We start from the raw sequence: 576716 nt of genomic DNA, 5'->3' as shown, positions 1-576716 counted from the left end.
CTTGAGTAGCATCTGTACCTTGGTGTGCTGTGGCCTACAGCATGCCTGTGGGTATCAGGGAGGTACAAGCTTAGAGCTTATAGACTCAGTCACCCAAACACTACCATGGGTCCTGAGACTCAACTGCCTACCCTATTTTCCACTCTGGATGAAATCTAGGCACTTCCACATTGTCAAGGAAGATCAGATAGTTTGATTTCCAGCTATGGTCACCACGGGCTGAGACTCCCCAGTGTGCAAAGCTTAGGTAGACCCTTCACAAGCACTGCCATGTCTGGCCTCAGTGCTTACCCACGAAGTCATGGGAGGTGCTGAAGCCACGCCCCACACATGTGCCTATGGCCTCATTTGGAGACAGGACATTTGTGTGTATAATCAAGGGAAGAGAGGCCAGATGATAAAATATAGAAGCTAACAGAGTATGACTTATTTCCCTAAAAAGGAAACATTAGGACTGAGACACATCAAGAGAAGCTACAGAGAGGTAGAGGCCACTACCAAAATGGACAAGAGTAAGTCACGGACACCAAAGCTTTCAAAAATCACATAGGTGACAGGAAAACGCAAGGATGGATCTTGGCTGTGGGGCTGCAGGAGCCTCACATTTTGGCAGCCGCACATGGTAGAAACATGCTTCATTTACAGCTCTGGAGGTTGGACAGTAGAGATCCAGGGCAGGCATATAACATGGAAGAGGGCAAGCGAATGGTACAGAAAGGAAGAAAGTCATCCTGTCCATCTGGGACACACTCCCATGACAACCCACCAACTTCCACAACCGACCTGCTATAACCAGCTCACTGCCATAATAACCAACCCACCCCATGGTTACCAGTCCATTCCTATGATAGCCAGCACAGTCCCGTGTTGACATTAACGCATGAACCATCTCTTTAAACTAACTCCCACAATGATCACCAATCCACCCGCAGGGCACTAGCCCAGTCCCATGGTGATGGCTTTAATCTGTGAAACCTCTTGAAAGCCTCACTTTTAGTCCTTTTGTGATGCTAAGCTTCCCCCTTACTTGGGCAGGGGACCTTCATGCGCCCGGAAGGACTCTTCTCCATGGGTATCACCGGAAGAGCAGCCCTGGTACACTGGATTCCACACTCTGGCCTCAAAAGCTGCAGGCAAACGTTTCTGTTACGTCAACCCTAACCTGCTGGGGGTAGGCTCTAGACTGTGCTCCACAGGCCTGTACTGAGAGTTAGTCTTCACCTTGGAGCAGTCAGGAGGTGATGGAACCTTCAGGAGGAAGGGCCTAAAGCGAGGAGTTAGGTCACTCAAGGTAATCTTGAAGGAATTGTGGGATTCCATCCTCTCATTTTGTACATCTGGCCATGAGGTGAGCAGTTCCCTAACGTCATCCCTTCATGACGCCCTGCCTCGCCCCATGCCCAGAGCATGAGGGCCCGCTGACCATGAGCTGAAACTTCAAAACTGTGAGCCAAGTAAGTCTTTCTTCTTCGTAAGTTGACTGTACCTGGCATTTATTACAGTAACCAACTAGCACAGGCTATCTGGTCCATGATTATTGTCACAGCAGCCAGCGGGAGCTCACATACACTCTCCCACCTTGCTGGCTCCCTGTGTTTACCTCATTCTGTGAGTTGGACCCGAGAAAGACAGCAAACATCACCCCTGCCAGATCGCCCCTGCCATCTTCCACCTTCCATCACTCGGCAGCCTTCTTCTGTTCACACTTCTAAGCTGGCCAACTGAGGAAGAGACTGATTGAGGTGGGGAAGAACTCTGACCAGCAGACAACAGGGAACTGAGGCAAACAACACAAAGTCCACCAAGGGGCCTTGCAGAGAGCTGGCCCAGGTGGATGTGGCATGTGAAGAACTTGGCCCATCTGCAGGGACCCTAAACTCACAGAAGCTTAAGTAAGTGATGTTCAGAGCCACTTGACGGGGATTACCTGTTACACAGCAGTAGCTAATGCATACGCAGCCCTCTGGCCCTCTATGCTGCCTGAGTTGTACATTTTGATAAGAGAAATACATTCCTTAAACACAGGTGTGATCTGCTTTTGTTCATGGGTGGAGGCAAAGCATATGCAGCCTCTGAAGCAAAGAAAGGAAATGCCCCTCTTCAGAAGCACGTGTTCCACAGGGGTACCGGGCCCTGAGGGCCTAATGCCTGCTGTGTGACCTGGCAGACACACCGAGATGGGAATTAAGGTAAGCTGGACCCACGGGCGGGGTTGGCATTTGTCCTTGAAACATAACAAATTGGGCGGTTCTTAAAAGAGCTACATCTTAGCGATGTCTTATTTACCCAAAGAGCTCTCTGTGGGATCACCCCAAACTCAGCACCTGAAGAGTTAGGTCCCATGAGACCGCTCCACACTCAGCACACAGGGAGCTACACCCAGGCACAGAGTCCCAAGAGTTCCTCGATGTATAGGCCCGGTCCCTCTGCTTGGCTAGTGTCTGGAGCCTGCAGTGGTCAGTGTCTATGAGTCTCATGCCAGCTAATTGAGCCAGTTTGTACTGCCCTCCATACCATCCCCGCCACACTGGACACAGCCATGTAAGATGAGTTGGTGTGTGAACACAACCCCTGTATGGCTTCTCTCTTCCCTGCCCCATCCACAAAAAGACAGCTGTGTGGGATATGTTCAGTCTGACTTCACAGGCAGGGTCCATAGGCAGCCCGCAGAGGAGCTGAGCAAAGATGGAGCTGAGGCCTCCCTGCATGGATGAGCCAGCATATGAGAGCTTGGTTGGTGCCGGTGGCTAGGTCATAGGTTTGGCATTTCATCTTGTCCAGCTGGAATGAGACCTGGTGAACCTCTGAGGCGTGGTTTGGAGTAGCTATCTGAATATTTGACAAACAGAGGAAATAAGAAGTATTTCCAGGGTTGTGCCTCAGCTCTGCCTTAGTCATTCCCTGGGCATCTCATGAAAGTCCTGAGATGAGTGCTGAGCACTCTACAAAGCAGACTTACCACGAGCACTGGAGTAGGCCTACCTGAGGCAGGTCACACAGTGTCTGTGGTCCGTGCTGCCTCCTCAAGATCTAAAATGTTTTCAAAGACTTTCTATCTTATCCTTAAGTGTTGTGCAATATAGGGGTGCGTTACACGGCTGCGTTAAAATAGAAAGAACCCTGTGGCACATGACATGCATCTATGTAAGAAGGCTTGTCTTAGTTGAGTTACTACTGCTGTAATGGAACACCATGGCCAAAGAAACGCGAGGAAGAAAGGGTTTGTTCATCTTAAAAGTTCCACACCACAGTTCATCATCAAAGGTGCTGAAACTCAAACAGGGCAGGAACCTGGAGCCAGGAGCTGATGCAGAGGCTGTGGAGTGTTGCTGCTTCTTGGCCTGTTCCTCATGGCTTGCTCAGCCTGCTTTCTTATAGAACCCAGGACCACCAGCCCAAGGATAATCCCCACCCATAATGGTTGAACCCGCCCCCATCAATCATTAACTAAGAAAATGCCCTACGGGGTGCCTACAGCCTGATCTTATGGAGGCATTTTCTCAGTGGAGGCTCCCTCCTCTGATGACTCTACCTTGTGTCAGATTGACGTAAAAATAGCAAGTATGAGGGCTGGAGAGATGGCTCAGGGGATAAGAGCACTGTGTTCTCTTCCAGAGGTCCTGAGTTCATTTCCCAGCAACCATATGGTGGCTCACAACCATCTATACTGGAATCTGATGTCCTCTGCTGGCCTGCGGGTGTATATATAAATGGAGCACTCATATATAAAATAAATAAAATCTAAAAAAAAAAAAATAGCAAGTACAGGGTTGATTGGACTATTGTGAGGGTTTCCTCAGCTGATCTAGTCTCTAGCCTGGCTTTTCCCAGCCCCTCCCCCTCCCTCAGTGTAGGAGTGGAAGGAGCAAGGTTCAACCTGCAATAAATGTCCCACCCTTGCCAGACTGTAACTTAGGAGTCAGGAGGATGATTCACTCGGTTCAAGTCTCAGCTGTCGTCACTGGTTTTACCTTCCTTCAGCAGTCTCTCATCCTCAGATTGCCATGGTGTGGTTACTGTACTTTTCCTGCCTTTCTTATTTTATCTCACCTCTTCATGCTACCTGTGACCTTGAAATGCCCCCATGCTTGGCACTTGATACAGGAAGTATTCAAGTCATGTGGTCATGGCCATTGGGCCTCAAGCACAGGCCTGTGCCTGTCTTATGCCCTGAGAACATTGAACTCTGACTGGTGTGGGGCACACGGCAGTGAGAAGGAAAGTGACCACCCAGGAGCACCATTGGCTGAGGTCACAAGTACTCTGGGACAGGCTGTGGAAGTGTAAAGAAGCCACTGGCTCTTTTAACAAGGCTGCCACATAATGGCACAGAGGTACACCTCCAAGTAACAGCTCAGCACCCACAAGCCTTACTGCAAAGCTTAAGGTACCATGCGACAGCCCCCAAGCCAGCAAGCTGCGACCCTGGTAGTGGTTTGTAGATGGGGGCACCTTCTCTTCCCCGAGCATCCCACTGGGGACCTGGTCCCTACCTGGGGACTGGAGTTGTAGAGGAGGTGACAGCCTGGCCCAGCACTCACAATAGAGGACCTGCTGAAAGAAGGAGCTTCCTTCCCTTGTACTCTGGGAAATGTTTGTGTAGATGCATACATGACCCATAAAGCCTTCACACATGGTATGGGAAACACAGCAGTGACTTCACTAGCTCACACTTCCCAGTTAAACGAATCTTCAAGGAGCACATAGCACAGTTAGCTGGGGTTTGAAAACTATCAAAATATTCATATTTTGCCACTAAGAAGTATATGGGCAGTGTTGCAGAGTGACTTCTATTAGAGCTCTGCTCCCTTTGTTGTAAAGAGATCTGTGATGTCTCTATTTCTGGAGAATTTACTTCCTGTAAAATGAGGTACTGTACCACTATATGTAGATTAAACATCCTGGCACCCTTAGCCCCAGCAAATCAGACATGTTCATCCTCAAAACCCCTCCCCACTTCCCAAGGTTTATAAAGGCTGCTGTGCTCCCGGGCTCTCTTGCTCACCACTCCTCCACCATGACTGAGACTCCATTCATTCCAGGGGGAGCAGTGGCTGCTGGATGCCTGGTGGTCAGGCAGGGAAGGCAGAACTGCCTTTGCAGCCCCTGGGGCCTGCTCCAGCACTTCCAATAGCTCGGTGCTGACCCCCAGTGAAGCACTGCCAGGCCTGCCAGTGGAGCTGCCTGCCAGCAGGCTTCAGACATCCACCTGCTGTCTCTGCCATGGTTAGCACAGCAGCTCAGACAAGGAACTGAAACACTTTTGGTATCATCACAGGCTTGTAGAGATTCTGAGTCTCCACTGCCTCCTGATACCAGCAGTCTCATTCTAAAAGAGCTAACTGTAACACCTCATGGAAAACTCATTTTCCACTTCCCTCAGAGAGACCAGGAACCTGGCCCAGCGCGCAGGCAACGGGCCTCACTCTGAGCACTCTATGTTGCCCCTGAGCAAGAGACGGGACCTTGGGACCTTAGACCTCAAGGTCCATCCCATTTTCATCTGGAAGCAAGCAGCACCTGGACAAGCCCAGAGGATGTGAAACCTACATCAACCCACAGGCGGTGGGACCCAGGCCCCCCCCCCCGCTGGACGCAGAACAACAGACCTTGCCACTTCAGGGGGCATTCATCATAGACCATGCAAACAGTGGACTGTCTGCAGGAAGCTAACTTACTTGCCACAGGCCCTTTCTGTACGCCTGGCTCAGGGCATCTGAACTCAGATTCTCATGTTGCACAGCAACTGCTCTACCCACACTTATTCTTGATCACGTTGATGTTAAGTACTGTGTTCCTGCGGTATGTACCTATAAACGTTATGTCAGACGTAGAAGACTGAAAAGGAAATCATATCATGTGTGAGAGCCTGTGGAAGCTGGAAGCTATCGGATTCTCTGAATCTGGAGTCAGAGAGGGTTAAGACCCCTGATATGGGTTCTGAAAACTCAGATCCTCCGTAAGAGCAGCAAACACTTTTAACCACTGAACCATTCCTCCAGTTCATTCCTTAATGGCGTTTGCAGCTATTTTTCTTCCCTGAAGACTGCACCATTGACTACCTTATGCAATGGGACAGAGAAACATCTAGTTTTTGTATACATAAAATGTGATGCTCTGCCAATATGGTGGACTGTAAACTGAAGTTCTCTGGAAAATCTTCAATTTTCTTAAAGAGCCTGATGACCAAAAGTTGGGAAGTGGTAGATAAAGAATTGGAATTATCTCGGGCTGTCTCTAGTCCCTGTCACTGATCGCTGATTCTGTGTCTGATCTTTTGACTTTCAGTTAACACTTTGGGGTATATTAAGAATGCCATCAGATAGTACCTGAGACCCACAGCAGAGATTTCCCTACTTTCTGTAACCCACTAGTTGATGTCCTCTCTAATGGGTTTGGTGAATATGTTGACTCATGGCTGCCTTTTGTTCTGTGACAATAAAAGTCCATGTAACAGTGTCATTCATCCTGAACCCATGTTTCCTGGTTCTGGTCACTCACGTCTGGCTCTTGTTCCCTTGGATCTAGGGTTGCTTTGTCTCAAGCGACCCCATTCAGAAGAACACGTTTGTTTAGAGACAATGTTATTTGCTGCATAGTCCTGGCTATCCTCCTGCCTCTGCCTCCTCAGTACTGTGATCTTAATCCAAGCTCCAGTGGGCAGGACTCCTGGAGTGACAGAATCAGGGAGAAAGACTCACTTCCTTTAAGGTCTCAGCAGTGAGGCTGAGCAAGGCACCCGACAAGGACCTCTCCAGCTCGCCATGTCTGTAACTGTTTCCCTCCAAGCACACCCTCTGGGCTGTGGATTCAAATATGGCCTCTTCTCACACCTTCCATGCAGAATCTGGCAAAGTGGCTCAGGCCTTCCAGTCTCACAGCTTCCACCTTCCCTAAGCTGCCTAACCTAACAGCCCAGGCTGTCTTTCTCTTTCCTCTCTTCCTACCATGGTCTTGATGCCTGAAAGAAAAGTTCTAAAATCTTTTAGTGGTGATGCAGTGACATGACAGTTTTATACTTGAAACTATTGACAGCAACAGACACCCACTGAACCCAGCAGGGGACACTACAGCACTGTCCAGGCCCTGACTGGGATGCTCACCAGGAAGTCTACCCTGTGCTTTGGGGACTGAGCTGTCGTGCAAGGCAAACTCGGTCCAGAGCAGCTACATAACTGTTTGTGCAGGTGACAAGTAGCTGCAAAGACCTGGAAGGGATCCCAAAGGTGATGCTACTAACGCTGCAAGTGAGGAGCAGAGCCAAGCCAAGAACAACACAGGGCTATAGGTTTGTTCTTGAGAATCAGACCCATGTCACTTAACCCTCCACAGCCCTTGAGAAGGGTGCCATGTGACGCCTTCTTACAGTTGGGGCTGTGGGGCTGCTGTAAGGCTCACAGCTAAGAGGCTCATGACCCCCTGCAGAGGCTTAACCACATCTCTCTCCTACCCTTAAAGCCCCTCCCATGCACACAACTCGGTCCCTTCCCAGTGTGGAATGGAGGCTCCTTGGTGAGCTAGCAGTGCTGAGCCAGGGCCAGCAGCCTGGGTCCCACAAGGGTGTGTATGGAGAGACTTGCTAAGGAAGACAGAGACTGATGTTTCACAGCTAAACCCCTGAGCATCCCAAGGCTGAGTTCTCAGGAATGGCTTGCCTGTCCCAGAGGCGGTAGGTGCTGGTCACGCCCCACCATTCAGTCTTGTGTTCAAGCCCTAAACCCCTGTGCCTGTGGCGGTGACCCCATTTGGAAATAGGATGGAGTCAATCAATATTAGGTGAGGTCAGGCAGAAGTGAGGCAGGCCCTAAGAATCAGAACGCATGGAGGAGTCTGTGTGCAGATGGAAGCAGAGACTGGGATGTTGCAGCTCCAAGCCAAGTATACCAAGACCAACATATAGGTGGACGAACAAGTACCAAAACCACATTGGTCTCAGCCTTCCCACCTCAACAGCAAGAACACCTAGCTCTGTAGTAGAGGGTGCGTGACTACAGCCTTGGCTAGCACTGGCATTGCAGGCCCTGCAGGAGCTGAGAAAAGAGGTGAAGTCAACTTGGGTGGTATATTCAGCCAGGGCTGGCATTAAGGAGGAGGAAGCCACTCGCTCCACCAGTTCCTGTCCTGCCCAGGCCTTACTCCTGAACCTTCCTCCATGTCTACTGAAGATGATGTCTATGACCATGCTGTGAGGCTACAGACAGCACCTCCCATTGCATAGCAGGAGCTGAGCCCTGCCCCTGTGGCTGCTCCTCACCCTCTTCTTGCTGCAGGTGACCAGAAGGCTCTCAGATGGGGCCTGGCCCCTGCCCAGCTGTGGTTTCATTCTCCAGGTCACCTCCACGGCCAGATAGAGGGGAGCTTCACCAATTCTCAAATGCTGTTTCCCTCGTCCCACACTCCAGGAAAGCCAAGCCTTCCTTGTCACTTCAGGCTGCTACCCACCCGCCCACATGCGCTGGCAGCGACTATGGAGAAAGCTCACATTCACCTAGCAGCCCAACTACACCACTTCAGTTCCCTCTGTTTTCCAGATAAATCCACAGCAAGTGTCCATTCTGCCCACACTCAGGGTCCATCTCTCACTCTTTTGTCTACTTCCTGTTGCCATCTGGGGTACCTGTGCAGCCAGGATGTGTCTAACCAGCAAACCTCATGTGCTCTCTCCCTCTGAGCTACGTTCTGCCCTCTGTCACTGTGGCCTCCTCCAAGAAGCCACCTGGAGCCTGTGGCGCACGGGAGGTACCTCCACCAGGCATTTCCATGCAGTGCCCGTGAGCTGTCTTTGTATGTGCTGTCTGCCACTGAACTTGTGCTCCCTGCAGGCAAGGACAGCAGCTGTTGCATAGCTAAGATTATGGCTGGTAGCGGGGTGGCCCTGGAGTGAGCTCCAAGAAAGCCAGAAAACAGAGGGACCAGGAAAGGCATGACTTGTCAGGGTGAAAACTTTGCCTTATATCCAATCACTCATTCCTTTCCCCTGATGGTACTCGGTTCTCTCTCTCTCTCTCTCTCTCTCTCTCTCTCTCTCTCTCTCTCTCTCTCTCTCTCTCTCCTCCCTCCCTCCCTCCCTCCCTCCCTCCCTCCCTCTCCCTCCCTCCCTCCCTCCCTCTCTCTCTCTCTCTCTCTCTCTCTCTCTCTCTCTCTCTCTCTGCGTGTGGGTGTGCGCGTGTGTGTGCATGTGCGTGTGTGTGTGTGTGTGTGTGTGTGTGTGTGTGTGTGTGTGTGTATGTGATGACATGAGGGTGACATGTGCATGTGTTCAGACATGGAAGCAGGTTGAGGCAGTCGGCTCTCAGCTGCACACTCAAGATGTCTCCATCTGGAGGGGACCTTGGCTTTCTATTGCAAAGGGCAGCTGAGCAGCATCTTGTGGTGCTGGCCTTTCATCTCCGCTACTCAGGAGCCTGAGGCAAGACTGCCAGTTCCAGGTTCTGGAAACTCCAGGGCCAACTAAGGCCGGATCTGGCAATTCGGTAAGATGCTATCTCAAAAACAGAAAGTAAAAGAGGGCTAGGGATGCAGATCAGTGGTAGAGCAGTTGAGTCAAATGCCAATCACAGTGCAGAAATGAGAAGCTGACACCTTCTGGTCAGCAGGGAGCACGCACTTGTCTCTTATTCTGGCATTGTGGCTTGAGTAAGGACAAATTGACAGCTTCCGTTAACCACAGGGCCAAGACCAAAGGCCTTCCCAGAGCATTGAGTAACTTCTGGTAGTGCTTTGCAGGGAGGGGCTTGTGGCCATTTCTTTGGAAACTAACATACATGGTGGGAGGGCTGCAAGATACAAGGTAAATTGCACAGTGGCAACATGCTGCCTTCTTGATCAGGATCCTAAGAATGGTCCTGCTTGTCAGAACCGGCCTGAGGGCAGGGACTGCTCTTACGTCTTGTGCTGGAATAGATTTCACCTGTGACTTCTGGAAACTTTTCTGAAGTCCAACAATAAACTCTGGATAAACCTGGACTTGCTTTTATTTCTTAAGATTTATTTTATTTTTAAATTCTGTATATGCCAAGTGTATTTTCATGAAAAGAGTACTACTCTTTTAATCGTAAAGCCAGAGACCTTTTGAGGTTGGTGAGCGAAGACAATACCCCAATTAGCACTGGCTGATGTGACTCTCTCACTGAAGCTAGGCCTCAAGGGTAATTAATTTCTTGTACCCATTTGCCCTCAGCTTCCTGATGTGATTTAATAAAAATTATTAATGAGCAGATGCATGCCTTGAAGATTTAAAGTAGAAATGGCTGATTGCTTTCTACCTAAAAGTTTAGATTTGTCATTCTCTTTCATTTTTTATAATATTATTTTTTAAGATAATTAAGTCTTCCCTTGTAACTGCAAATTGCAGCCTGCCAGTAAAAAAACAAAAAACAAAAACAAAAACAAAAAACAAAAAACCCCACCTGGCTGAGAAATTACTTTGTTTGCTCACACTGTGTTAATATATAACTAGTTGCTTAGCCACAAGTATGTATGAGTTCTTGGGAATAACTTGTTTTCCGTATTGGTTCCTTAGCCATAATATGTAAAACATTTGATCACGTGAGGGTATCGGGGAACATGCTTTTCTTATGTCTACTCATTGTAATCGGTCTCTTAAAGAAAAATAGAATGTAACTGCATTATGATTTTTAGGTAGATCTTGCTGGGATATATAAGCTCTTTGGAGTTTAATCCATCAGGTGTGTGTGTGTGTGTGTGTGTGTGTGTGTGTGTGTGTGTGTGCAATAGCAGGGTGGGCTAGAACTCAATCTTTGGAGTTTGTTCCACCCACCAAAATGTACGTATGTGTATGTGTGTAAGGCTGGATTGGAACTCGCTCTTCAGAGGTTGCTCCATCCATCAAATGTATATATTTATGTATACGTGTATATGTACAATAACAAGGATGGGTTGAGCTCGCTCTCTGAAGTTTGCTCCATCCATCCAATATATGTATGTATATTATGTGTGTGTCTGTGTGAAGTTAAGAAGATGCTTGTTAGAACCTATGGCTGGAGTCTGTCTTACTTCATCATCAAATGTGTATGAGTGCACATGCTTGCGCATGTGTGTGTGTATGTGTGTGTGGTCTTTTTCTCTCCTTCTTTTCTTTCTTTTTTGATGCTTGCCACCACCAGTGGAAGCCCACGCCAGGAAGCTACCAGCATCTGGTCTGCCACCAAGAACAATTAAGTTCTGGCCCCTCAGTTTACTGCTATCAGTGGAAGCCAATGCCAGTAACAATCAGTTCTGGCCTGGAAAGTTACCCTCAGAGAAAATCTGCAGAGTGGTCAGTCACCACTAAGATCTACTCCCTACCTCAGTTTCCCCCGTGATGTCAAAGCTAGTCTTCCACAACCAATGACTGGCCCATCTTGAGGCACACCCCATGGGAGAGAGCCAACTCCTGAGACTATTAGTGATACGCTGCTGTGCTTGCAGACAGGAGCCTAGCATAACTGCCTTCTGAGAGGCTACAGCCAGAAGTGGATGGAAACATATACAGAGACCCACAGCCAAACATAGGCTGGGCTTGGGAAGTTTTGTGGAAGAGTGGAAGGATTGATTCAGAGGGGTCAAGGATATCATAAGAAGACCTACAGAGTAAACTAACCTGGGCCCATGGAGGCTCACAGAAACTAAACTCCAACCAAAGAGCATGCGTGGGCTGGACCTAGACCATGTAGCAGATGTGCAGCTTGCTCATCGTGTGGTCCCCTAACAATGGGAGTAGGGGCTGTCTATGTTGCTTGCCTTTTGATCCCTTTCCTCTAGCTCGGCTGCCTTGTCTGGCCTTAGTGAAAGAAGATGCACTTAGTCCTGCAGTGACTTGAGGTGCCATGGTGGTTTGGTACCCCTTAGGCTCCTCCCCTTCTCTGAGAAGAAGGAGGGGAGATGGGGGAAGGGGGCATGAGGGTGGAACTGGAGAGAGAGAAGGAAGGGGCTGGGATCAGACTGTAAAGTGGTTTAAAAAAAAAAAAAGAACGCAGATAAAAATACAAGTCAGATATATCTCTGAGATGCTCCTGCTGGGCCTAACCCTGGGTCACCTGTGTGCAGAGTACGACTTACCCAAATGGCAGCTTTTGCAACTGTTTATCCCGAGGGCTGTTGAGCATGTGAGCAGGAGCTGGGCTCTAACACCACTTTCCCGAAGATGAACAGAGTGAAGCAGTGGGTCTCTGAGAGTGGGGACTTTAGTTTCGTGCAGGGTGAAAAATATGGATCTATTTGCATTCTTCAACATGCAGACATCCAGTTAGACCAGCACCATTCGTTGAAGGTGCTTTCTTTTTCTTTTCTTCCCCCCACCCCCTTGTATGACTTTGGCTTCTTTGTCAAAATCAGGTGTCCTTAGGGTTTATTCCTGGGTCTTTAATTCAATTCCATTGATCAACCAGTCTATTTCTATACCAGGACCATGCAGTTTTTATTGCTGTTGCTCTGTAGTACAACTTGAAGTCAGGGATGGAGATATCTCCAGATACAATTTGTTGTACAATATTGTTTTAGCTATCCTTTGTTTGTTTGTTTTTCCTTATGAAGTTGAGAACTGCTCTTTCAAGGTCTGTGAAGAATTGTGTTGGAATTTTGATTGGAATTGCATTGAATCTGTAGATTGCTTTTGGTAGGATGGCCATTTTTACTATGGTGATCCTCCCGATCCATGAGCACGAGAGATCTTTCCATCTTCTAATATTTTCTTCAATTTCTTTCTTCAAAGACTTGAAGTTCTTGTCATAAAAGTCTTTCACTTGCTTGCTTAGAGTTATATCAAGATATTTTATATTATTTGTGGCTGTTGTATGTTGTTTCCCTAATTTCTTTCTCAACCCATTTATTTCTTGTATAAAGGGAGGATACTGATTTGGTTGAGTTAAATTTTTATCTAACCACCTTGCTGAAGGTGTTTATTGGCTATAAAAGTTCTCTGGTAGAATTTTGGGGGTCACTTGTGTATACTATCATATCATCTGGGAATAGCAATACTTTGACTTCTTCCTTTCCAAATTTTGTCCCCTTGATCTCCTTTAGTTGTCTTATTGCTCTTTCTATAACATGAAGTACTATATTGAATAGATACAGAGATAGTGGGCAGCCTTGTCTGGCCCCTGATTTAGTGGAATTGCTTTAAGTTTCTCTCCATTTAACTTGATATTGCTATTGGTTGGCTGAATATTGCCTTTATTGTGTTTAGGTATGTGTCTTGTATTCCTGATCTCTCCAAGACTTTTAACATGAAGGGGTGTTGGATTTTGTTAAAGGCTTTTTCAGCCTCAATGAGATGACCATATGGTTTTTTTCTTTCAGTTTGTTTATATGGTGGGTTATATGAATGGATTTTCATATGTTGAACCACCCCTGCATCCCTGGGATCATAGTGGATGGTGTTTTTTATGTGTTGTTGGATTCAGTGAGTATTTTATTGATTATTTTTGCATCAATGTACATGAAGGAGATTGGCCTAAAATTCTCTATCTTTGTTAGGTCTTTGTGTAGTTTAGGTATCAAGATGACTGTGACCTCATAGAACAAGTTTGATAATGTTCCTTCTTTTTCTATTTTGTGGAATAGTTTGAGGAGTATTGGTATTAACTTTTCTTTGAAAGTCTGGTAGAATTTTGCACTAAAATTGTGTGGCCCATGGCTTTTTTTGCTTGGGAGGCCTTTAATGATTGTTTCTATTTCCTTGGGGTTTATAGCTCTATTTAAATTGTTTACCTAATCTTGGTTTAAAGTTAGTAAGTAGTATCTATCAAAAAATTATCCATTTCATTTATGTTTTCAAATTTTGTGGAGTACAGGTTTTGAAGTAAGACCTAATGATTCTTTGGATTTCCTCAATGTCTGTTGTTATGCCCCCTTTTCATTTCTGATATTGTTAATTTGGATACTGGCTCTCTGCTTTTTGGTTAGTTTGGCTAAGGGTTTGTCTATCTTATTGATTTTCTCAAAGAACCAGATCTTGGTTTTGTTTATTCTTTGTATTGTTTCTGAATTATTGATTTCATCCCTGAGTTTGATTATTTCCTGCTGTCTACTCCTCTTGGCTGTGCTTGCTTCTTCTTGTTGTAGAGATTTCAGGTGTGCATTAAATTGCTAGTATGAGATTTCTCCTTTCCTTAGGAGGGCACTTAGTGCTATGAACTTTCCTCTTAGCACTGCTTTCATTGTGTCCCATAAGCTGGATTATATTGGGCCTTCATATTTATTGAATTCTAGAAAGTCTTCAATTTCTTTCTTTATTTCCTCCTTGATCCAATTGTCATTGAGCAGAGAGTTGTTTAGTTTCCATGAGTTTGTAAGCTTTCTATTGTTTCTGAAGTCCAGTTTTAATCCATGGTAATCTGATAAAACATAAGGTGTTGTTTCAATTTTTTTATATCTGTTGAAGCTTGCTTTGTGACTAGCTATGTTGTCAGTTTTGGAGAAAGTTCCATGAGGTGCTGAGAAGAGTATATTCTTTTGTATTTGAATGGAATGTTCAGTAGATATCTACTGGGTCCATTTGGTTCATAACATCCATTAATATCATTATTTCTCTGTTTAGTTTCTGTTTTTATGGTCTGTTCACTGGTGAGAGAAGAGTGTTGAAGTCTTCTACTATTAATATGTGGCATTTGATGTGTGATTTAAGCTTTTGTAATGTTCTGTATGGTTTTAAAAATAGATTTGTTTATTTATTTACAGTGCTCTGCCTGCACATACACCTGCAGGCCAGAAGAGGGCATCATATCACATTATAGAAGGTTGTGAGCTACCATATGGTTGTTGGGAACTGAACTCAGGAGCTATGGAAGAGCAGTCAGTGCTCTTAATCTCTGAGCCATCTCTCCAGCCCTGCATGGTTATTTTTAATGACTTTCATCAGTATTGCAAGTGTGCCTTGAAAAGTAATATCTTCCTTCCCTTTCCACCCTGTCTTTTTAGGGGTTTGCAGTAGCCTGAGGCTCAGCCAGTCACCAGAGGATGTGGATAGCACCCACTTTTTGAATAGACTACTCCAAAGCAAGAAACACACATCAGTTCCACACAGCTTGAAAGTGTAGCCCCTAATTCTTACTCTTAGGTACAAATCTCTCAAATGAGGCCTTTTATTCCTCCATCCCCTGTGGCCGGAGTGCTGAGCCACCTGGTGAGGATGCCAGATGGCCACATTTATCCCATGTGAGTTAAGCTTGTAGACCTTGTTTTTTATTACATCATGTTTTATAGCACCTTAATTTTTTAATGGCCTCCAGTTTTTGTTAGAAATGAAGGAAGTGCAATAAAACATTTCTCACAACAGGAGCATGGACGAAGTCAGAGATGACAGGACCTCGCAGTAAGCTGCTGGCTATGGACAAGTAGGTACTGGATGGTAGAGATGAGACTGGTTTCTGTGCCCAAGGGACATCATGGGCCTGTGGGCCCCCATCCTAGGCAGGAGGGATGGCAACACAGAGGTGCAGGCCCTCCCAGGTAGCTTCTCCTTCAGATTTGGCAGCAAGTGCCGGCCCTGGAGACGACCAGATACAGCCTAGCAACTGGGCTTCATCACATACATGTTATTAGCTAGGAAGCTGCAGCAGCGATGCCACACCCCAAGTGGAAGGGCAGTGTGGCTGTTCTGCTTGCAGGGTGGAACCTGGCTGAGCCTGAGCAGAGAACAGCCACCTGGGTACAGACCAACAGCTTCCAGAGGAGGGAGCCCTATTTTCATCTGAGCTACCTAGCCGCACCCTCAACATCTTGACGGAAGACAGCCATGACCACAAGTATAGTGCGGTGGGCAATGGGTTTCCGAAGCTCATCTCTTGCCCAGTTGTGAAAATACACATAGTACCCTTGGCCACTCAGAAGGGTGACATTACCACTCCTCAGAGTGGACTTTGTAACAATACCGGGCATTTATTTTGTTCTTAGCAAAAGCAGTCGCAAAGTACAATTTTGAGTTGTCCTGCCCAAATCTCCGCCTTCTAGAGCTTGCTAAATAGTGACAGATCTTCAGCCAAGCATGCACTGAGGGCCTTCTCTACAGATGGATTGGGAAGGAGAGGTTGGAGGTGGGAGGAGGTATAAACTTCATTGCTCAGAAGTGTTGCCAACAGACACTGACCACCAGTGCTAACAGTATCCACAGCCCTGCCTCCCTGGGTGGCCACTCAGATCTGGCCTCGAGTTCACGGACAGCCTTTGTGTACACAGGTTCAGAATGCATCTTGTGGCCTTCAGACTTCTCATCTGTACTTTGTGGAACATCTCCCTGCCAAGACCCACAGGAATGTGCTGCCACCTCCAGCAACTCCAGCCCTTAGGGCTAGACGGAGCTTTGATGCAGCCGCCAGGACAGGATCCTGGAGCCAGCATAGGGAGCTCATTGCCTGGTCTGGGAACAAGCCCAGGCAGCCCAGCTCAGGGCCTCACTCTGGCTGGCTTCCTGAGACGAGAAGCAGGCAGCCCTGTGAGACATGGGATCTAGAAAAGGAAGAGGCAGGCCGCCATTGCACACATGACAGCTTCTGGCATGGACGCACTGGCAGACTTTATGCGTGCCCAAGACTCTGGAGAATGGACACTTCCTTGGCTCTCCTTCTGCTTAGAATGAACTAACCAGTGCCTCTCATTCATTCATTTAATCAACACACCTTGGAGTCATCCCTCATGCCTAGCTCAGGACTAGGTTCCTATGGAGATAGCTGGATTATGAGGTTTTGTGTTGATAACACTTGAAACCCATGCTCATGTGACAAGACAAAAAGGGAGAGATACATAGAGACTGCCCATGGGAATAACCACTCCACACATTATGTGGTAAGTGTCGGTAGAGCCTCCTGGCCTCTGTAGCCAGGTATGTCACTTGGTTCCATATACTGGCAGAGCTAAAATGTGCCATTGAAATGTAGCATGCAGGAGTGGGAATATGGCTTAGCAGATGGTGCCCTTGTCTAGTATAAGCAAAGCCCTGGGTTTAATCCAAGTCACAGCATAAACTGGATGTGCTGGCCCACATCTGTACTCTCAGGGCTTAGGAGTGGAGGCAAGGAGATCAGGAGTTCAAGGTTATCCTCAGCTACATAGAGAGCTCAAGAACAGCTTGAGCTATAGGAGTCTTTGTCTCATGAATAAAAAAACAAAGCAATAAAACCTAAATCTTTGACTCAACAAAGACTGTCAACAATCTCACTTACCAAGTAAACTATGGAGAGCCAAGCAAGGAGAAGTCTATACTGGGCACAGACAGACGCATTCATTGCTTCCTGGACCCAGTATGGGTCAGGAGACGTTCATAAAGTTAGCAGCATTGGGAACTGAACTTGAGCTAAGAAGGAACCACAATGGAACCCACTTGCCTCTCACCAGCTGCAGCACTTGAAAGAGAAGGCCCTGTACCTCACCTAGACAGTACAGCAGAGCTGACCATAGTGTCAGAGGCAATGCAGGTGAGCTAGTCCTGAGGAAGAAAGCGTGAGAGAGTTGTCCCTCCTACTCATCTGCCTGTGAGGCCACATGGATGTGAGAGTGATGCCTTCCCCCCACACACACACACTTGGCCCTCACCACCTGCGGCAGTCAGAAGAGCTGGCCCTGGGGTCATCAGAACAGGTGAGCTGTCCCTGCCCCTCTCTGGCTGCAGAGCTTGGGAGAATGAGTCCTGCATGTCATCTGGGCAGCTCAGAAGAGCTGGTCCTGGTGGAGCAGGTGCACATAACCCAGCCTCAAGGGTATGAGTACAGGAGAGCTGGCCCCACCACTCACCTGGTGTGAAGTAGCATGATGCTCTCTCCCTTCCCCATCACCACCTGCAATAGCTGGAAGAGCTGGCCTGGGGCCATAAGAACTGGAGAGCTAGTCCTCCCCTGCCCCCCCACGATCTGTATCATTCTGAAGAGCTGGCCTCACATCTTACCTGAGCAACAGTGGAGCTGTCCCTGATGTAGATGGCATGGGTGACCCTCACAGGCTGCAGCACTTGCAAGAGTGGGTCCCACACCTTGACTGGGCAGCACGGTGCAGCTGGGTCTGGAGACATGGGTGCACGTGGACCAGCCTAAGCACATGACAGCAAGAGAGCTGACCCTGCTACCTGCCTATAGTGGCATTGGGTGGCCTAGCTGGAACAGTGGTGGAGAGCTCGCCCTGGTGGTGTGGATAAGGGAGAACAGACTTGCTAACTAGCTCAGCTAACACCCAGGCCCAGACCCAGGACTCCATATTGGCCCACCCTAAAATCTGCAAATGGTTGGGGCATGTGAAAGATCCAGTCCTGCTGATCCAAAGCTGCAGGGTCTCCATGACACAGGGCAACAACAGGATAACCGGGAGGAGTCCCGATGAGGAGCCAATACTGATGGTGTCGCAGAAGCCAAAGATCTGACCAGTGACTCATTGCAATGAACATTTGCAAATGAAGATGTGAGGACAGAGGGGTGTACTGTGGCACACACTGTGACACAATGCAGCTTCCATGATAAGATGGTTTTCTATGCTGTTTTTGTTGTTGTTGGAGGTGGTGGTGGGGGGGGGTGTATGTGTGTGTGTGTGTATGTGTGTATGTGTGTGTGTATGTGTGTATGTGTGTGTGTATGTGTGTATGTGTGTGTGTGTGTATGTGTGTGTGTATGTGTGTGTGTCCTTTATTTGGGAGGGTTGCAGGAATGAAGGGTGGATTTGAAGGGAAAGGGAGATGAGTGGGACTGAGGTACATGATGTGAAACTCACAAAGAATCAATAAAAAGTTTTAAATTTTTTAAAAATTAAAAAAAGACCATCTTCACTCATTGTTTAGAGGGAACATCCTTATACTGGGCACTGCATTAAGTTATTATTCAGTGACATAATTTGTTGGGGATGGACTAAAATACTTTGCTGTTTTCCACTGATTTTTTTAAAAACCTAAAATAGAATGAAACTTAGGAAATGAAAACAGAGGACAGCAAGATGGCTCCATAGGTAAAGGCAGCTGTGGTCAAGCCTGACGACCTGAATCCAATCTCATGATCAACGTGGTAGAATGAGACGCCACAGATTTTTCTCTGGTCTCCACATGTGTGCCATGGCACACATATACCCCCAACATAGCAAACAAACAAACAAATTAATATAATGTAATATAATATAATGAACATAACCGTTCTTTGAAAGTGAAAATGGCAGCGGGATCTTGTATTCAGCAGCAAGTCCATAACAGGCATTTCTGTCACACTTCTAGTGGGAGCAATGAAACGTCAGCTCACTTAGTTAAAGAGACCAACCTCGTACTTATGTTTCCAGTAAAGAGAATAGAATGGGCCAGTAGTTGTTGAGAAGGAGCTGCCCGCATTGTCATAAGAACAGAAGAGCTGCCAGGAACTCACCCTCATGGGAACTCAGGCCACTCTGCCAGGCAGAGATGCATGACTGTGACAATGACTCAGGATTCCTCCTAAGAGACTTGAATCAGCCCTAGACTTTGGAACAGATCCCTCGGGAGCCCAGAGTTCTTCCCCCTGCAGTGACAAGGCTTTCTGGGCCACTGAATCAGTTATTTCTTCCTTACTGTTACCAAACATTTGACAAGAAATAAGAAAGGAGAGATTAATTTTGACTCACAATCTGAGGGTATAGTCCATCAGACTAGCAAGAGACTGAAGCTGCTTGCTCACATCTGGCCAGAACAGAAAGCAGAATGGGCAGGAAGCAGGGCCAGGCTATACATAATAAGCCTCAACGTCTGTCCCCTCATGGTCTATTTCCTCTAACTGAACCCCATAAGCTCCCCCAAACAGGTATCATATAAAGACCAAAGAGTTCAAATAAAGGAGCCAGTGAGGGACACTTCACCTCTGAGCTATAACAACCTAGAGATGGTAAGAGCTGAAACTATTCTGAGTCCTTACAAATAAAAACAACCAGTGATGAATGATCAACTTGCCACCCAGCTTCAGGGCCACTACATCAGCCTGGAGGGCCGCTGTCAGTTTTCCAAGGTGAAGGCATCACCCACACTTTCTGGGCCATGTGCTTGAACATTGCAGACAGGCACAAACTCAAAACTGTCTGTGGCAGCAACTCAGAGAGGTATTTGAGCAGAAGGCAGAAAAGAAGAGTGAGAAACATGACCACAGGAGGATCAAGAGAGCTCCAGGTGGGCTGGAGAGATGGCTCAGAGGTTAAGAGCACTGGCTTCTCTTCCAGAGGTCCTGAATTCAATTCCCAGCAACCACTTGGTGGCTCACAACTATCTATAATGAGATCTGGTGCCATCTTCTGGCCTGCAGGCACACATGCAGAGAGAACACTGTACACATAATAAATAATAAATCTTGAGAGACGGAGAGCTCCAGGCAGAAAGCTCAAGTGATAGCAGGGAGGATGGACGGATGGATGGATGGGAACCACTGAGGACAGAGGGCCACATACCATATAAACAATATATACCATATACCATACAAACACTACACATCTCACAATTCTCACAAGTAGTGGCACTAGAGATCACACACTACACAGGCCACATGTACTCTATATACCTCACACCACATCTACATACACCTCCTTCCGTGTGTGTGTGTGTGTGTGTGTGTGTGTGTGTGTGTGTGTGTGTGTGTACTTATACATGCACAGATGTGTGTCTCATGTCTTTCTATATAAGGAAGCAGACGTATCCGATTTGGGCATGTCATTCGAATGTACCATGATCTCACTTTATTTTCACTAACTTAAATGAACTCACTTTAATTTAATTTAACTCATTTTAATTTAACTAATTGTATCTGTAAAGACTTCACTTTCAGTTAATTTCTGGGAACCTTAAATTTGGAGAGACACTATTGAACCAGTGTATATACCAGGGAGTAGAAATAGGAGGCACATATGTCCCAGAAACACCTGTCTCAGTCATCAATGTGTGTGAGTCCTCACTGTGTAAGAGGGTCTGTGGGGGCCTCCTGCCCATCCAGGCTTGGGGGATCAGTGATGCCTCAGGGGCTGCAGTGTTCAGTGTGAGGATATGGCTTTGCTTGGATTCTGAGCCTGTCTGGTGTATGATGCTCCCTTCCCACAGCCCATCCCTAGTGTGTTAGCTGACTCAGAGTCAGGGAAACTCCCTCTGACAGCTGTGTACAGTTCATCCCAGGGTGTCTCTCCCTGTGGGGCTGAGTCAGCACACACTCATGTGCATTGCCATCAGTGGGCCACGCACAAAGACACGGCACTTGACAACTTTAAAAGCAAGGAAGGAGAGACTTCCCACACTCCCCTCACATCCACTCAGTAGCCCTGACAAAAGCTCCATCCCAGTGCACCTGAAACACGAATGCCCCCACATTATTGTTCCTGACCATGGCAAAATGGCAAACTTATGTCCCCATGGTTACCAAGGCATACGTGTTGGGTAGTTTTTGTCAACTTGGTATAAGCTAGAGTCCTGGGAAGAGGGAACCTCAACTGAGGGTTTACTCCATTAGGGTGGCCTGTGGGCATAACCCGTGGGGCATTTCCTTAATTGTTCATTACTGTAGGAGGGCCCAGCCCACTGTGGACAATGCCACCCTAGGCAGGTGAGCCTGGGATACATAAGAAAAGAAGCTGAGCAACCCAGAGAGAGCCGCATCCTCCACGGTCCCCCTCCCTTCAGGTCCCTGCTTTGAGTTCCTGCTCTGACTTTTCTCAATAGACTGTGATATGGAAACTACAAGCCAGGCCTGAAGAGATGGCTCAGAGGTTAAGTACACTGACTGCCTTTCCTGAGGTCCTGAGTTCAATCCCCAGCAACCACATGGTGGCTCACAGCCATCTACAATGTGATCCCATGCCCTCTTCTGGCCTGCAGGTGTACATGTAGACCACTATATACATAATAATAATAAGTAAATAAACCTTTAGAAAAAAAACAAAAAGAAAATACAAACCAAATATGTTCTTTTTTCCCCCATGTTTGTTTGGACAGTGATTTATCACAGCTACAGAGTTCAAACTAGGACAGCGTATCAATAGCAAGAAACAGCCTTAGACCTTTGCACGGTGAAGTGATGAGTTTGACATAATGGTCAGTGGCTGGATTGCGCAATCTTAAAGCTATAGTTTTTTAGAAACACCATGCCCTCTGTAAAACAGGCATAGTCTATCTTCATCTATAGGGCTGCCATGCATCCCGTGAGACGCTGGACAATGCCTGACATACAGGCCTGACACGGGGTGCGTGATGCATGAGTGGAATCTTCACGTCCACAGTCCCGTCCGGTCCCCACCCTCCTGGGTCACTCAGAAAAGGTCCATCAAGGTTAGTACACAGTGAATGTCCCCTTTCTGTGGTGGCCTCATGTCCTCTGAAATTACATCTGCATCACTTCCTCTGCTCATCTTCCAGGTGGAATGAAAATGAGGCTCTCCTCAGCTGAGCTTCTCAGCGCCACTGTGGGTTCCAGGAAAAACACTGACAAGCTATGTGGGGTCAGCTGGAACTTGAGCACCTCACTTTCTACCTGCAAGATTCATGGTGGACAACGCCAGTGTCCTCTGCCAGGGGAGGCAGCACAGTCGCCCAGATGACCAGGGCCAGCATCTTTCAAAGTAGCTTCTCCTGAGGGCTGGATGCCTCAGTGGTTGAGGGCACTGGCGGCTTCTGCAGATAATCTAGGTTTGATTCCATGTGAATATGGCAGGTGGCAACTCTCCAGTTCCAGGGTATCCAATGCCCTCTTCTAGCCTCTGGGTACTGAACTCCCACATGGACACAGACACACACACAGACACACAGACACACACACACACACACACACACACACACACACACACACACACAGAGTCTTAAAAGTTTTTAAAAACTCGAAGACCATTAGCCTAAGTATCAGCACTTGTTCCCTCTCCATTTACAGTTGCTGATGACTCTGCTGGGGCCAGACTGTGTAGAATTAAACTTGATTAGAGGCAATCTGTAAAACCCATTGTCCTGTTAATTGTGATTAAAAAAAAAAACAGTGAGGGAAGGGGATAGCAGCAAGGAAAAGAACCTTATGTCCTAAGCTTCCTTGCCTGTCCCAGGTTTCCTCTCTACCTGGCTCAAAAGTCGGCCAGCTCCTCCAACCTTTCACACCAGGGTCTAACAAGCTCTGGTCCTAGTGCCTACTTCTATAAATAAAGTTTTATTGAAACTTGTTTGCTTGTTATCCATTGTGTTCCTGCACAAGGTCCTCAGCAATGTGAGTCACCAGACAGAGACCCCAGAGAGAAAGAAAGGGAAGAAAAGGAGTGATGAATTAACTCTCAGACAATCCGGTCAGATAAGGGTAGACTGCTCATGGCAATTCATTAATAACCACCCAAACCTGCAAATGACCCTGGAGTGTATTAGCAACCGAACAGAGATGCCCACGTTCATACCATGGAGACAGCACAGGCCCGTGCACAGACTCCAGGCAGGTATCTCTACCTTGCACTCTACACAAGAGATCTGGGACCAGCAAGGTTCTGGCTGTCCCCCCACCCCCACCTTTGTGATATGTTTTACAAAAATGGCTGCCTTCATTTCTTTTAATGCTGCCACTAAAGCATCTTCCTCAACAGCGACTGAGTTTTCTTCCCACACACCACTGACTCTTTTTTTTAAAGATTTATTTGTTTATTATTTATTGTATATGAGCGCTTTATCTGCAGAAGAGGACATCAGATCACATTACAGATGGCTGTGAGCCACCATGTGGTTGCTGGGAACTGAACTCAGGACCTCTGGAAGAGCAGGTGGTGCTCTAAACCACTGAGCCATCTCTCCAGCCCCACACCACTGCCTCGTTAGGACATGTGGAAGGAGTGTCTCTGAGCTCTCAAAAGGTTCCTTCATGGTTGTTCTGTGCCTGCCTTGGTTTGTGCGTTCTCTTCCAAGCCTTTCCCAGATCACAATATAGAAGGGCCTCCGCCTTTAGGGGACTTTAAAATGTTGTTTTTAGGTAGACAATGTGGTACATATCAGTGACTCCAAGTACTTAGGGAGTGGAGACAGGCAGCCTAGACTTCAAAGTCATCGTGGGTTCCATGAGGAGTTTCAGACCAAACTGAAGTAAATGAGACCCTGGCTTCATAAAACTAAAAGCAGAGCAGTTTTGTTGAGCTCGGGCTTGCCTAGCTTGGAAAGCACCATGGCGAATGCCTGTCTTTGGACTTGGACACACGAAGCATGACTGGATCCAATCATCCCTCACACTTCTTGCATTTCACTTCCCTGGGAAACTAGCACCGTGTGGATAGCACCAAGTTCTGCTGCCAGACACAGCCTGGCACCGCCTGGGCCGAAGTGCAGCAGCCTCGGGGTGCCTAGTGCCTGGGCAAATAACCATGGAAACCATTTCCCTAGGCAGTGTCCAGCCACAGTCAGGGTTTGAGCAAGGTGCCCTTTGAGCTCTGTCTTCTTAGAAACTCTCCTTTTAATTTGTTTTGGGTTTTATGCCCCAGAGTCGTCAGTGAGTGAGAGCTTGCTCTAAAGTTACCTCCAATACTGCCCCCAGTGTGGAGTTAAGGCTTTTCTTTGGGGGGGCACTTAACCTTTCTCACAATTGCAGTCACTTTGTCTTAATCCACCCTGTAATGTAACTTTACACTCTTCTGTTTCTTTCTTTTTTTTTTTTTTAACTAAAGTGCACATTCTTCATACCATTCTGTTCCACTTCTCAATCAGAATCTTCACTGTAAACCTTGCTACAGGCAGCCAGCAGTAACCATGCCGTAGCCTGGAGGCTGTGCTGTCTCGAAGTCTGTTTCATCAAATAAGTTAACCCATTGGTTTTAGATTCATCCTCATTCTATTTTCAAGGCATGATCAACAGATAGCCAAGTTCTTTGCCCGCACGTCTGTGAAGGTTAGTACTGATAGGCAGCCTGACAGGACCTAGCATCGCCTGGGTGATAGTGCCTGGGCATGTCTATGAGCGAGTGTCTAGGATAGGGTGACTGAGGTGAAAAGAACATGTCAGCTGTGGGTGACACTAGTCTATGGGCAGTGGTCCTGGCCTGAATATAGAGGTAAAGTTAGCTGAGCATCAATATTCATCTCTCTGCTTGCCACTCTAGATGCAATGTGACCAGCTGCCTCTCACTCCTGCCACTGTGCCTTCCATGGTGAGCACTGTGCCCTCAAACTGTGAACCAAAACAAACCCTTCTGTAGGCTGCTTCTTACTGTGCACTTAGTCACAGAAAAGTCACTAATAGAAATCTATGTTCCCCTCTGAAACCTCATAAACCAGGCACCCACAGTCTGCCTCTCTCCCAGCACTCAGATTGTAGGCTCTCCTAGCCTCGTCACACAGCCTCCTGAAACACATGATTAGCTGGGAATTAGTGTTCAAACAAGGAGTCGGTAGGTGGCGTTTCACATGCAACCCGTAACAGGAATGTGTCAGATACACCTGTCTATACAGCATCCGCACACAGCACGATGAAATAACCAAGTGGAGAAATGGTCCACCATGTGTGGCTGTGTCTCCGTGGAGGAGGTAGAATTGTCACATCTGCAATCCTGTGTCATCCGTGTATCTTGCCACCACACCCTGGCCCACCTGAGTCAGCTCCAACCAGGCCTGGCAAGTGTGGCCGTGACTTATCGCTAATCTCCCTGAGAAGCCGGCTCACCGTCCATTCATCCTTAAAAGCCCTAGGGTGACTCACGAGGCTCCGCACAAGGGAACTGATGAGGCAACATACTTGCCTTTTACAGACTGTAGAAGCAGTGATGAGCAACTCAGGCCATGATTAAAGGGATAAAGCGGCGCTCCATTGCACAGTGCCAGGGTGGCCATAGCACAACGGGTGTTTGGTCATGTTGCACAGATCTCTGTCAACCGCTTTGTAGAGATTTATATCATTGCCCAGTCACTGACTGGAAATTACCCTTTTTACCCTTTTAGATCATGGCTAGAGAGTCAATTCCTACATGCGCATTGTCGGAGACCGAAATAATTGTCCCTAAAGCTACATGGATATCTCCTCTGACTTTGTCTCTCCTATCTCCATCTCTGTCTGTCTCTGTTTTTCCCTATCTTTGTCTCTGTCTCTGTCTGACTGTCTCTTTCCCTTTCTCTTTCTGTCTCTGTCTCTGTCTCTCTGTGCCCCCACTCCCGTGTGTGTGTGTGTGTGTGTGTGTGTGTGTGTGTGTGTGTGTGTCTGTGTGTGTGTCTGTGTGTGTGTCTGTGTGTGCATGTGTGTTTGTGTGTGGGTCTGCATGTGTGTGTGTCTGTGTGTGTGTCTGTGTGTGTGTGTCTCTGTGTGTGTGTGTGGTGTGTGTGTGTGTGTGTGATGTGTCAAAGGACAATTTGTGGGAGTCTGTACTCTCCTTCATCATGTAGGTCCTAGGGATCAAACTCATGTTATCAGACTCCTCGGTGCCTTTCCCCACTGAGCAATCTTGTTGGTCTCCACCTTATTGCTTAGTTGTTGCTGTTCTGTTCTGGTTTTGAGATAGACTCTTCCACTAGGACCTGGGGCTCACTGATTTGATTAGGCTGGCCAGCTAACAACAAACCTGTCCCCTTCTCTCCAGAGCTGGGGTGTGGGGGATAGAACTCAGGTCTTCATTTTTGCACAGAAAGCGCTCCACTGCCTGCCTGAGCTACCTTCCCAGCCCTACCGTCACTCCTTTATTTTGGTTTATGACTCTCTCCCCTTCCGTGTCATGCTCTGGCTACACCCTTCAGATGGTCCAGGCACTCAGGACACCTCCTTTCCTGGGCAGGTGACATGCTTCCAAATGACTTTCCTTCCCTTTCTCTTGTTCCACTCGTAACCCTATAACAAAAAGAGGTGGCTTGTGAGGTAGGAAAGAAAAAAGAGATGAGGCTTGGCTTCCACTGGCTGGAGAAAACATTGATATGTCAACCTGGACCTATCCTTGGTCTTAGCTTGTCAGAGCTCCTGTCATAATGGACCTCAATCCAGGTGGCCTCATCTGACAGAATTTCACTGCATGGCTTCAAATAACAGAATTCTAGCAACTCCTAGAAGTACTCTGTTTTTGTCCTTGCTCCAAGCTTCTGAAATACCAACACCCGTAGCATTTTGTGGCCTGTAGCCACATCTCTCCTGTCTCGAGCCTAGTCTTCACATGGTCTGGTCCTCTCTAGACCTTGGGATCTCTATGTGACCTTCTCTGTTTCTTTGTTTTGTTTTGTTTTGTTTTTGTTTTTGTTTTTGTTTTTTTATGCTAGAAGAGGGCTCACATGGTTGTGAGCCACCATGTGGTTGCTGGGAATTGAACTCAGGATCTCTGGAGGAGCAGTCAGTGCCCTTAACCTCTGAGCCATCTCTCCAGCCCCTGCCCCTTCTCTGTTCTTTTTTTTTTTTTAAGATTTATTTATGTTTACAGTGTTCTGTATGTATGTACACTTGCACTCCAGAAGAAGGCATCAGATCGCACTATAGATGGTTGTGAGTCATTATGTGGTTGCTGGGACTTGAACTCATGACCTTTGGAAGAGCAGCCAGTGCTCTTAACCTCTGAGCCATCATTCCAGCCCCGATTCTCTGTTCTTAAAAGGACATTCTTCTTGAAAGTAGGGATCACCAGGTTCAGTGTACCCTCATCTGACTTTGATCATATCAATAAAGATTTGGTGTGCAAATGCTCACTAGTCGGTACTGGGGCTATGACTTGACCATGACTTTGGGGGTACACAATTCAACCACTGTACAGAAGGAAAGCTGAGTAGAGACTGCGTGGGGTCATGGATTGGGGAAGGAGGAGAAGAACGCCCATACCTGAAACGGCCCTGCTGGCTTTGGGCATGAGTGATGCACATCAGGCCCTGAAATGGTGCCCCTGAGAGGGGCAGTGTTTGCAATCTTGGCACTCTGTGACCTCTTGAAGGTGGATTATGCTGCTTCTTAAGAGTTGCTGGGGAGAAGGTGTATAGCAAGTGGGGTCCTCTCTAGATCTATCTGTGGGGCCCAGGACCAATGTGATTAGACGTGATGCTCCTGAGGAGGACTTGCTAGAGTAGATGTGTAGTGTGTTTCTACTGAGTGCAGTAGGCCTCTGCACCAGGACATAGGGCAACCATCCCTGAAGACTGGGACAAGAATTTGTCTCTGTGGGACATAATTCAGTGAATAGGAGAAAAGGCGTCACTCTCAGTATGGCCCCCAGGAGGGTCTGTCAATAACAAGTTACTTGGTAGCCTTCTCAGCCACAGGTGGCTTTCATTGTCTTCCATGATAGGTGGATTGAGGAGCCTGTGTTGTTCGGAGCTGACCCAGGTGGAGGCCCACTGGGGCCACCTAGGCCTGCAGCCCACTCTGAAAGCCCACGAGGAGGCAGCAGCCCACACAGTCAGAGCCCAAGGTAGAAAACCTGACCCTGAGGAACTCCAATTATGAAGGCATACCTGGTTTGGTTTGGGTTGGTGGGTCTTTCCTCAAGTTTGTATTTGTTGCTATCCAGGTATAAACACACCAACCATCAGGACCAAAGTCCTGATTAAGACTTCTCTTTTTAAAACAAAATAATATTTAGGTTAAATTAAAATCCAGGAACCAGGTATGGTGGCACATACCTGTAATCCCAGCACTCAGGGGTGCCGAGGCAGGCAGATTTCTGGGAGTTTCCAGGCCAGTCTGGTCTTCAAAGGGAGTCCATGACAGCCATGGATACACAGAGAAACCCTATCTCGAAAAACAAAACAAAATTAAGGTCCAGATGTCAGTTCCCACTTAGAATATGGACAAAGCTTCAAACGTAATCAGGGCTTTGGAATTCAGGTCTTCTCTCTGTGCTGTGGAAGGCCATCAAGCCTTGAGTTTTTAACTGTGACAGAATATTAATGCCTTTTCCACCTGAAACACTCTGTGGCTTCCGGAAGCTCTGAGCACTTCCGGTTGATTCTGTTGTAAGCAGAGCCCTCTCCACTTTTAATAAGGAGTGTCACTGCTGGCCTTTGTGGGTGTCAGAGGCTCCATGGGATGGCGTGGAGGCCTGGCTGGGCAGGCTGTACTGAGGCACCTTCTTTTTCAGCCTTTACTAGCTACCCCAGAGATCCAGTGACCAGAGCCAGAGCTCCCTCCAGCCCCTCCTTCCACCCTGGCCCAAGTCTTTACTGGCAGCTCACGAAGTCAGAGAAGTTTAAAGGGCCCCATCCTGAATGCCTTAGTTTTGTGTCCCTTGTAAGATGGCGGTGTAATCACAGCCCTGTGCACTGGATAAAAGGCGCCCAGTGAAAGGATGGGTATAATTGGGCCACCTGAAGCCCTTGTCAACATAACAGGGCTGAGCCTCAGGTTAGACTCCCAGGAACGCCAGTCTGGCTGGTGCTGCTGGCATGAGAACAGGCAGATGCAGAGAGCCAAAGGCCACGCTGCCCTATTCTCAGCCCGCACAGGCTTCTGAGTACCCTTCTCCCCTTGGCTACCCGTGTCACCTATCCTGTTGCCTGCCCTTCCGTGCCCGTGTCCTGCATAGGCTGCTCACTCTATGCTTCATACTGAAGCTCAGCCTCTGTAAGCATTTCATTGGACAGCCTGCTGCAAAGGCTAATTTGGCAGAAACCACAAATCTCTTCCTTATTACTCAGGATCTTGTTGCTCCTCCATCCGTCTCATTCCTCCACCATCCACCATCCATGCACCGTCCACTCATTAGCCATCTATCACACACTGTTCCTGTATCATCACCCGCCCACCCATCTTCCACGGGTCAATCTTTTACCTACTGCCTGTAGGCCTAAGAGACAAGTGCCAAGAACTGCCATGCTCATCTCTAGAGTGTGGGGTGTTCCCATGGGGCCCCAGACCAACTGCTGAAGCAGAAAGAACCTCATGGAGTCCATGCACGTTGGTGCATGAGCCACCTTCACCCTCTGCTCAGAGCTTGAAGCTGGGTAGCCTGTGCCTCAGACAGGGTACCACATGACCATCAGCAGAGCCTGGGAACGCTCAGGAAGGAGCCCTCAAAGACTCTCTGCCCCAGGCACAAGATGATCAGCAGCTCTGTGCCAGTCTGCACAAGACTTCCCTGCAGCCACTGAAGATCAATAACACTACATTTTCCTCATTTCAATAAAGATACAAAGAGTGCTTCTGGGGAGGAAGCCAAGAAACAACGCCCTTAAGTTGGCCCTTCGGGGACATTCTTGGCTGCCTGGCTCTGGTTGTTTTTCACAGGGAGGGGGAGCAGGGAAGCTGGGTGGTGCTGCCTTGACAGTTTACCTGTGACTCAGGCCACAGGAATGTCAACCACCTACCTCTATCCTCCTGTAGAACCCACAGACCCTGACCTGTTGACAGAGAGGACTGTGGCTAAGTGTTTGCAGGGAAGAGAGAGAAATGGAAGAGCAAACTGAGAAAGGGTGGGTTCCATGGAAGAGTAGAGCCCACTCATCAGAGGGAGTGATAAGATGAGAAACTAAGATCAGAGGAGCCATGTGTAGCTGTAAGAAAGGAAGAGAAGCCCGTAGGCGTCTAAGGGCAGACTCCGGCTTCACAGACCCTAGGCCACACCCCCAAAGATTAACCTTGGCCTCTGCACTCCAAATTCACCCCCAGATAGTCCCAGTCTTGATGCAACAAATGGCTTAAGAGGAGTCACTCACGTGGGTTGCCCTGTCAGGATGCCCTTGATATGGAAGACCTTGTCATCGCTTGGAACTCGCAGTGTGTCGTCAGAATCTGTGACTTACTAATTCTAATTCTCTCCTAGGCCCTGGGAAAGTTCAGGCAAACCAGGAATGCAACTCAGAAGGTCCAGCAGCACTCCCGGTGTAGGGAGATGTGTTCCTTCTGCTTAGTCCCTTCTCTGACCCAGGAGCCTGTAACTGTGGGCAAGACCCTCCACTTTCCTGGCTCTCGTTTCTTCAGCATTAAGCAGTGATGATAATAGCACACCTCCTCTTCCCTCTGAGGAATGTCAGTGAAGGCTTTGAGCTCCAGGAGAAAGGCGCCAAGGCGCTGCAAGCTGTTATTAGACATAATTGGGCTTGCAACAGGGGAACCTTCAAAGTGACAGGCCTCGGTTTACTTCGGCCGCTCTCCTCCTCCCCTCTCCTGTCCCCCTGCACCACTCTGTTGCTCCTTCTCGGACCCCTCACATCCTCTTTGTCTCGCACTTAATCCTCCCAGATAGCACCCTCCACCCAGGCACTCCACCTCCACAGGGATGGACTAGCGTGGTGTGGGCAGTGAATCCGAGCCTCAGACCCCAGAGGTGAGCATCGTTCACCCAACCATCCACCGTCCACCCATCCACACCCCGTTTCCGTCTGTCTACTCACTCTTCAGTCCCTCCAACATCCATTCATCTCCCACCTATTTGCTCATCTAATTAGCATCTGTCCATGTATCTACTCATCCTATTCCTCATCTATCTACCCCTCCACCTTCCCTTAAATCATCATCCATCCACCTATCCGCTCACCCGCCCACTTACCAACCTATCCAGGGCTGGCTCTGCCATGCCTCCGTCGGTCCTAAAGGCATCTAGAAGCAAAGCCTACCCTGCCACCAGTTTCCAGTCAGGATACAGAAGGCAGAACAAATGTGAGCGTGAGTTGGTACCCAGGCTCTTCACAAGGATCCCTTGCCCTGCCATGTGCAACTTGGTGAGCCCTTCTTCATGCTTCTTACCCAAGCCCTGCATCGTGTTCCTCTGCAGGGACAAATGTATGAATCAGGAGCAGGGAGAGACCCTAAAGTCCCTGTCATGCCCTCTTACCTCACGATTTCTGAGGGTTGTACTCTAGAATATCATGGTGCACAGAACTATATGTGGGACCAGAAAAGGAGCCCAAGCTTCCTGAAAATGAACCCACTGGCTGGCTCCCAGGGTATCCCCTCCCATCACCTCGGACAAGTACAGACCTCTGAAAAAGGACAGGTTCCCAGAGAGCAGTTTGCACAGACAGGGTAGTCCTGGAACCACCAGCATCAGACTTGAAAGGGCCAGCTGACACATGCATGCTCCCACCTGGTGTTTTGACTCTGCTTAAAGTTTGGTCAGAATCTGTGCATGAGCCAATTTCCAGTGTTTTCAAGCACCAGCACCATGTGTAAGAACCCCAGCTCAAAAACCAAACAAACCAGTGTGGGGTGAGCTTCCTCCTAGGTTGCTCCCAACCCCTGAGCCCAGCAGTGCCATAGCATTGCTGCAGCTTAGACATGCCCCACTAGGTACTCTTGCTAGTATGCAGAGACACATCTTGTTCTCACCCAGGTCCAGGGAAAGACGGAAACGGAGACGCTTTGGAATGTCAAAAGGGCAGCTGCCTCTTAGGGCCAGGCCAGCCCAAGCTAACGTAAAACCCCAAGTAAGATAATAGGATTAAGCAGATTCCATTGAGAGTGTGGTTCAGGTGCAGGATGTGACAGAGAACCTGCCTGGAAGCCATGGAACTGAAGTGAATCACCTCGCAATCTGTTCAGCATCTTCAGAGATCGCACTAAGAGTAGCATTGTTCTGATAGGAGCAGTTGAACAGCTGCTGCACTGCAGACGCTTGTCCACAAACGGCCTCAACACTGCTCTGATGAGGGCTCCTGCTCCTGGGGAGCACACTGGTGGGAGCACCATACCCAGCTCTTCCTTGTCTTCCCATGGAGGGTCCCACCCCCATGGTCCCTTCTGGAACCGCATCGTGTGCTTCCCTTCATATTAGATGACTGTCATGTGAGAGAAACCCGTGCCAAGATCCTTTCAGAAAGTGACACACAGACAAAAGCTACAGGGTGATTGCTGAGGTGGAGTAACCAGTGCAAGAGGTAAGCCCTGTCCATGAGCAAGCCCCCAATGATTTCAGGGCACAGCTCCCCACAAAGAGTGGAACAGAATGGTTAATTGTCCCTAAATTCTAGGAGTCTTTGTCTAAACCCTGATAACCAGTGGTCACAGCCAAAGCTGTCCCCACACTCAAGCCTCAGAAGGTAGGAAAAGGAGAGCTCAGCCTTATGTCTCTTGGGGACTCTGGATAGCAGTGCTCCTCAGATCCATGAAGGTACTTGCAGCCCGAACTGAGAGCTAAGGCAGGCCCACGCTCAGGGTGAGCATGCAGGGTTCACTCCTCAGCCACATGTCACAGCTGGGAAAATGGAACCGGAAATGACCTCACACCAGCCTTCCCGGGAGCAGTAGTGAAACACAGGCCACATGGAGTCTCCTCTGCCCATCACAGATACATTGGCACCTCTAGGGGGCACTCTCCTCTGGGGGCTGGACCTCAGAGGGAGGTACCCTGGCACTGTCCCCTTCACTGCCCCTCGGGTGGGGCACCTATATGGGCTGGGCCTGTGGATTCTGGCCAAACCCTAGGAGAAAGGATCTGATAAGGGAGCTCCTCCTGGAAGCTCCAGGTATGACCTCACCGCGACACCACCTGGGAGCCAAGAAAACAAGGGCCTGATCTTCTGGAAGGACATTCTCGGGGTTAGAAACCTTAGCCTACAGACCCTCCCAGGAAGTTTACCGAGTGCTGTGTTCATTGCTGAAGACACTTATTAGCCCTTCTGTGGGCGCCACACAGCTTGGAGACAGGCACCAGATCTGTGGGCTCATGGTGGTCCTTGACCTGGGAGCTGGGGACTCTTTTGTAATGTGTGGGGCTCTGTGCATGCTCAGGTCAGCAAGCAGTGCACGATTTAAGCGTGGAGAAGGAGACGCTGGAGAGGGCAATAGGCAGCCACATTAAGGAGCGCTCTCCCTCAGGGTAGGGGACTGAGGCGGTCTTGTTACAGATCCAGCTCATAACCTTAATAGGCGCTGCTCAGGCTTTTTTTGACAGTAACACAATGAGGACCCTGAAGGAAGGTCAGAATACGACATTGCAGTGGCCGATGAGATGGCTCAGCAGGTAAAAGAGCCTGTCACACAGTCCTGACCTGAGTTCAATTCTCAGAGCCTATGTGAGGGTGAAAGGAGAGACAAGATTCCGTAAATGGCCTCTGATCTTCACATAAGTGGCAAGGCGCACGCACACACACACACACACACACACACACACACACACACACTAATTGTTTTTAATGTATTATTATTAATAAAATAATGTATTATTATTATTATTATTATTATTATTATTATTATTAAAATAATAAAGCAGCGGTGCCTGGTCTTCTGTTCAGGAGCTTCTGGCAGTACAGTGGCTATCTCACCACAGTGTCAGGAGTGTATGAGTGTGTGAGTGTGTGTGTGGGGGGGGGAGCACGTGTGTGTCTAAGGAGGCCTTTCTCATCTCACTCAGCTGCTGGAAATTGGGCAGAAGAGACTTGTGCCTGCGAATGGAGACAACTTTAGAAACCGTTCCTTTGGAGAGGAAAAAGAGAGCGGGAACAGTTTCATAAACTCTTTATTGGTGGCTTAAGCTTTGAAACCACAGAAGAAAGTTTGAGAGACTACTATGAGCAATGGGGAAAGCTAACAGACTGTGCGGTCATGAGGGATCCGGCAAGCAAAAGATCAAGAGGATTTGGCTTTGTAACTCTCTCATCCACGGCCGAGGTTGATGCTGCCATGGCTGCAAGGCCTCACTCCATTAATGGTAGGGTAGTTGAGCCAAAACGTGCTGTAGCAAGAGAAGAGTCTGGAAAACCAGGAGCCCACGTGACTGTGAGGAAGCTCTTTGTTGTTGGTGGGATTAAAGAAGATACTGAGGAACACCGCCTTAGAGATTGCTTTGAAGAATATTGGAAAAATTGAAATAATTACTGATAGGCAGTCCGGAAAGAAAAGAGGCTTTGGTTTTGTTACTTTTAATGGCCATGATCCTGTGGGTAAAATCATATTGCAAAAATATCACACCATCAATAGTCACAATGCAGAAGTTAGAAAGGCATTGTCTAGACAGGAAATGCAGGAAGTCCGAAGTTCTAGTAATGGACGAGGAGGAAACTTCGGCTTTGAGGAGTCTTGTGATGGCGGTGGCTGCTTTGGGACCAGGCCCAGGACACAACCTTAGTGGACCATCTGATGGATGTGGAAATGGATGTGGATTCAGAGGGTGGCAATAATGGGTATGGAGGAGGAAGGAGGAGGAAGAGGAGAAAACGGCAGTGGAGGACCTGGGTATGGCAACCAGGGTGGGGGCTGCGGAGGGGCAACTTTGGAGAAAGGAGCTATGCAAGTGGGAACTACAGAGACTTGGGAAATTATAACCAGGAGCCTTCTAATTATGGCCCGATAAAGAGGGGAGACTTTGCTGGTGGCAGAACATGGGAGGACCGTATGGTGGAGCAAGCGGAGGAAGGGGGGGCTCTGGTGGGAGGAGTCGATACCGAGCTTATTCCGACTCACCATGGGCCTCACTGTATAAACAGGAGAGGACGAGAGCCCAGAGGTAACAGAACAGCCTCAGGTTATCAAAATAACACTGTTAAGGAAACTCTTACCTCAGTCATACATAAATACGCAGTGGTGTGGCAGAAGACAGCAGAGCAGACGCCGAGAGCCATCTTGTGAATGGACCGGATTATCTAATAACATTGCCGTACTGTAAGAAAGGATTGTAAAAAAAAAATGCCTTTGAGACAGTTTCTTAGCTTTCTAATTGTTGTTTCATTCTAGTGGTCTTTGTAAGAATGTAGAAGCAGTCCTTCTTTGATAATGTTAAATGTGAAAGTTTCCTGTGACATGTGAAACCTTTTTTTGAAGATTTTTTTTCTCAAAAGTTTTGAAGAGCTATTAGCCAGCACCATGGTATAATATGACCTAGCACTTTTCCTTTAAAAATTTAAGTGTGTGTATAGAGTTAAGAAGCTGTTGTATGTTTGCGATTTAATAGAAAATAATTCTAAGGGAAAAAAAATAAAATAATAATGATGATGATGCAAGTCTCAGGATGTTAAAAGATGGGTGTCAGTGTGGACTGGTTCATGAGAGCTTTCTGTGGTGACGCTAGCGCGGGATCTGGTAACAGTCACCTACGCCCTCTAGAAAAGCGAGAAGACGCTGCTGGCGGCTGCATTTAGCATAGGCAGCAGCTGAAAGGCAGCTCAGGTGTGTGTGGCTTCAGTAGAGAACAAACAGGATTGATCGCTGTGCATGCTGTGCTTTCCGACAGACGAACCCTCTAGTCTATCTCTGTAGGTCAGGAAAACGAGCTGTAGCTGCCCCTGATATTTTTCTCCTATGATGGAGTCAGTATACCTTTGAGAAAGTTTAAAGACTGAAAAGTCATGGAGTGGCCTGGATTGGGGTAACTCCTGAGAAATGAGCCCACTCCGCAGAGCCCCCAGCATTTCTAGCTGACAGGAACAGGGCAGATGGAGAAGCTATTTGTAGCAGCTGTGGAAGGAACCATCTCCTAGCTTTAAGAAAACTCATTCTGCTGCCACGTGTGGTGGTGTGTGCCTGTGATCCTAGAGCTCGGGGAGGCAGAGGCAGGTGGATCCCTGTGAGTTCAAGGCCAGCCTGGTCTACAAAGTGAGTGCAGGACAGCCAAGGTTACAACAGAGAAACCCTGTCTCGAAACCCCCCCCCCCAAAAAAAACCTAAAATAAAATAAATAAAAAGAAGAGGAAAGTTCATTCCCGGGCAAGAGAACACTATCCTCTGTTAGAACCCTCCAGTGCTTCCACACTGGCTGATTGTGATCAGGGACTGTGTGTCCCACATGGCTCTGTCCTCATAACCTCTTCTCCTGCAATGATGGATGTAGTACCCAAGAGCCTCTGAAATACAGCAAAGCAGTATGGTGGATCACTGTGATGGGGCGTGTGTGTGTGTGTGTGTGTGTGTGTGTGTGTGTGTGTGTGTGTGTGTGTAGTGGGCTTCTGAGCTCCCTGCCCATGATTTTATCATGCCTGTAAGCCCCCCCCCCAGACTCTAGGCTATAATGTCCTATCCATGCTGCTCTGGGTTTGTCTAAGCAAAGAACCCCGTGGCCTGAATAGCAGGACTTTCATCCATCTAGTTTAGCATTTGCCTCACAAGGAAGGTATGGGGAACTAATGGCTTCGCACAGCTGAGTTCCCCGGGTGGGTCTGTGAAAAGCTGGTGGGCCTAGAATCACTCAGTACAGGATCAAAGCCACAGGCCTCACCTCAGGCCTGGCCTGCCCTTGACACGAGGTTTCTGTCCTGGGATCTGCTCAACTTTAGTTCTGACTTTTAGGGACTTGAGGTGATGCCCTCTCTCGCGCCACAGAGAACATCACTGTGAGGCCAGCCAGGCCACAGTACAGCCCAGCCCAGGAGGAAGATGTTTGTGGCCATACCACATTGCCTGCACTGCTGTGGCTCCAGGGCCTGATAAGCCACTGAGGCCAGACCTCACATTCCCAACTGTCTTTCAGGAATTTCTCAGAGGAAAATGAACCTCCTGCGAGAGAAGTCCAAGTTCTCCGGAGGCCCTAAATATCAATTCTCTCCTAAGGCCTGAGTCCCCTCCAGAAAGGAAAGCCCACGCCCAGCTCCAGATGTGATGGCACACACCTGTAATCCCTGCACTCAGGAAGCAGAGGCAGGCGGATCTCTGTGAGTTTAAGGCCAGCCTGGTCTACAAGTGAGTCCAGAACAGCCAAGACTACAAGAGAAACCCTGTCTTGAAAAACAGAAGCTAAAAAACCAACCAAACAAACAAACAAAAAACCCACCATCACCACCACCACAATAACACACACTTGCCCATGTAAGTGTTTTGGGGCTGAACACCACAGGCCAGCCGCTTAAAGCATGTTTATCTTCTCTCACTCCTGAAGGCTGGAAGTCCCCAGACTGGGTTCTCTTGGGACTTGTCCCCTTGGTGTGCGGATGACATCTTCTTTTGTCCTCACTTGGTGGTCTCTGCGTGTGTCTGTGTCATGATATCCTTTTTTAAAGGTACCATTCATGTGGGATGAGGGTTACTCTAGTAACCATATTTAACTTTAATTACTTCTATAAGGACCTGTCTCCAAATCCAGTCTTCTAAGAATGCCGGGTCCCTTTGGGGAGCTATGTCACCATGATGAAGGACTGAGGCCTCGGGCTGTATGAACACCCCATTTCCATCATGAACTGTTGTGATCCTGTCTCTTCCATTTGATCTTCCATTTCTGTGCCATATTTTGGGAGCCCAGGATTGGACTGTATCTTGCATGTCTCAAAATCAACACCTCCCTCCCCCTGCCAGCCTGCACGGAGGACATGTTGAACTGATTTTGTGAGTTGATGATAAGGTATTGCCAAGGTATTGACCAGCACCAAGAAAGTACAAGACAATCTCCCATATTGAAGAACAACAGACAATAGGAGGGGAGGACAGGAAAAAAAAAGGAAAGTGACCCATCCCCTGCATATGTAGGTGACCAGGCCCTCAGTGGCATCAGAGAAAGACCCTGCCCAGCCAGAAGCAAGATTTGGTACATCTTTGTAGCACATTCATTGTCCTTATGGAATCTTCTAGCACATTCCATGATATATATAGAAAGGCTGGTCTCCCTACTTCTGTTAAAGGGAAAGAGGACTCACAGATGAGTTCCAGTAGGGGTAGGTTTTGCTTCTTAAAGGATATTAGCAATGTCTGAAGACATCCTTAGTTGACCTGTGTGAGATGTCAAGAGAGCTAGCTACTCAAGCATGGGCACCTAGCAAGAGGCCTGGGTGTCGCCTAGATACAAGGGTGTTCAGAGTATATCCTTAATTACAAAACCAAATAAGCTACAGGTGCCACCAATATGGAGACTGCCCATTCCTCTCCTGAGGGGAAACAAACAGGGTTGCTTCACAGTTGTTTCCAACCTCTCCTTCAAAACTGACAGGGAGTATGGTGACAAACAACTGTGTCCTTTGCGCTAGTCATCTTGTACATGGCAACGTTGGATGAAGCTCTCCGTGTGGGTTTCATACAGTCCTCAGTCCAAGGCTAGTGCTGCTCAAATTGAACTAAGGCTGCAACCAAAAGAGGACAAGAGCTGCAGAAATTACAACTTTGCTCAGAGGCCCGGGGCAGGAGCAAGCCGAGAAAGGACCCTCCATCCTGCTAGGTGAGGCCTGTGACACAGGGGCTAGGCTGGTTCCCAGATCAAAAGGGACGTGTGGGCACCTCAGATCAGGACCGTGAAGAAGGGAGGGAGGGTAGACACACAGTCACCCTGCTGAGCACTGGGCCAGGAAACCCTCAGGCTAACCATCTTCCTACAAGGGTTTGGGGAATTAGACAGGGTGGGTTTTCTTTGTGTTTTCCCTTTTTTCCTTTTCAGTTTTGATGGAGTCACAGATTGAAATTGGCCTTGACATGCCAAGAGGCAGTTCCCAGAACATGTGGCTCATTCATGTGTGTCCGTGAAGGAAACAGGTACCTTTCATAGTGGGAGTGCCTGACTCAAACGTGCAAACGGTGGCAATGTTGAGGGGGTTCAGAGGCTAGAGCTGCTTTCTGCAGTGAGACACAAGGTTTCCTCAACTGGAGTGAGGCAATGCCCTATTGGTGAACCAGTTGGTCCAACTATAGGGATGAAAGGTTTGGTAAAGCTCATCCCTGGCTACCCTCTGGATAGATGGCCTCATTCCTCTTCCTTCCAGAACAAAGACATCTTTTCCTTGGGGTGGGACATTATCAAACCAATACCCGAAGCAGCAGAGACAAAGAGGTGATGAAGCAGGTGGCTGAGCACCCAGGCCCATAACTCATGCGCGAAGTGCCCGGCAGGACAACAGCAAGCTCCAAGCTGAATGCAGGATCAAGGATCCAGCACCCATAGATAGTGACCCCTTTTCCCAAGGTAAGGAGCCCCTCATTTTTGTGGGGGGCCCTCCTCAGCCTTCTGATAGGCCTGTAATTAGGTTTATTGTAATGACAGTTTGGATTTATGGGCTATTCACCTCCCAGAAATGCTCAGTTCTCAAGCCAAATCTTGTTGGGGTTTGCAGAGGAGGAGGCCAAGTGTTAATTGGCTATTGGTGTTGAGGAAACTGAGGCACAGGTAGATTAAGAGACTTGATCAGGGCATAAAGGGGTTAAAGCAGCAGAACGGACCTCAGATTTCAGGGTTCTACCCTGAATGCCATCGCAGGCCTGGGGTCACCATTTATAGAGGAAGATTTGGACACAGAACAAGGAATGGAAAGTGGTGGGCAGGGGACCAGACACAGCCTGAGAAACTGCAGGACCCCATGCTCTGGGGATACCTGGCAGCTCCTGGGCCAGCCCCACCCACCGGGAGTGAGGTCATGTGGTGGCTTGTCTGTCAGTCCCCAGCTCTTACGGAGCCTGGCATTGTCTAATTATATGGTCTGAAATAAAGCCAACAGCACATGCATGTGTAAGAGATTGGAGATGACACCGTGCATCTTGAAGACAAAAGATAATGGTTATGAGCATCAAGGAGCCACAGATGAAAGTCTCTCTCTGCAACAGAAAAACGACAGGGACTTTCTGCTCTAGCGACTTGGTGACTCTGTCGTCCTGAGCAGCAGAAGATTTAAGGCCATGCTGGAAAGGGAGTGGCTCACCCATGGCCCTGCACAGCAGACACTGTGGGACATGGTCCCTGGGAGCGGGGGACCCTGTACACAGGCTTTAAAGAAGACATGCCTGGCCCAGATGACCTGAAAAAATCAGGACAGTGGTGACTATAGCAGCAGAAAAGAAGGACGTGTGCAAAACTGCAAAAGAACGTGTGCAAAAGAGTGCAAAGGCTTCAGCATTATGAGCTAGGAACAAAATGAACTCCTGTAGTCACCACAATTTATCCTAGATCAAAAGGACTTCCTGACACATGGGGGAAATGAGGACATCACAGAGCTGGCTACACACACACACACACACACACACACACACACACACACACACACACTAGTATGTGGTTGTGTCCCTATTCCTTCCTAAGTATGGATGTGACGAACAGAGGTCATCTAAGCCTGGCTACCACCTCATCATAGGTCTGTAGACATCCTCCAGGCTCCACCCACTCTTACTGGTCCTCCTCAGAGTCCTGCGCCACAGGACAAGTCTCCACGGCCACAATGAAAACCCTTGGTAAAGGCCAACAGGTTGAAGAAACTACTGGTCAGCGTTTCTGTCTTCCCCACATTACCGTCCTGGGTGATGCGAGTCAGCTGTTCTTACAAAGACATCGCGTTGATCAATGCAAAAGGAACGGGAGACTCGAGTTCCACGTCATAGCACCTGGTGACATCGTGGAAAGAGAACATGACCCAGTGAGTGACACCAGAAAGTGACAGGTGAGAAAGTGGCCTCTCCAGCGGACCCCACCTGTTAAGCAGCATGTCTAAAATAGAGTCCTGGGCTTCTTAGCCAGCCCTGTGCAGTCTCCTTGCTGGAGAAGCACAGAGTGAACAGATGTCTCACTGACTGCTGGCTGATCTGAGCTGGGACACAGACATCATGAAGCCACTGCTCCTCCATGTCAACTAAATCCCTCCTTTAGAACAGTACAAGCAACATACTGTTGACACTCTGTGTGACTCCTGCCCCGTAAGTGGTATGCACTAACCAGAACTGGCTGCCTAGGATCCAGCTCAGCACCTGGCTACAGTGAATGAGCCCTTCATCTAGTGCGAGCTTCCAGGCCAGAGTCAGGCATTCAGAGGGTGGCTGTGGAGAGCCATTGCTGCCACCTGATTACCCACCAAGGAGCATGCACCGTTCCTCTCCAGGGTCCTGGGTGCTGCACTGGCCTGTTCATCCTATTGTTAATGAAGCCTACGAGGTCTTCATGGGGTCCCTTGACAGATCTTGACCGGGCCTTTGGGGGTCTAAGAACCCAACCAGTGCTTCAGCAGAAATATTTCCCTCAACTTTTGCCCTGTAGCAGTCCCACAGCCCAACAAGATGGCTTACTGAGGAAAGACAAGTCAAGGTACCTGCTGTCAAGCCATCTTTGCACTGTCCTATGGGGCACATGATGGAACCTGAGAACCGACTCCTGCAAGCTGTCCTCTGCCTTCCATACCTGCTCCCTGCCACCACGAAATGATCAATAAATGCAATTTTAAAATACTTGAAAGACTTCACAATAAAAACTGCCTGTAAAAACAACACAACCAGACATGCAGATGGGGCTGGCGCCACGCAACCTGAAGTGTGCGGTGACCACTGCCAGAGCCCTGCTGGCATGTGTGTCTACTGACTGTACAGTGGCCAGCAGTGAGGCAGAGAGTTGTAGAAGGCAGGAGACAGTAGCTGGACAGATCAGGGAGAGCCAGGAGAAACTGCTTGTTGGTTTCTGGGAGATTTGTGTAGGACACGGAGACCGAGCAATAAAACACAGCGCACAGGGCAGGTACCCATGGGCTACATACTATCACATTGTTTGGCCACACATGTGACTGTTTGAAACAAACTCTTAATAGAATAAAAATGCATGCCAAATCAAAGAATTTAGTTATTAAATTTGTTTCTCAGAATAAAAACAGAAGCAATTATAAGTTGAAAATCCAGAGTGCTAACCACTACACAAAGGAAGTGACTATTAACTCTAACACACACAGAGCATTTGTGAAAATTCAGCCATCCACAGTTTGACTCAATTTTCTGTTGCTGTAATAAAATGTATGAGGCTGGGTATTAATAAAGAAAATAAATGTATTTTTTGCAGCCTGAATGTTATGTTAAGGCGACATTGCAGGCACTTGTGGCAGCCGGGCCAGGCGACAGCACCAGGGTGAGAATGTGTGAAAGGAGTGACCACATGATGGGCTGGGTCAGCGAGAGGGCAGAGGCCAATAGCCTGTTCTCCTAAGAACTAACCCAGGGTCCCAAAAACTGCATTAATCCTGCCCAAGGACGCTCCTCCACATGGTCTCTCAGTCTACCTTAACTCTGAAAGGTTCCACCGCTGCAAACAAACCCCATCCAATGTATACCTCACAAGCGCAATGATGTCAGAGGCTACAGATCTTCTAATCAGCCTGGGGCATCTTCAAATCAAGGAGCCATTTTGAAGCCAAACACCCCTACCCCTCATGCCCCACACACACCCCACACACACTAGGTGTGGGTTTCTGGTGTACGGCAACTTAGGGACCAGTGCCCACCTCTTTTTTTTGTTTTGTTTTTTGTTTTTTGTTTTTTGTTTTTTGTTTTTCAAGACAGGATTTCTCTGTGTAGCCCTGGCTGTCTGGCTGTCCTGGATTCGCATGGTAGACCAGGCTGGCCTTGAACTCACATCGATCTGCCTGGCTCTGCCTCCCAAGTGCCGGGATTAAAGACGTGCGCCACCACACCCAGCCCAATGGCCACTTCTAATTCAACACATACTTTCAATTTCATCTTTTCTTGTAAATTTGAGTGATGAGGAAATGGCTCTCAGGGTGCTCCTCCCAGGCGCTGAATCTCACAGTTAAGTGAGGCCAGTTTAATGTGCCTGTTATCAGATGCTTCAAACAGAAAAGCCAATTACAGTAATTTAAATAATGGCTTAGTTTTTATTCAAGTCCCTAAGTAACAGCAAGGCTTTTGAACTCTCATTCGATGAAGCCCATGTCATTTGTTGTTTTTGAAAATGCAAGGTGTGAATGTGAATTCAGTTAAATCTCCAACATGGTTGATACAATCTTTTGTTTTTCTAATGATGACACAAAAATAAAATGATGGCACCATTGGGCATTATGGTAGCACGTGCTATTATTGAGTTGACTGTGGGGCAATGGGACTTTAACTGAAGTAAACAGTCGCTGATATCAGAATTTGCAAGGATGTTTTACGTCTACAGCCCTGGTAGCCACCCCCTTATTTAATGGGGCAGGGTGTGTTCTCCCTTTGCAGCCAGTCTCAGACTTCAGACCTGTGCAGCTTTGAGGACAGGAGTTTGTTGACTCCACTAAATTGCTCACAGTGATGCTAGGTGTGTGTGTGTGTGTGTGTGTGTGTGTGTGTGTGTGTGTGTGTGTGTGTGTGTGTGTCTGTGTAGAGAGAGTGAGAGACAGAGACGGATGGAGATAGGGAGACAGAGATGTGTGTGCACATGCTTGCCCATGAGTGTGTGTGTTATGTGTGCATGTATACATATTGCAATCAAGGCCTACAAAATTGAGCAGTATGTTGTTCCCAAACAGAAGTTTTTCATCAGTCATCAGACAGATGGCCAAAAATTTGTTCTTTTAAAGCCTTTAGCAAACTACTACAATTATTGAAAACTCAGTCACACACAAGAAGCAGCTGAAGTGACTCCCGCCCAGAGTGGAAGGTGCTTGGCAACTTTCATTGCTTATATTTTATTTATTTTGTTTGTTTGTTTGGTTGGTTGGTTTTTTGAGACAGAGTTTCTCTGTGTAGCCTTGGCTGTCCTGGACTCGCATTGTAGACCAGGCTGGCCTCGAACTCACAGGGATCCACCTGTCTCTGCCTCCCAAGTGCTGGGATTAAAGGCACGTGCCACCACTGCCCGGCTATATTTTAATTGACTATATGGATATTGGGTATCAGAGTGGGATGACATTCAAGGACCTGTGGTTTTTAAATTTAAATTTGGCAAAGCATCGAATACGTTCTTTAATAATTTGCCTTATAATGATATCCATAGAGGAAGTCTCCTCTGGGGCACAGAAGCTGTGAGAACATCTGACTCCCGGATAACAATGTCAGCAGTGTTTCCTCCTCTTTACAGGGCTGACGGGTCAGACCTCACTGGACACAATTCCATTCCCTGAAATGCCTCAGTCTACAGATGCCATTCTACCCATCAGCAAATTGGAATTATATTTTATGTATGAGTGCTCTGCCTGCATGGACACCCGCCCACCAGAAGAGGGCACCAGGTCTCATTAGAGATGCTGTGAGCCACCGTGTGGTGCTGGGAATTGAACTCAGGACCTCCTGAAGAGCAGGCAGTGCTGTTAACCGCTGAGCCATCTCTCCCGCCCCAGAAATGTCTTCTTAAAGAAGGGCCCAGGCAGCTGCAGGAACACATGAAGCAGTAAGAAGTTGGGTGGGGCGATGCACATCTGTGTTCTCAGCTCTTGGGAAGCAAAGGCTGGACGGTCAGGAGTTGAAGGTCAGCCAGTCCTGTAGAGCAAGACCTTATCTCTAAATAAAACCAACAAAACAAAACAAAAATCATACACTAGGGACTTGAGAGAGGCCTCATTGGTTAAAAGCACTTGTTGCTCTTGTAGAGGACGGAGGTTCGGTTCTTAGCACCTACAGGTAGGCTCAAACCCATCTGCAACCCCGGCCTCAGGGGGTTTGATAACCCCTTCTGACCTCTGAGGGCACTGCACAAATGTGGCACACATACATATACGCAGGCAAACATTCACACACATAACATTTGCTTAAACTAAAAGGTAAACCTCAAGATGGAGTCCTTCTGAGGAATACTACCCATGTGCCACCAGAATCAAATAAAACTAAAAACCTAATTAAACAATGTGAATATTGAAATTACTTTTTGGCTTATAGTCACTTCTTAATATCCAGGTAATCGATGCAAAGACAGTGTTTTGTTTCAATGACAGAAAATGTTATTTTTATTTCTTTAGGAGGTATTTTTGTTTTCCAGTCAATATATATATTTCATTTTGTCTGGGTTGGGTGCTCAGTGGGCTCAGTGGGTAAGAGTACTTCTTCAGAAGCCTGAGAAACCAAGTTCAAATCTTCCTCATCCACATACAGAACTGTGCATGCTTGAGTGTGCCCATAACCACAGTGCTGTGAGGGACTGGAGAAAGGGACACTGCTGAGGATTGGCAGCAGCTAGATCAGCTCCAGGTGTACTGAGACTCTGTCTCAAGGGAATAGGGTAGAAAGTGGTAGAGCAGGACACCCAAGGTTTCCCCCTGACCTCTGGGAGAACATGAGTGTGTGTACTCACATTTACATGTGTGCATTCAAACTGCATAACACACATGCTCACACACAGACACACACACACACACACACACACACACGCACACACACACACACACACACATTCCTTTTTAGGGGCTATAGAGATGGCTCAGTGGTTAAGAATACTGACTGTTCTTCCAGAGGATCCAGGTTCAATTCCCAGCACCAAAGAAGCTCACAACCTTCTATAACTCTAATCCTAGGGGGATCTACTGGCCTCTCTGTCGTGCCCCCGCCCATGGGAAAAATCAAATCAAGGTTCACCTGAAAGAGGGAGTGGGGATTGAAAATAGAGTACAGAGATGTGAGAAATAATAAATCAAGTCAGGAAATGTCTGATCAATATTCTCTTTAATGTGGAAGAGTAAGACTTTATATAGTAAGGTCAATAGGATCTATTCTGATCCCTGTCTCCCTAGGTCCCAAGGCAAGAACACAGTAGCCTGAACAGCTCTCTGTAAGAACGTCTTTAACCCTCCAGGTGTTTCTCAGTAGGGATTTCCCTACTTCTTTCAAAGGTAAATAGTCCAAGGAGGCCTGGAACACAAAGACCTCCTCCGGCAGAGCTCAGTAGCTGGAAGGTCACAGTGTGCAGCCTAAGCACGGAATTTCTTTTCTTTTCTTTTTTTATTAATTTATTTTTGTTACATCTCAATCGTTATCCTATCCCTTGTATCCTCTCATTCTTCCCTCCCTCCCATTTTCCCCTTATTCCCCTCCCCTATGACTGTTCCTGAGGGGGATTACCTCCCCCTGTATATGCTCATAGGGTATCAAGTCTCTTCTTGGTAACCTGTTGTCCTTCCTCTGAGTGCTACCAGGTCTCCCCCTCCAGGGGACATGGTCAAATGTGAGGCACCAGAGTACGTGAGAAAGTCATATCCCACTCTCCACTCTACTGTGGAGAATGTTCTGACCATTGGCTAGATCTGGGTAGGGGTTTAAAGTTTACGGCCTGTATTGTCCTTGGCTGGTGCCTTAGTTTGAGCGGGACCCTGGGGCCCAAATATGCCTATCATAATGTTCTACTTGTAGGTTTCTAGAACCCTCTGGATCCTTCTACTTTGCCATTCTCTCATGCTTCTCTCATCTAGAGTCCCACTAGAATGTCCTCTCCTCTGTCGCAGTTCCTGGTAAGTGAAGGCTTTCATGGGACATGCCCCTTGGGCTAATATGCAGATATAAGTGAGTATATACCATTTGAGTCTTTCTGCTTCTGGGTTAACTCACTCATTATGATCATTTCTAGCTCAATCTATTTATCCACAAATTTCGGGAATTCCTTGTTTTTAATAGCTGAATAGTATTCCATAGTGTATATGTACCAGTTTCTTTATCCATTCTTCTATTGAGGGACACTTAGGCTGTTTCCATGTTCTGGCTATTATGAATAAGGCTACTATGAAAATGGTTGAGCAAATTTTCTTGTTGTGTGCTGGAGCATCTTCTGGGTATATTCCAAGGAGTGGAATAGCTGGGTCTTGAGGAAGCCCTATTCCCAGTTTTCTGAGATAGCACCAGATAGATTAACAAAGTGGCTGTACTAGTTTGCATTCACACCAGCAATGAAGAAGTGTTCCTCTCTCTACACATCCTCGCCAGCATGTGGTGTCACTTGAATTTTTGATCTTAGCCATTCTGATGGGTGTAAGATGGAATCTCAGAGTTGTTTTGATTTGCATTTCCCTGATGACTAAGGAGGTTGAGCATTTCTTTAAGTGTTTCTCAGCCATTTGATATTCCTCTGTTGAGAATTCTCTGTTTAGTTCCAAGCCCAATTTCTCAATTGGGTTATTTGGCTTGGTGGTGTTTAATTTCTTGAGTTCTTTATATATTTTGGATATTAGACCTTTGTCAGATGTAGGGTTGGTGAAGAAGCACGGGATTTCTGACATGGCAGAATTTAGCACAGCTTCCCACACCTCTCTGGGCAATGCATGCACATGATACATACACCTGCATGTGGATAAAGTATCCATATACATAAAAATAATAAAATTTAATAGCTGCATGGTGGTGGCACACACCTTTAATTCCAGCATTCAGGAGGCAGAGATAAGCAGATCTCTGAGTGTGAGGCCAGCTTGGTCTACAAAGTGAATTCTAGGACAACCAGGGCTACACAGAGAAACCATCTGTTTCAAATAATAAATAATAATAGTAATAATAACAACAACAACAACAATAATAAACAATCACTTTTAAACATTTTGTATATCTTCCCTTACCTACATATGCCAAGACTTGTTAAATAAAATGGATTTTTCTCCAGCTTTACTGAGTTCTTTGTATCCAATAAAATGAATCAGCTTTAAGCACATTACCAGATGACTGGGATAATTGTTCTCTGTTTTACAATGGTCACCTCCCCAGTTTCATTCCTTGTACAAGTCATGCTTTCAATGCTGCATCTGGGAAACCATGGTTATAGATGGTTGTGAGGCACCTTGTGGGTGCTGGGAATTGAACCAGGGTCCTTTAAAAGATCAATCAATGCTGTTAACCATCGAGCCAAGATCACAGATTGTTCTAAGAAAAAGGCCCTGTAGTCCTCAGGCTGTGAGAGGCAGCCTATTGTGGACACAGTCACATCACTGGAGGCAGAGGGGAGATGGCGGGATGGATCTGAGCAGGTTGTGCTCTGTGGCTGCTGTTGACACTCTAGGATGAAGATGGCTTATCCCAAATGCCCTGAAGACAGATGTCCACAGTGAGGGCAGGTGATTCCCTGGCATCCAGAGGGTATTTTGTACATACAGATGTACTAGTGAATAAGTGAATGAACAATCAAAAAGAGAAGAAAGAGGAAGAAAGGAAAGGATCTGGCTTCCCAAAGAGAGCTGTGTCCCTGGCATGGGGGCTGAGCACTGGGAGCTGGACAAGTAGAAGAGAGAGTACCAGTGAGCGTCACATCAAAGAAGGCCTACAATAGGACACAGAGCAGGCTGGGCCACTGAGAGAGGAAATCCTCCCAGCGGTAAGTAAAAGCATACACATGCTCCAAGATCCTGCCAACAGCCAATCACCTGTCAGCTCTCTCCACTAGCCGGGGGTCATTCTACACAGTTTCCATGCACACATGCACACACCCACACACCCACACACACATGCACACAGACACATATAGACACAGACACACACGTATACATAGACACAAATACATACAGACACACACACACAGACACACACATAGACACAGACACACACATACACATAGACACAAATATATACAGACACACACACACACATGCACACAGACACACACATAGACAGACACAGACACATACACATAGACACACATACACACACACACACACACACACACACACACACACACACACACACTGAGCTCTTCATAGTGAGACAGTTCCTGTGCTAATACACTCAGGCTGGGAGAACCTGTTGTCTCTGCAAAGGAGAGCCAGGCAGCTACTGGAGGAGATAGTCTTGAAGAACACTAACAGTACCAAAAATCTGACTCTAAGTCTCAAAAGATACTGTGTGAGAACTGCCGGTGTCTGATTAGCACCGAGGAGATCTAGCACCTGACAGGTTTGGCTTCTTTCATCTTCTCTCACTTTTCTCAAAGGTCATAAGGGTCAAAGGCAAGGAGCTTGCTCTGCTTCCAGATAGAAGATGTTAGCAGTCTAGAAAAGAAAGTAGACAGAAAACCGTTAAGGCAGCTTCCCAAGGTTCCAGAAGGCAAATGTGCATTAACCTAGTGTTTTGCTTTGTTTGAGTAGAAAAGGAGACAGGTCAGACCCCTGGCGGGTACTGTCATCTCTTAGGCAGACAGGACTGAGGCGACATGCCTCAGACAAATGGGAAACTGTCACTTCCCTGTGTGAGGAGCTTGGTGATGAGTCCTGCTGGAAACATCCTAGTTTCACGTCTTCAGAGCCAGCATCCCAGCGCGACCTGGCTCATTGCCTGAGGTCACGGGTGATGGCTAAGGTTTAACTGAGGCGCCTCTTAATGGCAACAGAGACCACAACCAATCTGTGCACTTTTTCACCCTTAGGACAGTAGCAGGAAAGAGAGGGAGTGTTGGGATGGTGACTGGGTTGGCCTCTGGCTCCATGCTGAGCCTCCTCGGGCCATGCTTTTAGCTTCTGCAAGACTGCTGTGGTCTGACCTTACCTAGAATGACAGAGAATGGTAGGAGAATTTGCAGAACTGGCACCCTCTCCAAATTCCTGACTCCTGCCTCTGCCTGCAGCATCACTTACCTCCATGCTGCAGCCTGCCTGGCTGGGAGCTTTGACTCTTAGCTGCCTCCATGATCCTTGCCAAGGTGAATTATTCATGAACTTAACATGCAGGTAGAGTTCCCAAGGAAGGCCACTAAGGGAACAGCTTGTAGGTAACCAAAGCCCTGATAAAGGTGTGCTGCGTGGTGGGGCAAGGTTGTGCTGAGGCCTCCAACCTCATTTCCAAGTCAGGCAGAAGGAAACTCATTTCTCTGGATGGCTAACATGGCCAGGTTAGATGCAAGCCAACAGCTTTCCTCATCTGTCACCATCTCCAGGCTCTGAGGATAAATATGGCTACTGGGAGTTGATCATTGGGTCTACGGTTTGGGGTCCCCACCTCGGGCCTTGCAGGCAGGCAGGGAGATGAGAGTCTAGGCCTTGACTTCACCTCTCTGTCCCCATGTTTCTGTGACAGTAGTGTGGCTGTGGGATGTAAGTGCAACAATCCCCTCAAGAGAGATGACAGGAGACCTACTCTGCCCCTTTCCTATGTGCCATGGCTGCCTTCTTCTAAAGAGGTGACATCTGAGACACATTCAAAGTCTAAGCAGACCTGTGGCTTTGGCAGCCATTGAGACTCTTTACACAAAGCTTCTGAGAATTAGAGTGTCCTCTAGAATAGGCCAAAAGCTCAGAACTTGAGGAATGGAGTGCTAGGACCCCAGGGAGACCTGGGACTTAGCCCAAAAGCCTGGTCCTGACCCAAGACTCCTCAGGCCCTTTCCAGACAGGAGAGTTTCTAGAAAGGGCCATGGTAGACCAATCCTTGCACTGGGGGACACCTTGTTTCACAAGTGTTCTGGGCTAACTCAGTATGACCACATGGTGGCTTTTGATTTTATTTTATTTTAGTTTTAGTTTTAGTTTTGGGGCTGGCGTTCTGTGGTTTTGTTTTTGTGGGCTTTTTTTTATGTTTGGTTGGTTTGGTTTTTTGAGACAGGGTTTCTCTGTGTAGGCTTGCCTGTCCTGGACTCACTTTGTAGACCAGGCTGGACTCGAATTCACAAGGATCCAGCTGCCTCTGCCTCCCAAGTGCTGAGGTTACAGGCATGCACTACCATACCTGGCACACACATAGTGGCTTTTTAAAGGACATTCCATTCCAGTTGGCAAGATACCAGAACTTTGGTATTCTTGAGGTACACAGTGAGGAGATAAGGTGGGACAAGGCGGGCTGGGCTTGGCTTTACCTCTTCTGGGTGGCTCTGTACATCTGGAAAGCTTTTTTATCCATCCTTAGATTATTCTTACATTGTGCATTTCCTTAAAGTGGTTTCACCTTTGTTTCTGTTTTATTTTGTCTCACAGATGATGGTCTGCATTTTGATTTGGCCTTTTGTGTCACTTTGTCTAAGCTGTTAGGAAGGAGAAGAGGAAGTGGAACCAGCGTAAAAAACCTTCTATGTTCTCAAGCAGTGGCACATTAGCCATCAAGAGGGCAGTGCTGCTTTCCTGCTGCCTCCATATGTCTGAGATTTTAGCCACCAGAGTTCAAGCACATCTGTCAGAACGTCTGTGAGTCTGGGAGGCTGAAACAAAGGCATAGACTTTTCAAAACTGTCCCAATTGATCTCCTAGAGGAAAAAAGTCCAAGGCACAAAATCTTCAAAACTGTCCCTGTTAGTTCCCAGTGAGTTTTTCCTTGTTAAGCTAGGATCTCACTGTGATGTGTGGGCTGGTCTCCAAATCTGGTCTCAAGCAATGCTCCCACATCAGCCTCCAGAGGAGCGCCTGGGACTATGGGCGTGTGCCCCTGGTCAGCCTTCAAATCTGAAGAAGGTACTAGAAAACATAAACGGAAGTATATCTGCAGGATTGCTCAGTTAGCCGCGAGATCCCAACCAGAAATGCGACCTGTCTCTGTGGATCTCGCTCACTCCCTTTAGCCACTGTTTCTGGAAACTTCTTGCAGTTCTTTGTGGCTCCTTAGGCTCCTTGGGCTCCTTGGGGCTTTTGGCACTGGCTGGGAAGCCTGACCAGGGATCTTGGTTAGAATTCCTTCTTTGGCTGAAACAGCCCAGAGACCAAGGGTGGTTCAGGTCCAGGCCTCTGGAGACACATTTTAGGCTCAAAGAAGGTAGGGACATGATTGGGTTCCCCTCCTCCCCAACGTCACCTGTGTCTTTAGCATCATTGTATACAGTGACTTACATAGGAGAGAGAGGCCCAACAAAAGTGACGGTTATTTGAAGGTCTTTCGGGGCCTTCAATGTGGACCCCTTACCACTCAGACAGCTGAGTCCACCCAAGTTCTGAGGGCCTGGGAGTAGCTCTCCCCACTGCCCCCAGCCCCAGCTAGGTAACAGTCTCTTTGAGAAGCACTAACTTAGAAGACAAGAGTCTGTGTCCAGTGTCCTTTGGCCTTGTGTGGTCACATGCTGGGTGTAAGACTACTGACAGCTTCCGGCTCAGCTTCCTCTTATGTAAAGCCATGAGCTAGAACACTCACAGCAAAGGCCCCACCAGTATATGATATTGCTGGTGTTTTGTTTGTTTTGTTGTGTAGGAGAAGAAAGCTTTCCCTGGCCCCCCATGGGCCTTGTCTTGTATCTTCTTTTGGCAAATTGACTCTCCTGTCTCTTATTGGTTGGCAGGGGTGAGGTTGGTAGGTCCCTACATCATCACTTGCTCAAGCTGTGCACCTCCCAAAAGCACCTGATACTTGGGAACTCATTGCATGACAAACTGGAGACATGCAGTTAAAATCCTAAATTGGCCACTCCCCTGAGCTGTCAGACAAGATTTGCATCTACCTTAAGGATCAGAACTGTATTGAGGTCTATGGCCTTACCACCCCTCAGCCTCATCTCAGAAACAATGTTGGGCCTGGTTAGCACTTGAATGAGAGGACTGTTCTAGGATCTGTACACAATAGGGAAACACATGTCCACACAAACACAACATGCACACACATGTACAGATATACATATATACACATGCACACACAACACACATACCACAAATACATACATGCATATACCTACTCATATATACATGGAAAGTGCATGCAAACATACAGACATGCAAAAATACTCATATGGATATGTACTTACACATACACTGTACAAACACACATATACATACATGTTCTGCAGGCCCAAACAAGCACCTTGTTTGTTCTTGCTTTAAGTTTCATGCAGGAAATCAAGGCTGAGGAATGAGGCCTGAAAGTGACCTCATGGGCTGCACACTGGTGCCTAGAGGCACAAGTGCACACATACATAGCAGTGCTCACAGCCCACAGGAAATAACCACGAATGACATTCCTCACTTCCACCTGTGGGGCAGGAGAGAGCGGGACCTTCTGTTGCCCCAGAAGTGGAAGCTGGAGGCTAAGTCAGTAGCCTGTATCCAGGGCGCCAGACTAAAGTGAGTCCAGCATCAGGTCTTCACAGCCTGACAGGAGATCCCTCTCCGGGGCTGGGAAGAGGCCGGCAGCCTTGTGGGGCAGGCTGGCTGCAGGTATGCAGAGGTTGTGACAACCTTGAGCCAGTGCTGGCTGCATTGGCTTGATCCAGCCTCCAAAGTTCCCCTCACTGTGTTCCCTTCATTTTGTTTTGCTTTGTTTTCTTTTTGGTTATTTAAATTATTTTGATTATGTTTCTTTTTTAACATATTCATTTATATTTTTACACACAAGTAAAATAAACTACACACATCAGGAAGAACCACAAGACAATCAGGAATTACATAAATGTTACATTTATAGTGATTTGGCCATTTGTATTTGGCAAACTTGAAGTAAACATCTTTCCTATGTTGTTGGGTCTAAATTTCTGAATGTAAATTAATATCTACCATATCTCATCTCTATTAATGTAAAACATCTATCTTGATGGCCAAAGAGGATGATGAGCATCAAAGAACTTCCTTATGGTGTTGGCTTCAAATGTGGCAAACCAGCCACTGGGTAAAATGTCCTTATTTCTGCCACAGACAGAATTCTGCCTAAAAATGGGCAAGTTTAGATGCAGGCAGAGTAGACGGCCAAACTCTGCCAAGACAGGCTAAGCAAGTCCTCAATAGTTTCTGCCTCAAATATATCTAACCCTAACCCTTCTTTAAATATGGGTGATGCCAGCTACTCGGCGGTATGGTTGGGAAGACAGAAACAGTAGTTCCAGAGTCCGGAGCATAGTGCATGGCGTAAAGTCAGCATGCAGTGAGTGGTGGCTGGAACCTGAAGGCGCAGGGAAGGGGAAGCATGCTGCTGGGTAGAGGCAGGCTTCCTGCATAGGACAGGAACACCTTGGGTTTGGAAAATGAGCCTTCAAGGGGCCGTGGGACTGGCTCAGTAGGTCGAGGGCTTGCCAAACAGGCATGAGGACCTGAGTTCAAGCTCCAGAATTGCAGCTAAAACATTCAAGATATGGTGGTACACATTTGTGGTCTCCAGGCTGGGAAGGTGGAGACAGACAGACAGGTCCCTGTGGCCTGTTCATCAGCCAGCCTAGCATGCTTTGCAAGCTCCAGGCCAGTGAGACTCCCTGTGTTAAAAAACAGTTGGATGGCTCCTGGGGAAACTACAAGTTTATCCTCTGGTCTCAGCATGCATACTTATGTGCACACAGGAACATGCATGAATACACACACACACACACACACACACACACACACACACACACACACACACACCAAAATAATAATGGAAGAAGAATGAAAATGTGCCTTGAGGAAAGACAAGAACGGTGGGTGGGTATCCAGGCAAGGCCACTCTAGCTTATTGGCTCCTGCAAGGGGAGGAGCAATGGGAGAGGAGAGGGAGAGATGGGTGAGGAGCTGGTTGCAGTGGGTGGAGCCAGAGGACTGGTAAAACTTCATCAGAGTGAGGTTGCCCCAGGGAGCCATTCTTTAGGAGACTTCAGGGACCAAGCCTGAATCAGGGTGGCAAGGCTCCACAGTCTGGCCATATTTCCTCTGAGGGGAGACAGCACTGGGGTCAGAGCTGGGCTCCTGTCAGTAGGGTAGCAGTCTCTCCTTACTTGTGACAGGGACAGTCACATGGGGCTACCTTCCCTGTACCACACCATCAGCCTGTGAAAGGTGCATCAGCGCTTAGGGCATGGCTGGCATTAGCTAGCTTCTCCCCATCTGCCCATCAGTAATTAGAAGCTGGCAGGTGGGCGGTGGGGCGATGACTTGGCATTGTTTTCACCAGCGTGGAACTACTTTCCCTGGATGCAAAAACCTGCCTCAGCCAGTTCCCGTGACTGTGTCCCCAAAGGGGAGAGAAAACATGCTTGATGCCATCAGTATGGGACAGAATTATGAGCCTCCAAACATCATCTTAAGGGCCAAGCCACGAATCAGCTCTTGGGGCAGCAGAGGTTTCTCTGCCTTCTGGAGGGCACAGAGGTATCTTCCTGACTCTGATTCCCTAGACTCTAGAGCCTCCCACAGCATGCAAGACACGGGAAACAAGGCAGGAAGGCACAGTGAGTTCTAACAACGTTCACGCCCACTGACACAAAGGGTGTCTAGGCCTTTACCCCCAATGCATGCTTCAAACCCTAACATCCAAGGGGCTGGTATTAGGGGTAGGACCTTTTCAGGGGCAGAGGGTGGAGGGGTGACTGGATCTCATGGGGGACCCCTTACGAATGAGCCTCATATCCTTGTTGGAAGCTGGAGAGGTGAGATTTCTCCCTCCTCTATGGGATAATGTAACAGAAGGCGCCATCTTTGAACCAGAAGTCCTCCCTAGACACCAAACCTGCCAGGGCCCGGATGTCAGACCCCCCAGAACTGGAGAACGTTCTTCACCCAGCTTCTGGTAGTCACCAGGTTTCCCACGTCCCTCCTCTTGGGTGGCCAGAGACTCCTGCTGTCCTACAGCCACCCAGGGTCAGCAGTGGCTTTTTGTTGTTGTGGTTAGCGGTCAGGATGAAGCAAGGCACTCATCAGAACCCTCAACGCCCACCAACTGGAAGAGTGGAGGAAGCAATGCCATCCAACTCCACCATCCAATTCAGACACAAGGAATCGTCTACTTGACTCCTAGAACGCACTGGCGAGGCTCAGCTTGCTAGGGACCCAAAGGCTGGAGCTGGTGCTGTGTCTCAGCAATAGAGTGCATCAGGCCCTAGGTTCGATCCTCAGCACCTCCAGCAAATACATAAGGACACCACCTTTAAACCCTGACCCCAGAGCCCAGAGGTGCACCGTGGAGGGCCAGGCACTGATGGCAAGCTGGTGCCTTTTGCAGGTGCTCTGGGGCCATGAGAAGATGGATATGACATTCAGAAGAGGCCACAGGTTCTCCAAAGGCAAAAACAGTGCAGGAGGCAGATAGGATTAAGCTGAGAGGTACGTAACAATAACCTTGGTTTTTTTTTTGCGTGGGTGGCTAATAAAGAGCTCTATGGTCATTTAACAGAAAGAACTCAGGGAAGAGTGAGCAAGAAATACCTGGGGAACAAGATAAAGACACAAAATTCAAAAGATAAAAAAAACCTCTCTTAGATTAACAAGCCTCTAGACCAGTTCTCCTTCTAGCCAATGTTACAAGCTTTTACATCCTTTCTAAACATTCTGGGTAGAAAAGGGTGTGGGAGGTAGGAAAAGGGAAGTGTGGGAGGCATAGGATGTGTTCGCTATCCTGGTACAGGAAGACTCTGGGGAGAAGCAGCATTTAGGTTTGTTATGGGACGAGCTGATCCAGGTCCACAAGCAGATGCCTGCGGTGCCCCAGCTGAGGCTGGGTCTTGTTGCTTTAAGATCTCTGTCTGTGCTCAGAAATACTGTGTTGTGCCAGTATGATGTCCACTCTCCCTGTGAGATCCAGGTGAGGAAACTGAGGTTAGATCAATAGAGCCATTTGCCAGGCCACACATCCCAAGCTCCCTCTTTGAAGCCACCAGTGATACCTCTCTCTGCCTGGGGCATCTCTTGAGCACCAGTGTCTTTTTAACCCTTTTCTGATCCCCAAGGACACTCTTCACAACACTGTAGCCTAAACCTTTTTGTACTAGAATTGCAATGCATCTTTCTGCTGAGGCAGCCTGCTCCAGCCTGTCGGGGCAGCAGCCAGGGTAAATGAGAAGGAATGTGGGGAGGCAGGTTAGGCCAGGCCGACTGTGAAGGCCCCATGACCTAGGGCACAGAGAGAGGAGAGCACCTCCCTACACATGAGCCAGGGAGAGTGAGGGGCAGGAAACACCCTTCTGTTACCACTCTGGGGACACATTTGCCAAGGAGACCCCAAGGGAAACGTACTTTGGATAATAACCACATGGCACTGGATCCAATAACAGCGATAATCACCAGACAGATGCCTTTCCACCCAAGATGGTGTCATGTTTCAGAAAAATCCTCAGTAGGTTGAACAGAGCATAAACACAAGTGTGTAATCACCTGACACACCTCACACTGGCTCAGCAGCACAACTCTGCTCAGTGTCCACTCTTTCCTCTCATGATCTGGGGGCTGACTGGGGCTGCAATTGCTACCATTGCTCCAAATCTCTGGGAAACCTGGTACCACCTAAGGCTAGTCCAGGAAAAGTGCAAATGCCAAATGCTAAATTCAGTTTCTTCTGACTGAGCATTACTTTTCACCATGTGAGATTATAGAATCCTCCTTTGAGCCATTGTAGGTCTCAGGGACCTTTTGTGAAAGGTCATGTTGAAGGGGAGTGGGAGATCCACAGTGGGTATCACAGGTGAGTGGAGCTGCCTAGGTCACTGGGCCTGATGAACCATCCTTGGCTTCACAACTGACCTTTCTAGACTTACTGTTCATGGACCTCCTAGGACCACTCTACTTCTGCCTAAAATATTCTTCCTGACCCACCACGGTCCCTTCATCCCTCACCTACTGCCTTCTCTCAGTGAGTGTCTTTGCCAGCCTCTGGGCCTTCAATATTCATCTCATGGAGTTTGGCCAGAACCTCAGCAGGGATCATGCGCCACAAAAGCCTTTTCTGCTTGGCTGGAGCCCTTAGGAAGCCTTCATCAATGTACAGGCAATGTCCAGCACTACATAAGGAAGCGTCAAGGCCTAGCAGGTATGTTCAGCCTCTCACGTTGCAAAAAATAAAAATAAGTTCACATTGAAGAATAATGCAATTAAGTTACCAAAACAATCAGGGGGGGGGGGGAACCTTGTATTTTAAGTTGATAGTTTAGTGTTGAGCCATACTTGTAGCTGTCCTGGCCACATTTGTTGAGAGCAGATGCTGAGAGCCGTTGTGGCACAATGGTGAAGCACAGGCACCCTCAAGTGGAAATGCTTGGTGTCCTGATTTGGTACCAGTTGCTATGATAAACACCATAACGAAAAACAACGTGGGGAGTATGGTGATATGTGGACTTACATGCACAGGATCTGCCAGAAGACCCCCCTCACCATCAGAATGGATCTGGTGTAGGTACCATCTCATAAGAGACCATAAGCCTTGAAGGGCGATGACAGTGATCATTGCTCGCTGCACTGGGTTCTGAGGACAGTCCTTCTTCACGCATGACCTTCCAGAGGCAAAGCCACAGCTCCACACAAGGGCTGAGCCTGGGAGAGTCACTTTAAAAGTGGCTCCCAAGGCACAGTGGTGCAGGTAAGGGTGGATCAATAGCATTTGTCTGCCCACACCAAGGAAAGAAGGCAGGGCAGGTAGCCAAGCTCTTCCTACAGGGAAGAGATAAGGGCCCTCCCTCACAACTTGATAGCGGAGATGGAAGCTACAGGTAGCAAAGACGCGACTGTGGTGGCTTTGTGCACGGCCCAGGAAGGCTGAAGTTCACACTCGCTTGTACCAGTGGACAGGCAACATACAAAACTGCGATCCATGCTCTGCCTCCCTAGAAGGCAGGTGTGGAGGATTGAAATTAGGTTGTCAGGCTTTTGGCAATCATGTTGTGGAGCCTAGGATGGTATTTGGGGTCAAGTCTTTGACCAGATTTCTCCCTTTGGGAGTGTGATTTTTTTTTTTTCTTATGACATTGCTTGGAAAGTCACTAGTGATGCAAGGCTCTGTCAATAAGCACTCCTTCCCCACCTCTGATTCCTTTTCTTGGGCTTACCTTCTGTTGACCCTCCCAGCTGCTTTTTGGCTTTTTCCTTCCACATTGCTAACTATTAGTAACAATATTCTTATTCCTTTTTGTTTTATTTTTCCTTCATGCACAGCACAAATCTCCGTAGACTGTCAATATAATATCTTACTCACTATATTCAGAACTATCACAATCTGTGACCAAATCCTTGTTTTACTTTTAGTGTCATTATGACCCATAGACATTGTCTCAACTTAGACACTTAGGATGCTATGGTTATTTTTTCTTTTTTGTACATTTTGTTTTTCCTGGATTTAACTATTGTGTTGTTGTTGTTTGTTGTTGTTGTTGGAAAAGTGTCAGCTCAGGACCACCAAGAGAGGGACAATAGCAGGAAGAGAAATCCAGAACCTGTCAGACAGGATTTGTGGAGGGTTAGGAACAGACACTGGATTCCAGTGGTGTGGCCACCAAAAGTGAAAAGAAAACTTCCAACCAAGCTGAACTGAACAGAGTGTGCCTGTCTGGTGTCCAAGGAAATCCACATAATCAATGAAGATCATGGGGTGCAGGCTCTCCAATCCCACGGGACAGAGCAGGGACACCCGAAACTCCACAGCTGTCACCTGATTACCTGGAGACTGTTTAGGACAGCAAGGATCAGCTGCTGCTGGATGAGGAGATCATGAGGTCTGAGTGTTCGAGACCTGGGTTGGGGGCTAGGGAGTTCTGTAGACCAAATCCAAGTCACAGGACCATATGAAAGGAAAAGTATCAGCTTAGGACCCCCAAGACCAAGGTGTCAGCGTAGAAGCTTTATTTGCCCTAGAGAGACGAGGGTAGGGATAAGGAACAAAAACAGGAGATAGAGGAAGAGGGAGAAAGGGAAGGAAACAAAGGGAGGAAAGGGGCACAGGAGAGGGGGAGGGGTATTTGTTGGGGGGGACGATGACAAAAGACTGTCTCTGGACAGAGAGCAGACAAGTGTGGCAGAAAAGAAAATGGTAGTTTATAAAGGTACAAGCAGAAACCTGGTGTTAGGATGAGGTTGTTTTTTTGGTTTGGGGTTTTTTTGTTTTTTTTTTTTTAAGATTTATTATGTGTACAGTGTTCTGCTTGCCAGCTAGAGCCAGAAGAGGACACCAGGATCTCATTATAGATGGTTGTGAGCCACCATGTGGTTGCTGGGAATCGAACTCAGAACTTTTGGAAAAAGCAGCCAGTGCTCTTAACCTCTAAGCCATCTCTCCAGCCTGAGGTATTTAATTTTAATTGGGTATGTTAATTAGGTGAGCCAAATGGGGCTTTTAATTGCTCAACTTCAATACTTTGTTTTTTGTTTTGTTTTGTTTTTTTCTTAGAAAATATAACTTTAGTCAATTCAACTAGGGGAGGGAAGAGTCTGGGGCGGTGACCTCATTCTGAGGACGAAGCACTGTAACCAGAGGGGATGGAGAAGGCACCAAAGGACCAATATCTTCACCTTCCAAGAGGAAGAAAGTATCATAGCTGAGCTGCTGAAGATAAGGTCAAGAATCTTCCTTTTCCTGAAACTTGCAGTTGATACAGGTATAGAAGACAGTCTGTTCTTCATCGCTGAGCGCATCTGTCTGGTGTGGTAAGCCATTCCCTCGTGACCGCATCAAGAGCAGCGCCTGTCAATCACTGGTCCCTGGGATTCAGATCCTTCGTCCACAGACGTAGGTATGGCTGCCCTCAGTTTATGGACACAACGGAGGTCTTCACAACCTTCCCTTAGAAATCTCGCATGTCGATGGAGAAGCGGCAGCGAGGGCAGATGACAGTATCCTGAGCTCCAGGCAGCAGCAGGACCGAGCCACAATCTGGGCAGAAATCCAAGTCGGACTGGAAGCTGGCGGAGGGGTGGCCCGCTCCATGGCGGATGAGACCTGAGTCCTGCCCGCACTGGATGCTCTGACCTACCGCAGCGACTGGAGAGCTAGACGTCAGCTGACAGGAAACCTGCGCGCCCGGACGCAGGCGGGAAGAGGGGCAACTTCAGTACTTTGATAGCTGGACCTTGGTAGTCAGCCACAGGAGGAGGAAATAGCCAATAAGAGGCGATCTTTGGGGATGTAATTTAAGAGTTTTTAACAAGGTAGAGGGAACCTGGGAGGACAGGGCCTGCCAGAGCCATGCTGTCCGTGTTCAAGCCAGAGCCCCTTCAGTTGTTACTTAATTTCTTTTTTCTTTCTTTCTTTCTTTTGTTTTGTTTTGTTTTTTGTTTATTTTTGGTTTTTGGTTTTTCGAGACAGGATTTCTCTGTGTAGTCTTGGCTGTCCTGGACTAGCTTTGTAGACCAGGCTGGCCTCGAACTCACAGCGATCCGCCTGCCTCTGCCTCCCAAGTGCTGGGATTAAAGGCATGTGCCACCATGCCCGGCTGTTACTTAATTCCTTACCACTTTTCACTAACTGTTACTCAATAACTAAAACTGTCACACTACTAGATTCAGTTTGCTTTCTGTTGTTAATTTCTTAACCACTTTCCACTAGCTGTTACTCAATAACTAAAACTCTGTCAAACTCCTAGATTCGGTTTGCCTTCTGTTGCTGCCATAAACATTCTCACCAAAGCCTCTTGAAGAACAAGGTTGATCTTGCTTTCAGGTTACACTCCACCACTGAGGCAAGCCGATGGCAGGAACTCCTGGAAAGATAATGACTTCCAGGTGTGTGTGTGTGTGTGTGTGTGTGTGTGTGTGTGTGTGTGTGTGTGTACGGGGGTTGTAGAAAAGGCAACACTGTAGAGATGGAAAGCAACTTTGGGAAGAAGGAGAATGTGGCAGTGAGGGCAGTGAGGGCAGCTTGGGGTTTCCTGTGTGTCCTGTGTGCCTTATGATGGTGGCTGCCCCATGTGTGGACAGTCCACAGTGCCCACTCTATCTCAGAAACCTTCACCTTTTAAGCCTACTGTATTGTAATTGTTGCTGTTGTCGTGCTGGGGATGCAGCCTGGGAAATCCAGGATCTTGTACACCTGACCACTGTGTCACATGCCAGCCCAGGGAGGGGGACTCAAAGGTTGCAGAGGAACATGGCTGGGAAACGCTGAGTCCCCGGGCCCTGTTCACAAGGTCCCTGAGGATCAAGCTTAGTCAGGGCCCTTAATCAGAACTGAGAAGTCCTACAGCTCACCTACGCAATATAATTCTTTCGCTGACATTTTCCAAAAGACAGGCTTTTACCCAAAAGGGACATCTTGAACCTGGCTGTACCATCTGATCTTGAGGCCAATGCCCTCTCTGAGGGCCCAGGAGTAGCTTATTTGATTCGGCATGGGGCTTCTCTGAGGTGAGAGTGGCTTCTTCTATACTTGTACACATTGACTTTATTGTACTTTACTGTACTTTATGACCTCAGAAATCGGCAGGGAAGGTAGCTCCCACAGGGAACCTGGCTGGAGCCCAGGGACCCTGGGGGCCTGAAGGCAGCTAGAAGGCCAAAGCCCTGACTTCCTCAGACACCTTCCCAGAGGCCGATGCGAGCAACGTGTCCTAGTGGCTGAGCATGATGCCCGTTTCTCCTTGAACTTGCACAAGACCCCTCTGAGTCACTGTGATGCTACTTCCACACGGCGAGGGGCTGGGGGCCTGTACCAGGCAGCACAGAATCATCCTCGCCATGGTTTGCTCTCGCAGCGAGAGCAGGGTAGGGTATTCATATCAGTATACTTAGTGCTGCCAAGCCCAGCTTCATGGATGATGGCTCCAGGGGAGCCATACATGGAACCCAAGCTGGAAAGAAAGGAGGCCACTGTACAGAGCTGGCCTCTCTGGCTGTGCCAGACTGGAACCTCAGGACTCCACCTCTGCCTCACCTTATACGTAGGCTGCCAACCTCCTGCCAGCCAATCAGCTGCTAAAAATAGTCCTGACTTGCAGCCAGAGTCTGACGTCATTCTTTCCAGGCACCGGCCCAGCAACAATGGAGTCTAGTACGGCTTTCAGTGCCTCCTGAAGGCAGGTAACAGCAGTAGCCAGCGAAACGTTCCAGGCTCACTCATGGGCCCCCGGGGAAATCTTGCAAGTTGAAGGGTGGACACTGGGAACCTCTGGGCTCCACACATCTTCTGAGGGCAGGTACAGTAGGACCATGGTAGCAGTACACTCTGGAGAGGAACTGTCCTAACAAGGGCTTTCAGATCCTGAGACCATGAGATTTGCGACTCATACAGCAGAGCAATTAAGAATCATCAGTGTAACCACTTCCCCTTGGTGGGGAGGCCTAGTAGCATTCAGAGAAAGGATAAGCAGGCTACTAAGATGAGACTTGATAGCCTATGATCATATAGTGGGGGAGGAGGTCCCCTCAGTCACAGACATAGGGGAGGGGAATAGGGTGAAAGTGGGAGGGAGGGAGGGAGGAATGGGAAGACACAAGGGATAGGATAACAATTTAGATGTAATCTGAATAAATTAATTAAATTTAAAAAAAAGAAAAAAGAAAGAATCATCAGTGTAGGTAAAAAGAAGTCCATAAATATGGATCAGGATGTAGGTTAGTTGGTAGAGTGCTTGCTTAGCACCCATGATGCCTTAGGGTTAGTTCCTGGCACCACATAAACCAGGTATGGTGGTGCATGTCTTTAATCCTAGCACTAGGGATGCAGAGGGAGGAGGATCAGGGGCTCACAGTTATCTCCTGCAACATAGTAAGTTCAAGGCTAACCTGGGCTATATGAGACCCTATCTTTTTTTTTTTAATCTATAAATATACCCTACCACATATTCTTGTTGCTTTAGGTTCTTTGAGACAGGGTCTTTCTGCATAGCCTTCATTCTCCGGGAACTCACTATGTAGACTAGGCTGGCCTGAAGCTCACAGAGATCCACCTGGTTCTGCCTCCTGAGTGCTGGGATTAATAGTATGTACCACAAAGCCTGGACCACCAAATATTCTTTATTTTGCAAAAGAAGCCATGAGCAAGCACACATTTTGAGTCCTGGTAACATCGCTTAAGTTTCTACTACTGCCCAGCTACTTCTCACAGAGGAACAGGTAGGTGTTATAAAATGGCCTCTTGCCCTAGTCAGGACTCCAAGGGTGTCCCCTCCCCCCCACCCCCCAAGCCCCCATGCTTGGTGACTTGACTCCATATTTTAGTCTATTAGGGCAAAACACAGGACAGTAAGCTCAGGTCAAGAGCTCTTCACATTGGCGAGGACACTGCAAGATAGAGATGCCATCTTCCTGTGGATCTCTGAATGGCTCCTCCTCCTCCTAACCTTGGTCTAGTTGTCTCTATCTTGGCAAAGTTCTAAGTCAGGAGCAGGTCTTTGTACCCTGGAGTAGTCATACTGAAGCTAGTGAAAGCGCGACAGAGATGTCCCTCTTGTGAGGAGATATTGACCTTGCCTTGCCAGGCACCCAGCCAGCTGGTCCAGATCCACGAAGAAACTGGACAGACAGTTCCATGGGAGTTTTTAAAGTTTGCTTCTGACCCCAAGGCAGCCATGCAGTGTGCTCCTACGACGGCTTGAAGTCTCCAGAAGCCCTTCTGTTTGCTCTGCCTTTAAAACCATTCAGACCAGCAAAGCCCCAGGCACTCAGCTGGCCACCAACTCAAACCAAGTGCCTGTCTAGTGTCTTCTAGATGACAGCTTCCCAGCTGCTGGGGTGTGAGTCCGATGCACACACTTGAGGAAATCTTGCCTTTACCCAAGTAAAGACGGTCACCACTCAATACAGGGAGTGCAATAACCTTTAGGGTGCATGAGAACCTGAGAACCTAGGAGGAGACACCTTTCTGTCCAGGGCTTATTGCCTGTTCCTCACTGCACGGGGCTGTGAGATACGTCTGTCAGGGTACTGCTGGTGAGAAACTTCCACCTACTGGGACAGTTCAGTGCTTTTCTCTTGCACATCCATTTGGAATTTGTGCCAGGCTGGACCAGGGGAGGACGATTCCACTGAGCCTACCACTCACGCCTCACCCTCAGATGCTTTATCATCAGAGCAAGAAGCCTGTGGGCTAAAGTTCGGGTTGTCTGTGTATTTACCCAAGTAGAAATGGTCGCCACTCAATAAAGGGTGTGTAATAACCTTTGCACACCCTGAGGCCCTGAGGCCCTAGAAGGAGACTCAGGTGGTAGGTTGGCCCTAGAAGGGTCTCAGGTAGCACAGGCTAACACTGAGCTTGCCATGTTGCCAAGGATGACCTTGGATGTCTGATCTTCCTCCTTTAGGCTCAGGATTACAGGCCTGCCCTGCCACAACCAGCTTATACAGGGCAGGGCTTGGGCAATATTAGACAAGCATGCTACCACCTGAGCCACATCACAGTCCTCCTGGAAGATGTAATTATTTGTATTTTTAGGAGTAGGAAATGTTGGTTTTGTTTTTGTTTTTTGTTTTTGTTTTGTTTTGTTTTCTGGGAGAACTCAAAAAGTCACCAGGTGATGAGGAGCCAAACGTGTCTGCCACATACCCTCTCTGTTACAGAAAGTGAAGGGCTAAGATTGAGGATGACTCAGTGAGCAGAGCTTGCCTAGCATCATGAAGCCCTGGGTCTGGTCTCCGGTGGCACATAAACTCGGGCAATCCTGCTCACAGGCAAAGGGCCAGGAGAGCAGCCGCTGTGCTCACCTGTAACATTAGTACCTAGGCGGAGGCAGAAGGATCAAGCGTTCAAGGTTAACCTCAGCTGCACAGCAGGCTTAAGGCAAACCTTGGATGCATGAGACCTTGTCAAAGAGATTCAAAGAAAGAGGGGAGGGGGAAAGCAAGGGGGGGGGGGAGGAGAGAGGTGTTAGGTTTCAAACCTGGGACCAATGGCTGAGACGCCTGGCTAGCACATCAAAGCTGTGCTGGCCACCAGGTTCCCCCTGCACAGGCAGTGCCTGCCTGTTACAGAGTCCTCCTGTCCCTACCCTAAACTCTCCAGCCCAGGTGCTGGGCTGCTATTTCCTATATAATCCAGACATATTGGTTACCTACACTCTTTGTACCTCTGGGCCTCCTAGCTGTTGCACCTGGTTCCCCGCCCCTCCCCCCACATGGCACAGCTCAGTCTGGTCATACCAATTCTGGACTCCCACAGATGCCCTTGGCCCCCGACTATGTAACATTTTCATCTACAATAAATGTTCTCCTCCACCACACCTAGGAGAAACCATGGCCTTTCCTTTTTCTTTCTTTCTTTCTTTCTTTCTTTCTTTCTTTTTTCTTTCTTTCTTTCTTTCTTTTTTTTTTTTTTTTTTTTTTTTCATACACCTGGTGCCTAAGCCTGGGACTAGTCATATTCTTTCTTTTTATTTCTTTTTTTCATTCATTTAGGAGGGAGGGAAAGAAAAATAAAGAGAGATGGCTGGCAGGACACACTACAGAAACCTGACAATTAAAGAAACAGACGTATCCCTTTCTTCATTGGTGTTGGTTTCTTCTCTTTTCAGTGCTTGGTCCAGGAGTGGTTGTGACTTCAGTCTCTTGGTCCAGGAGTGGACATGAGCTGTACCTGGTCAATGAAGAATTAGAAGAGTCACTGCATACCCTGGTCAAGACAGGACCCTGTGGTGGGAAAGTCATGAGATGGGAAGATATTCTTTCTTCCTGCACTGGCTGCTGTGCTTGGAGAACATGAGACCTGGAGGTCCTGCAGCCATCTTGCCACTGTGAGGAAATCTAAGAAAATCGTACCCAATCAGTGACTAGACTACGTGAAGCATCACTTTAAGAAATTCCATAACGTTTGCTCCCGAACACCTTCACATTGCTCTCTGCAAACAGAGCAATCCTGCTGACAGGCAGAACGCCAGGAAACCAGCCTTTGTGCTCTGTGCTTAGCTGAGTTTGACTCAGCGGCCTTGGCTTGACACCTTCACTCCACAGCACTGTAAATGAAAACTCTGCCTCTTAAGAGTTCCTCACCTCCACATTCCCATGAGGCCTAATCTTCTGTTTGTGAAATGACTCCCAGTTTCCATGGAGACCAGACACCTACAGTAGAGTTAGATTGTTAGGTGGGTCCAGGGCCCAACCCTGGGGCAGAGGGCAGAGAGGGCAGATGGGGGGGGGTTTCCTAATGGCCTAATTATTGCCATTCCCACACAATGGTCTGCTTACTAATTCTTCCCTAAGGACAGGAGACAGACTTGCCCCCTGGTCACCTTCCTTGTCTTTACAAGCCCTGCCTTTCCCACCCCTGTGTGGCATCTCAGCTCCTAGAAACCTTCAGGCCACTGCCAAGCTGTCCCCAGGGCAGACGCAGGGCCCTCACTCAGCAGCCCTGGGACTGGCAAGGTAAGAGCCCTTGGGAAAATGACACCACAGCTTCACCAGCTGAGCAGATCAGACCTGGGTGGAAGTTCTAGCTGGGACCTGTACGTTCCAGTTAACACATAAGGCAGGCAGGCAGAGGCACATACGCATAAAGACAAATATTGCATGTACTGTCTGTTCCTCCTTCAGCCCTGCTCAGTACCCAGCTTCTCTGAAAATGGAAAAAATGCTGACATCTTTGGAGGGGCCATTATTCTTTACACAACAGCAAACCCTGCCTGAAAATAGAGTCAAAACTAGGCTCAAGTTTCCAGAAAAGGTGGTAGGGGTGGCTGCCCCGGAAGCCTAGACAAGCCACGTCCACACCAACACTGACTACCAGCATAGTTCAGCTGCAGTTGGAGAAGATTGTCCTCAACTAACTGTTGCCTGGAGTCAGCACAGCCAGCCCCTAGTTTATTGAACACTTGTGCCCTCAAGGCTCCCAGCTGCTGGGCTTCTCACTGGGCAGGGAGAAGGACTGGGGGAAGATAATCTGGAGCCGGCAGAAGCTGGCCACGGGAGAGCCCAGGGTGCTGTGTTCAAGGAGGCTGTGGCTGGCAAGGTTTCACAGACCAAATGAGGCAGATGCACAAGTGTCCTCCATGAGATCATCATCTTCAGCCACAGGGTTAGTAAGATGTGGCAGACAGTCAGAAGCCAGGTGTATGTGCTTATTTTCTGTGGTGGACTACAGTGATCTTTGAGCAAGACTGGTCCTTGCAGTTGTGAGCTGTTCTTAGCATCAGTCACACACACGTGAGACCGCCCCCCACCCCCTTCACACTCACCTTTGGGCATTTATTTGTTTGGTTGTGGCTTGGCAGTCTTACACCATGACTCTGCTTTCTTAAAAACAAACAAACAAACAAAAAGAACCCCTCTTTTTGGTGGATGTGAAAGATGCGTGTGCCCATTCCTCATTATGAGTGCAGAAATGGATGTGCCTTGGCACATGTGTGGAGGTCAGAAGACAGCATTGGGTGTTGGTCCTTATTTTCCACCTCGTTTGAGACAGGGTCTCCTCCTGTTGTTTACGACCCTCTCCATTCACCCCAGGCTAGCAAGGTTGGAAATCAGGTACTCCACCAGCCTGCCCTCAGCAACGCACTGCCAGCAGACACCAGACAGGTCATCGCCTGCCACTGCCAGGTGTGACGCTTTTTCACGGTTTGCACTAGTTGTGTATATTTCCTATGCAGCCTGTGCATCCTTTCAGGGTCCCTCTCGACATCACCGCTCTCTCTACCTTCTGCTCCCTGTCTGCCTGACTCCCTCTCTCATGTCCCCACTCTGGGACAGCCTTTTTGCACCACCGCCACCACTACCCCACCCCCACCCCACCAATCAACCTCTTGCATTCGATCTGTTGCCTAGTGTGGTCTCTTTGTGGCACAACAAGGCCCCAAACCAACAAGGAACCTCGGCCATTAAATCCTACCGAGCTGGCTTGTGAGAGTCCAGGGATTCTCCTGTCTCCGCGCTCCACCTCATCACAGGAATACCAGGATCGCAGAGGCTCTCCCATGCCTGGCTTTACATAGGTTCTGAGGGGTCCAGTTCAAGTCCTCACACCTGATCAGCAAGCACTTTACCCTGTCAGCCATCTTCCCCATACATGTCAGCATGCTTCTTCTGGAAGCAAGACCTCCTTTTACCTCAGAAATCTTTAAAAGACACTTCGTTGTGTCATGAGGGGCTGAAACATTCCCAAGACCCCTTATTAGACAGCTTGTGGTATTAATAAAGCGCTTACCTAAAGGCTTTCAACTTGGTGTCTCTCTGTAGAGCCTCCTGAACCCTAACAGATACTGTTAGTATACTGGCCCAGTCTGCCTAGCAACCTATGATGTCACTACCTACCTGACACTAGGAGTGGCATGACCCAGGATTATAAACCTACCTTGTCTGACTGTCTGTCTGTCAGTCTCTGTCTCTCTGTCTCTCTGTCTCTGTCTCTCTGTCTCTGTCTCTCTATCTCTCTGTCTCTCTCTGTCTCTCTCTCTCTGTCTCTCTCTCTCTCTCTCTATCTCTATCTCTATCTCTATCTCTATCTCTCTCTGGGGTGCTTCCCTTTCCCTCTCCCCCCATGCTCATATAATAAACCTCTCCATATCATATCTTTTGTGTAGTACATATTTTATATTTAATATTTCATTTTCTGCTCTTGTCTAACTATCTGGAAGAAGGTATGTGTGTGCTCCAGGGCCAGAAATCCCAAGGGCATCTCAGAAATCTTTGGGCTGCACCCTTATTGTGCCTTCTTTCACAGTTCCCCAGAGTTATGCACCACAAGCCAGGCTTGGCTCCCAGGCTGGAGACACAGAGGGAAGACAGGTATCAGCCACTGTGCCTTGACCAACTTCCAGCCCCAGTGCAGAAAGATCAGGATGAAACTTAGACTCCAGATAGGTCTAGTTTACCCTTGGCTTTGGAAGAAAGCATCCAGGAAGGGGTACGCTCACAACACTCCACACATACCTTCTCATTCCCAGTGAGTAAGGCCAACCCATGTGGACTGAACGCCGGGACCTGAGCACAGTCTTTCCCGTTCAGGTCCTGCCCTTTCTCCACACTTCTTTCCTCTTTTTCCTTTCCCCATGACCCCCAATCCTTTAACCCAATAAATATAGAAAATTCCAAACAGAAATAAGCCATCCCCCTGATAAGGGGTGCTAACGATGATGGGGCCCTCTTTGGCTACTGGGGAGACACCTCATGGGGTCAGTCCTTCGTCAGATTACAGCATGCTTCAGCCCTGTGTTTCTGTCTTATACATCCCAGGCAAGTATGTGAGCATCTGCCTGTGAGCTCAGAGGCTTCCTAGAGAAGATGAGAGGGACCTGGGGGCAGAGGCAGTAGAGGAGGCAGGTGGAACCCAGGCCCTTGGAAGAGGTCTTAACTGTCTACAGAGCTTGAGACTTGGGAGCCTGAGGACCACTTAGAGTTCATGTTTACTGCAGAGAGAAAAGCTGAGCAGGACCAGACACAGGAGCCCAGAGACTGGAGCCTGATAGAGAGTCCCTCAATGTAGGCTCAATTTTCTTAACAAATGTATTTTATTATGAACTTATTAACTGAAAGTACCTCACTGATAACTTGACTAACCTAAACAATAGGAAAAGAGGAGTAAAGAATACAATAATGAAACTGTAAGGATATCAGTTCCAAGGAACAATTCTCCTGGTGTAATCAGCAGGATTTCTTCTGCTGGAACCTGGAGCAACCAGAACCCAGAACCTCAGTCAGAGCCCGGAGCCTCGAAGCCTTCCCTCAAGCGGTTCTCTCTAGGAGCATCTCAAAGCGGGGCAATGAACAGCCAAAACTATCCCAAGTCTCCAAAGGCCCCGCCTCCTGTTTTTGGCTCACATTTATACCTCCTCTCAAAATTTGTTCAAGGATGTTTTTCAGTTGGTTAACAACCAATCTCCCCCACACAGTGGTTTGACTTCTAAAGAGATAAACATCACATTTTTTTAAACAAGTCTTTTTCTCATCTCTGACTTGTGATCTAAGCAAAAAACATGTTTATCTCTCCTTCACATCAAGATGAAGGGAGCAGGGTCAGGTCAGGTGTTGGATTCAGAAGAGATCAAAATAGAACCCAGGGCTGGTTGGTTGGTTAGATCTGGGGAGGCTGAGAGGTGTGAGGAAGGGCAGCGCTGCCCTATCCCCACCCAGATTTATGACAGAAGGAAGGAGAAATCAGAGGCTTGCTACAGGTGTCAAAGGACAGAGTCCTCCGGATTCTGCCAGTTGATGTGGGGGCCAGCTGAGGCTCCTGAACACCTAGAGTAATAAACTCTGCTCTGTATTTTAGCCTCTTGAGTCTCTAAAAACAAATCAGTCACTGACCAGATTCTTTCTCTCTCTCTCTCTCTCTTTCTCTCTCTCTCTCTTCATTTTTAAATTACATTATTGTTTTTGTCTCACACAAAATAATTACATGTAAAAAATTAATTGAAAGGAACTCCCACACTTTATCTGCTTCCTCTAACAGTGAATTCAAATTAGGACCCAAAGTCCATCAGAGTCATTTGCGCTGGGTAACAACACAAGGAGGGCATGGGGTCCAGGGACTCAGGCAGGAAGACAGTCTGCTCGGTGCCCTCCAGCTCTGAGAATCATGAATTGAGCTTTTCCTGGGGCTGGGGAACAGCATCCCTACATCCGGCTTTACTTAACCTCCAGGATGGCAGTGCCTGCCAGAGCCTGAGGACCAGGCTCAGTGGCTTTAGGTGCCAAAACCCCTCCCTCTGCTTCTCAAAGCCAAGATTCTTGGTTCTCTGTGGGGTTGCTCGGCCCACGGACCCTCCTCAGTGTTGCAGGTGGGCCCACCATCTGCATTCTGCAAACTATCTAGGACCCGGAGAAAGGAGCAGCTTCCTTCCCACATCCCTAATCCCAAGATCCCTCTGCCTAGGAGGTAAATCCCAGTCCTTACCAAAGGCTGACACCAACCGCACCAGTTAATCCAGATTAATAGGAGGCTGGTGATCCCTCAGGCTGGGAGACACACCCCGGGCCAGTGGCTAACCAGAGAGAGGAGCCCGTGTGCCAGATGATTGTTTTTACATCCGCCAGGCCAGCTTCACCTGATCCTGCTGTACCCTCTGTCAGCACTATCCAGACACCAAGCCTGTGGGAGCCACACCACCCCAGCAGTGCGGAGATGTACACGCTGGGTGCCTGCCGAGGGTGCCTGCCGAGGCCTCCTGGCCTTGCCTGGCGCAGGCCACTTCAGGACCTTAGTCACCTGTCTCTGGTCTCATTGAAGAGCTGTAAATCCCAGCAAGCTGGGAGGGCCACCACACAGCATGCCCAGCTGGTTCACCAGTGGTTGCTATGACAATTTCAAGCAGGCAACTTGCTATTTTGTGGGAACCCCCTGCCTGCCCCCAATAAGCCTAGCTTTGCCAGTGGCAGAGCTGCCTCTGAAAGACAGCTAAGGACCTCCTCACTAACAGTTACAGCATCCTCGGAAACAAACCCAGAGAAGCTTATTTAGGGAGAACTCCTAATTCAGAAACATTTCAGAATAAAAATGTATTTTCACATAGCCAAGAAATGCTAGGAAGCCAGAAGAGCAGCTTCTGGTCTGCTAAGGCTGAAGTCCAAGAAAAAGAGGTGATTCTTAGCCAGGCATTGGTGTACATGCCTGAAATCCTGGAATGTAGGAGGTGGAAGCGAAAGATCAGACGTTCTTCAGCCTGGGCTAAATGAGACCTTGTCAAAACAAAACAAGAGAAAAACCAAGTAACTCTCAATATCACTGTTAATAAATAATAAGGTATAAATTTAAATTAAGAAAACTTACAAGGTATTCATCAACTTTTAGTGCAAAAAAATCCTTCATAATAGCTGGAACTTTAGTATGCAATAGTTGGAAAATATTTACACTAGAAAATTATGAATATAAGCTAGGTATGGTAGGTCACACCAGTACTCAGGTGGCAGAGACAGGAGGATCTCTGAGTTGGAGGCCAGCATTGTCTACATAGTGAGTTCCATTCCAGGCCAGCTAGACCTACATAGTAAGACCCGCATCAAAATTAATAAACAAACAAGTAATAATAAATAGGCCTAACATGGTGTTTTAGCCTGGGGCAAGTGGATTGGTGACAGTTTGAGGGCAGCCTGGGGGACAGAGTAAATGCCAAGCCAGACTGGGCTGTAGAGTGAGATTCTATCTCAAATATATATATATATACACACATAAATATAATAAAATATATGATGGACGATTCATTCAGTATTTAGGACGCGTACTAAAAACTGACTCAATATGTGTCTGAAATTCATAGGTAACCAGACATCTTGGATTTTATTTGCTCTGCAAGTTTAAATGAACGTTCAGCTCATCCGTGGTCAAAATAAAACCTGCTCATGTTGCAGCTCTGGTCTCATTCCCTATGTGAGAAGCTAATTCATCTCTCTCTCACTCTCCTGCAGAGTGGCTACTGTTTTGAGAGGGGTCTTGTTTTTTGTTTGTTTTGTTTTGTTTTGAGACAGGTTTCACTAGTTAGCTCTAGCTGTCCTGGAATGTGTTGTGTAGACGAGGCTAGAATTAAACTCACTGTGATCTGCCTGGCTTCCTCCTCCTAAGTGTTGTGATTAAAGCTATGCACCACCATGCCTGGCCAATTAGTTCTTCTTGAAGGCATCAGAGATAAGATGGAAACAGGATCAATCCAGGGCTGTCCTCACAGCCTCATGTTTCTAGAAGGGGTGTGGCAGAGGTAAAGCATTCTCATGGAGAGTTCTCTGTATTCTGGCAGGGGCTATCCAGGCTGGTGCTTTATATGTAGCTAACTGATTACACTGGCTAGTAATCAGGTGGGGTCATCCTGCGCTTTCCTTGGCTAAGCCTGCTAGACAGCTTTCTCAACCAGGTGATGCCTAGCTATGGTCCCACCACAGGGTATAGGCACCTGGTCACAAATGTACTAAGACGTCCAACAACAGATACTCATTAAGGTTCTGTGATGTCCCAGGAGATGTTCTTCAGTAGAGGTAGACTCAGAGATGGTAGGAAGGAGAGAGAGGGTTGGGGGGGGGGGGAAGGAAGGCATGTTCTAAAAGGAGTTGGAGGCATCAAATCCAGGTTGAGCAAGAGCCAAGGAGAGGCCAAGAAGACCCAGGTTTTTCCTACCCAGGGGCTGGAGGCTTAGTGCCATAGTCAGAGGTAAGAAAGCCCAGGCAGGACTGGGGAGCTATGGTAGGACAATCTTGGCATTCATAGATGACAATGATGGAGGACACTGGGCACCTGACATACTGCCCTCATAGCCCCAGACTCAGACCCAGTTCCTCCCACACCGAGTCCTTGGCTGTAAGCCTGCATCCAAGAGCCTGAAGAAGCAAAGGCCAAGGACTCTAGACTTGCTCAGGCCAGGGTCCCCAGGTCACTGTGGTGCACACAAGGCCTTCAAAGGATGCTCGTGTCTCCATGTTCTTTGGGAACAGAGTGTGCACACCCTCTGAGAAGCTATTCACCCTGGCTGTCACCCCTATTCCCCCTGCAGTTTTCCCCAGGCCAGAAGGTAGGAGGCTGCAGGCCTGTCCTGTCTCCAAGACAAAGGACAGTCGGCTTTAAGGACAATGGGATGGATCCACCCAGAACACAAGGCCCCCACCCTATGTAGATCAGCCAGTGATGATTTCTGGTAGCAGGTCTCAACAAGCTGCGGCTGGCTTTGAGAGATGAAGGAAAAATGTTCCCAGAGGACTACAGGCGGCTGTTGTTGGCTTGGCAGCCTGTGAGGGCTGCACAGCCTCTGCACGAACCCCTCACTTCCTGAGTGTGGCCCATCCCTAGGGACTATCTGCACCCTGAGAAGTATGTCACAGCTAGTCCCTCGGGGCTCGCCCCGCCCCCCCCTCCCCGAATGTTAAGCGGAATTCACGATGCTTGCTCAACTCAAAATGGGTCAGAAGTGAGTGAGGACATGAGGGGCTATGGCTCTGCCACCCTGCCTTGTGCTGGTTAGTTTTTGTCAACCTGATACAAGTGAGGGTCATCTGAAAAAAGAGGGAAACCTACCAGATTGGCCTCTGGGCAAGTCTGTGGGAGCATATCTTGACTGATGATTCATACCGCCCATTGTGGGGTGGTGTTATCTTCAGGGTAGGTGGTCCTGGACTGTATAAAAAAGCAAGATGGGCAAGCCAGTAAGCAATGTACCTACTTGGGCTCTGTTTCAGTTCAGTTCCTACCTGAAGTTTCTGCCTTGGCTGCTCCTGATGAACTGTGTGGCCTGTAGGCCAAATAAACGCTCTACAGCTTAAGCTGATTTTTTGTTATGACAGCAATAGGAAACAAACTAGGACACCCCGTCATGGCCTATGTCTCCTCCCCCTCCATCTTCAGCATCAGTCTTAACCGAGTACACTCAGTCAGGACAATGAAGCAAGGCCTGGCCTACTGCCCTCTGCAGAGGCATCTTGGTAACAGAGGTGCATGAAAGGAGAGAGAAGGTAAGCTCACTTGCCTTTCTAGGTAGGGCAACATTCACCAGGCCAGCTGCAGGCACTGTTGCTGAAAGCAGGCCTCAGTCACCTTCCAGAACATCACATTTGCCCACACATGAGCCAGCTGGAGGGCACCTGGCTGGGGCCTGGGAGCAAAATCCAGGTGAGAACCAGCCGTGGTCAGAGACCTGCACATCCTCTAGAGGCTAAATGGAAGACTGGGTGGAGGAGACAAGCAGGAGAAACAAGCTCCTCAGAGCTGCTCTGCCCAGTTACTCAGACAAGGAAACACAGGAAACATGGAATGTTCTCACTGGGGCCCAAAGCAGTGGGCAAGGAGGATCTCAGAGCACCACCTCCTCATCTCTGGGAAGCCACTGGGGCCGCTGAGGGCTGGTGGCATGGAAAAGAGTCAGGTGTGAAATAGTGATAAAGCCCGTTGGGAAAGTGCTAAGTCTGGGGCAGCTTTGCAAGTCCCTTGTCTCACTTCTGTGTATCTTCCTTCTCTGCCTCAGGAGGCTACTGGACCACTTGGCCGTCCCCACCTGGCTCCCGGGGCACTGAAGACGTGGGCTACAGAAGCCCGCCCTAACCTCCAGGCCACTACCATAAAAACCGAAAGCATTCAGTTCCTGTGATTCCGAGAAAGTCCCACCACTGCCAGACTCTCTCTCTTTGGTCCTGTGCTGAGCCCCTCCTGTCTGCACACTAGTCAAGCATAGGCAGCTTCTTCAGTCTTTTGCGTGTTAAAATTTCTGTTTTAAAGCTAACAACAGTAAAAAATGCTGTAGTGTAAAAAGTGGAAGACTCACATCAAGGAAACAGACCAGACTGTAACAGCTTCTCTGTCCCATCCCTCTAAGCCCAACCAGGCTCCACCGGAAGCCGGCTTCCAGGGTTCACCTGTCCCATGCTCTCTTTTTCCTTCACCTTTTCTGCTAAGGACTTTAAATTCCCGACTGTGCAGGATGCAGATCGCCTCTTACACAACAGCCCCTCCCACACCCACAGGGCGGTTATGGTTATGCCACTGTTGTCACTGGAATCCAAATTCACTGTTTAGACATCATTATGACTAGGTCACGGTCAGTGGACCCACCCCTTGTTGCTCCTGGCTTGGAGAGATGGTCACTGTTGGCAATCACATTCCCTCGCCGCAAAGCTGGACTGTTGGCTACACCACCAGAACCCTTGCACGCGACTATTAGCACACAGGAGAGGGGACAAAACTCCAGGGCCGGAAGTAAAGGAATAAAGACATTTATGGCTGCCATCAGCTGCCCTTGACTAAAATAGGAGCTGTGTAAACTCAGGTGGAATCACTCAGAGACCAGGAGGGAGGCCAGAGCCCCATGGGATGCAGTTGTTATGAAGGAGACCCCGAAGAGCCTCCCCTGGAGGAAAATATCCCACCTACCAGCAAAGGAGGACAGCCTGAGGATGTATTCCAGCCAGCGCTGAGGGAGGAATTAAAATACCCATGAAAAGCATCATGCCAAGCCCCTGCTATTCTTGGCTCTTGCCACTTGAAATCATACTACCTATGTGGTTCAGAGCCATGAAACGGGCATAAAACCAATCACAGTTTGGCAGCCTAGCTGTGGATCTCTCTCTCTCTCTCTCTCTCTCTCTCTCTCTCTCTCTCTCTCTCTCTCTCTCTCTCACACACACACACACACACACACACACACACACACACACACACAAAATCCACCCCCTACCCCCCAGTATAGAAGATTCCCACAGATAGAACAATATTGAAAATGAGCTCACAGACAGATTTGGAAAGAATGGATAGCTCTCAGAAAGGAGAAATAAAATGAGTAAAATAAAAATCTCATCAGACACATTAGCAGCAGAATAGGTGCAGCCTCACAGGTGAGCCAGCGGCAGCTCAGCACCAGGATGTACTAACCCTGTTGAGAGGGAGACCGCAGGCTGGGCCTTGAGAGACTGGAAGGCGGGACTAAGAACAAGTCTGGACTCCAAGGAGTTCTAGGCTGAAAACCATTTTCCTTGGAATGTTGAAGGAGTGACCTCTTACATCCTGGCCTGGCACACCAGATTCCTGTGTTAGTGACCTCCTTGTCCTTCTAGAAGAATGAGGGTCAGCATCCCCGCAAGGCTATGAGTTAAGTGGGTGCTCTAACCTTCAGAACCTTTTCCTTCTGTAACTTGTACTGTTGCAGATGTTTTTGCATTCTAATGTAACTCTCGTTTCCTTCATCTTTTCTCTCCCACATTCTCCCTTTTTACTTATGAAAGTTTACTTGTTTAAAAAAACATTTTATTATTAGCATAGATGGGATAGACCATAACCTGCAATTTAGGAACTGAAATAAACCCTCCCTCCCATAAATTGCTTTTGTCTGGGTGCTTTGTCATAGCAAATGGAAAAGAAGCCATGACATCATCTTCCTTCTACCATCGTTAGCGAAGGCCTCTCTTTTCCCTCTTCTCCCTTCTGCCAGTCAGTTTCTTTTACCTGTGACTCCTCCATCCACTTTCTCCTTTTTCCCCACTGAGACAGGGTTTCTCTGTGTAGCCTTGGCTGTCCTGGACCTACTTTGTAGATCCTGTGTGGATCTGCCAGAGTGCTGGGATTACAGGTGTGTGCCACCGAGCCTGGACACTTTCTCCACATTTTTAGGAAGACCAGCTCAAGCTGGCTCCTCAGCAAATCCTCATTTTGGACCTGTCTGGGTCCCCAAACTCAGAGATGCTGTGCCTGGGTGTGCAGATAGCACATGGCCACCTGTCGCTGATGGCTACCCTAACCCCCATCTCCATTTCCTGTTTAATTTGTCCTTTCCTAGAAGCAGAGGTGGAGGCCTCACTTGACCCTCTCAGCACAGAGAAGGCAGGGGTCCTCTTATAGCCTCCAGGAAAGACAGGAAAAAAGTGTGACGAAGGACAGTTCAGCCTGCAGCCCAGGGAGGATCACTGTTCTTTCCCGCAAGGGCCACCTCCCACCAGCCACACCTGTCACACCAGCCACACCTGCAGCCTTGGCTGCCACCTCACCAAACCTTGTTTTTCCAGTGGCCCAGCTGTTCTTGGCAATGACTCCAGGAGGAAGAGGAGCTGGAGTCATGAAAGGAGACCATGAAGAGACTTCACTTTTCTGGGTTGCCACAGAGGACAGGGTTCGCTGAACGCTCCAGGATCCATCCCAAGAGGCAACACCTTCAGACGTTACAGTGTAGAACTGGGGAGGGGGCTCTTCTCCGTTCACCTGAGTGCCACACTCAGTGTCAGCTCACACGGTGGGGCATCTTTCTAAAGAGCTGGCCCAGCAATGGGTTTATACCTTTCATTACATGTGAACTCTGACAATGAGCAGAGAAAATACCCACCTGCAGCTTTCTCAGTCTTCTCTCTGATCCTGAGGCTTGGCATCAGAGCGGCTTTTTGTTGTTGTTCAAGCATCCTTACTTCGGTGCAGAGACTTTCAGTGACCCAGGAACAACTCACAGCTTACTGCCTTCATGGTGACCCAAGACAACCACCCAGCAATCTCTAGAATGTTCCCACTTCCAGAATTAGCTGCAGTGGTCAGAGAGTGAGAATTGTTCACCACAGCCATCCTGTTTATGACATCCTCTAACCCTTCAAGAATTCAGTGACTGGAGTCAGTGTGTGTGTGTATATGTACGTGTGTGTGTGTGTGTGTGTGTGTGTATGTGTATGTGTAAATGTGTGTAGTTCATATTTATTGGTCTGTGTGTGGGGGTATTGTGATGTATGTATACATGGTGTACATGGTGTTGTGGGGTGTGTGTTATATGGTCTCCATGAGTGGTCTATTGTGGGGGTGGGTGTATGTATATGTACATGGTGCATATGTGTGTGTGGTACATTGTGTGTATAGTATGTTATGTGTTATATATATGTGGTGCTTGCACATGAGCACAGGTGTGCAGACATTCAGAGGCGAGAGGAGACCATCAGGTGTTTTCCTCCATCACTCTCCACCTTACTGTCTTGAGACAGGATCTTTCACTGATCCAGAGAATTGGATGGAATCCAGGACCCTATGGTTAAGGAGAACCACTTCTGCTGAGGTCACCAGTAAGCTTTTAAAAAGATTAGTGGACTAGATAGTTTCGTGCCGATGCTAACTTCCTGATAATGGTGGCTATTAGAAAATTAAAGTCCTTGGTTTTGGGGAAATACACACTGAAGGATTGAGAAGTAGCCAGGCGTTGTCTGCAAGCTACTCTGAGAGTGAGTAGACAGGGGGTGGGTAGTCAGGGAGCAAGACAGACGGGAGGAGGAGTGGCGGGTATGCACAGCTGGGTGGACAGGTGGGCAGGTGGAGGGCCAGATATAGGGGTGGTAGCGGGTTGAAGGACAGCTGGATGGAAAGGGAGTAGCTTAGAAAGGATGGTCAGGAAAATGAAGTCAGACTTAAGTGAATGAGAAACCCAGAGTCGATGTAAAGTTATCCTGATTGATCTAACTTGAAATGATTTCAGATGTAAAGTTAACAACACGAGAACAATAACTAACTAAAAAGAAAGGACCTCCCTTCCACCAGATCTGGCACATGCAAGAAAGACGAATGCCTCGGGCCATCCTCTGCTTCCTGAATCTCCTGGGCTGCTTCATACGTAACATCTCCAAATCCCAGTTACTGTCTCAGATCATCTGGTTTCAAGGACCAGATGATCTGAGACTACAGATAAGAAATAAGTCTTGCGAATTCCAAAAGTAGGTGAGTCCTTTATTGACATCGTACAGATCTCTCGTGGTCTCTTGTGTTTTACACAACTGAAGTGGGAGACAGCGAAGGCAAACTGAGGCATATTAAAACATGGCCAGCTCTACTACTTCCTGTCACAGAAACGTATCTTGTCCACAGTTTATGTCAAAGTACACATTACCTTAGTGTCCCTCTATGTCACACCATGCTACAGCATGTGTTTGCACACAGCAGGTCACTTGTGCAATTCACTTCTACAGTGACAGCATACGGACGGGGAAGGTGTAACAATGAGGCTATCAGGCCTTTGACACCTCCGAGTACAAACCATCTCCACTGGGCACCATGAGCGGCATTCAACTGCTGTGGCTGGAACACAGCAGGAGTTGCCACAGGGTAAGTCAGCAAAGCCCTTGGCACAAAGCATCATGTCACCGAAAGAGCCTGAGTGATTGTTTGGCTAAACAACTTTTAGTATGAACCCATTTAAAGAACTTTATATACGTGGCTCTAACATTTTAGGTGAGAACTCAGCAACTGACAGTCCCCCAACTGAAGTGGGTGAAGAGGCATGGTGACCTAGACATGACCAAAAAACAAAAAAACCCAATACCCCAAAGAAACAAAACAGTAGTTCCATGCTGGTACGGCTGTTCAATGTTAAGGTCAGTCCTGTGGTTTTACAATCATTCTCTTTCCAGTGCTGGTCATATCCTCACCGATCTCAAGCAAAGCTAGCATGCCACTCATATATAAGAAACCACTATGCCTCCAGAGACAGATACTCTGACCATCGCAGTGAGAAGATGAAGGACGCTGTCCCTCCCATGCCTCTACCAAAGATGCCATGCTCCAAGCAAATAGAGGTGGTGGCTTGCTCTGGGACAAGGGGACACTCTTGTATGGCCTTTGTATGAAAGGTCTGTATCAGCAGCCAATCAAGACCACAATGAAATGACACCGACCCGTCTGACATCAGACACCTTGGCTGGCCACAGGTCAGTAGCTGGTGGCAGCCTCTGCCCTGACACAGCTATTTTTGCCTTGTCCATTAGCCTCTCTGCTTGGTCAGTGTTATGGGCAGGCCACCAACAGGGTGTCCCAGGACCATTGTGTTCCCATGAGGAAACAAGGATGGACCAGAAGCCTACAGGGAGCCCTGGTTCTGTGGAGGCAAGCTAGGTCTTGCTGCGCCGGAGGAGTGTGGCGGCAGGGCTCAGGCCTCCCTGGAACTTGAGACTCTGCAAGTTGATGTGTGCCCCATGTTTGAGCAGCGTCTCCACAGTCTTTGAATGCCTGCCCTGAGCAGCCAAGTGCAGTGCACTCAGGCCCTGCTCATCAGATAAGTCAATGAGGTCAGCACTGACCAGCTCCTCTACCACCTCTGAGTGCCCATGGGCAGCAGCCAGGTGCAGGGCTGTCTGACTCAGTGGCCCCCGAGCCAGTACGTCAGCCTTCTCCTCTATGAGCAGCTTGACGGTGGCCAGGTGTCCATTCCGGGCTGCCAGGTGCAAGGCGGTACAGCCCTCCGAGGTCAAAGCCTCCTTGCCGGCACCACGGTGCAAGAGCAGCCTGGCAGTGCTAGTGTGTCCAGTCTCGGCAGCGACATGCAGGGGCGTCTGCGCCTGCAGGCTGCAGATGTTAATGTCAGAGCACAAGTCAATGAGGATGCGGGCCACACGGTAGTGGCCCCTCTGAGCAGCCAGGTGCAGGGGTGTCCTCCCGTCTAGCGTCTGGGCGTTCACACTCACCCCAGGCTGCTTGGCTAGCAGCTTGACGATGGGCAGGTGGCCCTGCCAGGCGGCATAGTGCAGGGGCAGCCAGGCATCCTTCCCCTGCAGGCCCACATCCACTCCACGGCGAAGCAGCGTGCGCACAATGTTCTCCTGTCCGTGCTGGCAGGCTACATGCATGGGTGTTCGGCCCTCGAAATCCACCTCGTTGACGGAGGCATTCTTTTCCAGCAGCATCCTGGTGCTGGCCTCGTCTCCATTCTGGGCCGCAAAGTGCAGGGCAGTCCACTGGTCTTCGTCCTTGGCGTTGACGCTGATCTTCCGGGCCAGCAGCAGCTCCACGATCCCCCGCCCTCTCCGCTCCACAGCCATATGAAGAGGTGTGGAGCCCTTCTTGTTGGTCAGGTTGGGGTTGGCATTGTTAAGCAGCAACCATTTGACGCACTCCTCCTGTCCGGCCTCCACTGCCAAGTGCAGCAGGCTGGCACTGCTGTCCAGGACCAAGTCCACATCCTGGGGCTGCAGGATCTTCATCAGCTTGCTGGTGTCCCCTGACATGATGGCATCCACTAGCTTCTTCTTCTGGATGTCTGTGGGGCCCAGATCTGCAGGGGAGAAGGGGGACAATGTCAGATGTCATGTCAGAGTGTGGGACCATTCCTTCAGACTGTGGGCTCTGAGGTCAGGTGGACCACACCTCCAAGGACTCTGAACAAGAACATTCAGGGTGCATCCTTTTACTTTCAGGTCTTTAGGCACCCAGGGTAGTGTAGCTGATGTCTCCAAAGTGTTCCTCTGTTGATTTGCTGAATAAAGCCACTCTTGCTTTTCCAGGGCTGGGAAAGGCAAGCAACCACAAGCCCCTCCCACAGCAACAGCAAGATCACTGACACTCATTTAAAAGGTGGAAAAGGAAAGCCAGACAGGAACACAACCTGCCTAAAGGCTTAGCTTAGACAGGTCCCCCTCCCCAAGACACACACTATTCCTGGGGCCAGTACTGGCCTGTGAGCTGGCTTCTGGAACGCTGACGGGCACAGACTTAAAGCTGTACCTCCTGTTGTCAGGAAATCACAGGAAATCAAAACTGGATTTCTCAGGACACACTGCTCTGTATTCAAAATGGAACTTTCTATCAAACCTGAAAGTCCACTGCATTGCTGAGAAACAGATTCTACCTCTGCAGGCGGAACATCTCTAGGCTGTTTCTGCAGGGCACTGAAGGTGTGGGTGGTACTAAGATTATACCTAATGCTTAAACATTGCAATTTTTTTCCTGTTGTTTTGAGACAGGGTCTCTGTAGTCCTGGCTGTCCTGGAACTTGCTTTGTATACTAGGCTGACCTCAAACTCACAGAGATCCTCCTGTCTCTGCCTCCCAAATGCTGGGATTAAAGATGTGCACCACCATGCCTGGCTTAAATACTACATTCTCATAGGCTGGCAAGTCATCTCGCATGCATTAGGACAAGGCATCACCAGAGAGGGTTAAGTCTCAAGAACACATTTCCCCAGGTGACAGTGGCTGCTGTGAACTTAACCCTGACTGTTCTTTTCTGACTCTGTTGTCCACTGCTTGGCTCCAGTCAAACTCAATCCCCTACCTATCTTTGCAAGGCATTTATTTCCTTAACTTTCAATGCTCTTTTATCTAATATTCTACTGGAAAAATAATCCCTGCGGGTTGGTAAAATCTTAAGTCTTTGCACAGCCATCTGCACTTGGCCTGTCTCATGCTACAGCCCGTACTGAAATCTCTGTGCTTTACAGAGAAGCCATAGCACTCCAGGTGTCAGCACCTCACAGGACACCCAGCCCAGACTGATACAAGCCTGTATTAAGTAAGGGTGCCCATAAAACATGAAAGTTTGGGACAAATATTATCTGGAAACATCCGGGACACTAAGCTGGCAAAAGTAAAGTTCTCAGGTGTCAGTAGTTTCAGTGGATGCGACTTGGGCTTTCCAGGTTGCAGACTTGAGGTCAACCTCTGCCCATCAGCTGGCTCAGCCAGGAGGTGACACCGAACAACACCACACAACTGATGTGGGGTTTCTAGATCTGTGCTCTGAGCACCAACTAAGCTGGCGACACCAAAATCTCACTAGAGAGAACGGAAAGACAAGAATTATCAGGGCAAGAGACCCGGCACAGTAGCTGCTCAGACTCTTAGCTCAGGGGAGAGGCCCCGTGCAGGCTCGCCAGCACTCCCAGCCACTCACCGCCTGTCGAAGGTTCCCGCTCAAATGACAGTGACAGCGATCCTCTGGAGGAGAAGGCTGAGTCCACTGACGACACCCCAGAGAGCCTCTTGCCACTGCTGGAGGGGAGCTTGCACTCGGAGGAACTCCGGCTTAGCTCCTCGGGCCCTTCGAGAGACTGAGAGATCCCAGAGTCCAACTGCGACAGCAACTCAGAAAGACTGCAGTCATTATCAAAGGGAGGAGCAGACGCGCGCTTGAGGCGGGAGGACTCGGGCCTGGCCTGCAAAGACAGAGGGGGCGGTGGTCAGGACTCTGCTCACCATGCCAGACACGGGGGGGGGGGGGGGGGGGGGGGGGGAAGGGGGGGGACGGGACACGGACACGACGACAGAAACTGTTGGCCACGAGGCGGAGGCGGAGGTGGAGGTCCCGTGGCTGTGCACTACCACGGACAAACAACATCAAGAAGCCCTGAGACTCAGGGCTGCAAAGAAACCACACAGGCTTCCCTAGCTTCCATTCACAAAAATGGAAAAGTCCACATGATGCCACCACGACTCAGGGACACTGTCTAGACCAAGGACAGTCCACGGGTTAGCTTCGAGAGCACAGAACAAGCAAGGCCAGACCCAGTCCATGCACAACAAACAGCCCAACAAGAAAGGAAAAATAGAACCGGGCTCAGTGGCGCACACCTGTAATTCCCAGCACTTGAGAGGCAGAGGCAGGCGGGATCTCTGTGAGCTCGAGGCCAGCCTGGTCTACAAAGCGAGTCCAGGACAGCCAAGGCTACACAGAGAGACCCTGTCTCAAAAAGCAAAAAAAGAGAAAGGAGAGTTGAGTCAGGCTGGGGGCCTCCCCTGCTCTGACAAAGCTTCAGGCTTTCTCAGGGGTGTCAGTCGGGCTCGGGGCTGTGTGAAGAGGGGGATGGGGGGGTGCTTTACAGATCTGGCTGCTCCAAGAAGAGCAGATTTCTAGCAACTAGGTCTGAGGATTGCTCACAACTCTTTCTGTGCCCTCCCCCCTTTGGGAACCACTAGCTTTACTGTGCCAGTCACCTGCACACTAAGTCATGTCTACTTGCTGGCCACCAGCACGTCAGAGGTAGGTTTTTGTTGTTGTTACCTCATTAGAGGTAGGCTCTGCCCCTTTATTGCTGTCAGGTGACCTTTGCCTTCAATTCTCACCAGCTGTCCCATAGCTGTTTTCCCTGGGAGAAGCTGTCCAACGCCAGGTAAAACACTAACCACCGCACCACCACTCCCAACCCTCACAGCCAGCTCCCCGCTTCGGTCATTACCCTGGAGGCGGTCAGCTAGCACTGACCTTTGAAGCTCACGGCTCAGTAATCACGTGGGACTGGTAACACAAACCGTCTATGAGCAGGCAGACTGTGCTCAGTCAGATCCCTGACCCTAACCTACTACCGGGGTGGCCCTGCCTTCCCATGGTTCTACCTACACCCATCAGTCTCCAGGGTGCGGGCAGGTGGGGGACCCCGTGGGACCTACACTTCTGGAAGGAGGTGTGGGACAGGCTCAAAGAGAAACGGGGAGGAATTTTCAGAGAAGAGGTTGGACTGGAAAATCCCACCACAAACTGGAAGCCTGACAACGCCTGTCAGGGATGCTTACCTCACTCTTGGGCTCTGGAGAACTTTTCTCCCCTGGCTCGTGAGCCAGGTCTTTCACCTCCTCATCAGGCTTTTCACAAAGGTCTTCGGTTTCAGAGGTGATTTCTTTGAGGGAGAAAACAAAGAGGGCTGTCGCTTAGCTATGACTTACTACACAATTCTATTGGGACAGAGGCAGTGACACCCTAGTCTTGACCAGCAGAAAACATGCCCAGTACCACTGCTGGTTTGTAGCAAAGACCCCAGACATCACCAGAGGGCAACCCACCCACCACCCTAAGTGTCTGGGCAACTAACTGCAGGATCAAAACAGGTCTTCCTCAGTAACCTGCCAGAACCAAAGGGTTAAAATTACAAGGGAGAGCAGGCGAGCCCCAGTCTACTCACGTCTCCCTGCCCCCGCACCCCAGATGTGAAAGGCAGCTCTATCAGCTTCACTTTCTTACCCCAAAGGCCTATATATCCATGATGACAACTCCCTATGAGAAGTGAATGCAGGCCACTAGCCTCCCCAGCTGTCTCAAGACACACCATTGTACCTGAACTTGAAATCCAGGATTCCAAGCTCCCAGGAAGCAAATTGCAGCCTGCTAGGGGCAGAGGTAGACCTTGGCTCTGACCACCCAGTTCTATATATAACCATCCCAGCCCTCAGTGCTGTGGATGGGCCAACCTGTGAGTGGTGGGTTTGTGTCATCCCCCATCTCTGCACACTGTTCCCACCCTGAGCCTGGCCCTCAGCCCTGTCCTGTGTTACTAGAAGAGCCATCTCGCTGCAGGGATGAGACAGGGAAAAGGGGAAGGGCACTCACCTTGGAAGGTGGGTCGCTCCTGTGGGTCTGTGTGCCAGCACCTTTGCATGAGCCCTATCAGGTTAGCACAGGCACGTGGCCGGGGTCTGCAGATGGGTGGCAGCTCTGGGCGGTGGCCCTTCACCACTTTCACCATGATGTGTAGGATGTTCTTCTCATCTGCAAAGGAGAGGCATATGTCAAGACTTTGGGGGACAGGAGATGGCTCCCCGCTCAGATGGATGGACAAGTGTTGGGAACATGACGTGACATACACATCATTTGGGATACTACTGTTTCCTTTTCCAACCCTGTAGCTGTCTTTAATCTATACCCTCATAGGACATAACACACTCTCTGTTTTTCTCAGTTTTAAGAACTACTTGCCATGGGCACAGAGTCTGCCATTATTTATTATTACCAGCCCTGATAAGGAATCGCACAAGGTAACTCTCAGTGGGTTGCCTTCTGATCATCTTAAACCAAGTGGCCCATTAGCCACTGTTCCCACAGGCATTTCCCCACCCCTGCGTTCCAAGAGTGCCCTGTGGAGCGGAGGCAGGCACCTCTTGGCAGGTTTGGAAAATTGGCCCAAAGTTACCACTGGCTGCCAAGTGGTTGCCTACATACTGACACTCTGTTCACTTTCCTGTTAAGTCTTGTGCAATGCCTATCTCTTCAGTAGCTGCAGGTTACTTCCATAAGCCCGCCTTCCAAACCCAGTAAGCTTTCCAAATGCAGTGAGAGTCAGGAGACCACCTAGCAGATTTTTTTTCCTTTTTTGTGGCTGAAAGCCCACCTGATGGGGCCTATATGACACCTGGAAAGTCCTGCACCTTGATTCCCCTATCTGGGAGGCAACAAAACCAGAGGGCCTAGGTCCTTAATACACCATACACCTGACTCAAGAGTCTCTCTATTAGACCGTTTCATGTCCAACATGCAGGGTATCACACTGGAAAGAATTCAGAATGTGGACCTCCATTGGGGAAACACAATTGGAAGAAAGAGCAGTGGGGGAGGGGATGACTGGATAGATTGCTCAACGGTTAAGGGTTAAGAACATTGGCTGCTCTTGCAGATGACCCTGGTTCAGTGTCCAGCACCCACCCAGCCTCACAACTACCTGTGACTCTAGCTCCAGGAGATTCAAGGTCCTCTTCTGACCTCCATAGACTCCTAATACATGTGGTACACACGCATCACTCAGGCACATATATGTGTATGTATGTATGTCTATATATATGTGTGTATATGTATATATATATGTATGTATTTATGTGTATGTATGTATATGTGTGTATATACATACATATGTATACACATATACATAAAATAAATATACTTTTTAAAACAACAAACAATGGAGGATAGGAACATAACAGAACTACTCTGCTGTGTGTTTAATCAGTACCCAGCATACCCTAAATCCTGCTGTGCTTGGAGGATCTTATCTCTCAACCCTTCCCCCTTTTCCATGGCTGGCTAGAGTGTGTAACTGGGCCAGCAATGGGCCCTCAACTTGAGGGCTCTGACTTAGATGGTATCTGTCTGTTTGGTACTGGAGATTGAACCCAGGGCCTCATTGTGTCCTGGGCATGACCTCCACGGTGTAAATATCTAGAAGTGCTATAAAGGAAAGAAGGCTTCTCTTCCCAATGCAGCTAAAAGTGACTCGAGTTTTATAAAACTTGAGTTGATGTGGTGGAAGTTCTGGAGAGGGGCCAACCATATGAATGTTTTTACCGCTATTCGGTGTGTTTAGAATGATTAACACAGTGGATTCTGTCAGGAATGTTTTATACCATTTGTTATTGAAAGGGAGGGAAGAAAGGAGGTGAAGGAAGGGTATCTTGTTATGTAGTTTTACCAACACAAAGCTGAAGTCTGATGGTCCCACAACTAATCTGTCCTGTATGTAGGCAACACAGCAGGAGTGTTTTGTCAGCCACCTGGCCTTGGGCCTCCTATGTCCTTGCAGGGTGGGTTTAAGGTATCTGCCCTGAGGATGGCCGTGCAGCCTGGAAGCTTTGGGGTGGGGAGGAGAGGAGGGAGGAGACAGCTCAGCCCAGCCCAGCCCAAACCAAAGTCACTAAGAAAGAAAGGGCTGAGAGGGTTCGAGGACTTGCAGGGCCCACCTACCTGCAAATGGCTTCTTCTGTGTGAGGATGCCCCAGATCACAATGGCGAAGCTGAAAGAGAAACTAGGTGTCAAATGGTGCTGCAGCCTCGAGTTTCATAGAGTTCCTAAGCTCTGAGCCGCCATCTCACATGGGGCACAGACCAAGCACTCAGACATCTATGGGTATTTCTGCCACCCAATTTTCTCTGTGGCTTCAATCTTTTAAACCCAAGGCCAAGTTCTGACTAAAATGCTCCTCTAAGAGGTCCTGGGAGGCGTCATCAGAGAGTGGCTGAAGAAAATGTATAGAAAGCACTAAGCAGCAATAAGCTGAGCCTCAAACCCTCTTAGCTACTGGGGGGACATATGTTTAAATAAATTATTCTAGGTACAGTGAAAATAGCCCAATCTTTAAAAAAAAAAAAAAAAAGGTACTGTCCCCAAACTCTACAAGCCCTGACTAGTCCCCAGAGGACCATGCCCAGGGGACTCACAGCTCAGAAGCTCAACACTGGCACACTGGCTTCTGTCAAACCAGTCAGCTGGGCCTGGTGACAAAAGCCAGCTGGCTGCTCCGGTGCTGTCTTCCCTCAAAGGTCATTGAAATAGGACCCTTACAACATGAGGAGGAAAAGGAGGTAGTTCTTAGTTACTGAGTCCTTAATGTCAGGTCCAAAGGAAACTCCATTTCCCCAAATTCTGATGGTTATACAAAAGCCAGCATTCCTCAGGAACCTGTGAAGCCATTTCCCACACCACTGGCAGAAGGGACAAGTGGCTATCCGGTGGTGCCTATTGGCATAAAGTCCATACTGGCATCCTGGCTCTTCTCAGCTCTTCTCCCCTACTAAACTTCTTCAGCTCATGGGCTTCTTTGCCCTCTGCCACTCGTTCTCCTCATAACCTTGCTGTGACCCATCATCTCTGTCTTCCTTTCTTGATCTCTCTCCCTCCCACTCTACCTCTGCTCTGCTCCTGCTTCTCTTCTGGCCATGCTCAGCCTACTTTCTTTATTCTGGAAACTTCTAGATGCTTCTGGCTGCTCGCGCTCCCTCTCTCTCTCTCTCTCTCTCTCTCTCTCTCTCTCTCTCTCTCTCATACAATAAAAATATTTCCCTTAACCATACCACGAAGCAATCAAGTTGTCAGTTTATACACTGTGAACCAGTGTCCCTACCTCAGAGGTTAAGTGACCTCAAAGTGTGATTTGTTCGACTTGTGAGCTATTCAAAGCAACAGGTTCTTCTGACAGACAGACAATGAAAATGCTGCACCATATCCAACACTGGGCTGATAACTGTTTTTTTCCTAACTGCTTCTGCATAGCAACAGGCAGGAAGAGTCTCTTTGTCAGCCAGGAAGTCTTTGATCTGCCTGGGGAGCAGGTATCCACCAGCTAACATCCCCAAGTCCAACAGGCACACACCACTCATATGTAGATTGAACTCTGTGGCTAAATGGTACCCCAAAGCCTTTCTGGAAACTGCTGTTCACAGGACAGGAAGCATCATTAAAAGCTTAGAGCTCCCAGCCTGGCACATAGGGCCCGGTGGCACATCACACACCTGTATACATCATGTTTGGTGTCAAATAACCGGCTCTTCTCACGAATGCGCTCTGGAGGGAGGTAGGCGATTGTGCCAAACAGGCCATCCATGCTGAGGTCATGAGAATGGGACATACCATTGCACTTGGCCAGCCCAAAGTCAGAAATCTGTAAAAGCAATCCAAAGGAGGCATGTCAGCCTTAAAGGGAGACAGAAGAGGCTGTGGCATTATCTCCCTCTGCCGTATCAGATGGTGGTTCCCCAACACACGTTACAGGGACTCACTCCAAACAGAAGGGCAGAGTTCCAGGCCACCCTGCCCCCGGGCAAGCAGGAAGCACGGGGATACAGAAGAGCCAAGCCTAGATGCATCATCAACATAAACTTGAGGGGCAGGGAAGAAAGACACCACGCTTAAAACAACGGGATTCACTTAGAGACGGGACTGAGAGGACAGCCAGGCCTCTTCTGTAGGGCTTCCAATGTACCCTGGTAGCTGATCGTCACACTCAGGACAAAGGGGAAAACAGCCTTCAGCTTTCAGGGAAAAGCAGCCACGTGACAGGCTGGGGCATCTATCATCCACCGTCAGTCCGGTTATGCAACCTTCCAGCTGGGGCAGTTACAAGTGCCAGCAGGTCCTTTAAAGCGCAACACGCCTTCAGAGGGCTTTAGAGTGAGCAAAACACATGCCTCATCACCTTCCGGGCTGCCTGGTCTACTCCACACAAGATGTCTCCTCCCTTGGTAATGAAGTCACTGTGAGGAACCCCATCTCTACTTTCAGGGTCCACAGGGGAGGCAGGTCCCCCCGTTGGTGAAGGTGTCCTTGCAGCTCAGACCTGCACACATCTATAGGAGTCTCCCTTTTTGGCCCGTGCCACCACACCCTGATGCAAACCAGACCCTCCCTTTGAAGCACTGTGTGTGTTTAGGCCCCAATTTGGCACCAAACAGCCTTCCAGCTCACAGAGAGGTGACCATTTTCTAGTCTCCTTTAAGGCTGATGTGGTTTTAAGCCTTTTAATTCACTCCTAGGCTCATCTTCAAACACACCCTGGCAGCAACAGGAAATGGGCTGAGTCAAGATTCTTGTTTCCAGACTAGCCATACCCATGAAGGAAGACTATGGCCTGGTGTCATCAATGCTGAACCGGCAGAAAGACTGAGGGTAACTAAAGACGCCGGGAACTGTGGGAGCTGACAGGAACATGCCCTTAAGGGCTGGCCTGGCCCTCCGTCTCCGCTAGCCCTCAAAGGTGGTGCTTGGGCTCAGCAGGCCCCTAGGGCCCCTTAGTTCTGCTGGTTCCAAAAGCCTATAGAAACCACAACTCTGGAAAAGCTGCCAGTGGCCATGGCAAAGCTACCAATCACCACGTCCTGCAGATCCTTCATGCTGCTTGGAGCGGGGAAACAGTGCTCATTCACTGCACCTCTTAAGGAAGTTCAGGGAGAAGAGTTTCAGGCCAACAATGATCAGCAGCCTAAAATGTTTTGCATTCAGAAAGGCGGACAAATGTAGGGAACTTGAGTACTGGGCCATTCCTGTCACTGTCATCTTCTCTGTCACTGTCCCTTCGCATATACACTGCAAAATGCACCCTGGCATGGCAGGCACACCAGGACGAGGAAAGCAGGGGGCGAAGGGGCCTTTCTCTCTCAGCCCCCTGCCCAGGACAGAGTAGCCTTCTCCCTCAGCGCTCAACAGTGGACACCTGATGCCTCATTGACTCAAATGCTCTCCCACTGGCACCTGACTCGGTATCCCCAAAGAACTCAGGGTTTATGAGAAGCTCTAAGGACATAGCCCTTCTGCTTTAGAATAGCTGGACCAAGCTACCAAAGCCCTCTTGCTGCCTCAAAGAGAAAAGTGTCTCCAGACCCAACAGGAAGTAGCCTAGCCCTCTTTCAGGACAGGGTGAACAGTAGTAGTCTGGAAAGATCTGGGTCTGGCTCTAACTCAGCCATTTAGTGTATTTAATGGAGAGTGACACAGGGAAATAATTTAATGCCTTCGACAATCCCAGGCTGCTGTGAAGCATCAGAGGTTCTCAAACTGTGCTCAAGGCAGCGGTGCCAGGATGGTCACAGGGAAGTGAGCCTAGCAGAAGAGCAGCTCCTGGCCCTACCTCAGGATCCCAACGTCTGACCTGCAAATGGCCCAGAAACCGGAGGGAACTCTGCATGGGAGGAACAGATCCCTCAGCACCACAGGCTCCTCTTGGGAGGCTGTTTTTACAAAACAAAGGAATTGTGCTGTATAAGCACACTTCTGGGTTTTGTTTTGTTTTGTTTTTCAGCAGACTAACTTTTCTGATAATAGCATCCAGGCACCACACAGAAGCAGCATTCACAGGGCCTTTCAGGGTGGTTCAGGTGAGGGGGTGGCTAAAAGGACACCTTCTCAGGGCTCCACAGCTCCCAGCCCATCCAGCTGACCCTGTGAAAGCTGCCAATAGTCAAATCAGGCTGAGGAGACAGTCTTTTTTTCTTTTTTTGGTTTTTCGAGACCGGGTTTCTCTATGTAGCCTTGGCTGTCCTGGACTCGCTTTGTAGACCAGGCTGGCCTCGAACTCACAGCGATCCGCCTGCCTCTGCCTCCCGAGTGCTGGGATTAAAGGCGTGCGCCACCACGCCCCGGCGACAGGGGTTGAGGAGACAGTCTTTAAGGGGATGCCCACCCAGAGTTTGTCAAGGGCAGCGCTCACTTCCCAGTGAACAGGCGTTAAGTGCCTGTTGTGTACCTAGGGTCGAGAAAACACCCAGACCTACCAAAGACAACTTACTGATGACAAACTAGGTACCAAGGCGTCGCTGTGTCCCCGAGAGGGGCGCTGTGTGAACCCTAACCCTCGCTGGTCCAGATAACAAGCCCAAGCATCTCCTTACTTCACTTCCCAGCAAAGTGACAGAGCTGGGGGAGTCGTGCATGTCCTTGTTCCAGCTCCTGGCTGAGCCCCCAAGAATAAGACTCGGAAGAGGATAGTAGTGTGCCCCCTACCCCTACCCCCGCCCAGCACACTCTCCCAAACACACACACACCTGTCAGGAGAGGTGGGCAGCATACAGGGGAATGAGATGACAAACCCTGGCTGCATCTAGGGCACCTGAGAGACTCTGCGGAGAACATGGGCAGTGACTCCTGGGGCTACACCAGACCCAAGGTCCCCAAGGTAATGCTAGGTGTATACTCATGGCATCCCTGATTAAGACCCATGTGATGCAGCCCCCATTCAGCAGTTCTTAAAGGCACAGGGGTCACACACTTCCCTCTCTGCTATGCCCAACACTGTCTGCTGCCTCCCTTACAGCTTCTCAAAGGCCCAGAGTTGTGTGTTACCTTTCTGGGCTTTCTTCTACCTCAAGCCTACTCCCCGCTGCCCTTGCATATAGAAGCAGGCCCTGCTCCTGGGAGGGCCAGCGCTAGGTATGCAGGGGCTATGTGCACATCCGACCCTAGCTTCCTGTGAAGGTGCTGTGTCATGAATAGAGTTTCCTGAACACATCATGTACGGATGGTGGTGGGTCACCGAGATCTCTGGAGGCTATCATTTCAACCCCTGCTCCAGACCCGCAGGCAGAGTACGCCAACTGCTCCATTGCCACCTAGTGATGATACCTCTCTGCTCTGTGGCGAGGCCTGGACCCAGGCTTATTATTGTTGTTGTTTTCTGTTTCTGGTATCGGTTACATATATGAGAGCAACGAACTTACAATCCACTGGGCCCACAGGTCATGTTCTGCCCAGAAAGAAGAGAAGCCAAACCCCGCTAGCCGCAAGGAAACAAAACCTAAGAAACTTGGGCCATAAGAAGATGCTGGGAAGCCACACAAAGTTGTGTGCTATCCTGTCTCACTTTCCAGGACGTAAAGGCCATGACTGGGCAACGTCTACCTAAGCCACAACTCGCAGCAACCGTACAGAATGGTTAACAGTTTTGCTGCCTGGGGTTGAGTCTGAGGGCCACTAGCATCATCTTCTCCACACATGTCACACAGGCCACTGTGTACCGAGTCCTGCTGAGAGGCACGCTGAGTCTCCTAAAGGTCAGTCCAGCAGAGAGGGTCTGCAATGTTACGCCATCAGACATATCACAGTGACATGGGACAGGAACACTGTTCCTTGTGTGAGCACTGTTTGCTCCGGGGCCTCAATCCCTCTCCCTCACTCAGGTCCATCTGCTTTCTTGCACACAGAGAAAGGGAGGTTAAGACCAATACTATGGGATCATGGCCTGGGCTTCCCCAAGGCCATGTGCATGTCATATGCGAAAAGTCCATGACAGGTGCTAGCTGCCCTTGGTGTTGAGGCAGAGGTACTCAGGGGAAAAAAACATCTCTAAAACCATACAACCCAGTGCACGCTGACAATACCCACAACCAGGCACACGGCGCCTGTTCCCTGTGTCACTCTTCGCACTGTATTTTATAAACTTCCAAAGATACAAAGAAGCAAATTTTGTGGGCCTCACACCAACGTGGCTGCCCACGGCTTCCCAGCAGAGGGCAAACAGGTGAACCAGACCTCTTCACAGCCTGTGTCTAGAACACAGCAGACCTCCCCCTCCCCCAACAGTTATCCATAGTCCCAGAACACTGGGGGGACACCAGGTTCCATATCAGAACACCCAAGGTCTCAGCTGACCACAACCCAACTTCTTGTCCACAAAGACAATAAGGCTGCCTCCAAGTTCTCTGCTCCAAGGACAACCACTTCCTTCCTCAGGCTCTATTCCCAAGTCCTGGACCCATCTAGACCTAGAGCCCTCCCTAAGGTACCCAGCATCCTGGCTGGCTCACTCCCCAAGGCACACACTGTTCCTACCTTGACATGGTAATGGGCGTCGAGCAGGATGTTCGCTGGCTTCAGGTCCAGGTGCAGCAGTGGTGGGGACATGCAATGCAGGAAGTTCATGCCCACAGATGTCTCGTGCACGATGCGGAAGCGCAGATCCCAAGGCAACGGTTCTGAGGCCAGCAGCTTCTCCAGGGAGCCTGTCTCCATGTACTCCATGACCAAGCCAACGGGTTCCTGGCATATGCCATACACAGGCAGAATGTAGCGGAACTTGGCCATCTCCATCTTCTTCGCTTCCTCCAGAAGCTCCATGCGTTCCCTGAAAAAGTTCACAGGTGTGAGGGCACGCAGCTGTCACCTAACCGGACACAGAGCCAGCCACCAGCCAGGATAAACCGGTAATAAATGCACACATGTGCAAAGTTCACTGTCGCATAATTAAACACTGGATACAGTCCGGTGCTGCTCACACCCCACCTCTGCACCTGGGGTCACTGTGAGGACAGAGCCTAGCAGTCATCTGGATACCCACGGGTGACAGCATGTCCTGTGTCTAGCTAACTATCCAAGGGCTTTCTCTTTCACCTTCTGTTTAAGCCCAACTCTTTCGCTGGCCCAATCACTCCTGGAAATAATCTCACACTTAACAGTGCAGCACGAGCCCATAGCAGAGATTGGCCAAGGTCACATGCAGCAGGCCACACTTTCCATTGATGGCACAGAGGTTGTCTCCCCAGCTACCCACACATGGGCAACGCAGAGGCAAAGTATATGCAGCCACCACCACCACCATCCACATCCAGGACATTTTCATCATCCCTAACAGACTGTACCCATTAGGCACCGGCCAGACCCCCACATTTTCCTGTATCTGAATTCAGGTACTCCAAACGAGTCTGCCTTTACTTATTAAGGTGTTTTCAAAACTCATTTATATGGCTGCACACATCCAAGTTTCATTTGTGTGGCCAAGCAATGGCGTAGGAATATATATTACATCTTCCTAACCCAATCCACATGGCTATGGGCAAAACTGATTGTATTGATTAGGCTTTTTTTTTTTTTGGGGTCAACTTGACATAATCTGGAGTCAAAAAAAAAAAAAAGGCAACTTCTATTGAGAAAAATGTCCCCATCATTACTGGCCTGCAGGTACATCTGTGGGGGTGTTTTCTTAATTTATGATTGATATGGAAGGGGCCGAGGCCACTGTGGCAGATGGTCTTGGGTTGCATAAGAAAGGCTGAGTAAAGTCATGGGGAGCAAACTAGGAAGTAGTGCTCCCCCATCGCCTCCACTTCAGCTCCTGCCTCCAGGTTCCTATCCTGACTTCCCTTATGACCGACTATAACCTATAAGATGAAATAAATCCTTTCTCCCCAAGTTGGTCAGTGCTTCATCACAGCAACAGAGAGAGCTAACTAAGATGCTATTCTGCCCGTTGGCTCCTGAAAATAACGCTGCACCTTTGGGGGACAAAATGTCTATAGAGCCTTGTGTTAAGTTTTTCTGGGTTCCTGCCCAGAAGCAGAGCTGCTAGATCGTGTGGCAGGTCTACACACCTAATGCCTAGAGAAGCTGTGGTGTTGCTGTCCGCGGCCTTCTCCTTCCTAGCCGCTGGGGATGTCTCCTCACACATTTAAGCACAGTCTGTGAGAGAGACAGCTGCAGCATGGTCTGCATGGGCCAGCTACAGCCAAAGGTCAATTCCATGATATTTGTACAGATGAGAATTGCTGTGTAATGGTCTGTGCCAGCAACAGGGGTCAAAAGTCTCAGTGTGCACTCAGGGTAAAAGGCCCCATCCCAAGAGGGTGTGCCTCAGCTACAAAGGGGCCAGGTCAGTGTCTCTCTCCAGATACAAACAAGAAAGCACCCAGGAGGCTGGGAAAAGGTTCCCATGCCAGGACTACAAAATCTGCTTTCTAGTAATAAAGAACTCCTTAAAGAAAACTTCCAGAACCACTCCCAGAGTGAGAGAGAGAGACCTGTTGGAGCTGGGAATGGGCAGCCTGAGTGTCCACATAAAAGCCTGGTAGGGCTGAGATGCCCTGGTGTCTCCCCAGAAGGCACAGAGCGCTAACCATAACCTCAGACGCACTGTGTCTCCATTAGTCCTCCCCCTCCCCCCTCTTCCCCCATTGGGGCTCTTCTGGGTCTGAAGTGGCTGTTGGGAAATCACCAGGACCCTGCAGAGGACCCAGAACAGTGCTAACAAGCCACTCCTAACCTGGTCTCCCCTCGGAAACTGAAGGATGCTTCTAGGCTCCCCTGCCCCCTTGCAGGAAAGACAAACCTAAGCACCAATAGCCACAGGAAAACAAAAACAAACAAACAAAAAACCAAAAAAGCCGTCCTGGTTATCACACTCTGGCAAAGAAATCTGCCACAAGTTCTAAGGGATGAAGAGTTTAGCCCTCTGCCAACTAGTGTCGAGACCACCCGTAGCTAGAGCTTAGGCCTCACGTGAGCCTCCTGCTGGTGTGACAGGCCGCAGAACAGAGCCCTGGCTTGAAATGAAGCATCTGGAACGAGTCCACAAAGTGACTTCAGAACAAGCTGTCCCGGCCTTCTGGAGACACTGCCCAAAGCGGCTAGTCACAGGAGTGCAGGGCCAGCTGTGAGACCCCCTAGAACAGGTGTATGAACTACCCTCATACCAGGACCTTCCTCACTGGCCCCTTCTTCTTTGGAAGACCCCAAAAGTCTGGCCCCAACACGAGGCAGACCTCTGAGCACCAGTGGCCATCCATCCCTGCCTAGGTCACCGACAGATTACAACTGGTTGAAAGACGCCCAGCCCTGTTCCTGTACTCTATACGTATTTGGAAAAACAGGCCAGCGAAGAGCTAGATGCCCAGGGGTCAAGCATTATCAAAATAAAGCTGGCACTTGAAGGAGAAGACAGTATTTCTTGGGTTCGGTTCTTTTCTCCCCAGGGGAAGACAGGAGCTGAGGACCTGGCTGGTTAGTCCCCCACACATAGCAACAGAAACCCACTCTCAGCAGCTGCTTGCTCTTTTTGTGTTAAGAATAAAAGTAGTAGACTGGAGAGATGGCTCGTAAGAGCAGTGGTTGTTTTTTACAAAGGTCCCAGCAACCACACAGTGGCTCACAGCCATCTATAATGAGATCTGGTACCCTCTTCTGGCTTGCAGGTGTTACATGCAGACAGCACTGTATACATGGTAAGTAAATAAATCTTTTTAAAAATTGTAAATTTAAAAAAAAATAGTAATTTGTAGTGCCACTCCCTGCTCCCAACTGCTCTAGTTTTCTTCCACAGTGGCCGGCTTGACCTTCCTCGCCTCCTTCCTGCACAGGTGATGGACCCATCACCCCACCTGTCCATCTGCAGGCTAAGGAACTGGCAATGTCCATGCCTGCAGGCTCACCACAGCATGGGCCATTTTCCCTGTTCACTGCACAGCCTTACTCAGCCAACTAACCGATCTCGACTTCTTTATTTAAACACAGCAGGGTTCTTCTGGTAGCTCTTAGTATTAACTCCCAGCAACCCCACTGGCAGAAAAAGGCTCTTTCTTCCCTTCCCACCACTCCATTTAACAAGTTCCCCCTTCTTGCCCCAGGCCCTTTCCAGAACACACACACACACAAAGGCTATAGGGCTGCTGACCCCCAGCACATTTACACACTTATTCTCTCTGCATGCCAGGCTGGAGGAGCACATCACATCACCGCCTTACCCGGGCCACATGCTTCAGGGCATTTCATTGGAAATCAGCCACTGTTTCCTGGGTCAAAAAAAATCAGTCATCTCCATGATTACATAACCAGAAAAGCTCAGGGCAGAAGGGACTAGCACCACGGCAGAGTCCTGGGACATCCAGAAAAACTTTTCAAAGCATTTAATATCAAATATCCTCTAAACTAAAACACCTACATTATCCTGACACTCTGAGGACACACAGCCTGGGGGCAACCAGAACCTCTAGCCTTTAGGTGTATGTTATCAGGAGCACCTGCCACTCCATAACCTAAACCGGGCCAGCTCCCAGCTTAGGGGAGGCAGAAATACATAAAACTCACCATTTTACATGGTTGGTTATTATTATTTAAAATACACCTTTCTCATAAGCAGTGTTGTTTTGATTAGTGCTGACAACACAGAAGGAACTGTACATCTGTAATTGTGGCTATTGTTTTAAAACCTGGAGGGATTTCCAAGCTGGTCCCTGGCCTGGGTGGCTGGGTGGGGCGGGGATCACAGGTGGCAAGGCCAGAGCAAGCTCCTAGGTCACCATTCTGTTCACAGTGAGCAGTGTTTCTGGGATACAGAACATGCTGACATCAACCCAATCCTTGCTTCTGCCCAGTGCGGGAAGGCTAAAGTTACATTGCCCCGTCTCCTTTGCGCCTGGGACAGGGTAGTTACTCAGCCTCTGAGGAGGAAGAGACTAGAACACCTCTGCCCCACTCTCACCCCTGTTTTGGAGCTCTGACAGGACCAAGTTAGGATTACTGTTTCTAAAGGCGCTTTTTTTCTGTATAGCTGGCTATTAAACCCAACACCTCCCGCGTGCCAGGCAAGGACTTAACCATGAAGATATCGCCCCAGCGGCTCTCCAAGTTGTTTTTTTGTGGGTTTTGTTTTATTTTGTTTGTGCCCAGACTGACCTTGAACTCATGGTAATCCTCCTATATCTCAGTTTCCTGATTACTAAGATTATAGCCTAAAATATTTTTCAAAAGCTTTTACAATAATTCACATACACACACACACACACACACACACACACACACACACACCTATTTACACTGAGAACAGTGTAGTCTCCCACCAATGGAGGGAATTGGAGTACAGAGAAATGCCAGGTAGCTGGTACCTATCATTTCTGGAAGGTCTAAGGGAGCCATACCTCTGCCTCAGGGAGAGAGAAGGGAAGACCAGCCACGACCGAGCCTGATGGCTGCAGGGAAGAGCGGAGTGCAGGGGAGGACTCATTAACAGCTGCCAGGGAACCTGGGAAGCATTGCTGAGGCAGGGCTGGGAGAAGAGTAGTTCAGCCTCTAAGCTGGGCTCCCGCACAGCCAATCCAATTAAGTTCCCAGGAGCCTCAGAGGGGTTCCCACACTGCTATTTTTAAAACTGACAAGAATCAGGCTTGTCCAATTGTCAGCTCTGTAGTTACAAACCTGGGGTTTGCTCAGGCTCGTCCCAACTAGCTGAGGCCCAACTCTGCGTTAGCAGCTCTTGGGCCCCTGTGCCAGGGACTTTTGTTCTTCCGAGCTCCTCTTAGCTGGAATCAGGGAGAGGCATGGGGCCTCTGGGTCACTCTGTTCTGAGAGTGCCAGGCCTTCTCCCCTGTACCTGTGATCTCCCAAGTGAGAGCCAGCCAGGAAGGCAGCCCTTCCCCAAAGCCAAGCAACAGGACCCTCCCAAAACACCTGGTCCCACGAAGAAGAGGAATCAGATCAGTGGGGAGGTGGATTGTGAACTGTGCTGAGGTCCTCTAAGGGTCCCCGCCTTGGCAAATGTTTCACAAGAGGCTTTGTGAGTGCCCCAGAACCTAGTAAGGCTCCACCTTCCCTGAACAGAAATGGAAGAGGATCACGTGTGGAAGGATGGCTAAAGGCTGGAGCCTGGGCAGCTGCTGGAAGCCAGGAGATCCCTAGCTGCCCTGGCCAGTGAAAATGGGACTGGCTCACAGCTATGGCTAACGTAACCCCCAAATAGCAAGTAGACATAGATGACCCCAGCTACAAACTATGCAGAAGAGGTAGACTTGGAGGTCACTGTGGATGGACCCTGTCTTCACGATCAGCTTCGGACATCACCTCCAGTGTCCCTGAGGAAGTACCACAATGGCCCCTCCCTTAGAGGTAAAGTTCAGAGGGCTTTGTTGAGGCCCCTAGAGGGAAGGCTGTTTCCTCCTGGCAAAGTATGGCTGGCTTCCTTTAATTTTTTTTTTTTTTTTTTTTAAAGACAAGGTCTCTCTAAATCAATGGTTCTCGACTGGTGGGTTTCAGCCGCTTTGGAGGTCACGTATCCGATACCCTGCATATCAGGTATTTACACTATGATTCATGACGGTAGTAAATATTATAGTTATGACATAGCAATGAAATAATTTTACGGTTGGGGTCACCACAACGTGAGGAGCTATGTTAAAGGGTCACAGTGTTAGTAAGGTTGAGAACCACAGCTCTACACAGTGCTCATCAGCCTGGCCTTGAATTTACTGAGATCCACCTGCCTCTGCTTCCTAGAGTGTTGGGATTAAAGCATGCCCTGCTTATTTACAAGATTGCAAAGGACAAACTGTTGTTGTCCCTCCCTCCAGAACTAATCCAAAGGGGCCTATCAAACATCCGGACAGGAAAAGACCTCAGAAAGCTTTAACTTCAAGAAACATGATACACCTAAAGGCATGTTTAAAAAGATGGAGGTGATAACTACCCTGTTGATGAGAGGTATGTGGGACCGCTGGGAAGGCCCTGCCTTGGGGCAGCTGCTTGCAGGTCCTCACTGCCTAACCTGTGTGCTTCCCACAGCTTTTCCTCTCCTCCTGGCACAGGTTTGGGATACTAGCCAAAATCCCAAGCCCAATATACTGTAGGCATCTTCTTTCTGTCTGTCTGTCTGTCTGTCTGTGTGAATGAAGTCCTTCCCCTCTCATCCCTTCTCCATGCAGTTTGAGGTCCACTGCGAGGACCCTCCTGCCTCACCTCTAACTCAGAAAGCAGGACTTCCCCTTTTTCTCACCTGTATCTTTGTCCCAGCTGCCAAAACTGATTGCTTGCTGGACCTGTTTTTGTTTTTGTTTTTTCTCTCCCAAACCCCCTCAAAAAAAGTCCATGTTTAAATCCTCCTATCTCTGAGGTTAAGGTCCTGCAAATGAGACCCTATGTCTTCTGGCTGCGGGGGGTGTACACAAAGCCCCTAGGACCTTGCAAAGGCAGGACGTACATGACAACAGCCCAGGGAAAGTCAGCCTCACCTGGCTAGCCTACAGGGCCACAAGCCCCTCAGGCACAGCAGCACCAAGTGGATTCCTAAGGCGTTTCCCAGCCGAGAACTTCATGACTTCCTAACACCCCAGGGGTTTAAACACTTAAACATGGCCTGGGTGGAAGAATTAAACCCAACGTACAAAAGTGCGAAGGCAGCCAGGCCAACCTGGTGGCCAAGTACTTCCTGCTGGGTGCTGCTGACCTCTACCTGGCAGCTGACATGCCACTACCTGCCTGCTTCAGGCAAGGAAGAAAGGCCTTGCAATTAAAGGACAAACACTTCAACACAGGCTCTCTGCAAGTGGGAAAAACAAAAAACAAAAAACAACAAAACCCTGCCTTTGACCTGGCCACCGGCCCCCCCAAAAAAGACCTAAGAACCATAGGACTGTACACCTGGAATAGTTCATGTTTATCCTCCAAAATTCAAAATCTGTGTCAAGTCTTTGATGGTGAGTAACTCAGAGTTCACTCTGCCTAAAAACACAAATCCTACTAAGTCTCTAAGAGCATAAGAAACACCCCGGGAGAAATGGGTTTGTTTGTTTGTTTGTTTGTTTTGCTTTGCTTTTGCATTTGAGAAACTGTTGGCTGATATTCAAAATGGTCCCGATTTCACCAAAATAACCACAGAGCCCGTTCCCAGGATCGGGGTGGGGTTAGGGTTGACACAGAACGGTGAGTTGGGAGTGATTTTAGACACCAGTCCCCACTGTACCATCGTTTGTAAGAAAAACTGGCTTGAAGCAAAAGAGCAAACAAACAACAAAACTCCCGGTGGATCTCGGGCACTGTCTCGGGGCTAGGGGCGAGGCCTCATCCTCAAACCATCCTCCGTATGGCCACCCAGGCACCCCAAGTAAAGTTCAGAATCCCCGCGGCTTAAAGCTGGTCCTGCAGGCAGCTACAGCTCAAAGGAGTTTAAGACGATGGGTAAATGCAAGCACTAGCTCCGTATCAGCTTGGTTGGAAAAACAAGTCATTTAAATGTGCTCATACATAAACTATCACTACCCAACGTAAACAGTGCAATCTGGAGGAAATGCTTTTGAAGAATCTGCTCCGCTTCGCGCCTCCAAAGTTACGCTCAAACCACAATCGCCATGGTTTATCGGGGGACTGCTCTGGAGTTCTTTCCTACTGCTGGAACAATCCGCTACGAAAGACAAAGAAAAGCCCAGGATGCCCGGGGCCACCTGCCCAGAGTCAAAACAAGAGGTTCCCTGGAGGCTCGGCTTCCACCCAAAGTCCCCTAAAACGAAGGTAAGCGGAGAAAAGCGGTGTGGGCGGACCAGATCCCGGCCCAAGCGGGACCAGGAGCCCTGGGAGCCGCTGTGCGCCGCGGACGCCTCCCGAACCCAACCGGTGCTCCCGACCGAAATAATTACGGTCTTACACCAATTTGTGCTCCGACGAAAATTACTAAGTGGATCTGAACCTAACTTGTTCACAAAGCGCGGAGGCCCACACGACAATTTCTCTAAGCCCGGCGCGGACCGCAGCTCTTGGTGGGTTCCAGGCGAGCCCGACGCACCTCGCAAAGGGCTCAGGGCCACGGCGCCCGGCCAAGCACCGGAGCTGCGAGGCACCGGTGGCCCGAGTGTCGCAAACTGTTCCCCGACGCCTCGCGTCAGAGCGGAGCCCCCATCCCTCCCGGCCCCGCCCGGCCGCTGACCTGTCGTCGACGTGCAGGCTGGGCGAGCACTTGATCGCGAGCCATGTCTTCCAGTGCACATGGCGCACCTTGTATACCTGTCCGAAACCGCCCGAGCCCACCTTCTCCCAGCCTATGAACTCGTCCGCGTCGAAGGTGCGCAGCAGCCCCAGAGCCCATCGGCCCTGGCCCTGGCCCTCGCCCTCCATCGCGTGCTTATCGCCGCAGCCTGCCTCTACCGCGACCGCCCAGGTGCTCAGGTGCGTGCCCCGCCCGTTGACGTAACTTCCGACTCGCTCTGTCCCTCCTGGGCCCGCCCCCCGACGCCCACACAAGATCCTCAGCCTGTGAGAGCCAAGCAACCGGGCGCTGCGGACCCACCATGGTTGCATGGATCCCTGCCCTCCCCAGGGCGAGCGCCCGGGCTGGCCGTCTTCTCGCTGCCGTTGTAGTACGTACATAGTTTGCTCCTTAGAGCGCTGCCACTCTGCAAAACACCGCAAAGAAACAAGTATAGTCTCCAACTGGGTCGTGGACTTAGATAGGATCGCCTAGCTTGCTCAGGTTTCCCTGGTTATGCGCATCTTCGTTTGCGGACGCTGCTAAGTCCCACACAGTGTTACCATCTGGGTCAGTTCTTGTACCCGACGCCAGTCAAAAAACAGGACATTGGAGCCTTTTAAAACTGCACTTTTAGGCCCTGACGATTGCTAATCTTTTTTGGGGTGGGGGGTGGCGGGGGAACATTTGTTTACATTAAAGAGTTATACAATATCCACCCTTTGGGCTTGGTTTCCCACTCCCTGTGCGTCTTGCTTTTTCACAGAACGCCTCTTAGGAGTTCTTTAAAATTCAACCAGCCCTGCCCTATAGTTCAAGCTGTAATCTTAGTCCTTGGTAGGCTGAGGCTGGGCAAAGATCTGCCTGGAGAGCAGAGTGAGACCTTGTTTTAAAAACAAACAGATATACATAATCATTCTGCATTTCAAATACAGAAAGTCCCTTCATTAGGAAAACAGTGGCCTCTTAAAGGTAAACAGGTGGCTGGACAAGGAAGGGTAATTGACCCGTTCAGCTTCTGAAAAATTCAGCTTTGGGAAGACAGCTGGGTCAGAGGCCAGCGCTGTGCTTGAGAACCAGCAATTCCTCACCAAAGCAGATGAATAATGGGCCGGATGGGAGGACACTAACGCTGGAGAACCTCTCTCCCCAGAGCGATGCCGCCCCAAGTCACCTGGTGACTGGGCCCTCTCCCGTGAGCCCTACCTCCCAGCTGGCTTCCCAGCAGAGCAGCCCCACATGCCTGCTTGGAGGTGGGGGTGCAGTTGTCTCCTGGGAGCCATAAGCACTGCCTTCCTGTTCCATAGTTCCCCAGTCCAAGACAGCAGATAGCTATTTTAAACTCATCTGTAGGGAACGTATTTAATGTTTAAGCTAACGCTTTGAGAATAATTGGGGTTTATCAATGGATAAAAATAACTTGAAAGTTATTAATATACATAGTCATTTTGGTAAGGAAAAATAAAAGAATTGTCTAGCAAATGAGTCATGGCCCCCGTTTCCGGGGTACAGCCCCAAGTACCCTTCTCTACACGCTTCTAGCCTCACCCTGTCTGCTCAACACCAGGGAGGGGGGTGACTAACAGCCCATAGCAGTCAAGTAATAAAACACTCCAATTTCATTTATTTAATCATCTGTGTGCTTCACTCAACAAATATTTATGGAGTGTCTGCTGCAGACTCCATATGGGAACTGGAGCCCAGGAAGCCCAAAACAGCCAGCCCACTTCAAAACCCAAGCCACAGCAAGGAACTGGCTTGGAATCCCCCCCCACTTCCCTCCCCCCCCTTCCCCGCATCCCGTATTCCAGAGAAGTCACTAGGCTTAGCCCTCCCTAATCTGTAAAGGGGCAACTAAATTTCGGGCTTCTCTGGAGCCCTTGCTAGCAGGTGAACTTGACATCTCCAAGTGGGGAGGTGAAACTGCAAGTTAAATACACTGTCAATCAAAAGGCAAAAGCACAGATTAGAAGAAAAAAAATTAGTAATTGAGCAATAATGCAAGTTCTGTGTCCCGGAACTGAGAGGCTGCTGCTGTGCTGAGGGCTCCTGCTACGTTAACGAATCTGAGAAAGGACCCTCGTGATCACTTGAAGAGCTCAAACAGGTAGGATTCCCAGCTGCAAAGCACTGCCACAGGGAACAAGCCTTGAAAGTTCTTAAGAGATGAGCTGGAAAGCATGAAGTTCAGAGGAGAGGCTTACTCATCAACTAGGAACCTGGGGTGCGTGGGGGGGGCTGCTGCCTATGTTTTCAAGCACCCCTAGCCCTCCCAGTGCTTATCCTAGCCTTTAACTGTAAGAATGCCAAAGCTAGGGTCCTACTTGCACCAGACCCAGCAGTGTATCTAAGTGGTGATACATCTTGAGGTGGTCTCTTCTGCATCAGGCCCCTTTATCACTATGCTCAAACCAGTGAGGCAGGCAGAAGACCCGTATAGGACAGGGGACTTGCCTTTGGCATCTTCCCTGGAAGGGCACAGTTAAGCCTTCCAGGCCCAGGGGACCAGAGCAAATGACTCTGGGCTTGTGGCTGTTCTTCCTGGGAAAGAGAGCGAGCGCAACCTTAGATATCCAGACGTGGGGGAATAGCACTCGCTTCAGGATAGTCCTATATGCACCTGGGGAGATGATAATTTAAAAGCCGACAGATGACAGCTAGATGATGGCAATCATTTCCTACCAGTGTGTATCTGGGCTAAAGCTTTAAACTGAGTTATTTTCAAGTTTGCAAACTTCAGGCTCCCTAGAGCAATAGCAGTTCGTCTGGGAGGCTCAGGAGTATGGAGCTAAAGAAGTGTCCCCACCCCCCATCCCCACCCCCCACCCCAAACCCCAGCCTCCTTCCTTCCTGCCACAACTTGCCAGGTTGTCTTTAAGACTTCCCAATTTGCTTTGAGTGGTATTTCTAAAAGAATCCAGTGTGCTCTTGGCAGGGATTCTGCCTGCCTTAATTCTAAAGATTTGGGTAAGGCCTAAAGGTAGGTGTCTAGCAGCCCACCCACCCCCCTCAGGCCAAAGGGCCACTTCTTTGTCAAGCAAATACTTTCTGTTTACACAAACACTCCTCTCTCAGAGGCTCCACCCCTGTTGGCCCCTGATCACCACCACACCCATCTGTCTTTCCCACGCTCTTCTGGAGAACTTTCATTCATTCCCTGCCCCAGAGCTTTACTGCCAGGACTACAGCCTGACTGTCCCAGGAGCTTGCAGTCTTGTGCCAGGAGGTAGTGTGAAGCTATAGCCATATTGGCAATGGCCCACCCTATCTACTTCTTCCACACCCACGCCTCTGAGACTGTCCTTAAAGATGACTTCCTTAAAGTCCTCATCCCATGGCTGGGGGTGAAGCTCAGCAGGCAGGTGCATGAAATTCAGGGACAGAGCCCCAGATCTGCATAACCCATTCCCAGCACTCTCATCCTTAGCTGCATAGCAAGCTTGAGGCCAACCTAGACTACGTGAGACAGTCCCCCCAAAACAAAAACAGAGCATCCAGGAACCCCTCCAACTAGATGACTCACCTCCTTGGATCCGGTGGGAGTTGTGGGTTAGCGCCTCCCTGAGCACCCCTCCTCCTCCAGCTCCTCATGAAAGCCCTACTTGGGGGAGCTACTGGATGCACATCCTGTGCCAGATTCGCTCTACCTAAGACACCCTGTACTGCTCATTTTGTCCAGTGTTTCCAGACCAAAAGCAGTGCCTGATGGTCTCATTCATTAGGTAGATAGAACCAAACAATTCCTAAGATATTATGAAAAAAAGAACCTGGCACTTCCTACAAAACTAAACCTCATTACCAAGTGACCCTGCAATTCCGATTTTTACGTATATATCCCCAAAGAATTGAAGCCAAGTATTCAGACAAGAATATGAATGTATGTAATGGTCACAGCAGTATTTCCATAGCAGGAAAGAGTGGAAACAACCCCCGAGCCCAATAGTGCGTGGGTGGATAAACCCACTGTGCCACGTCCATGCTGCGCAGTAACTGTGAAACCACTAAAAGAGGCAAATTCTGAGGGTGGGTAAAAGGCTCCGTAAGTAAGCGTCTGAGGACTTGAGTTAGACTTCAGAACTCACATAAAAGCCCAGATGTGGCCTGCATCTGTATTCCCAGTAACTGAGTGGTAGAGACAAGAGAAGCTTCCAGGCCAGCTAGGCTAGAGTACACCGAGCAGAAACAAGAGTGACCCTACTCAAAAGCAAAGTGGAAGGAGAGACCCAACTCCCAAAAGTAGTCCTGTGACCATGCCAGTGGCATGGTACACAGATTGTGTGTGTGCGTGCGCACAGCTGTGTTTGTGTGTGTCTGCGCGTGCAGGTGTGTTTGTGTGTGTGTGTGAAAATCAAAGAGTAAAGTTCTGCTGTATGCCATGTGGATGATATTCAAAGCAATGAGGTAGGTAACAGGAAGCATATGCAAAACAAAACAAAACCAAACCAAAAAGCATGATTTTATATGACCCCCTCAGATGACATAATCAGAGTAGATGAGTTCACAGGAGCAAGAAGTTGGTTGTGCCAGGGGCTGCAGGATGTCAGGAGATAGGTGTGAGGCTTCCTTCAGATCAATAACCATGTTTTAGAATTAGAGAGCATAGCTGCATGGTGGTGGCAGCAGTGGAGCACGCCTTTAATCCTAGTGCTTGCGGGGCAGAGGCAGGCAGATCTCTGAGTTTGAGGCCAGCCTGGTCTGCAGGGCAAGTTCCACGGGAGCCAGGGCTACACAGAGAAACCTGCCATGAAAAACCTAAATAACTAAATAAATACATCGAGAACATTTTGGTAATACATCTCTGTGAATGCGCCAGGTATGTTGCTTATTTTGAATAGCTGATTTTGTATTAAGTAAACTTTACACTACTAAAAAATTACACCCTAGCTTAGTACTTAGTAGGATATCAGAAAATGAATACATACAAGCTAAGGGAAGAGCTCCATGCTGTTCAGTGGGAGAGTACTCAGGACTGCATCTCTAACCCTGCAAAGAAGAAAACAAATTCAACTTGGGCCAGCTGTGGTGATGCACACCTGTGTCCTGGCCCTAGGAAACCAGAAAGATCAGGAGTTCTGGGCCACGTCAATTATCTTCTGAGTTTAGGGCCAGCCCAGGTTATATGAGACTTTGAAAAAAAACTTGGGAATTAATACTTTTTCAGTAAGGCATAGTGACACACTACTGGAACCCTAGCACTATGAAGTGGAGACAGGAAGATGGCTGCAAGTTCAACACCAGCCTGGTCTCCATAGTGAGTTCTAGTCCATCCAGGGCTTCATGGTGAGAGAGCTGCAGGCATGCTTTCTTCCAGCGTGGGAACTCACTGGGCCTGCTATGATCGTTCTGTATCACAGCAATCTCTGAAAACCCAACTATGCAAAAACATGACATCATCAAAAGGAATTTGTTAATACTACCTGACATGGTGCGGCATGCCTGCAATCCTAGCATCCTAGCGCTCAGAAAATGGAAGAGGAGGATCAGACAGGGCAGCAGGGTAAGACCTTTATCTTCAAAACCAAGTAAATTTAAAAAAAAAAAAAACACCAAACCAAACAAAGTATCTCAAAGAATTGAAGACAAGTACTCAGACAAGAATATGAATGTATGTAATGGTCACAGCAGTATTTCCATAGCAGCGACTTTGGTGGAATTGCTGGTCTGCTGAAATCTTGCTGACTACTCCAGGGACTGATATCCTTAAGGTTTCATTGTAGTGTTCTTTAATATCCTTTTCTGATTGTTTGGGTTAGTCGGGTTGTTAGGGAGGTAGACTCGTTTAATAAGTTCATAATAAAAATAATTGATAAGAAAATTGAACCTACACCCTGCTACAGTGCATCCTGCACACAATGCAGAGGCCTCATGCCCTGCCTGCTAGGCGGTTTTCCAGAAAGCTGCTTTAGGCCGCTGTCTTCCGAGGCAGCCACAGTGACCAGCGGCATCACAAGTGAGCAAGGTGGGAGCCCTGGGAAGCGGTCCCTGCCTGCCCCAGCGTGAGTCACCCTGCTGAGCCCTGAGCACAACAGTTCCGCCAGCCAGCGGGGTCCTTCCTATCAATGCTCAGATCGCACACCGGCAGCCAAGACTTTTCTGCTTAAGCCCTCTGTTTGGAAAAGAATGCTCTTAGGGTTCTTTTTCTCACACACGCCCCACAGGACTCTGCCAAAGTCTCCAAACCGTCCCCATCTGCCACCTGCCGGCTGTGCTGGGAACCGCAACTTGGCTGCATGACTCTCCGCGCTGTGGCCTAATGAACCTACAAAACTCCAGCCAGAGTCTTTATTCACCCAATAAATGTCCCAGGGTTCCTGGTTGGACAGATGTTGGTGGTCTAGCCGCTGCTTCGGGGTCCCTCTTCTGTGACAAGGATGGAACTTAGCTGGAAGCAGGGACAGGGCTGTGCTGCAGTCCTACCTCCACACCCCCAAGGTGACCTCTGTAAACTTGGAAAGTGAACTAAAACACTTTGCAGAACGGTTGTGGAGCTTCATTAAAGTGTTCTGGTGTCGGTTGGGCAGCATCCTCGTCTGCGCTGCAGTGTGACCAGCCTGCATTTGGGCTGATTATACAGCCAAGAGGCTAACTTGAAGTGCACATTAAATACGACTTTGAACTTGTTAGTGTGTGCCTCTTGAGTACAGCACCACACGGGTTCACACGGTCCTAGGGTCCTAAGGCTTTGCATGCTAGGCAAACACTCTACCTGCAGAGCCACATCCTCAATCCGACTTAGGTCTTTAAAAACAAACTTTTCAGCCAGATGTGGTGACATGGGTCTTTAATCTCAATACTCAGGAGACAGAAGCAGGTGGATCTGCCAAGGTTACACAGTGAAACCTTATTTCAACAAATAAATACATGACTCCATTTGGCTTATTTAACACATACTGCACAATTAAAACTGGGAAAAAATCCCGATTTTTTTTTATTAGTTTTTACATCTCTGTAACTTTTGGGCTGGTTTAGATCCGTTGATTTTCCTCATTATTTTGGGTCTTTTCCAGTCTCTTGTATGTGTGGTAATCTTTGGTTGAAATCCAGACATTTCAGTCTTGCTCTTGGGTCCTGGGTATCTCTTATTGGCTCCCAAGTCCTTACAGATACCTTATTCTTGGGCTGGAGGGATGGCTCAGAGGTTATGAGCACTGGCTGTTCTTCCAAAGGTCCTGAGTTCAATTCCCAGCAACCACATGGTGGCTCACAACCATCTATAATGAGATCTGGTGTGTGCAGGCAGAAAACTGTATACAAAATAAATAAATAGATCTTAAAAACAAAGCAAACAAACAAAAATCAACCCTATTCTTGCATCTCTTCTAGGTGCTGTCTCCTCCAGCACCTGGCTTCTCCCATGTGCCCATCTGCGTCCAGATCCCTCTTCTTACAAGGATATAGCCCCTGAAAGGGTGACGTTAATCTCGTATGTCATAGCAATGGTTCGGGTGTCCCTTCCCAACGTGTGTAGAAATTTCTCTGGCTTGACAGTGGTGTTGTGGAGCCGGGGTCTTAAGAGATGATCATATCGTGGGGGGAGGAATTCCCCTACGGTCACAGACAGGGGCGAGGATAGGGTGAAAGCAGTATTGAGGGAGGAACAGGAGGATACAAGAGATGGGATAACAATTGAGATGTAATCTGAATAAATTAACTCAAACAAAAACAACAACAACAAAAAAGAGATAATCAGGTTAGGAGACTCTGCCCTTGGGAACAGATAGGTGACAGCATAGTTGCGTGGGTTTGTTATACCAGGTTCACCCATCCTGTGATGCTTTATACCATGTTATGAAACATCTGAAGGTCCTTAGCAGATGTGGCCCTATCCTTCTAGCCTCTACAGCTGCAAGCCAAGTGCGCGTATGCGCAGGTCCATGCACACCAGAGGACTTGTGTGAGTTAGCAGACACCTTTCAGGATCAATCTCCAACCAAGTTATCTGGCTGACGTGACCAATTTATTTTCACTCGCTGAGCCATCTTGCCAGATGAACTTCTCCTGTCTGTAAAGCACCCAGCCTGTGATAGTTATAGCCCCAGGAAGTGGATCAAGCCAAACAGGATCTTGGCTAACTACAGCTGCAAAAAAAAATCCCTGTTTGCAAAGAGGATCACACCCAGACAGATAGGGTTGGGTCAGACGCGTCTCCAGGGGAGCACAGCTGTCACAGCCTCAGCACCCAGCTTGCCCCCTTCCCAGTGCTGCTCTGTTAGGCTTTTCCCATCCGTGTGCAGCTTAGAGTGGTGGCCCAGATGTCTGCTTTCAGTTCTCACCATATTCCATAGGCTCGCCCTTACGGAAAGACCCAAGAAATAGGAAATCTTTATGTCTGAAAAAGTCCTGTATCATTCATTCATCCTGTGGCTTTCCTAAAAATATAATTTATACATCTGTTGGTGTAGCTACCTTTTTTCCTCCATTTATGATCTTTCTAATTAAACTTTTATTAGGGTGCATGTGTGCATATGCATGTGTTTGATGTGTAAGTGAGGATGTTTTTCATGCCACAGCATGTGGAAGTCAGAGGACAACTTTGGGAAGTTGGCTCTCTCCTCCCATGATGTTTTTGAGGCAGGGTGTTTTGTTGTTCTGTTGCTGCTGTGCTATGTGCTCCAGGCTAGCTGACCTTCGACCTTCTGGAATATTCTCCTGTCTCCAGTGTTTTGGTTTTTACACACATACACACATATATATTATATAAATAGAAATTTATTAAATACATATCTAATTGTGTGTGTGTGTGTGTGTGTGTGTGTGTGTGTGTGTGTGTGTTTGTGTGTGCCTGAGAATGCAGGTGTCTTTGGAGGCCAAAGACACTGGATTCTCCTGGAGCTCGAGTTACAGGGGTCGTGAGACACCTAATTTCAGACTTGGAAACTAAACGTAGTCTGCTGAGTGTACGCCACATCTGGTGACTTAGTTCTTTAAAATGAAACCCATTCATTGGATGTGATGTCACATGCCTTTAATCTCAGCACTCAGGAAGCAGAGGCAGGGGGATCTCTGTGAGTTCCAGGCCTGCCTGGTCTACAAAGCAAGTCCAGGACAGCCAAGGCTACACAGAGAAACCGTCTCAGGGAAAAAACAATAGAAAATTAAAACCATTCCGCAACTCTTTTCCTATGTTGATCACTTACTTCTAATTATAGCTTTTGTGAGATGCTTTTTGTTGTTGTTGTTTATTTTTTTTTAAATCTTATTGTTGGAGTTGGAGAGATGTTTCATCAGTTAAAAGCACTCAAATAGTGTGCATACACCCACACATGCAAACACTTATACATGTAAAATAAAAATAAATATTTTTTAAAACCTAATTTCTTTTTATTTTAGAGGCCACCAAAAGCATAATCAGCTTTCCTTTTTCAACCAATATACTATTGCATTTTATTTTTTTTAAGAAGAGTTCAAGGCCAAATTGAATTTTCCTTGAAAAAGAGGTGGGGAAGGGCTAGGGAGCAGGGGAGAGAGACAGAGACAGAGAGACAGAAAAAGAATAAAAACCTTATGTTGAAACCCTTAAATGCGACATAATAGTTTTTATTTTTTAAAAAATAACAATTTATTCAAACAAAAACAAAGAATAAAAATTACCATGCGAACAGACAAAATAACTATATTTGGGAGGAGAAAAATAAATATTTAAAAGAAATGGTTATAAAGCAAAAGTAGGCTCAGTGTTTACAACTCAGTAAAATTTACTCCTGAGAATCAGGGCTTTGAGCTGCTTCGAGCTGCTGGTGCCCTGACTCAGGACTGGAATGCCGGTGCAGGTATGTGGTGAGATCACTCCGCTATCCTTGCAGATGGCCCCAGAAGCACTTGCTTACCTATAACCTGTAACTGCTGCTGGGATCGAATGAAAGGGGCCTTGATGAAAATAATCTTTAAATGATATTTCAACACACTTGTATTTTATGACTTTCATCTTTGTAGTGTACATAAACATGTTTTCGTTTGATCCCAAGTGTGGGATGTGAAACAGACTTAGTGTTGCGGGTGTGCAGGGTTTGTCCGCTGGACACAAGACTTGTGAGAGAACATGTGACGCGTGTCCACTAGCAGAGGAACTGCCTCTCGCAGGGGCATGGTTTTTGCCGACTGATAAACATCCTAGTACAAACTCTGAGAGGAGATATTTATGAGCCCAAAACTAGAGGAGGGGCTCTTTGGTTTTGGTATTGTTTCCCGTTGTTTGGCTGTTTATCACTCTGCTCTGAGAAGTTCCTAGAGAGAACTGCTCCAGAGAACATTTCGAGGCTCTGGGTTCTGGGTGCTGCGGTTGCAGTCACCTTTGCTGGATTGCTGCTTTGCTGTTTAATAGGTCTGCTGGAATCCTGACAACAAAAAGTGAAATTGCTCCAAGGAACTGAGTCTAAAAGGGTCTACTTCTCCTGTTCCCATTACCCTTTACTTTCCCATCTAGGCTAAGTGGGTTGGAAGGGAGGTACAAGCATTAAAGAACCCCAAATAAAGTAGGTATGAAAAAGTTCAACACCTACACACCTTATTTGTAACCTAGAGATTAAACGAAGTTCAGCATTTACAAAGATTATGTAAATGATCATTTTTAATTTGCTGAAAGCAAAGTGAGTACCCATCATTCAAAATGTAGCTCAAGGAGCCAGGCATGGTGGCGTATTTCTTTGATCCCAGAACTCTCAGGAGGCAGAGGCTGGTGGATCTCTGTTGAGTTTGAGGCCGGCCTGGTGAGTTTCAGCCAAGGCTATGCAGAGAGGCCCCGTTCTCAAACAAGCAAGCAAACAAACAAACAAACAAAAACTGTTTACTTACTCTTTGGAATTTGTGTTAAGTACAGAATAATTTGTTTGTGAAAATTTGTAGTAGTACCAACAATAAGGACTTCCTAACTCTAAGAAAGACTCAGTAACTTTGGGCCATGTTTTCGTCTGTTCTTGACACACAGCAAGAACAGGTGTCACCCCAAGAGCCACTGGTTTTGCTGCTTTGGAGATAGCTGTGGGCATCCAAAAAGGAACCAGCGGGAACCCCAAAGCAATGTGAGTAATTTTTCTCAAGAGTTTGCATCCTTAAAAACAAAAAGAAAGAAAAAAATTGTGTGGTTTTGTTCTGTTCTGGTTTTTGTTTTATTTTTTATACAGGGGTTTGAGTTAGCCTCAAATTTATGGCAATCCTCCTGTCTCAGCCTCTTCCGTGCTGAGACTACAGATGTGCACCACCATGCCTGCTTGTTTTTTTTTTTTTTTTCTCTCAGTGAGTCCTGAAACTCCTGGCCTTTCCTATTGTTGTATTTTGATTTTTAAGAAAAAGTGAGCCATTTTCTTATTTTCCTTTTTGATTTTGGTAGAATCCAATCAAATTGCTTAGCATAGATGGCTAAAACACTTTGATACAGTGGCATTTTTTTTATACCTCTGCAAAGACGCAATGGGACCTCACTTCAGATTCTACCTCGGCTTCCCGTCCAGCCCTCCTGGTGTTTCCAGCAAAACTAACAAGCATCTGCTTACAAATGAAATTAATTAAAAAATCTAATATGTATTCACTTGACAATCTATATAAGATAAAAGTAAGAGTGGCGTTCACAGACCCAGGGAAGAGCCAGCATAAGTAGGACAGACATGGTTAAAACCCAAGAACAACACAGCAAACAAAAGCTTCTGGAAGTACATGTCCCTTAGCATACTTCAACCTGGACTCCAGCTTACCAACATTAGGCACTCATCTGCAAAGACAAAGTCAAATCAATAGCTATTGTACCCGAGACATTCAATAGGTATGTGTATATTTACATGTATGTGTATGTGTGCTTGTTACATGTGCCATTTTCTTATGTAACCTGGAACTGCCCCAAGCCTGTCTGTACTAAAAGACCACCATCTCAGGGAATTTCTGTACATTCTATTGATAAATATGGACCAGTCAGACCCACTCTGGACGATCCCTGTGAACTTAAGTCATATACAAATGAAATAAGATGCTCTGGAGTCTTAGGGTCAATAGTCTCTGATGACATACAACCTTCCAGAGAGACTATCACTGAGCATGTGCAGAAGAGCCCCATCCCCCCTCAGCCTTCTAGCCAGCACTTGAACCCCTTATAGGTTCAGAGGGGAGAAAGTGTCTGAGAAACACTGGCTGCTGCTGAGATAGCCCAGGGGTGTAAGAAGTGAAAAGCTATTAGGCAGAAGGCTATAATCAGCTCTTCTTCATCTTGGCTGTGACCAAGAACAGAGGAAGAGTGGGCACTACCAATTACCTGACACGAGGCCGCTCTGGGGCAGGAACGCCGTGGGAGGACTGTAAGTTGAGAAATCCATTCCATCTGTTCCCTTCGTAACAGAATAAATCTTGTCTGGGGCAGTTCAGCCATGCTTCTGTTTCTGGCTTCAAGCGACGACCCTCAAATTACAGCTGAGGGTTATAAAATGTGATTCGTCTGAGATGAAGGCAAAGACGCCAGGCTGAGCCATAAATCAGTGCAGGGGCCACGTGCTATCCACCCAAGACAAGTTCTCACAGCAGTCTGCACTACAGAGAGCTAAGCCTCAGAGTTGGAAGTCTGGCTTTTGTCTGATGAATCAGTTCAAATAGGAGCTTTAACTCCACCTGAAGGCAGGTATGGTGGGGCAGTGACTTGCACCCAGGAAGCGATGCTGGGTTGTGGTGCCAACATCGTCCGTCAGTCAGTCAGTCAGTCAGTCAGTCAGTCCCTGGCACTGAGGGCCCACAGAGGGTGCTGGGCTTGGTTGCTGATGCCATAATGGGACACACGTCTTTTTGAGTGCCACAGGCAACACATCTTTCTTTGGGGAAGGATGAGGAGCTTGATGGCCTTTGGGGGTAAGAGGTAAAGATACAAACCAGGGGCATGTGGAAGGATGTGAGGCAAGCTGCATACTGAGTGGACAACAGGCCGCTGTGTGGTGTGAGGACAGTGGGAAGGGCTAGGTCTGCATGGGAAGACTGTGACTCTATGAGTTAAATGTAGTCATTTTGATCATTGAGACATTGGGTGGAAATAGACTTGTGTTTAATGCAATAAAATTCAGCAAAAACACAGACTCCAGGCTTCCTGCGACTGCAGCCAATAATACATCTGGTGGGTCTGTATCATAATGGTCTACCCATGTAATATTCTAGAATATAGCTCCTAGCCTGGCCAGCAGCTCCATTTCCTTCTGGGGGTAAGAGGGGGACTTATTTGGGGCTAAGCTGTGAACAGTTGCCAGTGTTGGGACAGACCTGAACCCCAACTGTGTAAAGCTACACTCAGCAGGAAGCAGTTCTTGGGCCCCCAGCCTCCCTTTCCCTAGAGGACCTTCTCTGGTGTCATAGGTGGGCCTATGTTATAGCAAAGGGTATCCTCACCCAGGTGTTTGTGGAAGTAAGAGGGCAAACATACCAGGAGGAGCAAGCTGCTGGGGTCTGTAGCACCTTATGTGCTCCTGTTTTCCAGGGCTTTGGGGATGCTAGCAGCCTGTATACCGTCTTAGGAGAGTCAGCCCTTGAAGAGGGAATGGGATATAAGGCCAGACCAGCGCGCTCATAGTAACCTGCCACTCTAGACCTAGGATCCCACGGAGAGTGGTGAGAGAAGCCAATGGCTCGGCTGGCTTTGTTTCTTTGGGATCTTGTTTTACTGCATGTGGAGAGAGCATTGATGGATAACAACTTGGCTTATGCACATAAGCAACTTCATATTAAGTGTCCTCCCAAATGCCAAGGTTTAACTACACAGCACTTGGAGGCTGCTGCAGCCATAGCCCAAGGACCTTGAGCTAAGAGCAGAACTTAGCACCATTCATATGCTGCTGGTTTTAAACTGGTGCAGAATTCAAGTTTACACCACCGTTCCAGAGAAAAGCCGGGCAGTGTATAGCAGGGTTGTTTCCTTCAGGGAGTTCCCAAGCAAAGAAATGTATGGTGAAGCCTCCATCGCAATTGAGATCCCTCGATGTTGGGGATTCCAAGAAAATGAGTCATCTACCCAGAAGAGCTACAGATACTAACTGGCGAGGAGAAAGCACACGTGCAGCAAACAGAACGGAAGCGGGAGCTGCTCCAGCCACTGGCACGGACGAGGTCCTCTCAAAGCCCAGATGCTAGATGCGGGGCTACAGGGCTCAACATTTACCTGCTGGGTTTGGTATGTCCTCACTACCCTCCCAGGTTCTCTGTGCCTTTATTTTCTCATGTCTAAGAGGTGTCTTGAGTTTCAGTAGATACTGCCGCAGGGTTGGGGCTGTGACGACCTGGGGCTCGTAAGAGTTGAGTGCTGTTGCATTATGAGGTAGCCACGAGTCTATAGGGATCAGGGACACAAGTGGTATGGTTCAAATCTGCAATGTTTCCTAAAGACTCATGGGAAAAACTACCGACACAAGTTTCTGATAGTACAGATGGGGCTGTTCCAGGTGTCCAACTTTCCCAGCCAGGAGGGACTATATTAACTTGGAGCCTAGGTGGGCCTTCCTTTAAGGTCTGTCAGATGACTTCAGGTCACACATCTGAAGGACAGTGCATTATGGTGCTACTGGATCAGCTGTGGAAGCGAGTAAGGGTCGCCTCATCCCTCCCACTGGTACATCCAACGTATGCCGAGTGCAGAGGGGCATACAGGCTTGGACGCACAGGAAAGCGCCCCTAACTATTCAACAGGCCTTACCAGCAGGAGAGCTAGCTGCTACCAGATGCTAAGATATGTGAAATGCCCTGGTGGTCCGGCTCCTCAGAGGACTGATAATAAAGGTGTTTGGGGGCTGTAAAAGGGGTCCTAGCTGGACAGGGCAGTGTGTGCCTGTAATTCTCGTACCTGGGAGGTGTAAGCAGAGGGACTGGGGGTTCACAGTTTAAAACCAGCCTGGGCTACCTAAGACCCTGCCTCAAAACAAACATACAACCCACAGGGACAAATATCAGAACACATCACCAAATATTTAATCAGCATCAATAAAGGACCATATGAGAACACAGACTCACAGAAATGCTTTGCCGAATACTACCTGGTAGCCAGTCACTGACCTCAGCTTTACAAATAAGCCCACATTGTAACTCTTGGGGAAAGTCTCCAGCACTCCGTGTCTCGGGGTGTTTCAATGGTCCAACCATGTACCTCAGGCCTGCAGGGAAATGAGACCACCACCTCCAACAGGAGCCAGAGCCATTCTCAAAAGGCACAGGCATGACTTCCATCAGGAGCAAGAGAGCAGAGTGCCAGCAATTGAAAAGCACAGGTCACAGCACCTTTATTCACCATCACACAAACAGTTGTGACATGAGACACCCTCAGAGCTGCAGAACGGCCTTTCTTCACACCCTCAAGATCGACAGGAGTCACGGGTGCTGCCTCTGTCTTTGGACGTGACCAAGAACGGTGTGAAAGAGGAAGGATCTGCCTTCCGTGAGGGGGCACTCTCTAGTTGGGTTTCATGCCAGACACAGGAGAGGGTACCTGGCAGAGACTCCTGAGAGCATATCACTTGCTAACACCATCCCAGAGAGTGGAGCCCTGTGCTCCTGTCATGACACGTGACCCTACAGCATTACAATTCACAAGGAGTAAACAAAATTCCAGTACATTTATTTATTTGAACCAAGACAGAGTCACAGGGCTAGTTGGACACATAGCCATGCCCACCTTAGATCAGTTAAAAAACAAAAAACAAAAACTGAACACTTCGTTCTAATCAACAGTGGTTTGTGTGTGTAGGGAACCTGGAGTGTGGAGATGCCTTTGTTTTGGTATCCACTTTCTATATTCAGAACAGCTGTAACCATGCTACGACAAACTGTATGCCTCAGCCAATGACCCTGGAGAGACCATGCGTCACAGATACTGGGGAGAAAGGCTGTATTTATCTGAGTTCCTGCCTACAACAGCAGGAAGTAGATGCCTCTATGGATTTAAGCCAATAGTGGAAGCAGGAGAGACTTGCACAACCCAAGCTCTGTCTTTCAACAGATTTGACAGCTTGGCTGGAGGCACAAAAAATACATCTTTAAAGAATAAAAGTGTAATTTCAAAGGCCTTTATTTCATCAGGAAGAGAATAAAAGTCAAACGCTAGTGGATGTCTGATAGAGCCCAATGCTCATCTGGGCTCGGCTTGTTCATTGAGAGTCTGTAAAGGCAAAAAGGAATTGTGGTTGAATTTATTTTTAAAAACTAGTGTAGGAACTGTGGATTGCCCACTGCTTCCACGGTTTCCTGGAATATTTTAATTGATTTGGAGAATGAAGGCAATATTTTAGAAAACAGCTCACCCCTAGCCCAAGTTCATTTGCTAAGAGTACTGTGTACAAAGCAGTTAATTACACCCATAAATAACATAAAAACAACTGTCATAAATTAAAAAGTCTAAGAATCTCCCAGCATATAATCCACCAAGAGATGAGACTGGCCTGTGTGGATATGGAGAGGGTGTGACCCACAGACCTGCAGGCCTGTCCATGAGTGTCATCCCCTCCTTAGGCTCCAACTGTGGGACACAAGCTCTAGCCTCGCCCTCAAAGCTTGCTCTCTGGAATGAGGAGCTAAGACAGTGGCATCTTGTGTGACACCAGGCTGACTGCAGCTTCCTTTGTGCATTGCTGGTTAGCTGCCACGGTCTCTGTAGCACGGCTGCCCACATCTGAATACATCCAGGAAACACAGGACCAAGGACAAAGTAAGGCAAGTTCATCTTCAAGTTCTTCTTCTGTATGACGTTAGGAACTGATGAGGAGAGCAAGACCAAATTCCTTGCTTCTCATCTCACCTCTTGGCGTCTTTGTGCTGGGACTGTGGACATCATAAGGGCTGCCTGGCCTGTTGCTAATGGGTTGCTATTGTGCTGGCCACGTTCCCTCAGTGGCCGGCTTGTCTTCCCTATCAGGATGACCTCTTCTGTTCTCACCCCACCCACAGGAATCACTAGCTATGCTTCTCTCCTGTAGCGCTAAACTTCTCCATTTTAGAGGAAACTGGTCTTCAGACACAACCACCTTTGGAATTAAGGCTTACACAGAAAGAAAACATGGGCTCACTGCCCACCCTCCGTTCAGGGGCGTGGCTTAACTGCACCGTAATACATACATTTGGATGGCAGAGTCCTGAGATAGCTCTGGAGGAGCATTGGGATTTGAGCATGTGGGCTCACTTTGCACACAACTGTGTGTGGCATCACACAAGGCATCTGTGCACAACTGGACAGGGACCAACACCCTACAGTGCAAACGACTTTATCATATTAAAATAAATCAATATTGGCCATAAGAGGGTCATAATACATAACGTAGTTATGAAATAAAACAGACTGTTCATAAAAATCAATCTGAATGTTTCCAAGATGTCTCTTGTGCCTAAGCTGGGGGCTCTGTGATTCTTCTCACAGGAGGCCTCAGGCCACAGCTCCTGACAAACTAACTGAGACTTCAGAGGAAGAGTTTAACTTCTCCCTGCTCGTGAATCCAGGAGCAAGGAGAAATGTGGGTTTGCTTCCGCGTGTTGCCTGGGAAGGCTAGATATATTTCAGTATCATCACTGGAGTGCTGACGAAAACAGATCAACTCTCCCTGGTCCTTGGGACATCACACCTGCTTCTAGGATCCTGTTATCTGTGTCCCTGAGCCCCACGACAATCACAGACCTCTGAGGGTGACACTGTGGCCTGGCCAGGCTGCACCACCTTGGGGAAACATATGGCAGAACTCCATGGAGTTAAGCTCCTGCCTGCCAAAGGCCATGTCACCAGCCAAGCCGATAACTCTGTAACACTAACTCAACTTCAGTGACTTTGCCATGTGCACACTCTTTCTGTTTGGTATCCAGCAAACAAACCTCAAGACCTTGGAGCCCTGCTGCAGCTCCTGCCGCCGCGGATCAGTAGCTGTACATCTGCTGCTGCTCATTTGGCACCTGGGGTTGCACTGCCTGCTGTGGGGCCGTAGGGGCCTGTGGTGGCTGCAGTACGTCTGTCTGGGGCACGGCTCGCCACGTGAGTGGGTGCTGCTCACTGAGTTGGTTCCCCAGGGGTGTGATGGAGTTTACCAGTGTGGTGAGGTTGATGAAGTGGGCCACTGACTGAGGGGTTGAGGCTTCTGGCTGTGGATGGATCTGGACATCATTTTGCCGGTTGTGCAACATGGCGGAGCCACTGACAGTGTCAAAGGTCACAGTAAGGATGGAGTTATCCAGCTGTAGCTGGCGTTCAGGGTTGGTAAGATGTCCAACAGCCACTGGCTGAAGATTGGTAAACTGAGTCCCAGCTGCAGTGGTGATGGGGGTCACGGTGATGTTGGTCAGGCCAACGGAGCTTGATGGAGCAGTCACATTGGGGTCCCCCAGGGTCACCACCACCTGCATATGTCACATGGAGAAAGAGACAATGAACTCTTTCTGCAGAAAGGAGAACGAGAGACCTTTCCATAGCCCCCTCCTACCAGCAGCCACAGTCTGCACTAACATTTGCATGCTCAGGCGAGGGAGCTAGAGTAAGGCTTCCACTGGGGAAACCAGGATACAGTGTCCTGGGACAACTGAACTAATAGAAACGAGGAAGGAAATATGGACAGTTCTCAGGGATAATGGAGGGATGGGAAAAAGAAATAAAACAAATGTTACTGGCCAGAAAAAAGAGTAAATCATGCCCAGAATTGGGGAAGATAGTTCAGTTGGTGAAGTGTCCACCACAGATTCATGAGGACCTGAATGTTATCCCTAGTATCTATGTAAAAGCCAGGTATGTGGGTGTATATCCCAGTGATAGAGAGACAGAGACAGAACACACACGCACACGCACACACACACACACACACACACACACACACACGCACGCACGCACGCACGCGCGCGCGTAAAGCAAGCCTGAAAAGCCAGGAAGCCAACCCTTTATCTTCGTCTACCCTCTGACCTGCCTGTTTTGTGTAGTGATGGGGGCAGCCACAGCCGCAGCTCCCTCATACCTACTGTTGGAAGACAGACAGAGGCAAACAGCTTTACTGCAGTTATCATCTCCAAAAATTAAATACACTTATGGAAGAAGTGGGATCTTAAAAGACAAGTGATACAGGCTGAGCAAAGCAGACACTTTACAGAGAAGCCAGCTCAGGGCTGGTGGCTGTCCAGGCTCTTCTCCTTGGCAGGCCCTTTGGGGCACCCAACTGGGAACCATATTTCAGTCTCTCAATGCTAGGGTGCTACACTGTTATTAACGATGACACGTGTGATCTGGAGGTCACAGCTGGCATGAGGCCTACATGGAAAGTGAGCGTGAGAGTTGGAACCACTGTGAACACACATCTATATGGACACACGACAGGACTCGAGTTCAGAGAAGCTGCCCCTGCAGGGGTGGCTGTCACCAACCTGTTGGATGCTCTGCACAGCAGAGTTCGTTTCATCGCCCACGCTGCCTGTGAACTCGGGCTCCTTTTCCGGGTACTCGCTGAAGGTGGTGTCCTCAGCGACTGGCGCTCCGGCCTCCTCCTCCGGTTTCTGCTTCCTCTTGTGGCTGCGCTTGGCAGCCTTCCCCTGCTTCCCGCCTGCCAGCTCCTCCTGCTCCAGGCCCAGGGCAGGCTGTGAGGAGACTGGTTTCAATACCCAACCAGGGCAGTGGGGCCCATGTTGATGGGGTCAGGGCAGCTAGACACCCCCACAGGGCATCAAGCTGCCACAGGACCCGGCCACTTTGTGTTCACAGAGAAACATCTTTAAAAGAGAAATATTTCCCTCCTGGGGAACTCAGATCAAGAAAAGTGCCTGTTAGCCATGACTCGCAACAGGAACCCTGGGTGTAAAGGTTTGATTAAAACTATGCGGGCATTTCCTGCTCATTTCTGTTGAGGCTTATCCATGCCCTTACACAGCTCTGAGAGTGCTGGCAAGATGGGCCATGGCCAGCACACGGGAGGGCAGGGCAGGGGAGTGCCGCTCCACCTGTCTTCCTCAGGGGAGCCAGACCCAGAGTGTGGCTAGAGGATGGTGATGGGGACACTTCCTTCCCCACCTTCACCTATAGACTGGAGAGGAGAGGCAGGTGGAGCTTGGTGAGTTCAAGGCCTGTGTGGTCTACATAGTGTTCCAGGCCAGCCAGGTATACAGTGAGGCCCTGTCTAAAAAACAAAAAACAAAAAAGCCAAAACTACGTTGGCCTGATATGGGTAACTTTAATAGTCATAATAAAAATTTCTAGACATGATCAGTTAAAAATTCTTTTTAGGTTTGTCTTATGTGTTATTTTTGTCTTTTTTTCCCCCTGCCGGAACCGGGAGCCCTAAACCCAGTGCTTTCTAGGCAAGCCCTCTACCACCAAGCTAAATCTCTAACTCCAGCTTTTTTTTATGGGTATGAGTGTTGTTTGCACATATGTATGTATATCACATGTGTGTGCAATGTGTGTACCTTGCTGCCCACAGATGTCAGAAGAATACTAGATTTCTTAGAGCTACAGTTAGGGATATCTGTGAGCTGTCATATCATTGCTGGGAACTGAATATAGTCCTTTGAAAAAGTAGTGAGTGCTCCTAAGCACTGAGCCACCAGCCCTGCAAACTACCTTTTTTTTTTTTTAAGCCATATACACCAGTATCTGAACATCCGAATTCATAGCTACAACAACAAAACTAAGACATACTCTAGAAGGCTCTGGGAAGAAGGCGAAGCAAATCCCAGTGAGACTGTGCTGATGTGTACAGCATGGTGAGTCTGGAGCCTGTGTCTCCTCAAGGTCCAGCTGGTATGTGAGCTCTGCTCCCCTTCCCCTCTACCCTGCAGGTGTGCTCCGCGCTGCTCACCTGGACAATGCCAATGGAAGAGGCATCAATGGTGGTGGTCTCAGGGAGGTGGTCCAGGTCGTCAATCCGAACAGCGAGAACCTGCAGGGCGGAGGACAGTGAGTAGAGTTGCCATGCTCACCCAACAGCTTCTCTGATGATGCAGTAGAAGTCCAAACTCACTGCTGCAGGGGACTGGCCCTAACTAACAAACTTACCTCTGCTTCTGACTCACAGGCTCAAGACTGACTTTGAAACTATTTCTTTTCTTTTTCAAAGATTTATTAAATTTATTTAATGTATACGAGCGCCTTATTTGCATGTACACCTGTATGCCAGCAGATTGCATTATAGGTGCTTGTGAGCCATCATCTGGTTGCTTGGAATTGAACTCAGGACCCCTGGAAGATCAGGTGATGGTATCACAGAGCCATCTCTCCAGCCCTGAAACTATTTCTAGAATGCTCTCTAGGGCATCCCCCAACTCTGTCCTCTGATCCCCTATCTCAAGCCACTGCAGTGCTCTCCAGCCTGGTGGGGACACCTGGTACCTATCTGTTATCTTGTGGTTCCTGTGGTCTTCAGATGGAGGCCACTTCCTCCCTGACATGTGCTCTCAGCGTGGTATCAGTGCACCCTCTGTCATCACAGGGAGCCGAGTGAGCTGAGACACAGAACAATAAGACTGTCCTACAAAGAACCACCAAGAAGAGCATCCTTCAGCTTAATGCATGGCAGCTTTGTGATGAAGTGAGGACCTAGTGCTGTTTCCTTTACTAGCCCACTCACGAGGCTCCTTAGCCTGCAACACTCACACCATGTCCCGCCCGATGAGCCCACGTGGCCTCCCACCAGCCCCGCTGTCTTACTCATGGGTAGGCAACACCAGTCACCTGCTTAGACGCATTACTTATCTCATAACTGGCGACTAAGTCCTATGTAAGGCCACAGACACAAGCGCAGGGAAGAAAATGAATGCACTGGCAAGGCAGAAGGAAAGTGGGCTACCAAAGGGACTAGCTGTAGAGAAACTGCGACTGTGGGGAAGGCTACGCATCTGACCTCACACCAACAGCCAGTAAATCTGTTGCAAAAAGTTGAAAAATGTACACTATTCACGGGGGTGGCAGGGAGCTCCATCTTTGGGCTAATCCAACAGAACACTGCTAGGCCTCCGAGGACTGTGTCTCCTGCTCACACCGGGACTTCAGAGGCCCACAGGAAGGCAGAAGGCTTCCACCAGGTGCTTCTTACAGCTGCACGTGGTTCTTCCTGCCCTACACTGGGGTGGTTGTCCCAGCTGATGCTAAGTCTGTATCTGTTCAAAGCAATAAAGCTCATGTGGGTATTCAGCTTACATGTGCTTTTTTTTTTTCTTTTTTCTTTTTAAACCTACAGACATCAAAAGAGCTTCCCTGCTCAGATCTAGCAATACTTGGCTCACAACTTCTTTTTTTTTCAACCTACATGCTCAGGAAGTTCCCTTCTTAGGGGTCTGGTAACTTTATTTGGTTTTGTTATTGGCCTGAGCTCAGCTGACTCAGTGCTTGCCTAGCATGCATGAAGCCCTGGGTTCAAGGCCCTGTACCACATAAAACTGGGTATTTGCCTGAAATCCCACTCAGGGAAGTGGGAGTAGGAAGATCAAGCTCAAAGTCACCCTCAGATACACAGTGAGTGCTAGGCCAGTCTGGGCTACACAAGATCCTGTCTTAGGAAGAAAAAAAAACTGTACAATTTAGAGACGTTAAGACCAGGTCTCTACCTTAAACTCAGGTTGTACCAGGACAAGGGGGTGTCAGAGCAGAGCAAGTGCCCCAAACCCACAGGGGGACCAGGCCATGCTATGGAGAGATGGGAATAGGTCCCCACCAGGCTAACCTCGGGGTGCTTGCGCCGCATATGTCTGCTCATGGAGGCCCGAGTGGACACCTTGGTGCCACACAACTGGCAGCTCTGTGCTTCCACCTTGTCATGGGTGAGTTGGACATGTTTCTGCAGCATGTACTCCGTCACGTACTTCTTGTCACACACAGAACACGTCCACTGCTTGCCCACTTCTCACACACGTAAGTAGGGTAGAAAAAAGAAATGCAAGTTAGCAGACAGCTATTGATGCTTCAGCCATCTCCCAGGCCAAGCATCTACCACACCCTCTGCTCCTCTGGGGAGAGCCATCACCTGGTTAGACCACTGGCCTAAGACTAGCAGGGACAACTGGCCTTGGTCCTTGAAGAACAGGCACTGGAAAGGTACAGTGGGATTTAGAGGCCAAGGGGCTGGATTAAACCAAGACAGCCCTATTCTGCAAGTGTTTATGAAACTGTTCTCATGTCTGCTCACTTGCACAGTCTGGACCGTGCTGGAGACTCAGTTACCTGTGTGGATGAGTTTGTGGGTCTCCATGGTGTTCCTCTCGCTGAATGTCTTCCCACATAACTCACACATGAAGTCTTTAATTCCTGCAGGAAAAGTCATAGTTGAAATCACACACTTAGTGAGTTTCCGGTGTAAGTGTACACAGAGGGCACCTCAGCCTCTTCATGCTGCAGGGTTTGTAGTACCTCAGAGGAATGGTAAATTGTCAGAAGACAATTTAAAAAATAAATCAGTATCTATTCCCAAATTTACCCTGGAAACTGTAGCCTCAAAAATTTAGCTTTATTCGTATTTTTTAAAAATGAAGAGATTTGAGAAGGCCTAAGAACACAGATATAGAGAGGGGGGCCCCAGTGGTGGAGACAGCAACAATTTCTCTCAACAGGGTAATTCACCTACACACTACTTAGCTTCAAAAAGCCTGGTGCAGCTTCTGAGACACGAAGTAAGAGATTAAACAGCCACAGAAAGCCAGGACCCACGGCAAGAACAGGAATATTTCCAAGAGAGACTGTGGAGGTTCTGTGGCCACACGAACACCAGGGATTTGCCCCCACTACCCAGTAGCACACCCACAGTATGAGCACAATCAAACAGCATCATCCTGGGATGCAAGAAAACTAACAAACGTGATATGGCGCACCAACAGAATGAAGGACCAAACTCATGATCATCTCAAGTAGATGTGGAAAAAGTGTGTGATAAAATCAAATGTCTCTTCAAAACGAGGCTTTAACAAACCCGGTGCAGAAGGCGCACACCTCAGCATGAGGCTATGCATGGCAGGCCCAGAGCCAGCCCCGTACCAGAAGGGAGACGGTGAAGCGAGCTCTACCATAATCCCAAAGGAGACAAGGCGTCGGTTCCCATGCTTGTAGTCAAGATAGCACCTACAGTTTTAGCACAGTCATTAGGTGAGAGAGAGACAAGAACCAAAAATGCAGGAAGAAGGGAAGTCAAATCATCCTGCTTGCACACAGCCTGTCTCTGTGCGGGACAGCCAAAGGCTGCACGGAGATCCTCTAAACCATATTGGATGGGAGAACCACGCAACACAAAGAACAACACAAAGATGCACATCACAAAAGCTGAGGGTGTGGCGCAGTGTGCAGAGTGCGCACCTGGCCCTGTGTACTGCACAAGCCAGGAACGGCAGTGCACACCTGTAATCACAGTACTCAGATAGAAGAGACAAGGTCAGTAGTTCCAGATCATCTTCAGTATACCATGAGTTCAAGACCAGCCTCTCGGGGTTGGGGGAGGGGGGCGGAATATACATCAATAATATATACATCTTCTGGGGAAAAATCATGAAAACATACATCATGTGCATGCATAAAAATGTTATGAAGCCTGTCATTTTGTACAATAAATACACATTAAATAATAAAAAGTCCTGAGAGTCAGGTTGGATACGTAGCAGATGCTTCTGAACAAGAGAATTACCACACTCAGGACAGGGACTCTGTGCTCAGTAGTTTAGTCTTCAGAGACACAACAAATCATGACAAAAGCTATGCCATCTCTCATTGGCACACGTTGGAGTCATCATAGATCACCAAATCAAGACTTCTAAATGAAGTCTTTCAAGCCTAGACCTGAAGATTATAAAAATATGGTAGGGACCCTCAGCACCCAAGTAAACTACACATTGTAGCCATACTGGGGAGAAGATACAATAAAGATCCTGGAACTAGTGAAAGTTCACAAGGGCATCCCTTCAGGCAATACTGAATTGAAGATGGTCAAAGGCTTGGTGGAGTCCAGCCCCTGCAGCCCCTGCAGCTGCCACAGGGCTTCCCAACAAGGAGAACACGTCCATCACGTGCCTCAGGAGCACGGAGGTGCCGGAGTGCCAACTGCTGAAGCCTGTGGAGCAAGTTGCAAAACCTGATGCCACCACGGCTTCAGGTTATAAAATGCAAATCATTTTTATATTTAAAAAAAGATCTCTTCCTTAAATTATACTTTTTTTTTTTGAGACAGGGTTTATCTCTGTAGCCCTGGATACCCTGAAATTCACCCTGTAAGCCAGGCTGGCCTTGAACTCACAGAGATCCACCTGCTTCTGCCTCTTGAATGCTGGGATTAAAGTGTGTACCATCATCTCCTGGCTTAAAGTACAATTTAAATAAAAAAAATCATTAAAGAAATTCTAATCAAAATAACTACAAAGAAAAAAATATCTAGAATAGATACAATGAAAACAGTGAACTGTTCCTACAATAAAAATTATAAACACTGATAAAAGCCACCACAGATACCAAAAACTGGAATGTTAAAGTATTTACAAACACATCCACAAAACATATCCTAAAATAAACTCATGTACAATCAACTGACTCTTAAAAAAGGTGCCGGGAAAACTGGATGTCTACATGCAGAAACTTCAAACTTGACTCTTATCTCTATAAAAACCAACTTAGAATAAATCAAAAATTAAATATAAGACTTTGGTACTAAAAAAAATATTTAGGAGAAACACTTCAAGACATTGGTGCCATGATGCTATTTGAGATAAGCCCTGAATCCCAGGAAACAAAGTAAAACTGTGTATCATACCATGAAACCTCTCCAGAGCCAAGGAAACAGTGAAGAGACAACAAACAGAATGGAGAGGCCCCTGTCAGTAGTCACCTGACAGATGGTCAATATGAACAATGTATAATGAGCCAAAACTTTACAAACAAGCTATCCAAGCTAAAAATAAGAAGTGATGGGGCTAGAGAGATGGCTCAGAGGTTAAGAGCATTGACCGCTCTTCCAGAGGTCCTGAGTTCAATTCCCAGCAACCGTATGGTGGCTCACAACCATCTATAATGTGATTTGATACCCTCTTCTGGCCTGCAGAGGTACATGAAGGCAGAACACTGTATACATAATAAATAAATAATAAATAAATCTTTAAAAAAAGAAGTGGTTATAATAATAACCTTTTATATTATAAATATATAAAAATGTTCACGACCATCGGCTACCAAGGAACTGAAATCCAACACTCCAGTGAGGAATCATCTCACCCTAGTCAGAATAGCTATCATTAAAAAAAAAAATATGCCAGAGATGGGGGGGTGGTAGTGGTGGTGCCAATGGTGGTGCCTACCTTTAACCCCACCATTTGGGAAGCAGAGGCACATGGATCTCTGTGTTTGAGGCAACCCTGGTCCACTGAGTGAGTTCCAGGGCAGCCAAGGCTACACATTCGGGTGGGGGGGAACCTACTAGAGAGACATGGAAAAAAAGATCTCACACTGTGGTAGAATGGGCTTGTGACCCTTTGCAGACATGGGGTACCCCAGTAAGTGGCTATGACTTCCAGGGACCCAGCCAGAGACCAATGGCAAATTCACAAAAAGGTGGTTGGCACAGACGTTTACAACAGGGGTTCCCAATTGTATGCACAGGGCCACAGTACTCGGGAAGTGGGAGAGCACTGAGGTGCACAGAACTATCCCATAATAACCAGAACAATAAGCAAGCTGGGGCTAGGAGCAGAGAAGGGAAGCCCTGAGGAACTCTCTGTATCCGCACTCAGCTGTTTGGTTTTGCAGAGTTGCAGGGTTGGGACAGGACACACCTGTGTGCCGCTTGTAGTGCTTGAGCATGTTGACCTTCTGTGCGAACTTGCGGTGACATTCCTTGCACTCGTATTCCTTGATGCCCTTGTGCAGCTTCATGTGGTGACGCAGGGCATGCTTGGTCTTCATGCCTACAGGAAGCAGATCAGTGTGAGTGCCATTCTCCCGAGAACTTGCCCCAGGGCACTAGTGCCCGTTTCACTCCCCTGAAGAACCTGTCTGAACTCAGAGGGCACAACTTCCACAGACACAGAATGGGCAGGGGAGAAGAAGCAGGGTGTGGCATCACCTCAGAGGGTCCCACTCTACCAGATGCAGGATCTACAAAGTTACCACCTCAGGAGGCCACTAGAGATTTACTGTAACATTAAAATAGTAGTGCGTCAGCAACAGCACCTGAGACGATGCAGTGCAATATACAGGATAACTAGGGCTCTTTTCTGTCTTGATGACATAAATGCTAACTAAGATGAGGACACTAGATTTTTTAAAAGTGCTATTCTTTAAAAAAAAGTATTTTAGGAATAGCACAGCACTTGGAGGCACAGAGGCAGGTGGATCTCTGTGAGCTCTGGGCCAGCCTGGTCTACAGAGCGAATTCCAGGACAGCCAAGGCTATATAGCAAAACCTTGTCTTGAAAAACAATCAGAAAGTTATTTTCTTTTCTTTTGTGTGTGTGAGAACAAGAAAAAGAGAGCAAGGGAGAGTGAGTGTAGAAAGGTGTAGGTCGGAGGACAATTCTCCAGAGTCAGTCCCTCCACTCTGCAGGATGCACGTATCAAACAGTCAGTACACCTATGTGCGAGCACCTCTTCCCACCAAGCCACCTTGGCGGACTGATACTTTTAACTTATTGCAGTCAATTAGGCATTGAGACAACCCACAGCCTCATGACTTCAGGCATCCTCACCAGCCAAGGCACAGTGGGTGAGTGGCAGTGGCCACTGAGAGCAGCAGTGCACCCATAGTGCTCCCACGTCAGGGCAGGCATGGTGCAGTCCTTAGCCGCCTCAGGAGACAAACCAGCAGTGATGTCATGCTGAGTGGGAGGAGTGTGCCCAGAGCCACCCAGGCCCATTTTGTTCCTACCCATCTTCACCTGTCTCTCAGTGTGGAGAACAGACTTCAGACAACCCAGCTGGGTCACAGGGCCTGTCAAGTCAAGAGCCAGCAGGGGACACATGAGTCCCAGCCGGAGTCTCCCAGCTGTCAGTCCCTGGCTGGGTAAGTGTCAGGCCTCTCTGACTATGGAAAAGCAATTTTACCTTAATCCCCTTCTCCTCCCAATCCTCAAATTAAAGATGCCATACACCCCCCACCACCCAGAGACAAAACCTATAGGTGATGTGAGATTTAGCCAAAGCTTGGCTACCCAGCAGACTTTTCTTTAGGTAACTGGCCTGTTCTTGTTCCCTCTCTGGCTCTGCCTCCATCATATCTAGCTATGTTCAAAACAGTGCCACCAGTGCTGTGTTCTGCCACAGCTTGTTTGTCTTTCTTGCAAAGGGTCACAACCCCACTGTTCTAACACCTGCTCATGGTCTCATTCACTCACTCTCGTAACTGTTCTGCTCCGTCTATGTATGTGCCAGGCACTAGAGACCAGCTGGTACGCTAGACAGAGCTCCCCCGGCTTCACAGGCCTTCTGTTCGAAGTGAGGCTGGAGGATGAGAGAAGCCACTTAGTATGTGGCAAGAGAAGGGGGAGCTAGACAGAGCCAGGCAGGAAGGGGCTTAGGGAAAGAGGCTGTACTCAGGGTCACCCTTGGCTACATATCGAGCAGGAGGCCAGCCTAGGCTACCTGGACCCTGTCTCAAACAATAGAATTTCATCAACTTGTATCATCCAGCATTTCTTACAGGCCATACAGGTGCCTTGTGGATAGTTTTGTGGCAAGTGATGTGATTTTGAGAAAGACGGTTTCCTGTACCTGGGACCCTGGCCTCCTTGGCCAAGAAGACTCTATGATTGCTGGCGCCACCCACTCAGCCGTAAGCACAGACTATGTCTATGTTCAGGCCTAGAATTGTAGTGATCATGTTCTGGTGGCCTGGGGTGTCCCACGACTCCAAGGATATTCTGTGGCTCCAGGTACATACCCACCTTTACCACACTCGGCACACAGGTACTCTCGGATGTTGTCATGCACACGCATGTGCTCTTTCAGCATGTCCTTCCTGGCAAAGGACTTTCCACACTGCTCACAGGCGTGGCTTTTCACACCTATAAACAAACACGGCAGTGTCTGAAAGCCTTAACCCACAACAGAAAGGGGTCTCGGCTAAAAGCACAGTGACACCATGGGCTGCCTTTTCAACATGCTCTATGGGAGTCTTTGGAAAGAGAAGGCCCTGAGGGCCTGGAGTGGACACAGGCGGATGACAAGGGATGTGCTGCAAGTGGCAGGGGAGGCCAGGGTTTAAAGCTGGAGAAATGGGGATGCGGTGTGAGGGAGCCAAGGTGTGGCTGTCTGTGCACGGAGCCAGGGTAAGTGACGGAGGAATTCTGCGGCCGGGGCAGGTGAGCTGGCACCAAACACCATGGCAGGAGCATGTTACCTGTGTGGATGAGTTTGTGGCGCTCCAAGTTTCCAATGCTGTTGAAGATCCGTCCACAGATCTCACAGGGATGAATGTACCTGAAAGTAGAGAGAGAGACCTCAGGAGCTACACATCCTTAGAGGCTTATCACCTGAGGGGCTCATCCACTGTGAGAGCCTCATCTGCTGGAAGGTCTCCTTAGCGGTGAAGGTCAGTCCAGCTGTGGGGGGCTCCTTTATCAATGGAGGTGAGGCAAAAGGGTATTATGTAATGGACTGAATTGTGTCCCTCAAATAGTTGACGTCCTAGCCCAGAATGTGGTTATATGTGGAGACTGGCATTTATAGAGCAGATTAAAATGGGGTCACCATGGTGGCTCTAGTCCTTAAGAAGAGAAGATAGGAGACAGGAACGCACAGAAGGCCAAGCCTGTGAGGACACAGAGAAGACGCCAGGTGCTACTCAAGGAGAGTTTAGGAGAAGCCAACCCTGAGATACCTGATTTGGGACCCTGGGCCACAGGACTCTAAAGTGTGAGGTACTTGGTCACAGACCCTGGGAGCTGAACTCAGGCACCCCGTTGCTCACCACACAGCCCCAGACTGACTTTTGACCTGTGGCAGCATGGATGAAACCTAGCTATGGTGGAAAGGTTGTGCTGGCTTGTCAAGTAGGCCAACATACTTTACTGTTAGAACCCTGTAGGGAGAAAGATTAGGAAGGACAGGTGCCCCAAATATCTAGCATAAGATGGCCCAGTGATTGTGGTTTGCTCAGAAGCACTGTGGCTTTGCAGAGTCCCCCTCCTGCCCGGGGCCCTGGACTCTTACTTCTGTACATTGGGGTCAGGCAAGTTCTCTCGGTGGATGACCATGTGGGCATGGTAGGTGGCCTTGAGTGCGAAGCGCCGGTGACAGATGCTACAGCCGTGGCCCTTCTCCTTGTGTATCTCCATGATGTGCTTCAAGTACTCCTTCCCACGGCCAAAGGTGAGCTGTAAGGACGCAGGGCTGGATGCTGACCACTGCCATCCCTGGGCATCTCTGCTACATTTGTATCAGCTAGACCCCCTGGGGAGGGTTAGTTACTCGTGCCAGGGCAGGGTGGTGGCTATGCACAGGAGCTTGCTGCTCAGCAGGTGAGGCTGAGGAAACCGGGTCCCGGGCTACTTAGAAATCAGTTGTCCTCCCTGTAAGCACGCAACCCACCTTGTGTGGCATGGACCAGTTTCAGGCTAGTTGGGCCAAGAGAGGGACAGGACAGGGCTTCCCCAGTCTATGGCCAGTGAGGCTACTTAGGCCAGTTCCCAGGACACTGGTCCCACCCCAGTCAGCAGTCCTGCTTATGTACATGACAAGCCACAGTGGGTTCTGATGGGTGTGAGGCCCACGGGTACCATCCTTAAGCCCAGGTGATACGGGACAATCTTCTTTAGTGGAGGAAATGGACCAAACAGTGCAAGAGTTCTCCAAAGCTCCACAATCACCAACTCCTCATCCCCTTGTGCTCAGCGGCAGGGTGTGAGTACCTGGCACCTCTTGCAGCTGTACTTGTGTGGCTCAGAGTCTGCGCTCTCATCAGAGTTGTCATCGTTCTCCTCTGAGGAGATCCCAATCTTGCCGATGAACTCCTCCCGCTGGTGGTCATCCATTAGTGCAATATCCTGCAGAAGAGTCACAAACCCAGCCTCTAACGCAGGGCACTGCTGCTCTGGTCAGGACTTTTAGGGAATCAGCTGTTTGCCTAGTGAGCTATACCTATGACCCCTGGGATGGTACTGGGTCTGGGATCCTATGGTACAGGCATTCACCAGCTCTCGGGGTCACCTGTCCACAAAATGCCACCTATGCCCAGGCAAAGTCCTAGAGGACCCCAGATGGCCGCAGCACCGCCTGGATGCGGCTCTATTTTCCACTGAGCCTTTGACTCAGACAGGTGCTTCCCCCACCTGTCCTCACACTCGGCTCTTTCCACCCTGGGGCTCCTGCCCCCTCTTCTTTTCCCTGAAGTCTGATAGGCAGCGGCTTACCACCCCCCTTACATCCAGGTAAGAGTAATTTGTCAGGCCCCACAGAGGGAGAATCCCTGTTCAGGTCATACAGCTGGACAACCAGGTGCGACAGTGGAAGTCTGTATGAAAAGCCTGCCGGTGGCCATGCTGACAACTATGGAAGAACATGACAGCAATCTCAACTCCAGTGCCCATGTGTTAAAACTTCACACAGTGTGACAAAGCATGCCCTTTGGGGAATGGTAAGGTCTGACACTCATGAGTAGGATTAGAGCCTTTAATAGGTAGACCTCAGGGCTGGAGAGATGGCTCAGTGGTTAAGAGTATTGGCTGCTCTTCCAGAGGTCCTAAGTTCAACTCCCAGCAACCACATGGTGGCTCACAACCATCTGTATCATAGGATCTGATGCCCTCTTCTGTCAAACATAGGCATACATGCAAATAGAATGTTCATATGTGTAAATAAATAAATCTTTAAAAAAAAAAAAAGGTAGACCTCAGAAACAGTCTCGTCCCTCCACCACATAAGGATACAGCAAAGGTGATGGGTGAATGAGGACGCCTTCAACAGAGAGTAACTTTCTAGCACCTTCATCTTGAGCCTCCCGCTTCAGAACTGTGAAATATAGTCCGTTACTGGTGAGTGCCTCATCTGTGTGCTTTGTTGGAGCATAAAAGCTAACACAGACACTTCCCTAGGGTGGGCCAGATCCCTGGGTACCACCTGCATGGGACCTGCACCTTGAAGTGGACGTGGATGTGGTCCCTGAGTACGTCCACTCGGAAGAACTTGCGCCCACAGATCTCGCAGGTGTACTTCTTGTCACCGTGGGTCAGCAGGTGCTTGTTCATGTTGCTCCGGCAAGAGAACACCTGGGAACAGGGAGCAGTGCAGTGAGGGCTGGGTTATTAGACATGCGCATGAGCTGATCCCTACGGCCCACAGGACAAGCCAGGCAAGAAGACCTGGCAAGCTCTAGACTTATGGTGGTTTAGACATCTACTCACATCACAAGAGAGGACATGCTGTTTCCAGTCTCTGTTGCAATGGGAGCGCCCAGAGTGCTTGTGCTGTGTTAAACAGCTCACTGGCCCACTGAGGAGCCATGCAGATATACCTGCAATTTTCTCAAAGCAGATACCAAAGCTCAACCCAGTTTGAGTACTGTTTCATGTTGCTTTCTCTTTCCAGCCTAGAGAAATGGATGCAGATTCACTCATGTATCCACATTAGTCCTCTGGGAGCCACTTAACAGCCAAGCCTGAGCTGGGGCTGGAACGTGTGGTCTAAAAGGCAGATATGCAACCATCACCAAGGGTCCCAGGAGACCCACTGGTCACAGAGCATCCGATGGCAGGGCTTTCCTCAGATGAAGTGTCCCAGAGCCTACTTATCCACTGCCATGGGCTCCACCTCCATGTTCCTGCACCACCTGGCTCCCAAACCCACAGTTTAAGTTCAGAGGTCCCACATGGCTCTACTACTGTGCTGACACATGGCACACAGGCTTTGGCTTGCTCTGTGGGTTGAAAGAAGCCAGGAAATATGAAAGCACAGTTTCTCATTTCCTCTAGAAAGCATCATTGGATCTGACAGTGCGTCTATGTGCTCACCATCAAGAGAGGACAGCCACGAGGCACTGGGTTCCCCAGTGTGGCGGTGCCCAGGTGCCAATGTTACCCTATGCCAATAGCTCTTTTGTGTGGCTGTGACAGGCTCAGCAGTGGCTCCTCCTCTAAGCAACACTGGAGGCTGCCTGAGTCACATGTAAAAGAGTCTCTCAAGAACTTCCATCCCTAGTGTGCACTTGCACAGAGAGCCCTTTCTAGAAAGTGTGACCTCCAGTATGGGCTCTGTGCAGTAAAGGACATAACTTCTATTCCTCTGGGGACACAGTTGTACCTCCAGTTACCTGAGTTGTCAGAGTTGAGTCTAACAAACAAGCAGTCACATTTCCAGTTGAGAACAGGTGCTCATGTGTGAAAAATGGGACAATGTATGTGTGGCAGCCAGGACAGGGGCTAGGAGCCCCAGATGCCTACACAGTAGACAAGAGCCAAGGCCAGGGCAGCTCATGTGGAGGCACCTGCACAACAGCATAGGCTTCCCAGACAAGAATGCGTACTATCTTGATCACCGTGGGGTGGGCTATCCCTAACTTAGAAAATACTACCTGGCCACTGAGCAGGGATGGCTGGCACAGACAGCATGAAGCCCCAGGGCATCTCAGCTCTTCAGTGTGGATACGAAGCCAAAGTCCAGACACTCATGAGGACAACATGTCCCACAGTGTCAGATGGGACCAAAAGACAGAACAAAACCCAACATTTCTCAGCAGATTCATTGGAAACACATCCCAGGTGGCAGAGACCAAAATGCCAAATTTATAACCCGAGGGATACTTCAGTTGCCCTAGGAGGTGCATTTATAACCTCTTGATGCTGAAACATGGTGTTGTTTACAGAGTTAACACTAAAGGGAGTTGAAGAAATGGCTTAGAGGTTAAGAGCACTGGCTGGTTTTTTTTTTTTTAAAAGGGTCCTGAGTTCAATTCCCAGAAACTATATGGTAGCTTATAACCATCTATAATGAGATCTGGTGCTCACATGTAGACATTATGCTGCATAAATAATAAATACATCTTAAAAAGAAAGAAAGAACAAAGTTAACACTTAAGAATTGCACAGTAGAACTGAAAGCCAAAAAATAAACCTCATTGTGGCGACTGGTTTTCTGGTCAATTTGACACAAGCTAGAGACATCTAGGAAGAGGAAACATTGGTTGAGAAAAGCACCTCCATTAGATTGACCTGCAGGCAAGTTGTGGGCGTATTTTCTTGATAATTACTGACGAGAGGCTCCAGCTCACTGTGGGCGCTGCCACCCCTAGGTTAGTGGTCCTGGTGCTATAAGAAACCAAGCTGAACAAACCATGGAGAGCAAGCTAGTAAGCAGCACTCCTCCATGGCTTCCTGCCTCCGGTCCCTTCATGATAGACTATAAGCAACTCTTTCCCCTTTAAGTTGCTTTTGGTCATGGTTTACCACAGCAACAGAAACCTAACCAGGACATGTGCTATGTCTTAAACGTGTGATTTTATGTCAGATTGCATTCACAGCTATCTGGGGGTACAAGGGACCTGCAGGCTGTGGGCTGGACATACTTACAAGTTTCCTGGGTAATGCTCCCTGTTTGCAGCTCTGAGCTTGCGCTTAGGAGAGTGAGGACTTGGCTTCCAACACCAACAGTGACTGCAGAACATTACCTTGCCACATACTGGGCATCCAGAAGGTTCCTTCTTGTAACGAACCAGGCTTTCCCCACTGGCCTCCAAATCTTCTCTCTTCACCCGCCGCACACCTGAAATCCCAACCAGATGGGAAATATGAGGCTACACAGCACAGGTCCGATCCCAGCACTTCCTGGGGACTATGCCGAAGATACTGTGGTACTAGATATACAAGAGGCTGGTGGGGCACTGCTTGAGCCCATGGGTTCAGGGCTATCTTGAGCAACACAACAGGACTCCAACTAACTAACTAACTAGCCAGCCAACCAACTAACCTAACTAACCAACCAACCAACCAACCAACCAACCAACTTCATGTGAAACAGGCAATCTCTAACCAAAGGAGAGAAACCAGGTGTCCTTTGTGGGCATTTCTACATGATCTGACATGGCCACAGAGCTGGCGACATGGGCATCAGGGAACAGGCTGACTCGGGGCCCAGGTCTGTGAGGCACAGCACAGTGGATCTGAAGCTAGGGGCATTCTCAGCTTCCAGAGCAGTGAGCTGCTGCCCACAGCAGTGGTGTAGTGGTGTGGGTCACATGTGAGTGGTGGATCTAGTACAGCTAGGTTCCTCACAGAAAACAGCAGGGTCCACAGTATCCTCAGTTCTGAAAACAATTATTACCTCCACTGTACAAGCAGGAAAACTAAGGCATAGTGACTTGCCCATGGTTCTTTGAGGCTGAGTGGGGCCTGGACCACATGGGACCTAAGAATCTCATGGGACCGTGCTGTAGGTCTATGAACTGATGGGAACCGAGGTGGGGAAGGAGGGAGCAAAGAGCAGGAACTGACTAGGGATGTGACCTGGTCTTGTTTTCACAAACTTATGTGCATGTACCTGATAGTCATGCATTCTACGCAGCCCTAACTGTTCTGTAAATAGTGTTTATGTCAGTGAGTGCTACTGACAAAGGTTGTGACTCTTAGCAGGGAAATAAGGACAGCCTTAGTCAGAGTGCTGTTTTTAACCTGTTCCACTTTTCTTGCTGCTGCCTCTCATGTGTGGAGAGAGCCGACTCTGCTGGATTATTCTCTGATGTCACAGAACCTACTGTGCAGGCTGATGGCCACCACCCACAGGACCCACCGGCACACTCCACTCCTTTCACATGGCTGAACCTGCTGCACGTAGGACGCCGTACTGACCTTTCTTACACCTCGTCATACCAAAACCATTCTCTGAAGACTCTGGCAGCAGTCTATCTGTGCTTCTTTGTTCCTCATTCTTCCCAGCACTTCTCTCTGATCACAACAGTGTTAACAGCATCCCAAGACCCCCAGGGCCCAGGTCAGAAAGCAGGCATCTCAGGCCCCAGCCTCACCGTCCAAGTGCCGCCTCTGGTGGTCCAGCATGACATCCTTGCGGTAGAACATCTTACTGCAGACCTCACAGGCAAACTTCTTGTCACCGTGCTTCTTCTTGTGCTTAGAGAGGTTGCTGTTGGTGGAGAAGAATCTGAAACACATCTCACATTGGAACGTCTTGTCATCTGTCCAGAGAGCAAACAAACACACAACGTGCGGTAAATCATCCCTGACCGGGCTCGGGGTGAACAGCAGAGCCAAAGTAGAAGACCATCCCCTAAAAAAACAGTAGGCCTCTAAGGTAATGCCTCTGCCTCTGCTTCCTCCCACCCCACCCCCCCTTCCTCTGCCAAATCCTAGCAACTGGCGAACTCGGGGCTCCCTCTCTAGAGCACAGGCCATGCAGGCCTCAGCGAGCCGCCACTCCTTGGCCTACTTTCTGCCTGCACAGATTCCACAGTTTACTTACACTGGCCCAAGAGACAGTGTCTGAGCGCACCCAGGCCCCACAACCACAGCTGTCCTCCGAGCATGTGCAGCTCAGAGCACAGCAGCTTTTGACCTCATACAAAGATGGCTTCCACTTCCCTTCTGGAGAGCAGCAGATGGAAGCAGGCTCAGGATGCAACAACCTGGGCCAAGTGGCAACAAAACCTATGTCTGGGTGGCAGCAGGGGACACAGGTGCAGGGAGCTGATGGTGGGAGGAAAGCTCCCACAAGCCAGGTGGCCTTTCCCGTCTCAAGTCTTTGCATTTTTTCTCTCACACACTTCTAGAACAAACTCCGCATTGCTGCTCACCCTATCAACAAGGATGAGGGTCCTGCATCATGGTGGCCTCAGACACAGGGTCTGAGAATTAAGAACGGACATGAGACAACCCATCCTTTCCTCACTTAGGGGATGTTGCTTTAGATTTCGCCACTGGTTGAACAGTTCTGAATATTCCCTCCATTCCTTGATGTAAGAGGACCAGGGAGATGCAGCCCAGTGGGGCCTTTCTCCTGACACGGTGGGCAGGTGGCTGGGGCAGGGGCCTCACCTGCCCTGCAGTTGTGGAACTCCAGCAGGTGGCTGGGGCAGGGGCCTCACCTGTCCTACAGTTGTGGAACTCCAGCAGGTGGCTGGGGTAGGGGCCTCACCTGTCCTACAGTTGTGGAACTCCAGCAGGTAGCGGGGGCAGGGGCCTCACCTGTCCTACAGTTGTGGAACTCCAGCAGGTGGCTGGGGCAGGGGCCTCACCTGTCCTGCAGTTGTGGAACTCCAGCGCACTCTCCATTCGGAAGGTCTTCCCACAGCTGCCACAGCGATAGTGGTACTCACTGTCCACCTGCTCAAAGGGCACACGGTCAGCAAGGAAGATTACATGAGTTCATCACAGGTGCCCCCCTGGTGTGTGCTGTTCTAGTAACTTCTAGGGCTGGCTATCCCACAGTTTTCCTCTCCTGATCTAGTAGGAATACTCTTGCTGTCCAACTGTGTGAGAAAGAGAACCCCACACTCAGGTAAGTGCACCCCAAATGCCAGTTACCTATGTTCTCCCATGTTGTCTTTACTGTTTCTGTGAGCACTGCTAAGCTGGGCTCAGAATGCATGGGGTGGGGCAGAGGAACCTCCCTCTGGAACTGAGAGCTCCCCTACTGTGGGTCCTCTAGAAAACAGTTGCTTAGTCAGATGTCTGAGTGCCCACTCACCTCATTTCGGCTGTGCTTATAGGAGACATGTTGCTTTAAACTTTCCTTTCGGCTGAACAGTTTTGAACATTCTTCACATTTAAACAGCTTGTCACCTGAGGAACGAGCCAACAGAAGGCAGATTCACTGCTTTGGCCTTTCTCAGAGAGGTGCACCCATCTCTGAAACATGAAGCTTCTGTCTGGGTGGGGTGCCCCTGTGCTGGAGGCGACAGGCAGCCACAGGGCCACCCCTTGCAGCAGCTCTGCAGCAAGGACCCAGCGATGGATACACATTTTCCTGGCCCTGCCCCTTGGGCTGGGCAGGCACTCACCGTGCGCGCACTCACCGTGCGAGCGCACGTGCCGGCTCAGGTTGCTGCTGTTCTGGAAGACCTTGCTGCAGGTGCCACACTGATGGATTCGTTTATGCTCACCCAGCTGCCGGACGAGCTTCCGCCGGACGCCATGTCTGCTGGACAGAACCAAGCCCCTCTTGAGGGCAATGGTGCTGCTTGGATGATGCGTGAACCTGCCCAAGAGAGGAACAGCTGGTCAAGGAGAGGCGGGGGCTGGGTCCTCGGAGTGAAGGTTTCTGATCACAGTCATCTCAGAAGTTTCTCAGCCACATTTCCCAGCTATACTTGGTCAGTGAGGAGGAGAAGAACGGCAGAACTTGGAGCCACCCAGTCCCAGGTGGCACAGACACTCTGAGCACCTTCACGCTGGCTTCAGCACTGGCCACCAGCAGGCCTGAGCTCTACCTGTGTTCCAAGCATAGCAGCCCTGACTGCGGTCCCTGCCCTGACTTGGCCTCAGCTCTATTCCGCTTTATGATGACTCTGAACCTGACTTCTAAATGCTGCTTCATCCTGTTAAGCGTGCTTTTTCTGGTAAGGGCTTGAAATCCTCTGGGCAGTAAGAAAGGAAAGAAATAATAAACACATCCACATTTTCACAGGCTCACCAGGTGGATTCTGTCAACTCCAAAGGGCATAGAAAACACCAGCAGCTGAGTCAACTTCAGGGCGAAAACTCACCAGGGAATCATAACTGCGGTATAAACACTTCTTTCCCTCGCTCACAATAAAGAAAGCAGAGCAAGGCGTGAAACTGACTAAAATCCAGATACAGGCAACTGCAGAGCCATAGCAGGACCGCTCACACAGCTGGGGGCAAAGCCCCCAGGAGCCTCCATGGGAGAGCAGACAGAGCACGCACATGCATCAGTGTAACACGAGCCTTACAGAGGACATTCACACACACACTGTGACACAGAAGAGCATGTGCTGAGTAAAATAAGCCATTCATAGAAAGCAAACACTGTGTCTCTGCTGTCATGGGGGACATAGGCTAGAAATGGTGGGTGCTGAGGACATTTTCAGTTTGGGTAGATAAAAGGCTTGGGGGATGGACAGCCACAGTTGTGTCTGAACTGTGTCCTTAAAGAGTTGTGACAGTGAATATTCTGTCATGTGTTTTAAGGGAAAAAAGTTTTCACAGTGAGTGAACTATGACACTATGGAACTCCTGGGGCTCAGAACACACACTTCTGGCCAGAAGAGATGAAGCCTGCTGTGGGGTCAGAGGTGGGAGGCACCTTCCCTCCAGCACCAATTAGCTGTTCCCTGTGCTCCCTCCCCAAGCACCAGCCATGTACAGTCAGGACTTACTTTGGCACTGAGCTGACTTCATTTGTGGGGGTGGCAAGCTTCCCCAAGACTAGCTCCATTATCCGTTCATCTGGCGTCGCACTCACAGGCTCATCTGGGGGGATCTCGGTAATGATCTCTGCCACGTGCTCTGTGCAAAAGGGTGTGACCAAAGAGTCATCACCAGTATAAGGGACAGATTGTAACAACCCCAGGAGAAGCACTGCCCCTGGGGGCACATCCTGAGTGTGGATGCAACAGGGATAAAAGCAAAACACTTTAGTATTTAAACATTTATTTGTATATAAAGTACGTTTTTAGTCCAAACCAAAGTTGCACTTCATGTCTTGAAAAGCCCAAGCATCACATTATTTCAGCCTCTCCTGACTCTACCCAGGACAGTCCTGGTAAACAGCAGACGGATATACAGTGAGATCTTGTAGCTTATTAAATGAACTCTGACAGAGATTTACATGTATGACCAGTCATCTTGAGGATGTTCAAAGGTGAGTAAACGTTCTATTTAGAGCCACATCCGAAATGGGATAACATTAAACATGGAGATTACACAGAAGAAACTTTCAATCATTGTCCTTCTATTTTTTGAAATAGGGTCTCATGTAGCCAGGGCTAGCCTTGAACTTATAATGTAGTCAAGGATAACCCTGGACATCTGAATTCTCGGCATGTGCACCGTGCTCAGTGTCTATGGTGCTGGGCACAGACCCTGTGCTCTGTGCATACCAGGCAGACAACAAGCTGAGTCACACCCCAGACCCTGAGCCACTGGTTTATTTATTTCTTTTTCTTTTTTTTTTTTCCCCACTGCACTCTGACCAGTTTTCCCTCCCTTCACTCCTTCCAGCCCCCTCCCATGCCTTCTCCTCCCAAGCATAGCAAAGGAACATAGCAAAACAAGGTACAATATGACTAGGCACAACCCTCATGTCAAGGCTGGGTGAGGCAACCTAGGAGGAGGAAGAGGATCCCAAGAGCAGGCAAAGAGTCAGAGACAACCCCACTCCCACTGTTAGTTCTAAAAACACCAAACTAACAGTCATAACAGATATGCAGGGGACCCAGCGCAGACCCGTGCAGGTGCAGGGAGTTCTCTGCCTCAGTCTCTGTGAGCCCCTATGAGGCCTGCTTAGCTGGGTCTGTGGGTTGTGTTCTCCTTGTGTCCTGGGCCCCTCTGGCTCCTACAATTCTTCTCCCCCCTTTGCGGTGTTCCCCAAGCTCCATGGAGAGGGACCCATGGAGAGCTCCAATTTGAGCTTCCTCTCCACCTAACGTTTGGCTGTGGGTCTCTGTATCTGCTCCCACCAGTGGCCAGGAGATGCCTCTCTGGAGCCACTGGCTTCACCTACTGTTACCAATTGCAAGTGACAGCCAGGAAGTAGTTCCTTCTGTTCCTTCCTGTCTACAGAGGCAAGGAAATCCCACTGGGAGCTCAAACCACTCCTGCTCATGTACAGATGCGTCCGAATGGTTCAGAGAACAGGCAATAGCCAAAGAGAGGAGGAAACAGGGAAGGCGGGAGTGTTCCTTGAAAGCTGCTCTTCTAGTCTCTTTTCAATTTCAAAGCTGCTTCTCATTTCCCCAATGGCAAAGGTAATAAAGAGCATCAGTGCCGGTTGCACAGGCAGCAGGGGTAAGACACCTTGTCCCATGTGAGGTGGACGGAGCATCAGAGAGGCCCGTGTGAGGTGGACCGAGCATTAGAGAGAGAGCCAGGCAGCAGGAAAGGGGCTGTACGAGGACAGTGGTTTTCCAGGGACATGTACAAGCAACAGAGTGAATCCCTGCAAATTTAGCTGAGGGTTCAGCATAACCAAAGAAGCAGCCCAGGCCGGTGAGATGGCTCAAGTGGTGTGCTGGCTTGTTTTATGTCAACTTGGCACACACTAGAGTCATCTGAAGGGAGGGGACCCTCAATTGAGAAAATGCCTCCATAAGATCCAGCTGTAGGTTATTTTCTTAATTAGTGATTGTGGTGGTGGCATCCCTGAGCGGGCGGACCTGGGTTCTGTAAGAAAGCAGGCTGAGCAAGCCAGTAAGCGGTCTCCACAGCCCTGCATCAGCTCCTCCTCCGGCTCTTGCCGTGACTTCAGTCAATGATGGACAACGATATGGAAGTGTGAGCCAAATAAACCCTTTACCCCCCAGTTTGTTTTGGTCACGGTGTTTCATCACAGCAATAGTGACCCTAACTAGGACAGAAACTGATACCAGGATCATGGGTTATTTCTGTGACAGACCTGACCACGCTGTTTTGGGGAGGACTTTGGAACGACTTTGGAAGGACTCTGGAACTTGGGGCTAGAAAGCCACTGAGGAATATTCAAAGGTTGGTGAGCTTTTCTGTGGGAGCTCAGCGGATAACGATGCTGAGAGGAGGATAGACAGCAGAAGCTTGTGGTGTTCCAGAGAGAAGCTGGAGAGGCCCTTAAAGACTTTATTAGGGTTATTATTTTGTGATGAAAATCCACAGTTCAAGAATCAGCTGTAGCTAACAAGGGACCAGAACCACTGAAGTGAAAACCTCTGCTTTACTACGACAATTGATGGTGGTCAGCTGAAGCAAAGAAATCAGTGGTGATTAAAAAAAGACCATCGTCACTGAGGTGAAATCTTCTGGGAAGTGTTCAGAGTCAGCATACAGAAGCCGTGTTTCAGAGACAGTCAAGGTTGTTGTCAGCTGGGTAGTCTAAGGAGTCACCCAGGTGGCACTGGTTTTGAAGGCATGAAGGACGCATGAAGAACAGCTGAGGCTTGGCACTGAGAGAGGCCAGGGGAGCCACTGGTGAAGAAAGTATTTAACTTAAATTTTATTTTACAGGCTTCCACAGCTCAGAGACTGATATGAGAGAGAGAGAGAGAGAGAGAGAGAGAGAGAGAGAGAGAGAGAGAGAGAGAAGAGAGAGAGGAGAGAGATTGATTTTGGAATTTTACAAAGACTTTGAATTTTATTAGACTAAATTTTAAAGTGGTAAAGATATCTACTGTGCAAGCCTGGCCTTGCCCTCATAGAGCTGAAAGAGAACAAAGTTATCTTCTGGCTTTTGTATATGCCATGGTCTGTTTGGCACATACATACATACATACACACATACAAACATACATGTTTAAAAAGAAGAGGGCCATGACCAGCAACATGTCCGCCCATAAGCAGTGGGCAACAAATACTGAGAATCACATGATGGGACTAGGTGATGCTGGGCAAACAGAAGAGCTGTGACTGACAGCCATGACATGGCCAAGACTCACACCAGAGGCAGTGCAACACACAAACACCAGCCAGGCACCATGGCAAGGCTGTGCCATCCCAGCTCCTCAAAAGGCTGAGTGGGTAGAGTTTAAAGTCAGCCTGGGTTACATGCTAAGCTTAAGGCCAACTACAGCAAGACTGTCAGAAAACAAAACAAAGCAAAATTCAATAAATAAGATTTAAGAAGCCAGACTAAGGGCTCCAGTCCTGCGGAGACAATGGCTATCCAGGAGTCCTTTAGTGTAAAAGATTCTGCATGATAATCATACTTTAACAGCTGATTGACGGACTGGAGACGACATACGCTCCTACCTCACCAGCGCCCCCTGCCAGGATGGTCACCCAGGAAACTAAGAGGTGATGAGGAACATAGCACCCGCCCCAGCACTCACCTGCAGGCTCCTTGTCTTTGATGATGACCAGGGGCTGCTCAGCTCTGGGCACTTTGGGTTTCCTTCCCCTTCGAGGCTTTTTCTTAGGCTCTTTGGTGACCATGACACTCTGGATGCTTTTGCTCTCAGCTGCTGTGGGAGGCTCCATCCTGGGTGCATCAGGCTCCTTCTCAGAAGCCGCCTCATGCTGCTGGCCACCTGTAGGAAGGCTTTTGGTTTGCTCCAGGTGACCCAAGAGATGCTCTGTAAGAGGAGAAGGGCCGGTGATGACACAGTAGGAGGATGAGCTCCTGCCGGCTCAGCACCTGCTTCACTGCGGCAGGTCTCTACTGTGTTTGTTGAGTGTGCCCTCTGCACAGGACATGAGCTATTTTCATTGCTCTGAAAGCAAAATGGCTCCACCACATACACACAGCTTCAGACTGTGCTTCCCTCATCTGACACACTCAGGACCAGACAGCTCCGCATCATGGTAGACTGTAATTTTAGAAATTTATGGTGCTTCAGATTTTGAACTTTCAAGCAAACAGCCGATGTGTTTGTTTATGTACTAACGACTGTTGTGTGGCACAGACCGACCTCGACTTCTGATCCTTCTGTCTCTACCTTCAAGTGCCACCATGTCCCTTTTTATGCAGTAACAGGGCTTCCAGAACTTTGCCACGTGGGTCGCATCCCGCTTCCTGAAGCAATGCTTGGAAATGAGAGCAGGCAGGGCATGATGTCACTGTGAGGCAGGCTGTGAGTGCAGAAGGGCACATGCTCACATGCTGGTGCAGCTCACGGTTTTACTCACTGAAACTATCGCAGCTTTGACTCACTTCCTTGGCTGTCTGTATTTTCTAACTTTCCCACAGTGTGTGACACACTAAGACGGAAGCACCTACAGAGGACAACTTCATAAAGCACTTAAAGCAAACATTTTTTTCTTTCTTTCTTTTCTTCATCCTCCCCTCGAGACATGGTTTCTCTGTGTAGCCCTGGCTGTCCTGGAACTCTCTGTAGACCAGCATGGCCTCAATTTAAGAGATCAGCCTGCCTCTGCCTTCCAAGCGCTGGGATTAAAGGTGTGCTTTACCACCGCCTGACTAAACATTTCTTTATAAACCCTACAAGAAAGCAAAATGGCTTTGCTTATTTACAGCTGAGAGAAAGCCTCCAAGACCACCCAGGAAAAGGCAAGGAGGCAGGATGTCACCTAGGAGGAAGTGAGCAAATGTGGCTGGGTCATAGGGTATCAGATGACAGGAAGAGGAAGTGACAGGGAAAGTGGGTGACTAAGAATGCACATGACAGAGGCACCACTGTGCCTAGAGCTGGTTCCTCCCTCTGCAAATGTGAGTTGATTCAGCACCGGTATCAAGCTAAGTAGCCATTATCTATGATTTGTCCAGCATTAGAGATTCTATGGTAGGTGGGAGGCCCCAAGGAGCAAGCCTGTGAGGAAAAGCTAATGTGATCTGGCACCTAGTAAAACAAGCTTACAGGAGTCCACTAGCTGAAAATGAATGGGAAGGGAAGCAAAACAGAACACACACACACACACACACACACACACACACACACACACACACACACACTGAAAATACAGGTTGAACAGTATTAAAGCAAACAAGACTCTACCAATCACACAAAGGGAACTTAAAACCAAAGCAAAGGACACAGCAAGAGTGAAATCAGAGGCCCTAGGGCCTCACAGGTCATCACAAAGCTTGGGACTAAGAGACAGACTTGAGTCTACTCTGGACCCAGGCACAGAGCAACACAGATTCAAGTTTACATGGAATCTGTGAGGGAGACGTGGATCCACTCTACACTGGGCCCAGGTACTGGCATAATAGAGACTGAAGTTTACATAGGGCCCAGGTTCTGAGCCAGTCAGTAAGTCCTGGTTTGTGTCAAGATTCCTGTGGGGTCCGCGACCCAGGAAAATAGAAGCTACAGCGGTCTATGATTCATTTACTCTCATGCTTATTTCTTTATTGTGTGTGCAGGTGTGCTCAGACCAGGGCGTACAAGTGAGGCTCAGAGGACAACTTGTGGGAGCTGGTTCTCTCCTTCCCGGGACTGAACTCAGGTGGGCAGGCTTGGTAGCAAGCACCTTTACCTGCTACACCAACTCACTGCCCTCTTCCAAGGTTTTAGAGAGGAAAGGCATATAAAATGATATGATATAAAATGACTCCCATAAGGAACTGAAGCCCCAGTGCAGGTATGTGACACAAATATATACCATTGAAGCTAAAACAAAACAACAAAACCCTTCACATCCTAGTGAAAAATGAAACCTCAACTCTGAAGAAGAGGAGGTGGAGGAGGAAGAAAACACACACACACACACACACACACACACACACACACACACACACACACACACACACACACACTACCGGTCCACAGGGAAAACACAATGGAGCAGGACAAGGGGAGGAACCCTTGCTAAGCACATCATCAAAGCAACCGAACCCAAAGCAGTTACCCACCACAACCCAGAAAGCTTAGCAGCAAAGCAACCACTAGGTTATCCTGTGGCATTAAAACCAGAAAGACTGGAATTCCAAGATCACAACACAAGCTAAGGGTGAACTGGACTGGAGAGGGCAGACATAACCAAGTAAAGAATGAAGAGTTTGGGAGAAAGGCTAAGATAACTGAGAAATAGCAAACAAATGAGAAAAGTAAGCAAAGAAAACTTTTATAAGACTAAGATACATCGATACAACTTAAAAACATGACTCTATTGAAAAAGTAATCAGGCTGGAGAGATGGCTCAGCGGTTAAGAGCACTGACTGCTCTTCTAGAGGTCCTGAGTTCAATTCCCAGCAACCACATGGTGGCTCACAACCATCTGTAATATGAGCAGATGCTCTCTTCTGGTCTGCAGGTGTACATGCAGGCAAAATATTGTATACATAATAATAAATAAGTAAATACATAAATCTTTTTAAAAAGAAAAAGAAAAGGTAATCTCTTAAAGCAGAGACCCCTGAGATGGACAGGTGGGAAAGACCTAGAAATAGGAGCGAGAAGGCAGAGATGTGGCTTTAACTCCACAAGATGGTTTAAGGCAGGTATGCAGAGCCTTCAAAGAGAGAACTGAGAGCAGAGGAAAACAATGCCTGAGACACGAACACAGAGCTGTGCACAGTAGACAGACGCTGTGACTCTTCAGGTCCAGGGTCCAAAGCGTGGAGAGTAAATCAACGGGACAGAAGCGCTGGGGATAGTGAACTGACTGAGTGTTTGCCTTGCTCACAGGAAGCCCTGGGCCTGATGCCCAGCACTGCATAAACAGGGGTGGCGTACGTCACATCCCTGTAATCCCGGCACTCAGAAGCTTAAAGAAGGACCAAGAGAGATCTTGTCTCAGAAATCAGTAAATAAATGCCTGAGAAGTTGGGGGTGGAGAGATGGCTAAGTGGTTAAGAGCACTGGCTGTTCCTTTAGAGGACCTGGGTTCAATTTCCAGGACCCACACGACAGCTCACAACTGTCTATAGCTCCAGTTCCAGGAAATCTGACACCCATACACATATTGACATGCAGGCAAAAATACCAATGTACATTTAAAAAAATCAAGAACAAAAAAGAACCTTAATAGTGCATGGGAAGGCCACTCACTAACCCTGCCTACCACACTCACCAAACCTACGCCCCTGTGGTTTGTGTTTGATTTGCTATGCGCTCTGGTGGGTACAGAAATCTACCACGAAAGGAGATGATAATACAATTTCTCCTCATACAGCTGCCAGTCTTTGCTTTAAGGATTTCTAGACTATGTCATATTATATGTGAGAATTTAGATGCAATGATGAATAAAATATGGAAAGGAGCTAGTACAGCTCTTAGGGAATTTTTCAGTGTTTATGTTAAAAAAAAAAACAACTAAAAATCATTGAGTGTAGCTGGTCTTTGCTACTTTGTGGGTTCTTCTTTTTCCCACACTTTATATACCCCCCACCCACCTGCACCCTGGTTTCATCCTCTATCACTAGACAGGAGAGAAAGGAGGATAGAGGGGAAAGGGAGAGAGACAGGTATCCTTTAATCCAATTTCTTTTCTTTTTTCCTTCTTTGAGCTCAACTACTAACAAAGCACAACTAACCCCCTTGAGCGACTAAAAACCACCCTCCCCGCCTCTCAGAGCCCTAGCACTCATATTCCCTCTGAAAAGTTCCCAAAATTCCACAATCACAGAAACTATCTGCAGCTGGCAAAGCCACACCTAGAGCATGAGGCAAATCACAGTCAGCTGCTGTAGACAGTCTGAAGCAAGCTCCACATTCCCATACCTCGGATTAAAACGAAAGCACATTCTTACAATATTTCTGTATTTTTAAAGAAACCAAAATTCCAAAATTGTCACTATAACTGAGTAAAAACCTTCACCTTAACCAAAAAAACAAAAAAGGAGGAGGAGGAAGAGGAGGAAAAAAGAAACACAAAGGAGGCAGGCTTCGTGGCACAGGCCTGTAGGAAATGAAAAAAAAGTCAAAGAGTAAGTGCAGAGCCAGTCTGGGGAACATGAAACCCTGTCACAAAAAAACCCAAAAATAAATGATAAATCATCAGAAGTTACTTTTTGAAAATGAAAATACAGTAAGAAGTAAGTGAAGTATAAAGCTGTTGACATGAAAAGACTGACAATATTGGTGATAAGAAGTCCAAAGAGAAAGGTGCCATTACAGAAAACAGCAAACAGCAGTCTCCTGCCCCACCCTATCCACCCATTCACACCTACAGAGGATACTTCCAGGAAACCAAGGCTATCAAAACCCACAGACACCGATGACCCTTACATAAAATGGCACAGTATTTGCAAAAACCAATACATGTGCCATACACATTAACACTTAAAACACCAAAACGCAGTAAAAAATGCTATGCGAACAGTTACTTTTCTACCTTCAGGGAATGACAAGAAAACAAAAACAAAACCCTGTGTCTACTAACACTTTAACCGCTGAGCCATCTCTCCAGGCCCTACTAACATTTTAAGACAAAGTATGGAGATTCTGCTTCCTATACATGCTGTTTTCTTCTTAGACCTCAGACTCCTCCCAATTCTATTAAAAAAAAAAATCAGATCAGTTTTGGTATAAGCCAACAACCGGTGTTTGCAGGACCACGGCCACAAGGACCTATCCACAGTTGAGCCACAAAGCATTTGTGGTAAGCTTTCTTTACCTGTAGCTAATTACAGCCTTAACTTCCATCACTCACTCACTGTCTCATGTCTGCTACTAGTTTGTATACGCTCTGCCTCTCTCCTCTCTCTCTGTCACAGTTATCTTCTGAATTTCTCTCCTGTTCCTCCCAGAGCTCTCTGCTCTCTCTAAATTGGGCTGGTGACCTACACATCTGTTTCCTATTCCCTGCAAGGGACTCTTTTCCCTTTCCCTATGTGTAGAAGCCATGCACACTGCTTTGGGCAGGGTAGCAGGTAAAACACAACAGAGGTGCTGGGATCTCAGAAGCTACACATTTGGGCTCTGGAATCCAGCGTTAGTGTGGGTAACAATGTCTTCATCGAGTGATCTGATGACGACAGCCTGCATGCTCCAGGGTTCTCCTCACTGGATGTGTTGAGCATCTGCTCTAGGTTGCTGACCGTGAAGAGTCTGCCTCCTGTCTTAACAGTGTCTTTGTTTTTAATGGCTTACCCTCCAACGGTTTGTTTTTCTCTAGCCCTATGATTAGGTTCCATGGCAGCATAGGGGTCTTTGTCATTTGTCACAATCCTGGCCTGGTGGGTCCTACTAGGTTGTAAACTTGCGTCCTTTAGTGTTTTCTTGCTGACTAATTATCTATTTATCTGGTTTGTTTTTGAGACAGTATCTCATGTAAACCAGGGTAATCTCAAACTTACTATGGAGTTGAAGGTAACTTTAATTCTGGATCCTTCCACCTCTGCCTCTTGAGGACTGGGGTTACAGGCGATGTGACCTATGTCTGGTTTTGGGAATGCTGGGGACTGAACTCAGGGTTTGTGGTGCTGGGCAACCATTTTATCAACTGAAGTCCATCCCCAGTCCACTGACTGGTTCTTATTGCCTGTCCCTTTCTCTTACAGGGCGCTCCTGGCCACCTGCAGAGTGTGAGGCCACCCTCCAGTCTCTGTATCTCTTCTGCTTGCATGCTCCATGTTTTGTGTTTTTGGACACTTTTCTACCGACTTTATGTCTATTACCACAGTTCTTGTTTTCATGTCCTGACAAAACCATGCTGATTGCTTCAGCAATAGCCTCCTCTTACCCGAAGAATGCAGTGTCACATGGCCAACTCTCACCTGAGTGACAACTTCAGCTTGGAGGGTTTTTTTTTGGGGGGGGGGGTTGTTTTCAGATTCCTCAGACAAGTTGTTTGGTCTCCTGCTCATGTTCAGTTTTCTTCCAGTATTTAGAGTCTTACTCTGCAGGATGGTCAGGGGCTGAGCAGTCCCACTGGCAGGTCCTTCATCTCCCTAGTTAGCTTCTACAGAGAAATCCCGCCTCCCTATCTGGGGCCTGAGCCAGCTCCACCACTCTAAGAGGAGAAAATGAAGAAGTCTGAAGCTGTCCAAATTCCAACATCTGACCCTGTGAGTCCCTGTTCTCTGTGCTACATACTTTGGGGTCCCCAGTCTCAAGTTTCTCTCAAGGGTGGACACATTCTGCTGATGGAAGCAGAGATGCTGCTGGGTGGGGCCAGGACAGGGTTGGGGCAGACCAGGAGGCCAGGGCTCTAAGCAGGCCAACAGTTTGTGCTTCTCTGACCTCTCCTCCCAGGCTCCTTACATTCCCCAAGCTCTGCAGGGGCAGACATGTTTCTTGAATGTCCTATCGCTGGCTTTGGCTTCTCTGTTTTGCAAGCTTAATGCTGCTACAAACACATCCTGACATCTTTTCAACCTTGCCCAGTGCTCCCAACTTCTCCTTTCTTTGTTCTTGCATTTAAGTGGAGTAGAATTCCAGGAGGGCACCAAAGCCAGTACACTCACTATTGCCTCATGTTTAATCAGACATCCCTAAGTGGTCTCCTGAGACAAGGGCAGGGCTCCCCAAGGGAACACAGGAAATGACAGCATTAGGTAAAAGGTCAAGAACAGCAGCCTGTGCTTCCCTTCCCGTGCTGTCCAACCTCAGTTGGTCCCCTGGTGCTCGGCATGGTGGGCCTGACTTTAAAAGACACATGCTGACCCTCACCTGCCTGCAGCCATATATGTTCTAAGCTCAATCATGAATAAACGCATGAAATCTGTTCAAGTCCATCTGGTTTTGAAGTTAGCCAACCACAGAGAGGGGAGACACCACCATAGGTTGGAGTCTAAACAACAAAGCCAGTTTCCCACAGGAGGCAAGGCAGCTTCAGGTCCACTGCTGTCGTAGCTAAGATAGAGACTGTGGATTCACATTCTCCTACTGGACATAGTATGAACCAATAAAGCCTATCTGCCATAGAACTGTGTACCAATGCCATGTCATTTGGCTCTCGAATTGTCCTCAAAGCCAGTCTGCAGGGAACAAAAGGCCCCTCCACCCCAGCCCAGTTAGTTTCCCAGAGACTCAGCTCTGCATCCCTCTTCTTTTGATCAGCTCACCGCCCAGACCCTCAACGATCAGGTAACCCACCAGACACCAAGGCAAGGGTTGCAGGAGAAAGAAGAGCCTCATGATCCCATGGTAGTAGTAGAGCCTGGGCAACACTGCCTGCATTGAGCATGGCTCCAGCATGTGCAACCACACAGCCTGGGCAGGTGGGCTATTCACTCAGCCTCAGTCTGTTTATCCAGAAAATGCTATCATGGCTGTACAGACTGTTATGAGACTGTTATATGTCAATGCAAGTATATAGTAAGAAGAGTCACCTTAGCTGGCATCTGGGAACACTGACCTAGCTCTACTACCAGAATGAAGGGAAGCTTTTTCCTCAACTAAAACTGGTCACCAAGGAAAATTACCCAGTGAATCAAATAGCCTTTCTCGACCAGGGCTGAGTGACCATATATGTGTAATGTCTCTGTACCTTCTGGTTTCCACAGAGAGGCCTTGCCCTCACTTAAAGGGTATGCATGCTCTTTCACAAACCCAGCACTCTTAAGCCTGGAAGCAACAGCTGGAGAGACACCTTAGTGGCTGAGAGTTCTTGCTGCCCATCAAGAGACCAAGGTTCATGTCTCAGCACCTGCACCACAGCTCTCAGCCCTCTGTAGCTCAGGGTTCCAGGGAATCTAACTGCCCTCTTACGGCTTCTATGGACACTGGAGACAGGTGGCTCACAGACATGCATGCATACACATAAAAGGAAGAGGAGGAGGAGAACAAAGAAGAAGAATCTGGCAGCTACTCACATTCCCATCTGTGAACACAGGTGATTTTCCACAGGCAGAGGACAAGTTAAGGACAAGATTAGGAAGACAGGCCAGGAACACAAGAACAGACAGCCATGATCCTTACGAGATGTGTAAGTCCTGCCTCATGACCAAAATGTCTCCTGGAAATGCTCACATTAGCATTTCTGTAGCTAAAATCTAACTAGAAAGAACCTTCCCATAGATTCCAGAACATTCCAATCACTGATTTCCTCATGTTACAAGAGCAGAACACAGTTGTCCCTGTCACATCCTTGAAGTTGCTAACCAGTGGCCCCCTTGGGGTTTGGTCCGTATGTTCTGTATGTGACAAAGGTCACAGCTTTCACACCTAGCTTCCTTGTAGCTTATATGACTGGCATCTTTCTCTACTGCCCACCAGAGAGGCTCTCAGGATACTGTAGGGGATGGAGTAGATTTTTTCCCCCCATGGCCATCTCCAGGGAGCCTGAGGTAACATGATGTCCTGAAGATAGACAGGGGGAGATGGTCAGATACAGAAACTAGGCAGGGTTACAATAGACAAGTCATGGTTTCTGGCCCAGAAACCATATCCAGAGCTGGGTCAGCAGTACAGTAGGGAGGTTAAAGCCAAGGAGAGAAGCTCTGAACAGCAGCTCACTGCTGACCATGAGGCAGACGATACAAAGCCTGACAACTATGAGCATGTGCCAACATGGATGAAAAAGCTCAATGATCTATCCACCTTGAATAACCCCACTTGCCACTTTTACCTTACCGTTCAGGAGCTGAAGTTCCTGGAAGGTATTGGAGCACACCTTACACACCCATTGGCCACGCTCAGGCTCTATGGGAACACTGGGCTCAGGGGTGCCTGCAGCTGTAAGACATAAGACACAAGGAGATGCCCACAGACTCATGAGCACTTGCATTGCAGGTACTGCCCTCAGTTTCACATGCATTGACCAAGTTCATCCCCATTTTACAGATGAGGAAGCCAGGCAGACATGTTATTCCCTGCCACAGGGTGAGTCCTGTTACCAGATGCAGAAATGTGGTCCCTCCCAGTCACCAGCCCTGTGGAACCACACCCCTTCATATTCCCAAAGAGAAAAACGAGTCTTCAAGACTCACAGTTGAGCTGAGCCTGGCTGTGCAGGCTTGTAATACTAACTACTTAGTAAGTTAGACAAAAAAATGGAAGTCCAAGCCCCGCTCTGGTCACAGAATAAGTTCAAGGACAGACTGGCCACTAAGTAAGGCCTTGTCTCAAAAGTTGTTGGTTTTTTTTTTTTTTTTTAAGGGGAGGGGGGCTGGGCATGTAACTCAGAAACAGATGCTTTACCTACAGTCTTCCTGTAGCAACACACACACACACACACAGACACACACACGCGCGTGTGCATGTGACTCACATTTACATTTTCAGTGGCTCACATAGCAGGGTATGGTGGGACCCACAGAGGCCATCTCAGTGTTCCTGAGCCCAGAATGGCTATGGCCCTGACCTGACATATCCCACAGAGACTTTTGTGTTAAGTATGTGCCTTGTAACTGTTGTCTGGCAGTGGAGCCTCGTGCCCAAGTAGGAGTAAGCTTTAACTGTCCAATTTTTTAAAATCCCCAACTGGGGCAGACGGCTGCTGCCAAGGCAGTGCCTCTAGCCATTCAATGATGACACACAAAAACCCAAGAAAGAGGGAAAAGGACAGTGCTGAAGAAACACAGACTGACCCTAGCTATGCAGACGGGGACTGCAGGCTCCTTTTCAGCAAGTCACAAGTGTCCTGCACTGGCTACGACCTGGTCTAATTAGTTTCCCCTTTTGGGTCAGCCCAAAGCTACCATCCCTGCAGCTGTATCCAGACCCATTGTCATGCAGCTCAACACTGCAGCTGAGTCTAGAGAGTCTCTCAGACCTGCAGCTGTAACCCACCATGCGAAAAGCAAAGAGCATCCCAACTCGCTGTGTTCCACACTAGTGCTGAGAACGCAAGGAGTAGACGAGGATGCGGACCAGCACATCTGTGCAGCGTGGAACCTGTTAGGCTGAAATCAGAGATGGGAAAAGCTAATAAAAAGGTGGCAGGTGGGAACTGCATCCTGAATGTCCCTCCCATTGTTTGAACTCTTCTTTGTCAATTTCTAGAAATCTGGTTAGGGACTCCCAGGAAACTGGGAGTAAACAGCGGAAAGAGCCAAATTCCCACTTCTCACTCAGGTTCCCAAACACTCAGAGGTTCCCAAGGAGAAATTTTTAAAAAGGAGCCCTTGGGGTCCAGCAAAGCTTCAGCAGGAGAAGGCGCCTGCTGCCAACCCCACACACCTGAGTTCAATGGGACCTACATGATGCAGGAGAGAACCAGTCCCAGAAGTTAACCTCTGGCTTCCACGTGTGCCATGGCATACATATATACAACACACACACACACACACACACACACACACACACACACACACACACACACGGCTGGGTTTCCTTTCATCTAATACAATAATCACATGAGAATTTGTGGAATCCGCTGCTCTGGCACTGAGTGAAGACTTCTCACTGGAAGAATCAATTAGCCTCGATGACAAAAGATTTGCGAAAGGTTAACTTCACGCGCGCGCGCGCGCGCGCGCGCGCGCGCACACACACACACACACACACACACACACACACACACACACACACAAATCAATAGTCAATAGCCAGTAGACCAGTCCTTAGATGCTTTCATTTCCAAACAGGAAAATGTCTCAGCCAAACAACATGACACAGCCAGAGTCCACAGCTGCATGAGAAGCAGGGCTTTAGGTGAGAGCATAGGTCAGAAACCAGGCACACAGACTGAGAAGAGCAGCAGAGCACACAGCAGCTTCGCTCAGGGCAGGTCACCGGGGGTGAAGTCAGGAGGGGAGGGAGAGGGACTGCTCGACAGGACACTACGGCAGAGTCACACACTTGCACACACCTGCTGAAAGCACCTGACGTAGGCACTCAACGTGGCGAGCTTAACTGAATGCATGGAAACTGGTTTGAAAATGAGAAAACACTGACCACAGAGCCAGCAGCAGAGAGCGCTAGAGCGACCAGACTGTGGACATGGCCTGGCTTCCCAGGGTCTAGCAGATGTCACCTTCTGCCTTTCTCATTAGAAGGGTGATTCTGAGTCCATGTTGCCCACTCCACCTAATTTTTCATGCCTTTGGAAGGAGAGCAAGTCATCCTCACTGTGGGTTCAGAGAAACATGTACCTACAGCCAGGATGAAAAAAAATCTATGTCCACTATTTTATTTTATTTATTTGTTTGTTCCTCAACTCACAGTGCTGACTGGTAAAGCTGTTGTTAAGTGAAAACACCAAGCCTGCTGCACCCTAGCTGTGACAGTGAGTAATATGAGCTGTTCCCCTGGTGGTCTTGTGGCCACTGAGGGCTGCAGCTGCCCAGCCTCAAGGGAGCCCTACCACCTATCACAGGCTGAGGGATGATCAAAGCTTATAATAAAGATTTCCTAACAAGGGAGCTGGAGAGATGGCTCAGTGGTTAAAAGCACCATCTGTTCTTCCAAAGGTCCTGAGTTCAATTCCCAGCAACCACATGGTGAAATCTAGGGCCTTCTCATAGTGGGCAGGCGCATATGTAGGCGGAATACTGTATACTAGTAAATAAATCTTTAAAAAAAATCTCCTAGCAAATACTCACCACTCACACAATCATAAAGTTAAAAAAATAATCACTAAATTCAACCATCAGAAGTTGGACACCATCCGTATTTAGGACCTGATTCCAGAGATGCACAAACAGACGGACTTGTGTAATAAAGATGCCCATGTAAAGAAAACGTGAAAGGGCAGGAAGAGCAGGAGCCCTCCTGGTCCACGCTTATCGTAGAGCCTGGGCCACAGTGCAGCTCCTGGGGTCCCACCCAGCTAGGGTGAGGACAAAGTGAGGTCTACAAGACTTGGACACTCCACCTGGGGGTGGCAAACTCTTGTGTGCCCAGAGCTAAGCAGAGTGCGGAGTCCATCCCTCTTAGCTCCAACTAGGGAACTAGAGTCAGTTGAGGCTGATTTATAGATGCTTCTCGCCTCTTCACAGGCCTTGCTCTCTGTGGGCTTTTGAGATGTGGGCAAGGCGGGCTGCTTGTGCTGGGGGGATACATCCAGTACATAGCCCAAGCTCTGTGGGGGTACTGTGGAGGGACTTGGGAAAGGACAGATGGGCAGTCAGTCAGGGAGGTAGCTGGCCTCTTAGCCAATGAGGAAGTCCAGGGGAGTGCTGGGAGGTGGGTTTTGTGCTCTGTGTATTCAGATGCTAAATTCTGTGCTGCCCCCCCCCCCCCCAGATCTGGTTCCAATCCAGATGAGTGCGTTCTCACACACACAGGTTTATGTTGTATAAACTTTGCTCCCCAATTATCTCTGATTGGTTCGTAAAAGGGCTGGACAGCCTGTAACTGGGCAGAAGAGAGGTAGGCGGGGCTTCTATTCCTGGGCTAGGGGGGATCTCAGGTAGAGACCATGAGGCAAAGGAGAAGGAAGAAGAAGACGGAGAGAAAGGGGAAGAAGATGGAGAGAAAGGATGTGGCCTGATGGAGCAGATGCAGCCAGACAGGCCCGATACTGGCAAGTAACTTAGGGCATGTGGCTGGAAAGAGCCAGACTAGCCTGGCTTACCATAAAGGAGATCTGCCCAGTTATTGTGTTTAAAGACTGTTGAATAAATCAATAGGTCTCTGTCTCGATTATTTGGGAGCAAAAATGGGTGGATAGAAAGCTCTGAATTAATAAATTTTCTACCATAGGGGAGCATATGCCAGCAGTGCCAGCCTGAGAGGGCTAGGTGAGTGCCGCAGAGGTAGAAAGACTGCTTGGTTGGCAGTAGTCAGTGACCTGTACCACTTACAAGTCCCCACCTGCTTGCACCTGTCCCAAAGCGCAATGAAACGCTTCTTAGCTCCTGAGCTGGGAGAAGCCTTATCTGTGCCTGGCTCTCTGTTTGCTGTTGCTTATAAGGCTGGCCTAGGACACACACCCAGGCTCTTCCATGTGGGAAAGACTGTAAGCTTTGTCACAGGTGAAAACAGTCTTGGCGGGCTTTACCCATGGATACCCTGAGGTAGACTGGGTGGAGCCATCCTGGGCCTGGAATTCAGAAAACCGACCTGGGGACTCCACCTGGACTATTGTTTTTCTAATCGACCCTCAATGGGAGAAGGAGACCGCCCTTGTGACACAGACAGGCAGAGAGGAGAGAGCAGCAACAAGTTCAGACCGAGCTTGAGCGCACGTGGATCAGCGAACAGGCTAGACCAACACGCAGGCCAGAGACACCTAAGGACCTGTCCCATGGAACGGATACCGGAAGGTTCACTCTTTTTTCCCTTTAATCTTTTTTCCCTCTTGTGTAAGCTATTTGGGTTATATAATAAAGTTTAATTGTTAAAAAACAATTACTACACTTCCACTACTCTAAACTTCACCTGACTAGAAATATAGGACAGGCAGAGCTCTCTGCCTGTGAGATCTCTGCAGAATGTCAGGAACTGCCCTATGAGGCCTCTGTATCACACTATGCTTGGCATAGGAAAAAACTTTTCTTTTCCATGAGAGGTCACTGTGTCTGGGGTCAGAAGCAGAGGCATTGCACCACTTTAGTGAAGAAACACTGTGTGATAACAACGAGCCAGGCTGCTTCCCTGGGAGACGCCCAGGACCAAGGTTAACGAACAGGGCAGGCACTGAAGCCACAGTGACTAGCTTCTCCAACAGGAGATCCTGAATCTGGTGGCTCAGTCAAATGATTCCGCCACAAAGAACTACATTCCTTGTATGCATATGCATCAGGACACACACAAACACATACATATACCTCTGCATATGTCTACACATGCACAATTTCATATATGTGTACATATACACAAGCATATGCACATATCTGTACATCTGAGCATACACAGACACATACCTAAAAATTTACACATATACTAACATAGGTACACACCTGTGTATCTGAATACACACGCACGCATGCCTGCACATATACAAGCACATGTATACTTCTATGGATCTGGACATACTAACATATACACACCGGTGCACTGTATAAACATGTTTACTACCAAATGCCTGTACATACACAAACACATGTATACTTCCATGGATCTGGACACACTAACACATACACACCTGTGCATCTGTACAAACATGTATACTACCGAATGCCTGAACATACAATAACATATGTAATTCTCATGGTTCCATATACTCTAACACATATACAAACCTATACATCTACATGCATACAAAATGTACACAGTGTATCTTGTACACATGCTGACAAGAGCACCCACACATCCACACACACACACACAAAGGCACCCATGCATCTGTTAACATCATGTGCTCTGCAGCTTAAAACAATCATATGTACACACCAAGGCATCTGTCCAGACATGCCACATGTTTGCAAGGGCACACACATGCTCATGAGGCAGACTTGAGGAGGAGCACAGTGGCAGCACTGGCACACTGACAGCACAGCAGCTACATCTGCTGTTCCAGTCCCGGTTTCCTCACCTTCTGAATTTTGATGCGGCCTGTTCCTTCACCTCACTTTCTACACTGTCCTCACTCGGCCTGCCCTTCGGTTTTACCTTCTACACTGTCACTGGCCTGCCCTTGGGTTTCACCTTCTACACTGTCACTCGGCCTGCCCTTGGGTTTTACCTTCTACACTGTCACTGGCCTGCCCTTGGGTTTCACCTTCTACACTGTCACTGGCCTGCCCTTGAGTTTCACCTTCTACACTGTCACTCCGCTTGCCCTTGGGTTTTACCTTCTACACTGTCACTCCGCCTGCCCTTGGGTTTCACCTTCTACACTGTCACTGGCCTGCCCTTGGGTTTTACCTTCTACACTGTCACTCCGCCTGCCCTTGGGATTTACCTTCTACACTGTCACTCCGCCTGCCCTTGGGTTTTATCTTCTACACTGTCACTGGCCTGTCCTTGGGTTTTACCTTCTACACTGTCACTCCGCCTGCCCTTGGGTTTTACCTTCTACACTGTCACTCGGCCTGCCCTTGGGTTTCACCTTCTACACTATCACTCCGCCTGCCCTTGGGTTTTACCTTCTACACTGTCACTGGCCTGCCCTTGGGTTTCACCTTCTACACTGTCACTCCGCCTGCCCTTGGGTTTTATTTTCTACACGGTCACTCCGCCTGTCCTTGGGTTTCACCTTCTACACTGTCACTGGCCTGCCCTTGGGTTTCACCTTCTACACTGTCACTCCGCCTGCCCTTGGGTTTCACCTTCTACACTGTCACTGGCCTGCCCTTGGGTTTCACCTTCTACACTGTTACTCCACCTGCCCTTGGGTTTCACCTTCTACACTGTCACTGGCCTGCCCTTGGGTTTCACCTTCTACACTGTCACTCCGCCTGCCCTTGGGTTTTATCTTCTACACGGTCACTCCGCCTGTCCTTGGGTTTCACCTTCTACACTGTCACTGGCCTGCCCTTGGGTTTCACCTTCTACACTGTCACTCCGCCTGCCCTTGGGTTTTATCTTCTACACGGTCACTCCGCCTGTCCTTGGGTTTTACCTTCTACACTGTCACTCCGCCTGCCCTTGGGTTTCACCTTCTACACTGTCACTCCGCCTGCCCTTGGGTTTCACCTTCTACACTGTCACTCGGCCTGCCCTTGGGTTTTACCTTCTACACTGTCACTGGCCTGCCCTTGGGTTTTACCTTCTACACTGTCACTCCGCCTGCCCTTGGGTTTTACCTTCTACACTGTCACTCCGCCTGCCCTTGGGTTTCACCTTCTACACTGTCACTCCGCCTGCCCTTGGGTTTCACCTTCTACACTGTCACTCCGCCTGCCCTTGGGTTTCACCTTCTACACTGTCACTCCGCCTGCCCTTGGGTTTCACCTTCTACACTGTCACTCCGCCTGCCCTTGGGTTTCACCTTCTACACTGTCACTCCGCCTGCCCTTGGGTTTCACCTTCTACACTGTCACTCGGCCTGCCCTTGGGTTTCACCTTCTACACTGTCACTGGCCTGCCCTTGGGTTTTACCTTCTACACTGTCACTCGGCCTGCCCTTGGGTTTTATCTTCTACACTGTCACTGGCCTGCCCTTGGGTTTTACCTTCTACACTGTCACTCCGCCTGCCCTTGGGTTTTACCTTCTACACTGTCACTGGCCTGCCCTTGGGTTTTACCTTCTACACTGTCACTCGGCCTGCCCTTGGGTTTTACCTTCTACACTGTCACTGGCCTGCCCTTGGGTTTTACCTTCTACACTGTCACTCCGCCTGCCCTTGGGTTTCACCTTCTACACTGTCACTCCGCCTGCCCTTGGGTTTCACCTTCTACACTGTCACTCCGCCTGCCCTTGGGTTTTACCTTCTACACTGTCACTCCGCCTGACTTTGCGTTTCACCTTCTACACTGTCACTCCGCCTGCCCTTGGGTTTCACCTTCTACACTGTCACTCCGCCTGCCCTTGGGTTTTACATTCTACACTGTCACTGGCCTGTCCTTGGGTTTTATCTTCTACACTGTCACTGGCCTGCCCTTGGGTTTCACCTTCTACACTGTCACTCTGCCTGTCCTTGGGTTTTATCTTCTACACTGTCACTGGCCTGCCCTTGGGTTTCACCTTCTACACTGTCACTCTGCCTGCCCTTGGGTTTTACCTTCTACACTGTCACTCGGCCTGTCCTTGGGTTTTATCTTCTACACTGTCACTGGCCTGCCCTTGGGTTTTATCTTCTACACTGTCACTCCGCCTGTCCTTGGGTTTTACCTTCTACACTGTCACTGGCCTGCCCTTGGGTTTCATCTTCTACACTGTCAGTCCGCCTGTCCTTGGGTTTTACCTTCTACACTGTCACTCGGCCTGCCCTTGGGTTTTATCTTCTACACTGTCACTGGCCTGCCCTTGGGTTTCACCTTCTACACTGTCACTGGCCTGCCCTTGGGTTTCACCTTCTACACTGTCACTGGCCTGCCCTTGGGTTTTAACTTCTACACTGTCACTCCGCCTGCCCTTGGGTTTTACCTTCTACACTGTCACTCCGTCTGCCCTTTGGTTTTACCTTCTACACTGTCACTCGGCCTGCCCTTGGGTTTTACCTTCTACACTGTCACTCGGCCTGTCCTTGGGTTTTACCTTCTACACTGCCACTGGCCTGTCCTTGGGTTAGGGTTTTACCTTCTACACTGCCACTGGCCTGTCCCTGGATCCCTCATCCTCTACACCAGCAGCTCTCAATCTCTCTGACCTCACTGGGGGGTTAAACAACCCTTTCACACGGGTCACCTAAGATCGCCAGAAAACAGAGATATTTACATTATGATACATAACAGCGCAAAATCACAGACAGCAAGAAATAATTTTATGATTGGTGGCCACCACAACAGGAGAAACTATATTATTAAAGGATCGCAGCCTTCGGGATGTTGAGAACTGCTGTTCTACATTGTCGCTTGGCTTGTCCTGCCCCTGGGCGTCTGTGCTCACAGGGATAAGCTGCTTCCTCACAGCATCAAGGGGACGGGCCATTGTGGGAACCCGGACACCAGAGCAACTGCTATTATACCCAAATGCCTCAGATCACACGAAGACAGACAGACAGGCGCCCTTTCTCACCAGCAAGAGTCCCAAGATTTGAGTGAGCTCTGTTTGTTACTCCATATGCCCAGGCATGGGGGACAAGCACTAGCGATGTGACTCCACCCCACCTCCTCTGCCCCAGCAGTTGACCCAGCACCTTCATTAGCATCTCTGGCATGGTGCCCAGCCCTAGTGAGGAAACAGGATGTACCCTGAACACTGGAGCAGGCCTGCTTCAGCATGGGCTTGTCCATCTTCTTGGCATAAAAGGCAGCGTACCACACACGCAGCTCTGTGCCCGCTGGGATGTCCCGTGAGGTGGTGAAATACACATCACTGCCGTGCTGGTAGGCTGTCAGGTTCTGGTGCCCAGGCTCCAGCGCTGGTCGCACCAGCATCATCCAATTGCAGTCATCCTCGTTGGAAGTGTCGAAGCACACAGGATGCCCATCCTTCTGGAACACCTGAGGAGAGGGCCACAGGCTGGTTACCCACCAGTCTATCTGGGTGGCACGGGACCATGAGGAGACCACACTGCTTCTGATAGGAACATGTTTACCATGGCGGAGGGATGAAGGGAAACTCTGGCTTAGATGGGTCAGACTAATCACAAGGAGGAGGAAGCTGAAGACATCCAACAGATCCCTCGTCAATAGTGTGTCTGAGGACTATTTGCCAGCCAGCTGGGGAGCAAGACACCTGAGTTCTCCTGTCCAGGCATCAAGTGTTCTCTTCCTATGCAGGAGTCAAGGGAACCCTGAGTTCTCCTTTCTAGGCATCATGGAGACCCTGAGCTCTCCTCCTATCCAGCATAATAACAAAGAGCTTTCCTCTCGGGTTTACTGGGGATGGGACACCTGAGTTCTCCCATGGTGAGATATTGGAACTCTCTTCCTGGTTCTGCTCCAAGCACATCATCAGCAGAATCCTTCCATCCAGGTATGCTGGCCCCAGTCTTTAGAACATCACTAACGCTTCAAGGTTAATTGAGGGCAGGACAGGAAGAGCCTTTAGGGTCTTTGAGTTAGCACAGACACAGGGTCTGTGGAACGATGGCTGCTTCCTCAGGGACCCTGCCCTGCTCCAAGCTTTTCCTGAACATACCCTTATTAGTGCATGGCCCTTAGAAGTGCAGAAATCAACTGGGAGGCCATGTGGCGCCCAGTGACACCTAGTGGGCGTGGAAGGCACATTTCCACCCTCCTCTCATGGGCACAGGACTTCCCTTGAGATACACACAGGTGCTCAAAGCTGAGAACAGGTTGATACCTGAAAAATAAACTGTAGAACTGAGGTGGAAGAAAGCCAGACAGGCATGAAGGACTTTCTCCAACTATGAGCTGGTGCCAGGGTTTACCCATAACCTGGGCCCACAGAGGGCAGGCACAAAGCCACCTGCCTTCGGCTCAGATTTAGTCCTTTCCCCATTATTCCTTAGCACAGAACCTTTCCTTTCCTTCCTTAAGTGTCTACCATCAAGTGCCTGTCTGTACTCTTTGGCTGAAGTCTGTCTGGCCCATAAGCTCAAATATCCCAAGAGTGCCAAATTCTGAAGCTACACCATCTAAGGCTGGTGGCCACCTCTTCTGGGTCTCAAGGAAGAACACAATGTCCCTAGGGCTGCTGAGAAGCATCTCAGCCCTCATCTGTTTATGTACAGCTATTTCTGAAGGCTTGTGCCATGTCTGAGCCTCCTCAGCCTCAGCAGGCTTCCTGCGGTTCACTTTAGATCCTCAGCTATCCCTGTAACTGACATCCACTTTGTTTTCTGTCTTGTTTTTGGTGTTCTCCCTCAGATGTGTTTTGTGCAGCCGCCAGGCCCCATGCTGTCACTCAATCTCTGAGAGCTTCGTGCAGCTTACACATGAGTGAGATAACCACACCAGTGCAGGAAGCTTACAGAAACCATCACTGTGCTGCAGCCATAGCACCTGCTGGGGAAGAAGCGGAGTTACGTCAGCCTGGGGTCATTCCTGTCTGTTCTTAAATGAATTCCCCAAAGACCTACAAGTTAATAGGCACTGCCTTAACCTCACACTCTGTGACGTAAAGCACACTGAAGCGAAAGGAAGAATTCTCCCGCATTTCCAATCCTCTCCACTCAGCGGTCCTCACCCGGCTCCCGCCAGGAGTCATGCAGCCCTGGATTCTGAAGGGGGCATGGAGCCTCTGCCCCTGCAGCTTTTACCTTCAGAGGAAATGCAGATTCTTTCTCCCACTTGGCGACCCTCCTGGACTCAAACGGACCAAACTGTGTGCGCTTGACTAGCTGGGTCACTGCAAACACACCTTCAGCCCCGTCATCCAGGCGCCTGATCTCCAGGTTAGAGGGGAGGGAGGACCTGGAAGCAGAAGGAGTCTCAGGGAGGCCCTGCCGGCTCCCCCAGGGACCAGAGCAGCTCAGTGCCTCACTCACCATCACGCTTCACAGACGCACCTTGTGTGTGTTTGGGGGGGGGCAGGTAGAAACAAAGCCCTCCCTCTGCATGGGAACAGGACTGGGCTAAGCTTTGGAGGACCCAGAGCCCATACACTAAGGGACACATATAAAGCCACACAGGACACCGCTGCCCCCACATTCCTGGTGTGGGGGCTGAGGCACAATAACTTAACCAGACCAAGTTATGACATTCAAGGTTGTGTGTAGAGAAGGGTGGGGGAAGGGAGAAAAACAGGGGCACAGAGCAGGGTGAAGTGCTTTGTGCACGCCGAAGATCAGCAAAGGGGTCTGGGTGGGCTGGACCAGCTTCACTGAGGATGTGCCTTTATTAGCCAGACTAGGTCAAAGAAAACGCTGGAAAATGAGGTCATAGAGCTAGGACCTCAGTATGGGTGAGGCTTGGGCCAGTGGGTTACCATCAGAGCCTCACAGAGGTAACTTAGACATGGCATGGCAGCTTATGGCCCTTACACTAGATCTCTGAAGGCCTGAAGAGCAATGCCTGGCTACCAGGCTGCCTCAGTACATCTTCAAGGTAAGGTGTATTTTTCCTGGTAGAGTCAGCAGCCTGACCTGTTGCCTGGATGACCCGTCCAGAACTTTTACCCTCTCCAATTTCATCTACAGTGCATACCTGTCCATAGAGTCCTAGATTAGGACACGGATAAACTCAACAGGCAGACCTATGGTTTGGCCACTTTTTCTTTTCTTTCACTGATAGAGATTCTCTGTGTAGCCCTGGCTGCTCTAGAACTTGCTATGTAGACCAGGCTGTCCTTGAACTCACAGAGTTCCACCGGCCTCTACATCCTGAGTACTGAGATTAAAGATGTGCACCACTACCACCTGGCAAGTTTGGCCACTTCTGCTCTTACATAAACTGAAGAAGGCTGGCATAGCCCAGCCCGGTGAGGTCCCTGACGAAACACACCTTCATGCTTTGAAACAATTAGGACTGATTGCAGGGGGAAGGTGCCCAGCTCCCGTAGGGACGGACAACGCCCCCCCACCCCCCCACCCATTCTCACTTTGGTTCTTGAGCCTCCTTCTACCTGCAGACACATGGGGCCTCTGCACTCTGGCCACACAGACAGGCAGAGAGCCCCTCTTCATAGACAGGGCTGCTGTGGCAGCTTAGGCACTCGCTCACCTTGCCCTGCTCAGCACAAAGGAGTCCTTGACCATGACCACGGGTCCCAGTTCAGGGCATTCTGAGTCATGGTACTGGCTGCAGTCTTCACACCCTGTAAACAGACACTGTGTGTCAGAGAAGACAATGTCCAGGGAAAGAGAAGCCCAAGACCACAAACCTGGGAGAGGGGACTCTAACGCCATGAGGCTCATGAGACGTATGCGGACACAAAGACAAGCAAGGGTGCAGCAGACGGAGGTCTCCTCTGAGTACTCCTGAAAGCACAGAATGCCAAGCAAGAGCCCCTTCCCAAGAGCACAAGTCTATGGCGCTTTCAAGTCCCACATAACATCTCCATGGTGAGGAAGGTCAGGATTTAGAACAACACTAACCCATGACCCTAAACCTCATAGCCTTCATTCTTTCTAAACCTCGGGTGACTTTCTGAGTTAAGGATCACCCAGTCATGTGCCACTAATGGCAGTCCTGAAGAGAAGCGGCCTGAGGCCACAGCACTACAGCAGACAGGTAACATTCAGGCTCACAAAGCAAGTCAGCACATTACAGACTTAAAAGAGATGCATGTCTGTGCCATACAAACATCATGTGGCTGCTGCTCTGCCTAGACAGGAAGTGTCAGCCCCAGCACGCCAGCCCCAGACTGGCCTCCTGGTCACTCACAGATAAACATGATCTCATCGTTGCCATCTTCAGCCATTGCTGACACCTGTCAAGATACAAGAGAGCGCCATTAATAGTGAGCTTTTACAACATGGCTTACGTGGGGGTCTCCCTGGGTGTATAAGTACGCATATACCTGTGTGCATATGTGTGTGGAGGTCAATGTCACCCTTAGGTGTCAATCTTCTGGAGCCATTCTCCAAGACAGGGACTTCCCCTGGGACCTAGGGTTTGCCAATTAGGCTAAGCTGGCTGGTCAGCGAGCATCAGAGACCCCGTGTCTGCCTCCCCAGTGCAGAGATTACAAGTGCATGCTGCAAGCCCAGCTTTTGAAATGTGGGTTCTGGGGATAGAACTCAGGTCCTCATGCTTGCCTGGCAATTACTGAATTGACTGAGCCATCTCTTCAGCTCCTCAATAGCTTTTAGAGATAATCTCTAACACTCCTCAATCCTGTGCAGGAACATAAAACACAGTGCCTTCAAGAGAACAAACACTGAAATCCTTATTTTTAACTTTAAACATGTCCTCATCTACAGTAATAATGATCCTTAGGAAAAGCAATATATTTGGAGGTCTTCATGTCTAGGGGAACCTTCATGAACTCAGATCTCTATTGCTTCATAGCAGCTGCCATTTATAAAAATATATACTGTATTTTAGAAGCTACTTTTCTTACTGCCACTGCTTCTCTGCCCTCCCCCCCGCCCCGGGGGCTGTGAATTCCTCGCAGGCAGTCATTTCTACTATAAGCTGTCCCTCAGTATCTACCCTGAGTGTGTAATAAGTAGTGTGTGACACATACCATGGTGGGTTCTCCTGCTTCCACAACGCCCTATGTCAAGCTATTTCTATTTCCCATCCATCCTTTGAAGGTTGCCTCAAAAGCCATCTCCATAGTAGGCAATAGACCACAGACGAATCCTGTTCCAAACATGTGCTTCAGCCAAGGTCACGCAGATGCCTAACCTATAAAGCGGCTATAAAAACACCTGCTTCATTCAGTTTGGGGAGAAACGCTAAGTGAGGCGCACCCAGTGTCTCCCACCCAACGATCCTTCCAACTCCACACCCTCTCAGGCATCTGATTACTCGGTCTACAGCTGGTTGTTGTCTCGGGAGAGGATGCAAGCTGATACACGCCTCCTGAATGTCCTCCAAACCCATGCCAAGCCCAGCTGCTTTAACATGAGAGCGTAGGTAGAATAAAGCCTCAGTGAAAACTCAGACAGGATGAAGCGAAGAAGGAAAAGGCTGAAAGCACTGGGATGGGAGAAGAAAGGTGCTATAAGGAATCCAGGGAGGCGACTCTCAGGTTTAAAGTTTTCCATGTTGCTTAAAAATACTAACAACGAGCAGGCACATTAACTCCCAAACTCAGCAAAACACTTTCTTTTTCTAGAATCGGCGTCTAGGCTAGAAGCTGGCCTACTAACTCTCTATCCCAGTTCACGCCTCTCCCTGGCCTCTCCAGACTCATGTAGAGTGGGTACCAAGCCAGGATGGGGACAGTGGCTGGTCACTGAGCAGAAAGCAAGCAGGGACTGCCTCAGTCTATGGCTGGTACTGCTGGCCAGAGACCAGAAAAGGTAATAAGAGGCTACCCAAGCCACAGCTAGACCCCAGCAGGACACAGCATGCAGCCAACAATGCTGATCAGAATGGAACAGGAGAAAAAGAATCTACTCTCTTCTGCTTGTTTTGGATCCTGAATCTGTGCACAGAGGTGTGGTGTGACGCTTCTCCCCAGGGCAGCGCTCCAGTCCCCAGCTCCACCCCTCCAAGCAGGTCCCTGAATCAGTGCACAGAGGTGTGGTACAATGCTTCTCCCCAGGGCCGCAGTCCAGTCCCCAGCTCCACCCCTCCAAGCAGGTCCCTGAATCAGTGCACAGAGGTGTGGTACAATGCTTCTCCCCAGGGCAGCGCTCCAGTCCCCAGCTCCATCCTTCCAAGCAGCGCACAGACAGGACCACTAAGCCAGGACGCTTTAGATGCTGGTGTGAGAGGACAGTGAGAACATAAAAAATGCTGTGAAGCTGGTCAGTTACATGGTGCGTGACATGAGACTCCCCAGCATTCTTTATTAGAAGTATCTGTCCCCATAGCACAGCCTCTAGAATCTTCTTCTAAGCAGAGGTCACATGCACTGATGTGCATTTTCAAAGTTTACTCTCATCCAGTAATGTGCCCTGAGTACTCCTTTGTAGACGCCAAGTCCAGTCCCCAGACTTCTGTAACTCATACATTAACAGAACAGTGCTGGTGTAGTAACGCTCACCTATGATCCCCACATTAAGCGAGCTGAGGCAGGAGGATGGTGACTCCAAGGCCACTCTGGGCTATACAGGGATGGTTTATCTCAGAACCAAAAATGAGAAGGAAATCCCTAAAGAAGGAACTATAGAAAGGACTATTTTGTGCAAAAAGAAGGGGAGGGGTATAAAACTTTGAGAGGAAATCACCTTTCGCCAGTGTTTCAGAGCACGCGCCACACCACGGAGCAGGGAGCAGCAGCAGTACCTGTTCTTCTCAGACACCTGCCCAGCAGCTGCCCGGGGCTCAGCAGGTTTTCTGCACCATCCAGCTGACTTGGCTGCAGCCCGAAGCTGGCGCATAGCTATCACACACCAACTAAACATGGCTGTGGTGACAGAAGGCTGCCACTGCACTATAAGAAAACAAAATGCCCTGTCCATTGTGTAGATCAGAGTAGGGGTTCGATCTTTACTACTTGTAATGTCCTTGGTTAGTGCAGACCCCTTGGGCCCCGACCCACCCATCACAATGTTCCTGTTGGTTTCTAGGATGCTCTGGATCCTTCTATTTCCCCATCTCCTATATTTCTCTTACCTAGAGTCCCAGTAGGATGTCCTCATATCTATCTCAATCTCCTGGTAAGTGAAGACTTTCATGGGACATGCCTTTTGGGCTAGTGCCCAATTATAAATGAGCATATACCATGTGAGTCTTTCTGCTTCTGGGTTAACTCACTCATTGTGATCATTTCTAGTTTCATCCATGTGTCCACAAATTTTGGGAATTCCTTGTTTTTAATAGCTGAGTAGTATTCCATAGTGTAAATGTACCACAGTTTCTTTATCCATTCTTCAACTGAGGGACATTTAGGCTGTTTCCAGGTTCTGGCTATTATGAGTAAGGCTGCTATGAACATGGTTGAGCATATGTCCATGTTGGACAGGACATTCTCCACAGTTATGTGGAGAGCAGGGACTGACTTTGACATGAACTCTGGTGTTCCATATTTGACCACCTCCCCTTGGTGGGGAGGCCTGGGGGCACTCAAAGAATAAGCAGGCTACCAAGATGAGACTTGATAGCCTATGACCATAGAGTGGGGGAGGAGGTCCCCCTCAGTCATAGACCTAGGGGAGAGGAATAGCGTGAAAGCAGGAGGGAGGGAGGAATGGTGGGATACAAGTGATGGGATAACAATTGAGTTGTAAGCTGAATAAATTAATGAAATTAAATATTTAAGAAAAATGCAATGAGAGTGTCTAGACTGTTGAGAACCCCTGCTGCCATGCATTCCCCACTGTGATGGACTGTGCCACAGCATGAGCCCTTCCTCCTTTAGGTTACTTTTGTGAGGTGTCTTACTGCAGCAACAGAAAAAATAATTAAGACAAGCATGTTAGTGGGGGCATTCAGTCTGTCCATCCCAAGCTTACCCATAAAGCTACAGCGATGGAGGTCTAGGCAGGGAGGAAGGGCAGCATGAAGCTCAACAGGCAGGCACAGACTCAAACATGCCCAGACAAGTTTCCACAAGATTCCGTAGAAAAAGGAGGACCTCCTTTTCTGTGAATGGTGCTGGGATGGCTGGGCACCCACATGCAAAAATTCTAACTCTGACCCCATGTCTTAAAAAAAAACAACAAAATAACGAAACAGCACAAATCTGGACATGGTGAGGCAGGAAAATCACGTGTTCCGGGTCAGCTAGGACTTTACAGAGGATTCTGCTCCAACATAAACCATTAAATCTGTTGATTGTGTCCACGTGGCTGCCTCAGGCCTTTATCTTATTCTGATGGCTGCTCTGCCAACACTGCACAGGAGAAACATAGCCAGCAGCCAGCCACTCTGGCCTTCCTTCGAGGCTTCTTGACAGAGCCTTTCTGAAGATGGCCCCATTTGTTCTGGTTCCATCAAATTCCTTTTTTTTTTTTTTTGTATTGTTTTGTTGAGATAGGGTCTCACTATGTAACCCTGAAACTTGCTATGTAAACCAAGCTGGCCTCAAACTCAAGACATCCTTCTGCCTCTGCAGTGCTGGGACTAAAGGTGTGCAATTCCATGCTGGAGTTAGGACAACCCTGTTTAAAGATCTGGGAAGAGTCAAGCACACAGAGCTAGCTGCGCTCTGTACACACTCCTGCCCCAAGGATCCTCATGCATGTAGCTCACACTTTAAGGAAATTCCTCACAAGTCTTGGCAGTCTGGGCATGTTTTACACTTACAATGGGTCTTAGCTTGAAGATTCACAGCTCAAGGATCTGGAGCCAGCTCTGGTCTAGAGGCCCTGGGGATGTCTGTTGAAACAAGTGGGCCATCTTTCCCATTGGAACTTGTGACTATATTAAAAACAATAACGGAGAGATCTCTACAGGGAAAAAGCAAATGAACTTACACCAAACTCTGTACTGTGATCTAGGTTTGACAGCTGCTGAAAGAGGGATGCTGGCTTAGAACCCTGAGCTCAACACCTGGGACTCTGCAGACCCCACTCAAGCCACACCAGGCACTGGAGGCCTGAGGAATCTCTCAGAATAGATTTGCTAGGATCATGGCAGGCCAGCAGCTCATCAGCCTAGCTGGGTAGAGGGAGCTTCTTCCCTCTGTGGCAAATAGGCTGAGGGGCCACAGGACTACCATCAGCCTGTACTAACTAGTACAGGAAGGCCAGCATGAGGCCACTGCTGATCCTGGAGGCTGACCGTCATCACCCTTTCCTGGACCTTGGTTCCCTCACTGGCCTTCCTGGTCTGCTACAAGTCACTGCAGACAGAGTCTTCCTACTCATCCCTCCACCTTGACCTTCTATGCTGCTTCCTGCCCATTCCTGTGCAGAGACAGTCACCTGCGGGCAAGTGCATACGTTCCTGGATGCAGATGCAGAATGGTTTCAGCATACCATACATGCCGGAAAAACTGCACAGCAAACGCTGCTGCAGGTGCCTCTTGGCCACCTGACCTCTGGCTCCCATATTTGGCCTTATGGCTTCCTAAGCTCATTTCCTGTGGAGCACAAAGCTTTGTCATTCAATAAATGTTCCTTTCCGGACTATCTGCCTGTTTTAGTCTTTTCCTGAAGCCAGGGTAAAACACTTAAAACAACTTAAGGAAAAAAGGGTTTATTCCGGCTCACAGTTCAAGGATAGTCAATCTTGGAAGAGAGCTCAAAGACAGCAGAAGCTGTAAGCCACACCTCACACTAGACCCATAGTCAGGAAGCAGCCGGCGGTAAGTACTTCCCAGTGCTCAGCTGGCTTCCTCCGTGTTACACAGGCCAGGATCTCCGCTCGGGGAATGGTCCTGATACCCACATCAGTAAGCGCAATGAAGGATAAGCCCCCACAGGCTTGCCCAGAGGCCATTCTGCTAGGGGAGTCTAGGCCCTGTCAGGCTGAGGTTACACAACCCGGCTTGCTGTGCTCCTAGGCTAGGCTCATCTCCCTTCTGTTTGCTCCACCCTCTCCCTCTCCCTCTTCACTCATCCTTAAAGTTCAGAGTCGTCTTCTGCCCAAGTGAGCAGCACAGAGCAGATGCCAGCAGGGCAGGAGCACAGCAGGCCCCACACAGCTCCACAGGCACGAGCTGGACTCCATGTCACCCGCTTGACCCTCTGCAGGAGAAAACAGTCCATGCAAACTGAGGTGAGAAGGCCAGAGTCTCTGTCTTCAAATACAACAGCCAGGATACAGTGGTCCTCTGCTGTGACCGAGTGGCCAAGCTGTAGCTTCCTCCCTGCAATCTGAGCTACTGTTCTTCAGAAAGTCCTACACTTACCCCACAAACAGCTAGGGCCAGGGTCAGGACACAGGGATGCCTTGCTGGGCCTCTCTCCTCTTAGCCCTGTGAACCCCACAGCCCAGGCTGTCCATACACGACTCTCTGCTCACCAGACCCACTCCTGCTTTAGCTCCTGCAGATAGGGCTCGAGCCTTCATCTGGCTGAACTTTACCACCTGCTAGACAGGGCTGCTCCTCTACTTGACTTTCTTTTCCTTCTCCTTCTTCTTCTTCTTCTTCTTCTTCTCCTTCTTCGAGTGTGTACAGGGTTTGCTATGGGCATGCCCATGTGCAGAGCCTGCTGCTGAAAGAGGAGAGACTGCACACTTCACTTTCTACATAGGTTCACCTAGCTGTTTAGAAGGGCAAGACAATGAGGTAAGGCCCACGTCTGTCCATTTCACCGGCTCCCTTCTCCGATGCCTGGATGTTCCATCCTTTACTGCCAGTGGAATCTTGCTTTGCTCTTCTCATTGCTGTTTCCTGTGGTCCTACTCTGCTTCCTATGGTCTTTCCCTTGCAGCTTCCCTGGAAAGCCTGGTTATGGTCTGAGTGTGTTTATTTCAACCTGGAGGCAGAGCAAGCTGTCAGGGCATGGCAATCTTACTCAGAATGCCAGATGTTGCCAGAAGGGTTCTGGCCTACAGCACCACACCACCATGTCTAATTTCTTTCCAGCCAGCAAGGCACTTGTTTTCAACTTCCACCTCCAGAACCCTCCAGAAAGTGTGGTTTAGCCCCTATTATCTGAGGTCTTACGGCTGGGTCTGTCATTCTTGCACCTTGGAGTCCTCAGTCGAGGTTGCCTACTCTTTTTCTTTCCTAACTTCTCCATCTTTTCTGAACTTCTTAGCTTATCTGTGGTGAGGCTGTTTCCAACATTCACTTCAGGTTCTTGCAGAGGAGTTTCTGGTCAAAAGAGATGTGTACAGTCTAGTGTATAAAAATGGAAACTGAGGTAGTGTGTTCTTCAACTTGAGGATCCTAGCTCAACCAGTTATAGTGGCAGAATATTGGCGGCCTGTGAGGGTGGAGTTCTAGAAGCATCTTGTCTAATGCTAAGCTAAGCCAAGCAGCACTGTGGTTCTTCACAATAAAAGGTAAACCTGCCATCACTAATTAGCATGTACTCACCAAATTTACAAAATGCCAAAGACCTGCAGAGAGATGTAGACACAGGCAATATCCTTCTCAAAGACAGCCTCTTAGCTGGATGTGGTGGCTCCGTACACATCTGTAGTCCTAGCACTCATATTTCAAACAACAGATCAAAGGCAGTATCTTGACACAGTAGGTATATTTCCTTCTCCCCAGTCAAAAGGCAGTGGAAGTCCAATCACGTCACCCCATACACTCCTGGCACTGCTCAGGGCTCAGGACACACTTGGCTTCTGTACTATCTCTCAAACCATATCATTCATGCAAAGTTTCTGTGGTACTAGCAATTTCCTCAGCCCTCAGAACTGTGAATGGAGGCCCAGGCCACAGTGGGCAGAAAAACATGCCAAACAAACCCTGGACCAGGGTATATCTCAACAGAAGGAAGTGGGGGTCTTCAAGCAACCCAGGCCTAGTTGGCACAAGTTTACCAGCAATGCTCACCAGATCCCCTGGGACTCAGTGCCTGCCTCCACTCCATGTGACAGAGGTTGGAAAAGGCTGAGGGACTTCAGCAGGGCATCTACCTGCACTGATTTCCTAAGGATTTCTTCACATCCCCCATGTCACCTGCTGCTGTTTCCTCTCCCAGGACTGCTATGAAGTACATGTGGTCTCAAAATCCTAGCTACGACACGGTTGTCACTGTGATGGTATCAGGAGGTGAGTGGGTGGGCCTGAAAGGTGACTGAGTCACAAGATGCTATCCCCCTCTCATGGACCTATACTGTCATGGTCTCCTCCCTCCCCCGAACCCCTCCCATCAGTGACGCTCTCCACATGATACTGCAAGGTGCCCCAGCCTCCCCCACCCAGAAGGGTAACCCGAGGAGGATGCCCAGCCTATGGGCTTCCTGGTGCCTTCTAATGCAGCTGGGAACAGCCTTCATATGACCTCACTCTTTATAAATTACTTAGGCTAGGGAATTCTGTTATTTCACCAGGAAACAGACTAAGGCAGAAACCTTCCCTCCATTTGCCAGATTCCTACCGACTCTCACTGCAAGTTCTTTTAGTCCATGACTGCCCCCCCACCTTCCCCTGGAAACCCTTTCTATTACCCCTCTCTGGCAGCATCTGCAGACACCCAAAGCTCACACTCTGAAACAAAAGAGCCTGGCCTGGAGGTCACCTGTGTGACCTCCTCTTTCCTTCCATTGTAAAAGTCCTGGGGGAAACGCTGACTTCCTCACCTTCTAAGGCCCTGATTCTCAACTTTCCTAATGCTGTGACTCTTTAATAGTTCCTCATGTTGTGGTGACTTCCTACTATAAAATCAGTTCACTGCTACTTTGTAACTGTGATTGCTAGTGCTATGAATCGGAATGTGTGTATCTGATATGCAGGAACTGTTTCTATGAGAACTACCCTTGGCTCCAGCAAACGACGCTATGGGGCACTCTCCATAGCCGCATCCCCCTCCAGTATCTCAAGTGCCCCACCCAGATGGTTTCCTTTAGTGATCAGTCCCCTGCTTTGCTTCCCTCATTGGACACCCCATGCCACCTGTACCTCCTCCGTCTGCACCCAGTTGCTCTGCAGTGTCTCCTTGACTGTCCCTCTCCCCCGATACAGCACGCAGTCGAAAGCCACCTCCAAGCCATGATCCTGGTGCAGCTCCTGCCCCTCCCAGGGTCTCGACCTACCTCTGAAGCCACCTGGCCTTGTGCCAGGCACAGCATTCTTTCGGCCGGTATCTCCACAGAAGCGGTTTACCATTCTCCATTCCCAGCACCAGCTTACCTGATCAGGCCAGGTTAAAAGAGCAGCAAAAGTATGTTCCACTGACCTCCAAAACAGAGCCTCCTATCCCTCCTGTAAATGCAGCCATTTAACACGTAAGCAACATGACGGGATGGCCCCAGTCACATCCAAATCACAGGAACCAGCTTCTCTTTAAGCATCAGCAAGCTGAGCCCGCCTCTTCTCTGTACCCTCCTGCCTCCTTCCCTGGAGATCCTAAACCGTCCATTACACACTGTTGCCTGCAATTGCTCTCCTGACGCCCCTGTTGTAACTTCTCGCAACACAAGTATGTCTATTCATTGAATCAGACGTGATTTCACAGGACCATAGACTACGCTCATTTCTTCTGGGTGAGCTGTGGCAGCCTTCACTGAACTGTCATCAAGCACCCAAAGAAAGGTTCAAAGCCAGGTGCGTGCGGTGGCGCACACCTGTAATCCTAGCAGTCAGAGAGGCAGAGGCAGGCAGATCTGTGTGAGTTCCAAGGCCAGCCTGGTCTACAAAGTGAGTCCAGGACAGCCAAGGCTACACAGAGAAACCCTGTCTCGAAAAACCAAAAAATAAGAAAAAAGAAAAAGAAAAAAGAAGCAGCTGGTTCAAGGAAGTACACAAGGCATATTATGGTTCCCTGTTATTTCACCTGCTGAGAATAAATGACCACTATGGCTCTTCTCCTGAGAGACCAGAATGGAGAGCCACTTGGGTGAGAAGATGGGACAGGAGGAAGGAACAACAGAGCTTCATGCCTACCCTTCTGAATTAGGAGACAAAACTGCCAGTTAGGTAGGGCTTCAAGCTACTGAAGGGCAGACGCCCACAGCGACTCCATGTCTTCCTTTCTTGTCTCCCACCCGCTGCCCTCTAGTATCTGTGGACCAAGACATTTTCCAGGACCATAGCTACACCGAGCCAGAGGATAAATGGACCGGTGTAGCCTCCTGCCCTGGGCAAAGGGAGACCTGCCCTAGGAGATTCTAGAGGAGAGCTGTCAGGTCTCGGTCACGTCCATGGCCTCTCAGAAGGGCAGTCTGAGGATGCCCAAACGGTGGGGCAGCTGGTGCCTCTAAGACAGCAGCCATATGTTGAATCTTCCCTTCAGCATTCCCTTTTGTTTTCGGTAGTCTACTGGCTTGTACTTTTTTGATATCCTGGCTCCCCAAGGCAGCCACAGGCTCTTAAGGACACAGACCCTGTGCCAGCCCTGCTCAAACCTGTCCATGTGCATCATCCTGTGGCTTCTCCACCCTGGTCCACTGGCCTTTCCCAGCCTGAGATGCCAACGATGTTTCCACCCAGGCTTCTGTGTGCTAGCCACACGTCTGCCCAAGGGCACTCTGCTCTCCACCAGGAGGCTAGATTCCTCACAGTACTTATGTCCCACCCAGCCACCCCTCCCTAGGCAGACGGTTCTGGTTCTAGTTGTGTGTGCGCCCTGCAGCCTCCCTCCTTCCTAGCCTTGCCACTCTTGCCTAACCATCGGTGCCTATGCCTCCTGCCCCTCTTCCGTTGCTTTCTGGGTGTACAAAAGGTGTCAACGGAGATCTGCCACAGAAATGGTCTGGTAAATCAGTCTGGCTAAGGTATCCTGAACAGCTGTCTGCCACGTACTGCAAATGAGAAACTGAGTCTGGGCAGCCTTTAAGGCACTGCTGGTGACCAATTTTAAGCTCCACTTTTCCTGCAAAATGTAGCAATGTCTTCCCCACCTTCCACACAGGAAAAAAATGTCAGGAGAACATCCCCTGGGAACAGTGGTCCTTCTCAAAGCTAATCACTCTAAGACAGCCTTGTAATTGTAGCTGATTTTCTTACCTGGCCCAGGCTTCCCTGAACCTCAACATCCCCCTGCCTCAGCCTCCAGAGCGCTGGAATTATAAGCATTTGCCATTTACATAGCTGGAGTCGATGTTTTAATTTACCCATATGTCTTTTGGAAACTTAAATTACTCTGTCTGACCCCCCAAAGAGAACAATTAGTATATTCTTCACTGACATTTGCACAAAAGCATGAATCAGGGAGAAAAACAAACCCCCATAAAGAGAAATTTTAGTGCTTTTCCCCTTTAATAATCGGATCTATAGGTTTTATTTCAGAGTAAGGCTGTGTTTTTGTTTTGTTTTGGGGGGAGGGGGCGTCTGAGGAAGCAGGTGCAGCAGGTAAGATGTGGAAAGTCGGTAGATTTGGGGTGTGTAGAGGATCATGTCTCAGCGACTACATCAGGGCACTCTCCAGGGAGTAATGTCCTTCCGCCCGAGAGATTCCCTCAGTCAGGGACTTCAGATTTTACCCTCAAAATCGCTTTCAGGAGCCCAGCCGGGCTCTGCACAAGCACCTCCACGCGAGGGTTCTGACAGGCTCTAGCGTGTTTTTCAATGAAGCGTTGGCAGCTTTAAATTCAGGCACAGGTCCACGTGCCTCCAGCTCACACACTTGCTTCTACCATTTTAAACCACTTCGGAGGAGGGGGATGCTTGTGAGCATGTGTGAAGAGGCCCTCCAAACCACTGCAAGAAGGGCCGGATAAGCGTGCGCTCGCCCACCGCGAGCTGGGTGTCCTAACTCTGCCCTCTCAAAACTCATCTTGGGAGCATGCAGGCTCCACCTGGCCCTGGGCCCTACCTGTCCACCCTCTTCCTAGATAGTAGGCGGGGTACGTGTCTCCAGCCAATCTTGCCACTATAGTCCCCGAGCCACCAAAAGGTAGAGACAAGTAAGGCGCCTGGGCCTGGGAGCTACGGCACAGCCTCGGACTTTCTTAAACGCCAAAGGGGCTGGAGACCAAGGCCCCTCCCTGGGCTGCGCCCGAAAACCGGGTAAGGCGGCCGGGTAGCCGGGAAGGGACTGTAGGGACCTGAGCCCGCCAGCCACGCAGGGCCTGGCTGTGGTCGCTGGGCCTGGGCGTACCGGGGGCGCAGCGCCCAAGCCCGCGCGGGGCGGAGGGCGCGGAGCCCGCGAGTGGGCGACCCGGCGCCCGTTGGCGTGGGCCGGGCGCGCGGCTGGCTGTAGGCGCGGGCCGTGCGCACGGGGCCGAGGCCCGGCACCCAGGGCGGAGGCCAAGCCCGCGGCGGCGGAACCCGGCAGGCGCAGGGCGATCCCGGAGCGGCTCCGGAATCCAGCCGGGTTTTGACTCCGATCGCCCACGGCGCCCGCGGCCGCGACTGTAACAAAGAACAGGCGGCGCGGCGGCCGGACCGGGGCGGGCGTGCGGGGGGGGTGCGCGGCTGGAGGCCAGGCCGGGGCCCGGCGCGGGGGGCGAGCCGCGGCGGGGGGCGCGCGGTGAGGCCGCGAGGAGCACGGGCCCGGGGCTTTACCTGCCTGTGGAATGTGCAGAGCGGGGGTCGGATCCGGACTCCAGGTTGCGATCCGCTCCGGAAACTGCGCAGCACCGGAAACCGGGGGGGCGGTGGCGCGGCATCGTGGGAGTTGTAGTGCGCAATGCAGGCAGATGGGGCGGGCCAAGGGCTTGGGCTGCTTGAACCCGGAGTTTGGGGGGCTACCGGCTGCAGGAGCAGGGTTCAGGGATAACGGAATGCGTGGTCGGAGAGCCTAGGACGGACTGCGTGGAATGGGAGCTGGCTGAGGCTTTGTTTGGAGAGTGAGCCCAGGAAACGGCTTGGTGAATTGAGAAACCCCGGGCAGAGACGCGTAGTTGCAAAGATAAAGGATGATTGCCTTCCTGTATGGGGAGCGGGTAACTGGCTGTGGGGATGGAGAACCGGAGAGACTGTATGGAGAGCTGATGGAGCAGTCTGTGAAGATCCTGGGGAAGGGACTGAGTGGACGAAAAAGCTGGGGAGAGGGGCTGTGTGGTCCCTGAGAATTGCCCAGATGGTGTAGTGTAGTGAACTGAGTGGAACACCTTTGCCCTTCAACACACCTTTAAAACAGTTACACACCTCCATCGTCCCCCAAAGGGGGCCAGTTCTTTCAGCCTCTACACATGAAACAGGACTAAATATATGAATAAAATCAGGCTGTTTACAGAAGGAAAAGTTGACAGGTCACAGAAAAGCCAGTGTAAACCTGGGGCTAAGGAAGACATGGAGGTTGAACGGAGCATCACCTACTGAGCAAGGGTATAAAAAGCAAACTTACTTGAAAGACTTTTCCTTGAGAGTTCTCAGTGTCAGAGCATCCTGCTCCTGCAGCGCCCCCCCCCTCAGCCCCCAGGAAGTTATGACCTCAAGATTGTTTTCTCCATATTTAGCTGCCTAGGCACTCAGGCCACTGTAGTGGTGACCCAAGAAACCAGCTACTTTTTGAGCTGGCAAGAGACAGTGGTGGTATCCACAGGATACTGGTTTTGCATACATGCAAAATAAAAAAGTTATGGCGTCACCCAGATTTCAGAGGAAGATCTTGTAGGCCAAATGGTATGCCATAAAGTCAAAATAATTATGGAGTGCCCCTGAGAGAGAAACTGATGTTTGAAGCCAGCAGAGTAGAAGCTGAATTCGTGAGGGAGCTGAGGAGTTAGAGATGCTAAGAGTGTAGGGTACCTGTTAAAATACCTACATTCAGCAAGCTAAGCCCAAGCGAGGAACATGTGGACTAAGTGGCCTGAGGGCTCTTGGTAGCTACTTCATGAGAAGGCAGGGCCTGAGTTGGCCCAGTCTAACATAACAGCGATAATGCTGGGAATAAAAATGTGTATTCTAGAATGACAAAGGGTGGCTGACAGGGGCCGACCCTGGCAGGGAAGATGGGCTGTCCAGAGTTCCTCTAGAGGTGCCAGCAGAAATCAGCTGGACAGCTGGGAAATTGTGACCAGTTTGCCTTCTAGTCCCCTCTTGGGATGTCAGCATAAAGCAGACCTTGGCATCCACAGAGTAGAGAACAGTCCCCCAATGCTCTCCAGTCCAGGACACAGGCACTGCCATCACTGCCTTACCCAGTGTGGTGGGTGGGTCTGAGGAGCCAGGGTACTGCCATCTCTCCAGTAGTGAGGTCTCCTCTCCTGTTGGAGTCTGAACAAAAAGCCACCCCCTCCCCTCCCAGTTGATCCCCAGTTGATGCTACTGTTTGGAGGATGTTGTGGAACCTTTAACACAGTGGTTCTCAACCTTAATACTACAGCCCTTTTATACAGTTCCTCATGTTGTGACCTCCAACCATAAAATTATTTTTGTTTGATACCTCATAACTGTAATTTTGCTATTATGAATCACAATGTAAATGTTTTCCAATGGTCTTAGGTGACCCCTGTGAAAGGGTTCGTTCAGCCCCCAAAGGTGACCCACAGGTTAAGAACCCCACTGCTTTAAGAAGTACAATCTTAGCTGGGTGGTGGTGGTGCATGCCTTTAATCCTAGCACTTGGGAGGCAGATATCTATGAGTTTGAGGCTCACCTGGTCTATAGAACGAGTTCTAAGACAGAGCTATACAAAGAAACCTTGTCTCGAAAAAACAACCCCCCCCCCCCAAAAAACCCAAAACAAAAAAAAGTACAGCCTTGCTGAAGGAAGTACACCACTGGGCGTTCAGGGTTTATAGCCTTGCCCCACTTCCTGTAATCAGCCAGCCTTCCCTAGCATAATGGACGCCAATCCCTCTGGAACTATGAGTCAAAATAAATCCTTTTTTCCCCTAAATTGCCTTTTGTCAGGGTGTTTTATCACAGCAACAGAAAATTAACATATCCTCACAGTAGGTGCCACCTTTGATGCGGAAGATGTATGGGGCTTGGCTTAGGGGTTAGGGTTAGGTGACTCATCCTGAAGGGCAGGTGACAGTGGCTGGCCATCCCGAATCATGATGTCACATGGGCAAGCAGGCTGAGAGTAAAGCTGATGAGTGAGGAAGTCTGAGTGGGACCTGTGGTCTCCCTGGTGCATCATCTCCTCGGTGCATCATCTCTCCAACTGCAATGCTTTTGTTTGTGCACATAGCTAGGCAAAGTGAAGGAGACCACCGAAGCTGAAGACCAAAGAGAGGAGGAGCTGCTTGCAGCAGGTAGTAAGGTTGCCCAAGCCCCACCCCAGAAACCACTGCCATGTTCCATGAAAGGATAAACGCTGTCATATAGCCATGGCTAAGCTGTTACCTGTTCCCTCTGCTGGGGTGGGGCACTTACAGCAAGGACCCAGACTGATGAATGTTCCCCTGCCTTCACTCCCGTAGGCCATGTCAGGCACTGCTTTGGGGGGCACCCAGGCTAAGGCAGACCCTGGCTCGCAGCTCCCACAATTCATTATTCCCCAGAAGGTACCTGGAACCGCTAAAGTCCTGTAGTGAATTTTAACCCCAGTCCATTGCTGGGAACGAGGGTTAAAGCAGGTATCAGTACATCTTTTCCATCAGCTGGCTGTGATGGCCAGTCACACAAAGGGACAAGGGTGGCAGTAATTCAAACATTAGAGGAGCCTCTGGTACTCTAAGGACAACCCAGGACTTGGAAACAACTAAACTTAAGCTTTCCATGACACATTTCTTTCCTGAGAGGTCAGCAAAACTGCAACTATGTCTTGTTCCATGTTGCCCATTATCACCATGTCTAAAGTGCTGGGGCAAATACAATTGTCACAGTTGCCAGTTGCCACATATCAGCTTCAGGCTCACCACACACCTGGAAAGCCTTTACCTTTATTCTCTTTGCAGTGTATATTCAACATGACAGTGGGCAGAAAACCATGGCTTACAGCGCAAGGGGTGGTCACATCTTCATTCCACCATCGGTGAAGTGAACCAGGCAGCGTGGTGATTCCAATACGTATTTATACACAGAACAGGGACATTTTATGTAAAGAGCCAGAGGTTATGGGAGTTCATACTTTGTCCCCATTCGGGTGCTTTGGTCCTCAGGTCTTGGCCTGTTGGGTTAGTGGAAACAGTGCCTGGTCCTTAGGGTCAGTACCCACACCTGTTTCTGTGTGATAGAGGCACATTTTGCCTTCCACCATCTATCAGCTTGTACTTTGAAAGTTCAAGAATGACAGCCCTGAGCTTATTAACCAAACCAAACAAAACAACAACAACAAACTTACCACTTTGGGTGGCAGCAGTGTAAATTAATCTTTCTGCTTGAGAAGAAAATTCACAACTGATTTGGAACTGGTCACCAAGGGAAGGAGGGCTAGCTTTGAACCTAAAATTTAAAATAAAGTGCTTTGTCTAGATCCTCTTGTCCATAGTAGGTTTTCGACCAGAGCAAGAACCCTAGTTTTGTTACTGCTGCACCCACATCACACACAAGCAGCTCTATTCAGTCACCGCATGAAGGACAGGGGAAGTGTGGCCAGTTCACGCCAACCAACCTGAGATCTGCTTCCAGATGCACAGATGTGTGTGTTAGTGTTTGTGAGAAATGTCTCTAGTACTCTACCAACTCCTCAAGGCAGAAGCTGAAGCCATGGAAGACGGTAGTGGAGATTGTATGACGGAGGTGACTTAACACGGGTATTGTTGGCACCTGGTACATAGCCTTAATGATGTTCATTTCAGCATAGTTACCCTAAACCATGATGAAGCACAAGTGAACAAGCAGCTTGGAGATGCGAAGGCCCATTTTCTCAGAGTACTCCCTGAGGCCACCTGTTTGTGTCTCCCCTCTTTGCACCTTCTGCTGTGGGGGTGTTCCCTATTGGCAAAGGCCGCGCAGTGGAGACCCTAGAGGAAGCGAGTCTTAGATGTGGGTGGGAAGCTAGGAGCATGTGCTCACAAGATCATGTGTGGGCTAGGATGGCTAAAAACAATTTGGTTTTTTTTTTTTGTTTGTTGTTTTTTGTTGTTGTTGTTGTTGTTGTTTTTGCTGTTAACTGAGAGAAAGGAAGCATAAACTAAAATCCTGATACCTTCTCACTTGACTAGACTGAGCCTAAATGCCAAAACCAATCAGGCCAACAAACCTGCATAGGCTGAGCATCCCTAATCCCAAAGTCCAAAACCCAAAATTCTATTTCTGAAAATTTTGTATTTGGGACAGGGGGATGCTCAGATGGTAAAGTCTTATCAGGGTATCCCCAGATCCAAAAAATGTCTGAAACACTTCTGGTCCCCAGTATGTTGGATGGGGGCTTATGCCCCATAGTGAAAATTCAGGATCAGAATCTCTGGGAATTGGCAGGTATGTGTCACAGCTCTGCACACTGTATGGAATAACAATACTTCAAGAAAAGCACAGCATTTAAATCACTTCCATTCCCAAACAGTGGTAGGGATCACTGGTTTTGGGAACCAATTTGGAGTTGATAGAGTCATTCTGGAACTTTGCAGTGACTAATATACAGTGATCTTTAAAGACAAAGTATGTTCAAAATGTCTCTTCAAAGTCACCCAAGAATTACTTGAGAGGCTATCAGGTTCTTCTTCTATTTTTGTTGTTGTTTGTTTTGAGGCGGGGACTCATGTATCCCAGGCTGAGTTGGAAGCGCACATCCTTTTCTCTCCACCTTCTCAGTGCTGGGATCGCAGGCCGGCACCACCACACCCATCGAGACTTCTCAGATGCTTGCTTGGAAGTGGCTCAGCCTGTGCTCCCAGCTATTGAGAGATGAGGGCAGGAGAATCAGAGTTTCAAGATATGTTTGGGCTATAGAATGAATCACAGGGCAGCCCAGGGCACAACTTAGTAAGACCTCAGCTTGATGATGGTGGTGGTGATGAAGTAAAAGAGGCCCAGGGAAGTAGTTCAGTAAACAAGGGCATGTCCAGTGTGCACAGAGCCACAGGCTTAATCCCCAGAACAGAGGAAAAGAACAGAAAGAAAAAGGATTTCTAATGTAGTTTCCCAATCTCTCTTGCTAAGACAGGAAAAAATAAAAACATATTTCTATAATTTTGGCTTTCATAGACACTTTTGGTCAACAGTGACTTTGCCCCTGAAATATATGTTTCTGATGAACAGAAGACACCAGAAGGGACTTCCTGACTTCATATCAGTGAGAGAACTCAGGGTTTTCTGTCAGCCTTTCCACTGTTATGGGAAGAAAATGGGTCTTACTGGCAGGTCAAAACACTGTGACTCAGGTTGTGAGACCCAGTGAATCCGCAGTGCTGGGCACAGATGAGGACAGCACCTTAGAGATATATGGGGACACTGAAGCCAGGTGCCAACTTTATCATTTTCCCATAGTAAACAAAGACCAGGACACCCTAAAATGCAGCCAGAAAGTCCCTGTTCACAGTAGAATTCTGAATACCTCATAAAAAGAATTCCTGCACGTTTAACTGATTGTTATAAAAACTCCTTCACCTAAGACTAACTGGCACCTGAGGTGCAGAATAATTTCCTCAGTTGCCCTAAAAGTTCTTTGTTTTAGCTGTTGGCTGTATTTGGCAAGAACCATATATGTGTGGTCGTACATACACACATGCAAGCTATATCATTCACTGCTCCTGATGTCAGCCTCAATGTATTTGAGTCTAGCATGCTGTCTGCACTATAGGAAAATCAGAGCCCCTGACATGAGAAACTAAGAAACACATCTGAATTTCTAACCCTCCACTTACAAGAAGGGAGCGTCCGGCACAATCTGCATAGGACACAGTTAGTGTTTGCATAAGTTTTTAACTTCTATGGCTAATATCAAAGGCAAACCACCTCCTCACACTTGCAAAAGCACATCTTTTCCTATTATAATTTCCTCATAGGTCAAAATTCCCACCTGGATCCACACACCGTCCCCAGGACCACGTACATGTTTTAATTCCAAACAAGTGAGGTGAGGTAGCCCATACTGCTCATAGCAACAGCCCAGAGGGATGCCTCTCCCTTGTGCCGTGACCCAGACATGAACCCCAGTAGTCCCTGAAGGACGGAGGAAGGGGTAGCTAGACTGGGGTCCTTCCTGCCTACCACCCATAGTCCATCAGAGCACACATGGCTTACTGATACATGTTCTCCCTCAATGCCTAGATGGCACGGTGACAGCTGGAACCAGCTGTTCCTACTGAATATCTGGTGGCAAGCTGGACTGTGTCATTTGTCATCTTTGGGAAAGCTTCCCAGCCAGACACGCAGATTGTTTCTTCCCTTTAAAAGACAACATTATTGGCGCATGGGTGGAGGCATGGGGGGAGCCAGAGAAGCAGGCGTCAGATGGCTCTGGTTCCTGCTATTCTGGTAGTGGCCTTTGTGGTCCCCATCCTCTGGCTGCGAGGACAGGAGGTGACTCGGGCTATAGGCAGGGCTCACTGGGTGCTCCGTTCATGGCGTGTTTGCCTCTATGCCTGGCAAGCAGCTTCTTGTTCAGGAGCCGGCTGAGGGTCACCCCCTTCTTCTGCCTCCCTTCTGGCTGCTGCAGGAATACCAGGTCGTTATGTGACTGGCTCATGCCTGGGTCTTTCTGCTGGTGTCGCCGGCGGAAGAAGAGCTTGGCGCCTTTCCTTAGGACTCCTGCAAGAGGGGAGCACAAGAGTAGTCAGGGATATAGGGAGGATGAGCTCAGGCCAAGGAGGAAGCAAAGTCGCTCAACATTGTGACAAAGAGCCAGGTGCTCCAACAAGGAGCAACCACTGGCCACAGGGGCAAACACCACAGCCTAATAGATGGTAGGAGGCCACTTCTCAGAGTGAAAGGAAGAACCTTCCAATAGCAGGACTGGCGAGCCTGCACTTGTGGGTTGTCAGTTGGGGTCCGTTATAGACCCTTCCCTTTACTAGGACTCTGCATATGGCTGTGCTGTGTGTTCAGGAACAAAGGCCATGCTCCTAAGAGCAAGCTAAGAGCCCTGGAAATCATGGGGCTTGTTTTTTTGTTTGTTTTTTCCTTTCAGTAAAGTACTGTTCTCCAGGGAATCAGGCTTATTTTTTAAAAATTAATTCTAGATCATTCTGTGTGCTTACACTAGGATATTTCATCTATTTTATCTACCAGTCTATCCATCCACCTAGCCATTCACCCATACTAGACTAAACCACATGAAATTTATTAGTAGATCATTTTCAACCTAGAAATCCTCATGCTAGGCTAAAATTTTACCTCAGTAGTAGATTACAAGGCCCTGGATTCAAATCCCAGCACACACACACAAACAATAAAAATAATAAAAACAAAGAAAAAGAAAAGGGCTAAACAATATGAAAAGAAACTGTTTTGTATGGTTCAACTCCTTGGCACAGATACCAAGTATGGTGTATGGGACAGAAAATACAGAGTGGTAGCACTTGTTGGGGTGAAAATATTCCCTGAAGGTCAGGCGAAGGCATAGCACATACAAGAAGCAACTCAGCATCACTTCTGTACTTATTAATTTAGCATCCTATAGGTCAGGCTCAGCAAGGCCAAGAGGATGTGCCAGGCTGTCCTATGAAGTTCATTACCATTTGCCTTAAGGAATTGTGTTCACAAGAAGAGAAACCTGGCTATAGAGCCAAGGAGAAATGAGCCACATTCAATAACCATCACACACACACACACACACACACACACACACACACACACACACACACACACACACACACACACACCCCTCCTGTATTGCTCATGGAGATGTGAAGAACATGGGTGTGCTTCTGAACACAAAACTCATACCAACATGTTAGCATCCAAGGGCAGGAAGGAGACCTGGTCAGGGTCTCCCTACCATCCGTATTTACAATGGAGAAAGAAGGTGGTTGTTTATAAAAGCCACCTTGGTCTGGGGGTGGTGGGGTAGTGCACATCTTTAATCCCAGTACTTGGGAAGCAGAGGCAGGCAGATCTCTGAGTTTGAGGCCCTCCTGGTCTACAAAGCAAGTTCCAGAACAGCCAGAGCTACACAGAGAAACCCTATCTCAAAAATATAAAAAACAAAACAAAACAAACAAAAAATGCTAAAAAACAAACAAAAATCCACCCTGGCAGAAGCAAAGAACTGCCCCAGAGGGATGAGCTAATTTACTCTGCACACATTTTCCTGAAAATGTTTAAAAACCTTTCCTTAGCAAACAAACTGATTGTCATGAATCACAGAGTTTCACATATATCCAGGAGCAATTGCCAGGATCTGGGGAATGCTTGGAAAAGAATGAAAAGGAGCTAAGTACAGCCATGCAAATGACTTTGCTCCCAGCCACAGGCCTGGTGTTGCCACTGGTGGGGTTGTTGTTCCTAGAGTCCTATCCCTGAGCAAGACACCAACCACCAGTTACTGTTTGGGTGACTGGCGTTGGCCCATGTGGGTGATTTTGTCCAATCAAAAGCATCAGGTGGACAGAGGACTGAGCTCTAGGCAGAGGCACTCCTGGCTTCAAGGGCATTTCAAACCCTAAGTTAACTGGGCTGGAGATGGGGTAAGGATTTCAGCTGTACAAGCACCTCCTGGCTTCTACTCTAGGTTAGCTTTGGAGTTGTATTCGCATTTGAAACAGAGGAGGTTGGAGGGTAAATGGAAGCCTAGAAAACAGAACACATTAATCCATGCCGTGGACCAGCTGTGGACCCCAGAGCCCTTGTGGTAGGGAGGGCCCCTGTATGTCCCTAAGCTGAAGCTTGGCCTATGGTATGGTCTGTACAGTGCTATGAGCTGAACTGTGCCTTCCTCACGTTCCTGTGTTGAACTCCTGGCCCTCAGAACCTCAGAATGTACTCTTATTTGGATATGGAGTCATCCAGAGGTGATCAAATTAAAAGGCGATAATTAGGATGAACCTAATCAAATATGTCTGATGCCTGGCACCTGATAAGAAAGGGACACAGAGAGGGAAAATCATGTGAAAGACAGAGGAGGGAGGTAAAGATAGAGGCATCTTCAAGGCAAAGAAGGCCAAGGATTGTTACAAACCCTGGAGCCAGGAAAGGCCGTGGGCAGTTTCTTCCTCCTGGCCTCAAGAGCTCAATGGACACACCCATTCCGAGCTTGCATTTAGAAATAAAAGATCATAAAGCTACCATTTTAGACACTAGGTTCATGGCACTTTGCTACAGCTCCAGGGACATGACTATAGCCAAGAAAAGTGACAGATGCATCTGGACAAAGATGATGGCCAGAAACCACTGTACAGAAGAGCAAACATCAGAGAAGTAACCAGTGGGGCCATGCCCTGATCCTCACGACAAAACCCAGGCAGCATCTTACCCAAAATGTTGAGGATTAGATTCACATTGGCCATCTGAGGTACCAAGGTCTGGGGACATCTTGGAGAAGGAGCATTTCATGTGGCTGGGCTGCCGGCTGTTACCCTTCCTCAAGTAATCAGAATCCAAGGCTGCCATGTTTATACAGGTTGGCCAGGGACACAGAGACAAGCACTATCTTGGCTTCCTTTTGTCAGTTGTCTTATACTCTGCCATACATAGTTTACTATCCCTGGGGCATGTGACCACAGGTTGTGTGCAGCACAAAGCCGAGTAACCTGTCTGAAGGGCACACGTGATGGTCACTGTCAAGTGTCAACTCGACAGGATCTAGAATTATGTGGGTGACAAGGCTTTGGGCAAGCCTGTGGGGTATTGCCTCGGCTGCACTGACTGAGGTGGGAAGGCCTGCCCACTCCAGGTGACAAGACTTCCTGGACTGTGCGAACTGAGCACCAAAAGCAGATGCAATGTAATCATCTGCTACAAGCTCCTGCTGTCTCTGAGTACCCTTTCCTCCTTAAGTTGCTTCTGTCAGAGTATTTTATCCCAGAAATGAGAAAAAAAGTTAAGATAACACAGGTGCCTCAGTCACAAGGGATAAGCATAGATCAGCCAGGTTAAGACAGGAAGTTAAGCCATGAAGACAGGCACAAGGTGACTATATTCAAATAGTTTTAAGAGGCAATCTTCATACTTCTTGGTGAGCAGTACAGTTTGACCAAGAGAAATTGCAGCAGGAATGCCTAATAAAATTCAAGCCCTGAAATGTCAAGTGTAAGACTGGTGTATTTGAGAGGCTTAGATTTTACTGTATCTCAGCTGTTTAGCTAAGATCAACTGCAGAATGACCTAGAAGGGAAAAAACAAAGAAAAAGGAAGATTTCAAGTGTGTATTTACTGTGTGTACAACTGTCCATGGCTCAAACTGCCATTTTTGCAGCACCATCTACTCAGTAGGCTTGTAACTGTTCTAAGGGGCCCTGCACCATGCTGTGACCTATAGCAAGGTTGTTTGTTTTTTCTTTTTATTTTGTTTTGTTTTGTTTTGTTTTGTTCTTTCAGCCTTCCTCATGATCTCTGCAGCCCCTCTGCTGGTTTGTTAAACTTCACATTTCAGCATCAGTCAGAAATAGACTCAATCCTATGTACATACATTTCTTCCCGCACTGGTTTATAGGGCCTTCTTAGAAATCATGGCTTCTGTGGGACGACATTGGTTTCCAGACCAAGAACATGCCTTTGATGTAGGTACTCAGACCTGTTTCATTAAGCTTATGCTCTAAGTGCCTTCCCCGCCATCCCTGCCCACCCCCAATCCCACCCCACCCCCTGGCCCCGAGTCTGGAGGACCCTTGCTGAAAAATGAGGACACTATAGTTGGAGAAGTGACTGCTCAGGTCACACAATGCGTGGGCCCAGGGTGATTGGCCCCTGAAGCCAGTGTTCCCAGGTCTAGCTCTTCCGTGCTGCCAGGGAAAGAGTCTGGCCTTGATTGTCAATGAGACCCACTCTTGAAGTGGAACATGCAGACAAGAGGATAAAGCGAGGCACTGGCTTGGTCTTTGGCAGGATTCCAGAAGAATTCTGTCTCCAGAGAGGGATACCAGGATGTGGAGAGGATGGGAGATTCCAGTGAGGAGTGACTCAAGTAACACTCTCTCTCTCTGTGTGTCTCTCTCTCTCTCTCTCTCTCTCTCTGTCTCTCTCTCTCTCTCTCTCTCTCTCTCTCTCTGTCTCTCTCTCTCTCTGTCTCTCTCTCTCTCTGTCTCTCTCTCTCTCTGTCTCTCTCTCTCTCTCTGTCTCTCTCTCTCTCTCTCTGTCTCTCTCTCTCTCTCTCTCTCTCTCTCTCTCTGTGTGTGTGTGTGTCTCTTTTGTGGTACTAGATATCAAACTCACACCTCATGGGTACCAAGTAAACCCTCTACCACGGAACCATAGTCATGAACTAACGCATTTACAGTCTGTTGAAAACTTGCCACCATAATTACCACTGGGGTCAAATAATTTTAGAAGAACAGCAATCAGGATGAGAGGCACAGCCACACCACGGTGAGAGAACTTGGTTCAGAAGACAGTGGGAGGTGGCTGAGGGTTAGATGAGGAGGTCACTCACAGGGATTAGATCTGCAGCTCTCTGGCACAGCAGATGGCCACAGTTTACAGCAAGCCATATGAATACACAAGAACAGGGAGGCTCTGGGCACAACGTTTTATAGAGAAGGAAACTCTCCGACTCATTGTCCATATGTTAAAATCACGCGGCCTCCATGAGGGAGTATTTAACATATGTCTGTGATAGCTTTCAGTGTTTAAGGAGAGACCAGTACTCACTGCCCTGGTTTGATTTTCACACATTGTGTTTTCAAACTTTCATTTGAGGTTACATGAAATCTGAGGCAAATCACATAATTTTTAAATGGGGAGGTGGCAGTGAAGAAAACTCTCTCCTGGTTTTAGTTTCCCCTTTAAAAATACCCCAAGAAGACTGAAGCATGAATAAAGACAGAGGAATTTGAGAATTATTTTGAATTCTATCTCTGTCACATTTCTAAATTTACCCTGTTTATTTCTGTAAAGGGGAAGATATGATGGCTATGGAAAAATCTGTGCATAGGAAGACGACGGTGCCAGCAGCCTGGAGATGTGCTCCGGTGCCCCAAAGCAGCCTTGAATCTCAAAAGAAGCCCCCCCCCCACATACACCAGTCATAGATGGGACAACTTGAGGGACAGAAAACCAATGATGGACCCCCTGTTTCACTCCCTAATCTCGGTCAGGATACTTAGGCAATACCTTCCTGAAGCCATCACAAGGTGGCTGTGTACAATCAGAGGGCAGAGGAAGTGTCCTGTGTGATGGCTGATGAAGGTGACAATCTACTTAGAAGCCAGAAACATAGAAAACCAGAAACAGGAAGGTCAGGCCACCAAGCAAGGGGAAAGGCAGTGGGCAGCCTTCACTCTTTGAGGGACTCTTCACACAGTCAATTACACAGATTTTTTTTTTTTTAATGCAAGCCAAAAATACAAAACAACTTACTGTGTAGGTAATTAATTCTGGTTGGCATAGTGATCCTCTTAAGTTAAAGGGAATGAACACGAAATGCAGAGATGTTGAAAGGCAAAAAGAAAAGCACGTGAGAGCAGAGTCAGAATGAATTAAGAGTTTGGAATCATTGTATCATATACTTGAGTACACACATGCTCACGCGCTTGCACACATGTACATGCACATGAACACATGCTTGCAGATTCATACATATATGCTTACACTTGTTTGTATACCATGCACATATAAGCACAGACTCTTACAAACACATGTGATATGCTTATATACACACACATGAACATATATGCACATGTGAGCATTGGACTTATGAACGTTCATGCTCACATTTGTACATACATGTGCATGCTTATCCATTTAAAAGCACACATTCTCACATACACATACTCTCACATACAAATGTACTTTCAAGCACACACACTTGTGTACATATACTTGTGCACATGCACACACATGCAAACATGCAAGGCTGCCATGTAAGATATTTGGCAATGCTTCTTTCCAGTTTTTCTTATATTTCTCTAAGGGCTTTTGTGAAGAGCACAGATAGGGTAAGATTTACCACTCAGACTTATGTGCACAGTTCCAATCGGCTAATTGTCACACAACTAAAGTGGTAATTTTTTTTCAAGTGCTGGGAACAAACCCAGGACCTAATGTATGCTACACAAAGCACTTGACCACTGAGCTACATCCTCAGTTCTGGTAATGTTTTTTAACTTAAAATAAATCTGAATTTGGGGAATCACATTTCTGTTTTGGATGAAGAATCATAACATGTAAATTCTGGGAGAATTCTAGTTACATGAGTGTCTTCCAAAGCCTCCAACATTCTCCTCACTATACTAGGAGGTACAAGTGGTTTTCAAGTCATGTATGTAACCCTTGGTTTAAAACCAAGCCCTGGAGGCTGGAAAGACGGCTAAGAGGGTTAAGAGAATTCCAGGGGACCTGGCTTCTTTTTCCAGCATCCACATGGTAGACTACAGCCACCTAGAACTCTAACCTCTGCGGGCACCAATCATGCAAGTGGTGCCCATATATACATGCAGACAGAACACCCATACACATAAAACAAACAAACAAAGCTAAATCCCACCAAGCTACTCCCTGTAGCACCAATTTTGAAAACAACAACAACAACAACAACAACAAGGAACTGGCATAAAATAAAAACAGTTTGACAAGCCACCTTAGACCTAGTTAAGATTCTGCCAACCTCTCAAGCTAAGTACAAGCCTTCTAGAAACTTGAGGGTGAAAACTAAGTGTGTGTGTGTGTGTGTGTGTGTGTGTGTGTGTGTGTGTGTGTGTGTGTTGGGTTGGGTATGTGCAAATGCACTCACCTGTACATCTATGTGGAGGTCAGAGGCCAATGTGGGCTGTCTTCCTCCATTATTCTCCACAATAGTTTTTGACAGAATGCTCCTCTAAACCTGCAGCTCACCAACTGGCTATAAGCCAGAGAGCTCTAGGGATTCTGTCTCAGTCACCCACCAGTACCAGGATTACGGGATCTGAACTTGGGTCTTTATGCTTGCACAGCAAACAGTTTACTCACTGAACACCTCCCCAGACACACACACACACACACACACACACACACACACGGCTAGCCTTGAACCCAGAGATCCTCTTGCCTCAGCCTCCTACATGTTGGGATTAAAGGCATGCACTATCATGCCTAGGCCCTACAAAATAACTTTTAAGACGTTGCCAAATACTTCCTTTCAGAAGACTTTAGGTCAAGGCCTTTCAAGGATCTAAGGGCAGGTTCAACCTCCACTCCCAGAGTAGCCAGGAGTGAAACACACAAACCAGCCAACCATGTTTGCACCTCCCCCAACACCCAGTGTCTGGGGAAGCTCACATGCATAGAGGTTACAAGAAGATGTGCCAGACACCCAGATTCCCAAGAGGCATTCATCTGTGTGGCCAGCGAGAAGAGGAAAAGTATGGTAGATGCAAAGCAAAGAGGAGACCCCAAGGGAGACCAGAGCCAGTGGCAGCAGGAAAGGCTAGAGGAAGAAAGGAGAGCAGCACTGGATGGGATGCCCAGGGGCAGTAGGCTTGGCATCTCTGAGTAACCTGGAGGATGCAAGAAGAGGTTTGGGTTCTGTAGGGACATGAGGATATAGACCATTGAGTCAAAGTGGGGCACGGGATAGCCCACTGTGTTCCCTGCTCCTCCCTGCTCACTGACTCTTTTGACCCTAGGGAAAAAAACCAGATCAGAGTGTGTACATAGGTTGGCCAGTAGACAGTCCACCTGACATCCCGGGCCACAGCTCACCAAGAGAGGATACAGTGTTCAACTGAAGGTCCCCAAGGACAGGCTGGGTGGTCTGCAATCTTCCCTCAGGAACACCCTCTTTCTCTCTTTCCTCTCTTAATGTGCAATCCTTCCCTATCCATCCCCGCATGGTCCTGGCACAGGTCACAGGCAAGCAGCTACCCATCAATGGCTAAGGGATGGGCAGGGGAGAGGTGGAGCAGCCAGGGCAGGTTCTCAGCCTCAGCACCTGGGACTTGAACTCTGCTGTGTGGTGTTGTCTGTGCTATGTGCCTTAAGGAGTGTAGTGCCTGTCACTAGGGGCCAATAGTATCCCATCTCCTGGTTGTAGCACCACAGCTTCCTGCAGACATTACCCATGTCCTCCATGAGACAGGATTGCTCAGCAGGTGACCCCAACATGTTCCTAACAGAAGTAGCTGTGCAGGATTCCTAGTTCCTAGGGTGGCTAAGTTTCTTGCCCAGGGCTTTCGGGGGGGGGGGCAGTACTGAGCACTCTGCCGGAGGAAAGTGGGCCTTGGAGCCCCAGATAGAAGGCAGAATTAGGAAGAGGTACCGAGTTCTACCACAGCTCCTGGTTTGACTCAGGTGCCTCCTTCAGCCCTCGTCTTGCGAGGATGTGGATAGTAGGTATGGCCTTCAGATCTTGGAGGCTCAGTAGCCTGAAGTTTCTAAATCCTGGGGCTGTTACCAGAGGTGACTATGAGGCAAAGGCCTGGTTCCAAGTGCCCATGCCCAAGAAATGCAGGGCTCTGAAATAAGGGCGCATTGCTCATAGAAAGAATTGATCGGTTTCTAGGGTTCTTTCCTTTTAGATCCTGCTGATTCCAAGTGGTGAGGTCTGGTTTGGTGCTAGCTGGAGGAAGATACTGAGAGGAGTAAATAAAGCTAATTTCTGTTCACTCTCTTCTGCCCCTGGCCACTATAGTGCCTGGCTCCTGGTGACACTCTGAAGCCTTAGATAACTGTTTCCAGATGGAGAGTGGCAGACAGGGAGGGTGTTTGGAGGCATGAAAACACAGTAGCCCCCAATGCAGAGATGAAGCCCCATTGTTTGCATGCAGGCTTCCCACCTGCCCTTCAGCTCTCAGTGCCTGAGCAGACTGCCAGGGATGGTGGTAGGGAGGGAGGGAGGGGGCAAGCATGGGAGTGAGGACACAGAGAGGGATGTCCAAGTGAAGAGCTGGGGACTTGGGAGCAGGTACCTTTATGCTTCTTGATGGCTCCGGCCTCTGAAGCACTCTGGGAGCTCTCTGACCGTTCGTCCCCATCAGGCTCCTGAAAGGCTGGACAGCTCCACTCTGCTGCTGGGGCCTCCTTCTCTAGGTCCCAGGGGTCCTGATCATGCTCTCTAGGCTGAACGTCAGGTAGGGCCTGGGCTGGCTCATCTTCTTCAAGTGGGGCGGTGGCAGAGGCTACAGCTGCCTCTGCAGGGCACAAAGCGGATGGGGTATCCCCCTGGCTGGAGCTGTCCATAGCAGCTGCATAGTTCTGCATGAGAGCAGCACTGTGGTCCTGAGACAATGAGGTCTGTCAGGGAGATGTACAACAGATGCTGAGAGCAAGTAAAAAGCCAGCCCAGGGATGTGACTAGAGCTCATGGTAGGCAGGGAGGGTTTGGCACCACCTGAATATTGCTTTCCAAGGTACTAGGACTAGAAATATCAATACCAGGTACCTATGCTATGTGGTAGATACTTATAAAATAGGTCTCCATCTTAGCTGAGACTCAGAGCTGTGAGACACAGGCTGAGGGGTTGCAGAAGAGGAGGCATCCAGCCCATTGTAGACTATCAGTATGGAAAACCCAGAAGGTGAGTGCTAGGACTAGCACTTTCTTCAAAGTAGACAAACTGTAGGGCAGTAAAGAGCGTGAACTTGAGCATAGACTTAATCTTTTATACCTTTGTTACAAAGCACTTTCTTTTTGTCTCAAAGTAGAAATTATCCAGAAGAGATTTCATCCTTTTAAGGACTGTATTTGTTTTTAAAGTTATAGGCACTGAATAATAGGTAAGATAGAAAGCCGGGACAGTGGACCAACAGCAGTGACTGTAAGGGGCAACAGCCATGCTGTTCTCAGCCTGGGTCACAGGCACACAGGTAGCTTTGCTAAGTTCAGCTGATAAATGAACCAGCTTACAGAAGTGCTTGCTGACTATCAATACAACAGTCTGCATGTCAATAAAATTAATCATGGCTTACACATGGCTTATGTATACTAAGTGTGAAGATGAGCTGGCAATTCTGAAGCAGAGCTGGAAAGTAGAGAGCAGATTACCATGGGCTATGTTTTTGTTTACTTATCTAACCCACACTGAGTAACAGATTCTACTATGTGGCCCCAGAAATCTGCCCCTCATACCCTGGTAGCTAAAGAAGCCATCCTAAAAAGAGACATCTCCCACCTTGGTGTTCAAGGACACCCGTGAGCTTTCTCTTGGAGTCCTGGGTCCAGGCTACCCACACATTGTGTGCACTACCATCTATGGTGACTCACCAGTGGCGCCTGCCAGCAACTAAGAGGGTAATTTCTAGCATGATCTCTTGAAGACCTTGAAGATCCAATCCAACCACTCTAGTCATGGACACGACTACCGAATCTGTCCTCACTGCAGCTCTCTCTCCAACTGCATGAAATGTCTTGAAGACCCAGGATTTCTTACACAGCCCCTTGCACTGAAGATCTAGGCTGTTCTACAGCCCAAGGCATGGCTTCCATCAGAAGCAGTCCACCCCCACCCCCACCCTCTGCTCCATGAGGATACCACAGAGTGGAAGAACAGGGGAGCTGAACTGGAACATTCTATGGAACAACCTTTATTTCTACCAGATAACAGAAAAGAATGCACATATTTACTGCAAAATACCTAAATGCTTTAGAAATGAGTATTGTGGAAAAAGTGAACCTGGGAGGAAGGTATGTGCAGACTGCACTACAGGGGGTATCCTACATGTATCTTTCTTAGTAATCATTTCAGAAATGACTCACTAAACTCTCAAGCCTCAGAACATCACCAAGCAGACGGCTGCTACCTTCCCATATCAAGGACCAAGGGCTAGTGTGGGCCCAGAGGTAACTAACTCTGGTGGGAAGGAACTGTACTGTGCTCTGCGGAGGAGACACTCTGCATGGACGGGGGACTGGAGTGCTGCGCGGATGAGATGCCCGCCTCCTGCTGCAGCCCTCGCCTACCTTAGAGATCCCTGAAATGATGATCGTGCTTTTCTTCCGTGGGGACTTCAGCTTCAGCTTTGAGGATTCACTGAGCTGCCGAATAGCAACTTCAGCCACAGGATCTGAACCGTTCAGCAGCAACAGCTCTATCAGAAGGAAGGTAGCACCGAGTTTAGTAGTAAAAGTAAAAAGCCCCTAGGCAAGTCCCAGAGCAGGGGGCAGGAAGAGTCTATAAGCAGTGGTTGGCAAACATGGGAGGAAGAGGGAGAAAATAAGGGGTTGAGGTTTTGCAGCTAATCTCCTCATAGACTATAAGCATCCAGGAGACATATGGAAATGAACAGGCAAGGCCTGGCTCCAGGAAAACTATATTTTTAGATACAAGGGAAGGCGACTGTCATGTTCAATTTGATTCCTGGTAGTTATGAGCTACTAATTGATGTATCTGTTCAAAACTAATGTGTTTTACTGATTACAAGCTGATACTTTTTCTCAAGAGAGCTATGCAAAGTGGCGAGAGCCAGTAGACAAAAATATATCAGTTGTGGGCAGAGGAGATGGAACAGTGAATGAAGGCGCCGCGCCTGACCTGGCCTGAGCTCGATCCCTGGGACCCAGTAGTGGAAGGAGAGGACAGATTCCTGCAGGCTGTCCTCTGACCTGAACATGCATGTTCGTTCTCTCTCTCTCTCTCTCTCTCTCTCTCTCTCTCTCTCTCTCTCTCTCTCTCTCTGTCTGTCTCTGTCTCTCTCTCTCTCTCTCTCTCTCTCTCTCTGTCTCTCTGTCACACACACACACACACACACACACTCTGACCCGAACATGCATGTTCGTTCTCTCTCTCCCTCTCTCTCTCTCTCTCTCTCTCTCTCTGTCACACACACACACACACACACACACACACACACACACACACACACACAGAGACATACACAAGAAAGAAAGAGAAAGAGAGAAAGAAGAAAGAAAGGAAGAAAAACAAAGAAGAAAAGAATAGGGAAAATTTAGTCCTCACAAAGGCACATAACTCTCCCTCCCAAAAGTGGCTGACACAGAACAGTAATCAGAGGCGGCCAATAAAACCTATTACGAGGCTGCCCCTTCCTGTGTCATAATGTAACAAGTGCTGCTGACAGAGCCTGCATGGTTTATGTGACTTTCCCACTCCTTAACTCCATAAGGCAAGTCCTTCTTTCTTTTTTGTTTTCTTTCTTTAAAAAAAACAAAAAACAAAAAACCTCCACATGACAAGGAGAATGATAACAATGCCAGGCCATCAGGCAGGTGGCTAGGTGGAGATGCTTAGTGAGTCCTCTCCATCAAAGAGCTTGTCTTTACTGCTTACATTGTTCTGCTAAAGCAAAATTAAGGAGGACAAGAAGGGATGGGGTGTAGATTAACGATAGAGCACTTGCATAGCACACACAAGGTCCTGGGTTTGGTTCCCAGAGATGCTGAAGCAAACAAAGTAACCGGGACAGCATGTCGGTCATGGCACCAGGTCACAGGGGCTGGTTCCTACAGTGACACCCTTGGTCCCAAAGCTGGGCTTACAGGCTTGCTTGGTTACTCCCCACTTTTTTAGGTGGAGGCTAGAGATCAAATTCAAGTCCTGACACTGTCTTATGCACAGGAAGATGTTCCTTCGAGGTATTGATTACCTGAAAACAATCTTAAAATTGGAGAATTGGTACTGTAACAGCTTGACGTGAAATGTCCCCGTAGGCCAGCATTTAGAGGGCCCATTCCCAGATGGTGGTGCTACTCTGCTGGCCATAATACCTTTAGGGATGGAGTCTTGGTGTCCGTGAAGATTATAGCCCAGGCCCTAGTTCCCGACATCCTGCCTGCTTCCTAGTCAGCCACGGCGTGAATGGCTCTGTCACTCTGGCTACCATGCATTTACTCTTGAAAAGTGAGTCAAAATAATCCTCTATAACACTGTTTCTGTCAGGTCCTTTTTCAAAGTGATACAAAAAATACACAAAAGTACACAAGTGGGTTGTTGTTTCTGTGAAGCCTAACTATATGGTTCTTGAACCTTTGAGAACGTGGAGGAATTTGGAGACGTGGAACTAGAAAAGGCCTTGAAGAAACCCTAGAGGCCCCAGAGTGACACAGGCTACTGCCACTGCCCTTGATGCCCACCATAACTACAAGGGAAGACCTCCTGCTGAAGACACCACACACTTCCATTTAGGACACACAGAAAGCTGAAACTGACCTGAAAACTTCCTCCCTGCCGGAAGGTGCTATGCAAGCTGCTGGGAGAGAAGAAGAATCAATGGGCTAAGCCAGCAGAAACCCTGCATCTACTGCACTGACCCGAGAGGCTGCTAATGGGGTTACCGACTTCTTTCTTGGATTTCAAGTCGGCTGCACAGGAAGGAATTCACTTCTGATCCTATAAAGCTGGTCAAAAGCCCAGGGTTGGGAAGGAGCTCTCTGTTGTTTTTGCTAAATGGACATGGTGTCAAAAATATTTGTTTATACCCACAGATTAGTGTTGACCTCAACTTTTGTCACAGAAGGGCCCCCTCCTTTGGCAGTGGTCAGTGCAGAGACTCATAACTAATAAAAATTCTGAGAATAAGTATTCTCCCCAAAGCTCAAGGAACAATCTGGAAGAAGAGGAGAAAAGAGCTAGAGGCTAGGAAAGAGTGCTGTAAAAAGCTGCCCTCTGGATACAAAATAGCCTTTGTACTCATGAAGTCACAGCAGCCGTGATCCCTTGCACAATATCAAACCAGTCAACATTTCACATGGATGGGTGGGCTCACGGGCCTCATTCCTAGCTGAAGGGCGACTGGCGGTTGACGGCTGCTGGGGGAGGGGAAGTCATGCTCTGGCGGATGGCTCCATATACACACAGGGACTCAGTAGTTTAAAACAAAATAAGACACGAGGGCAGGATGGGTTTGTGTTGGAGGAGGCATGGGAAGAGGGGGATTGGGAGTTGTAGGTGGATATGATCAAGATACATTGTATCAAAAAATAAACAGAAATATTATTTCTTTTTTAAATGAAAAAAGTTCTCAAATACTATAAGTAGACCTTAGGCTGGTTCCTGTGGGTGTGTGAAAGGTCTGGGTGCTGAGAGAAATGTAGTGAGACTGAGTTCCTACAGTTTGAGATGGGAACTAGGACGCTACTGGGAACAGGATTAGAGACCATGTGTGCTACGTTTTGGCACAGAACTTGCCTATATTTTAACCTGTGCTCTGGAAGTTATAAAGAGGATGGATCATTCAGGCTATGGCGTGGCATGGTTACTGCGGGCTGCTTTAGCCAGGCTTACAGTGGGGTTTGAGAATAAAAATTAGAGCGGAAAGATATGAAAAATGAACTGGTTAGCTAGGAAAGAAGAGTATCTCAAGCTGCCAAAGCAAGCGTGACAGGTGGTCATAGGTGGTATTCACCATAACAACCGTTAGGAAGAAGTCAAGTAGCTTGCACTGGGATGTAGGAAGGATGCTGTCGGAACATTTCAGGAATTGGTGAGACCCCCGGCATCACAAGCTCCAGCATATAAAGGTGCACATTCATTTGAAAGACATGCCTTTCAAAAGACACAGCGGCAGGGGCTGGATGGGCCTGCTTAGAGAAGTGTGTCACAGGTTCATCAGGGCACTCAGAAGCCACTGTGGTCATGAAACAAGGAGGCTTAGCCAACTAGCAAGTGACCAGCGAAACTTAGTGGTGTCCACATGGTGCTAGGGTTTCAGGCATGCAGTACACAAGGGTTATGGGACCATGAAGGCTTGCACCTAGATTAAGGAAAGCTTGTGAGGCCAAGTAACGTGCATTCAGGGTTGGGTTTCCTATGGGAAGCCTCTCACTGGGCAGATCTCTGAGGATGAGGCCTAAGTGGCAGTAGAGACCCAAGGATGTCGGCAACGCCAGGACCATGGAACATGTCCCAAGGAAAGCTGTAGGCAATGAGTAGAGCTGCACCAGAGAGAGGTCACACGGGCTACAAGTGGCAAGGCTCTGGGAGTAGAATTCTCTTTGTCTGTTGCTGCTCATGTCATTCTGCCACATGCATTAAATGCCAGACACAGAGCTATAGCATTCAGTGCCCTGCTGGGGTTCAGTTTCCCTCTAGTCTAAACTTTCCTACCATTCTCTCACTTCTCCCTTCCAGAGTGGGCACAATGGCTCTGTACCCTGGCAATCTGGAAATATATGACTTTCCTGTTGATTGTACAGGTGTCACAGCTAAGGGACTTCCCCAAGCCTCAAAAACAAAACTCTAGACTTACATCCTTGAGCAGTATCAAGTTTATGTGAACTCTTGAAGTTATACTAAATGCATTTTGCATTATTAGATGACGATGAACCTTTGGAGCCACGATGCAATACTGTGGCCTAGATATCAGATGTCTCCCACGGGCTCATATTCTGAGCACTTGCTTCCCAGTCAGTGGCACGATTTTGGGAGACTGACACTGACACCTCGGACAGGCCTTTGAAGGGTTTTAGAATATCTTCAACCCCTGGCCCAATGTGATACTTACTCCATTACATGTTTACACAGTCGTGCTTCCCCTGCCTGCCTGCATGATGGGCTGAAACTGGAGCCAAAATAAGCTTTCCCACTGCCATGCTGTTTCTGCCAGCTGTTTGGTTGGAGCTGTGTAAAAATAACTAAAAGAAATGCCCATAGAGCTCAGAAAACTACTCTTAAATGCTTGAGCGGACACTGTGGACAAAGCACAGCATCCAGGCCACACTGTCCCCAGTATTGCTCATGCAGTGGCACTGACATCACCCACATGCCAAAAGATAAGAAAGATGGCTTTCATAAAGTTACAAAGTGGGGTCCCCACTGCCTGCTTATTTTGTTAGAGTGCTCCCCAGACCTCACAGGGACCGAGCTGTGTCCTCCATCATCCTGTACCTGACATTCTTTGCTCCCTTTTCATTTTCTATTGGCCACTAAAGCCTAAGACAATCCAAGGAAAGAAAAGGAAACCTTAGCTCCTAAAGCCCTGATGTGCAGAGATGCAGAGCAGTCACATCTTACCTGTATCTGAAGAGGAGAAAGTCTTGCTGACTGGGGCACTGTGGCACGAAATGGCCTGGACAGAGATGTCCTTCTCAATGACCTTCACCTTGATGGGTGTCCTCACGGGGGACTCTGTAAGAACAGAACTACAATAGCAAGGGCATGCAAATTTTCAGCAGAAGATTCTAGAAAGTGAGAAGAGGCCTCTGTTGCACCTTGAGGCCCTGAAGGTGTGACTGGCCAGGGCTGGACTTTAAATATATACACCCTCTATTCTTTCACTGTGCTACAAAAGTAGGGCTGAAGAGTCTAGACTTGAGTAAAAAATTTAGAGCCATTCTAATGAAACTGTAGTTCTCATGTGAATTGTGGGTCCCCTGACCTGTGACAAGGGAGCTACTTTGGGAAGATGGTTCCTTTACACAAACAGAAACAATATACTACTAAATTATCAACGTGCTTTTCATTCCCCAATCCAGGGGCCAGCTAGAAAGGTTTGTGCTGCCCCCATTTTAAAAATGTTTTTAGGCACCAACCAAGGACAATGCATGCAGTGAACATAGACCCCTCCGCCCCCTCCCCCCGTTCAGATCTAGCCAATGGACAGCACATTCTCCATGATTGGGGGGGGGGGGGAAGGGGACTGCCTCTGACGTGAACTCTAGTGCCCTCAATCTGACCACTTCCCCTTGGTGGAGAGACATGGTGGATACACAGAGGAAGGGGATACAGGCTATTCAGATGAGACCTGATAGGCTGATGGTGGGCGAGGAGGTCTAGGGGAGGGGAATAGGGCAGAAGAGCGAGGGAGGGTGGGAAAGGGTCAATACAAGCCACGGGATAACAATTGGGATGTAATCTTAATAAATTATAATAAACTTTAAAAAATGTTTTTAGAGACATGGCATCATCTCTCCCAGGCTGGATAATTTCGTATTAGGCAAGGATGACGTTGAACTCCCGAGTCTCCTACTCCCACTTCTCCAGTGCTGGGAGTACAAATGGTGCTACTCTGCCCACCTGACACAGTTCTGGGGGTCCCAGGTACACCAGGTGAACGCTGCCCAACTGAGCCCCACCCTCAGCCCCACGTCATGCCTCTGTATCAGTGGTGTTTAGCATACATTCAGTTACCTGTATTAGACTTCTAAGGATGAGTGTGATGGAGTTCTGAGTCCCATGTGTGTGAGTCTTAGGTCCAGACTGCAACTTTGGTGTAACTGCCGGGCAGAACCTCACCTCTGTCCCTCAACTAACTCTCTCTCTCTCTCTCTCTCTCTCTCTCTCTCTCTCTCTCTCTCTCTCTCTCTCTCTCTCTCTCTCTCTCTCTCTCTCTCTCTCTCTCTCTCTCTCTTTCCCTCTCTCTCCCTCCCCCTCCTCTTTTTCCCTCCCTCTCCCTCTCCTTCTCTCTCTCTCTCTCCCTCCTCTTTCTCTCCCCCTTTCCCTCTCTCTCCCTCCCTCTCCCTCTCTCTCTCCCTCCCCCTCCTCTTTCTCCCTCCCTCTCCTTCTCTCTCTCTCCCCCCTCTTTCTCTCTCCCTCCCTCTCCCTCTCTCTCCCCCTCTCTCTCTCCCTCTCTCTCTCTCCCCCCTCTCTCTCCCCCTCTCCCTCTCTCTCTCTCTCTCCTTCCCCCTCCTCTTTCTCTCTCTCTCCCTCCCCCTCCTCTCTCTCCCCTCTCTCCCTCCCCCTCCTCTCTCTCCCCCTCTCTCCCTCCTCTTTCTCTCTCCCTCCCTCTCCCTCCCTCCCCCCTCTCTCTCCCTCTCTCTCTCCCTCCCCCTCCTCTTTCTCTCTCCCTCCCTCTCCCTTCCCCCCTCTCTCTCCCTCCCCCTCCTCTTTCTCTCCCTCCCTCTCCCCTCCCTTCTTCCCCTCTCCTTCTATGCCACTAGACTTCTTTGCTGAGCCTTGGTGCTGTAGCCTATAGTGCTGGCTGCTGCGGCTCTCTCCTACACTACTACTACACTTTGGTCTCACCTGAGCTCAGTGGAGATGCCCTCCCTGTGTCAAAGCGAGGTTTGGTCTTCACAGCAGTGACAGTGGTGACCACAGTCCCACACGGCATCACCGTGCGGTCCTTTTCTATCTTTGCAGCAGACACACGGGAAGGAGCTGGCCAGGGCTTCGGCTCACCAGGTTCTACGTAAGAAAACTATGGCGAAGGCAGACATTTAGTTTTGAAACATAGTGGAGCCAGGTCTTCCATGGACAGCTGCTTCCCACACTCACTGGACCAACACCCACATACAAGTCCCTCACAGAACATGGTGTCATGAGAACACAGAACACCACTGTCTCTCCTGGTATAGTAATGACCTTTAGATGCCCTCTCATATGAAAAACAACAACACAAATACAAGAGGACAGCTCAAGAAATTATGGTAAGAAAAAAAGCTCTGGACAAGTTCAGTATGGTGCAGTTTGGGAGGCTTTGTTTCATTTCCTGAGTATTTTCTGGTTGGGGCTAGCTACAGCTGTGGGCCTGCAGATGTGGACTCTGCAGATACTGGCAATAGGTTGGCCCAGCACCGGTTCACTGGCTTTTTTTTTTTCCTTCAAATAACCACTAGTTTCTTCACTCACGTTACCTTTTTTTTTTTTTTTTTAAAGCAAACCCAGGAGAACCAAGCTCAAATGCATCAAACTCCAAGCATAGCTGAGGAGAGGGCAGCTGTGTTGCTGAGATGACACTGGGAAAGGTCATCTCCTTCAGTAGCCGGCTTAAGCCAATCCTGGCAGCATGTTTCCACCTGAACCTGCAACCCATGCTGAGAACAGGGCCTCCTGGGTGAGCTTAGCATGTCATATGGAGGCAACAGTGAGCCCTGGCAGGCAAGAGACAGGACTGTGGCTGTCATACCTCTGCAGTGACTGAGCCTAATACCAGGCTGTCAAGCTCTGTCCCGCTGTTCAGTCTGAAGGTCTGTGGGCCATTAGGCTGCTTCCTAAACAAGTCCAAGTGAATGGTTGTTGTCCCCAACAGACCTAGAGTGGAAGACAAGGAAGAGCAAAGGTGATGCTCCCAGTCACACAACCCTAAGGATGTCCCATTAAGTCCACTACACAGCGCTAGTGTCACCAAATACAAAGAGGCTGTGGGCATTCCAGAGGGAAGGAGGCTATGCGGCAGGCCTGGCAAAGGAAATATCCAAACCTCACAGGGTATGGAACTGCGCCAACCATCCTTTGGTTGACAGAAACTGGGAAACTGATGTGTGTGTGTGCATGCACGTATGTGTGCGAGACTAACATGCTTCAAGCTCAGCACCACAGAATGAAAGAAAAAATAATTTATGGGCAGAATGGCTCACCGGGTAACGGCCCTTGTCACCAAGCCTGACCACTAAGCTTGATTGCCAGGGCCCCCAGGATGGAGGAGAGAACCAACTCCTCCAAGTTGCCCTCTGACCTACACAGACACATCACTAAATGTAAAAATAAAAGAATCTAACAAACATTGAAACTGCCCAGTGTATACCCAGGTGTACACTCGATGTTTATGTTGGTGACTTTACCCTGGACTGTTAGTTCCTGTGTCTGAATCACATGTCTACTTTAAGCCCAAGGGGCTTACTCTATAGGGAAACATCGGCTGAAACATAGAGAGGGACACTAGGACAGGGGCTGCCAAGGGCTGCCAATGACTATGATGAAAAAGTTTGTTACCTTCTTTTTTTTCTTCTTAGTTTTTTGAGACTGGGTTTCTCTGTGTAGCTCTGGCAGTCCTGGACTGACTCGGTAGACCAGGCTGACCTCAAGTTCACAGAGATCCACCTGCCTCTGCCTCCCAGGTGCTGGGATTAAAGGTGCAAACCACCAACAACTGGCTTGTTACTGGTTTTTTGGTTTTTATCTTTGTTTTTTAATTGAAGTTCATTAAGTGTGGAATGGTTTGAAATTGATCCTCTATTCTAAATATTATTCATGAAAGATTCTGAATTTTTAAAAACAGGGAGTGGAGAGATGATTCAGTGCTAAAAGTGCTTGGCTGCTCTTCTAGAAGGTCAAGGTTCAGTTACACACACACACACACACACACAAACACAGAGACAGACACACATACACACACACACACACACAGGGGGGGGAGAGAGAGAGAGAGAGAGAGAGAGAGAGAGAGAGAGAGAGAGAGAGAGAGAGAGAGAGAGAGAGAGAGAGAGAGAGAACTTAAAGATTTATTTATTATTTAGAGTGTTCTGCCTGCATGTTAGCTTGCTGCCAGTAGAGGGCACCAGATATCAGTATAGATGGTTGTGAGCCACCATGTGGTTGCTGGGAATTGAACTCAGGATCTTTGGAAGAGCAGAGAGGGCTCTTAACCACTGAGCCATCTCTCCAGCCCACAAAGAAAAAAATTTAAAAATTAGACAAGCATGTCCCCAAAACGAATGACATTGTTGATGCTCAACTTTGCACCAAACATTCCCATTGGGAGACCTGTGGTTCAGAGAAGGGGGCAACCTTCTTTGCAGGGTTTCTCCCCTCCCCAGTGCAGAGCCCAGGTCAGAGCCCAGGTCTGGAGCTCTCTGCCTGCTCAGCACCCACCTTCTGAGGAGCGTTCGTCCTCTGAGACCTTCAGGAGCAGCTCCTTGGATTTGGCATTCAGTTCACTGCAGGAAGAACAAAGCCCTGTGAAACTCTTCACGCCTCAATGCTATAGGGTTGGGTCCCCGCCTCCCAATGTATATTTTTTGATTACACAAAGTAACACAAAGTTGTTGCTCATCGAAAATAGAATGCCTGCAGCCTGGCAACTCATAAATAGCCACTGATGCACCCAGAATTGGCCTTTCAGAGGAAGCTCATGGAACACCCTCCTTTGGTGATAAGAAGTGTATCAGGCAGAGCTAATACAACAGGCACGCAGCACATGACAGGTGGCCAATGCAGACTGAGATCTGGACTTCTGAAATCAATTTGGTTCATTCTTATTAACTTAAAATTAAAAGCCACAAGTCACTGTTGCCATTTTTAAAAGCACGACTATATATGATTAACTGAGTACGGAACACAGACTATCCAACATGCCTTCCTCCTCCTTCCTGAGACACCTTTTGTTTAACATACATACGGTGTCCCCGCTCCCGTGCTACATCCACCATCACCGTTATTAGCGATAGGCGATCTCCTAAGTCACCTAATTCCTAGTATTATAGGTATTTTTGACAGGTGCCTAGTGCTCTGCTGCCTGAGCCTTATAAAAATTTATTCAGCCAAGTCCTAAAACACTGTTTAATAATAGTCATTGTTTCCAGTAAACAAACTGAGATAAACATCCTCACACAGTTGGAGGTCGGAGGACAACTTGCTAGAGTTGGTTTTCTCCACCAAGTGGGTCCTGAGCTTTGAACTCCTGGGGATCATCAAGTGTCTTTACCCACTGGACTGTCTCTCTGGCTCCCTTCCCAAGATCTGCCCATCATTTCTGTCATTTCTTTTTCTTCTCTAAGCGCACTAGCCAGTTCTTCTAGATCAAAGTCATGCCTGTTCTGATGCCAGTGTTCTGCTCCTGGGACCAAACATTCACGGTGAGCTTCGAAACTCCAATTACAAATGCGTTCATGAATTTGTCCTAATTGTTTCCAAACTGGGAACCAAGATGGGCGTTGTGGCACACGCCTTTAATCCCAGCACTCAGGATGCAGAGGCAGGCGGATCACTGTGAGTGCAAGGCCAGCCTGGTCTAAAAAGCGAGTCCGGGACAGCCAAGGCAACACAAAGAAATCCTGTCTTGGAAAAACATAAACAAAAACCAAGAAACTGGGAACCAGTATTAAACAGTAGTGACTCTCTTTGAGGCAGGTGAAGACAGGAAGTTTACTTTCTCCTATGACCTAGTGACACAGTGAGAGTTATTGATGAATTTTCGCATGTTAAGCCAGCTTTATGTTTCTGGTACAAACTCAAGTGGACTTAATTATTATTTATTTTTAAGACAGGATCTCTCCATGGCTCTGGCTGTCCTGGAATTTACTATGTAAACCAGGCCAACCTCAAACTCATAGAGATCTGCCTGCCTCTGCCTCCGAGGTACTGGGATTAAAAACATGCACTACCACACCCAGCTTGGATTTATTTATTTTTAATAGAATGGCTATTTAAACATTTTTAGATGTACTTATTTTATGTGTATGCATGTTTTGCCTGCATGTATGATTACCACATTCATGCTTGGTACCTGCAGAGGACAGAAAAAGGTACCAGATCCAGCGGAATGGATGTGAGCTACTATATGGGTGCTCGGACCCAAACCTAGGTCTGCAAGAGCAGCCAGCGCCCTTGGCCAGAGCCACAGCTCCAAAATGGATGTATTTTACTGCATCATTTGATCCTGTGTGATGACTTTTTAGTTATGATCTTTATATTGTTATTTATAAGTGATTTACATGTGCCCCCCCCCTTTTTTTCTATTTTCTCCATCAGAGGTTGGCATCAGTTGGAGCCTTCCTTTGGCTTTGTGGCTAGCTGCTGAGAGAAGCAGGGAATCCCTTAACAGCCCTGTGTCACAACAGAGAAACAGGAGAAAGGTGATTCCCAGAGCTGTCTCTAAAAAGTCCATGTTGGACACAGGGCTGGCTGTGGTTCAGAAACTCAGGACAACTTGATTTCATGTCTTTAATTAACTCTTAGTATAAACAGTGCTACACAGTGACTCCAGGATCTCTCCGTCTCGAGCAGGTGTAGCTGCCACCAGCAGGCCCTGAGGATGCACGCTGTACTCACAAGGTGAATTCTTCCTCCCACGCGAGGTCTGTAGCGTTTCTCACTAGGGTGCTGATGAACCGCTGTGCAGGGTCGTTGAGCTGGGCCTCACACACATAGCCAATGCTGCCTGTGATCAGATAAAGCAAGGTTGTATTTGGCTTTTATTTTTGAATTAAAACTTTGCTCACTCTCACAAAGAAAGGCAGTATTACCAATAATCTCAGCTTACCTACTCCTAAGAGACCTTTCTGTCATCTGCCATGTACAAGCTCTCGATGATGGAGCAATGACTTGGTGGTAGCAGCCCTGGACTCACCCCAGCGTCCCGCTTCCTTCTGTCAGTTCATCAACCCTTGAAGCAGGCAGGTCTCCCCGGCACGGAACCTCATCCAGAAGCAACATGCTATGTGCTGAGGTTTGGCCCCTCTTCCAGACATGACTAACAGTGTAGCCAAAAGTTAGCTGGTTCTAAGCCTAAACTGTGGCTGCACCTCACAGATAACCTGTATCCCACTTACAAACAAGCAGACCTCTTGTTTTTAAATTATTTGTATTATCTGTATTATCTGTAGGCCCGGCTAGCGATCATTCAAGACACAAACACTTGTTATATTTTAAAATAGCCTTAGTAAACCTGGGGCAGGGCAGATATCAACCCTCTAGACTACCTCCCATAGTGTGGCAGGCATGGGATCCCTGTCTCAGTCCCATGCCATCTGTTTGTAATAGCTTCTATCAAGCTACCTCCCATCCATAATCCCAAATACTTGTTCATGTTCTTTATTTGGGCCGGATTCTCCATCCACGCTGCCAGCCATATGCTTCTCCTCCATCTAACCCATTGCGGCCTTCCTCTCTTCACTTCAGGGCCTCTCTCCTTTTTTAGTGGTGGTCCTTCTTCTTCCCAGAATTCCTCTCTCTCTCTCTCTCTCTCTCTCTCTCTCTCTCTCTCTCTCTCTCTCTCTCTCTCTCTCTCCTAACTCCACCTGTCTCCTCTGTCCTGCCCAGGTGGGATGGCTTTTTATTAGGCAAAAGGTGGGTCAGAGACAGCAAGCAGTAATTAGCATCAAAATACATCAGACCACCTCCCAACACAGACCTCTAACCAAAGGTCCTTTGAGGGCACTTGATGTAGGGGCTGTGATATCTCACAGATGTTCCTCCTCTGAGACAGTGTTTCCTCTGCAGCATCAGACCTGAAGTCCTCTCTCCCCTGTGACTCCTTCTGGAAATGGTCAGGTAGGGTAACTTTCACACTCACTCCTCAAGGGAAGACTCAAATCCATTTCTAGATGTGGGCATCTTAGGCGGTACACAGGGAATGGGATCTGGTAGCACAGCATGTGACTCCCAGGCTGGGACCCCACCCCTGCCTGGTAGTCCAGGGGACCCACTCAGCCACTAAGTGATACAGCTATGAAAGGCAATGTGCAAGCACTTGCACCAAAAACATCGTCTACAGCCGGCTTTGTAGAAACACAGTTCAAATGAAGCCTCTTTATGCTTTGTAAACTGGAGGGACCTTTGCAGACACTGACCAGAACTCCTAGCATTCTTTAACAATGACCAGAACCTCACTTCCTCCTCATCAACATCAAGCTGCAATTGAAAAGCCATGCCCTGCTTCAGGCTGCCAAGCTTGGGGGACCGCAGTGACCCCTGGGAATCCTGGGGAGAGCCAGAGCTCCACAGCTGCCTTCCTCCCATCAGCAGCTCCAGCAGTACCAGTGAGTCCATGCTCTCCGGTCCCCCATCAGCCACGCACCTACCCAGCTTTTCAGGACAGCAGAACCCTGACTACTCAGAGCGGGGGGGGGGGGGGGGGGCACTCAACATGACTTTACTGGCTCAGTTAAACAAAGAAACAAACAAAACTAAGGCTAGTATCTGTCGTGCTGAAAACAGAGAGCAACCATGATACTGCTTTCTCCTGACCTTCACATACGTGCAGATGAGTTTAGCTTGTTACATTTGCATATTTATGGGGTGCAGTGTGATCCTTCACGGCATGTATATCCTGTATAATGATCAGACTCTGTTACTAGCATTGCCACTGTTTCAAATACCCACCCTTTCTCTGAATCTGGAACATTTAGAATCCTTTCCACAAACTCTGCGGGTATGTATGCTTGACCGTCACCAGCCTCAGTTGCTCCCTGTGCTAAGGGGGTTACCGCTTGTGGCCTCTGGGCCCCAAGCCCATTAGCCAAAGACCAAGCTTTTCATTATATTTCTGCCAAGGAAGTCAGGGATCACCCTGTAGACGCACCCAGGTTGCCATATGAGGATTTGCCGGTCAAGAAAGGTCCTTCCCACGGCAGTGGGCAACCCCAGGAGGCCCTGGCAGCAACAACACCCACCTGAAGCACCAGGGTGGTTTAGCAGGGAGACTCGGATGTTCTTCACCTGCAGTTTCAGTTCATGAGCCCTTGGAGGTTTGGGAGGGCAGGAATCCTGAGCAGTGGAAGAAGTGCACTGTAGAGTCTGCGGCAGAAAAGCAGGGCAACAGCTGTGAGGGTATTAGGGGTTGGCCAGGGGTGCTGGCTTCTATATGGGGCGCCATCTTCAGGGACACCAGTGTCTTCACGGACACCAGAACAGAGCACCTGACCCCCAGAGTCAACTCAGAATTGACACTTCTGTCTCATAGAAAGGTTCTGTTGCCTCTGGAGCGACCCCTTTTCTTTCTCAAATGAAGACCCTGGAAATAGTGAGGGCTCTGTTCAAGGTCTGTTTGTGGTCTACTTGCCAGGGCAGTGAAGACTAGCCAGCATATGGTTCTATGCTCTGACCCAGAAGAGGTACTTTATAGTGACTTGGTCTTCAGCCTGACAGACCTGACAGGACAACACCTAGGTACTGAATGGCCATCAGCCTGTGGTCACTTCCTGCCTCCAGGCAGAGCCCACCAGTCACAGGAAGAACTTCTATGGACCCCTGATATTGCACAAGTGAGGGGACAGAGGCAGAGCAGAGGGGCCCCTTATTCTCAGAGGGGCATCGAGCCTTGGCTGCCATGACAGTGCTCACTGGGGCTCTTAAATTTAGCACAAGAACCTAAAACCCTATAAGGTTCTCTGATAGGTGCTGGGCTCTGAACAGTAAAAGCCATGCACAAGCTATCCTGTGTGCTGACTGGATTTGAGATACTTGTTGGGGGATGCTTACTAACATCTCCAGAGACACTCATGGGTACCACCCAGCAAACACTGTCTGTGAGTGAAGAATGCCACAGGCCAAGAAGGACTGTAAACTTCCTGAAAACACTAGGATGGGATGGAGATGAGATGCTTTGTCACTGGAGCAGGGTCTCCCCATTGAGCACAGAGCTGGTCCAGCCAGCCAGCTTGCTCCAGGATCCCCTGGTCTCTGTCTTCCGAGGCTAGAATTACAGGCTGAACTCTATGTCCACCTGGCATTTACTTTGGGTTCTAGGGATCCAAATTCCAGCCTTCATACTGGCACCACAAGTGCCACTGAAGCACCAGAGTTCCACTTCTGGTCATAAATACCCAGATCAGTACTATTCTGGGTGTTTCTATGATGGTGGTTTGGGATGAGATCAATGTTCATGGCAAGTTTTTTTTTCTTAGACAGGGTATTGTGTTACTCAGACTCGATTGGCCTCAGACTCATTTTATAATGGAGGATGACCTTGAACGTCTGACCCTCTGACCCTCTGACCTCTACCTCCCGAGTGCTGGTATTGCAGGCTCATGCCACCATGCCTAGGAAATATGACCTTAAAAATTGAATTCAGGGTTTCATGTATGCTGCATGCTAGGGAAGCACTCTTCTAACTAAGCTACAGAGCAAGAGGTCAACATCTAAACAGACAGACTGAGTAAAGTAGACAGCCATTCCTAGCGGAGTGGGCTTCACCCTGTCAGTGGAAGGCCTGAGTAGAAAATCCTGAGCCACTCTCAAATGTTCCTCCTTCCAGGCAGCTCAGGCCAGGCCACGGTCTTTTTCTGCTTTTAGAATCAAACAGGAATACTTGATCTCCTGAGCTCTGAGCCTGTGGTCAACTTTCCTTGTGTTCAAGGCTTCAGACCATGTATTCATCAGCCAAAACATCATTTTAAATCTCTCTTACCCCCCTTTCCAAGTGCTCAAGTTCTCTGGAGAGCCCTGCCATGGGTGTGGCGTTTAATGAAACTGAACAGTTTCATTTTAGAATGTGATTGGATATTATAGCATAGGTCCTTATGTTTTAGGGTTCATGAATTCTGAAAATACAAAATAATCTTATGAACCATCCCCAGTTTTCATATTTATGGTTGCTAGTCCCCTCTGCTCTGCAAGAATCCACTATTAACAGGATTACTACAAGATGCAGTAGCTAAGGCTTGCCCCTACCTCTGTGGATAACTGACCCTGGTGTTTAGGAAGGCTGAGGCCCCTGCCTTGTGCCTCTGAGAAGGAAGCCCATAACCCACTGTTGTTCTAATCTCCTAGCTGAGCCGTGCCTGCCACCCTGCAAGCAAATGAGGGTAAAGATGATCTTTCACATTCCTGTGACCCTAGTCACCTAGAACTTAGCATCAAACTCCATCACTGGCTGACAGCGTCTAATGAATGGTGCAAAGTGGGGGACCATAGTTTCACCAGGAGATCAACATTGAGTGGCCTGGCAATGTCTCACGCCATGGAGCTCCGATCTAAGGCTCTGTTCTAATACCGAGGGCAATATCTGCCTGGGCTATATCAGCCCCACATTGGGAAATGAAGGCACTAGAAACATAAGCTCGGAGTCTCCTGTGTCCCGCGACCTGGGCTTACCTGAGCTTCTTTAACCTGCATAGGCTTGGTGCTCAGAAAAACAGATGGAGAGGCAGCACTAACTAGGTGCTTGAGAAGATCCTCAAGGGCTTCAGAAATCATGTTTACCTCGAGCACCTGTTTCTGGAGAGAGAGGGGGCGGGGAGGGGGGGCCATGAGGTCACCGCATGCCAGATACAGGTACTGACAAGTGCGCTAGCCGTTAAAACCATCAGACAACATCACTCAGCTTTGGTGTGAGAGCTACACTGGCTCTTGTTGCTAGGATTGTAACTGTCCTGCTAGCTCATGACACGCCAGGAACAGCAGCAGCCTTCAAGAGCGCAGCCAGCGACATAATGAACCAGTCATTCTAACAACTATGTGGGGCTGAGGAGGCCATTCCTAGCTGGGTACTGGTGCTCATCCAAGTGTGTATGATTCTATTCTGTGCAGCAGATCTCTATAAACCAGTGGTTCTCAATCTGTGGGTCATGACCCTTCGGGAGGTCAAGGAACCCTTTCACAAGGGGTCACATATCAGACATGGTGCATATCAGATGGTTACATTAAGATCTGTAACCATAGCAAAATCACAGTTACGAAGTAACAACAAAACAATTGTGGTTGTGGGGGGTCACCACAACATGAGGAACTGGATAGAGGGGCGCAGCATTAGGAAGGTGGAGAACCACTTCTATAAATGTGCACTGGGTTTTGCCCATACTATCAGTGGAATACATCCCCAGCCTTTGTTTTGTTTCGTATTTAAGGGGAAATTTCATCGTGTGTCCCAGGTCAGCCTTAAACTCATGATCCCCCGGCTTCTGCCTCCCATGGACTAGGGAATTTAGGCCTATGATGGCACACTCAGTTTTAAAGCATCTAGTCTTAAAATCACAATTAATGCGAAGGATGCCTTGGTATCCTTGAGTCTCGTTTCACAATTATAGCTTTGGTTTTCACTTTTGGGAAAAAGGGGCTCCTTAGTAGATAATTTGTTAAGATGACAGGTCACACTCTGCTGGCTGCCCAGGCATGCGTGCCATCTTTCTGAGGTTTGGGAAGAGAATTTGTGATGGTCAAGCTCTGCCAACATCTCTGCCAATATCCACCACCTTGGCTCCAACGCTGTTCTGTAGTGGGAAGCTTGCAAGCACCTTGGGTGACATTTACCCTCACTGGGGGCCCCATCTGGCTGTACAGGCCGGGCCTTTAGAGGCACTGGCTCCCACTGGCTTACAGGACACTTGCAACCTGTACAGCAGGAACTGACTTTATGTTGTTGTAAGACAACTGGCCGCCTGCCCCCTGCTTGGCCAGTCCTCCCTAGAGTGGACTTGGGCCTGCACGGGGATGAGCTCAGTCCTGATGAGACTTGATATGAGGTATGGGTTGGGGGGGGTCCCCTTTTCTGAGGACAAGGGGGTATAGGGAGAGAGGAGAGGAGGCAGTGAGCTATGATAAGGATGTAATGTGCATATATAAGCTTAAAAAGAAATTTTTAAAAAGCGGACCTGAATCTCTAAAACATAAGGTCTCTAAACACCAAGAACCAGAATGACTGACGTTTCCATGGCTCCCGTGGGAAGCCGCATACACGTGTGTTAACTAGCTCAGTCCTTACATCGCATTATATCCACTTCACAGATAAGGAAATTAAGGCACAGAGAAGTCGATTAACATTTGCAGGGCCATACGGTCCATAATCAGGAGAGCTGAGAGTCAAATCCAAGTGGTTAAAACAGTTACGAGCCTGTGTTTTGAACCGGGAGGCTATTGCCTATCCCCTCAATGGTCTCTTGATTACCCAACCTTCATTTTTAAGTTGGAGTAAAAGTCACTTGATATAAAATAACCATTTAAAATGTACAATTCATTGCTCTTTTTTGTATATACACAGTACTGAGCAACTACTACTTAAATATATTCACAACTTTCTCACTACTTCCCAAAGATGAACTCTGACTCCATCGTATCAGGAATCAAGTCCTCAAGCCCTGGCATCTGTCTTCCTTTCTCTTTGGGTTGCTTCTTCCGGACTGGATGTGTCACGATGTCACAAGTGTAGCCTGAATCTGGCTTTATTGTTTGCAAGGCTAATCAGGATCAACTATGCACCAGCACACCACTCTGTTTCTGGCTGAATAACACCCCACATGATGGCCATGCCTCATACTGAGCTCTTGTTTCTCTGTGTGACCTGCACAGTCGTTTCTCCCTCAGCAGACAGGAACTCTGGCCTGATGGCCGGTGTTATCCAACAGGCTCAGGAACAGTTGCCAGGGCAACCTCCCTTCCCGGCCTCCCCTATCCCCAGTGCTATTTTCATTCACTAGGGGTGCTGTGGGTCTAATACTGAGCCACAAAGTGATCTCCAGAATGCCTCTCCACAGAGAAATACATTGAGTGCGTAAAGAAGGAGGAAGAGGAAGTACACAATGCAGACAGCATGCTGCTGCCTGGCTGGAGGAGGCATGAATGCAGTCACCTTTGTAAAAAGACAATGGCACAGTCGCTGTGCACAGATGCCGGTAGGGCCAAACGGATGGGTGCAGAGCTTTTCCCCAGTCTGACTGTTGGTGGAACTGACATTAGTGGAAAATATATACAAGGAGTTAAAGAGCAGGCTCAGTAGTTCAGAGCACCCATCTGATTCCCAGCTCCCACAAGGTAGCTCACAACCTTTTCTAACTTCAATTCTAGGGCATCATCCAATGCCTTCTTCTGATCTCTGCAAGCACCACATGCACATGAGACAAAGACAAAAATGCAGGCAAAACCCATACTCATACAAATAAAAAATAAGTTATATAAAAAATAAATATACAAAGAAGCATCGACTGAGGCAATTATCAAGATCAGATTGGTAGCACAGCTATCCATAGGGGGAAAAAATGACTCAAGGAATCCCACAGACTGGTGTCCTTCTCCACATGAGAAATACAGCGTGGCTGAGCTTGCCTGTGTGGACGGCAGCCCTGGACAAATGACGTTATCACCAGAGAGAAGCAAGCAGCAGAAGGAAGGAGAAAGAAGGGCGGCCCCACCCCAATTCATTTTCTCTCCCTTCCTCCTGCTGTTTGCTTCTCTCAGACAATGACATCAGCTGTACAGGCCTGCCATCAACACAGACAAGCCCTGACATGTTCAGTATCTCCTGCTGAGAAGGGAACCATTCTGTGTTCAAGATTCCTTGAGTCATTTTCTCCCCTGGGTAGCTGTGTTACCAGTCTGATATTAGTTAAGTTACCTTAGTCAGTGTGTGTGTGTGTGTGTGTGTGTGTCTGTGTGTCTGTGTGTCTGTGTGTGTGTGTTAGTATGTATGTGAAACTTACAAACTCAAACCAAACCAAAGCCAATCAACCAAGTCCTCATACTGCACACATCTCTGTCAAAACACGAAGGCTAAAGTATTGACAGGACTAGGGTAGAGCACTTGTGTAGCATGGTCAAGGCCCTGGGTTCCATTCTCAGCACCAGAGAAAAAGTGAAAAGAGAGGAGAAGAAAAAAGTGAGATGAAAGGAGGAAAAGGAAAGTCTCTTGTTGGCAAACATGCTACAAAGTCCACACGTCTCTCCTGTGGTGAGTCCTCGGTGGCTGAGCTAGTTGAAATGGAACAGAACTTCAAGGGAGCTTTTTGAAAGCCACAGGAAGGATTCCCTTTTCCAGCAAAGGAAAGTGACAGCAGGGAACCTTTCACCTACTCACCGCAGCCCAGTTTCCGTCCTCATACCCTGAGGCCCCAGGAAGTAGAAAGGGAAGTGTCCTCTCCGTCAGAGCCTCAGGGCCTTGTCTCTTGCGGCCCAGGTCAGCAAGCGGGGAGTGGCTGGCAGGGGCTGCCCACCTTAGACCTGCCCAGTTAGAGACACGCCCTCCACTCACGGTTACTCACACCAGTGAAAGAAGGACAAAGACTTACGGACTGACCTCCCCTGGGGCCTGGGGCTGGATCTTGATGGCTGTGTCTGGCGCGTGGGTGAAAGACCACCTGATCTGGATGTCCTCTCTCTTCTCTTCCATGTGGAATTCCATCTGTGAGAACAAAGCATCGAGCAACAGTTACTGGGTAGCTGAGTTCCCTTGAATCTTAATTAGCTCATGTATGCATGCTATTATGTGTTCCATATGTATACTATATGCACATGTTGCATGTGTGTACTGTGTGCCGTGTTTGTACAAGGTATGCATGCATATTATATGTGCTAGGTGATTTTTGTCAACTTGACCCAAACCTAAACAAACCTTAAAATGGCCCTATAGGATTAGCCTATAGTCAGTCCTGCAGGGATTCTGATTAGTGACTGATAGTGGAGGAGCCCAGTTCACTATGGGAAATGCTACCCCTTATACAATCCTGGGTTGTATAAGAAAATAGGCTGAGCAAGCCATGGGGAGAAAGCCAGTAAGCAGCACCCTCCGTGGCCTCTGATGGAGTGTGACCTCAGAGTTATATGCTGGAGTGAACTCTCTCCTCCCCAAGTTGCTTTTGGTCATGTTATTTTATCACAGCAATAGAAAAGTAATTAAAATAATGTGTATGAGTTGCCTATGTGTATGTAAGTATACTGTGTGCATGCCTGGTGACCCTGGAGGCCAGAAGAGGTGAGATGCCCACTGGAATTGGAGTCATGAAAGATTGTAAGCCCAGCATGAGGATGCTGGAAACCAAACCAGGTCATCTGCAAGAACAGTACGTGCTCTTAGCTGCTGAGCCAGAGCTCCAGCCCCTGTGTGTGTTCCTTTAGTCACCTGTTCTCACGGACAATGACTCAGCCGCTGCCTTGGTCTACCATGGTTCTTCCAAAATGGGCAGCCTCCCCTCTGCCTAGGCAGCTCCTCAGGCCAGGTGTCACTGACAACCTACAGCCTCACTGTGCTCCGTGCTGCTCTTTCTGTCACCAAGCCATAGGAGAGCAGAGAGTGCAAAGGGACCCAGGGCACCCTGTCTTCGGTCCTGGGCAAGGCCAGTATCCATGTCCACGTGTCCCTGGGATTATATATGGAGTGCCATGGAACCCTCCCCCCTATCACCTGGGCCACTCCAGCAGCCTCAACTGGCCTCCTATATTGAACAGTCCTACTCATATGGAGGAGGCAGAATCATGGAAAGACGGCCAGGCCTTCATCCCTGAAGCCTTATGTATAGGGCCAGACATAGCAAATGGGACTTGGCAGGTGTGACCTGGATCATAAAGTGGTGAGAACATCTTACATCACCAGATGACCAAAAGGAATCATAAGTATCTTTAACAATGAGAAAGGCTGGCAGGAGACTGGGCCAATAGGTACAGTTTGAGGACTATACCTATGGTGACTGAGCTGAAAAGGCACAAGGCACAGTGACCAAGCAAAGATGATGTAGTGCATGAGCTCTTTACAACTGAAATATAGCCAACAGGAACATGAGCCCACAGTCCCGTAGCCCTCAAGGACCCTATTGAATACGGCTATTCTCAGAGTCAAACTGCCACCATTTTCATCTTGTCTGCTTGCAGAAGATCATCATGGCCGCATTTGCTGAATGCTGACGGTCCCTGATGGACCTTCTCCCAGTTATCTAGTCACTTCTCCCAACCAGCTGAACACAATGCTGCCCTAGTTCCATATGGCCTCAGAAAGGGCACAGAGCATAGAGCTAGGAGGCACTGGAGGAGAGGGCTCCATCTCATCGCTGTGGGGCACAGCCTTCCAGTGTCGGCCACTCAGCATGGAGGACCCTCCCCGCCTCCCTCCTATGGGAGGGAAGGCCAGGTCGTGACTATCACGGACTTCCTGTGACTGATGACATCTACACAGCCTTACCTTTAAATGAAACGGGGAAAGCCGGACGTCATACAGCTGGAATTCAGAGCCTGGGGCAGAGGCAGGCCCTGCACTGACCAGGAACTGAAGGGTCTCGCCCACCACATGACAGATCACCATCTGGGGAGACAGGGGACAGGGGATCTTCAGAGGACAGCCTACCATGGACACCTTCATTTCACTGAGCAACCTAGACTTTCTGTATTAGCAAGGAAAGAATTTTGAGTCTCAACTTTAGGTAAATACTCAGATATACATCTTTCCTACCAGGAAACAATCCAGGAACTAGACACTGCCTCAGACACTTGATTCCTGATGGATTCTTAAGAGATTTTGTCCTGCTAAAGTCTAGTTGTCATGATTTTTCCATATATAATGAAGGTTTTGTTCTTTAAACATCGCTGTCTTATTTTGTTTTTTTAACAGTAGCTGCATTTACATTCCCCAGACAGTGCCAATAAATGAGTCACCACATATAGGCGCTAACTACCACACCTAACAACCTGAGTTCCATCTTCAGGATTGACATGCTATAAGTAGAGAACCAATTTCTACAAGTTACCTCTGACCTACACACACACACACACACACACACACACCCCACATACACACACATGCACACCACATACACATACACACATGCACACCACACACACACACACCACACACACACACCACACACACACACATACACACACACACATGTACATGTACACCACACACACACCACATGCACACACATGCACACCACATACACATACACACATGCACACCACACACATATACTCACACACATACACACATATACATGCACATACACATGCACACACACCACATACACACACACACATGCATACCACTCACATATACACACGTACATGCACACACATGCACACACATACACACCACACACACATACACACACACATGGACACCACAGACACATACACACACACACACACACACACACACGGACACACATACACACAGGCATACCACACATAAACACACACATCTACCACATACACCACATACACCACATACAGACACATACAGACACACACACATACACATACGCACATGCATACCACACACACATGCACACGCACACATGCACGCATGTACACAAATAATAAATGTACTTTTTTAAAGCTCTAGACATTTCTGCCCTCATGTAGAAAAAAAGCCGCTTGCCATCTTTTGCTAAAGTAAGCCTTTAAAAGAAAATAAGTCATAAGTATTACAAGCAAAAAATGTAAAAAGTAGCCAGGTGTGGTAGCACACACCTTTAAAACAATACTCAAGAGGTAGAGGTAGGCACATCTCTGAATTTGAGGCCAGCCTGATCTACAAGTAAGTTGCAGGACAGCCACAGCTACCCAGAGAAACCCTGTTTCAAAAAAACCAAAAACCAAACCAAACCAAAAACTTTAACATGTGTTGATGAAGAAAAAAGTTAAAAATGTTATCCAGGACATAAAAATTATTTCTATCTAAATAGCTTTAGTATATTATTTTTTAATGTGATAATACATTTTAAGAAATAAAATATTTATGTAAACTTATAAACATGTAAAATTAAATAACTCTAACAAAAATAGAATTATAATATGAGCTCAAATATAAACTGAACTTGTACTGTAGAACAAAGTTATAAATGACAGAGACGATTACACCAACAATAAAGCAAAACACAATCTGCTGTAAGGTATTTCATTTTACAAACAAAATAACACAGTTGTTTTTTTTGTCAGTGAGTCCTAGGGGAGCCTATCTTCTATGTCAGATTCCAGCCATGCCAGGCAAAGCCCTGAACGTGCCCAGTGCGCACCAAGGCCAGATGCCAGGCATGTAGGAGCTGCAGCAACAGGGCAATGCTAGGTGCTGCACGGCAGGGTGGCTAGGCAGCCAGGAAGCTGGCCACTGAGCCACTGGACGGCTGAAGATGACACAGGAGAGGCCTCTGCCTTCCCTCAGGGAATGGCTGACCCCACCCCTGCAGTTCACTTTGGGAGACAGGGAAAATTCTTTAATTCTCCAGTGTATTTCTCAGAATCTAAAACACAAAGTGGAAAGATTGTGGAGATAATTACTTTGCCAGGCCTGATGCACAAAGCACAGAGCTAGGCTACCCATCCCCTCTTTATTTCTCACCCCTGGCCTCCCACACACAGTTTCCACACACAGCTTTCTGCCGTTTCCCCAACACACACACACTAACGTATCCTCCAGATGCTCTGAGCTCCATTAGGGAAGCTTCTGGACTCTAGGAGTGGAGTCCTGAGCACACGGCCTAGCAGGAGTTCACCTAAAAAAAATCACCCTCCTTCTCAATTCTGGAAGGAAACAAGTTCACCTTTCTTTCATGCTTTCCTGTGACGTTACTCTCAAAAGATGGATGACAGGAACTGGTTATGTCTTCCCCAACCCCAGAGTTCACATAGGGTTAGAACAACAAAAATGTTTGGATAAGAAATGTCACTGATTTATGTTAAAAATAAATGTTCTATAAACAATCCTTTGTGGAAATTCTGATAGCAGAAGAACTCCATGGGCCAATGGCTGATGCAGGGACCTGTTCCCAGGGCCTGTGCCCTTTACTGCTTGAGATAAACAATAAAACAGCTTTGGCTGCACGACTATCAAGACACTGTAGACCCTTCTACACTGAGCCCATCAGCCCTGTGCTGAGAGCACAGCTGACCTGGGGTGGGAGGTAGAAGTGTGTTTTAAACCTCATAAGAAGCTTTGGTTTCCAAGACCATGTAACAGCCCATGGCCCAACAGCCATCCTTTGAGAGACACAGGGCATCTAAGCATTTGGATAAGCCTAGGAAGAAATCAGGCCAATAACTAAATTCAAAGGACTTGAGGATTTCTAGAACATAAGACTCCAAAGCTCATGATTAGCTACCTGTGATGGTCAGTGTTAGCTGTACATGTGACAAGATCTGGAACCACCTGGTAGACAAGCTCCCCCACTCACAGCCAACCATGAGGGGCTTCTTAAATCAGGTTAGCTTGGGCATGCCTGTGGAGTAATCTGGCTTAAGTTAACTGAGGCAATAGACAGACCCTTTACAAAGAGGAGCAGCAGGGTCCCCAGCTTGAGTCTTGAACTGCATAAGAAACTAGCTGAAATACAATATGACTGCAAGCAAGCCCTTCTCCCTCTAGCTGCTTTTGTCAGCTATTTCATCACAGCCATAGCAGAAGGGACTGAGGAGCCACTCACCTCCCCTACTCCCAGTGCTAGTAGAGTCATTAATGGGGCTGCTTCAAGTTGCAAAGTCTTTTTACAGCATCCCAGTTCTTCCCCATCTTTACTGCACTGCATCAGCCAGGTGCACTAGCCCAGCTGTGAATCTAGATTTCCCCACAAAATGATAGCTAGGCTTCCTAGTTAGCCCCTTAGCCAAAAGGAATGGGTATCTCTCTCCCATTAAACTACATTCCCTACAGGATTTCAGACCTGTTATCACCAGTTCCCAAATCGTGTCTTTCCCAACTCTGCAATCTATTCTCCCCTCTACAAACATTCTTAAAGATGTGAGAATATTGTATCAATAAGATGTGAGGAAAAAAAATGTGAGGAGAGTACCCAGTGTTTACTCTGAAACGGGATTTTTTAATTATTTATTTTTAAATTAATTTATTCAGATTACAACTCAATTGTTATCCCATCACTTGTATCCTCCCATCCCTCCCTCCCTCCCTCCCACTTTCACCCAATTCCCCTCCCCTAGGTCTATGACTGAGGGGGATCTCCTCTCCCACTTTATGGTCATAGGCTGTCAAGTCTCATCTTGGTTGTTTGCTTATTCTTTCTTTGAGTGCCACCAGGGCTCCCCACCAAGGGGAGGTCATCAAATATGGGGCACCAGAGTTCATGTCAGAGTCAGTCCCTACTCTCCACCCAACTGTGGAGAATGTCCTGTTCATTGGCTAGATCAGAGTAGGGATTCGATCTTTACTACTTGTAATGTCCTTGGTTAGTGCAGTAGTTTGAACAGACCCTGCTGGGCCCTGATCCACCCATTACGATGTTCTTCTTGTAGGTTTCTAAGGTCCTCTGGATCCTTCTATTTTCCCATCTCCTATATTTCTCTTACCTAGAGTCCCAGTGTGATGTCCTCACATCTATCCCAATCTCCTGGTAGGTGAAGACTTTCATGGGACATGCCTTTTGGGCTAGTGCCCAATTTAAGTGAGTATATACCATGTGGTTCTTTCTGCTTCTGGGTTTACTCACGCAGTATGATTGCTTCTAGTGGCATCCATTTGTCCACAAATTTCAGAATTTCCTTGTTTTTTATAGCTGAGTAGTATTCCATAGTGTAAATGTACCACAGTTTCTTTATCCATTCTTCAACCGAGGGACATTCAGGCTTTTTCCTGGTTCTGGCTATTATGAATAAGGCTGCTATGAATATAGTTGAGCATATGTCCCTGTTGTGTGGTGGAGTATTTTCTGGGTATATTCCAAGTAGTGGAAAAGCTGGGTCTTTAGGAAGCCCTATTCCCAGTTTTCTGAGAAAGTGCCAGATAGATTTCCAAAGTGGTTGTACTAGTTTGCATTCCCACCAGCAATGAAGAAGTGTTCCTCTTTCTCCACATCCTCGCCAGCATGTGGTGTCATTTGAATGTTTTATCTTAGCCATTCTGATGGGTGTTAAGATGGAATCTCAGAGTTGTTTTGATTTGCATTTCCCTGATGATTAAGGAGGTTGAGCATTTCTTTAAGTGTTTCTCAGCCATTCGATATTCCTCTGTTGAGAATTCTCTGTTTAGTTCTGAGCCTCATTTCTTAATTGGGTTATTTGGTTTGGTGGTTGAAATAGGGATCTTAACCAGCCAGAGTTAAGTACTACCACATCTACACAGTTCACCCTGTATGATGGTCAACACTGTCAATTTGATAGGACCTAAAATCACTTAGGAGACAAGCCACTGGCATGTGTGTGAGGGAGTGTGTAGACTGGGTTAACTGAGGTGGGAAGACTATACTGAATGTTGTCGGTGCCATGCCATAGAATGGTGCCCAGAATGGAGAAAGCCAGCTGAGCACCGGTATTCACCTCTACGTTGCCTTCCCTGAGGGTACCAAGCTCCTGCCACCATGCCTTCCCCAGCATGAAGAACTATATCCTCTCAAACTATAAACTACACAAACTTTTCATCCTCTAAGTTCATTTTTGTCAGGGAATTTTGTCACAGAAATGAGAAAGTAACCAATGCATCCTATTTACCTATTGAGTCACAATATATAGACTCTCAGGCTTATTTCATAAGGAACTCTCCCAGGGGGCTAAAGTGAAAAATTCTGGAAACAAGATGTCAGTCAACTCTAAGGCAAGCTGAGTAGATATTGTATTTCTCATCTTTACTATTTTGTGGGTTCTTCTTTTTTCCTACTCTGTATCCCCCCCCACACACACATTATATCATTAGCTAGGAGAGAAAAGCAAGGAGGGGAGAGAGAGAGAGACAGGGAGATCCCTGAATCAAATATCTTTCCTTCTGTCCCTTCTTTGAGCTCCACTACTAACAAACCACAACCAAATCCCCTGAACAACTAACAACCAGCCATCCTACCTCTTGGAGCCCTAGCATTTATATGGCCTCTGAAAAGTTCCCAGAATTCCACTATCTGCACCTGGAAAAACCACACCTCTGCTAGAGCACGAGGCAAATCACAGTCCTCTGCTGTGAACAGTCTGAAGGAGCCCCATATCCCCACCCCCTAGATTAAAACAAATTCTTATAATAGTTCTGTGTTTTTAAAGGAGCCAGATTTCCAGAATTCTCACTACAATAAGGTGTGCCTGACCACAGTGGTTCCCTTTTCTGGATTCTAACTCCCACTCCAGCAAAGCTCTCTGCTCATATCAAGAAATAAAACAAAAAAGGAGGCTTTCCCCCAATACTGTACCACAGGAAGCGGGATTGTGACTATATAATATGGTGTCACACAGAAGCATCTGTGTATAAGCTTTCTCCCTCAAGGACTCTGCATGAAAGGACATGGAAAAGATGTTTCCTATAGAAGGCAGACTGGAATGAAGTGGGCCTTTTCCTTGCTGGCACTTAGTGCTGCTTGTTAAAGGTCAAGTCATTCTGCCATCTATCCATGATGTTCTGGCTGATCTAGCAGCAGCAAAGATTGTTTCACCATGTGTCAACACCCAACAAGCAGGTTCCTTTCAAGGGCAGAGTCTACAGTGGCACTCAGGGGGTGGAACCTCCCAGGAGGAGCTTCCACCTGCCATGGGAAGGATCCTAACTCAAAAACAAAAACAAAAACAAAACAAAAACTGCACAACCTATTAGCATTAGCGTCTTAGCATACATACCAGGTTAATGGCATGAAATTTCAAGTCACATAAAGCAAGCAAACGAAAAGATCAAGGGAGATTTCTGTGAGAAGTAAAGACACATTTGCTCACTTCACTGCCCTTGCAAACTAGAGAGGCATGGTCAGAGCATGAGCACAGTGCTCTCAGGGTAGACATCGGCACACAAAAGACAGTAGCCATGCTGATAGAAGTAAGCGCACACCACTGACCACACAAGTAAGGCTGTGGCCTTCCCACTATCTACACTGTTTGTTGCTGCGGTTTCACAATTTCATGGGCTGTCTCATTCTTTGTCGTATCACCCTATCTCATCTCTTTTTTATGACAGGTGCAAGAGCCACAAAGACTACTGTGCACAGCAGCCAGAGAGCCACCACTTGGTAGCTCTGTTCTTTGGCCAAGTGACTTACTCTCTTGTCTCAGTTTCCCCTCCATCCAATGGCACTTTCTGTTCTTCTAACAGGAGTTTCATGAGCACAGATGAAAAGAAACACAGCCCAGCCCTTCATATCCAAGGCCGTCACAGGTATGGGTGTCATGGGGCCCTATGGAATCCTGCCCCTGTTTTCTATGCCCAGCCCTACTGGGAAAGGATTTGCAATTAGCAAACACAGACCTACTCATCCCAACCCCAGCAGCCTGGCTGAGCCTTTCCTGCATGCTGAGCACACCTAGACTTTTATTAAAAACCTTTAGCCTAAGCTGGTCCTTATCCCATTAGGAACCTTGGCTTGATTTTAAAAAGCTTATCACAGGGCACCAGGCCACTCATCCAGAAAGGTGATACCATTTGCAATCCTTGAGGTTGGTTCTCAGTGTGACCACTGCTGGCACTGGTAAGTTTTCCAAACATGTTACAGCAGAGTTCTCAGGGTGCAGGCAAATGTAACAGCCTGGCTCAGCTACATGCCCCAGTACAACTACTGAAGTGACAAATACTGATAAAAAGCCGAGAAGGAAGTAGACACTGTGGCCATATTGGGAAGAGGAACCAATAAAGGGCCCAACGGTCCCAGATGTATCTACAGGGTCCTGACATAAGGTTGGTGTGTAAATAGAGGACAAAGGATGTTACAGCTAAGCGGCTGGCCAAGGTGCTGTCCCATCCATCACTGTCTTGGCTTCAGTCTCTCCTGCCACGAAGTCCGATAAGCTGTCAGCACTGTGTGAAGCCTCTTCCTGAGTGACAAGTTCCCCCCCTTCAGCCTTTCTTTTCCCTGAGCACAGGATTCCTGGAGAAGTTTTAATTCTTTGGGCTTCATTGCTTTAGTAGGCTGGCAGTGGACAAGGGGGACGTTGATGTCGCTTTAGAATTTCTCCTCTTCTGCCAAGGGTTGAAGTACATTTAAAACAACACCCATCCCACTTGTTAAAGGAATGTGACTGAGTGGGCGGCCCTGGCATGGTAGGGCTGGTCTCGTCACCAGGGTTTGCACCTAGATTGTCAAGACACCTGACAGGGAAGCCTCTGATGAAGCTGAGAGACATAAAGGGCCACAGTGCACACTGTGGAGGATGGGCTGGCTCCAGGATACTCTTACGTGAAAATAGAACCTTGCGTATCCTGGGTGGAACATTCTAGAGCAGAATCTTTCCAAGGATGTGAAGAAAGAGAGCGTAGGTAGGAACTAGTTCCTGTGTGAGTATGTAGCTGAGTCTGGGAGAAATCACCAGTCTGCTGGTGCATGCTGAGACTAAGCAAGAAGGAAAGAAGGCCTGAGAAGAGCCCAGGCCGTGGATCACCTCTTTACAGCAGGCCTTGCTATGACCAGTGCCTGAAATCTGGGCCAGGCTTGTGCCTGGAGGAAGCGTCATCTAACAGGATGACCCTTGAGTGGAGCTGGTACAGGAAAAATGCCACCACTCTTCAGGGCTTGCTGTGGGTGATAAGCAAGTGTCTCCTGTGGGCTAATGAGACTGGTGGTGCCCGGGAGTCCCTACACAGCTTTCAGGTACCATTGGTCAGAAAGACTAAGCGATCTCGAAAGCTAGGAGTCTGGAGGTCCAGGTCAGTGGGCAACTGAACAATAACCAGTCACTCATAGTGCTAAAGCCTGCATCCAAACCCAGGTGAGGAAGGGAGGAGCTGGGGGAAGCCATGTCCAGAGGGGCCTGGGGGCATGCCTACTGCATAGACACTATGCACATACAGATTCATAAACTGAAAATAGTTACAAACTACTTTTCTGGGTTCGGAGAACCCTTCTGATAAGCTCTTGAAATGAAGGGCTCCTGGGAAGCCCCAGTTCGTCCTCCGCCAATCAAAAGTGGGGTGAGAGGCAGGGCCTCAGCCTGGAACCCACCTATTTTCACTACCTTCTAGTCATGAGGCTCAGAACGGAACTGAATGGGAAGATATTCAGTATGAAGATACTCACTACGAAACACACATGTTCCATGTCCAAAGTGCCGTGTGTGAAACAGATCGGACTGTTCCAGACTCAGTGGGGTGGGTGGGGTGGGAGACAGAGCCTGACTATCACCCCTGCCCTTGGTACTTTTCTCTGTCCAAACCCTGAGAGAGCTCACTATGGGCTGTGGAGAGGGACTAATGACGAAACTGTGTTTGCAAAGACAACTGTGAAACACATGGGTGTTGAAAGGCTGCAGGCAAAGTCCAAGCTTAGGGCCCTTTGTATGAACTCACTAGCCAAGTAGCCAGTTGGGAAAAGACATTATGAAATGGAACACGTTGGGCTTGGGAGCACCTGTTCCTTTCTTAGCACAAGATACATAGCCTTGGCTAAGGCCAGGTAAAGGTGGTTCGTGGCTACTTCAAGCTAAGCAATCCTGTGTACCACTTGAGTTAACTCATACCACCTCTATGCCCAAGATGGCTGGGTGCGGAGTGTGGCTATCTACACATCCAGACAGGAAGCCAAGCCTTGTGTGAAGAGGCAAGGGAGCATGGAGCCCTGTCCTCAGATCCTTTCTCCTGCCCAGGGTAAAACAGCCTTTGCCTAACATGCAGATTCCCTCCAGCAAGTCATATGCCCCCACTGATGAGGCAATCAGACAATTCAGATAACCAAGAGAGACATAACAAAGCAATAGACCTGGAAATGCACTGAATAGGGCTAGTCTCGGGGAAGTTCATCCTCTCTGTTTTCCGAGTTGTTAATTTTTTTTAGGATTTATTTATTTTTTATTATGTATACGGTACTCTGCCTGCATGTACACCTACATACCCGAAGAGAGCATCAGATCACATTATAGATGGTTGTGAGCCATCATGTGGTTGCTGGGAACTGAACTCAGGGCCTCTGGAAGAGCAGTCAGTGAGCTCTCTCTCCAGCCCCCGAGTTGCTAATTTTGTAACTATAACTTCTACACTTGAGACAGAATGTGCCACTTGCAGCAAACTGTGTCTAAATTCTGTTTAGAGTTTAGATGTGAGCATCTGCATACGCATATCGCTGTCTATGGATGTCACCACCACCATCAAACTAAGGACCTGGTGAGGACGAAACCACAGCTCAGCCACAGGAAAGACAACAGCTTGCAAATAAAGCCGAGTGAATGAAACAAAGCCTTTAAAATCGTTTATGGATTTCTCTATTGGTTTTCACTGTGCCACTCCCAAACTCCGGAACTTCCCATTTCTCAAACAGAAGGCATGTCCCCACAAAATACTAACTCCATGCCTTCCCCTCATTTTATTTTCTGCCTATGTACTCGACTCTCTGGACCATATCTAGAACCTCACCTAATACCTCTTACAGTGTCTAATCTTTTATATCTGGGCCTAGTCAAAGGTCCTCATATACCTAAAGAATGTTTCAGCATTTCCTTCCTTTATGAGGCGGAGTAATAGCCTTTGCTCACATCGGTGTGTTCGCACAGCTTGGACTGCTGTTCCCTTTTGTCTATGGTGAGTGATATGACTCTGAGTAGGATGTACAAACACTATTCATAGAAAGGCTTTGGTTGTGTATTCACCCTGTAGATGGATTAATAGGAATGCACTTCACCCACCCACTTTCTTTTTTAAAATATATTTTATTAATTTATTCATATTACATCTCAATTCTTAACCCATCCCTTGTATCCTCCCATTTCTCCCTCCCTCCCATTTTCCCCCTACTCCCCTCCCCTATGACTGTGACTGATGGGGACTTCCTCCCCCTGTATATGCTCGTAGGGTACCAAGTCTCTTCTTGGTAGCCTGCTATCCTTCCTCTGAGTGCCACCAGGTCTCCCCATCCAGGGGACATGGTCAAATATGGGGCACCAGAGTTCCTGTGAAAGTCAGTCCCCACTCTCCACTCAACTGTGGAGAATGTGCTGTCCATTGGCTAGATCTGGGTAGGGGTTCGAAGTTTACTGCCTGTATTGTCCTTGGCTGGTGCCATAGTTTGAGCAGGACCCCTGGGCTCAGATCTGCCCATCATAATGTTCTTCTTGTAGGTTTCTAGGACCCTCTGGATCCTTCCATTTCCCCATTCTCTCTTGCTTCTCTCACCTAGAGTTCCAGTAGGAAGTCTTCCCCTCTGTCCCACTTTCCTTGTGAGTGAAGACATTCATGGGACATGTCCCTTGGGCTAGTGTCCAGATATAAGTGAGTATATACCATTTGACTCTTTCTGCTTCTGGCTTAACTCACTCATTATGATCATTTCTAGTTCAATCCATTTGTCCACAAATTTCGGGAATTCCTTGTTTTTAATAGCTGAGTAGTATTCCATAGTGTAAATGTACCACAGTTTATCTATTCTTCTACTGAGAAACACTTAGGCTGTTTCCATGATCTGGCTATTATGAATAAGGCTGCTATGAACATGGTTGAGCAAATGTTCTTGTTGTGTGCTGGAGCATCTTCTGGGTATATTCCAAGGAGTGGAATAGCTGCACTCACCCACTTTCTGATACTGCTTTGGGGGGGGTGGATATGAAGATCTTTAAAACTAGACTGCTGTAATGCCTGCATCTCTGTCCCTCCTCAGTTGCCAGGCTAGCCCGTGGCACTATTCCACTGCCCCTCAGACTTGGCAGTTTCAGAAAATAACAAGCACAAGCTGCCCAGCTCCTGAGAGTTACGGTCCTTATCTGCCACTGACAGAGACAATGCCGACTGTTGGAGAAGGCACTTCCCAAGGAGGTCCCAGGAAGGTTATGATCTCCACTCTCCATGCCTCAGTCTCTACTCTGTAAAAAGTGGCCACAGGCCCATCTACTTCAGGTCCCTGCCCGCTACATGGGCTGTGCCAGCTTCAGTATTCCAACGCCTGCCACAGACTTCAGTTCCTTTTACCATTCTGGGATCTTCCAAAGAGCTCTCTGGACTCACTAAGGGGGTAGCATGGGCATGTGACTTCTGTACTAGCAACGGTTGAAGGGAAGGGACCTTCCTTGGGCTGATGGCATAGCTTCACAGTGACCAGTTTTAAATAGAGTATCTTGGACCCACCTAGTCCACCCAAACCTGGCATACTCGAGTGTGCACCTGGAAAGCTGGGAGAGAACCAGGCCCCTGCAGCATCTGTCATTTATGCTTGTGAGGGGGGAAAAGTAAGCTATTTATCCAGCCAAGGAAGAGGAATAAGTAAGTCTGATTCTACAAGACCCTGATCCTAATGACAGCCAAGCAAGGGAGATACACAAGCCTGGCTTGTCCAGACCAATGACAGGTAAGGAAACAAAGTTATAACTGATCAGATGAATCTCAAATTCCATGAAGAAAAATCTTGTTACTAAAGTGCATATAAGCTGACAGAAGTTAACAAATACAAATAGTCCTTGCTGTGAAGGTGACCCAGGGTGTGCAGGGGTCGGGGTGGGGTGGGGTGAGGGATGGATGGCAGCACTCGCCTCCTCATCTGTGGATATCTGGGATTTCCTCCGAGTGGGCTCCTAAACATACCCTGTACACGTAACTTGAAAGTGAAATGGGCATAGATCTGCGAATGCTAGTCTTTCATATGCAGGGGGGTGAGGAACACACAGAAGTCTGAGAAGAAGAAAGTTGCCTAGCTTCTGGATGGTCACCACTGTGGGCAGTAAGCAGGGACGGAAGACGGGACTATTGTCTATGTCACAGCCTGAAAAATCTATTATCTTCATAGAGACACTTGCACACTGAATGTTTCTGCAGCAGTATTCACTATAGCTAACTTATGAAACCACCTTAGATGTCTAACAACAGAGGAATGCATAAAGAAAGTGTGGCTTGAATACACATGGAATTCCTTTCAGCCATTTAGAAGGAAGTTATACCATTTATGGGAAAAATGAGAGAATCTCATTAAGCCAGACTCAGAAGAACAAATACTGCCTGTTTCATTTGTGGCTCCTAGATTTTATATAGATACACAAGATCACATGTGTATGATCATATGAAATACAAGCTGTTAGTGGCAGGCAGGGAGGAGAGTCTTTTTTTTTTTAATTGTTTTGGTTTGTTTTATTTATGTATATACAGATACCCTTTGAGGCCAGATGAGGGTGTCAGATACCCTGGAGCTAGAGTTACAGAGGGTTGTGATCTGCTCAGTATGGATGCTAAGAAGTAGACTTTGGTCCTCTGCCAAAGCACCAAGCAATTGCTGAGCCATCTCTCTAGCCCATGACTATATTCTTTTTATGTATATAGAAGTACATTCTCAAGGGTTGTAATGAATGGCCCTGACAGGGCCCCTTTTCCTCTTACAGTAAGTCTCACTCATCTGATATCCATGGGAACCACAGTGGCAGGGATGTCCCACTAGCCATGTGGGGAGGGTTTCTGAGTCTGGAAGATAAGCTGAATATTGGGCAAATAAGCCATTCTTAATATTGGGGAAGATTTAGAGGCCAGGAAAATAAAATATGTGATATTAATAATAATAATAACCATTAGCAATAAAGGCAATAAGTACAAGATGGTAATGTAAATACAGCAAGTTGATTTTTTGATATTTCTGGGACTCAGTCTTGAGATTTCCCAAGACTTTCTGGTCAGTCTCATGAGTGCATCTCACTTGTAAACTGAGCAGTGGCACTCATTTTACACCACATCTCACTGGCTCAGAAACTCTGCCTCACACATAATAACTTTGCATATATACACACGCCGGTTTTACCGAGAGGCCATAGGATTCAGCCTTTTAGACTGTACCCAAATGCTTTCAACACATTTGTAGCTGTGCAGCCATTACCACCAACAAACCCTCTGCCTGTAGGCAACCACTCCATCCCCACCAGACCCTTCCCCACCCAGGTCCTGGCATCTCTGGCCTGGTTCTATTAGCTGGTTTATCCATATAAACAGAATCATATAACACAGGGCTGCATGTGGCATGACGTTTGTTGTTTTCTGAGACAGGGTCTCATGTAGCCCAATTTGGCTTTAAACTCACTATGTAGCTGAAAATGACCTTGAACTTTTGGTCTTCCTGCCCCTACCTTCTGAGTACTAGGATTACAGATATGCACCACCATCCCTAATGTATATGCTAGAGAGCGAACATAGGACTTCATGCATGCTGGGAAAGCATGCTCCCAATTGAGGTACATCTCCTGCCCACAGTAACATGTTTTCCAGGCCAACTGATGGTACACATATGTGTTGGTGTTTCTATCTATCTCAATGCTGAATGATACTCTCTTCTGTGCAGACTTTTTTTTTTTTCAATCCATTTATCCAATGATAGGCTGGCCATTTCTCCCAGAATAAAGGTTCTATTTTCAGTAATTCTGAAGCAAAGCACTTGCCCAGCCCCAGCTTGGCATTCACTCAGCACACAGGGAAAGATGTCACAGTTCAAATACCTAGCTCACCTTCTCTTGGGCTGACTTGGCCACACTGGAGACCTCCCCGACTCTCAGCTGCAAGGGCTGTCGCCATGGGTCTTGCTGGAAAGAGAGACGCAGTGGACCCTGGAAGAGAGAGAGGCTGTGTGAAGAGGAATGCATAAATGTAGCCTGAGTTTTGTTTATTTTATTTTTAAGTACACACTTGCTACAAAATTAAAAAGAGAAAACTTGTAAAAAGAACATCCCAGCAATGGGAGGGAAGGAGGGAGGGAAGGAGGGAGGGAGGGAGGGAGGGAGGGAGAGAGAGAGAGAGAGAGAGAGAGAGAGAGAGAGAGAGAGAGAGAGAGAGAGATCCAGCCAATACTGGAGATTGCTCAACACTTGGCAAGGAGGACCCCACAAGGAGGGAGTGACAGAGATAGCAATTGACTCAAAGATAAAGCAACAAAGCACTGTGCTGAGCCCTAAGTTTCAAAAGAGGGGAGACATGCAGCCTCAGGGCAGGCTGTGGCTCCCCTCCCCTCCCAGCTGTGCTTTCCTGAGGAAGTGCTCTTCCCTGGATGGAGGGAATTCCTCCTGCTTTGTGAGGCTGTGGGCAGTTCTGCTACTTGAGGTGTTATCACCCTTCTCCTCTTCCACTGCTGGGCAGAAACCCAGAGCCTGGCATCTCTCTGGGATGTGAAATGACCCAGAAGACTACTGACTGGAAAGGCACCTGTCTGGTGCCTGTGTCCCCAGTCTTTGCCTCACAGCCCTCCAAAGATGCGCCTGGTTCCCCAGCCACATGGTTCAATAAGCCATGCATTCTCCAATAAACTCTGTGTCTCTCTTGGCTTTGTTTTTGTTTGTTTGTTTGTTTGTTTGTTTGTTTTGGTGTGTGTGTGTTTATAATGTGTATATGTAAACATTTGTTGTCCGAATGTGTAGGTTACAGAAAAATCTTAAGTGTCAGTCCCCACCTCCATTCACCCTTGTTTGAGACAGTCTACATGCACCAGGCTAGCTTCCAATGAACGTCCAGAGATCCTCAAATCTCTTATCACGCCATATGAGCTCTAAGATTAGAAAGATGCATGCTACCTTCACATGGGCGCTGGGATTCAAACTCAGGTTCATATGCTCGTGTGGCAAGTGGTGTACCCGCCGAGTCAACCTCCTCTGTCTGGGGGCAGCAGAGGTGGGGAGTGTCTTTCAAGTCAAAAATGTCCAAGTCAGGGCTAGGGATACAGCTCAGCTGGCCAAGTTCTTGCCTAGCATACACAAGGCTCTGGATTCTATCAGCATGGTGCCACATCTCTGAAATCCTAGCATGTGAGAAGCAGACGCAGAAAGATGAAAAGTTCAAGGCTACACTTGGCTACAGAGTTAGTTCGGTGCCAGCCTGGACTACATGAGACCCTGATTTGGTATTTTTGTTTTGTTGTTACTGTTTTTTATTTCTGTTGTTCATTTGTGTTTTGTTTTGATTTTTTTTAAATGTTCAAATGGCAGATATATTAAGTCAATGTGACTATAAGGCAGTAAGACTGATGCTTTATGAAAGTAAATATGGGCTTGGACAGCAAGCCAAGGACTGTCCTCTTAAATAAGCTCTCTGGAAATGGCCAGCTTGCATACTAAGATGCCCTTAGATTGAAACCTTTAGCTTTTCCTGCTAGATAGCCTTTCCCGTCTAAATTCTGACTGGGTAGCAAGAAGTTGCTGTAAGTCAGGACTCCACGGCAGGACGCTAGTTACCTATATGGGTATGAGCAAAGATGGAAGACAGAAGCTTGCGATGGGACCAGAGGAGTTCTGGCAGGCCTAGCGCAGTGACATAATCCTCTCCTGACCTTTTAAGAGTTTCCAGAGATCCAAATGAAGCGTAAAATGCACAGTTCATTTTGACTTAGGATTCAGAACCTCACCCCATGCTAACAGCACCTACTTCATTCCTCAGTCATGAGAGGCGGTAAAATCTACATCGCAGGAGGAATGATGTCACCGTCTCCAGGCTGTACTGGCAGAGTCTGGAGCTGAAGGTTGCCTTGGGGGGAGCAGCTGGCTAAGGACTCTATGAATCTGCTGTACTATGAGCTGACCTTGTGGCACAGAGGCCAGTGCCGGGTAGGTGCCATCAGCAGAATGCCCGAATGCTAAGGTGAGCCCAGCAGAACACAGAGTGCCCCCAGAGAAGCCTAGAAACACAGGGCTGCCTTCACTCCACCTGTTCACAGATTGTCCTGGAGCCACAGCAAGACAAGTAGGGTGGATGCTCCTTCCTGTGCTGCCTTCTGGGAAAAACCTTGGAAAGATCTTTAATGCCAAGGGATTCTCTTACAAAAGATACAAATTGTAAGTTAAAATAAGACAGAAGAGAGAGAGCTGGAGAGATGGCTCAGTGGTTAAGAGTACTGGCTGCGCTTTCAAAGGACCGGAGTTCAATTCTCAGCACCCACATGACAGTTCACAACTGTCTGTAATCCCAGTTCCAGGGGATCTGATACCCTCACACATATACAAGCAGGCAGAACACCAATGGACATAATATTTTTTTAAATCATTTCTTTTTTTTTCTTTTCTTTTCTTTTTTTTTTTTTTTTGAGACAGGGTTTCTCTGTGTAGCCTTACCTATCCTGGACTTGATTTGTAGACCAGGCTGGCCTCGAACTCACAGTGATCCACCTGTCTCTGCCTCCCAAGTGCTGGGATTAAAGGCGTGCGCCACCATGCCTGGCCCTAAAAAATCATTTCTAAAAGCAAGGATGGAAAGACTGCCTTTCTCTTCCAATCCACCTGCTCCTGGGGCTCAGGAGTAGGGCGAGCCCACAGCTTTCCATCAACTCTTGCACTCCCGATGTTCTGCCCAAGGCTGGCAGCACCGGTCCACAACCACCAGACTAAAGACTGCACACACGTGAGAATCCTCGTGTAAGAACTGCCAGAAACACACACATTCACTCGTCCTTACGAACACACACAAACACACACCAAACACACACATTCACCCATCCTTACGAACACACACAAACACACACCAAACAAATAGAAAATTAAGAAGACAGGTAGGTAACCTTCAGACCCTGACCCATACTACAGAGCCTCTGTGATTAAAACAGTGGCTCTGGGCAATGAAAGGAAAAATCTAGAACAGCCTGACTACAGGTGGAAGCTCAGCCATAGGGTCACAAGTGTAAAACTCCATACATGCCATGAAGCTTTGTTTCAAACACAGGACTGTTTAAAATCTGTGTTAAGCTACCTTCAGTGTGTGCTGGCCCAGGCATCATGCACACTCCTTAAGTTGCACATGAAACGAAAGAGAAGGGCATGATTAGGCTCAGGTCCCATCCCTGGGATATCTAATTACACATAAACAAATATTTCATAATCAGACATCAAGAACACTTCTGGGCTGTGCGTTGTGGCGCACATCTGTAATCCCGGCACTCAGGAGGATCTCTGTGAGCTCGAGGCCAGCCTGGTCTACAGAGTGAGTGCAGGACAGCCAGGGCTACACAGAAAAACCCTGTCTCAGAAAAAAACAAACCAAACCAAAACAAACAAAGAACACTTCTGGCCCAAGAATTTCAAATAGGGATGTGGCATGTGACAAAAGTAACATCCCATGGTACTGGAAGTGGGGGTTTAATTTTAAAATCTAGAACACTTATAGGAGTCAGAGGACAAACTGGAGTCTCCCTTTCCTCCATGTGGGTTGCAGGGGCCCATGTTTGGCAATAAACATCCTCACCCACTGAGCCTTCTCACCAGCTTGACTTTTTAAAAGTATTTTATGTATTTCTTATATGTTTTTAGTGTAGAAGATGGCATGCACATGCCTCAGCATGCACGTGGAGGTCACAAGAAAGCTTGAAAGGGTTAATTCTCTTCTACAAGGTGGGTTCTAGTGATTAAACTCAAGTCATCGGGTTCAGCTAAAAGCATCTTTAAACCAAGATGTGGAAAAAAAAAAAACTAGAGAGAAACAAACACTCACAAGGAAGCCTAAACATGTGAATGACATAACCACTCAAAGGGAGTAGGAAGAAGGGTATTAAGAACATCCAGCCTGGTCTACAAAGCGAGTGCAGGACAGTCAAGTCAAGGCTACACAGAGAAACCCTGTCTTGAAAAAGCAAAACAAACAAGCAAACAAACAAACAAGAACATCCAGAAAACCAGTTTGACCATTCACAGAGCCTGTGTTCTAGCACATGTGTTTCTACAGGGTTAGCACTGTGTGGACTCAAATTCATCAAATAGCAGATCAAGAAAGAAAACTAAAAGTGAGGAAGAGGGCTGAGGGTGTGCTTGCCCTGTAAGCTCAGCATCCCTAGAACCCAAACAGTCAGATGAAGTGACGCTTGCTTAAAATCCCAGTAGGGGAGGTTGGACTGGCAGACACACACACACACACACACACACACACACACACACACACACACACACACACACGTGCGCACACAGACACACACACAGGTAAAACAAGAAACACACATGTGGGCTGACAAGAACACAGCAGCATGTTGCAGGGCATTTGATCACACTGTGAGCCCCAAGCTTGTGTTATTTACTGGAAGAACCTGTTTCTAGTTGTGGTGTGTCTCAGCTGTAGCACACACCTTTAATCAAAGAGCTTTCTCCTTATTGTAAACAGGATTAAGTAAAGTTAACCATAGGTCAAGAGGCACAGCAAGCAAACAGTTGACAGGGAGTGAACATGGGGTGGGGGGGAAGCCATAGAAAGTAAGAGGAAGTCAGGAGGATGGATAGAGATGTACAGGAAGTAGAAAGGAGAGACATTCAGTTTGAAGGATTTTTTTTCTTCTTTCTTTCCTTCTTTCTTTCTTTCTTTTTAATGCAGAAGGAGAACTGCCTTTTCCTTTTGGGACGTTGACTGTGAGGAAGGTCAGCCGGGTGCTTTCTCTGCCCTGAGCTAGCAAGCTTTCACCCTAGCAATTTAGGCAGCAAAGTAATAGTAATGGTACAGGGTCAGGACCCACAGAATAATTTAAAGAACAAACAAACCATAAATCCACAATGATGTATACATCCAGCTAAATATACATGGAGTAGTGATTCAGCAGAGTTCCAGTTGATAAAGAAGGAAACAGCAAATCACCATTAAGGAGATTGTACATTGGTAACTGTTACAGGTCAGCCACACGGAGGGACACTAAATCAAACAGAAACATCCAAGGATGCGTCTCCCATGACAAGGTAACCACAGCCAAAGGTGAAGATGTAAGGCGCAAAGCCATCTCTCCAAAAGGGCCAGGACACACATTCCCAGGAGCGAGTTACACTGATAAGCTCCTTGATAGTGAACAGTCTGTGTTGGGTACTGTTTCTGTGTGTACAGTCTGAACCCGACAGCAGGGAAAAGCAGACATTTGGCAAAATGACAATCAGCAACACTCCATACTATCAAGGTGTCATAAAGAACAAGACAAAATGAGAAACCATTATAGTCTGTGGAAAACTTAAGAAATGCCAACTAAGGGTCCTGGGAAACCCATGGGCAGTAAGACGATGTACAGAGGAAGCTGCTGAGGTGGAGAGATGCTTTGTTTTCTTATTAAAGGGATGGTGATAATGTTAATGTCTTGTATTGTTACAATGTTAATTTCACGGTGCTTTTAGTTTGTGGCTACACTGTGTTCAGGTTAGCTTCTTGTTCTGGTCGATGTTAATTTTAATGAGTGTTTGGCTGTAGTTAGACTATGCCTGGGTGAGCTCCTTATGTACCTGAATTCCTCCAGGTATAAGTTACAGCAACCCTGTACCAACAGTGAATCCGTTCTAATAATTGAGTGATAGTTATAGGAGGCTGGGTGAGGAACACATAGAAACTATTATCTTTCCAACTTTTCTGCAAAATCAAAAGTCAAACAGTTTTCAATGGAAAGCTCACAAAAGAGCAGGCCACCTTACTTACTCAGGATATGCCAGGCACTGCTCACGGCCTTATACAGGCTCACAACCTCTCTATAGCATTCCCTTCTGCAGCAATATAGAGAGATCAGATTTGCCCAAGACCACACAGCTAGAGAGCACAGAGTTGGGAATCAAACTCCAGCAGGGGCTCACATGGATCTCCTGCATGGTTAAAGAACTCTCTTCCCTCCTCAGCCACCAAAAGTGTGTTGGGAGATAGCTTTGTCTTATCCACGGCAATCGTCTTCTCCTTCTACCAGGCCTGTCTGTCATTTACCCAACTCACGCACAGGGGTTGCTCCCAGCCACATCTGAGCTGGCCATGAAGTCCACCTCTGTGTGGAGAGACCGAGCTCTGCCTCAGCTCACAGCCCAGAGAGCAGATGGAGGCACAAGGGACCAAGAAGCGAACACAGGCAGTCTGCTGGGTGTGTGCATGCGGCTGCATCCTTACAGGACGGAAGGAGTCAGGAGTTTGTGATATTTCAAGACGTTAAAGGAGGAGGAGATCTGTACCACAAGGAACTCTGGGATGCCTTGCAGGAAGATGCTCGTACTGGGAATAGGCCTGAGTGTGTGAGCTACAAAAAGGAGGCTGTGATGTGGGGGCCATGACAGAGTTCAGAGTTGCCCCGAGCCCATTTTACTTCTCAGTGGGGGGCGGGGGCAGGGTACAAACTGACCCAGGACCTTTACTTGAAGTGGGTGTCAGAGTCTCACTACCAGTTTTCCTGTGCACAGTTTCTGCCATTGGTTCTTGTATGCATAAACTGAAAGCAATCAGGTGACAGGAAGACTGCAGTTACTGGCTACCATTTGCCTGCAAGTTGCAGAATCTCAGAGAATCCAATGCTGTTCAGAACAAGTCCATCCTCCAAAGAATGTAAACTACCCAACAGTCTCACTCACTTGTGCATTCCTTGAAGGAATCCTGAATTGAAGGATTACAGACATAAACAGATTTGAGGATCTTTTTTTCATCTAGGGCTACGGCCTGTTGAGGGCAGGGAAGAAACAATGGAGAAGCCCATCACACCAGCAGCAGAGCAGGGGCTCTGAGATCTGTATGGGGTGGAAGGGAGGCCCTGCAGCCACAGACGAGGCTACCTGTTACCAGCCTGCTGGCATCCCAAGCCAGGGCTGTGGAAACAGCAACCCCGAGTAATCCTGGGTGGTATAGGAGTGTGGGCATCACTACTATAACTGATATTACTATGAACCAAAGTGTTGGGGTAACTGCAGGTGACCCCAAGCAGCTACTTTCAGATAACGCAATACTTTCTGGGCTCCTTGGCTCTCTGTTACAGAAATGTGGCTCCACTAATGGGCAAAGTCAACTTGGTGGAGAAATTAGACTTGATGTTGAAACCATTAAGTATACGCATTGCTAGATACAGCAGATCTCTGGCTGACAGATGGCTTAGTGAGAGGTGTGTACAGTGGCTTCTCACCCAAGGGGAGGAAAGTATCTCCTGTTTTCTACCCTTCAGCTAGCCCAAGACCTTCCTGTGAACATGGCCCTAGAAGCATGCATGGGTATTTCCAATGATTTCCACAGTTCCTGCTTGTTGACCAGTTGCCTGGTTACTGATGGCTTCCCCTCTTACACACCCAACAGCCGTACAAACTGCTTCTAGAGCAATGACTGGAGTCTGAACTGGAGCTCACACAGCCACACTTATAAGAGCCCAAAGAAGCCACCATGAGCACCGCGTAGTCCTTGGATCACATGGACAAAGCGACATCACTCAGGACTTCCTCACTGGGCCTCATTCTAAAGAAACACTTGAGGCTCAGGGATGAAATTGCTCCCCACGGGGTATGACTGTAGCTGAGAGAGTGCCACAAATAAGCCAGACCAGGCTCTAGGCCGACCATGATCTCTCAGCTCCTCACCTCTAGAGAGAAAAGGGCATGAGCAAAAAGTTTAGAATTTCTATGCATTTTAAAACGACCGTGGGGCCCAGAAGATAGCTCAGTGAGCGGAATGCTTGCTGTGTGAGCCTGAGGATCTGAGTTTGATTCCCAGAACCCAGAGGACTAAATTAGGTGTGAACAAGAGGCATGCTTGTAACCCCAGCACTGTGGAGGCTGTAAAGGCAGAGACATGGGGATTCCTGGGGCTGTCAGGCCAACCAGCCTAACCAAATCGGTGAACACCAAGCCAATCAGAGACCCTGGGTCAAAATACAAAGTGAATACTGTCCTTGAGGTTGTCTTCTGGTCTCTCCATGTACACATACAAAAGTATGTATGCAATTGCACACACAGTACACACACACACACACACACACACACACACACACACCTAGGGTAAAACCTAGAATAGGACAGGTTACTATTTTCATTAGTAGAAAATTTCCTTTTTCATGGAAGATGTTGGATATGATCAAACATTACCAGTCTCTGCATACCACTCCACCAATGACAGGCCAATTATTGGTTGACTCCTAAGTATTAGTTGCCTGCATGGCTGGGTCAAAGAGATTTCAGGACAGAGTGGGGGCAGGGGACCTGTAAACTGTGGGAATGTCAGCATAATCAGGGATTAGTAGCATTAGAAGTTGGGGGCGGGCAGGGAGAAACTCCAGCAGGTGTGGCCTCTGGGATTGGGCCCTCACTAGTATAAATGCCAGCATCTGTAACAACAGTCAAAGCCCAAGACACGGGTAGAAAGGTAAGTTACTGAGTTCTTATTTTCAGGCAAAACCCTCCATTTGCATATAATCGAGCAGCGTCCCAGGTATCAGGCATCAGCCGATCAAGTAAAACAAAAACCAACTTCTGTGCAAAAGTGCGTACAAAGCGCCTGCAGGAGCCACCGGTTTCTGAGCTTGAACCCAACATTTATATAGTGCTGGGACTTTCAGGCAGGAGCTCACTTGGGATAAATGGCCAAATTTGGCTAAGAGTAGAGAGCCAACAGGACCATGCAAACAAACCAGTGTCTTTCCAGACCCAGAGAGCCGACCCCACCCAGAGGCCAGGGTGACAGGTGAGAGGATTTCACCTGCCACTAATTCCATAGGAATTCACTTGCCCAACCAAGGCCAGTGCTAAGGAGGGCTTCCTTTTCTTTCTGGTCAACCCTCCAAGCTCAAGAAACCCTGGGAGCAGCTCTAGAGTGACCATGCCCTAGGAAGTCAACCAAGAAAAGACAGGAAATAAACCATGCAAAAGTCACAGAAGGGAGTAACACTAACTCTAGGCCACCCATGTCCACCCGCTAGCACCCCAGAGAGAAAGAACAAGACCAGCTTCAGCTCAGGCAACTCTGAGTTCTCCTTGCTGGAGCTTCTGACACGAAATTAAATGTAGGTCGGTGACAGCAGCTTCACGGTAGGATCATATTTACTCCTACATATGAGGACACAGCTTCAGTGTTGACCCAGGGTAGAGGTCCAGCTCTGCTGACTGGGCACCTATTCTAGGTATCAGGACAGATGTCAACTGAGCTTGTAGCCTTTGCATCCAAAAATATTTTTCTGAGAGTCCAGGATAAAGTCTCTTGTATTGTTGGATTTGTGCTAATTTATACTTACAGCTTTTCTCCTTTTTTTTTTTTTTTTTTTTTTTTTGTTGTTGTTGTTGTTTGGTTTTTAGCTCCATGGTCACTTGACTAGGCTCAGGGCCCACTGTGGAATATTCTGAAAGTGGATAGGTTCAACCACGGCAGTGACTGAACATTGTGGTATTCACTGTGCCCAAAGCTGTCAGTGTAAGGCTTCTCCACTGGGCAGCGAAGCAGGTACAGATGCCTTTGTACCTTAAGTTGAGGGACAGCTCTGACCCCCTAATTCCCCTGTGGAATGCCTCCAAATTGTAGACGCCAGGAACTTGTCCTTACACTAACATCTCTTAAAAGTAAAATAAGTCAGCAAGCAATTAACAATGAAAGAAACAACCACAGGGGTGTGAAACACAGAGCTAGGTAATAAGCCCGAGGTGTGAGGTCAGCACATTTGGGTTGACATCATGGCTGTGACACCAAAGGCTACGTAACTTTAACCTTCCAGGCCTCAGTTTCCCCAGTAGTATGACGGTGATGGCGAGGATGCCATGTTGATTTGGGAGTGACATAAGCACTTACAGTTCCCTGGGCCACATCTGGCAAACAGTGAGATCTCAACAAATGGTCACTATTCTATGTGCTCCGAAATGCAAGCCTTTCAGAATTTAGAAGCTCTAGGCAGAGAGGACAACAGATTCAAAATGGAAGCATATTTGGACCACGGTTTTCCATTTATGGGGCTCAAAATCAGTAAGTGTCCACCCAGAATCCACTAGGGACTGGCTGGGTGGTTCTCCCACAGACAGCCTACCCCAGGGAATCGAAGATGTTTGGTCTGTTAACTCCCAAACCGCGGGTGCTGTATGCTCGCTGGTCCTAACTCCAAAGACTTAAGGCGGGTCAGGGACTGTGGCAGACTCCAATGGACAGGTCATTTTCTAATGCCCTTCTTACCCTCAAACACCACGCCCTCCTAGGAACTCACCCCTCTCCTTTCGGCCTCGTAGTTTAGGGCGGTCACCCAGGCCGCCTGCCACTGGTTCCCCCAGCTATCCAGTGTCAGTATCCAGGACAGGAGTGTGTCCGACTCCTGGCGCCGTCCCTCGTCCGGCTCCGCCCGCCGCCGGGGCGGGGGTCGCGCCCTGACCAGCGCCCACTGCGCCAAGTACAGGCCCACGGTGCCCAGGGCCGCGACGAAGAGCGACACTAGGGCGAACCACTGTACCTCGCCGAGCCACGAGCCCATGCTGACGGCGCATACCCGGCGAGGGCTCCCTGACTCCCCGGAGCAGCCGCGGGCCCCCGGGCGCGCAAAGCTGGCGGCTAGCGACTCAGGACATCCGCTGAGACACAGGGGCCCCAGGGCCTGAGCCTGGGAGGCCGAGGACGCGGGGAGGGCGGCGAGGATCAGTCTGCGCACCCAATCGAGGGCTGCGCGCCTGGGACCGAGACGCAGGACAGAGGCAGCTGCTCCCCACGCGCCGCTGGGAAGTGCGGGGCAAGGCTCTTCCTCTTAGCTCACAGCCCAGGGCGTCCAGCATGCAGCCCGCAGTAAGGAGGCTGGGCCTGGGGGGCGGGGCAGGAGCAGAGTATCCCTTCACAGCCCCGCCCCCTTAAAGGCCCCAAGGGCCAGCGTGGCCTAAACGCGCATGGTCTCTCCTACCGCAATCCAGAGTGGTGACTAGGTGGTGACCTTGTCCGGTCGCATTCGACCCCAGAGGTTACAGCCAGGCGCCATAGCTTGCTCTCTGTGAGTGTGCCTGTGGCTGAGGGAAGTCCAGATGTAGCGAGAATTCCAAGAATTTCCTCACCACCAGGACTAAGATCTCTGCAAGGCTAGCTGCAGCAGCCTGTGGCTGTCAACCTAAAGTAGGCTCGTGGGCTGCAATGTGGGCATGATGCCTGTGCTATTTCAAGATCCAGGAACGTGCATGTCAAACCTAGGACCTAGTTCAGGATGTGGATGGACCACTGACTTTGGAGTGTGTGTGTACATGCGTGGTACGGTGGGTGGGATGCGCATCTGGTACAGCGTATGTGGTGGTGAGATATGTGTGTGCCCTGTATCCGTGTTTCGTGCATTTGTGACAGCATTCTGTAGGCTCATCTTGAGAAGAAATGTTTAGGAAAGTTGTCAGAAATAGTAGCCAGATTTCCCAAGACCTGACACAGCCTTAACTTACAAGGTTCAGCTGTTTTCTGCAGTGGCTTCAATGAAATTAGGCTTCAAGTTGGGCTAGGTGGACCTGACACTCAGTCTTCTTGTACTGTGTGGAAATCTGCAAGGCAATGACTGGCTACACTGGGGAGATTTGGGCCTAGAATCAGTGTCCCCTCCACCCTATCTTTGAGGGGAAACATTGGGTGGCAATTGGTCAGAGGAACCTTGTAGGAACAGAATGGAATCAGCTCAAGACTGCTGGGGTTGAGCTTGAACTTTCCTAGTCATGATGTAGGATTAAAAACCCCCTAACCTGGGCCACACCTTTAATCCCAGCACTCGGGAGGCAGAGGCAGGCGGATCGCTGTGAGTTCGAGGCCAGCCTGGTCTACAAAGCAAGTCCAGGACAGCCAAGGCTACACAGAGAAACCCTGTCTTGAAATACCAAAACAAAACCAACCCCCCAAAAAAACCCAACAACAACAAAAAAACAACTCCCTAACCCTATCTCAAAAAAAAAAAAAAAAAAAAAAACAAATGACAAACAACAACAGCAAAAACAAAACAAAACAAAAAACCCAAAAAACGGTCCTAGCCATAGCCTGCAAGTTACCACAGACTGATGAGCACCAACAGGCATAGTCAAGAGGCTCAGACCTATTCCCTCTTTCTCTCTTTACATCTGGCATTTTAAGCAGAAACAAAGGAGATCTGTTCTCATTTGAAGAAAAGATTGGTTATTTTCTCATCTATAGCTAGATCTGTGCAGTTGGATGATGTGGGTCTTACCAGGCACCTGACAGACTAGACCACGTCTACCTGTGCCCAAGTCGCCTGTGTGTCTATGTGTCTGCACTGGCTGCTGCCGTGTGGGTGGGAACTAGGAGCTCATCCATCCTGTGGGACTGGTACAACCAGTCTCGTTCCTCCGTGGACATGTCTCAGGGGCTGCTTACCCAACTGGCACAGCTACAGGCTTGTAACAAACTGCAAATTAACCACCATCCCTAGTCTGGAATGTGTCGTATTTCCATATGTGTCTACAAAGAGACTGTTGGCATGTAGCCATGGAGGGTGTCAATATTTGCTTCTAGAAGCAAACTGTGGGGAAATGGCACTGGCTTATAGGACAACAGAGGCAGAAACACCTTGTAAGTCCATGAAGGGGTCAGACACCTCTAGTTCTGCTCCTAGAACCCACTGCTGGCTCTCCTCGCTCAGTTTTCTGGCAAAGCAGCACACACCTTTTCCACCCTGATTTCTCCCCGTAAGCCAGCTGTTCCTTTCCCACACACATCTTTGACCTGCGGAGCAGACTGCAATTCTATGAGGGTGCCTGCCTCACTTCAGCGGTTTTATGGGTCTAGTTCTCAGTCATGTTTGGCTATTAGTGTTTGGTGTGTGTGTGTGTGTGTACACAAGCCCATGTGTGTTTCAGGTACATGCACCCACACAGCATGTCCTGGAGAAGGACATCAGGTATCCCACTCTACCACTTTCTGCCTTACTCCCTTGAGACAGGATCTCTCCACCCCCCCTCTCTCTCCAGTTACTTTTTTCTTTTATTCTCTCATAGATTACATCCTGTCAGCAGTTTCCCCTCCCCGGTCCCTCCGTCCACCTCCTCTCTCCTCCACATCCATTCCTCCTCTGATTTCTTTAAAAAACAAAAAACCAAACCAACAACAAAGAACAGGCCTCCCAGGGATAACCACCCAACATGGCCTAACAAGACCAGGCACACAGGCAAACGATTCAGAGACACTCCTGCTGTTGGGAGTCCCACAAGGACATCAAACGAGCAATCATAACATATTCAGAGGACCTATCTCAGTCACATACAGGGTCTGTGTCTGTTGCTTCAGTCTCCGTGAGTCCCTAAGGACCCTGCTTAGTTGTTTCTGTGGGCCATGTTCTCCTGGTGTCCTCTACCCCTCTGGCTCCTACAATCCTTCCTCATCCTCCTCTGTGGGTCTGTGTCTGCTCCCATCAGTTGTTGGATACATCCCTCTGATGACAATTGGGCTAGGCACTGATCTGTGAGTGTACAAGAATGTCATTAGGAATCATATTATTGACTATTTATTTATTTGTCATGTTTGGTTCTATCCTGAGTCTCTGGGTGTCCTGCCTCTGGTTCCTGGTCGTCTAGGCAGTGTCAGGTGTGGGCTCCCTCTCGTGGCACGGGCTTCCAAGTTGGACCAGACATTGCTTGGCCACTCCCACAACTTCTCTGCCACCATTACCCCAAAACATCTTGTAAGCAGGACAGATTGTAGGTCAAAGGTTTTGTGGTTGGGTAGATTTCCCTGTCCCACTGCTACAAGCGATTCATGGCTAAAGAAGATGGCCAGTTCAGGCTCTGTATCCCTCATTACCGGGAGACTTTGCTAGGGTCACTCTCGTAGATTCCGGGGAGTTTCCACTGCAGTAGGTTTCTACATTGCCCCCAAGTGACCCCCAATTCCAGTCATCTCTCTCAGTATTCTCTCACTTCACCCCTCCCACGCCAGCCTGATCACCCCTGTTCCCATCCCCACCTGCCCCCAAGTCACAGGGAGATCCATTCCTGTGCCCCACCCCCCACCCCCAGCGCTCCTTACTTAGCTTCTCTGAGTCTGTGCACAGAACAATGATTATCTTTCATTTAACAGGCAGGGCGTGGTAGTGTACACCTTTAATCCCAATAGGCAGACGCAGATGGATCTCTGTGAGTTCAAGGCCAGCCTGGTCTACAGAGACAGGATCTCTTTGTTCACCTGGAGCTAGGCTGATGATTAGCAAGCCCCAGTACTTTTCTATCTCTGCCCCCTCCCCACCAGCACTAGGTGGCAGGCATATAGCCATATCTGGCTATTTACATGCATTCAAAGGGATTTAAGCTCAAGTGCTACACAGCAATTGCTCTTACCCACCGATCCATCTCCTTAGTCCAGTTTGAACCATTCTTCAAGGCAAAACTGAGTGACTTTGAGTTTCTATGAGTAGGTGAGGTAGGAGTCTGTGCATGGAGGAGGAGCCTAGGTGCGCTGGCTGCTGACCCTGGGTCTCCTCTGTGGTAGTTAGTAAGTGATGAAACATCCCCCAGCTTCTTAGCCTCAAACATGTTACATCAATCCACAGGAGCCACCAGGAGCAGCTAACTACCTGGAGGACTCCCAAAGGCATCACTCTGAACTTGGACCAGATCTTCCAGTATTAGTGGGCTGGATATCCTGGCAGAGCGGAGGAAAGCACAGAACCCATTTTCCGAATTCCATCTCTCACAGTACGTTCCTAAGGGCTAGCTCTGAGGGCCTGAAGCAAACGGCCCCACTCTTCCCATTTTCTTTTTTGTCTGTTTGTTTGGTTGGTTGGGTTTTTGTTTTGTTTTTTTGAGACAGGGTTTCTCTGTGTAGCCCTGGCTGTCCTGGACTCTTTGTGGACCAAGCTGGCCTCGAACTCACAGAGATCCGCCTGCCTCTGCCTCACGAGTGCTGGGATTAAAGGCGTGCGGCACCACGCCCAGCTCACTGTTCTCATTTTCATTTCAGACATTTCTGAGATGCTTGTCATCCAGTCAAGAGTTGCCTGTTGGATGTTCTATGGTGACTCACCCTGTCTCAAGGCAATTTCCTCATCTGGACATCAAGGTTGCACATATTTTACCATCTTACCAATTAAGCCTAAGAGATATGAAGATGCTGTATTTTTTGAAATTAAATAAACACATCTAATGTTATAAGCCTTGTGTCTACATGCAGTTATCCTCATTCGTAGGAGAAATTATTCACTACTGTTGAAGAGCTATTTTGTGGGTTTTTTTTCCTTAGATGGTCTTGTATAACCCAGTCTGACTTTTAAGAACACATGCAGTCCTAGATAATTTTAAACTCCTCATCCTCTTGTCTCTACATCATGAGTGCTGGGAATTTAAATATATACCGCCATGCCCAGCTTTATGTGGTACTAGGGACAGAACTCGGTCCTAACGCATGTTAGGCCAGCCCACTGCCAACTCAGCTACATCCCCCAGCTCACTGAAAAGTTTATAAACATACTTCCAAAGAATTAGGGCGTTTTAATTTTTTTCTAATACAATTATCTTAAATGACTGAACAAAAAGGAAAGGACGCTCTAGTTTGTCTCTTCTCCTGGAAGTGGCTGCTGTGATTATCCAGTTGTGCCCAGCACCCTGGCAGACAGCAGTTATGGGGACACTATGACTGTCTCCTCCCAGCAGGGCCCATACTATGCTTCTCCTGTTACCATGAGAATTCCTGTTCAGCTGACTTTGTAGTGCAAGAGTCAGGGCTATACTGGGAGAGCGAGCAGAGTGTGGGAAGACATTTGGCCCAGTATCCTGGACCCATCCATTTTAGACCAGTTTCCTGTCATGTCTGTAAAGCCCAAGCAAGAAGCCAACCAGGCAAGGTACACGCACGCACGCACGCACGCACGCACGCACGCACGCACGCACGCACGCACACACACTCCTTTCAGAGCTAGCCCCAAGTGAAACTCCCTTTTCTTTTATCATGCCACTTCTGGGCTTGTGGCTGCGTCCTGTTTTCCTCCCTGCCTTTCCTTGGGGGTAGCAACAATCCTCAGCACTTTTAACAAGACAAAGTGCAGCCTCTATGGGTGGAGAGCAGCCAGCCAGTTCCCTTGAGTGGGACCAACAGAAACAGCAGTGTTGTGAAGCAGGGCACCTTCTGACAGGATGACACTCCAAGTCCCAAAGATACACCAGCTAGGTGAGACACCCGGTAGGCACACATGAAGGCCAAAGCGGTGTGTACTGAGCCTTAGCTGCCCTCAGATCCTGCCCCCAAAAACGCTGGGCTGCAAGGACTTGCTTCCTGATCATGGCAGCACCGATGGAAAACATTGTCCCACTTTAAGAATGAAGTTCAGTTCAGAAAGGAGGAGGAACTTGTCCAAGGCCACAAGAAAATGGCTGAACCAAGGTTCAACGCCTTGGGTTCTTTGTGACCAAACTCAACTTCCCATCCTACTTTACAAGACAGAGGCAAGAAAATTTTATTTTATACTTAAAAGTCTCAAAGGCTGGAAGTAAAAGAGTCCCCCTTTTTTCCTGAACACAGAAACTTGCCTAAAGGAAACATGGGAGCTCTTGAACCTGAGAAGAGATCAGTCACTGAGGAACCCACTCAAGGAACTATATAGAGTGTCTGTAGGTCTCAAGCCAGTTCTGAGAGCTACCTAGATGAATCCAGTCCCAGCACCTCTCTGGAGATGGCCGGGCAATCAGATGATCATCTCCAGTGGTTAGCATCCTAGTGCAGGTACCCATCAGTCAACAGGACATGTGTTAAGACCCCACCCAGATGACTCCTGCTGCTGAGCCTGAGTCACAGAAACCTTAAGGAGATGCAGTCAGCATCTGAGCGGGCCCACCTGCCCTGGGCAGACTAAGGAATCACCCGTGTTTCTGCCCAAGCTAAACATACAGAGGAATGCACCTGGGTGACAGCCTGCCTCTGGCAGTAGCTTGAACAAGCTTCCCACAAGATTTCCCAGGAGCAATTGTGTGTGTGTGTGTGTGTGTGTGTGTGTGTGTGTGTGTGTGTGTGTGTGTCTGTGTTTGAGTGGGATCATTCTCAGGAGCACAAAGCAGGAATCCAGCATGTTGAGCTAATTATCAAGAAAAAAAAATCTCAACTCCGAGGAGTACTAGTCCCTCCTGATAAACATCTGAAGTCTCATAGGGTAAGCCAGACTGGGAACTGACACTAAGCTGGGTTCAACAATAACAGTAGAGTATGTAAAGACTTAACTAAAAAGTAGAGCCAGTGAGAATCATGGGAAGAGGGTAAGAGGAAGGGAGATATGATCACACAACCAATGGATGCTCCTCCTGTCATGGACTCTTGTATAAATAACTAAATAACCAAATAAAGTGATTGAAGGCACTAACTATTAAAGGCGAACACCAATGCCAGGTGGTGGTGGTACAACATTTAATCCCAGCTCCCCAGGTAGGTGAGAGTATAGATCACTCCAGATTATTCTGGCTCTTCCTTCTGGACACACAAATCTAGAGTACAAACAATAGAGGGGAGAATAAAAAGAAATTCAGGCCTTAATTCAGCTTAGAAGTCGACTTTGATGGATAGAAAGACAGAGGACAACCTCCTCCTCTCCCTCTGGGACCCTCAGTTACCTCCTTCCTAATACCTGGTATTTTTTGAAGCCTAGAGGAAGAGCCTGGACCACTTTTGCCCCAATACTGTCCTTCTGGCTCTCTGGCCCTTGACTCCTAGACAGCTCAGCAGACTCTGTAAAAAACAAACAAACAAAACAATAACAACAACAAACTTGGGGTGGCATAAAGACCTGAGTAGCTGGAGGTGGTGACTGCTCTGTAAAACTCTTCCCCCCACCCCCTGGGGATATTCCAGAGGACAGAACACATGCCTCTGTGCAGAATGACGCTGCAGAAGATGGCCTTTGACTCTGGCACTCACATGTGTGTAGCCATGCCCTACTCTGGAGACTCCATCAACACATGAAGATGAGGTGTTAAGGACCGCCTGTGTGCCTGTGCTTCAGGGGCTGCTGTCTCTGCTGTACAGGGAGACATACAGACTGGCTTCAAGCATGACCCTACTCCAGACTCTTGTTTAGACCAAGTGGCCTAGGCCTCCACCTCTCTGCCTGGAGGTAGGGTGACTACAAAGTGCAATCAAGCAGGTACTTAGTATTTTTTGGGCCAATGACTGCTTTGTCTACTTGTCCTGTTTGGGGACGGCCATCATTATATAACAAAACACATAAGTTTTTGGTTTTGTTTTGTTTGGTTTGGTTTTTTGAGACAGGGTTTCGAGACAGCCTTGGCTGTCCTGGACTTGCTCTGTAGACCAGGCTGACCTTGAACTCATAGAGATCCTCCTGTCTCTGCCTCCCTGAGTGCTGGGATTAAAGATGTGTTCCACCACCACAGACCTGGAAGGTTGGGATTTCAATGAATGGATTTGGATTGGGGAGAGAGGTACACAATGTCAGGCAAGAGTCCTTGTCACCACTATCAGAAGCCCCTCTGGAAGCCAATTTTGTAGGTACCCCGGTGACTCCTCAGTTAAACTGCCCCCATAGAATCCCATGGAGACCCAACAGGAATAGCAAAGACCAGCATTAAAACTCCCAGGATCAGGGGTGGGGGGGATGGGGGGTGTGGGGGAGCAGTTTGGAGAGATGGCTCAGGGGTTAAGAGCACTGGCTGCTCTTCCAAAGGTCCTGAGTTCAATTCTCCGCAACCATTTGGTGGCTCACATTCATCTGTAATAGGATCAGATGTCCTCTGTCTGATACATGTAAATAGAGCACTATATACAAATAAATATTTTTTAAAAAACCTCCCAGGATCTTAACCAACATCGATTTTGGACTAGACCAAAGATGCTTTGAAAGGGATTAGGAACACTGAAGGAATCAGATGCTGTAAGCCTGAGTTTAGCAATTAGAAAGAGTCTGGTGTGGAAAATAACACGTTACATATTTCACTTGTAAGTAAGGAATATGACGTCCAGAGATGTGGGTTCTCAAGAGCAAGGTGAGGTTGCACCAGGTGCATCCAGGCTCTGGCTTCCCACAAACAGCCCTTCCCTGCCTGCTAATTCACCTGTGAAAGAGCAGCTGCAGTGACTCAGCCACTGTTCTGAGGACTGTGTCTTGGGGTTTACACTGCTTTGATAAAACACCATGAAGGAAAGCAGCTTGGGGAGGAAAGGTCTTATCTTGTTTACAGTTCCACACCACAGGAAGTCAGCGCAAGAATGGAAACAGGACAGGAGTTCGGAGGCAGGAGCTAAATGCAGAGGCGTGCTGATTACTGGCTTGCTCCTCATAGCTTGCTCAGCCTTAGAGCACCCAGGACCACCTGCCCAGGGCTGGCACCACCCACAGTGAGTTAGGCCACTGGCTGGTCTGGTAGAAGCATCTTTTCAGTTGAGGCTAACTTCTTCCCAGATGACTTTAGCTTGTGTCGAGGTGACAGAGAACAGCACAGATGGCGTTCTAGAACTTTGGTCTCACCTGCGATGCTTTGGGGAATCAGCCTTCTATTGTGCAGAAGAGGGGTGGCCCCTGCACTCTCCTTCTACAGCCGTGCTCACTCACCAGTGAGGCTTCTCTGCAATAAAGTATGGAACGTCTTCTGCGGCAGAAGCCAAAAGAGCCACAGTCCCACTTTATATTGACAGAAACTCCCAGAAGCTGCCCTATGTTCCACTCTGGGTGGATGGAAAGAGAAGCCTAGACAGGTTCCTTAGGTGGAAGCCAGAACAAAGTAGACAGACGGCTGGTAAGGACAGCCTTGGCACGGTGGTGGTGCATGACTTTAATCCCAGCACTTGGGAGGCAGAGGCAGGTGGATCTCTGAGTTCAAGGCCAGCCTGGTCTACAAAGCCGAGTCCAGGACAGCCAAGGCTACGCAGAGAAATCCTGTCTAAAAAAAAAAAAAAAAAAAAGAACAGCCTTGGCTTAGGAGTGCCAGACCCTGGCACGGATGTTATGGGGATACTCTGTCTTGGGAAGTCCCCAGCCTGCTGGAGCCCAAAGAATCATGGGGAGGGAACAAGAGCCTAAAAGGAGATTCCTTTGTTTCCCCAGCTCATTGGCATTCACCCTAGGAACATGGCTGTTGCTGTGGCAGTGCCAGTTTTCAGGCATCTGCTGGGCACATGGGCAAGTGTGGAGGCCCTGGGCCTTACTTGTCTCATGCTGGTGGGACACTGAGCTGACAGCTCCATTGAAGATCAAGAGTCCTAGGGGTAAAGAGGGCTTCTGAGAGAACTGGACTCAGAACCTTCAACTAACCCCTTGAAACGCTGGCAGGAAATGCTACACAAGATGTGGCCCGCAGTGAGTTCTACAGCACTGTTACGGGAGCCTGAGGGGAAGAGGGCCACGGAGATGCTTCCAGCAGACTTTCTTCTGGGCTGAAACTCCATTAAGTTCTATTATGAGAAGAAACAAAACAAAACACAAAATAGCTGTCCCAACACACAGGAAGAATTTTTCAGCTCTCTCTCTGTCTCTGTCTCTCTCTGTCTGTCTCTCTGTCCCTGTCTCCATCTCTGTCTGTCTGTCCTCTGTCTCTGTCTGTCTGTCCTCTGTCTCTCTCTGGTTCTGTCTGTCTGTCTCTGTCTCTGTCTGTCTCCCTGTCTCTGTCTCTCTGTCTCTCTCTGTGTGTGCGCGAGTGTGTGCGTGTGTGTGCATGCGTGTGTCCCAACCTCAGGTATTGTTTCTCATGCGTCCTCTTCCTTCTTTTAAGACAGGGTTTCTCCCTGGTCTCCAGTTATGAAGTAGGCAAGGCTGGCTGGTCAGTGAGCCCCAGGGATCTGCTAGTCTCCACCTCCACAGGGCTGGGATAATAAGCACTGGACCCTCTGCCTGACTTTTACATGGTTTATGGGGTTGAATTCAAGTCCACAGGAAGCAGTTTACCAGCTGTACCCTCTCTCTAGCCCTACCTTCAGCTTTGAATAAACTCTCTGCTTTGTCTTTCTCTGCTTTACTGCCACAGCTGGAGTAAGTGACAAGTGACAGGCGGGGCTTAGGGTTCTGGATGCCGAGAAGTCCAAGAGCACATCTCCAATATCGGTGAGGGCTTCATTCTATACCATGATGCGAGGAGGCAACAGAGGGCGAGAGCCAGCAAGGCATGACCGACCTCTCTCAGGACACCTGAGCAGGCTGCATCACTCACCTATCTCAGGGCAGCTAGACACTCCGTGCACCTCCTCAGCTTTCTTAAGGCCCACTGCCAACGTTGCCGCATTAAGAGTTGTTTCCAGTATGAAAATTTGAGGGGACATAGCCTCTGTTGAAGCCGTATCTAAGGTGTCTCAAGGTGTCTGAGTTAAAGGCATCTATTGAATGACTTCTATATCAGCCCAACTAAGACGTCATTGTATTTGGCTGCCTTCCAGATGTCTCCCATTTCAGCAGGTATTCTGTAGTGGGTCTGCCCGTGGCTGGCTTTGGTGTTAATTGTTCTGGTCTTTATTTTGTTTAGCACAGTCCCTTTTATGAAGGGAATCACACTAAGGGATGCAGACGAAAAAAGAAACCAGTGAATTAAAACATGAGGAATTGTATGAAAAGAAAATCCAGAGCTGGTTGTGGTGGCTTATGCCCGTAACGACAGCACTTGAGAGGCTGAGGCAGGAGAATAACTGTGAGTTTAAGGGTAGCTTAGGCAACAATCTAGGACTCTGTCTCCAAAAAACTAAGTATACTGGTTCTTTTGTTGTTGTTTGTTTGTTTGTTTGTTTGTTGTTTTGGGTTTTTTGTTTTTTGTTTTTGTTTTTTTTGGTTTTTCAAGACAGGGTTTCTCTGTGTAGCCTTGGCTGTCCTGGCCTCACTTTGTAGACCAGACTGGTCTCAAACTCACAGTGATCCGCCTGCCTCTGCCTCCCGAGTGCTGGGATTAAAGGCGTGCGCCACCACACCCAGCAGTATATTGGCTATATTGGCCCTTTATCGGTACTGTGACAAAAGCGGCTTAAGGAAGGGTTTGTTCTGACTCACAGTTTCAGGGCACAGAGCCCACCATGCTGGGGAAACCAAGGTGGCAGGAACTTGAAGCAGTAGATCACACTACGACCATGATCAGGAGGCAGAGCACTCTGAACGCTGGTGCTCAGCTCCCCTTTTTATTTAGTCTGGGACCCACGCCATCTAATCCAAAAACTCCCTCACAGGCGCAGCTACAAGTTTGTTCCCATGGGTGATCTAAAGCCCATCAAGTCGACAACTGAAATCACATTAAGTATTCAAGCCAGATAGGAGCTGATAAAGATGGTGCCAGGACTCTCTGGCTCTTACCTGTCCTGGGTGCTCAGGATCTCATGCCCACGGTGGAGACCGGGAATTGTGTGTTGAGTTTCCACTTGTCACCCCAGGAGAGGAAGGAGACCATGGTGCTGGTAATGGGGTCACAGGACATAATGGTGTTCTACAAAACAAGATGTCTCTCTCTGCAAGACAAAATGTGTAGAATCAATTTTTAATTTTCATTATTTCTCATGCTCTCATTTCCATCTTCTGTTATAGAGTCAATTCCCTTGTTCCTGCAGCATCCCTGTTTTGTCCCTACCCCTGTCCTACATGCTTTCAGGCCAGTCTTCCCTTGCTGTCCCCCAAGGCTGCTTCTCACTTACCTTGGAGAGGCTGGGGGTCAGAAGAGGTTCCTGGGATACCTGATACTTTCTTCACATCCCCACCCAGTGCTCTAGAGTGTTTCCTGTCTCTCCACTCTTATTTGTTTATGTTGTCTCCAATGAAGGCTTTACTAGTCCTCTGCCTTTGGTTTTTATCTGCAAAGGTGGTAGGTATCAGAGTGACTTCAAAGTCTTCATCATATTGATGGATATTGGTGGTAGAGGAGGTGTCAAAGATGTGGAAGAAAAGTCAAGGAGGGAGATTGGCCCTGGGCCTGCATCTGGAGACTGGTCCTCCACGGACAGTTCTGTGCTCGGTGCACATAGCTCCATCCTGCCCACAAGTGTGCCTGATTCCGAGCGCTCAGCTGTGGCTCCTTCCTTGGATCTCAAACAGATGACTGAATGCACAAAGAAAACAAGGCTACCTGTTCCTGTTCCTTCCCCACTCAGCACTCTAGAGGCCACAGCCTCTGGAGCACCAGGTGTGTAGTCCATGTTCTGAGCCACATCTGAGAAGAGCTGCAATTTGCCTGAGGTTACATGACTATGTCCTCCTGACCGGCCTGTGACCCAGCTTCATCCTGGCGCAGTCTGTGCCCAAATGGGCCCTGGCATCATTCTTTCTCAGCTGCTTCATTGACTGACTCCTGACTCTGGGGGAGGCTGCTGCCATGCTGTGCAGCTTCATGGGTCTTCAGTGACATACAGTACCCTTGCGGGCAGACCTAGACTAATGCGTGGCAGGAGGTGGAAGGCACCTGACAAATGCTGACGTCTGTGTCTGAAACGCTTTTCTCATCTTCAGAGTATAACCATCCTGACAGAATGAAGATAGTGAAAGAGACACACACCTGTGCCCTCACGGTGGCTGGCAAACTACGGAAACAACGGTTCCCAAGGAATTGGAATTTCTGTGGGGCTCTTATGCTGGGAGGAAAAGGCTGAAGCCTGGGGCCCAGAATGAGAAGGGATCTGGGCCATAAGAGATTTCACACAGTCCTGACAACTTGTCAGACCACCTTGTAGAAGTGATTGGAGTTAGGACAGGACAGGTTAATGATGGGCAAGACCACACCTTGACCAGGACTACTTAGCTATGTTTGCTTCTTGTCCTCTGTTTAAGCCTAAAAGTCATGTACACATCCTTAAAGGGCACTTGTGGTTACTAGATCTCTGTATTTGTATCTCTCTCCAGTGGGGTTACATTGAACGCATCTTCTTTCTCTGCTTTTCATTGTTACTTGTCACGTTAGCAGCCTATTGAGGACAAGTTGCTGAGTTTGGTTTGTCAGGACCCCCAGAGTCCAGGCTCTGACCCTAATAATGCCTATAAGAACTTCCCTACAGAGAGCAGGCCTGCTTACCCAGAGCTCAAGGGGAACCTTTACCACCATGTTGCCGTTTTTGGGCCTTGGGGCAGCTTCCTGACATAGATTAGCAGGGAGCAGTGCTCACTCTCATGGAAGAGCATCTCCTTGAGGTAGAAAGAGGTGTGCACAACAACAAAACAACTCAGCAAATCCAAGAGGAGCAATTCCCCATATTTTAAAGTTTGTTTTCTTGTAGAACATCAAAGTAGCTAAACATACTGAAAGATGGGAAAGTAGGCATCTCATGATATTACTTCAGGATAAAATATTTTACCAGCACTATCATTAGAATTTATTATAATTTGACTTTGTTGGTTTTCATAAAACAAACACATCAGCAAGTCAAGTGTGGTGCCACATGCCTGTAACCCCAGCACTTTGGGGGTGGAGACAGAAAGATCGGCAGTTCAAGACCAGCTTTGGCTACATAGTGGGTTAGAAGCCACTCTACGCTATATGAGAACACGTCTCAAACTCCCTCCTCAAACATCAAAACCTGAAAGCAGCAGTATTTTCAGCACCTGACTCTTCCTGCCTTTCAGTTCAGACGACTTCCATGTCTGATAACTGTTCTTCACCAAGTGATGATCAAAAATATTTTTAGGGACAACGAGATGGTTCACTTGCTGCCAAGTCTGATTGTCTAAGTTTAAGTCCCAAACCCATATGACAGAGAGAGAGAACTGACTCTTGTAAGTCGTCTTGGGCCTCCACATGCAAGCTGTGGCATGTGGGTGTTCCTTTCCCCAAACCCACATACATAAACAAACAAGTAAGTAAAAGCAATGACTGGAGAAGTGACTCAGTGGCTAAGAGCCTGAACTACTTTTGCAGTGTACCTGAGTTTGCTTCCCAGCACCACATCAGACATTACACAACGGCCTGTGTCTCCATCTCAGGTTCCAACACTTCCGGCCTCCTTGGGTACTCATGGGCACATACCTACACACAGATTCATGCATAGTTAAAACTAATAAAAGTCTTTAAAATAGGCCAGGAGTGGTGATGCATGCCTTTAATTCCAGCACTCCGGGAGGCAGAGGCAGAGGCAGAGGCAGAGGCAAGCAGATCTTTGTGAATTCGAGGCCAGCCTCGTCTACAAAGTGAGCCCAGGACAGCCAAGGCTACACAGAGAAACCCTGTCTCGAAAAACCAAAAATAAATAAATAAATAAATAAAATAAAATAAAGAATTTTAAATTTTCATTAAATATTCTTTTTAGCATTAAGTAACACTAAACATCAAATTCTTAATAACTGGAGCTGGAGAGAGGGTTCAGATCTTCCAGAATAGTGGAGTTTGGTTCCCAGCAGCCACAGTGGGCACCCCATAATCACCCATACATACAACTCTAGGGGATCTGACACCCTCTTTTGGTGTCCACAGACATTGCACTCACATGCACATGCACATACCCACAGACACAAACTAAATGTGAAAAAATAGTAACCTTAAAATTAAATAAAGTGTTTTACATATGGAAATTATCATTAATGATAAGTGCTTTTATCAAGTATTAATGTCAATCAGTATAAAGTATTTGAAGTCTTCAACATCAAGATTATATAAGAACTGTCACATCTATGTGTCTGGAGAGATGGATCAGCAATTAAAGAGTACTAGCGGCTCTTCCAGAGGACCAGGATTCAATTCCCAGCACACACACGGCAGCTGACAACCGTCTGCAGCTCCAGTTTTGGGGAACCCACTTCCTCTCCTTGCCTCTGTGGACAACATCTCCTCTTTTCCAGCGTCCAGTTCTTGAGAGCTGTTGGCTCATCTATTTTATTTGTGCTTTTCCTTCAAGGCAGGAAAGCAGGCTCATTCCCAGTAATTCATGTGGCCAGAGAAGACTCCTTAGCTTAAGGCTTCTCATGTGTGTTTGTTTGCATGTGAAGGTCAGCTATCAATCTTGGGTGCTTAGGATCCATGTACCTTTCCTGAGGCAGAGTTACTCACTGGGACCTGGGGCTCACTGATTAGGCTAAGCTGGCTGACCAGTGAGCGCCATGGATCCTCTGTGCCATCTTCCCCAGAACCACCACACTAGAACTTTTTAGTGTGGGTTCAAGAGTTCCCACAAATGAACCACCCTTGCCCCCTTAGCCTCGGTATCCTTTTACAGTGTTTCACCTGCCCGTACGCCTGCACGCCACCAGACCTCAGCGTAGATGGCTGTGAGCCAACATGTGGTTGCTGGGAATTGAACTCAGGACCTTTGAAAGAGCAGCCAGTGCTCTTAACCTCTGAGCCCATCTCTCCAGCCCCTGGGTATCCTTTTTGGTGTTTTTCACCTCTCATACTTTTGTGGTTGTTTGAGACGAGGTCTCATTATGTAACCCTGGCTGGCCTGTGTGGCCTCCTCCAACCCTGTTTGCCTGTTTTTTTCCCCCTCTAATCAGGGACAATCTGACACTTACAGGGGCACAGAATATTCCTCCTGTTAGCTGTACCCTGGAAAAAACGCTAACCTCCAACAGAGTTTCCAAATTATGTACCTTATGAGGCTGAGTGGAACTCTTTCCACCATCATCCTGGCCAAACTAAGTATGTACAGAGAAAGTGCTCCTTCCAGCTGACCTGCATCACAACCCCTGGTGGCAAGCACCACCATGCCCAAATTGTCACCCCAAAACAAGACAGGGACCACTCTCAGCAGACAGTTCTACAGCAGTGTGCATGGTGGTGGTGAGGCTGTAGAAGAGAGCCCAGTCTTCTCGGAGACACAACATCCCTATAGCAAATGCTTTTGTGCTCAATGAAAGAGCTAGCAGTGTGTTTCACACTAGATGTTTTTTAACCTTACCCCACGCCCCCGCAAAAAAAAGTCAGACAGAAATAGCATCCAACTTTACACACCTAGTGGCACTTGAGTATGAGGGGTCTGCCAGTCTAAATCTGGCTATGCCTTCCGGCTGGAAGGGAGATAAGCAGCTTCATCCGCTAGGGTAGGAGTTTTCTCGTTCTCTTTGGGCCCTTTCTCTTACCTTAGTGATATACGCACGGCCGTATATCACTAAGATTTGCAGAAAATAAAGAGGGACTATATCCCTGTGATGGAGGAGCCTCATTACAGTGAAAAATGTGACAATCAGGAGACGAGACTAGCTCATCAGTGGCTCTGCTGAAACCTGAAGGCAAGTGCTCGGGCACTGTCATGGATTCACGCCCTCCTCCCTAACACACAATCACCTTTGTGAAAGTAAAGAACATGGTGGTTTCCAACTGAATCTGAGCAGGAATGACACAAAGCGGACAGGCACAGACACCCATGCATACCTGTGGCACCCCACATAACTGAGGGATATATCCAACTAGCAACTTAAATCTACAGGCAACTTGGAATAGGAGTGGGAGTGAGGTAATCAAGTGTCCCCAAACTCAGCAGCGCTGCCCCCATCATTCTGACGGCACCACTGGTCATTCTCAAAGCACAGATAGATACCAGTGCCACCGCAACCGAGAGCAGAGCAGAGTACAGGTTTATTGCCCCATCCGTTGTTGGTCACCATTAAACAAAGGAAACACTACAGAACTGGACAGAGTAAGCAATGGAGTGTCTCTGCATCCCTACCTGACTATGGTTTTCAGTTCCCAAAAGGGTATCTCTTAAAAAAAAGAAAAAAAAAAAACCTGAGCAGTCTATTCTGCAAAGGCATGTAGCAACAAAAATAGTACACAATTACATAATAACTGCCCTCAGGGCAGGTTGGGTTAAAGCCAGCTGTGAATGGCCACCTTCTGAGAACCACTATTAACCAAGAACTGTGGAGACTCAGTGTGCACAAATGACCGAGAACATGGAATTCGACTGTTCCATTCGACATGGAATTTAACGGCTTACAGAAGAGTGCTTTTGAGTCTCCAAAGCCCGCCTCCAAAACGAATCTTTAAAACACTAACTTCCCTTTCCTCTCTAGAATCTAAACCCCAATTTAGCTCCCTGGCCTGGAGAAAAGCTTGCAGTGGTCTTCTTCCCAGCTGGCTCCTCACTGAGGGGCACTGAAGAACATGCCACAAAATGTCAAACATCTTAAAGTGCTAAAGCCACAAGCAAAGAAAACCTGATTGAATACCTTTACTTTTTTTTTTTTTAAGACATAGTTTCTCTATGATAGTCCTGAGCTCAATGATCTTCCAGCTTAGCTTTCCAAAGAGAGAATACGGTGACAACGGGTGCATACCACTATATCTGGACTAAAATCTGTTTTAAAAGCACTCAGTAAGGGTGTGCATGGCATTATTTGAGTCAATAATGTATTTCACAACTGCCCCCAAACCATCAATTAGATATCAGAAATCAACAAACTGACTTTGAATATTCTTATAAAGGTTAATGGATGAGATTTATAAAGAAATCTAAAGGAGTGAAAGCTACTCATTGTGCACTAAGAAAATGCACCAATTTTACACACGTGCACGCGCATATGCCCAACTACAGGGAACAGAGACTTCAGGCCCACTAAGCCTGGGAAGGCAGTGTTCAGGCCCCTGTCCCAGAGAGGGGGTCCATTTTACCACCTCAGTCACCACTTTCATTAGTACCTACAAGGGCTACATGCAGGTTCCGGGGATAAGTGACTGAGTACCAGGCAATCTTTTCAAGGAGAAGGATACATTCCAAAACAGAAAAAGCAGAATACACACAGCTCTGGTCAGCTGTACATCTAGCAGAACCACAGATATATGTGAATTAGTTTTAAAGGGAGATTTGCTAGCTACCTGGAAATGCTAACCCTGGGATGCATGGATCTGTCAGCCCCATTGCTTCCTCCGAGTGGAAGAAACGTTGTGGGTTCTCAATCCTCTCCACATAAAGAAAGCAACTCAAAAACAAGTTCTCATGTTAACAAAGAATATATTAAAAGTTTACATTCTTTCCACAACTTCATAAAAAAGCAGGCATCTTAAATAATTACAAGAAACAATGCGCTTTCTACACTTGCAAAAATTACAATCAGAAAAACATTTACAAGAATATCTTTACTATCTAAAGATTTACAATGGCAAAAGACCTATTTATTGAACACCAAATATCTGCTTCCTGGCTGAGATAAACATTATCTAAAAAACTGTTTACTGAATAAAGTGATTAATGTCTTTCGTTATTTTGTTTCTTAGCATTTAAAATAGTTACATGAGTGGAAGGATAGTTTTTGACACCAAAATAAATTCTTTCAGCCTGATGTCTGTTAAGATACAGTATAAAAAGCAATAGAAAAACCACAACTGCATTATAAATGTTTTTGGTTCAAAATTTTATTTGAAGTCTTATGTTTTCTTCCTAGACAAAAAAGGCGACAAACACTGGTAATTTGTAAAACCTAATAGATATGCAGAGCCTATATTTAGATCAAAAATACTTGGCTTTTTTTTTGTTTTTTTCAACAATGGTTATTTTATAAATCTTCAAAAATGTAGCATAGGTTCAAGTTTTGGGGCACTGAGCTGGAGATTATCACTCTGTAGTTATAAAGAAGTTATCCATGGAGGGAGATGGTCTTATTTTGGGTTTTTGTTTTTATTTTTTCAAGACAGGGTTTCTTTGTGTAGCCTTGGTTGTCCTAGACTCACTTTGTGGACCAGACTGGCCTCGAACTCACAGTGATCCACCTGCCTCTGCCTCCCGAGTGCTGGGATTAAAGGCGTGCACCACCACGCCCAGCAGGAGGAACACTCTGAGGTGTTCGTAAGGAGAGACTATTCACTCACCATAGGGAGAATGAATTCAGTGGACAGCTACCTAGGCTGGTACTAGCTTCATTCACTAAATGGCGAACACTTTTAGTTCATCTCTAAAATGCATAGTTCAAGAAAGCAGATGGCAAAAATCAGTAATTACAATCCAATTTTACTTCCTTTCTCTGCCAAATAAAGGAACAAAATAGGAAATGCCGACATATATTTAGGGATTTTTTTGATAGCTTTTTCAAGTGAAAGGATAAAAGGCAAAATTGTACTTATAGTTTCTATAATATACAAAGTCAATTAGTGTTTTACAAAAAGTATTTGTTTCAATATAAAGATTGCCTTTGCCACCATGGATGCAGAATGCTGGTGAGGAGACGGCTGGTGCCTCTGCCGGAGCACACCTTGAAAATGTGAAGGAACAGCTTGCAGCCAAAGTGAACAGGGAGGTTTGCGTCCCCCTAATACCTTTTCCAGGAGTGATCCTCCCTCAGGAGTGAAATCAAAGTTTTTGCCTTTTGAAATACTCCACTGAAATTTGGATACTAACTATGAAGAGTTTTAATAACAACCTACATGGAACAGGGAAAAAAAAAAAAAAGGAGCCGAAACCCTAAGTACCATATCAAGTAGCAAAAACTAATTTTGGACCCTTGCTAGTGCTTTAATAAAAATTTGCATATCAGGTAGTGACATTTTCACTCTCATCCACTCCAAAACTCCCATAGAAGTCCTCACAAAAACAAAACAAAACAAAACAAAACAAAAAAACAGGCAGAAAACTGTATCTTCCACATACAGACAGTTCTTGGAAAGCACATGGAAGCTGCAACATGGCACTTCCTCCCATCTCTGAAGGCCCTAGAAGCAATGGTGGTCTAGGCTGTGGAAGGCTGTGCTCTGCTAACCTCATGCTAGCACTGTTTATCCCAGTGACACCCAGGTTCCAAGCTGGCCGAGACCAAACACTCAGTTCTGAAGCACCAGTTGAAAGCCGTGTTATGATGTAGAGAACACACCAGAGTTCAGCGGCTTTCTCAAGTAACCTGTTGCTGCTGGCTGTAAAGCACCCCACAAACGTGCTTCTGTCACTCTGCCTTCCTTAGCACGTGCCCATCACTGATTATATGAAGGGACTGATAGCTTATTATTTTATAAAAAAAATCTAAGTGTAACTATTGCTGATTTAAAATCTCACAATTTTCATACAAAAAGAAAGTTTCATAGGACCACAAAATACCAAGTATTTGTCTTATCAAGTGTCAGGATAATTTACTATAGTTGGGGGTTTGTCTTTTCTTATTGCTTAAATATTCTCAAATCTGACTCAATACTGCAAATGACACCTCTTCTTTTTGGCCTTAGAACATTGCTAAGGGTTACCTCAAACTTAGGTGTCTGTAATAGTAAAACAAAACAAAACAAAAAAACCAAAGAAACAAAAAGACAAACAAATAAAAAACAACTGCACTTCCCTAGCATCCCACTACCCAGAAACAAAAAACCAAGAAACAAAAATATGAATCAAGTGATTATAGTGATGCCTTGGAATGAGGCACCATGCAGTTACCAACATTAACCCAACTTCAGCAGTAACAGAATCAAACCCCTGCTGCTGAGGTCCAAAACCACAGTATTTCAGAGTTTGTTTCTAAAGCTGTGAGGACATTCCCAGCCAGTATTAATTTATCCAAAACTTAAAATTCAAACATAACAATTCCCAACCTTTATTATTATTTAATATTTTGTCTTAGGACACAGTTTACAAGCCGAGGGCCTGCTGTTCTGTGACAGGTGAGAGGGTTAGGTCCTTTAATTGTGGGACTGTTCATGACTCCAAAGACTGAAGGCGGTCTTAAATGTCCTGTGGCAGAGCTTGCACATGAACTGTCTTTTAAATGTGATTGCTGAGAGGGGTGGGGCATGGTAGAAGAGGGTGTCTGACTCCTGGGGTGCAAACAGCTTCTCCGTGGCTGGAGCTGGGTTCTCAGGCAGGCCTGTGGGGCTGTCGGGCTCCAGGGGCTGGATCTTGGGCAGGGGTGGTGGAGGTGGCAGAGGGGGCGGTGAGGGGGAGTTTGTGGGCACAGGACACACCTCTGCCTCTTTCTGCACAGGCTCCTCTGTGGCCTGAGACATGTGGGACTGAAAGTGACTCCAGAGCCGGAAGTTGGTACGGAAGGCTTTGTGGCATACATGGCAGATGAAGGGCTTCACGGAACACAGCAGCTCCTGGTGTCGCTCCAGCTGCTTGTGTGCCGTGAACATCTTTCCACACTTCTCACAGGGCCATAGGCCGGCCTCCTTGCTGGGGCCAGCCTCCCGGGGAGCTGCACTGGCCTCAGGAGCTTCCTCCTCAGCCTCCTCTACAGGCTCCTCTTTGACTTGGACTTTCAGTTGCTTTGAAAGACTCAAGTCTTCAGGGAGGCAGGAGGAGTCCTCAGAATCGAAGTTCACGTGCTCTGAAGAATCACTAAACGCTGTGTCCTCTTTCGCAGTGGCCACGTAGTTTACCTTGCTGGGCTCGGCCTGAGGCCTGGAAGCAGCTGCCACCTCACCGTTGTGGTCCAGGGTGGGCAGGGAGATGCCCTCCGCTAAAGCCATGTTGTTCTGGTTGTGCACTTCCACCTGGTGCCGCCAGATGCTGAAGGAGGACTTGAAGGTGCGCATGCACTCCAGGCACGTCAGCTTCCTGTACTCACATCTGCCCTCATGCTCCTGCTTCAGCGCGGGGGAGAAGAACCTGAGGCTGCAGTAAGGGCAGACGGTGGCGTTCCGGCACGAGCGCTCGTGGCTGCCTTGCTCTAGAAGAGAAGAGAGCTTAGCATTACAGAGGCGGCACGGGTAAACCTCCTTGCTCTCTACCGCGCGTGCCAGAGCCCGCTCTTTCGGCTTAGAAGCTCTGCTCACTCCGAGGGGCCTCTCTCCCGGGTGCATCTTTATGTGCTGCTTAAACTGAGAGAGAAAGCGGTATGCCTTGCCACAGTAGGCACAAATGTAGGCCCCTTTGGCTCGGGAGCGCAAGTTCCTCTTGATGACTTGCTGTGCTGGGGAGCTACTCTGTCCCTGGAAGGCAGGCTTGCTGCGCCTCAGCTTAATGATCAGGGCCTTCTTAATCTCCCTCTCTCTCACTATGTCAATCAGCTTTCTTTGGAATTTCTCATCCAAAACTGCATGGGAACTAGAGGCTGGCGATGGGTTCTTCACTATGCCGTGTTGGGTCTGACAATGTGTCCACACTTTGAAGTTGGTATGAAACCTCTTGTGACAGATGTCACAAGCGTAAGGCTTCTCTGGGTTATGGTACATGTTAACATGGCGGTGAAGACCCGTGGTTGATCTAAAAATCTTAAGGCAATGTTTGCATTTAAACTTTTTGTTTGGTCTCGTCCCCTCCAACTCACCAAACTCCTCTCTGTTTAAGTCAGAATCTGGGAAGTTGCTGTCAAGGGAAGGAGGGCTCCTACCCCCTTTACAGTTCTCTTCTGAGGCAGCAGGCCCGTGCTCACTTGCCCTGGACTTCTTCAAGGGTGACCTTCTGTCTGCCTGAAACCTTCTCTTTGCTGGGAGTCTGCTCATATCCCTCTGGTCTTCCTCTGTTTTGAGGGGCAGGTCTCTTGCTGCTGCTGCTGCATCTCCCACAGTGACCCGGATGATGTCTGAGGGGTCCGACAGCGGGCTGCTGGGCTCGGTCTTAATGTGCACCTCAGTCACAGGGGAGGCCCCCTCCCTGTCTGTCGACTGAGAAGCACTAAAGGACCTGAGACGATGAGGCTGAAGCGCTTGAGGCCTGTCATCCAGGGCTTTTTTTTCACTGCAATCTTTTAAAGATGATTTTTGAGACACTGCACAGAACACACTGCCCGGTGCCTCATTTGCTGCTGTGGATGATCCCTGGGATGATTTCAAATCTATAGACGTGGAGTAGACAGGAACCTGGCTGTCCATAGATAGTGACCGCCTGAGGAGGCTTTTCACCAGAGGGCCACTTCTGTCAATGCTTTGGTTTGCAGAAGCGGGCACAGCGGATGGGACCACCAGGCCTAGCTTAGAGTAGTAGAGCAAGTTCCTGTCCTCCCCCTGGCCGCCTCCTTTGCTAGTTTCTTTTAAGAGATATGGAGTCTCTGATGAGCTACGAAGAGACAGAACAGGTGGCCGTGGTCTCTTCAGAGCCAGCTCTATAGCTTTCCCCTTGGGAAGCGGGCTACTCACCCCTGGTTTATCGTCTGTGGCTTCCCTGTCCTGTGAAGGCTTTAGGGGCAGGACTGCATTTCTCTTTACCAAACTGCCCCTGTTAGGATCATCCAAAGCCCCAGACTGTTCCAGAGACTTTGCATATACTGCAGCACTATCCTTCGGCCAGCTCTTTTCAGTTACAGGCAGGCTGTGAAGCTGCTCTGGCGGGTTGGCCACATGTGGCTTACTGGTGCTGGTCTTGACTGTACCACTTGGGGAGGCCCGGGCAGCATGGCTGAGGTCCTGCACGGCTGGACCACTGGCTTTCCCTGGCACTTCGCTTCTGCCCTGACACACAATGACACTTCGCTTTTGAGAGCTGGTCTCATCGTCTTCCACCGGCACTCTTTTCCTGTTGGGACAGGCTGGAAAAGGAGCCTGAGGGGCTTTGGCAACGATGTTGGTCAGGAAGGAGATACCAAGGCTATACCCCAGCTCCTGCACAGCAGCAAGGCTGCCCTTCTCCACAAAAAGGGAGGAAGAGTAAATGTAGTTCAGAACGTTGTCAAAAGCATCAGGCTCACAGAAGTCCAGCTGAAAGACAGTCTGTGCCTCGTTCTCCTTATTCGTGAATAAACTCTGGAAGTACTCACTGCTGGCAGCCAAGACGTTCTTATGAGCTCGAAACTTCTGGTCCCCAACAATCAGGAGCACATCACACAGCTGTCCCTTGAGGCGCTCCTCATTGAGGGCACTGAGCAGAGAGATGGCATGAGCTGGGTTGATGTAATGCAGCAGTCCCTCCATCCTGCAGTTTATCTGGAAGACAGAGGTGAGACTATTACCATTTGTATTCATAAGTATGAACTGTCAACAACTTTAGCCTGGCTATAAAGCTGACTAAGGAATTTGAGCTGAAAGGTTACTGAAGTTCTCTTCAAACTTAAAGATGAAAGAAGGCAACTTGGTGGGTGAATATGAGCTTTGGGGCCAAATGCGAGGCCGAGGTGCCAGCTTCACTCTATGAGCTGATGCCTTCCGCACACAGGTCGGTGTGTGAAGCAGGGTAACAACTGTGCACTCTTGCAAGAGTGTGGCAAAGGTTAGATGAACAAGCATCTACAGTAAACACTCAAATGTGTGGCTGTCAGGACTATAAGAATAGGTTTAACTTAGTATCAAAGAAAAGGTCCATATTATCACCCCCTCCTTGGTGCTCTAGGCTGAAGCAGGTTTCTCATGTGACAAGATGTGTGGGCTCTGCTATATGAGCACCTTCTCTCTGTGATCCACAGAGGTGGGGATGTAGCTTAGTGGTATAGTACTTTCTTTCACATGTAAGACCCTGAATCCCATCACCAGCACCACAGAGAGTACTCACACATGTGTAAGCTCCTTGCCCACAGTCTTCCAAAGTTAACAAGTCCACAGCGCCCAGAAGTCAGCCTTTACTAGTCACTTGGAGATCAGGCTCTTTGGTTTTCAAAGAGAACAGAGTGTGGCTCTGTTATTGGCCTTTCATTTCTGCCACTAGAGATGAAGCTGGCACAATCAGGGTTCCCTTCCTTTAACAGCGACATGTAGCTCTTTCACTTGTAACAAGGCCTTGGATAAGGTCCTTTTTCTCCTGCCAGCCATTTTCATTTCTCACTCACCCCTAGTTCACTGCACCTCACAGCTGTGTAAAGACACGTCTCATCTTTTACAGGGGTCAGCAGAAAAGCACTGAGCCTAGGCTGCCACAAGACTGACTCAGCCATGCATCGGCAGTCTGTAGCACTGAGGATATCTAAAGATGTTGACACAGGGGAAACAGCAGACCAAAAGTAAAGCTTGGTCTGCTTTTTTTGTCAAGTGGGTTTTTTTTTTTTTAAATAAATTTAATGGTTTGAAACCAGCGATTAAAAAACAGATAAAGCAGGCTGGAGAGATGGCTCAGAGGTTAAGAGCACTGTCTGCTCTTCCAGAGGTCCTGAGTTCAATTCCTAGCACCCACATGGTGGCTCACAATCATCTATAATGTGATCTGGTGCCCTCTTCTGGCGTGCAGCTGAGAGTCATGGACAAGATCATCTCAGTGGTCAAGGCTGTAAGGCTGGTTGCTGTGAGGGGATTTTACTATGTAGGAAATGGGTAGTCATTGGAGGACCATGGGCAAGAAGCCTGAGTTATATCTTAATTATAACAGTCTGGCTTCATTGTGGACAGCAGATGACAAAGCAACAGACACAGGATCACCTGGCAGGGGCTGGCATGGGATGTAAAGGCAGAGCCATTAAGTTTTCTAATGGAGTAACTACAGGGCAATGGGAAGAGTCAAGTGTATCTCCAAGGACCGTGCCAGGACAGGGAGAAGGACGGCCTTTGTTGAGCTGGATTTGCAGAGATACCAGGCTGCTTCCCTCCTTGCCTCTCCTTTTCTAGGGATTCAGTTCTGATGCTCCATAGGTGAGTGACAACTTATCAATCTTATTTTGTGCATATCGTTCTGTTTCCTTTCCTAAGTTCCCTGGAATCTCGGTCCAAACATCTATATTCAGGCCCTTTCCATCATGCTCTATTTTCCTTTTTTTTCCGAGACAGGCTGTGTAGCCTTGGCTATCCTAGACTCGCTTTGTAGACCAGGCTGGCCTCGAACTCACAGCGATCCAACTGCCTCTGTCTCCACATGCTGGGATTAAGGGCGTGCGCCACCACACCTGGCTCAGGCTCTATTTTTGAAAAAAAAAACCCAAGATACCAAGATAACCTGAAACCACAGATGCAAGCTAGCATCCACCCAGAATGTGCTAAAACTCTACTAAGCACAGGGGATATAAAAAAGACAAGCATAGCCTAGCTCCTGGAGTTTAGTCTTGCATAGGAATGGCACACAGCAATCTGTTGACAATGTACAATGTACAGAAACAGAAAAATGTCTATGCACACCGTAAGAGATCAGTACAGGCAACAGCCACCAGACCTAGGTGAAAGCCAGCCAGATGAGGGACCAAAAGCATGGGGAAGAGACTGGAGGAAAGGTGAGGGGACCTACAAAGGACAGGGGCAGTAAATGCAGCACTACAAAAGAGAGAACAAGAGTCACCCTGGGAACTGTCATGATCCTGAGATAGACAAAGAGTTCTAGGAGGCAAAATGAAGACAGTAGGGATCGTAAGCAGAAGAGTGGCTGGAGAGAGGCCTAGTGGTATGGATTCACCTTCACTTGCAGGTTGCTTTTACACGTTAATTCAATTATGAGGACTTGAAAGCAATGGCCCCAGTCCTGGTCTACCTGCAAACAAGGACTACTTGAGTTCTTGCATTTTGATTACAGCAGGTGTAACCACTTATTGAGTTTAGCAACTAAAGTATAAATTCTGCCTTGAGAGAACAAACACAGGGGAAGAGCAGAGCTGCTGACTGTTGGCAATCCAGCACACTGTGGCTAGGGGCGTGCATCCTCTAGACCTGACCTGTTGACATCTTAGCTGCTCCACCCTCGGAAGAGCAGTTGTGCTGCTGGGTGCACTTTCTCAATGAATGGTAAGGTACAGCACACTCATTTTCCTTCAGGAGTTAACCAGTCATGATGCAGCTCCACAGAAGCAACAGATCCCATATACAAACCACATAACCACATGTCCCCGGCCTGATTGTCTCTATCTGACTCATTATGCAAAAATCCCATCACTTAACCATGGGAAAAAAAAGCCTGGAAGGTGCAACCGAGTTGTGGAAGAGCCTATTAAAAGCAGAAGCAGCTGAGACAAACACCCCTAAAAAAACAGATTCTGAATCAGGCCGACTTCCTTATTACTTGCATCTCCCTACAAAAACACCTTCTCAAACTCTATCTGGGATGGTTCTACTTAATGTTGTTTCCTAAAGATTCAAAAAAAAAAAAAAAAAAAAAGAGAATGGGGGAGAATTGTTATGGTAAAAGCTCATGGTAGACAGCTATACATGGGGAAGTCTTTGGTCTACTGCCACCTATCAGGAGCGTAATCTTATCAGGACTGCTCATCCTTTCTGTGAATAAGTACCCTGCCCGTTCAGTGTTAGCCCCACCTACACCATGTGGGAATCCCATGAGGCATAAACAAAGCAACGTGTGAAAAGCCCAGTCTGTAGAGCAAATCCCACCTGGCAAGTACACATCTTTCTTCTCTCTTCCTCTCCCGAGTGTTTGTGAGCCCGTTGTGCACTGTGCATCATAAGAGGTGCTGGTGGTGGGAGGTGAGTTCGTTGGCTGGCTTCCTGTTCTCCTGCACCTCACATTCCTGTGACTGGGCAGACAACAATGTGGTAAAGAAGGCACAGAGTGTGGAAGAACACTGATGTCAGGAGGCTATCGATGTGGCCGGGAGGTGGGAGGGTGGATGAGTGAGTGACTGGTAGGAAATCAGAAAAGGCTTGGGACTTGCTTGGTATTGAAGTTAAAGTCAAAAGCTCAGAACTCCCAGAAACATTATCTGATTGGCCCCGGCTTAAAATCTCTTGAAGCTTGTCCTGGCTTCAAGTCAACTTCCTAGAAGGACCCTAAGGCCCCTCATAAATGAACTCAGTGAAAATACTTAATGTCGTCACACAAATGTCTATGATACACTAGATGAGGTGAGGCATCCGTATCTTAATATAAATTAATTCAACCCAAGTATTTAAATTCTTATGCTACTCAGAATGAGGTTTAAGGTAGGTAGGCAATTTTGGAATAGAATACTCTGGAGACAGATGCATAAGAAAGGGAAGCACATACTCTAAAACGCAACAGGGTACTATGAAGGGAAGGCGAGGAGATGACAGAGGATTCAAAATGATCTCCTCTACTTCAACTTAAGAGACTGATACCCTAGGTACCCTAGCTAAAGAGCATTACAAAAGACCTATGCTCTAGGACAGGTCAAAAAATGCACTGACAGGTGTGTAGGAAATGTCCCTTTACTAACCTAAGGCTAAGCTCTGGGAACGCTGCCCCTTTGCAATGCTGGAGCGTGCTTACATGAGTCTAACATGATCCTGGAACTCAAGGGATGTGTGCGACACAAGGTGAACACCCAACATCTGACTACACAGACACAGCTCTTCCCCAAGCCCTCACTTCTGGATTTAGCCCTCACACTCTCCACTTGAGTTTACTACATGTTGACAGGAAGTTGGCTCCGAGCTTCAGTCTTACTACCACTTACCTGGTAACATTGCAGACATTCAGAAATTATCTAAAGTGGTTTCAAAGCCAGGCTGGCTTAGGGGATCCTTCATGGTGTCAAGTTACTGTGCTCCATTTCAACACATTTCAGATTCCCTCTCTCTAGCTCAAATTTGCTTCAAGGGCGGACCGTCATGCTCAGCAGGGAGGATGGCTCTTCTGTAACACCGCTGGCTCTGAGCAATGCCTGCCCCTGCCCTGTCTTTCATGTTTGTCCTTCATATGCTAGATTCCTCAAGCAAGGCTTTCACTAGTGACCCAGCACACAATCTCCTCCATGAACGCAGCTTGCTCACCGGCCCTCTCCATGTGCAAAGCATGGTTAAATTTATCTAAGGGATGTTAACTACATTCTTTACCCAGGGGTTCTCAAGGAAGACAAAGCCCTACTGTCTAGAGATTAGGAAACCTCGAAACTGGGTTTCAGTGTGCTAAATGTCCTGATGGAGAGAAAGGTATGACAGTGGTGTAGTCCCCAGGGGTGCAGAGGGAGCTCAGGAACCATCTTGATGCAATACTGAGTAAAGTTATAGTCCCATCTATTCTAGTTTAAACAGAACAGGCTAAACTACAAACTTGGGAGGTGGGGGGAAGAGCCTTTCAAGCCTCTATAGATACCTGTTTTCAAACTACTTAAAATTCTTTAGTTACCTACTGTGGCTTTTTCCTGCTTTTGTCCCTAAAACATAACCTTCCATCAGACCTCCTCCACGGTCAGCCTGAACCATCCTAGATTTCACCAAACCCCTTTTCCAACTCAGTTCAAGTTTTAACCCTTTGGGAGTCCTGAGGGCTGACTATTCCCAGTCAACATGCCTATTTGTTTGTTGAAGTCCTAACCTTTGCGCCTTAAAAGGCAATCATATTTGGAGCTGAGGTCTTTACATAGCTAATTAAGTTAAATGTGCCTTAATCCAATAAAACTGGTATCTTTGAACAAACAATTAGAAATGAGAGAACATGGAGGGAAGACCCTAAGAAGGCACAGAAGATGTTCTCTATAAGCCAAGGGGAGAGGCCCCAGGAGAGACCTAGCCTGCCAACACCATCTTTATCTCCAACTTCCAGCCTCTGTAACTGTGAGGAAGTAAGTTTGTATTGTTTAGGTCACTGGGTCTGTATACTAAATTAAAGCAGGCCAACTAAACAAACACAGTCCTTAACTTACTTAAGCTTAGAACAGGTAAACAAAATACAGTGTGTGGCACATGTCTACAATGACAGTATTTGGGAGGCTGAGGCAGGAGGATTATGAGTTCAAGGCCAATGTGGGATGCAAACCCTTGTCAAAAAGGCAAACAACAAATGTCTCCTGTCAACTCCTTTGCCACACAAAGCAGGCACACTACTACATTGTGTTTATCCACTGTTACGTGCTAACTGGCTGTGTGTCCCACCAGAACTGCAAGCTCTTTAAGGTCCAATACATTACTTTTGACATTCCTTATGATGCCCAACTTGGAATCCCACACAATATGTGATTGTTTTCTACTCTCTACTTCAGTTAAATTAAGGACTAGAAATGAAGCTCTTTGATTTTTTTCTCTAAATAAAATTGGCCATTTTACTGCCCTGTTTTAGACTTTACTTTTTTGGTTTTTCTTAAATTATTATTTCCTATAAAAAGCATACAAGACTTCTCAGATTGATGACAACTCACCTCTGTAGCAAATCTGGGTGGTTCTGGTATGGCCCCCATAGACTAATGTGTGCGAATGCTTGGATAAAATATAGGTAGTGGCACTATTAGGAGTTGTGGCCTTGTTGGAGGAAGTGTGTCACTGTAGGAATGGGGTTTGAGGTCTCCTATGCTCAAGCTACACTCAGTGTGGACATGGTTCCCTTCTGCTGCCTTCAGATCAAGATATAGAACTCTCAGCTTCTTTTCCAGCACTGTGCCTGCCCAGAAGATACTATGCCTCCACCATGATGATAATGGACTAAACCTCTGAAACTGTAAGCCAGCCCAAATTCAATGTTTTCCTTTATAAGAATTGTTGTGGACAGTGGCACTCCTTACCACCTAACCCACAAACCTGCACTTCTGTTTTCTGAAACCTAAAGTATCTTCTATCTCTCTTTTATTTGGCCACTTTGTATAGAAAGATTCATATGAACAGATAAAGCTGTTGTAATTTGCTAACAGCAACACTTCATCCCTCTGCAGTAACCACATGGCGATTTCAATGCATCTGCTTTTGTATGTGGAATCCTCAGAAGACCCTACATCCTTCCCACAGAAGCCTGTTTTCACCTATGAACTCCTAGCACAAGGCTTGGCAGGTGTCCACCGCGCAGAGGAAGCTCCCTAGACTTGAGTATTACACTTGTTCATCCTTATCTCTCTAAAGACTGTAGAGCCCAAGTATCTTCTCCACTTTTCCTGAGCTCTTGGGGCTATGCTATCAATTGGACCGATTGTGTCTGTGTCTCTGCTCAGACTCCTTCAGACTCTAGTCCCTGGCTGCTTTCTGAACAGATCCATCTTCAGGGAACCCACTGTCCTACATGTAACTTGTGACCCATACTCTCACACCTGCTGTCTTCATACATTCCCTTAGGTTGGGGTGATGCTAGTCAGGCCACCTAAGGCAAAAAAAAAAAAAAAAAAAAAAGTATTCTCTTTCCTTTGCCCATTTGGCCAATCTTTGACATCCATAAATCCAACCCTCAATCAGCTCTAGTACCAGGACAATTAAAATGGTTTCTCAACTATCTCCATGCCTGGAGACCTCTATATTAACTATGTTGTTGCTTTTATTGTCCACATACCTAGTATGCCCCAGTACATAATATTGTTAATACCTCAAGGGAGAGCTTCTATTGACAATTTTTATTTCCTAAGACTGATGTTCCCTATACTTTTCAATAAGTAGTAAAAACAACATGTTGTTAAGTACATAGACTGAATTAAGAGTCACTTTTAAGTGACTACTTTCCTTTCCACTTTAATGTCAATATTTAGGGGTAAGGTTTAGGGTAATGATTAATCACCAGAAGTGGAGGAGGGTTTTCTGTGGAAATGCTAACATGGCTTAACCTACGTTTGCCCTCTTCAACAAGGTGGGAGGACCATGGGACAAACCCCAGGAACTTATGACTCAGGGTCATGCTGATGAACAACCAGCAGACTATGCTGTAACGCAGATGTCCATGGATGTGGAAGCAACTGGAGATCACGCACCACACAAAAATCCCAGGCTTCAGAGGGCTGCTCAATGTCCCCCCAACACTGCCCCTATGTTAGCTAACCTTCCCCTGCACACTTGCTGCAGTGTGCTGTGCGGGTCTCCACAACCCAGGGCCTCAGGGACACACATATATGTACATGGTCCTTTGACTACAAGGTGCAGTCCCTGCAGAAGGGCAGATTTGGGAGACGGTGAGACCCAGCCAACATGTGAGCTGCTGTGAGGTCTTCCGAGCTATGTCTCCGGAGGAAAAACCTCCGGGACCAGGGCGTGGGGCAAGAAAGGGTTTTCCTGGACTCAGGAGGTGACCGCGGAAGTGCCGGCTGCCAGGCTGTCACGCTCCAGCCGCTGCAAGTGCTGGGTGCCCCGCCGCCCGCCAGCTCCCCGGCCCCGCACGCGCACGCCACCGGCCCCGGAGAGCGCGCCTTTGCTTGCAGCGGCGTCTCAGTGGCTCTGCAGTGGCATGCACCCCGGATCCAACACCGTGGCAACCCAGGCCACCCGTCCAGACTAAGTAGCTCTGTGGGCCCAGAGGCTGAGCATGCGTAGTAGCGAGGGCGAGGCCAACTGCGGGCACAGAGCATGCGCAGTGCAAAGGCACACGCGACTACGTGGGAGTCTGGGCATGCTCGGTGAGGCCCGCGGCCCCGCGCACGCGTAAAAGGGCCAGGCGTCCGCAACCCACTGGTGGAGGATAAAAAGGAGAGAAATCACCTCAGAGTTACGTCAGGAAAGGCCGCGTTTTGCGGAGAGGTCGTAGCCCCCGACTGGGCCCGACGTCCTCCTAGGGCGCGGAGCGTGACGGTTACTCACCGCTCTTCAGCCCTGGGGCAGGCGCCGGGCCCCTTTCCGCTCACACTCGGCTCGCGCAACCCGCAGCCGCCGCTGCCGCTGTGATTCCATCCATCTTGAATTTGACGTCATCCCACACCAGGGATGAGGTCATCGCAGGCAGCGCTCGTCACGTGCGCGGCTCTGGGATTGGGTGCCCGGCGGCTGGGGGCGGGCCAAGGGGGTGGGTCTTCAGGAGCGCGGTCGCGTTGGGTCCCCGCGTGGGTGCCTCTCTCGGGAGGCGCGGTCACGAGCGGTGGAGCGCGGGGACTCCCCGAGGGTAGGTGTGTGCGTCTGTGTGGTCATGGGAAGCCCCCTGAAAGCGAGCTGAGCCGCAGTGAACAAGATGGGCTTCCAGGCTCGCCTCCCTTCAGATCGGCAGTTCCCCTTATATGCTCTGTAGCATCTGCCTGTCAAACACAGACCCAAACCTCTCCCTTTTAAAGTGGTGATGAAGCTGGGCAGGGTAGTGCATGCATGTAATGCCAGCACCCAGGAGGCTGAGGCAGAATTCCAGCTAACTATTCTGAAGTGCAGAGTGAGACCCTGGCCCTCTTGCAAAGCAAAACCAAACAAGCAACCCTTTTCCTGCAACACCAATTGTCTTTTAGCGTCTTTGCATGAAAAATACAGTTCCATTTGTCAGATTACTCTGTACTCAGCCAAAACCAGACAGCCAGTAACAAATGCTGACCTGCTAACCCCAGCTGTGAAGAAAGAGTCTCCAGGCCACAGAACAGTGGGGCAGTTCTCTAGAGCCTGAACTTAGCAGCAGACAGTCCAACCAGTGGAATTTCTGTAAGACCTTTAAAATGCCTAGATTTTAAATTAGGTGTCCTAAGTTCCAAGAAGTGTGTGATTTTCAAATCTGCTTCTGAAGGTGGCTTTTAGCCACACGAACCAAGATAAATTAGCTTTATGAGGTGTGTGAGTGATATGTGGGAGAAAGAATTTTGCATTAAGTTGAACCAAATGGAAAAAAAAATCTGCAATGAATAGCTCTGAATATTTAGTTTCTTTAATTTCAAGACCATAGCTTTTAGAATTTCACACTTAAAAGTTTTCTACAGTCATTTAAGAGTTGTTTTTGTTTGTTTTTAAATGTTTTTGTATTTTGGACTTCGTGGCAGTTAAAGTAAGAAGTGGCCTTGGTCAGAGGGCTTCCAGACGGTCACCTTCGACAAGGCTGAGTGAGCGAGCCCTCTGTCTACCTGCCAGAAAACCAGGATGGAGTTGCAAAGCCTGAGGCCCAGGTAGAAGCCGGATTTGTTTGTTTCCCTTAACCACACGAAGTGCAAAGCAGCCTCCCTCCAGCCGTTTCCCAGGTATCTGCCACTCATTTTCTGCATCTCTAGTGCCTGCTGCCTGTACACTGGGCACCTCCACGTTCAACCGAGGTTGCCAGTTCTCTGAATCTGACCTAACAGCCGCCTACGACAGAAACCTTTGGGTCTTTCAGGTGACCTCTGGGTTGTGATACTGCATCGGTTCCTTCTTCAGAGGCAATGGTAGCACTATGCCGCTTTGCCCTGGGTGTCCTGTCCCCTGGCTTGCACCTTTTGGCATGCTGTGTTATTTCCTCTGATCCCTGCCCATGCCCACGCTTTGGGTTTCAGAGGGCTGTGGTCTCACCTATCCTCTTACTCCATACTGCATTATCCATGCCAGGGAAGATGCTCTGACAATGCTGTCACTTTAAGGGCGTGCGCGCATGCACACACACACACACACACACACATGCACACACACACGCACTCACCCCTCCCTGCAATGTACACACAACTTTCTAACTGCTCTCCTAGCCTCCAGGTTTTTCTCCACCCTGGCATTGCAGCCAGACAAATCTTTTAAAATGCTGCCTTGCTCCAGCTTTAACAGTAGTTTCTCCATTGCTTTTAGGGGGAAGTTGCGCTTCATCCTGCAATAACCTGACACCTTGACCCGCATCTGTTGAGGCAAGCCTTGTGTGTCTCCCTTCTCAGCTCGCCTCTGGTGTGTTAGTTCCTCCATTGGAGCCAACCTGTACCTTTTACCCTATCCTGTCTGTCATCTGTAATTGCTCTGCGATTCTGCTGCTTCTACAGCCCTGATGTCACTTCAGCTATTTCTTGGGTTTACACACCTCTGCCCTCATTAGTACCTTTGGTCGGGGTTGTCTGTTGCTGCTTGTATTTGGCATTGGGTTTGTTCCCCATAGGCTTCCTGTGGGCCCCTGGACTTCTTGATCGTCATGCACTGATGCATCCCAGGCAGGACTTCTAGCTCCGCTTCCACGTACCTGTTTATATCCACATGATGTAACCACCTCGTTAGGAGTTAACGTCTGGATGGTCCCCAGCAATGGACTCAGAGATGAATCCATCTGTTCTGTCTTCTGTTAAACTTTACTTGGTGTCCTGTCCTGCTTATTGGGGCTGCTGTGTGCTCTACTACATAAATTGTAAACTTGGGATTACTTCTCAATTTCTGCCTTCATCTGTAATTAGGTCCTATCAGGTTGCCTCTCAGGTACCCCTCAGGTCTCTCCTCACTGGCTCTTCCTGGGCTTCTGTCCTAACTGGCCAGTCTGTAGCTTCTTGCCTGATTTCTAGGTCCCCTTCCACAGTGGATTCCACTCTTAGCTGTATGCATTCTTTTAAGTGCATGTCTGTTAAAGTTATTTTTATAAAACTTTTTGTTTCTCAGTTTCTCTCTTAACCCAGCTATTCCACAAATAATTGAGACTCTATTATATTATTTTAACAAGCTTCACAGCACAATTGCTGAGCAGTTATTATGCTATTATTAACCCTCTTAGCTAATCTGGTTCCCTCCCAGCATACATCCCAGAGATACTTGCACTTTGTAGCTCTCCTCTCTTCAGCTCCCTCTTCTGATATCTCTTGGACCTCTCCCATGGCTGCATCCCTTACTTCCTCTTCCAACTCCTCCTCCCCTGGCTGCCAGGAAGTCCAGCCCCATTCTCTCTCCTGCTCAGTGATTGGTTGTAAGCTTCTTTATTGGCATATAAGGGGACAGTTGGGGAGCAGTGTTTACACAACATTGAGACAGGAGAGTCTCAGAACAAGGATTACAACCAGATATGGGCCAGGGGTACAGAAATCAGCTTTTGAATTACATAATAGCCTTATGCCTACACATCTCATCAACTTGTGCCTGTGGCTTTCAGTGGTCTACTGACTCTGTAACCTCACGCTTTCTGCCTGCCTTAGACCAGTGTTCACCACCCTCACCAAGTCCGCCTTACCAGCTCCCTGTTCCCTCTGTGTGGCATACCCACATTCTCTCTCATAGCCAAACCACAGCCTTCTCCCTTATGCTTCTGGCTGCTGGAAAGCCTCCCCCCCCTAACATGAACGTTCCTTTGGTATGGAGACTGTCTCATAACCTGGGTGTTCCCAGACCTTTGGGATCATTCCTAGGGTTGGGTCCTGGCCCAGTTGCTAGAGTTTTCCATAAGAAACTGGGTTACAGTGCTGCACAATGCTGTAGTGTTATAAAAACCTCTCTGAATTTTTAAGCTAAACATATTCTTTTTGTAAACTGAGGTCGGCCCTTCTAGGTGGGATTTGAACAAGTTTCTGTGTCTTTGTAAATGTAAAGTTTTACTCAGCTGTGAGTCTCTTAAATATCACTTCACTTTGAATGTATACCTGGACATCCAAGTTTGCCCAACTCGTGTTTTGGGTGGCTATTCCTTGAAATAACTGAGTTGGGGTAGGAGGGTGGAGGTGGTCAGTCATATTAGTGTCTTTTGACTGATGTGATAAAGTACCCCAACCTTAGAGGCTTCATACAGGTCAGTCACAGTTCAGAAGACAAGCGTCTAAAGTCAGTACAGTTAGGCTGGACTCTGGTGTCTACAGGGTCCTGCTCCTATGGAGGACAGTGGCACACTGTCCCTAGCCCTCCACCTCTGGTGGCTGCTGGCAACTCTGCCTGTAGTTGTGTCACTCAAGCCTCTGCCTCCACCATCAAGTGGCCTCTTCTGTCTGCCCAGTCTTCCTCTGCTTCTTATGAAGATACCTGGAGAGTAATTCTCCTTTCCCCATTTCCCAGCCTCCTCAGCTCAGAACCCAGGGTACTTGCATCATCATGGTACCTTTGGCACGGGTGAAGTTGGCTTGGGTTAAATGTTTATTTCACTTTTGAGAAGCTTGATCTTTAAACAGCATAGACATGAAGGGGGCTGGAGAGGTGGCTCATCAGTTCCCTGCAGAGCACTGGTTAGTTCCCGTTGCCTACATTGGGTTTCGCGTTGTAACTGCAGCTCTGGAGATTAATACCCTTTGGCTTCAGTGTGCATCTCCATGCGTGAAGTGCACACACACACACATACACACACACACACACACACACACACACACACACACACACACACACACAATAAAATAATACTTTTTGTTTGGTTGGGTTTTTTGAGACAGGATTTTTTTGTGTGGCTTTGGCTGTCCTGGACTTGCTTTGTAGACCAGGCAGGCCTCCAACTCACAGCGATCCCCCTGCCTCTGCCTCCCAAGTGCTGGGATTTCAGGTGTGTGCTACTGTTCCCAGCTACTAATACATCTTTAAAGATATGATAAAAGAGAATCATTGTTCAGCAGAACAGCAGCCACTATTCTGGCTTTTTGTTTGTCATCTTGTTTGAGATAGTGTCTCATTATGTAGTCTAGGCTTGCCTCAAACTCCTGATTTCCCTGCCAGACTCTCACTTTCTCTCTGCCTTCACTTTGCTTACTAGCTTGTTGGGCTTTGGTACTATGAAAATTAATACTATGACGATATTCTCTGCCATTGGGGAACTGCTGCCCTCTCCAGAAAAACAGATATGAGCTGAGGACACAGTGGTAAATACCAGGAGCCTGTGCACTCAGGGCTGTGAGCCAGAAGGAGGAAGTAGGACTGTCTTTCCCAGAAACCCAGACACCCAACAGATCCTGAGGCCAGTGATGACCGAGCCAGGGTGTGTCCTCTGGTGCCTTGGGCTGCCTGGTGAAGAAGTTGGGATAATCAGCAGCCCAATCCTATGCAGTGGCCATACACAAGGAAGTCCAACCTTGTCCCAGGCACAGGTCATACTGGCTCCTGGACAAGCAGAAAGAAGCCGATCATTTCTGTTCTGGGAATGTAGCAGAGTCCTCAGAATGTGGGGCAAAACTAACAGACTCATTAGAGACATCCATTCACTTAGCCCCTTCCTGGCAGGGTGTGGGTCTGCAGGGAGCAGGCATCATTGCAGCACACACTGCTGCTGAGTGTCCTCACCCCAGGAGCTGCTTAAGACCAGAAATGGGATTGGCTTTGCTTTGGATTTCTGGCTTTGTTTTTAAGTCTTGGAGACTTTTAGGGTTTAGCGTCCCTTGTGGTGAGAGTCATGTGGCTGGCTGTGGTCTTGCTGAGGACGGAGATCGTGACTACTGAGTTTCCTCTTTGCCAGCGTTCACATTCCAGCTTGCCATGCTTATACTGCAAATATGATGCTTACACTTCTTTTTGTATAGCCCTCACGTTGCAGGCGTTAGCACTAGACTTTTTAATGACAGTGTCTCGTGTAGCTCATCTTTGTCTCAAATTTGCTACGCCACCAAGGAAAAGGGCTTTGAACTCCTGAGTTTTCTACCTCCACCTCCAGAGTGTTGGGCTTTTGAGTGCTTTGTGCATTCTAGGCAAGCGCCCTGGAGCACTTTCACTGAAACCAGGTCAAATGACTTAATCTGTTTTCGATGCTAGTAGGCAGTCTTCACTTACCCCTCCTTCCCAGATGTGACTCAGTTGATCTGGTGTGCTGTCAGGTTTCCGGATATGTCTGAAATGACTTCTAAAAATATGTGAGTGCCCCTTTCTCACTTAGTTCCTGAGGCATGTTAACAGCCATGAATGTGCCTGCACTTTGGAAATTGTTAGGAAGAGATGCCCAGTGAACAGAAACCATGGTGACATCATCTGTGGTTCTACAAAGTCTACATGCTGAAACCATTTGGCAGACTCTTGGCTAGAAGTGTAGAGTATCCTCATAACTCTGGCAATATTCCCAAGATTTTTTTCTCTTATAAAAATCAGCTAGGGTTTTACAGTGAGATGGTGCAAGCCTGTGCCAGGACTACAGAAGCAGCAAGACTTGGCCTCCTGACAAAACCTGCTTTCCTGTCAATGCTCAATTCTCCCCTCACCATCAGTGGACAAGACTAATAGTTTGATTCTATCATGATGTCCCAGCTGTAGGAAAAAAAAAAAAGCTCAAATTGCTTTTCCCGCTCCATTCTTACCCAATGACGTGATTCTGACTACAGTTATTGGGCCAGGTGATGTCCATATCCCTGAAATACTGACAGGAGTGAGGCTGTGGGCACTATTATGGGAATATTCAGTGTCAAAGCCTGGGCCCTGGCTGCCCTAACAGGCTGCCCTTGGGCACTTGTTCTCAAAATTCAATTAAAGAGCCCAAGTGTAGAACAGAAATGTATTCAATGTCACTGTACTAGAAGGAAGAATGAAGAGGTAGAGGTGCAGTGAAAACACACACACACACACACACACACACACACACACACACACACACACTTTAGAGCACTTTAGAGTCTGAGCAGTCCTGGTCAAGGCGCTACTTCACTGAGCCATCACTGCCTCAGCTCCAGTGTCTCCTGCAAGGTGGGCTGACAGGTTGTTTCTCCACTGTGTGTCCCTGGCTTCACGCTTTTTCATTCTCTCATTGGGAGGCACCTGAGGAAATTCCAGTTTCGTGGGGACAGATTGTTTCAGTGGTCTGACAGCCTAAGGGTGGGACACATCTCTTTAGAACACCAACTACTTACAACAATGGTTAGAGCAGTGAATACCATTTGTAATTTGAACACCATCTACCTGGGATTAGCATACAGTTCCTGAGGTTTTGGGCTTTAACCCCTAAACTGCCCTCCACTTTCAACTAATTATAAGCTGGTGGCTGGTTATGTATTGGAGTTCCACATCCCTGTCCTAATGTGTGGCTGGTGGAATGGTTCCTAGAACCCAGGGGAATACTTATATACATTTGCAGCCTATAGCAAAGAAAATTACCAAGGAGCTCTATATGGTCTGGATTTTAAATGACTGAATTTAAGTACAGATAAGAGCCCAGCTTCCAGTTCTCTCTGTAGGCGCTGTTATATTGTAGCATAAATAATAGTAACATAGCAACCTCTGTTGGAAAGGGTTCACTTTCTAGCTGATCTTAAGGCCACATTACTTTTTAATCCCGTTAGCTGCTGGCTGTTTTTTCTTCTCCTCATTGCAGAGCTGGGGCTCGTGGGCTGACCCAGGCATTGGGTCTTGGAGGACACTTGACATACACATGGTTGTGTTAAATGGGAGGAGGAGCAACCCAGCTTTCAAACTTAAGCTTCTCAGTGAGCTCAAATAGCACCTGACAATGACCAGTAATGTTCCTTACAAAAAGACACAAAGGAAGAGAAGGATGGGGTGAGGCACAAGGCACTGAACATCCAGGAACATTCCTGAGGCCCTGCCTTCCGGAAATCTGTTAGTTCTTGCCCTTTGGGTTGATATGACGGCTTCCTCACACAGGATTGATTAACCCAAGAAGGTTTTATTGTAGATATGAGGGAGCACACAGCCAGTGGCATCTGGAAGACTCTGGACTCAACTCCAGCAGAATAGAGCAGGCCATGTGAGGAGGGGAGGGGAGAGGAGGGGAGGAAGAGAAGAGAGAGGAGCCAAGAGGTTAAGAGGAAGACCGAGAGCCAGGAGCATGCATAGGAAAAATGGCTAGGTTATATAAGAGAAAAGAGAAGCTGGGGGTGGGGGTGCTGGAGAGGTTTAGAATGGGCCAGAAGTGAGAAGTTCTGAGAGGAGACAGGATTCTGTAACAGGTACTGGGAGAGGCTGGCAGCCAGTGTTTGCTTTGGCATATCAATAGGCATCTCAGCCATTTGTTCCAGGTTGGCTATTGGTGTTCACCTTAAGCTTCAGTCCCTTGGTTCTATCTGGACATTGGTGCTGAAACTGCATACCCTCTGGTTCTGTCTTGGCCTTTCTTGTGACCTTCCTCAACCCTCAAGCTACCTGAGGGCTGGTAGCCAGCATTCTGCTCAGAGAGTGTACATAAAGATGACCCTTACCACCTTGAAGAGCCCAAGGATTTAAGGAGTTGTGTGCCAAGATATGGAGTTAAAGACTGGAGATACATTTGATTGGCACACTTGAATATTAAGAACACATTGGCATTAAGCAACATAAGTATGTGTGTGTGTGTGTGTGTGTGTGTGTGTGTGTGTGTGTGTGTTGTTTGTTATATTCATGTGTATGCATTTGTGTGGTGGAGGCCAGAGTTCAATCACTTTCCTTCTTTCATTTTCTTAAGACAGGCTCTCACAGTCTAGATAGACCAGGGTGGCCTTGAACTTACAGAGATAACCTAATTCTCCCCCCCCCCCAAAGTGCTGAGATCAAAGATGTGCATTACCACACCCTTCTTTCTATCTTATTTTTAAGGCAGGGTCTCCCTGAACCTAGAGCTCAACAATTCAACTAGATTACCTTACCAGGAGGCACTTTCTATCTCTACTACCCCAGTATTGGGATTATAGATGGACACTCCCACACCTCCACACCTGGCTTTATATAGGTGGACACTCCTACACCTGGCTTTATGCAGGTGGACACTCCTACACCTCGGTTTATGTAGGCGGACACTCCCATGCCTGGGTTTATGCAGGTGGACACTCCTATGCCTGGGTTTATGCAGGTGGACACTCCCACGCCTGAGTTTATGCAGGTGGACACTCCCACACCTGGCTTTATGCAGGTGGACACTCCCACGCCAGGGTTTATGCAGGTGGACACTCCCCCACCTGGGTTTATGCAGGTGGACACTCCCACGCCTGAGTTTATGCAGGTGGACACTCCCACGCCTGGGTTTATGCAGATAGACACTCCTACACCTGGGTTTATGCAGGTGGACACTCCTACACCTGGGTTTATGCAGGTGGACACTCCCACGTCTGGGTTTATGCAGGTGGACACTCCCACGCCTGGGTTTGTGCAGGTGGACACTCCCATGCCAGGGTTATGCAGGTGGACACTCCCACGCCTGAGTTTATGCAGGTGGACACTCCCACGTCTGGGTTTATGCAGATAGACACTCCTACACCTGGGTTTATGTGAGTATTGGGATCTACACCCAGGCTCTCATACTTGTGTTTTATTGAACCACATCCTGCCTCTGCCATGATCTCCTAAAAGTAAACCCTGTATTCTCTCTTCTGGGCTTGAAGTTTGCTCATCATAACTTAGTATTAAAGTGAAGGAGGGGCTTCTGCAGCCAGTATTTGCTGGCCAGTTCAGGGGCTCATCCTGGAAGCAAGTGCCAAAGAGCCCCAAGTGCCTCTAAAACAACTGCTCAGTAACGACAGAGTTGGGGGTTGAGTGTGAACTGTCTGAACATTTAGTCCCCAGTTGTGGCAGTTTTAAAAAGGTTGTGTGTAGGAAGAAATTTTTTAAATGTTGCTTTTTCTATTCCCATTCTAACTCCCAAATAATGAGACACAGAGACCTATTAAATTTATTCAACAAGCATTAAACAAACTTAACTAGGCAGATATTCCTCTATTCTAACCCAACCATGCTTGTCTGGCCACTTCCTCAAGTTACTTGCCATCTTATTGTTGACCTGGCTTGCTCTGTTCTATGTGTGTCCTCATGGTGAACTCCTCATGCCGATCTCATGGCCCCTTCTCCTGGTCCATCCTCTATCTCCTGATGACCTCTCTCCCCGCCCCCAACACCAGATGCCCTGGCTGGGATCAGAAATATCTCCTTCTTATCTCCTCTGTCCTGGTATTGACTGATCGGCTTTTTATTAACCAATCAGAGATGATGGAGAACATTCTTTACATGACATTGAGACAGGAGATTCTTCAATAATCATGACAATGCCCATGTCGAGACTGCAACCAGATCTAGGGGCACAGAAATCAGCATCTGAATACACAGTGCACAAGACCATCCCTCTGTTGTGGAATCTTGAGGAAGGAAAGAGTGATGAGCCTTGAGGGTTTGTATCTGAGTCTCACTTCCTATGACCTCTCTGCTTCCTGTTCTATCAAGATGGGAGGAGATGAGGTGTCCCAGCTGCAAGCTCCTGTCACCATGGCATGACCTGTCACTGTAGCTTCTCACCATGATGGACTGGATCCCTTCAAACTGTGACTACCCACCCCCAAATTTGCTCTTTCTTAGGAATTTGACCACAGAAATGAGAAAGATAATTAATGAGAGCACCAGCTGCTTGTTTGTTTAGTGCTGGGGACCAAATCCAGGGCTAAACATAAATGCATGTCCAGCCCTTGTTGTCCTTATCAGGTGAAATGTGATTGTAGGCCCTGGTTTAACTCTACTTTATTTGAGGTTCCTTAAGCCTTTACCTCCCTTTCCAACCTGCCAACCCTAGGTAGGAAAGAAAAAAGGTTAGAAGGCATAGGGGATGTAGACTTCTTTAGGCTTAGTTCCAGCTGGTTAGGGTCGTTGAGTTCTTTGGGAAAACACCAATCTCAGCCATCAGGATGTCTAGCAATCCAGCAACAGCAAATGGAAGGCACAGGGATGAACAAGCAGCCTTCTCCTTCCTCCGTCTGTCTCCTCAGAGCCCTCGCCCTTCTCGCTCTCATATTTATACCAAATCCTCAGAATTAAACTCACTGCAGCTGGCAAAGACCACACCCCTCTCTGAGACACATGAGGCAGTTATCATCTGCAGATAAACTAAGGTCGTCCCAAATCCCACACTTGGGATTTCAAAAAAATAACATATTTACACACTACAGGTGATTTCTGAACAGCTCTGAGACCAGAGCTGTATATGAATTTGCCACATATACAGCACACTTTAATGCCTACTTCAATACTGTAATCTCTACCATCAGACTTGTGTGAACATGGGAAATAATTTACTTGCTTCAAGGCTATGATGAAAAAGAGATGAAACAAGATTTTTTTCTTTGAAACTAAGGCAACTGTGATGTTGAAAGTCTCCACCAAACTGTTTACATAAACAAGATTTTTCTCTTGTATGAGTTGTTTTCTATTGCCCAATGGTAAGATGATATATAAAGGCTTTAAAACATTTTCAGGGCTACAGACAGGGCCCAGCAGTTAAGGCAAATTCGTGCCCAAGAACCATGTGAGGTTTTGTTTTTGTTTGTTTTTGTTTTAACTTCCTTTAATTCCTATTAGAAATCCAGGAAGATTACAGGGTCTAACTTTTTTGCGAGCCATCAAACAGATGGATATACCCAAAGACACCTGACATCACAAAATGAAATTTAAAACAAGCATGTTTTCACTCATGACTATTTTTCTTCTGTCAGCATTCATTCCTGTAACTCATATTTATGTTGTCGAGGATCAATTACTAGATGAAAGTCTATCTACCGAATTATGAATATAGATTCAGTTCAATGATGTCGCCTTTAAGCAATGTCATACTATAGCTTATGTGTTTCATTTAGAGTTTAAAACTCTAAAATATGTACATATGTTAATGCACCATACTATAGATACATATTCAGGATTGCAACGGTCACCTGCTTTTTAGTTCTGAAAAAAGGTGATTCAGTAATTACACATTTATTACAAGTTATGGCAGTTTTGGGAATAGCTGTACAAACTAAGACTAACAATGCTCTAGCATATGTCTCTATTAAAATGAAGCAATTTTTCACATATAATATGTATACCACACGATCCTACAGGACAAGCAGTAGTAGAGAGATCCTGTTATGCCTGGTTCTCGAGTTCCCCCCAAATCCCCAGGAGGTGAAACCTATGTAATAGCACAAAGGAGAAGGGCCGCGGCTATTACCCATGCAGTGGTATCCAGAGGGGACCCTTCGCTCATGTCTAGGGGTTACTTAGGTTCCTTTCCCCCCAGTGTCCCCAAGCATGGGTGGAGGTCCCAGCTTGGCAAATGCCTATTGGCTAAGATACATAAGGGGGTCTAGTGTCCTAAAGTGATAGGTTACGAAAAAGGCTCTAACACTCTTGTTTCTCTTTGTTCACTTTCTCACCCAAAGGAACATCGGGTTCGGGTTTCAGCTGAATGCCCCATCCTGTGCTGATTGGCTGTTGCTACGGGAGCAGGGCAGGCAATGGTGCAACAAGGCTGGAGCACTTTGGTCTGGTTTCCTAGGAACCAAATCTTGGCTGGACAGAAAGGAATGTGGTCATATGACTCAGGCTGGAGGCCCTTTTGAGTCCTTCAGCAACACTATCTCCTCTAGGTCCCTTTCCTGTAGCTTCGCCCAAGTCTCTCTGCAGTTGTGTTTAAGCCTTTGAAGTCTATTTCTTATCTCTGTGACCCTGAGATACAGATTTTAATTCTTTTGATCTCTCAATCCAATCATACATTAAAAGAAATGCTTAAACAAAAACTGGTAACAAATACCCCCAGAGATAGATTGAATAATGCTTTATTAACTTTAAATTTTTTGAATGCCAATGAACAGAAACAACAGTACTGAGAGACATTGGATTATGGGATGGGGGGAACTGTTGAACTAAACCAACCTGCTTATGTTAAGGATGTCTTAACCTCAGAATGGAAGGCAGGAAGTGTGTTAATCTGGGTAAGGGGTTATGCATATGTTACCACAGGAGAAGAAGAAGTGTGGATTCTGTCCAAATTGATAAAAATCAGATTTGACAGAGGGAGACCTCCTGAAAATCTTGGCTGCAGACAGAGGAAACAAATAAAAAAGACCAAATGGGACAGGTAACATAATTTGCTGGCCCTTCCACGTGGGAACTGCTCTAAGACTGACTGAGGCATGAAAATGTCTCCAGCCAGGACCTCATCTACGCATGACCAATAAATCTTTGGCCACAAAACCCTCAGGACTTACCATGCCATCCTTTCAGATTGCATACATAAAAGTTTCTATTACTACGTGGTTATACAGTACAAACTACCTTATAAAGAAAAACAAATGCCTTAGCTGCTCGAACAGAGAGCAGAGAATCATCTTTAACTGAACTGTGCTCAGTGCACATTCTATACATATGTCAGTGAAGAAATGTATAATACACTTGAAAGTTTATGTATGAAGAGCATGAGGACCAGACACACACACACACACACACACACACACACACACACACACACACACACAGACACGATAAGTAGCCCAGGTGATCCTATATCACAGATAGCCTCAATTAACTGTTTTCTCAAAAATCTGCACCTGAGACTATTTCAGACAGGCTAGTTAGATCATCCACCATCACAGACTGTTTCCGTTAGGATGTCATTACACTGGTGTGAATCTTTGTATATTGAGACAGATTTAAGATTATATTTTGTTACAGCAATTACGTAGGTACTATATCTATGTAATTCTTTTTATTTTATTTTTTTATTAATTTATTCTTGTTACATCTCAATGGTTATCCCATCTCTTGTATCCTCCCATTCTTCCCTCCCTCCCATTTCCCCCTTATTCCCCTCCCCTATGACTGTTCCTGGGGGGGGGGGTTTCCTCCCCCTGTATATGCTCATAGGGTATCAAGTCTCTTCTCGGTAACCTGCTGTCCTTCCTCTGAGTGCCACCAGGTCTCCCCCTCCAGGGGACATGGTCAAACGTGAGGCACCAGAGTACATGAGAAAGTCATATCCCACTCTCCACTCAATTGTGGAGACTGTTCTGACCATTGGCTAGATCTGGGTAGGGGTTTAAAGTTTACAGCCTGTATTGTCCTTGGCTGGTGCCTTAGTTTGAGCGGGACCCCTGGGCCCTCTATGTAATTCTTAAAAATGCAGTGTTAAATTCTAGTTCTTTTGAAAGCAGCTATTACCAACTGTTTAGGATAATTAAGAAACACATCTTTAGACAATCAAACTTATGGTCATGTTAGATACTTGTTTAGTTAATTATAAAAATTTGTTTCCTAGTTGGACAGATAAAAAATAGCTAGAAACAAACAATTCAGATAAGATAGATAGATAGATGGTCATCAAAAACCTCAGAGATCTACAGAATATGGATTTAAAATTATTTCATTAATTTAAGGCTTTCTTTTGATAATGAGACATGTCTTCTACTGGCAGCACTCCAATTATACTTTAAAGAGCATCAAAGGCTTCATATGTGGCAAACTAACTCCTGGATGACAAAATGTCATTGCATCAACTACAGACAGAATACTGTCCATACTGGACAAACTGGATGCAGGGAAGTCAACTGCCAATCTTTGCAAGGATAAGGTAGGCAAGTCCTTTATAATTCCTACTTCACAGAAAAACCCTGCCAGACATCCTGGCCCAGAAGGCTGAAGACGATGCTCCAGTGTTTATTTTGAGGGATTGTCTAGGCAACCAAATATTTCTGTCAATTGCTCACCATTCCACCATGACCATCTGAGACTCCATCTGTTCCGGGTCGGGGTGGGGAACTACCACTGGATGCCAGGTGGTCAGGCATCAATGGCAGAAATGCCTTTGCAGCTGCTGGGGCCTGCTCCACCACTGCTGATAGCTTGGTGCTGACCCCTGGTGAAGTACCACTAGCCCTGTCTCACCAGACATACCTGCCAGTGGATTTCAAATATCTGCCTGCATCCTCTGCTGTGGCTCATCCGTCCTTGATATGATGGGAGGTGACAAGTCTTACTGTAACTTGCTATGTCATGTTTGGATGATATCCCTAAGAGATCTGCTCTTTTCTGAAGGAAAACAGGAAAGGGGGGGGATATGGGGGAGAGGAGAGAAAGGGGGTGAAGTTGGAGGAGTGGAGGGAGGGGAAACCACCAACAGAATGTATTGTATAAGAGAAGAATGAATAAGGTGGGGGACGGAGATGAATGTGGTCACATTAAAGAAGATTGGCTCAAGGCAAGACAGACCCTCAGCAGGGCCACCGTGAGCTACTGCAGATCTGCCTCCTCAGGGCCATGAGGCCTTATACTCAGAGGCTCATATCCAGTAACTCGATCCCTGCAACCTTTCATGCATCTGTTCCTTTGATACCTCCGCACCCTATACACAGCTCTGTATGGCAGATGTCTCATAGCTTCAGTATGTCAGCATCCTGTTGTCTCAAAATATAACCCAGCTTTGTCCTCACAGATTCATACAATGAGCTCTCACAGTCTCCTCACTGGGGGCTCTGACTCTGCCAAACATAGATGTGTACAACAGTAAGGAAATGAAACTACAGAACAGTCCAGGACTTTTAATTTTGCATCTTTCTTGTTTTCAGAACCAATATAACACAAGTGATTCTGTAAAGTGTTGCTAAACCCTACCATGCTTGGACCATCCATGCAGCAGGTTGTATATGAAATTGCTTGCTGGAACTAGTAGGAACTGAGTTGTGTACTCCTTCCATAAATTAAAGGCTTATCTGGATAGAGTCTTACGTTAGGGTACTTTCCTAGGCTTCCAATCCAGAGCAAGGGATGTCTCTTTAATGGTGCTAAACTCATGTCTCCCTTTCACTACATGACTGCCTTCTGAAACTACCTAGCACTGCATTTCTCTACAAAATATAGACTTTTCATTTTTTCTACACCATTTGTATCTTTTTTTTTTCAAGACAGGGTTTCTCTGTGTAGGCTTGACTGTCCTGGACTCACTTTGTAGACCAGGCTGGCCTTGAACTCACAGCAATCCGCCTGCCTCTGCCTCCCGAGTGCTGGGATTAAAGGCGTGCGCCACCACACCCGGCTTGTATCTTTTATATTGTAGACTGAGTGAATCATCAGTAATAAACATCCAACAGAATCAGTATTTTATCTAAGAAACCAGGCCATTACTTTTTAATTCTGTCTTACTTAATTTCTCAGGAGATGGAGAGAATAAAGAAGATTAGGAACCAAAATATCACACAAATGGCCTCTAGATAAATTTCTCATGGAATCTATTTTCTACTAAATTTTTTTTACTTCAGTCACCATGTCACTTTGTACATATATTTTTATTATTTGAATAGTTTTTCTTAAGGAGACTCAAGAGTTTATGTGATGTGATTATAGGTTTTTAGGCCGTGACAAATATGTGCAGCCCGGAAGACAATTTTGTGGGGTCTACTTTGGCTGTCTTTATACAACGATCCCAAGAGCGGACACATGGATCTCCCTGTGAAGGGGACATAGAATAGATTTTCTGGATTGACTTGGGGAAGGCGGTGATGGGTACAAGAAGGAACAGGCTGAGGAACTGGCTGGAGGGAGGGTGTGTAGGATGAGACAAGGTGGCATTGGGAGGTGATATGGAAACCTAGTGCAGTGGATGCTCCCTGGAACCTATGAGATTTACCCTATCGAGGACTCCTAGGAACGCAGGATAAGGCGTCTGAACAGGTTATCTTCTCTAACAAAGAAGTGCTTCCACTGTTGTAAATGGGACACCAACCCAGCCACAAAACCTTTGTCCTGCCTGTAAGATGTGCTGGGGGTATTGGTTATGGAGAATTTGTAGGGGTGGACAAGCAATGAATGGTCTAACTTGAGGCCCATTCCCTGAGCATGAAGCCATGACCAGCACTGCCTGGATGGCCAGGAACCTGTAGCTGGATGGCTCAGAGACCGAAGCAAAGAAGACTGGCGCCCCCCACACGTCAATGAAACGATTCCTAATGATACTGTGCTGTACTCATAGGATGGTGCCCAACTGTCATCAGAAAGGCTTTACCCAGCAACTGATTGGTGCAGATGCAGAGACCCGCAACCAAACGTTAGGGAGAGCGTGGGGAACCCTGAAGAAGAAGGAGAGGAATAAATGTAGAGCTAGAAGAGTTGAGGACGCTATGAGAATGCAGCCCACAGAATCAACTACGCTGGAGTCATGAGGGCTCAGACTCTGAATTGGCAGCCGTGGTTCCTGCAGGGGTCTGTGCTAAGTCCTCTGCGTGTCTGTTACTGTTGTGTGGCTTGCTGTTCTTGTGGGACTCCTAACAGAAGGCGTCTCTGATTCTTTTGTCTGCTTTTGGAACCCTTTTCCATCTGAGACCTTCAATCTCATTCTAAAAGAGCTAATTGTAACGCCCGGTGGAAAACTCATTTACACCAAGCCCAGTGAGAGTGGGAGCCTCGCCCTGCGTGCTCTCTGTCCCTGAGTGAGAGACAGGACCTTTGACCTTGAGGGCCCTCTGTTCTCATCCAGAAGCAAGCCAGACACGGAAGCCAAGCCAGGCTACCACTGATGGTGAACGACACACATCGCATACAGAAATAATTTTAATACCCAAATAAGGGCCAATGAGGTCACTTAAACAAATGACTCTTGCCGATGCCGCTTCTGTCCAGCAGGAAAGACACCAACACCGGGAACTCTTCTTGTAGCAGTTTTTATTCAGGATCCTTGACTATCGGAGTGACCATGGGAAAAGCTCCCACAGAACCTCTTATAGTGTGCCTGTCCTATCAGAAACTGCCTCGTTGCCACTCCTGGTTGGTGCATTCGGATCACACCACCTCACGCCATGCCTTGTCAGAATCATGCCACCTTACGTCATGCACATAAGGGGCTTGCTCACTGCGCATGCGCAAAGGTTTACGCACTGTGCATGCGCAAAGGGTTTTCTCACTGCGCATGCGCAGAAGGTTTTCTCACTGCGCATGCGCAGAAGGGGGCGCATTGCGCCGGTGAAGCAGCAGGGGGCGCTGCTATCTATGGCTCACCACAGACTCTCAGCTGGGCAGTGGTGGCACACGCTATTAATCCCAGCATTCAGGAGGCAGAGGCAGGCAGATCTCTGCAAGTTCAAGGCCAGCCTGGTCTACAAAGTGAGTCTAGGACAGCCAAGGCTATCACAGAGAAATCCTGTCTCGAAAAACCAAAACCAAAACCAAAAAAACAAAAAACAAAAACAAAAACAAATGTCTGTCTGGGTTTCATGCCTAGAACTCACATAGAGGAGGTAGATAATAGACAGTAATTAGTTGTACTCTCACTGCCACATATATACCTTGCATGGGTGTATACACACATAATTCAAATATTTTAAATAGTTGAAATTAACAAAGCAAAGAAAATAACCAAGCCATTGAGAACATACAAAAAGATTTGCAAGTTTAAATTATTAATGTAGAATTTCAAGAAGCATTACTCTTCATCTAAACAATAACAATTGCTTTTTAAATTTTATTTTGTTCTTCAATTCCCTGATTCAAGGAGAGGTAATTTAAAAAGGCATATCTCAGCTGGACTTAGAAGTGCATCCCTGTAACCCCAGCACCTGGGAGACAGTGGCAGGCCAACCTCTCTGATTGAGGCCAGCTTGGTCCACATAGTGAGCTCTAGCACAGTTATGGCTATGTAGAGGAATACTGTCTCAAAAATATCCCAAAACCAAAAAGCATATCTTAAATTATGTAGATTTTCCTTATTGGAGAGTCCATTCACAGAGGGATAGAAATCCAGCGAATCAGTCAGCAACCACCTAGCAGAGACTTGATCACCCTCAGGTGATAGGAGACAGAATGAGTAACGGAGCATCTTCATCTTATTACAACGACGTACTTGGAAGCTGGAACATTAGTAGTAGTGGTACTGCTTCTCTTGTGTATCCACGTTTGGTTCCCAGCTCCCTCATTGGGTGGCTCAGAACTACCTGTATGTCCAGACCAGGACATCTGATGCGTTCTCCTAGGACGCCAGATCTGCAAATTACATCTGTGATTCCCTATTGTACAAAAGGTTTTCTTCGTGTGTGTGTGTAAATTAAAATTGATTTTACCTGGTGCATCCAGATATCAGTGGAGGCCAGAAGAGAGTGCCTGATCTCCCATAATGCCATTGGAGTTACAGACATTTGTGTGCTTTCTCTTGGGTGTTGGAAATCAAAGTTAGGCCCTGTGGATGAACTGCCCATACTCTTAGGACTGAGCTACTCACTCTTCAGCCCCAAGGTGTGAATGGTTGATCTAAGTTTATCTTTACCTCAGCCCTGATGACCCAGAAGAAATAAAGAATTGAAAGCATCAGAAACTAACTTAGACTCAGTGCTTAAACAAGTTTCCAGCCTAAATTTCAACAAAATTAGGGAAGAGTATACACACACACACACACACACACACACACACACACACACACACACACCAGGAGAGAGACTGACAATACAAGTCTTTACAAAGTGGTTGAGCACTTGACAAAAGCTACAAGTCTGAGTTTATCTCCCATGTGGTATATAGGCAGCTATGGGAGCCCACAAGGACACACGTCAGGCATCCCCCTGCTGGGGTGTATGCCTAGTGTAAGGAGAGAAAAGGAACTTGCAGCCATGACGACTGACTTGTCTGACCCTGTCCTAAACCACTGCTGACTGGATTCTTCAACTTTCCATTGGCAGACAGCCACTGTTGGACTAGGTGGGCCACAGCCCATGATACATTCTAATAAACCCACTTTCTACATACACAGAGGGATTCATTCTATCAGGTCTGTTCACCTAGAGAACCTTTGCTAATACAATTTAAAGCAAAGCAAAGCAAAGCAAAACAAAACAAAAAACTTTCCACTCAGGAAGATGTGCTGGCTAACAACAGTACTCCACAGTGTTTAAAAGTGTCTGTTTCCTGCTTTTCTCCTAGGGTAGTGTCACCCCTACCAGGTGAAAAGTAGCTGCAGTTTACCTGAACCCAGCGTGAAGCTACAAAACAAAAATTTTGTTTCCTAAAACCTCTCTCAATTGTTAATATTCTGGGCATGTTTCCACGCGTGGAACAGATCGGTAACTCCACTGCAAGCTGAGTAATGAGTTACACAAGTTATCCACCTTGATTTCAGGAGGAAGAAGGGGAAGAGCATGCTGAGCCCTCCCCGGAGCTGGATGGGAAGACAGCCAGGTAGGCTGCTGGAGGACAGGCACAGTGCTGCTGGAGTGTCAGTCTCTGCCGATTTCGAAAAGGTCTGAAGCTGGACTGGAAAACGGGGCGGAAACCACTATACTGCGTTCACTACAGCACACCTTAACCCTTAGGGAGGTGCTTATGTTACTCAAGACTCACCGGCCAATCAGGGACCCCAGCTGGACCTGCCAATCAGACATGGAGGCGGGTTCTTCCGGGTATCGTGCTGCAGGTTCCCTGTAACTAAGCAGGCTACAGGTTTCCTGTGTTGTGCACTGAGCGCTGCTGCTGGGTGCTGGGAGGGGAGCTCGGGCAAGCTCCGAAGTCGGGACATGGTGAGCGCAGGGTCACTGCCCAAAACGGGAGGAGCGGGAGGCTGAGCAACGGGAGCTGGTGTGGTGGTGGGTCCTCCCTGGGGCTGGGTGGTCAGCGGCGGCCACTTGTGAGGTCCCTTGTGATCCTAGTCACTCCCTGGATCCACCGGTGGCCTCTGAATAACTTCACTATGGGGTCTGCATCTATGCAAAGTACTTGGAGCAGGGCCTAGTGCGTAGAAACATCCTTGGCAGCATCTCAAATTTGGAGAGCCGTAGTTTCTCTAGTGTTGTCGTTAGCGTTTGACATTTAGGTGTAAAAGATCCATTTGGAGTTAATTTTGTGGAAGTTGTAAACGGCATCTCATATGTTGGGTAGCACTCCAATATTAAACCGTGATGTAGAAGAGTAGAACTGAGGATTAAAGGATTTACCAGTGCTTAGGAAAATAGCGACAGGGTTAGGCAGGGTTCTAAGCTGAGGGAGACTGCCTCTAAAACACCCCACAGATAAGTCGCATGCTAACCAGGCCTGTTAGAGATGAGGATGCTAGGGCACACCTGTTTCTTCGTCAGGATTGTCCAGACATTTGGCTCCAACCCATAATAAAGGAGACAGCTCTGATTTACAACCAGCCACTAGGCCTATCCTCATATCAAGGAGCAAGCTTCTAACAAGCTCCTCAAGGGGCATTGCAGCGTCACAGTCAACATTAAGGCCTGGTGTGCCATAAAGGTCCAGTTTTCTTCTTGAGAAAAGAGTAGTTCTGCCATGTAGACAAGATTATTCTAGGGGACAACTCTTTGAAAAGGAAAAACACTGTTGTGTTGAGGGCCGGGCTGAAGAAGCAAGTCTTCCCACTAAGTCCTCTTGTACGGAGAAGCTCTTTCTCAAATCCAGAAACGTGCTTGGCAGAGCCTGCAACAGTCAGGGGCTTGGGCCTCGGGAGCTTTCCTTAAGGCCCCCAGGTGCTGAAAATAAAGTAGAGCTCCTTCTCTAAAGCCAGGAATATGCTTGGGAGAGCTGGGAATGGTCTGGGGCCGGGGCCTTTGTGGAGGGGTTACTTCAGAGCCTCAGAGCCCAACCCTTGCACCACATGGGGTTGTGGGTCCCAAGGCCACTGTGGGTGTGGTCAGTGATGTTCTTGAGGTTCCCCGGGTTCTTCTTGTGCGGCTTTGCTTTATTAGATTCCTCCGGAGTTTGTCCCATTGTATGGTCGTTTCTGTTGACATTATAGACGGCTCCCATCTCTCTCTCTCTCTCTCTCTCTCTCTCTTTCTTTCTTTCTTTTTTTTTTAGGTTTTTCAAGACAGGGTTTCTCTGTGTAACAGCCCTGGCTGTCCTAGACTCACTTTGTAGACCAGGCTAGCCTTGAACTCACAGAGATCTACCTGCCTCTGTCTCCTGAGTGCTGGGATTAAAGGTGTGCACCACCACGCCTGGCTTTTATGTTTTCCCCCTGTAAGTAGTATACAAGATGCTATTCTTTAAAGGCTTACTTGATGTAAGACAGCTTGTGGGAGACCTCCACACCCCAGCTTGCACACATTCTGCCTTCTACTTTTCCTTTCTTTTTCATTCTCCAGAACCTCCCACTTCTGACATGCTGTTTCAGGGTACTGGGGTTCCTTTTTTTTAATATTTTAATTAATTTCAATTAATGTGCATTGATGTGAGGGTGTCTGATCTTGGAGTTACAGACAGTTGTGAACTGCCATGCCGGTGCTGGAAATTGAACCCAGGTCCTTTGAAAGAGCAGCTAGTTCTCTTAGCCACTGAGCCAGTACTCTCTCCAGCCCCAGTACTGGTGTTCTTAAGAAATACTTCTGGGGGCCTGGAGAGATGGCTCGAGGTTAAGAGCACTGTCTGTTCTTCCAACAGTCCTAAGTTCAATTCCCAGCAACCATGTGGTTGCTCACAACCATCTATAATGTGATCTGGTGCCCTCTTCTGGTATGCAGGCACACATGCAGGCAGAATACTGTACAAATAATAAATAAATAAATCTTACAAGAAAAAATGCCAGGCATGTCCCAGCACTCGGGAGGCAGAAGCAGACAGATTGCTGAGCGTTCGAGGCCAGTCTAGGCTACAAAGGAAGTCTAGGACAGCCAAGGCTACACAGAGAAACCCTGTTTTGAAAAACAACAACAACAACAACAAAAAAAAAAAAAAAAGAAAGAAAGAAAGAAAGAAAAGAAAAGAAAAAGAAAGAAAGAAAGAATTCTGGTAATATCTTTCCTGTCTAACTGGCTAGACTTGCCACCCTCCAGTCCATATTTAAAAATTTCAAAATATAACCTGGTGGCCTGATCCTAAAAGAGACTTAAGGGCGACAGCATATGTAGAATGCAAAAATATGTGCTTGGCTGGCTCTTCTTTGAGCATTAGCCAGAGCTAAATTCATGCTATCATTAAAGAGATTTTTCTTAATTAATCTTTTAATTTTGTGTGGACTGATTTCTCCTTGGGAAGACATTTTAATTCTAGGACAGCTGCATCTTCACCCTTTTAGAAAAATATTTCTGCTACAAGCTATGTTGATGCAGATCACCTTGATCCCAGTCTTTTGCCCCTCTGGGCAATGAGCTTGCTTTCCTCTTGATTAAACTTCCTAAAGTCTTTAGTTAAAAGGCAGTACCACAATAGTTTTAGAATTACTCATTTGAGTCACGCAGTGAACTGTCCATTGCAGGAACAGGAACAGGATTTGCATGTGGAGCCTGGCTTCTGCCTTCAGACCAGAAGGTTACTGTGTACACTGCAGGGTGAAACAGGGTAGGCAGGAGCTGGACCACAGACTAAAGTTTAAGGCAGTCAGCTGCAGGGGGCACCGTTATGTAGAGGGCTTGATTCAGGCAGGATGAGTGATTTTGTACTTTCCCAGCATGTATATTAATTCATTAATGTGAATGAAAACAGACCAGATTGGTGGCGTATGATTTGCATAGGTTAGCTTGATCCAGTTAGGGGACTGTCCTAAGAAGATAAGTGCAATCCTCTCTGTAGGAAGCAGAAGCAACCAAACTGAGGGACGTGTGAGGAGTCAGCAGGGAGAGGGTCATCTAAGTCCTTAGAAATTGAAGCTGCTGCTTCCTCCTCCTCCTCCTCCTCTTCTTTCTTTCTTTCTTCTTCTCCTCCTCCTTCCTCCTCCTCCTCCTTCTCCTTCCTCCTCCTCCTCCTCCTTTTTTCCGAGACAGGGTTTCTCTGAAGCTTCTGAGACAAAGCTGCAGGATTTGGTGTTTGCCCTGCTGGGTTCCTGCCTTTGTCTACTCTCCCCTCACTAGGAACATGTTCCTGTTTGTTGGAACGAGAAGGGGTATTCTGTGCCATTGTGTGTTGGAAAGATAGAACTTGTTTATTGATTTTATAAGATGTGTCAGTGAAGAGCATACCCTGAGTGTCAAAAGAGTCTTTGGACGTTTGAACAGTGTATATGCGCTGTTGCAGACTATTAGGATCATTGAAGTTAGACTAAATGAACTTTCTTCATGGGATGACCATGAGCTTTCAGTGGCCAGGTCAGAATGCAGACGATTGAATCAAAGAACTCCTAGGTAAGTTGATGTCTTTGAACATTTGTCTGTCCTTTTTTTAGCTTTCTTTGTGGAGCTTATGGAAGCTTTTGTAGGAGGAGCCTTTCTAGATTCCTTATTGAGGATGGGATGTGAGTGTCTATGGATTCAACCCATTTCCTGTTCTTTGTTGTGGTTGAAACTGATCAGTCAGCTTCCTTCTCATGTGCCTGCACCATTATAGACTCTATCCCTAAATCACATAAGATAAAGTAGAAGCAATTGATATTCAGTGCTTATTTATTTTGCTAGTTGGGTGGGGTTTTTTTTTGTTTTGATTATGAACTTCTTTTTAAAAAAGATTTATTATGCATACAGTGCTCTGCCTGCATGTGTGCCTGGCTGCCAGAAGAGGACACCAGATCTCATATAGATGGTTAGGAGCCACTGAGCCTCTGAGCGATCTCTTCATCCCTAGTCTGGGGTTTTTATATTTTTAATTTTGTTGTTTTTGTTTTTGAAGACAAAATTTCTCTGTGTATCCCTGGCTATCCTGAAAATAGGTATGTAGGTCAGATAGGCCTCAAACTTAGAGATCCACCTGACTCTGGCTCCAGAATGCTAGGATTAGATATGGGCCACCATGCCTGGCCTTTTTGTGTTTATATTATTAGCTGGTGCGCCTGGGATATAGGGTTTTGTATGTGCAAGCATATGCTGTTGTGTAGATCATCATCTACACCTTGAATTGTGAAATGTGGCAGAGAATACGCTCCGTTTCTCAGGATGGCATGTATTCATGATATTAATATGACCTGAGCCTTCTGAGCCATTGGATTGCAGGTGTGTGACATTCTTTCTACCTATTGTGTTTGTTCTGAAAATTTTTTGAATGAGTATGAGTAAAATATGCATGAATATGTATATCATGTGTGCCTCATCGTCACTGCAGTCAGAAGATGGCCTCAGAACTCCTGAACTTGGGATAATGGATAGTTGTGAGCCCCCATATAAATACTGGCAATTGACTTCAATTATTTTCAAGACCAGCAAGAGCTCTTAACTGGGAAGCCATCTCTCCTGCCCTGTGTTGCTTATTTGTGATCAACATTTATATTGCTAATATTTTCATCTGTTCATTTGTAACTGCATTCCCTTTTAGTAAAATCTTACTAATGTTACATTGTAAACTGGAGTCCCTTGGATTTCTGAAGATGCACACAGAACTGGAATGAATGTATAATTCTTTGTAGGAACTTCAATAAATACCTCTGAGTTCTTTACATCTTTTTGTTTGTTTGTTTGATTTTTTTTTCAAGGGAGGCAGGGTCTTAATATGTACGTCTTGCTGTCCTGGAACTCTTTGCACAGAACAGGCTGGCATCCAACTCAGTGAGATACACCTCCCTCTGCCTCCTGAGTGCTGAGATGAGCAAATACACCCAGCTTTGCCCATCATCTTTGTAGTTAGTAACTGTTCATACAGTTTCTCTGGTTTGTGCTCAGTACTATTGATCTGTTTGCTTGTCTCTATGTTTGTTAAAATTGGCATTTCTCTTGCAATGCTACAACCTATTCAAAGGTGCAGAAATCACGGATGCCAAGAGCTGTGCAGGATTGGCAAAAGCAAGCAAATGAGCCTAGAGAGGCAGCCCACTCATGTTTGTATGGCTGGCAAATGTGTGTATCCCTGGTTTAGGAAAAGCCCCAGGGATTTTTGCCTCAGAACTGCTTGTTGTTGCTATATTGCCTGCCTATGCTTGTCTCATGTGTCTGGCACAATCATTGGGAGGATTTCCTTTGACATCTTGTGAAGATGATTTTATAGTTCCTGGTAATGATTCCTGAATTGGTTCAAGTAACTTGTAGCCCTCCTTCCAATTAGCAAAAAACTGCCAGGAGCTCTGTGAACCACATGAATTACACCAGGAAGAAAAACAAGATTGAAACAAATTAACAATCAAGGAAGTACAATCATTCTAGGTTTAGTCCAGGGTTGTGGTCCAGGCATTTACCACTATAAGAAAGGCCATATAGCTTGGTGTTTACATTAGAACCTCTGTGTCAGGGAACAAGTGGAAGAAGCACCAGAATCATATGAATATGTTGTCAACTAAACACACATTTACAGTGATGTCAGTATCATGCTTTCTATTGTACACATGATTGTATATTTTAGGATGCGGTGACCTATGATGATGTGCACGTGAGCTTCACTCAGGAGGAGTGGGGTTTGCTGGATCCTGCCCAGAAGAGTCTCTATGAAGAGGTGATGCTGGAGACCTACAGGAACCTCACTGCTATAGGTAAGACTATGAATTTTCTTTGCTTTTTAAAATAAGAGGACAAATGTTTCTTTTTTTCAATTGATGCTCTACTGTAATTTCAGTTAAGATTGAGGAAGAATGAGGTGAATAAATCAGGCATGGTTCTAAGGTTCAATGAATATAGTAACTTAAATTTTACCTAATTTCCAATAATATATCATACATTTTCTGGTACTATATTTTAGGCTACAATTGGGAAGACCATAATATTGAAGAGCAATGTCAGAGTTCTAGAAGACATGGAAGGTAATTTTCATGTGCAGGCTGAAGAAGAAATTTTAATGTGCCCTGGAAGTTTTAAAGAAAAGCAACAGTGTAAAAAATCTCTGCTTTAAGTGTAGTGATGATTATCACATTCTCGGAAGACCATGTACCTCAATGTCAGGTAACTGCCTCCTCTAAGGCATTCCTCTAAGAAAGAAAACAAGGAAACAACGCCTTAACAGGCATCACCATTTGAATCATAGTCCTGTTAGAGCTGTGCTGTAGAACTTCAAAAAGAATACACATTGAGTAGGTGATAGGTATATGTCCAAAACCTTCTAGTAAGTAAATAGTACATAGTGATGCTGGTGTTGCTCATGTACTTGTAGTAAAGTTACTATGTTTATTGAGAGGGGCAGTTTATGAGAGTCAAGAATATTGTTGTGGAGAAGCCTTAATCCCATACCACATGTCTATGAGGAACAAAACTCAAACTGCGAGAATGCAATGTGGAGCCCTGTCATTTGGTATTCTTCTTTCAATAGGATTATCATATGTCATAATGGATACAAGCCGTGTTACTATAGGGATATTGAAACAAGCAACATAACTCTCTCTCTCCCATAACAATTATTAAAAAAAAAAAACCACCTTGAGTAGACTTTCTGAATGTAATACAAGTTTACAAATAATTTGTAGATCTTTTGTTTTCCAACTTTATTGGTAACATCCACAAACGAACATTGCAGAAAATCCCTTTGAGTACTAGGAATGTGGAATTTCTTCTACTTGCCCTGGTTCACTTTACAAATGTGGTATGACTCATGCTATAGGAAAACCTACAAATGCGATCTGAGTCCTTCTAGTGCTCTTCAAACACGTTAAAACCCTCATATAGAAAAAAGGATGCTATAAATGTGAGCCATGTAATAAATGCTCTTACCATCACAGGTATTGTCAAAGACACAAAACAGTCGATTATGAAGAGGAACACCATGAATCTAAACAAAGTGATAAAACCTCAAGATCTGGTTCCTCTTTATCATTAGACCCAATTGTAAAATTAATTCACACAGGTAAATGGATTCATCAGTGTAATGAATGTGGTAAAGCTTTCACATGTGTCAATTATCTTTGCAGGCATGAAAGAAATACTGGAGAGAAACACTCTGAATATACTCAACCTGGTGAAACCTTTGCATATCAGAGCCACTCACAGAGGTATGAAAGAATTCATTTTGGAGAGACACCCTATGAAGGTATTCAATATGGTGAAAACTTTGCACATCACAGTAGTCTCCAGTATCATAAAAGAACACATGCTAGAAAGAAAGTCTGTGAATGTAGCCATTGTGGTAAAGCCTTTGCATGTCCCAGTTCTCTTCAAAGGCATGAAAGAATTCATACAGGAGAGAAGCCCTATGAATGTAACCAATGTAGTAAAGCCTTTGCACGTAACAGTCATCTCTTAATACATAAACGAACACACACTGGAGAGAAGCCCTATGAATGTAGCCAATGTGGTAAAGCCTTTGCAAGTCACGGTAATCTACAAATGCATAAAAGATCACATACTGGAGAGAAACCCTATGAATGTAATCAATGTGATAAAGCCTTTTCAAGTACCAGTCATCTTCAAAGTCATAAAAGAACACATACTGGAGAGAAACCATATGAATGTAACCAGTGTGGTAAAGCCTTTGCAAGTCACGGTAATCTACGAACACATAAAAGGACACACACTGGAGAGAAGCCCTATGAATGTAGCCAATGTGGTAAAGCCTTTGCAAGTCACAGCCATCTTCAAAGTCATACAAGAACACATACTGGAGAAAAACCCTATAAATGTAACCAATGTGGAAAAGCCTTTGCACATCATAATGAATTTCGAATACATAAAAGAACACATACTGGAGAGAGACCCTATAAATGTAATCAATGTGGTAAAGCCTTTTCACAACAAAGTAGCCTCTGCAAACATAAAAGAACACATACTGGAGAGAAGCCCTATGGATGTAACCAATGTGGTAAAGCCTTTGCAAGTCACGGTAATCTACGAACACATAAAAGGACACACACTGGAGAGAAGCCCTACGAATGCAACCAGTGTGGTAAAGCTTTTTCAAGTCACAGCCATCTTCAGAGGCATGTAAGGACACACACTGGAGAGAAGCCCTTTGGATGTAACCAGTGTGGTAAAGCCTTTGCACGTAGCAGTCATCTCCTAATACATAAACGAACACATACTGGAGAGAAGCCCTATGAATGTAACAAATGTCATAAAGCCTTTGCAAGTCACAGTCATCTTCAAAGGCATAAAAGAACACATACTGGAGAGAAATCCTAAAAATGTAATCAATGTGTTAAAGCCTTTGCATATCACAATCATCTTCAAATATATAAAAGAACACATACTGGAGAGAAACCTTTTGAATGTAACCAGTGTGGTAAAGCCTTTGCATGTAACAGTCATCTAATACATAAAAGAACACATACTGAAGAGAAAAACCTATGAATGTAATCAGTGTGGTAAAACTTTTGCATGCCACAGTCATCTTTAAAGGTGTGAAAGGATTCATACTGGAGAGAAACCCTGTGAGTGTATTTAATATGGTGAAGCCTTTTCACATTTCTATAGTCTTTATCATCATGAAATAATTCATACTGGAGAGAAACCTTATGAATATATTTAATAAAGTAAAGCCTTTGCACATTTCTGTTGAAGGCCAGCTTCAACATCACAGGCAGGGCAGGGCAGAGAGTCAGCAACTGATTGCTCAGCAGACTTTTCTGTGAGTGAATAACACTGGATTCACTGGGACCAGTTCTCCCTTTGGCCTGCGGCTGGGGTCAGTACTATTGTGGACAGCAAAAAGAAAAGAGAAAAAGGAGGGCACATTCATACACATACACACAATCACGCATACCTGGCGGTGAGGCAAGACAAGCTCCAACAACTTTTGTTTTTTTCTCCCATGACTTACATATCCCAGCAAAATCTTTCAAACAGTATAAAAATTACATTTTTTTCTTTTAGTGAGCTATCATGGAAAAACAGTATGTTCCCCAGTACCTTTACGTGAAAAACATTTTACATATTGCAGGTGAAGAAAACCAAATATTCCTAAGAACCCACATCCATTCGTAACTAAGCAACGTGTTATAGATTAACAACATGTAAGCAAGCAAGGTAATTTTTCAGCCAGTTGTTTCTCTTTACTGGTAGGCTACAATTTGCAATTAGAAAGGATCAATTATCTTAAAAAGTGATCTCATAAAAATCTTAAAAGAATTATAAATCTAAAATTATGTATATAAAAACCAGTCATTTCTACTTTAAATCCTCAAGGTGCACATCCACTCATTAACATTTTTTATTAAATAGTACCAGGAAGCTGAGGGCAAAAATGGGTAAAAGGGATTAATCACCGCCTTGATCACCAGCTCAGCTTTAACCACGTCAGCCAGTACCAGTCAGGCGCTATTGTTCTTGTTCCCTGACTTCAAAAAATCCCCAGCTCAACTATTAAGTGTGTGATTTTTCTTAACTCCAATTGTTCCCTAATATTTTCTACATCAGAGTCACTAACAAAACCATCTTAACCTAACTGTATGAACAGTCTACATCTCTAAGTTCTTTCTGAGGGTGGCGGATGAACCAATCTCCTCCAGTCACAGTCCTTCAAAAGGTCAAGCACTGTTGTCGTGCGTGCCAATGATGCAGCCCAGGGTGGGGCAGGAAGCTCCCTTAGAGTTTTCATACAATTCATAAATAAGGAAGGGTATGAAGACAACAAGGATAATAAGCAAAGCAGAAGAGTAACAGGCAGAGTGATGCTCCATAGCAGCATAGACTCCCCAGGACCCACAGTTCCCATGGCTCTGCCTCTCCGATGCATACCCATCATGGTTGTGCTAACCAATGGGCCGTATTTCCTGAGTTCTAAAGCTGTTTTGCTGTCCTCCGCATGGCCCTCACCACATTTCTATAGTCTTCATCATTATGAAAGTATTCATACTGGAGAGAAAAATCTATGAATGTAATCAATGTGGTAAAGCCTTTTTTTTTTTTTCCTGTTTTTGTTTTTGTTTTTTATTTAGTTTTTCGAGACAGGGCTTCTCTGTATTGTCTTGGCTGCACTGGACTCACTTTGTGGACCAGGCTGGCCTCGAACTCACAGCGATCCACCTGCCTCTGCCTCTCAAGTGCTGGGATTACAAGCATGGGCCACCACATGTGGCTCGGTAAAGCCTTTTTCTTATTGGGTCCACTGAGATCCAACACAAACACCAGGTCAATGCAAATACGTGGATTTATTGTAATCAAGCCACTACTTATCAATCAGAGCTATAACCTAAGATATGACACCCACCCCTGCCTCCAGCCCGCAGCAAAAATGTGAAAGTGCTTTTAAGATTGAAAACCACTAACGTTTGTGCCTGAGTCGCAGCTACATTTTCCACCAATCGGTATTTAGGGATAAGGGCTCTCCTTATGTAGTTGGTCAGCCTCAACTGATGCAGAATGTAGGTTTCAGTCTAACCAGTCATAGCTATTTGTTCTTTTGTGATGAGGAACTAACCATCAACAACAGAAGCCCTGGTTAGGAACAGTCATTATATCTTAGGAACAAAAGAGGAATAACAAAAGCTGGCGGCCAGTTATTGGGTAGTCCCCAGCTCCCCTAGGGCCTGGAAATTGAACTTAGTTTTGTCCTATGGACTTAGTTTGTTCTATGCAGTACTTAGGACAAGTTCTTTTCCTTGTTCCCAGCATTTGCATATCACAGTCATCTTCGAATACATAAAAGAAAGAGAAACCTCACAAATGTAATCAGTGTGATAAAGCCTTTCACAGCGTGGTTACCTGCAAATACATAAAAGAACGCATACTAGAGAGAAACCCTATGCAATGTAGTAAAGACTTTGTATGTAGTAGTGGTCTTAGAAATCATGAGAAAAAAAAATCATACTGCAGAGAGACCCATAAATGTCATCAGTGTAGTAGTTTTGCACTTTCTGTTACCTTACACAAGAGTAAAACTTTTAGTGGGTAAAGACTACTGCATATCCTAGTAGCCTTTGAGGACCCAAATGAACTCATACTGAAGGGACTCCATGACTAGAAAGGATGTGGTAAAATCTTTAGCCAAGAAACTTACACAAGATTTTTTATTCTGGAGAAGAAATGTGAGAAGTATAAAAAATCTACTCAGACATTATGATGCCCCTCTCTGTTTTGTTTGGACTTGCAAACTCTTGGACAAAATCCCCATGAATTCAAATAGTAAGGTTAGGACTAGGGGTCAGGGTTGGGGTTTAGGGGTTAGGATTGGGGGTGTCAGTTTAGGAATTAGGGTTATGTTTAATTTATTATCATAGAATTAATAAAATATGTTCAGTAACGACCAGGGTTAGGGTTGGGGATAGGGTTAGAGGGTAGGATTGGGGCTGGGGGATAGGGTTAGGGTTAGAGGGGTTGGGGGGATAGGGCTAGGGGTTAGGGTGATAAGGTTAGAGGGGTTGGGGGGTTAGGGTGATAAGGGTTAGGGTTAGAGGGGTTGGGGGGATAGGGTTAGGGTTAGAGGGGTTGGGGGATAGGGCTAGGGTTAGGGTGATAAGGTTAGAGGGTTAGGGTTAGGGGGATAGGATAGGGGGTTAAGGGATAGGGTTAGAGTTAGAGGGTTAGGGTTAGAGTGTTAGGGTCTCAGGGGTTAGGGTTAGAGAGTTAGAGAGTTAGGTCTAGGGTTGGAGGGGTTTAGGATTAGGGGGTTAATGCTAGGGTTTGGTCTCAGGGTTAGGGATAGGGTCAGGGCTAGGGTTAGAGTGTTAGGGTTTCAGGGGTTATGTCTACAGTTGGAGTGAGTTAGTATTAGGGGTTAATGTTAGGGTTTGGGTTCAGAGTTAGGGATAGAGTTGGGGGTTAGGGTTAGATGAGGTGGGATTAGGGTTAGGGTTAGACAAGTTAGGGGTTAGGTTTAGGCATGATGATCAGGGGGTTAGGGTTAGATGGGTTAGGGTTATTCAGGGTCAGGTTCATGGTCAGGGTTGGATTTATTCAGTGTTAAGGGTTAGGGTTAAGCTACCGGTTACTGTTAGGCTTCGGGAGTAGGGTTAGGGGTTAGGGTTAGAGTTAGGCAAGTGAGTTAGGATAGGGTAGGCTTAGGTTTAGGGATTGAGTTTGGTTAGGGTCAAGACTGGTTACAACTCAGGGTTAGGGTTAAGGATAGGGTTTAGGGTAGACTGGCTAGGGTTGTGTTAGGGTTAGGGTTTAGGTTTGGGCTAGGATTTAAGGTTGGTTTGGTTTAGGGTTTTAGTGCTAAGATTATGGTTAGAGAGTTAGGGTTATGCTTAATTTATCATAGAATTAATAACTATGTCAGTAATGATCAGGGTTAGTGGTTATGGTTAAGGGTTAGGTTTAGGTTACAGTTAGGGGTTAGATATGAGGGTTAGGGTTAGGGTTAGGGTTAGGGTTAGTTGCTGTATACCTGGGCTTTATCCTTGAACCAAACCTAAAATGAATGTATATCCTTGATTATTAATTTGTTTCAATGTTGTTTTCCTTCTTGGTGTAAATCAAGTGCATCACTGAGCTTTTAGCTAATTTTCTTTTCTTTTTTTTTTGTCATTTAAATTGTCTTTTTATTCCATTTCATCTTGCCTAGAAAGGTTTCCTTCTCTCCAAGAATATAAAAACAATATTCTCCCAGGCTTTCAATTAATTCTTGTCAGCTTTTAAGATATTTCACTTCTTTTCCGTGGGACTGTTACATTGTGCACACATTCCTGAAGTAAAGGCTTGCATAATTCCAACTCAAGTACGAAAACGGGACCAGAAGAATAGAATAGTATTATAGAATTAAATTCCTAAAGAAACAGCTAATTTTCAAGAGAGTAGAAGTGACTTGAATCAACTCAGGAATGATCACCAGGAAGCATAAATTCTTATTCATAAGACTCTGTAGGAAATCTGCCCAACAGAAGAAAGTAGCACCTGTGGAGCAATAGGCAGTGAAAGGTTCTGTATTCCATGTCAGGTATATGAGACAAGCACGGAAAGGCAGTATAGCAACAATACTCAGCCTTGAGGCAAAAATCCCTTGGGCTTTGCCTGGACCAGGGATACACCCATTCTTCAGCCGTGCATAAAATGGATGGGCTGCCCCCAGGAAGCTCCCTTTCTTGCTTCTGCCAATCCAGCGTGCAACCGCTCCCAGCATTAAAATGTATAAAAATAAACTTTAAATTAAAAAAATAGCTAGAAAGATTGTTTAACAGTTAAGAACAGTTAAGTGTTGTTACAGAAGACCTTGGTTCCATCCCTAGAAATCACATGGTAGCTAACTCCATCCCAGTCATCCCCTACCTCTTTCTGGCCTCTGTTGGAACTACACAGAGACAATTGCAGGCAAACACGGATACATATAAAACAAAAATAAAGCTTAAACAGTAGGATTCCAGACAGTGACATCACAGCCCCGAGACAGACTGCAGTCAGGGCTAGTTCTGGTCCTGCATGGAAGCAGCTGTGGCCTTCCTGCTGAGAGGCAAAAGCAGCCTTACTGTGGGGTTAGAATAGCTCAATAAAGCTGTTTCTCTATGCACAGGGTCCACAGTGCAGGTAGGTGGCTTTTCCTTGATGTTTTCTGAGTTTGTGTTCTCTGTCCTTTGTATATGTGAGAATTGTGGCATTTGACACATCTGTTAGGCTAAACACCATGACTGACATGTAGCACAGGCCCCACACAATCCTCTTCACAGCATCGTTTACTTGATTTTCAGCTAAGACCTTGTGGCATATGGTGAACATCCTAGAGGCGTTTCTGTCCATCACTTGTAACTCACATCTGTTTCTGCATGACTCTGAGCTGAGAATACCCTTGACTATCTCTGCTTTTACATTGACCATGTTCAGAAGAGGCTTTAACTTAGCACGCTTAGGAGTAGGGAAACTTTATGTGAGTGTATCCAGACTTCCTGTGTTGAAGGAAATCATTGCTTTGGAAACAACTGTGCTCTCCTCTCTTGCCACAGGACAGAAATCCTCAGCTCTTCTGTCTTGGCTGCTGTGATGGCTACTCTTGGTTGGCACACTGAGTACATCTGAAATTATATAAAACCCAAACAGTTGGGTACTATGGTGGATTTTTCTTAATATAGCTTTTGAGGTGCCAAAACCCTTCTTTAATCTGTATCTTTTGAGGTGATAAGATCCAGCTTTAATCTAGGCCACAGCTTCTGGTGTCAGCCTATACATATGAAGGCCATTGAAGATGGTAAATCTTTTTCTTTGTCTGCTTGCCCTACCTCTGGCTAGCAAGTTCACGTTTTCCTGGCACCAGAGCCTCCTTCTTTGCAATTCTGGTATACACTGTAGATCAGCTGAGACATCCAGCCACATGGAGTGAGCCACCATTGGCTTCTTCAACTTTCCTTCAATAGTCAGCCTTGCTGCCGCGGTTGGACCACAGCCTGTGAGCCATGCTAATAAATCCACTCTCTGTGTATATAGAGAGATTCATTCTGTCAGGCCTGTTCATCTAGAGAACCCTGACTAACACAGCTGTGTTTGCTTGTTTTCTAGCTTTTCACCTCCCCACTGAGGCAAATGTGCTGGCTAAAAACAGCTCTCCACAGTGTTTGCTGTCTGTTTCCTGCTTTTTCTCCCAGGCTTGTCCCATGCCTCCCAGATAAAAGGTAGCTGCAGTTTACCTGAACCCAGCACAAAAACTCTGGGTCCACTGCAAGTGGCCATGTAGGCCATGCAGGCTGTTCACCTTGATTCCAGGAGGAAGAAGAGGAAGTGCCAATGGAAGACTGAAAGAAGGTTTAGGCTATTGGGGGAGAGCGCTATTGAAATGCAAATCTTGGCAGGTCTGGACTGGAAGCCTGCTCCTGGAAACACTGTGCTGTATCCCTTCAGCACACTCTAACCATTAGGGAGGTGCTTATGTCACTCAAGATTCACTTTTAGCCTTGGCTGTCCTGGACTCACTTTGTAGATCAGGCTGGCCTCGAACTCATAGCAGTCCGCCTGCCTCTGCCTCCTGAGTGCTGGGATTAAAGGTGTATGCCACCATGCCCGGCTGTTTCTATTTTTCTATCTTCTGATATTCTGGCACCTCCAACTCAGGACCCTGTGGCTGAAGAGTGACCTGCTGCTCCAGGGTACTGGTGTACCTAAGGTACAATTCTGAGACTATCTCAGCTGTGTAAACCTCTCATCTGTCTGTGGCGAGACCTGCAGACTTCAGTCCATATTTGAATTGTCCCAGACATGAGGCCTGGACCTAAAAGAGACGTATGGGTGACAGCATATGGGGAATGCAGAATCTGCTCTGAGCTGGCTCCTCTTTGAGCATTAACCAGAGCTTTATGCATGCTGTCATCTTTTACTTGCGTGGAAGGATTTCTCCCTGGGAAGACATTAATTCAAGGACAGCTGCATCTTTAGCCTTTTAGAGAAATGTTTCTGATCACCTTGATTCCACTATGTCACCCTAGGGCAATGACCTTGCTTTCCTCTTGATGAAAATTCCTAAATAGTTAAAAGACTAAAACTGCCTATTTGAGTCACATAATGAACTTTCCTTCTCAATAACAGAAGGATTTGCATGTGGAGTGTAGAGCATGGCTTCTGCCTTCAGACCAGAGCAGGAGGAGCAGTTTACTGTGTGCAGTGCCCATTGAAGAAGGGTAGGCCGCAGCCAGACTGCAGACTGAAGTTTAAGGCAGTCAGCTGCAGGGGGCGCCATTACAAAGACGGACCTGATTCAAGTGAGGGGAGTGGTTTTTGTAATTTACCAGCATTTATTGATTCATGGTTCTGAATAAAACAGACCAGATTGGTAGGTATACAATTTGGGTAGGTTAGCTTGACCCACTGAATATTGACTTTCCAATAAATGGAAAGTCACAGTGGGTCAAAAGGGATGACACAGTAAAGTCAGCTCAGAAATCTGAAACACATGGCATTGGCTGTAGCTGTGTCAGGTTACAGGTCTCAGCAGCTAACACTGCACACAGGGACAAGGTCAAACACTGTCTTATTAGTGCCATTCCTTTTGCAAAGTCAGTTTACCTTTGTGTTTTTCTTTCTTTCTTTTCTTTTCTTTTTTTTTTTTTTGGTTTTGGTTTTTCAAGACAGGGTTTCTTCGTGTAGCCCTGGCTGTCCTGGGCTCACTTTGTAGACCAGGCTGGCCTCAGACTCATAAAGATCTGCCTGCTTCTGCCTCCTGAGTGCTGGGATTAAAGGTGTGTGCCACCACTGCCCAGCCTACCTATGTGTTTTTTAATTATATTTATCTTTTAAAAAAGTCAATTAATGGTATATTTTAATTCTTTTTCTTATTTATCACTTCGCTAATCTCTTATTTGTTTCTACTCTCCAGTGTTTCCCAGTCATTAGGAATTTAATTCCTGTTTCTCATGGGCTTTCCTGTGATTTGATGGGCTGGGGGGGTGGGTAGCGGGGCCCTTCTTTTCTAAGGAATAGGGGGGAGGGATGGGGAACGGGGGTGAGTCGGAGAGGAGAGAAGCTAGGGGGCTACAATTGGGATGAAAAGTTAATTAGTTAAAAATAATTTCAGCCAGCGTGATGGCACAGGCCTGTAACCCCAGCACTTGAGGAGGCAGAGGCAGGCAGATTTCTGTGAGTTCGAGGCCAGCCTGGTCTACAAAGCGAGTCCAGGACAGCCAGGCCTACACAGAGAGACCTTGACTAGAGGAATGTAATTTCCACTTTTCAAAGGCTTTTGTTTGGAACAGCATCACCTGTAGTTCAGCCTTCCCTCATGCTGTGTGGTTAAGGCTTGCTCTGAACACCTAACCCTCGGCTGCCATGGCCTGGAATACAGTCCAGTCATTGAGAAGGAAAAGACACCAGTAAATGAGTGTCCTCCATTCTTCCTGGATTGTGGGGGGTGGGGAATTGCAAATAAAAACGGACCTGTGTAAGAATGAGCTTCACTGACCAACTTTAAAGCTGGTGCAGTCACAGCACAACAAGGACGGAGAGGAAGGAGGGCGAGAGCTCTCCTGCTTTGACAGTAGTTGGCATTAGCCACAAGTGGTCAGGTGATCAAACTGGTGATTTTTGGAGAGAAAGTGACCAGGGCAATTAAGAATCTGGATGAGGAACTGAACTTATTTCTAGAAACCAAATTTCTGTACTTACATTAGTTCAACAAAGACTGAAGAGCTTGACAAACTAGTATGGCTCTGGCTAACAGGAATGTTATTTTTCCAGTCTGGAAATGTACAACATGAGAGAAAAGGTGTGAGCAATACTTGGTGTGCTCTAGTACATATGTCTAGTCTCTGAAGAGTATTGGACCATAAGGCCTGTTTCAACTTTTAAAAATAATGTTTGAGATTACAATTAAAATATTTCAACCTTCTCACCACTGTCTACTACTAAGTCTCAAACCCTGGGACAAATGCCTGAGGTGCCCTTTTAACAAATCGATGCAAACCTGGCTGTCCTCTTCTCCCAGCATCCTTCAGTCCCTACCCATTACAGGGTAATGGTTGACATACCCAGTACTCTAGCCCAGGGATTTGGCTGTTCTTTTCCCAGCTGCCCTTCCTTATGTAATGCAATCCTTTTGGTTACCTGGTCTTTTTCATCTTTATCATTTCCCATCCTGACCTCTGGATCTGCTTCTCCCTTCTTTCCTCCTCCTTCTCTTTACATGGCTCAGGGTCATGTCCACTCTGGACTCCCAGATGTCCCTGGCTCTGGCTGTGCTCCCTCTTTTATCTATAATAAATGTACTACTCCACCATGCACAGGAGCAGCCACGCCCTTTCTTTTTATTTGTTTTTTAAAAATTCACCTTCCATTGACTGTTCTTTGCTTTAAAATTCCTGGCCGCTTTTTGCTTTGTTTTTACTGTTTGAATTTGGCAGAAGTTCGGCTACAGTACATCCCAGTTATGAGGTAGAGATGGCTGCGGTGGACATTGAGTGTGTAATGGAATATGTAAACAAAGGTCCCTGTGCCTTGGGAGAGGAACAAGAAGTGCTGTGGGAGAGTGAAAGCCTACTAAACACAGATTTCCCAGGGCTCTGTCTGTCCCTAGGGTGGAAGGTCAGAGCTGGGAAGTCATCAGCTGTCCAAGTGATTTGATCTCTGATCCCCCAGTAGAGGAGCTGCTACTGTCCTGAGCCCTGCTAGGTTGCCCATGAGGGACTCTCAGCAGGCCTAACAATGAGGAGCATTGGTGGGAGTTAGCTTACAGGTTCCTTCCAGGATTCCGCTCTGATGCAGCTACAGTGAACTGTTAGGAAGACCACATGCCATGCCGTGGTGAGTGTGATGGCCACTGTGCCCAGTCCAGGAGGAGCAGGTCTGCTGTCCTGTCAGATTCTGATCTGCTAGGACGGAGATGGACTGTGGATGAGACTGGTTCTGTTGGTTCTGTGATGATCTGGGGGGCCTCTGCAGGCCTGGAAGTGGAAAGCTGTGATTCTTATATCACTGTTCTGTGTGCACATACGGGCATTACTTTTGGTGTACCACCAGTTACAGTGGCCTACATGATTCATGGAAATTCAATTCCAGGGTACAAATGGAGTTTGTGAGATGCAGAGGTTTCTCAGGTGTGCCTGGTGCTGAGTAGTTGGATGGGATATATTCCACATCTTGTGACATAATCCATGTGCCAGGAAGCAGACATTAAATTATTCTAAAACATGGTTTTGTGTGTGCCTGAAATCACAAAGAGGTCCTGAAGGGCTGCTGAGCCATAGCCCCCATTTCTGGTCACCTCCATTTACAGAGAAAGCTCTAGAGCATGGGGTCTTTCTGTTTGGAAGCGAGATCAGTAATAGCGGAAGGGTCAGAAATATAACAGTTTAGGGTCCACTTTGAGTTATTCCTGTAGTAGTCATGAAGTCTGTGTCTATTTAATTTGTATACATGTGCAACCATAGGTAACATTGGTCAAATTCACATTTTTCCTGTCCAAGTTTCCTTAGGTATTTTGATGAAAATTTGAATGTATTTTTTGGCTTATGTTTTTATATTTTTCTCTCCAATCCCCTCAATTTTTCACAATTATTGTACACATTCTTTTTTTTTGTACACATCCTTAATTGTTCTATCTTTGTGGTAAGTACAGACGTCACATTGTACCAACCAGTACTATTCATAACCCTTCTGAGAATCTTGAGTTTTCTCATGTGAAAAATAGCTTTGGAATCAAGTTTCCTGTTGCAAACTGCTAGGAATTTTCTTCAGATTCTATTGAATTTATCATGCAAGTTGAACGTAGCCAACATCATTTTTTAAACACATCATTTTAGTGGTGTTGTTTACTGTTGTATGAAAGGGTAAAGATTATTCTACATAATCATTCATTTAGCAATCTAAAGTAAGTGTGTGCAACTAAAACTGATGTGATATAATGTACAAAGGTATAGAAAGGACTTAAACATAAGTTTAATGACCCAGAATTCATAGTTATGGTCACATAAGAGCTAACCCACCAAGTATGATTTAATTGAGAAGAGAAAAAGTGAAGATAAATCATGGTCCATAATTGAACAGTGAGTCTGAATGTGACACTGGATTATGTAGCATAAAGATAAGCTCTTATGGTAGTAGGTTGGGATTATCCACAGATAGCAAGATCTGAAGGACAGGCCCCTTCATGTGCTCACGAAGTTTATATGTGGTGTAAATGTTGGAGTGGGATGAGGGGACTGGGTTATGGCTGAGTTAGACAACCTGCCAGCTCTCCTGCACAAACACTACCAAAGCAGGCTCTCCAGCACTGCTCCAGCTACCCCACCCAATTATGGGTATGTGGTGTGTGGGTGGGTGGAGTGGGCAGATGTGCATGTGTGAGTGCAGCGCTCAAGGGAAGGCAGAGGAGGAGGATCCCTTGGAGCTGGGATTACAGACAGGTACGGACCACCCAGAGTGGTGCTAGGAACCACACTCAGTTCCTCTGCAGGGGCAGCAGTAACTGTTCTTAACTGCTGAGTCATTGCTCCAGCTCAAATTTCAGTTCTTCTAATGAATTTTTAAAGGAATATAGTGATCAGATAAAGAATATTAGGGGCCTATTACAGACTGCTAATATATAACAGAATTTCAAAAATTATCCTCTGAATTAAAATATTCATCTATATATTGATAAAATTAATTACTTCCTCAGTCACTTTAGTGTCTACTGGTGGTGAGGCTAATCGTTATCAGTAATTTAGAACATCACTGGATGCTGATATACAGAGCTAATGCTGAGCTCTTCCAATCTGCCACATGTGACAGTGGCCTGAGTTGCCAAGAGCCACCCTGTTAAGGGAGCTCACTAGGCATGTGCGCTGTCTAGGAGGTGATCTGGTGTTTGCAAGGTCTTGTACCACGATGCACCTCCAAACTGCTTCCAGCCTCTGACATGCTGTCAGGAGCCATTGATTTGGGAAAGTCCAGGAGGCATGAGAGGTCTCTGGAGATGATCCGGTATTTGCAAGGTCTGTATCGTGATGCACCCCAGAACTGCTTTCAACCTCTGACTGCCCTGTCAACTGTGCACTGCTGCATCTCTCTAAAGTCTGGCATTAGAGCCGGGCATGGTGGCGCACGCCTTTAATCCCCGGCACCCAGGGAGGCAGAGGCAGGTGGATCACTGTGAGTCTAAGGCCAGCTTGGTCTACAAAGCAAGTCCAGGACAGCCAAGTGTCCGGGCCCGCCAGACAATCAACTGAGACCCTCGGACCCCTAGGGAGAGAATGGGGGACAAGAGAAGCAAAAAACAGACAGCAAGTCAAGAGTCTGGTCAAGCTGACAAAACTTTATTTTCTCAGGCTGCTTATATACTTTAAAGACAGGATGAGGGAGGGGTGTGAGGAGATGAGAAGCGATTGATCTTGGCTGCAGCTGTGCAGGATATCAATTATATCAATTAGGGTCAAGGGGAGGGGGGAGGGGAATTGAGCTCATAGCTAGCCACATTCTGAGAAACCACGTCAGGAACCTGGTTGACTGAGAGAGCCAGGCCAGATGGGTGTCTAGGCACCCATGACCATAGATCCATATCTGGATCATGAGAAGCTGAGAGCAGTAAGGTTCCAGGGTGATTGTGGAGAATTCTTTGTGAAGAAGGAGGAAGTGAAGGAAGAAGACCTGAGAGGACCTAAGTTTGTGGAGCCAAAGTAGTTTGAGCTGAACAGAAATACAAAGCCACCCCTGGCAGCCAAGATTACACTGAGAAACCCTGTCTCGAAAAACCAAAAGTAAATACATCTGGCATTGGTGTGAGTTGCTATTTTCTGAGTACTGACCAGCTCTGATTGAGCAAATTTCCTACAGGATCTTATTGAAGATGTACTTTTTTGTTATTCAGATGAATTAATCTGATTATGGAATTCCTGATTTGATTCAAATAGCTTTAAAAGTTAAAGTTAGTTTATGGCTACAATAAATACCTCTTTGGACCTCCAAATGCCTCACTAAGGATAGCCTACTAGCAGATTTGTGGCTTCAGATAAGCCTCCACTGCAGATGGCACCGTGAATCCTGGTATTTTCACCATAAATATGGGCAAGTTTGTTTAAACTTCTCATGACCTAAGTGTAATGAAGCTACCTACATATGTCTAAATTTTCTCTGTTTCTTAGAATGAAAGACAGATAAAAATTATTGTTCTGGGTTCATAATGAACTAAGACATAGCTGGATAATGTATAGTTAGGTCTGTTCTAATTAATAAGTTGTATACTATTGTAAGTTTCAGACCTGATTAACCTTAGACCCTGTCAATCTTCGTCATTCTGAACTCACTATGAACTTATATAATGGATACATAGATAAGAAATGTTTAGCTTTAAGACATGTAACCTGTTGTATTTTAGAATTCAGCTGTTTTTGTGATTAATTGTACTCTTTTGACTATGAGGTAATTCCCCTTTCTCAGAAGTATAAGTACGCTCTTCTACAATAAACGTGGCTGGGAAATTTAGGAAGCTTAACTTCAGTTGAAGTTAAGATGTCTGACTTCATCCACCTCTGCTCTTGATCCTTTTCTCTTCAATGCATGTGCTGAAAATTGGGAAACCTGACTTCAGTTGAAGTCAAGATGCCTAATTCCATCTATCTTTTCTCTTGAATGTATGCGTGTGAGTGGTTCATTTTCTATCTCTCTCTTATTTCTTACTTCGCTGTAGATTCTCAAATAAGTTAGCAGACTCAGGGCCATCAGCCTTCTACGGCTAATAAGCTTAAGTTTACACAAATTTATTGGCGATCTCCGCAAAGAGGCCTATCTACAGATCAGAGCCTCCTTTTATGACCCCCCCGCCCCCCCCCCCGCCACCCCCCCCCCCCCCCCGCAGTTTCTAGCCAGAGCCGCTTTTACAGCCTCAGCCTTAGGAAAATTGTGGTCAGTTTAAGCTCTCCTCACTGCTCGGTAGAGCCAGTCTCTAGAGAAGAAACCCTGGGCTCCCTTTCCTTTTTCTTCTTTCAGTCCTGATCGGTTGCCTGAGCAACCTGTCCTGCTCAGAGGGACCTGTCCTGGATGTTCTCTGGATCAAAACGGAAGGGGTCATTGACCTCAGGGTCCTGCCACACACTTGGGTAGTGATAGGCTCCAAAAACATTGATGATGCAAATATCCTGGGTGCAGCAGCAGGAGGCCGTTATGACTGGGGAAGGCAGCCGCAGACTCTCCTTGATGCACATGGTCAGAAAGGGCAGCTGAGCCAGGTCATCCCTTAACTGTCTGGCCACAGCCAATAGGTCTCATCAGGATAGCCTGCATCCCCTTCCTCTGTGTGCTCACTAGGTGGTATTGCCAAGAGGCAGTAACCAAACTGTGGGCACCAGAGTGCATTGTGGAGAGCCATAGATAGCAGTGCCCTGCTGCTTCCCCAGCGCAATGCGCCCCTTTTGCGCATGCGCAGTGAGCAAGCCCCGTATGCGCATGCCTGAAGGCATGGCGTGAGGTGGTGTGATTCAAACAAGGCATAGCGTGAGATGGCGTGATCTGAACGCACCAACCAGGAGCAACAACGTTGCAATCTCTGATAGGACCAGGCACACTATAAAGGTTCTGTCGGAGCTTTTCCCGGGGTCACTCCAGTAGTCCAGGATCCTGAATAAACTGCGGCAAGAAGAGTTCCCCGTGTTGGTGTCTTTCATGCTGGTCAGGGGCGGCATCGACAGTGCATGTCAGAGGTTCAGCAGCCGCCCTCCCCTGCAACCACATGGAGAATCCATAGTCCATTGGTTACATCTGAACAGGGCTCTTGGTTCTCTGCATGCATTGTCCTTGGCTGGTGCATCCATTTGTGCATGTCCCCCTGTGCCCAGATCCACAGGCCTTGATGGTCTCCCTGTGGAGCTCTTCCTCCCTCCCAGACCTCCCATCCCCCCACTTTCCCCTACAACTTTCAGCACTCCACCCAGAGTCCAGCTTCCAGTCCCAGTATCTGTCCCAGACCCAGACCCAGAAAGGCACACACGGTATATTGTGGGCCTTTGTCTATAGGCGGAGGAGATGCTCTCTCCTGGTAAGTGCTCGGTTATAGGTGAGTGTCCCCCCTGCTAACATGAGCTCACCAGACCACCCCCCAACCCATACAAAAGTGTTAAAAGCTGGCACTTTGAAGAAAACATATCAAAGGTGCCCTGGAGACAAGCCCTGGGAAGTGCCCTGGAGTGTTTTCTGCTATTCAGGTACCCTTGGTTAAAACCCCAGAGGTTGGAGGTTGGTGGGTGCATTCCCCCTTTTCCCTGTGAGCTCTCTGTTTTTCTCTTACTTTTATCATTAAGCGTAATGAATTAAAATCTAGCTCTTTGACTCTTGACTGTCTTTATTTTACCCAAGTGCGGCCTGTTATCTGGCTTTTCACTAGTCAGAGGATCCCTTCCCCTGCTGGAAGGGACATGGATTTCCTTCCTCTCAACCCTGGGTAAGCTCGGCTGCCCTGCACTCCCTCGAGCTGGGGAATCTGGCCAGAAAGCTCCTTCCCTGCCCAGAATGCCTTCCTCATGACCGGTTTTCAGGAAAGGGCCTTCTTCAGGTAGCCTCCAGAAGGCTGAAGAAAACTCTGTGACCAGATTCTTAGCCCAGCCTCCCACAGAAAGGAACCCACAGCATATAGTCACTTATAAGTGGATATTAGTCACACATAGATGTCCTCTGAGAGACTCCACCCAGTGGGGGATCTGGACAGATACTGAGGCTAGCATTCTTGAGGTGAAATCTCAGAGTTGCCTCAGAGTCTTCACACAGAACCTGTCTTCCAGAGGCAATCAAGGCTGGCCCTTATGCTGGCAGCTCAACTTAATAGTGTTAGAGTCTCCAGAGGTACTGGTTTTCAAGGTATGACATGGTCATGGAGAAATGCTGGGGCTCTGCACTATGAAGACAGTCCAGGAGAAGCTATTAGTGAAAGTGCAGCCCCTTGCAGCAGAGGAACCCAGCATTTTAGACCAGTACCATGAGACCACCACCAAGAACAGCAGCAGCAGAGCAGAGCCTTAGCTTAGAAGACAGAAAAGGTAATGAGTTGAGATAATACATCTGGGCTCACTTTCTAGCTCATGGTTCTAAGGCTTCTTTCCAGGTCAGGTGGCCCCACTGTTTTGGGTTTATGGCAGGTATGCTGACTGGCAGAGACAGAAAACATTGCTCATGTCATAAGCTGCAGAGCAAGGAAAGTCAGGAAGGGACCAGGGTCTCACATTCCTTTTTATAACCTGACTTCTCCCATGTTGCTACATCCTAAATGTTCCATTACCTCCCAGAAGTGTCCTTCCAACAAGGGTCAAGCCTTTAAGACATGAGCCTTAGAGGGACAGTAAAGACCCAGATCATTGCACCTGAGCATTCAGCCTTCCCCATTCACTTCTTGACCTGCTGGCAAAACATTCCTCATCTGCCCTCAGCCCGTAAATATTTCTCATGAAAGTGACACAAGCCTCCCTTATCTACACACACACACACACACACACACACACACACACACACACACACACACAGAGAGAGAGAGAGAGAGAGAGAGAGAGAGAGAGAGAGAGAGAGAGAGAGAGAGAGAGAGAGAGAGGATAGAGAACCACAGTTGCTCAGCACTCAGACTGAAACTCTGTTGCTGATCTTGCTGTGGAACTCTCTCTGACTTTCTATATTTTATACTTCAGTTGTCATCTCTCAGCTTAAAGTTTTCTCACAATGATGACAAAATATTGGTCTTGAGAAAGAAAATGGATGCTGGGTGATAGGAGCTGGTGGCTCCCATGTGGAACAGAAGAGGCAGAGGCTGCTGCCAGCTCAGCTCTCTCCTTTCCCCCCCAGGAGCTTAGAGAGCATAAGTGGACTTTCAGTTAACATTGGGGAACACATCTTAAACATCTGTCTTCAGGACCCAGCTACCAGGGATAAATTTCGACTTCCTTATCTGTTACCTAGGTGGATAAAAGAAAATCAACTGGACACTCTTTGAGAGTGTGCCTGTCTTAGGTCTCACACCTTGATTCATTGTAGAGCTCTATTCCTTCCTCTTAGTGCCAAGTGCAGAACTCATGTACTGAAAATTTACACCAATGATTGCCATTCAGGATTGTGGCCAACTAGCCATAACTTTTTCTCATCCATGTTACTGATCAATTATCTAATTAAAGACAATGAAGGGCCTTTCTGACCATCAGAATGAATTTACATGAGCTCTCATATCCCTTGGGGCTGGCTCTCTGCTGGGGAATCAGTATTAACAATGCATCACACTGCAAGAACCATGAGAATTTCTTGGTTTCTCTGTGACTCCAGGAAAGAGTGCATCTTCAGGGAGGGAGGGGACACTGCAAACATGCTTAGGCCATGCAGAACTCAGCAGATCTGCCTCACCCAAGCAAATCACTGAGGCCATTTCAAGGAAGTGCCAAGCAGGGGTGAGATCCCCACACTGCATCCCCTCACATACTGCCAACCCTTTATGGGCATGGCTATGTAGGGTCCAGCCCAATCGGGCCATTCCCAACATGAAACAAACCACTTTTCCCTAGTGACATCCAACAGAGACAAGTGAATCTTCTATGAGCTCTGCCCTACTCAGATGGAATTATAACTTATCTATAGTTAGGAGTGGAAAAGTGGATGTACTTAGTCTAATCTTCATCCCAATCCACCCCAAAACTTGATCTCTTGCTACTTCCCTGTTCCCCTCATATCCTGACTGTTTTGGTGGCACAGGCTAGAGATTACTTTGGGACATGGTAGGGTTTACTTATTACCCTTTCCAGACACATTTGCATTTCAGAATATGACCCTGAAGAAAGCCTTCTGCTAATTCTGCCTGAAGGAAGGACACTCCTGTCTGCCCTTGGGGTCTTGGGTCCTGGAGTGACAGCTTGCTTTTCACGACACTGATAAGGACAGGGAATCTGGCATGTTGTAGTGTTCCCTAGAATCACACCACTTAGAACTCTACCTGAACATAGGCCAGTAGCTTGGTCACTGATACCTGAAGCCTACCTCTCACTTCATTACGGTGGGGCCCTGTAATCCCCTGCCATAATGCCCCTTAACATGAACTTGTCTCCTATGGTCATCAGGAGAAAAATCAAAATCCCAGCCTAGATTGCACCAGTAAATGTCATTATACACACAGTTAGTGCCAAAATAAATAATATCAATTAGTAACAATTTCGCTAAGTGACTTCCACTCCTTCTGTCTAATTTCTACCTATTACAGGAAAATGACACTTGTACCTTAAATTCATGAGCTCATGGTCAATATGGTACTCGACGGTAAACACATATACTGTTCAATGCAGAGACACTCTGCAGATAGGATTGTCTCTCCATGGCGATAACAAAGTTATTGTTAGAAACTTCTTCCAAAGAAAACGGGGAAAAGATATCTTCAAAAAAATATATAAAAATGAACATAAGATAAAGCCAGAGTGGCAAGTCAACTCCCTTGTATTCATCGGAGGAGCCGCGTGTTGTACTCACTACAATCTACCTCTGTATCTTGTCCTCTGCGATGGATGGCCTCCTGCTCATCCACTGCCTTGAACAACCACCAAGTCATGAATGTCACCTGAAACCACACCTCTTTTCCTACTTTCCACCTTTTAACCTCGGTCTCCCTTCTGAAGCCACCTGGTCTTGCTGAGGTGTTAAATCAAAATCCACCTGCAGTGTTACAGAGAAAGAAATCTGATCCTTAAGTCCTCAGCTCCTCCTCATAAGGACCAGTTGTGATCCTCAGAAGTACTGCGTAAACCTGATTTTTTTTCCTCCTTTATTAATTTATTCTTGTTACATCTCAATGGTTATCCCATCCCTTGTATCCTCCCATTCTTCCCTCTCTCCCATTTTCCCCTTATTCCCCTCCCCTATGACTGTTCCTGAGGGGGATTACTCCCCCCTGTATATGTTCATAGGGTATCAAGTCTCTTCTTGGTAACCTGCTGTCCTTCCTCTGATTGCCACCAGGTCTCCCCGTCCAGGGGACATGGTCAAAGGTGAGGCACCAGAGTATGTGAGAAAGTAATATCCCACTCTCCACTCTACTGTGGAGAGTGTTCTGTCCATTGGCTAGATCTGGGTAGGGGCTTAAGGTTTACCGCCTGTATGGTCATTTGATTTTTGACAAAGAAGCCAAATCCATTCGATGGAAAAGGGATAGCATCTTCAACAAATGGTGCTGGTCTAACTGGATGTCTATGTGTAAAAAAATGCAACTGGACCCGTATTTGTCACCTTGTACAAAACTCAAATCCAAGTGGATTAAAGACCTCAACCTAAAACCAGAGACACTAAATCACTTAGAAGAAAAAATGGGAAAGAGCCTGGAACATATTGGCACAGGAGACAACTTCCTGAACAGAACACCAACAGCCCAGGCATTAATGTCAACAATTAATAAATGGGACCTCATGAGGCTGAGAAGCTTCTGTAAGGCAGGTGACACGGTAAAGAGAACAAAGCGACAGCCTACAGACTGGGAAAAGATCTTCACCAACCCCACATCTGACAAAGGTAAACCTGATTTTTAACAGGGATGGATGGAAATCACTCTCACTCTGGAAGAAGGCAGCAGCCCTGTTTCATTGAGGATGCTACACTGACACCTAGTGGTCAACTACATTATCATTCTGAAGACCTCTGCAGCATTGCGGGCTAGCATTTCTCCAAGCTGGCCATGTCCAAGTCCAAGAAATCCAGACAGAGATCTCAGGGCTGGCAGAAGATAATTGAGAGGATGAGGCAGGGAGATCGCACGCAAGGCTAGCCTGGACAACCTACCCTGGGACAACAGTGAAACACAAACAGGAGGGTAGGGTTAGGGTTGAGTAGCAGAACACTTGCCTAGTACATGTAAGCCACTGGGGTCATTCTTACATTTAACTGGCTATCAGATAACAATGCAGGAACTGTGCCTGTGATCTTGGGTGGAATTTTGCTCAGTAATTATTACTGTGCTTCCTTTAAACATGTAGATACCACCAGGGAGAACAGTGAGGACAATATTTAGTTCTTTGTTCATCTAATGAGTCCATTTGATGTGTTTGGCATAGCACCTTTTGGGTATTTTCTCCCACTTCAGGAGTCTGTGACATCCACAGCTCTGACCTCTCCTGCTCTAAACTGCACTTTCCTATTTATGATGGTTCCCTTCTCTCCTCGTGAACTCTGCAGCTTCTCATAGCGTTGTTCACTCCGGGTCTAACATGCAGTTTTGAGCACTTGTTCCCTAGGTGGTTGTGCTATTTGGGAAGGCTAGCCTTCCAGGCAGAAGTGGAGAGTTAGGAGTGGCCTTTAAGGTAATAGCCCAGACATGCTTCTGGCCACTCCTTCTTTCCTGGTCGGCCATGGCATGAGCAGCCATGGCCACACCCTCCTGCTGCCATGGATGAAACACTCCGCCATGCCTGCCCTGCTGTGATACACTTCAGATCTCTGAACATGAGCTAAGATAAATGTCTTTTCCTATATTCCTGTCAGAGACTGTGTCAGAGCAGTGGGAAAGAAACTAAGGGGCTGGTGAGATGGGTTGGTGAATGTGCTGACTAGATTTGTGTCAACTTGAAAAGCCACCTGAGGGCCGGGAGTCTCAACTGAGAAAATGCCTCCAGAAGATCGAGTTTAAGGAAAAACCGCAGGGCATTTTCTCAATTAGTAATTGACATAGGAGGGTGCAGTCTATTGTAGGTGGGAGGGTGGACTATAAGAAAATAGTCTGTTTTGTCCCATTGACATTTTCCTCTCACAGAAGCTCTTCATTTCATGAGATCCCTTTTATTCGTTGTTGACTTTACTGCCTGAACTGTCGGTGTTCTGTTTAGGGTGTTGTCTTCTGCGACAATATGTTCACGTTCACCTCTATTATGTTTGGTGTATTTGGTTTTATGTTGAGATCTTTGATCCACTTGGAGCTGATATTTGAGTAAGGTGAATAATATGGATCTATTTCCATTCTTCTACATGCAGACCTCCAGGCAGACCAGCGCCATTTGTTGAAGATGCTTTCTTTTTTCTACCATTTGGTTTTGGCTTCTTTGTAAAAATCAGGTGTCCATAAGTATGTGAGTGTATTTCTGGGTCTTCAACTTGATTCTATCGATCAATCTGTCCATTTATATTCCAATATAATGCAGTTTTTAAAATTACTATTGCTTTGTAGAACATAGTGATACCTCCAGATGTGCTTTTGTTTTACAGGATATTTGGGTATTCTGGGTGAAGGCTTTGCTTTTTAAAAAATGTACTTAATTTGGAGTTCCTTAATTCCTCTACCTCCTTTCCAACCCACCGACCCTAGGTAAGAGATAAAGAAGTTTACTAGGTAAAGTGGATGTAGACCTTTTTAGACACAGTTCTGTGGGGCTGTTCCACTCTTCTTCATCAGAATCCCAGCTGTCCAGACAAACAGCAAACAGCAAACGGTGGCAGTGGAAGAAATCAGCAGCAGCCTTCTCTAGGTGTTCTTCAGGGCATTTCTCTCCAGATCTCTCTCTCTCCCTCTCCTCTCCTCTCCTCCCCTCCTCTGCTCTCCTCCTCCCCTCCCCTCCAGATGCCAAACACCAGGCTCCTAGCACAAGGAAATTCCCAGCTGATAAAGATAAAGATGATAAAGTCTTAGGAGACTATTATCATCTGTGGAGAAACTAAATGAAGTTTCACATCTCACACTTGGGATCATAACAAAAACATGTTTATATAACATAATCAAAACTTCAACCACACCTGTTTCTTTTTTCATATGAAGTAGAGAATTGCTCTTTCAAGGTCTGTCAGGAATTGTGTTTGAATTTTGATGGGAATTACATTGAATCTGCAGATTGCTTTTTGTAAGATGGCCATCTTTACTATGCTAATCCTACTGATCCATTAGCATGGGAGATCTTTCCATCTTCTAACTTCTTCAAATTCTTTCTTCAAAATCTTGAAGCTCTAGATTTTCAGGACTTTCCCTTGCTTGGTTAGAGTAAAACCAATATTTTTTTTATATTATTTGTGGCTACTGTGAAGGGTGTTGTTTTACTAAGTTCTTTCTCATCCATTTATTATATTACAACGGAAGTCTACTGGTTTTTAAATTAATTTTGTATCCAGCCAATTTGCTGAAGGTTATTATCAGCTCTAGAAGTTCTCTGATAGAATTTTTGGGGTCAATAACGTATACTACACTATCATCTGTGAATAGAGACCTTTTAAATTCTTCCTTTCCAATTCATATCCTTTTGATCTTTCATTGTCTTATGACTATTACCAAAACTTCAAGTACTATGTTGAATAGATATGGAGAGAATAGACAGCTTTGTGTTGTTCCTGATTTTAGTGAAATGGTTTTAATTTTCTCTTCATTTAATTTGATGTTGGGTATTGGCTTGCTATATATTGCCTTTATTATATTTTGGTATGGATCTTGTATCCCTTGATCCCTCAAAGACTTTTATCATGAAGGGGAGTTGGATTTTTTCAAAGGCTTTTTCAGCATCTAATGAGATGATCATGTTTTTCTCTTAGTTGGTTTATATGGTGGATTTCATTAATGGATTTTCTATGGTGAAACAACTCTCCATCCTTGCATGAATTCTGATTGGTCATGGTGGATTTTTTTTGTTCTTGTTTTTATGTGTTCTTTGCAAGTATTTTATTGAGTATTTTATCATCAATGTTCATGAGGGTTATTGGTCTGAAATTCTCTTTCTTAGAATTTTTCTTTCTTGGTGGTTTAGGTATTAGCATGACTGTAGCTTCATAGAATGAGTTTGGCAATGTTCCTTCTGGTTCTATTTTGTGGAATAGTTTGAGGAGTATTGGTATTAGTTCTTTGAAAGTCTGGTAGAATTCTGTGCTAAAACCATCTGGCCTTGGGCTTTATTTTTGTTGAAGACATTTGATCACTGCTTCTAATTCCTTAGGAGATATAGGACTATTTATATGGTTAACATTATGTTGATCTAATTTGGTTAGTGGAATCTATAAAGAAATCATCCATTTCATATAAATTTCTACTTTTGTAGAGTATAAGCTTTAATAAAAGGTCTAATAATTCTTTGGACTTCATCGGTGTCTTTTGTTATGCTGCCCTTTTCATTTCTGATTGTGTTAATTTGGGTATTATCTCTCTGCCTTTTAGGTAGTTTGGCTAATGGTTTGCCTATCTTATTTATTTTTCTCAAAGAACTAGCTTTTAATTTCATTGATTCTTTCAATTTTTCTCTTTGTTTCTAACTCATTTATTTCAGCCTTGATTTTTATTCTTCCTTTACATTTACTCTTCTTTGGTGTGTTTGCTTCTTTTTGTTCTAGAGGTTTCAGGTATGCTGTTAAGTTGCTAATATTAGATCTCTCCAATTTCTTTATGAAGGCACTTTCACTTAGCAATGATTTTTTTGTGTCCCATAAGATAGGGTATGTTGTGCCTTCATTTTCATTGAGTTCTAGAAAGAGTTTAACTTCTTTCTTTTTTGTTAATTTCTTTATTTCTTCCTTGACCCAGTGGTCAGTGGGACCTCGTGAAATTGAAAAGATTCTGCAAGTCAAAGGACACTGTCAGTGGGACAAAGCACAGCCTAGAGATTGGGAAATGATCTTTACCAACTCTATATCCAACAGAAGACTAAAATCCAAAATATATACAAAACTCAAGAAATTAAACATCAACAAATCAAATACCCCAATTTTAAATGGGGTACAGAGCTAATCAGAGAGTTCTCATCAGAGGAAGACAACCATACTACAATTCACAGACCCAAAGAAGCGAAGTAACAAGGAGGGCCCAAGAGAGGATGGATGAATCTCACTGAGAAGGGAAACAGATTAGACAGAGAAAGTGTCTATTGAAGTGTAGGAACAGGATAGGAGAAGGAGCACTGGAGGAAAGAAATGGGGGTTGGGACTTGATATGGGAACAACGGTGAGGGGGTGCAGGCCAGAGGACAGGAACTTTGAAGATGGAAGAGAAACCTTGGTCTGGGGCATCTCTGAGACAGGCTGGACACCTATAACCCCAGGAGGATATGGGGGTGACTCTAGCTGAGACCCTTACTATAAGTAGATATGGAGATTGAAAAGGTCACCCTCTAACAAGACAGGGATCCTAATAGTGGGAAGGGAACACCAACATACCCACAAACACTTTAACCCAAAATTTAAACTGCCTAAAACATGTGAAGGGATAAAGATAGAGCAGAGATGGAAGGACTGTCCAAACAATGTCTCGCACAACCTAAAAAAACACCCAATGGGAGAAAGCCAACCCCTAACACTATTAACAATACTCTTCTGTGACTACATCCAGTAGGCTAGCACACCTTTCCTCTGAGTGCCTATGCCCATCAGTGGGTTGAAACAGAAACTGAGACTCACAACCAAACATTGGGTGAGGTGTAGGGAGTCTTGTGGAAAAGGGGGGTGGGAGAAGGAACTGGAGGTGACAGCAGCTCCACAAAACCAACAGAGCCAACTATCCAAGGCTCAGAGGGGCTTCTGGAGACGAAAGCATCCAAACAAGGGCCATACATGGTCTGGACCTAGGTCCTCTACACAGATGCACCTTATGGGAAGCTCAAGCTTCATGTGGGTCTCACAGTAGAAGAAGCAGGGACTGTCTCTAACATGGACTCTGTTGCCTGCTTTTTATCACTATCCCTGGTGGGACTGCCTCACCAGACCACAGGGTAAGAGGATGCTCAGTCCTGATGCAACTTTATGGGCAGGGAATGGTGGTAGTGTGTCTCCATTTTTTCTCAGTTATAGGGGAGAGAGGAGGAGGAGAACGCAGAGAGATGGTGAGACTGGGAGGAGAGGAATGAGGGTGCTATGAACAGGATGTAAAATGAATAAATAATTTAATTAATTTAAAATAAGGAAATTATGGAAAAACACACAAAATGACACTAATGGTACATGGCAATATTTGTAAATCTGTGCCTTGTCCTGACATCATCTGAGGCCTCCTCTAAAAGCAGTTTAGAACAGACACAGAGAACCACAGGAACACATTATGGAGAGAAGGTGTCTAAAATAGTGAGTCTCCCACAAGGGAGGGAATCGCAGAGCAGAGAAGGTGGAAAAGCCTGTAGGAGCCAAAGGGCATGGAGGACAAGAAGAAAACAAGGCCCTCTCAATCAGCTAAGGAAGGCTCATATGCACTCCTAGAGACTGAGGTAGAAAGCACAGGGCCTACATATCTCTGGGTCAGGCCCTCTACATACATATTAAACATTTTATATGTTATTTGAGTGTAAAAATAAACTGTTTTATGGGACTCTTAACTGTGAGGAGAAGAGAACCTCTAACACTGGTGCCTCCACTTGGATGCTTTTCTTTCTCATGAGTTAGCTATGTTCAATTTTGATATAATAATTTTGGTTTTACCTCATTCCATTTTATTTAGTTCTATGGATGTTGCCACTGGGAAGCCTGTTATATTCTAATGAATGACAGAACTAGATTGGAGAGAAAGGGGAGGGGATCTGGACATCTAGATACAGTAGAGGGAGGAAAAACTAAAATCAGGATATACTCTATGAGAAAATAAGCTGTTCTTAAGAGAAGGAAATGGAATTAAATAAATATGCAAGAATAAAACAGAAATAATGAGGTTATAAAACAAGAAGCAAATCATGTTCTATCGATCTCTCTGGCTATCTCTGAATCAATCGCTCTCTGTTTCTGTCTCTGTCGTGTCTCTGTCTTTCTGTCTCTGTCTGTCTCTCTGTCTCTGTCTCTGTCTCTGTCTGTCTCTCTGTCTGTCTCTCTGTCTCTCTCTCTCTCTGCTTCCTTCCCTCCATCTCCCTCTCTGTCTGTCATTCTGTCTTTTGGTCTCCCTCTCATTCCCTACAACTGTCTCTCTCCCTGTCTGCCTCTCTCTCATCCCCTAGTCTTTATGACTGTCTACCGAACTTGATTCTGCAGTGGTACAGTAGGACAATATGTTGTTCTAAAACTTCTACAACCATGAGCCAGAATGAACCTTCTGCCTTTCAGGCATTGCCTTGGAAAATGTGTAACATTATCTGAAAAGTGATGAGTCATGAAGAAATCTGGTGTCATTTCAGGTGTCATGTGAAAAAGGACACTCTTACTGCAGAGACTGTCAAGCACTACGCAACATTAAATGATCTGCATGGAAGGATAGTTCTACTGAGCTGGACTTGAAGTCCCAGGCTACAGCGCTAGTTCATTGTGAGAGCTCCTGGTGAAAACTCTCACACCACTGGAGAACCGCTTACGTGGTTCTAGGGCCATTTGTAATAGACTAATGAACTCTGTCATATTAGTTAGTGCTTTGCATGGCAGAGAGAATAAGAAGTGTATATGAATGCATGCTATGCCCATGCCATACACCACAGTCTATGTACCTGCCAGTGAGTGACAGAACATAGAGATACATCACAAATTTAAATGACAAAGGACACAAGATTTCTCTACATTCTACAAAATGCCACCCTCAATCCTGTCAGAGAAGGTACATTGAGATGAGAGAAGTGTTGGACTTTCCTTTAGAAAAAAACAAAATAGCATTGTTATTTTAAATGTAACACAGCAATCTGTACCAACAAATATCTTCTTACTTTCTGCGACTAATATGCTCAATGTTTAGTTATCATGGTGACCCAAGCATGGCATGGAATTCTATAATCCCAAGGGTTGGGGCATGCATGTGGAACAGCAAAACAGCTCTAAAACTCATGGCTATTGCTCTATAGTACAGCTTGAGATCAGGAATGGAGATTCCTCCAGAGGATCTTTTATTGTATAAGGTCGTTTTTGCTATTCTGGGTTGTTTATTTTTCCATATGAAGTTGAGAATTGATCTTTCAATGTCTTTAAAAACTTGTGTAGGTATTTTGATAGGGTTTGCATTGAATCTGTAAATTGCTTTTGGTAAGACGGCCATTTTTACTATGTTAATTCTCCTGATCCATAAACAAGGGACATCTTTCCATTTTCTGATGTCATTTTCAATCTCTTTCTTCAGAGATTTAAAGTTTTTTTCAAACAAGTCCTTCACTTGCTTGGTTAGAGTTACTCCTAGATATTTTATATTGCTTGTGGCTATTGTGAAGGGTGTAGTTTCCCTAATTTCTTCCTCTGTAAGACTGTCCTTTATATATAGGAAGGCTACTGTTTTTTTGAGTTAATTTTGTATCCAGCCATTTTGCCAAAGGTGTTTATTAGCTGTAGGAGTTCTCTGATGGAATTCTGGGGGTCACTTATGTACACTATCATATCATCTGCAAATAGGGATAGTTTGACTTCCTCCTGTCCTATTTGGATCCCCTTGATCTCCTTTTGTATCTTATTGCTCAGGCTAGAACTTCAAGAGCTATATGAAGAGATATGGAGAAAGTGGGCAGGCTTGTCTGGTCCCCGATTTTAGAGGAATTTCCTTGAGTATCTCACCATTTAATTTAATTTTGGCTATTGGCTTGCTGTATATAGCCTTTATTATGTTGAGGTATGTGCCTTGTATCCCTGATCTCTCCAAAACTTTAAACATGAATGGGTGTTGGATTTTATCAAATGCTTTCTCTGCATCTAATGAGATGATCATGTGGTTTTTTATTTTCAGTTTGTTTATATAGTGGATTACATTGATAGATTTCCATATATTAAACCATCCCTGCATGCCTGGAATGAAGCCTGTCTGGTCATGGTGAATGATATCTTTGATGTGTTCTTGTATTCATTTTGCAAGTATTTTATTTAGTATTTTTACATCAATGTTCACAAGAGAAATTGGTCTGAAATTTTCATTCTTTGTTGGGTCTTTGTGAGGTTTAGGTATGGATGTGACTATGGCCTCATAGAATGAATTTGGTAGAGTTTCATCCATTTCTATCTTTTGGAGTAGCTTGTAGAGTATCGGTATTAGCACATCCTTGATGGTCTGGTAGAATTCTGCACTGAAACCATCTCACCCTGGGCTTTTTTTCATTGGGAGACTCTCAACAATTGCTTCTATTTCTATAGGGGAAATGGGACTATTTAGTTTGTTTATCTGTTCTTCACTCAATTTTGGCAAGTGAAATTAATCAAGAAAATCATTCATTTCCCTTAGATTTTCAAATTTTGTGGCATATATGCCTTCGAAGTAGGATTATATGATTCTTTGTATTTCTTCAGTGTCTGTTGTTATGTCTCCCTTTTCATTTCTGATTTTGTTGATTTGGATACTGTCTCTCTGCCTTTTAGTTAGTTTGGCTAATGGTTTGACTATCTTGTTGATTTTCTCAAAGAACCAGCTCTTGTTTTGTTGATTCTTTGGACTGTTTTCTTAGTTTCTAATTTATTACTTTCAGCCCTGAGTTTGATTATTTCCAGTCGTCTATTCATCTTGGGTGTTTCTGTTTCTTTTTTTTTTCTAGGAATTCCAGCTGTGTTGTTATGTTGGTTATGTGGGATGTTTCCACTTTCTTTTTAAAGGCACTTAGTGCTCTGAATTTTCCCCTTAGCACTGCTTTCAATGTATCCCACAAATTTGGGTATATTGCTCCTTCATTTTCATTGACTTTCAGGAAGTCTTCTATTTCTTTCTTTACTTCTTCCCTGACTCAGGTGTCATTAAGTAGAGAGTTGTTTAGTTTCTATGTATGTGTAGGCTTTTTGTTATTTCTGTTGTTGTTGAAGTGCAGCCTAAGAGCATGGTGATCTGATAGGATACAAGGTATTATTTCAATCCTCTTGTATCTGTTGAGGCTTGCTTTGTGACCTATGATGTGATCAGTTTTGGAGAAAGTTCCATGGTGTGCAGAGAAGAAGGTATATTCCTTTTTGTTTGGGTGAAAGGTGTTAGATCCATTTGATTCATGGCATTGGTTAATGATGTTATTTCTCGGCTTAGTTTCTGTTTCAATGAGCTATCCTTCAGTGAGAGTGGGGTGTTCAAGTCTCCCACTATTATTGTGTGGGGATCAATGTGTGGTTTAAGCTTTGTTATAGATCTTTTACAAATGTGGGTGCCCTTGTACTGGGAGCATAGATGTTCAGAATTGTGATGTTATCTTTGTTGACTTTATCTTTGATGAGTATGAAGTGTCCTTCCTCATCCCTTTTGATTAATTTTGGTTGAAAGTCTATTTTTTTAGACATTAAAATGGCTATGCCTGCTTGCTTCTTGTGACCATTTGCTTGGAATTGTTTTCCAGCCGTTTACCCTGAGGTAATGTCTATCTTTATGGGTGAGATGTGTTTCTTGAATGCAGAAGAATGTTGGATCTTGTTTATGCATCCATTCAGTTAGTCTGTGTCTTTTTATTGGAGAATTGAGACCACTGGTGTTGAGAGATATTAATGACCAGTGACTGTTAAGAGTCTTAATTTTGATGTTGGCTCCAGAAGAGCACTTGTGTGCTTATGTTTTTGCAGTGGTATTGTTATCTATTTCCTGTGTAGTTTTGGTTGTAGTTTGTCCATTTGGGATGGAGTTTTCCTTTTAGTACCTTCTATAAAGCTGAGTTTGTGGATAGGTACTGTTTGAATTTGTTTTTGTCATGGAATATTTTGTTTTCTCCATCAATGGTTATTGATAGTTTTGCTGGGTAAAGTAGTCTGGCCCTGCATCTGTGGTCTCTTAGGGTTGCAGGATCTCTGTTCAGGCCCTTTAGGCTTTTATGGTCTCTGCTGAGAAGTCAGGTGTAATTCTGATAGGTTTGCCATTAAATGTTATTTGGCCCTTTTCTCTTGCAACTTTTAATATTTTTCTTTGTTCTGTATGTTTTGTGTTTTGATTATTATGTGACGGGAAGTTTTCCTTTTCTGTTGTATTCTATTTGGTGTTCTGTAGGCCTCTTGTATGCTTATAGGCATCTCTTTCTTCAGATTGGGGAAGTTTTATTCTATGACTTTGTTGAGAATATTTTCTGGACCTTGCAGTCTGGCATCTTCTCTTTTCTCAATGCCTATTATCCTCAGATTTCTTCTTTTCATGGTATCCTTGATTTCTTGGATGTTTTGTGTCAGGAATATTCCCAGATTTAGCATTTTCTTTTATGGTTGCTTCAAGATCCATGATTGTATCTTTTAGACCTGAGATTCACTCCTCCATCTCTTGGATTCTGTTAGAAAGGCTCACTTCTGTGTTGCTCGCCTTCCTCTCTGAGCTCTCACGTTCCTGTTTTTCTTATGTCTCTGTGTTTATCATTGAATCCATTTTCATCTTCAGATCTTGAACTGTTTTATTGATTTCTTTCATCTGATTGTTTGTATATTCCTGAGTTTCTTCCATTGACTTTATAGGCCTTCAGAGATTGAAGAGTTTTATTCATTTCCTTCATCTGGTTGTTTGTATTTTCCTGAAAAAAAATTCCATTGCCTCTCTGCAGGCCTTTTTTATGTCTTCCACTATTTGGCTGTGTCTCCCTGCATTTGATTATGAATTTTATTTGTTTCCTCCATTACCATCCTCATTACTAAGGATTTGAGGTCATTTTCTTGTATTTACATTGTGTTTGAGTTCTCTGGGTTGTTTTCTTTGGTCTCTCTGGGATCTTGAGTAGCCATATTGTTTTTGTTTTTGTTTTTGTTTTTTGCATATGATTTTATGCTGTCCTTTATGCATCTTGCTGTCTCTATTTTTGGCATGTAGCTCTGGAGTTGCATGGAGGGAGTCTGGGTATAGATTCACCTGTTTTCTCATGATTTCCCTAGGCTGGAAACTTTGATGCTTCACTGGTCTGCATGGCAGGAAGCTAGCCCTGTAGTTTGGGTCTCTCACAGCCAGTAATCCCCAACTCCCCTGTACTGTGGGTACCGTAATCTTCTTGGGTCTCTGAATGTGTGTTGGGTGAGCTCAAAGTATCCACAGCCTTCTTGGTCACCTTGTAGCACTGGAGCTCTCCAGGGACTGAACCTGGTTGGGCAGTGAGGGTCTACTGGCCACTCTACTTCATGTCTCCCTGAGATTTCCTTAGTCCCAGAGCTTTGATGCTCCACTGGTCTGTGGTTTTTGGTAGCGTTTCAGGACCCAAACTGCTCGCAGAGTCCAGGTTAGTGTCACAGGGCCTAAACCACACACACACTGAGTCCAGTTCATGTCTCTGGACCCAAATGGGTCTCTTGACCCAAATGGGTCTCTGGGCTTAATCCACACACATAGTCCAGTTAGCGCTGAGTCCAATCAGGGTCTCCGGCCCAAACTGCACACTTAGCTGGCCGAGTTCAGCTAGAGTCTTGGGGCCTGGACCGCATGCCAAACTCAGGTAGAGTCTCTGGGCCCAAAGTGCCCACCAAGCCCAGCTAGGGACTCTGGGCCCAAACTGTGCACCGAGTTCAGCCAGAGTCTCAGAGCCTGCACCGCCTGCCAAATTCAGCCAGGGACTCTGGGCCCAAACCAAGTGCTGAGCTCAGCTAGAGTCTCTGAACCCAAACCACCCACTGAATTCAGTAGAGTCTCAGGTCCGGGACTGTGCACCAAACTCATCCAGGGACTCTGGACCCAAACTGCACAACAAATTCAGCTAGGGACTCTGGGCCCAATCCTTGTGTCAAGTCCATCCAAAGTCTCAGGGCTGAGACTGCATGCCAAGCTCAGCTAGAGTCTCTGGGCCCAACTGCCCACCATGTCCAGCTAGGTTCTCTGGGCCCAAACCTCCTACCATGTTCAGCTAGGGACTCTGGACCCAATCCTTGTGTCAAGTCCATCCAAAGTCTCAGGGCTGGGATTGCATGCCAAGCTCAGCTAGAGTCTCTGGGCCCAAACTGCCCACCATGTCCAGCTAGGTTCTCTGGGCCCAAACCTCCTACCATGTTCAGCTAGGGACTCTGGGTCCAAATTGTCCCCCACATTCATCCAGGGACTCTGGGCCTAAACCACATGCCGACCTCAGCTAGAGTCTTAGGGGCTGAACTGCACGCCAAGCTCAGCTAGGGACTCCGGATCTAAACCGCGTGCTGAATTCAGCCAGGGACTCTGGGTCCTGGACTGCGCGCTGAGTCCAGCCAAAGTCTCAGGGCTGGGACTGCATGCCAAGCTCAGCTAGAGTCTCTGGGCCCAACTGCATGCCCAGCCCAGCTAGGTTTTCTGGGCCCAAACCGCGCACCTAGCTCAGCCAGGGACTCTGGACCCAAACTGCATGCCGAGCTCAGCTAGAGTCTGAGGGGCCAAAATGCTTGCCAAGCTCAGCAAGGAACTCTGGGCCCAAATGCATGCCAAGCTCTGCTAGGGTCTCAGGAGCTGAACTGTGCTATGAGTCCAGTTTGGATCTCAGGGCACAAGCCGCATGCTGAGTTGAGCTTGGGTCACAGGGCCCAAACTGCACACCAAGTTCAGTTAGGGTCGTGGGGCCCAAATCTTGCACTGAGTCCCCTATCCCACAGCAATTCCCACTGGTTACCATGCCCATCGCCTGTGCTGGAGGATTCCCAGCTGCAAACCTCAGCCACCACCTCTGCTGCTGCTCTGGTCCAAGAGAATCTGCACTCCTCCCGTGTACAGGGGTATGCAGGTTTTCTGTATTTTGGTCCTTTCGAACTGTGGAGTACTCCCACTTTAGTGGGGTGGGGAGCTTGGTGTTCCTGATTCAGAATTCCCTGAATCATTTACTGGAGCTTCTAAACATGGTCCATACTGCTTGCCGCCATCTTGGATCTCCCCTTGTTTTTTGTTTTTCCATTTTTCGAATCAGGGTTTCTCTGTGTAGCCTTGCCTGTCCTGTACTTACTTTGTAGACCAGGCTTTTCTCAAACTCACAGTGACAGGCCTGCCTCTGCCTCCTGAGTGCTAGGATTAAAGGCATGTGCTACAACGCCCAGCCAACTTGTGCCTGCTTCATTTAGGTACCTTCTGTCATCCAGCAGGTAGCTTGCACAGCCTATTATTCAATTTGCATTAAAGTGAACCATCTGTGCCACTAGTATAAGAGTGCCAAGAATATTAACAATTACAGAGAGATTTGAGAAAACAAAATGAGATTGTTGTTGTGAATTCATGCTTGGGTCAGGTAAACTGCACGTACTGAAATGCTTAAGTCATGAAATCTCCACAGACCCCCAGAGACCAGCAAGATGCAATGTACACAGGGTCTTTTTTTATTGATCTTGCTCTAGAGCAAGGACCTTCTGTTTCCCAGAGGCTGAGGAAGGTGGGCAGCCTTGATTCCTTAGAATATAAGGTTTTTAAAGGCAGAAACCACAAGTGGGACTTTTCCAGCCTTGGCATCATGTAAATGGTAAGGGGCATAGGGGAAGTTGGCCTTAATTGATAAGGTACAGGGCAGAGGAGCTTTGAGTCATGCTGCAGGGGGACTCTTATCTAAATATTTTATCTGCTGTGGCTGTTACACTGTGGGGTCTCCCACACAATTGGGGAAGGGAAAGCTGGCCCTAATCTGATAAGGTGAGATTTTGTTTGGATCTCAGGGAAGCGAGGCCCTCTTTTAGCTCCCAGGGAAGTGGACTTCAAGCTGATTAATCATGGAGCAGGGAGAGGGCTCCTGCTCAGGGAAGCTAGCCTGTGTCCAGTTTCACCAGGTAGGTATGAGATAACCCAGGAGGAAAAAAAGCAAAAAACACATGACAAATACTTAGGAGCAATATTATTAAATGACATATTAGTAAAGACTGTCTAGACGAATAGAACTTTAGAATAAATCTCTATGTATGTAGAAAGCAGATTCATAAGAATGACTCACAGGCTGTGGTTCAATTAGTCCAACAATGCCTGTCTACCAAAGGAAGGGTGAAGAATCCAGTAGTGAGTCTAGGTCAGCCAAGGCTACACAGAGAAACCCTGTCTCAACAAAACAAAACAAAACAAAACAAACAAGAAATTAACTTGCAAGCCAGAGCTAGAGCAAACAGAAAAAAGAGAAAGAGCTATCATCTTCAATGTTCTTTACATATGTAGGCTGCCACTAGAAATGTTGCTTAAAGAGGTGTTGTATCACCTCAAAAGATCCATATTAATGTAGGGCTGTTGCATTTCAAAAGCTATAATTTAGAAAAACCCTCGAAGTACCCAAATGTGTAGCATTTAGCTCATTGAATTTGTGTAACTACAGTTATTTGGATTCACAATAAATTCGGTTCCTTTTCCAGATTACTCATTGTCTGGTCTGTGGGATAGAGAAATGGCCATTCAGGACATTTATTGATCATCTAAAGTTGATTACCTGCTGGGCATGGTGGCACATGCTTCTAACCCCAGCACTCTGGAGGCAGAGGCAGATTGCTGTGAGTTCGGGGCCAGCCAGGTCTACAAAGTGAGTCCACAACAGCCAAGACTACACGAGAAACCCTGTCTCAAAAAAACAAAAACAAAGAAGCCAGGGTCATGCTATATAAATACAGTTGTCCTTAAGCTCAAAATATTCTTGCCTCCAGATTCAAAGTCCTGGCATTATAGGTGTGCCCAGCTGAGGTATGGGTCCTTTTGTCAACTTTTGATGGGCATCTGACACCATCAGCCTTGTGCTGGGAATATAGCTTGTGTAAAACCCATCTCTGCCAATCATAGTCCACTCAATTAGACATCTTTATATAGTTGGAAGAAAAAAAAACTCCAGGAAATTGCTCCCTGACCTCTACACATATGCTATTTTTCCTGATGCCCCTCCCCCACAAACACGGGGAAAAATATGCACACACACAAAAAATGCAAATATACACTTACAAACAAAAAGATGGGGAGAGAGAGAGAGATACACAGACAGACAGACAGACACACACACACACACACAAACACACACACACACACGTGATAAATAAATTTGTAGAAGTCTAATAAACAACAACAACAACATCCTCAATAAAACCTCGAAGCCTGAGAACCTGTTCAGACATATCAGAAACACACTCCATAGTTTCTGTGTACAAGGATTCATCCAATCATGGGGCACATGAAAAAAGAGTATGACTATTAAACTCTGCTCACAGTGAGGCAGTGGTGGCGCACACCTTTAATCCCAGCACTTGGGAGGCAGAGGCAGGCGGATCGCTGTGAGTTCGAGGCCAGCCTGGTCTACAAAGTGAGTCCAAGATAGTCAAGGCTACACAGAGAAACCCTGCATTGAAAAAATGTACACACACACACACACACACACACACACACACACACACACACACACGAGTGATACATACCTTGGTAAATATTTTACATCATATTTCCAGTATGTCATTTTTGTTTTTTACTGACTACACACATATATTTTGTATTTTTGTTTGTTCGCATGTATTTGTATGGGACAATCTAGAGGTGCTCCATAACTAGCTGTATTCCTAATTACCTGGGAGAGTAATAACATGAAAAGTCATAAATTTGAGGCAAGGCTGAGTAACAGAGTTCAAGATATTCTATTTCACAACAGCCAACTCTGCCACGGTACTGTTTCTTCACTTCTGTTGGTCTAGGGTTTATAATTGCAGGCTTAGTGGATGGCTGTGTATGGCATCTCTCTAGTAGCATCTTAGTCTCAGTTTCTTCTGGCACTAGAAAACATAGTAAAATATTTACTATTTATTGGAAAACAATGTCCCCAACCAAAAAAGAGGGACATATTAAAGAACAATAGAAAAAGAGAAAACAAAATTAGCAGGATCAAAATAGAAATTCCCCATTTAACACATAATTATCAAACACTAAATATTCAGAGCTAAGAGAGTACTAAAAGCTGCAAAAGAAGGATGCTGCTAGCTTTTGGCTTGGCAGCATCGAGCCTCATTAATGATCTTCACATATTCAGTGTAGTGGATACTGTATCATTTACTAAGTATTTACACCAATGCTAAGCACTTGATAAGATTTATCTGTCATTATTGCAAAAACATGATAAAGTTCATAGATAGTGACACAAGCCTTTGTTTTCCAGAATGTGTGATGGCTGTTAAATCAAATTGTTGTTGCTAAATGATCTTTTCAACAATAATAAATTCAATAACTGATATTTTCTACCTGGCTCATGGACTAGGGGGAATCAAGTTGGCTTGGTCTTGGTATTACACAAAGCAATAGGAAAATAACTAAGACCGAAGAAGTTGGTTTTGGAGGAGTAAATCATAAAAGTATCTGAGAGGCAGGGTGTGGTGGCATATGCCTTTAATCTCAGCACTTGGGAGGCAGAGGCAGGTAGATTGCTATGAGTTTGAGGCCAGCCAGCCTGGTTTACAATGCAAGTCCAGGACAGCCAAGGCTACACAGAGACACTCTGTCTCCAAAAACCAAAAAGTAAATAAAAAAATAAATAGAAAAAAAAAAGAAATATATGAGAAGAAATATTAATTGAGAAAATGCCTATTAGGATTGGCCTGTTGGGGGCCTGGAGAGATGGCTCAGAGTTTAAGAGCACTGGCTGCTTTTCCAAAGGTCCTGAGTTCAATTCCCAGCAACTACATGGTGGCTCACAGCCATCTATAATGAAATTTGGTGCCCTCTTCTGGGCTGCAGGTGTATATAATAAATAAATCTTAAAAAAAAAAAAGATTGGCCTATTGTGTAGGGAGGTCTGTTGGGTGTTGTTTTGATTAACCATTGAGTTTTTAGTGCACAGATAACCAGGAAGACAGCACCTTTAAGCTGTTTGTCCCAGGTTATATAAGACATCAGGATAAAACAATTATGAAGTACAAGCCAGTAAGCAGCACACTGATATAGATTCACCTCAGTTCTTGCTTCCAGGTTCCTGCCCGGCTTTAGTTCCTGCCCTGCCCTTTCTCAGTAATTGTCTGTGTACTGAAAATTTTCCATATAATGAATTTTTTTCCTGCACAAGTTACTTTTCATCACTCACATATCATAGCAATGGTAGCGAACTAAATCACGCTTTAGGTTGAATATCTCTGGTAAGTGTCTTTTTGATTGACATGGTCTGGCTAAGTGAACAGTACTCATCACACATGATTCTTGCCAGGATGCTCCTAATGTTATGTGTGCCCAGTGTTGCACAACATAAAAAAGGCATACTCCTCTGAAAGAACCCTCTGAAAAGTGTTCCCTTATTTCACATGCAAAAAATTCAGGACTGTTTTGCTTCTCTGTTTTTTTTTAAAGATTTATTTATTATAGATATGATGTTTTGTCAGCATGTACAACTGTAGGTGGGAAGAGGGCACCAGATCTTACTAAAGATGGTTGTGAGCCAACATGTGGTAGCTGGGAATTGAACTCAGGACCTTTGGAAGAGCAGGTAGTGCTCTTAACTGCTGATCCATCTCTCCATCCCATTTCTGTGTTGTTACACATGAACATATCATGGGATGTATTTGAATAGACCTGTCTATAACAAATGAATCATGAGTAGTTTTTGTTTGTTTGTTTCTGTTTTTGTTTTTCAAGACAGGGTTTCTCTATGTAGCCTTGGCTGTCCTGGACTCACTTTGTAGACCAGGCTGGCCTGGAACTCACAGTGACCTGCCTGCTTCTGCCTCCCAAGTGCTGGGATTAAAGGCGTGCACCAACACCACCAGGCTTTGTCTTGTTGATGGTACTTTTGCCTTATAAAAGATTTCATTTTAGTGACTTCTCATTTCTTACTAGTCCAGTTGAGTGTCTTATCCATTGGTGTTCCATTCAGGAAGTTGTCGCCTGTGCCAATATGAGGAATATATATATATATATATATATATATATATATATATATATATATATATATATTTTTTTTTTTTTTTTTTTTTCAAGACAGGGTTTCTCTGTGTAGCCTTGGCTGTCCTAGACTCACTTGTAGACCAGGCTGGTCTCGAACTCACAGAGATTTGCCTGCCTCTGCCTTCCTAGTGCTGGGATTAAAAGTGTACAACACCACGCTTGGCCCTGTGGAGAGCTGCGAGGTGCCGCGCCTTAACAAGGCGCAGGTTTCCGCCATCCCGATGGCGAGCACTCTCTAAGATAAACAAGTCCTTATATGGCAAAAGGCTGTGCAAGGGTAACTGGTGATCTGATGACGAGCAGTCCTGCTCTGACGCGGACCTATGAGGAGATGACACCTGGCATGAGCTGATTGGCCCTTTAGTTGTACTTAAGCTTGGCCCTTCCTTTCTTCGGGGCCATTCCCACTGAGCTTAATCCTGAGTAAAGATCTCGAGAAAAAGTCTGGTTGTTGGTGTCTTATTTCCGCTGGACGGTGCGGCACCGACAAGTGGTGGCCCGTACGGGGAACTTAAAGTCCTAGGTACATCAGACTTCAGAACTCCTGATCTACAGGGCGATCGATCGGTAAGTGTCCGGTAAATTAGGACCCGAGTGTAAAGGTTCTCAGGTTGTTGAGACAAGTTTTTCAGTCCGCGGTAAAGTGGGGGAAGGTTCTCAGGTTGAGACAAGTTTAGCTAATTCTTAAGTCTCCAGAAGGCAGCTAATTCTTAAGTCTCCAGAAGGGAGCCAATACGCGAGGTTTATTGCAGAAAAGAAAGAGAAAATATGGGTGCGTCAAGGTCTCATTGGTTTTCACCACTCTTCAAGAGCTGTTACTATCAAAAGGAAACAAGTTAAAGAGTAAAACCTTGGAAACCTTTTTGTCAGAATGTGATACCATAACCCCCTAGTTTGCTGTATCGGGTCAACTAACCTCCCGATACCATCCAATCCTTTTGACAATTGGCTCCTTTGTGGGGTCAATGGCAGCTGATGCCAATGGCCATGATTAATGGAGGAGCATTTGGTAATACTACTTTCAGCTGGCATACATCTGACCTTTTTGAAACTTCTAACAGGTGGTTCAGCTCGGATATGAATGGAAATATCAGGGTTATGCATTACATCTGTGCCATATAATAATTTTACATGAGCTGCTAATTTGTCTAAGAGTCTTTCAGCTTATCTCCAGGGGAACTGGTCCAGAGAAGGCCTCGCCTCTTGGATTCAACAAGCTATGCATCATCTTAAGGAGTGGGCAGGTATCGGGGCTTTAGCTATGGCCCTTCTGATTATCAGCTTCCTCTGCCTTGTGTTCCTTTGGCGCTTGGTCATATCCCAAAACAAAGACCGTGCCCTAATTGCACAAGCCTTCTATGCTATTGAGGCTGGACAGTCCCCTCAGGCTTGGCTGGTGGCCTTTAAGTCCTGATCTTCGTCATGTTCAGGGTGCAAGGCAAAGCACTGCACAGGAGGTACATTGTTTGCAGTTAATGGCTTCCTGGAGAGCACGTCTGATTGCATGTGGGCTGACACCCAAAATCCCACCTCCAGAAAAAGGTGTCGGTCGGGTCCAGAGCTAGGCTGGGGCCGAGCCCCTAGCTGAGTTCTGTTGTACATCAGTGGCCAAACTTCAGGGCGGGTTCCATACATGATCAAGGTGGATAACTTGGGTTATGAGCGGTCATACATCAGTGCCCTCTGGAGATCAGACCTCTACTCTCACCCATTTCATCCTGCTCTTACAAAATAAAACGGGGGGAATTGTGGAGAGCTGCGAGGTGCCACGCCTTAACAAGGCGCAGGTTTCCGCCATCCCGATGGCGAGCACTCTCTAAGATAAACAAGTCCTTATATGGCAAAAGGCTGTGCAAGGGTAACTGGTGATCTGATGATGAGCAGTCCTGCTCTGACGTGGACCTATGAGGAGATGACACCTGGCATGAGCTGATTGGCCCTTGAGTTGTACTTAAGCTTGGCCCTTCCTTTCTTCGGGGCCATTCCCACTGAGCTTAATCCTGAGTAAAGATCTCGAGAAAAAGTCTGGTTGTTGGTGTCTTATTTCTGCTGGATGGTGCGGCGCCGACATGGCCCAACTCAGAATTTTTAAAAATGCTGTAGAGGAGTTTATTAAATAATGAGCATGGAGAGAGATGGAAAGAGGGGAGGGGTTCTCCAAAGAGAGAGAGAGAGATAGAAATAGAGGCAGAGACAGAGGAAGAGAGGGGAGAGAGAGAAAGAGTAAGAGCAGTAAGAGCAGACTAAAATGTTCAAAGGGGTGGGAATATTAAGTGAAGATCATCATAACAAGTCATATTTTAAAAGCACCTGAAATGGCCAGGCAGTGGTGGCCCATGCCTTTAATCCCAGCACTTGGGAGGCAGAGGCAGATAAATCACTGTGAGTTTGAGGCCAGTCTGGTCTACTAAGAGAGAGTGGGTGGGGTCCAAGAAGTTAGTGGGCATGTCCCAGGAGTCCTGGGCATGGCCAAGGAGAGCATGGGCAGAGTCCAGGAGACCATGGGTGGAGCCTTAGAGAGCCTGGGTGGAGTCCAAGAGTTCTGGGCGTGGCCCAGGAGAGCATGGGCGGAGTCCTGGAGGTGGCCAAGGTGAGCATGGGTAGAGTAAAGGCGATTGTGGGCAGAGTCTTGGAGAGCCTGGGCAGAGTCCAGGAGAGCATGGGCAGGGCCCAAGAAGTTGGTGGGCATGGTCCAGGAGTCGTGGGTGTGGCCCAGAAGAGTGTGGCAGAGTCCTGGAGATAGTGGGTGTGGCCAAGGAGAGCGTGGGCAGAGTCCAAAAGAGCGTGGGCAGAGTACAGCATAACATGGGCAGGGCCCAAGAACTTGGTGGATGTGGCCCAGGAGTTCTGATTGTGGCCAAGAAGAGCATGGGCGGAGTCCTGGAGATCATGGGTGTGGCTAAGGAGAGCATGGGCAGAGTCTTGGAGAGCCTGGGCGGAATCCTAGAGATGGTGGCCATGGCCAAGGACAGCATGGCAGAGTTTTGTGCAGGGTAATAAATATGGGCCTATTTGCATTTTTCTACTCTTAGACATCCAGTTAGACCAGAACCATTTGTTGAAGATGCCTTTTTTTCTATTGTATGGTTTTGGCTCTTTGTCAGAAATCATGTGTCCATAGGTTTGGGGTTTTTCTGGGTCTTCCACTCGATTCCATTGATCCACCTGTCTCTTTCTATGCCAGTACCATGCAGTGTTTTTTTTTTAACTGTTGCTCTACATTGCAGCTTGAGATCAGAGATGGAGATACCTCCAGAAATTCCTTTATTGTATAGCATTGTCTTAGCTACTTGAGGTTTTATCTGTTTTTCTATATAAAGTTGAGAATTGTTCTTTCAAGGTCAGTAAAGAATTGTGTTCACATTTTGATGGGAGTTGCTTTGAATTTGTAGATTTCTTTTGGTAAGATGACAATTTTTGCTATGTTAATCATACTGATGCATGAGCAACCATACTGACGCACGAGATCTTTCCATCTTCTGATACCTTCTTCAGTTTCTTTCTTCAAAGACTTGAAGCTTTTTCATAGAGGTCTTCCACTTGCTAGTTTAGAGTTACAGCAAGATATTTTTTTTTTGTGTGGCTGTTGTATCCCTAATTTCATTCTCAGCCTGCTTGTCTTTTGTATAAAGGAGGGCTAGTGAAATTTTTTTTGAGTTCATATTGTACTCAGCCACTTTGGTGATGGTGCCTATAAGCTGTAGCAGTTCTCTGGTGGTATTTTTGGAATCACTTATGTATTCTATCATATTATCTGAAAATAATGATACTTTGAATTTGTGATACTGTGAGTGACATGGAGAGAGTGGACAGCCTTGTCTTGTCCCTGATTTCAGTGGAATTACTTTAAGTTTTGCCATTTAGTTTGATGTTGGCTATAGGTTTGCTCTATATTGTCTTTACTTTGTTTAGGTATGTGCCTCGAATACCCGTTCTTTCCAAGCCTTTTGACATGAATTGGTGTTGGATTTTTTTCAAATGCTTTATCAGCATCTAAGTAGATGATCATGTGTTTTTTCTTTCAGTTTATTTATATAATAGATTACATTGATGGATTTCATTATATCAATCCACCCCTGCAATCTTGGGATGAAGCCTACTTGATCATGGTGAATGATATTTTTGAAGTGTTTTTGATTCTGTTTGCAAGTATTTTATTGAATATTTTTGCATCAATGTTCATAAGGGAAATTGGTCTGAAATTCTCTTTCTTGTGTGGGTTAGGTATCAACGTGACTGTGGACACATAGAATGAGTTTAGTAATGTTTATTATGTTTCTATTTTGTTGAATAGTTTGAAGAGAATTGGTATTATTTTTCCTCTGAAGGTCTGATAGAAGTCTACTGAATCAATCTGGCCCTGGGCTTTTTTTCTTGATGAGAGAATTTTGTTGACTGCTTCTATTTCCTTAGGAGGTATAGGACTATTTTTTTTTTTACCTGATCTTGATTCAACTTTGTTAAGGGGAATCTATCAAGAAAAATATCCATTTTATATAGATTTTCAAACCTGTATTGCATATAGGCTTTTGAAGTAAGATCTAATGATTCTTTGGATTTCCTCAGTGATTGTTGTTATGTCTCCATTTTCATTTCTAATTTTGTTCATTTGAACATTTTCTTTCTGCCTTTAAGTTAGGTTGGCTAAGGGTTTGTCTATTTGTTGATTTTCTCAAATAATCAGCACTTGATTTTCTTGATTCTTTAAATTGTGCTCTCTGTTTCTAAATTAATAATTTCAGCCATGTGTTTGATTATTTCTAGGAGTCTACTCCTTTCAGGTGTGTCTGCTTCTTTTTGTTCTAGAGATTTCATGTGTTCTGTTAAGTTGCTAGTATCGGAACCCTCCAATTTCTTTATAAAAGCACTTTATAAAACTTTATAACTTTATAAAAGTTAGTGCTATAAACTTTCCTCTTAATGCTGCTTTAATCGTGTCCCATAAGTTTAGGTATACTGTACCTTCATTTTCTTTGAATTCTAAGAAGTCTTTAATTCCTTATTTTTAAAAAATTTATCCTTGATGCAGAGGTCATTGAGTTGAAAGTTGTTGTTTCCATGAGTTTGTAGGCTTTCCGTTGTTTCTGTTGTGAAATTCAGGCTTTAATCCATGGTGGTCTGGTAAGATGGGATGTTCCATGAGGTGCTGAGAAAAAGATAAATTCTTTTGTATGTGGGAAAAATATTCTGTAGATATTTGTCAGGTCCATTTGATTCATAACACCTGTTATGACTATGATTCATAACATTATGATTCATAATGTCATTATTTCTACATTTAGTTTCTGTCTTGATTAGTGAGTGTGGGGTTTTTAAGTCTCCCACTATTAATGTGTGGGATTTGATTGTAATTTAAGCTTTAGTAATGCTTCTTTTTTGCATGTGGGTACTCCTGTGTTTGAGGCATAGATGTTTGGATTGAGAAGTCATCTTCCTATACTTTTCCTCTGATGAGTATGGAGTGTTCGTCCCTATCTTTTTTTATTAGTTTTGGTTGTAAGTCTATTTTATTAGACACTAGCATGGCTACTCCAGCTTGCCTTTTAGGTCCATATGCTTGTAATACCTTTTCCAGCCATTACTCTGAGGTAATGTCTATCTTCATTGCTGAGGTGTGTTTCTTGTATGCAGCAGAATGGTGGGCCCTGTTTTCACATCCAGTCTATTATTAATCTGTGTCTTTTTATTGGGGTGTTGAGGGCACTGATATGGAGAGATATTAACAACCAGTTCCTTTACTTTGATGGTGGTGGGTGTTAGAGTGTGGTAGAAAGTGTGTGTTTCCCTTCTTTTAGTTTTGCAGATGTGAGGTTAATTATTTACTGTTATTTCCTGGGTCTCATTAGCCTGCTTGGGTTGGAGTTTTCCCTCTAGTATTTCTGTATGGCTGGATTGTTTAAATTTGTGTTGTTTAAACTTGGCTTTGTCATAGAATATCTTGTTTTCTTTATCTATGATAATTGAAAGTTTTGGTGAATATATTAGTCTTGGTTGGTAGGTGTGGTCTCTAATATCTGAATGACACAGGTCCAGGCCCTTCTGGCTTTCATAGTCTCTGGTGAGAAGCCAGCTGTAATTCTGATAAGTTTTCCTTTATATGTGACTTGCCTTTTTTCTATTGCAGCTGTACATTTCTTTTCTCTGTACACTTAGTGTTTTGATTATTATGTGGCAGGAGGATTTTTTTCTCTAGTTTAATCTATTTGGAATTCTGTAGACTTCTTATATATTTATGGGAATTTGTTTCTTTACATCTATGACTTTGTTGAAAGCATTTTCTGGGCCATGGAGCTTGAAGTCTTTTCTTTTTTCTATTCTTATTATTCTTAGGTTTGGTCTTTCTATAGTGTCCCATATTTCCTGGATATTTTGTGTCAGGAACCTTTGACTAATGTATTGATAACTTCAACTGTATCTTCTACACTTCTATACTTGAGATTCTCTCTTCCATCTCTTGTATTCTGTTAGTGCTGCTTGTGTCTGCAGTTCCTCTTCTTTTCCCTAGTTTTTCCAACTCCAGGATTGCCTCAGATTATGTTTTCTTTGTTACTTCTTATTCTCTGTTTAAGGCTTGAATAGTTTTTATTATTTCTTCCATTTCTTTCTCTTATTTGATTTTATTTTCTTATAATTTTTATAGAATTTATTCAATTCTTCATCTGCTTGAATGTATTTTCCTGTATTTCTTTGAGAGATTGATTTTTCTCCTTTAAGGCTTCTATAATTTTCTTTATATCAGATTGAAAATATTATTCTTGCACTTCAGGGGTGTTCATATTTCCAGGCCTTGCTGTGGTAAGACCACTGGTTTCCAGTGGTGTCTTATGGCTCTGAGTTTTGTTGCTTGTGTTCTTTTAATGACTTATAGCCATCTGATTGTTTATGGTGTTAGCTGGCCTGGGAATTACTCCTATGGGCCTGTTGTCTATGTCCCAGGTGGGCCAGTAAGGTTGTGAGGAAGTGAAGAAAGTTTCAAGCTGAAGATGTTTGCTAGGGCTCCCCAGAAGCCTCCTTCGTGTGGCAGATTATGGGTATTGGATCCAGTTCCCAGCTTATCTCTTTTGGGTTTTCTGTCTGTGTCCCAGTTGGATCAGGCAGGAGAGGAGCAGGCTGTAAGAGCTACAAGCTAAAAACTACTTGGGTGCCCCACAGGACTTCTTCGTATGGTGGACAATGTGGGTTCTGGCCAGTGCCTGACTCACCTCTGCAGGTTTACTGTCTGCAACCCAGATGGTCCAGGCCAGAAAGGAGCAATGGGTTGAGAAAGATCCAAGTCCAAAGCTGCTTGGGTGTCCCACAAGCCTCTTCTGTTGTTTTACTGACTTTGACTGTTTGTTCTCTGTGTCCTTGATGGGCCAGGCCAGAGAGGAGCAGGAGGAGAGAGATTGAAGCCCAAAGCTGTTCAGGTGTCCTGAGGGCCTCCTTTGTTCTTTCCCTGGCTGTGTTCTGGATGGGCCAGGAGGATGGGGAATGAACAGAGAGAGATCCAATTCCAAAACTGCTTGGGTGTCTCACAGGATGGCAACTAATGTGGGTTGTGGCCTACACCCAACTTTCCTCTGCTTGTTTGCTCGTGTCCCAGATGGGCCAGGCCAGTAAGCAGTGGGCAGGCAGAGAGAGGTCCAAGATCAATGGTGCTTGAGTGTCTCAAGGGCCTCATCTGTTCTTTCCCTGACTGTTCTTGTTTGCTCTTTGTGTTCCAAATGGGGACAGGCCAGTAATTAACAGGGAGAGAGAGAGAGAGAGAGAGAGAGAGAGAGAGAGAGAGAGAGAGAGAGAGAGAGAGAGAGAGAGAGAGAAGAAGAATCCCAAAGCTGCACAGCTGTTCCACAGTTCTTGGAATGGCAGCTATTGTGGGTTCTATATAGGCTCATTTTCAAGTAAGTGTATGAAAGATTTTTGGGTGTATGCAGTAATTCTCACCTATGTTTAGTTTTCACAGACCTCTTCCTCACTATGTTGTATTGGTTTCCATGGTCAGTTTACTTCTACTTTTATGTCTTCTGTATGTAGATGGTTTAAAGTATCTATAGAAAGTTCACATCTGACAAATTAGAGGGAAAAGTATCTTATGGTACCAAACCTGTTTGTATAAAGACTCTAGGTAGGCAATTTTCTCAATATTCGATGATTTGCATATGTGTTCTGTTCAGTAATATGGCCTTGCTGTCAGTTTGTGGTGAACAACCTCTGCCCTCCCATATCCATTCCATTTAATGTCCATACCCTAGACCCAACCTCCCGCATACATCTTCCCTTCTTCCCCAACATCCTTTATCCACTTATCCATAACAAAGTTATAACTAACAAAGGGAGCACACATGTCCAGACTACATCATAAGAATACCAAAAATATGAAAGGAAGATCAATCCAGTATCTTCTTTCTAAAACATAGCCTGTCTAAATTGACCATTTATAGCAGTTTTCTAGTAGACATTTTGGGATCTCTAATGTAGAATATATTGCCATCTGAAAATAAGGATAGTTTGAATTGTTTTTCTCATGTCTACAACTCTTTAAATTCCTTCTATTGTCCCATTGCTCTAGCTTGTATTTCAAGCACAATATTGAAAAGGAATGACAACAGTGATCATACTTGTGGTTTTCCTGATTACAATAGGGTGATTCAAGCTTTTCTCTAGTTAAGATAAAAATGGTTGTGGGCTTCTCATACATAGATTTTATTGTGTTAAGGTTATGTTACCTCTAGCCCTACATTCTCTAGGACTTTATCATGAAGGCATGTTGGAATTTTTTTCAAAGACTTTTTTTCTACATATGTTGAGATGATCATGCAACTTTAGTCTTTAAATTCATTTATGTTTTTATTAAGTTAATTGTCTTGTGTTTGTCGACCCATTTCTGAATTTCAAGTATAAGGCTAATTTGGTCATGGTGTACAATCTCTTTGATGTATGTCTGTGTTCTGTTTCTTAGTATTTTATTATTTAAAAAAATCTATATTATGGGTATTAGACTGAGTTTTCCTTTTTTCTTTTTTCTTTAACCGGTTAAATATTAGAGTGATGCTGTATTTGTAAAAGGAGTTTGACAATTTTGCTCTGGTTCAATTTTTTGAATGATAGAGAAGGACAGTTTGTAGAGCTTATTAGAATGTCTGGTAGGATACCGCTGTAAAGCTATTTGTTCTTAGGTTTATTTCTTTTTGAGATGTAAGTTTAAAAATTTTAAATGCTAATGTTTAGTAAGTCCATTACCTAACAGCTTTGACCTATATCTAGGCCTTTGTGAACCAATACATAAGTAAATGTCTGGAGGGTACATGCTCATTGGACTGAGGACAAGCCAACATAAGGGAGAATACTGAAAGAAGCTAATTAGTATGGTCAATTTTAGGGAAACAATAATTTATTTTTAATAACAACCATTTGTAAGTATTGGACATAAGTTAAAGATTAGACTAAGGGAATGAGGATGATTGCTGTTCTATCTCAGTCAGATCCAAGCCTTACAAAAGCTTCATTTCTCCAAAATTTAGAACACAGATTTTCAGCTCCAAGCTATCCTGAAGCCCCAGCTCTCAGCCTGAGCACCTCAAGGCTATCTGGACTGAATGAGACTGCACATTGCTGTGTTATCCTTAACTACAGGGACAGAAGCTGCTGCCTCCTTCAAGGGGCTTAAACATTACCTGCCTTATGTAAGTGCCTCATGTTGTGCAACTCACAGTTCCTACACATTACACTTTGAATATGTTCTTTTCACAGAATAGGTTTTCCAAATAATCTTGGGAGTTAGCTATTCATTGTTGGCAAGAGCTGAGGCTGTTACCTCTAGGGATTACAGAAGTGAAGAAACCTATAAAGTGACATTGCTTCACTTGAATATGTTCCAAATAGTCTACCTAGCTTATCTACTAAAATAGATGTGCCCCCACAGGCTCTAAAAATGGAAGAAGTATTTTTCTAATTAAATGACCTAGAGGCCTTTGAAACTCAGACTGCCAAGCTGGAGCTTACTTTCATTTGATATTTCATCCTTGTTTTATGATGAGGTTTTTATGGCAGTGTTTATCTTTAATTATGAGAGTTTGTAGGCTTTAATTTTCTACATATAATAACATACTTCTAAACAGTGTGGTGGAGTCCTCAGTTAAACTAAACCTCAGTATATTTAAAAACAGAAACTTCTTTTATTCATGAGAATTCTTCATCAGGAGCATTTCAAGATTGTATTGTTAGGTACTATTATACTTGTGAGGTTATGACGATACTGTTATATCTCCTTAAACCAAGATCTCCTTTGAGTGCTTCACTTCAATTGACTGAAAATAGAAAATTTCACCTAATTAATTTACATGTCAACATTTTTTGTGCTAGAATATAATGAAGTTGGGGAAATTAATTTCCATTTATTCTGTTAACTTTTTACATACCTGTATAAACACAGATTTCTTGATCTTGTCTGAAGATATTTTTCCAGAAGATGAGAATATCCAACTGTCTTTTACAGTAAGTGTTGATATTATATGTATGTTTCTTGATTTTAGATATCACTTGGATACACTTATACGTCACAAAAAGAGCCCACAATAAAGGGAAATCTTACAGAAATGTACTGAGTACAGTCATTTAATTATTCTTCTGTGTTTGCTGAATGGCTGTAAGTTATAATGTGTTCTTAAAGGCACACAAGCACATGAAAAATTTGCAACCTATACAGTTAAAAACCCCAGTTTTTATTTTTATTTATTTATTTTTTATTTGTTCATTTTCAGAACAAAAAACCAGCAGGAAGGTGCATTAGTTAAATATTCTATTGCTAACATCTTCAAAGTAATGCATTCTCATAGGCAATATATAAGTAGGCATATTTAACAAAATCACACAGAACCATATAGCCACAAAATCAGTATTTTTATTACTGTATTTTATTACTGTATTTTTATTACAGTATTACTATATACTAAAAAATATATAGTATTTTTATTATTGACAGATATGCTTTATTTTTTATTTTTACCAAGAACATGTGAAATGTATTTTTCTACTAAAATACCAATTATTTCTTATTTTATTGAACATAATATGTGCAATGTACTAACAAAAATGTAGTCATTTTTAAATACCTTTAAATTAGGACATTTTGACTTATGTATCATTCCAAGTGCTTAGCATGTAGGGAAACAAATGTCCTTCAGTTACTGTCAATTAGATGTGATCTTTTGTGTATAGTTTAAAACTATTGACTATGATAGTATATATGCAAGAAGAAATCCATGGAGAAATACCTTATCTGTAGTCAGTCACTTACATTTGTTACTTGGCTATTGTATAGTATTTAATTAAAATTTTATTTCATTCATTTTCATAAGACAATTTTGTAATTAGTGTATAATGCACTTTGAGCCTGTCTTCTCCATAACCATTTGTTTGTATTCCTTTAATGATTCCTCTCACTTGTGTTCTTTATTCATAGACTTTCAATTTCACATACATATCTCTTATAGGCGTATGAATTGATATTTCTATGAAAAACTGGTAATAATTAATTAAAAAACGTTTAACATTTGTGTTCTAGATATGGATTTAATTTATCTAATATAATTATTTCCATTTGTATCATATTCCTGCGACACAATTTTATTCATTTTTATGGTTGAAAAATATTCCAGAAAATGCTACTAATGCCTGGTTTAATTGTTACCATTTCTGAAAATAATTAAAAACAATTTATATATAAAGCACTCATATTCTCCAGTTTTCAGAAATCAGATTTATAGTCATCTTTAGTATAGTTTACATGTGTGTACGTATGATACAATTGATGGACTCTGTTCTCGTTTTATTGTGTATTAATTATACTAGCTTCTAGAAAAAAAATTGTTCTAATGGGAAGCAATGCTGACCAAAGAATGAAAGTTTTTAAAAAACAGAAAATAAGGTGTGAAAGTGACAGTACACGATGTTCTTCTATGCTTATGTTCTCCTACATGTGTGCTGTCACAAATCTAAAGACTGAAGATAGGAAACTGTAGATCTCCTGTAACAGGTAAAGCAGAAATGTGCCTGAATCATGTTGAGTGTTACAGCTGCAGTCTGAAGGCAGTATAGACTCTCTATGTGCCTTTATTCACCATTAAGTCCATGTGGATGAGTTTTCCCTTTCTTTTTTCAAGTTGAAATATATTCCTTCACAAGTGAACACTTAAATGTAATAAAAAACAATATTACTAACACACCTTTTCCTATGTTCTTAAGTGGGCCACGAGACAGAGACTATTCTTTCTACCAAAGATTATGTTTGTTATTTTTATTAAGAGATTCTCATGATTTCATGTAACTGATAGACTGACACAAAGAACAGCATTACCAATAGCTCATGAGCAGAGCTTGAAAAAAATCATCAAACTAAACAAAGCAGATGTTGCAGATCCCTGTAGTAAGATCATATAGGTAGGAAATGAATGACCCTGACAATTTACCACAAGCATATGGTGCAGAGTCCACAGAATTCACCACTGTGCTATTGTCTCTCATAGTATGTCTGAAGTTATTTCATGATACTTTGTGAATAATAAAATCAGAGTCATTATTATAGTAGTCCTCATATACCACTTATTCATGATTATTAGCATTATTAAAGAAGTGCATATAACCTCAGAGTTTGTGTATTCAAATGTGAAAAAAGAAAGCTATGACAGTGTCATAAAAACAGGTAGTTTTGAGTTAATAGAGATATAGAGTATGAGGGCTGGAAAAACTGTTCAACCATGTTGTCAAATCTCTTTAACTTACAATGTGTAAGCTGAGTTACTAAACATAACATGTTTAGTAAATGATCCAGAGCTATGCTTATAGATCATGCCACACTAGTTATAAAGTTTTCTTTGAATATTATGTATTTGGAAATCTGGACACTGAATTTCTATTTTACTACTTCAGGACCTAGGAAGCATCATTATCACTCTTTTAATTTCCATTTCTCTTGCCCATCACCTAACTTAGCAGAAGAGTTCTGAAAAAAACAAAGCCTCACCACTGGTTCCTTCATCAGTAACAGCTGTGGTTCAGTTCAACTAAGGTAAAAGGACCTGGGTCAATTTTAATGCATTTAAATTGGTTTAATAACTCTGTGTGTGTGTGTGTGTGTGTGTGTGTGTGTGTGTATGAGAGAGAGGGAGAGAGAGAGAGAGAGAGAGAGAGAGAGAGAGAGAGAGAGAGAGAGAGAGAGAGAGAGAGAGAGACTGTGGCAATCAGAATAGATAAAGTAATTTAACTGATAAATATGGTACTGCAGAAAATAATGTTAAAGCTATTTGATGCACTTCAAAGCCAGTCTTTTGAGATTGATAAAATCTTGAAGAACAAAAGACCTTTGAGATGTACATTGTCTGTGTATAATATTTAAAATATAATTTTAACTATTGGAAGGGTGCTCTAGGGCCAGTGTTTTTTTGAGTAGTACACAGATCATATTTTAACATTTTCTCCTAAAATAGTAACAAGCGACACTGAGGCTATACTAGTTGATAGTCTTGGGTTCATTTACATCCCTAATTTGCCGGATTATTAAAAGGAGTAATATTTCTGTGTTTTGTTGATATATATTCTAAGCTGCAATTTGTTTTAAATAACCAGTTTTAAGTGTACAAATCAGAAATATTCCTTTATATATAAATAAGCTAAAGATTCTTGAAAGAAATCTAACACATATAAAATAATTGTAGCCGAATTATGGAGATTCCCCCAAGAAGAAGCAAGTGGATGGTGACTGAACAACCACTGAGTTTCATCACTGTGGAAGATGCTGATGTAGATGTCCTTTCTGGAAGAATGGAAATCTAGTTTTTTTTTTTTTTCAGAACTCATGTCAGGTCCTGTTCTCCTGAGTTCTTATTTCTGAAACAAACCTTACTGAAGATTAAATGGGACATAATAACAATGTCACTGAATTTATCCTCCTGGGTCTCACTCAGGATCCTGCTGGACAAAAAGCATTGTTTGTGATGTTTTTACTCATCTACATTGTGACCATAGGAGGCAACCTGCTCATTGTGGGGACAGTGATTGCCAGCCCCTCCTTGGGATCTCCGATGTACTTCTTTCTTGCCTTTCTATCACTCATGGATGCTGTTTATTCTACTGCCATCTTGCCCAAGTTGCTAAAAGACTTAGTTAGTGATAAAAAGACCATCTCCTTCACAGCCTGTCTGGTTCAGCTGTTTGTGGAGCACTTATTTGGTGGTGCTGAGGTCTTCATTTTGGTGGTGATGGCTTATGATCGCTATGTGGCCATCTGTAAGCCACTGCACTATTTGACTGTCATGAATCGACAGGTTTGCATTCTCTTGTTGGTGGTGTCCTGGGCTGGAGGATTTGCTCATGCTCTGCTTCAAGTTATCTCTGTGTATTTACTTCCTTTCTGTGGACCCAATGTCATTGACCACTTCGCGTGTGACATGTACCCATTATTAGGACTTGCATGCACTGACACCTACTTCATAGGTCTCACTGTTGTTGGCAATAACGGAGCAATGTCGATAGTGGTTTTCATCTTTCTCCTCATCTCCTATGGCATCATTCTAAACTCTCTTAAGACTCACAGTCAGGAAGGAAGGCGCAAAGCCCTGTCCACCTGCAGCTCCCACATCATGGTGGTTGTCCTCTTTTTTGTTCCTTGCATTTTCATGTATGTTAGACCTGTTTCCAACTTTTTCATTGATAAATACATTACTGTGTTTTATACAGTTTTCACTCCCATGTTGAATCCTTTAATATATACCTTGAGAAATATGGAGATTAAAAATTCTGTGGCAAAGCTGTGGAGTAAAATGTTCACTACAGGCACAATAAGAACTTCTCCTCACTGAACATTCTACTTCTGACAAAGCAACATTCAGTAATACATTTTGGCAGTATGACTTCAGTGTTCTACATTTTTACCAACACTTGACATTGTCAGAAGTTTGTTACTTTTGTGAATGTACAAGACTGATATTCATTGCTGTGCTAGTTTTCTCTATTGCTGAGATTGATCATATCGTCATGTTTATTTCTCCATCCATTAAGATAGTTGTTCTTTTTTGTCCAGTTTCTCACAAGTTAGTTTTGATATATTATGAACTAATTATATATTATATATTGCAACATTTCTTGTTAGTGAATTTGGTGACATCTTTGACTTTTATTTTGATGAGCACAAACTTGTAATTTAAATGAACTTTGTTTTATAAGAATGTGAGTATTGCTTAGCATTTATCAGGAGATTTGTTTATATTTACAATATACAGATTTTGTTCAGAAACGTGTGTATGTTCTATGGCCCAGGCTTCTATAGGCTTGATATTACCTGAGTGGGTGGTTTATTAAAAAATGATTAAGGAATAGGGAGAAAATCACTAAGTAAAAGTTCCTGAACAGTTTCTGTTTCAGTCTCTGACTGCAGATTTCTGCCTTTGGTTCATGTCTTGGCTTTTCTTCATGATGAACTACAGCTGGAAGAGGAAATAAACTCTTTCCTCCCCAAGCTGCATTGGTTAAGGTGTTTTTTATCACAGCAATAGAAACTTAACTAAGACAAAGAGTTTCAGGATTTTGATGTCACTGTGACTAACCCAGACATACATTTTAGGGAGTATTGTTTGGTGGATTTTGAATTTTGGCCTATGAAAGCTATGGAGTGCTCAGAGCTCAGTGAGATATCCTGTGAGATCTTGGAAAATAGGAATGTTGACAGCAATGCCAATGATAGAGGCCTGGCTTGTGAAATTCAGAGAGAAACAGAGACTCTATCAGGGACATTATGCCACAGTTTGAAGTAAGCATACGTGGCTCTGGTCAGTTTGGGTTCAATAATTGGCTCTGATTAAGAAGACACCAGAATCAGTGAAGCTTTTGCCTCGGTAGGACTATCTCTACTGGTCAGCTCTCGTAATAAAATGAGACGTGATTAAGAAGAGACCAGCATCATTGAGACCAAATCTTCTGGGAAATATTTCCTCACGGTCAGCTCAAAGAAGCTGTGATCCAGACAGGGCCAAGGCTGTTCTTCATGCTAGTAGCTCCACTTGATGACACACAAGATTTCCCAGACTGTACAGGTTTTGGAGGCATGGTGAGGTCAAGGAGATGCTGGTATTTGATGCTATGAGATACCAGGAAAGGCCATTTGAAAGGGCAGCCACAGTCGCAAAACAGAATGTACCATACAGTGGGATATTTTATATGTGTCATTTTGCATAGCACCTTTTGGTGAAACTGCACTTTTAAAGTCACTTTAAATTGACCATTTGCTTTCTTACTATTGTGATAATAAAATTATTTCCAACTCATTTAAAAATATTCTCTTCCCTAGTTGGTTATAATCCATGTTCACTATAATTTATGTGTGTTAACTTGTTCTTTTCAATTGTCTTTACTTAGTTGAATATTTATAATTCAGTACGTTATTATTATATGTCAGTTAGGTGGATTGTAACTCACTGATAGGCTTCTCATTTAACACTTTTATTAAAACATACTCCAGCATTGCAGTAATTTCAAAGGCGTCAAAATGTTATAAGTTTATAGACTAAGATTAAATTAAATGTAAATAATTTGGAAAGTAATGACTTCTTCAGGACCCCTCAAAGATCCTTTTGTGGGAAATTATTTGTTTCATTAATTCTTTGCAATTTTTTGTTTGATTTTTGTTAGTGCCATAATGTTAATGAATTCTCTATGTTCACTGTGTTTATGTTTGTCTTGCTATTGTTTTGCTAATGTCCTAATCTGTGTAATTAAATTATTTATTTGAGTCCTCTCTGATATTTTGATGTTGTCACTTCAGATTGCTTTCATTGTAAATATAGGTTTTTGTTGTTAAATTTTCTTTATTTGATTTCACTCTTGATTGCTATGGTGACTGATTTATCACTCTGCGATGTGTTGAATACTCTTCAAAAGTTTTTAAGAGTCAGTTCATTGTGGTTTTTCAGAATATAATGACACATTTAATTTTTAAAAATTAAAAAACAATTGGTTTGTGACCTAATATATACTATATTTTAGAGAATGTTTCACGAGCTGCTGAAAAATGTGCCATCTGTAGTTTTTTGATCAAATGGAAGTTGGTCTGCTTTGTATTTTAACAAATTAGTTATTATATGAATGGAGAAAAAAGGTAGAAGAAAAATGCAGTAAAGATAGTTGTCAGTATTAAGGTGATAGACAGAAATTAGATGGTGGGAAACAGAATAGCTACTTGTGGAGGCCGAAAAAGTTCGAAGCAAAAGAATTTTGCCTGAACAGCCTGGAGGAGAGGTCGAAATATGCCATTAGGGAACATAGAATACCCCAACTTTCAGATGGACCCTGCAAATCAGGCCCAAGCATACTTTGGGAGACCGAGAAACTAAAATGAAAGAGTAAGGAGTGACTGGTGAAGAGCAAATAAGAAGCCAAACCAAACCAAAACCAACAAACAACGCAGAGGAATGAGAACAGAGTCTACAAGAACCTGCAACTCTCACTTTCTTAATATTACACTTTGGAAAATTTCACATTTCAAGATTTTCTAATCAATTTGGCAGTGAGCTACTCACTCTTGGAAAAATCTAACCTTTCACCTCTAGGGATTGTTTAAGGGAAGAAACTGCTTAAGAGAGATTTTGTTTTGAATTTGTTCCAAATATTCTAACAGGCAGCATATCTGTTAAAGATAGCAATGATGTAAAATCGGTAATAGGTTATGCTGCAAATAAAAGGAAGAAGTGTTTTCCTGATGTAATGACCCAAGAGGCTTCTGAAAGCTCAATCTACCCAAGCCTAATTTTGTATATAGTCCTTGAGGTATCATGTGCTTGCTGAATTTATTGTTTCAGGAAGTCTGTGGAGGGTGTCGATGTCCTAGCATCTTCCACACATAGGAGCATGTTGTAAATGAGGAAGAAATTAGCCTCAGGGAGAATCTGCTCCCAGGACTCAAAGACTGAAGGCTCCAGCTTGCACCCACAGAAACGTCTATCACAGTGCTTCTGAGAACTGAAGTCACTGTTTCAATTTGCCCGGAACCTGGCTTCTCAGTGAGGCAGATGGATGCCAACATACCCCTTTAAACCAGAGCCTTTTTATGGCTTGATTATAATTGACTAAAAAAAGAGACTTTCCCATAATTTCAGTGTCACTTATTTTTGTATTTATTATATAAACAAACAAAAGTGTTGGGCAAGTTTGTATTTATTAGATTGACTTTTTGCATATTTGTACAATCATCACATTTCAATTTTGTACGACAATGTTTTCCAGATGTGAACATCTCCAACTGTATTTTTCAGTAAGTTTTTAAATTCTGATTCAATGGTCCTTATATTTAGGTATTCATTTTCATACTTAGACACTTCTCTGAAAGATTGCCAGTGGTAGTTATGTTGCAGTTTGTTATAGTAGGTTGGTATTTTCCTACATCTAAGCAACATAAATTATCATGTTCTCTTGAATGTACATAGATATATGATGGTTTTGTAGGCATCCAATAAAAATAGGCCAACAACAACATTTGTAGCTAAAAATTAATGTGAGGTATTGAAACATAGCTAATAATTTACATGTTGTTAACTTCTCAAATAACTCTTCTAAATATATGAAATTAATCAGACCTTAGAGCACATATTTGTTACAAACTGCTTGGTTTTATTTCCCATTTTGGTAAGTAACAATTTTCATGTAGTAAAATCCCAGCACATTTGTTTATTTTATTTTATAAAATGTTAATTTTCTTATGATGTTACTGAAGATATATTATGTTTATATATATTTCACTTCGAATGTTCCAAATTTCTCAGCATCTCATGTATTAGTACACATGACAACGAAATTTAATTAAGTTCCAGTAGGTATATGTAGGCTTTGTGTGCTTCTTAAAATCTTCTCTGAAAAAAATGTTAGTATGTCTACATAGAACAAGTCACAGGGAGTCACCTTCTCTTTATAGAGCCTAAATTTGTTATTGTATATTCCTTTACAGAATATTTTATAATACATTTTAATTTTAATTATACTAGATTATATAAGAGAACATCATATTAGTATGAATATACTTTGAACATAAATACCTACCACATTTCTTCAGATTTTCCCTATTTATTTTCCTTCTCCTTTCAGATAATCCTTTATTTTCACTAGAAAATTTTACTTCTTCTTTTAGATCTTCTATACATATACGATTTTTTGTATCTATATTAAATCTAGAACACAAAATAAAATAAAAATGTGATATCTGTCATTATTAGGCCTATTTAATTCATTTAATATGATTATTTCAGGTTATATCAATATTATTAAATAATTTAATCCTTCTTGATAGCTGAAAATAACTTCATTGTTATACAGGGTCTCTGAAATTATGAGACTATTTTTAAACCTATAATTTTAATAGCTATATTAAATCATTAGATTTTAGAATAACATTAAAGAAAGCTTAAGTTTAAAGGGGAGTCATATTATTCTTCAGTTTTATGGAACTAAATCTTTGCTAATTTATAATACAGTTTGTATAAACACAAAATGATCTGTTTTCACTTTATTATATAAGTAATTACATTGGCATTTAATTTTGTCCTACTGAAATTCAATATTATTAAAAACATAATATAAATATTATTAATAAATATTGAGAGGTATTAACTTGTAGAAGACAAGAAGCAAATGAGGCGAAATTGCCACAGATTATGTTATATCCTTATGTTTACAACAGGCCAGCTCTTTTCAGCCTGTGGCTTGAAGGATTTCCATAGATCTAACTTCCAAGAACGTGACTGAGGCATGCTGAAGGTGCATCATAACTACTTCTAAGAATGTTAGAACTCTGCACATGTCTTCCACTACCAACTCCATGTGAGTGGAATTTGCTTGCTTAAATCAAGGCAAGTTAGATTTCCTCACAGGTAAATATTGGTAATATTTATACACAGTGAAATAGACTGTCTCTAGAGCTTTCATTTTATCCTATGTCTTAGAAATCATAGCTTGGTTTAGATCACGTAAAAAAAAAAGTCGTACATTGTGTGTGTAACTGTGAAAACAACTGATTTGGTTATAACGAAATGACAGAATTAAAATTCTAGGAAAACATGATAGGTCAAGTGAATTGCCAGAGGCAGAAATATGTTAAATAACATTGGGACTATTTCATACAGTTTAAAATCCTTTTTGAGAGAAATGGGATCTATTTGAAGAATAAAAGTGTTTTGATATTAATGGGTCTCTTTCTAGTGCACAGTAAAGTTAGGACCTACATAGAATATACTGTAAGACATCTTCTTATGACGTCAGCTCTGTCTAAGTTATCATAATTAGCTGTGTTGCTACCAATTCTTTGCAGATTAAATAACATAACATTTTATTAATTCTTTGAAAATTTCATACAAGATGATTTGATGATATTTACCCATTCTCACCTCTTTACCTACTCAGCATTATGCTTCATTTTCTCACAAAGATGTTTTGTTAACGCGTTGACTCGAGTTTGTGTTACTCAGCTACTTTTGCAGTGGGGCCTGTGCTACTGTGTAGTAGACCTAGTAGGGGTTCACTGCAAAAGAGCACTGACTCCCCTGTCAGATGTCAAATGCCAACACCTCACCAACCAGTGGTAGGTTTTCTTGGCCACCTCCTCTTCTTCATGCTGGGTTTTGTCCGCCTTCATCTTGAGTGGGCCTTGTGCATATTGTCACAATTGTGAGTTCTGACATGCAATTCCTGCTCTGTCTGGAAAGTACAATTCCCTTGAAGTTTCTCATCACTCCTTATTCCTACACTCTTTCTATCTCCTCTTCTGAGAATGTTCCATAGCCTGGGGAGGGAAAGGTATAATATATACATATAGAGATAGAAATGTGTACTTAGAAACTTAGTGAAAGAAAATGATGGCATTCTCTGCAAGAAGAGCTGGACAGGTGCTTGCTCCATGTGTTTGGCAGACTCACTATTGTATAATGTAGTATAATATCATGCTTCCTCATGAAGTGGATTCATGGCCCTTTCAGGGTTTATAGCAGGTTCTATTCTGAAGTTTTTGTTCATTTTGGCTTTTTGAGACAGGTTTTCTCTGTGGAGCCTTGCCTGTCCTGGACTCGCTTTGTAGGCGAGGCTGGCCTTGAACTCACAACAATCCATCAGCCTCTGTCTCCCTGAGTGCTAGGATTAAAGGCATGTGCTACTACACCTGGATCTGAAGTGTTTTTGAAACAAGATAGATAGATGAATAAATGGGACAGAGTAACAATGTCACAGAATTTGTCCTCCTGGGACTCACACAGGATCCTACTGGGCAAAAAGCATTGTTTGTCATGTTTCTGCTCATGTACATTGTGACAATTGTGGGCAACTTGCTCATTGTGGTGACAATTATTGCCAGCCCTTCCCTGGGCTCCCCGATGTACTTCTTTCTTGCCTTTCTTTCACTCATGGATGCTGTTTATTCTACTGCCATCTTGCCCAAGTTGCTAAAAGACTTAGTTAGTGATAAAAAGACCATCTCCTTCACAGCCTGTCTGGTTCAGCTGTTTGTGGAGCACTTATTTGGTGGTGCTGAGGTCTTCATTTTGGTGGTGATGGCTTATGATCGCTATGTGGCCATCTGTAAGCCACTGCACTATTTAACCATCATGAATCAACAGGTTTGTATCTCATTTTTGGTAATAGCCTGGGTTGGAGGTTTTGCACATGCTCTGGTTCAAGTTCTCACCATATATAAACTTCCTTTCTGTGGACCTAATGTCATTGACCACTTTGGCTGTGACATGTACCCATTATTGGCACTTGCATGCACTGACACTTATTTTATTGGCCTCACTGTAGTTGCTAATAATGGAGCCATGTGTATGGTGGTCTTTGTCCTTCTTCTATTCTCCTACGGAATCATCTTAAGCTCCCTTAAGACTCACAGTCAGGAAGGGAGGCGCAAAGCCCTGTCCACCTGCAGCTCCCACATCATGGTGGTTGTCCTCTTCTTTGTCCCCTGCATATTCATGTATGTCAGACCTGTCTCCAACTTCCCTATTGATAAATCTATTTCTGTTTTCTACACAGCTATCACCCCCATGTTGAATCCTTTAATATATACATTAAGAAATTCAGAGATTAAAAATTCAATGGGAAAGCTCTGGTGTAAAATGTTAAGTATAGATAGAGTAAGAATTTCTCTTTGCTGAATGTGTTGCTAATTGGAAAGGAACAATAGTAAGTTTTAGCAGTACATGTTCAAAGTTCTACACTGGTAAAAATTGAAATTGTGAGATGTTTTGTACTTTTGTAAAATAATGGGTGAAATACTGGTATTAACTGTTTTCATGTTTTCTGTATGGCCACTGAATTTTGAGCATGTTCTCATATGTTTGTTGGGCATCCCATTTTACCATTTTCTATGAAATTCATATTTACATCTTTTTTAATTTTTCCAATAAATTATTTTCCTATATAATTGCATGTGTGTATTTCTTTATTAGTCCAGTCACTAGCTATTTACATTTATGTGTACCACAGGGTCTTTTCCCACTGTGTCTTACTAGGCTATTATAATTAATTTTAATAAATATTCATTTAACTTTTAACTTGTTTATTGTAAACTAATTTTCATTAAATATCTTCAAAATTTATCAAAAAATCATATATTTTTGATATAACTATGTGCTATTTTAAAGTTTAAGAGTATTATAGCATGGCAAATTGACAATTTCACATATTCCATCACTAAAATTTTATTGTGATTAGAATACATGTTTTACTTTTTAGCTTATTGACTCTTGTGATCTATGATTTATTTATTTTTTTGAGTGTTCCATTTTATTCACAAATGAGACTTGTTTTGAAAATAAGGAGAATCCAGATTAACACTGACCCCATTCCTCCCAGCCTGCTGTCTCAGCCATTGTGGCCTCTGTCTTCATTTGACTGCAAATTTGTAAAAAAAAAGAAAGAAAGAAAGAAAGAAACTGGAATGTTTTCTGGTTTTCTTAGCACCCAGAAACTGGGCAATTCATGGGGGAAAGGGAACCTACATCCAGTGAAGTTTTCCTTTCGACAACAAGAGTACCACCTTGCCACACCAGCACCCTACATCCATAATCACTGCTCTTCTCCATGCAGATGGTCTCCTGTCAGCATCTCCTGATTATTACGATGATAGTTTTGCCTTTTCGGTTGCCATAGAGACATTATAAAAACTTTAAAAAAAGCTAACTATTCCTCTAATCTGATAATATCTCATTATTATTATATTTTATGTTCAAGTACTTATATATTACTTATATGCTATTTCAATTGGATTTACTGATGAATTTTAATTAAATAATTTATTATCAAGGTAGTTTCTAGCGCCCCTGCTGCTACCCCGGCGCAGTACGCCCCCTTTTTGCGCATGCGCAGTGCGCCCCCTTTTGCGCATGCACAGTGAGTAAACCGTATGCGCATGCGCAGTGAGCAAGCCCCTTATGTGCATGCCTGAAGGCATGACGTAAGGTGGCATGATTCGAACAAGACATAGTGGTGTGATCCGAATGCACCAACCAGGAGTGATGACGTGGCAGTTTCTGATAGGACAGGCACACTATAAAGGTTCTGTGGGAGCTTTTCCCGGGGTCACTCCAGGATCCTGAATAAAAACTGCTGCAAGAAGAGTTCCCGGTGTTGGTGTCTTTCCTGCTGGACAGGAGCGGCATCGACAGAAATGGAATAAAATTTTTTTGTTCTATATTTTTATTTAAACAATATTTTCATACATTGAAATAATTTCAGAAAGTGACAATAAGGTAATAGTTTTATTAATATTCATGAGTTTATTGACTGTTATTACATTAAATGCATGTGCTATCTGGAAATTGAGATCTTGAGCACATTAAATCATTATTTTTGATACACTATAAAAATCCTGGGCTGGAGAGATGACTCAGAGGTTAAGAGCATTTGCTGTTCTTCCAGAGGTCGTGAGTTCAATTCCCAGCAGCCACATGGTGGCTCACAACCATCTCTAATGAGATCTGGTGCCTTCTTCTGGCAGGAAGGCACACGTGCAGGCAGGATATTGTATTCATAATAAATAAATAAATAAATCTTAAAAAAAAATCCTTTGTGCTTAAGTCCTTTAAATCATCAGTAATTCTTTTCTACTTTGATTTCCTCATATCAATTTAATATCTTTTAATTGGTGTGGTCCAGTCTGAGTAAAGTGAAACCTAACTTTAGGTACTCTACCGATATAACTTATTCAATGTGTTAGATTTTTCCATTAACTTTTGGATCAGTATAAACAATATAATAGTTTGAGCAAGACCCCTGGGCCCAGATCCGCCCATCATAATGTTCTTCTTGTACGTTTCTAGGACTCCTGGGTCCTTCTATTTCCCTATTCTCCCTTGCTTCTCTCACCTAGAGTCCCAATAGGAAGTCTTCCCCTCTGTCCCACTTTCCTGGTAAGCGAAGACTTTCAAGGGACATGCCCCTTGGGCTAGTGTCTCGGTATAAGTGAGTATATACCATTTGACTCTTTCTGCTTCTGGGTTAACTCACTCATTATGATCATTTCTAGTTCAAACCATTTGCCCACAAATTTCGGGAATTTCTTGTTTTTAATAGCTGAGTAGTATTCCATAGTGTAAATGTACCACAGTTTCTTTATCCATTGTTCTACCGAGGGACACTTAGGCTGTTTCCATGTTCTGGCTATTATGAATAAAGCTGCTATGAACATGGTTGAGCATAGGAATATGGCCTTTCAAATAAGAAGTTCCATTAAATCCATTGGTAACTTGCCTTCCTAAAAACAGCTATAATTATAACCAAAGCATGATATGTGTGTTTGTGATATAAATAATAGATTTCTATTTATAATATAAATTTTATGATATATTGTTCATCAGTGCATCTACAGAGGTTAAATTGATGATGTGGAGGAAAAAAGCTTGTAGAATAAAATATAGTAAAAAATTTATACTTCTTATTTGTAATTTTAGATTAATAAGTCAAATTATCCTTATTCACAGATGGAATGATTCTGTATTTTAACAATTCTCCAGATCCATCATAAAACTATTAGATTTGAAAAAGGCTTTTATCAAAGTAGCAGGATACAATGGAAACAATGGCAGACTACAGAATTATAAACATAAAAGTGGTGAATTATTTCTGCAATGCAAACAGCAAAGCACTGATGAAAGCTTTTAGAAGAGAATGACAATTGAAAAGATTCTCTTGTTCACTATTAGGAAGATAAAGTGCCTTTAAATACTAAATACTAAGCAACAGACACTGAGTATAAGCCCTAATAAAATACCAATTAAAATTGGCATACAATGAAAACCAATCCAAAGAGTCAAAGAAATAAAAAAACAAACAGAAAACCAGCTAACAAAAATAGCAAATAGAACAGAGCAAGAGGCCTCATAAGTTAAAAGAACTTCTAGAGATATAGAAATCAAAACAGAATGGCACTGGCATCAAAACACATGCACAGGTTACTGGAACAGAACAGGAAATCCAGAAATCAGTTTTCATTTAAACAATTCACTTACAACAAAGCAACACATGAATTAATTAGTGAAAAGACAATAACTTCATAAAATGGATCAGAGGGAAATTGATGTTTATATGTAAAATAATGAAACCAGAGTCCCTTTATCAAACTAGGACAGACACTCTGGAAATCTGTCTGTAGTTTTCTCCAAAAACCAAAAATAGATCTTCCATATGACTCAGTTATCCTATTCCTGAGCGTGGATATAAAGGCCTTTATTACTACAGAGACACTTGCATTTCTATATTCATTGCTGCTTTCTTCACAATAGCTTGGAAACATAATTAACCAGAGGTATACCAGATGGATATGTGATGAAAATGTAGCATATACAGACACGCCATGCATATTACTCAACTATAAAGAAAAATGAAATCACAAAAATTATCAGACTTAGTACATTACAAATGATCTGAAAAGTGCTTTCCATCCAAATATAAAGACTCTCAAACATCACAACAGAAAAAATATCACTCATGTAAGCTTACACGTTATTCAGGGAGAGAGAGAGCACAGCAGCTATGGATCAGAGTCTATGGAATTGGCAGATAGTAAGAAGGGGCTTATGGGAGGATTTGGAAGGAGGAAAAAGAAGAGAGGAATGATGTCATCATATTATAATCTAAAAATAAGTAGTTAAAGATTGGTGTATAATTTAAATAGATATTTTATAATAGAAAATACAGTAACGGCACAGAAGCATTATCTAGATGTAATAATTTATCTAATTCACTAATAGTTTGGGGAATTCAAACCAAACTCAAAATGAAATTTCATTCTATATCAGCTAATGTGGCTATTTTACGAGGTCATATACTCAATGCTGTTGAAAATGTAGGGACAGGGGAGTTCTCATACACTGTTGCCATAAAGCTGGCAAAGCAACATGGCAACTCACCATGTGGTTTCCTCAGAAACTAGAAAGTGAGTTACCATACAATGCAGGAACCACAATGCTGGATGATCACACAGTCAATGGCATCAATACAGAAAAGAGTCGCTTGCATAGTTCAATGTATGATTATTGGCAGATGAGGTTTAGAAACTTAGGGAGCTATCAACATAAAACCAGATGTGGAATGGGAGCTGAAAATGGGAGATGTAAGTGAATTGACAGAACATAACAAATATATAAAATGATTGAAAGAATGCAATATACAACGTAAAGGCTGAGATAGAGTGTATTGTGCTCTGGAGTTTCACTAAACTGATCAAATTACACCATCACAAGCCACAAAGAAGGAAAACAGATAAGTAGGTATGATGATGGATAAGTTAATATCTATCTTAACACCAACAACTTAATTATATATGTGTGTTAGAATACTCTTTCAGTATTTGTTAGATATCCAAAATAAGACAAATTTTTTACAAGACATATGTCTTTGTCATTTAAATAGCCTACTTGAGTTTCCCCTCAAATGATAAAAAACACTTTATGTAATAGCATTGTCCATCACTGGATTTATTTATTTATTTAAATTTATTTTTTATTAATTTATTCATATTACATCTCAATGGTTATCCCATCCCTTGTATCCTCCCATTCTTCCCTCCCTCCCATTTCCCCTTACTCCCCTCCCCTATGACTGTTCCTGAGGGGGATTACCTCCCCTTGTATATGCTCATAGGTTATCAAGTCTCTTCTTGGTAACCTGCTGTCCTTCACCACTGGATTTATTGAACATCAACTCATCAAAGGCTTGCCAGACTGAGCTAACAGTGAGGCTACACAAACAAGACTCCTAATATCCAGACATTACTCTGAGCTTCAGAAGCGAATTGTCATTCAGTAGACTTCATATTGCGGCCTTTCATAAGATTTTACCACTTACATGGAGAAATTCACTGGATATCCGAATGATTTTTATTCTCTAATTTGAGAAGTTCCTTTAAGAAATAAATACATGATCTTGCTTTTTAAATTTTTTCCAATATAGCATTTTTACTGATTATTTAGGAATTTTACATCATGCACCCTGATATTTTATAGCTCCCTTTCCTACCCATCTCTACCCCTATTCTACCCTTCCAACCCCTAAACACTAGTTAGGAGAGAAAGAATCTAGAGGAAAAAGAGGTGTCAATATCGTTAGAGTACTTCCTGCTGATTACGGATGTTGTGTTCCTTGGGGGCAAGTTGGATCTTCACCTTGTAGACATCCAATTTCTTCTTGTGACATTGCACATGACCACTTGATAAACCTCAAAAACAGCAACCAACAGCCAACAACTATGAACCAGCAGCAGCAGAAGCAGCAGCAGCAGCAGCAGCAGCAGCAGGAGGAGGAGGAGCAGCAGCAGCAGGAGGAGGAGGAGCAGCAGCAGCAGGAGCAGCAGCAGCAGCAGCAGCAGCAGCAGCAGCAGCAGCAGCAGCAGCCCTTTTCAGGGCTCTGGGATTCTGCTATCTTCTCAAGAGTCCTTAGAATTTCAAACATCATATACTTTCAGCAACTATCTGCAACTGGAGAAACCATGCCCCTGCTAGAGTACAAGGAAAATCTGATAACTTGGATTAAAAATAAAAACATATTCCTATAACATTTATGTGTTTTTAAAGATACCTGAATTCTCACTACAATACTTAAAGAGCAGTTTCATACTATGTCCATTTATCAGAATAGCAGTTACAGGCTCTCCATAGGTCCGATGACCTTTCCGGCCAAAGGTTCTTGGCCTAGCTAATGGTAATAATCAACATGTAGTTAGTTATTTATATTCATGGCATGAAAACAAAACAGCCTGTAATTCTGTCAAATACTGAACAGTTTATGAAATTTTATAGATCTGTCAGGAAAATGAAATGGTGAAACTGGCATGTAAATATATAGAGCTGAAAATAATCATTCTGAGTTGAGGTAACCCAGATACAGAAATACAAACAAGCATGTTCTTTCTTATATAAATCTTTAGATATATATGTTTAAATTGAATTATCTATAGATGTCAGGAAATTACTAAGAGCACTTGGCAAATTTCAACTTAAGGAGAGAGAATCTGTGTAGTGTGAAGGTAGAAAAAATGTAATGGCACAAAAAATTAAATGAAGTAGGAGACAGTATGGGGATAGGAGGGAGCACATGGAAGATAACGAACACTAAAGGCTTTAAAAACCCCAGGTAGAAACTTACTAATGTAGGAGCTTCTTAAAATATGAACATGTATACAGATAAAAATATAAATAGCTGAAATAAGAATACCCCATAATGGGCAGAGGTAGACACTGTAGGCTATCAAAAAACAAAAATAAACAAACAAAAAACTAAAGAAAAACAAAAACTCTAAGCCACAGATGGGTCACTTATTTTAAGTCATTAGTTTGTAGCGTCCCATATTCTCCTCAAACTACACTTACCAGAAGGGGAGGAAAGTATCCTATATCACAAAGTAAGAAAGAATAAAAAGATGGAAAAAAAAAGGGACCAAATAAAATAGAAACATCAGGGCTCCATCTCATAGAGATTTGGACTCAAATATCCTCATTCATACCAAGTGTTCAGACCTACAGTTGACTGTCTTTTCAAGAATAATGTCAACTCCAGCAGATTCTGCAGTTCCAAGTTCTCTTTTCAGAGCCCAGAGCTTCTTGGGAAGTCTCTCTCAACTATCAGTAAGGCTTGCTCTGGTACGGTGTGGCTGGGCAAGAAAACAAGGTGAGCTTCCTTTAGACTGATTTATACATTTATTGTCGCCCCAAAGTATTTCGTAACGTATAACAACTCATTAATCCTTTTACCAATGATTTTTCCTTAAAGAATTTAAGTTAATCTATGAGAATTTCATATACATATGCAATACATTTTGAACATATACCTTCTGTATCGCCTTCCCCTCAGACTCCCTAAACCTCCATCTGAACGTTTCCTCTCCCAACTTCATGTCCTCTTTTTTTTATTTTTTAGCTCACTGAGTCCAATTAGTGTTGTCCATGTGTATATGAGTACAGGGCCATCCTCATTAACTTTCAATCACAAACATCTCCTTAGATGTGAGACAAAGAATGTTTACTGATTGCCTAACTGACTATAAAGGTCTTGCAAATGTAACCTTTGCCTCTGTGAGTTCATGGTGCAGTGACTGTACCATGTTAAGACAACAATAATAACAATGGTCTGGCTGACAATTATGGACTTTTGATCTCTTCTTTGGCTGTGTTTCCTGAGCCTTGGAAGACGAGGAGACATGAGAGAGATGTCACATTTAATGCTAAACACTCCACAGTCACTTATTGTCTTTTCTATGACTAGGTATATATATTTAATAATGTTTGTCTAGTGCAAAGACAGCATGCTGTGGTGAGGGGCGAAGGCTGCACAAGCCTATGGGTGTGAGGACAGCACTTAGAAGGCAGGCAGGGTTTCCTCTAGTGTCTATGACCTCTCCAGTCCCATGTGTGTGGCTAGGTTAACAGTACTAGGCATGAGATTCTTCTTCAGGAGCAGGACTTAAGCCCAATTTGATAGCTATGTATTGCCCCCAAGACCTTAGTGCCTCTAGTGCATTCATTATGGGTCATATCTTGGTAGTCTAGCCATTATTTTAGGATTACAAACTTTTCTCCCTCAGTAGAATGCATACTACCTTATGAGAGAGACAGAGAGAGAGAGAGAGAGAGAGAGAGAGAGAGAGAGAGAGAGAGAGAGAGAGAGAGAGAGAGGAATAACAAGCCTTTAGATTCATGTGTACAACATTAAAGATCTCTAATATCCCTTGGCATTTAACTACTCTCCATGTAAGAATTCACCTGTTTCCCCCTAGAGATTGTTTAGGGAAATAAGCCTGTCCAGAAGAGATTTCATTTAAACTTTTCCCATGCCTTCTAACAAGCTCATCTAGTGGAAGTGTTGATGGCATAGAGCTACATATACATATAAAATTATCTGCACACAGAGATGGATTTTTGAAAATTCAATTATATTCAAGAAGGAAGATGACTTACTATTTAGTCCTCACATTATTGTCCTTCCTTATATTCATCACTTCCTGAAGTTTAGAAGACATCAACTGCTTTGGAGTTAGTAAAAGACTGAAGAGGGCTCCCCACTTACTAGGAACCTGTTGTCAGCTTTGCCAGCTGCTTAATCTCAGGTTTTTGTTGCAATTGTAAGTGTTAAAAATGTTTAATATCTAAGTACATGGTAGCTTCTGTAAATCCTGAAAGAAATATTCCTTGCTGCTTCACCAAAATACACTGAAAGGAAAAAAAAATCATCTACTTCCTTTCATGCTTATCTTTTGTATGACTCTGAAAATGGCTTTGAATAATTAGTTTCTACCAGTTTAGTGACTTTTATACATATTTGGGCAAACTAAAATCTTTACTTTTGTTTTTTTTTCTCACAGTTGCTAAGAATTTTAAATTGAATTTCTATGGTAAAGTGGTAGTTATGTATTAACATCTTTGTGTGTGTTTTAATAAGTGTGCTTGTGCTTATATACTACAGTATTCATTAATAAAAGAAGTCACAGTATCCTCCACTGAGGACAAATGCAAAATATGAGCTCTTGAAATTATGGACTTGGAATACAAGATGCAAGTTCTTATGATGTACTATGTATTTCTTGAAGATTAGGGAGCCTCATGAAGGCACATTAATAGAGCAAAGTCATGTGAGAAAGAAACACAGAAGTTCATGGAGCAGAGAACATGAACACGATTTTAGTTTCATGACCTGCATGGTGTCTATTTTCTATATATCAATATAAAACCATTTGTGTGTTATAAGAATAACAATTAAATCAAGTTAATACTTTTTATAATTTATAATTTCTGACATTTAACAAAGATTAAATAACATATTTATATTAGCAAATTCAAAATTATATAAATGAGGTGATTTTGAGTATAATATAAATATCTTATGTTTTGAAGCATATTATATGTTTTTATGTATGAACATTAAAATAATGCCAACCAACATGTTAGTACCTAGACTCATATAGTTTCTATGTTAAAGAATTATAATGCTTTGAAAATTGTTAAGATAAAATTTCAAGAAAAAGTTTTATTAGTCAGTGTTAAAAGAATAATCATTTAATTTTATAGAGTTCTTTTTTTAATAGTTTGTTTATTTCAAGTACATTTGTATTTTGATTGCTTGTCTGTGTAACAGTGTCAGATCCCCTGAAACAGAAGTTACAGACAGTTGTGAGGTGCCAAGTGGGTGCTGGGAACTAAACGCAGGACTTCAGGAAGAAAAGCCAGTGCTCCTAACCACCAGGCCGTCTCACCAGCATTGTTACATAGTTTTCATACCACCCAACTGTTGAAAATTTTGTGGTATGGAATGTGACGTAAATACTCATATGATGTACTGTCATATATGTATTTCTTGAAGATCTAATAGTTTCATGATGTGCAAATTAAATTGAGAAAGAAACATAGGAGTTTATTGGACTACACAAAGAATATTTACTTTTAGTTTTATAACATGGTGTCTGTTTTCTATATTCCAATATAAAACCACTTATATTTAAGATCTTCACTTTGTTATTTAGCTACTTAACCTGGACAGTGAGATTTCTCAGATAAAATACATCACTGGTAGGAAGTAAAAGTCAAGGTATAAAACATTAAAAGAAATGAAAGATTGACTATTGAATGTCCAATACTCTATTTGTCATTCAACAGGAGTGCTGTTTTCTTTCTGTAGAAAATCAGTAGTATAGATCTGAGCTAGCTAGATTAAATGATGTTGTAATAGAAAACACACACACACATGTGCACACACACACACACACACACACACACACACACACACACACGCACACACGGAACATTACATTAGGCTTCTAATTAGAGCAAAGACCCTCTTTTACTTGTCCCTATTATTAAGTCTATGCAAACAGAATCCTCTTTCTTGCTTCTAGACATAATACATTCACCCACAAATTAATAAATATTACTTTTACTTATCTATGTAAAATAGGTATAGTATTATATCTTGGACTAAAGGTAGTAATTCTTCTATCACAGGAATCATGATGACTTTTAGTCCTTGGTCAGAGTAAAACATTTAAAACATTACTTACAGCTGTCATATGCACAGTACCTACCAAAATAAAGTGACAAGAAAAAGGATATGATAAGTGTGTTCCACACTGGTAAAACAATGGACTGGAACAGTGGGAACTTTATGATGTGTGCCAAGGTCACTGTCACAGCAAGGGAATCTACTTGAGAATGAAATGTAGCCAAATATACTGAGCCCATATTATTCAACACTGACCTATGTTCTTCATCCGAATATGTTATGGGTCCTTTTTTCACATTATCAACGAGATAACTAGAATCATTATTTGATAACAGCAGTTACTCTATCCCCCTTATCAATGATTAGAATTTTTCCATAAACAATAATGAACTCAGATATTTGTTATGAGTGTGTAAAAATTAAAAAAGGAAAGTATTATCCAAATGAAAAAAGGCGGAGTTTTCTCCTTTACACAGTTTTTAAAATTAAGAAACAATACCATGTAACCTTTTTATTTCTTTATGTATAATTGTGGAAGACTCATGCCTTCCCATTGCAAGGACTGACTTTTTGCTATAATACGCTGCTTTTGTGAATGTAGACACTGAAGTTTTAATTGCTCATTTTCTACCCAGGAAGATGATACTTAAAAGTCATAATGAATCTTCTGTACTGTACTTCTCAGTTTCTGTTTTCTCCTGGTTTACTACCTATATCATATAAGAACAAGAAAAAAACCTAACAGTTGAAGAAGTTAATACCATGGGTTAGACAATTTGTGAGTTATTTGAATTCAGTAAAATCAAGGATGTCATCAGAATTGTTGTACTGAGAAGTCTTATAAGAATTAGTTAAAATAATTGCTATAGACAGAAATATGTCTAATATCTCTTAGCTTTTCATGACAGTTCCATGCGGACTGAGAGTCTTCTGAGACAAACAGGCCATTCATCTAATATTACATATCATGGCAATGATATTATGATAGTAGAAATGAAGATAATATTTTGAAGATATTCTTATCAAATAAAATGAGTTACAAAAATCCTTCTATTTGATATAATGAAGCTTTATTAATGTCATAAACACATTACATAAACAAAAAAATCAGAAACCAGATTTCTGAAAAGAAAGAGTTATATTTGTCATTACTGATAGTTGTGATGATTCAATGTGTTTTAAATGAGTTAAAGTTCAGGAATGGCAACAGTACAGGAACCAATGAGGTCATGGAAAATATAGAATACTTGTACAGTTAATAAAATCACTAAATGTTTGGATCCTTAGAAGTAGAACTCAAGAATTGTTTGCTAAATATCTGCTGCAGATTGATCACTGTAGAAGAAAATGATGACGACAGTCACTATGTCATAATGGAATCATGCTCACAACGTCACAGCAAGTCTTGTTCTCATGAGATGCCACCTTTGACAAAATCCTACTGAAAGGATCAATGGGAGAAAGAAACAATGTCACAGAATTTGTCCTGCTGGGACTCACTCAGGATCCTGCTGGGCAAAGAGTATTATTTGTCATGTTTTTACTCATCTACATTGTAACAATGGTGGGCAACCTGCTCATTGTGGGGACAGTGGTTGCCAGCCCCTCCTTAGGCTCCCCGATGTACTTCTTCCTTGCCTGCCTTTCCTTCCTGGACATTGCTTATGCCACTTCCATCTCACCAAAGTTGATTATGGACTTGCTCCGTGATAAAAAGTCCATCTCCTTCACAGCTTGCATGAGCCAGCTCTTTATAGAGCATCTATTTGGTGGCACTGAGATTGTCATTCTGGTGGCGATGGCCTATGATCGCTATGTGGCCATCTGTAAGCCACTGCACTATTTGAACATCATGAATCGAAAGATTTGTATCATCTTGTTGGGATTTTCCTGGGTTGGAGGTTTTACACACTCGATGATTCAAATTTTATTTGTCTTCAATCTTCCTTTCTGTGGTCCTAATATTATTGACCACTTTATGTGTGACATGTCTCCATTATTGGAACTTGTGTGTTCTGACACCTACTTCATTGGTCTCACTCTTATTGCCAATGGTGGAGCCATGTGTATTGTAGTCTTTATACTGCTTGTAGTGTCCTATGGGATTATCCTAAGGTCGCTCAAGCATCACAGTCAGGAAGGGCGGCGCAAAGCCCTGTCCACATGCAGCTCCCACATCATGGTGGTTGTCCTTTTTTTTGTTCCCTGCATTTTCATGTATGCCAGACCTGTTTATAACTTTTCTAGTGACAAGTATATTACTGTATTTTATACGGTTTTCACTCCTATGCTAAATCCCTTAATATACACTTTAAGAAATTCAGAAATGAAAAGTTCAATGCAAAAACTCTGGTGTAAAATGTTAAGTACAGATAGAATTAGATTGCCTTCTCACTGAACATGTAACTAACTGTACAGGAACAATCAGTAAAAAATTTTACAAGCAATTAATTACTGTTGGAACAATAAGAATTACCCCTCTTCCAGGGATTAACTTCCTTACTATTAGTTTACTGTACAGTGGTCAGCCCTTAAACCATATACACACAAACAACAAAAATGGATTACATATGTCATATTTATATATTTTGTGTCTACATATGCTTTCATACATGTATATTATAATAATCAACAAAACCCAGAAGACAATCAATTTGAGAGTGAGGGGGCAGAGGACAGACTTAAGGAGCATCCTGGGAGGCACTTGAAGAAGTAATAGGGAGGGCAAAGGTAATATAATTCTATTTCATTAAAGTATAAATAAAAACAAAATAAGCTAATATCTTCTAGTCAGTAAATTACTCTTGGATACCTTTTAAATTATATATTCCTTTAAAAAGAAGAATATAGTAACTTTTTGTTTTTAGGATCAATTAAAATTGAATTTCAGGAAATGTATGAACGGCATATGCTGTTCTCCCATAATACAGAAATCTGAGCTCACTTGAACATAGTTTACCTCATTTAACATTGAAATAGGAATTAACAGAAAATTCCTGATTATTTTCAGTTGAGAAATAAGGCAATTTTGAGAACTTATGTCTATTCAATTTCATATGAAAGGATTATAGTTAATAGATACAGTGTGTAGACTTTGAATATGTATTATTTTATATGGTAAAATGTATTTTAGTTTTATGTGCTTATGCTTTATGTTTGCTTATATGGAATATCAATTTATTTCTTAGTGACATTCAATTTTATGTGTATTTAATACTGTTCATCTCTTTCCAATTGAAGCTATTTATGTGGCTTCCTGATACCTAAAATTATTAATAAAGAATAAAATGTACATGTTTATTCATTGATATGCTTTCTTTAAACTTGGATAACCACTTGATAGTAGCAGAACTAAATTTAGTGGTTAATTGACATTTGACTGCATAAGAAACCAATGACTCATTTCCATAATACAGACTTTTGCCTTTGAGCTGATAATTTATGGTTTAACATGTTTTTATTGTTTGTAAGAAATTGATATTGTTGAAGAGTTGTCAGCTATTGCTTTAGATAATATACAAATGGAGTCGTTTATCACGCTTTCAGACACACGTATCATTGACTTTTGTTCATATTTCTCCACATAAGAACCTAACCATCTTGGGCTGGAGAGATGGCTCAGCGGTTAGGAGCACTGACTGTTCTTCCGGAGGTCATGAGTTCGATTTCCAGCAACCACATGGTGGCTTACAGCCATCTATAATGTGATCTGATACCATCCTCTGGCCTGCAGATGTACATGCAGGCAGAGCTCTGTATACATAATAATAAATAATAAAACTTTTTTTAAAAAAAGAACCTAACCATCTCATATTTTCCTATGCTGATCTCATCTCTTTCCCTAAATTGTCCCACTTCTGATATATGTTTCAGTAAAAATTATATATATATTGATTTCCACCATGAGCCCATGTTCCTTTTTCCTCTGAATTAGTTTAGAAGCCTTCCACACTGAAATTGAGGACTGTTTATTTGATTAAAGATTTTGTGACTCTGAGAAAACATATTTGTTTTGGAGTCTGGCTTACCTGGATTAAGCACATGATCTTCAAGTCCACTCATTTCCCCTATAATGAAATATTCTAAGTTTCTAAAACATTGACATTCAACTGGTGCATAGTGGTATCTAGCATTTTAAATATTTCTGATTATTGTGACAAACAAACAATAGTGCTGGATGAATAAATATCTTTCTGAGATGTTGATTTAGAATCTTTAGAGTGATCGAGCTGTGTTCCATGGAAGTTTTACTTTAAATTTGGTGATGTATGTGGGGATGGGAACAGATGGAATGGGAGGAGTGATGGAAAAACGGAGTGTGGGCAGGGACAGCAGGAATCAGAGGGCACCTGAGGAGAACTGTGGAAGCCTAGTACAAACTTCTTGGAATCTGTGAGGGTGACCCTCGTGAGGACTCCTAGCGATGGAGGATATGGAGCCTGAACTGGCCATCTTTTGTAGTCCATGCAAGGCTTCAAGTTGTGGGACTGGGTTGCATTTGCTTGAGTTGTTAGCTTAGGAGACTCATGGAGATCCTTAAACAACCCAGAATGGTGCTAGGACAGCAGGTTGCTCTCTGAAAGCTAAAAGCAGGACTCCATTGCTGAGGACAGCATTCACACAGCTCATTGAATGTGGAGAGGTTGAGCCGGTGCCTACAACCCCCGCGTTGTAGTTTCTTTGATGTGGGAAGATATTCTGCATCTGTGGGGAGAGAAATAAGCCACAAAATTCTTGACATACAATTTTTCCGGCCTGCAAGATGTGCTGGGGCAATGGTGGCACAGAACTTGTAGGAGTGGAGAACCAATGTTTGATATAATTTGAGGTCTGCTCCATGAAAGGGAGCTCATGCCCCATACTGTCTGGATGGCTGGGAAACATATGGGAAAGCCCAGATACCTAGGGTGTAACCAACTACACACGCACATGTGCATACACGCACACACACACACACAGACACACACACACACTGTTCTGCTGCACTCACAGATCAGTACATGTCCAGTTGTCATTGTAGAGGCTTCTTCTGGGAGCAGATGTGAGCTGAAGCAGAGATCCACAGACAGACATTATGTAGACAGAGAATCTAAATTGGAGGCCTCCATCAGGTCTCTGTCCTTGGAGCTTTGGGAACCCTGTAGAACGGGGACAGGAAAGAGTGTAGAAGTCAGAAGGCATGGAGGACACCAAGAAAACATGGCCCACTGAATCAACTAAGGAGGACTAATATGGGCTCACAGGGACCGAAGCAGCAAGCATGGGGCCTGAATGGGTCTGCATCAGGTCCTTTGTGTGTATGTTATGGTTATTAGCTGCATGTTTTTGTGGAACTCCTAATGGTGGGAGAATGTGTGTTTCTAACTCTTTTGTCTGCTCCTGAGACTCCTTTTCTCCTGTAGATTTCCCTTGTCCATCCTCCATATGAGGGCTTTCGCACTGTCTTATTGTATCTTCTTTTCTTGTGTTTCGTTGCTGTCTCTTGGAGGCCTGCTGTTTACAGAAGAGACAACGGAGGAGAAGTAGATCTGGGGGAGAGGGGAGGTTTGGGTGAGCTGGATGGAGTGAGGGGAGGGTAAACAGAATTCACTGCATGACAGAAGAAATACGTTTTCAACACTAAAAATAAGCCTACATTTAAAATTTCATAGCGACTACACCAATATATTCTCATCAGTAATGAATAAAGATTGCTCTTTTTCCTCATTCTCACCACCATGTGCTATAATTCCTTTTTTATAACATCTTAAATCAATCTATTTATCATATCTATCTATCTATCTATCTATCTATCTATCTATCTATCTATCCTTCTTTTTCATCAACATCATCTATATATTTTTATGTATGTATGTGTGGGTGTATGGATACTTGTGTACATAAGTTTACACACTTGTGCATGTGCTGGGATAGAAGAGGATGATCATTCCCGTAGAACTATAGTTACGTGTGTTTGAGATGTGCTTGGCTTATAACATGTCTGCCATGATCTGCTCTCTGGTTTCATTATACAGGAAGCCATGTAACTGCTGACATTTTTACACCCTCCAGTGATGTGTTTTCCTGATATTAGTCATTCTAATTGGTTTTAGATGAAATCTAAAATATTTTATTTGCATTTTCTGGTATGTAAGGATAGTGAATACATTAAAATATTTTTTTTCAGTATTTGTGCTTCTTATTTTAGAACTGTCCTTAAATTAATCACTATTCATTGGGAAACTTGTTCTTGGGTTGCTTAATATCTGTTGCTCTTTTGTATGTTCTACACAAAAACCCACATTTGAAATACAGTAGGAAAAAAACTCACCACCTATGGTATAAATTGTATTTTCATTTTAATAATAGGGTGATCATAAGCCTTTTACCTTTTTAATTTCATATAATCCCATTTGTTAATTCTGGAAGAGTATCTTGAATATTTTTAAAAATATTTTTTCTCTAAGTGTCTCAGTGTTCAATATACTCTGTGCAGTGTCAGTGATGTGGAGCAATTTCCAATTTTCAGCTTCATTTTTGAAGAGTTTATTTCTCTCCCAAATATGTTATTAATACACCATAAAGTACTAGATTGCTGTACTTGTGTGGATTTATTTATTGGCTCTTTGTTGCATTTTTTGGCCTACATGTATGTTTCTGTACCAGTAATTTACAAGTTTGTTATTGTAGCAATGTTTTGACTACTGCAGATTTTTTCTTTCTGCTTTAAGATTGCTTCATATGTATTCTTTCATATGTCCATGCAAATTTTAATGCTTTTTAAGTTCTGTAAAAATGCTACTGGAATTTTTAAGGGATTTCTGCTCAATCTGTAAACTTCTAGCCACTCTTTCCATATTAATACTGCAAATTCAGGACCATAGACAGTCTTTCTGCCTTCTAGTATCATGCTCATTTTTAAAATTTCATGTAATATGTATTCTTTTTAAATATTTTTTATTGCTTCATGTATTGCATTTTGATTATATTTAGTAACTTTACTATTTCCTTCTATATGCCTGCCTTTTTCTCTACCCATCCAACGTTATGTCTTCTTTTTATTATGAACCCATCAAGTCTGATTGGTGCTGCACACACATACTTGAATGTGTGGCATTTCACTGGAGAGTGGTATATTTGTGAGGAAACTGGCTTTCCATGGCCCATCAGTTCTCAACTGTCAATTGAGAACTTGATTAGGGGGTTATAACCACCACCACTCTCCATGCTAAGATTTTGACTATCTTGATCTTGCCCACAGTTTGTATAAGATAGCACAATCATTGTGAGTCCACATGTACAGCTTCTCTGCTGTCTCCAGAGGACACTTATTCCTTTCATCATCAATTGCGTCTAGATATTACACTGTTTCTGCTTCCAGTTCTGCAATGGGGGAAAAGAGGTGCAGAATATGTGTTTTGTTGGGACTGGGCATTCTGCAGCATCTTGTTCTCTGCACTCTGGCCAGTTGTGGGTCTCTGTGTTTATCACTATCTTTAAAAGCCTCTCTGATGAATGTTGAATTGCACATTAATCTATTGGTATAAAAATAAGACCATAGGAGTCATTTTACTAGTATTTTGCCTTTTGCAGTAGGTTCTTCCCTTGTTCTTATAATCTGTCTACCCACAGATTCTTGGCCTGATAACGCTGCCAAGTACTAATTTTATCTTATCAAAGTGGCCTTAAGTACAATCAAAGTTATCCTCATGTTTGTGAGACCCTTGCTTCAGTGAGTATGACTTCACTGGCCAGTCATTATTGTCACGCACAGTGTTTACGCCTGAATGAGACTGACGATTATTTTTCTTCTATGGCACCATGGAAAGCACCTTCCAGGACTAGTTAGTAGGAATGAAGCTTCCAAGTCAATATCATTTTTATTTCTATGTGTACTATGTGTGACTCAAGTATGTGGTATCTTCAGCAATAGGGTCTTACCATTAAGTTCTCTAGGGTAGCCAACCAACTGTCCTGTGCCCACGCCACCATGGTGAGTCAGCTCTCTAGCCCTGCCCAGGCTAGCTCACCCAGTGCTACAGCCAGCAAAGGACAGGTACAGCTCTCCTGTCCTCACATCCTTGGGGTGCTCACCTGAAGCACAGTCACCAGGGTCAGTTCTACTGTGCTGCCCAGGCAAGGTGCAGGGCCTGCTCTGCTTTCCCTAGTGCTGCAGCCAGCGAGGGGCTGGGATAGCTCTCCTGCTCTCATGGCCTCAGGGCCAGCTCTCCTGCCTAGTGCAGGTGATGAGGGGTGAGGGAGTGGTGACATCTCTCTCTCACCCAAGACACCATACAGCAGGGGTGGGGAGCAGCTCCTACTTGCTCACACACTTGCTGTGCTGCCAAGTTGAGGTCCAAGAGAGTAGCTCACCCAAGTGTGGTGGATGGTGAGGTGTGGGGCCATACTACCACAGAGCTTGAGACAGCAATACAGACCAGGCATATCTTTATGGCCTTTGGTGATAACATGGGCCTAGGACATAGACCCCGATGACATAGGATCTCCAACACAGACATAACCTTGGCACTAGCATGGGCCTACATGTCCACATTGCCTCAGGTGGCAGTGCAGGCCAATCAGATCCGCATACCTCCCACCCTCACCACCAGTGGCAGCCTACAGCCCTCAGACGTTCACATGATCTCCAGTGGCAGCCCCGACCATAGACATTTGTCTGCTCTTTTGTGGTAACTTAGGCCACAGACATAGACACTAATCTCAGCTACAACAGGATCATAGCCCTTGGTGGCAGCCCAGGCCAGGACCTCACCATGACCTCCGCAGACCTTTGCCTGTTCCTCACCACTGCTGAATCGCCAGTTCCACCTTTCTCCACAATGTATAAGCCCCTCAGATTTGCTTTCTCTTCCATATCTCTGCTGTGCACTCCATCTTTCCCATCTTTCCATTACACATTGTCCATGCTAGTGGTGGCAGGTGCTTGGGTGTCTTTCTTCTGGCTGCTCTGGGTCAGTGCGGCTGGGTCAGGAGCTTTTGTGTCTTTCTTCCAGCTTCCCTTCTCTCTCCCTTTTAAAACACCGTGCTTCTTTTGTAGGAGGTGTTTTACAATATTCAATAATAAGTTAATTAATAGGAAGGTTGGGGTGCCAATTACATCTGTTTGTATGGTATTTGGGAGTACAACCTATATCCGAGCTCTTCTGTTTGTCAGTTGCAGTTTTGGTGTGTTCAGGAGCTTGGAACAAGTTTCTTCAACTAGTATAGCCTGGTCCTGAGTCAAAAAGCTGCATAAGTTGAATGGAGAATCTCAGTAAGCAAGTGGCAGGACTCTGGGTCTCCCGGTAACCTGAGGTAGGTGGTTCTTCCATGGTTCAAAACATGTTGAGGTCTGTAGGTGCCAAAGGAAAAAGGAGGGGCCAGGAAGAGGTGATCATTTCTGGAAAGCAGCTGTGTCTTAAATCGAAAGGGAGGAAGATGAGAGAAAGGCTTTGAAAACTCCAAGAGAAAAAAGTTTGAGTCATCTATAAAGACAGACCCATTCCAAGAATACCTGACAATGTGACAGAAACCTTTAAAGGCACAAGGGTCTTGAAAGGTGAATTTGAAGTCATGAAAGAACACAACTGTCAGCCCCAAATGTTTTATGCAGAAAAAGTATCCATGATAAAAAGATTTTGTGACTGCTAAGCCAGGTCTACAGATGATACTAAAAGAAACACTTTAGTTTTAAAAATGATAATCTTACCTAAGTAATCACAGGGAACAAATAAAAATGCTAGGATAAAAATTCAAAGAGATCTGAGAAAATATATCAACGTAATTTTTTATTGGAGCAAATACAGATTTTGAGTTCCTACAGGCATCATCTAAAATATAGATGACTTTAACTTCATTGTTACTGGCTGTTGCCAAAACTTCCCTGAATAAGATGGGAAGATAGAGAGAATGGTTCAAAAAAGAAACCATTCTCCACCTTTCAGTGATAATTGGACCTTTAGAAATATAATCACACCAGATACTTATTCCACAATAATATACAAATCTGTGCATCTTTTCATACTTATTAAGAAAGGAGCAATTAGAGATATATATTATGAGGAGGTTGTATATATCCATTTTCAAGCTAGGTTGAAAATGGACAATTTTTAGGCCATAAGACCTTTGTGACCCTGAAGATCTGATTTGTAAATAAACACATAATGATATTTGCTCACTGGGTCTGATAACAAGGGTGGTTACAAAGATAACAGTGTAAACATAGAAATTGTTCCTATTGAAAAGTGAAAATTTCTTTCATATAGAAATAGTTATTCAGTTAGCAATGGCTTGAGATTAAAGAATTTAATGAATGAAATAAAATCATGATAGCTTCATTTCATAGAGATTCAGAATTCAAACAATTCTACTTCTTCCAAATTACAGAATTGTGACTGACTGTTTTTTCAAAGATTATGTGGTCAGTACAACAGCTACTGAAGTTCTAATTTCTCTTCCTTACTAATCATCTTAGTTTGGATTTTTCTTTCATATTATGAGTTTATTCATGTCCCTTGGCATTTAACTAGTTTCCTTTTTTTTTTTTCAATATCTGAGCCTTTATCCTCTGGAGATAATTCAGGGAAAGAAACCTATTCAGGAGAGATTTCTCCATTTGAATTTGCTCCAAGTATTTTAACAAACTAATTTGTAGTAATCTTAAAGTGTGTTTATTATCGTAATAGTGATGATGCAAAGAATTGTCAGACCATGAAAAATTATCTACACACATAAGTGGATGTCCCAGGAGATTTCTGAAAACTCGCCTGTCTTTATTGGTATTTAGTTATTGAGATATCAAATTTTCTATAAATGTGTATCATTGCTTAAAGAAGTTTGTTCAAAGTACCAATTGCATTGGACTGTATTCTTTAGATGTATAGTCATTTTTATAAGTGGAAGAAAAGATAATTTGGAGGAATTTTGAGTGAATAAAAGACTAAAGATGTATCTCTCAATTTGTAAGAAAACTTTATCTCAGCTTTGCTATGAAACAAATCTGGGTTTCCTTTTTAGGCAAAATGTTTAATAGTAAAGCTATTAATAAATTCTCAATCATAAAATCAAGGTCTCATGCTGAATCACCAAAAGGAGAAAAAAATCACATAACTAACATTACTTAATCTCTTATTTTTTCTTGTTGTTCATTTGCAGCTTCAAAAATGGGCTTCAGGCAATTTATTTGAACTTACATGGTCAATTTTATACATAGTTGGTCCAACTATAACAACTTTACTTTTTGATAGTTTCATAGCAAATAAATTTGTTCAGCTATCTTTATACAAGCATCGATATTATATTTAGGTGTTTTATATCTGTTTATACTTAACAGCCTTCTTTATTACAATAGGTCATGACTTTTTTCACCAAAGGCAAACCCAAGATTGAATTCTTGAAATCATGTGTTAGGTTGTACCAGATGAATATTCTTTTATATTTTGAAGTACTTTTTAAAAAATTCCCATTGTCTTATGAGAGCCTTATAAATAGGGAAAGTAAAACTGACAAATACAAAAGTTAATTGGAGCATACTTATATACAGATCATTTTCACAGTCGCATGAGTATTTATTTTCCATATTGGCAAATAAAATTGCTATATGTTATATGTAAACAATGAATAGAAACTAAAATTTTACTTAGTTATATATATTATACTTTATGTGATATTTAACAGATACAGAATATTTTTGATATCTAAAATTACGTATATCATGCATTAGAGTATAAGGGAAATGACCATTTGTTCTTAAGGACTAATACCAGTTTTTGTATGTACATTTTAAAATACTGCCAGACAATGTGTTAGTGTATGCATGCATCAAAATTATGGTTCGATTGTCCCTCATAAACTGTCACATAGATTCATGTTTTATTATTATTTCTTTACCATTTCTTTAAAACTGTGTTAAAATATTTTTAAAAAAGTTTTAATGGCTAATATTTAAAATACAATCAAATCAATTCTACAGTTTTATAGTACTAGTCTTTGAAAAAATTTTGATCAGACTTAAGGAATCTGCTTTGATTGTATTGTGGTAATTATGAAACTGGCCATAGGTGATTTGGCCCAGTGCAATTCATCGCTGGTAGTTAGTGAAAGTGAAGGCACAAAACCTAGTAGGAAGGATGACATGCAAGGGTGAGCACTGGCCACAATGTTTCACTCCTATGTCACTTAGCATACACAAACCAGAGCTGTTTTCTGGTTGTAGCGTCTACAAATTCAGATCTGAGTGAGATGTTGGCCATTATAAGAGTGATACACACTGAAGCAGCATCAAGTCTGGTTTCCCAAGAAAACATCACATGTCCCCTCTCTATGAAATCCACTCAAACAGCACCATCTTGTTTGCTTGTTTGTAGATAAAAATCTATCCTTCCACAGGTAACTAGTCTTTGTACCTATCAGTGGTTAAGTAGGTAATTCTTGGGACACACATATTAACTTAACACTGGCCAAGGATTGACTTTTCCTGTTAAGATGCCGCTTTCATGGATGTGGACACTGAATTTCTGACTGAGCCCTTTCTCCCCAGGAAAGTGATTAAAACCAATAATGCATGTTCTCTACCATAGTTCTCAGTTTCTGTTTTCTCCTGTTTTGCTACCTATGCCATTTAAAAATGAGAAAGTGCTAACTTTCCATAAAGTAATTGAGGTAATCCTGTGTTAGAAGATTACTGAGTTACTTGAAACTCATAATATCAAGGATCCAGAGGAGCCTCATAATAACTAATTGAAATAACAGCTATAGATAGAAAAGTGACAAGTGCATTTGTGGTTACTTGATGCAGTTTAAAATCATATCTCTTTAGATTTCGTGGCAGTTCTATGCAGACTTAGTGTTTTGAGAGGTGCAGGTCATATACCTAATGTTACACTGTCTTAGCAATGAGTTTCGTACTTCTAGAAATCAAGGCCATATTTTGCTGAGAATCTTATCAGATAAATCAATTTACATATTAATTTAAATATTGAGGTTTGTGATAATGTAGAAGCCAGATTTCTGAAAAGTAGGAGTAATTTTTTCTGTCATTACTGATGACTGTTATGGTACAATGTATTTTAAATAATTCTAAATGTATGAATGATTATTACACATAGAGCCAATGAGGTCACGAGAAACAGAGTACTACTTGATAAGATCATCATAGGGAAATAAAACATTCAAAGAAAGTTTTATTTAGATTATTGGTGGAACCAAGGACTTGTTTACTAAATTCACATTGCAGTTCATCACTGTAGAAGACAAAGATGAAGATGTTTTCCATGTCATAGTAAAGTCGTGCCCTTAACTTCACAGCAGGTTCTATTGAAGCTGCCATCTCTAATACAATCCACTAAAAAGCACAATGGGAGGGAATAATAATATTACATACTTTATCCTCCTGGGCCTCACTCAGGATCCTGCTGGGAGAAAAGCATTATTTGTCATGTTTTTACTCATGTACATTGTGACAATGGTGAGCAACCTGCTCATTGTCGTGACAATCATTCCCAGCCCTTCACTGGGCTCCCCAGTGTACTTCTTCCTTGCCTATCAGTCTTGGATGCTCTTTTCTCCATTTACATCTCACACTAGTTGATTATGGACTTCCTCTGTGGTCAAAATACCATCTCCTTCATGGCTTGTATGAGCCAGCTCTTTATAGAGCATTTCTTTGGTGGTGTTGATACTGTCATTCCGGTGGCAATAGCCCATGATCGCTATATAGTGATCTGTAAGCCACTGTACTATTTAGTCATCATGAATAGAAGGATCTGCAACACTTTGTTGATATTTGCCTGTACTGGAGGTTTTACACACTCGCTGATTCAAACTGTCTTTGTATACAACCTTCCTTTTTGTGACCCAGATGTCACTGATCATTTCATTTGTGACATGTCTCCATTATTGGTACTTGCCTGCACAGACACATGCTTCATTGGTCTCATTGTCATTGCAAATGGTGGAGCCATGTGTGTAATGATCTTCATCCTACTTTTAGGTTCCTTTGTAATCATCCTAAGATCTCTTAAGACTCACAGTCAGGAAGGGAGGTGCAGAGCCCTGTCTACATGAAGCGCCCACATCATGGTGATTGTCCTCTTTTTTGTTCCATGTATTTTTATGTATGCCAAACCAGTTTATAACTTTCCTACTGATAAATGCATTATCATTTTTATACAATTATCACTCCCATGTTGAACTCTTTAATATATACCTTGAGAAATTCAGAGATGAAAAATTCTATGGAAAAGCTTTAGTGTAAAATGCTACCTGTAGATTAAACTGCAAAGTCTCCCTAGTAATATTACATTTAAAAAATTGTGAACAAAATCAACTAGGAACAATTCTTACAAAGAATGATACCATTTACTAATTGTATTATCTAGGATATTTTTCTTTATGCAAGTATATTGAAAATGAATCATTTAAGATTTAAATCAGCATGACATTATTTAAGTGTTATAAACAAAAGCTGTGTGGCTTTGTCCCGTTGCAAAACTAAACTATGTTCCTCATGAGCATACTTGTTTTGTTTTGAAATTTGAATGAGTCATTTCAAAAGGACTCATTCTTATAGATTGAGAAATGATAACACAATATTGGATATTCATGATCACTCACATTAATATCTTCTGACCTTTCTAGGATTATGACCTAATAGACACATTTCTGGGACTAAAGGAAAGGTTTGATTTAGCAATCACTCATTAATCCATCTCAACAGCACTGTTGTGCAGCTACAATGTACATATTCCTTTAAGATGACTTCCATTCCTCCATCGGTGTCTCTACTCTTCCAGCTCAGGTTTTTGGATTGAAGATCATACTGTCCCTAGTTAGAGACACTAATAGTTTAGGATATTATTAATGAATAGTTTGTTAGGTGCTGTGCAGCTGGTAATGAAACCAAATTCTAGTTCTTAAAGGATACATTAAAAGTGAATTATAAATAACTTTTTACAATCTTCTTGACTATTTAACATGTTCTATTTTCCTAGCTTTTAATGAATTGTTTCTCAATTGACAAATTATTACAGAAGCACCATGTACCCAAATATGTATTCACCTTTGATATTTTACTTATAAATGTATAATAAATTATTTTCATGTGGTGTTATGGGAAACTGATTGCTAATGAAGTGGACAAATCAGCCAGCTCATCACCCACCATATTTAATCTATCAAATACAGGTCGATATCATTACCCACTGTCCCATGTTCATTAGTTAGAGCAGTTGATGCAAGTGAAAACTTTAGGGAGCTAATTGTGATGAGATTCATTTCTTTTTATATAAAATTTTATTTAATGGGTTTTAAGCAGTATGATTCTCTCACTAAAGAAATGAAAAAACCCAAAAAACAAAAGCAACCCCCCAAACAAAAACAACCAACCTGTATCCCTAATAATTTCCTACCCATCTAAATTCATTTTCTTTTTTTTCTTACTCAAAAAGAAGGAAAAAAAAAGGATAATCAAACAAATGAAACAAGAAATGCTCAACATCTTTAGTCATCAGGGAAATGCAAATTAAAACAACTCTGATATACCATCTTACACCCATCAGAAGGGCTTAGATAAAAAATTCAAGTAAAACCACATGCTGGCGAGGATGTGGAGAAAGAGGAACACTCCTTCATTGCTGGTGGGAATGCAAACTTGTACAACTACTTTGGAAATCTATCTGGTGCTATCTCAGAAAACTGGGAATAAGGCTTCCTCAAGACCCAGCTATTCCACTCCTTGGAATATACCCAGAAGATGCTCCACCATACAACAAGGGCATATGCTCAACCATGTTCATAGTGGCCTTACTCATAAAAGCCAGAACCTGGAAACAGCCTAAGTGTCCCTCAGTAGAACAATGGATAAAGAAACTGTGGTACATTTATGCTATGGAATACTACTCAGCTATTAAAAACAAGGAATTTCCGAAATTTGTGGACAAGTGGTTTGAACTAGAAATGATCATAATGAGTGAGTTAACCCAGAAGCAGAAAGACTCAAATGGTATATATTCACTTATAATTGGACACTAGCCTAAGGAGCATGTCCTATGGAAGTCTTCACTTACCAGGAAATTGAGATAGATGTGAGGACATCCTTTTGGGACTCTAGGTGAGAGAAATGTGCAAGAATGGGGAAATAGAAGGATCCTGACGGTCCTAGAAATCTATAAGAAGAACATTATGATGGCTGGATCTGGACCCAGGTGTTCTGCTTAAACTATGGCACCAACCAAGGACAATACGTGCAGTAAACGTTGAACCCCTACCCGGATCTAGCCAATGGACAGGACATTCTCCACAGTTGTGTGGAGATCTGGGACTGACTTTCACATAAACTCTGATGCCACATATTTGACCATGTCCCCTTTATGGGGAGGCCCAGCGGCACTCAGAGGAAGGATAACAGGCTAGCAACAAGAGACTTGATACCCTATGAGCATATACAGGGGGAGGAGGTCCTCCTCAGTCACAGACATTTGGGAAAGGAATAGAGTGAAAGTAGGAGGGAGGGAGGAAGCAAGGGATGGGTTAATAATTGAGATGTAATATGAATAAATTAATAAAATATTAAAAAATAAAAACAAAACAAAAAAAGAATATACATCTTAGGTACAGCAGATAGATATAATACCCAGGCTACCTCAAAGAAGATGATGAGCATCAAAGAACCTCCTTATGGAGATGGCTTCAAATATGGCAAACTAGCCACTGGGCAAAAGGTCCTCATTTCTACCACCGACAGAATTTGGACAAACAAAAGGGAAAGCTTGGGTGAAGGCAGAGCAAATGACCAAACTCTGCCAAGACAGGGTAAGCAAATCCTCAATAGTTCCTGCCTCACAAATATGTCTGTCAGATATAGTGAGCCAGAAGGCTGAAGAAGATGCTCCAATGTTATAGAGAATTTTGGGTGACTGGAATTGCAGTGAATGTGTAAACAGATTTTGTTAGTACAGGTATTTTCACAGTATTAATTCAAATAATCTGTGAGCAGGAGATGTGTTTTCATTTTGTAGTACCATTTTTTATCTCTTCCTTCATAGGTTAAAAGTTTTCATGGTAGATTTCCTTTACTCTCCTGGTTAGGGTTATGCATAGATAGTCAATTTTCTTTGAGGCTATTGTGCATGGGATTTTCCTCTTTAATGTCCTTTCATTGCTTTATTATGCCAGCTAGTACTTTGATCACAACACTGGAAATGATACAAGCTAGTGCATTGGGACATAGTCTTGTACACTGTGTAATCAGATGCTGATTTCTGTGCCCCAATATCTGGCTGCAGTTTCAACATGGGCATTGTCATTGCTATGAAGAAGCTCTTGTCTCAATGTTGTATAAAAATTACTCTTCAATTATCTCTGATTGGTTAATAAAGAAGCTGATTAGCCAATTACTGGACAGACAGCAGGCTGTATTTCCATTCCCAGTCAGTGGGTCTCAAAGGGTGTGAGGAAGACAAATAGGTGTTTGTCATGAGGACAGACAGATACATCTGAGGGCCAAGGCAAGATTGAGACTGCAAGTAAAAGGCATGTGACTGGGAGGTAGCCAGATTAGCATAGTTGGGTTAGAATAAATGAATATCTGCCCAGTTAGAGAACTTAAAGCTTATTGAATAAATCCAATAGTTTTCTGCATTAACTATTTGGGAGCTATGGTGGGCATTAGAAAATGTCCCTACTAATACCATAATTTGCCAATTGTGGACATCCCTATGTCCTTTCTTATCTCAGTGGGATAGTATTAACCTTTTCTCCATTTAGAATGATGTTGGCTGAGAGTTTCTCATGTATAGCTTTAAAAAAATGTTGAAATATGTGTCCCTCTAGCCCTACATTCTCCAGGAGCTATCATGAAGCATATTGGATTTTGTCAAGGCCTTTTAATGAAACTGTTTAGATGGTCATGTGGTTGTCTTTAAGTCCATTTATGTAATTTATTAGTAATTTATTACATTTATTGACTAAGTTTGCTGCGCTATCCCTGCATTTCAGGCAAGAAACAAAATTGGTTATGGTGTATAATCCATTTGATATATGCCTGTATTACATTTACAAGAATTTTTTGAAGATTTTTAGTTTGGGTTTATCATGCATATTGGCCTGTAGTTTTCTTTTTTGTTATGTCTTTACCTGGTTTAGGTAGTAAAGTGATAATGGATTCCTGGAAGAAACTTGACAGTGTTCCTTTCCCCCTCCCCCTCTCATAGTTTAAAAAGAACTGGATGCAGTTGTTTGTCTTATTGAAATTCTTCCGTGAATCCATCTGATCCTGAACTTTTTCTTTCTTTTCTTTTCTTTCCTTTTAAGCTGAAGACTTTTGGTTACTATTTCAATCTCCTCATTTGTTATGGGTCTGTTTATTTTGTTTACTCTTGTTAGTTTGGCTAAATCTAGAAGTTCATTTCATTTAGAATCCAGCTCCATAGTATACAGGTTTTTACAATATTACCTTATAATATTCTTCATTTTTTGGTATCTGTTGTAATATTTCTTGTTCATTTCTTATTCTGCTAGTTTGGGTCCTCTCTTTCTTTCTTTTGGTTAGTTGAAACAAGGGTCTGTCATGTTGTTCATCTTCTAAATAAACTAGCTGTTAGATTTGTTGTTGTTTCTCTGTCCCTGTTTTATTCATTTTTCTTTGATTTTTATTATTTCTTCACTTCAACTGAACTTGATTTTGGACTTTTCTTCTTTTCTAATTTTTTAGTTGTATAATTAAGCTACTTATTTATGCACTTTTGGAATTTTAATGTAGGCACACAGAGCTATAATTTCCCTTATTGATTTGCTTTTAGTGTATCTCAGAGATTCTGTTGTGTTTCATTTTCCTTTGCTTTTTTTACTTATTATTAGGTGATGGATAGTTTAATCTCTGTGAGATCTCATATGTACTAGAGATTTTCTTGCTGTCAAGTTTTAAGTAAGATAGGACACAGGAAGTGATTTCAGTCTGAATGAATTTGCAAAGATTATTTTTGTCTCCTAAGATGTGGTCATTTTTAGAAAAATTTCCATGTGCTGCTGAGTAGATTGTGTTATCTTTGGTGTTTGGGTAGAGTATTCTGAAGATATCTGTTAAGTCCATTTGGTGCATGTTATCAAGTAATTCTTATGTTTTGTTTGTTTGTTTGACTATAGGAAAAAATGTGCTATCAAAATCACTTACTATTAATGTTAATCTGTTTCTTTAATTCTAGTAGTATATATTTTTATTTTTTAAATTTTATTTTATTAATTTATTCATATTACATCTCAATGGTTATCCCATCTTTGTATCCTCCCATTCCTCTCTCCCTCTCATTTTACCCTTACTCCTCTCCCCTATGACTGTGATTGAGGGGGACCTCCTCTCCCTGTATGTGCTCATAGGGTATCAAGTCTCTTCTTGGTAGCCTGCTGTCCTTCCTCTGAGTGCCACCAGGCCTCCCCATCCAGGGACATGGTCATATATGGGGCACCAGAGTTTGTGTTAAAGTCAGTCCCCGCTCTCTACTCAACTGTGGAGAATGTCCTGTCCATTGGCTAGATCTGGGTAGGGGTTCATACTTTACTCCATGTATTGTCCTTGGCTGGTACCATAGTTTGAGCAGGACCCTTGGACACAGATCTGCCCACCATAATGTTCTTCTTGTGATCCTCTAGGATCCTCTGGATCCTTCTATTTCCCAATTCTCCCATTCTTCTCTCACCTAGAGTCTCAATAGGATGTCCTCCCCTCTGTCCCAGTTTCCTGGTAAGTGAAGACTTTCAAGGAACATGCCCCTTGGGCTAGTGACCAGATATAAGTGAATATATACCACTTGATTCTTTCTGCTTCTGGATTAACTCACTCATTATGATAATTTCTAGTTCTATCCATTTGTCCACAAATCTCAGGAATTTCTTGTTTTTAATAGCTGAGTAGTATTCCATAGTGTATATGTACCAAAGTTTCTTTATCTATTCTTCTACTGAGGGATACTTAGGCTGTTTCCATGATCTGGCTATTATGAATAAGGCTGCTATGAACATGGTTGAGCAAATGTTCTTGTGTGCTGGAGCATCTTCTGGGTATATCCCAAGGAGTGGAATAGCTGGGTCTTGAGGAAGTCCTATTCCCAGTTTTCTGAGATAGTGCCAGATAGTTTTCCAAAGTGGCTGTACTAGTTTGCATTCCCACCAGCAGTGAAGGAGTGTTCCTCTCTCTCCACATCCTTGCCAGCATGTGGTGTCGCTTGAGTTTTTTATCTTAGCCATTCTGATGGGTGTAAGATGGAATATCAGAATTGTTTTGATTTGCATTTCCCTGATGACTAAGGAGGTTGAGCATTTCATTAAGTTTTTCTCAGCCATTCGATAATCCTCTGTTGAGAATTCTCTGTTTAGTTCTGAGCCCCTTTCTCAATTGGGTTATTTGGTTTGGTGGTGTTTAATTTCTTGAGTTCTTTATATATTTTGGATATTAGACCTTTGTCAGATGTAGGGTTAGTGAAGATCTTTTCCTAGTCTGTAGGTTGTCACTTTGTTCTGTTGACAGTGTCTCCTGCCTTACAGAAGCTTCTCAACCTCATGAGGTCCCATTTATTAATTGTTGGCATTAAGGGCTGGGCTGTTGGTGTTCTGTTCAGGAAGTTGTCTCCTGGGCCAATGTGTTCCAGGCTCTTCCCCACTTTTTTCTTCTAACTGACTTAGTGTCTCTGGTTTTATGTCGATGTCTTTGATTCACTTGGATTTGAGTTTTGTGCATGCTGACAAATATGGGTCCAATTGCATTTTTTTACACATAGACATCCAGTTAGACAAGCACCATTTGTTGAAGAAGCTATCCTTTTTCCATTGAATATAATTGGCTTCTTTGTCAAAAACCAAGTGACCATATGTGTGTGGATTCTTATCTGGGTCTTCAGTTCGATTCCACTGATCAACCAGCCTATTGCTGTGCCAGTACCATGCTGTTTTAATTACTGTTGCTTTTTAGCACAGCTTGAGATCAAGTATGGAGATTCCTTCAGGGGAATTTTTATTGTAGAAGATTGTTTTAGCTATTTTGGGTTTGTTGTTTTTCCATATGAAGTAGAGAATTGAACTTTCAATGTCTTTAAAAATTTGTGTAGGTATTTTGATAGAGATTGAATTGAATCTGTAAATTGCTTTTGGTAAGATGTCCATTTTAACAATGTTAATTCTCCCAATCCATGAGCAAGGAAGATCATTCCATCTTCTCATGTCAACTTCAATCTTTTTCTTTTGAGTTTTGAAATTTTTTCAAACAAGTCCTTTACTTGCTTGGTTAGAGTAACTCCTAAATATTTTGTATTGCTTGTGGCTAACAAGAAGGGTGTAGTTTTCCTAATTTCTTCCTCTGCATGATTGTCATTGGTATATAGCAAGGCTATTGACTTTTTGAGTTAATTTTGTATCCAGCCAATTGCTGAAGGTGTTTATCAGCTATAGGAGTTCTCTGGTGGAATTTTGGGGGTCACTTATATACATTATCATATCATCTGCAAATAGGGATAATTTGACTTCCTTCTTTCCCATTTGGATCCCCTTGATCTCCTTTTGTTGTCTTATTGCTCTGGCTAGAACTTCCAGTACTACATTGAAGAGATATGGAGAGAGTGTGCAACCTTGCCTTGTTCCTGATTTTAGAGGAATTTCTTTGAGTGTCTTACCATTTAATTTGACTTTGGCTAATGGCTTGCTGTATATAGCCTTTATTATGTTGAGGTATGTGCCTTGTATCCCTGATCTCTCCAAAACTTTAAATATGAAGGGGTGTTGGATTTTATCAAATGCTTTCTCTGCATCTAAGGAGATGATCATGTGGTTTTTTATTATCATTTTGTTTATATGGTAGATTACATTGATGGATTTCCATATATTAAACCATCCCTGCATGCCAGGAATGAAGCCTACCTGGTTATGATGAATGATATCTTTAATATGTTCTTGTATTTGTTTTGCAAGGATTTTATTGAATATTTTTGCATCAATGTTCATAAGAGAAATTGGTCTGAAATTCTCTTTATTTGTTGGGTCTTTGTGAGGTTTAGGCCTCATAGAATGAATTTTGTAATGTTCTATTCATTTCTATCTTTTGGAATAGCTTGTAGAATAACAGTGTTAGCACATCCTTGAAGGTGTTGTAGAATTCTGCTCTGAAACAATCTGGTCCTGGGCTTTTTTTGGTTGGGAGAATATCAATGATTGCTTCTATTTCTATAGGGAAAGGAGGACTATTTAGCTTGTTTATCTGCTCCTCATTCAATTTTGGCAAGTGGAATTGATCAAGAAAATTGTCCATTTCCCTTAGATTTTCAAATTTTGTGGCATATATGCCTTCAAAGTAGGATTTTATGATTCTTTGTATATCTCCAATGTCTGTTGTTATGTCTCCCTTTTAATTTCTGATTTTGTTGATTTGGATACTGTCTCTCTGCCTTTTAGTTACTTTCACTGATGGTTTGTCTATGTATTGATTTTCTCAGATAACCAGCTCTTCGTTTTGTCGCTTCTTTGGACTGTTTTCTTAGTTTCTAATTTATTAATTTCAGCCCTGAGTTTGATTAATTCTAAATGTCTACTCCTCTTGGGCTTTTCTGCTTCTTTTTTTCCTAGGGCTTCCAGCTGTGTTGTTAAGTTGGTTATGTGGGATGTTTCCAATTTCTTTTTAAAGGCACTTAGTGCTATGAATTTTCCTCTTAGCACTGCTTTCAATGTATCCCACAAATTTAGGTATGTTGTTTCTTCATTTTCATTGAATTTCATGAAGTCCTTAATTTCTTTCTTTCTTTCTTCCCTGACCCAGGTGTCATTACATAGAAGGTTGTTTAGTTTCCATGTGTGAGTAGGCTTTTTGTTATTTCTGTTGTTGTTGTTGTTGTTGAAGTGCTGCCTAAGACCATGGTGATCTGATAGGCTACAAGGTATTATTTCAATCCTCTTGTATCTGTTGAGGCTTGCTTTGTGACCTACGATGTGATCAGTTTTGGAGAAGGTTCCATGGGGTGCAGAGAAGAAGGTATATTCCTTTTTGTTTGGGTGAAAGACTCTGTAGATATCTGTTAGATCCATTTGACTCTTGCCATTGGTTAATGATGTTATTTCTCAGTTTAGTTTCTGTTTCAATGACCTATCCTATAGTGACAGTGGGGTGTTGAAGTCTCCCACTATTATTGTGTGGGGATCGATGTGTGGTTTAAGCTTCATTAATAGATCTTTTACAAATGTGGGTGCCCTTGTACTGGGAGCATAGATGTTCAGAATTGTGATGTCATCTTGGTTGACTTTACCTTTGATGAGTATGATGTGTTCTTCCTCATCCCTTTTGATCAGTTTTGGTTGAAAGTCTATTTTGTTAGATATTAAAATGGCTATGCCTGCTTGCTTCTTGTGACCATTTGCTTGAAATTGTTTTCCAGCCTTTTACCCTGAGGTAATGTCTATCTTTACGGGTGAGATGTGTTTCTTTAATGCAGAAGAAATTTGGATCATATTTATGCATCCATTCAGTTAGTCTGTGTCTTTTTATTGGAGAATTGAGACCATTGATGTTGAGAGATATTAATGACTACTGACTGTTAAGAGTCTTAATTTTGATGTTAGTTCCAGTAGAGCATTTGTGTGGTTGTGTTTTTGTGATGGTGTATTTATTTATTTCCTGAGTAGTTTTGGTTGTAGCTTGTCCCTTTGAGGTGGAGTTTTCCTTCTAGTACCTTCTGTAAAGCTAGATTTGTGTATAGGTACTGTTTGCCTTTATTTTTGTCATGGAATATTTTCTTTTCTACGTCAATGGTTATTGATAGTTTTGCTGGGTAAAGTAGTCTAGCCTGGCATCTGTGGTCTCTTAGGGTTTGTAGGATCTCTGCTTAGGCTCTTCTGGCTTTTATGGTCTCTGCTGAGAAGTCAGGTGTAATTCTGATAGGTTTGCCATTAAATGTTATTTAGCCCTTTTCCGTTGCAGCTTTTAATATTTTTCTTTGTTCTGTATGTTTTGTGTTTTGATTATTATGTGATGGGAAGATTTTCTTTTCTGGTCCATTCTATTTGGTGTTCTGTAGGCCTCTTGTATGTTTATAGACATCTCTTTCTTCAGATTGGGGAAGTTTTCTTCTATGATTTTGTCGAGTATATTTTCTGGGCCTTGGAGCCTGGCATCTTGTCTTTCCTCAATGCCTATTATCCTCAGATTTCTTCTTTTCATGGTGTCCTTAATTTCTTGGATGTTTTGTGTCAGGATTTTTCCAGATTTAGCATTTTATTTAATTGTTGCTTCAAGATTTATTATTGTATCTTCTAGACCTGAGATTCGTTCCTCCATCTCTTGGATTCTGTTAGAAAGACTCGCCTCTGTGTTGTTGGGAATTGAACTCAGGACATTTGGAAGAAAATCTCGTGCTCTTAACCTCTGATCCATCTCTCCAGGTGGAGTAAATAATATTATTGTAGAAATATTTATATTGCAAAATTTTAATTTTCATGTGGCAAGTTCATCAGAGTATAATTGATCAAATATATTAATATTTTAGAAATTTCACATGATTTTTGTGTGTGAATCTAAAATGCCTGAAAAAAAATCTCAGCAAATATAGAGGGAAACCCATGATCAGAACGTAGTGTTTCTTCTACTGTCCCCCAGATTCTCAAATGATTAAAATATTGTAGCGTACTTTAAAAGCACTCTATAGACCATTATATTTATAGAAATGCTTTCTTAAATATTGATGTCGAAAACATATTTCATCTTCTACTATTTATAGAGTACAAGATAAAATAATTGAAATCATAAAGTAAAAAATGTGCCATATACTCTAAGGGCTATATTTTACTGTAATGAGTGAATATTAAACTAACAACCGTCTATTTAAAGAACTGAATTATGACACTAAAAACAATGAGAGTTACAGAACTAAACATTTTGGGAAGTAGATGTGCCTTTTATATTTATATCACTCAACAGGTCTACAAGTACAGATTTCTTTTTTTCTTTTTTTTTCTCCTTTATTAATTTATTCTTGTTACATCTCAATGGTTATTCCATCCCTTGTATCCTCCCATTCTTCCCTCCCTCCCATTTTCCCCTTATTCCCCTCCCCTATGACTGTTTTTGAGGGGGATTACCTCCCCCTGTATATGTTCATAGGGTATCAAGTCTCTTCTTGGTAACCTGCTGTCCTTCCTCTGAGTGCCACCAGGTCTCCCCCTCCAGGGGACATGGTCAAAGGTGAGGCACCAGAGTATGTGAGAAAGTAATATCCCACTCTCCACTCTACTGTGGAGAGTGTTCTGTCCATTGTCTAGATCTGGGTAGGGGTTTAAGGTTTACTGCCTGTATTGTCCTTGGCTGGTGCCTTAGTTTGAGCGGGACCCCTGTGCCCAAATCTGCCTATCATAATGTTCTACTTGTAGGCTTCTAGGACCCTCTGGATCCTTCTACTTTGCCATTCTCCCATGATTCTCTCATCTAGAGTCCCACTAGAAAGTCCTCCCCTCTGCCTCAGTTTCCTGGTAAGTGAAGGCTTTCGTGGGACATGCCCCTTGGGCTAATATGCAGATATAAGTGAGTATATACCATTTGATTCTTTCTGCTTCTGGGTTAACTCACTCATTATGATCATTTCTAGCTCAATCCATTTATCCACAAATTTCGGGAATTCCTTGTTTTTAATAGCTGAATAGTATTCCATAGTGTATATGTACCACAGTTTCTTTATCCATTCTTCTATTGAGGGACACTTAGGCTGTTTCCATCTTCTGGCTATTATGAATAAGGCTGCTATGAACATGGTTGAGCAAATTTTCAAGTACAGATTTCTTGAATCAGATGTTAGCCATATGGGCCTGGTAACTCTAGGAGAAGCATCTCAAACTACTTCTAAATAAAGTTCAGACCCTCACTTCACATGTCACTGCTGCCGCCGCTGCCACCGCCGCCGCCGCCACCACCACCACCATTACTACTATGAAATCTATACAAATAGAATCCTCTTGTCTGATTCTAGATAAAAGAAATTCCATCACAGGGAAATATCCCTTCTATTTTCTTTTTTTAAAAAAAATGTATTTATTCACGTTACAGCCTGGTTGCAGCCTGCTCCTCTCCTCCAAGTTCCCCTCCCCCCCACTCCTTCCATTCTCTCCTTTACTTTACCTCATAGAAGACAGAGGTCCCCTATGTGTACCAACATGCCCTGCCACATTAAGTTGCTGCAGGACTAGGCACATCCTCTCCCCCTGAGGCCAGACAAAGCAGCCCAGCTAGGGAAATGGGAGGCATCAGAGTATGTGCAGAGGACTTAGGACCATTCCATGCATGCTTTTGTTTGGTGGTTCGCTCTCTGTGACCCCCGCAGGTCCAGGTTAGTTGACTTTGTAGGTCTTCTTATGGAGTCTTTAATCCCTCCAGCTGCCTCAATCATTCCCCCAACTCTTCCATGGGACTCCCTGAGCTCTCTCTAATGTTTGGCTGTGGGTCTCTGCATCTGTTTCCATCCACTGCTGGGTGAAGTCTCTCAGAAGAGTTATGCTAGGCTCCTGTCTACAAGCACAGCACAGTAGTTGGGTGTGGTGGTGCACGCCTTTAATCCCCGCACTTGGGAGGCAGAGGTACATGGATCGATGTGAGTTTGAGGCCATCCTGGTCTACAAATTGAGTCCAGGACAGCCAAGTCTATACAGAGAAACCATGTCTCAGGAAAACAACAACAACAACAACAACAGCACAGCACAACACAGTAGCATTTTCCTGCTTGGGTTGAAGGTTTTGTGGGTCAGTTGTTGTCCTTATCACTCCTGCCTGGCTACAGGAGGTGGCCAGTTAAAGCTCAATATCCCCGGTTGCTAGGAGTCTTAGCTATGGTAACCCCCATATTCTTCCTTTCTGATGTCTCTGGCAAGTCCCAGAGATGCCCTCAACCTCCAATTTCTATTCTCTCACCCATCTCTCTTTTCCCTGCTTTCCTTATTCCTAATCTCCAACCCTGATTTCCGCCTCATCCACTTTCCTACCCAGTTTCTTCCCTCCATCCACCCCCAATGCCTATTTTAAATCCCTCTCTGAGTGAGATTCAGTCATCCTCTCTTGGGCCCTCTTCATTGCTTAGCTTCTTTGGGTCTATGGATTGTAGCATGGTTATCCTGTACTTAATGGCTAATGTCCACTTATAAGTGAGTATATACCATGCATGTCATTCTTGGTGTGGATTACCTCACTCAGGGTAATATTTTCAAGTTTCACCCATTTGCCTACAAATTCATGATGTCATTGATTTTAATAGCTAAGTAGTATTAATTACATTGTATAAATGTACCACATGTTTTTCACCTATTCTTTGGCTGAGGGACACCTAGGTTCTTTCCAGTTTCTGGATATTATGAATAAAGCTACTATAAACATAGTCAAGCAAGCCATTTAAAATCAAGCTTTTGAATGCCATCCAGATTAAATGTTTTCACCATGCATCCTTATATAACATGTGCTTTATATTTTTCCATTTTTCCCTCCTCTACACTGACCTTCCTGTGTACCATACTGCTCATTTTTCCCCTGTCTGTTTTCTGTCATTCACCGCTTCATCCTTTTTATCACACACATTCCATGGCACTCTCTGTTTATCACCTCCTTTAAGATCGCTTCTAATGAAACATCTCAAGTACTACCCAGACCCAAGAGCAGCAAATGGCAAGATGTAGTGATGAAATTAACAAAATTGAGACTGTGAGAAAAAAACACTAGGCATATCACTCAAAGATGTTATTCTTTGTGTTTTTGTGGTATTTTTAAAGATTATAATTACTTCTCTCACTTTCTTTTCCTTTCTCCAATCCCTCCCATTAGCCCCTCCCCTCTCTCCTTCAAATCCTTGACCTCTTCTTTCATTAATTGTTACTGTATGCATATATTTATATTTATACACATGTATCTTCCTAAATATAACCTGTTCAGTCTGTATAATGTTCCTTGTATCCTTGTGGTTTTAGGGATGATCATTAGGTGCTTGATAATCAACTGGCATGCTCTACCATAGAAGACATCCTTTCCCACTGCCAGCTTTTCTTGGCTTCCTATAGTTCTTAGTGTAGGGTTGAGGCTCATGGGTTTTTCCTGGTTTACTTTGGTCTGTCCATTGATGTTGTCCTTGTTCAGTTCCCATTTCAATAGTCATGTTGGTGAGATTTTATGGGTATAGGTTCTGACATTAAGAAGATACACATTTCACAACACACTCCCTGATGCCCTGATTTGTAGACTCCTTCCACTTCCTCTTATGCAATGTTTCCCCAACTTTAAGTGTGGAAGTTTTTTAATAGATGTTTCCAATGGGACAGGGTTCCTCACCTTTGCATTTTGATTTGTTGTTTTTCTGTAGTGGTCTCCGGCAAAAATACAGTTCTATTAAAAATGAACAAAATTGACAAGCCCCTAACCAAAGTATCTACAGAAATATCAGAATAAAATTGTATATTACAGGCTCAACAAAATATTTGGATAGGAAATAAAATTGGCACTAGAAGTAAACTGGCTCCCTTCCATAGGACATCAGGGCTGCTCTATGAATGTCTGCTTCAGGCTCACAATTGTAGATATTAAAAATAAAGGTGTGCTCAATGCAGTGATGGATTCCATAGGCTTGATAACGGTTTCACAACAAGCCCAGCTCACTTGCATTCATCTATGGGATATGGGCTCCTAAAAATTTCATGAGACAAAGCAAGAATATAACACAATGTATCCTTTTGAATCTCAGTCAGGTTCTTCATCAGTAAAACCAGTATCGTTTGCCATATTGTTGTTTGTGTGCACTATAATGATGCTGAGCAACCTCACCGTAATGACAGTTATTGTCAGCCCCCTCTGTTGGCTCTCCTGTGTACTTACTTTTTTGACAGCCTGTCTCTTGTGGATGTTGTATATCACACAGTCATATCCTTCAAGTTCATTATGAACATGGTGCTCTTTTTGTTTCTCATAATGTTCTTTGGAATCATTCTAAACTCTTTGATGCCTCACACTCAGGAAGGGATGCACAAAGCTGTGGCCTATGTTGGCCTGCTTTTTGTTCCTTGTATTTTTATGTATGTGAGATGTTTTCAGCTTTCCTGTTGATAAATCCATTATTGTTTTCATAGAGTTATCATCCCCACTTTAAATTATTTAATGTATGCATTGAGAAATTCAGAGATTAAAAAAACCTATGTAAAATATACTGTGTACATTGTTACCTACTCATAGAGTAATGATGGCTTCTCCAATGTAGCCATAAACCATCCAATATACAATGGTGTCCCACTTGTCAAATATTCTAGTTCAGTGATGGCACTAAGATTGTGGGAATAACTAATCAATATCTGATTTGATTTAAATCCCACTCCATGTGATGGAACCCATACAAAACATTGTTTGAGTGACTAAAACTTCAAAATTAGAAAGCCAAGGGAGCTTGGGTAAAACCAAATACTACTTTTCTACTAAAGAAACATAGCAATACAATGACTTCTAATCACATTTTCCATTATACTTGTAGATCAGCATTTTTCTCAGCCAACACCAGAGATGCTTCCTCCTACTCAGATAGGAACAAATACAGAGACCTACAGCCAGACCATGTGCAGACACTGAGAGACCTGGAACACTATAAATAGGATGCTTCCTTCCCTTCAAGGCTCAGGGAACATTGTTGAAAAGGAGGCAGAAAGGTGGATGCCATTTGGAAGAAAGGCCTTCTAAACACATCTTGACACACACATAAACTCACAGATGCTGAGGCATCATGAACAGGCCCTGCATGGATCTCCACCAGATAGTGTCCTAGAGCAGAAAGGATAACTGGGCACATGCTCCTATCTCTGACTTAGACGCAATATCTAACTGATAACCATTTGCAAAGAGAAGTAAATTTTTTCCAAGGGAGTCTCACTGAGACAACTAATCACTCTTAAGGTTAAACCCATGCTCAGCAGCAGATGTTCAATAGAAAACAAACTCAACAGCATCTTTGGAAGTTTCTTGTCTCATAATGTCATATTAGGGATTTTAATTTTAATTTTTACTTTTATTGTTTGTTTGTTATTTTGTCAAACAGGCTTTATATATAAAATATGGCTTCCAGTTTTGTGTTTTTATGGGATTCTTGAGCATGTGAAAGAGTGGGTCTCTGATTATTGTGCCTTCTCTTGGGCTCTTTTGGTTTGTTTTGAGTTATTCTTATTTTTTGTTTTTTATCTTATTATATTTTATTTTATTGTTATCCCTTAATGTCTGTTTGTTTTCTAGGGAGAGATAGAAAGGTGGTGGGTCTGGATGGGGATAGTAGTGGTGGGGAACTAGAAAGAGTAGTGGAGGGAACTCTCTAATTTGAGTCTATCCTATTGCAAAATTCTATGCTAAATAAAAGAAAAAATGTCTTCTCACTAAAACAATCTCTAGTCATATAGTAACAAGCTACAAAGTTATGAGGAAAAATATAGAATATATCTATATGGAAGGGTTTCTTGATACAAGTCTATCAAAATCAAGGCATAAATTTGATTCGAATATAGAGAATTTAATAGAGAATTTTTGAAAGATGATTAGACAGCACATGGTTTTGTATGATTACATGTCAAAACTAAATCCTTAAATTTAACCTTGAGTTTGAAATGTACTTTGAAAAAATATGAATCATTCTTTTTTCTTTTGTTCATCATTGTTTCTTTTAATTTTTGAAAATGTAAACTTGTTTTTTTTCAGGTTCATTAATATATATATATATATGTATATATATATACATATATATATATTTCAAGTACAACCATTTCAGTCTATATAATGTTGCTTGTTCAGAGCTGATTATTTGGTATTGGATAACCAACTGGTGTGTTGTTTCCTTGGGAAGGCTATTTTCCCTGCTCTTAGCTTTCATTATTGCCTCTCACAACACAAAGTACAACAATTTTTAAAGAACAAATTCTCTTTGGATACTCAGAGCTTCTTTGGCTGAGTCTCTTTCAATGTCAGAGAGTGAACTGTGCAGTGGTACGTGGTTTCAAAAGACAGACAAGAGTGTTTCCTTCTTTGGGAAACTCTTATAACCTATAGCTGTTAGGCTATTAATGATCTCATTTTTGAAAATTTCCTTTTCACGTTTTAGAGGTTTCATATTACTTGTCAGTTATCTACTTTCTCTTTGTAAGGTCCAACTATATTTTTCCATAAGGATTATCTAGGAAAATTAACCTATCCAGGAAAGATTTCTTGGCTTGAATGTGTTCCAAACAGCCTTACAATCTCACCTATAATGATGCAACAGTCTCCTCCATTGGAAATAGAGATGATATGAAGAGCTGCTTACTCCTGTAAAATTATCTACACAAATAAATGGAGAATTGTTTTCCTGTTCTGACAGAATATGGCTCAGGGGATTTCTGAAAACTCAGCTATATCTACATTGGTGGAAGTCTTAGTATTTAGTCTTTGAGGTGTTATGTTTTATTGCATCCATTACTGCTTCTCAAGGCCTGGAAGGTATCTGTGTCTTAGTTGAGCCCAAGGAGAGATAGAGACATTGCATTAAGTCAGAAAGGATGATCTTAGGAAGATTGTGAATGAATGAAAAGTTGTATATTTCTGTTTTGTGTAAGAAACCTCATCACTGACTTCTATGAAAGTCAATATCTCAGTCTTTTCTGTTTACATGAAAACTTTAGCACCTAGGCAGACAGATACTGTTGTTAATCTGTAAAACAAAAATATTTATTTTTGTTGTTGTGCTTTCACTATAATAGTCCAAAAGCAAACAGTTTGCATAAGTAATTTTGTGGTTTATATTTACTTTATTTGGAGCATAAAAATGGACTTGGACAAGTTAATTTTCATTAATTAGGCCAATTTTATACTAATATGACATTTTATTTTTCTATGCAAGTATTTTCAGTAGCTAAGGATGATCATTTACCTTTGTACAGTAAACAATGACATAATACTTAAGAGTTTTTGAAATTGTCTTCTTAAGTGTATTTGCAACTTTATATCCTGTACTTATTCTCAGTAAAAGAGGTGATAGTTTTCCCTACTAAAGACAACTCTCAATGTGAGTTACTAAAGCGACTATCTGTGGATAGTAGGTGAGTATTATTTTGATGTGCTGAAATGCAGCCCATATCTTAAAGGCAATATGATATAAATATAAAGTGATGTCTGGATTGAGAAAATTAAGATTGAAAAGCACAACAAATTAACAACAAGTTAGTTGGAATAAGCACAGCATAATTATTTAAAGCCTGGTTAGTCTTTATTTTTCACTTTGCTCTATATGTGTTTAAATATGCATGTGTAATATTGATAATCTACTTTATCTATGATTTTGTTTTACTGGTATTGTACATCTCATAATATGATTCAAAAATGTGTTTATCTTAAAATATTTATGTTAATTTAAAGCTGTATATATCAAATATGATAAAGTACAAAGAAAAATGCTTTTACATGTACAATATGTTGGCATTTTAGTAATTATTAAAATGACTCAACAAACATGTATGTCTCTATACATAGAGAAAACCATGGCTAGAACCATATTATCTACTGTCACATAGATTAAAAGTTGTTAATACAATACTGTGTAAAATTACAGTAAGCCTTTTTTCTCAAAATGTATTTAATTGACACTTTAAATTAAAGCATAGTCTTATAAGAGACTACTCTTATCAAATCTTTGAAAATGTGAGCTTCATAGTGTGCTATACAGTTTAGGGACTCTATTTTCAGTCTTTTATGTTATTGCTTAGATTATTCAATAGAGACCTTTTCTGGCAAAGTATTGTGCTAATAGTTCATTGTTTTAGAATTATGTGAAATAAATTGTTGGACTAGGAGTACTTTAACGCTTATGGCATTCAAAAGGTACACAGATTTAAGAACTGCTTATCTCTGATGTTGGCCATAATGATTAGGAAACACAAACAGGTGCATCACAGAAAACCTGAAATAAAGTTCAGATTCTTCCTTCACATAGTCTTATACTAACTACTAAATGCACATGAACAGAATCCCTCTGCTTCTCGACAAAGCATAGGATTTCCCAGGTAATTATTGCCAGTACTTACCTATGACTGTATGTATAACTTAATCATGCATCTCAAAATGTTTTCAATAAACTTGTGGTTTTCAATTATTTGTATTCATGTCAATAACTTATTAACAGATATTATGATGAATTTTTCCTTTCTCATACTGACAAACAAACAGTGCCAATAACAGCTATCATTTATTTTGGTTTTAAGAGGTGGTAGACAGGGCTTCAGGAACTTTATATGAGACAGCAACACCAGCAACAACAATGATGTGACCGGAGGTTGGAGATGTTAGCTGTGTCTCTGCAAAGCAAATGATGAGTCGGAAGCTTAGGGATGCTTGTAGTAGGGCCCGAAGTGAACGAACCTGAGTTGCAGCACTTATCATATGACTGCAGACTTCACATAATTCTCCACCGCCCTATCCTCTGCCTCTATGTATCTGACACCATTATAAGGTAAATTGGAAGCTGCTATTTAGTTACATTAGTTAGTATACCCCATGTTCTACAGGTTGACATTTAACTCCAAACTCTAATAAGCCTGGGAAATTTGTGTGACTCAGCAACATGAAAAAAAAGTTTCATCAGAATACAGAGTACAACAAACTAGATAGGACTAATATTCTTTAAATTAACAACAACAAAAAAGAAATTTACACACTGTATTTTTTGTGTATGAGTGTTTTGCCTGCATGTATATATGTGTTTCGTTGTGTATATATGTGTTCCGTTGCATGCCTAGTGACAATGGATGTCAGAAGAAAGCATCATATACTCTGGAAATGGAGTTACAGATGTTATAAGGCTCCATATGGGTTATTTAATGGAACCTGGGTCCTCTGCAATAGCAACACATGTTCTTATCCATTGGCCATTTTTTCAGCATCTGCACTAACAATCTTGTTGATAGCTGACTGGGAAGAATTCTGGAATCCTTGTCTTTAATTCTTTTGAAATTTTCCATGAAATTTGAGATATGTTTATAGTTATATTTAGAAAAATGCTCAGACACATGCCTTATCATGCTTACTGTTGATGATTCTCTTTAATATGCTCCTCTTGGAAATCTCAACACAGAATTTTCACTTGAGTATTTCCTTCCAGGATCAGCTATATCATTGCGTTTACATCTGATTTCAGTGTCTGTTTTCTCACATTTCACTATCCGGCTTGTCCAAGAGTTTTGAAAATAGAAAAATCTAGCTGATGAGTTATTTGTTTGTATTCACCAGTTCAAACTGCTTTAAACTTGGACAGTGAATGTAAATGTGCTATGAATCCCCATCAAAGACAGTGGTGCAATGAACAGAATTTTAACTATTTGAAAGCCCCAATGAGTTAGATAAAATAACTCCTGCAGACATAAATGGTACAAATAATTTATTAGTTATATGAGGATATTTACATTCAGCTTTCATAAAATTCAATGAATGATCTTCGGAGACTGAAAGTCCTTGAGATATCATAGTAAATATCTAGCACCACAACCTCATAGCAATGAGATGAATGCTTGTAGCAATCAAGATTATATTTTAAAGATAAACTCCACAAATACGTCCATCCCAAGGAAAGACTATATTAATCAATATATTGACATCTAATTCAAATTCTAGAGCAATGATTTCTCAAAAGCAACAGCTTTGCCTCTGCTTTTTACTGCTGAAAACTGCACAAAAAAGTAACAATTTAAACAAGAAGAATGTGGTATAGAAGTTCACTGATGTCTTTCTTCAAAGTTTGTCATATAATTTACTTTTAGGTTAACAAACAAAATGATAGATTTTATCATGACGTCTTCATACCTTTATAATTTGCTTGTATTTGTTCCATTTAACCAATGCTATCATTTTTTTCTCCTTTTCACTTGCGCTGCTTCTTTTTCTTTCTCCCATTTGTTCCCACTTGACTTGCTTCCATATCACACACATTCCAGTAATCTATTTGCCTCTTTATCTAAGATCTCTTTTATTAATGCACCTTATGTTCTAGTAAAATAATAACAATCCAATCCAAAGCAGTAGATGCCAAAAAAATAATGAAGAAATGGCATAAGTTAATGAAATGGAGAGAACCATACAAAGAGATGGTCAAATAGGTGGTTATTTGAAAAATAAGAACAAGTTAGATAAAACCCTAGCTAAACTACCCACAAGACATAAGACATTATATTTGAAGGCAGCTTACCATATTAATTTATATTCATAGGCTCAACAAAATCCTTTTAGGGGAAGGAGTTAACAGATGTGCTGGGCTCATCAGAAGAAGAACTAATAATGGTTTAAAAATATCTACTGCAGGTTCAGCCATGGCACGGATAATGATGATGTGTTTCATGCCATAGTGAACTCATTGTCATGATCACAACTTCATGGCAGGATCTGTTCAAGAGCTTTAATCAGTAATTCAAGACTTTTAAAAGAGTCAATGGGACAAAGACACAATGTTACAGAGTTTGTTCTCCTTGGTCTCACTCAGGATCCTGCTGGAAAAAGAGTGTTGTTTGTCATGTTTTTACTCATCTACGTCGTGACAATAGCAGGTAACTTGCTCATCATGGGGGCAGTGATTGCCAGCCCCTCCTTAGGGACTCCAATGTACTTCTTCCTTGCCTATTTGTCACTTCTGGATGCCGTTTATTCTACTACCATTTCACCAAAGCTGATGGCAGACTTGCTGTGTGATAGGAAGACAATTTCCTTCCCAGCTTGCATGACTCAACTCTTTTTAGAGCACCTACTTGGTGGTGCTGAAGTATTCCTTCTAGTGGTGATGGCCTATGATCGTTATGTGGCCATCTGTAAACCACTACATTATTTGACCATCATGAATCGGCGGGCTTGCTTCCTGTTATTGGTGATGTCCTGGGCTGGAGGCCTTGCACATTCTGTGGCTCAACTTCTCTTTGTATACAACCTTCCCTTCTGTGGTCCAAATGTCATTGACCACTTTATCTGTGACATGTACCCATTATTAGGACTTGCATGCACTGATACATACCTTATCGGCCTCACTGTGGTTGCCAATGGTGGAGCAATATGTATTTTAGTCTTTATCATTCTCATAATCTCCTATGGAATCATCTTAAGATCTCTTAAGACTCACAGTCAGGAAGGGAGGCGCAAAGCCCTGTCCACCTGCAGCTCTCACATCATGGTGGTTGTCCTCTTTTTTGTTCCCTGTATTTTCATGTATGTCAGACCTGTTTATAACTTTCCTATTGATAAGTCCATTACTGTTTTTTATACAGTTATTACTCCCATTTTGAATCCTTTAATATATGCCCTGAGAAATTCAGAGATGAAAAAGTCTATGGAAAATCTATTGTGTAAGGTTTTGTCTATAGACAGAATAAGAATATCTTCTCGCTGATTATGCTAGAATTGTAAAGTAACTAACAGGCAGCAAGTCTTAGGCAGCAGTGATGGAACTCACTCAGTGCACCTCTATAGAAACGCATAAGAGACAGAAGACCATAAATAATCACTTGAGATTAGAATTAAGTCTATGGCCATACTACCTTAAATGTGGCTGGTCTCATCTGGGATTAGAATCAATTTAATGAATAATTTCTGGAATATTAATAAATGATATAGGATTAGTTTATTAAAAGAAAATATATGTTCAGTGAAACTTTCTTTTCTTATTTAAGACAAAAATAGGTACTGAAAGAAAGGGCTCCATATTTTTCTCCAGTAAGAAAAGACAATTTTGTCCATATATCATCACTCACACTATTGATAATGGATACATTTCTGGAACCAAAGATAATTAGAAACGGAATTTCTCATTATTCTATCAAAATAGCTGACTACACACCTACTTGCTCATTATTTTAAGCTCACTCTTGATACTTCAATGTTTTTGTATTTCTAGTTTATGGTACTTGGTTAGCAAATGAATTTTGTTTAATGACACAACCAATGTACGTGTTGTTAGATGGTTCTCTGTTTGGGATAACTCCATATCCTGATTTGTAAACATAAAACCTATACAAAGCCAAAGTTGTAAATATATTTTGTAGTTGTTTTTACTAGTTAATGTGTTTAATCTTTTTCTTTTCAAAGAAAAATATTGTTTATTGTTTATCATGATGCTGTAAAAATAGTACAGAAATGATTTCTATAAACATAACACTTCCTAAAAATTTTAATACATTCAACAATTTTTGTACAAAATTTGAAATAGTATAATTGGTATTTTTCTTTTCAATTTATATAAAGAATCAAGTTTCTTAGTCACTTTGAATCAGAAACAAAACAAATCAAATCCTCTTTCATTGTGCTATGAAAACTTTACTTATGTTTTACAAGTGTTTTACTCATATTTGTATTTTATTTTAAATATTTAAAATGCATGTTGATGGCATGAATAAACCTAGAAAATCAAAAGAATTCTTGAGCGAATTATTTCTCAACATCTCATGTAGTTGCCCATATCTTCTGCTTTTGTGAAATAGCATCTCAAACTTCAGAATCAGTCCCACAGATCAGTGAGCTTAATTGACTATATACCCATATCACTTAATCATATTACATAAAGTAGCTGGTACAGATTTATGAGATGAAGAAACCATATCTAATGTATAATATACTTACTTCCTTAATTACAGTGTAGTTTAGAAATATCGCTGTTTAAAAAAGTTACCTTTTCAAATAGCAAAAATGTATTTTTGAAATTTCAAAGAGCTAAAATTTTGTTCTTTGTGTTCATTTATTTTTCATTAATTAATTATTTACTTTACATCCTGGTCAGAAGGTCTCCTCCCTCTTCTCCTCCCAGCCCTTCTCTCTCACCACCTTCCCCTCCTCCTATACCCACCTCTCTTTCTTCTCAGAGAAAGGAAGGCCTCCCATGAGTATCAACCCAAGCCTCTGGCATATCATGTAAGACTGGGCACATCTTCTATTGAGGCAAGACAAGGCATTCCAGTTAGAAGAAAGCAAAATCAGACAACAGGGTTAGAGCCATTCCCTGCAGCTACTGTTAAAGGTCCCACATAAGGACTAAGCTGTGCATCTGTTACATTTGTATGGAGGACCTAGAAATGTCCCATGGATGCTCTCTGGTTGGTGGTTCAGTTTCTGTGAACCCGTATGGGCCCTGGGTAGTTGATTTTGTAGGTTTTCTTGTGATGTTCTTAACCTCTCTGTTTCAGTACTTCCTCCTCCGCTTCTGTAAGATTCCCCCAAGTTCTACCCAATGTGTTTCTCTGCATCTCTTTTCATCAGCTGCTTAGTGAAGCCATTCAGATGACTATTTTACCAGCCTCCTGTCTGCAGGTATAACAGAATATTAGTAATAGTGTCAGTGGTGGGTTCTCTCTCTTACGGCATGCAACTCAAGTTGGGCCAGTCATTGGTTGGCTGGGTTGAAGGTTTTGTGTGTGGTTTTGTTTCCCCCTCCCTCCACTGGAAGTCCTGCCTGGCAACGGGAGGTGGGCACATAAGGTTCCATGTCCCCTGCTGCTAGGAGTGTCAGGTAGGGTCAACACCATAGACTCCCTGGAGCCTTCCCGTTCCCAGAGATGCTCCCCACCCATTTCCATTCTCTCTCAGCCTTCCCTCCAATTCCCCACACCTGACCCCATCCCAGTTTCTCTCCCCAGCCCCACCATCATCCAGTTCCCTCCTTCCCTCTACTTCAGATGTCTATTTTATTTCCACTTCTGAGTGATATTAAAGCATCCTCCCATGGGCCCTCCTTGTTACTTAGCTTCTTTGGGTCTGTGGATTGTAGGATGGTTATCCTGTACTTTATGGTCAATATCTACTTATAAATAAGAACATGGCATGTGTGTCTTTCTGAGTATGGGTTACCTCACTAAAGATGATCTTCTCAAGGTCTCTCCATTTGCCTTAAGTTTATATGATATCTTTATTTTTAATAGCTAAATAATATTTCACTCTGTAAATGTACCACATTTTTCTTTATGCATCCTTCAATTGAGGGACATCTAGGTTGTTTCCAGATTCGGGTTATTACTAATAAAGCTATTATGAACATAACTGAGCAAATGTGCTTGTGGAATGGTGGAACATCTTTTGTGTATATGACTTGAAGTGGTATAGCTGGGTCCTGAGGTAGAACTATTTCCAACTTTCTGAGAAACTTCCAGATTGTTTTCAAAGTGGTTTGACAAGTTTGTACTGCTACCAACAATGCAAAAGTGTTCCCCTTGCCCCAATCCTGGCTTGAATGTGCTGTCTCTTATATTATTTATCTTAGCCATTCTGACAGCTGTAAGATGTAATCTCAGAGTCATTTTGATTTGCATTTTCCTGATGATTAAGGACATTGGATATTTCTCTAAGTGCTTCTCATCCATCAGAAACTCCTCTGTTGAGAAATCTCTTAGCTCTGTACCCCATTTTAATTGGGTTATTTAGTTTGTTGGTATTTACTTTATTGAGTTCTTTATGTATTTTGTATATTAGCCCTCTATCAGATGTAGGATTGGTCAAGATCTTTTGGCTGCCATTTTGTCCCATTGATAGTGTCCTTTGCCTTGCAGAAGCTTTTTAGTTTCATGAGGCATCAATTATTAATTGTTTATCTTAGTGCTTGAGCTGTCGGTGTTCTGTTCAGGAAGTTGTCTCCTGTGCCAACGAGTTCAAGGTTATTCTCCACTTTCTCTTCTACTAGATTTTTGTGGATTTGGTTTTATGTTCGAGTTTTGATCCACTTGGACTTGAGTTTTGTGCAGAATGATAAGTATTGATCTATTTGCTTTCTTCTACATGTAGACATCTAATTAGGCCAGCATCATTTGCTGAAGATGGTATCTTTTTCCACTGAATGGTTTTTAGATTCTTTATTAAAAAATTAAGTGTCCATAGGTGTGTGGGTTTATATCTGGGCCTTTGATTAAATTCCATTGATTTGTCTGTTTTTATGAAAATACCATACGGTTTTTATTACTATTGCTCTGTCGTACATCTTGGAATCAGGGATGGAGCTACTTCCAGTTCTTTTACTGTACTAGATATTTTTAGCTATCCTGGGTTTTTTATTTTTGCATCTAAAATTGGTAATTATTCTTTCAAAGTTTGTAAAATTTGTGTTGGAATTTTCATGGGAATTGCATTGGATCTATAGATTGCTTTTGGTAAGACAACCATTTATCTTATGTTAATCCTACCAATCCATGAGCCTAAGAGATTGCTCCATCTTCTGATATCTTCTTCAATTTCTAAAAAGTTATAATTTTTATTTATTCTTCTCTCCTACATTATATTCAAGCCACAATTTTACCTCTCTCCGATTCTCCATTTTCCTTCCCTACATCCCCCTCCTTTCTCTCCCCATAGCCACTCCTCTTACTTTCACTTCAGAAAAGAGCAGGCCTCCCAGGGATATCAGCCAAACATGCTATAACAAGTTACAACAACAGTAGCCACTTACCTCACATCAAGGCTTCATGAAGCAACCTAGTATGAGGAAAGGGTCCAAGGGCAGGCAATGAGTCTGAGATACACTTCCATTTCCATTGTTAGGGGTCACACAAGAATACTAAGCCAGACAATCATAATGTATATGCAGAAGACCATCTCATATCCATACAGTAACCCTGATTGTCACATCAGTCTCTGTTAGCCCCTGTAAGCCCTGCTAGGTTGATCTGTGGTCCATGTTCTCCTGGTGTCCATGGCCCTGCTGGCTCATACAATTCCTCCTCCTCTTCTTCTTCATTCTTTTTCAGTTCTTCCCTCCTCCTCCTTCTCCCCCTCCTCCTCCTCCTCCTCCCCGTCTCCCCCTTCCACAGGGTATCCTGATCTCTGCCTAATGTTTGGCTATGTTTTTCTGCATCTGTTCCCACAAGTTGCTGGATAAAGTCCTAGTCCCACAACTTGCTTGGTTACAGAAGATGGTTGCAGTTAAGGCTCTATATGCCCCATTACTAGGAGTCTTCCCTAGGGTCACTACTGTAGATTCTAGTGGGTTTCCACCCCCCCAAATGCCCTCCACTTCCTAGTTTCTATCCCTTCCGCCCCTTACCTTATCCCTCTGCTCTCATCCCTATCCACCACACCCCAGTCTTGCTTACATAATATTAGTTCATTTTAAATTTCCTAGCTTCTTATCTGAACTTTTACTGACATCACTTTCTTTTACTTTCTTCATGTCACTTTTTTATCTTTACTCAAACTTAATTCTGATGCTAAACTTTCTGCTAATTATAGTTAAAAATAATTTAACTATGAATGTGTGTATTCTTAAAATACACCCTTATTTTTAGTGATTTTTTACTTTATTTTTTAGTGAAAATAGATTTTTCCATACACAATGTTCTGACTATGGTTGTTCCTTCCCCAACTTTTTCCATGGCCTCCTCAACCCCTCACCCATCCAAATTTGCATTCTTTTCCCCCCTTTCATTAGAAAACAAACAGGCCTCTGAGAAGATAAAAATGAGAGAAAAGAACACATAGGAAAAAGAAAATCACAGAGCAAATAAAAGCACAAGAAATACATATAGACACAGACACACACTAATGGCATATATAGAAATCTCTGTCGGGTCCCAGCCCACAGGAAAAATCAAATCAGGGTTCACCTGAAAGAGGGAATGGGGACTGAAAGTAGGATACAGAGACACTAGAAATAATGAATCAAGTCAGGACATTTCTGATCAAGATTCACTTTATTGCCGACTAGCAGGAACATATATAGGGCAAGGTCAATAGGATCTATTCTTATCTCACTCACCCTAGCCCCCGGGCAAGAATACAATAGCCTAAATCGCTCCCTGTAGAACTTCCTAGTTCTCTGAGTAGTTCCTTGTAAGAACTTCCTAGATCCTCTGGGTGGTTCCAAGTTGAGACTTTTCTATTTCTTTCAAAGGTAGATAGTCCAAGGATAGCCTAGAACACAAGACCTTGTGGTGAGGTAAAGGTCAGCAACTCGAAGGTCACAGTATATAGCCTAAGCACAGGATTTCTGACATGGCAGAATTTGGCCTGGGTCCCCACATATTTGGCACGGGTCCCCACATATGCCCCTTCTAAAAATAGAATTATGGAGAGCCTGTCTTAGGACAGTGAGTAGGCAGTTATGGTTGCCCGTCATTGGCATGTGAATTCCATCATTCATAGCCTGTCTTAGGATCGATAAGGCTCAGACTCACTGTTTCCCGTCTCTGGCTTGCCTCCATATCAACACATGAAGAAGGGCAGTGCCTTTGAGCTCTATGCCATGTGCTTGTGCTAGTACCAGCTGCAACTGCTGAGACATGAGCTGTGTTAGAAAGGACGGAAGGCACAGGCTATAATCCTGAGCCCTGACATCCCGCCAAGGCTAATCCATGCCGTAGATTTCTATTAATTCTAAGGAGACTATATTGAATGAATCCAGCTGCATTCTACTCACAAGGAGTCTAGGGAAGTCTAGCATGACATTGTCACTTGCTCAGTCATTTCCAACCACTAACTGCTTAGTTAAGGCATAAACAATATTAGTAAAGCTATGGCAAAAACAATAGTAGATATGAGAATAATAACAGAATTATAACAGAGATTTTAACATTCAACAGCACACCATAAATCTCCTTTCAGTTCTCCACAGTCCTGCAGATGAGACTGACCCTAGCAATTAGGGTGGAAAGTACTTATAAAGCTTAAAATCTGGGTTTCCGGAAGGAAAATATTCCGGAGGAGTCCCTGCAAAGCACCAACTCCAAAGTTCAGTCAGGTCCATAAAGAGGATGCCTCATAGGTACCATACACTTGAGTCCTTCTTTCCCCCTCAAACACAGGGAAATCAGGTAGTGAGTGTTATCCCAAGAAGCAGGTTGGAGATGAAGGATCAGGAATCAGTGTCCTATGAAACTATTAATTCATGGCTCTGTTCAGTAATATTACAAGAATATTTTAGTAACCTTAAGCCTTTGTTTCAACAATTGATTTCCTGAATTTGACTCTGATGCAGAAATCATTCTTATCTATAGAAAAGGTGACTGCATTAAACAAATCTATAAAGACAATTATAGACAGATGCAAAACCCCTTGATATACTTCCAACACTTACTCCATAAGTACCTGAATATCTTTGCCCTCAGTGAAAATATTTTTATAAATAGTCAATAATGTTTGCAGAAGTGTGTAAAAATTGGCCTAAGTAAACAATTAACTTTTAAGCCTATATTGGGTGTAACATATAAAAATTAAATTAAATAACACATTAAATACTACATTTAAGAACATAGATTTTTCTCCTTTCATTTTACCACCAAACCCTTGCTATAAGGATTGACAGTAACGTCCATCACTGAACTTAGGTACTACTGTTTTATCAAGAAATTCAACCTCTTTCAAAACTGACGCAAGATTTTTCATCAACACAATCAGATCTCTTCAGACATTTTCTCATTCCAAAAGTGCTCCCAAAGCCTTTTCTACTTAAGACAACATCTCTTTGTCCTTTCTCTCATCTCAACAAATTACAGCATTCCAAACCTTCTATTGTTGGACCCTGGCCCAAAATGTTGGACCCGTGGGGTCCAATTCCAGAAGGGGGTCGCCGCAAGAGGCCACTCAAGTCACACCAGCTGAGAGGTATAGGTATAGATAAAATTTATTACTGACACGTCAAAGGTCCCGATTGTTGATGTGTCAGGGTCCCTCAGCATTCAGGAGGGGAAGGACCTCGAACAGCTGTTACAGGGTAGTTTTAAAGGCAAAAACCACAAAGCAGGTGGGGTTGCTTATCACTGGAAACCATATGAACATTAGGACATCTGGCCGGAGGCAACTTCTTGTGAGGGCATCTGATATCTGCAAATTTGCATGTCACTGTTCTGGGAATTAGGGTGGAACTCTTGAGGTTAGCAGTTCTGAGAACTGGGAGAAGTTCTCAGGCCACTGGGCAAGCAAAGTTGGACAAGCAAACAAGCATCTTATATTTTATAATTTTACAGTTTCTCACTATAAGCAGTGATGGACACACACACACACACACACACACACACACACACACACACACACGACCAAAAAAACGTAACATTTCAAGGGCTAAACATAAACTGAAGCACTCTCAGCTTGGGTATAACTGAGTTTGCACAATCTCTTGGGTCAGTCTATCAGGAAAGTAATCTTTCCTTTAACATGTGTGGTGACCACACTATCACAAATTCAATGGACAGGAGGGACAGGGCAGCACAGGATAGCAGCTAGAACATTTGGAACAAATTCAAATTAAGAAATCAGCAACAAATTATTCTGTAGATGAAAAAGATATTTTCCTACTTAGTTAATTTTAAATGGGTGATATAAGATGGGTCTATTATTTCCCAAGCAGTCAACTAATTGATATTTTGAAATTTATGATAGTCTACATTCATGAGAAATTAATAGGAACAATACCTAGATAAATTTTTTGGAGGGGGGAAGATTTCTATTATAATTATTTGTTATTTTATCTGTATGGCAGATTTTAATACCTGCTCATTGCTTCTGGATTCTTTCTGTTTCCTGGGTCAATGTCTATACATTTTTCATTTTGTACTTTGATGCTGCATGATATTGTGATTAGCTAAAGATATAAATAGTTTTGTTATAGGAGATCTGATTGAAAATAACACCATTACAATTCTTGATGGCATTTATATATACTTCTTCGGCCAGACTGGACCTCAAGTTGTCCATTCATAACATTTTTCTAAATGATTATGCTCCTGTAAACCTGTAGTTATTGTCCTTCGGGCATCTCTGGAGATGCCTAGTCTACCTTCAGAGTTACAGAGGTCCCAATGAATCTAATTAGAGGGAAACTGCCATTGAAGATACAATGATAGGATGATTGTCATTGTGCACTGTATAAAATATCCACAGACTCTGTTCTTTCCTTAGTATGTTTGTTTATATCAGTGTTCGTGTAGCTTGTTTTTCAGAATCTGAAATGATAATATAAGAAAGCATGATGGAACACAGAATAAGACTATTTCCTTTCTTCAGGGAACCTGAGTTCAACTATACCTACAGGCTAGTATTCCTGAGAGCTACAATGTTTCAAAGGGTATTTCATTATTTTATTTTATTTTTATTTTTTGGTGTAAGACACAAATTACAACTATTTTTATTAAATAGTCATGGTTCAACAAATTGACCTATGTAGCCTCAGCATGAATATTTAATATTTATTAACTACTTCAAGAAATGCTGCCAGAAGAAAGATTTCAGATTTCTGTTTTGAAAAATCAAGACTAATTTTCTGTAGGATCTTCCAAGTATTCAGTAGAAAAATCTCAACAAAATTAAAAAGTAGTACTTCATTTTCTTTTTCTGAAAGACTGATCAATATGAATTCTTGCAAGCATAAAGACAATTGTTCAGGTGGAAATCATTTCAAAATTTGGACTAGTTCTTGTGTCACTTTGCTGTCTCTTAAGAGATGGAGTCAGTGTGTGAAGCCATCATCTTTCAGGACTAGTAACCAGGTACCACACTCCTGAATTTGGGCCAAATGACTATGTCCTTACATAAATAAAGATATATATTTTTTCTAAGAGTCTTTAAAAATTATCCTATGTGATTGTGATAATCATTCCCATTAAGGGTCCTTTGTGATTGTAAAAATGTATGTAGATCCTTATAAACCTGAAATGATTCTAGATGCCTGAGTATAAAAATCCGGTATATATTTTCCTGCTTACTGTTCTTAGCAGTTAATTTCTAGTGTAACTACCTTAGGAATCTTCCAGTGAACAGGTAGCTGATAGTGCTCACTCAGCACTGTTTAACATGTGAGGCATTGAAGGATTATGTAGAATTGTTGAATGAGGCAGTTTAAAGAAACTAGAACAATCCTTAAGCATCCTTCTACTCTAGCTGATATAATGTCAGGACACGTAAGAGGAAGAAGAAAGTCAGGCAGGCTCACTGAAGTGAGGAGCACATGAGGAACATAGGATGTTGGTGGGGCCTGATGGAGAATGATACAGGGCAGGAGGACAGGTTTTTAATGAGCATATATAAGTATGATGACAGAATAGTGCAGTATAGGGAGTAAATTGATGATATAATACACGAAGGGGAAATACAAGAACAGCGTTTTTGAGGGTGGTGAAAATGTGGTCTGGCTAGATGACTCAGCTTGTTACAGTGCCTACCACGGACACTGATGGCTTGAATGTCATTGCCCTTCAAGACCACGTGGTGGAAAAAGAGAATAAACACGCGAAAATTGTCCTCTGACCTCCTCATATGTGCCATGGCATATGCACATGTGTATGGTATAGTGTTCTTGGTAATATAAAATCAAAATTTTTTTCTATCTCCTCTCTTTCACACACCCTCAATTCTTCTCTCAGTTTCATTCTTTCATATAAAACTCTTTGTTTCTTCTTACAGCAATAGTGCAAATATAAATCATGTTTGCAACAAGACATATTCTTTCATGTTTTCTCATATAAATCATTTATAATAAGCAAGTGTATCATATAATTTTATGTATAGTTTTATGCTTATTTGTGTATTGCTGAACATTCTTTTTGGAGTAATTGATATTCTTTTTAAGTGGACATTTTATATTTAATATATTTTGGTTCCATCTATTTATTTATTACCACTTATTTTACTATCTTAAAATTTGTTCCTTCCTGTGATTGTAACTAAGACAAAGAAATACGCCCTTATGTACCGTGACTTTAACTACAATGGATAGAGTGGTGAGATGGTAAGCACATGTACTTCTCATTCAATATAGATTGTCAAATTGTGTCCAGAATATAGTATTTACATCATAATTCAGAGTAGGAAAATATCTTTTTCATTTACAGAATAATTTGTTGCTGATTTGACAGGTCTAGACTCACATGTCTTTTTATTTTTCTGTTTATACTTAAATTTCAGTATCCTATAATGTTTTAAAATATTGTATATATTTCTCTTCATTGCTTTTTAAATATTAAAATTAAGTTTTATTTATTAAAATATTTATTTTTTATTTTTGACATAATATAATTTATTCTGTGGCCTTCTTTTTTTAATTGCTTGCTTGGTTTTGTTTCTTTTATATACTAATTTATTTTAATTTTACATATATCTTTAATCCATCTTTATCCTGCTTTGTTTATTGTATTAGTTTTATATCTGATTATTTTCAGATACTAGGTAGTTGTAAAAGCTAGTTATTGCAGCTCGTTTATTTAACAATCTGTTCTTTTCCTGCACGTGTCTTTAATCTATTTCTCTTTCTGTTAGCCTGTAACACCACTGAATTTGGACATTCCTAATTGTGTTATCTAAAAGTTCCTGAATAATATAAGTTATTGTCTCTATTTCCTGATTTCCAGAAGGAACAAGCACTATTTAAAAATTTCATGAAGTCACTGCTATCATTTCAAACAATTTGTTTGACCAGTGAGATAAAAATATAAGAAGGATACATGGAACAAAAAAACAATGTGACTGAATTTGTTCTCTTGGGCCTCACTCAGAGTCCTGAGGGCCAGAAAATATTATTTGTTGTGTTCTTGGTCATCTATGTTGTGACTATGGCCGGCAATCTACTCATTGTTGTGACTGTTGTGGTCAGCCCAAGTTTAGATGCACCCATGTACTTCTTTCTTGGCTACCTATCATTTATGGATGCTGTTTATTCAACCACAGTTACACCAAATATGATTATAGACTTACTCTATGAGAAGAAAACTATTTCCTTCCAAGCTTGTATGACCCAGCTTTTCATAGGACACTTGTTTGGCGGTGCCGAGATCTTACTCTTGGTAGTCATGGCCTATGATCGGTACGTGGCCATCTGCAAACCCTTGCATTATCTGACCATCATGAACCAACGTGTGTGCATTCTGCTATTGTTGTTGGCCTGGGTTGGAGGTTTCGTGCACGCTGTAGTCCAACTTCTCTTTGTATACAACCTTCCTTTCTGTGGTCCTAACGTCATTGACCACTTCATCTGTGACATGTACCCCTTATTAAAACTGGCCTGCACAGACACCTATGTTATTGGCCTCACAGTTGTTGCCAATGATGGCGCCATCTGTGTGGTCATCTTTATGCTGTTGCTACTTTCTTATGGGGTCATTCTTCACTCTCTGAAGAACCTCAGTCAGGAAGGGAGGCACAAAGCCCTGTCCACCTGTGGCTCCCACATCACTGTGGTAGTCCTTTTCTTTGTTCCCTGTATTTTTATGTATGTGAGACCTCCGTCTACTTTACCCATTGATAAGTCATTGACTGTATTTTACACTGTTATCACCCCCATGCTAAATCCCCTCATATATACGCTGAGAAATGCAGAGATGAAAAATGCAATGAAGAAAATTTGGACAAGTAAAAGGAAATGAAGTGAAAGAGAAAGAGGTCATAAAATATGGCTACTAAGAAAGAGACCAATCTTCTCTAGGGACTTGTCACCCTGACAGAATATCCAATACACAATATAGAAATCCACAGGAAAGCCAGAAGGTTATTTCATTACACTGTTTCTCCTCAACATTAATAAATAAGTAGTGAAAACAATTAGTATATAATTCTTCCAACGAAGAAGATGCATTTTTAAGATTTTCTGAATTCGTGAAAAAAATACATATTAAATCTGGGCAAAAAATCTAGTTTTATGCAGACTAAAGATTTATGTGTCATACTTAACATTATACATTTGTTTTACTTAATGGAAAAATTTTTGTGTATTTCTTAAATACATTTAATTTATTTTGAGAGCTAAGAAAGCTTATTGTCAGTAATATGGCTTGTTATTTACCTCACAATATTAATAGCATATTAATATCTTAATTATAAATTTTATTTTGTATTTAAAAGAGACTTTATTTATGTAAGTGCACTAAAATTTCTTAGTATACTATTATTAAATAGATATAATATTACAGTTCTTAAAAATATTTATTTATTATGTATACAGTGTTCTGCCTTCATGTATGTCTACATGCCAGGAGAGGGCGCCAGATCTCATTTCAAGGGTTGTGAACCACCATGTAGCTGCTAGGAAATGAACTCGGGATCTCTGGAAGAGCAGCCAGTGCTCTTAACCTCTGAGCCACCTTTCCACACCCAGCATTGCAGTTTTAATGTTAATGATATGTTAATGATATGGAGGCATATATAAAGGTTCATACAAAAAATCCAAACAAACAATGAAGATATATAGAAACATAATCAAATCTGATTTTCATGATTGGAAAAATCATATGAATTCATCTGGTGGCTACTATCTTTGAAGATGTATTTTCACAGTAATGAAAACAAAACATTAAAATTCTTAGTTTAGAATCTGATGTCTTACTATTTTTCAGTGTCTGCTTCCTTAACAGCTCATGGAACATTGAAAGAGAACAGCTTCTGCCTTCCATATGTAAAAATAACATAACCCATAGTCCATGAGGTACAGCAATACAGTGCAGGGTCTGACTGTAGGTTTTTTAGGAAATACTATAGACAGGAAATATGTTAGGAAAACATAGTCTAGAGAAATAAAGTGGTGGATTTGTTCATATTCTTCCTAGTGCCATGTACAGTGGGAGGAGTTGGAGGCGTAGAATATATTTATATATAAACAAACAGCTATAAAGTAGCTGCCTGCCCTACATCTAACAACTCTTCATTTTTGGGTTTATTGAATTTTACAGAGAATTTTAAATTTCCCACTCACTCAGAATGCCTCACTGACTGAATTTGCACATTGACCATCCTTGCATAAAGTGTATCTGGTCTTCTCTATCCCATGATTCTATATTCCCGTGTGTCCAGAGATGACCCTCTGGGATTGGACAGTTTACATGGGAGGGCCTATGGCTCTTATATTTCTGACTCATCTTTTATGAATTCTTTGGGCCTTAGGTGTAGGACTTCGCATTGTACATCTATCAGTGGGGGTTGGTATGCTGAAGTAAGTTGCTTACCCAACATTGAAGATTCACAAGTCTTTCTAGTAGTCTCCGACTTGGTGCAAAAAAAGTCTCAAGGAGTAAGAGCTACACTAATATGAGGGTATATGAGAAAGTACTTTAGAGATTGTAGTAGATTAGGAAAATAGGTTAGTTAGTTCTCCTTAAGGGTCAGTCCCTTAGTAGCCACGGAAACATGAGTAGGGTTTACAACACCAGGAATTAATTTCCTCCTACTGATCAGGCCTTAATTCCAATTAGATAGCTGTATGAGAGTCCTTCCTCAGAGAGTAGGCATCAGGGTCAGTTACTAGCTCAGTTCCTCCAGGTCCTCTGTCTGAAGAGTGTAATGTCATAGGCAAAGTGTATTATCTTCAAGTTATGGAAGCATCTACAGGCAATGGCAATAACTCATGCTATTTTACAAATATCTATTTATTTATTTTGTTGGTTTTTTTTGGAATGCACATATGAACTCCATTTGACTAATTATCATGGATTTCTAATCTGCCATTGAATCTAAATGTTGACTTCATTTCAACTAATATATTTTTAGTATTTATTTAAACTTAAAAATTAACTTAAAGCCGGGCATGGTGGCGCATGCCTTTAATCCCAGCACTCAGGAGGTAGAGGCAGATGGATCGCTGTGAGTTCGAGGCCAGCCTGGTCTACAAAGCGAGTCCAGGACAGCCAAGGCTACACAGAGAAACCCTGTCTCAAAAAAAAAAATTAACTTAAATCTGCCTAGTGATTTACACATTCCTATAGTTTAAGTTAACATTTATTTATTTATTTTTACCATAATACAAAAATATCATTATTGAATTAGTCACAGACTGCTCACAAATACACAGCCTCTGATGATTCAACACAAAGAGTATGTGCAGATATGCTCTGATGACTTCAGCTAAGAAAATGGCTGATACTCATGACATAGGTGGGGAGGTGACAACCTCTGAAGTTTCTCTATAACAATTATTCTGTTAAAGTCATTAAGTTCACTTTTAAATAGATCTTTTCTTATTATATTCACTATTTATGTATTTTCCTTACTCTTGTCTTTCAGTCAGACTTTGCTTTCACATTTTAATTTAATTTAATTTTTGCTTGAATGGCAGATCTTGTGTATAAAAAAAGTTGTACAGACAAGTCAGTCCTTGTTGTTTACAGAATCCACTTCTTTGGAGACAATGAATTTATTTTGTTGTCTCTTAGGACAATAACAGCCACACAGGCCATTGGATCTTTTGTTTTGTAGTCTTTGACTGCCTTTCACTAGCTCCCCTTGGTGCTCTTCTTTTGATATTGTGTACTGAGAAATGTTCCAAGATAAAGGATAACAATGGAAGCCTTTCAGGCACCATACATGCACTGAAAAATCCTTGTATTTTCCCTGTATTCAGTTTGATATTTGATTTATAGTATAGTGAAACAAAGTACATAGAAATAATTGATGCCACGAATATCCTTCCAACTCCCTCTGACACAGATTCAGATCTTAACTAGAGCTTACAGTCTAACAGTGGAGAACGGACACTTCCATATTATAATATCATTATATTACTAATAATTCAGATCCTATCTCTTGGGAGCACCTCTTTCCTCTAGGGACTTGACCAGGGAAGAGACCTGTTTGGGAGAGCTTGCTGAATTTGAATTCATTCCAAATATTTGAACAAATAAATCTACTATGGCTATGTAGTAGTGAGACATGGGCTGTATCTGCACATATAAATTGAGAAATTGTTCTTAAGGAAGAATGGCCCAAGGGCATTTTGAGGACCCCATTCCACCCTACATAGAAGACGCTTTAGTTGGAATTCAGTCCTCAGACTAGCATGCTTTCTTGTTATACCCACGACTGTTCCCAGAAGTTTGTGTAAGATTTGAATTTCCTGGGTGAAATTGTGCAGAAACACAATGAGGTATTTTAACTAGGAAAGTAGAAAATTATTTCCTGGGAAGATGATACTTGAAATTAAACTGAAGCTTAGCTTAGCAAACAGAAAGACTAACACTTAGATAGTTAAATATAAACACATTTTGGTTGTTTCACAAGAAATTATTTTGAGAAAAATATTGTCTCTTTTTTTAAGTGTTGTTAAATTTTGTGGTTGTGTATTTGAGATACCAAACAATGGTCCAGGTCAGGTTGACTTACACTAACAGATTAAGTTTTGCACAACAATGAAAATAGATATCTTTATTTCTCCAAGAAATTTTTGTTTTCTACCAGGTAAGAATTCATAGCTACAGTTATATAGCGAATGCTGTTTGTAAATGATTTTAAATTATAGACATTCACTAGGCAGTTTCATACCTCTCTGGAAGAATAAGTGAGTGGGAATCTGGTGTCAAAATATTTGAAATAATGATCAATTGGGATTATTTCTAGACCTGTAAATAAGTTATTCATGTATTTTATTATCTAACCATAGGTACAAAAGATATCTGACTTCCTGAGTGAAATAAACATTAATTTTCTAGACCTATGGCAGGGCCCAAAATACATATTTACAAAACAGCTGGAATGGATGCCAGATGAAAATTTCTGTAATATCTTGAAATACAAGGGATGACTAAAATACCATATATTCTTCCTGGGGCAAATGAATTCAACAACAAATTTACAAAAATACAGAAATTATTAGAAAATACTAGAGTCTGTTTTAGTATTATATTACACAGTTATTTATTTTCTGTATTGACAACAACAAAGTATATATGTTAAACATAACAAACTAATCAGTTTAGTACCTTATATTTTTTTATGAAAGAGTGTATTTTACATGAAATATGTACATGTAATTTGTTTTAGATACATGAAGTATAAAATATATATTTCTTAACAATCATGCTGCAAAATAAAAATAAATCTCTACTGTGCCCTTGAAGATTATGTGAGGTTTCATAAATAATCTTCCCATGTGTGCTAAAATATATTCAGAGACTAACTTATGCTAAGGATAAAAACTAACTGCTGCTAGATAAACAGATACTTTTAATTATTATTATACAATAATAGTGCTGCATATTGTGATTTTATATTTCATTTTGAGAAAACATATCATTTTCTTTAATATTTGAGATTATAATATAATTATAATATTTTTCTTCCTTTTTCTCTTATCTTTCCAATACTCCTTACTTATTGACAATGACATATTCTTTTTTTTTTAATACATTTTTATTAATTTATACATATTACATCTCAGTTGTTAGCCCATCCCATGTATCCTCCCATCCCTCCCTTCCTCCCACTTCCCCCCCCTACTCCCCTCCCCTATGGACAATGACATATTCTTAATAAGCTGTCTTAATTTTTTAAAAAGACATTAGACATTAATTTGGAAGTATGTTGAGACTATTCTTCAATTTTTGTGACAAAATATTTGAAAATTGGCATAATAAATTTCAGTTCTGGTTCTAATTTTACTATGCTATGCAAATAATTAAATAATAATCGTACATAATTAAATGGTAACCATGTTGGTTGGTAGAACTTCTGTCATATCACAACTAGAACTGAAAGTTGAGGAGAAATGAACACACACAAAATAGCCTGTAACTCAAGGAGAAATGGAAATGGTCATTTTACAGCTTTATGTCCTACAGCAGGTGTGCCAAGTCAGTCTGCCTCTTCAAGCCTGGGTCTCCTGAATGAGACGAAGCAGTTATGTGAACACCTTGAAGAAAGCACATCACGGCTGCCACACAGTGAACTATCAGATTCTTTCTGGCTCCTATTTTAGTTCATCTTACCCTAGGAATTATTCTTCATCTTTTGTTTCTAGTCTTCTGTGAGTTAGGCTTATCACTCGAGGCTACAGTTTGTGTGTTTCTATGTGTGTGTGTGTGTGTGTGTGTGTGTGTGTGTATGTGCATGTCTATGTGTTTGTGTCTGTGTATGTTAGTGTGCACATCTTGCTTCGCATCCCTCTCCTAGTATTTTTGTGTGGAGTCCACTTATTTGATCCTATTTAAAACAGGTAAATATTATATTTTCTTATAAACATTTTAATACCAAAATGAATATGTCTAACAGATATGATTTTAACTTAGTCTAAAATTCAGTTCATGGGAAATGGGTATGGTTTTATATCCTGGTTTTTATTTATATTTATTAAATTAAGAGAGAGTTTATGATTTATTCTAATTCACACCTCACAATGAAACTATGAGGAACAACAGAGATACATTTTATTAATTCAGATGTTTCTAGAGGTCAGCTTTTAATTAAACAAGCTGGTGGTATCACCTTTCTTTGGAAAAAGTCATGGAACAGATGCACAGGGAAGTTAATTTATTGGCTCATGAGTACAGAGGTAGTGAGTGCACCTAGAAATGTCACAGGCAACTGTAGATCCAGATTCCATGCTGTCCATTGCTGGCCTATTCTTTACCTGGGTCTTTGTACACAATGATTAGAAACCACAGGATTGGTATTTGGGTCACAACAGTCATCACATCCTTGTTATTACTGGCTAGCATTTTTCAGGTAATATCAATTAATTTTTTGTTAGATTAGAAGATGTAAGAAAGAATACCAAGTCAATGAGAGGAAAAAGTCAGGGCCACACTATCAACAGTGTAGATTGTTAGGGAAAAAAAAGGGATTCTTATTTTCAGTATTCTCTTTATGTAATAAACCTTACATATAAAGAAATCTTACATGTAAAATATGATCTTCTTATATGTAAAAATCATACTATTCCATCTATTACCTTTCTCTTCAATTTCTATTTTTACCAGTTTCACTGCAGAGGGATTTTCAAAATGAAACATATTAGCTTCTAGTGTAGAAGTAGTTGTCATAGTTATGAATTTATTTGGCTTAGTTATTTGAACATTTTTAAAAATCAGAGCTGTAAATAGAATCCTTTTTTGAATTCAATGTACTAAAAAGGAAATGTGTAGATCTTTAAAAAGCTGACAGGCTGGCTTTGAATTCCCAGAGATCTGCTTGCCTCTGCCTCCTGAATCCTGGAGTTACCTCTGTGTGCTGCCACACTGGACATTAATTAGTTTTTATTTTAATTTTTTACATGTATTACATCCTGACCACAGTTTCCCCTTCCTCCACTCCTCCAAGTTTTCTCCCATCCCCTCTCCTCCAGATCCCTTCCTCCTCCATTTCCCTTCAAAAACAAAGCAAACCAACCAGCTAAACAAACAAATGAACAAAACCCCAAAATAGCAGGATTCACAGGGATATCAGTCAAACATGGCATAAAAAATACAATAAAACTAGGCACAAACACTCATATCCATACTGATGGAGGCAGCCCAGTGGGAGGAAAGGGGTTCCAAGGAAAGGCAAAACAATTATGGATGCGCTTGACTCACTGATAGGAGTTCCACAAAAACACCGAGCAACACAACCATAACTTATATGCAGAGGACTTAGCTCAGACCCATAGAGGAACCTTGACTCTCATTTTAGTCTCTGTGAACCCATATGAGCCCTACTTGATTCTGTGGGCCTTGTTCTCTCTCTCTCTCTCTCTCTCTCTCTCTCTCTCTCTCTCATGGTGTCCCTCCATCTCTCTTGCTCTAGAATCTTTTCTCTCCCTCTTCTGTGGGGTTCCTGGGCTTTACTCAGGGTTTGGCAGTGGGTCTTTACATCTGTTTCCTCAGCTTCTGAAGGAAGCCCTCTGATGGCAATAGAACTAGGCACTGATCTATGAGTACAGTAGAACGTCATTAGAAATCATTTCACTGAGTTATTTGCCACTTGTGATTGGATCTATCCTGGGTCTCTGGACTGCTCAGCCTCTGGTTCCTGGCCATCTACACAGCGTCGGTGCTGTGTGCCTCCAGTTGGACCAGGCATTTGTTGGCTACTCTTGCATGCAAGACTTATTGTGGGTTGAAGGTTTTGGTTATCCAGTATTTTGAGATTTAATGAGTTAGTCAAAGGCTAGGCATCCTTTGAGAAATGAATGATTTACTACCTAACACAAATTGTGAGGTAATTAAATAAGATATTAATTTTGGTGATATGTACATTTTATGTATACATATATTCTATATACCTGTCCATGGAAACAATCCTATCAGTTCAAAGAACTGACTCTATGTCTGCTCACACATATTTGTGGATAGCTGCCATCACTAAGAAGTAGGCTTGTTGGAAGCAAGAATTCTTTCTTTGTTTATTGTAGCTAGGTTCTCTGCCAATTTATATGATTTAGAGTCAGAGACATTAAGTACAATGCTTCAGATAAAGCCATATGAAGAACATGACATGTCTAAGGGAAAGTCGATTATGCTTGTTGATTGAGGGCCCGAATAGATGCTACTAAATGTTTCCTGCACTTTTGCTAGTATAGAATATGAAGATCAGGATGTGCTTAAAAACAAAATCAATTCACAGTCTTTTTCATAATATCATTACAGATACTGTCTTCTTGAGCTTCCCATCGAGAAACAGTCCACACTTATTTAAATGGGACAGAGCAACAATGTGACAGAATTTATCCTCCTGGGCCTTACCCAGGATCCAACTGGACAAAAAGCATTGTTCGTTGTGTTTTTACTTACATACATCTTGACAATGGTTGGAAACCTGCTCATTGTGGGGACAGTGATTGCCAGCCCTTCATTGGACTCCCCAATGTATTTTTTCCTTGCTTATCTGTCATTCATGGATGCTGTTTATTCCACGTCTACATCACCCAAGTTGATTATGGACTTACTCTCTGACAAAAAGACTATCTCTTTCACAGCTTGGATGGGCCAACTCTTTACTGCACACTTATTTGGTGGTGCTGAGGTCTTCCTCTTGGTGGTGATGGCCTATGATCGCTACGTGGCCATCTGTAAGCCCCTTCACTATTTGACCATCATGAATAGGCAGATTTGCATCCTTCTGTTGGTGATAACCTGGGTGGGTGGATTTGTACACTCTGTAGTGCAATTAATTTTTGTGTCTAATCTCCCTTTCTGTGGACCCAATGTCATTGACCACTTTATCTGTGATATGTACCTACTATTGAGCCTTGCATGCAGTGACACTTACTTCATTGGTCTTACTGTAGTTGCCAATGGTGGAGCAATCTGTATGATCATTTTTATCCTTCTCCTTATCTCCTATGCATTCATCCTAAACTCTCTTAAAAGCTACAGTCAGGAAGGGAGACGTAAAGCCCTGTCTACCTGCAGCTCACACATCACTGTGGTTGTGCTTTTTTTTGTCCCCTGTATTTTTATTTATGTTAGACCAGTGTCTAACTTTCCTATTGATAAATCAATAAGTGTGGTTTTTACAGTTGTCACTCCTGTGTTGAACCCTTTAATATACACTCTGAGAAATGCTGAGATGAAAAATGCTATGCAAAAACTCTGGTGTAAAATATTAACTATGGGTAGAAGAAAAGTGGGTTCTTCACATTGATCACTGTGTTATAGCTATTAAGTAATTAACAGGCAGTAGATTTTAACAAACAATACTGTTGTCCACTTATTTCCTACTTTGTTGATACCTATATTTTGTCTAGCATTCTAAAATATATCAAATTATTTTGTTTTATTTTAGGATGAATCTTATAAAAATTATGGAAGAATATAAAAATAGTTATACTTATATAAGTAAAAATATAAAGCTATGCTTTCATTGAAAAGTGGTTAGTTGTATTCAGTTTATATCAAACTTGAACTTGATATAAATTCATTTGAAAAACTGGTATCAAATAAATAAGAATGATTTCAATGACCTTACCAAACCAGACAGAAAAATGTCCACAAGGCATCAACCCTATAAAATAACTACAGAGAACTGAGTAAAGCTAATTGTTGACAGAATTCTGTCTGTGGCAGAAATGAGGACGTTTTGCCCAGTGGCTGGTTTGCCACATTTGAAGCCATCTCCATAAGGAGGTTCTCTGATGCTCATCATCTTCTTTGAGGTCAGCTGGTGTTGTTAGGAATTAACTTGTCTTATTGTCAAAGAATCTTTAGAATAATAAAATCATCTTTAAATGTCATATTCTGTGGGTCTCTGAGACTTTTGAAGACCTTATTTAACTATTTTACCTTATATATCCATAGAATCATATCTATCTGTTAAACTTAGGATAAATCTTGTGCTAAATCAGACTAGTATTTGACATGACCATGATTTGCATCAATATACAAAGTTCTATACTATGACTTATAGATAACCTTCTTTGTGAGTAACATTAAGGCCTAGAGTTAAGGAGTAGGTTCAATCATTTACCTTTTGTTTTATCCTCCCTCTATTGGGCTAGAAGGCTGAAGATGAGGCTCCAACGTTATAGAGAGTGTTGGGTGACTGTTCAGGCAGTAAACTGTCTCAGTCATTTTTTTTTTTTTACTTTGGAAGCTGCCACCCTGCACTACCAGTTCACTCAGGCATTTAAGTTTTATTCCTTCTCAAGTCTCTGAGGGAGACTGAAGATCAGATAGTTTAGTTTTACAATCAAGTTTAGTTGGTTAGGGGATTAGATCTTTTTAGATCAAGATAAAGGATTTAAGTTATTAGAGATGAGATATGATATATATTGAATTTCATTCAGGAATTTATACCAAACAAGACAGGAAATATGTTTACTTTAAGTTTGACAAGTACAAATAGCCAAATCCCTATGAATGTAACATTTATATAATTCATGATTGTCTCATGGTTCTCCCTGTTGTATGTAGTTTGTTTTATTCATGTTTAATAAAATAAATGTATATGTTAAAAATAAAAGTTTTGTTTTATACATAAAAAATGCTCAGTGTGGAAGAGGATATTCTCCCTAGGGAAAAGCACAATAACTGGTTGTCCAGTGACAAATGGACAACACATAAAATATACATACAAGAAACATTATGTGGACTGAGCAGGTTATATTTAGGAACATAAATGTACATACAGATATATCTATGCACAAAATAACAACTAATGAAAAAGAGGCCATGCTTGAAGGAAAGATGGGAGGGATAAATGGGAGGGCTTGTGGGGAGGAAAGGGAAGGGAGAAATGTAATTAAGTTACAATCTCAAAAATAAAAACAATAGGCAGTTTAAAAAACTAAAAAAATTAAGAGAAATCATTCACTTTATGAGTGATGTAATTTATCTAAAATTTACATAAAATTTCCTAAGTGGGGAGGAAGTAGGAAGAGTTGGAGGAAAAAAAATAATCAAAGCATATGTCACGTACATTGGGTCAGAAGGCTGAAGAAGATTAACATTATTGAGAGTTTTGTGTGAATGCTTAAGTAGCAAACTGTCTCTGTCATCTTCTCATTTGAGAAGCTACTAACCTGCACTCTCTGTATACGCAGGTAATCAATTTTATTCCTTCTCAATTCTCTGACGGGGTTGAAGACCAGATAGTTTAGTTTTACAATGAAGCTTAGTTGTTTAGGGGTTTTGATATTTTTAGGTCTAGATAGATGTTTTAAGTTGATAATTACAAGATTGATAGCTATTGATTTACATTCAGAATTTTAGACTTACCAAGATAGGAAAGATGTTTTCTTCAAGAATGCCAAATACAAATAGCCAGAACACTATAAATGTAACATTCTTATAATGCCTGATTACTTTGTGGTTCTTCTTGCTGTAGGTGGTTTATTTTATATATGTGTAATAATATAAATGTATATGTAAAAAATAAAAAAATTTTTAAATGGAGAAGTAGAGTTTTCATTCTTTGAGGTTTTTCTAGATGGTGGCAGTAAGTGCATACCACATAAATTGATATACAAATATATAACCAAAAATTAAAGTAGATGCCATGAGTTTGAGAGGAGACATGGAAGGGGTTTGAAGGAAGAGAGAGGAGTGGGAATGAATTAGATACAGTGTTCATGTATGAATTTCTCAAAATAAAATAAAAAATTTAAAAAGTGATTTAAAAAACAAGTGCTTATGGTACATAATCAATTTCCAGAAATACATTATTTATCGGAAGATTTTTCCACTTGAGGTCATTATCTGTACATTTGCAGATGATAAGTTTTGGATAGCACACGCAAAATTGTATTTTCCTATAAAGATGAGAAGTATCAGGTGTCTTGGCCATGGACTCGAGGCTAACGTGTGTGAGGCTCCAACAAGGGAGCAGTACTGGAAGTCTTTAGGGCTCATGTGTTGGAAAGTACTTTTTTCTTGACAGCAGTTGCTCAGTTAATACTGGACTGGAATTATGGAAAAATTACAATTTATTTATACATAGATTCAATTTTGTCACACAAAAACCAAAACAATAAAAAGTGTTAAAACATAATTGAAGAATGGTGATTGCTCGTGTTTATAAAAGTTAAAGTGGTAATTAGGGAATTGTGACAAATTGACAATTCTAAGTTATTGTCTCCATGCCTTAGAGTGCCTTTATTAAAGTTTGTTTCACAAAGAAAGGAAGGCTGTTATAAAAATTAAAGTGGTAATTAGGGAATTGTGACAAATTGACAATTCTAAGTTATTGTCTCCATGCCTTAGAGTGCCTTTATTAAAGTTTGTTTCACAAAGAAAGGAAGGCTGTTTTGGTGTGAAACGTTTCGTCTGCAGGAATGGTATGAAATTCTCTGTGACATACTGGAGTACAACTTCTGCCTAAGATAGCATTTGTTCTCACTGGTGGAATCCAAGTTAGACACATGAAGCTAGAAAAACAAGAAAAGTTGTTACAATATACAAAGATTTTCATTTGTTGAGCAATAGGTTAAATACTGAAATTTTACTGAGTTATGTACCTAATTCACATAGACCTTATAGCCCGTGCCCTGATCAAAGCAAGAGATGATAAGAATACACATTGCTAAATTAGGTTATAATATAGGAAGGTTTGGAGGAGATTGTTTTCTAGCTTTATGCTTTACAACTTGATGCTTGCACCTGTTTATAGCTTCAAAGACAGATCTCCTGAATGAAATGAGGCAGTAATGTGGAGGAGACACACAGATGACGCGTCACAGAAGCCTTCTAATGAAGGTGCAGACTCTTCCCACACATGTCCTTTTCGTACTGCCAAGTTGCAGTGTATAGAGCCCACTTGCCTGCTTCTAGTCAAGATACATTTCTCCACAGGGAACTATTATACTCATATATTTATATATATAATATGTTTTTCATGATATATAGTTCTATCCTTTATCCAAAAGTTATTTCAAGAGGTTTATTGTGAACTATGCTTATATTTTCAATTAAATTAGCACAACTCCTGATTATTTGTTTTGGTTCAATATTCACAATGAGATAGTGAAGAACATTACTATCACGTGTTATTTGTTTTAGTTTCATCACTGTCTAGCAAGTACCTAAGATTTAATTTAAAAACAAAACATCAAAATATTGAGAATTAGGTGTTTGAATTTTCCTATGACACAAGTAACAGAAGAAACAAACCTGGAAGCTCATTAAGTTGATGATAGCCAAACAGGTGAGAGAACCGGTGAGTGCAGTGTATTTGGTCCACTGTTCATCCCTCTGTTGCCTCTTTTAAGAATGGATGCTTCCATTGTTATCTGTCTTTGAACACACTGAATATGAAATGTCCAAGGTCATTATAATCATTACATCACTCATCCCAGTTACTACCACTGGACATTTTCTTTTCTTTTCTTTTCTTTTTACTTTATTAATTTATTCTTGTTACATCTCAATGGTTATCCCATCCCTTGTATCCTCCCATTCTTCCCTCCCTCCCATTTTCCCCTTATTCCCCTCCCCTATGACTGTTCCTGAGGGGGATTACCTCCCCCTGTATATGTTCATAGGGTATCAAGTTTCTTCTTGGTAACCTGCTGTCCTTCCTCTGAGTGCCACCAGGTCTCCCCCTCCAGGGGACATGGTCAAAGGTGAGGCACCAGAGTATGTGAGAAAGTAATATCGCACTCTCCACTCTACTGTGGAGAGTGTTCTGTCCATTGGCTAGATCTGGGTAGGGGTTTAAGGTTTACCGCCTGTATTGACCACTGGACATTTTCAAGTAGTAGCAAAGAATTTAGAAATTGCTGTTATAAAATATGTAAAAATAAAATTTCAGAACAATGGAAGAGGAAAAGATTGAAGGCTTTGTTCACGGCATAATTCTTTTATGGGCCCCTTTATATATTCATGGTGAATACTTGTTTTTGTTTTTTGTTTTTGAGCTCTTGTCTGAAACTATGCCTTATAGAAGAGTAATGGGACAGAGAAACAGTGTCACAGAATTTATTCTAGTGGCCTTACTCAGGATCCTGTTGGGATTTAGCAATAGTAGGTTGAAGAGTTTGAGTGGGTAGGATTCAGAGGTCACCTCTTTTGGTCTCTTTATTTTTCAAACTGCAAACAGAAACATAGTTATATTTAGAAAATGACTTGAGCAATGTTGTCTCAGAGCTTTTCCCCACACTATACCGTTTTGTTTTATTTATTTCTGAATCTCTACATTAAAGCTCTAAACACTGTTTTTATTTCAGGACTATATATTCATTATCCATCTTTTTATTCTTCACTTTCTCCAGTCTCACTGCATATCTTATCACAAGAGTCTTAAAAGACCCACAGTTGATTCTAACACAGTGATAAGTAATAGTAATGAATTTGTTTGGTTTAGCTAAATAAAATTAATGAAATCAACCTCATGCATAGAGATGTGGTATGACTTTAGTAAAGGTACATGTGTGATGTAAAGGATTATAGCCCCCCCAAGATAAAAAAGCAAGAAAATAATTGTTCTGGAAAACAATGTGCTGAATATCTTCATAGTTATTTTATGAAATCTAGTATATTAGATTTAATGAATAATTATAAAGAATGGAATTCATTTGTGATATGAAGGCCTGACATTTCAGAGGCAGTTGGATTGTCATCTAGTTTGGTGTAGGTGTTATATATCAGTTTTACAGTCAGATAAAGTTATTCCCACAAATATAACAGCTCAAAGAATTGACTATATTTCTATATTTGTTGTTAGCTTCCATCATTAGAAACTGTAGTATTGGCAGCAGGAGCCCTTTTCATTTGTAACTGCTGACATATTTGTCTGTCTATGACATGTGTAAATAATTGGTTATTAAGAACAACAGACAGTGCTCCATATCTCCTTTACATACTATCAACTAAGATTCAACTAACTTATTTTACAACTAAATATTAAGATTTAGAGACAAAACCATGAAGCCAAAGCCTCAAAAGACATCATGTAACTGAAAATAGAAATACAGAGGGAAGGCATATTAGGCACTTTGGAATTGGATGTCCAGCAGAGCTTACTAAGTACTATAGCATGCTCTCTGCTATAGAAGATAGAACCGAGGACAATTCACAGCAGGTCCTGTTTCTTACGGTATTGTCTAAAACAAGCTTATATAAGACTAATGGGACAGAGTAATAAATGCCACAGTCTTTTTTTCTCTTGTGCCTCACTCAAAATCCTGCCGGATAAAAAAATATTATATGTCATGTTTCTAGACATTCACATTGTGACAATTGTGGTGCAATCTGTTCATTGTAGGGACAGTGATTACCAGCCTGTCTTTGGCACCCTCCATGTACTTGTTCCTTGGCTGTCAGTTACTGATACCGTTTACCCCAATGGTACTTTACCAAAGTAAGTATGGACTTCGTGTGAAAAAAATATTTTTAACTTCCATGGTTCATCTCTTTGTAGAGCACAGTTTCTCCGATGCTGATGTCTTTCATCTGATAGAGTTTATGAATGAGATATAGCAATCGCTTAGCCCTTCGAGCATTCATCCAAGAACTGTCAGGTTTGTATTTTTTAAAAAAACTCATTTATTTATTCACTTAACATCCTGGTCATAGCACCCGCCCTCCTCTCCTCCCAGTCCCATTCTCCCTTCCTCTTCCCCCTCTCCTATTCCTCAGAAAAGGGGGTCCCCCTACCAACAACTCATCAAATCACATCAGGGCTGTATCCATACTCTTACACTGTGGCCTGGCAAGGCAGTCCTGTCAGGGGAAGTGATTAAAAAACATGCAACAGAGTCCATGTCAGAGATAGCACCAGTTTCCCCTTACTAGTGGATCCACGTGAAGCCTGAGCTGCCCATCAGCTACATCTATGTAAAGGACCTAGATCCAGACCAAGCATGGTCCTTGCTTGGTGCTTCAGACTTCATAGATCACTCTGGGCCCTGGTTTGTTGGCTCTGTTAGTCTTCTGGTGGAGCTTGTCTCCTCTGGGTACTTTTATCCTTCCCCTCATTTTTTTTTTTACTAGACTCCCTATGTTTCACCCAGTGCTTGGCTGTGAGTCTGTTTTGAACCCCTGCTGGGTGGAGCCTCTCAGAGGACAACTCTGCTGGCTCCTGTGTGCAAACATAGAACAGTATCTTTAATAGTGACTGGGCTTAACTCTCTTCCATGGGGTAGGTCTTGGGTTGTCTGCTCTATTTTTATTCCTGCACATCTTGTAGTAAGGGTATGTTTTGGATCAGAGATTTGTGGGTGAGTTGGTGTTCTCCTTCCTCCACTAAGAGTCTTGTCAGTTAGAGGGTGTCCTCTTCAGTCTCCAAGGCCCCTGATACTAGGAGTCTCAGCTAGAGTTACCTCCATATGCTCACAGAGGCCTAGTCTGACTTATGTCTCCAGCTTGTGACAAAGATGCCCCATCCACAGTTTCTTTGCTTTGCAGGCATTCTTTCCTCCTGCCCACGCTCTCCCCAGGTCTGATCTCCACCCTTATTTCACGTTGCCTTCCCTATCCTGCCTTGTTCCCTCTCTTCAACCACTACCTCTGTCTATTATGTTTCCCATTCTGAGAGATATTTAATTGTAGATACAGTGGTATAGAATTCAACTGTAAATTTATTATTCACACATACACACACACACACTCTCTCTATATATATATGTATAGAATGTGTGTGTGTGTGTGTGTGTGATATTTCTACTCTAATATAACTCATATAACCCATATAACTCAATTATGATGCAAGATTTACTTCCAATACTTAGAAAGTGCTATCATAGGCTGCTTAGGATAAATAAGTTATACAAGTTAATTGTTAGCTGATTAAATCATGGTCATGTTAATCACTAGTCTACTTTTATCACAAGAATATGCATCTTAGGTAGGGCAGATAGATATTATTCTATAGAAAGATTAGGTAGGATAGTTATATAAGGTCTTCAAAAACCTCAGAGGCGTGCAGTATGTGGCACTTTAAAACGTTTTTTATTATTTTAAAAATTCACTGACAATGAGACAGGTTAATGTTTGGCAATACCCGGCCTACCTTAAAGAAGATGATGAGTATCAAAGAACCTCCTTATTGAGATGGCTTCAAATGTGGCAAATAAGCTATTGGAAAAAATGTCCTCATTTCTACCACAGATGGAATTCTGCCTTTAAAAAAGGGCAAGCTTGGGTGCAGGCAAAGTTGATGTCCAAACACTGCCAAGACAGGGTAATCAAGTCCTCAACAGTTCCCGCCTCACAAATACATCTGTCAGATATATTGAGCCAGAAGTCTGAAGAAGACGCCCCAACATTTTGGAGAGTTTTGGGTGACTATTCAGGTAGAAAACTGTCTCTGTCATCTTCTCATTTGGAAAGTTGCTAACCTGCACTCCCGGTATACTCAGGTAATCAAGTTTATTCCTTGAAGACAAGATAGCTTAGTTTTGCAATGAAGCTTAGTTGTTTAGGGTCAAAGACACTTTTAGGTCTAGATAGACATTTTAAGTTGATAATGACAATATGTGATGGAGATTGATTTGCATTCGGAATTTTAGATACACCAAGATAGGAAAGATGTTTTTTTCAAGGCTGTCAAATACAAATAGCCAAAACACTAAGAATGAAACATTTATATAATTTGTGATTGAGTCATGGTTATTTTTGATATATGTAGTTAATTGTATATATGTGGAAGAATATAAATGTACATGTAAAAGATAAAAATTAAAATAAAAACAAACAAACAAAAAACCAAAACCAACCAAACAGAAAAGAATTCTCCCTTGAGTTCTCCTTGTTAATCATGTTCTTGGGTCTGTTCACTGTAGTATGTTTACCCTGTAGTAAATGGACAGAATATGCTTATAAATGAGCACATACCATCAGTGTCTTTCTGGGTCTGGGTTATTTCACTCAGGATAATCTTTTTTAGTTCCATCCATTTGCCTGCAAATTTCATGATTTCCTTTTTTTTTTTAAATGGAAAAGTAGTATAACATTGTGTAAATGTGCCACTGTTGGTGTATTTTTTAAATGTATTTTGATGTTAGGACCCTTAAGTCTCTTTCTCCCTTCTCCATAATCCCTTCCAATACCCGAAAACCAGGTAGGAGAAAATCATGTTATTGGGGAGAGGGGTCGTGTTTTTTCTTAGCTACTTCCTGCTGTTGAGGGCCATCAAGTTCCTAGTTTCAGGACACCTCCAACTTCTTCTCATTCAACTGCATTAACAGCAACCAGGAGAAGCAGGGGGAAAGCACCAGAAGCCTCCCTCTTTCTTTGAGCTCCCAGTCTCCCTCCTGACCTGGCCTGGCCTTTAGCCTCTGAGCAAATGCCATGTCTTTCCATAAGGCACGTCACAGTGGACAAATATCACTTTTCCTCTCAGGAGGAAGTTATCAGCTGTGGACAAAGTGGAGCAGCCTCCATATCCCACACCTGTGAGTAAAACAAAAACATATTTACATATAAACCAAGACTTGCACAAAATACCACAGATTAATTATCAATTATTCATTTGAAGGACATCTAGGTTGTATCCAGATTCTGGTTATTACAAATAAAGCTGCTTTTAACAGAGTTGAGCAAATGTCCTTGTCGTATGGTGGAACACCTTTTGGGTGTAGCCCAGTAGTGGTATAGCTGGGACTTGAGATAGAGCTATTCCCAATTTTCTGAGAAAGTGCCAGATTGATTTCCAAAGTGGTGTACAAGCTTGCACTCCCACCAGAAATGAAAGAGTGTTCTCCATTCTCCACATCCTTGCCAGCATGTGCTGTCACTTGAGTGTTTGAATTAGCTATTCTGACAGGTGTAAGATGGAATCTCAGAGGTGTTTTTGTTTGCATTTCCCTGATACTAAAGACACTGAGCTTTTCTTTAAGTGCTTCTTGGCCATTTGAGATTCCTCTGTTGATAATTCTCTGTTTAGCTCTATGCCTCATATTTAATTGAATTATTTGGTTTGTTGGTGCTTACTTTTTTGAATTCTTTAAATATTTTAGATATCAGCCCTTTGTCATATGTAGGACTGGTGAAGATCTTTTCCCAATCTGTAGATGGTCTTTATGTTCTGTTGGCAGTGATGTTTGCCTTACAGAAGCTTTTCGGTTTCATGTGTTCCCATTTATTAATTGTTGATTTTGGAGACTGAGCTGTTGGTGTTCTATTCAGGAAGTTGTCTCTTGTGCCGATGAATTCAAGGCTCTTTTCCACTTTCTCTTCTAATAGATTTAGTGTATCTGGTTTTATGTTGAGGTCTTTTTTGATCCACTTGGACTTGAGTTTTTTATTCAGAGTGATAAATATGAATCTATTTGCATTTTCTACATGTAGACTTAGTTAGACCAGCACCATGTGTTGAAGATGCTGTCATTTTTGCGTTGTATAGTTTTGACTTCTTTGTCAAAGAACAAGTGTCTATAGGCATGTGGATTTATTTTTGGGTCTTCCATTCGATTCCATTCATCTACCAGTCTGTTTTTATGCCACTGACATACAGTTTTTATTACTGTTGCTCTATAGTACACCTTGAGTATTTTTGCATCAATGTTCATGAGGGAAATGCGCCTGAAATTCTATTTCTTGGGTCTTTGTGTGGTTTAGGTATCAAGGTGATTGTGGCCTCACAGAATGAGTTTGGCAATGTTCCTTTTGTTTATATTTTGTTGAATAGTTTGAGGAGTACTGGTAATAGATCTTTGAGTGTCTGGTAGAATACTGCTCTGAAACCATCTGGCAGGGGACTTTTGGGGGGCGGGTAGGAGACTTTTGATGACTGCTTCTATTTCCATAGGGGATATAGGACTATTTGATTTGTTTACCTGATCTTGATTCAGCTTTGCTAAATGGAATCAATCAAGAAAATTGTCCATTTCATTAAGATTTTCAAATTTTGTGGCATATAGGTTTTAAAAAGTAATATCTAGTGATTCTTTTGATTTGTTTCATGTTTGTTGTTATGTCCTCCTCTTCATTTCTAATTTTGTTGATTTGGATTGTGTCTTCCTTCCTCTTGGTTATTTTGTTTAAAGGTTTGTCTATCTCATTGATTTTCTCAGAGAACCTGCTCTTGGTTTAGTTGATTCTTTACATTGTTCTTTTTGTTTCTAATTTGTTCATTTCAACCCTGAGTTTGATTATTTCTAACCTCTACTCATGTTGGGTATGTTTGCTTTATTTTTTTCTAGGACATTCAAGTGTGCTGTTAAGTTGCTTGTGTGCAATGTCTCCAGTTTCTGTATGACGGCACTTAGTACTATGAACTTTCCTCTTAGCACTGCTTTCATGATGTCCCATAGGTTTGGGTATGTTGTGCTGTCATTTTCATTTAATTTTAGGAAGTCTTTAATTTCTTTCTCACTTCTTCCCTGACCCAGTTTTCCTTGAGTGGAGAGTTGTTCAGTTTCCATGTGTATGTAGGGTTTTGTTATTTCTGTTGTAGTTGATGTTAAGCTTAATCCGTGGTTATAAGATACAAGGGATAATTCAAATCTTCTTTATCTATTGCTTGGTGACCAACTATATGGTCAAGTTTGGAGAAGGCTCTGTGGGGTGCTGAGAAGAGGATATATTCTTTTGTGTTTGAGTGAAAGGTTCTGTATATGTCTGTTAGGCCCATTTGATTAATGAAATGTTAGTGTCATTATTTCTGTTTAGTGTTTGTTTTGTTGACCTGTCCTTTGACAAGATTGGGGTGTTGAAGTCTCCCACTATTAATGTGTGGGGATAGATGTGTGGTTTAAACTTTATCGATGTGTCTTTTCCAAATGTGCGTGCCCATGCATTTAGGTCATAGTGTTCAGAAATGAAATGTCATCTTGGTGGATTTCTCCTTTGATGAGTATGAAGTGTCCTTCCTTGTCTCTTTAGATTAATTTTGGTTGAAAGTCTATTTTATTGGATATTATAATGGCTACTTCAGGTGTTTCTTGGGTACTTTCCTTAGAAAAAATTTTCTAGGCCTTTACTCTCAGGTAATGTCTATCTTTATTGCTGAGGTGTGTCTCTTGTATGCAGCAGGATGATGGGTCTTACTTTGTTATAGTACAATTATGGACACACAAACCACTCAGAAACTAATCACAGATAGATATGGATGGTTTATATTGACTTGTCATGACCAGGGATACAGATAGAACTCAGAAGCCTAACTTTGATATCAAACAGTTTTAGGGCAGTCTTTTATAAGAAAAGTAAGAACAGATGACAAAGGGAGAAGGGCAGTAATACATTTTGACTAACTGTATTACAATTTTACAATATTACAATTTTGGCTAACTAGACAAAGTGTTATCAGCTAACCTTTAAGCTTATTGGTCCCAAATGAGGTAAGTGAGGCAGTAGTTAGGGTCTTTCAGAGTACATCCAAAGTGTAGCCAGGTGTGTGGATAGCAAAAGTTCAAACAGAGTGCAGCCAGAGCATATAAGTGTATAGAAAGCAAAGTACATAATTGAATCATCTAGTGTAGGTCAACTTGACCCCCTAGCAGGGAATGTTAGTATCAGCTATGAACAACAGCTTCTAGAAAGCAGAGTTGAAAAGTTTAAAAGTTTTAAACTTAATTTCACCTTATAAGATGAACACAGAAATGGTGACAGCTATATCAAAGAGTAGATTTCAACAGTTTACAAATCCACCCTGTTAGTCTGTGTTTTCTATGTTGGGGAATTAAGTCCATTGATGTTGAGAGACATTAATGATCAGTGACTGTTAGTTTCTTTTCTTTTGATGTTGGTTGTGGTTGTGTGTTTGTGTTTTTGTCTTCTTTTGGTTTTGCTGAAGTAAAGTTATTTATATCCTGTAGGTGTTTTGGGTGTAGTTAACCTCTTTGGATGGGCGTTTTCCATTTAGTATACTCTGTAGGGCTGGATTTGTGTATAGCTATTGCTTAAATTTGGTTCAGTCATGGGATATCTTGTTTTCTCCATCTATGATGATTAAACATTTTGCTGGGTATAGTAGTTTGGATAGGCATCCGTTGTCTCTTAGGGCTGGCAAGACATCTGCCCAGGCCATTCTAGGTTTTTCAGTCTCCGTTGAGAAGTCAGGTGTGATTCTGAAAGGTTTGCCATTGTATGTTACTTGGCCATTTTCCCCTACAGCTTTAAATATTTTTCTTTGTTCTGTACATTTAGTCTTTTGGTTACTGTGCATCAGGAGGATTTTTCTTTCCTGGTCCAATCTGTTTGGTATTCTGTAGGATTCTGTAGGCTTCTTGTATGCTTATAGGTATTTCTTTCTTTAGAGTGAGGAAATTTTTATGATTTTGTTGAGATATTTTTTGAGCCTTGGAGCTAGGAGTCTTCTCTTTCTTTTGTTCCTATTATCCTTGGGTTTTGTCTTTTCATGGTGCCCTTGAATTCTTGGACTTTTTATATCAGGCATTTTTTAGATTTAACATTTTCTTTGATGGATGCATCAATTTCCTCCATTGTATCCTCTACACCAGAGATCCTTCCCTCTATCTCTTGTGATCTGTTGGTGATGGTTCCTCTGTGGTTCCTGTTATCTTCCCTAAGTTCCCCCTCTTTGGTGTTTCCTTCATTGTGCTTTCTTTATTGCTTTCATTTCCATCTTCAGATCTTGAATCCTTTTATTGATTTTCTTCACCTGTTATTTGTATTTTTCTGTGTTTCACTGCGTGATTTATTCATTTCCTCTTTTAAAGACTCAATATATTTGGCTGTAACTTCCTGTACTTCTTTAAAGGCTTCATCTTTAAAGGCCATCAACATCTTCATTAGCATAGCTTTAATGTCATTTTCCTGTGTTTCAGTTGTGTCATGGTATCTAGGGCTGCTTGTGAGTGGGTAACTGTTTTGTAGATCCCCTGATGCTCTTGCTTTTGTTGATAGTGTTTTTATGTTGGCTTTTAGACATCTAGTTGTCTCTGGATGGTAGTTCCTGGTGCCCACTAGAATAGCCCCGGGCAGGGAACTGGATGTTCTTGCAGGAGCCCTCCTTAGATTGATGCATTTAATCTCTGGTGTTAATTCTCAGAGAACTGCCTGTAGCTCTCCTCTGATGTATGATCCTCAGGGTTGGCTGGTCTCTTCAGGAGTCTGGGGGCTCTCCTCTTGCCAGGGGAAGTTCTGGAGTCATCTGACTCACCACTGGCTCTCTTGTTCCAAGGTCAATGAGCTCTCACTGCCCAGACACTATGCTTAGACACTGTGTTCACTGTGCGCAGCCTTGGGCAGGAAGCTGCATGTTCCTGCAAGTGCCTCCTTAGGTTGTTCAATATGGTCTCTGATTGGCGGTTGGTTCTAAGGGCTCTCCTCAGATGTAGGATCCTCAGGGCCAGCTGGGCTCCTCTGGAGACTGGGGGCCCTCCTATCATCATGGGGTATCCTGGAGTCAGTCACTCCTGCACTGGCTCTCTTGCTCCAAGATGAACAAGCTCCTGCTGCCAAGACACTCTGTTCAAATACTGAGCTTGCTGGGCGCTACCATCTTGGAGAACCACTGAGATCAGATGTCTGGTTGTTCTCTGTCCTGGCCCATGGGACAAATCAAACAGGGTTCCCTGGAAGAGTGAGTGGGAATTGAAAGTAGGGGACAGAGACATGAGAAATATTGAATCAAGTCTGGAGATTTCTGATCAAGACTCTCTTTAATACAGGCGAGTAGATTTTATATAGCAAAGTCACACAAGCTCTATTGTAATCTCACTTCCCATAGGCTCCAAGCAAAATATAATCCTCTGAATAGTTCCCTGTAAGAACTTCCTTAATCCTCTGGGTAGTTCCTTGTAAGAGCTTCCCTATTTCTCTGCATAGTTCCCTGTAAGAACTTCCCTATTTCTCTCAAAGACAAACAATCCAAAGATAGCCTAAACATAAGACTTCCTTTAGCAAAGGACAACAACCTGAAGGTCACAGCCTGCAGCCTAAGCTCAGGATTTCTAACATGGCTGAATTTAACATGGCTCCCCACAGTTCTCCTTTGGGAGATGGGTTTGCTCTATGGAACAGTAGCTGTGTCTGTCTCCATGGATCCCAGGTGTCTGGGGGCTCAAGACAGGAGTTGTGTACCTTCGTATCTGGAAGTTGGGAGTATGTGGATTGCCGGAGGCTGAAACCACACTCAAGTATAACAGAGTCTTTTCCCAGGATTAGCTGGGTGACCTACGGTTGGACCCACTGTTTCCCCCACCATAGGCTTTGCTCTCTGCTGTCAATACCTCTATAGTTCAGCTTGAGCTGAGCCAAGACTGTCATTCTGTGGCTATCACTGTCTTTGGGAAAATTAGGACTCCCTTGAGCTTGACTCAAAAGAATATTCAACATTATCATGCATTTTCTCAATACACACACATACAAAATAGGTATTTACATTGTCCAAATATATAATTTGAATCCTGCTTCTTTGTTTAATATTTTCTATTGAATATTCTCTCATTACTTAATTTCATCCTAAATAAACACAAGTTTAATGGTTATTTAATTTTTTGAAAAAGAATATATGAAAAGCACAAATTAGATTAGATGGGTTTAAAGAAACCCACAATTTGGGTAGGAAAGATAGGCACGATGGATCCGGTGGAGATGGGAGAGAGGCAAGTGGTGAATACGATCAAAACACAGTATGTGAAATTCTCAAAAGTCAAAATAGAAAATTATTAAAAACTCAAATTTTATTTAAAAAATTAAGGTTGGCAAATGAGAAAGAACATGTGAAATTTGTGTTTCTGAAACTGAGTGATCTTACTTAATATAATCTTTCTTTTTAATGTTTGTACATATGTATGCAAAACAGGTGTAGGGAAAAACTAGATAAGAGACAAGGTATAGAAAAACTGAAGTAGAATAAGGTAAAAAGGACCAATTTAGTGATTTACTTAGTGATTTACTTAGAGAACTTCTTGTACTGCCTGTTTGTTAAGCATGACTTCATTCACAATCTAGAAGAGAATGACCTGGAGAAACAGGTAAGCCAATGGGCAGTTACTCTTGACACCTGCTGACTGGTGCTATATGTTATGTAATTTGAATAAATTATAATAGATTAAAATAAAAAAGAACACTAAAAAAATAAAATAAAATTACCCTTACCTTTTGTCCTATCTTGTGGTTTTAAAGTATGAGATAAGAGAGACAGGTGGATCTGTGAGATTGAGACCAGCCCGGTCTATAGATGAGGTCCAGGACAGCCAAGGCTACACAGAGAAACTCTGTCTTGAAAAAAAAAAAAAGAAACTCAACCAGAGACAGAGACATTTCAGGAGCTATCCTGACTTTGTCCTGCCAATGAAATCTCTCTTCCTTTCTCATTCATGTCAGAGTGCTTACTCCAAAGAGATCCTTGGAAAAAAATAAGAGGTATTGATGAAGGGGAAAGTGAGAGGTCACATGAGACATGAAGTGGAAAATCTGTTACTAGGGGGTGGAAAGGACCAAGGGAAGAAAAAGGATAGGGATGGAAATGGGAAGGAGCTACAAAACTTTCACTTGAAAAATTCTATAATGAAAAATATTTCTCTTTATGCTAACAAAACTAAAATATAGTGGATACAGCTAAGTACAATACAGTTTGCACTTGGTTGGCTCCATAATTTACATGATAGTAAATTACGTTATTGATGAATTTCAAGTACCTGAGTGAGTTGTAGAGAAAGACAATGAAATTGCCTATAGTAAATGAAACAGCTTTTACTACTGAATACGGTGACAATAAAATCTACCATCCATGCAATAGAAATTTTCTCTTGGGTAATTAGGATGTAAAGAGGGCCCTAGGGACTATCCTGTAACTCTGTTTACTAAATTCTGACTTTCAAGACAACATGAAGAAACAGATAATAGCAAATAATATCTTGAATTTACACACACACACACACACACACACACACACACACACACACATATATATATATATATAATTTGTCCAACACAGATTCTGAGGATGATATTCCAAATCAGAATCTGATGCCTACAACTCTAAAGCCCTAATAATTCAGGAACCCATTGTCTCTCAATGTAAGATTTACAAAACAAAACAAAACTGCTTTTGGCATAGGAGACCCACACTTTCTGATTGCTACTTTTTGATATTTTTTCACAAAAAACATTCAATTGTGTGGAGACTTTAAAACTAGCAGATTTTTTTTTGTTATTTGTTTGTTAGTTTTGTTTTCTTTTCCTTTTGAAGAAGTCGAGGAACAAAACACTGATTTTCTTTAAGTTTCATGTTTAAAATGAGCTCTATAATTACTTTTGTTCCCAGTTTCTATTTCCTCTACTCTTACTAATGTAGCTTACAGATTTTCAGGAGAAATTTTACTTTCTACATAGCCTAGCCATTGTTCATAGTTGTGAATTTTCTTACCTCTTCTAAATAAAATTTTCTGAAAACCAATATAATCAATATAACTGTGCTATGAATTCAGGTTAGACAATCAAACAATGGGCAGGATAACTTTTGAAAAATCAGACAGCCTGAGGCATGTGAGGCAATTATTCCAGGTAACAATATGGGAAATATATTTTCATTTATTTTATGGAGGCTACTACCTTGGGACTTAGTGAGTGACTCATGGAGACTGGTCAACTTTCAGATAAATTGACAGACTGCCTAACGAGTAGTAGGATGAAACTGTATTCAGTGATAAGTTTCAGGAAGGGTGATAAGTTTGGAGCTACACAAATTACATTGTGAAGTTATACCTATAAATCTATCATCTAAAAAAAAACTTGCTTTGCATATTTCTATAGTTCTAGGTAACCACCACAATAGCAAGTACATGAGTTGGCTGCAGAAACCCTTTCCTGCTTATAATTGCTTACTCTGTGACAGTTTATACCATACACTGTTATACGAAGCTCGCTCAGTGTAATATTAAGATCAACCAGATCACAAGACCCTCCCCCAAAAAACCAAGCAGGATTCAATACCGATGCAACATACATAGGGTCCTGCGTTATGGGCTCAGAGCTTTGGATAACAATCCTTTCTGATGCAACAGGATAGAAGAGTGGCCCTGAGCTTCAAGGACAGTGGGTTCATAAAGGGAAGCAGGGGTTGTGGGTCTCAGGAATGTCGACCTTTAGGTAGGTTAGGTGGAGGCTGGATCTCAAGGGAAAGGCAGGTTGGGTCCAGGAGGCTGAATCTCCAGGGAAGTTGTTTTATCTCAAAGGATCATTGGGTGTTAATTGTATTTAATTGCTCAGGTGGAATTTTTGGAGAGTGCTGGCAGGCCTAGTTTATGGCAGTGCCTGGTCATTCCCGAAATATAGGAAGGATTGGGGTCATGTGGAGGACAAGCTCTCAGACCACAGCATTAATTGTAGAATATACATTACATATAAAATATGGCATTAATTTTGCCCTTATAACACAAAATACAGAGTCAATAAAATAACTGACAGTGTTTTGCTATTATTCTCTGTAGAGTGTCACTTAACATTTAGAGATGAAGATATGACATCTCAAAATAAGTTGCTTGATGAAACAGAATTGCTGTGGGATCATCTCTCGGGGTCCATGGACAGGGATTTCAAAAGATGCTCATTCAAAGGTTTCCTGAATGTTTTTCTATGTAGGTGATAAAAATAAGGATGGGTTTCATATCCCAATAAAATAATGTTCCTCTCACAATTTCATAGAGGGCCTGTTTTTCTGAACATTCTTCTGAAAAATAAGCTGTATAGAAAAGTAAGTGGAACAAGAAAAAAGCGAGGAAAGAAAGAAAGAAAGAAAGAAAGAAAGAAAGAACTTGTCCCTCTGCGTATCAATCAGGATCCTGCTGGACAAAAATGCATTGTCATATTTTTACTTATGTACAATGTGACAATTGATGACAGCTTGCTTATTGTGGGGCAGTGATTGCCAGAACCTCCTTACACTCTCCAATGTACTTTTTAAAAACTCTTGTTACATCTCAATGGTTATCCCATCCCTTGTATCCTCCCATTCTTCCCTCCCTCCCATTTTCCCCTTATTCCCCTCCCCTATGACTGTTCCTGAGGGGGATTACTTCCCCCTGTATATGTTCATAGAGTATCAAGTCTCTTCTTGGTAACCTGCTGTCCTTCCTCTGAGCGTCACCAGGTCTCCCCCTCCAGGGGACATGGTCAAAGGTGAGGCACCAGAGTATGTGAGAAAGTAATATCCCACTCTCCACTCTACTGTGGAGAATGTTCTGACCATTGGCTAGATCTGGGTAGGGGTTTAAAGTTTACCGCCTGTATTGTCCTTGGCTGGTGCCTTAGTTTGAGCAAGACCCCTGAGCCCAAATCTGCCTATCATAATGTTCTACCTTGTACTTTAAAAAAAAATGTTGTTTATGCTACTGGCTTTTCACCCAAATTAATTTTGTTGTTACTAGGTGATGAAAAAGATTATTTGATTTCCAGCTTTCATGGGGCAGATCTTATTAGCACACTTCTCTGGTTGGGCTGAGGCCTTCCTTTTGATGGTGATTGCCACCTCTATGCTGCTGCCATATTTAATTATCATACAACTGGCCCTAAACTTAAATTTTTCTTGTTTCTTTGCTTGAGTTTTGCCTGAAAGTTTTTGTTTTTCCCTTTAGTAGGAAATAGTATATTTTTGTTGTTTGACATTGCTAAAACATGAGATTTTTGAAGATTTTGAGTGGATTTAAGAGGAAACATTTGAACAAGAGGATGATAGCACACATCTTTTAACTCCAACACAAAAGAGTAAGAGACAGGCAGATCTCCATGGCAGGAACCCCCTGTTAATACAATGCTGCTTTCATCAGCCCCTGCTACTGCAAAAAAAGTGGTCAGTTTAAAATCACCTGCTGCTATCAGCATTGGTTGTTGAAATTAAAATCACCTGATATTATTAGCACAGGTCAGCTATCTATGTTCCATCAGCACCTAGCTACACTCAAATCTAGGATTCAAATGGTGCAATTTTTTTCTTAAAGTTACCATATAAGTTTTTTTTTTTAACGGATGTGTCCTTACTGATCTAGCAGATGGACACACATCAATCGTAGGTTTATGTGAGGAAAGAAGACGTCACACTGCCCTAAATGGCCAGTGAGTTTACTTAGAAAATGGGACTCCTGGGCTGGAGAGATGGGTCAGAGGTTAAGAAAGTGGGGATCCCACAGGAAAACTGGTACCAACAAATATTTTGGCCTAAAAGGGATATTCTCTTAATCAGGATAAAATTTAGATATAAAAGCATAACTTCCAATTGGACTCATCAATCACTTTTGTCTCTTACAATCTTTTGAATAGTTTTCTGCACATATCCCTCAGCCTTGACAGGAGACATTTGATGAATACATCTCATTTAGGACCGAAAGCTCCTAAGTCTCTAACTCTCTGCATATTGTCCAGCTATAGGTCTCTGTACTAGTGCTTATCTACTACAAAGAGAAGTTTTTATGATGAAGAATTGGAGAGGCACTAATTTATGGATATAGCAGAATATCATTAGGAGTCATTTTATTGCTATATTCGCTTGGTAGAATAATGGTATTAGGCTTTCTTCTGACCTATCTAGTCTCTGGTTCTTGGCCACTTAGTGTCAAGGGTTTTATCTCATGGAATGGGCCTTATTTCCAATCAGAAAATAGGTAGTTATTACCATAACATTTGTGCTACTAATGCAACAGTATATGTTTCAGGCAGGTCACTCTTCATGGCTGTAGGGTTTGTAGATGCAGATATTGATGATTACCTCATGTAGAATGCTGAATGCCTCTCAACTCTCAGCACCATGAATGCCAGTCAGTAGGGGCAAGAGTTCCAGTTAGGCAGCAGCTTGTCTTCTTCATGTTCCGCGACATGTGTGTGTGTTGATTTTAGCAATAGGGCCTTACCATTAGGTTGTACAGAGCAATTAAGAGCATTAACAATAATTGTAACCCACAACTGGGACTGAACGTTTGACTTGGTGGCATAAATTATTGGTTTGTAACCTTCCTATCTGTGGGTTCAACCACTTCATATATGACACTTATCCTTTACTGAAACTTGTGGCACATGCTTCATGATATTACTGCTTTTGCCAATAGTGGACCAATCTGCACTGTAACAACATTGGAAAATATGCCAGTTGTGGTGACACTTCTGAATAATTTATTTGATTATGTTCAATTTATATTGGAGTGAAATTAAGAAGAATGCATATTCTAGAAATAGAAATAATTGAAACCTTGTCTCAAAAATTAGTTTTGAAAATTGTTATAGCTCATTTTAATAAGAATTGAATTTGGAAAAATGCATGTGAATTTTTCCCACAAAATATGATTTTTTCAAGTTTAATATTCATTTCCAACTCTGGATTGCATATTTCACTTAGAGATTTTTTTCAACTTTGGGTAATTTATTCATGTTCAGATTATGAATCTTGAATGTAAGAAAATATTGCATTTGGCTTAAACTATTAGAATTACCAGGCATTGGCCTATGACTGTAAATAAAGAACTTGAGAAGCTGAAGCAGGAGAACTGTCAACTCTAGTCATAATAGGAAAATTCTGAAACTATGAGCAGAAAAGCTCAGGAAACACTTTAGAGAAAGGAGCAACCAATGGTGTTCTGAAATGGACCCTTCCAGCTCAGAAACTCAAGTCAAGATGTTTTTCTTTTTTATTTAAGCTCTTCCACACAATACTTTTAATCATTCCCCTCTCCCAACTTCTCCCAGATCTTCTCTGCCTCCCAACACACCCAACCTTAGGTTCTTTCTTTAGCTCACCATCTCCCTCTTTTTAAAAAGTAACATAAAATACAAAAAATGGAAGCCAAAACAAACAAAAAAACCGAGCAAGACAAACCATTTTTAATGAACAAAAATCCCTTGAAAATAGACTTTTGCAGAGTAATGAAGCCAGGCACATACAACTACTGTGAGTTTCAATCTAGTAGAGCAGAGGAGGTCACTATGGACACAGAAGGAGCACATAGGAGGCATCAGTCCTCTTGGGTATAATTCTTTAGAGAATTTAATTTGAAGCTAGCATAGTGGGGGCAATTTGAAAAGCTCAGCAAAATGTTTCCTAATTAATTATGAAGTTCTTGGAAATATTTCCCCTTGCCTCATAGATGAATTCTCGTGGGGATTTGATGTTACTATAGGTTATAAAACAAAAAGCCAATAACATGGTGCATATAAACCATACCAATGTAGTTTTGTGAGTGATTGATAATATAAAACAAAGTCTGTATTTTGTGATTATCTTGCATTGTGCACAACTGACAAAGTGCTAACAGTCTTGCTTAATTAAAGAGTAAGCATATGAATGAAAATTAAAATAAATTAATACATGTGGCCAAAACAACTTTCAAATCTCATGATTCATCTTATATTTCAACTGTTTATTCTACAGTCCAATCGTGCATAAATCTGTAGTCTCATCTTTACTGTTCTCCTTGAAGAATGGACCATGTTTGCTATGCTCTCTATGAGACTAAAAAGCTGTATCTATGTGACAAAACAAGTCTTTGGTGATTGAGTGTGCATTTCTTTGAAGATATGCCTGCACAGATATGCTTACAATTTTGACTTATCAAAGTAAGATTTTTTTTAAGGCTTGAAAATAAGACTGCAGAAGCCTGAATTTGGAATAAGTTTGAATAAACAGAAAATCCAGGTAACATATTAATGAAATATTTCCAGTGTTTTTGTAATGAGGTCAAAGAAGCTTAGTTCACTTGTGTGTTTCATAAATAGCTTGATCTCAAGAAACTTTATATTATTGTTTCAATGCATATGACAGAAGTGAAAACATGTCAAAAACATGAACAATGTAACATGTACATAGTTTATCTTCACAGTAATGTGTTTTCCAGATATTTTATACAATTCAGAGAGTGAAATTCTGCCTTCCCTTTCCTTCCTCCACCTCTCTCAATGCATAGCCCTCTCTGTTCCCTATCAAATATATGGCCACTATATCTTTAATTGACTGAACAAGTTGTATTTAAATATATTAACAGTCCAGAAATAATAGGGATACTTATATCCCTAAATTTCCAAAGATATATGTTACAACAATAAAATTAGTAGAGGCCACTTTTCTTTAGTGAACTAAATTCAAATAATTTACAAGTGCTGTATCACCACAATCCATCTCACCCTTAAACTCTTACCACACAGAACTCCCCTCCCTTTGTCTTTCCATTTCCTAAACTACTGCTGTATTATTTTTATGAACATGAGTAGTCGAAGTAATTAAATATTTGTTCTTTTGGGTTGATCTGATTTAATAATTTGCTATAATTTCTTTGTTCCACCTATTAATTACATTCCTTATTGAAACGGACTGTATTGCTTATCTAGCATTCCCACATTGTGCTCTTGGCACAGGCATAAGGATGCACCTGAGGAGAGGACTGCCCTTTGAAAACGACTTTGATGCTAAATTTGTGTGTGCATGCTACAGAATGTTTTATTCATTTGTCTGCTGATGGACAAGTGAAGGTTTACTAATTTTTCACTATTGTGTGCAATTCTACTTTCAACATCAGTTAAATATTTATCATGGCATATTTTTTCATTATTTTATTTATTTGCATAAATAACATTTTGTTGTAGAAATTATGAAGTATTTAACTCATGCTCAGAAATTTATATTTAAGTACCCAGGGAGATACTTTTGCTTATTAGAATGGATAAAGATTTTTTTTATCAAGTTTTAAGTATAAAATCTGCAGAAATCTTAAAGAAAATGCCATAATCTATTTGTGCCTGTTTCATAGATGTCCTCTTTTATTTGTATTAAAAACTTCTGCACTCAGTTGATTACATAGATTGAAGCACTAAATTTAATTGTAATAAATTTCAAATCTAGTAGTAACGTACAGAAAAAGAGACAATGAATGTAGTGATAGTAATGTGTGTGGAAAGAGGCAGCTTTTGTAAATGTATACAATAAAGATATCATCCATCCATCCATCCAGTAGGAATTCCCCTTTGGGTCATTAGAGGTGACAGTTCTAGAGAATTAATGTAGATCTCTTTTGTAAAGTCATGGCATTTAAAATTATGCACAGAAACTAATAACAATAAATAATATCCTGAATTTATTTAGTGTTTGTGTGCCAGGTAATTGTCTTCTAACTATATTTCCATTTAAACCTTGACACTCCCTATATGTTACATGTTTTTCAGTTTGCATAATATTACATGGAATTGTGTAACTCACCCAGGGTCACACAATTATTCAAGAGAGGCTATGAAAGTTGATAATCCAAAGCAGACAGGGATCTGAACAGTTCCACAGTTCCAGGTGCTTTTTCCCATAAAGGCAAATTGAAATTGTCAACAACCAAGAATGACACAGAAAACTCACATTCTTTGACCATTACTTATTTAATTTTTCACCAAATTTGTTCAATTGTTTACAGATTTTATAGATAGCACTTTTTCTTTACTTCAAGGATATTGAATAAGGAATCACACGATGTCTAAAGAATTCACATGTAAGGTGAAAAGCCCAATGACCTCACTTAATTTTAAATTGGAGCTTATGTCTTAGACATTTTTCCATGATTATTATCCTATATTTGGGAAGTGCTATTTTCAAAGGATATAACTCTCAAAGTAGAATGATTTAATTAGAAATACACAAGAAAAGACTTCCCTTATGTATTTTCAAAGTGTCTGGATTAAATTTAAATTTCATCATTTATACTTGCAGAAAACAGCAGTTTGAAAATATTTCTCCTTGGTAGCCTGCTACCTTCCTCTGAGTGCCACCAGGTCTCCCCATCCAGGGAACATGGTCAAATATGGGGCATTAGAGTTCTGTGAAAGTCAGACCCCACTCTCCACTCAGCTGTGGAGAATGTCCTGTCCGTTGGCTAGATCTGGGTAGGGGTTTGAAGTTTACTGCACGTATTGTCCTTGGCTGGGTCCTTAGTTTGATCAGGACCCCTGGGCCCAGATCCACCCATCATAATGTTCTTCCTGTAGGTTTGATACCCTATGAACATATACAGGGGAGGAGGTACCCCTCAGTCACAGTCATAGGGGAGGGGAGCAGGGGGAAAGTAAGAGGGAGAGAGGAATGGGAGGATACATGTTTCTCTCACCTAGAGTCCCAATAGGATGTCCTCCCCTCTGTCCCACTTTCCTGGTGAGTGAAGACTTTCATGGACATGCCCCTTGGGCTAGTGTCCAGATATAAGTGACTATATACCATTTGACTCTTTCTGCTTCTGGCTTAACTCACTCATTACGATCATTTCTAGTTCAATCCATTTGTCCACAAATTTTGGAAATTCCTTGTTTTTAATAGCTGAGTAGTATTGCATAGTGTATATGTACCACAGTTTCTTTATCCATTCTTCTACTGAGGGACACTTAGGCTGTTTCCATGTTCTGGCTATTATGAATAAGGCTGCTATGAACATGGTTGAGCAAAGTTTCTTGTTGTGTGCTGGAGCATCTTCTGGGTATATTCCAAGGAGTGGAATAGCTGGGTCTTGAGGAAGCCCTATTCCCATTTTTCTGAGATAGCACCAGACAGATTTCCAAAGTGGCTGTACTAGTTTGCATTCCCACCAGCAATGAAGGAGTGTTCCTCTCTCCCCACATCCTCGCCAGCATGTGGTGTCACTTGAATTTTTGATCTTATCCATTCTGATGGGTGTAAGATGGAATCTCAGAGTCATTTTGATTTGCATTTCCCTGATGACTAAGGAGCTTGAGCATTTCTTTAAGTGTTTCTCACCAATTCGATATTCCACTGTTGAGAATTCTCTATTTAGTTCTGAGCCCCATTTCTCAATTGGGTTATTTGGTTTGGTGGTGTTTAATTTATTGAGTTCTTTATATGTTTTGGATATTAGACCTTTGTCAGATGAAGGGTTGGTGAATATCTTTTCCCAGTCTGTAGGCTGTCTTTTTGTTCTCTTGACAGTGTCTCCTGCTTTACAGAAGCTTCTCAGACTCGTGAGGTCCCACTTATTAATTGTTGGCGTTAAGGCCTGGGCTGTTGGTGTTCTGTTCAGGAAGTTGTGTCCTGTGCCAATATGTTCCAGGCTCTTTCCCACTTTTTCCTCTAACTGATTTAATGTCTCTCATTTTATGTTGAGATCTTTAATCCACTTGGACTTGAGTTTTGTGCATGGTGACAAAGAGGGGTCTAATTGCATTTTTACATGTAGACATCCAGTTAGACCATCACCATTTGTTGAAGATGCTCTCCTTTTTCCATTGAATAGATCTGGGTTCTTTGTCAAAAATCAAGTGACCATATGTGTGTGGATTCATATCTGGGTCTTCAATTTAATTCCACTGATCAACCAGCCTATTGCTGTGCCAGTACCATGCTGTTTTAATTACTGTTGCTTTATAGTAGAGCTTGGGATAAGGTATGGAGATTTATCTGGAAGATCTTTTATTGTACAACATTGTTTTAGCTACTCTGGGTTGCATCTTTTTGTTTGCAATGCCTACTTCCACATTTCCCATTGATACATCTATGACTGTGCTTTTAACAATCACAACTCTGATGTTGAACCCTTTGATCTATACCCTGAGGAATGCAGAAATGAAAATTGCCATGAGGAGACTTTGGAACACTGAAGTTACTTTAGTAGGAGAACTGTATTCTTCCTGTAGAATATAACATTCAGTCATTAACGAAAGCAGGGAAAATCTGTCCAGTAGCATTTCCATTTTCATTGTTACTCTATTTTCCTATTTATCTAATTTGTCCTGAAACAGTGATCTTAATTAATGCTTAAGTTCTATCGTCTTAGTACCCACTACTGTAAGTTTGATTGACAAGAATTTTTACCTTTTTAAAACATTTTCAATTTTAAGTTTATTTTGTGGTCTTAAAATGTATTTCTAATTTTTTTGTGTATATTTATAAATTAAAATATTATTTCTGATCTGAACATGCATTATAAAAAGTTTTGATGAAGCTAATTGATGTGTTCTCCTCATCTTGTTTATGTGTTTTCTATTTCTAAAATAGAAAAATATATTTATGTTTTTGTACTGATATTTAGATCAACACAATATATATCTTTGAGGGTTAATTCTCCTTAGTCCAAGAAGCTGGTATAATAAACTTTTAAGTTGAGATTCAAAAATATTGTTTTCTCTAAAGTATCTAAATAAATTATTTAATTAACATATGATTAAATACTTGAATTATGTGTCATATGATTTTGGCTTTTTATTTAATATTATAATCTTTAGCTAAGTCAGTTTTCCTTCAAAGTACATAGTTTTGTTCTTTAAATGGCTTAATATAATTAGCTGTATATTTATATTACAGGTTTTCCTTAATTATTTCTCTGTTGATAGATATCTAGGCCAATTCCATAGCTTAGCTGCTGCTGATATTATTTAGCCCCTGTGAATGATACTGTGATAAACACTGATGCACAAACATGTCTGTGATACATTGACTGACATAAAACATTTTTAATAAACACTTAGGAGTTATATGTGGCTCATATGGCAAACCTACTTAAAGGTTTTTGAGCAACTTTCTCATACTGACTTCAACAGTGGCTGGATCAATTTACATACTTATCAGCAGTGTAGAAAGGGTCTTCTTTGTCTGCGTCATTACTTCTCAGCATTTCTTAGTTGCTGTTTCATTACTTCCTTTGTTTTTCAGTAACTTTTTAATTCCCTACAGTCTTTTGTCAATTCCGCATTGTTTTTGAGTAATAATGGCCACTTACAGACATCTTATTCAAACTTTAAAATACTTTCCCTTAAAATGTCCCAGAATTTTGGATCTTGCACTACAATTTTCAATTCATTTGGAATGGTATTTGTAAAGAGTTAGAGACGAGGTCCAAATACCATCAATTTACATGTGGGAGTCCAGTTTTCTAGGACCTTTTGTTGAAGAGGCTGATTTTTTTCCAGTGTCTGTTTTGGACATCTTTGTCAAAACTCAAGCTTTAGGTGGTTGTGAATACAAATATAGTCTTGATTTCTTTCTCTGAATGTTCATTTTTGCCATATATGAAAGCAATTGATTTGTATATATTGATTTTTCTATCTTGATCCTCTGCTGAAATTATTTATTATTTTCTGGTAAAGTTTTTAAAGTGACATGTATATGATCATATTATCTAAGAAAAAAGATATTTTTCTTCAATCCTATTTGATCCCTTTACCCCTCCTTTGGCTTTAAAAAAGTCTCTCTAAGACAAGAAAGACTGTACTGAATAAGACTGTAAGAATCTCAGGACCAGGATGTTGCTGTAAGATGGTGTCGTCTATATATGACAGAGAGCTTTACCTATGAAATCTGAACAGTATTGTTGCTTAAACAAGACCTTACAATGACAACACAGTTGACATTCCAGCATGAATGAAGAAACTTTCACAAGATCCCACCATAGATGAAGAACTACCTGTAATTATTGGTTACTGAAAGACAGAAAATCCCTCAAATCAGTCTTCTCCATTAGTGACTCTTTATGTGTCATCCAATCCTGAGTGGTCAGCCTTAAACATGCATACTTATGAGCAATACTAAATTGACTCAACAGTTTACACACACACACACACACACACACACACACACACACACACACATTTATTTAACAATAATAATTAAAGAAGAGGCCATATATGAGAGAGAGAGAGAGAAAGAAAGCAGAGCAGTTGGAGGAGAAAGTAGCTAAAATTATGTAAATGTAGTATTCATGTGTAAAATTCTCAAAAGAAAAATGTAAAAACAATGGAGAAATGGGAGGAGGGAGGAATGGAAAGATACAAGGGATCGGATAACAATTTAGATGTAACATGAATAAATTGATAAAATATATTAAAAATGGAGAAATTACATACATTGGTCTCATCTCTGATTTTCATAGCTTATATTATGGTGATTCTTACCTTTTTGTTTTTTATTTTTAGTTTTTCAAGACTTTTTTTGTTTGTGTGTAGTGTTGGCTGACCTGGAGTCACTTTGTGGACAAGGCTGGTCACAAGTTCACAGAGATCTACCTGTCTCTGCCTCCTGAGTGCTGGGATTACAGGTGTGAGCCACAATGCCTGGCTATGCTTGCTTTGCTAATACCTTCTATTATTATTATCTTCATTTTTCATCATGAAGTGAATCTACATAAAAATACTATTTATATATTTGAGTTTCTGTGCTATATTATATTTGTTGATTTGTTCATGTTGAGCCATTCTTGTAGCCTTTGAACTAAGCCAACTTGATATTAATGAATATATTTGTGTCTTTGAATTCTGTTAGCAAATGTTTCATCATGTACTTTTATATTTATCTTCACCAGAAGCCTAGCTTCTAGTTTTTATGTTGTATCTTTATTAAAATTTGTGTCAGAATAATACTGATGTCAGAAAGTGATTTTAGTAGTATTCCTTTATACCAAAGGGGATAGTTTGGAATTTTTGATATTAGTCCTTCTCTAGAAGAATATAAAACAAACACTACTGGTTACGAATATACTGATTAACTTCCACAGATAATACTGGTGACTTAAGTATCTCACTCCAAGTCTTAAACAACTAATGTAGACAAACTTGAATAAATATGGAAATTGAATTATATTTTAGATTGGATGCATTTAACCCACATTTATGAAATAGTCAATACTGCTAACATACATTTCCTTAGCATCCCTTGGAACAATATCTAAATAAACCATATTGTAGGACATATAACAAGTTTTGGTAAACACAAGGATATTGAAATACTTCTTTACTTTTTGTCCATTGACAGTGGACTACAACTAGAAATGGACAGTGAGTACTACCACACACACATAGAATACAGAGGAGATAGAAGAATAGGTTATTGAAGAAATTATAGGTGAAATAAAATATTCCTACAGTTGTCTTAGAGTAAATCCATAGCATATGATGGTCCAGGCCATTTAGTTTCAAATAGATATTTTTGAGTCTATTATTGCTGTAGAATTTCCTATAAAACAGTACTTTGGTGTAGCTATGCTTATGTGAAACTTGACTCTATGTGCAATCAAATTTACATCATTTTTTACACATTATTTCATAGCCCCAAAAGTAATCAACTGCATACAAACCTATCACCAGTTTCTTTGGAAGCTAAGCTTATAAATTTTTGGAAAATTCTTGTTTACACCTTGTTACTTAGGCTGAAATCATGAGCTGTATAGTGGGTTTGTACAGACATGTAGTACCTGTGCCATCTTTATTTTGAAGAGCAGCTCCTACATAGATAGAATGAGGATAGAGCATTGTGTCATATATGAATTCTAGCCCGTATGTTCCTCTTTTAACTTCCTAAGCATAGTACAGGTTTTAAAGTTAGGAAATAAAAATTAGTACCTGCAGGTATTGCTATTCTTTCTTTGTTTCTTGAGAAACATGCCTTAATTTATTTCCTTCTTCTGTTACATCAAATCTCTTCATATTACCTTACACAAATTATCATCTGAAGAAATGATGCCTTTTTGATAATGACATCGTCTTAAGTGATGTGTACTCTGAATTCTTTACTCATAATTATCAAATCTCAGGGTATTGTTATTGGGTTTGGTTGGCTATCACAACTATATATTAATACTCTGTTGTAGACAGCGTTTCTCACTTTGTTTGAAAGGCATGGAGTGATCAATCTTGAATTGACCAGAAAATTCTTCCTCCTGGTTACTTTTCTTTGTTCTGTATGTTTTGTGTTTTGATTATTATGTAATGGGCAGTTTTTCTTTTCTAGTCAATTCTATTTGGTGTTCTGTAGGCCTCTTGTATGTTTATAGGCATCTCTTTCTTTAGATTGGGGAAATTTTCTTCTATGATTTTTTTGAGAATAGTTTCTGGGCCTTGGAGTCTGCCATCTTCTCTTTCTTCAATGCCTATTATCCTCAGATTTCTTCTTTTCATGGTGTCCTTAATTTCTTGGATGTTTTGTGTCAGGAGTTTTCCAGATTTGGCATTTTCTTTAATGGTTGCTTCAAGATCTGTGATTGTATCTTCTAGACTTGAGATTCGTTCTTCCATCTCTTGGATTCTGTTAGAAAAGCTCAGCACTGTGTCATTCGCCTTCTTCTCTGAGGTCTCACGTTCTCGTTTTTCTTCTGTCTGTGTGTTTATCATTGAATCCATTTTCATCTTCATATCTTGAACAGATTTTTTTTATTTCTTTCATCTGGTTGTTTACATTTTCTTGAAAATTTTCCAGTTCCACTCTATGTGCTTCTTTTATGTCTCGTACCTGCTTGGCTGCGTCTTCCTGCATCTGATTTGGAATTTTATTTGTTTCCTCCATTATCATCCTCATTACCAAGGATTTGAGGTCATTTTCTTGTGTTTCCATTGTATTTGAGTTCTCTGGGTTGTTTTCTTTGGGATAGCTGGAAACTGGAGACGCCATGTTGTTTTGTTTTTTTTTGCGTATGCTTTTACGCTGTTCTTTAGACATCTTGCTGTCTCTATTTTTGTTGGGTAACTTCCAGAGTTGGGTGGAGGGAGTCTGATGATAGATTCACTTGTTTTCTAATGATTTCCATAGGCTGGAAGCCCTGATACTTCACTGGTGTGGATGTCAGGAGGTTAGCCCTGTCGTTTTGGGCTCTCACAGCCAGTGATCCTCAGCTCCCTTTTGCTGTGGGTCCTGCAATCGTTCTGGGTCTCTGAATGAGCGTTGGATCAGGCCAAGGTATCCACAGCCTTTTGGGTCCCCTACCAAGTCCAGTCAGGGATACTGGGCCCAAACCATGCATCGAGCTCAGCTGGATTCTCAGGGCCTGAACCGTCTGCCATAGCAGGAGAACTGTGACTGCGCTGAGCAAGTGCCTAGGGTGGAACTGAGTGCTCCGCCCAGCTTGCGTCACAGCAGGAAAACTGTGGCTGTGCTGAGCTGGTGCCTAGGGTGGAAGTGAGCACTCGACTCAGCCTGTGTCACAGCAGGGAAGCTGTGCCTCAGGCAGAATTGCTTGCTGAGCTGAGCCAACCCAGGACTCTGGGGCTGAACTGTCTGCTGAGTCCAGTTTGGGTCTCAAGGTACCACACGACCCAAATCCTGTCCAGACTCCCCTCTCCTGCAGCAACTCCCACCGTCCACCACACCAATCGCCTCCACTGGAAGGCTCTGAGCTGCAATCCTCAGCCACCGCTGCTGGTGCCGCTGGTGCCACTGGTGCCGCTGGTGCCACTGGTGCCGCTGGTGATACTGCTGTCTCTGCCACTGCTGCTCTGATCTGAGAAAGTCCGAGCTCCTCCCATGTGCAGGGGCAAGCAGGTCCTCTGCACTCTAGTCCCTCTGAACCGTGGAGCACTTCTGCTGCCGTGGTGTGGGGACCTTGGTGTTCCTGGCTCAGAAATCTGTGCAATTCCCTGAATTGTTCACTGGAGCTTTCAAACACGGTCCACACTGCTCGCCGCCATCTTGGATCTCCTTGGTTCCTTTATAGTCTCTTATTTAATCTGTTTTTTCATAGACATGGTTCAGAATTCTTCAGGGAACGTCTACAGAAGCCTTGTCCTCCAGCTCCATTGTCAAGGGTCTGGGGCTTTCTTCTTCCCCCTGTGTTTTCGGTCTCACTAACACAACTGCACACCTCCACCTGAATGAAATGCCTGCTCTCCAACGGAGACAACAACACCAGAGCCCCTGGTTACTTTTCATAATTCTGAAAGTAATATATTCTATACCAATGTATCTAAAATCAAACTTATTTTGCTTCTATATATAAAATTCTATACAAGTGAATTAAAATTACTTGTTCTTCCAATAATGTGAAGGTGCTGTTGTAGGCAGTTTAGGATAAGTAAGTTACACAAGTTAATTGTTAGTTGATCAAATTATGGTCATATCAGTTACCAGTCTATTTTTATCACAAGAATATATATCCTAAGTGTAAAAGACAGATATGACTCTATAGAAAGATAAGGAAAAATAGTTAGATAGGGTCTTCAAAACCCTCAGAGACACACAGAATATGGCATTTTAAAGTGTTATTATTATTTTAAAGATTCATTGGCAATGAGACAGGTTAACTACTGGCAACACCCAGCCTAACTCAAAGAAGGTGATGAGCATGAAAGAACCTCCTTATGGAGATTATTTCAAATGTGGCAAACAAGCCACTGGGCAAGATGTCCTAATTTCTACCAAAGACAGAATTCAGCCAAAAAAAAAAAAAAAAAAAAAAAAAAAAAAAAAAAAAAGGGCAAGCTTGGATGAAGGCAGAGTTGATGACCAGGCTCTGCCAAGATAGGATATGCAAGGCCCCAATAGTGACTGTTTAGGCAGCAAACTGTCTCTGTCATCCTCTCATTTTGGAAGCTGCTAACCTGCAGTCCCTGTATATTCATGTAATTAATTTTATTCCTTCTCAAGTCTCTGATCAGGTTGAAGACCAGGTAGTTTAGTTTTACAATTAAGCTTAATTGTTTAGTGGTTAAGATATTTTTAGGTCTAGATAGATGTTTTAAGTTGATAATGACAAGATATGATAGATATTCATTTGCATTCGGAATTTTAGAAACACCAAAATAAGAAAGATGTTTTCTTCAAGGCTGCCAAATACAAATAGCCAAAGCACTATGAATGTAACATTTATATAATTCCTGATTATTTCATGGTTCTTTTTGCTGTAGGTAGTTTATTGTATATATGTGTAGTAATACAAATGTATATGTAAAACATAAAAATATTTAGTAATAAAACAAGCAAAAGAAAATAACCTAAAAAAAGAAAGAAAAAAAAAACCTGAAAAAAATTAGACCAATGACAAAATTCCAGTGTGGAAAGGAGAGGTGTTAATTTACAATTTACTGTTATCTCTTCATCCATGAGTGCGATACTGTGAGAGTTCATCCATCTACATTGGAATGTGTCAACCAGTGCTGTTAAGTGCTTGTTAAGGTCGCCACAGTGTTAACATTTCATGAGTGAAGCCCTCTGTCATAAACAGAAGGTACTGTCTTAAAGCACACATTCTAGTTTTTAGTTTTTTACAATCTTATTTAATAGAACCCTTGAAATCTTAGTGAGAGAAGCAAGTCAAATGAATGAAATAAAGAGATACAAATAGGAAAGGAGTAGGCATGGTGGCACATGCCTTTAATCCCAGCACTGGGAAGGCAGAGGCAGGTGCATCTCTGTGAGTTCGAGGCCAGCCTGGTCTATAAAGCGAGGCCAAGACAGCCAGGACTACAAGAGAAGTCCTGTTTTGAGAAACAAACAAAAATATTTCCTTTCTTTTTTTCTTTCTTTTTCCTTTTTTTTTTCTTTTTGGGAGTAACATGATGCATACATTAGACCCTGAAGATATCACCAGAAAATTCTTAGATACGATAAGTAATTTCAACAGAGTAGCAGATATAAAGTTCACATTATACCACTGGCTGAAGAGTTATTGGTATGTGGCCAGGAAAGAGAAAGTTACTTTTCTTTATAATTGTTGCCACTGGAAGATAGTTCATGCTCCAGTGACTGTCCTTACACTATACACATTTAACTGGCACTAAATGGACTTAATAGGTTAAAGGAAGAATTATGAAGGGAAGATCAATGTCATCATGGGATTAAAGGAAGGACTGAGGAATAGATATGGGAAGGAGGCAATGCACAGATGTATAAATTTTACAAAAAATAAATTAAGTTTAAAAAGCATGAATCTCAGATCTCTATCCTTGGTGTTTAGAATGAGTATGGCTACCTTGTGGGTATTTTTGGTAATATTCCATCTCCCTTTGAAGATTGACTCCCTTCTTGAATGATCTTCACTAGCTTCTATCACTTTCTTTCCTAGGGGCTACTCATTTCCCTGGAAGCAACTGAATTCTGCAAATAACTGCATTGTCTTTGATGTATAGAATATATTACTTGTGTTTATTATATACTTGATTTGTTGTATTGTATAGGTTTTAGAGTATATATAGACATATTTAGATTTATGGAAATTCCATTTAATTTAAACAACATGTGAAGATGGGGTCAAATATTTCTGAATTTATTTTATTGTACCACTTTTCAATAAAGTTAGATTGGACATGGGAGCATTGTCTCATCTAAATTGTATCAAAACTTTTAGTAAACTGATAAGCAATTATTTATGATATATATTATTTTTAAGCATATCTGTCCTATAGAAAAAGTCTTCCAAATTTAAAATTTTAAATCCATGTTGATTGTGAAATTTGCTCTTAGACAGCCTAATATTTTTGCTTTTGATAAATACTTTGTTGCTGCTGTTAGGATCCTGTTTTATTTCACTTGATTATGCTGATATGACTTTCCAGCTATATCTCTGAACATACAAACTGCATTGAAAGGAATTATGTAGGAGACATCAGTTCTCTTGAGTTGAACCCTTGCCTAATTTAATTTGAAACAAGTACTTTGGGAGTGTTTGAACAATTCAGTAAAGTATTTTGAGGTTCATCATTAAGTTCCTTTTCCTTGTAGAAGCATTCTCTTTGGGAATTAATGTTGCCTCAAGGTATAAAATAAAAGCTGTTACCTATTAGACATGAACCACATTGGTGCAGATATGTAAATGCCATAGTAATGAAAAACAAAGTCCAATTTTAAGATTATTCATTACTAGGCATATCTGACTAATTATGAAAATCTTATTTTTAAGTAAATGAGTGAAGCTTTAAACTTGCTTTCTCTTGACATATTTCAACAAGAATTTTCACATGAGATGACAGATCAAGTAATCCAGCCTTATTTTTGAAGTCAAAATAGGTAAATCCATATTTTAAACTGAAATGTATTAAAATGGAAAGAATGCAGTATGTTCAGGGCAAGACAAAGGAACTTTATATCTGTGTAAGATTTAGGTTCTGTGTATGTATGTGTGCTCTTATCCTGTGTTCTCTCATCTTGCCATTTTAACTGGACTGATATGGTCATAATGTCTTAGTTTCATCAAACTAAATTATGACTTTCAGGGATCAAAGAGAAAATTGTAGAAATCTAGATTTGAAACAAGTCACACACACACAAAAAAGAAACAGAAAACTCAGATAACATATTTACTTATTTTGAATGAGTTGTACCACCCTTAATTAGGCTTTTAGTTATATCAGAAGAATTTTATGCCAATGCCAAGAATAAAAGAGCATATGCATGGCTTTAGTTTTATATAATAGTGCTAGGAAAAAAAAACACAAAACAGAATCTTCAAATATTGCATTATGCTTAAAATATGTTCTAAGACAGAGTCTATGACATAGCATAAAAAACCATAGCACAAATATGTTTTATAGTAATACTTCCTAATATAAAGGACATATTTAATTTCAGTTGGAGAATATAATATTTTTAATGAACTGTCATTTTACACATGGTATTTATAATGTCTCAGTGTTCTGTAGATTTTCATTAATTTTGATTTTGGTAAAATATACAACACATACTGTCAAGCAACCATCATTGCTTGACTTTGTGAATATGTAGATAACCTTTTTAAATTTCTTTCTGGATTTTCATGAATAGAGTAAAATTCAACATTTATTATTTACCTCCTTTACATCTCGAAGGAGTTTGAAATTGAATTAATAATTTGAGATTTGCATAAAAAGAACAATCAAGCAGTGTCTGGTCCAGTTGCTGCTATGTAAAGATGTTAGGAACTTATACTGTGTACTCAGAAAGGCTGTCTCTAAACTTCGGCACAAAATTATACAATTTATGTTATAGATATTATTTCATATAAACATGAAAATATAGTGCTTATATTTACATGTGATTATATTTTCACTAGATCACTTCACAGATAAACCATCCAAGTGTCTGCCAGACAGACCCCTGAAGATTCACTATTATGTTTGTAGAAAGGAGTTTTTGAAAATGAGTGGAACAATGCTGGAGGAAATTCAAACTAACTGTGTAACGAAACATGGGAGAACTATTGAGACATCGTAATGCAGAGCTTAGAATCATTTCAAACTCATCTGATCTTGTCTGCTCTAATACCTGAGTGGGTTCAACACCCTCAGAGGAACATATGGAAAAGAGGAACAATGTGACTGAATTTATCCTCTTGGGTCTCACTCAGAACCCAGAGAGCCAAAAAGTTCTGTTTGTCGTATTCTTGCTCATCTACATTGTGACTGTAATGGGCAATCTGCTCATCATGGTGACCATCATGGCCAGCCAAAGCCTGGGATCCCCTATGTACTTTTTCCTGGCTTATTTGTCATTTATAGATACTGTCTATTCTACTGCCATTGCTCCCAAAATGATCATGGACTTGCTTTATGAAACAAAGACAATTTCCTTCCGGGCTTGCATGACTCAAGTTTTTATAGATCATTTATTTGCTGGAGCTGAGGTCATTCTTCTGGTGGTGATGGCCTATGACCGTTATGTGGCCATCTGTAAACCTCTTCATTATTTGACCATCATGAACAGGCGGGTTTGTGTTCTTATGCTGTTGGGGGCCTGGATTGGGGGCTTCCTTCACTCATTGATTCAGTTCATCTTTATTTATCAGCTTCCTTTCTGTGGCCCGAACATCATTGACAGCTTTGTATGTGATATGTATCCCTTGCTAAAACTGGCTTGCACGAATACTTACCTCATTGGGCTCTGTATGATCGCCAATGGAGGGGCAATTTGTACTGTCACCTTTTTAATTCTCCTAGTTTCCTATGGCATCATTTTACACTCCCTCAAGGCACATAGTCTGGAAGGGAGGCGCAAAGCCTTGTACACATGTGCATCCCACATCACTGTGGTCATTTTGTTCTTTGTTCCCTGCATCTTCCTATATGCAAGGCCTACTTCCACATTTCCCATCGATAAGTCTGTGACTGTGCTTTTAACCTTCATAACTCCAATGTTGAACCCTTTGATCTACACCCTGAGGAATACAGAAATGAAAAATGCCATGAGGAGGCTTTGGAGCAAAAAATCTATCTCAGTTGTGAGTGGGCTATATCAGTCTTGAAAAGGGAAAGTCAGCATATTTATTGTTTTACAGAGACATTTATTACAAATATTTACCTTTTCATTATTGTTCTCTTTTGCTAATTTAGTCTCAGTGAAAAGCAGCCATTTGAATTAAAATTTAAGAAGATAATGTTTACTCTTTAAAGATTAGATTTGTATAAGCTTAATTGCTTATGTGTAGTTGTACATTTTAAGATGCACTTCAACATAAACTAAATTTTATTTCCTTAATTTTGAGTTTCAATTTTATTTTAACATATAAGTAATATTTCCTCACTCATCCTTTTTTGAATTTTTAAATGATTTACTCAATGTAGATAACAATATTAATTCTTCCAGTTATTCATCTACATGTGTGAATAATGAGCAGCTTTCTTAGTAATTAAACATATATTAACTATAACCATCCATGAAATGTTGTTTATTCAATGAAAGAGAACATTAGAGTAGTATAGACAATTGACTCCTGTGATATGTGATAGATAATTATGGGGATAGATAACCCCATAATTATTGGGGTTAGAGAATCTAGCATCTGCTTGATATTGTAAAAGTGGCCAGGGAGCAGGTATTGCCCATTAATGCTGCCACAGATAAGGAAGCTAAATTCCTGAAGAAAATCTTTTGTTTCTATTTATCAAGTTCACTTCCTGACATAGTTGTCTATACAGTCAATATAAAGCTTTTAAAATTCTGATTTCCAAATTAAATTACATTCTTCCATTTTCACATCAAGTATTATCTGTTAGCTATTATGAAATAGAACTTGAATTCTCACCATAATAGTGATTTTCTCAAGTCCATGTATCTAATGACTACCCTGCAACCATGCATTCCCATCTTCAGAACATTCACTGTATCAGAGTCTGAGTTATTGCACAGGGTCTGATATTCCTGGGCTGTGTTAAATCAGCTCAGCATTTAGTGATCTATAATACCACCTTATGATTTTATCAGATGAATTCCGTGGGTCAGGAGTTTGTGGGCAGCTCACCTGGGCACTTCTGTCACAGGTAGTCATACATTAACTGGCTTTCAGATAATTTAAAGTTTCTTCACTCACATGTTGTGCAGTATATCTTGAATAATGGGGGTAAAACAGCTGGTTCTCCTTAGACACTGACTCCTTATGTTATGCTGCCTTTTCAAATGTTCTATCAAGCATATGAGCTAGGGAATAATGGACATTATATATGGTGTCTCACAGCTTGAAAAGACTCTAGAAAGGTAAGCCAAGTAGAAACTGCAAGCTTTATACTCAACCTTGGATGTTACATAGAATCATTTCTGCCATATTTAGGACAGTCATGAAGTACACTGTGTGTTCAAGTAGATAGACCCTGGCTCTTGATAAGAAAATGGTAATATTTTGTAGAAGCACTGTAATCAGAATGTGCTTTTCAGGGAATTTAATCTGCTATAATCCTCTTTCTCTTCTGGAATACCTATCTTCTCATATGCACAATAAACTCGTCTCTGTTCTCTACAGGTTACTTTGCTAATCGATAAGAAATCACATTAGGTTTAAGTGCAAAGCCCAGGAGTTCAGCTAATTTTAGAAGTTCTATGGTTGAGGCTTATGCCAGTGAACTAGAATGCTTGTGAGCTGAGGCAAAAGAAAAGCAGGCACATAGAAAACTCTGCTCCTGGGTTGTGCTGTAACCTAATCAGGTGTGTGTGATAGCTGGCTTTAATTAGCGGTCGGATTTTGAGATGCTTAGGAGAGTAGTGAGTCACATTTCTGGGTGTGTTATAAAAGTGCTACCAGAGTTAGTTACTATGTAGGACAACACCTTAGAGGAGAATTTTACCCTGAGACTAGGGAGCACCAATAGGCTGGAACTTGGATGGAACAAGCAGATTTAACAAGAGCCTGTTATTATGAGTATAATATTGTTCTCAGGATATCTTTGCTTCCCGTAGTCAGGGTATTCTGTATTTCTGTAAGTCCATACCAATGGAGCCATGCACTAATGAACAGTACCCCTGAAACAGTGAATCATAACTGACCCATTTTCACTTAAAATAATTTCTCTTAAATTTTTTCTTGACAGAAGTGAAAAGTTGAGTAGCAGTGTTTCATTTTTGCTACTGCCCCCAAAAATCTCACATCCACCACTTTTGTTTCCATACTTGGGTTTCCCTTTGTCTTCTGAGAGCTCTACTATTTTCCATGAATGATGACACCTGTCCATAGGATTAGGTTAGTAATTTTCTTAATCTGTTTCTCATAAATGTTTTGAGACACAAAATTCTGTTTGGATTTTATTTTCAACTGTTCCATTTTTAATGTGCTATGAATCTTATAGTTTTTTTTATGAGATTTCTGTTAATCCTATAAGGTTTATCCTATTAGACTAAAACGGCTTCCACAAACATCACTGAAATATGTTTTTCTTTTCCCCAGGACTGTGATACAGAAGTTATATTTAGAATAAGAATCTCTCAAGCACATCTGTTATTGTCTTTAAAGCCAGTATCCTAAACACATTTAGAAAAAGTGTTGAATTTTTATGTGTATAAGTACATTATTTATGTAAATACATAAAAATAATGTTTAAAAATTATATTTTATCTATTCACAGAATACGTCATGCATTGATGATATTTTTTCCCCTATATAACCCTACAACTCTTCACTCCTGCCCCTACCTGGGGCCAACTATTTTGTCACACTTCTGATTTCACTTCCTCTTTTATTATTATTACCATTCCAGTGAGTCCAATTAGTGCTGACCATGTAAATCTGAGTGTAGGGCCACTCATTAAATTGTGGGCAACCTACATTCCCAAATAAATATGACTCATCTTTATCATCCATCAACTACTAGTAGCTCTTCAGGTAGCGGTAAAGCTTTGAGAAACCCTCCCTAACACTTGACGGAATGTTAAGTGGCTTGATCTGCTGTGGTATTCTCAGATGCTATGAGTGGATGGTGTGTATCAACAATATTATGTTCCCAAGATAGCACTTTATGTACCATGAGCCTTGGCTAGACGAAGGCTGTCACAGATGACTTATATACTTATGAGAATTCACAGTCACTAACTCTCAGCAATATTGTTCCCATCTTTGATTCTTGATGAGCCCCCTCATTTTTAGTTAAAGAATTAAATGGCAGGGAAAAAAGATCTTCATCTGTACAGGTATCAGCAGAGAAATATCAATCACAAGAAACAGGATCAGAGATAATCAGCAATGAAGAAAGACTTTTATTAAGAGTTGGGAAACCATACCACAGAAAAGGACCCACCAAAGTAGGAGGGGAAATTCAGGAAGCTGAAGCTCAGCTTTTTCTTGAGGTCTAGAAGATTTTAAAGTCTCTGAAGGTTATTCCTTCCATAATTTAGTTTGGGTCAGTGCAAAGAAAGATACTATAGGTGATTGTTCCACAGCATACACACGTGTCCTGATCTGGCCTTGAAACTGTTGAGCTTGTCCATCAACACAGGGCCTGTCGGCAGAATAAAAAGGCATATAAAGCTTTTATTTTAAGCTGCTAGGATTTTTGTCTCTGTTTATGAGGATGACAAATAAGCCAGACATCTGGGAAGTTCACTATCTTTATCACTCAGTCTTGGCCTTTCTTCCTATCTGCCTGCTTTTCAGGAAGTCTGTCTAATTCCTGGTCCCTCAACATAAACAATTATAAATCTCTGCATTATCCATTATCCATAGCAAGAAGATGTTCATATAAACAAAATTGAGAAGAACACAAATTATAAGCACAAATATTTAGAAGGAAGTTTGATTACACAACCACCTATTTAAACAATGTTTAGATGTAACCCCAACCCATACAACTCAGGGCCTATACTTCCTTACCCATGGACATTTGACCATGGTACAGTACCAGGCATGAAACACCTTATGTATAGCACCTCCAATTCAATAAAAAGTGCTTGGTTTTGTAATATGCCATTGTAGACACTACATGTTACAGTACCAGCCTGCTAAGCAAGATGTGTCCACCACACATCTTGCTACTGTGGCATTGCTGTTATGGGGGTAATCCAGTATGTTCTAATTAAGTCTGATACGAAGTTCCAAAGAGAATATTTTATGGCTATTATGGCAGACATGGTCAAAGGTGCATAGCTTGGGAGGTAGAAGGTCTTAAGGGTGACCCATTGCTTCTCTTTTGATAAATGGTCATGCTGTCAAGCTGTTTCCTAAATATTTATAACATTAGACTAGTGCTGCCTTCAGCCTTGATCAGCTTCTTAGCATTAGGCACAGAATTTACTGCAAAGACATAATTATGGCCTGTCAAGGGACTGAAAATAAGTTATTATTAAATGTTTGTCCCTCAGAGCAAGTTTCGTGTTTCCTGCTCCAAGACTCAGGGAATGTTGCAGAAGAAAGGGAGAATAATTTAAGAACCATAAAATGAGACCAAGGCTATGAAGCACTGTCTTCTATGCATGTCTTATGGTTACCTGCAGATTTCACCCAAGATTGACCCCACTAACATCCAGTTATGGATAGAAGAGGTACTACTTATGGAAGTTGATTGCTTCTAGGAGAGGGTAAGACATTGTCCTCAGTGGTGTAGTCACTTATGAAATAACTACTGGTGCTCCAGGGGATAGCACCACACCTGTTCCCTTGTAAATGACTTGGTTAAAATCAAGAGGTCAAAAAATTAAAGTCAAAACTAATAAGAAAAACTATACTTGGTGGCTTATAGGTTGATGGGCTTGCTGAATGTGACCAGAATATATTATGCACATGTATGAAATTGTGAAATAAATGTATGAAGGTGTCAAATAAATTAATTTTAACAAGAGAAAAATAGAAAATGAAGTAATGTTTCTCATATTTTTCCACTTAATTTACTTGTTTATCTTTAGAATATGAATAGACGGCCTATTCTGAGACTTTAAACAAATTATTTTGTTAATCACTACTATTTGATTGTGTCTTTGTTGAAAAAGACGGTGCTTTTCCGTGGTGCTGCGGAAGGGGAGAAGAGGGTGTTAGATTGCCTGGAACTGGAGTTACAGATGATGATGAGTCACCATGAAGATTCTAGAAATCAAACCTGTGTCCTCTGAAAAAACAACCACAGATATAAAGTGCTGAATCATCACTCCAGACCCTGAAACATGCCCTTTAACATGTGGCTATAGGATTTTTCTGTACTCAGCTTATCTGAACTAAATTTTTTCTCATGACCATCAATTTTGCTACAAATGACAAGATGTCAATGCTTTTGAGGCTGATAGTGTTCCACTGTGTGCTGAGGTCACCCTTTCCTTTACTCGTTCATCCACAAGGGAGCATAGGTGGATTCCATTTCCTGCTTATTGTGAGGAGAAGTACAATAGGCCAGGAGTTTAGATGAATCTTTAATCTATAGGTCACCTTTCTTCTGGATACTTACAAAATCAGGTGCCTCCTTGGTCACATAGGGCACTAATCTGTAATTTTCTTTGGAAGAAGTCCTGTATTTTTTTCGTGTTGGCCATAGTACTTAATATTTTCATAAGTAATAGCCGATGTCCTTTTTCACAGACCATTGCCAGCATTGTCATTAGCTATCTTGCTTATAATAGGCACTTTAACCAGAGTGAGTTTATATCTCAATATAGTTTGCATTTCTGTGATGACTAGTGACGTTGAACACTTTTTCATGTATGCCTTAGCTCACTGTGTCTTTTTCACTGAAGAATGTCTTTTCTGATCATTTGGCCATTTTAAAAGCAGATTTGTTTTGTGTTGAATTTTAACAGTTTTAAAGTGTTACATTTAAAGTTTGATTTATTATGTACCTTTTATATATGATGTGAGATAGGGATGTGGTTTGGCTTTTATTTCAGGTTGTTATTATGTTTTGCTTATATTATTGTGTTAAAGCCTACGACAAAAATCAACCTGGAGAAGATGAGGCTCATTTCATTTTACAATTCTCAGGTCACACTCCATTGTGAAGAGAAGTCCAGGCAGAGGCTCAAGAAAGAACTAGAAGCAGGAACTCAGGTAGAGACTATGGAGGACCAAGCTCTGCTTACTGACTTGTTTTCACGACTTTCTCAACATGCTATTTTATACAACCAAGGACCAATTGCTATGAGGTGGCCCTGCCCATAGTGGTTTGGGCCCTCTAGCTCCATCAATCAAGAAAATGCCTAACAAATGTGCCCAGCATAATATTATATTAGGGATTATTCTTTCCTTTTTAGGTTTTTGTTTCTTTTATGATAATTAGATAATGTCCAAAATATTCATTCAGTTTTTAATTGGTAATATTTCATATTTTTGTATTTTTTAATTCATAGATTAAACTCAGGCCTCCATGTGATTAAATTTTAAGAAAGCTGATGTCAAAGTAATGCGAAATCTGTGTACTGGGAACCATGAAATCTGGTGATCAAGGAAAATTTAGGCCCTAATTCTACTATCATATTAATGTTTTATTTTGAGAATGTTCTTTTCTTTGGTCTTGAAATCTTTATATGTGAAATAAAAGGAAGAAATTAGATAATCTGAAAAACTTCACTTAATAATCAATAGTTACAATTTTATATTTTATTATTTGATAGTTTGTTTACAGATAAAATTGACTGTTGTGTGTTTAAATTCTTGGGTAATTCATTGTAATATGATTCTAAATCTCAGGCATGCATCCAGTGTGGTGGCCTAAACCTACATTTAATTTACTTGGATGAAGCCAGAAGGTAATAAATAAACAAATAAATAAAAACAAACCAAAGGAAGTAAAATGTGGCCCATCAATTTCCAGAGATTTTTGCATTTTGGAGCATTCTTAAATTAGACAACCCAACAGTGGTAAACTGTACTTCATACCTTGCACTCTATTTTTCCATCCCAAAACTCTGTCTGCTTTTCTGGAGGCCCGCCAGCAGCAGGGATACCAGGGAAGACCTCATCCCAAGCCCTTGCCTGGCCTGCAAACTCTCCTAAAAGCACACCCTATAGCAATAAACTGCACCCCATCCTCTGGACTACATTTTTCAAACCATAAACAGATCTAGCACAAATCATAGTACATTATATATTAATGCTGAAATTACCCCATTATTGGTAATTAATGAATATTGACAAAGATATTGTAGCAATTTTTGGAAGAAATTAATAACAAATATCCCAAAAGTAAGTAATTCCACTTAATAAAAAAGAATTAATGGGATTCTTTCCTCATACAGTAAATGGACACCAATATCATTTTATACCAATGCAAATAAATCAGTAATGCTAGGTTATAAGTCAGGAAATATAGCTAAAGTAATTCAAAACCCATATGCTTCAGTTCACTCAGAATAATATGCAATTTTTATGGTTTTATTAGATTTTTCTGAACCTATCAGTATAATTAATGGCTCACAATATGCAGAGAGGGTTATGCGGAATATGGAAACTGCTGAGCTTATTCCTGAAAATTCAGAGTTAATATCATTATTTATACAACTAAAACAGACAATTCAAAGCAGAAATTATCCATTACATATCACCCATATTCCATCTTATACATGATTGGCTGGTTCGTTGGCACAGGAAATGAAAAGATTGATTACTTATTAATAGGAAATGTGCTAGACACCTTGGAATTTCATAAAAACTTCATGTTAATAGCAAATAATTGCAAAAAGTCCTACTTGTCCTTTGTATAATCAAATCCTACTGCCTTCTGGAAAAACTCTACTGGAACCCAAATCAATGGAATTTGGCTGATGGATGTAGTTCATTTTGCAGAATTTTAGAAACTAAAATTTGAGCATCAAACCAATGATAAATATTCAGGATTTCAATGGGCTTCTTCTTTGATTTCTGACAAGGCTGATTCTATAATTTCACATTTCCTGGAAGTGATGCCTATCATGAGGATACCTTTACAAATTAAGATGGATAATGCCCAATATATGTTTCCATTAAAATAAAAACATTTGTTTATTATAACATAAAATATTATAGGTATACTATATGACCCAACAGGTCAAGCATTTATAGAGTGATATAATTATACCTTAAATGGTTGCTTAATAAATAGAGAGGGGAATAAGAACTCCCAGAAATAGACTGGATAATGCTTTACTAACTTTAAATTTTTTGAATGCCAATGAGGCAGGAATAATTGCTGCTGAAAGACACTGGACTGTAGAGAAAAACTATTGAATCAGATCAATCTATATACTTTAAAGATGTTTGAACATCAGACTGGAAGTGAGGGAATGTTTTACATTGTAGAAGAGATTTTACCTATATTTCCACAGAATACAAACACCTCTTTAGTACAAATCTTTAACCCCAAGCAATGAAGGTAAAGCTGGTTTATATAAAGAAACGGTCATGTTTGAAAGTGACATCTAATTAATGGGTAGAAAACATGATGAATCAGAGAAGGATTTGACAGAATGAGTCAGAGACAGGATATGCACAACTCTCATGAAACTAGGACAGGAAAGACAGCATGGGGGGGGGGGAGAGGTGGTTTTTGTTTGTTTGTTTTTTGTTTTTTTAAAACAAACATTTTCTTACCTGGAGAGTTTTATAGAGACAGGTTGCAGAGAGAACAAGTTAGACAAACGAGAAGACAGAATAGGCCAGAGAATGACAAAGAGCCAGAAGATTAAAACATATTGCCAGAATTAGTTTGAGGCTGGGCAGAACAACTCAGTCAGAAGTCAAGAGAAGCCATGTTGAATCTGTCAGCTTGGAGAGGAGTTGAGGCTGGAATAGTTGAGTTGAAGCAGCCAGCAGTAGGATTAACATAGTGAAAATAGACATCTTACTAAAGGCAATATACAGATTCAACACAATTTCCATAAAAATTTCAACACAATTCTTTACAGACTTTGAAAAAGAAATACTCAACTTCATATGGATAAACAAAAAATTCAGAATATCTAAAACAATCCTGTACAATAAAGAACTTCTGAAGGTATCACTATCCCAGATTTCAAGCCGTACTACAGGGAAATAGTGATAAAAACTGCATGGTATTTGCATAAAAACAGACAGGTTGAGCAATGGAATCAAATTCAAGACTCCAAAGTGAACCCAAACACCTATGGGTATGTGATTTTTGACAAGGAAGCCAAAACAATACAGTGAGGCAGGGGAACATCTTTAACAAATGGTGCTAGTCTGACTGGGTGTCTACATGTAGAAAAATGCAAATTGATCCATATCTATCACATAAAACTCAAGCCCAAATAGATCAAAGACCTTAACATAAAACCAGATACACTAAGCCTGATAAAAGAGAAAATGGGGAATAGCCTTGAACACATTGGCACAGGAGACAGTTTACTAAACAGAACACCAACAGCTCAGTCACTAAGATTAACAATTAATAAATAGAAACTCATGAAACTGAAAAGCTTCTGTAAGACAAAGGACACCATCAAAAACAAACAAAACAAAACAGCAGCCTACAGAATTAGAAGTATCTTCACTAATCCTAAAGCTGACAAAAGGTTAATAACCAAAATATATAAAGAACCAAAGAAGCTAGATATCAGCAAACCAAATAACCCAATTTAAATTGGGGTACAGATCTAAATGGGAAATTCTTGACAGTAAAATCTTTAATGGCCAAGAAGCACTTAAAGAAATGTTTAACATCTTTAGTCATCAAGAAATGCAAATCAAAAGGACTCTGAGATTCCATCTTACACTTACCAGGATGGCTAAGACAAAAAATTTAAGCAACAGCTCATGCTTGTGAGGATATGTAGCAAGATCACCTTTCAATTGCTGATGGAAGTAAAAAGTTGTGTAATCATTTGGAAAGCAGCTTTTCAGAAAATAAGGAATAGCTTTACCTCAGGACTCAGATATTCCACTCCTGAGCATATACCCAAAAAAGTTCCACCATACCACAAGGACATTAGCTCATCTTTGTTCAGTGCAGCTTTGTTTGCAGTAACCAGAAACTGCAAACAACCTAGATGTCCCTCAGCCGAAGACTGGATAAAGAAAATGTGGCACATTTACACAATGGAATACTAATCAGCTGTTAAAAACAATGACATTGTGAAATTTGCAGTCAAATGGATAAAACTAGGAAAGATCATCCTGAGTGAGGTAACCCAACACCCCCCTCCGAAAAAATGCATTAATGATACTCTGCTGTACTTGAAGACAGGAACCTAGCATAACTGCCATCTGAGAGGCTTCATCCAGTAACTGAGGGAAACAAATATAGAGACCCACAGCGAAACAGTAGGTGGAGCTTGGGGAATTCCTTGGAAGACAGAGAAGGAATGATTGAAGGAGCTTGGGTTCAAGGACACCACAGAAACCTACAGAATCAACAAGCCTGGACCCATAGAGGCTCAAAGAGACTAAACCACCAACCAGAGAGCAAGCATGGGATGGGCCTGTGCTGTCTTCGCATATGTGGTAGTTGTACAGCCTGGTCTTGATGCGAGATTCCTGTCATGATGACCAGGGCCGGTCTCTGGCTCTGTTGCCTTCCATTGGATCCCTTTCTTATAACTGGGCTGCCTTGTTAGGCTCAATAGGAGAAGATGTCCTAGACTCACTGCAACTTGATATGCCAATGTGGGTTGATATTCAGAGGAGCCTTTCACTTTTCTGAGGAGAAAGGTGAGGGGGAGATGAGAAGGAGGAACTTGGAAGAGAGAATGGAGGGGAAGCTGCAATTAGGATGTAAAGTAAATAAATAAAAATTAATTAAAAAAATAATCAGGTCAAATAGTACAAATGAAAAAGGAGAAATTGGATTACAATTCTCTAACTCACTTTAACACATTCCTGAGTAAGTGAAATCAACCTTACTACAGCTGTAAATACTGTAATTATACTATGAGTTTATTGTATAGTTAATGTGAAAGTGTCTTAAATACATAAACCATGATGAATCAGAGTACATTTTCCTTTAATAGTAGTTTAAGGCACATGAGAAGTGGGAGAGGACTAATAGTATATTATTAACTGATTCAACAAAATAAATAAACTTATTTTAATTCTCCTGATAGTAGAAGTGAGATAATCTCAGAGGAATTTAAGAAGATGAGATACTTCAAATTCCCAAGTGCTTATGAAATAATTTTCTTTTTTTATTTCCTCCAACTCCCTGAATCAGATTCAGAAGCATTGTCCTTAAGGGCTTATTTGAAAGGTGGTGTTAGGAAAGGTTAACGCTGACTGTTTAGGTGAGTTTATATTTAGAAGTTTCTGAGGAGCCAAGATAGGAACAAGATGTAGACTACAGAGACTTGAAGTTATGTCTTTAGATCTGCTCCTCAGTAAATCTTTGTGCTGGAGGGCAAGACTGAATCACTCCATGCTTGATGTTTACTATTGGTTAAATAGGAAGAGCAACACATTAATGGCTGAGTTTTAAGCTTGATTTTACAATTTACCTAATTATTGGTATTGTTTATAAAGGCAAATGGGCTAAATTTCTTTCTCTTAGGATTCCAAGAACATGCACTTTTGTGTCTCCACAAAAGAATACAAGAGATGAGAAAGGAATAATGGAACATTCAAAGGCTTTGCAATTTCTTCAAGAATGACTTTCTCAAGTAAGAATAATATATTAAAGAAAATATTAAGTGGAGGTGATAATTTAGCCATGCTTCCTCAGTGTACTCATTTTTACATTTTATGTACAATCTACACAATTACATTTTCTTCCAAATATATGTTTAATAATATAACAGTGAGTCATGTCTATCAACTAAAAGGTTTTGAGTTTTTAACTCCTGAAGGCAGAAAGGGATAATTTTCTGAAAAGTGATTTTGATGACTTGGCCTTTGTACTCTTAGGTGTTTGTTAATGGTGTCTTTCCTTTCTTCACACAAATGGAATTCATTTCCTATTGAATGGGCTGCCCCTGGGAGAGTGCTGAGGTGGTTCTACGCATGTGGCTGTTTAAGAGGTGAGTAAAAGCATAGTGATTGGTCAAAGCTGCAGCTTTCAGATTTCTGTCTGAGGGTTAGCCAAATTCAAGAGCTTCTTTCTTGGCAAAAGTCTAAATAATCTGACTTGATGACAATCAGGAACTGATTGGTGCCTCATGTTCCCTAATTCTAAGTCTCTTGTCACAAGATGTCATGCTTGTATTTCAACACAATGGAAAGCTCGGGTACACCCTTCAAGACTGGTCAGGCACAATACTATTTCTCTAGATCTCTAGTGTAAAAAAAAAAAAAAAGAATCTGGAGGAATTAGATGAGAAAGGATGGAACTAACGAGGAGAGATTTTTCTGTACGTGTTTGGAGGAGAGAGGCTGCTGAGCAAAAAGTAGGACAAATATAAATTAATAAAAAAAGTAGCAGCGTAACAACTCTTACAGATAAACATTGTTTCTGCTAGAAAATTATACTTGACATTTGTATTAAACTGTAATTGTGACAGTGTTGCCACTTTCGTAAGTGATGACATGTTATTCTTAAAATGTTGATAGAAGTTAAGCAGCTGGTGCTGGCAGCTTTTCCATACACATCTGTGTGATTATGGGAGCTTCTTGCCCATTCATCTGCACAGTTGCTAAAGTCAAGGATCTTCAATTTACAGAATATAGTTAAGAGTCTTAGAATTCAAATACACTTTATTTACATTTCAAGGTAAAACTAGGGTTATGGTCTTCTAGGTGACATTAAACAGCCTCTTTAAATTCTCTAAGGCTCATTTATTTTACTTATTAAATAAGAATAATAGTATACAACCATTATTGATATAAAGATTATTGAGCCTGTCTCTCGATAACCCTTGAGGAAATGCTGAATGTCCTAGCTGAGGTCTGCACATAGGAAAATTTCTCAGCATGTACCCGTAGATTCTTTCCTGGGGATGATATACATAAAAACGTTGGAGCAATTTTTAATATTCTTTTTCTCTTATATTTTATGCCATACAACCATTTCTATTTGAACCGTCCTTTCAATGGGATCCTGACCTCATGACCTACACAACCCAACTAGTCTCTTGCTCCTCCCCTCAATCTTCTGTAACTTATTTTTCATAGAGTGGTTAAAGACATCTAGTTCGAGCACAAAGCATAAGTCACATTACATCTTTCTTTTGTGTAAAATGTTCTGGAGGTATAAATTGTCATCTAAAATGAAGTCACATTCTTGAATATGGTCTGTAAAACTGCACGATCTGCAGTTAACTCATTTTGTTCACTGAACCTAGCCCCATAGTGTGCTAGGTTACTGACACAAGCTCTGCTTCTCCCATGGATCATTTCCCCAGTTGGCATTTCTGTCTGGAGCCTTATAGTCCATGTATTCTTAGCTCCTTCCTTACTCACTTCCGGTCTCAATATGTATTTCAAATCAGTGAAGACTTAGTTTATTTCCTGATAGAAAGTGAAGATTTCTCAAAGACTCCATGATAGAGTTACTTTGCTGTTATTCTCACATCAGGTGCTGCACTCTAATCATCTATATAATCCTATTTTTGACACATCATATTCACTATGAGATATGAAAATAGACTTTATCTTTGTTTTTAATTATATATATTCATATGATTACTGACATGCACATAATAAATAATAAATATAATATATATAATAAATATTTGAGTATGATCTTTTAAATTAATTGCCAAACAAATCTTGTTAATAAGGACACTTAAAACTGTATCCCACTTGTGTAATACGTAATAGAGAGACAGAGAGAGAGAGAGAGAGAGAGAGAGAGAGAGAGAGAGAGAAGGAGACAGAGAGACAAAGAGACAGACAGACAGACAAACGGATGGACAGACAGACAGACAGACAGACACTCATACTTACAAACACTGATACATACATGCTCCATGGCTACACTATTTATTTGAGATTAGTTTTAGGTTAATAAATAACTATGCCTATAGTATTTAACTCTGGGTGGGTATGAAATTGAGAGTTTCATCTCAAGTTTTAAAATACCATATTATGTTTCTGCTTGAGTTCAAATTAAAATAAATCCCCAATACAGTGACAGAAAAACCTATGCTGAACACAGAGGAAAAATGTGTGACATGTGTGATTTTCCCCCAAATTTTTATTGACCACAAGTCAGAAGATTGCAACATCTTTATAAGATAATGAGATTTATTTATTTGTTTTTATTAAAAATATTAAAAAGATGAGATAGCCTGTTTCTTTTTTTCTGCACACCATGAAAAATAATTTTTATTATTAAAATGATTTTTTTCTTATCTTAAAACAATAAAGTTTCTCATCATATTTCCTAATAAAATTCCTTTTTTCCAGGCTAACCCAGCAGTTCTGAGCTCCCCTGCAGTATTCAGATGAGAGAAAACAATGAATGTGACTGAATTCATCCTCACGGGACTGACACAGAATCCCCAGCTTCAGAGAATTCTACTTCTGGTGTTACTCATCACCTACATCATCACTGTCACAGGAAACCTGTTCATTGTAGGGACCATAGTCTGTAGCCAGACATTGAACTCCCCAATGTACTTCTTCCTGGCTTTTTTATCTCTGATAGATGCATGCTATTCCTCTTCTATCGTCCCTAAAATGCTGGCAGACTTGCTCTCAGGGACAAAAGCCATCTCATTCCATGGCTGCATGATGCAACTTTTTGTTGAACATTTTTTAGGGGCTTCAGAGATTGTCCTTCTTGTGGTCATGGCCTATGACCGCTATGTGGCCATCTGTAGACCTCTGCACTACGTCACCAGGATGAACCACCGCAATTGCTGTCTCCTAGTGGGGGTATGTTGGATAATGGGTTTTATCCACTCTTTTGGGCAAATCCTTGTCGCTCTCTGGATCCCTTTCTGTGGGCCTAATATCATGGACCATTTCTGTTGTGATATTTACCCTCTACTACAACTGGCCTGTGCTGACACTTTCCTCCTTGGTCTCCTGGTTGCTGCCAATGGTGGTGTCATCCCTGTCATCACCTTCACAATGCTGCTGATGTCCTATGTGGTCATTCTGTCCTCCCTGAGGACACATAGCTCCGCGGGGAGGAAAAAGGCCCTCTCTACCTGTAGCTCCCATATTACAGTGGTTGTCTTGTTCTTTGTGCCCTGTATTTATACATACATGCGACCAGTAACCACTTTTCATATGGATAAAGCCATAGCAGTGTTTTACACTCTTGTTACTCCCATGTTAAATCCAATTATTTACACTGTAAGAAATGCAGAGGTTAAAAATGCCATTAGAATGTTACTTAAAAATAATTCAATTTTGGATAATAAATGATTTTAATAAATAGTTTATTTTTTATCCCCTCATAATATTGCCTCTTATTAATGAGAAATAAATTTGAACATCCTTAGTGGTGCCTAAAAGCATTAATATTGTTAAAGCTTTACATGCATATTTCTCTGTACAGATATATCTATAATAAATTTGTTTTTAAATTAAGCACAAAAAAGTTAAATACAGTTAGTTATATAATAAAAATTATAGTAGTGTGTACATGCTACTTGCATTTTGTGATGATTATTTATTGAAATCAGAGTTACTCAAACTCAAGCACAGTGATCTACTAAGAATCCATGCTGACACCTCAGAAACTATTTAAATGTTAAATTATGAGTAGAGCGCACAACGTGGACATGATGGACTAGGGGAACATCCTTCTCCTATGCGGTACCCAATGGGACGACAGGAAGTCTCTTCACATGATAAAGAAAAGCGTGCAACTGAAATTTATAAATTAGCTTTAGAATTTTCTGTTTAATGTTTTAATGAATTTATTTATTATTGACTAGGAGACTGTGCCAAATGGATATTCTTTTATAAAAAAAATTCCTTCTTAAACTACTTAGCTGTTTCCTGTAGCCTATGCTATACTTATGCCTTTTTAATAAAGGAAATGAAATGTAGCTCATGAAAGTGAAATAACAGACCAAGATTATGAGAACTAGTAGTCATGTTCCATCGCTTCAGATTTAAATTACACGCTTCCCTGTCTTGGCCCGGAAAGTTCTCACTCTGCATACACTCTGCATACACTCTACATACACTCTGCATACACTCTGCATACACTCTACATACACTCTGCATACACTCTGCATACACTCTGCATACACTCTACATACACTCTGCATACACTCTGCATACACTCTGCATAAACTCTGCATACACTCTGCATAAACTCTGCATACACTCTACATACACTCTGCATACACTCTGCATACACTCTGCATACACTCTACATACACTCTGCATACACTCTGCATACACTCTGCATACACTCTACATACACTCTGCATACACTCTGCATACACTCTGCATACACTCTACATACACTCTGCATACACTTCTGCTTTCTGCTCTGAGAGCCGCACACTGTAGAGACGGTGTTGGTTCTCAGGCTGTGCTGTCTGTGAGGAGCCAAGGTGATGAGAAACCCTGTTTGGAAGCAGGATAGCGGATAAAAATTGCTCCTCTTGCCGTGTATCTGCTCTGTCTGATTTCAAAGTTGTCTTAGGTTTCTTTTAGCATTGGATTGAAGCTGTGTTTCTAAAATTCATCATATGTAGTTCTTTATAAACAATTTATGTGTCAGTCTATGGTCATAGAACCTTAAAAAAATTAGAATCTGATAATTATTTAAACATAAAACAGGTAAATCAGCCTTGAACCCAAATATCCCTCACTCTGCAGCTTATAGTATTTTATTGGATGATATTCTTGATGATTAATTATAAAATATGCTTGATGTATGAATTACCTTTTAATTATGTTGTAAGAAGTGTCACTTCTTAAATTTAAAATCATCAGTGGTGATTAAATGCAGGTGTTTTCAAAAGCACAAGAATCTACATAAAACAATTTTACTTTTAAAGAGTTAGTTTTATGTTCACTTCACTGAATGTGGAATCCTGTCCAGAACTTTCCGTTAGGAGCTGGAGAGCTTGCTCAGTGGTTAAGATTACTTGATGCTGTAGGAGAAGGCCTGGGTTTATGTTCAGCATCCACATGGCAGCTTACAACCATCTGTAACTGTAATTATAGGAAGCCTGCCACTCTCCTCTCTTCTCAGTGGGTACTGCACGTGCATGGTGTGCTTACATACACTCAGGCAAAACACTCACACACAAATGTAAATAATTCTTAAAAGAAAATAAGTCTTTAGGGTGTGGATTATAATTTTAATTAACATAAAGCAGGAATGATTATTTTATAGTTGACTAAAGAAAACTTTTTTTTTGAAAAAGAATTTGCTTAAAAATGTGATTTTGACAAGCTCCAGTTAAAACCATTTTAAAAGATCCATTTCATTACATAGCCAATATATGTTATTTATAAATGTAACATGTCAATAGGTAGGTAACGTCTCTACTCTCTGTCTTTATCCAGAGTTTGAATGGTGTAAGCTCTTTCCCACAGAACTTCTACTCAATGACTTCGCCTCTAGGAGTGGACTGCCCAGTACACACACTGCAGGTGCCAGAGTGCATGAAGCAAATTTGATTATGAAGATATGGAAAAAGAACTCTGACTTCTAGGACATTAACTATTTATTAGCTTATTGCTGCAATTCATATAAACAAAGAAAACATTGTAATTCTAAACAATGTATCTTGCTTATAAGATTCTGTTCTGAATAACTAACTATTGGAGATTTTTAGAAAAGTAATGCTTTAATAGTTTATATGTGTAGTCATGACCTCTTTATTGCCAAATTTTAACCTATCCAGTTTTTATCTCATGCTGTTAACATATATTTCATGATGGAATCAGTAGATTCTGTGCTGTAACAATACTTATAAATCATCATGAATACAGAGGCACTTTGGAGAGTAAGAACACAGGCATTGGATTGGAGAGACATAGATTTATTTATCATTTTGTCACTATACCCCATCCCTTTACCTCCTTTAATTGATCCTATCTCTACAATCCATTTATTCAGGTCACTTAGAAGATGAACACATTCTGGTACTCTTTCCATGTTTATTTATTTATTTATTTATAAGTTTCCACACAATATAATTTTATCATGTAATTTCCCTTGCCCACCTCCTCTGAGGACATACTGACTATTCTACCTACCCTATTTTATGTTTTCCCCTTAAAAAATACCCAAAGACAAAACTTTACAGACCAAAATAACAAACACACACAAACAAAACAAAAGTCACATGGTCTCTTCCGTGTTGGTCAATCACTCTTGAGTGTGGGCCTTGCTCTGAAGTATGCTTGAGATACCCAGTGTCACCTCATTGGAAAAAATGATTTCCCCCAGCAGATATTAACTGTGAATACTTTTTATATAGGAATGGAACTTAGCAGTCTTCAGTATGTGTTCTTATTTAAATTTAATTTTTAACTAGTGGCTGGTTAGTCTCATACATTTATGGTACTATGCACCAGTGTAGGCTGCTGTGTTGCCATTGTAGGTAACAGGGTTCTTAGGTAAGTGAGTGTGATCATCACCTTTCTCTTCTGGTAGCATGCACAGTACCTTCCGGCACCATGAGTGCTACAATTCTTTGCCTAAATTGAAAATTATAATATTAAGCCTCATATGAAAGCACACACATACACACTTGCTAAAATAATCATTAATAAAAGAACTGTTAGAAGTATAACCATCCCATATTACACATTGTATTACAGAGCCATAACAATAAAATTGACATTTTATTGTCATAAAAAGAAACATGCTGATCAATGGGTAAAAACTGAAGACTCAGACTTAACTCTACACACTGACTTTTGACAAATAAGACAGAACTATACAACAGATAGCTGTAGGTTTTGGTCTTTTAAAAAATACTTTATTGCAGGTTCTTTAATGCCTCTACCTCCCTTCCAACTCACCTACTCTAAATAGGAGAGGAAGAAGGTTAATTTGGACAAGAAAAGTAGACCTTTTTTAAGACTCAGTTCCTTGAGGCAATTCCACTCTTTGCCATCGGGATTCCAGAAGACTCACTAAATGGAAAACCAGAAGGTCAGCAAAAGTGACCGCAGCAGCTGGAACCCAGAACCTAGAAACATTCTCTTGGGCATTTCTCTCTAGGAGCATCTTGTTAATCATTTTCTTTTGTTACTTTGCCACATATCACTCACATTGACTGTATTTTCTCAGGAAGATAACACTTTTTAAATTTAGAAGACCTATTTAAATGTAACAAATTATATGTGATTGTATGCAAGAATACGCCTGAATACATTTGAATTCAGTTAATTCTAATTTTCACTTAGCCTTTGTGGGTCTGTGGATTGTAGCATGGTTGTCCATGGCTTAATAGCTAATCTCCACCTGTAAGTGAGCACATACCATGTTTATCTTTCTGACTCAGGGTTACCTCACTCAGGATGATCTTTCCTAATTTTATATATCTTCCTGCAAATTTCATGATGGTATTGTTTTAACAGTAAATATTGCTCCATTGTATAAATGTAACACATTTTCTTTATCCATTCTTTGGTTGAGGAACATCTAGTTTGTTTCCAGTTTCTAGTTATTATAAATAAAGCTGCTATGAACATAGTTGATCATGTGTCTTTGTGGTAGAATGGAGCATCTTTTGTATATAAAGGAATATGTATATAGTGGCTTATCTTGGTCTTGGGGTAGATTTTAAATCTCTGAGGAACTGCCATATTGATTTCCATAATGCTGTATTAGTTTTCACTCCCTCCCACAATAAAGGAGCGTTCCCCTTGCTCCATGTTCTCACCAGCGTGAGATGTTACTGGTGTTTTTGATCTTAGCCATTCTTACAGGTGTAAAATGGAATCTCAAATTAGTTTTCATTTGCATTTGCCTGATCAATAAAGATGTTGAACATTTCTTTAACTGCACCTCAGCAATTTAGGATTCCTCTGTTGACACTTCTCTGTTTATATCTGCACTACATTTTTAATTGAAATTTTTTGGTTTGTTGATGTCTAGTTTATTGATTTTTAAATGCATTTTGAATATTAGTCCTCTATCAAATGTGGGGTTGATGAAAGTATTTTCCTAATCTGTAGACTGCTGCTTTGTCCTATTGACAGTGTCCTTTGTTCCAGAGGAGCCTCTCAGTGTGATTGCCGTTCTCAGTGCCTGCGCGATTGGTGTTTTGTTCAGGAAGCTGTCTCCTGTGTCAGTGCCAAGGCTATTCTCCATTTTCTAGTCAATTAAGTTGAGTGTATCCAGCTCTATGTTGAGGTCTTTGATCCACTTGGCCTTGAGTTTTGGGTAGGGTGAGATATATATATTGATCAGTTTGCATTCTTCTATATGCTGACTTCCAGTTAAATAAGCACCATTTAATTAAGATGCTTTCTTTTTTTCATTGTGTATATTTTTTGGCATTTTTTAAAATTAAAAATCAGGTGTCCATAGGTGTGTGGATTTACATCTGAGTCTTTGGTTTGATTCCATTGATCAACATGTAAAAGAGAGATAAAGCTGTTTTTTAGGATCCCAAGTGCGGGTTTGGAACGGTCTTGTGAGAGAACAGGTGAGGCTAATCCACTAGAAGGCCAACCACCTCATGCAGGAGCTTGATTGTTGCCAGCTGAAAAGATTCCATGAACAGGCTCTGGGAGGAGATATATAAATGAGCCCAGAACTGGAGGCGGGGCTTTTTGGAGACTTGGGATAGTTTTGGCTGTTCATCACTGCACTATGAGATGCTCCTAGAGAGAACCGCTCAAGGGAAGGCTTCAGAGCTCCGGATCCTGCTGAGGTTCTGGGTTCTGGTTACTCTAGGTTCCAGCAGAAGAAATCCTGCAGATTGTGCCAGGAGAATCATTCATTGGAACTGATATCCTATGGTTTTATTATTGTGTCCATTAATCCTCATTTCCTGTTGTTTTGGTTAATTGGGTTATAAGTGATATATGCTCGGTCACTAAGTTGTTAATAAAATATATTGGTTAAGAAAATTGAGCATACAAACATGTCTGTTTTTATGCCAACACCATGCAGTTTTTATTACTATAGCTCTGATACAGCTCAAAATTAGGCATGGTGATACCTCTAGTTGCTCTTTATTGTATAGGATTGTTTTATCTATAGGAACACATGGATCTCCCTGGGAGGGGGAAACAGAGTGGACATTATGGGTGGTCTGGGAGCAAATAAGGTTGGAAACAGGAAGAGTCAGATGGGCATGTGAGAGACAGAATAAGAGAGTACTGGAAGAGCTGACTGGAATTTGGGCATTTATGCTTAAAGTAGAAACCTAGTACAGTGGAGAGTCCCAGGGATCTGTAAGGGTCATCCTTTCTAAGACTTCTAGTAAGGAGGGATACAAAGACCGAACTGGCTGTCTCCTGTAATGAGGCAAGACTTCCGGTTGAGTGATTGGGACACCAACCTAACCTCAAAACCTTTGACCTACAATTTGTCCTGTCTACAAGATGTGCTAAGATAAAGGTGATGCAGAGACTGGAGGGAGTGGCCAACCAATAACTGGTTCCGCTTGAGAACCATACCACAAGAGGAAGCCTCCACCAGTAACACTGATGGGAAGACCAGGGACCAAGGTTTGGATAGCTCATACATCTAGGAATGAACGAAACACACGCGTGCGCACACACACCCACACACACACACACACACACACGAGAGAGAGAGAGAGAGAGAGAGAGAGAGAGAGAGAGAGAGAGAGAGAGAGAGAGAAAGCAGTGAAATAACTCCTAATGATTCTGCTGTACCAGTAGACAAGAACCCAGCATAATCATCAAGGAAGTTTCATCCAGAAACTCATGGGAACCGATGCAGAGGTCCACAGCCAAACATTAGGCATAGCTCAAGGAATCCTGCAGAAGATATGGAGGAAGGATTGTAGGAGTCAGAGGGTACAAAGACACAAGAAGCCCCACAGAATCAACTAACCTGGGCTCATAGGGGCTCACAGAGACGGAGCCAACAATCAGAGAGCCTGCATTAGTCTGACTTAGGACCAGTACTTACATGTTACGGTTGTGTAGCTTGGTCTTTTTGTGGTACTCCCAACAGTGAGATCAGAAGCATCCTGTCTCTGTCTCTATCTCTCTGTCTCTCTGTCTCTCTCTGTCTCCATCTGCCTGCTTTTGGGACCCTTTATTCTTTCAATGTGTTGCCTTGTCCAGGCTTACTGCAAAGGGAGGTGCCTAGTCTTACTGCAACTTGATATACCATGTTTAGTTTATGTCCCTGGGAGGCATACTCTTTTCTGAAAGGAAATGAAGGTGGAGTGTAGAAGAGAGAGAAAAGTGGGGGTTAGGACATGGCAGGATAGCAGGAAGGATGTAATTAATGTATGAGATAAATAAATAAATAATCCTTAATGATATTCTGCTACATTCATGGATCGGTGCCTAGCCCAGTTGTTTTCTTTCTTTCTTTCTTTTAATATTAAATTTTTATTCAAAGCTATTATTTGACAGTCCCTTTCTTGTAATTTAAAACTTTTCCTGGATGCTTTATATGTCCTTTGGGGCTTTCTTCCTCTGCTCCTTTTTATTTGGGGTTAAACTCTGTGCAGTGTAAGTCCTGATTCCATCTGTATTCTTCAAATTTTATTTGTTTATTCACTTTACATCCTGGTTGTAGCCCCAGTTGTTTTCAAAAGGTAGTCAGTCATCCAGCAACTGATGGGAGCAGGTGAAGAGACCCTCAGACAAACACTAGGTGGAGCCAGAGGAACCCTGCAGAAGCCCGGAGGAAGGATTGTAGGAACCAGGGCAGTGGAGGACTCCATGATAACATGGGCCACAGAATCAGCTAAGCAGGCCTTGTCGGGGCTCACAGATACTGAAGCAACAAACACAGATTCTGCATGGGTCTTAGCCAGGTCCTGTGCAGATAACTTAAGGCTGTGCAGCTTGGTGTTCTGGTAGAATCCCCCCACAGTGGGAGTCGGGTTGTCTCTGGCTCTTGCTTGTGCTTCCTCCTCCTAGGTTGCCCCATTCAGTCATGGTTTGAGGGTTTGTGCCCAGTTCTATTGTACGTTGTTAGATAATGTTTGATGGATATCCCCGTGACTTGCTTTTTGGGGGGCGGGGCAGAGGCGAAGTTGAACTGGGAAAGACAGAGATGGGGTTAGGGGCTGGGAGGAGTGGAAAAAGGAGAAACTGTGAGCAGGACATAATGTATGAGAGAAGAACGAAAGTTAAAACAAACAAAAACGGAGCATGCATGCTAAGTATTTAAAAAAAACTTTAAGTTTGTTTAAAAATAAATGTAATGAATAAAAAAATGTTGTAGAAAAAGCAATTTTATCAGGCATGGTGGCACATGCCTGTAATCCTAGCACTCCAGGAGGCAGAGGCAGGTGGATCTCTGTGAGTTCAAGGCCAGCCTGGTCTACAAAGCGAGTCCAGGACAGCCAAGGCAAAGACAGAGAAACCCTGTCTTAGAAAAAAAAAAGAGTAATTTCAAATATTGGTATGTTTCTTTTAGCATGTAATTTCAATACACCTAAAATGGATGACAGCATAAATGGAGCATGACACATTCACTGCAAACGACAAAAATCTGAGGAGAAGGGAACTGGTGCAGGATTCAGGAAGTCGGCCTTTATTTTGTCTTGGCAGACGACGTTGTGATAGCCTGACTCAGTTTTCTGTGTTATAGTGTGGTGATACCAATGCCTTCCTTGTTCTGTAGATTTAATCCCAGTGGCTGACATGAGTTTCACAACTCTGAAACTAACTCAAAAATTTAACAAATTTCATCATCATGATGATAATATAATTAAATAATTAGAATGAGAAATGACTTATTTGAAGCACTATAAATAGTATATAGTGTGCTGTGCTGTTGTGCAACAAAGGTCACCACTAAAACTCATTATGTCTGAAAATTACTTCGACATAACCGTGAAGTATGGGTTTGTAAATAAAATATAATGGAAATTTCAAAATCACAGTTACCCACCTAAATGTTTAATTCAAATATTTAATTTCTAGACTCCAAATAAATATTTAGTTCATTTGTCATCATATATTATAGTTTATTAGTAGTTGACTGTGTTGATGTTTCTTTGCTTAATGATTTGTCTTCAGCTGGAGTCAGGAAAAAGTTAATTAAATGCAAATGCTATAGACGTTTTCTAATATTCAGAGAACTGGGTGTTTGTAGCATCCTTTACTAATGGCAGTGGAATTATACAGTTTAATCCTATAGGTTATTAAAGTTATGATACTTCTGGGCATCACTTCAACTCTACTTTTCCATATTTGGTTTGATTATTTGATAGCATAAAATACTTAGTAATAAGCAAACCAGACATTTTTCCTTGTGTGGTCTTTTATGAAAAATTCCAGTGAGCTAAGCACAAGTTTTTTCTTATGCTCCAGGCTCAGTTCTATGTTACCCTAAAATCACACTGGTCAGCTGTACTCACTTTATTTGAAAAGAGAAAAATTAACCATCAAATTTTCCATATAATGTTAAAGCCAAGGAAACTTCCAAAATCTGTTTATGGGATTAAAACATAACATTGTGGCCAGCTAGTAAATAGTTCCTAAATATACATTCTAGGCTTTGAAAAGCATTCAACCTTCCCAGAAATTTGTGTTTCTTTTTGGGTGAACATAACCTTGTCTCAGAACACAGTTCTTTTAGTTGGAAGCAACTAATTGAAAATATTCAAATTGAAATGCAGAAGTTCAAAAAACAGGAAAAATACATTTTTAATTCTTTGGGGAAATAGAAATTTACAAACAAGTGAAAAAGTAACACCACTCCAAATTATGTCTTGGAAAATCAAGGTGATGGAAAGTTTCCAAGCCTTGGGGAGGGTGGGGCTACATGTGCTAACATCCCATGGAAAACTCTTTAAATTCCAGTTGTATAACAAGAAGGAAAACACGCTCCTCTTGTTTCTACTTTATACCATTCTGCAGACAGCACGTGAGGGGCAGTGATTTGCTGAAGATGCATCTTTTTCCAGGATTAGAAGAAAAATTAGAAGGCGCCTTAGAGTCTGACCATATAACTTACTCCATATAAAGCAGAAAGACATCACCACTAGAATTGTTAAGAAATTGATCGACAAAAGTGAGATTTATAATTCTCTCTCTTTTTACTTTCAAAAGGGATTTATACATATGGTGTAGCACTTAACCTGTGGCTGCTGCGATCAGTGAATAGAGAAGCAGGCAAGACAGTGCACATAACCCTCTAGGCCAAGACCTGACACAGAATAAACATCCAATAAAACCAGCAGGTATTTAAAATTAATTGAAATCCTGAAGTGCAATGCAAACCATCCATTCCTATAGGTTTGGTAACATTGCTACTATATTTAAATTTTATATATAAATTAAATCCAAGTAAGTTAAAATCTTACAATCACATAGTGTATTTACCTCCTGAACAGAATTATTTTAAGACATATTTTTACTCTCTAACACTTACTCATTTTTAAGATGAAGAAAATGAATTTTCAGAGAATGTGTACAGAATCCTGATGAAGAACCATGGCACTCTGTCCTATTTATACCCACTAATGTACAATATGGCTTTGTACCATTTCAACAAGCACACACTAGCTACCTTCAGAAGAATGGACCTTCAGGTAAGAAAATGACGTGTCACAGAGGGGAGTATTCCAAGTTAAATAGGTCCACTTACTCTCCCAAAAAGTGTTTTATGTTTGTGAATAATACCAGATTCCTGCCTTAGGATGTTCATGAAAACTGAACATCTGAAGACCTCCACTGTGTTAGTGCTAGTCATGGCTTAGTGTCTCCCTTAAAACAGATGGCTTAGCAAGATAACAGGAATGTTCTGCAATTAACACCAGTGGAAACAGAGGTAGACTCTCACCCCACCCATCTCAGAAATAGTACGATTATGACAAGTTCTTGAGGCAATCATCAGAGCATCAGTGAAAACTGAAAGTCCTGAAATCTGAAGACATGTTTCTTCTTATATAAATAAATGTTTTTACCTAGATGGATGAGGAATAAATGTTTAATTTATCTGAGTATCTTTCTATAACTATTTTAAGCTATTCCCTCTCTTACTAACATATGTAATGCTCCATCTACCATTATATTGTTTCCCTATCGCATTTCATGCTTACAGTAAGTTTTTAGGGCTAAGTTAATTAATATTAAGGTTCCAAACATGTTTTCACTTCCAGAGTTATTTATTCATGTGCCTTCTAAATCAGGGTTAGGAATGAATGAACCACTTTGGTTGCAATTTTAAGAGTTGTAATTGAAATTTGCATAATTTTAAAGGACATTTAATTATTATGCTAAGAAAATTTTTCTTTATGTAGATGATGTTTAAAACAATGCTAACATCAACATTTTCTATTAGTCGTCATACACTTGTTGTATAATGTAGTACAACACCTGGGCTTTACAGGTCTCTGAGCTTGATCTGTTACTGTCTTTATTTTATGTCAGAGGATATTGACAATGCTTGCTACACGACACAAGCTGGAAATGCTAGGTATTTGATAGTAGAAACTAAATATTTATTTAAGCTAACTTTTATTTTGAATACGTTTAAGTTGAATATACTTGCTAAGGAACTAGGTGATAAGAATTATTTAGTTAATATAAATTTCATCTTCCACTATGGCAGCTGATGTGATTTTCTTGATACAATGAAGCCATCTGGAAAAAAGGCCTGAGGGCAGTGTCCTACATTCATCTATGGGTGAAGGGACAGATGTTTAGATTATCATTAGTGATTATGCTGGTTTAGTAAAGAGATCTTCACCGCTCATCAAGAAATTCCTCTTTGCAAAAGACAGAGTCCACTGCAGAAGGCCACAACCAATCAAAACGCAGAATTGTGGATCCCAGTCCAGACAAATTCATCTACAAAGTACTCACAAAGGTAAGGCTCAGAAAACATTTCTGAAAAGTAGGGGGAAAGAGTGTAAGAGCCAGAGGATCGGAGGGTTTGCTGCGATTGTGTTCCTGAGTACTTTCTGGTTTCCATCTATAAAGTTTCCAGACATGGTTGCCTTTACCTGAGTGGAACAAAGAAGACACCAAAAGGCCAGAGTGAACAAGGAAAAGTCAGCCTCAGTCCTACACAAGAACTGCACAGAACCAAAGAGTTGAGGGTAGAAAAAATAGTCAAGGGCAGAGCACACAAACTGGTTACCCAACAAAACATTGGTTATCCAGTACTAAATTCTCAGCCCCGAAAACATGTACAAATAGAGTTACCCAGATTGAAAGGTTATGTGTACATATATGTGTGATATATATTATAATATATTATATGCAATAGTATATCATTTAATTAATATTAATAAATAATTATATAAAATCAATAAATTAATAAAATATCAATAATATATTATATATTATATATGTGTTTATGTTTATATAAGCAATACATATCCATATATATGCAACATATATGTGTATAATTACAATGAATGATCATATAGGCAATGCATTTAAAAGATAGCAAGGAGTAGTATTAGAGAGGGTCTGGAGGGAAGGAAGGTAAAGGAGAAACATTGTAATTATATTATAATATCACATATACACGTGTAATGCAATTAAAAATATATGTATTTTATTACTGTGACTGGTGATTTTTTTTACTCTTTTCAACATATAAAGAGACTTATAACTTAATCACCATTTGCACAGCTGCAATTAGGAGTGGAATGCTGCCCTTCTGATCACGGGGCATGTTCTCCCTCCTCAACACCGTCTTCTGATATTCTGACTGCATTCATGACACAGCCTTTTCCCATTGCCTTAAGAAACGATTGAGCTACATTCTTATCAGGTTCGTCCATAGGAATGTCATGTGAGGCTTTAGAACCTTAGGTGATCTGCTCCAAGCCACAGAACAAACAGCCAGTCCAGCACTGGGCAGTCTGCAAGGGTCAGGAGCTGATTTTCTGACATTCTACCCCATTCTCTTTCCTGCTTTAGTCCTACCCAGCCCATGAGTCATTTATTGGCATACTTTCTTCTACGACAAATAACTACTGGCTGATGCCATGACCAATTAAAATTTTCTTAGTCCTCCTGTTTCTTGGTTATATTTTAGAAGCGGTTTTGGGATTCATAGTATAGACACCTAGGAGAAACGAACTGGAGATCTGAGGACAAAAATTAATGTACAGCCTATATATTTGTTATTTTTATTCATAGATAATTTCTGAAATTGCAAGTAGAATTCATATACCAGGGTTGTTTTTAAGCATTTAAAATAATATTCTCTTGCTTACCTATTTTTAACAAACAGGTATGGGCATATACATATATTCACAAATGTGTGCTTCTTGATTGCAACATGCAAGTAATATGTGTAAGGAGAACACATTCCTTTCATCTGTGTGCATAAATGGCAATGAATGGAAAATGTTTCCCTGGTAAGGTGTTTTACTAGTTACTTAATAACTGAGCTTGATAATGGCACAGTTACCATAGGAAACATCATTACACTTTCAATACTGATATATGATAATTTTAGGAGCTGAGCACATAGTTTTACCTGGACAATTCTTCATCACAGCAAGTAGCTGTTTCCTTTTCCATGTATAGAGAGCTCTGGGTTTTAAGTATTGCATAATTTTTCTCTGCCTCAATTTGACTGATCTTTGACTATCACTCTGAAAACTTTTCTGTTTTTTGTATTCTCAATGAAATTTTAAAAATGAAAACAATTTTGGAACCAGCCTTAATAAACTACTGTTGAGTATAAAACTTTAAACTGGATTGCAGCAAATGTTCATCATCATTGATAAATTATATGCTCTCTATTGGGCATCCACCTCTTTCTTTGAAACCATGCAAAACCAGAGTTTTGTAAGTGAATTCGTCTTTCTGGGACTTTCACAGAATCCAAATTTTCAAAAGCTAGTATTTATCGTATGTTTATTTGTTTACCTTGCAACTATCGGAAGCAACGTGATGATTGTGGTGACCATTGTATGTAGCCCTACACTCCTGAGCTCCCCCATGTATTTCTTCCTGGCTTTCTTGTCTTTGTTGGATGCAAGCTTCTCCTCTGCCATGACACCCAAGATGATGGTGGATTCCCTCTATGAGAGAAAAACCATCTCCTTTAAAGGATGCATGATACAACTTTTTGCTGAACACTTTTTTGGTGGGGCTGAGATGATTGTCCTGACAGCCATGGCCTATGACCGCTATGTGGCTATTTGCAAGCCCCTACACTACTCTTCCATCATGACTAGGAGGCTCTGTGGCACTCTGGTGGGAGTCGCCTGGGCAGGGGGATTCTTACATTCCACTGTACAAATCATCTTCACTTTGCAGCTACCCTTTTGTGGACCCAACGTCATTGATCACTTTATGTGTGACTTGTTCCCGTTATTGGAGCTGGCCTGCACTGACACTCACATCTTTGGCCTTTTCGTGGTTGCCAACAGTGGGTTTATCTGCATCATAATTTTCTTCTTGTTGCTTGTGTCCTATGGTTTTATCTTGCTCTCTCTGAGATCCCACAGCTCTGAAGGGCGATGGAAAGCTCTGTCTACTTGTGGGTCCCACATTGCTGTTGTGGTCTTGTTCTTTGTCCCCTGTATATTTATATATGCAAGACCTCACACTGCTTTCTCCTTTGACAAAATGATAGCAATATTTTACACCATGCTAACCCCCTTGCTTAATCCTATGATTTATACTTTTAGGAATAAGGATATGAAAAATGCAATACATAAAGTGTGGAGGAAACTGATAATGGTTTCCAATGAAAATTAATAAATGTACATTTTATCAAAATTAGTATAAAGAGTAAAAAATCAAAAATTTCAGACAAATACTACGGTATGTGTATTACCTATAATGAGTTTATGTGATTCTCCAGAACTGGCATTGGGGTTTAGGGAATGTTGTTTTCTCTTTTCTATTAGGAATGGTCCTTGAGTTGTTGAGTTGGAAATAATTATATTTGTAAATTAAAGAGAATTGAATTTTATATTTATGTAGAATCTGTTAATTAAAAGAATGCAACCAAAATCACAAGTTTTAATATTGACTTTTGATTTCATGTTTTCAAAAATTCTGAATGAAATTCAAAATGTCATAGATATTTGTATGAAAAAATTTCAACCTATATATAAAGAGATATTGATTTATGATAGTGACTTCAGTAACAGTCAGAGTTTAAGATGGACAGAAGGAAAATCTTCCCAGAACTACTGTTGACCCCTGTCTGTTGTGACTCCATTATTTCTCTGGAGCCCTTTGCAATATGCTATAGAATTTGAATCACTTCTTGATATTTTGAGAGTTAATAATTGGTTGACTCATTCTTATATGTATATTTTTTCTTATTGGGCTGAGTGTCACTTTATGCTAATCAGCCCTGGGAAAGAAGGTGGAAAGTGCCCATAAGTGTTTGTCAATATGTATCTCCTATGAAAAATAACCAAAAGAATTCTAGAGACCCCACAGAATTAACCAACACGTCTATTTATGCTTACTTCATGAGATGGTACTAATACATGACATTGTTAATCGGGCCACCTGAAGCCAGATAAGTCATGGGGCCTACAGGAAAACCATTATCTGGATACATGTACATAGCAATAAACTGATACTTAATGAATCAAGGATCAGTGCATCAATTAACCCTCATAAGAAAAGCCTTTTCTTGCAGTGAGTGGTAACTAAGAGAAATGCTCACGGCTGGACAGAGCACAGCCAATAACAAGCTTTGGAACACATCTCTCGCTCAAGGTTCATGGTCTATGCAGGAGAGGAGACAGATCTTAAGAACCAGAACTGGTGGATGAGTTCATGGAAACAAAAATTTCCAGATAGATACACAGTGAGCTCAGAAGATAGAGAGCATGCATAGGACCTGCACAAACTCAAACCAGACTAAATCTCAGCACAGAGCAGGGAAAATGGGCCCCAAATTCTAACTGAAAAGCTATTTAAAAGTGACTAGCTTCTTGGAGAGGGAAGATGAGTTTTCTTCAATGGAGCAGCACTTATCATATCAACCAAACGATAGAGAAATCTCATTCTCAGAAGTTAGTCAGCACAAATAGGACTCTGGACATATTTTTTGTGTGGTTTTCAACTTGATTTGGCAATTTTATATTATTTATTTTTCCTTTTTTAGTCTTGGGAGAGAAAGATAGAGAGAAAGACCAGGACATTGGTTGGTAATGGAAGGAGGGGGGATCTGGGTGGAGTTAAGGGAAGAGAATGAATATGATCAAAATAAATTGCAGGAAAAAATTTAATAAAAAGGTAAAAATAGGAAAACTTAACTCTGAAAGAAGTGGTTCTGCCACACAGATGCCAGTGCCTGGAAAGCTCGTCAGGACACAGGAGCTGCACACAGTGGAGCAGGCACAACACTTCATCACTGCTGCTTCTGTATGGCTTGGCTTTGGCTCTTATTGTTTGGTTATCATTTTTGTTTACATCTTTTCTACATTTCTGCATCAGTTTATCCACTTTCCAAGCTCTCCTAAAACAGATAAGTTCTTAAACTTTTGATATTATAATGTGTACTTTGATTATAAAATTTCCCCTTTCTTTTGCCTCGCTCTACACTCTTTCATATACTCCTCCCTCATCCTCTTCAAATTTATAGCCTTTTGTTTTATTTTTTCCTCAAAATTGATAGTGTTTGTTAACCAAAAATATGGTACAAAAATAATTTTTGCCCAAAACACTTCTCTCAAATATATTTATAATACTTACAAACATGGCTTCCTGCCTATAGAAACTGATCATACAAATAATGGAGGGCAGGTGGCTGGAGAGCTAAATCAGACATTAAGAGTGAGCACTGCTCTTCAGGGAACCAGAGTTGCCTCTCACAACTTTGTAAAAATTAATTAACTTACTTATTTACTTTACATCCCAATCATAGCCCCCTCCCTTTTCTATTTATTTTATTTTATTTTAAGATAGTCCTGTTAGTAGCCAGTATAGAATCCAAGCAACCCCTTGAATTTCTTGGCAGATAAAACCTGATTGGCCTAGTTTGCCTATAGATAATTCTTCTAGGGTCAGGTGCTTGCTGTGTACTAATGGAGAGAAAACGAGGTGACACACACACCTTTAATCCACGAACTGGGGAAGCAGAAACAGGCAGTTCTTTGAATTTGAAGCCAGCCTGATATACAGGGAGAATTCCAGGACAGCCAGGGCCTTCTGTATACAAAGGATAAATGGGCTGAGAAAGAAATTAGGGAAACAATACACTTCACAATAGTCATAGATAATATAAATTATCTTAGCATAAGTCTAACCAAGTAAGTAAAATACCTGTATGACAAGATCTTCAAGTCTCTGAAGAAACTGAAGAAGACATCAGAAGTTGGAAAGATCTTCTATGCTAGTGGATCAGTAAGATTAGCATTAAAAATGGCCATCTTAGGAAAAACAATCAACAGATTTAATGCAAATCTCTCAAAAATATCAACACAATTCTTTACAGACTTTGAAAATTTCAATTAAATATGGAAAAACAAAACCCCAGAATAGCAAAGACATTCCTGTACAATGAAAAAACTTCTGGAGGTATCGCCATCCCTAATTTTAAGCTGTACTATAGAGCAATAGTAATAAAAAGGCTGCATGGTATTGGCATAGAACCAGGCAGATTGATCAATGGAATTGAATCAAAGGCCCAGAAATAAACCTACACACTTATGGACACTTGACTTTTAACAAAGAGGCCAAAGCCGTACAATCAGGAAACAAGCATCTTCAACAAATGGTGCTTGTCTACCTGGAGGTCTGCACATAGAAGAATGAGAATAGATCCGTACTTATCATCCCACACAAAACTCAAGTCCAAGTGGATCAAAGCCCTCAATCGTATACACTAAATCTACTAGAAGAGAAAGTGAGGGAATGCCCTTGAACTCATTGGCATGGTTAGCCAGGCACAGGACAGCTCAGGCTCTAAGATCAACAGTTAGTAAATGGGACATCACGAAACTGAAAAGCTTCTGTAAGGCAAAGGACACTGCCAATGGGACAAAGTGGCAGCTAACAGAATTTAAAATATCTTCAGACACTTTACCTTTGACAGAGGGCTAATATAAAGAATATATAAAGGACTCAAGAAATTAGACACCAACAAACCAAATAACCCAATTAAAAAATACGGTACAGTGCTAAACAGAGAATTCTCAACAAAGGAATCTCTAATGGTCAAAAAACACTTAATGAGATGTTCTGTGTCCTTAGTCACCGGGGACATTCAAGTCAAAATTACTCTGAGATTTCATCTTACAACCATCAGGGTGGCTATGATCTGAATCTCAAGTGACAGAACATGGTGGGAAGAATTTGGAGCAAGGGGAACATTTTTCCTTTGCTGGTGGTAGTGCAAAGTTATACAACCGCTTTGGAAATCAATCTGTTGGTTTCTCAAAAAATTGGGAATAGTTCTATCTCAAGACCCAGGTATACCACTCCTGGGCGTATGCCCAAAAGATGCTTCACAAGGACACTCACTCAACTATGCTCATAAAAGCTTTATTTGTAAAAGCCCATAATCTGGAAACAATGTAGATTTCCCTCATCCAAAGAATAGATAAAGAAAATGTGGTACATTTGTACAATGGAATACTATTCACCTATGAATTACAAGAACATCATGAAATTTGCAGGAAAATGGTTAGAAGTAGAAAATATCATTCAGAGTGAGGTAACCCAAACCCCAAAAGACATTATGTAGTCCTGTAAAAGTACATACTCACTTATAAGTGGTTATTACCCATAAAATACAGGATAAACATGCAACCATCCATAGACTCACGGAAGGGCCGAAGGGAGGATGCTTGAATCTCACTCAGAAGGGGAAAAAGCAGGCTTGGAGGTGAGTGGATAGAGGGACCTAGGTAAGAGAGGGGATGGGGCAGAGAGCAGGGGTGAGGATTAGGAGTAGTGAGAATGAGGGAGAGAGGGCCAAGTAAGGGAATAGAAATCAGAGGTGGAGACATCTTTGGGAAGTGTCAGGAACCTGGGATAGGGGAGGATTCAGCCTGTCTATGTAGGGGGTCATCCTAGCTGACACTCCTAGCAGCAGGGGATATGGGGCCTGAAGTGGACACCTCCTGTACAGAGTGTTCCAGTAAATAGACTCCGGCTCTTGATTAGAGGATGGTAATATTCTGTAGAAGCACTGGAATCAGAATGTGCTTTTCAGGGAATTTAATCCGATATAATCTTCTTTCTCTTCTGAAACACCTGTCCTCTCATATGTATTGTAACTCATCTCTGTTCTCTACACGTTACTTTGCAAATCCATAAGAAATCACATCCGGTTCAAATGCAAGGCTTAGATGAGTTAATCTAACTTGAGAAGTTCTGTGGCTGAGGTTTCTGTAGCTCCTTGGAAGCTGTTTTGTTTTTTGTTTTTTGTTTTTGTTTTTTGTTTTGTTTTGTTTTTTTGTAACCTGCTTAGGTATATGTTAATGTCAATTCTTGTTTGTGTTTTCAGATACCTATGAAATTAGTGCATCTCACTGCTGGGTATGTCCAGGGTTGATTGGCATGTAGGACAGCATCTGAGAGTTGAATTCCACCCTGGGCCTAGGAAACGCAATTTGGTCAGCTGACACTTGGATGGAACAAAAAATTTAACAGGATCCTCTTATTATGAGCATAATATTGCTTTCAGGATATCTTTCTTTATGTAGTCATGATATTCTGTATTATCACGAGTCCATAGCAAATGAAGCCATACACTACTGGACAGTCCCCCTGAAACAATGAAATTAAACTAAGCCATCTTCTCTAAAAATTATTTCTCTTAAATGTTTTGTGGCAACAATGAAGAGCTGAGTATCAAAGTCTGTGTTTTTAATTCTCACTGTTGCCCTGAAGACATAATCCTATAACCCTTGTTCCCTCTCTTGGCCTTTCCCTTTATCCTTTGCGATCTGCACTATTTTTCATAAGCTATCTCATTTGTCATTTGTATAGATAGTTTTAGGTTATTTGATTTTTGTAGTCTCTCTCTTACACTAGATGTCTTAAGGGACAAAATTCTTTGTACATTTCATTTTTAAGCATCCAACTTTTTAACATAATCTTATAGTTTTTATGAGACCTCTATAACTCATACGATTTATCTTAGTAGATTAAAGTGAACTCTACAAACATCACTGAAATATGCTTTTCTTTCCCCTAAGAGTCCTGTACAGAAGATTTATTTAGAGTATAAGCCTCTCAAGGATACCTATAATAGGCTTGAGAACCTATATCAGTTAAAGACATTTAGAAAGAGCTGTGCTGAATATTTATTTAAGTAATTTTACTTAAAAATTTAAAAAAAATTTTGTTTTTATTTATTCAAGGATCTTATTTATTCCCTATTCTGTCCTTCCAACTCCTTTGGAAACTACCATCTTGTCTCACCCAGGATTTACGTTTATTATTATTATTATTATTATTATTATTATTATTATTATTATTATTATTATTATTAATTATCATCACCACCATCATTATCATTATTATATCATCATAATCAGCATCATTGCAATGCATCTGATTAGTGCTGGCCATGCATAAATGAGTGTGGGGCCACTTATTAGGTTTTGGGCAACCTACTAGCATCCACATCTCCAAAGAAAACTGACTCACCTTTATTATCCATAAACTTCCAGTAGATCTTTAGGTAGAGGTGAAGGTTTGTGAATACCTCCCATAATATGTGATGGGCTTCTTAAATGGCTTGATCTTGTGCAGGCATTCACCAATGCTGTGAGTTGATGATGTGTATCAGCAGTATTATGTCCAGAAGATGGCACTTCATAACTTTTCTCCCTATCCTCTGGCTCCTGTATTCCACCTGCCCCCCTTTATCATTATGTACCATGAGCCTTGGATAGGAGAAAGCTGTTACAGATGACTTATCTACTGATGAGCATTCACAGTCACTAACTCTCAGCAATATTGTTCCCATCTGGGATTCTTGATGAGTCTCCTTTTCCTTTTAGAATTAAACAGTAGAGATCTACATCTCTGCAGGTATCAGCAGAGAAATCTCAGGCCGAGTAAACAGGATCAGACATAATCAGCAGCTGAAGAAAGGCTTTTATTAAGAGTGAGGAAACCATGCCAATAAAAAAGATCCTCAAAAGTAGGAGAGGAAATTCAGGAAGCTGAAGTCCTAAAAGAAAAGCAGGATGGCTGATTTCCACAGCATGTACACATGTCCTGCTTATTCTCCAGGATGCCTTTTTTTTTCATCCCGGGACTGAGAGTTAAATTTAAGACATTTTTGTGAGATCCAAGATGGTGGCGAGCAGTGTGGACCGTGTTTGACAGCTCCAGTGAACAATTCAGGGAATTGCACAGATTTCTGAGCCAGGAACACCAAGGTCCCCACACCACGGCAGCAGAAGTGCTCCACGGTTTGGAGGGACCAGGGTGCGGGTCAGAGCAGCAGCGGCAGAGACAGCAGTGTCACCAGCGGCACCAGCAGCACCAGTGGCTCCAGCGGCACCAGCGGCTCCAGTGGCACCAGTGGCGGTGGCTGAGGTTTGCAGCTCAAAGCCTTCCAGTGGAGGCGATTGGTGTGGTGGACGGTGGGAGTTGTTGTGGGAGAGGGGAGTCTGGACAGGATTTGGGTTGCGTGGTGCCTTGAGGCCCAAACTGGACTCAGCAGACAGTTCAGCCCCAGAGTCCTGGGTTTGCTCAGTGAGCTGTGCCATGGAGAAGCTGGCTCAGCTCAGCAAGCAATTCTGCCCAAGGCACAGCTCCCCTGCTGTGACACAGGCTGAACCGAGTGCTCACTTCCACCCTAGGCCCCAGCTCAGTGCAGCCGCAGTTTTTCTGCTCTGACACAAGCTGGGCAGAGCACTCAGTTCCACCCTAGGTGCTTGCTCAATGCAGTCGTAGTTCTCCTGCTATGGCAGACGGTTCAGGCCCTGAGAATCTAGCTGAGCTCGACGCGTGGTTCGGGCCCAGTATCCTTGGCTGGACTTGGCAGGGGACTCAAAAGGCTGTGGATACCTTGGCCTGATCCAATGCTCATTCAGAGACCCAGAATGATTGCAGGACCCACAGCAAAGGGAAGCTGAGGATCACTGGCTGTGAGAGCCCAAAATGACAGGGCTAACCTCCTGCCATCCACACCAGTGAAGTATCAGGGCTTCCGGCCTACAGAAATCGTGAGAAAACAAGTGAGTCTATCATCAGACTCCCTCCACCCAACTCTGGAAGTTACTCAACAAAAACAGAGACGGCAAGATGTCTAAAGGACAGCATAAAAGCATACACAAAAAAAACCCAAAACAACATGGCGTCTCCAGTTTCCAGCTATCCCAAAGAAAACAACCCAGAGAACTCAAATACAACGGAAACACAAGAAAATGACCTCAAATCCTTGGTGATGAGGATGATAATGGAGGAAACAAATAAAATTCCAAATCAGATGCAGGAAGACGCAGCCAAGCAGGTGTGAGACATAAAAGAAGCACATAGAGAGGAACTGGAAAATTTTCAGGAAAATGTAAACAACCAGATGAAAGAAATAAAAAAAATCTGTTCAAGATATGAAGATGAAAATGGATTCAATGATAAACACACAGACAGAAGAAAAACAAGAAAGTGAGACCTCAGAGAAGAAGGCGAATGACACAGTGCTGAGCTTTTCTAACAGAATCCAAGAGATGGAAGAACGAATCTCAAGTCTAGAAGATACAATCACAGATCTTGAAGCAACTATTAAAGAAAATGCCAAATCTGGAAAACTCCTGACACAAAACATCCAAGAAATTAAGGACACAATGAAAAGAAGAAATCTGAGGATAATAGGGATTGAAGAAAGAGAAGATATCAGACTCCAAGGCCCAGAAACTATTCTCAACAAAATCATAGAAGAAAATTTCCCCAATCTAAAGAAAGAGATGCCTATAAACATACAAGAGGTATACAGAACACCAAATAGAATTGACTAGAAAAGAAAAACTGCCCGTCACATAATAATCAAAACACAAAACATACAGAACAAAGAAAAAATATTAAAAGCTGCAAGGGAAAAGGGCCAAATAACATTTAATGGCAAACCTATCAGAATTACACCCGACTTCTCAGCAGAGACCATCAAAGCCAGAAGGGCCTGGACAGAGATCCTGCAAACCCTAAGAGACCATAGATGCCAGGCCAGACTACTTTACCCAGCAAAACTATCAATAACCATTGATGGAGAAAACAAAATATTCCATGACAAAACCAAATTCAAACAGTACCTATCCACAAATCCAGCTTTATAGAAGGTACTAGAAGGAAAACTCCATCCCAAAGGGTCAAGCTACAACCAAAACTACTCAGGAAATAGATAACTATACCATGACAAAAACACAACTACACAAATGCTCTACTGAAACCAACATCAAAATTAAGACTCTTAACAGTAACTGGTCATTAATATCTCTCAACATCAATGGTCTCAATTCTCCAATAAAAAGACACAGACTTTTTATTGTCTGTGTGCATTGTGGGTGCATAAACAGGATCCAACATTCTTCTGCATTCAAGAAACACATCTCACCCATAATTATAGGCATTACCTCAGGATAAAAGGTCAGAAAAAAATATTCCAAGCAAATGGTCACAAGAAGCAAGCAGGCGTAGCCATTTTAATATCGAACAAAATAGACTTTCAACCAAGATTAATCAAAAGGGATGAGGACGGACACTTCATACTCATCAAAGGTAAATTCAACCAAGATGCCAACACCCACATTTGTAAAAGATCTGCTAAAAAGGCTTAAACCACACATCGATCCCCACACAATAATAGTGGGAGACTTCAACACCCCACTCTCACTGAAGGACAAGTCATTGAAACAGAAACTAAGCCGAGAAATAACATCATTAACCAATGCCATGGGTCAAATGGATCTAACAGATATCTATAGAACCTTTCACCCAAACAAGAAAGAATATACCTTCTTCTCTGCACCCCATGGAACCTTCTCCAAAATTGATCACATCGTAGTTCACAAAGAAAGCCTCAACAGATACAAGAGGATTGAAATAATACCTTGTATCCTATCAGATCATCATGGGCTTAGGCTGCAATTCAACAACAACAGAAATAACAAAAAGCCTACACGTATGTGGAAACTAAACAACTCTCTGCTAAATGACACCTGGGTCAGGGAAGAAATAAAGAAAGAAATTAAGGAGTTTCTGAAATACAATGAAAATGAAGGAACAACATAACCAAATTTGTGGGACACATTGAAAGCTGTGCTAAGAGGAAAATTCATAGCACTAAGTGCCTTTAAAAAGAAATTGGAAGCATCGCACATAAACACCTTAATGACACAACTGGAAGCCATAGAAAAAAAAAGAAGCAGAAACACCCAAAAAGAGTAGACGTCTGGAAATAATCAAACTCAGGGGTGAAATTAACAAATTAGAAACTAAGAAAACAGTACAAAGAATCAACAAAACCAAGAGCTGGTTCTTTGAGAAAGTCAACAAGATAGACAGACCATTAGCCAAACTAACTAAAAGGCAGAGAGACAGTATTGAAATCAACAAAATCAGAAATGAAAAGGGAGACATAACAACAGACACTAAAGAAATACAAAGAATCATAAGATCCTACTTTGAAGGCATATATGCCACAAAATTTGAAAATCTAAGGGAAATGGACGATTTTCTTGATCAATTTCACTTGCCAGAGTTGAGTGAAGAACAGATAAACAAGGTAAATAGTCCCATTTACTCTACAGAAATTGAAGCAATCATTGATAGTCTCCCAACCAAAAAAAGCCCAGGGCCAGATGGTTTCAGTGCAGAATTCTACCAGACCTTCAAGGGCAAGCTAATACCGACACTCTACAATCTACTCCAAAAGATAGAAAGGGATGGAACATTACCAAATTCATTCTATGAGGCCATAGTCTGATTGATACCTAAATCTCACAAAGACTCAACAAAGAAAGAGAATTTCAGACCAATTTCTCTGATGAACATCGATGCAAATTACTAAATAAAATACTTGCAAAACGAATACAAGAGCACATCAAAGATATCATTCACCATGACCAAGTAGGCTTCATTCCAGGCATGCAGGGATGGTTTAATATACGGAAATCCATCAATGCAATCCACCATATAAACAAACTGAAAATAAAAAACCACATGATCATCTCTTTAGATGCAGAGAAAGCATTTGATAAAATCCAACACCCATTCATGTTTAAAGTTTTAGAGAGATCGGGAATACAAGGCACTTTCCTCAACATAATAAAGGCTATATATAGGAAGCCAATAGCCAAAATCAAAGTAAATGGTGAGATACTCAAGGAAATCCCTCTAAAATCAGGAACAAGGCAAGGCTGCCCACTCTCTCCATATCTCTTCAATATAGTACTCGAAGTTCTAGCCAGAGCAATAAGACAACATAAGGAGATCAAGGGTATTCAAATGGGAAAGTAGGAAGTCAAATTATCCCTATTTGCAGATGATATGACAGTCTACATAAGTGACCCTCAAAATTCCACCAGAGAACTCCTACAGCTGATAAACACCTTCAGCAAATTGGCTGGATACAAAATTAACTCAAAAAAGTCTGTAGCCTTCCTATACACAAATGACAAGCTTGCAGAGGAAGAAATTAGGAAAAGTACACCCTTCACATTAGCCACAAGCAATATAAAGTACTTAGGAGTTACTCTAACTAAGCAAGTGAAGGATCTGTTTGAAAAAAATTTCAAAACTCTAAAGAAAGAGATTGAAGACGACATGAGAAGATGGAAAGATTTCCTTGCTCATGGATCAGGAGAATTAACATAATAAAAATGGCCGTCCTACCAAAAGCAATCTACAGATTCAATGCAATCCCTAGCAAAATACCTACACAATTTTTTACAGACATTGAAAGTTCAATTCTGAACTTCATATGGAAAAACAAAAAACCCAGAATAGCTAAAACAATCTTGTACAATAAAAGGTGCTCTGGAGGAGTCTCCATACCTTTCTCAAACTGTACTATAAAGCAATAGTAATTAAAACAGCATGGTACTGGCACAGCAACAGGCTGGTTGATCAGTGGAATAGAATCGAAGACCCAGATATGAATCCACACACATATGGTCATTTGATTTTTGACAAAGAAGCCAAATCCATTCGATGGAAAAAGGATAGCATCTTCAACAAATGGTGCTGGTCTAACTGGATGTCTATGTGTAAAAAAATGCAACTGGAGCCATATTTGTCACCTTGTACAAAACTCAAATCCAAGTGGATTAAAGACCTCAACATAAAAACAGAGACACTAAGTCACTTAGAAGAAAAATTGGGAAAGAGCCTGGAACTTATTGGCACAGGAGAAAACTTCCTGAACAGAACACCAACAGCCCAGGCCTTAATGTCAACAATTAATAAATGGGACCTCATGAGGCTGAGAAGCTTCTGTAAGGCAGGAGACACTGTCAAGAGAACAAAGCGACAACCTACAGACTGGGAAAAGATCTTCTCCAACCCTACATCTGACAAAGGTCTAATATCCAAAATATATAAAGAACTCAAGAAAGTAAACACCACCAAACCAAATAACCCCATTGAGAAATGAGGCTTGGAACTAAACAGAGAATTCTCAACAGAGAAATATCAAATGGCTGAGAAACACTTAAAGAAATGCTCAACCTCCTTAATCATCAGGGAAATGCAAATCAAAACAACTCTGAGATTCCATCTTACACCCATCAGAATGGCTAAGATCAAAAATTCAAGCGACACCACATGCTGGTGAGGATGTGGGGCGAGAGGAACACTCCTTCATTGCTGGTGGGAATGCAAACTAGCACAACCACTTTGGAAATCTATCTGGTGCTATCTCAGAAAAATGGGAATAGGGCTTCCTCAAGACCCAGCTATTCCACTCCTTGGAATATACCCAGAAGATGTTCCAGCACACAACAAGAAACTTTGCTTAACCATGTTCATAGCAGCCTTATTCATAATAGCCAGAACATGGAAACAGCCTAAGTGTCCCTCAATAGAAGAATGGATAAAGAAACTGTGGTACATCTACACTATGGAATACTATTCTGCTATTAAAAACAAGGAATTCCCGAAATTTGTGGATAAATGGACTGAGCTAGAAATGATCATAATGAGTGAGTTAACCCAGAAACAGAAAGACTCAAATGGTATATACTCACTTATATCTGCATATTAGCCCAAGGGGCATGTCCCACGATAGCCTTCACTTACCAGGAAACTGAGACAGAGGGGAGGACATCCTAGTGGGACTCTAGATGAGAGAATCATGGGAGAATGGCAAAGTAGAAGGATCCAGAGGGTCCTAGAAGCCTACAAGTAGAACATTATGATAGGCAGATTTGGGCCCAGGGATCCTGCTCAAACTAAGGCACCAGCCAAGGACAATACAGGCAGTAAACCTTAAACCCCTACCCAGATCTAGCCAATGGTCAGAACATTCTCCACAGTAGAGTGGAGAGTGGGATATTACTTTCTCACATACTCTGGTGCCTCACCTTTGACCATGTCCCCTGGAGGGGGAGACCTGGTGGCACTCAGAGGAAGGACAGCAGGTTACCAAGTAGAGACTTGATACCCTATGAACATATACAGGGAGAGGTAATCCCCCTCAGGAACAGTCATAAGGGAGGGGAATAAGGGGAAAATGGGAGGGAGGGAAGAATGGGAGGATACAAGGGATGGGATAACCATTGAGATGTAACAAGAATAAATTAATAAAGGAGAAAAAAGAAAAAAATTTAAGACATTTTCACAGATGACACTCGGTGAGGTACACATTCACTGCCATTCTTTAGGTAATGCCAAAGCTTCATTCAAACTTGTTTAAACTATATCCAATACCCTGATGAGACTAAAATATTCACATCTAATGCAACTAAGTTTATTCATGTGATCTCAATTTTGTTAACTATTTCTTTCTTTACCTTGCCACATATCACTCATATTATCTGCTTACTATTAAGAAAGTAACATTTTAAAAAAAAATTTTAGGAAACCTATTTGAATGTAACTGAATACATGTGATTTTATGTAGTAATATGCCTGAATTTATTTGAATTCAATTAAAATACTGTCATATATTTCTTTTATTAGATAGTTCCAATATACCCAACAATAGATGACAGCATAAATGGAGCATGGAACATTCACTACAAATAATACAAATATGAGAATAAGGGGATTGGCCCAGGATTCAGGAGGTTCAGCCTTTATTTTGTCTTGGCAATAATGTTCTGGTAACATGATTCTGTTTTCCATATTATAGTGTGGTGATACCAATGCCTTCTTCTGTTCTATAGATTTAATATAAATGGCTGACATGAATTTTACAACCCAATATAATTCAAGAATTTCACAGTTTTCATTATCATAATGATAACATAATTCAATAATTAGTATAAAAAATGACTGATTAAAAGCAGTATAAATTATTTTTGGTGTGATGTTCTGTTGTAGTAACACAGGTCATCAATAAAACTCATTATGTCTGAAAATATTTCAATATAACAATGAAGTATGGATTGATAAAATATTGTAATGAAAATTTCAAAATCACAGTTACTCACCTAAATGTTTAATAGAAACATGTAATTTCCTGATTCTACATAAATAATCTTACTTTATTTGTCATCAAATATTTAAGTTCATTAGTAGTTGGCTGTTTTGTATTTTATTGCATAGTGATTCATCTTCAGCTTAACTCAAGGAAAAGATAATTAAATGTAGACGAAATAGAAATTCTCTAATACTCAGTGAAATAATTGTTTTTAGCAAAATTTACTAATGGCAGTCGAATGCTCCTGAGATCTAATTAGTCAGGTCTAAGAAAGTTCAGAGTTTGACTGCTCACAGAGCACATTGGCAACACTTGGTAAGCTCCAGAGAAAGGCATTATCAAAGGAGCCATTTATAACCAACGATGATTTAGCATGGCTGGGCTAGTTGACATCTTTAAGCACATAGCTTTCCGTCTTGAGGAACTAACAGATACCAGGGATCCAGGACATTGTGCTATGTCAGACGAATTAATAGGTGAGAGTTTTGCATTTTATAAAGGAAGCAATATATAAACCCTAAGGAATACATGAAGCTTAAAAGTCATATAATCACCCACTATCCCAGCCACTCTAGGGTTGTTTGTTATGCTATGATAATTTTATTCTTGTAGAAGTAAAGTATTCTGGAGTCTTTCCCATATGTTTAAATTAATAAAAGTCATACTATACAATAATTTTTTCAGTCTAAATTTCCCCAATTAGTATGACAGTACAGGAATTTTCCTATGCTTTTTTCTTTTATGTTTTATTGTATGAATAATGTCTTCAGGTCTGAAAATTCTAGTTAAAAATGTTTAAAGAACATTACATTAAGCAAATTTGTAACAATGAAAAATATCTAGTTGGTCCAAAATAAATATCATTATTGAAATACTTTTTGGATGCATGCTGTATAAAATATTACTTTTTAAAAGGATTTTTTTCTGAATATGATGATACGAGAAGATGACAACAATAAATTAATGAGTTAACACAAACACATCTTGGGGAACTGTGTAGAGGACACACTACCACTGTTCTTATTTAGGTCAATTCCTATGATGTTTTAAAAATTAAAAAAAAAAAAAGAAAACTTTCATTGTATGAACAAGGTCTCATGTATAAGGCTGGCCTAGAACTTGCTACATGGCAGAAGGTGGCCTTGAACTTCTGATATTCCTGTTCCTCCTCCCAAAAGCTCGGACTGAAGCTGTCAAAACCCTGCCAGCACAAAACACTTCACTGAAAGTCACACAGCATTCAAGGTGATATGCGGTACTTTATACACGTTTCTCCAATGTTTGATAGTTCATATGATTTCTAATTATCTCCAGTCCTTGATGACTACATATATAATATTTCTATATAATATTTATTTTCAGGAAATATTTCCTTTGTGTTTAGTCTTAGGATTATTATTGGAAAGCTGTAGAATAGAGGTGAAAAAGTTTATATTTTTCTAAGCCAGTGGTTGTCAACCTTCCTAATGCTGTGACTGTTTAATACAGTTCCTCATGTTGCAGTGACCCCCAACCATAATATTATTTTGTTGCCACCTCAAAACTGCAAGTTTTCTACTATTATGAACAGTGATGTAAATAAGTGACATGCATGATACTGATATGCAATCCCCCAAGGGCATCACCACCCACAGGTTGAGATTCACTACTCTAAGTTGCTACAGAAGCCATTATGTCGTGCCTTGGACACATGCCCTGTGCTCTCTCTGGACCTGTGCAAGAGTTGACTCAGACTCAGAGACACAGTGATGCTCTAGCATATATCCTCACAAACTTATGAAAATTTCTTCTTGAGTAATAAAAGTGAAAGCACTTTAACTACTCAGCATAGAAAATCTGAAATGCATTTTGTCACAGATACGCTTTTATTTCACTTCTTGAAAGTTTTATGTCTGTAAATCAGAATTCATTTCCCATGTTCTATAATTAATTTGATTTTTTTATCCAGAAGTGATGTATAGTGTGTGATATGAGTGATTGGTGAAGAACTGAGATCATGTAAATTAAAAGTATATAGAAATATGGATGACAAATCTTTTCCTAGATGAACTGTGAAAACAAAATGTCAGGACGGGTGACTAGTGCAGGCTTTCAACACAGACCTCCTCATGTAGGCAAACATGTACATATATATGTATATATACACATATAAATAAATATATATGTGTATGTATTTACTGAGTATCTAATATATAGTTGTTTACAGTAGTTAGCACACAAGTGTGTATAAGCATGTTACTTTATCTTATCTGGCAGTTAGTTCATTTCTCTTTTTCTTTTAAAGTTCTAGTTTAAAGCAAATGTTTTTTCTTAATAAGCCTTTATGTATTTAAAAACTTAAATGCAGCTTTTCTCCACCTATTGAAACTGGAAATTTATTGAAGATGATTATGCTAAATTGGTTGTCCAATAACAAATTATATAAATATATACATATACATCATCATATATATACGTGTGTAATATATATGCTGTCCTGTAATAACCCACAATTCCTGTCCCTCCTACTATTCCCTCACTCCATCACCTCCCAATATGATTCCTCCTGTTCTTTCCCCAACCCACTCCCAGTCCATCCGTGATATGCAAAGTATGAAGATTCTTCATGTGTTTCTTCATCACATTATATGTAGTTGACACTAAAGGTGTTATTTTAGATGTTATACTAACATACTGAGGAAACATATTTATGTTGCATATATGTGTGCTAATGTTACGGGTAATTAACACCTTCAATTTGTACATTTTGCTATAATCCCTGCTTACCAGGAATATATTATGGTTATGTTTTTTTATTATAAATATCAATCTTTCCTTATTCTTTAGAATTGTATACAAATATACAATGAAATGTGATAACCTACTAAGTCTAATTGGTGTAGCCAATTGTGTTTGGTTGTGGGATGACCCTTGGAACAAGGGAAAATTAATTAATTTGAATGTAGCCACACATTTAAAAAAATAATAATTCTCTTTTCTCCAGCTACAATTGCCAGTAATTCCCCAGTACAGGATGGGAACCTCCTTCCTGTACAGCGTATATTTGTCTGGTTGCACTTAGGCAGGGTTTATGCAGATAACCATGTTTGGGGTGAATTAATGAATGTAAGAGTCATTAAACTATGTCTTTCTTTCACTGTCATATCTGTGTGAGCAAATGTAAATTCACAGAAGCAAGAATAATCTTTACATGGATGAGCACTTTTTAGCTTATGAAACATGTCTCATCTTATGAAAGTGTACAGACTCAAGGGAGAGCTCAGACACACAAAGCCTGGGAGAAAACCACAACTCTCACATGGAGTTTGGAAATAGAAGAGTCTATACATAGATTAGCACTTTTTCTATAAACTACATAGCAACTATTGCCCTATAGATGTGTTGTAGCCTATAGAATTAGTATATTAAGAGAGTACAAGATAAAATAGAATACAAAAAAATAATAAAAATAAGCTCGTTAACAAAAGCACCCCTCCTGTAGTATGAACATCAGACTGTCATGTATTCAGGATTAATGATCTACATTTATGTTTTTGTAGGGAACGCAGGTCTTGGGAAAACATTATATCCTGAATGGAGCTCCGCATTCCTCCCAGTAATGTGACTGAATTTGTTCTCTTGGGTCTCACACAGAATCCACACTTGCAGAAAATACTGTTCATTGTCTTTTTGTTTGTTTTCCTTTTTACGGTGTTGGCTAATCTGCTCATTGTCCTCACCATCTCCTTGAGCCCCAGCCTTTCAGCTCCTATGTACTTCTTTCTCACTTACTTGTCCTTCATAGATGCCTTCTACACCTCGGTCACCACCCCTAAAATGATAATTGACCTGCTCTACCAGAGGAGAACCATATCCCGGGGTGGCTGTCTGACTCAGCTCTTTGTGGAGCACTTCCTGGGAGGATCGGAGATTATCCTCCTCATTGTGATGGCCTATGACCGCTACGTGGCCATATGCAAACCTCTGCATTATATGACCATTATGCGCCAAAGCCTCTGCAGACTGCTGGTGGTGGTGGCCTGGATCGGAGGGATCCTGCATGCCACCATGCAAATATTTTTTATGATCAATCTGCCGTTCTGTGGACCCAATATCATCGATCACTTCATGTGTGATCTCTTCCCGTTGTTGAAACTTGCCTGCAGAGACACCCACAGGCTGGGCATCATCGTGGCTGCCAACAGTGGGGCTATGTGCTTGCTCATATTTACGATGCTCCTCATCTCATACATAGTGATCCTGCAGTCCTTGAAATCTCACACTTCTGAGGGGAGGCGCAAAGCCCTCTCCACATGCGGCTCTCACTTCACTGTGGTTGTTCTCTTCTTTGTGCCTTGCATATTTACTTACACGCGCCCTGTGACCACCTATCCTGTGGACAAGCTGGTGACTGTGTTCTTTGCTGTCCTCACTCCCATGCTAAACCCCATCATTTACACAGTGAGAAATGCAGAGGTGAAAAATGCCATGAAGAATTTGTTGAAGAGAAGTGTAACTTAGCCTGTCCCAAATACAAGAAGGTGGCAATGCATCTAAACAAATAGGATTATCTATGTGGTAAACTGTGGAAGAGAATTAAGAAATTTCACAGATCACTATTATATAGGGAAAACAAAACTTCCAACAACATTTTTGGGCACTTAGCAGTGACTAGATCTTCTATGTGTCTTTAATAGCTCTAAATGTGTGTTTATAGCTCAAAATTTCATGTTTGTAGATTTTGCATTTCTAATAGAAAATGCCAAGTATACAGTTTTAATTATTCTGGAGTATGTTTTTCTCTAGAGGGTCATCATTACTTATTTAGTTGCTTCATACCATTGTTACTTGAGTGACACTGGCTTTTCTATCGTGCTTTAAATAAGTGTTGCATAGTTTGTTTTAATACAAAGAATAATCAATAAATGGAGACTAGACATTTGATAAACAAAATCAACTTTGTTGACTTCCTTTTAACTTTACTTGTATCTTATATTATTTATATAAAAATAATAAAAACTAGTACAAGCAAGTATACGAAAAGAAGTAATGATTTCTAACCTGTCTCTTGCCTAGAATAAAATATAAAGGAGAAAATTTGAAATTATTCCTAGTTCCTTCTTATTTTTTCAAATATTCTCATAGCTTGAAGTTTTTTTTTTAAATATAAAGGATAGTTAATTTTCTCTCTTATTAGTACTGGCATAAGCTTTGTAGCAACATGAGTAATTATTCTTCCATCTAATCATACTAAAATATTACCAATAATTTTCTCATGCAATATCTGTTTCATATGTCTGTACTAAATATCAGACACATTAATTTAGGTAGACAATATAATTCAGCTTCTAAATTGTTCATTTTAAAGACATTATATGCATATTACAAGGAATAAAAGTGAAGCTGAGAAGGTTACTAATATGTTTTCCCCAAATCATATATCAAGTCAGCTTCAGGATTCAAATCTAGTTTCTAACTCTCAGTTCTCCATTTGTCTATGAAAGTTCAGTAATTTGTGGTATGTTTATACATAAGGATAAGGAAGTGGTACATTCAGTGATTTCCTTTGTCCTTGGAAGAAGATGTCCTTTTTCTTTCCTTCTTTCTTTCTTTCTTTCTTTCTTTCTTTCTTTCTTTCTTTCTTTTTTTCTTTCTTTCTTTCCTTGTAGTCTTCTATCACTTGTAACAATACATTTTAAGAAAGCTCCTAGGTTCTCATTGCAATTACCAAACAAAACAATAACAACAACAACAAAAACTTTATAAGTCCAAGAATCAAAGATTCTTTCACTGTAGCATCCCTATTCATGCTTCCCATAAATAACCCTTTTCTCATATTCACTGTTCAGGGAGATATTTCTTCTATAATTTGAACATACATCAATGGTGGATCTTAGAACACTTGTTTTTGGAGTGTAACTGTCTGGTCTACCTTAGTGTTTGAATATATATGTAGTTCATTATAAAAATGACATTTCCCCACAAAGATCAAGCACAGCCAGCACTAACTGTCACTTCTGGGTGCAGTTAAACATGTCAACAGACTCTAAAGTAAATTACTGTCATTAGCTTTGTCTTATGATTAGATAGAAATTATGAAAAACCAGAATAAAAAGCAGTATTGAGAAAATATTTTTTATTTTAAGATAGAAGAGATGATTTCAAGCAGAAAACCAAGGTCAATGACTGTGTCCTATGAGATATACCAACTTCTTAGTGGATGAGTAAGGAAATGGAGTAGACAAATTAAAAGCAAATTTAGAAATTAGAAATGAGTGAAGAGCTGCAAGCAAGCCAGGTGTTCCCAAGAATATTAAGGCGTTCCTTAGTATATTAAGTATACCTCAAATACTGCTGCCATATGACTGTATCTAATGAAGAAATAGCATAGCCAATCAGGTTCTGGGAATAGTATGGGGAAGTAATATTTGGGATATGTTGAGGAGTGGTGTTTAGCTAGAGGGGCTAGTTAAGACAATTATGGTTGGGAGGGGTAAGAGGGAATAACAGAAGGTAATAGTGTAAATATGATCACAATACATTGTATATTGTATAAAATGTCAAAAAATTCCTAAAAGTAAATGTGATATTTTTCTAAAGCTTCATAGGAGAAAGGTATTTGCTTTTGATATGTATTTAGACAATAATCTTAAAAAGTAAGAGTGTCAGTGAACAGGATAGAAAATATTAATGCATGCATGGTACTTGCTAGGTAACTCTGGCAAAAAATTCCCTTTCATTCATTTTCAGTTGGATAGACCAATTGTGGACATTCTTTTCATAAAGAGCATATTTTAGTTTTTTAATAAGTACTGAATTGGTTCTACTACGATCTATGAATTTGGATTGTTTTTGTAGAGAATCATCTTGGCCTTATTCCAGTTTATTTCTGCCTATGGGAATCTCATCATTTCCCATTTATAGGTAGATGAGATATTACCAGTAAAGTGATAAGATCTTCAGTCAGTGGAGACATGGCCACATAGGAACATGATTAAAATAGGCAAACACGCACACCCTAGAAATCTGTGCCTTCATCAAATTATCCTCTGCCCTCTTTCCCCACAAGTCCATCACCTAAGAGAAGATGCTAACAGTGTTCTTATAAAATGTGGTTTGGAGGCAGTTTACTAATTAAGATAAAAATAGAGCCAAACTGTATAGGCACAGTGACTTTTTTGAGAAGCATTTTGCTGGCTGCCTTTTGAGAAAACCTATGTAGAAAAATTTGTGTCCTTTCCAGACCACAGAGCTATTTCCTCTGCAGGTAATGAGATACTCAGAGCATCTGTCATCCATCTTATTCTGAAGCCGTGAGGAACTCTACCTCTAGAACCATCACTTCCTCAGGGTGCCTGGATTGCCACCCTGTATTCTTATTTCTACCTCTTCTCTAGCGGAGTTGGCATGGAACCCTCTGCTGGCATTGGACTTTGTGTCAAAATGGCCTTAGACAATGTACTTGCACAATCCTTACCTTTACTTGATTGAGTCACCAAGTGAGTAGCTCTTACAGATCACAAAATTGGCGACAAACTGAAACTTGTGGTGCTTTAAATTTACTTGATGAAAATTAGTTTGAGAGATGGTATTTGAAGTTATTAAAACAATTAAATAGCAAAGTACAAATGTTTTAAATGTGTTAGGAATTCACCTGTTTTATTTATTTTCATGGTTTTGTTCTCAAAATGGAGATCTCTGAGCGACCAACATTTTGCAGCTAGACTGTTTTTAAACCAATTTATAAAGATTGTGTGGGGGCAGTGGCTCAACACTGAACTGATAGGTCAAGGTGGGATTCAGATCTCAAGTGTGGCCACATCCTGTCTATGAACTGGAGGTTAAAGGCAAGAGATACCAAGTGCAATAACAGGAGCAGGGTACCAGGAGACAAATTTTAAATTCTGGTGTGGCACATCCTGTCTACACTCCAAAAATTCAACTTAGCTTTCCTTGAACAAATTCAGTTTTAATTATTTTTTAAATTAAAATATAGCTACTTTTCCCCTTTCCTCCCTTTAACCTCTCTTGTGTACTCTACCTTTTTTGCTCTCCTTCAAATTCATGGCCATTTTTTTCTTTACCAGTTGTTATTACACTCATGTAAATTACATTGAAATAATTATAATGTACATAAGATGACTTTAGACATTTAATGGAAAGTAATAAATACTCATTAAACATCTCTACAAGGAAATGAACATTTTAAAAAGTAAGTATGAAACACGTACCTAGGATGGAGTTATGGGGGAAAAGATGAGGGATGAGAAAAAAGCTAATGGATTTGTTAAAAGATGACCATGTCAATGGAGGCAGCAGGAAACTATGAAGCTTACAACAGTGAAAAAAATCCATGATGAATAATTGAATATTGCTCTTGAAATGTTCATGTGCCTGTTATTTCTCATATATATATTTTATTAATTTATTCATATTACATATAAATTGTTATCCCATCCCTTGTATTCTCCCATTCCTCCCTCCCTCCCATTTTCCCCTTACTCCCCTCCCCTATGACTGTTCCTGAGGGGGACCTACTCCCCCTGTATGTGCTCATAGGGTATCAAGTCTCTTCTTGGTATCCTGCTATTCTTCCACTGAGTGCCACCAGGCCTCCCCATCCAGGGGACATGGTCAAAAATGGGGCATCAGAGTTCATGTGAAAGTTAGTCCCCATGCTCCACTCTACGGTGGAGAATGTCCTGTCCATTGGCTAGATATGGGCAGGGGTTCGAAGTTTACTGCCTGTATTGTCCTTGGCTGGGACAATGCATTGATTTGCATTTCCCAGATGACTAAGGAGGTTGAGTATTTCTTTAAGTGATTCTCAGCCATTTGATATTCCTCTGTTGAGAATTCTCTGTTTAGTTCTGAGCCCTAGTTCTCAATTAGGTCATTTGGTTTGGTGGTGTTAATTTCTTGAGTTCTTTATATATTTTGGATATTAGACCTTTGTCAGATGTAGGGTTGGAGAAGATCTTTTCCCAGTCTGTAGGCTATCTCTTTGTTCTCTTGACAGTGTCTCCTGCCTTACAGAAGCTTCTCAGCCTCATGAGGTCCCATTTATTAATTGTTGGCCTTAAGGCCTGGGCTGTTGGTGTTCTGTTCAGGAAGTTGTCTCTTATGCCAATGTGTCCCAGGCTGTTCCCCACTTTTTCTTCCTCCATATTTAGTGTCTCTTGTTTTATGTTGAGGTCTTTGATCCTCTTGGACTTGAGTTTTGTGCATGGTGACAAATATGGGTCCAATTGCATTTTTTAAAAACACGTAGACATCCAGTTAGACCAGTACCATTTGTTGAAGATGCTATCCTTTTTCTAATGAATAGCTTTGGCTTCTTTGTCAAAAATCAAGTGACCATATGTGTGTGGATTCATATCTGGGTCTTTGATTCGATTCCATTGATCAACCAGCCTATTGCTATGCCAGTACCATGCTGTTTTGAATACTGTTGCTTTATAGTACAGCTTGAGATCAGGTATGGAGATTCCTCCAGAGGATCTTTTATTGTACAAGATCATTTTAGCTATTCTGGGTATTTTGTTTTTCCATATGAAGTTGAGAATTGAACTTTCAATGTCTTTAAAAAATTGTGAAGGTATTTTGATAGGGATTGCATTGAATCTGTAAATTGCTTTTGGTAAGATAACCATTTTTACTGTGTTAATTCTCCCAATCCATGAGCAAGGAAGATCATCCCATCTTCTGATGTCATCTTCAATCTTTTTCTTCAGAGTTTTGAAATATTTTCAAACAAGTCCTTCACTTGCTTGGTTAGAGTAACTCCTAAATATTTTATATTGCTTGTGGCTAATGTGAAGAGTGTAGTTTTCCTAATTTCTTCCTCTGCATGATTGTTATTTGTATATAGGAAGGCTACTGACTTTTTTGAGTTAATTTTGTATCCAGCCAATTTGCTGAAGGTGTTTATCAGCTGTAGTAGTTCTCTGGTGGAATTTTGGGGGTCACTCATGTACACTATCATATCATCTGCAAATAGGGATAATTTGACTTTTTCCTTTCCCATTTGGATCCCCTTGATCTCCTTTTATTGTCTATTGCTCTGGCTAGAACTTCAAGAACTATATTGAAGAGATATGGAGAGAGTGGGCACCCTTGCCTTGTTCCCAATTTTAGAGGAATTTCCTTGAGTATCTCACCATTTAATTTGATTTTGGCTATTGGCTTGCTGTATATAGCCTTTATTATGTTGAGGTATGTGCCTTGTATCCCTGATCTCTCCAAAACTTTAAACATGAATGGGTGTTGGATTTTATCAAATGCTTTCTCTGAATCTAAGGAGATGGTCATGTTGTTTTTTATATTCAGTTTATTTATATGATGGATTACATTGATGGATTTCTATATATTAAACCATCCTTACATGCCTGGGATGAAGCCTACCTGGTCATGGTGAATGATATCTTTGATGTGTTCTTGTAGTTGGTTTGCGAGTATTTTATTGAGTATTTTTGCATCAATGTTCATAAGAGAAATTGGTCTGAAATTCTCTTTCTTTGTTTGGTCTTTGTGAGGTTTAGGTATCAATGTAACTATGGCCTCCTAGAATGAATTTGGTAATGTTCCATCCATTTATATCTTTTGAAGTAGCTTAAAGAGTGCCTGTTATTTCTTTTATATTGATGAAAGCAATACTATGAAGGACAGAATCCTTATACAAGGCAAAGAACATATTACCTAGTATATTGTACTATAGTTTTATCTGGTAAAAGGATTTAGTTTCATGACCTCTCAAAACCTTATTTATTGTTTCTAAAAGTGATATGATAATTACTTTGATCTTATATAGTTTTTTGCCTTTGTTTTCTTTTTTGAGTCAGGTACACACTACACATCTCAGACTTGCCTTCATCGCATAGTTCTCTTGCCTCAGACTAAACAAGGCTGAAATTACATGCGTGCAGGGTCATGCATCGCTACCTCTCACAGTTTTGTAGAAAATAGATATAAAAATATATAGATCTCAGCATTGTATCTTTAGTCAGCCCTGACTCATGTTGGCTTTGATAGCTGTTACTGATCAGTGTCTGCGGGAGTGAACATCAAACAGTCAATAGCGAGCTTCTCAGCCTAAGAGCGCTAACACTGCTCACACTGAAACTGATAAACTCAGGTTGTCTGAGTCTATCCCTGGAAGCCCAATGCCAAAGTAAAGGACTTTATTAATCTGATGAGCCAGAGTCCACCAAACTCCGGGGAGATGGAAAAGGTCTTGTTCTACAGAAGCTCAGGGTTTAAATATTTTCTACAAAAAGTAGAACTCAGTGACAGTAGTTAGTTAAAGAGTGTTAGGCCAACAATAGGGGGTCTAGGGTGGTAAATTCTAAGTAGGGTGAGATAAGAGCAGTAATTTCCAGGGGCAAGGTGGAGATGGGGGCTAGGGAGAATTTTTAACTTGTTCTCCTTAGTTTGCTACAGCTTTGTTCTCGTTATCGGCCTGCAACTTGCTCGGCAGACAACACTATTGTCATGGGAGCTGAGTTCAGGCCACCTGTAATTTTGTATTTCCTCAGCTAATATCTTCATTTCCTTAGCTAATAATGAAACACTAGTTCCTTTAGCTAATAATGACATTGCTGCGTTCAGGCCATCCAGATTCTTACAAAACCAGGGTGTTTGTCACTGAACAACGACACAAGCTGTGTGTTCCTGCAGTATTATGTATGTGTGTATGTTTGTATGCATGCATATGTATGTATATGTATGTATGTATGTATTTTGTATATGGGAACATTATAAAAGTAGAAAAAGCACTATAAAAGGGGAAATGGTTTTAAGAAAGTGAGGAGGAAAAGATAGTATGGAATTATATATAACATTAGAATAGAAAGAAAACTAGTGAGGGGAAACGAGAGGCAGAAGAATGGCAGAAATATGATGGGAGGATCAACAAAACAAATTCTGCATGAAACTGTTATGCTGAGATTACCCAGATCACGAGACCCCAAAAAAGGCCACCAGGACTTGGTACCGATGCAATATACACAGGGTCCTGTGTTACAGGTTCAGACTTTTGCATCCCCATCTTTCCTGATGGAGCAGGATAGGAGAGTGATACCGGAGTTTCAAGGGTAATGGGTTTATAAGGAAAAACTGTAATTAGGGGTTGGGGTCACAGGGAAGTAAGGAAAAAGCTGTAAGTAGGGGTCATGAGTCTCAGGAGTATGGACCTGCAGGCAGATTGGGTAGAGGCTGGATCTCCAGGGAAGGTTGTGAGTCTCAGGAGTGTGGACCTGCAGGCAGGTTGGGTCCAGGAGGCTGGATCTCCAGGGAAGTTGCTATCTAATTGTTTTGGTGGAGTTTCTGGAGGGTGCTGTCAGAGTGCTGGCAGGCCCAGTGTGTGACAGTGCGCGCTCATTGCCGGAACACAGGAAGCAGTGGAACCACCTGGAGGACAACTTTATCAAGGACCACAGCATTCGTTGTAGTATACACATTACATATAGAATATGGCATGAATTTTTCTCCTACAAAATTACCACAATGAAATTCATTGTTTGTAAACTGCTTTAAAAAGACATTTTATTCATGTACAAATTTCCCTAAAGTTAAAGAAAATATATGATGACAGTTTAGAAGGCAGCTTCTTAGATTCTTAGTCCTACTTTATACTTATGGTCCTTAATAAATGGAAACTCTTTAGATATGACCTTAAGATATAATCTCATAAATTCATATATATATATATATGTGTGTGTGTGTGTTCATATATATGTTCATAGTTTATATATACATGTGTGTGTTTGTGTGTATACATATATACACAATATATATAACTCTTCAGTATATGTATGTGTGTGTGTATTGAAGATTTGTATACTTTCCAAATTCTTAAGTGTATTTAATGATAAATGAAGTTCAATAATCTGTCTGCAAGCTTTCTAAAAGCAGACACCTAAGAGAAGGGCTGTATGGAAACAGCTGATTTTGGAAAACAGAAAATAAAACATTGAGGAGAGTGAGACAGGAGAAAATAAAATGTAAGCCTTGGATTGTGTTAAACACGTCAGTGTCCGCCAGTTGACTCCTGTCTACTGTTGGAGTTCCACAAAGGTGTTAATGATGCATTAGGACTGTATATGCAGTAGAATTATGAAGCAGGAATTCTCATCACAGAATTAAGCACCATAACAGAAAGTCAGAGTTAGATGGGGGGAGGATGTAGTGTGGTGGGACTAGGGCAGATGCTGCATCAGACTTTATTGTTAGCAGCTGAAATCCGTGCTTTGAAGTGAAATCACACATGATAGTGTGCGTATTCCGTTGTAGAAAAAGCATTGCGGGATCTTTCGGGGTTCCTTCCACTCAGGGTTTAACCATAAAGACAGGGAGACATCCGCATAGTAAAAGACCGCTGGCCTTTTTGCTGGGGCAGTCTCCGGGGTAGCCATCCAACTTAGCCTAACTTCCCTGCCACTGTGTCTCCACCAAGTGGCTTTCTCTGCTTTATGTCCCTGCTCTTCTCCCATTCGGCTCCTCTCTCTACCTCCCTCTTCTTTCCTCCTCTCCTACCCCAGCTCCACCCTCAAACACCACACTTCTTTTTCTTACAAAAAGCTATTAGCTTAGTGTGAGAAACTCCACAGCTACTCACTCTGAAGCAATTAGCATCCAGACTATGCTCAATACTGTTGCCTTTTGGCGAGACTGAGGGCTACATGGCTTCCCCCAAGGCAGCTTGCCTTTTCGTTTTGGGCAGGTGAGGAAGAGACAAACATTTACACATCCTGTTAGCCAGGCACCACCAGCCCAGCAATCAACAACTGAGGATACAGGGTCACAACTTTATAGCCAGTTAATGCAATATGTGTACGTTATCCCAACAAAGCAAGATCAGGAGGGTGGGAAGCAGGATGCCAGCAATTAACTAATAAATCTCATGGTTACTAATTAGAAACAATACTCCATTTTTGCAGATTCTCCAGTGCAGGATTCACCAGCTCACATCAAATGGAGAATCCAAACAATGTTACTGAATTCATTCTTTCGAGTACTACAAAAATCCCAGAGCTGAGGCAAATATTCTCTGTTTTTGTTTCTTCTCATGTTCTTGGCTACACGGTTGAGAAACATGCTGACTGTGGTAACTGTAACTGTGAGTCCAAATCTGAGGTCCCACATTTATTTTTCCCTCCTCTCCTTGTCCTTTTTGGATGTCATCTATGCTTCAGTCACTGCTCCAGAGTTGATTGTGGACGCTCTGTTTTTGAGAACACTACCATCTCCCTAGCGGGCTGCATGAGCCAGCTCTTTGCTGAGCACTTCTTTGGTTGGGTAGAGATCACCCTTCTCATCGTGATGGCCTATGACCTCTATGTGGCCATCTGCACACCTCTGTACTACACCACGATTGTTAGTCCACAAGTGTGCTGGCTGATGGTGGGAGGGGCTTGGCGGGAGGATTTGCTCACCCAACCATTCAGCTTTTTTTCGTGCATCAAATACCTTTCTGTGGTCCCATGTAATGTAATCTGTGACTTGTGGCCTGCGTAGACACCTATGTCCTGGGTCTCTTAGTCATTGTCGACAGTGGGGTGATGTGTGTCTCCGTGTTCTCTGTTCTTCCCACATCTGCACTCCTTCTTTCAGGTGAACTCTGGTTTGAAGTTGTCCCGCTGGACTGGACAATTCATGTTCAGATATTTACTTTAGAAGTAGGACTTGGGTTTCATGCTCGATCTCCATGTCCCCATCTTAGTCCTTGTCACGGCATGGATTGTGTTTTTCCCTTCATGCTGTCACCCCAGTTAGTGGAACACTGCTACTCAGCCAATATATGCTCAGTAAGTACTACGGTGTGTGAATGTCAAAGAGATTTAAGGTATCAAATGTCTGAAAATAAAGATAAAGAAAGAAGTGAGCAAGATGAACACATATAAGCATTTTAGGACTTAAAATTACCTCAGTTTGCATGTATTCACACATCTTGTGTCAGGCAGTTTCTGTTTATTAGTGTGCTACTTTAATATAGTGGCCACTATTGCCTAAACTTCTGTCTAACTTTTGCCATTCTTTTTGTTGTTGGTGTGTGTGTGTGTGTGTTTCTGTGTGAATATGCACGTGAATATGTGTGCTTGCACGCGGAGGCACAGGTGCTTTCCCATATGGATCTCCACCTTCCTTAAGAAAAGTCATGGATTTGGCAAATGTGGTCAGCCAACTTCTTCTTGGGATTCCATACGACGGCCAAGCCTACCCTGCCTTCATGGAGACTGGGGACCTGTCTTCTTGTCTAGCAAGTACTTTACCTTCTGAGGCACTTCCCTGGGTTCCCCTGTCATTCTTTAGTGAAATAGACTCAGGGTTACTTCCGGTTGATGACATGTATTTTAAAATTGCGGGTCTTTGTCTTGACATATTGTATATTTAACTAGACAAGAAGAACTGTCTAGACATGTGAACTGTATTTAATTGGCTATAGGGGATGTGATTTTGATATTACATTCAGAATTTTGGTTTTCCAACCCAATGGATGTTTGTTTTCTTAAATATGTTTGCTACGCAAATTTTAATAATATACTTATTGTATTCTAAACTTCACCCTTCAATAAGGTGTATGGGAAGCATAAAATTCTGAGTTAAACATCTTTTCCCTAAAACAAATATGTATGATATATGCAATAACATTAAGTATAGGAGCAACTACAGTATTTATATAAACCATTAATTCATGACTTATATTTTTAAATAACAATGTGTGTATTCGGCCATTATTTAGACATAAAAATCATCAGCTCTAGTTAACAACTACAGTTTTGTTCTGTTCTTTTATTAGCATTTGTTCAATTTAAAATTTTGGAAACTCTTCTGCATGGCTGGTGTAGGGTAATAGATACAATAATATGTTTTCCTTTCATTTGGGATTTTATGTTTTAGTGAATGAAGCAAATAATTGATTAAGAAAATAAAAACAGATGTCTTAGAGAAATAAATGGTTTTCAGAAAATGTCATTGGATTGGTGAATAAAATTGTTTAATTTTAGGAATCAGCTGGCCTTTCCTTAAGAAAATTTAACTTAAATGATGAAAGCATCCTCAAGCAAGCCAGTAGGAAGAGCACTCTGGACAAATCAGAAACTGTTGTTTATTAACAAGGCTGAAGCAAAGATGGGATCAGTGCTGAGAGCTAAGGAGAAAAGGCAGGGGAAGAGGTGAGACCCTGAGGAGAGAGCTTAATTTTAATCTTTAAGTTCAGCAAGAACAGAGTTATCAAAGATACATTCTCAGTATACAACTAAAACACAAGTCTGTAGATGGCTAAAAGCTGAGGATAAAAAAATCTTTGCACATTGCATGTATTTTATGTATTAACAACTGGGAACAGTATTTCATGTCTTATACCAATAATTAGCATAAAGTATACAGATTTAAATTTCATCATTACCTTATCTCAGAGAAGAATATCATCTTAATAAGATGAAAACTTTGGTCTATGCAAGAACTTTATATAAAATGTTTTTCTTGGTTCACTTATAAAATTTAAAAAATAGTTTAAGGAATATAATAAGATCCCTAACCTAACCTATTTGTAATCTTCTTGATAATTTTTAAAGTGACAAAAATATGCTTAGACTTTTTCAACTAATTACACAGTTAAGTATTGCTCCGGCCATTCAAATTAAAATGGCAATCTTTTAAATTCCCAAAATGTCTTCTCACCAATGTGGTATAGGTTTGCCTAGCTTTACTTTTTTAATAATTTTGATCTCTGAAATAAATATTGATTTGCTTATAATATATGTGGTTACCTACTAGAAAATGAAAAATTCAGTAGTATTCACGATTTGGAGTTATAGTAAATTAAGAATACACATCCCCTTTAAATGGAAACAGAATGTCAACTTAACAATATTTTGCAAAGATCATAGTTAATAGTATCCACTCTGTGTGCTTACTCCCCAGTTCCCTGGGATCTCTGCTCTAACACTTGAATCTCAGCAGGTCACTCAATGGGTCTTTTAATCTCACAAGACAGATCTTGGCACATATTTTAGACACTGCAGTATCATAGCCGAAATCTTAACATTTAACCAAGCTCTAACATACACAATCTGGCTATCTGCCTATCTCGCTAAACCTCTCTGTTATAGATTATTCCTAATGACTTCCTTAGTAAGTATGGTACCTTTTATGTCCTCTTACTGGTTAAGTATGCTCTTAATATAGGACTTTCATATTGGGTCGTTCTCAAACTGTCTTTGTGCCTAACTTACTATATTTTAACTGACAGGAAGAACCAACATGTTATAGAGTTTTGCCCTTGTACCAGAGTATGAAAGACTATTTTTCCTTTACTCCATATATTACTTGGAGAACTCTTGTAGAAATTTTATATTTTTCTTCAGTGTGAAGAACTTGGTAGTGTCATTTGGAGCATTATAGCTGAGTTCTACTTCATGCCCCTCATCGCATTATTTTCCCATTGAGGGGTGTCTGGGATTACCACTTTAAACTTCTTTGAATGGGAAACATGTGTTCTACATGCCTGATTTTCATCTTTGTCTTTCCAGTTATCAAGAAAAAGAGCTTCATGTGAATGTCACTAAAGTACTTAAGATCAGTTTTAAATCTTTTCTTTGTTAGTCACAAAATTTCCCTCTGGATGACCCACAGCAAAACATTAGACAGAGCGTGTGGAGTCCATGGGAGAGTTGGGGGAATGATTGAGGGAGCCCAAAGGGCAAAGGACTCCACAAGAAGCCCTACAGAGTCAACTTACATGGACCCATGGAAGCTCACAGAGTCTGAAACACCAACCAAAGAGCAAGCATGGCCTAGACCTAGACCTCCTGTGCATATGTATCAGATGCACAGCTTGGTCTTCACGTGGGCTCCCCAGACACTGGAGTAAAGGCCCTCTCTGACTGTAATGCCTTCCTTTGCATCCTTTTCCTCTAACAGTGGACTCAGTGGGAGAGTATGTGCCTAGGCCTGCAGCAACTTAATGTGCTGGGGCAGGGTGGTATCCATGGGGGACAACCACCTTCTCTGAGGAGAAAGGGATGGGTGAGTGCAGGGGGTCTATTCCTGGGGGGAGAAGAGGGGTGGGCTGATATCAAGTTGTAAATGAATAAATAAATAAATACATAAATGGAGAAAAAGAGATAAGACTGAAGAGGAAATATTGTTCATATTTTCTTGTATACTTATTACTCTTTGTAAAATAAATACTTTAATGAAAAGAAAGAGAAGTGATTGTCTTGAGGAGAGGCCTTGAAAGCTGGTGAAGATGGTCAGCCTGATTTTGCAGCAATAGTCATGATGTAAGGTGAAATAAGTGTTTTAGAGGAGGCTCCATTGCAACAGGGATAAACACGTTGTGTAGAAAAATACAAACTGGTTCCTAGGCCTGAGGTGTGTGTGTGTGTGTGTGTGTGTGTGTGTGTGTGTGTGTGTGTGTGTATGTGTGTGTGTATGTGTGTGTGTGCGTGTGTGTGTGTGTATGTGTGTGTGTGTGTGCGTATGTGTGTGTATGTGTGTGTGTGTGTGCGTGTGTGTGTGTGTAGATATATATGTATAAGCATAATAACAGTAGAAAGATACTTTGCATCCTCTGAAGGGATAGTTCAGAGAAAGTATTTAGGTTCTGGTTTATGTTCACAATTTTTTATGATGCTCTTTCCTTTTATTAATTTAATTTAATTAATTTTATTTTTCTTATAATTTATTCAGATTACATCCAATTGTTATCCCCTCACTTTTATGTTCCTGTCTCCTCCCCTTTTCCCCCTGTTCCCCTCCCTTAGACAGAAGGAGACCTCTTCCCCCACCATAGGATCACAGCCTATCAGGTCTCAATTTTTTATGAATTTGTTACTCCCCTCCTTTGCATCCACAATGAAAAACATTTTCACATAGGAATTGACAAAGCAGTTCTGAAATTTAAATATATGCCTGAATATGAATGAATGTCACAGTAATAAAGACATGTGGACATAATAATGGAGAGTTAGATCTGTTAGACATCAAATCAGAACTCTGGTGTGTAAATTTTTATCATTGGCTAAGATGAGATGTGAGAGATATGAGAGCATCTCTCTGTGGAAACTTACTATGCATTTTGTTGTGATATAATTGATGGTGAGAGGAGGTTGTGGGATATTACACAAACTTTGGGATCATAAGTGATTCTTCCTTCACCTGTAGTTTCTTATGCCTTACCTATGGCTCCTTCTTTCTCTGAGTTTTTAAATTCTTATTTGAACTTTAAAATTTGTCTCTTTTTTAAAATACCTGAACAAAACATTATTTCTTTCATTTATTTATATTACTTCTCTTATTGTTGAAATCATAATTGTGTTCCTAAATATACTCTGTTCATTCTGTATAATGTTATTTATATGTATGTTTTTATAGCTATTTGGTATCGAATAACTGCCTGGTGTTCTCTTCTTGGGGAAGACTATTTTTATTTTACCCACAGCACTCCTTAGTGACTGTAGTTCTTTGCGTAGAGCTGCAGCCTCATGGTCTTCCAACTATCCGCTTTAGCATGTCTATTATTTTTATTCAATGCATGTCTTTAGGCAGTCGTGTTGGTGAGACATCATGGATGCAGCTTCTGAAATTTCTAGGAGACACAGTCTCACAGAAAACTCCTGGATCCTCTGGTTTGTACAGTCTCTTCCTCCTCTTCTGCAAGGCTCCCTGAGCCTTGGGTGTGGAGTTATGGCATAGACATAGCCATTCAGACTGTGCTGTACAAATCAGGATTTGGATTGTGTTTTTCTGTAATGGTTGCCATCTGCTTCAAAGTGAAGTTTTCTTGGTGAAGGATGAGGACTACACTTCTCAGAGGTATAAAGATACATACTTAGGATCTGTTTAGGGATAATGATAATTTAGTGGAGTGAGAGTTGTAGATTCCTTTCTAACACCCAGAGTCTCACTAGCTCTGAGAAGTTGTCCAGCTCTTCCTGACCAGGCATGACTCTCCCCTTTCTGAGCCACTCATGCCTTGGCAACAATCAAAGCTCCCTAACTGGACCAATGCAGTCTTTCTAACATTATCTTCCCTATTCCATTTCAGAAGATGTTTGATTGTAATCTAACTCTTTTTCTTTCACTGAAGTATATAATAAAATACTAAGCAAAGAAAGTCATAAGAACAGTAGGAAATCTAGTATGTTTCAAAGTTTGCAGCAGGATGAAAACTGTATTAGAAATGTAGGCATGCCAGGCATTGTTTTGTGTTAGGGGATGACTGTAAACTTTTAACTAACAGGGATATATATATATTCACTTCAATTCTACTTTTTCTGTGAGGTATAAAAACTAAGTAGAATGTGATATTTAAAACTGAACAAATCAGGTGTATTTTGTTGTAGGCCTTTTCTGAAATATTCCATGAGCTAAGTACCAATTTTTTCTCATGCCTCAGGCTCAGTGCTATGTTCTACCAACACAATACTGAGAAGTTTTATATTCTCAACTCTATAAGAAAAGAGAAAAATTAATAGCTAAGCATTTTGCATTTAGTTTAAAGTCAAAGAACTGCAAAATTAGTTTCTGAGAGAAGATCACATGATTTGGGGCAACCAATAAATATTTATGTTTATAAATATATGTTTTCTTCTTTTATAAGCATATACCTTCCCATAAAACCCATGCTTCCTTTCTGGATGTGTGCAGTCCTATCTCTGAACTAAGCTTTTACATAGGAAGCATCATCAAATCGAAATGCAGAATTTCAAAGAAAAGAAAAATAAAACCCTGTAATTGTTAGGGATATAGAAATTTATAAACATGTGAAGAAGTAACACCACTCCAAATTACAGCTCCGAAAATCAGGATGATGGAAAGTTTCCAAGTCCTCAGGTGGGTGGATCTACATGTTCTCAAATCCCATGCACCACTCCATAAATTCCAGTTGTACATCAAGGAGGAAACTTTGGCTTCTCTTGTTTCTCCTTGATACCGTGATGTAGACAGCACATGAGGGGCAGTGTTTGCTGAAGATGCTCCTCCTCTTTGTGCAAGATGAGAAGGAAAATTAGAAGGAGTCTTAGAGTTTGACCAGAAACTGAGCAAACCTATGAATGAAACCATATAAATCAAACAGGTGGTGATCATTGTTAGACTCAATTTACACAAGTAAGCTTTATTATTCTTTTATTTAATTTTCAAAAGGGATGTATAATTAGGATGTAGTGTTTAAACTGTGGCTGCTATGATCGATGGTGAAACTTTAGACAGGAGTTGATGCATAATAAACATCCAATACAAGCTGAAGCCATTTAAAAATAAAATTATGAAGTGGGGAGCAAAGCAGCCGTTCTCTTAAGTTTAATAAAATTAACATTTAAAACTTAACTATGAATTAAATCCAATTCAGTTAAAAGGTTGACAAGCACATGTTTAACTCACCAACAGAATTGCTTTAAAACATTTTCTAGCCTTTACTCATTTTTAAGATTAAGCAGTGAATTTTCAGAGAATGATTTCAGAAACCTAATGTAGAATTGTGGAATGCTGTCCTCTTTATACTTAATAATGCACTGCACAGGATTTACCATGCCCACAAACACACCCAGTCCACTTGGATATTAAGGTAAGAATGACAAGAGTCATAGAGTGGAATGTTCTAAGTTAGATGTGTTCACTTACTGCTCCTAACTGTGTTTGATGTTTGTGAATAATACTAGGCTCCTACCTTAGAAGGTTCAGAAAAAATTGAAGCCCTGAAGCCCTGAACTGTGTTAGCTCTAGTCATGGCTTGCAGTTTTCCTTAAAACAGATGACTTAGTAGGGAGGAGAGATGCCTTAGTGGTTAAGAGCACCGTCTGCTCTTCCAGAGGTCCTGAGTTCAATTCCCACCAATCACATGATGGCTTACAACCATCTATAATGTGATCTGATGCCCTCTCCTGCAGAAAAAGCACTTATATACAATAAATAAATAAATTAAAAACAAAAACAAAAACAGATGACTTAGCAAGAACAGGAGAGACATCAGGCACCTCAGGAATGAACAACAGTGAAAACACAGAAATAGAATCTCACCTGATCCATTTTAGAAATAATAGGATTATGAAAATTGAAGCATTTGGAGCAATCATAAAAACATCAGTAAAAACCAAGAGAGGTCCTGAAATCTGAAGAGGACATTTTGTTTCCTAGATCATTATATAAAGAAATAATTTTACCTAGATGGGTGAGGAACAAATGTTTAATTTATATGCACATCTCCTATGCTTATTTTAGGTAGCTCTCTCTTTTGCTAGTATTATAATTTATCATCTTTCATTATATTGTTATGCTATCTCATTTATGTTTATAAGTTTCTATGACTAAGTTTATTAATATTAATATTCTAAACATGTTTATGTTTCCAGAAGTATTTAATCATATGCTTTATAAAATACCTAAATGAATGAATCATTTTTATTGAAATATTAAGGGTTACAGTTGAAGATAGCACAGTTTTTAAAGAACATATTTTATTCTATGCTAATTAAACTTTATTTCTTATATAGATGCTGCTTTAAAAATCATGCTGACTTCAATATTTTCTATCATTGATACATATTTTGTAAAATGTGGTTATAGTGACTATTAGACTTTTACAGGCCTCTGAGCTTGATCTGTGTTACTGTATTTTGTTAGAGGACATGAGAAACCTTAGTTTGTTCAATTGGCAATGCTAGGTATTTGATAGAAGAAAACAACATTTTTTAAAAATTAGCTTTTAATTTGAATAAGTTTAAATTGAGTAAACTTGCTAAGGAGGTAGGCGATAAGAATTATCCAATTAATTTATGTTTTATCTTTCTTTAATTGTCCCAGTCAATTTTATTTCCTTGATACAAATGGAGCCACACAGAATAGGATAGCTTCTGAGGCCAGTGTCGTACATTTATCTGTGGCTAAAAGGACAAACGTTTAGATTATCATTGCTGATTATGCTGGTTTAATAAAGTAGTCTTTCTCTTTCATCAAGAAATTCTTCTTGCAAAAGGCAGACTCCAGTACAGAAAACCACAACCAATCAAAACGCAGATTGGTGGAGCCTAGTCTGGATGAATTCACCTACAAAGTACTCACACATTGAAAGCTCAGGGAACACTTCCGAATCGTGTGTGGAAAGACTGTAAGAGCAAGAGGACCAGAGTTTAAGTGAGACTGTGTCTCCTGGTAGTTTCTGAAGCTACACCTACAGGTCTCAAAAACATTACTGCCTAAACATGAGCTGAACAAGGAGGGGAGGGCAACATCAGACATGCCAAGATGGAGAGGAAAAGTCCACAAGGCCTCAGTTGTACATGAAGAAATATAGACAACTGAAGAATGCTGAGATTGAAGAAAGATTATTCCCCAGGAAAGAGTATAAAATTTTGTTATCCAATACTAAATGGTCAACCATAAAACATACACGCAACTAACATTATACAGACTAAGAAAGTTACATTTAGGAATACATATTCATGTGCATAATGTGTATAATAACAACTAATCAGAAAAGTAAGGAATAATATATGGCAAGATTTGAAAGAAAGAAAAGGAAGGGAAATATTGTAATTATAATAGCAAAAGTAGATATATTATAAATTAAAAATACATATTTCATTGATGTGATTGGCCAAAAGAATTGTTTTTTTTTTACATTTTTAAAATATATTTTTAAAAACTTGGAAAATATTTATCACCATTGGTAATAGTACATCTGGAGTTAGGAGTGGAATGTCATCCTTACTTCTGTGGGGCATGGTCTCACCCCTCAACACCATCTTCTCCTGAGACTTTGACTGCATTCATGATACAGGCTTTTCCCATTCCTTTAAGAAACAACTGAGCATCAGAGAACTTCCTTACGGAGATGGCTTCAAATGTGGCAAACAAGCCACTGGGAAAAATGTCCTCATTTCTACCACAGACAGAACTATGCCAAAAAAAGGGTAAGCTTGGATGCAGGCAGAGTCAAAGGCCAAATTCTGCCAAGACACAGTAAGCAAGTTCCTGCCTCACAAATACGTCTGTCAGATACATTGGGCAAGAAGGTGAAAATGTTGCTCTAACATTATAAAGAGTTTTGGGTGATTGTTCAGGCAGTGAACTATCTCATTTATTTTATCATTTTGGAAATGAGAAATCTGGTTCACTCTGGTAATTAAGTTTTATTCCTTCTCCAGACTCTTATGGGATTGAAGACCAGATAGTTTAGTCTTACAGTTAAGTTTGGTTGTTTAGTGGTTAAGTTGTTTTTAGGTTTAGATAAATGTTCTTAGGTTGATAGGGTTGCGATATTATAGATATTGATTTTCATTCATAATTTTAGACTCACCAAGATAGGAAAGATGGTTTCTTCAAGTTTGCCAAATGCAAATAGCCAAATCAGTATGAATGTAACATGTATATAATTCCTGATTGTTTTATCTTTCTTTCTGCTGTATGTAGTTTATTTTATTTATGTGTAATAATATAAATGTATATATAAAAAGAAATGTAATACTTTTTTTTCAAAAGAGACAACTGAGATACATTCTTATCAGATTCATTCACAGAAATGTCATGTGAGGCTTTAAGAGCTTTTAGAACCTTATGTGATCTGCTCTCAGCCGCAGAACAATAGTCTTTCCTGCATCAGGCAGGTCTGCAAGAGTCAGGAGCTCTTTCCTGCTTTAACCTTAAGCTGTGATAATCAACTTTGAGCCACCAATTGGCATATTTTCCTCTATGATTAATATTGCCTGATGTCACGATCATTTAAAGTTTGTTTTATCATTCTGTTCTTTATTGGTAGTTTCTGAATTGTTTTGGAATTTACTGTACATAAATGCAGGATAAATTAATCTGATAGTAACTAATGTAGATTTTTTTCATAATTTTAAATTTTATTCATAGTTGAAATTATTTCTATTAATTGCAAGTAGAATTTATAAACAAAGATTACTTTGAACTTCCACAATAAATAATATTATTCTTTTGTTTATTTTTAACAGATATGAGCATGTACATATATTCACAAACGTGCTTCTTGACTGAATCGTGTCAATAATACATGTAAGGAGAACTCATTCTTTTCATCTGTGTATACGAGTGTAAATGAATGGAAAGTCTTTATGTGGGTAAGGCATTTTACTAGATTACTTAATAACTTAACTTTTAAAATGATACAATTACAATAGGGAACATTGTTATATTTTCCAGTTAGATATATCATCATAATCCTAAGAGATAAGTTGATACATTATTATAACTGGACATTTCTCCTTCTTGAGAAAGTCATTTATGTTTCAGTTATATGTATCATTAGGAGTCATACATGGTCAGACCAAGCAAGATTGTATAAATCTTTGGAAAATTCTTAATAAAGCCCTCACTGAAATCCAGTCTTCAGCAATAACACAGCCGTTGGTAACTTGCCTATAGGCTACTGGGCCATTGACTTTTAATTTTTCATCATTTACTGTGTTTGTTTTATTAAGATGTCCTATTCAAACCTGACAAAGCCTTAATGTTTAAAGGTAGAAAGAGACACTATACTACTTGCTGTCCTCTGAGGTTCTTAAAGGAGAAGAAAATTTGTTATATTTTCCTTGTTTATTCAATGGGTCAGACTTCAGCTTGGATATAGAGGATCTGTTCAATATCTGGAAAGTCTTACAATTAAACTGGGAAACTTATAGCTAGGGCCCTGTGGAATGCTTTCTTTGTGTTACTAATCATTATGACAGAACTCAGGCATGGCAATCTTTGTTTTTATGAACTTCAGTACCACCTTTAGATGATTATTTTTAAAACCTCAATATATGATTCTTAAGCCTATATCTGTGCATTTATTTACATATTTCTCTTCTATAAAAATAAAATGACTTTTAAAACTTGTCACTACATTTTATTTTAACTAGAAGTCTGGTAAAAATTTATTGAAGAGAATATTCAGTTTATATTTTCGAAACCTTGATGTAGCAGCCATGTTTGCTGGTCTCTGAGAGTGAAAGCTACTCTATTTATAGATATGACATTGCTCAGTTATTTAGTCATTCTCATGTGCTTCCCTGACAGTGGAAGATGTGGATGTTCTTACTTCCTCATAACACGAACAAAGTATCAGAAGGCTCTACCAATTTATTTCAGATCTTAAGTAAATTGCTAAATCTATAATTACATAAAATATTTTCAATCTTTTTCCACACGTGTAGCTATTTCCTTTTTCATGCGTAGAGAGCTCTAGGTTTTAGGTAGTCTATAACTTATCTCTGCCTCAATCTGACCTTCAACTATCACTCTGAAGGGTTTTCTGTTTTGTTTTATTTTGTTTTGTTTTCTCAATGAAATCAAACACTCAATGTTGGATCTGGCTATATTAAATCCTTGTTAATCTCAAAACTATAAACTGGATTGAAGCAAATGTTTCATCATTGCAGAATTATATGTTCTTTATTGGGCATTCGTCTTTTGATTGGAAACCATGCAAAACCAAAGTTTTGTAACTGAATTTGTCTTTCTAGGACTTTCACAGAATCCAAATGTTCAAAAGCTAATATTTATCATATGCTTATTTGTTTACCTTGCAACTATTGGGGGCAATATGATGATTGTGGTGACCATTGTATGTAGTCCTGCTCTGCTAGGCTCCCCTATGTATTTCTTCCTGTCTTTCCTGTCTTTATTGGATGCAAGCTTCTCCTCTGCCATGACACCCAAGATGATCATAGATTCTCTCTATAAGAGAAAAACCATCACCTTTAAAGGATGCATGATACAACTTTTTGCTGAACATTTCTTTGGTGGGGCTGAGGTGATTGTCCTGACAGCCATGGCCTATGACCGCTATGTGGCTATTTGCAAGCCCCTACACTACTCTTCCATCATGACTAGGAGGCTCTGTGGCACTCTGGTGGGAGTTGCCTGGGCAGGAGGATTCTTGCATTCTATCATACAGATTATCTTCACTTTGCAGCTACCCTTTTGTGGACCCAATGTCATCGACCATTTCATATGTGACTTGTACCCATTACTGGAGCTGGCCTGCACTGACACTCACATCTTTGGCCTTTTGGTGGTTGCCAACAGTGGGTTTATCTGCATCATAATCTTCTTCTTGTTGCTTGTGTCCTATGGTTTTATCTTGCTCTCTCTGAGATCCCACAGCTCTGAAGGGCGATGGAAAGCTCTGTCTACTTGTGGGTCCCACATTGCTGTTGTGGTCTTGTTCTTTGTCCCCTGTATATTTACATATGCAAGGCCTCCTACTGCTTTCTCCTCTGATAAAATGGTAGCAATATTTTACACGATGCTATCCCCCTTGCTTAATCCTATGATTTACACTTTTAGGAATAAGGATATGAAGAATGCCATAAAGAAAGTGTGGAAGAGAGTTATAGTGGATTCAGATATAAAATAAAAATGTTACATTTTTAATGTTATTTTTAAATTTTATTGTATTTATTTATTCATATTACATCTCAATGGTTATTCCCTCTCTTGTATCCTCCCATTCCTCTCTCCCTCCCATTTTCCCCTTACTTCCCTCCCCTATGACTGTGACTGAGGGGGACTTCCTCCCCCTGTATATGCTCATAGGGTATCAAGTCTCTTCTTGGTAGCTTGCTATCCTTCCTCTGAGTGCCACCAGGTCTCCCTATTCAGGGGACATGGTCAAATATGGGGCACCAGAGTTCGTGTGAAAGTCAGACCCCCACTCTCCACTCAACTGTGGAGAATGTCCTGACCATTGGCTAGACCTGGGTAGGGGTTTGAAGTTTATGTCCTGTATTGTCCTTGGCTGGTGCCATAGTTTGAGAAGCAAACAAATGTTACATTTTTATCAAAATTAATATAAATATAAAGTGTAAAGAAGTCACAACTACTGCAAACAAAAACTTCAGTATGTTTATTTCCTCATTAATGAAATTCTCAAATCTGGCATTATTTTAGGGATTAGAGAATGCTGTTTTCCTTTATATATCAGACATGTCCCCTGATCTGGAAAAACTAATATTCATGTGGGTAAATTAAAGATAATTGAAGTTTATACTTTCTTTAAGTCTACTAATAAAAAGGAATGCAACCAAAATTACTAGCTATAATGTTGGCTAGTAACTCTGTGTTTTTAAAAAATTGCAAGAAATTTAGAATGTCATAGACATTTGGATGAAAATTTTACTCAATCTATTTTAAATAAAAATAAATTTCAATTTATGATGATGATCTCAGTAACAGCCAAAGTTTAGGAAATACAAAAAGAAAATCTTCACAGAACTACCTTAGGTCCCTTGTTTCTCATGACTTCATTATTTCATGGGAGCCCTTCTCCATTTGCTATAGAATTTGAATCATTTTTTGATATCTTGACAGATAGTACTTGGTCGGGACTTTCTGCTAGTGCATGTTTGCCTCTTGGGTTGACAAACACCTTACGCCAGTTAGCCATGGAAAAAAGGTTGGAAGAGTTCATAATTATTTGTGAGAGACTATCTCATAAGAAAAAAATAACACAAACACATTCTAAAAATTCCACAAATTTGAAACCACTAAGATCAATTGCAGAAAAATTAGCTGAGTCCTTCTAGCACCTAAGGTGCAAAAAGATATCGGAACACTATACAATTTAATGTAACATTTATATAATTCCTGATTGTCTCATGGCTCTTCTTGCTGTATGTGTTTTTTAAGTTCATGTGTAATAATACAAATGTATATGCTAAAAATTAAAATAAAATATTTAGGAAAAAATGATCAAGACAAAAAAGGTTTTAGGATTATATTTCAATTTCTATATTAATTTTAATCCTTTTGAGCTTTGTACCTAAACTGAGAACAATTTTATTTGAAGACTTTAATAATGAAATCATTCAAATTTAGACATATCTGTTTGTTGTAGAGGGTATGGCTGTAATCCCAGCATTCCAGAGGTAGAGGCAGCAGGGTCCCCTGGGTTTGAGATCAACATAGTATGCATAAACATTGTTAAGCTAGCCTCTAAAACAGGAACAACTTGCCCCAAAAAATAGAAAAAAAAAGATAAATTGTGCCTATGATTCCCTAAATAAAATTTTTATCACAGATTGCATTGCGATTATATTTAAAACTCCCCCAGCATACCAACATTACTAAAACATGTATTACTTTAGTATTCTGAAAAAAACACACCATCATTTTGTTCTTTCCTTGAATTTCATGTTTTCACAGCCATGGCCTGTGGCCAGTACGTGGCTGTTTTTAGGCCTTTCCATTAGTCTTTCATCATGACCTGGGGCCTTTTTGCATTCACATTTTAATCACTTTGTGGCTGCCTTTCCATAGACTCAGTGTTATCATCATTTTGACTGTGACATGTACCCATTACTGCATAAAATTTCTAAGAAAAGATACACTAAAAGACAGAAATTATTTTACTCATTTTTGTCTCAAAGTGAAGTTTATAAAGAAGTAAGCTTTAAAGCATTATGTGGAAGAAGCATATACATTTCAACAGACTTAGAAATGTGTAACAAGCCACGGACACCCTGGTGTACTCTTTCTTCACGTTTTAATGGTTTTTTAGCTGTACAATCTAAGTGGTCATAGTATAATATTTCCATTAACATATGTAATGTGTTTTTTCATTTTCTTCTCCTCAATTATACTGATTCCCCCCTCATTTTTCTTCTTCATTGCCAGGGCTTTCCCTTTTAAACTCCTGTTCTTCTTTTTCCCCATCCATCTCTCAAATATCAGATAAAAAATAAAACACACTTTTGAGATGTGAAGTGCCTTATTTTGCTTAATACTTTATTCTCTTGTTCAATCCATTTTTTCTTATACACAACATAATTTTAGTCTTTTTATGGCTACATAAAATATAGTTTTGTCTATATATAGCACATTTTCTTTATTAGTTGATCTGTTGGTGCCTATCTGGGCTAAGCCTATAACGTACCTATAATGAGTGAGTGGTAAACACGGGTATAAAGGCATCTCCATTGTCAGTTTCCCTTGGTTTAATGGATAGACATTCAGTCAGTGCTGTGCTTAGATGTTATATGTTATATCCTTAAAATTTTGAGAAACTTTCATATGATTTCCATTATGCTGAACACATTCTCACTAGCATTAAATAAGTCTTTCTTCCCTATGTTAGAAATAAGTTTGGGGTCACAAACAAAGAAAGGGGTGTGCAGAAAATAAAGGAGGAAGGATAAAGGGTTACTGTTCCAGTCCATCAGATTTCTAGAATGGAAACGTGGACAGGGAAGATTAAAACATTTACATAAAATTCTTATAAGGCAAGAGAGATGAACAAATTTTAATTTGTCCTAAGCAGAAATTTTATAGTATTTGATAGAAAGACTCATATGTCATTTTTCTTATACCTCTACCCTTCATTTACTTGACAGTGTTTGTGTTGTTGGTTTTCTTGATGATAGCCATTCTGACAGTTGAGAAGTGGGATCACAGTTTTGACTTGAATTTCCTGATTGGCTAAACATTTTAAATTAAAAATTTAGTTCACTGTTTAAAATAATTTTATATTTCTCATTGAAGAGTTTACTCTATCTGGTATTAGTAGCATATGGAGGCCTGGGATGCTGACAATTTCAAAAGATTTTATAATTCAGGAATAAAATAATTATGGTCTAAGAAGAAAAGGAAGACACTATCAGGAAATGTGTAGTTCTTTATCTTTCCTATAAAATTTCTAATTAATAGCAACCTGCCTGGAAGATGTTCCTACTGGTACAAAAGTAACATTAATGCTATGGGAGTATCTAACCACTTTATTATTGTTATTATTATTACTATTATTAATTTGTTAATTAATTAATTTAAGGGTCATTTTATGAAATGGGACCAATATATGATATGATACTTTTTTTGTGGTAAAAAACCTAAGACCAAATAGGTCATGGGCTCTACAGGAAAACTAATACCATTATTTGGCTAAATGGGCATAGCAATAAAATTATTCCTAATGACCATAGGTCAATACATCAATCAACCCTCATCAAAACTTCTTTTAGTAGATGGCCATTATCAGAAAGACTCAGCTGGACAATGTGCACACAGTGATAAGCTTTCAAGCACCCAGCCCTAAACAGCCTGTCTTTATAAGACCTCTACACTCAAGGCTCAAGTATCTATGTGGAAGAATAGACAGATTTTTACAATTGTATTAATTAATTAATTTATTCACTTCATCCAAATTGTTGTTCCTTCCCTCCTCTCTTCCCAGTCCCATCCTCCTTCCCATCCCCCACCTCCTATTCCTCAGAAAGCGAGACCCCTTCCCACCTACATATCCAAGCTCATCCATCATGTTGCATCTATCTTCTTCCCCTGTAGCCTAGCTACGCAGTCTGGCCAGGCAGAAGTGATCAATAAGCAGGCAATGGAGAAATCCGTTTCAGAGACAGACCACTCTCCCCTTACTAGGACACTCACATGAAGCTGGAGCTGTCCATTGGCTACATCTGTGTAGGGGAGCTAATCTGAGTCCATTCATGATCCTTGATTGGTGCTTTAGACTCCACAAATCCCTCTGGGCTCTGGTTAGTTGGCTCTGTCTTTATTCCTGCACATTCTATAGGTAGGGTAAACTTTTTTTTCAACGAGATAGATCTTAAGAATCAGAACTGATGAATGAATTTATGGAAACAAAATTCAAAAAGGGGTAGCTTCACATATGAACTCGGAAGACAGACAACATGCAAATTTATTGGTAATTAACATAGACTCACAGCTGGACAATCTGCATAGAGTGAGAAGCTTTGGAGGAGCACCCGTCCCTAAAACGGACTTTCTTTATCACATCTCACAACTCAAGGCTCAAGGATTTTTGTGGAAGAGGAGACAGACCATAACAACCATTATATATTATATAATACTGTTTTGATTTTCATATATTTTGCATTAAATGTTTGTCTTTAACAGTTCTTGATATAATGCTTTCAAGGCAATACGTATGCTTTCCTTTCAGAATGATAGGACTCATTATGAGTGAGCTAAGCTCTTATGTTTGGTAAGCACAAAGCATTTCTGTTAAACTCTGCAGAAAAGCTATAGCTGATGTATTAAACAGTGGTGTTCTGTACCTACACATGATGCCATTTTAAAGTATTATCATATAGAAATCCAAGAACACTTAAAAAGAAGAGTTAATATTTGAGAACAATAAACAAATTATAGTTTTTTAAAGAGTAAAGAATATTGCACATAAAAAATGCAAAAGATTTTTTAGTAAAATAATTCAAAATTTTGTGAAAAAACATGCAGGAAACAGTTGGCAAGATGGACCCTGGCACACAGGGAGACACATTTCCCAAGATCACTGCTTCAGGAGATGGATTAGGGACCAGAGTTCTTCCTGTGAGCATCTCAGAGAAAACTCAAAGGAGCATAGCCCTGGCTCTTGGAGGTAGAGACTGGAGAATCAAGAGTTAAAATCATGCTAGGCTGCATGGTAATGTTGTAGCATTTAAATACACTGGCAGAAACCACAGAGCTAGACTCAGTTCAAATTTAGGTGAAATGAATTTATTCTTTTTTGTTGTAACTTATTCACATTACATCCTGTTTATTATGCCCTCATTCATATTTTTACATTCCCACCTGCCCTCCCTCTCCTGCTCTATTCCCCTCCTTCTGACAGGGGACCCCTCCTCACACACCTGCTAACTACAGCCTATCAGGCCTCGTGCTGATAGCCTGCCTCTCCTTCCTCTGTGTGCCCGCAGGGCCTCTGAACAAGGGGAAGTGATCAAATCGCAGGCAGCAGAGTTCACGTCTCAGTCCCACTCTCTGACCCCCATCTTGAAAAATGAGCTGCCCATTGGCAAATGTGAACAGGAGGTCTAGGTTGTTTGCATGCATTGTTCTTGGTTGGTGCTTCGGCTAGTGTAGGTCTCCTGGGGTCTTGATGATCTCCCTGTGGGGCTCCTGACCCCTCTGGGTCCTTCCATCCCCCCACTCCTCCATACAACTCTCAGTGCTCTGCCCTGAGTCTATCTGCAAGTACTGGCATCTTCCTGGATCTCCCACTGGTGAAGTCTTTCAGAGGACATCTATGTTGGGCTAATATCCACTTATAATTGAGTATTTGCCATGCTTGTCTTTCTGGGTCTCAGTTACCTCACTCAAGATGATTCTTTCAAGTTCTATCCATTTTTCTGCAAATTTCAAGATTTCCTTGGTTTAAATAACTGAGTAGCATTCCATTGTGTAAGTGTACTACAATTTCTTTATCTTCACGTGAGGAACATCTAGGTTGTTCCCAGATTCTAGCTATTACTAATAAGGCTGCTATGAACATAGTTGAGCAATGTCCTTGTCGTATGGTGTAACATCCTTTGAGTATATTCCTGAGAGTGGTATAGCTGGGTCTTGTGGTAGCACTATTCCCAATTTTCTGAGGAAGTGCCGTACTCCCACCAGCAATGGAGGAATGTTCCCCTTTCTCCACATCCTTGCCCAGCATGTGCTGCCACTTGAGTTTTTTATTTTAGCAAAGGCCTAATATCCAAAATATATATATAAAAAACACTAAATTATCCAATTAAAAATGTGGTACAAAGCTAAGCAGATAATTCTCAACAGAGAAATATCAAATGCCTGAGAAACACTTAAAGAAATGCTCAATGTCCCTCGTCACGAGGGAAATACAAATCAAAATGACTCTGAGATTCCATCTTACTCCTGTCAGAATGCCTAAGATGAACTTATACTTTCTGCTAGCAGGAGGGCAGCCATAGAGCCAAGTAGGTGTGTAAGAGGGGGTTCTAAAACTGGTATCAGAAAGGGATGCATCTCAACTACTCATGGAATGTACACTGAGCAGGAAAATTGTTTTACTTCCCTTAGCTGTTTCTTACTTTTCCACTCTGTAGTAATAAAAGACCATTTTATCATCTTCCCCATAGTGATAAGTAGGTTTTACAGAATAAAAGACAGTTTTTAACACATCACAGCAGATTATACTATTTTTCCTTTCTTCTTTTTCTCTTTTCTTTCTTTCCCTCTTCTTTTTTTTTTTTTTTTTTTAGGATTTTGTCATCTTTTTCTTATTAATTATTTATTCACTTTACAGCCCAATTGCAGCGCCTTTCTCCTCTCCCCCTGGTTCCACCCTCCCACTCATTCCTCCTCTTCTCTCCAGGAAAGGGGAGCCTCCCCTTATGTACTTCCCCACCCTGGCACATCAAGTGGCTTCAGGACTAAGCACATCCTCTTCCACTGAGGCCCAACAAGGCAGCCCAGCTAGGGGAAAGTGATCTAAAATCAGGCAAGAGAGTCCATGTCAGAGACTGCCCCCACTCCAGCTGCTAGGGGACGCACATAAAGACCAAACTGCTGATCAGCTATGTGTGTGTAGGGTGCCTAAGTACAGTCCATGCATGCTTTTTGCTTGGTGGTTCAGTTTCTGTAAGGCCCCATGGTTATTGGTTAGTTGTCTCTGTTGGCTTTCTTGTGTAGTTCTTGTCCCCTCCAAGTCCTTCTATCCTTCCCCTAACTTTTCCACAAGACTCCCAAACTCCATCTAATATTTGGCTGTGGGTCTCAGCATCTGTTTCAATCTGGGGCTGAGTGGAGTCATTCAGAGGACAGTTATGCTAGTCTCCTCTCTGCAAGCATAGCAGAGTATTATTAGTAGTGTCAATGATTGACTTTTTCCCATGCGATGGGTCTTAGGTTGGGTTAGTCATTGGTTGGCCATTCCCTAAGTCTCTGTTCCATCTTTATCCCTGCACGTCTTGTAGGCAGGGTAAATTTTGGGTCAAAGGTTTTGTGGGTCATGGTGTCCACATTCCTCCACTTGAAATCCTGAATGGCTATAAGAGGTAGCCACTTCAGTCTCCATACCCTTCAGTGCTGGGAGTCTCACCAAGAATCACCCCTATATTCTCTCAGGAGTCCACCCCATCAGCTGGAGATTACCCTATTCTTATCTCATCTGCAGGGCACCAGCATCCTCCCAAAATCCCAGCGCAAAAGGTGAACAGCCTTAAAGAATGCCTGGATCCATATTAAGTGTCTTTAGTCTTCACAGGGACCAATGTAAATTATTAATCAGATCTAAGCTGTTCATTTCTGGGCAGGCAAAAACACAGTGACCCTGTGGGAACACAGAGGAAGGGGATGCAGCCTACCCATGTGTGTGAGGCCCAATAGGCTGTGGTCAGACAGTGGGGGAGGAGGACTCCACTGGTCAGAAGTCTAAGGGAGGGAAATAGGGCAGAAGAGGGAGGGAAGATGGGAACAGGAAGGGATTACAATCCAGATGTGTTTAAATAAGTTGTAATAAAAAAGAAAATGCTTAATACAACAGATAGTGTCATTATATTCTGCCATGTCACAGTCTGTACAGCCACCAGGCCCATTCATGTGTAGGGGAATAGCGTGGGAACTGGAGAGTGAATGCCTTTAGTGGAGCAGAAAGCTTAGTAGAGATGTCAGCACTGCCTTTCAGCTGTTGTATGCTTTCATCCTGGACTGCTTTCCTACAGTGTCATTTTCATTTGGACTACGCATCCTCCCAGTCATACCACTGACTTCTCAAACTCAGCACCACGCCCAGGATCAACCATGGCAAGCGGGCAAGCTGACTCAGACCAAAGGGGAAGAATTATGAATTCTGGCTGCTTAAACTTCTCCATATTCAGAGGCTTGTTTTGACTGATTCTCTTCTCTAAAGTAGACAATAGGCTTGCTGAGCACATGGTCAGTTCTGCCTCTTCTGTATTCTATCCAGTGCCTATAGAGCACTGACAACATAAACAATGTAGTCAATACTAAAAAAAAGAAAAAAAGAAAAAAAAAAGAAAAAAAAAGAAATTAGATGAAACAGGAGATCAGGATGAGGAGGGCCCAATGGTCTGTATGGAGCCAAGGAGGAAGGAAGCCAGGATACCAAAGTGTCTGAGAGGGGTGTTGGGAGTGTTTGTGTGTTTTGTTCTCCTATCTCAGATTCATTGATGTACAAATATCACTTCTCTCCCAGTACAACACAAGTCCTCCCTGTTGATAGTCAGTAAATACAGAACTCTCTGAGCCTTGTAGAACAACTCTGGCTGTGGAGGTAATTTGTCATTGAAGGAACTCAAGACTGTCTGTGGTGGAAGCCATGGCCTGGCAAGCTTGTCCTGGAAGTCACTGGCCATTGATTGAATAATAACAATCAAATTAGCATCTTAGTAAATACAGAGAAACTATTGACAAAATTAACACTGTTTGGTAGTGAAACCCTACATAAATGTACTTAAATTTTACATTAAAACAATAAAGACAATTTATCAACACATGTAGCAGGCCTCATATTCAGTGATGGTCAGAATAAAGGCGAGAATGTCTGTCTTATACCTCTGCTCCACACAGTACTGGAGGTCAGCCATAGCAACTAGGCAAGGAAACACTCATTCAATAAAACAAGATATAAAATTATTTTTGCAGAGAACATGTGTAAAACCACAGAGTTTTCTTGAGGAAATTAGAACTAGTAAAAAGTTCAGTAAAGTGACAGAATACAAAACAACATTAAACATAAGCTATGCTGTTATAAAATTATTATTTGAAATGGAAACTGACCAGTCAGTTTACAAGAGGATTAAAAATGACAGAATTTTGAGAATAAACTTAGCCAAATAGGTGACTTATGTGTGTGGACATGCATGTGCGCATCACACAATACACACTACAATGACTTGAGTAAAGACATTAGGGGGAGTGACACTCTCCCAGATAGCACAAACGTCCTTACTTAGAGAGGCTGAAGAGATCTGCCATGCCATTCTTCATAGAAGATGCAGTAACAATTACCAGCTACTGAGCAGAGTGTCAACCCCTGTCACATACTGAACTAGCTCTCACTTCCACCTCAGACTTCTCAGCTTGCAACCTATGAGAAAGTTGTTGTTTCTACTTATGCATTACCTAATCTTAAGTATCTCTAGAGCAGCTTGAATAGACTGTGATATGCTTTTAAAAGTATGCTTTATGATTGCTGTCACGATCCTCATTTACCTGTCCATACAAGGGCAAGAGACAAGAACCCTTTGAAGCTTTCATCGATTTAGACAAAAGTGATGAAGTCATTCTTAGTTCCATGATGCTATGTTCACAAAAATCTAATAAAATAAGAAAGAAATGTCTTATTCTTCAAATTAGTATTATATGCTTAGAGGGTACCACAATACTTTCTCCTTGAACAAGGCACGCTCTGTAGTTGATTAGTTTGGATTGCTCATATCACAGCAAAAACAAGTAAAAAACAGAATTAAGAACTTATCTAGCATGATTAATTTTAGCTGCCAAAGAGAAAAAATGTGCTGAGCAAGGAGCAAGAAAGAATATGTCTAGAAATGGAAAGAGGTGGGCATGGAGGAGAGGGTGGTGTTTATTAGTGCTCTCAGGTGAGGTAGGGGACTGTAGGGGCAAACTCCTATTTTATCACACCTAAGATTCAGCTACAACTTTAAGATACATAATGAACTTGTGAAGAGTTTCTTCTGACTGCCATTGCCATCTTTGAACATATGCTGCGTGTCCATGAGATACCAGTGCCTTGAAATATGTCATCTTCCTTCTTAAGTTATGACCTCAACATGTGCAAACTTTGTAGCAAACTCATCAACTTCAGCAGTTTCCTAAATAAATTTAAGTATCACCCAAATAAAATTACAATTCTTAAAAATGATTAAGAACTTTCTAACCACAGTAATAAAAAAAAGTGCTTTAAACACTCAGGCAAGTGTAAAAGCCCAAACATTGTTTCATAAATTCAGCAGAAAAAAAAATCTTACAAACCCAGGGGAGTAAGAATCAGTCTCTTAGGCTGGTGACATCTCAGGGAAAACTCTATAAATTCCAATGCCCACAAAGGAGGGAACTTTGGCTTTGTTTTTCTTGCATCCTGAGACCATGCTGATGGCTGGACCAGAGAAGCGGTGCTAACATTTGCAGCAACTTTCAGAATCACCGTTCTCTCCCGTGTGGCCACCACTGATTGAACTACTCCACAAAGAATAGGAGATGCCTGTATTCAGACTTTTCACTGAACGATGTATGATGATATATGTAAGGTACATTTCAACATTTTCAGAGATGATTTTAAATTATAACAGAGTATCTTCAAAGTGGATGCTGTGTGTCAGGCTACCGTGTTTAAAGCGAACATGGAAAATCAGTGCGTAACTGCATACATCAGTGATTAAAATAGTATATTCAGAGCTCAGAGGCCAGCACATGTAAACTAACTATTGCTCTGTTGGCCCTCAAATCAATTGTTTAATCAGAACTTTTTCCTTTTATCCTTTCTTCTTCCCCCTCCTTCTCTCTTCCCTGTGAGCATTTGCTTCTTTAAGTCTAATGAAATTAAACATTTTCAAATTGTTGTCTTGAAGTTGAAAGTAAATAACAAAAAAATGGCACAAGTGTTGTTTTTGTGTTATCTCTCTCCTAGCAGTTTATTTGTTCTTTGTAAAACATTTTCAGTGGGAGGCACTAGTGTTCCTATTTTACTGATATCATTGGATAGAAAGTAGTATGTTTAAAAACTGTACAAATATGATGACACTGGAGCCTGGCTGGTTGTGCTGTTGTCTATACTACATAGCTATTGATAGAGGATATAAAATGTACTCTCTGCATAACTGGACACCAGGTATGGTACAGAGAAGGACACTAATTCAGAAAGTGTGACTTGTCAAAGTGAAGTCTGATAGTTAAAGAATGTCTAACATTCTCTAGGTGGCTGAGACAGGCTCCGAGTGTTCAGAAAATTCAATTAGTTGAAGATCTGAGCTGTTTCAGTGCTCGTGGTGGTGACTTGGTCTCACTTAAAATGAGCAGAATCACCGAGACACCAGGAGAGAAGTGTCAGAAATGCATGAGGAAGGCAGTGAGAGGGAACAGTAAAGCTTGTTTGTTTGTGCCATAAACAGTAAGACGAGCAAAGCTGAGGCACTTTGGGAAAGTGGCAGTGAGAAAACGGTTAGTAATATAAAGATAACGTGTTCAAGATAGAAGCAAAAAAGAGTTTGCTCAGCTACACAGTAATAATGTTTTTACTACTAGGTGATAATCTTAGGTGAAAAATATGTTGGACTTGTGGAATTTTAACCTAAAGGATAATGTGATGTAAGTGTTGAATCTATAATTAGTATTTGTGATAACAATATAGTTTTTTTATTTGAAATTTATTTAAAAGCAACTACTTAAAATGATAACTTTTCTACTAATTCTTTTGATAGTTTTGAATATTTTATACACTTCAGAGTTAACAAAAGGGTTCTGCTACCTTTGATAGATTAATGAAATTAAAAGCTCTGTTGTTAAAAGTAATGGGAAGGAAATAATAGGCAATGTGGACATCAGGACAGGGAGGCACACTTGTCACCTTCCCTACTCCAGAACATGCATGGCTCAGTGACCACACTTATGCGGTGTGGAATCCTAAGCAAGACCAGAATAAAGATGAGATTCATACAGCCCATGGTTGTTAAAGAAAAAAAATAAATAAAGAAAGAGGAAATGGAATGTTTGGGGGAGAAATATAGAGAAAATGAGTTGGTTTCTGTATCAGAATTTAGAATGTGAATTCAAAGAACAAATGAAGAGTATAAAAAAGGTTCAATTTGTAATATTTGTGAAAAGATTCTAATGTTATAAAAAACATTTAAAATTAACATGCATACTGAGTAGGATATAATTAGGGCTATAATTTTATATACATATACATATACATATATGCATGTAACAACAATTAATGAAAAGAAAAGCCATGACTTTGAAAGAGAATAAGGATGTCTATGTGGGAAAGTATGGAAGGAAGAAAGTGAGAAAGCAAAGTGATGTAATTATATTGCAATCTCAAAATTAAGTAAGTAAATTTTAAAGAGAAAAATATTGCCAAATGCTATGCTGTTAGCCTGATATTTTTATGCTTGCTAATGAAAGCTCAGATGTCCTTGGAGACCTTTGTAGAAGTTTAAAGGAAAATTGATTGTGTAGATTTTAATTTTGATGTTTAATTTTAAGTTTTGGGTTCATTATAACAAAATCTATATTATAAATAAAGCATCATTTTATGTTTTTCCTTTTATAATACTAAATATATTTAAATATTCAATAGTGCATATTCAATTTTTTATATTTTCAGTTAACTTACTGCTATCATTTTTGAAGTTTTCCTACTATCAGTGTTTTATTAAATGTATTGTCTATAGTATTACACTATTATTTTGGTTTATAATAAATCTATATAGGAACCCTGTTTTGGATATTTTAGATATATTTCTGTTTTCAAGATTATTGAAACTGTGTTACATTCTAATGTAAAAGCTTTTTTTTTCATCTCATTTTACTTTAGAATATAATTTATGGCTGAGATTTCTAATATAAAAATATAAACATGTTTGTGCTTCAAAATTTGTTTGCTGATTTATTTTCCTAAATTATTTTTTTTGACTGGATCAATTTTATTTAAAATGGTGTAACTTTTAAAATTTCATTTTATTTCATTTTTGTTTATTAGTATGTGTGTAAGTCTGTTGATATATGTCACATTTTTGCAGAAGTCCATAGCAGCTTGAGGGAGGAATTGAACTCCTGAATCTGGTGTTACAGGGGGCTGGAAGCCCTTTGACTTAATGCTGGGAAATTAAATTCAGGTCCCCTGGAAGAATAATAAGTGCTCTTAACCACTGACCCGTCCCTCCAGCTTCCAAAATGTGATTTTTAAACTGATATTTTTTTAAGTTGGCAGCTTCAAGTTCATAAACATATGTATGCAGACATATTTAAATACTCAATATCCTTTATTCAAAAATATGTTATTTTGGTTGATAGTTTGTAGAATGTTTTGGAAAAATATAGCTACCGAGATGGCCTGGTGTAGTGGCACAAGCTTGTAATACCAGTGCCTAGAGACAGAGGAGAGAAGATCTGACATTTAAAGTCCTCTAGGCTCTGTTGTGGTGTGCTTGAGTCCTGCCTGGGCTGCAGCACATCTCACTCTCCCTCCCTTCACTGCCTGCCCATACCACAAAACCCAAGATCTACTGATTTGTCTTTCATCGCTCCAAAGCCCTAAAATCTTGTAGATCAATAAATGGTGTATGGATAGTTTACTGACAATCTTTATTCTGCTTGTTTAATAACAGACAATGGGTATTTTTCTTTCTACTTAACATTTTAATTAGTCTAATTTTAGGCTAACACATGGTGGTATGGAAGGTTACAGGATATAACTCACATAGTTTCACTTGATTCAATTCCTCTGCTTTATCTAATGCTCTTGTCAAAATTAGGAAATAAACATGGACCCGCCAGACTTAACTAAACATTTCACTTACCTTTAGCTTAATTTTAGCTACCACCCCTTTTATATTATACAATTAAATCTATACTATACTTTGTGTTTAGGTCAATTACCTTTTAAGTGGTTTTAAATTGTAACCCATGTGATGATGATTACACTATACTTATTTTACATAGTGGATGTGTTAACATGAGTTTTGTAACTTGCTCCACTGGACAGATGATGGTGTCATTTTGTTTACAACAAACAAGCACTGAGTATCTTAATTAAAGTCAGAATGAGGAAGCTAATTTCACTTTAAGTCAAGATTAACATAGTACTGTATATTCTTTGGAATATCTCCGTTGTCTTCTTTTTACATAAAGGCTAATGTGGGAGTAACTGCCTGCATCATTAATTTTAAAGGACAGGACAAGGTATTGAACACAGCATAGTAAAAGGTGAGGGTTTGGATCTCAGCACATACTTCAAGAGTTTTTATTCTTCCTTTGTATTTTCATTGTTTGAAATGCTGAGTTTCATTCTGACACTTTGTGAATGGGCATCGTGCCTTGCTGTCTTCTTACGAAACTTTGCCCATCCTGCTTTCGGTCTGAATGACAAGTGTTAAACTCAGTAGAGATTAATTTATTGTAAATCATTACTAACTGTTCCAGTGACTCCATAAGGTTTGATTCAGCCCATTTTTTTCCTTGGCTGAAGCATGTGAGTGGATGGAGCTCATATTACACATCCTAATGAGGAACTGATTTTAAGACATCATGTAAATGACTATGCTGAAATAAATAAATGAACTGTCACATGATAGATTTATAAGTATGACATAATGTCTACTTTTTTATATATGTCCTTGAAACATCTCACTTTTCTTCTCAGAAAAATGCATTATTCTTAGATACTCATATATTTGCAACAATAGACATGTATATATACAAATTCATAAACATGAATATGTATATGCATGTATATGTTTTCAAATTTACAATATTTTAGCAGAAAAGATACAGACACATTTTAGATGGTGACTGCCTAAGAAAAATTAATCAGAGAGCTAGAATGTTTATATAAACTTGTGGAAGTACATTCTGTGGGTAAGCAGTTGAGTTTTTCTATGAATTAATTACACCTAGAATTGAAACGGAATACTATGAAGAGTGACATTTTCATATTTTCATATTTGATCGTATAATTATTGGAGATGAGCAGGTAAGACATTATGGACAATTTTATGGTGAATTCTTACAAATTTCAGAGCATGTGTCTTGTCAAATAAGTATGAGGGAATTTTCTCTATTTCCGCTGTGTGTTGTTACCAATTTTCAATCATAGCTGATTGGTCCATGGACTTCTAACTATTCACCATTTACTCTTTTGCCTTTATCAGGAAGTCTCATTTGTAGGAGGACAGAGGAAGAAGATGCTTTAACCTTTATACAGAGAAACAGAGTAGAAAGAACATCTCCAGAAGTTGTTACAAAGGAAAGACATCTCACTCTTCACCTTGTTGATTCAGTGGCAAGATCATGGATATCAAGGCTTATGTCTTGAAAGTACCAGGTTGAGAATTTTTGTTTGTCTGATAATAATATGTTTGACAATAAGTTTTGCAAAAATAAGATAAAGAAACTCCTGCAACATACTGACTAGGAATAGGAGGTTAAATCTGGAGCAATTGTTTTTTTTGCTGTTGTTTCATTTGTTTTGCTTTACTTGGTTGTTGTTTGTTTTGTTTTTGTTTGTTTGTTTTTCTTTTTGTAGTACTTCACTTATCCATCATGAAAACAGGTAGGTTTTACAAAGTTCTTATGTTTTAAAATGATGATTTAAATGAAATTTCCACACTTTTTCACATGTTAATGAGGAGTGCTCCATACTTTCACAAAGAATTTTTTCTTCTATGAAGAACAGATTAGTTTAATGGAATTTCAAATAAAATTCACAGTTATATAAATACAGGAATTTGAAGTGCTAATTCATTTGAATTTCACATAGAAGTCTCACTGCTAGATATGTTTAATATAAATCCATGATTTTGAACTGTGCTTTTGCCTCTTCTGTTGATAGATAAGGCAGTGCTCTGGCCAGTCAAAGAAGACTTCAATTCTTCTCTTCATTTACAGCCTACAGAGTGTAAAATGTGTTTCGACATTCTGCTTCAGGAAGCCATAAAGATTAGTGAACATGAATATAGAGTCTAACATTGTTGTCTTCTCAACCAACTAGGTGCTTTTATCTTCAATATTTCAGATGTGGCTCTGTGCCGTACTTAATACTTTATCTCAGCTTCATCACTACATGTTATACAACAATAGCCTTAAAAGTTATAATATTCTTTCCTAATGGCAAAACTCAAGGACCATCTTGTACATGGTGATTATACAAAGTTGAATGAGGTGTCTCTTCTCATAATTGCAGATTTACATGAACACTTTACTTTAACATCTTTTTTAGAATAATGCAAAACCAGAGCTTTGTCACTGAGTTCATACTCCTGGGCCTTTCACAGAACCCAAATGTTGAGGATATATTGTGTGTTGTATTTTTGTTGATCTACCTTGCAACTATTGGAGGCAACATGGTCATTGTGGTGACCATCATCTACAGCCCTGCACTGCTGGGCTCCCCCATGTACTTCTTCTTGATATTCCTGTCCTTCCTGGATGCATGCACTTCTTCTACTGTCACACCCAAGATGATTGTAGACTTCTTCTATGAGAGGAAGACCATCTCCTTTGAGTGTTGCATGACACAACTGTTTGCTGTCCACTTCTTCACTGGGATGGAGGTGATTGTTCTGTCAGCCATGGCCTATGATCGCTATGTGGCCATATGCAAGCCTTTACACTACTCTTCCATTATGACCCGGAGGCTCTGTGTTATTTTGGTGATGATGTCGTGGGCAGGAGGCTTCTTACACTCTATAATACAAATTATATTCACATTGCAGCTACCTTTCTGTGGACCCAATATTATTGATCATTACGTGTGTGACTTATTCCCATTACTGAAGCTGGCCTGCACTGAGCCACACATATTTGTCATTTTGGTGTTTGCCAACAGCGGGTCAATCTGTATCATAATCTTTTCTATTCTGCTTGTTTCTTATGGGGTCATTCTGTTCTCTCTGAGAGCCCACAGTGCTGAAGGGCGACGTAAAGCTCTCTCCACGTGCGGATCCCACATCACAGTTGTGCTTTTGTTCTTTGTCCCATGCTTTTTAATATATGCACGACCCACATCTGCTTTCTCTTCTGAAAAAGATGCTCTTGTATTTTCCACCATCATAACACCACTTCTGAATCCTATGATTTACACTTTCAGGAATAAGGAAATGAAGAATTCCATCAGGAAAATGTGGAAGAGATTGATAGTGGTTTCTGGTGACTGCTAAAATGTTACATTTACAGTGCTGAGGAGATAGACTAATGGTTCAGAACATTCATTGTGCAAACATAAGCTATTATTTCTGATTCTCATCACCCATGTCAGAATTCAGTCACGGTAGCACAGTTTTAATGAAATGATGGTGAAGTGGTTCTGTAGAGTGCAAGAGATCTTCCCCAAACCAGTGAGACCAAGGTTCAGTGGACTCGTTATCTTAAGGAAATAAGGTAGCAAGCAGTAAATGGACAGAGTCAGAGCCTTCCTTCATCTCATCAGGCATGTAGACAGGCACATCCACCATCCATCCTTCATGTGTACACATACTATTCACACAGGTGCACAAGGAACATACACATACAAAGAATCAATAATTGCACTTACAAATTAATTTAAGAAATCAATAGATCACTATTTTCTAAAACTATTATTTTATTAATTGTCATTATTTTTGAAAGATGGGATCATTTTCTATTGGCTTCATTAACCTTAGAAGTGGGAAATCTATATTTCTTGGGTCACATTTTCACTGTGATTGATTAATTAACATTGACACACAAAAGTTAAAGCCACTTTAATTTTATCCTTTCAAAAATCCAACGATTTTTGAAATTATTAGATGGGTTAAAATAGGATGACTAAATAAATGAGAAAAAATGGAAATGTTCCAAGAACAAATGGGTCCCTATGTGACATTGTGAAACCCCAGAACATAGGAATGCAGAAAAGCTTGTGTAAAACCTGAAGTATAAATGTTGCTGGATCATTTGAACACATTAAAAGGTGGGTTTACTTATGCCTGGTGGAAAATGTGAGGTTCATGAGGTTCTAAAATGACCAGGCAATCAGAATTTCCATAGGGTGATGTTACCACCTGGTTTGAAGAGTAATGTGACAGATTCCATGGACAAATCCTCTGTTACAGAATAAATTTTAAAAATGTATTGATTCTTACCTGAGATGTTCATATTTGCTAATATTCACCAAGAAGACAACTCAGGGTAAGCAAATTTAAAATTGGTTTTCAGAAGAGTAATATATTTCTATTTATTTTATGAGTTTAGTATTGATTTTTCTCTTAGAACTTTTTCTTTTGGGGGATATTGTCTCTGAGTACATATTTACATCATTGTAGAAGTAACTTGTATTTCCTCAGATGAAGGGATGAGGTGAGCACCATACCCAAGTTGTACAAATGCACTGCTTGGGCTGAGTCCAGAGTTTCTCTATTCTGACTACGCCTAGGCCTGGAAACTCCAGCCTCCAAACAATCTAATCTTCTAGGTAGACTGGTTCAAACTGGCTTCTGTTGACTTCTGAGTGAATTGTTCTGCTTGTCTTAAACTAACACTGGCAATATATCCTAATCTTCTAGTCCCTTCTCATTCTGTAGATCCTTCTATCTTCACCTGCAATCTGTCTCTGGGAAACTCTCCTGCTAAAACTGCCTCATCTCTTCCTCTCTCTGTGCTGCTCTCGTAAGCTACCTCTTTCCCATCTGTCTCATGAGAGTTGAGCACATCCTATCTCTGACTCATTCTGTCAAATCTTTCTCTGATTTTTTACTTTGTCTGCCTCTCAGTTAGATGTCATTTTCAAATATGGCTGCTTCCTTCTACAAACTAATTTTACCTTTATTGTTAGGGAATAAACGTGTGTACTAAAGTCATGTCTGTATTCCAGAGAGAAGGATTAAAGATATGTCATCCCAGCCAGATCAGACAGACCCAGAAAGTCTTTGGATGCCACCCCTTGCCAGAGCATCCATGTTGATGGTTTTAAATTCTTCTACACATCATTTTATCCATCTCTGCTCCCATCAATTCTTTCCATGTTTCTCAACATTTCTCCAATGCATGTTTGTTCTTTAGTTATTATTTTTATGTATACACACTCACATATCTCACAAATATCTTGATACATGGAAACTGTAGAGTTCATTTAGTGTTGCATTTATAGGTGTGTGTGTGTGTGTGTGTGTGTGTGTGTGTGTGTGTGTGTGTGTGTTTGGGGCTGACTTCTTGGCATTAGGTAATGTATCATAAGCTCATCCTTGTAGACTAATTCTCTTTCTGACTTTTATACTCTTAACTTTGTGTATCTACATGAAAACTATATTCAATAATTATTAATAGATATCAGTAATCAGTGAAATATATATTTAGGTCACTTTATATTTTCTTTTATTATTTTATTTTTGAGCCTGGTTATTTATAGTCTTGGAAGTCTTGAAACTCACTTTGTAGACTAGGCTGGCCTTTAACTCAGAGATTTGTCTGTCTCTGATTTCAATGACTGAAATTAAAGGAGTATAACCTGACACACAGCACTCTAAACTTTCTTATACTTTGGTTTTCCCATAAATATTCAGCAAGATAATTGAATGTTACATATTTCCTCTTTAACCAAAAATTCTAATAGGACAATTAAATTTTATCACAGATGGAAAATTCCAGATGGCATAATCCTCTTATTTGTTAAGATATTCAAGAATTAAATAAAAATTTCCACCATTCACAAATGAACCCAGCCTATGACCACATAATGGGGGAGAAGGTCACTCTTGGCCTTAGACCTAGGGGAGAGAAATAGTATGAAAGCAGGAGGGAGGGAGAAACAGTAAGATACAAGTGATAGGATAACAATTAAGTTGTAATCGGAATAAACTAATTTAAAAATGTATTCAGTACTAAATGCTAATACTGTAATGGTCTTTCCTTAATTTTATATGCCAGAGCCAAGATTTAAAAATGCCTCTGAGATTATCTTGATTTCCATTGGAAAGTGTATATATGAAGAATTATAAATGTTTAGAAAACAATATATAAGCAATGTGTATGGATCTCATCAAAACAAATGTGTAACAAAACTTTGGATATAGGTCTCCAGGGCTATTTCAAAGATTAAATGCACTTAAGATTCTGCGATTGATTTCTAATACATATTTTAATAGAATTGAGTAAATGAAGGAATACCTTAAAATGTCATTGTAAAATGACTGCTTTAACTCAACTGATTCCATTTCCTTCCTCTCTTTTGAATACACCAGCATTGCTCAAAAAATGTGGATGTCAGTATTCTTTTTGATCTATAGTTTATAGAATACAGTAATAAAAACTATGTAGTGTACTGAGAGTTGTGGCACATATTTTTAATCCCATTAATTTGGGGGTGGAGGCACAAAGATCAGGAGATAAAATTAATTCAAGGCTACCTGTTGAATTTGAGTCCATCTTGAGATCATGTCAGACCCATTAAAACAATCAAACAAAAATACCATCAGCTTATTTTTTATGGGCCAGAGAGATTGAAATTTTGTAGTTCATTCAATAATACATGGCTATTTTGATATCAAGCAGTTTTGTTACATATTTCAAAATAAGTATTTATTTATCCTTGAGTTTATACATATAAACAGTATATTGTGGTTCTGTCACACTCCTCCTATGCTTCCTAGACTCAAACAGCAGAAACCAAATGATTTTTAAGTTTTTACATTACTTTGTATTTGGTGTAATTTTAAATTTATGCAACTAAGGTAAAATAGAAGGCTTCAAAATATCACTGCCATTGACTCATTTGATATGGTCACACAGCTCTAATATATATATGTATATATATATACACATATATATGTATATATTAATATAGCAAAGAAAAATGCAAACATTTTTCTCACTTAAATAAAAAAATATTTGTTTAGATTAATTTTTAACAATTGTTCTTTTTATGTCACAATGTTCCATTTAGACTAAAATTTAATGTGATACCATATGTTTATCACCTAAATGGTATAAAATCATAACCCTTATGATCATAGCCACATAACTACACTGTAGTCTCCATTTTGTATATTTTAACACAAATTGTGTAACTTATTTTATTAGAAAAATGACAGTGCCATTTTTGCTGTACCTAATACGAACCTTAGATAGAATGTAAATGATGATGCTAAAATTTACTTAATTTTCAAATTAACACTCAATCTTGTTTATCTTGGAACACATCACTCAAGGCTTTTTCACCCCCACAAAATGTCCTTTATATTCCACCATTAATTATTAAGAACATTAAAAAGTACTGTGCATTAAAGCCATTATATTTTGCACCTATGAAATTAGGCATTTTCCCTTGTGAATAAATATGATGAAGAGCACTTAACAGCTTTGGTTATGCAAGTCAAGAGTTATATCTAACATGGAGTTCTCTGGTGAGTGTCATTGTTTAGGGCCACCTGCTCTTAGCCCTTACTATATCTTCCTACAATTTTTTGGTTCCATAATTAATTTTTATATGACCCTCATAAAAAAAACCTTTTTACTTCTTTCTATTAAGTCTGTTTGTGCAAGTGAAACATGAGACAATTACCATGAGTGACACTTTGAGTTTTTTTTTAACTTCTGCATCATTCTTGGAGGAAAGTAGGTAGGCTGTTTATGAACATGTTGTATAGTTAATTCATATAGATTGGCAAACTACATTTTCTGAAAAAGTCATATTGTGTTATAACTGGCAAGTAATTAAGTCCCAAGAGCCTAAATTCTATTCTGTGAGATCCTTTCTTCTCCAGATATATGCAGCCACCAGTTTTCATGTTTAGCTGATTAGTCCCTCCCTTTTGATTCTTCACCATTTATTCTGTTGCCTTTATCAAGATGCCTTTCCCATATGAACAAAGTAATAATGATATTTAACCTGTACAGAGGGAGATGCTACTCTGAAGTTTTAGCTGAGAAAAACAATTTCAATCTTTACCCAGCTGACTCTGAAGAGACCTCCTGGGTGTTGGCATCTGGGTCTTTTAAGATCCCAGAATAATCATCTACTCTTTGTTTCATTTTAACAATTTCATTATAAATTTTGAACAAATAAACTTTGCCACATGCTTTAGACTAGGGGTAAGTCCTGAATAGCTTATAGTAGTGTGTAGTCTCACTAATTTCATTTAGTTTTCATAAAAGCAGTCTGATTTTTTTTAAAATAAGATTCTGGTTACATTTTAAAAGGATGAACTAAAAGTGAAATTTCAACATTTGCAACACAGACAACAGACAGAATTTTCTTTAATAAAGTGTAAATTGATTAATTTGGCATTTCAATACCCTACATAGTTGTAAAAAAAATTCACACTACAGCCATATTTTCAAGTGAATGATTTACCATGTCTCTCTCTTTTTACATTTTACTTTATTATAATTTATTCAGATTACATCTAGATTATTATCCCCACCCTCCCTCTTTCAACCTATTCCTGTAGCCTAGGCCTCTGACAGAATGGGACCGCCTCCCCCACCATCTGACCACAGCCTATCAGGTCACATATGAGCAACCTGCTTCCTCTTCCTGCTCCTCCACCATCTGACCACAGCCTATCAGGTCGCATATGAGCAGCCTGCTTCCTCTCCCTGGAAGTGATCAAATCAGGCTTACCAGAATTCATGTCATTACTCTTATATTTAGATAAGGCAGTGTTCTGATTAGTCATTGAAGATTACCCCTCCCAGCCTAATGCATGCAATATCAGATAATATGATTAAATTGTGATCTTTTGTTCATATGTAAAGAATAGTTTCTAAATGTTTTTTTAACATTTAATTTAAAAAATGCCAAGATAGTGATAAAATATGACTGTTCAAGGATATATTATTTTTCTTCTCCACCAGAAAGTAGATACTTTCATCTCCACTATTTAAAATTTGGCTATTTTATGTTGTTCAAGTTTGTCTTCACCTCAATTCTACATAGTGTGCAGCTTTACAAACATTCCAATATTCTATTTTTAATAGTAATAAATAAATTGACAATTTTGATAAGGGGTACACCAATTTGTTTATAGTAATTCTGTAATTGCATTAAGTATTTGTTTTTTCATAATTGTAGACTTAGTTGAACACATCTTACTTTGACCATCAGCTACAAATCATGAAAAACCAGAGCTTTGTCACTGAGTTCATACTCCTGGGCCTTCACAACCCAAATGTTGAGGATATATTGTGTGTTGTATTTTTGTTGATCTACCTTGCAACTATTGGAGGCAACATGGTCATTGTGGTGACCATCATCTACAGCCCTGCACTGCTGGGCTCCCCCATGTACTTCTTCTTGATATTCCTGTCCTTCCTGGATGCATGCACTTCTTCTACTGTCACACCCAAGATGATTGTAGACTTCTATGAGAGGTTGCATGACACAACTGTTTGCTGTCCACTTCTTCACTGGGATGGAGGTTATTGTCCTTTCAGCCATGGCCTATGACCGCTATGTGGCAATTTGCAAGCCCCTTCATTACTCTTCCATCATGAATCGGAGGATCTGTGGCAACCTTGTGATGGTTGCGTGGGCAGGAGGCTTCTTGCATTCTATCATACAGATTATCTTCACTTTGCAGCTGCCCTTCTGTGGCCCCAATGTCACTGACCATTACATGTGTGACTTGTTCCCGTTACTGCAGCTGGCCTGCACTGACACACACATATTTGTCATTTTGGTGTTTGCCAACAGTGGGTCTATCTGCATCATAATCTTCTCCATTTTGATTGTCTCCTACGGTGTCATCTTGTTCTCACTAAGATCCCACAGTTCAGAAGGGAAATTTAAAGCTCTCTCCACTTGTGGATCCCACATTACTGTGGTGGTTTTGTTCTTTGTCCCATGAATATTAACATATGCATGACCTACATCTGCATTCTCCTTTGCGAAAAATGCTGTTGTATTTACCACAGTCTTGACACCATTGCCTAATCCTATGGTTTACACGTTCAGGAATAAAAAAACAAAGACTTCAATCAGGAATATGTGGAAGAAATGTATAGTTTCTGACAACTATTAAAAGTTATCCTTATTATACTGTAGAAATGGATTTGTGTGTAATAACACATCATGCTGTGCAAAGACAGGACATAATTTATAATTTCCAGCACCCATATCAGAATCCAGGCATCACAGGGCCCTTTAACCTAGCATTGTTTCAATGCAGATAAATTGATCTCAGATGCACAGAAGATTGCTAATCTATTCAAGCACAGAGATCTAAAAGTTCATTCCAGAATTTATTCCAGGGCAATAAGGTAGTTCACAGCAGATGAACATAGTCAGTGCTGCGTCATGTATTTGTATGTATGTGCATAAGCACAAACAGCATCCTAGCCTCATGTGTACAAACATATATGTTATCTACTTTCCCATCCACTCATCCCCATTCAGATATGAGGAAACAAAGTATACACTTCATGGATAATGGAATGATAAGCCAATAGTTACCTATGCAGTTTCTACAGGATTTAGGTAACATATAGAATAAAATGACATAATTTTTTATAGGGCCCTTCAATATTTGAGGTATGAAAACCTTTTTTTATGTTTCCTTTTATTTTTGACATTTTAATACAAATATATTGCTTTTCCTTTAGCACTTCTGCATTCAAACCTTCTCACATTCACTTCCTTGCTTTCTTTCCCATTCATGGCCCCTTTTCAATTATTGTCACTATGTGTATATTTATCTATTTCTCTACTACTTATAAGTGTCTCATATGGTATTGGATTACCAATTGGTGTGCTCTTTACAGAAGAAGACTATTTTTTCCACTATCTGTCAGGTATGGTGACACACATTGGTAGATTATTCAGAAGAGGCAGAAACAGAAGGATCCCATCATTATGTGTATATTTATCTATTTCTCTACTACTTATAAGTGTCTCATATGGTATTGGATTACCAATTGGTGTGCTCTTTACAGAAGAAGACTATTTTTTCTACTATATGTCAGGTATGGTGACACACATTGGTAGATTATTCAGAAGAAGCAGAAACAGAAGGATCCCATATATCTATTTTTGAGATTACATATTTACTATGAATTGACTACTTAGCATTGTCACATGACAACATTAGTTCATGTGACAATAAAATCACTTATCTCTACTCTCATAAATCTAAATGAAACATTGGAACAAGTTTAAGTATTAGAATCCTTGCCATTTAAACTATTCTATTTTTAAAAAGCAACTTGACAAATGTAATGTGTATTGAAATTAGGGGAAAATTCTAAGTGGCATTTTGAGACACCAGAACTTGGAAATGCATGACTACAACCTAAATTCTGAATGCTTCTATATCATTTGACTTAATTTTATAATTGGTTCCATTCTTGTCTGATAGAATACCTAGAGAAACCAGACTCAAGATTAGTTTTCGTTAAGAGTAATATATTCAAACTATTGAGTGTTTTTTATCACTCTAAATTTTCTTTATTTTATATATAGAGAAAATATATGTGATGAAAATATATATGATTCTCAATGAAGCTCATTGAGATTTAAGCATATTCTATAATCACTTCATGGTTTTATTGTTAAGTGAAAATTGGCAAATTGCATTTTCAGGAAAATAATTAGGTATTACATGCATTTCTCTTTAGTGCCATTGACAGGCCAACTGAATTTTATGGGCAAAATTATTAAATACTCATGCTTCTCTCTCCTTAATTTTACATGGGAAAGTCAAAGTAAAAGAGCACACAGAAAATTAATGGCATTGTATTGCATTCCTATGGAAAGCTTTCGGAGATCAGGCTTACAGGAAAGACAACGCTTTTCTCCTATTTTATTATGGGTATTTTTGAGTGACTGGCCCTTAGTTAAAACCAGTGTATGCAGGAACAGTCAACTACAGCTTCCTCCTCTAGGATGACTTCATCTTGAGACTGCTTACCCGTGGAGACCTCCTCTGTTAATCCAAGTCTTCTTTGCTGTTGTGTATAATGAGCTGAATTTTCAGTTTGTTCTTATTGTACCTCCGTTGGCGAACACATTCCACTCAAACTCAGCTTTTCTGTGCATGTTTGCTGTTGTTTTTCCATTTCCTATCACCCAATTCATGTCAATCCCAAAGCCTTGAAGATAGCAGCAAACAAGTTTATGAAGAAGATCAAGGTTCCAGGGAAGAATCTACTACTATTGTAGGTTGGGTTTTGTTTTTGTTTTTGTTTTTTGGGGGAGTTTTTGGTCCTAAGTGGACATGATGGCAGTCTTCTATATATTTGTATTTATACCCACAGTACGTTTCTTGTCTGTAAAGAGTACCTTCTTTTTGCAGAGTGTAGTGCTTCATACAAAGAGCAGTACATCATCCAAGTCTAGAATGAGCACTTATTTAATGCTCCTCCCTAAATGGGACCCTATATTATCCTCTTTCTAGATCTAGAACACATCTTGGAACAGAAGCCGGGCTATCATGAGAGCTTGAGAAAGATGAAGATTGCTATGAGACATTGTTTCCTGGATATGACATGATCATTAAAATCATGGAAAAAAACCCAAAACAGCACTTACTGACTTTTGTAGTGGACTGGCACAAGTTCCATCGTGTATAGTGAAGAAATCCCCAAGCCTCACTGAGGGAGCTATTCAAAATTAAGCTTTCCTTGTTATTGAATACTATTTTCTTTATGCTTTTGGTCCCAGGAAAATTGCCTACGATACAGTAAACAATCATCTGTCCATGTTCATAAAAGTAACTCTAAAGCCAGTGGGTCAAAACTAAAAAACTCAAATATAGGAGGAAGTATAGTTGGGAAGAAGAAGGAGTCAGTACAATTAGAAGGGCCACAAGCGAGTGCACTGTGTAGCCAATGAGGTCATAGAACACTGTGTACATGTACATATGACTTTGTCAAAAGCACAAAAATATTTTTAGAGGAAATGAATATTTTTATTAATGTATACATCCTTAGTTTTTTATACATAAAAAGTTTCTTTAATGAACAGTTCTTGTTAATGTTTTCCCAGAACAATAAATAATATCCTTACAGATTGATTGATAAGTTACTTGCAACAGAATTCAGAGCTCATTATGCTTGGTGAGTATGTGAGCCTTTTCTATAAATTATACACGGATACATTACAATCTACTCTGTATGGAACAGTTTTCTAATTCTAAAAATGAAGGTATATGAAAACGTCTCAAATAGAACCAGTTGCAAAATTTTTTTTAAAACTTTGGAGGGAAATTAAAGTATTACCAACTCTCAAGCAAGTGAAAAAGTCCACAAAATTATGTCTCACAAACTCTTGAATCCAAAAATTGTCCAATCTTTGGGGAGCAATCGTCCTTCACTTTCCTTTTATTATTAATTTGTGTTGAATATGATATGGATGAAGCACTTGTGACATCCTCCACTGTCAATGCCATAATTGATATTCTCTTTTTTGTTTGAGAGAATGAGTTGGCTAAAATATTATATTTTGGTCATCATTATATGAACTTACCTCAGTAGAAATTATGGGATGGTTGTCCTCAGGTTTTACACACAGTCAATGCAAGGTGAAACTCATAAGCCACGTTTCTGTATCTTTTGGAGATGCTTTTTAAAAAAATTATGACAAAACACTTTAAATTTGTAAGCTGTGGTCGGGCTTCTGTGTGCTTAACGCAACAATTAGCTTTTCAGCTCATAATTGTGTTTCTGGAAATTTCTATCAACTGTGTTGTTAAGCTTCCTATCTTTAATGGGGATTTTTATAGTCAAAGTTATTGCACACAGGAGTGAATGAAATGATACCCTAGGCAACCAGAAAATAGCACTAAAAGTAATGACTGCTCAGGTGCCTAATAAGCTGTCAATGTGTAAACTCCTTGCTTCCCTTCTTCCATCTTCTCTCCCTCACTCCTTCTGTTCTTTCTTTTCTTCACTTTCTTACTTCATTCTCTTCCCTTTTATGTATTTCTTCAAGTTTAATAAAATCAAAATTATTTTAGATTTCAAACTGAAACCAAATACTATGAGGCACCACTTTTATTCTGTACAGTGTCCAAAAAAATGTTTCTATTTTTCCTAATACATATTCCATTATGCACTACTTTAGCCATTATTCTAATGCTTGGGTTAATGGTAGTACATTTTGATGTTTGTAAAGAACATTGCCATAGTGGCGTGACAGACAAACTGCTGGTAAGCTCTATAAAACAATGAACGTGAATATAAGAGGCTCTATTTTCACAACTACACACTAATACATGGCAAAGGAAAGGGCACTATAGTTAGAATGATTCTCCCCATAAAGTGAAGCGATCTGATTTAAGTGCCTCTCATCCACATATGTGTCGCTCAGTGCTAGGATTCTACATCCAGCTGTTGAGGAAAATAAGTGGTTGATGCCCTGAACTGCTTGTGTGGTAGTCATGGCCTGGCCTCTCAACCTAGAAATCAAAGGAACAGTTTCAAAACTCCAGTAGGAAGGAAGTGGGAGAAAACAGCATTCCCCAGTATTACAGAAATAGCAAGAAAAGTGAGTTTAACCATTTAAAGAAATCAGCAGAGCAACTCTGATGAGAGAGAAAAGGATTAGGACTCTGAAAAATACTTATTTCCCCAACATCCATATAAATTTGATTAGCTACAGACACAATATAATTTTGTTTGTGGGTAATAAATTTAGATTAAAATGGCTTAAGGAATTTAACATAAATAATAATATAAAATAATATTTCATCTTCAACTTATTATTGTTATTGGTAATAACATTATTTCACTTGTTTGAAATATATTTCAAAGTAGCTACATAGAATGGCAACCTTTCTGTTTATTCCTTCTTGTAGTTTTATATATATGCACAGTTTGCATGCACATAAACATGCTGTCATCTGCAGACAGATTGGTGCTATGGTTATCTTCATTGCTAAAGTAAGTGTGAAGGAAATAGTAGTCAATATATACAGTTGGGAATAAGAAGAAACATGTCTCCAAGTCACTGCTCAAGAAAATGGCTCAGTGATCAGTTTCCACAATGATAGGTCCCTGAGCAAGAACAGGAACAAATGCATGACTCTTGGGGACAAGGAAGACTATGGATAGTTTTAAAAGCAATTTATGTGAAAGTGTAGACTTATAATCCAAGAGTATTTGTAAGCAAAAGAGGGAAATTATCAGCAATATGACCATTTATGAGAGGAGTATAATAGACTAAGCCTGTTATACACGACACTATGCTATGTTAGCACAGGAGATCAACTTCTGATAATATAATGATCTGAAATTACATTTTTCAGAACATTAAAGGGAAATCGATTTTGTGGTTGTTAATGTTGATGTTTATTGTAAAATATGTTGATAGTAACAGTATCTATTTTCAAACTATTTTCACCAGCATACTACATTATGTAGCTACAATATCAGTAAATGGACACTTAATTTTCTCATATTTCTACTACCTACCACACTATAAAATGCTTCATAGTTGAAATCTTCATATTATTAGTGTTTCATTTATATTATTGTATGATTTTATTTTGCAACAGTCTATGTATATATTATACCTCTTATATATATTTTAGTTATTTCTAGATTCAATGATTCTTTGTGTTAGAAACCCTTATTAAGTTTAATAGCAAAGAAGGAAATTGATAATCACAAATGATAGTTTTATAAACTAATAAAAATTATTTTAATATTGTGTCATTTCCTAATGTTTTCTAGACTCATTTAATTAATGTAATAAAAATTTTAAAATGGGTTTACTGGTATAAAGACTATAAACATGGTTATGATTTGAAGTTATTTTTATATGTTCTCTGAAAACATTGCTTGAATAAATTTCATCAAATTGGTATAATTTTAAAAATAAGCTATTTTAATTTAAAAAGATACAATGCATTTTAATAACATTTCCCTACCCCAACCTCTCTCACCTCCTCCCCACCCCATCCCACCTCAACTTTTTTCTCTCTAAACACACACACACACACACACACACACACACTCACGTGCATAATGACATTTGTGTTTCTTTTGAGTGTTTTAGCTTTCATATTAACATATGTATGTGGCCATTATGAAATAAACAATGTAACATCAATACCCACATGTTCTTGGTTGCAAAATGCAGAATATCTTGACAGAACTATGGATATGGAAGGTTATAACAGCACCTGATCCTAACACTCGTGAATGGAGGAGTGCTTATCAGAAAATTAAACTCATATTTGTCTAAAAGACTATTTTAAGCCCAGTTTGAGCCACATCAGACTTTGTCAAAACCCTATTAAGATCCTATTAAAATAAATGTGTTTGTTTTTCATGGATCCAAACCCTTGAAGTCTAGCACTAAATCTCATGGCACATACCTATTACACATAAATCAATTTTCAGATTATTTGACAGCAGGAATGAAAACACTTTTAAATGAGAATTTGTTTTCTATTTACATATTTTATTTTGTTTATTTTATATTCATCATTTTTGCCTTATAGTTGAGTTTTTTATACATGTATACAATGAAATTTAATAATATGTAACTCCCATTTTCTTCCTACTCCTCCTATACCAACAGCAAAGACCTTTGTTTTATTTCATTTTTGTTGTTGTTGTTGTTGCTGTTGAACCCACTAAATCCAGTTAGTATTGCTACTTTTGATATGGGTGTGGTGCTATTCAGTGGAGTGCTGGAAACCTAACAGTGACCATATCTTCATTAAAGAGTGATTTTTCTCTCCTCAGGGCCAATGAAGTGTTAAACGTAAGAAACCTCAGAAGATAGATATATGTATAATTTGTTACCTCAACATTAAACATTATTATTTTCCTAACATAAATATATGTAGATAATCATGGAAAAGTTCTGTGAATATATTTCAGTTGTGCATATAGAAGAGGACACCTATAAGATTTAATGATGTATCTAACTAGGAAAAGTAAATTCGGGAGCTGGAATATTATATAGGTGTTTTATGAAAGAGTTTTCTGTTGGAAAGTCAGCTAGGTTTTTCATTGGGATAAATTATACCTGGCACATTAAGGGCATGTACTGTGAGTCTCGTTTAAACATTTTCAGTTTGAACCTCTTCTTAATCTTTGGAGAAACAAAGGTAAGTTGTTTATCAACATTTTTTTACAGCAAGTTCATAGGAATTTTATACCATATGTCTTATAAGATATTTACTTTATCAAATTTTCATTGTATACATATTTACTACATAATTAAGTTGGTAGACTACAAATTATATTTAACCAGTTGTTTTTCTTTTTCTGTGATTTTTGTCAACAATGCTCATTTGTAAGTCACTGGCCCACTGGTTCCTGATTCTTCTTTATTTCCTTGTTTGCCTATCAAGATAGGTCACTCGTACATGAACAAAATAGTAGATTCTTTTTCCAGTATATAGAGCAGTAGACTGGGAAGAATCAGTACTCTGAAGTTCTCACTGAGATGAGATATCTTAATCAGTCTCCCTTCAGTCTGTGAAGTGGCCATGTGTCCTGTTGCTTGTGTCTTCAAATTTTCCTGGTTAATAGCATTTTGTTTGATCTTAATATAGTTAATTATAACTTTTGCACAAAAAAGCAATACTAATTCCTGCTACATACTTTTGACAAGAAAGTTGAGTTTTGAGCCTTTTTTTTTTTTGCACTATTTTATGGTGAGGTCCATGCAAGAGGAAGAGCAAAACAGCTCTAGAGCTCATGAATGTGGCCCACAGGTTAGTGAACCCACAATGGGTGTGTCTCGGTGAGGCATAACTCCAAGAGCTATGTATCCTGAGGACCTCATGCTGTTATGGAGCATAGCTCTGCTTGTTACCTTTGCAGTCCTTATAATCCTCTAAATATGTGAATTGTGTGAGTACTATAAAGGGAGCTTCCAGCCCCTCACTGGGCAGTATCATTGATGTTCACAGTAACAATGCTTCGTCTCTTTCAGGCATTGCTGTTGGAACAGATTAATGATTCAACCACCACATTTGAAAACAATCTACAAATGTAGATTTTTAACAATGATCATTACCCTTAGAAAGAATTTGGAAAAATAGATTCTTCAACAAGGGTAAGTAAAGATGTTTTTGCTGATGCTCTCATAGAAAGTCTTAGGGGAAAAGTACATTCTTATTAGTAAATCTAGGGACTTTGTGAGGTTGGCAAAGCAAGAACAATGGCCCATAGCAGCATTGGCTGACATGACTCTTTCAAGTTGGGCTGATAACTATTGATTTCAATATTCTATTTTTTTTGCCCTCAGCTTCCTGGTATGATTTAATAAAACATATTAATGAGTAGATGAACACCTGTAGGACTTAAGGTAGAAATTGGTTATTATTTTTTATGTAGGAGTTTAGATTTCTGATTCTTTTAAGTTCTTTATAAGATTACTTCTTAAAATAATTGACTCCAGCCATGTGTGGTGGTACATGGCTTTAATCCCAGCACTCGGGAGGCAGAGGCAGGCAGATCTGTGTGAGTTCAGGGCCAGCTTGGTCTACAAGGCAAGTCCAGGTCAGATGATGCTAACACAGCAAATTGCAGCCTGCCAGTAGAGAAAATCTGGCTGAGAAATTATCTTGCTTGCTTATACTCTGTTACTATGTAACAAGTTGCTTAGGTACAAATGTATGTGGGTTCTCGGAAATAACGTGCTATTCCTGTTTCTCACCCATAATAAATAAAACATTTGATCGTGTGAAGGTATTGGGAAACATGATTTTCTTACATATATCCATTGTAACCATTTTTTTTAAAAATAAAGAAACAGAATGTAAACACATTGTGATTTTTGCACTGCTTGAAAGATTTTGTTGGGGCATATAAACTGTTGGAGAAAAAGCAAAAAAAAAGCTTGTTGAAACCTACGTGCTGGAGTCTGTCTTACTTCACTGTGTGTGTGTGTGTGTGTGTGTGTGTGTGTGTTTCTTTTCTCTCCTTTTTTCCTTTTCTTTTTTAGATGCTTGCTACCATCAGTGGAAGCCCCTGTTATGAGCCATCAGCCCTAGCCCTCTCTTGCCGCTATCAATGGAAGCTATTGCTGTTAACTATCAGTTCCAGCCTAGAAGGTCGCCCTCAGAGAAAGTCTACACGGTCACCAGCCAACCGGGCACAGGATTCATGTCCCACCTCAATTTTCCCCAGTTGATGTCGAAGCTGGACTTTGATAATTTCATTTGTTGATGATAATACTAAAAGTATATGTAGCAAAATTTTCTCATAATTTCAGGTTTATATAAACAAATTCACTTGTACTTTTTCTTAAGCATTATGCCAAACCACTTCCCCTTGGTGGGGAGGCCCGGCAGCACACAGAGGAAGGGTAGGCTATCGGGATGAGACCTGATAGGCTGTGGTCATACGGTGGGGGAGGAGATCCTCTTCTGTCAGAGGTCAAGGGAGATGAATAGGGCAAAAGAGAAGGGGGAGACGGAACGATACAAGCAAGGGGATAACAATAGGGATGCAATCTGAATAAGCTATTTAAAAAGATTGGTACATAGCAATAAATATATAAATTAGTATATAGACATTGGAATAAAATATGCATATTAAAACTTAAAAGAAAGACCTATGCTTTGTCACTGAGTTCATACTCCTGGGAATTTCACAAAACCCAAAAGTTGAGAAAATACTATTTGTTTTGTTTTTGTTGGTCTCTCTTGCAACTCCTGGAGGCAACATGATACTCGTGGTAACAACTGTACGCAGCCCTACACTTTTTGGCTCTCCCATGTACTTCTTTTTGTTATTCCTATCCTTCCGGGGTACATACATTTCTTCTGTAATCACTGCCAAGATGATTATTGCAGACTTCTTCTATGAGACAAAGATGATCTCCTTTGAACGTTGCATGATTCATTTATTTGCTGTCCATTTCTTCACAGGGGTCAAAGTGATTGTCGTGTCAGCCATGGCCTATGACTGCTATGTGGCCACAGAGTGTTG

At 43.0% G+C, this 576716-nt stretch overlaps 13 protein-coding genes, 2 long non-coding RNA genes and 4 pseudogenes across 38 annotated transcripts; 13 read left to right on the top strand and 6 right to left on the bottom strand.

The window, feature by feature from the left end:
- Window positions 1–34189: 34189 nt before the first annotated feature.
- LOC311608412 (heterogeneous nuclear ribonucleoproteins A2/B1-like) lies at window positions 34190–35374 on the top strand (annotated as a pseudogene). The gene has a single exon. The product of its transcript is annotated as a heterogeneous nuclear ribonucleoproteins A2/B1-like (transcript).
- A 24894-nt stretch (window positions 35375–60268) lies between these two features.
- LOC311608851 (DNA-directed RNA polymerase I subunit RPA12-like) lies at window positions 60269–62568 on the bottom strand (annotated as a pseudogene). Its single transcript has 2 exons — window positions 62511–62568; window positions 60269–60863 (listed from the first exon to the last, which is right to left on the bottom strand). The product of its transcript is annotated as a DNA-directed RNA polymerase I subunit RPA12-like (transcript).
- A 9664-nt stretch (window positions 62569–72232) lies between these two features.
- Window positions 72233–75369, bottom strand: LOC311608499. The gene is made up of 3 exons (XR_014782992.1): window positions 75193–75369; window positions 74745–74843; window positions 72233–72427 (listed from the first exon to the last, which is right to left on the bottom strand). It is a non-coding gene; the product is annotated as an uncharacterized lncRNA (long non-coding RNA).
- A 4508-nt stretch (window positions 75370–79877) lies between these two features.
- On the bottom strand, window positions 79878–103810 carry RIPK4 (receptor interacting serine/threonine kinase 4). The gene is made up of 8 exons (XM_084801226.1): window positions 103356–103810; window positions 94733–95024; window positions 89926–90074; window positions 88381–88430; window positions 86260–86418; window positions 85449–85552; window positions 83833–84094; window positions 79878–82215 (listed from the first exon to the last, which is right to left on the bottom strand). Exons 1-8 carry the CDS (start codon window positions 103793–103795, stop codon window positions 81056–81058), a joined length of 2616 nt encoding a protein of 871 aa, XP_084657352.1. The 5' UTR covers window positions 103796–103810; the 3' UTR covers window positions 79878–81055.
- A 15578-nt stretch (window positions 103811–119388) lies between these two features.
- Window positions 119389–180732, bottom strand: PRDM15 (PR/SET domain 15). Of its 5 annotated transcripts, none has more exons than XM_084801187.1 (24): window positions 180655–180732; window positions 168405–168450; window positions 167742–167835; window positions 166340–166493; window positions 164363–164615; window positions 155313–155414; window positions 146222–146464; window positions 142583–142712; window positions 141245–141441; window positions 140932–141026; window positions 140480–140567; window positions 139256–139423; window positions 137903–137997; window positions 135378–135509; window positions 134154–134288; window positions 133456–133619; window positions 132644–132723; window positions 132189–132308; window positions 130083–130214; window positions 126505–126588; window positions 126008–126183; window positions 124148–124228; window positions 122721–122930; window positions 119389–121712 (listed from the first exon to the last, which is right to left on the bottom strand). In XM_084801187.1, the coding sequence occupies exons 2-24, from the start codon at window positions 168439–168441 to the stop codon at window positions 121236–121238; spliced, it is 3447 nt and encodes a 1148-aa protein (XP_084657313.1). In that variant the 5' UTR covers window positions 168442–168450; window positions 180655–180732; the 3' UTR covers window positions 119389–121235. The 5 variants fall into 5 exon arrangements, with proteins under 5 accessions (XP_084657313.1, XP_084657315.1, XP_084657311.1 ...); XM_084801189.1 differs by having other exon boundaries at window positions 141260–141441; XM_084801185.1 differs by having other exon boundaries at window positions 180659–180728.
- LOC311608661 lies at window positions 176500–250550 on the top strand. The gene is made up of 3 exons (XR_014783065.1): window positions 176500–180156; window positions 249950–250094; window positions 250360–250550. It is a non-coding gene; the product is annotated as an uncharacterized lncRNA (long non-coding RNA).
- Window positions 183911–246406, bottom strand: C2CD2 (C2 calcium dependent domain containing 2). Of its 4 annotated transcripts, XM_084801204.1 has the most exons (15): window positions 245651–246216; window positions 235260–235358; window positions 221149–221268; window positions 219274–219378; window positions 215364–215486; window positions 212942–213065; window positions 210600–210708; window positions 208422–208486; window positions 206737–206861; window positions 205854–206028; window positions 203904–204017; window positions 198896–199023; window positions 196905–197229; window positions 193381–193417; window positions 187552–187677 (listed from the first exon to the last, which is right to left on the bottom strand). In XM_084801204.1, exons 1-14 carry the CDS (start codon window positions 245909–245911, stop codon window positions 193392–193394), a joined length of 1899 nt encoding a protein of 632 aa, XP_084657330.1. In that variant the 5' UTR covers window positions 245912–246216; the 3' UTR covers window positions 187552–187677; window positions 193381–193391. The 4 variants fall into 4 exon arrangements, with proteins under 4 accessions (XP_084657331.1, XP_084657328.1, XP_084657329.1 ...); XM_084801205.1 differs by lacking the exons at window positions 193381–193417; window positions 245651–246216 and adding an exon at window positions 246329–246406 and having other exon boundaries at window positions 183911–187677; XM_084801202.1 differs by lacking the exon at window positions 193381–193417 and having other exon boundaries at window positions 183911–187677.
- Window positions 250551–264610: 14060 nt separating the features above from the next.
- On the bottom strand, window positions 264611–278549 carry ZBTB21 (zinc finger and BTB domain containing 21). 8 transcript variants are annotated; one of them, XM_084801196.1, is made up of 4 exons: window positions 278322–278460; window positions 273354–273496; window positions 268457–270047; window positions 264611–267856 (listed from the first exon to the last, which is right to left on the bottom strand). In XM_084801196.1, exons 2-4 carry the CDS (start codon window positions 273423–273425, stop codon window positions 266868–266870), a joined length of 2652 nt encoding a protein of 883 aa, XP_084657322.1. In that variant the 5' UTR covers window positions 273426–273496; window positions 278322–278460; the 3' UTR covers window positions 264611–266867. The 8 variants fall into 8 exon arrangements, with proteins under 8 accessions (XP_084657322.1, XP_084657323.1, XP_084657317.1 ...); XM_084801197.1 differs by having other exon boundaries at window positions 269882–270047; XM_084801191.1 differs by having other exon boundaries at window positions 264611–270047; window positions 278421–278549.
- A 990-nt stretch (window positions 278550–279539) lies between these two features.
- Window positions 279540–359611, top strand: LOC311608640 (olfactory receptor 4A5-like). Of its 6 annotated transcripts, XM_084801211.1 has the most exons (8): window positions 279540–279763; window positions 290507–291204; window positions 292537–292692; window positions 298216–298612; window positions 304287–304413; window positions 304620–304680; window positions 305779–305859; window positions 333169–333351. In XM_084801211.1, exons 4-8 carry the CDS (start codon window positions 298610–298612, stop codon window positions 333266–333268), a joined length of 372 nt encoding a protein of 123 aa, XP_084657337.1. In that variant the 5' UTR covers window positions 279540–279763; window positions 290507–291204; window positions 292537–292692; window positions 298216–298609; the 3' UTR covers window positions 333269–333351. The 6 variants fall into 6 exon arrangements, with proteins under 6 accessions (XP_084657337.1, XP_084657333.1, XP_084657334.1 ...); XM_084801207.1 differs by lacking the exons at window positions 298216–298612; window positions 333169–333351 and having other exon boundaries at window positions 279586–279763; window positions 305779–307159; XM_084801210.1 differs by lacking the exons at window positions 279540–279763; window positions 290507–291204; window positions 292537–292692; ... (1 more) ...; window positions 304287–304413; window positions 333169–333351 and adding exons at window positions 355102–355163; window positions 357660–357735; window positions 358382–359611 and having other exon boundaries at window positions 304633–304680.
- Window positions 359612–364599: 4988 nt separating this feature from the next.
- Window positions 364600–380761, top strand: LOC311608850 (olfactory receptor 4A5-like; the record flags this gene model as incomplete). The annotated part of the gene is made up of 3 exons (XM_084801458.1): window positions 364600–366069; window positions 378777–379540; window positions 380646–380761. The coding sequence occupies exons 1-3, from the start codon at window positions 365900–365902 to the stop codon at window positions 380759–380761; spliced, it is 1050 nt and encodes a 349-aa protein (XP_084657584.1). The 5' UTR covers window positions 364600–365899.
- Window positions 380762–390507: 9746 nt separating this feature from the next.
- Window positions 390508–391402, top strand: LOC311608653 (olfactory receptor 4A5-like; annotated as a pseudogene). Its single transcript has one exon. The product of its transcript is annotated as an olfactory receptor 4A5-like (transcript).
- A 21131-nt stretch (window positions 391403–412533) lies between these two features.
- Window positions 412534–413557, top strand: LOC311608802 (olfactory receptor 4A16-like; the record flags this gene model as incomplete). Its single annotated transcript, XM_084801439.1, has 1 exon — window positions 412534–413557. The coding sequence occupies exon 1, from the start codon at window positions 412613–412615 to the stop codon at window positions 413555–413557; it is 945 nt and encodes a 314-aa protein (XP_084657565.1). The 5' UTR covers window positions 412534–412612.
- A 10951-nt stretch (window positions 413558–424508) lies between these two features.
- On the top strand, window positions 424509–472096 carry LOC311608801 (uncharacterized protein). The gene is made up of 4 exons (XM_084801438.1): window positions 424509–425477; window positions 433504–434395; window positions 440497–440592; window positions 471066–472096. Exons 1-4 carry the CDS (start codon window positions 424569–424571, stop codon window positions 472016–472018), a joined length of 2850 nt encoding a protein of 949 aa, XP_084657564.1. The 5' UTR covers window positions 424509–424568; the 3' UTR covers window positions 472019–472096.
- Window positions 472097–486255: 14159 nt separating this feature from the next.
- On the top strand, window positions 486256–487189 carry LOC311608660 (olfactory receptor 4C3D-like; the record flags this gene model as incomplete). The annotated part of the gene is made up of 1 exon (XM_084801225.1): window positions 486256–487189. Exon 1 carries the CDS (start codon window positions 486272–486274, stop codon window positions 487187–487189), a length of 918 nt encoding a protein of 305 aa, XP_084657351.1. The 5' UTR covers window positions 486256–486271.
- Window positions 487190–500656: 13467 nt separating this feature from the next.
- Window positions 500657–501592, top strand: LOC311608800 (olfactory receptor 4C15-like; the record flags this gene model as incomplete). The annotated part of the gene is made up of 1 exon (XM_084801437.1): window positions 500657–501592. The coding sequence occupies one exon, from the start codon at window positions 500657–500659 to the stop codon at window positions 501590–501592; it is 936 nt and encodes a 311-aa protein (XP_084657563.1).
- Window positions 501593–518975: 17383 nt separating this feature from the next.
- LOC311608647 (olfactory receptor 4C3D-like) lies at window positions 518976–519902 on the top strand (the record flags this gene model as incomplete). The annotated part of the gene is made up of 1 exon (XM_084801220.1): window positions 518976–519902. One exon carries the CDS (start codon window positions 518976–518978, stop codon window positions 519900–519902), a length of 927 nt encoding a protein of 308 aa, XP_084657346.1.
- A 21910-nt stretch (window positions 519903–541812) lies between these two features.
- Window positions 541813–542748, top strand: LOC311608643 (olfactory receptor 4C15-like; the record flags this gene model as incomplete). Its single annotated transcript, XM_084801214.1, has 1 exon — window positions 541813–542748. One exon carries the CDS (start codon window positions 541813–541815, stop codon window positions 542746–542748), a length of 936 nt encoding a protein of 311 aa, XP_084657340.1.
- Window positions 542749–559090: 16342 nt separating this feature from the next.
- On the top strand, window positions 559091–560026 carry LOC311608799 (olfactory receptor 4C15-like; the record flags this gene model as incomplete). Its single annotated transcript, XM_084801436.1, has 1 exon — window positions 559091–560026. One exon carries the CDS (start codon window positions 559091–559093, stop codon window positions 560024–560026), a length of 936 nt encoding a protein of 311 aa, XP_084657562.1.
- Window positions 560027–565938: 5912 nt separating this feature from the next.
- LOC311608655 (olfactory receptor 4C15-like) lies at window positions 565939–566671 on the top strand (annotated as a pseudogene). The gene has a single exon. The product of its transcript is annotated as an olfactory receptor 4C15-like (transcript).
- Window positions 566672–576716: the final 10045 nt, after the last annotated feature.

This window comes from Acomys minous, assembly GCF_964271855.1.
Source record: "Acomys minous genome assembly, chromosome: 11".
NCBI classification, from domain to species: Eukaryota; Metazoa; Chordata; class Mammalia; order Rodentia; family Muridae; genus Acomys; species Acomys minous.
Note: the sequence above shows the minus strand (reverse complement) of the source record. Positions and strands in the feature narration are given on the sequence as shown.

Coding starts and splice junctions, on each gene's coding strand:
- PRDM15 (XM_084801187.1), bottom strand. CDS start 168,441: ATGGCTGAAGATGGCAACGATGAGATCATGTTTATCT. Junction 135,510..137,902: donor GATGCCCAGTATGTGGCAAG/GTAATGTTCTGC, acceptor CCCTGTTCCCAG/GTGTTCTCTTGCCGGAGCAA. Junction 132,724..133,455: donor CCTGACCCCAATGTACAGAA/GTAAGAGTCCAG, acceptor CTCTACTTTCAG/GTACATTCATCCCTGTGAGA.
- LOC311608640 (XM_084801206.1), top strand. Junction 304,414..304,619: donor CAGGAACCTCACTGCTATAG/GTAAGACTATGA, acceptor ACTATATTTTAG/GCTACAATTGGGAAGACCAT. Junction 304,681..305,778: donor AGTTCTAGAAGACATGGAAG/GTAATTTTCATG, acceptor TTATCTTTGCAG/GCATGAAAGAAATACTGGAG.
- C2CD2 (XM_084801202.1), bottom strand. CDS start 245,911: ATGGGCTCGTGGCTCGGCGAGGTACAGTGGTTCGCCCTAGTGTCGCTC. Junction 219,379..221,148: donor TTTCCCCGTTTCATTTAAAG/GTAAGGCTGTGT, acceptor TTGTTCTCACAG/ATGGAATTCCACATGGAAGA. Junction 208,487..210,599: donor TGGGAGGAAGAATTCACCTT/GTGAGTACAGCG, acceptor TTCTTCCTGCAG/TGAACTGAATGCCAAATCCA.
- LOC311608801 (XM_084801438.1), top strand. CDS start 424,569: ATGGAACAAAAAAACAATGTGACTGAATTTGTTCTCTTGGGCCTCACT. Junction 425,478..433,503: donor AGAAAATTTGGACAAGTAAA/AGGAAATGAAGT, acceptor TAAATGGGACAG/AGCAACAATGTGACAGAATT. Junction 440,593..471,065: donor CCCAATGGTACTTTACCAAA/GTAAGTATGGAC, acceptor CAACACCCTCAG/AGGAACATATGGAAAAGAGG.
- RIPK4 (XM_084801226.1), bottom strand. CDS start 103,795: ATGTACGTACTACAACGGCAGCGAGAAGACGGCCAGCCCGGGCGCTCG. Junction 86,419..88,380: donor ACAGAAGAAGCCATTTGCAG/GTAGGTGGGCCC, acceptor TCTCCTTTGCAG/ATGAGAAGAACATCCTACAC. Junction 84,095..85,448: donor CTCCAGAGCCCAAGAGTGAG/GTAAGCATCCCT, acceptor CTGTCTTTGCAG/GCCAGGCCCGAGTCCTCCCG.
- ZBTB21 (XM_084801191.1), bottom strand. CDS start 273,425: ATGATGCACAGTGCACAACGGGCTCACAAACACTCGGGAGAGGAAGAG. Junction 270,048..273,353: donor GAAAGATGTGTACTTGCCAG/GTGGGATTTGCT, acceptor TCTGTCTTCCAG/ATAAACTGCAGGATGGAGGG.